The 576,716-nt window shown below is 34.8% G+C and overlaps 1 protein-coding gene across 5 annotated transcripts; it reads left to right on the top strand.

Moving 5' to 3' along the window:
• Positions 1 to 147,056: 147,056 nt before the first annotated feature.
• DACH1 (dachshund family transcription factor 1) lies at positions 147,057 to 558,353 on the top strand (the record flags this gene model as incomplete). Of its 5 annotated transcripts, XM_082859597.1 has the most annotated exons (12): positions 147,057 to 147,895; positions 321,416 to 321,531; positions 370,424 to 370,585; positions 427,789 to 427,944; positions 428,399 to 428,571; positions 441,612 to 441,747; positions 445,111 to 445,245; positions 507,321 to 507,472; positions 516,531 to 516,678; positions 519,662 to 519,805; positions 520,305 to 520,373; positions 558,316 to 558,353. In XM_082859597.1, 12 exons carry the CDS (start codon positions 147,057 to 147,059, stop codon positions 558,351 to 558,353), a joined length of 2,268 nt encoding a protein of 755 aa, XP_082715723.1. The 5 variants fall into 5 exon arrangements, with proteins under 5 accessions (XP_082715723.1, XP_082715724.1, XP_082715725.1 ...); XM_082859598.1 differs by lacking the exon at positions 427,789 to 427,944; XM_082859599.1 differs by lacking the exons at positions 370,424 to 370,585; positions 427,789 to 427,944.
• Positions 558,354 to 576,716: the final 18,363 nt, after the last annotated feature.

Below are 576,716 nucleotides of genomic sequence, written 5' to 3'. Positions count from 1 at the left end.
AGCTACAAAGCAGCATCTGGTCAGACTTTCTTCCTAGAGACTGATGGCTTTGTGAGGTGTCCACTTGGTTCAGCTGGACTTCAGTCCCAGAATTCCCTTTCTGATATGTTTCCAGTTAGGGTGGGCTAAGAGGGATATTCTCTCAGTAGAGGTGGAGGACAGAAAGAAAGCAGCAGAAACTTTTCAACATACACATGCAGTTATTCAATTATACACTAACCTATGTGCTGCTATGAAGGAACTCTGTAGATGTAATTAAAAGCCCTTAATCAATTGACCTTAAATTAACTAAAAGAGTGGGCCTGACAATTTTATGATTTTTTCATTCTTACCTTCTATTATTATAATTTTTGACACAGTATTTCATAATATGTTTTCTACACTTATCTCATTTCTCATGGCTTCCTCAACACTGGACCACAATGTTCAAATAAAGTGAAGTCCTTCAGAAGAGGCCTGAGTGTGGTCAGTCCCTGAGTGTGGACTCCAAGCTTCAGCTCACACTCCTGAGACTTCATCTTCTGGGAATCTTCCTTTCTTGACTGCCTATTCGTGCATTCCAAGCTTCACCTTGTGGAGTTCTAACTTTCTCATGATCTTACCTTCCTGATTGCCTGCCCTAGAGACTGCAGGCCTGCTTAGCCAGTCTCCACATTTTTGTAAGACTATTTGTTGTAGTAAATCTAGCTATCTATCTATCTATTTATCTATCTATCTACCTACCTGTCTACCTACCTATCTGTACCTATCTAATCTATTTCTTACTAGTTTTGCATCTCTGGTTGACCCCCTAACTGATACATAGGCTTACCAGAGTAAAATTTTGGCCAAGAATACTACAAATTTGAACTCATTTAAAAATTCAAACCCAGTCTTTGAGATACCTGAAATAATTAACCATGTGGATAAGAATTATAAAGTCCTATTAAAATAATTGTGTAAAAGAGAGATAATTCAGTTGCCACCTTAGATGTGACTTAAAATACACTGATACCAATGATTAATTATTTGAACATTGGGAACTGATAGTGAAGCAGCCATGAAGATAGGATAAATGAAAGAAAATGAAAATTAGAAAACAAATGGAAGATTGTGTCAAAAATTATAATGAGAGTAGGGCAGAATAGAGAGATGGTCAGATTTCTAGAAGACTCAGGTTTGGGTGGAAGAGAATTTAATGCAAATGCAAAGAAGGCACAAATTTTTCAATTTCTTTTTAAAGTATAGCTAAAAAGATGTAGAGCAAAAATGACCAGGGGTATACATAATATGGAAAACCCTAGTGAGGTAATTAATTCATACTATACAGTACATTTGTATTAAATGTTGAATGAAAGAAACAATTAAATAAAATGCATCCAGACAGGTGTCTTTTACTGCTTTCTACAATCTCTCTCTCTTTTTTTTTTAAATTCGGTTAGATACTACCAGAATATAAATTAAATTACTTACTGGAAACAAGTTGAGCACTTTTAGAAGCTGAATGAACTCTTTCAGTAGAGGTTAGTAGAATTTATCACTTTACAGCCTTAGTTTTATCCCTATGACCTTAGATATCAAAAGAACTTTAAAGTAAGTTTTATATATATATATATATATATATATATATATATCTTTCTCTTTCTGGGTATTTTGTATGAAATCTGCTTGACAGACCATTCAAGAGGAAGGGAAGATGATGCAATCTTTAAATACAACATAGACAAGCTAAAAATAGGAGTTTATTGCTGAACATATGGGAAAAGAAAGGAGAGAGGAGGAGAAGTTTGATGGAAAATACAAGGCTGGTATGCTTTGGAAGACAAGGACAAGAGCCTAATTAAACAGAAATAAAGGGTTCAATAACTATATCTTTTTATTCAATGTCTTTTTTATAAAGAAATATCACAATATTAAGAATTTGGAAAAAAATAATTCCCTATCAGCCCAGGATGCCATTCTGTTATCATTTCCTTGCTTTGTACTTGATGTTGAATTTTTGGAATGTATTATTTTAAATTGGGGCAAGGCAGGAAAATAATACACTCTCCTCCCCTTTGTATTCTTTAGTAATTGGAAAGAAGGACCTCCTCTTGTCCTAACTCTGCAACTCTGGCTCTCTGCAGCCTGGCTGTCATGAAATGTGGGAGTCATGAAGGAAGAATTTGGCCCAAAGAATATGAGCATAACGTGTGGATGATTTACTGTCAAAGGATAGTTATGCATAATTGCCAGTCATTAGGGCAACTTTCTTAACATCAAAGCATATGTTTTTGCTTTACATACCAATGCAAATACAACTTTAACTCATTCATTGGTGCAAGTTTACACTCTGGTATGTGTGAGTTTTCCTTAAATTGACTTTTTATCTTTTAAGGGAAGTAGTATATTTGTGTTAAAATACGATGGAATGCAGCATGATGGGTTAGACAGAATAGTGGAGGATTGAGAGTCCTGAGTTCATTTTTAGTGCAATGAATTTTTTCTTGCCTTTTACAGTGATACACAGGTAAATTGTCAATAGAGGAATCATTACTCGATACCAAAAACTTTGAAACAATCTTGATCACACTGTTCCCTGGTCAGTCAACAAATTGAATATGCAGGCTATAGCTCATCCTATACTAGGATCTGTGTAGAAGATACAAAATATTAATGGCATCAGTAACTAGCCTTTGAATACTGCTTGATAATTTAAAAAAGACTTTGGCATTCATTAATTTAACTCTCAACATGTAAAGGAGCAGAAGCATATGAGGCCTTCCTGAAGATAGACTGCTCCACCTCATCACCCCCTCCCCCCCTCCCCCCCCCACCCTGTCCCCTGCCTCTTGTTTGCAGAAAAGCTTTAGCCTTTGAGGTCTTTCCTGGGTTCCAAAGAGCAAATTTAATCAGAGAGCTGAGAAAATGCAAAACAAAGGAAAACAGTCAAGCAAGACAACATAATAGTTTAGCCAAAAAACAAAGTCAAGGACCTTTGGTCCTTCCTCAAGGGCTATAGAGAATATGCTGAACCATATCCTTGAGTTGTTTTGCAGATACTAAAAACTCCACCAAGTGGAAAAAGTTAACTGCATGCTGATTACCAAGCACATAGAACCCAGACCAGTTGGAACCAGAAGGTTGATGACGTTCACTCCTGAAATGTCACTCTGTTACCTCACCACCGGCCAATCAGAAGAATGTCCACAAGTTGATCAGACACCCCATAATCCCCTCCCTCACACTGCCTTTAAAAACCCTTCTCTGAAAGCCATTAGGAAGCTTAGGTCTTTTAAGCGTGAGTTGCCCATTCTCGTTGCTTGGCCCCATGTTGGGTACCTTGAAATAAACGCTGTACTTTCCTTCATCACAACCCAGTGTCAGTAGATTTGCTTTACTGTGTGTCAGTGAGAGGACTCAAGTTTGGTTCTGTAATAAACATACTATATGAACTATGTATACCTAAGCTTCAAACTTTTTATTAAAATTTACAAGATGTACAGTAAATAAATAAATTAAACCTTCTACAAAGCAGCAAATATAACAATAAATTAGTATGTAGATAGAGTAATTTATGTAATAAATTAGTATATAGACTGGATGCAAGGGTGATTATGAGCCTATATACTTATAGTGAGTTTTCACATCATGTAATTTGTGCATACTTTCTTTTGGAATGATTTTTTGAACTGACTTATGAAAGAAACTTTTTTGTGTTGACTTGTGAAAGAAAATATTTTCATTTTGGAGATGTTTTGGTCAAAATAACTATTACCCAAGGTTCAAAATGATTTTTGATTGTCTTCTAAAAATCCAAATTTGCCTTTAAAAGATGCAAATTGTGCATTTAAAAAATGCTATGAGACTTAAAACGAATTTGAAAATATGTACATGTACACATATTCTATCACTGGGGAAATGTTACCTTCATTTAGATATGTAACTAAGTCCTCTAATATTTGTTACAAAATTTCATACCCTAACACATTTCTATGCCTCAAACTTAAAATAAAATATAAAATAAAAGGCTAATCAAAAAACACCAAAGATGCCCTAAGGATAGAAGAGAGCTGAGGATTATTTTTACTGGAATGATACCTGATTTGATGATATCTGATTTGATACCCTGATGGGGAGTATAACTGAAGAGGTTGTTTTGGATAGAGGAGAAGGTATACAGCTCCTTGAAGGAACGCATTATCTAATTCTATTTTGGGTTTTCCATCCAAAAGCACCATGTCCTAGGACTGAACTACAATGTTCTAGTGAGGATTAAGCCCCTCAAAACCAAACCCCCCAAAAAAGAACACAAGAAATTGGAATTTAATAGATCAGACTCAGAAACACAGTGACATAGTATGAAATAGAGGTCACAAACTGAGCCAGAAGGATCTGGGTGTGACTCTACAGAAGGGCTGCCAGGAAGCTCAATTTTGTGACATATCTCTCTCAAGTGTAAAGAGCATTATTATGGCAATTGTTCTATGTAGTAACTTTACTACTGATGCTGCCTTAATTGTCTACGCTTATATTTTTTTGCCTTTTTTTTTTTTTTTTAGTTATTCAAAAATAAGTTGATATTGTTGTATCTTTACTGTCCACTATGAATTCACCTCAGGACAAAGATAAATATAAGATAAATTATACATTAACTGGTTTCACTGAATGGATGGTGAGAAAGAGTCATACCATCAATTTAAAATACATGAAAAAGGGGAAGCACTATGTTTAAGTTACTTTGGTTGAATAATGATGCAAATGACCTCATGATGGCATGTACTTGACTACCTGTTTGGGTTTCTTCCTTCCTTTGTCTTCAAGGCCCAATTAATTTCTGCTTTTGAGTTCATAAGAGCCTGATAATAATTGATGCAACTGAGTGACAATTAATTCCATAATATCTATAGATAGAATCTATATCATATTTGTGGAGGGTGGCAAGTAGATAGGCTAAAATGAGAATCTTAAAGGTGATAGCAAGAAGCATAATTTGCTCATTCAGTCATTTAGCAAATATTTATTGAGCTTCTAGCACATACCAGGCACTTCCCTGAAGAGTGGAGAGACAGAGGTGAATGAGAAAATCAGAGGCTCTACCATCCTAAGGTCATCATGTGGTGGGGATGGCACAACACAAGTGCTCAACAAGTGTTAGAAGAAAATTGTCTTTAAGGAAAAAGTTTATAAAAGCAAAATGTAGAGTAGGCTAGAGCAGATAGGTCTGGGGATAAGGTCATGAAAGAGAAAGGAAGCAAAAAGACATTGGTATTTTCCAGTGTTAATTTCCAAAATAAGTAATATTCAACTACTTAGCCTGAAGACCTAGAAGATTTAGTAAGTTAGAAATGGAGGATATGATAGATGTTAACTAGAATTATTGTGGTGATCATTTCACAATATATATAAATATAATTAGGTACACCTGAAACTAATATAATGTTACATGTTCATTGTATCTCAAGTTTTTTAGAAAAGGAAATCTTTTAAGAACAATTTTTAAAAAGTGAAGGGAATTGGGAGAATTATTTGTGAGAAGAAAGGGGGTGTATGAAATAGGAATGATTTTCCACATAACAAGTTTCTGTGCAGTAAGCAAATAGAAGTGTGGGTGGAGGAAATTGTGGAGAAGAAGCGTATAGAACAGCATTAAATGTAATTATCAGAGACAGCAGAAAGTCCCCTTAGGTCGCCAAGAAAATCATCGAATGAAGCATCGAAAGAAAACACTTTTCACCCAAATATGTACTTATCCAGGAAAGCTAATTTTGCCACTTGAGTACAAAGCATTTACCTTGTAAATACACATACTTGATTTCTTTTGCAAATAGTAAATAGCAAAAGGCACGAAGGCCAAATACAGATATTAACGTTTCTTCGATATATTCTTTGACTTTGTTAATTAAGAAGTTAAGACAGATAATGAACCTCAATTTTCTATCCCTATGCAAGTAACTGTGAAAACATTTGGGCCACTGGAATGTTGCTTATTATACGCAAAGGGAAAATTCCATTTTAAATATTGATTTGAGCAGCCCAGTTCTGATTGCTGCCTCTGAATTATCACTGCTTCCCTAGTCAGGCAACTGAGTTACTGAATCAGAACTCTGCAAAGAAGCAAAATCTCCATCTTGCAAGGACATGAGGAGTATGACTGCCAATGCAGGTCAATCAAGTTATAATGGGCTCTAATTAGCACTCGGCAAGCTGTTAAATTCTTTACTTGCAGCTGAATGGCTGTTAAAAAGGTGTGATATTTTTCCTTTCCTTTGAAAACATCATAGAGTTTAAAATTTTTCCCCAATCTCTTTCTTATACCTTCATGTCCATAGAAAGAACCAAAAAAGAAAGAGAAAATGTGGTTAAGATTCAAAAGGTTGTTATTTTGCAACCTGTTGGGATCACTGGATACCTACATGGCTTCTGTCCCTCAGTTTTTAGGTCTGTAAAATGGGATAGGAACAAAAATACCTACCCTGCAGAAGCATGGTAAGGAATAATTATTGAATGTTTATGATGCTCTTTGAAGATAAAGAACACGATTCATGTGCTAAGGTGTTATAATCACAAGCCTAAACCCAGGCAGAAATATCAGAAAAATTAAAGCTAGCTTTGAACGAAGAGAAAATTTATTCTTGATGAGTGTAGTTTTATATTTCTGACACTAACACAAATTCCACAGAATTAGAGATTTAAGGCAAAATTATAAAGAGAGCACTTCTCATGCTACTCCATCTCACATGCCTTCTGATCTTGAACTAGAGAGCATAAAACAACCTGTGCTTGAAATGAACGTATTTCTCAGACGGTTATCATTGTTCCTTACTCATCCACATGGAAAAATTAATTTAGTACATGCAGGTGTAAGTGTAATTGTGCATGAAAAATTATTTACAAAAGAAGGCAAAATGATCCACTAATCATATTTGTGTTTGGTGTCTCTTTTCACTTCCTTTTTGTGTTATATAATTATAATTATGGTCTTAGAAAATTTAAGTCACGTTGTGTTTTTTCTGGTGTCTATTTCAACTTAGAAACACTTCCACATTAAAATTGTCATCAGTGAACATGTGAATACCCATTCGATGATTTACACTTTAATAGATCCTATTTGGAACTAAATAAGAAAAGAAAAACTGTGTCAAAACTTTCATGGATCTCAAATTCAATTGAGACAATATAAATACAACAAAAAGTGTCCAAACTTGCCAAATATCAAAAACAATAGACTTGTTCTCAGAGAAAAATGATGTTGGCCATCATTTCCTGGCCGAGCAGGAAGCCACTATAAGATGTGATACCCTCCTTCCTAAGTCTCCTTGTTTCCAATATGACCTCCCTCCCTCTCCTCGTCCTGCTCTGCACAGAGCGACCTTCCTGAATGTAATGTATGTATAATGAATGTAAAGAGAACAATGCTATTCCACTTAAAACCCTGCAATGGCTGCCTATTTATCTCAGGAAAACAATCCTCACATCTTCATGAACTGGCCCCTCCTTAGATAAATGTCTTCAATTTTTGCCATTCTAATCCCTCTCTCTCCCTATGAAATAGCACAATTTGTCTCAGGACTTAATGAAGCTCAGGTTCTTTAAGTCTCAGTGCAGAAAGAATTCAGTGAGGGACAAAGTGGTAGGTAAGAAATGGATTTATTAGTATAGGACACTTATGAAGGACACAAGTGGGCAGGCAAGAGGGCTCTGCCCCAAGAACTAAGTGGGCTACATTTTTATAGTCAAATGAAAAGTGGGGAGGGAGAGAAGTGGGTTTTCCAACTTCTTCCTCTTCCTTTGTAAAGATATTGCAGGAAAATGGAGTGTGAGAGGGTGGTCACATCCCAGGTCTCAGGCAAGTTCCTGGGATGGGCTGCAAGTGAGTGTCCTTGGCCTCATGCAGGAAAGAATTCAAGCATGAGCCATAGTATGTGAAAGCCAGTTTACTGAGAGAGATACATATTCCATAGGCGGAATACAGTCCATCTCAGAAGGCAAGAGTGGCCTTGAAATACGGATGGTTAGTTTTTACGGGCTGGGTAATTTCATCAGCTAATGAGTGGGAAGATTATTCCAACTACTCTGGAGAAAGGGCAGGGATTTCCAGGAATTGGGTCAGTGCCCACTTTTTGGCCTTTTATGGTGAGCCTCAGAACTGTCATGCTGCCAGTCATGGTGCTGCTGGGTGCGTCATTTAGCATGCTAATGCATTACAATGAGCGTATAATGAGGCTCAAGGTCTATTGGAAGTCGAATCTTCTGCCATCTTGGTAGGTTCTAACCAGTTTTTGTCACATCCTCTATGGCTATGTCATTCTTTTAAAGGTGGTGCCCTGCCCCCTTCCTTCCTATCTCACCTATACTCTCGTGGCTTCCCGCCACACTGAACTTCTTTTGAACCATTCCATACCTTTTCTTTAGGATCTTTTAAAATATTCTCTTCCTAAAACTATTCACTCTCCTCTTCGTCCCGCTCCTGTGTCCCGTGTCACCTTTCCCAGCATCGTTCTGTATTAAAACTGAAGGTATATGTGTTTGGTTTCTTTCCTTGGTATAGTGGATTGAATAGTGTCCTCCAAAAATTCAGATCCGCTCAGGACCTCAGAATATGTTCTTATTTGGAAATAGGGTTTTTGCAGGTGTAATTAGTTCAGGTTCTGGAGAGGAGCTCATCCTGGACTTAGGGTGAGCCTTACATCCAATGATTGGTGTCCTTATAAGAAGAGCACAGAGGCAGAGGGAAGACAGAGATGAATGGAATAACCAAGGTCATGCGCCCCTGGAAGCAGAGATTGGATTAATGCTGTCGCAAGCCAAGAATTGCCTGGGGCTCTGAGACCCTGGAAGAAGCAAGGAAGAATCCTCCCCTAGAGACTTCAGAAGAAGCATGGCCCTGCTGACACTTCAATTTCAGATTTCTGGCCTCCAGAACTGTGAGAGAATATATTTCTGTGGCTTTAAGTCACCAAGGTTGGGGTAATTTGTTAAGGAAGCCTCAGGAAACTAACCCACTTGACAGTACACTCTGTAAGTACAGGAAAAGAATTATTTTGTTTAATTTTGTATCCTAAGACCTTAGCATAACTGTCATATAATTGACTTTCAATAAATATTTGTAGAAGGAGTAAATAAAGGCAAGTTCATCCTGTCTTCCCCACATCTCTAGTACACTAAGTATTGGCTCTATCCTAACCCATTCCCATCCCCATCCTGAGTGATATCATTTCTGTGCCTTAGTAATCCACAGACACAGTAGATTAACACCTATTAATACCTATTAATACCTACTCTTAAATAGTACCTTGGGAATATTTAAGATAAAGTACATGTGGGAGAATATACCTCCTAAGTAAGATTTGCATTTTATCTGGAAAAGAAAAAAAAGCCTTAAACTAGAGAAAAAATCTCTTGCTGTAGGATTTCACATCTAAGTAGAAAATACAGGAGATATTGTCTTAGAAAAAGGAGATAAACTTGCCTTTCTGAAATTGTCTCCTTTTTCAGATTCTGTAGATTATATGACCTTGCCTGACCCCAATCTTTAGCACATAGATCTTCTAGTTAATAATTTTAAGATTTTACCAAGCAGACACAAATATCTCAAATTCCAGAACATCATCTTCTGGGTAAAAGATTAGTAATTTGATTAAAGAAAAACTCAAAACAGGAAACAGTGCCAATCTAGTTTCCTGCACAAAGGTAAATAACTGATGATAGACTCTGCCATGGAACTAGACAGAGCCTCTATTTTGAATGCCTCTTTGCAGGACATTGGCAATATTGATTGACTCAACCTGCTTTCAATACTCATATGCTAAATGGATATCAGTTCATTTGGAAGTCACAAAGACATAAGCAAGCTAAAATAACAAAGACCTGCCTGTGGATTCAGATTTCCACACCCTTTGTGGGGCATACGTGCACACACACATACAGACACACACACACTGAATGTTACGTAAGGTATTTCACTCTATGTATATCAATTAGAATTAAGAAAAAAGTTGAACTTCCAGGGTTATTAAGAGCTCTTTACTCACCAGCTCCATCATTCATTGTCCAGTCTCACAAATGGAATCACAAAAGCTTGTGGAGGCCCAAGCACTCACCTAAAGAGCTATATATTCTGTGTTAATATTCCAATTTTGAAAATTTCTTAGATGACACATTTTAAGATTGCCTTGCAGGTAGAGTTTATGTTGAAGCCCTATGGCATCTCCTAACAAAATGTATATCACTTGTCACTTATTATTGTACATCAGAAAAGTCTGAAAATTTCAGGAGTAGGCATTTTAAAATGTAGTTTATAATATGCAGGCAACAAGCTCTAACTGGGTAAAAGTGTTTAAAAATTCTATAAATTAATGATACACTTGAGTATAAAAATGTAGACTCCAATTGTCTGCCTTATGCCAAAAACAAGTTTTCTGGAACTTAAGATATATAGTATGATTTTTAAAAATAAAATTTTTGCTAGAAAGCAAGTATTATAAATTTTGATCATCTTTGGAAAAATAAGAAGTATCACTTATCAATTCAGCTGTTTTTCAAACGATGCTTAATTGAAGAAACTTAAAATGTTTTGCTGATGACTGAAGGAAAGCAGTAATATATATTATTAATATTAATATATTAATATATATAATATATATAATATATATAATATATAATATATTAATATAATATTAATATATTAATATAATATATATTATATATTATTGGGGGTCTGCAAGTGAAATTAGATGAGCACAACCTGATCAAGCTCTGGCTGCCCACAAGGAACATCAGACAACTGAACTGCAACCCTCTGCATGCTCATGGGGGGCGGGGGAAGGAGTGTTGACCATGTGGTACCTTAAAAAGGAGGTCCTGACTTTGGGACTCTTAATTTCATTTTCTTGTTATGATTTTTTTTTTTCTTTTTTTTGTGGTACGCGGGCCTCTCACTGTTGTGGCCTCTCCCGTTGCGGAACACAGGCTCCGGACGCGCAGGCTCAGCGGCCATGGCTCACGGGCCCAGCTGCTCCACGGCATGTGGGATCCTCCCAGACCGGGGCACAAACCCGCATCCCCGGCATGGGCAGGCGGATTCTCAACAACTGCGCCATCAGGGAAGCCCTCTTGTTATGATTTTCATTTGAGTATTAGAAACACCTTCATACCTCATCCCTAGAATTATGCTGCCTCCCTTTAATTGTTTGACCAAGTGTAGCAAAAGAAAAATGAAATCTCTCTCAGTTGTGTTTCACACTGCTGAAATACTGTAATTTCATAAGGAACTTACCACGTGCTAAATAGGAAAAAAGGAAAATGATTACAGAAATACAAACATCTTCATCACAATTATTTTTCTAAGTTATCGGGTTTTGACGCCACATTATGAATTTAGGATTCAAAATACCAGTATAGCTTGCCTTCTCTCCCAACCCCAGCCTGTCTCCTCTTGGGAGATGAAATCTTATCTTTCATCTGCCTAGGACCAGGACCAGTCTCCCAGACAAACTGAATCCTTTTAGGGTTTTGTTTTTGTTTTTTTATTTTGGTTTAAGACAAAATTACAAATTCTAGGGAGACCACTCTCCATTCCTTTCTAGTTCCTGATCCACGATACCTGACCCTTCGGAGATAATAGCAGGAAGATTCCTATGACTGATGCCACAGTGCCGCTGCTCTACCCAGCTAAAGAAGAACACTAAATCTCCTCTCTACTTGAGACTTGATGCTCTGTGGGGCCTCATCAGAGGTTCCCTATTTTGAAATCTGTATCTAACGCGCCTTAATGTTGTAATATTCATGGAAACTAATTAAACCCCCCAATCACACTGATACAGTATCTTCACAAACACCCCCAGGACCTGCAGTTAGATTATTTTCATGAAATTATTCTGCAGCAAAGTATATGTTAAGACTTGAAAGCAACCTTTAAAAACAGTTAGTCCAATGTACTTGTCCTAAAAATAAGAATTCTCAAATCCATGAAACTCAGCTACTTCACCCCATCCCAGAATCTCCTCCTCTCACTAACCTTACTAACTCCTACCATTACCAACCATATCTTTGGTGTCCCATAGAGAGATCTGTGAGCAGCCCAGATCTGTTGATAGCTTACATCCCAGGCTCTTTCAAGTAACTTCCTTTCATCTTTACCATTTTTATAACCCTGTCTCTAAACACATTCTTACATCTAACTTTGTCCTTTACTTCTGGATCTTTATTTACACCTTGGACCCATTTATCTAACATGACCCTTTTAATTTTATTTAGGTGTGTTTTTTGTCCTGGCCCCTGGCCACTGCTCCAACACTGCCCTGGTTGTTGATCCAAACCTTGTGTAAACCTGCACTGCCATCCTAGTCAAGGCCCCTATGACACACTTGTTCATGTATTCCAGTAACTTCCAAATCTAATTTCAGAAAGAGTCCCCTAAATTGATACATTTATTTGTGTATTTACTAAATGTGAGGGTGTACCACATTAAAGTTTTAATATCTGTTAATCTTGATCATGCTATTGATATTATCTTTATTTAAGAGTCAGTATTGCATAGCAATTAAGAACACAGGCTCTGTGTGGTACAACGGGAAACATATATCAATATTTTTTCCTTTTTCCTGGTTCCTGGTACAAGGCTTCTAAAACCCTTAAAATATCCGGAGTGATGAGTGTCTTTTGTATGAGATGACTGGTGGTTGAGGGCCCCTAGATAGCTTGAAGATGGGGCCTGGTCACCAGAAAGAACAAGACATGATTAGAGAATCAAAACTTTCAGACCCATCCCCTATCTCCCTGGGTTAATGGCCAATGGCCAGTGATTTAATCAATCGTGCCTACATTATGAAACCTCCATAAAAATGTTTAAAAACAATTGAGTTTCAGAGAGTTTCCACATCAGTGAGCACATTGAGGTGCTGGGAGGGTGGCATACTGGAAAAAGGCTTGGAATCTCGATGCCCCTTTCCCCATTCCTGGCCCTATTCACTCTTCCATTTGGTTGTTACTGAGTTATATCCTTTATAATAAACTGATAATAGTAAGTAAAACCACTTTCTTGAGTTCTGTGAGCTGCTCTAGCAAATCATTGAACCTAGGGGCGGAGTCCTGGGAACCCCCAATTTTTAGCCAAGTCAGAAAGAAATGTGGATAACCTGGAACCCAGTGCAGTGAAGGAGGTCTGTGGGACTGAGCCTTTAAACCTATGAAGTCAGACACTAATCTGGGTAGTTAGTGTCAGAATTGGATTAAATTGTAGGATATCCAATTGGTGTACAGAGTTGGAGAATCAATTGGTATGAGGAAAACTCCCACACATTTTGTGTCAGAGTGTTGTGAGTGAAGCCAGCTTATCCAGATTTCTAAGGTTCAAATCCAGATTTCACCAATTATCAGCTATGTGGCTGAACAGGGCAAGAGGAAGACATTTAGAGACCTAAACACTGAAAAAATTTAAATGCCCAATTCTAAGTGGGATTTCAAATAAAAACAATTCTAAACCAATAAAATAATCCTGGAGATCACTCCAATGCATTTAAGAAGGAAAAAAAATAGATTTTTCTAATTATTTATCCTTAGATTTTTTTCCTTGGATTGTACTATAAGCATGTGCTCATTTTGTTTCCTGGGACTGAGGCTTCCAAAATAAGCCCTACTATTAAAAACCACTTTGCAAAATATTTTTTTCATATCCCACTCATTCCTATGCTCTGTACCCTCTTTATTTCTCACCAGCTTTGACCTTAGCTTTACCACCATTGTATTTGGAGTCTTTCATGTATCCCACATACATTGGATATTTGTAACTCTGCTTCCCAGTATTATGATCCTGGCCGTTGACCATGCCCTGGTTTTTCAAGAGCTAGGTTTTGTCTCTCTTAACTGCCAAGCCATCCTTGATTTTCTCTTTTTGACTTCCATTTTACAACTAAGAACTTATAGCAACAGTATTATTTAGCTTATGTTGGGCTAAATTTGAAAATCTACAACAAATCAAAGCAATGTCTTTGTAAATTTAATACATTATTACAGCCTACTGATTAAGACATTTTGTGGCATGGACTTGCCAACATGAAGATGCTTCCTGGATATTTAAGATGTTATTGACTTCTAAGCTTCTGTTACCACATTAAGATGAAAATTGAATTTGGCATCTTTTGCTCTTGCTTGTTTCAGCTTTCTAAAATCCTTGTGGTAGCACTGGGACTGTCAAATCTAGTCTTGCCCAACCTCCTCTCCCAGCTTTAATTAAGGAATAAGCCAATTAAACTCTTTCCCAGGAATCTGAATTTCTATGAAGTTACAAATGATGAAATTTATTCCATTACCAGTTAGTAAAAGAAGCTATCCATGAGTTCCTGACTGAGATCCCCAAAGCTGCATATAATTCCTTTCAATACTCAGTTTTAGTTCTTAAGCCTTTCCTTTGAGTATATGAGTTACCTAGTACCCTTTCCATAAAGCCCTTTTTGTTTTTCTTTCTGTTTCATACAACCAAAGAATTCTAACTGAAACAAAAAGTTTTTCATTAATTTTTGCCATTGACATATCTCCTTCAAGTGTCAGAGCTATGCTTAATCTCCAAATGCCAACAGGCATTGAGAATAGTGTCACATTTAGAATAGGTCGATACATATCAACAAAGGCGACTTTTGTAGTTATCGCAGGAGTCAAGCTTCAAGATCACTTCTATACTCTGCCTGTGTAATGTACACATAGGATATGATCAGAAGTCTCTTTGAGGATCCTTCTTCATAGATAATGTTGCATTCTTGGTTATATAAGCATTCATGCAATGATGGATTTATTAATACATGATACACTGCAAGATTTGTTTCTATGCTTATGAAAGTCCTGTACTATCTATGTACAATATACCAGATTATATTGGTTTATTCTCCATAAGCACAGAAACAAAAGAAGTAATCATCATGAAAAAGATCAGTAGATTTAATTACTTTAAAATTTTAAAGCTCTGAATATCAAAAGAAAATATTCAAATCTTTTAATTTAGTAATTCTACTCTTAGAAATTCAGTCTCTGTTTTCCAAATATTAGGCAAAGTTGACAAACAATCTAAATATGTAATAATAAGGAGAGTTGTGTTATTCAATGGAGTTTTGCACAGCCACTCAAAATGCTCATATTCTGGCATGGAAATTTGGAAGACAGCTGAAGTTTACATTCTAACTCCACCACTTTCTTCAAAGACCTTGAGCAAATTACTTGACCAGTTTGTGCCTTATTGCTTTCCTCTGTAAAATGGAGATAGCAGTAATGTACATAATATTGTTATGAGATTTAAATGTGTTACTATATGTAAAATTATTAAAATAGTGCCTGGTGCAAGCATTAAGGAAGACAGAAAACTGTATATGTTGTGTGATTATAACTTTGTTTAAAAACGAAATAGAGTACAATTTAAAATCCTAGAGAGATTCCTCAAGGTTTAAAAATTATTTAATGGGACAGTGGAATTGTGGCTGATTTTTTTCCACCAAATTTCTTTATTTTTTTTAAAGACATTTTATAATGAAAAAATAGGACTTCCCTGAGTCACTTTTTATGCTAATCAAATCATTTGATTAACTGCACAAAATTACATATATAGCATCATCAACTCTCATGTAGCATCATTGAGAGTTAAGAGTGTGTCAATCAGAGAAACTTAGATTTCAAGTCATTTCTAATATGTCAAAATGACTTTTCTTTCTAGAAAATAGATCTTGATCAGAAAATCACATTGTTATTATTCCCCGGAGAAATTATGTCCTTTTGTGTATGCTATACTCAGTCCATACTTTCACATACAAGCTTCGGTTAAAATCAATGTTTGATGACTTTAAGTTAATTTTAATACAGAAAACATGTTAAAGGAGTGTATAGCACATGCCAGGACTACTCAGCATAACTTAAGGAAGGATAACGAATCCTTAGGAAGACACCAATCATCCCTGGTCAAGATCTATGTTAATTTTCAGAGAAGCTTTTAAGGGAAAGATTTTCCGATTTGGAAAACACTTCAAAAGAACTTAAAGTGCTCTTGGGTCTGGTTGAAACCTCATTTGCAATGATCAGAGCTGTGTACCAGCTATACTATGATTTCTGATAATGGGTTCTGCTTTAATTTCTGTTGTTTCAGGAACTTCTGTAGATAAAGCTCATCTAAGCTTGTCAGTCTTATCACTCTGAGATGGTTAGAGTGTTAGAAGCAGACTAATTGGGATGGCATAACACTGGCTATAGGAGGAGAAAATCCTCCATGACTTACCCCAGAAAAATAGTTACCACTCACTGAGTGCTTAGAAGGTGTCCAATATCTTACCTAATGTGAAAGGTTTGACGTGAAAACTCCCAATGAAGCTTTACGAATTTTCTTTGTTTCAACCAGCTTTTTCCCAGGACTTCTTAAGGACCAAGAAGAAAGGCACAACCTTTTTTCAAAGTTTGTTTGCTCCTGCCTACTATCTCTTCCCACACAGAAACATCAATAAAATGAGATAGAGATCAAGGAGCAGAGGACCTTCTATTGAGATCCTTGGCTCAAGGGCATAGATTCCCATAGATTAAAGGGCTACTGGAGAACTTCCCTGGAGGCAGCCTAGGCTGACCACTAGCCAGCTGTGATATTCCTCTGCAGACAGGACAGCACAATACTCCATTCTGATGATGTGTGCCGAAATCCAGGATCTGTACCTATGTGGGCCTTCCTTTCCTCTGTGTGCATCAAATTGATTACTTGAAATTTCTTGTTTCTTTTTGTTATTTCAAAAACCACTTTTGGGAATCTGCCTGATAGCCCAGTCTCTACTTGGGGGTAGGAAACAGTGAAGAGAGCTAATGTTTATTCTATTCCAAAGATTATGGTCCTTTTCTTTTCTTTCTGGCTATGCCTGGCTCCTATCCTACAAAGGCTACTTCCCTTCCCCACAGAATCCCATTCCCATCCTGTTGATTGACATCTCCTAAATATAGCCCAAACCCTAAATATCAGCTGCTGTTCTAGATGCCCATTAATATCATTGACTTACCGACCTCCTTTCTTGGATCACATTTCATCATTTCAGTTGTTTGCATGAAAAATGCTATTCCCATTGAATGCCTTGCTTTATACTAAACAGGACCTCATTTCTCAGCCCCTTAATTTAGGTCAGTCTTTCTGCACTATCAAGCTGATATGGGGTCACATCCTAGCTCTTCCACAGCAACTTACAATCAGCTAAACTTCAAATCCTGAAGCTTGAATTTAATACAGTGTCATATGTAAAACGGAATTTTGCAATAAATTTAAGGAAATGGAACTTAATTTATCTTAATAGCTCTTCTTGAGTCTATACTTTCAGTTGATAATAAGCCACATCACTGAGGAAATTATTTCAATGATTGAATGTATCTTCTAACACAATTTTAATTTGTTAAAATCCATAAGAATCTTTTTTAAAATATATGCATAACAGCTTCTGAAGTAGTTATGTATTTCTTTTAAATCAGAAGAATTGATTATTAAAATATGTTCATGTAACTTAAACCACATATATCTTAGCAAATGAAATATATTCATTATAAGAAATACTGAGTTATATCTTTCAGTAGAAACTTTGTTAATTGATCTTCACTTAACCAATTTCCAAGCAACAAATTTAAAGCTGGCTAATTAAAAGAGAAAAGCAATTTATTGAATAGATAGGCTCTGCAAATATTCAGGAAAAGGGAAGCTTGAAAGCCAGCCAACCAAACTAGGGTAATACTTTAGGCATTTGGAACCCTGGACACTGCATGAATGCCCATTCATGAAGACACTGATGCTCAACACCACATGAATCTTCTATTTCTAGCCTCTGAACATTGCAGTCTTCACTGTGAGCAATTTCTCAGCTATCCTCAATGTTATATTCTCCTAAAAGCCAAAATCCTGATCAGGAGAGACTGATTATCTGACGCTCCTGGAGTTACTTTTGCCCCAGCTCCAGGAGATAAGGAGAGACTAGGGCTTCCTCTTTGGCTTTCACAGAGAGAGGTAAAAGGATAGATGGCCTTTCAACAAGACTCTCACAAAGGGGCTTCCCCCAGCTAAGAAAAGCACGTGGATATTAGGCTACAAAAAAGGACAGTTGTCCACCCAGGTAACTATACTTACTCACTCCATTCCTTTTCACTTCAGATTAAGCTTTCCCACTTTATACCCAAGGGATTTAATTTTTAAAAGTCATAATTAGAAAATTTTTATATTTCTACATTAGTTGTCTAGATAGAGAAGAAAGGGATACATATGTGTACATATGTACCCAGGGATACACAGACACACACATGATATATATGAAAATCTAGGATTGAAATGAGTTTGCAAATTGATTTCAAGGACAATATGAGGAGAAGAATATGAGAGGAATTCTGGTTCTGCTAATGGCTATTAGGTAATTCAGAGCACATTTCATTAAATTCATCAACAGAAAAATAAATTTTTAACTTACTTCAAAATATCAGTAATGTTACAAGATAGCAAAGGAAAAGTAGATGAGAGCCAATGGGAGAACAGAGGCCCATGGGAGGGAATAATACTGGCATTTATGGTCACATTTACCCAGAGGGTATTTGGTAAATCAGAGGAGCTGATTTGAGGTGGAGAAACTGAGCAATAATTTTGAAAGCTTGTAGAGCTGAGAGTCAGGGATTGGAGTCCAGAACCTGTTGAAAACAGGGCCCAAATATGCCCCAATCACATTAAGTTGGCAATTCCAAAAGACTTCTCTGTAGTAGCAAAAATGAAACGAAAATGTAGGCTTTTACAGGAAGTGTGGCTCAGCTTCAAATTACTTCAATCTAAGAAAACGTTTTAACTAATTGTCATGTGTCCTTTACATGTCATTTGTTCAAACACAAGTGATCTCTGGAGGACTCTCTTAGACCACAGAGTATTTCTATGTGTAATTTTTGCAATTACAATGTTTCCCACAGCATAAAAAATTAACAAGGCACACAGTGAGACAAGGCATAAATTAAAACTAGCAGAAACAAGAAATAATAAAAACAGCCCTGTATGGTTTCCAAATATTGAAGTAATCTCTTTTTGTCTATAGAACTTCAAATCATCATCTCTTCTATGTACAAGAAAATAAAAGACAACTTGAGAATGCCAGCAAAGGCCTGGAAACTGTTTTTTAAAAAAAAAGAAATTCAAGGATTGACCTTTAAAATAACTGAAATGAGAATTTGGTGGATAAATTTAACATATTAGACAATAATGAAGAGGAAATTAGTAGATTAGAAGATAGGTTAAAAGAAAACATCCACCAGATAGGATAGAGAAACAAAACAATGGAAAGTACAAAAGAAAGAGTAAGAGGCCGAAAAGACAGAGTGAGAGGTCTAACACACATGTTATTGAAGCCCAAAAAGAAAAAGGGAGAGAGAATAAAGCAAAAGCAATATTTGATGAGATAATGAATAAGAACTTTAAAAAAATGTAATGAAGGACTTCAAGCCACAGATTCACGAAGCTCTACTAGCACAAATTAGAATACAGTAAAAGTCATCCACACCTGCTACACATCATAGTAAAACTTCCAAAATCTAATGCCAAAGAGAAAAAAAAATCCTTAAAAACAGTAGAAAGCATGACAACCTAAAAACAAGCCACAACCAGATAGTCAATTGATTTCTCAATAGAAAAAAATGAGATCATATTTTTTAAGTGATGAAAGAAAAATATTTAAATAATTTTAAAGGGTATAAAAGTGTAAATATGTGGGTAAATTTAATTTGACTGATGGCATTCATTAATAATAATAATGTCTTGCAGGGTTTAAAATATAAAGATAAAATAAATGACAACAGTAGCATATAAGTTAAGGGGATAAATAGACTTAAGGTGTTCTGAATTCCTTGCATTATCTAAGAACAGGAGAAAATTATAAATAATTTTAGACTTTACAATCCAAAAATTGTATGCTGTAATTTCTAAGAAAACTAGTACAATAATAGTAAAGAATATATAAAAGTAAAAGAAAATCCAAGCAAATGGGAAGGGAATGGTGAATGAAGTAACAAAACATAAATAATCCAAAGGAATAAAGAAGAGAAACATAGTATGGGTAGAAAAGTAAAAATCACTAAATATGTTTATTTAAACTCAGTTGTATCAGTAATTGTATTAAGTTACATGATCTAAATTCTCCAATTAAAGATAAACAGAGTCATAGAGAATCAAAACCAAAACCCAACCATATGCTACTTACAGAGACACATCTGAAGTAAAAGAACAAAAAATGCTTGTGAACAAAAAATGCTTGTAATCAAAAGATGGAAACAGTATGTGATGCAGAATTTAAATGAAAGCTGGAGTAGCTGTATTAATATCAGACAGCTAAGACTAATATTAATAGATATTAAAAGAAGACTTTTAAAAATTGATAATGATAAGGAGAGGTACTGCATAATGACAAAATATGAAAGTCACTAGGAAGACATAATACGTCTATATTTTTTAAAAATCTAGTAACAGTTTCAAAGCTAAAATTAATAGAATGTAATGAGAAATAGAAAATCCAAAATTTGAGAGATTTTTAACAAAATTTTCTCAGTAACTGATTTGTAATCACGTACATATCTGCAAGGGTTTAGAAGCTTTAAACAATTTTAAAAAGGGGGATTAGTAAACCTGACCTAATGGATATCTATAAAACCTTGCATCCAACATCTGCAAATAATACATTCTTTTCAGAAAATGTGAAGTATATTATACATATATAAATATGTGGAATTGTTTTTAAAATTGATTATAATCTGGCAATAAAACAAATCTCAACAAATATCCAATTTGTTCCTGACCACAGTGAACATAATCTACAAATCAATTTTTAACAAAAAGTGACTAGAATATCTCATATGTTCAGAAATTAAGAAATATTCTTATAACAAATTCTATGAATTCAATAATGAAATAAGGAAATCACAACTGAATTATAAAATGAAAACAACATATCAAATCTTGGATGATACGACTAAAGTTTAGAAGGTTACTGACAGCTTTAAATGTATGTATCAGAAATAAATATAAGATCACAAGGTACTAAGAGCATAATAAAGAAACATGAACAACTTGGTGCTAGTAAAATTGAAAATATGATCAAAATGCACAAATTCCTAGAAAAACACAATTTACCAAGTGTAGCAAAAATATATTAGATATATGAAATATTAAATTTGTACATAGATATCTTTCTTTAAGAAAAGTCTAGGCCCAGATGGTTTCATGTTGAATACTACAAAATATTGAATGAAGAAATGATATCAATCATGCAAAACATTTTCCATAGGCTGGAAAAGAAGTCTGCAGAGCAGGTATTCACCACCTTTATATGAGGCTAATATAATCTTGATCAAAAAGCCTGAAGACAACAAAAGTAGGGAGAATTACAGGAAAATCTCACTTAACATAAAAGCAAAACTACTAAACAATGTACAAATAAAACAAAGGCAGGAATATATAGAATATTCATATATCATGACCAACTTGTCTTTGTCTTGTCATGTTTATTCCTGGAATGCAATGCTGATTTGAAAATCAATCAATTTATTTCATTGTATTAACAGAATAAAGGGGAAAATCATTAGATTGTCTCAATAAATGTGGAACTACATCTGACAAAATTTGTGTTAAAAATTCATAGAAGAGTAAGAAACAGAGGGAATTTACTTAATTTACTTAGTAGAAGATACCTACAAGAACCTTAGAGCAACCACATTTAATAATAAAATATGGCAAAATTTCCCTTTGAAATTGGAATATTGGAGACAAAATTTAAATGTCTGCTATCACCATTCAGTGATATTCAACACTGTCCTAGAGATTTTCATCATGGAAAGTAAGTCAGAAAAAAAAAAAAACATAAATGGTATAGAGAGAAAGACATAAAACTGTCATTTTAATGTGATGATTATATTTGTTGAATATCCAAAAGATTATAGAGATAAATTACTAGAATTAATAAGTGAGTTTAGCAAGACAAAGTCATATAAAAAATCAATTGCATTGCCATAAATCAACAACAAATGTAATCTAAAAATATAAAATACAGACATAATTTATAAACTTTCAAACACCTAGGAACAAAATACATGCAAGACCTTTATACAGGAAACTATAAACATTAAAGCTAGAAAAATTAAATGGAGAGATATACCCGGTGTGGACTCTTGCTACTTAAAGTGTGGTCTACTGACCAGCAGCATCAGCAGTATCTGTGAGCTTGTAAAATAATCAGAATCTTGGGCTCCATCCCAGACTTACTAAATCAGAAATTATATTTCAACAAGATCCTCTTGTGAATGGCACGCATAAATGAAACTCTGAAAACCAATATGGCAGGATCTCAACCCTCTCGAAATTACCATATAGATTTGGGCAATCTGAATCAAAATTCCAATACATGTGCATGTAAATGTGAATGTGTGTGTGTGTGTGTGTGTGAAAGTTGATACTTTGGTTCTAAATTGTGTATAAAAATGCTAAGGGGGGCTTCCCTGGCGGCGCAGTGGTTGAGAGTTCTCCTGCCGATGCAGGGGACACGGGTTCGTGACCCGGTCCGGGAAGATCCCACATGCCGCCGAGCGGCTGGGCGCATGAGCCATGGCCGCTGAGCCTGCGCGTCTGGAGCCTGTGCTCCGCAACAGGAGAGGCCACAACAGTGAGAGACCCGCTTATCGCAAAAAAAAAAAAAAAAAAAAAATGCTAAGGGATGAGAAGAGCTAACATATTCTTTAAGAACAAGATGAAGAACTTGCTATATTGAATTAAGACCATATTAATTAGGGTTCAATCAGAGAAGTATAAACACTAAGACATAGCTATATAACAGATATGGACATAGGTAGATGAGTGTGTGGTTTCAAATTACACAATTGTGGGACCTGTTTGTTGGCTTTGCACCTGATGCTGGAGCTTGAAGTCTGCAGGGTAGATAGTTGGATGGGAAAAGTGATGTAAGGTGCATAGAGCAAGGCAAACCTGAACCCATTAGCATGAGCTGGAACACAATAAGCACAGAATGAAAACTGGGTCAGTTCATACTGCTGCCCATCATTTTTTTTTTTTTTTAACTGAAGAATTTTTGACCTACAATATTACATTGGTTTCAGGTGTACAACATAGTGATGTAGTATTTTTATATATTACACACCAAACAAAGTTATTATAATATCATTGACTATATTCCCTGGGCTCTACATTACATCCTTGTGACTTATTTATTTTATAACTGGTAGTTTGTACCTCTTAATCCCTTCACCTATTTCACCCATCCCCCACTTCCCTCCCCTCTGGCAACCACTAATTTATTCTCTGTGAGTCTGTTTCATTTTGTAATATTTATTCTTTTGCTTTGTTTTTTTTAGAGTCCACATATAAGTGAAAACATAGAGTATTTGTCTTTCTTTATCTGATCTATGTCACTAAGCATAATCCTTCCAGGTCCATCCATGTTGTGAAAAGTGGCAAGATTTTATTTCTTTAATGGCTGAATAATATTACATTTTATATCTGTATCTTCTTTATCCATTCATCTGGCAATGGACACTGAGATTGCTTCCATGTCTTGGCTATTATAAATAATGCTGCAACAAACATAGGTGTGCATTTATCTTTTCAACTTCATATTTTTATTTTCTTCATATAAATACCCAGGAGTAAAATTGCTGGATCGTATGGTAGTACTATATTTAATTTCTTGAGGAACCTGTATACTATTTTCCACAGTGGCTGTACCAATTTGCATTCCCACCAACAGTGTATGAGGGTTGCCTCATATAGTATAATGTGAAACTCCATTCCATCTTTGTTGGAGAAAGGAGAAGTATTGAGAAGAGATCCAGTTGTCCTCTCATTGTTCTTACTAGACTCTGGGCTGGAAAAGTGAATTCCCCTTGTCTTCTCTTTGATCCAAGATGGCTACCACTTCAACCTGGGAATGGCCACATCAGCCATCTATTCTGAAGGCTACTTTCAATTTTCCCAATGCAGAAAGAGGTCAGAGCTTAAAATCCTAATCTTTATCTAAGCAGGGCCAAAAGTACAATAGATATTATTTTTATATCACTGTCTTTGAAAAGAGGATGATAGAATGAGTTATAACAGCTCCTTAATATATGGATTTACGAGTACTGAAAGTCAAAACATATATTCTGAAGCTAATGAAGGGCACTAAAGACTGCCGGTACCTCAGTTACTTTAGTCCACTAAGCACAGCTTTATTGAGTGTTTTTGTTTTATTTGTGTGGTACAGGTCACTTTATTACCATCCTTAAGGTTCTTGCCGCTCTTATACTAATCTTTTCAATTTTCAAAATGCACTAGAATAAAACACTTAGCAGACAAACTAATTTTTTTTATCTGAACTCACACACCAGCCAGATGCATTCTGTCACATCTTGCTAGTATATGCTGTTTGATGTTGTGCATCACAGTATTTTTTTAAAATTATTCACATATTGAATTTATGCAATAATATAGAGAAAATGCTCTCTTCGTTTGCTTTTTTGCCTCTATTTATCCACATCAGTTTTTGATTCAAATGGCAAATCTCCAGTTTTGAAGTTTTATGCTAGGGCTTGAAATCCAAGGAGGGTGAGTGTTGTTATTTTCATTGTTTGGGAAACAAAAATGTACCTCTGATAATTTTTGTCTTTGATTACTGCTTCTTCAAAGGATTTAAACCAGAATGAAAGCCTTTGAAATCTTCAGAGATAAGGAGACATGAGAGTTATTCTGTATGCACTGGATAAACAGATGTCTTAGCTTTTCAAACCAAACCTGAAAAATATAATCACAAGCTTCATCAGAAACAAAGAACAATTTTTGCAGGTGTATAGTGTTTTATACTTTACTAATGTGAAATGGAAGAAATAATGTCACTGTATTCCTTTTTCTTGTCTAAGAATTTAGTTCCAATTAACATTTCAGAAAACTTGTTTTCATCTCAGGAAGCAGGATACATTCCACAGGAGGGAAAAAAAAAATCTTTTCTTCTTGTCATTTTGGGCATGAAGAAGCACCATAAGAAACATATGTATAAACCGCTTGGGAAGTTGAGACCCTAATTGAGAAATGTCAAGTTGATAAAATCTAACTTTCATCCATTTACTCAGTGGACCAAACCTTATAATCAGATTTATTCTGAGATACCCATTGACTTCAGTGAGAGTGCCTCATATGGAATAATTGCAGAATTTAGTTCAATGCTACTAACAGAATAAAAATCCACTAATACACTTTGCATTGTGTCAACTGATGACTTAAACTGGATAACCTGTTCTTTGGATGTCGATGGCATTGTTGCCCACTGATTCACAGCAGTATGGAAATGAACCTAATGATGCAAAGAAACAATCTCTATCCATCATGCTTTCAGCCTTTCCAAGATAAAAGTACTTCTTACTTACATACTATGAGGATAAAAGAGGAAAAGAGAATCATGCTGTCCATTGTCCATTCTTTGTGCCAAATAAACACGGGTAATTTTGAAGTTTAAATCTAAAGTGAAGATTCAAGTAATAACGCAACTTAAAATTCAAGCCCCTTATTAAATATCCACTTTACTGTATTGAAACCACTTTTGAAAACACTGCCACCAGCTATGCCATTGAATAAATTCTAATTCTTTTGGTGATGGAAAAGAAAAAATGGAGCCAATATACTTAAATGCCTCCTCTCAGAGTCAGGGTTCAGTTTTGCTCAGCACTGTGTCTTCAGGAACTTAATGCTTACTTGACTAGAACCTTAAAATAAACCTCAATATATTAATTTTGAAATTTAAAGATGTTGAATGAGAAACTCTACATTGGCAAAAATGTGCTGTGGAGAACAAAACTGATCTCAAAAATTGTCTCGTTGGCGGTTAAAATTGAAGTGGACATTAGAGATAACTTAGTCTATTTTCTTTATTTTAACCAGTAAGGAAACTGATGCTTAGCAAGGAGTTAAGTGACTCTTTAGGGGTGGAGTCTGGCTTTATTACAGGCCCTGTGATGTGCTACTGAGAGTTTACTCTTTGGCCCTTTTTACCTCCCACTGGGTGCCAATAAGAACAGTTGCTGCTAACTTGGCCAGCCATTGATTCGGACCCCGCACAGGACCCATCTCTTCCATTCCCTCTCCAGTCCAACAACGAGGATGTCTTCTCTTTCAAGACAACTCCCTATGTGCAAGTGATGATCAAAGCAGCTATATTGTCTGAACTCATTAACGTGGCATTCTTGGGGAAAAAAAACATGTACGTGGATAGGTTGTGCTGACTAATACGAATTATTAAACTTTTTTTTTTTTTTTTTTGCGGTACGCGGGCCTCTCACTGTTGTGGTCTCTCCCGTTGCAGAGCACAGGCTCCGGACGCTCAGGCTCAGCGGCCATGGCTCACAGACCCAGCCGCTCCGCGGCATGTGGGATTTTCCCGGACCGGTGAACGAACCCACATCCCCTGCATCGGCAGGCACACTCTCAACCACTGTGCCACCAGGGAAGCCCAAACATTTTAAGGCAAATTTGAAAGTCAGTGTTTAAGCCTAAATATACTCATTATTATATCTACTTCCCTCCTGACATGGGTGAGATAATCATGACAAGTCTCTTTAACCAGATTGATTCCTGTTTTCCTTTCCTTATCTCCTCAAGTGAAATGACCAAAAATAACATTGTGAGACATTTCATCTACAACCAGCAGAAAAGGACTTTAAAATTTGCTTTTTATATAAAATTATTGATTTTATATTTTGTGTAACTATTAGTGTTAATAATAACTATTATTCTACCAGTATCATGTGAAGAAGGCCTCTTGCATTAACTAGGCAAGAAATCTTTTCCTTTATTTTTCTTTATTTTTATCAGTTCAGGGTCTGTTTCAAGCCCTGTTCTGCTCAGTGATGGAAATATTAATTCAATCAACTTAAAGTAAACTCAGTTAATCTAGGGATTTATTTGTTTGTTATTCCGTTTCACCTGCAACTGTGGAATTTTCTCAATCTTCACTTCCCTTAACACTTTTCTTTTTAATTTTATTTTTTTAATTAATTTATTTTTATTTATTAATTTATTTATTTTTGGCTGCATTGGGTTTTCATTGCTGCACACGGGCTTTCTCTAGTTGCGGCAAGTGGGGGATACTCTTCATTGTGGTGAGCAGGCTTCTCATTGTAGTGGCATCTCCTGTTGCAGAGCATGGGATCTAGGCGCACGAGCTTCAGCAATTGTGGCACACAGGGTCAGTAATTGTGGCTCACGGGCTCTAGAGCGCAGGCTCAGTAGTTGTGGCACACGGACTTAGCTGCTCCGTGGCATGTGGGATCTTCCCGGACCAGGGCTTGAACCCATGTCTCCTGCATTGGCAGGCGGATTCTTAACCACTGTGCTAACAGGGAAGTCCTTCCCTTAACACTTGTATCAAAGTTTCAAGGACCTTATATAGAATCAAAGTTTAATATTCTGGGGATCTAATATACAGCATGGTGACTATAGTTAGCAATATTAAGTCATATGCTTGAAAGTTGCTAGGATAGTAGATCTTAAATGTTCTCACCACAATTACAAAAATGGTGATTATGTGAGGTGAAGGATGCATTAACTAACCTTCTTGTGGTAATCATTTCACAATATATACATGTATCAAATCATCACACTATACACCTTAAACTTACACAATGTTATTATGTCAGCTATAGCTCCATAAGCCTGGAAAAAAGAAAAAGTTTAATATAGTCATTACCTTTCTACACTTGCATCTGCTGAATTCTCTGTATTAGTTTTCTAATGTTGTGTAACAAATTATCACAAACTTGGACACTTTAAACAACACCCATTTAATATCTCATAGTTCTGTAGATCAGAAGACCAGGTGTGTTCAATTGGATTCTCTTTATAAGGTCTTAGCAGACCAAAATTAAGGTATCAGCTAGATTGGGCACTTATCCAGAGCCTCATTCAGGCCTTTGGCAGAATCCAGTTCCTTGTAGTTGTAGGACTGAAGTCTCTGTTTCCTTGCTGGCATAAACCAGGGGTCACTCTCAGCTCTTAGAATCACTTTCCAGTCCTTGCATGTGACCTTATCCATCTTCAAGCCCAGTAAGTGTCTGTGTTTTGAATCTCTCTGACTTTATCTTTCTGCTTCCAACTGAAGAAAACAAATGATCATGTGATTAGATTAGGTCAGTTCATTTGTTATTGGTAAAACATACAAGAACCTGCTTGAAGGTGGCTATTGAAAGCAAGTATTCCCAGTGAGAGGATCAAACTTCCCTAGCCTTCAGGAACTCACAAGGAAGCCCTTACAATTAAGAATCTTCTTTTATCATTCTTAAAGAGTTTGTTTCCTTCTTAGTTCCTCCCAACTGTTTGGGAGATGTTAGTTATGACCCTATGTGCTTTCTAGGCGTATGGAGCAGTAACAACCTTCCTGAGTGCCTCCAGTGAGAATGGGTGAATCAAGGCTGAAAGTCCCAAGCCTGCTCTTACTCTGTCTTCATGTCTAGTGATTTTCATTTAACACTGAACAGTACAGATAATATGATGTTTAGATTCTGGATTCTGCTATCTTCCATTGAAGAACCTTGATCTTGTTTCACCAGACAGTTCAATTACTGCCTGATCATCTTGAATTTGTGTTGTCTTGGTTTTTAACTTTGATAGTGTGAATCTGTGTGTTGGAGGACAGAAGGAATGAAAAGTGCCCACCAAACTGAGAAAGTATCTTGAGACTGAAAAATGAGGCAGGCAGCTCCACATAATCAGTGGATCAGTTTATTATATGGTTACTTACTCACAGGTGGATCAGGATTGGGCAGACAATGATCTGAAAGCATCTGCAGCTTCATTCTTCACTGTGGAGAGCTATTGGGACAATTCTATACTTAACCTAGATTCCGGGAGTAGGTGCTTGGAAACAGGAAGTGCTTGTTTTTTTGAGTGCTTTTTTTTGTTTGTTTTTTTGTTTGTTTGTTTGTTTTGGTTTATTTTGCGGTACGCGGGTCTCTTACTGTTGTGGTCTCTCCCGTTGCGGAGCACAGGCTCCGGACACGCAGGCTCAGCGGCCATGGCTCACGGGCCCAGCCGCTCCGTGGCATGTGGGATCTTCCCGGACCGGGGCACGAACCCATGTCCCCTGCATCGGCAGGCGGACTCTCAACCACTGCGCCACCAGAGAAGCCCAGGAAGTGCATTCTTAATTCAAAATTAATTAGTGGGGGAACTAGTCTTGCAGCGCCAGGAATATGTCAGTGAAGGTTTTCATCATTGTTTGGAAACTAACAGAGCATAGAGGCCACATGATCTTAATAATTATTAAACAATATGTATTAACTACAAAGCTCTTTATGACAGAGAAGTGATTTACTACAAAGTATAGTTTTGGGTAGGGTTAACAAAAGGACAGGAGAAACTGTAAGGGTCCAAGATGGTGTCAGTTATGTTATCAGCCGTTCACTGTGGAAAGTCTAAATTTTTCTCAAGCCTATCCATCTTGGGAGGACTCAATCTCTAGACTGCCTCCCCATGGAAATTGTTAGGGTGTGGCTTTAAGCTTTGCTAATGTGTGTTTAGAGTAGGTCTTCCTCTAAAATGTGGTCCTTATTTCTAAGGCAGAGCACTTCTGGTATCTCCATTGGATGCCAGATTTGCTAATAAGGTGTTAACATTATCTCTCTGCTCTGGCAGGACTAGAAATCCAGCACTGCTGATATCTTAGCACTGCTCAACCTCTAATATTTTCTTCATTCCACTCTCAGTTTCATAGGAGCTACTTTCCAGTAATCCATGGGATGTTCTCCTTGCTCATATACAATCTAACCCTATAGACTCACAGGAAACTTCTATATGGACTCCTGTGCCTCTCTGCACATCTATCTCTTAAAAAGTATCCTTCCCTAAAGATTCTAGACACTTCATCTGCCCCAGACTCTGATCTCTACGTCCTGAGTTTAGCAGGACTGTTGTCTCTGCCCTGGCTGCAGTTGTCATCCTGTAGTTGGATAATGGTCCCATAGCTGAGAACTGGATGATTGCAGAACTTTTCTTGTTTCTTTTTCTTCTGTTAGGGACCAAAGTTCTGTAATGTGTGTGACTCAAACCTGAAAACTCTTATTTTATATCTTTTTCCATTTCTCTATGTGTTTACTAATAAAGTGTGCTAGTCCAGTACCAGTTACTCAGTCATGATTGAAAGTACAACTCAAATTGATGCATTTAATCCCTAGGGGCGTCATCATTCTTAGATATAAAATGAAAGATCTTGCTTATAAGTGACCTTATTGTTTTAAATGCCTTGTTAAAATGCAACGGATAGGGTTTCCCTGGTGGCGCAGTGGTTGAGAGTCCGCCTGACGATGCAGGGGACATGGGTTCGTGCCCCAGTCCGGGAAGATGCCACATGCCGCAGAGCAGCTGTGCCCGTGAGCCATGGCTGCTGAGCCTGCGCGTCCGGAGCCTGTGCTCCGCAGCGGGAGAGGCCACAACGGTGACAGGCCCACGTACCTCAAAAAAAAAAAAAAATGCAACAGATAGAAATTTCAGGATTTATTCAAATATGAAGATGTCAATTTGATATTTTAGTGAATCTCTCCAAATGCTGTGATTTTCAAATTCTCGCATGTCTCTGTGTGTGTTTTTTAATTTAAGTCCCCATTTGCGAGCAACTCAGCTATGGAGCTGTATTTACTTCAATATTAAAGAATACTGTGCTGTTATACATTAATTCAGCAAATATTTATTGACTGCAACTATGTTTCAAGAACCACAAGATTTGGTGTGATACATAGTTTTTACTAATAGATTTTAGTATTACCTTCTTTAATATCATTTTTTGTATTGTAAATAAATCTGCCTCCTATATTCCTCAATGTTCACTTTTATTCTTTTTTAGTAATTCATTATTTAAAACATCATTTATCGTCCACTGAAGATGTACGGACTCTGTTGCCTGCTGGGTATATAATGGATGACTGAGACTTAATACCTACCTCTAAGGAGCTGTGTCTATTAAAAAAAGACTTAGGCATATGAATAGTAAAAGTTAACTAATAAAACCATGCCCCAAATATTTTGGGGATACATATGAGAATAATTAATTCTGCCAGAGATTTCTGATGAAAGTTCCCGGAAAGGGTCAACTTTGAGCTGGCAGCTATGTGAGAAAACTCAATGAAGGCTAAAGTTTTAATTCTGATCCTAGAAGTTGTTGGCTATGAGGTCATTACATACTTTTGTCAGTTTCAGTTTGTACATTTTTCTCAACTTCAATTTTCTCCACTCTGAAATGGGGATGATAATAGTGACTTTGTTGTTTTGTTGTAAGGATTAAATTTTTTTAAGTTCAGAAGTTTAAGAATGTTTATATTTATATGCATAAAATGATATTCAGCATTATTTTATGTTATACACCATGACTATTTTACTGCTGGCACATGTGATTCCATTTATTTCCCTAAAATATGGGAATTTCCCTCTGTATATTCTTATTTTTAAAATGTTCAGTATAAACCATGCATAAATGATCAAGTCTCAGGAAATGAAAAAAATCACCAAGAACAAATACTTTTCTTTGTTAAGTCAGGAGTTACACTAGCATTTTGCAAGGTTCCAGGATGCCACTGGATATTTCTATTCTCCTTGGATATTGCTATAGGTAAAGTAGTTTGTGCTGAAATTTTTCAGAACCTTAGCATTTGTCTTATGGGTTATATAGTAACATATACTTTTTGTACTTTTTCAGAAAAACACAGCCTGCTGTTATGAATTTGTCACATTTTTTTCTGCCAAATCAAAGTTCCTGCCCCAAATTTCCTATTTCTGAATTTCTATAACCACTGTTTCTTTTTCTCTTTCATGCTTTATCGTTATTTTTCTTCAAAATTGGTTTTCAGTTAAGGACTGTTTTAGAGAGGTGGATTATTTCATTGTTCTCCTTACTAGGTTATCAACCTTATTAAGGAACAAATAAATACAATAAAAAGTACACATTTTAAGTGTATACTTTCAAGTTTTGACAAATTTATATATTCATGTAACTACTACCACAACAAAATTAGAGATAATTCCCATTGACCCCAAAAAGAGAGTGCCTTGGATATTATCTAAAAGTTTAAATGTTTATGTAACTATCTGAACCTTGTGTGTCAATAAAACCTGGCTCAAATTTTGGCAAGATATGGCCGTCTATGGTTTCAAGGACTTTCTTTAGCAATTCATGACAGAAGTACCACCGGGGTAGCTTTTCTTGTATCAGTGCCTACAGAACTTGGAGTTGAGAAGAATTAGAAAAATAAACAGAGAGGAGTGTGCATGTGTGAATGTGCAAGCAATGCACATTGTTTTTATTCTTTCAGAAGTTTCCAGGATGGGATATGGAAGAGTCTGGAGGCTCTTTCTTTTCTTCAGTCATTCCAAAGAGACTGAAGTGTGTGCTGCTTTGTTATTTGCTCCCCAGGACTTTCTGATTTGTTTGCTGTTCTCATAGTTGCTGGGTCTTCCCCAAACTAGTGCTTTTTCTGTGGATAATTCTGGTTTCAAAGATAGCCATAAAATCTAAACTGTATTCCAAATAGCTTTTCCCCCTCTGGAAGCAAAGCACTAAAACTTTGTAGTATATTTGTATGCCCTGGGTGTTGACTTATGTGTATTTTGCATGTATATGTGCATGTGCATGTGTGTGTGTGTATGTGTGTGTGTTTTTGTTAAGAGCCAATCACTAGCTTTCATGTAGAGAGGAATGTTGTCAAATAAATATGCATATAAACTCCTATTTATTGAACATGTAACTATTATAGCAACATAAAAAATCAATGTTTGTCCAATTATTTTCTGCAAGCGGTGTCATGCATTGCAGCGCAGTTTCTCATTAGATTAAATCAAACTGTTCTTAAATACCATTTTACCAGCTGTTACTGTATAAAGGGTGAACAGAACAGTTTGTAGCAGCAAATATGTAGCTCTCTGGCAAGTGTCTTTGCCAACATTGCTACCAGCTGCATATATTGTTTATAAGAAACAAATGCCCTTAGTGGTTTTTGAAAAAAATTTATTGAAGTGTGGTTTTCTTCCCAGTACAATTTCATATGTTTCTTGGGGAAAAAATGTTGCCAAAGCCTGTAAAGTAAGTCACATTCAAATCATAATTGCAAGTATTTTCAGCTTTAATTTAGAATAAAATGCAAGAATTAGATCATTAAAAGGTAGACATATCAAAATAGAGTCAAATAAATGTCCCAAATCCCCCATGCAGATTTTATACAGCAGGTTTAAAAATATATATTTCCAGTAGTCTAAACTGGGATCTACTCAAATAGTTAATAGCCAAAGCTTCTTAAACATTGTCCCAATATGATATTAAAAGGACATACTGCCCAACTTTTAGCCTTATTTCCAAGTTTTAAATAACGTTTCTTAACTCCAATCAAAAATTTTCCCCTAACACTGATGTGTATAAAATGATGACTAATAAGAGCCTGCTGTATAAAAATAATAAATTAAATAAAATTCAAAAATTAAAAAAAAAATTTTCCCCTAAAGATAAGAAACTGAGAGATCTAGATGCTTAAGAATCTGACCAAGATTATGCAACTTATTAGTAGGCAGGACCAACAACTCACATAAAGTCCAAGGATACCATTTATATTATTCAAACATAATTCGAGTTTTATTACTAGAGGTATAGACTGCAGTATCTGATCCAATTTCAATTCACTTTTAACTATATCCTGCTGAACAACAAAGTTTTTATAAGTTATAAAGCCCAAGGGATATACAAAGAGTTAGCATTCTAAACTACAACAAAAATGAAATTTTAATGTTAATTTGTATGAAGGCTTTACAAAAAACATTAAGAATTTCAAGCAAAGAATTGTCATCCTAAGTATAAAATTATCTATAAGATAATATAAAAGAGTAATTATTTCCTCATTATATCATTAGCCTTTTTATAATTTTTTCTTATCCTCTTCTAATATTTTCACTTCTCTATGAACAAACACATGTCTATATATGTATATAATGCTTATATATATATATATTATGTGTATATATATATGTATTGTATATACACACACACACATACATTGATATGTAATATTATGTTGGAAAATACAAGAAAGTGTTTGCTTAGCTAAATAGAAAATTAGTTTATATTGCCCTTCCTCACATGCTTTATTCTCAGCTTAACACTTAGATATCTTTTCAACAACTTAAAATCACTGCTCCTTCTGTTCTTCACCATGAATTTCACTGCACACCTGAACTCTGAGTTAAACCATTCTGATTATTAAGATGAGGATTTTTGAAGAAAACAGAAACAGGAAAATAACCAAAATTTCTGCCAAAGTGAATGTACATCAATAGTCAGATGGAATTGAGTAATGGCTGCCCTAGAGATGGGCATAGATGCCCTCCTTTGCCAGAGTCATCACCACTCCTTAATGTTTTATGCCAGTCCACTTCATGCACTTACCTGCCAGGCTATTACAGGCAATTACATTTGAAACCCCTGATAAATATTGAAAGTGGCTAGAAGCTCTTCAAGGGGAATCATTTGTTAAAATTCAATTCCCTTTCATGATAAAAAAAAAAAAACCCAAAACTAAACAAACTAAGAATAGAAGGAAAGTACCTCAATATAATAAAGGCATATATGAAAAATCCACAGCCAACATTATACTCAGTGGTGAAAGACAAGCTTTTCCTCTAAGATCAAGAACAAGGCAAGGATGCCTGCTCTCACACTTCTGTTCACATTGCACTAGAAGTCCTAGCCAGAGCAATTAGGTGAGAACAAAAGGCATCCAAATTGGAAAGGAAGAAGTAAGATTATCTCTGTTCATAGATGACATGATCTCATATGAGAAAACTCTAAAAGTTTTACCTAAAAAAACCTGTTAGAACTAATAAACAAACTTAGCAAAGATGGCAGGATACAAAATATACACACAAAAAGCAGTTACATCTCTGTACATTAACAATAAAAAATCTGAAAAGGAAATTCAGAGAACAATTCCATTTACAGTGTCATCAAAAACAATAAAATACTTAGGTATAAACTTAACCAAGGAGATAGAAGACTTTTAAGTGAAAACTACATGACACTGATGAAAGAAATTGAAGAAAAAAAACAATAAATGGAAAGACATCCCACGTTCATGGATTAGAACACTTAATCTTGTTAAGAAGTCAAAACTATCCGAAGTGATCTGAAGATTCAATGTAATCCTTATTAAAATTCCAATGTTATTTTTGCAGAAATAGAAAATATCATCATAAAAGTTTTATGTCATCTCAAGGGACTTTCAATAGCCATAATAATCTTGAAAAAGAAGAACAAAGTTAGAGGTCTTATACTTCCTGTTTCCAAAACTTACCACGAAGGTACAGTAATAAAAACAGTGTGATACTGACATAAAGACAAACATAGCCCAATTGATATAGAATAGAGAGCCCAGAAATAAACCCTTGCATGTATAGTCAAGTGATTTTCCATAAGAGAGCCATGGTCATTCAGTGGGAAAAGGACCATTTTCTCAACAAATAACATTGAGAAAACTAAATATCTAGAGGTAAAATAATGAAATTGGATCTTTACCTTACATTATTTGGGAAAAATAACAAAAAATAATCTAACTAAAAATAAAAAACTATAAACATTAAATAACTGTAAAACTCCTAAAAGGAAACATGGAGGAAAAGCTTCAAGGCATTGGATTTGGTGACAATTTCTTGGATATGGCATCAAAGAACAAGCAATTAAGGAAAAGATAGATAAGTTGGACTTCATCAAAACTAAAATCTTTTGTGCATCAAAGACCTCTATCAACAGAGTGAATATTAAACCCAAATAATGACAGAAAATATTTGCAAATCTCATATATGGTAAGAAATTAATACCCAGAACCTATAAAGAATGCCTATAACTCAAGAACAAAAAAAAAAAAAACCCTAGATAACCTAATCACAAAATAGGAAAAGGACATGAATGGATATCTACCTGTAGAAAATATAAAATAAGTACTTAAAAAGATGTTCAATGGCTATTTATAATGAGGTGGATAGACATAGAGTCTGTCATACCGAATGAAGTAAGTCAGAAAGAGAAAGACAAATACCATATGCTAACACATATATATGGAATTTAAGGAAAAAAAAATGTCATGAAGAACCTAGGGGTAAGACAGGAATAAAGACACAGACCTACTGGAGAACGGACTTGAGGATATGGGGAGGGGAATGGGTGAGCTGTGACAAAGCGAGAGAGAGGCATGGACATATATACACTACCAAACATAAGGTAGATAGCTAGTGGGAAGCAGCCACATAGCACAGGGATATCAGCTCGGTGCTTTGTGGCCGCCTGGAGGGATGGGATAGGGAGGGTGGGAGGGAGGGAGATGCAAGAGGGAAAGGATATGGGAACATATGTATATGTATAACTGATTCACTTTGTTATAAAGCAGAAACTAACACACCATTGTAAAGCAATTATACCCCAATAAAGATGTTAAAAAAATCAAATAAAATAAAAAATAAAGAAGATGTTGGGGGTAAAAAAAAAAGATGCTCAATGTCACTAGTCATTAAGGAAATGAAAATCAAAACCACAATGAGACACCACTTCACACCCATTAGGATGACAATTATGAAAAACAAAACAAAACCCAGAAAATAGAAGATAACAAGTGCTGGTGAGGATGTGGAGAAATCAGAACCCTTGGGAATTGCTGATGGGAATGTAAAATGATTATAGCAGCTATGGAAAACAGTATGGAAGTTCCTCAAACGTTAAACATAGAATTACCATAATATATGGCAATTGCTTTTCTGGGTATATACCCAAAATAATTGAAAGCATGGATTTAAACAAATAATTGTACACCCATGTTTATAGTAGCATTAGCTGCAATAGCCAGGTTATACTGTAAAGCTAGAAGAAACCCAAGTTTCCATTTACAGATGAGTAGACAAATGAAATGTGACATACATATATATATATATATATATATATATATATATATATATATATACACAATGCAATATTACTCAGCCTTAAGAAGGAACGAAATTCTGACACATGCTACAACATGGATGAAGTTTGAAGACATTATACTAAGTGAAATAAGCTAATCACAAAAGGGCAAATATTGTATGATTCCACATATATTAGGTACCTAGAGAAGTCAACTTCATAGAGACAGAAAGGAGAATGGTGGTTGCCAGGGGCTGAGTGGAGGGAGAAATAGGCAGTTATTGTTTAATGAGTACAGAGATTCAGTTTGAAAAGATGAAAATATTCTGGAGATGGAGAATGAAGATGGTTGTGTAACATTGTGAATGTACCTAGAGCCACAGATCTGTACACTTAAGAATGGTTAAACTGGCAATTTTTATGTTATATATATTTTACCACAATGAACAAAAAGTGGGCAACTGTTTGCAAAGAAGAATAGAATAACAGAGGTAATGGAAGACAAGGAATGTAAAGAGATAGGCTGTCTGGACTTGGGAGTAAATTTTAGACAGAGGGTGGAAAATGCAGCAGAGAGACATTTTGGGGGAAGCATTTACTGTTTGTGTAGAAAATATGGAGAATAGTAAAGAACTGAGCAGAGATAATTTTTCAAAATCTTTTGCTTTATATTAAAAATTCATTTTCTTTTATTAATAGTCTCAGAGATATGTCAGTAATGAACTACATTGCTTGTAATTTATTTTGGTTGATGGACTCTTTTTATTTTTGCGAATCCACATGGATTTTTACACAAATCCCAGGTATGTTGAGGTTACACACTTGTTTGTTCAACACTTATTAAGAACCTACTATATCTCCTTTTAAGGTAATTTCAGATATTAGAGAACAGGAATTTAAGATACATATTAAAAGTGTTTATTCTTGCCTTCTGAAATAACATGAAGGAGACTTGTACATATCCTCCTTTGAGTTGCCATTATCCTAAATATCCCCAAAAATGTTTGTAGATTTTTTTTGAAGCATTAGATCTTTCCATATTTGATTTGCTCACTTAGAAAAACAAATTGAAACATTAAAAAACAAGGAATGACCTCTTTTGGTGGAGAAGTGCTAAATGTTCTATTTTTAAAACAACAAATGAACAGAGAAATGGAAAAGGGCAGAATAAACATTTCATTTGACAATCTGTCACATACAAAATCGAGCAGCAAGCCTGTGATGAACGGACCGCTACCACAGATGAACCGCTACATATGGAAGGAACAATAATTTCTCCTCGAATGCTCTTGCTTTTATTCTTCTTCCACAATTCTCTGTAAACTTCCAATCGCACAGCATACAAGCATCAATAGAGGGGAAAATGAAGACATGGCAAATTCAAGAGCAAATGTGTAAATTTAATTTACCACTGAAGAATATGAGAAATGTGCATAGAGAGGTTGAAATTATGTTTTCATCCTTTAAGATAACAAGAGTTTTCAGCCTTCTATTGAAATAAGTTCAATAGGAGAAGCTTCTTTTTTTTTCAAAACACTTTAAAGTTAAAATTCAATTGGAATATCGAATTAGCTTTCTTCTCAGGGAAACCCCACAATTTATCTATTCTTCTTGAAAGATTGCTTTGTTTTTTTTTTCAAGAAGAAAGAAAGTTCTGATGAAAATCCTACAAATGTTTGGATTGATGCTATCAAAACAATGCATGATCTCTTTAGTGTACCTGAACCCCTTGTTCCACTCAACAAAACTTTTCTTGGCCTTTGGACAGCTCTCATTTCCCATTTGGTTTTATGACTCTCAACCTTTTCAAGACCACCGCCTAATAACTTTCCACTCTCCTCTTTCTCCTGTAAAGGAACTCGTCAGCTTATGGCCTTAACTGAACTTATCAGAAACCCACTGCTTTGCATTTTACCTTCTTACATATATCTGGAAACATCCTATTTCCTTTACAAAAAAGTGCTTAAACTCATTAAATGTCAGATTTTCACCTGTAAACTGGGGTAATATAGGGTGGTATATGAATTGATTAGAGTTAATAATAATAGGTGTATTACTCAGGATTCTCCAGAGAAACAGAATCAGTAGGAGAGAGAGAGAGAGAGGTTTATTTTGGGAATTGTTGGCTTACACAGTTATGGAAGCTGAGAAGTCCCACAATCTGATGTCTGCAAGCTGTTGGAAAGTCAGAAAATCCAGTGGTGTCATTTAGTCTAAGTCCAAAGGTGTTAGAATCCAGGACTGATGTTGCAAGTCCTGGTCTGAATACAGAAGTCCAAGAACCAGGAGTTCTGACATAGAGGGCAGGAGAAGATGGATGTGTCAGCTCAAGTAGAGAGAGAGAGAGAGAATTCACCTTTTCTTTGCCTTTTTGTTCTGTTCAAGCCCTCAGTGGATTGGATGATGATAGGGAGGATGATCTTCTTTACCAATTCAAGTGCTAAGCTCCTCCAGGAACAGCCTCACAGACACACCTCGAAAAAATGTTTTACCAGCTATCTGGACATCCTGTCTAGTTGACATATAAAATTAACTATCCCAATAGCTTAAATGTATTGAGTGCATTATGTGCCGAGCACTGTTTGCTGTCTAACCTTGGGAACTACACCATGGTCCAGAGGTTAAAGCCCTGGATTCTGGATTCAAACTGCCTGGTTTGAAATCTTGCCAATTATTTTCTGCCAATTATTACCACATCATCATGGGCAGGTTACTTCACTTCAGTGTATTCATCTGTAAATTATAGTACCTACAGGGGCTTCCCTGGTGGCGCAGTGGTTGAGAATTTGCCTGCTAATGCAGGGGACACGGGTTCGAGCCCTGGTCTGGGAGGATCCCACATGCCGCGGAGCAACTAGGCCCGTAAGCCACAACTACTGAGCCTGCGTGTCTGGAGCCTGTGCTCCGCAACAAGAGGCCGCGATAGTGAGAGGCCCGCACACCGCTATGAAGAGTGGCCTCCGCTTGCCACAACTAGAGAAAGCCCTCGCACAGAAACGAAGACCCAACACAGCAAAAATAAATTAATTAATTAATAAACTCCTACCCCCAACATCTTAAAAAAAAAATTATAGTACCTACCTCATAGGGCTCTTATGAGGAGTAAATGAGTTATTAATAGTAACTGCTGTTTGTTAAATAAAAATATACTTACATAGAATGAATGCATCACATTTTAAATACTTATGAAGTGCTTGAATATCATGAACACTTAATAAAAATTAAGTTATTATTCATCTGTGTTTAGGTATATTATTTTTTATAGTATTGATGCGGTTGGTAACTGAAAAACAGAGTCATTAAAGCAGGGGTGAAAGACAACACCTAGAGGTCTGACTTAACAAGACCATCCTTCTCCCTGGCCAGTCACAGGATCGATGTTTCTGTAATAGCTGGAGAGAGTCGTGGGGGTGGGCAGGGTCTTCTGTGAGAATGAATATAGTCTTCTTAGGAATTTTTGCTGTTCTCCTTTTCCACATATCGGGACTTCCTCCAGCTCAGGCACTGTGGAGAAGAAATACAATTGCAAATTCTCTGACCTCTGTAGTATCTTTTCCTAATAACCTGGGGGGGGGGGGTCACAATGCACAGTTGGAGACATACTGGTTTAAGTTATATTTTCTCTAATGGTTGATGAGTGTGTCATATGGGACAAAATCAAAGGCCATCCTGGGGTTGAGACGTATTGCGTTTATTGCTTTTCTGTTATCTACAATGTGCCTTGCTCTGTCAGCAAAGGCTATTAGATTGGTCTTTGATAATTCGCTTTTCTAACTCCTGTTAGTTATTACTCTGCAATCTTAGTGTTTATGAATTGATTTTCTGATGATATGCTCCAATATTTTTCCATATACTAAAGCTAACATGTACTGGTCTATAATTTCTAGCATTTAGAAAAAAATTAAACAAATCTTTATAAAGATTTCTCTTCTCCTTTAAGCATCTCTCCCAACACCTATACATCCTCAGAATAACTCAGCCAATTTATTATTACACTGCAGGGTGGTTGCCATCAGTCCTGCTGAGAAAAGCACATACACGTATTCTAGGTGATTAGACTTTACTGCTTGTATTTAATCTTGTTATCCTTCCTTTTTATCTCTCTCTTTTACTCCTTCTTCTCCCCACCTCTCTACCTTCTCTCTTCTTTCCTTTGTTATACAAGTAAAAATAAAGGCCATGTGAAAAAGTACTTGCTATGAACTTCCTTTAAGTTTCTATCCCTCCCATAATGAAATACTGGTAAACACCTCCCATTCCAAGTCCACTGCACAATGCTACTCCTCTCAGAGCCACTTAAAAACCAAATTCAAAGTCCTGGGAAGATCTAGGAACAAGCTAGAGCTGAGGCTGTCTTGGATCTGTAGCCATATAGATATAGATATATATACCAGAAGACACACACACACAACTGAAACAAAAATTTTGCAAGCAGAATGTAACTTTATTGCATGTGATAAAGGCTATTTTCTAGTCTATTCTATTTCAATATAAAAAAATCTACTAAATTCATTTAATAAGCTACCAATGATTTGTGATTTGCAGTTTGAAGAACCCTGCTCTAGAGGTGTCTGGACAAAAGGGTTAAGAAGAAACCTGCCTGAAAAACTCAAAGTAATACATGACATTAAAATAGAAGTCTTTCTCTTTTCATGCAGAGTTTTTTGTGTGTGTCTGTGTATGTTGTGTATGTGTGTGTGTACATGTATATGTGTGCCACGTGATAATACACTGCTTATTTATTTTAAAAAACAAAATATTTTTCTAAAAATTGTACCAGGCAACACATCAGGATACTTGCCTAATAGGAAAGCTCTTTCCATGTAGCTGCAGCCACTGTTGTTGTTGTCCTTTTGCTTAGGGAACACAGAGAAATGAGATCTATCCTCTGTATTAATTTATGTGGTGTGTATTAAAGGCATTAGGAAAAAAGTGAACTGGAGGGGTTTCACCTTTGCAAAGTTTGGTTTCAAAGTCTAGAATTTGAATTTTGCTATTGACTGGGTAATGAAACAAATTCAATCTTGTTTTAATGACATTTAATATTAATTCTTCCTCTCTTCTTTTTTACAGGCTCCGGACGCGCAGGCTCAGCGGCCATGGCTCACGGGCCCAGCTGCTTCGCGGCATGTGGGATCTTTCCGGACCGGGGCACGAACCCGCATCCCCTGCATCGGCAGGCGGACTCGCAACCACTGCGTCACCAGGGAAGCCCTCCCACTCTTCTTTTAAAAAATAAGCTGAACTTGATTCTTAGGTAAGTGATATTTACATTTGTTTCACATGTAAATTACATATTTGTGCACATACAAATGTGTGCACTCTAGTGCACTCTGCTTGTACTTTTGATGTTTTATTCTCATTATGAAGAACCTGGAGTAACAAAGCTGAGAACTGCCATTATTAAAACGGAAAGAAAGCATCGGAATTGAACATGATAGTAACAAATAAGATTTTGAGAGAGCAGAAGGAATTGTAATTAAAAGACAAAGAAGAACCTAGGACTCAGCCATGTAGAAAGCAAACCCTGGCAAGCAAAAACATTAGAGTCACATACAAGATTCATTAGGTTGAACAGAAGCAGCAAAATCCCAGTGTGCGACTAGAAAAGATGCAGACGTTAGATTTAGAAAATGAGGGTGATTTTAGTTGAAGAAGTGAATGGCTCTAGGCTGGCACTAAGAGATATTTAAAAATATAGGACTAGTTTTGGGGACTGAGTTTAGGAGGAGTTGTCAGTGTTAGGATGAAAGGGAAACAGTGCCAGATCAGAAGAATCCTGTTTTGTAGCACAGGAAGGAGTAGATGGAGGAAAGTGGCTGCTCAACTTGTTGGTTTCCTTTCACTCAAGTTTGTGTCCAATCAGAGTGCCTCTACAATCAGCAAAATGTAGAATATGAGAAACTCCACGGATTCTCGCTCTTTCAACAAATGATTTACAAGGGGGAACACATACAGTGAAAGAGTTAGGAGATCTATCAACCAAAAGTAATGCATGGACCTTCCTTGCATCCCAATTTGAACAAATTAACTCAGAAAAAACTGTATGAGACTGACTATTGGGGAAATTTGATTTCCCCAACATTTGATGATATTAAGGAAATACCATGAATTTTTGAGGTGTGATGGTATTGTGAATGTATTAATAAACAGTGCTTATTTTTCAGTAGTACATGTTAAAATACTTAGGGATGACATTATACGATAGCTGAGGTTTTCTTCAAAGTAAAGCCATATTACAGGCAGGTTCAGGTAGATGATAAATTTTCCAAGGCCCAGGAAAGGAGTGTTTGCTGAGAATTTTGTCTCCAAATGGGTGAGCCACAGAAATTCTGATTCTGTGATTATGAAGAGAATCAATCATGCTCTATGTGTGACATTATGACAATATTTCAGAGGTCTTTATTAATATCCATTTATCAATTATTATTAATTATAACTTATCTAAGTGTGCCTAGGAAAAAACCCTTGATATGAGGATTTCCCGCTATATCTTTGTTCCTGCTCTTTTTCTGCACCCTCCTTGTCACTGTCCCCACATACTTCACCATCATCTCTGTAAGTTCAAAGGCTGTGTTGTCTTCCAGCTCAAATGCCATCCCTACAAGAAGCCTCAAATTGTTCCCTTCTATGGATGAGACTCTGTCTTGACCCCTTTTATGACATTTACACACTCTGCAACATTCTGTAGCTGTGTCTCTACATGTTCCTATCCTCAACTGAACCAGGAGCTTCTTGAAGACAGGGTCCATTCCAATCTGCTATGTCTTTGTATCCAGTCACATTCAGTGCTTTGCTTGGCCTGAAGAGGGCCTCAGTGAATGTCTATTGACTGATTTAAATGAATAAATGGTGAGCGAAAATGTTTCCAGGAAACATCTGCAAGGAAAGGCGAAAGCAAAACAACAGCATCACTTTGGATTGCTGTAAAGTAGTCTTCAGAGATGAAGAGATTCTTCGAGACTTAATTAACAATAAAAACTTCATCAACTCATAACAGCAGCTAGTTTTAGTTGCAGCTTTGCCACAGAGCATCCTTCGCTTTCAATAGCAGATGAATGGCCGCATTTTGTAGAAAGGTTTGCTCATAAACTGTCAAAATCCAAACAGCTCTTTGGGACATAAAGTAAGATAAACTGAAGTGGAATCAGCTATCCTGAAAGTTAAACTACTCCTCTAAGTACAGAATGCATGTTTACTGTTTCATGAGCCTGTTGGTAGTTTCCCTAAAATGACCAACATTAGAACCTTGGAAACATTTTGCAGATTACACCATAGCCATTCTTGTCTCTTCTCCTCTGTAACGATTCTATAATGTGTTCATTATGGGAAAGCACACCCTAACAATGCCTCATTGCATTTGAAGGGAGCAATGTTTGAAAGAATTGCTGTGAGTCCAACAATCATTAAGAGATCATGATGTACAGACCAAAACTTCTTTTCAGAGAAGTTAAGTTGCAGAAAGGCTCCAGGGCTGTATACTGTTTGGGCTAGTTTATACCCTGCTGCTAAATACTTCAGTGGTTGGAATAAAAACTGTCAAAGAATTTTAAGTTATTTGATGTTTTAAAAATTCTTATTTTAAAATAATGCAGAATAATAATATTGACACTCTTTAAGTTAAGGGATAATTGCAAAAGATTTTTTTAAATGTACAAATCTAATTATTGCAGCATAATTGCAGAGGAAAAGAGAAGGGAATAATTTTTGATTCTACATGAGGTAATGAAATAAGTAACCATCAGACAGTGAACATTTTATTTGTTTTCACAGTAGTCTTGACAGGTAGATGGATGTGGAGAGACTGGCTATTTTCTCCTCAAATTCTTTCCTTTGGGCTGGGACTCAGGCGGGGCAAGTGAGACATCTAGGGATACAAAATATGAGGAGGCACCCGTTCTCAGGTTCCTGCAAATACCAATCCTGCACTCACAAGACTCTGCCCTTGCCTGACCTTGAGAATGAGGGACTCCTTAAGTTTTCATGCTAAGCACCTTTCTTGTTTCACCCTAGTTCTAGCACATTTCTTGCTGGGTAATTAGACATTTCCCAGCCTCCCAAATTAGGAGTTTACTTGTGACCAAATTCTGTCCCATGGAATAGAGATGGAAGAAGTGTTTGCCCCTTCCAGTTGTGATCTATGAAATCCTCTGAATTACCATCCTCTGTGGTATTTTTTCTGTTTTTCAGCTGAATAGAGAGGACTTTAAGGACCTAGGTGAGGGCAGAGCCACAATTTGGAAGGAATCTGGGTTGCTGACTTGCACCTTAGAGAAGAAATGCTCAAGAGAGCTACCTCAGCAGGTATGCCTGTGTTAGGTGCTCAAGTGAGTGAAAAATAAACTTTTGTTATCTTAAGACAGTAAAATTGGGAAGTTGTCAAGCGTTTAGCCTCAGATTTATGGTAGGTATAATTCACATTTTTCTGGAGGAAACTGAGGCTCAGAGAGCTTAAGTTAGCTGCCTAAGGTCATATAGCCTGTGATGGTAAATCTAGGAGTTGAACTCTAGTCTATCTGACTCCAAAGTTCATGCTTGTTCAACCTGCTCCCATTATGTTCTAGACATTACTGGAAGTGACTACCAAGAATATACTCAATGAAGGCAGCAAATCTTTCCAAATATGTATGCAATGTGATAGTTTCTCCAACGCATGAAACCATAGAGGTTTTAAGTTAAGATGAAATGCCACTGAATGCCACTTGAATGGCATTGTCCTTTTCAGTAAGCCATTTTGGGTAGGTAAATTTACTTGCAAAAGGCAGCCCTGTTGTTTGGATTTAAGCAATTCCAGAAAGCTTCTCCTACCCCACCACCCTCTACACACACATTATAGCCCCTGCTTTCCACTTTAGTTCACCAGATCCTTCCAGAAGCTGGCTCTGGTTTCCATTAGGTTCAGCCCAAAGATTGTGGCATGCAAAAGTTGATGAAATAATAACATGTCATAGAGAAGAAATATTCCCCCTTCTTCTTTATTGATCCCCAAATTTTTCTGGGAAAAACTCCTATTCAAACAATGAAGCCATTATTATCTATTTGTTACCCTTGCAAAAGAGAGCTCATTTAGAGATCTATAATCTGCAATATGAACAGATATACAGGGTCTGTTTGCTTTTTTGTGGAGAGAGGGGGCAAGCCAATTACAGGGAGCAACACAGAGACAAGGGCAGGAGCACAGCCTGTGGAAGTCCACTTTTGATTCATTTCTTAGCACATTAGCACTCCAAACAATGAGGTTACCATTTTTTCTCTCCTCAGAGCAAATCAGCAAGGAGAGATGTGGGCTCAAAAATAAAACAATGAGATATCTTTTACTTCTCCATGGTTTTAATGAATCGCTCTATGGCAGTTTCCCTCCCAATGTTTCCTAACTGGGAAATGTGGAAACATCTACCTTTCTATATTGTTTCTTTTACAATTGGATAAATAAGGACTCAACATAACGTAAATGTTGGCTTCCTTAATTGAAATAGTGAAGTAATGTGGCCTGATGGAAGACCACAGTATTTGCTTTTGGAAGAGTGTGGTTATTTTTTCTGGTTCCTTTAAATACTAGATAAATAATAGAAACATCATCGAATGTCTCTAAGACTCTATTTCCCATTTATAAATTGAACACATTAGTAATACCTGAATCACAAGGTAAAATGATACAGATATCCTTATAATAAAATTGATCATGGAGGATAAAATTAAACCATTTGTATGATAGTGCTAATTACGGATATTCTTTTATTTCTCTGTTTTTCAGGTTTTGTGATGTCACAGTAAACTGAGGTATATACAGACATAGAGCTAACAAGAAATGAGCATCTTTTTTAAAGGGCACTGCTTACTTGGTTTGGCCAGCGAAAGCACCACAAGTTTGATTACAGTTTTCAGGTAGAATGACTTTTCTAGATATCCTTTCAACCATTTTTTCTCCACCTACCCTGGGAACTCCAATAGAGAAAAAAATATGCCTGTACTGTTCTCTTTCATAACTTCAGCCTCTAGAAAAGAACTTTCTAAAAATACACACATTCCTAGTATTCTGTTCTAGATACATTCCTCATCACACTAGCTAATTTTATCCACTCTCAAGATTTCAAACCATATTTATGCTGAAGAATCTAAAGTATGTATCTCCTGATCTCTTGATGTCCTGATATATATATACATACACCCTTTCCCACACTCAGCCATCTGTGTACATATCCTATTGAATTTTCTGCAGATATTTTTTAAAATTTTTTATTTTTATACAATTTTTAAGGGTAGTTTCCATTTACAGTTACTGCAAAATATTGGCTATAGTCCCCGTGTTGTACAATACATCCTTGAGCCTATCTTACACTCAATAGTTTGTGTCTCCCATTTCCCCCACTATATTGCCCCACACAACTGGTAACCACTAGTTTGTTCTCTATATGCGTCTGCTTCTTTTTTGTTATATTTACTAGTTTGTTGTATATTTTAATTATTTTTTAATAAATTTATTTATTTTATTTATTTATTTTTGGCTGCATTGGGTCTTCATTGCTACTCTTCATTTTGGTGCTTGGGCTTCTCGTTGCGGTGGCTTCTCTTGTTGCAGGGCATGGGATCTAGGCATGCAGGCTTAGTAGTTGTGGTGTGCAGGCTCAGTAGTTGTGGCTCGCAGGCTCTAGAGCGCAGGCTCAGTAGTTGTGCACGGGCTTGGCTGCTCCGCGGCATGTGAGATCTTCCCAGGCCAGGGCTCGAACCTGTGTCCCCTGCATTGGCAGGCGGATTCTTAACCACTGCTCCACCAGGGAAGTCCTGTTGTATTCTTTAGATTCTGCTTATGTGATGTGATATCATACAGTATTTGTCTTTCCCTGTCTGGCTTATTTCACTTAGCATAATGCCCTTCAAGTCCATCCATGTTCTGCAGATATTCTTTTTTTTTTTTTCTGCAGATATTCTTAAACTCAACAGCCAACAGGGATCTCTTGACCTTCTCCCAAATTCTTACTTTTTCTGCTTTTCTTTCACCAAATGATGACACCATTCTTCAACTAAGACAGGAGTCATCAAACTACAGCCAGAGGGTTAAATTTGGACCACTGTGAATTTGGCCTGCTTGAAAATAAAGTTGCATTGGAGCACTGCCATCCCATACATTCACACACTGTTTCTGGCTGCTTTTGCACTTACAACCACAGAGTTGAGTAGTTGCAACAGAGATCTTATGACCTACAACCTTAAAATATTACCTGCTCCTACACAGAAAGAGTTTGCCAATCCCTGATCTAGGGCAACCAAGGAAGAAATCCAGGACAGATCATTGATGTCACCCCAAGCCCTGTCCCTCATTCCCTCATCCAATTAATTTCCATATCCAGTCATTTTTACCTCCTAACTAGTTCCTCAGTTCTCCCTCTGTCTCTGTTTTTACTATCATTGAGGCCTAGTTTGGGCCCTGATCAATTTTATCCAGACTATTACAGTATCCTAACTGCCCTTCCTGCCATTATTCTCGATCATCCTATAACTATCCTCCACACTTTAGTCAGAATCACTAATTAAAAAATAAATTTGATTCTATCCTCCATTCCAAAAATTCCCTTTTGGCTCTCTAACAACCAAAGGATTAACTGTCATTGCCATGACATAGCCTGCAAGAATCTGGCACCTTTAAATATCTGTGGCTTCATCATCCACCACTCCTTGCTCTATTTTACTCTTTAGCGTCACAAAACTACTTACCGTTCCCCTTCAGGCAATTTGCTATTCCTCACTTGAGTTTATGTCTTTGTTCATGCTGCCCTTTCTTTCTGGAATGCCCTCCCAATTCCCCACCTTACCGCACCTGACCAATATGCACACATTTTTTCATTCTCACTTGTTATAGCCAAGGATGGATCCCACCTGAGAAAACAGAGTCCTCAACTTCTCCATCTTAGTGACATGGATTTATTTAATCCAGAATCCCTTTGTTTAAGCTGGTTTGGGTCTGCGATTGTGTTTTGCTTTTTTACTTATAACCAAAAGAATTATACTACTAAATATCCTCAATAGCCTAAGAGTACCTTGAAGAGAGGAACTGTGCTTTACACATCTTTGTTTCTTCATTGTCTCATGGAGTGCCTAACACATAAGAGCATCTGAAAAAATATTTCCTTAATTAATAAATATATTTGTAGCAAAGCCTTGAAATTACTCTATGATGTAAAGCCTATCTAAATCAATAAATTTACTCTAGTTTAAAATGACTGAACTTACACTGGGGATTGACTAGGAATTGAAAGCCATATAAATTCACCAATATATAACCAGTTTACACAACCAATGATAAATAATATTCAGTATGTTTTTTTTGTTTGTTTGTTTGTTTTGCGGTACACGGGCCTCTCACTGTTGTGGCCTCTCCCGTTGCGGAGCACAGGCTCCGGACGCGCAGGCTCAGCTGCCATGGCTCACGGGCCCAGCCGCTCCACGGCATGTGGGATCCTCCCGGACCAGAGCACAAACCCGTGTCCCCTGCATCGGCAGGTGGACTCTCAACCACTGTGCCACCAGGGAAGCCCTTCAGTAGGATTTTGACAGCCACTTCTAATCTACTCTCACTAGGAAACTATCATAATCTTGTACCTATGGAAAATGTCCCTCCCTGTTTTTATCCAGTTGTTTAATTTGTTTTCACTGGGTCTGTGCCATCTTCTCATCTCCTGCATCTTACATTGTTCTAGGTTTTATTGAGATTTCTAGACAATACTGGTTTTCAACATGTTTAACTTAAAACATTGAAAGAAACATTTTTATTCTCCCCAAAATTCCATTTTAAGTCAGACTATTCATTCAGTGTATTTACTGAATTACTAATGCAATACTTCACAAGTCTGGGTAACCCTATTAATTCCAATGCTTACTTTGAACAATGTCTCCTGCCTGTTAGCCCAAGAAGAAATTCTCTTTTGGTAAACCTGTACTGGAAGAACTTCATTCTATTGCACTGCAGCTTTCTTTCTTTTTCTCATGGAAATGAGAAAAATTTTACAGTCACTTCCAATTTTCTTATATTTTTCCATCAAAGTCACCATATGCATTTCTACCAATTTATGACTCCGGCAGCTTCTGCTCCAGATCAGCAGATCTTAGTTGCTGTATCTTTCTGGACACACCTGTCTCTCTGTTTGCTCTGAAACCTCAGCTCTCTGAAGAGTCAATGAACAGTCCTTGATTTTCTGTTTGTCCAGTTTCTTCTTGCAAGGATAGAAGTGATGACTTCCAAGCTCTTTACATGTTGAGTCACAAGTCAGCCCATGCTTTTTAAAGAGTAAGAGAATTGTATCTGGGACTGAAGATAAACTTTCCCAATTCATGTAAACTGATAATCCAATTATATTTTAGATGTCACTAAACATATATGTCAGCTTTCAGAAATCGTGATTTTAACATTTAAGCTTCATGCCTGCTTTAAGAGATCTAAATCACAATAGTATTCGAAAAAAATAAATAACTGCTCTTCCAATAGTTTTACCACTCATGTGCTAGTCATGATATCTGCCTGATCAAAACTTGATCTAAAGGAAATGGCTCTGACCATATGGTCACCTATTATGGATGACACTACCCAGAAAGAAATGGAGATTCTGACTTAAGAGATAGGAATTTGGAAAGGCAGAGGGAATTAATCACTAGTGGTGGGAGAAGTAGCTAAAAGAATATACCACCAGAAACCATTATGCAGAGAAGAAACAAAGAGGGGTGAAGGTCACAAGTGAGTCAAATACATAAGGAAGCAGGATACAAGTAGGCAGATGCTTTGAGGGAAGAGCAGAAGGTGTGGTGGTGAGAAAAAGCAGCACAAACCCAGAAGAAAGCAGACTGAAGGGAGTACCAAATCCCACCAGCAGTAGGTACTTGAGGGGAAGGGGAAGCGGGGGTGGGGGGTGCGAGGTGTGGTCATGCTCCTACTGTTAGAATTCCAGAGAAGCCTGTGGGGTTTTGAAAGCTACCCTACACCACAAGCAGCACCAATTCTTACAGCAGTGAAGATCAACCCTATTGTGGTTCCAGCTGCAATTGAGTTCTGCTTGGTTACTTTTCCTGGGGTTTTTTTGGTTTGTTTTTCGTTTTGGGAGTGTGTGTGTTTTTGTTTGTTTGTTTTTGGTAAAATCTACTTGGCTAAAGGTCTTAATTCTTTATTCCGAAATGTATCCAGATAATAAACATTTTTATCACTTAAAATAACTTGATCATGCTTCCCTGGTGGCGCAGTGGTTGAGAGTCTGCCTGCCGATGCAGGGGACACGGGTTCGTGCCCCGGTCTGTGAAGATCCCACATGCCGTGGAGCGGCTGGGCCCGTGAGCCATGGCCGCTGAGCCTGCGCGTCCGGAGCCTGTGCTCCGCAACGGGAGAGGCCACAACAGTGAGAGGCCTGCGTACAGAAAATAAATAAATAAATAAATAAATAAAAATAACTTGATCAACTCTGTTCCATAAACTTAGAGTTTATCCAGGGGAGGAAAAGTCAGACCACATGTCAAATTTTAAGTAAAAGAAAAAATTTCCATACCAAACATAAAATAGATAGCTAGTGGGAAGCAGCCGCATAGCACAGGGAGATCAGCTCGGTGCTTTGTGATCACCTAGAGGGGTGGGATAGGGAGGGTGGGAGGGAGACGCAAGAGGAAAGAGATATGGGTACATATGTATATGTATAACTGATTCACTTTGTTATAAAGCAGAACCTAACACACCATTGTAAAGCAATTATACTCCAATAAATATGTTAAAAAATAAAATAAAAATAATCACTTAAAAAAAATTCCATAGTGTTTATCTTGAAACCTTTTCAACATCTTTTCTATTCATGTGCTTCTTCATAGACACTTTACCATCCTCCAGCTTCCATGATGTTAATTAATAAGAGCAAGATGTTAATGCATACGTGGATGTTAATGGTGGGTTAATGTGTCAGTTTTTCCTAGGTAACATATTTGCTTTTGAAAGTTTTTCCACAGTACAGATGGAGGCTGGAATCAGATAAAAAATGTATTATGGTTATGATTAATGTCATTCCGTTTTTACCCAGGTGCTGCTTTGGAACTCATGCTGGTAGCCTTGGAAAAGAAGTTATATTTGTCCCACATTGTTATACAACTGGATGCTCCAGCTGTCAGAATTAAGTAATTGTTGATTGAATACATTTCAATCAAATCAATATTTTGATGAGTCCCTCTATTTTGTGCATTTGTTTCACAATGCTTTTTTTTTTTTTTTTTTTTTTTGCTATACAATAGGTCCTTGTTGGTTACCTGTTTTAAATATAGCAGTGTGTACATGTCAATCCCAAACTCCCACAATGTAAATTTAATATTCTCTTTCACATGACTCTCTAGATTTCTTGTATAGGGCACCTTAAACCCATTTACTTTTTGTAAGATTCTACCATTGCATTTTTCACATATCCACATATCACAATTCATTCTTACACAACATAATAAAACACTTCAAAATTTCTCCTCCCTATTCTTCCCCTCCCTTTTTCTATTCCCTTGATATTATCCAATTTCAAAGATTTAAGCTAATCCAAAGAATAAGAGAAAATTCAAGAATTTTTTTTCAAGATTCATAAATAAGATTCAACTTAGAATTTAGAACACTCAACTTTCACTTAACTTTTGGAAGCTACACTAAATTTTTAAAAAAGGATTTCCTTCCTTTTGCAGCAGTGGATTTCTTTTTTTTAAACTACGCTTGGAAAAACACTAGATATTCTACAGAAAACCTCAAGTGCCTTCTCATGTAATAGGGTGAAGACCAGTAGACAGTGCCAAGACAGAAATCTCTTGAAGAAAGAATCTTACTACTAACAACAAAAAGTCTAAAATAGAATTTAATACAGTAGATACCCATATACTTCCAGTCCTAAGTATATCACACAATCAGTGAACTACTACTACTATTAGAAAATCAATAGAGCTGAATAAATAGTAGTATGATCTTATAATTCAAAAACTAAAAATAAGTGCCACTATTTTTTGTTTAACCAGTTTTATTGCTCTACGACCTAATGATGTAGAACATTTATTTTCCAAAAGAATTTAGGATCATTGTTATGTAGCAAGTAATTTCATGAGAAGGTTCGAACTCCACTCAGAGTTGATCAAACTTCCACAGTGCCAGACCATTAAGTCATTTTTGTTTCCTCCCTCAGTACCTGCCCTCCAAAGTGCATACTCTGCAGGTTAATCCACAGGACATAGTGAAAATGCCCAGATGTTCTCTGGAGTAATCCAACCCTGCATACTGATCAATCAGAGAATACATTGTCTTGCATACTGATCAGCCTTGAAAAATAAGGTTCACTAGCAGTAAAATGGAGAATGAAAGCAATCATCCACTTAAATTTGGACGTAAACATGATTTACCTCAAATACCCAGACAACTGCATAAAAGTAAGAGTTGTTACATTTTTGGTTTTGTTTTAATTTTAATTTTCTGGGTAATTGCTTTGGATCTTTTCCTTTTGCTCGCGTAGACCTTGGGAAGGTCATATTAGTCCTATAAACCTGTAAAGGAGTAATTTGAAATACCATAAATAACAGAATATATGGGCACATATTTATTTGGGTTCTTTAAAATAAAAATATAAATTATTCACATATTTATATGCTCTCAGGTTATAGGTGATTATCACTGTGCAAAATATTGTACCATGGATTCAATTTCTATTACATTTATACTAGCACACTATGATTTATAATCCTGTGAAGACTCATGTATTGCAAAAACATTTAGAGAAGTATGTAATGTGCACCAAATGGAAGAAAAATCTGCTTTTTTAAGGAATATATAAATGCATCCTAAGTGCATGCCATTTGATTCATATACAGCAGCTTTCACACGATGCATGCAGTTCACAAGCTATTGGTAAGCATGCCTATTTGGAATATAGGGATAAATATGTGATGGAATATGGGAACATTTGATAAAGTATGATAGGTATCAAAAGTCAATAGTTATAAAAATTATTTATTGCTTACTTAGCCAAGCTTCTATAACTCTGTTTTTGCTAACATTTAAAGAGACAACATAAGAGCTAAGACTAATTTTAAATTTCTTTTATGTTTTCTATTATATTTCTAACTTGTATTCTAATTAGGAACTCCCAAAGATCAAGAATCCCCAGCTTCCTTGAGCAGCTGGACTCCCAGCTGGGCATGTTGTATGTGTAACAGCTTCAGTAATTTCCTTTCTTTTCATGTGTCTTTTCTCTAGGTTAGCTGCATTGTTTAGAATGAGATTTCCTTTGCAGTCAGTACTATGTCTATTGTTTTGTTAAACAACCTGCTTTATAAACTCACATTTTACTTATTTTAATCATTACTAAAAATTTTTTGGATCAAACTCTTCTTGCAAAAGCCCTTTATTTTTACCATTATTTGAATATAAACTCAAATATATTTAAAATAATCGTTAAGTATTTTATATAATATGATATTTAACAAAAGGTTGATCATTATAAACACATTAAACTTTGTGATGCATAATCACAATTTGAAAAAGCTTTTATTATTTAGTTTCCTAACAGAATACAGAAGACATATTGAGTAATGATAATTAAAGAATATTCATTTTAAAGCTTAGAGACCCTTCAATTTAAAGCAAATCATAGATGACTGAAGAGTTAAAATATAATCTGAATGAACAGAATTGGGATTGTTACTCTGGAGTAGAAGTGGTTAAAGTTTGACTTTATAACAGTGGAAAATAAGTCAATCACCCAGTGCACGGATACAAAATTTCAGTCTAAGCTTAAACAAGAAGATGCCACTTCAAATTTCTCTCCTCTCACTGCCCTTCCCTGGAGTTTTTCCTCCTTGGTATAGGCCATTCTAACCTAGGTATACAGATACAGCTGCATAATCACAAGAGGAATTCATAGAGAATACTGACTAACACAGCCATGCTGTGTTCCATATTTGTATGACACAATCATTTATAGTGCTTAACTCTGAACAATAAATGCTATGTATCAGTCCCTCATGATATTTAAAGAACTTGGAATCATAGGCAAAAAGGCCTGAGTTTTAGGATTTTTTTTTCTGCCCTAGAATCACATCTGTTGTTCAGAGTCTCATAACCCATTAAACATATCTCAGTCGCTTAAAGAAAAATTTCCTAACTCATTCCCTAAATCAAATTGATTGAGAATCTAGAAAAGTGAAAGAGGGGACGATGTTTTATAAGAGCTGATTTCATATCTTTTCATATCTAGAATTAAATAGTTCATGTAAGGAGGGATCATAGAGATCATTAGATTCAGAACATTCTTTTCACCTGCTAATTTGCTAGTTGGCTTTGGATAACTAAAAGATATGGCTTATGTCAGTGCCTTAAAAAAAACTCAACAAAATTACCTCCCTCCCTCCAACCCCTGGAAAGTGGTGATCTTTTACTGTCTTCACAGATTTGCCTTTTCTAGGATATCATATACTTGGAATCATGTGGTATGTAGCCTTTTCAGATTGGCTTCTTTCATGCAATAATATGCATTTACGGCTCCTCCTTGTTATTTCTTTTTACCACTGAATCATATTCCATTGTCTGGATGTACCACAGTTTATTTATCCATTTACCTACTGAAGGACACCTTTGTTGCTTCCAAATTTTGGTAATTATGAATAAATCTGCTATAAACATCTGTGTGCAGGTTTTTTTGTGGAGATAAGTTTTCGACTCTTTTGGGTGAATACCAAAGAGTATGATTATTGCATCATACAGTAAGAGTATGTTGAGTTTTGTAAGAAATCACCAAACTGTCTTCCCAAATGGCTGTACTATTTTGCATTCCCAGCAGCAATGAATGAGAGTTCCTGTTGCTACACATCTTCACCACACTTGGTGTTTTCCCAACATTAGCCATTCTAACAGATATGTAATTGTAGTTCATTGTTTTAATTTGCATTTCCTTAAACAATGTATAATGTGGAGCATCTTTTCATATGCCCCTACCATCTATATATTTTCTTTGGCAAGCTGTTTATTAAGGTCACTAGCCCATTTTAAAATCTGGTTGTTTGTTTTCTCATTGTTGAATTGTAAGTGTTCTTTGTATATTTTTGGATAACAGTTCTTTATTAGATGTGTCCTTTGGAATATTTTATTCTTTTTATGGCTTCTTTTCTCATTCTGTTAACATTGTCTTTTGCGGAGCAAAAGTTTTTAATTTTAATGAAGTCCATCTTATCAATTTTTTTTTCATGCACTATGTCTTTGGTGTTGTACTTAAAAAGTCATTGCCATACCCAAGGCCATCTAGTTATTTTCCTATGTTATCTTCTAGGAATTTTATAGGATTTTTTTTTTTGCACTTTACATTTAGGTCTATGACTCACTTTGAGTTAAGTCTGAGAAGGGTAGAAGGTCTGTTCTAGATTCATTTTTTTACATTGGATGTCCAATTGTTCCAGCACCATTTGTTGAAAGACAATCTTTGCTTCATTGTATTGGCTTTGCTTCTTTGTCAAAGGTCAGTCGATTATAATTATATGGATCTATTTCTGTGATCTCTGTTCTCTTCCATTGATCTACTTGTCTATTCTTTCGCCAATACCACACTGTCTTAATTACTGTAGCTTTATTGTAAGTCTTGAAGTTGGGTAACGTGAGCCCTCTAACTTTGTTCTCTTTCAGTATTATGTCAGTTATTCTGTGTCTTTTGACTCTCCATATACACTTTAGAATCAGTTTGTTGATATCCATAAAATAACTTGCTAGGATTTTGACTGAGACTGCAATGAATCTATAGATCAAATTGGGAAGAACTGACATCTTGACAATATTGGGTCTTCCCTTACATAAACATGAAATTTCTCTTCATTTATTTGGTTCTTCTTTGATTGTGTTCATCAGAGTTTCAGAGTTTTCTTCATACAGATCTTGTAAGTATTTTGTTAGATTTATACCTAAGTATTTAATTTTTTGTATGCTAATGTAGACAGTATTGTGTTTATAATTTCGAATTCCACTTTGTTGTTGGTATAGGAAAGCAATTGATTTTTGATATTAACCTTGTTATAATTGCTCATTAGTTCCAGTTTTTCTACAGATCCTTTCTAATTTTCTACATAGATGTGTTTCTTTTTTTACTTGTTTTAATAATTTTGTTAAGAGAGAGACTTCTTGTATGCTACAAAAATGTAATAAAAATTGAGAAATGAAAATTTTAATATAATTCTCAGACAGTTAAAATTTTCTAATTTTAGGGAGTTTGTAGAGTTCTTCCCATATAGTAGAAATTCTGTCTTTCACTCAGGAGCCATATTTAGTAATTAATTAGCAAAAAAAAAAGTAGGGGTATTAGGGCAAAGAGTTAAGTTAATGCAAATACAACAAAAAGTCCAACAGAAGTTGCTTCAAGGGTTGTTTTCTTTTTCCATGTGGCGAGGCTTCCTTGCTTCATATGATTATTCAGAGACCTATGCTTCCTCCATTTTCTACTATTCTCTAGGATGTATTTCTAATTTCTGTGAAAGCTGTGTCTCATATGCGTTCTTACACTTGTGAGGGGTATAAGTATGAAGAAGCAAGAACACAGACACAAGTTGTGACACAGCTTTGACCCTGAAATGTTTTAAGAACTAGGTTTGGAATTGGCAGCCACCATTTATGGTCACATGCCATTGCCAAGAATTTAGTCACATGGTCACAACTAACTGCATGCCATGGGGTGAATAGGAAATGTATTCCTAGAGAGACATGCCAGCTACCACTCTATTACTATGCAAGAAGGTGACAACTTACTTGGCTAGACAATTAGCAATCTTTGTCAGAGTAAGTTAAAGCAGATAATGATGATGATGATGATGATGATGATGAAGATAAACATACCAATCTTGACCATTTTATTTTAACTTAAAACCAAGTCTATATTTATTTATAAATATTCCAATATAGGGCAAATACTTTCCTTTGAAAATGGACCTATCCCAATAAAACCCAACATAATCTTTCTTCTATTAATTATATTCATAATGCATTTCTATGATATTATGTATTGATTTTCTTACAGTGAATTAAACTCACAAAGCAATATGATTACAAAATAACTTTTAGATTTATATTTTCTGCATTTTTTATAGCTCTCTTGTCCCCACCTGAATTGACACCATTTTAATGACATTTTTAAATTTTATAATGTTTTACTTATATGAAAAATCTTTATGTAATATACTATTAAATTATATTATTACAATAATAAGAACAATTGCCAAAACATATTCAAGAACAAGCAACTGACCCTGCGTAAGTACTCAGCTCACCTGGCAGGAGCAGAAAGGGGCTGGAAGTTCTAGAAATTCACCAACGGTTGTGAGCATCCCCTGTGCCAGTAGCATCAGTTCCTGCATTGTATCAAGGGAATACTCAATGTCAGTTAATCTAAGGAGCTGTTTATAATACATTTTTTAAAGGGAACTTTATTATTTTGATTTATAAAATCAAAATTTTATATTTTGGCTGCGTTGGGTCTTCATTGCTGCACGCGAGTTTTCTCTAGTTGCGGCGAGCGGGGGCTACTCTTCGCTGCGGTGCGTGGGCTTCTCATTGCGGTGGCTTCTCTTATTGCGGAGCACGGGCTCTAGGTGCGCAGGCTTCAGTAGTTGTGGCTCGCAGGCTCTAGAGCGCAGGCTCAGTAGCTGTGGCACACGGGCTTAGCTGCTCCGTGGTATGTGGGATCTTCCCGGACCAGGGCTCGAACCCGTGTCTCCTGCATTGGCAGGCAGATTCTTAACCACTGCGTCATCAGAGAAGCTCCTAAGGAGTTGTTTAAATGGAGATTAATTCACAGAGGGTTTTTTTGTTTTCTTGTGTATTTTTTACTGCAATTAGAGATGTTTGTCTATGGTGGCATATGGTCCTAAAAATAATTGGAGAATAAAGTATTTTCTTGTTGACTGTTGATAGGAGTGTACAGATCTAAGGCTGAACTAAAAATATGCTTGCATTCATACACCAGCATGGTTTATCTAATTTGCATGTAAGAACTGCTATATTATGTCTATTTCAATTTCGTGTAACTATAGGTTTGCCATTTAGAAGTATAAATATCCTGAGAATTTTTGCATGTGGTAGGTTATATCTAGTAATTGTATTATCCTTTAAATGTGATATATAGCTTCAAGAACAGGAAAACATTCACATTACAGTAACATGACTGTTTGTATTAACAGCCACAGATAAAGGAGTTCCCCATCTGATGAGGATGAAAATATTGTCGTATATACCAAACCTATTCAAAATACTATTGTATATACCAAACCCATTCTTTAATTCAGTAGTTCTCAAACTGTGTGTCTTCAACAGCAGCATTAGCAATACCAGAGAACTTGCTAGAAAGGAAGATTCTTACATGCACTCCAGGCTCACAGAATTAGAAACCCTCAGATAAGGTGCAGTAATCAATTACACCAAATCCTCAAAGACCTCTCAGAGGAGAGTTGAGTCTGTTCCCCACAGCACTCTGCACCTACGTCTGCATCTACAGCACCCATGAGTGTGTGCTTCTGTGTCTGTGCAGATTTTCTTCTGCAGTCTTCCTCCCCTCACTTCTGTTTTTCAAATTTACCAACACATTGACAGCAACACCAAAGTCTAGCCCAAAGTGATTCTAGTAGAGCAGTATGGCTTCTGGATTGGTTGCCTGTCTGGGTTCTAGAAACTCATCATTTTAGTAACAAGTCCCTTTATTTTCTATTATTTGTTCCAGCAGAATTAACATTAGGAAAATTATTTTTTGAAAAAGGAAGAAAACAGGTATTCCTAAAGAACAATAAAGGGTTTGTCTGTTATTTGCATTTTAGCATTCAATTTATAAAGTGTTTACTGAACATTCAATATGCATCTGGCACGGTGACATACATTAGGGATAAGAGAACATTTCCAACATGTATTCAATATTTTTTATCTTACACTTGTAATGGACACAAAGGTTATACAATTCTGCCAATCTTACACAAGGTAGCACTTACTAAGGCAGTTCCAAGATTTCGTAATAATGTAGATTCTTCTATAAAATTTACCCAGTGTGATACTATTATTTTTAGCTGACAAATTTTGAATGGGTTTCAAAGATTGGTAACATTTTCATATTTATTATCAAATCATTAATTTTTAGAATTATCTTTTAATAATATATTATTATATTAATTAACATTTAAAGATATCTAATTATATGTCTCATCTTAATTTTTTCTTCAATATGGACCAGCAGTATTATTAGAGTTGCTCTTTGTATAACAATTTTCTGACATTCCCAAAGGTATTGTTGGACCAAACTTATTATCATTTATACTAGTCTATGTTACAGATTTTTCTCCATTAGCTTAAAAATGTTTGCCAGCGTCTCATAAACCTACTAAATCTGGATATATGTTTTTTAAATGATATTGTTTTCCAGGTGGGTTTTCCCGGTTAGTGTCAAATCAAGTAATCATGACTCACTTACTTTAAAAATTGAAACAAAACAGTTTATAATTCATTATTTCACAAAGGTATGCCTATTTCATGACAACTACACCTTTATTATTGGCATAACAGAAAAAAGGCTCTTGTGGTGAAAAATGAGAAGAAATTAAGTTGGCAGTTTAGAATGGGGAATGACACTTAAAGTGAGCTCTGTGATTCATGTCGAATAATCTATCCTTCTAACATATTCAGCAGCTAATTATAATGCTCCTCTAAATCAATCTGGTTTATAACCATATTTTTTAAAAGACTACTCTTCAAAAGCTAAATATAGCCCCAGACTCCTCAAAATTAGAGTGTTTCCAGGAAAATGGTGACTTTAAAAGAAATGTTCTAAATGTCAAATTTGGACAGTTGAAACCCTAGAAGTGATAGCGCTCAATGAGTCAAGAATTTATTCTACAATAAATTTACATTTAAGGTTCTGAGCAAAATCGCAACTACTTGTCCTAATTTTGGAGATCTCATTGCCTTTTTTCTGCAGTGCTGGCTTACTGGTTGTGCATTTTAACTATAGTTCATCTCTGTGATGAAATGGCACATATATGTTTCTCTTAAAAATACCTTTTCACCTAGATAATTGAGAGCTGCACTCTAAATTTCTACAAAAAAGCAGTTTGCCTCATTGACCCTTTACCTGTTAAGGTAAAACAAAGTAGAATAACTAGGACTAAGTATTTTCAATATACTGGCCTGAATTGCCTCTAAAATCTAGGGTTTTCTGAAGGTTGGAACTATATAGTAATAAATATAGAAATAATAATCCTACATAATATATCCTCAAACCAAACTTATTACCTTACTTAAGTCTTTTTTTAAATGAAGTATAGTTGATTTACAATGTTGTGTTAGCTTCAGGTGTACAGCAAAGTGATTCAGTAATACATGTATATATATCCATTCTTTTCCAGATTCTTTTCCCATATAGGTTTTTACAGAATATTGAGTAGAGTTCACTGTGCAATCCAGTAGGTCCTTGTTGATCATCTATTTTATCTATAGTAGTGTGTATCTGTTAATCCCAAACTCCTAATTTATCTCTCACCTCCCACTTCCCCTTTGGTAACCATAAGTTTGTTTTCTATGTCTCTAACTATCACTTCCATCTTAAAAATATATTAATTGTATTCATTTCTTTAAACTGGCAATGGGAAGGTGACAAGAACCCAAAGAAAAATATTGTAAGTATTCAAGAACCTACCAAATTAACATAACCTAACATTCTACCAACTATTATAAATTGAGAATACTAAATTCTCTGAAATATCTCTAAATTCCAACTTTAGGTTTGGTTATGTAGGGTACAGCATCATTCACTATTCGGTGTTAAAACATGCATTGAGTCGTTTCCATTTATACTGCATCAAAGCAGTTGAAATCCAATTGAAAAGTTTCTTTAGACAGCCATTGTGTGGGAACATGATGTCAATATTAATAAAGGCTGAATTTCCCCTTGGCTTACTTCTTACAGATAAGCTTTTCAATAATACACTGCTTGCACCAAAGGTCTGATGGGACTGGGAATAGTAAAAAACACTAATAAAAGAATGTTGAATGTTTTTATATTAAATTTCCCCACAGGCAAACTGAAAAGCCTACTTAGAGAACGCCAATCAACATGGCACTTATTAAATGTAACAAGAGTCCTGTTACAACAGATCTTTAAAGTCCTAAAAATGAATTAGGAAATAGGGACAAAAGACAAATGTGCATTCATTTTTAAGTGCAAGCCCTGGACATCTCACTTGATGTGCACTAAATTGGCCCTGGCTTATTTGATCTTCAAAAACTACCCATTTATGTGAGCTCACAACTTTTAAAATTCTTTTACTTAAAAGAAGTAGTAGACTCTTTTACCTAAAATGAATTCTAGATATTTGTCTTACTAACCTATCCAGCAGAAAAAAAGATTTATACAGAAATTGTCATATTCTACTTATTTAAAAAATAATAAAAGAAATAAAACACCAGGACAGTGACTAAAGTAATAACTGGATAAGCTGGAGACAAAGAAGCAGCTGTTTAAATTATTGAATGTGAACCTAGCAGATGTAGTGCAACTTAGAGCAAAAATAAACACTTGGGGTTCTTGAATATTTTTTCAAAATAACAACTCAGGGTTTGTTGTCTATTCACGGACTCAGCAACCATCACTTTTATCTGAAGTTAAGCAGTATTAAGGTGGTGACAAATATATTAAATCTGCCCATCTCTGAGAACTAGAACCCCAGGCTGAGACTAACTTGGGGTCAGCAGTGGAAAAAAAAAAACAAAAAAAAACCTCAGTTGCTAAACATTAGTTATTTCTCAAAGATAGAAGAGAAAATGGGAGACTTCAGGATAAAAAGTAATGGCTTAGGGGCTTCCCTGGTGGCGCAGTGGTTGAGAGTCCGCCTGCCCATGCAGGGGACGCGGGTTCGTGCCGCGGTCCGGGAAGATCCCACATGCCGCGGAGCGGCTGGGCTCGTGAGCCATGGCCGCTGAGCCTGCGCGTCCGCAGCCTGTGCTCCGCAACGAGAAAGGCCACAACAGTGAGAGGCCCGAGTACCAAAAAAATGAAAAAAAAAAAAAAGTAATGGCTTAGGACCTTTTTTTTTTTTTTAATTATGGCTTCTAGAATTCTGTTAAATCTCATGATGTTTTTATTTCCTTGGAAAACAAAGAACGTTCCACAAAGGAACGTCCCATAAAATCAAATTAAATTTCCCAATGTCCAGGAAAATAAGATATTTTTAAATTTTTTTAAGTGGGCATTATTATGATAAATTCCAGAATAGCATAAATGACATACATCTCCTACCATTCTTCAACAAAAATATATTGATTGTATACAATGTATTTGACACTATATGTTTGTATATGTATATATGTATACAAAGCTTTTTTAAAAAGCATTTATACTTTAAAAAAAATTAAATAAGTCTTTCAAATACAGTTAGTCATTCAACTTACTTGGATTTCTCTATAAAAATTAAGCAAAATTTTAGTTAAAACTTACAGAAAATGATAGAATCTTTGAATTTCAATTTATGGATTAAGAGGTAAAGCTACTTGCCTTTATGGAATACCTGAATAATTTATCAGCATGACTTTCACTGAATTTTATATTACAAGTGAAGTTTGCCAAGATGCAAAAAATTGGTCAGGATATATAATATTTTTATTTAGAGTATCATGTATTTCTTTTCAAATTCAATTTGAATCCTCAGTGTGGAGAGACTTTCAAGAGTGGGCTCAACTTTTGGACACTTTCAGAGCCGTGGCAAGTTCTGGATTTTTATTGATGCTTTGATCAGAATACAATTTATCTATTTTGAAATACAGTAAGGTTATTTTTTCACAAACATCATACACTAACTTTATTTTCTTTACTGGCACTGTTTTATGTCAATTCATACAGTTTTGTAACTTTATGTTGATCACTAATAAGAATCTGTTGTGAATATAGAGCTTTTTCTCTGATCTACTGTTTGAATTTATAGGATTTATTTTTGCTTTGGGTTGTGGAATTTATTACAACTAAAGTGTAATTCTGTTATTTGTAAGCTCCTATAAGAAAAGATTCCTATCTGAACCCTCTTGGTATCTTACCTGATGCCTGTCATCAGACCTTACAATTTGTAGATACTTAATTAAAATATTTTCTTAGTAATAATAACAATGTGATTTTTTTCCTAAGGAAGATACTGAAACATAATCTAAAAGTATCATGAACTGAATTTGTTTAAAGTCTTTACTTTTAAAATCATTTACATAATATTACAACCCTAATGTTCCAGTTTTGAACTCTGTCATTCTCGGTACAATTAAAATTACAATTAAGATAGGTTAAGTCTAGTTCAATAAGACTTTCTCTTTTTGTAAACACCAAAATTTCATTCAACTACATATAAATACATTTTATTCTTTTCTTGAAAACAATGGTAACAAAGTGGCACCTCATTCTTACTCCTTCTTATTCTTTGGGATTTTTTTCATGGCATTTGTATCCTGGTGGCTGATTTTATAGTGTAGGCAGTTTGGTTGTTCCAAGTGAAGTGGGAAAATGGCATTTAATGGTAATTGAAGCTAAAAATCAGATTAGCATGACAACTAAAACAAACAAAAACAAACAAAAAAAAAACTCTAAGTTTTTCTCTTCCCTTTTGATCTAAAATGAAACTTCACAAAAGCATATGTTTCCTCTATATGGAAGGGGGAACTTACTCTAATTATTTACACAAGTTCTCAGAGCATCTGCTCATACTTGTTTTTTAAACAGTTCTTACATGTGATTTCATTGGTAGACCTACACTAGCATCCCTGAAGATCACATAATTATGCAAAGTTTCTTCGTAAACTGCAAATCGGTGTAATGTTACTTCTCTAGAGTAAACTGGGACCCTACTACATAGCTCGTTGCCACAATTTTAATTACTCAGATACCAATGTAATTTGGTCTATGAAAAAGATGTCACATATAGCCTTTAAGTGGCCATATATCTGTGTGTCTTTAAATTTATACTGAACTTTTCTATTTTCCCTAAACTTCTATTTCGTCTTAAGTATGAAAGATGAAACTAAATATTTAAAAGTAAATAGCAGCTTAAATTTTTCTATTTTTTTTCTACTGGATTATCTTTTTTTTTTTTTTTTAATTCCTCAGTTTCCACAGATTCTAACAACTAACATTTTGGAAATGTAAGTCCAGACCTGATCTTGTACAGCTATAATATTGCTTTGTGTCCCTTGTATATAATACAACTTCCACTCCAGTTATATATATTTATATTTTACAAATCCTGCCATTGGTAACTTCTGATGCAATGTTGCAATAATATTTGGATTATGCACCAAAGTGTGAACACTTTTAAGAATATTCAAAATTTAAAAAAGGAAAAACATAACATTATTGTTTATGTTTAAAATATACTGTTCTTTTAGTTAAACTCAGTTCAGTACATGAACAGAAATGTATGGAGACAACAGTTTTATGTAAATACTTAATATGAGGTAAAGATTTTAAAAATCTAAGCATTGCAGTTAATTGTTTGTGATGGTTTCATGTAGTTCTTTATAAATAAGAAATAATATTTAAAAATGAATACCAGAACATGTCAAAGTGATCTATATATAATCAAATAAAAATCAGACAATTTGAAGGCAAATTATTCTAAAGTGCTTCTAAGTTTCACCCACTCATGTCTCTGACATTTCTTTTCCTGTTACTAAATTTGACAAAAAGATCTTTGGAAAAGGGAAGAAAAAAGATTTTTTTTTTTGACATTAGACTTCTGAGCCTCAGTATCTTCTGTCTGTAATTTGAGAATAGATGTTCATCTTATCTAATTATCATAGAAAATCAGATGATTAAAAACTAAGTAGAAACTGTGAAGACATAAATATGATGTTATATGTGGAAGGAGAAATTTATTTGATCTTATATAAAACTAGTTATCAGTAAAAACATAACAGGGCTAATCTAGAAAACAATGTTCAATGTATTTACCTAGCCCAACAATGAGGTTTAATTGGGGTATTTTACATATATGCTCAAATCTTCATTTGTATGGTAACATGGTCTAGTGATTAGTACACTGATTACAAGTGAAAACTTCAAGTCCGTTTTCAGTACCATTACTCACCATTTATACTCTGTGGGGGAATTTTTAAAACTTCATGTCCATATTTTTCTAACTACAAAATACTTGTCACAAAATTAAAGGATGTCTGAGAGTGAATAATGTTTGCTCTTACCTCTGTGGAGAGAAGCACCATAGAAATACAGTTCAAAATTTAAAACATCACCAATGCGATGTTCAAGTTGAAAGTTTCACAAAGTAAAGAGAAAAAGATGACATCCATTTCAGCTTTTTCTCTTTCCTTGAATTTCTGATTTATATGACTCAAAAGGTTAATCTTAGTAAAGCACAGGGAAAAGATAGTTATCCAAGTGATATTTTTAGCCATTTCTACAGGTATGATATATTAAAGGGTGCATTTAGGAGGCCAAGAAATTTAGGAAAATAACACACATTGCAGTTTTAACATTGCTGACTTCTTGTCCTAGATACAAAATGATCAACTTGGAAAGCCATGATTATAGTCAGAATTTGACTAGAAGAGACAATAAGAAGACCATAATTTCAATTCAGTTCTTTTTAACCCAAAGTTATTGGGCACCCATTCTGTAACTGGTAACCATTTTCCAAATCATAAGTAAGTACACAGGGCTGGAAGAAATGCAGTGAGGTGAGGGGGAAGAAAAGTTGATTAAGATGTCTTCAAGGAGCCTAAAGTCTTGTGAGGCAGACATATTTAAACATGTAAATAGTGCAAGGCAGAATCAAGTAATTGCCATTTAGAGGTTCAAAGTGCTTTGAGAGCCCATAGGAAGAAGTAATTAATTCTGACTTGTACTGTGGGGAAAGCTCCACGGAAAAGAGCTTTTGAAAAGGGCCTTGAAAGAGATGTAGTAATTTGGTGGGTCGAGAAGGAGAGGACATTCCATGCTGAGTCAGGAACATCAGCAAAAAGGTACAAGGTCTCTCTCAGGCCTCTACGAGCCAGACAGAAAAGCTTATATATTTTCATTGGAAATTCCTCTAACAGTAAAGCAGCAATGCAAAGACTGAGTTTTGTATTTTCTTTTTCTTTATATATTCTTATCAAACAATTTATCTAGGATTTTTGGCATTCTGACAAAACTCTTTACAACACTAGTGCAAAATAGTTTTCCTTGCACTTTAATGCTTGTGTGTTTCAAATTTAAACAGTATTTTTCGCTAGTTAATTTCTAATCAATAATTATATGTATTTGAAGAAATGCATAACTTCATTTCCTATAAACAGATATTTTCTAGTTTAATTTATTAGATGAAACACATTTATATAAAGCAGGCCTTGTTTTCCTATGAAATTTGAGATGCATTTTACCAGATTGTTTGAGTTGAAATGTTTGGTAAGGAAGCAGTAAAATAAATATAAACATCATTGCATGCTGGATATTTAAATGAGCTATAAAATTAAACTTGAAGCCAAACTTCCAGCATCTTGTAACATTGTTCCTAACCACATGAAGTCCAGAACTTTAACCCTTTTACTTACCTTGCAGTAGGAGAAAGAGAATATTTTTTTCTTTTTTAATCTTTAGAATCATTTTTAAAGAATGTTTATACCAAATAAAAATTGGAATCATTATTTTAAATATTACATGAATGTTTGGGAAACAAGGAGCCAATGCTTCATTAATTTACTTTATTAATAGTTATTTTAAATGGAAAACATTGTGTTAAGATATAGTTGGTAACAATAATAGATTTGTCCAAAGGAATGAAGGACCTCATTATTTAAAAATGTTTCTTCTTATAGCTACTACTAAAGCTACCCTGCCTACATTTTACTGGTCATTATTTTTAAAGAGAAATCCTAAAGTAAATTCATTTCTTTTTATTTTTCTTGTTTTACCTACAAATTTTCAGTGTATATTCCTAATATTACAATAAGCAAGGTTAATGTGATTACCAAGAACCATGAAAACATACCTATTATCCTTTATGCCTGCACAGTCCAAAGCACATCTCTGGACCCAGGTTGGAGTTGTAACAATGGATTGTTACATGTGCTGGCAATGGATTGGATCCTGTGGCTGATGAGCTGGCGGAAAATCGAGAAAACAGCTTTCTGGGCCAGTTGGGACTGAAAGACAAGCAGACAGGAAGCTAAAGGCTCTGCTGTGATGCATCATCATATCCGGCAGCCCAGGATGGAAACCAGAGCTCCCAGACAAGAGCAAAGAGGTGACGGCCATCAGGAGACAGCTGTTCCCGAACTGTAACCCAAGAAGCACACGTATTCGATTAAGAAAGTATTCTTTAACCAAATATGTGTGAAAAATTCTGCATAGTGTGACCCTTTCCAGAGTAGTTGTGAAGTACATTATCAAACAAAACACATAAATAAATACTTCAGTAAAGCAATCTGATTAACTTTCCTGAACCTGTGTTTTCTCATGCTTAAACATGGAACAATTTCTTGGAACACACTTCTTGTTATTCAGACCACCAATTGGAAAATGCCTTATGACATTCAATTTGTACAATATTAACTCACTTTTTAAAATAAGATTCAAAAACAGAGTTTAGAGCGCTTCCCTTGTGGCGCAGTGGTTGAGAGTCCGCCTGCCGATGCAGGGGATACGGGTTCGTGCCCCGGTCTGCGAAGATCCCACATGCCGCGGAGCGTCTGGGCCCGTGAGCGATGGCCGCTGAGCCTGCGCGTCCGGAGCCTGTTACTCCGCAACGGGAGAGGCCACATCAGTGAGAGGCCCGTGTACCGCAACAACAACAACAAAAATACCAGATGAAGTTAGTATGCAAAATCATCATTATATTAATTGACAGACTGAGAAAAATAATAAAGCTTTTATGGGCAAATGGATTTCAAAATATAATATAAGTTTCTAGTAGTTTGGCAGAAAAATAAATGATGGAAATGAAAACATTTTGAGAGATTGTTCATACTATAAGTTCTCATAAACAACTACCAGAAACCAGTAAGAGTCTCTGTAGTCTCTAGTATTCCCAGTTGAGATTTTCATCAAAAGGTCTGTTTCTAAGATTCAGTAAATAATATGTCACCACAGTGGATAGACAGATTCTACCAAATATTAACCCTGTTAGCATTGTGTCTTCAGGGTTCAGCGCTGACCATCACTTCAGGTTATGCAAAGTGTTCAAATGACAAATCGGGTAATGCCCATTTTCGCTGATAACCAACCATTGCAAACATCCCAGTCTTTTGTCAACACAGCTGGTTTGGAGCCATCCATCAGTGCTGGGAGTTCTGTCATATGCATTTAACTTCAGCAGCAGCCAGCAGCTCAAAGTCTTTTTACTAAACACTGTCATTGCCACTGTGAGGATGGGGAAAAGACAAAGCTAAAGTGTTTTTTTAGGTTTTGCTTTGTTTTTTAACCCGTCATTATGAGCTGTTATTATGATGATTTTTTCTTTGTTGAATCACTGACTCTGGTGTGGAAGGCAGGAAACCTTTATAGGTAATCTGCCATACTGCTTCCTGAAATTCTATAAAGTCTTTGATTGGGAAGTAAGGGTCTGAGTTAGTTCATAACAATTGCTGCATTGCTTGTTTTAAATTCCAAAGTGGAACAATGTGCCTTCCCCAGGACAATATTCATACCATATGCTTCTTAATGTTTTGATTCTCTAGGGTACAGTTGAGCAATCTGAACATCAGATAATGTGTTCTATCCTCCCCAGCACCCAGGTCATATTCTGGGAATAAAATAGGCTTAAAGAAGTTCATTGACTCTTTTAGGCCACTGGGGTACTATTTAAGGAATCACATGTCGAGGACAAAGGGTATTGCTGTCTTTCCAATATCTGGAATTAAGATTTATTTCAAGCCTTGGCAGATGAATGGACCAGCTAATTATCCACAGTTTAGTCTTTGGCTACAATATGCATATACATACTTTTGGAGAAGGTGATCATATCCAGTGCATATTGAGATATGGTGAAGGGCAAAGGGGGATGTTTCAAGACATCATGAATCAATAATGAGATCAATTCATATATTAGCATATCATGTACTTGACATGTTCAAATTTCTTGGTTTTATTATTTGTTTGAAGAGATAAAGTTTTAACAAAGAGGTTATTACTTCAGATGGACTCTAGTATATTCAAGGAGATGAAGTCAACCTAAGTGAAAACACATTTGATAGTTTAGGTCTATTTGAAAGAGAATTTCTTTTATGAGAGAGAAAACTGCAAAGACAGAAAGAATGCCTTGAACATATAACTAATAAAAATATCTTTCCTTCAAAGGGCTCAAAGCATTTTAATAAGTTAACTTGCCCTTATAACTTCTTTGTCAGAATTTTGAAACCATAAAACAAACAAACTAAACCATCTTTATGTTTATTGTCTGATGAGAGGGGAAAATGTCTTTGCTAAAGAGAAGGATCCTCTTTGAAAGATTTGCTGCTATGCAACTTGCCTTTTCAGTCCCTGACTCTGACTTTTCACACATGAAAAAATAAATAAATGTACACATCTCTTTACTGCCTAAGCTCATCTTACGGAACATTTTTTTTTCTCTGCCCATTTAGCATGAGTTTCTGAGACCCATTGTGCACAAAGATTACTGTGTCATTGATTAAACCTGTGACTAAGGATGAGCAAATAATTTATCATTTTAGTTGTCTCTTAAAAGTTGATAATTAGGATGATACCTGTTTTTACTCTTGATGATATCCTAATTATCCTAGAGGTTGTAAAAGTATTTTCCAATTGCTTGCACTGTATGGAGAACCAAACTGGAAGAACAAATGAAACAACTGCCACAGGAGCAAAGTAACAAACTCAAAATAACATGAAACAAATTGGATATATAATTACTGAAGGAATGAGTACTGGGAGGGTGAAATATAACAGGCTTCACAGGGAAGGGAAATTGGAAGTCTTACTAGAAGTAAATGATAGTGAAATGCCAAAAAACACTGAGTATTAACTGTATTAACTGAGCTTTCAATGAAAAAAAAATTGACTGTAAAAAATAATGGGATTTTATTTATTAAAAAGCAGCAAAAAAAAAAAAATAGAACAAAAGTACAAAAGCAGAGTCTAATTTAATGTATTGGCATCAATCCATCAAACATAGACCAGTCCAGTTTTCCAATGCTGATCTAAAACCCCATGGATCAGTAAAGAACTCAGACTTCTTTATACCACAACCGATGCTACCTTAGTCTAAATCACCATTATTTCTCCCATGATATTCTTCCATCTGGTCTTTCTGCCCTCACTCTGGACTCCTCTATAATGTATTCTCAACATAGCAGCTAAAGTGCTATTTTTAAATGTTAAGATTCATGTCACCTGCAGTTCCAAACCCTTCAATGGTTTTCTATCCCACTGAGAGTAACAGGCAAATTCCTAACAAGTCCATGTGAACTGCCCTCTTTATGCTCCCATTACCTTTGTTTTGGGGCTTTTGTTTTGTTTTTTACTGGTTTTTGAATTTAATTTTTATTTTATATTGGAGTATAGTTGATTTACAATGACAAGGTGATTACATGACCTAATCACCTCCCAAAGGCCCCAACCATCCAATAACATAACTTGGAGTTTAGCTTTTAATACATGAATTTTAGGATGACACTGACATTCAGTCTATAGCACACACCAACAATATTCCCACCTTAGGGCCTTTGCACTGCTGATCCCACCACCTGCAACACTCTTCCCTCAGGAAATAAAGGCCATCTCTTTTTCACCTCTTTCAAGTGTTTGCTTGAATGCTAACTTCTTGATGGCTCCTATCTTTACCAACCCATTTAAATTTATAATCCACTTACCACACCCACCTTCATCTGTGTATTCTTGATTTCTCCCACCATGCTCCTTATTTTCCATTTCAGAGATCCCTTTCTAGAATTCCAACATATTATAAAATTTATTTAATTATGTCTATTTTATGCACACCACCCTCCACCATTAGAATGTAAGTTCCAGAAGGGCAGATTTTTTTTTTTTCTGTTGGTATAGTAGGTTGGTTATGGACACTGATATATTTCAATTACCTTGAAACATTCCAGGTTTTCAGTCTTATATTACTTGAAGACACATAATATAAGAGAAACAAGTATTACAAGAAAGAAAAGGGTTGTATTCTAGTCATTTTTGTAATCTCTCACTTTAATTCAGCATTTAGTTCATAATATTTATTCAATATAAGTTTGCTGAACTGAACTAAATCTCTAAGAATTTTTTTAAATTTCTAAGTTGATTTTTTAAGAAAATGTAACTAATATTCCAGGGATGAATGGCAGTTGAAATTTTTGCCAGAGACCGTGGGGAGTTTTATTGCCTTTGGTCTTTTAAACACTGTTATTCTCAGATTTTTTGTTTGCCTGTTTTTTTCTATGATCAAACTAGTACTCAAACTTATAAGCAAATGTTACATTTAATTTATATTTGATTATACTTAATCTATGCTGCAAGCCTAGATTTTTTTTTAATTTTTTAAATTTATTTATTTACTTATTTTTGGCTGTGTTGGGTCTTCGTTTCTGTGCACGGGCTTTCTCTAGTTGCGGCAACTGGGGGCCACTCTTCATCGTGGTGCGCGGGCCTCTCACTATCGCGGCCTCTCTTGTTGCTGAGCACAGGCTCCAGACGCGCAGGCTCAGTAATTGTGGCTCACGGGCCTAGTTGCTCTGCGGCATGTGGGATCTTTCCAGACCAGGGCTCGAACCTGTGTCCCCTGCATTGGCAGGCAGATTCTCAATGACTGTGCCACAAGGGAAGCCCACAAGCCTAGATTTTTTTAAAGAATGTATGTTTGTTCCATTTGGTTGTTTGTGTTATTTTTTGTCCCTTGTGGAACTGAACTCTTCAGAATTTTATCTGTGATTCTATTTGCCATTGTTTTGTCCGATCTGGAATTTGGTCACAAATAATTTCTTTTTGAGTCATCTTTTAAATAATAGAATTCATGTAAGAAAATTCTTCTCTCTGCATTGTACTAAGAGTTACAATAGAATATGTCAATCCTGAAGAAAATATACTACAAGCATCTGTGGAATTGAGAAAAATACTATGGCATACCTGTATTTTATGGAATTAGAATTACCAGTTGATAATAAGAATACAGATCATAATTAGTTTGGGAATCCTTTGGGTTTTGTGGATGAGTGTGTGTCTGTGTTTGCGTGTGTGTGTGTGTGCATGTGTATATATATGTATATGGGGGGGCATACACACTTGTTTTTGATGGTGGTAGTGGTGGCAGCAGTTGTGATGTCCTTAGTTTTGCTTTTCAGAAAGAGACAAAGCATTGGTAACGTAAAGAAAGTAAAGGCAGTAAGTAATCACAAATTGGACTTCAAGCAGGAGGAGTCCTGAAGTGCTTTAGAAATTGAAAGGAAAGGTTGAAATAAGTTGAATTTATAGAATGCTCCTTTAAATAGCATTTCTTATAAATTATATTAATTGCCAAATTTAAGTCTGGTTTTCTATTTTGTGTTTGAATTCTCATTGCTACACCCTTTTAGAAGAAAAGCAAAACATATTTTTATGAACACATCAATAAGTTGTCTAGTTGCATTCTATTTTCTGGGTGGAAAATTCACTTTCTCTGGCTAGTCTAAGACCCTTCACTGAAATTTTCTATTAATTTCATTGGATTTTAAAAACCTTCTGTTCCACAGGGAATAATTTTTGACTCATTCATGGAAGGAATCAACTGAGAAAAATGTTATACTGCATTAGGATCTAGGCCTCTTGTGAAACTGAAGTGGTTTTGAGTGTGTAAAAAATTAGTGTATCCTAATGTTCTGTATTTGGGAAACCAGATGTAAAATAGAGAAGAAACCAAATCTAGACTGCTAATAAAAATGTATTATGTAACAAAGAGTAATATGAGTTTCAGATTCTGATCCTAACTTTTGGAATCTTGCTATATCAATTTCCATGGGATTTCAAGTCAGCTGAAAAATTACCTAATATGTGTGTGCTATGTGCATCACACTTTTTAAATCTCATTTAAAGAGATGAAAATGAACCATTTGGAATGTCTACTGAATATATGTGTGAATTTTTAAAAGACAAAACAATAGTTTTGGAAGGTAGCATAATCTGCATCTTTCCCTCATGTTATGTCATAGGTATGAAGAAACAGGTTTTAACCAGCCTCATAAGCAGCAAGTTCAAATCAGAGTAATAGATCATTTTCTCCTCTTAATCATTTGACATTTTGGAATTTAGTAATAGTATCCTACAGTAATGCTTTTGAAGACAGACTGTTGATTTATAGCAATATGTTACAGAAATCATATTCTACAGTTTACAAAAAGAAATTTTCCATTAATATATAATGGATATTAAATTATTAAGCAGAAATAATTTTCTTATTTACTAATCTACTTGAATGTCCATATCCATCTCTCCCCCTCAAAAATATTTTTAAAACTCTGTCAGAATGGAAAATTTTGTTTTGAAAAATCTTTTAAATTTTTTATATCAGTTGCCAATAAAAACTAAAAGCAATCCTTTGTTTTAGCAATAATTACCTAATTATTTAGGTAACAATTCATAGTTTTTTTAAATTTGTCTTCTTATTTATATTTATTGGTTGATATAATTTTTAATACAAAATCTTTCTTTTCATATTTCCAAGTGTCCTTGTTTGATCACTTTTCTCATGGCAGTTTTTTTTTTTAATCTGAACTCACAAACGTTGGTTCTGAAAATTGGAAAAGCTCTAGTGATTCTATGATGGGGTTCATAGATGCCACAGTTTGATATATGAATTATGCTATAACTCTAAAAATCATAACATTTACAATTCTGAAAGAGTTACCAAGTCCATGATTTATTCCAAAATATAATGCTGCTTTAACGTCTTGCTTTCCTGATCTTCTGATTGTGATGGGTTGATGGGGTAGTCTTGTGATTCATGAGGATGGCTCATTCATTATTTTTGAGTGGGATAAAGATAGTAGAGCTTATTTATAACTCCCTTAATTGTCTGAAGCTAGAGATGGAGGTATAAAATTCTACAACTTAGTTTGCCCTATTCTTGCTTATGTTGTATCACAAGGACAAAGATTCATTAAAGAGACCTTTAAAATGTGTTAATCTAGGTACTTTAATGAAATTTGTTTGCAAGGCAACCTATCCCACTTATTATGCTTAGTAGTATTCATACATAATGGTAATGTGACTGCTCATCTCTAAACCATTAAGGAAAGAAATATGAGAAAAGGGGGCATGATGATTAATTTGGGGTGGATGGCTTAGAAGTTTTTTGCCTTTTAAAGCAAACTATGCTTCTCTTACTTAGCCTTTTTAAAAAAACATTAAAAATTTGAATTAAAATATGCAGTAGACCAGGAACACTGTAAAATTGAGAATATACGTAGTATTTATCACCATGAATAAAGTATGTGAAATAAAATTAATGCATAGTTTCTAAGAAGTTAAAGGTTTCAGTATTTCATAAACATTATATATAAAAAATAAATGTCTTTTAAGAATATTTTTCCTATAGTTTAACATTTTTTATATTGTCAACCCTCTTTCTCTCCTTTCTCAGGGAAATAAATGTCCTAGATCTTTTATGATTAATCATCCCACTGTGCTTTAGATCTCATATTGTCCTTCGAATTATCATCTTTTTCCCTTCTTTTGTCTTTACTCATTCCTCTATTCTAGCTAGTTCCCCAAATACTAAATATATGCAACAAACCACGGCAATATGGCTATGAATCAAACCACCCCAAAACGTAATGGCTTAAAATCCATGAAGATTTAGATTTTGCTCATTAATCTGAAATTTGGACAGGGACCAGCATGACTAGCTCTCTTGTAATCCTCTCAGTATCAGTGGTGATGGTTCAAAGGTTGAAGACTAGAATCATCTGAAACTTGCTGTCTCACAGGTTGGGAGGTTGATGTGGGCTGAAATGTAGCTCAAGCTTTCAGCCTGAACACCTCTCCATGTGGCCTGAGTTTCTTCACAATATCATGGCTGGATTAAGGGACAGCATCTCAGGAGAGAGAAATCCAGACAGAAACCAAATCACTTTAATGACCTTGCTTCCAAAATCACGGAGCATCACTTCCATGGCATTATATTTATAGAGGCATCCAAGAAGACCTGCCCAATTTTCGTTTAATTTAATTTTTACTTTATATTTGGGTATAGTTGATTTACTATGTTGCATTAGTTTCAGGTGTACAGCAAAGTGGTTCAGTTTTATGTATACATATATCCATTCTTTTTCAGATTCTTTTCCCGTATATGTTATTACAGAATATTGAGTAGAGTTCCCTGTGCTATACAGTAGGTCCTTGTTGGTTATCTATTTTATATATAGTAGTGTGTATTAATCCCAAATTTCTAATTTATCCCTCCCCCACTATCTTTCCTCTTTGCTAACTGTAAGTTTGGTTTCAAAGCCTGTGAGTCTGCTTCTGATTTCCAAATAAGTTCATTTGTATTGCCTTTTTATATTTCACATATAAGTAATATCATGTGATATTTATCTTTCTCTGTCTGACTTACTTCACTTAGGATGATAATCTCTAGGTCCATCCATATTGCTGCAAATGGCATTATTTCATTCTTTTTTATGGATGACTAATATTCCATTATATATATGTACCACATCTTCCTTACCCATTCTTCTGCCAGTGGACATTTAGGTTTCTTCCATGGCTATTGTAAATAGTGCTGCAGTGAACATTGGGGTACATGTATTTTTTTGAATTATGGTTTCCTCTGGATATATGTCCAGGAGTGGGGTTCCTGGGTCATATGGTAGCTTTATTTTTAGTTTTTTAAAGAACCTCCATACTGTTCTCCATAGTGGTTGTACCAATTTATATTCCCACCAAGAGTGTAGGAGGGTTCCCTTTTCTCCACACCCTGTCTAGCATTTATTGTTTGTAGATTTTTTGATGATGGCCATTCTGACCAGTGTGAGCTGAGACCTCATTGTAGTTTTGATTTGCATTTCTCTAATAATTAGCGATGTTGAGCATTTTTCACGTGCTTCTTGGCCATCTTTGTGTCTGCTTTGGAGAAATGTCTATTTAGATCTTCTGCCCATTTTTGATTGGGTTGTTTGTTTTTTTTATATTGAGCTGCATGAGCTGTTTGTACATTTTGTAGATTAATCCCTTGTTGGTTGCATTGTTTGCAAATATTTTCTCCCATTCTGTGGGTTGTCTTTTTGTTTTGTTATGGTTTCCTCTGCTGTGCAAAAGCTTTTAAGTTTAATTAGGTCTCATTTGTTTATTTTTGTTTTTATTTTCATTACTCTAGGAGGGGGTCCAAAAAGATATTGCTGTAATTTATGTCAAAGCATATTCTGTCTAGGTTTTCCTCTAAGAGTTTTATAGTATCCAGTCTTACATTTAGGTCTTTCATCCATTTTGTGTTTATTTTTGTGTATGGTGTTAGAGAATGTTCTAATTTCATTCTTTTACATGTAGCTGTCCAGTTTTCCCAGCACCACTTATTGAAGAGACTGTCTTTTCTCCATTGTATTCTTGCCTCCTTTGTTGTAGATTAATTGACCATAGGTGTGTGGGTTTATCTCTGGCCTTTCTATCCTGTTCCATTGATCTATATTTCTGTTTCTGTGCCAGTACCATACTGTTTTGACTACTTGGTAGTATAGTTTGAAGTCAGGGAGCCTGATTCCTCCAGCTTTGTTTTTATTTCTCAGGATTGCTTTGGCTATTTGGGATCTTTTGTGTTACCATACAAATGTTAAAATTTTTTGTTCCAGTTCTGTGAAAACTGCCATTGGTAATTTAGTAGGGATTGCATTGAATCTGTAGATTGCCTTCAGTTGCATAGTCACTTTGATAATATTGATTCTTCCAAACCAAGAACGTGGTTTATCTTTCCATCTGTTTGTGTCATCTTCAATTTCTTTCATCAGTGTCTTATAGTTTTCAGAATACAGGTCTTTTGCCTCCTTAGGTAGGTTTATTCTTAGGTATTTTACTTTTTTGATGTGATGGTAAGTGGGATTAGTTCTTAATTTCTCTTTCTGCTCTTTCCTTGTTAGTGTATAGAAATGAAAGAGATTACTGTGTATTAATTTTATATCCTGTAACTTTGCAGAGCTCATAAATGAATTCAGTAAAGTTGCAAGACCTGCCCAATTGTAATAGAAGGTTAAATAGATCTACTTCTTGATGGAGTACTGGCAATGTACTGAAAGAGCTTGAGAGAGAAGTACTGCTGTGGCCATATCTGCAAAATGCAGTCTTTCAGTCTGCCCATAAGAATTCATATGCCCCACATGTAATATGGGGAATATGAATTCTCACCCTCCTCCAAGAACCCCCTAAAATCCCATTTTAGAATCAGACTCATGCTCAGATATCAGGATCTCTTCATCTAAATCAAGTACGGGTACTGATGAGGCCCCTCTGGAACATTTCTTCAAGTATATTCCCTTCAGTACAGTTCTCAATCTGAAGACCTGAGAACTAAAGAGCTATCTCTTCTTCTCCACTCCCAACATATAATTGTGAGACAGACCTTGATAACCACTATAGACACTTCCATCAGAAAAGGGGAAATGGGGCCTACAGTAGTCACTAATCCACAGAAATTCTGAAATCCAGCTGGATAACCCATTGCTAGTTCCTGGATTGGGCTCAGTACTACTGCCTGGAGATCCATCATAGCTCTTTGCTCTTTGGACTCTTGGGTCTGCCTTCTGCAACACCCTTCATTAATCCATAAAAAGTGGCTGGGATTTGCCACTGAGTACTTTTCTCAATCTCCTTCTTGCCCATAGTAGTATGGGGATCCAAATGTCTCTTTTCATCTCCTTATCTGTGTTTGTTAGTTCAAGTCGGCAGTATTTCTAGTAGTAAAGCTCTCTTTAAACTTTGTGAATTTCCTATGACTGCTACTGGATTTTGGTCCATTAAACAAAAGGCACACCCATGATAAGCGATTTTCTAACTTAGGCTTCCTGTAAGGTTGTTGATTGACATTATCCCTAAGATTCTTAGATTCTTAGAGTCATCTTTGATTTGATCTCTGTTCTGAAACTCTTTCTATATTTGAGAATCATGTTGTGGTTCAGTCTTGTAGTTTTAACTCAGTAAGTCTGGGCTCCTTCATATATTTTCTAAATTTTGCTGGAAAATAGAATTATTCCTTTTTAATCTATTTCTCTTCTCTCATTTTATAATATCAACAAGAAGCCGAGTGGACTTTCAGTATTTTTCCTGAAAACCTCCTTATCATCTAATTTATCAGGAATTTTACTGTTCTCCATGTCATCACAAGCAATAGGGCTGCTAAATTTTCTGTTACTACATAACAAGAATTCCCTTACTTCCAGATACCCACAACATTTTTGTCACTTTTGTTTAAACCCTTACTTACAGTCTCCTCGGGGGTCATTAATTTTTTTTAACAAAAATCCTTTAACAAAATGCTCTTCTCAAAGTTTTTCCAGCTTCTACCTACTGCCTGATCCCAAAGCAAGTTTTAGGCTTTGTTATAGCAGCATACCACCTCAAGTACCAAAATCTGTTCCTATAATTATGGTTGTATAACAAACCATCACCAAAACTTAGTTTTTTTATATATTCATATGTAATATGTATATATAAATATTGCATAATATTGCCAAATCTGCAATTTGGGCAAGTTCAACAGAGATAGCTCATGTCTCTACTACTCAAAGGCTGGGAGCTGGAATCATCTATAAGATATTCAACTACATGTTCAGAAGTTGATGCTGGCTGTCACCCGAGATTTTTTAGTGGAGGCTATCTACATCTGACCATATCATATGGCTTGCATAGCCTCACACATGGTTGTTGCTTTGAAAGGCAAGCATTCCAAAATAGGTAGACAAGCAGAAGCTAGATCTCCTTTATGACTTAGCCTTCAGAGATACTCATTGTCATTTCCTCCACATTCCATACATCATGCATCACAAAGGCCACATCAGTTTCAATGGCAGGAGAAATAGAGTCTGCTTCTTGATGGAAGAGTAGCAAAGTTCTGCAAGAGAATGTGGAACCAGAATTATTGCTCTCTATTATTCAAAAATACAGTCTTACAGTCTGTCACATATTATTACTATTTCCTTACCTTAAATTCCTATCTCAACTAATCTTGCTTCTTATCCTTATCTTTAAAACAAAGAAACAAACTTGCACTCAGCTAAGAGGACCAATGATCTTCAACCTTTCATAGAATTAATGATTTTCAGTCTTCAGATTGTTTGATTTATATGCTTTATTTGTCAATATTGGTAATCACCCAATTCATGAAATATATTCTCTATTGTCCTCTGCCTCTATACTGAGTATCATCTTTGATCATTTTCCTCGAACATTCTTTGTCAATAACAGATGTCTTTTTTTTTTTGCCTGCTCCTTAAAAGTAGTTTTCTCGGGCTTCCCTGGTGGCACAGTGGTTGAGAGTCCGCCTGCCGATGCAGGGACACGGGTTCGTGCCCCGGTCCGGGAGGATCCCACATGCCGCAGAGCGGCTGGGCCCGTGAGCCAAGTAATTTTCTCCAAAACTTGGACTTCAGTTCATTTCTCTTCTTATTCTGCATTTTCCTCTAAGCAATCTTCTAAAACTGAGTCTCCAGTACGTATTTCCACTTGCTACTTCTTTCTTAAATTTGAGATTCCAACAATTGATTGGACATTTCAACATGAGAATTTCACAGCTACTTTATATTCAACATTTATAAAACCCAGGCTCTGTATCTTTACTCATAAAATGTAATCCTCTTCTCATATTTCCCAACTTGGCTAAAGCCTTTACTCTTCACTAAATCCCAACATAAAAAATCTAGTCTTCTACCTTCTGCCTTCAACAGTACAAAGTGAAACACAGATTCATTTCTGTCTTATGGCTCACACACCCAGCTTGAGGACAGGGCCCTATAGCATCTTGTTCAACCTATATCCAGGTAAATTTCCCACCTAGGTTGCACTAATCATCCAAACTATATCAGAGCCTAAAAATTCACTTTACACTCACATAACTTTGCTCACATTTTTACTCCTATTTTAAATTGTTCCCACTCATCATCAGTCTGGGAAGCATGAGTACATCCTCCATTATTCCACAGATATCCCCTCTCTAACAAAACCCATTTGACTTCTCAACAACTTCTTAACAAAAATAACAACTTGCTCCTTTGTGGTCATACACTATTTTTGTGTCAGTCTCCACAAAACTGTGAGCTTCTTGCGGTCAAGAACCATTTATTATTAATCTCTCACTCCTTTACATGTATAATTACAAGTCACCAATTTTAATCTAATTGACTTTTAAACAATCTACACTGTTACCTTAACTTTGACTTCTACAAATTACCTTGCTACACTTAACTCATACTTTGGAATATTTTCTATTGAACAAAGTTTGAAGTAAATGTAATGGAAATATTTGACAACTGCCATATGTGTTTTGGTAGCATTTCCATCTCTGTATGTTTAGCAGTGTTTGTGCAAAGATATGAGTATTTTATTGTGGTGGTTTTCAAAGTGTGCTCCACGGAACCCCTCCATGGAGGAGCCTCAGTAGCTTCTCTGAGCAGGGGCTTGATTATGCAAAATCTAAGCACAGCCTTTCTTACCTGTCAACCCACCAGAACAATTTTACAGATTAGACTTTTGGACACATCTTTATTTTAGAAAGGTTTCTATTATTGAAATATTTTAAAGCACTGTTTATTGATTTTTGCCTTTATTCTTTTTGTTTTCTTAAAGAGCTAAACTGGACAAAAAAGACTAATAGTACTGAAAGAAATGGTTAGCCTCATAATTTACGGATAATTTGTTAGACATTAAAAAAATCTCAGTTGGCTGTCCCAGAACTTAAAGCTGTTGAATACATGTGCAACTATGACAAAAGAGAACAGAATTTAAGAATATAAAATAAATTGCAGAGATTTTTCTGAAAAGCAAACTATTTCAATAATTAGAGATTTTATAACATTTTATCACTGTGGAAAAAAAATCTGCACTTATAAATGTCATATGTTGTTTGATTTTCACATCTCTGACTTTAACTTTTTGGAAATATATTTTTATATAAGTATGGAAGATGTCCTCCATTCATAAGTGATTAATTAGTTGAATTGAAATGATAAAAGTTCTGTTTCAAGATTATGTGTCTTCTATAATAACACATTAATATCACTTGTAAAATCCATGGACTTTTAGGAATCTTATGAGAGGATCTACATTTCATTGTGCCTTAACTGACCCACCCATCTTCTATACTTTATTTCCCCAGGGATGGGAATGGGACTCTACAAACCAAATTTCTCTTTTGCCAACTGGCCCTCCCTTAGGCTGCTAATCATGAGTGCCTGAGGGAACCTACAGGAAAAAAAGAGAAAGTGGGGCATCATTCTCTCCTGTTTGTTTTCAACTACTCTCAACAACACCCAGCAGAGCTTCTTTACCCTGACCGACAATCACAGATTGCTCCAGTAGCAGTAATGGATTTGTTTGCAGTTGTTCCAACACTTCCAGAAATAACCTCATCAAACCCTCCAGAGACGGTGATATCAGTTGCCTGATACCCCCTCCTTGAATTGAATTGGGTACCAGCCTCACACAATCCCTCTTCCCAGCTTAGAGACCCCACACCATCGAAGTAGACCCACCCCCATTGAAGACCCCACCCACAACCTCCTCAAGCGACTGAGTTATGGCTTCTCTAAGACTCAAGTTTAATAATACTAACCTCTTTCTTTTGTTCACCTAGTCCTAGGGGTGAAAGCTGCTTCTTATGGTTACCTCTTACCTCTTTGTTTTCTAAAAAGCAAGGAGGTAATGTTACTTTATTTTTCCTTTGTATATTATAGGCATTAATAGGAATATGTTGGATAAAACAAAATAGTATACTGTTTTGATATTATTTATATTTTCCTCCAAAGTTACCTACAGTAGTTTTGTTTAACACATTTATATATTCATACATTTTAACCTTGCCAATGTTAAAATTCCTAAAATTTTAACTGTAGTTCATAAAACTAACTTATTGTCCTCAAATAACCTCATTTTATATGCTAATTCTTTCCTCTGTCTCTTTTGCCTAAGGAGAGTCAAACTTTCCCTGCGGCGATAGGGCATTTGTCCAGTGATGTATAGAGTAACCTGTACTTTCCAATGTCTTAGAGACATTCCTGAGAAGAAGAGAGAATGATGACCTCCATTTTGTATAATGTTTCCAGAAACTTTGCTCATTTATTTCCATCTGTTTGTCAGAGCTAGGTCAACCCTAAAGATACTCCCTCTCACCCTTTTTTTTTTTTTTTTTTGTAAAAAGGAAGAAAGGGAAACAAATATTTAGTGAAACACAGACTGGGACATTCAAGAAAAAGGTGATCCTATTGATAATAGGAAACAGCAGCCATAACAGTTTCACTATGGAATACATATCAGTCACTCAAATAACAATTATATAAATGTTTTAAGTTTTCCTTGTAAAATGAACTTTTAATGTTGGCAGGCGCTTGAATCAGGCATGAATTTCCAAGGAAAATATTTAGAGTACCTTTGGATGCACTTGAATACAGAAAGAAAGGCTGTTTTATTAACATATACACACTATTATATATAAAATAGATAACCAACAAGGACCTACTGTATAGCACAGGGAAGTATACTCAATATTTTGTAATAACCTATAAGAGAAAAGAATCTGAAAAAGAATATATTATTTATATATATATATATATATATATATATATATATATATACTATGTATGTATGTATAACTGATCACTGTGCTGTATCCCTGAAACTAACACAAAATTTGAAAAAAATTTGAAACAAGAAACTTCACACTACTGTTTTAAATTACATAGAAATTGTAAGAATAGAAAGATAAGGTGAATATTGAAAAGTGGAAAAAGTAGAATTTGAACATAAAATTACAGTTTGAAAAGTTGGAAGGGTATAAGGCAGCAGGTAAGTTTTAACTTATCTATTGTAAATTTAACATGTGAATCTTATCTTTTTAGGAAGATACATTGCAAGAGAGTATAGACAGCATTTCTGAAACATGACAGTGAGTTACAACCCAGGATGGTGAGGTAGCAGACAGGAAGAAGTAGAAGCAGATTTTCTGGTATGTTCCTCATAGTTTGGTAATATGAGTGACAGTGGAATAGAGAAAGGATGAACAGAGTAGAGGTCTCACATCTTTCATTTCTATAATATTTTCAGTATATATACTTCTGAGTTTTTAAAATACAAACCATCAAACACAGCTAGTGCCATGTACTCCAAATTTACTTTGGATATGACTTAAGGTTAACAATGACAAAGAATGGAGTTTGAGTTACTATTCTTTTGCATGTGATTTTAAGGTTATGAAAAATGTGAGGTCAAAAAGTCCTTATCCATTAGTTCTGAAAATGCCCTCATTTGACCATGATTGACAATTTTTGACAATGATTGACGGACTCTGTAAGCCGTGATAAAAAACGACAGCCTTGAGTATTTTGAACAAGTTACATTTTAAAGGAATTAAGTTGCTAATGGATTAACAGTGGTCAATGAAGAAGGAGCGGGCCATTACTTTTTATGGATTACGGGATTATCATTCCTTATAGAACATTGACAGTCATTCTCACAAGTCCTTCCTGAGATTCCAATGCAACAGAATTCTCTTTCAGATAAGATTTTCCTTTATGTGAAGCCCAAGTTAACCTGTTAGTTCACTCCCTATGCTTTAGGATGTTGATAATTCACTGCAGAACACTGAGGTCCTCTTTTCATAGTCTAATATCATCTTTCTGAATACACACATAGTACTTTTTCTCAAATTCATGAAAAATGACAGGACAATTAAACCAAAATCATATCCAGATATCACACTCCCTCTGGACTCAGAGTCACATTATTATTATAATTCTGACTAGTTTTCTAATGAGTTAACAAATTCTTTGGTCTTGTAGCATAAAGTTAATGTACCCATTTTTAGTTCTTAAAGAAAATCAAGCTTCTACTATGAGCTTCATTCATCTAGGCTCCTATCTAGGAAAAAAGGATGATTTTTGCAGTATCTAAGGCACATAAGAGTCAAGCCAAGTGACTTTTCAACAAATCTCTCAGTAAAATTTTGTCCCCTAAGAAAATGCTTTTTCTTAAACTTCTCCAATTTTGTCAATAGTATTAATATACTTTAAATAAATAATTATCAGCATTTATTCATCTTGCTTTTTCACTCTCTACAGCCAGTTCCAGTTTGTTTCTAAATATTGCTAATTTTCTTTCTATAACATTTCTTGTATTCTTCATTTTCTTCTAATTTCCACAGTCATCACCTTTTCTGTTGTTCATATCATTAAGAGTAGATAATACAATGGCCTCCATTAGGTCCAAAACCAAATTGTCACCAATGCAAAATAAGGAAATCATGCTTAACAGCAGTAACATGTATGGAAAAGCACAGGAGTAGTGGTTGACAATACATTTAATGTTGAGCAAAAAGCTTATCCCGGGTTGCATATTAGAAAGACAAGCATTAAAAAATTGAGTTTAGGACAATACGATATAACAAGCTTTGGGATTTCATGATCTAGATTTGAATCTTGATTGTGTGATTTAAACTCACAGTTAAATTTCTCATCTGCAGCATGGAGATAATAATAATAACTATCATTTATTTTGTGTTTATCATGAGCCAGTCAATAAGTGCTTTATATGTCTCACTTCATTTAACCTTCATAGTAACCCTGCTAAATAAATAACATTATTATCCTCACATTACAGAGGAAAATATTAAGTCCGAAGATGGCAAATTAATTTTTTTCCAGTATCACACAAGTAATATGTGACAGAACATGAATTCTAAGCTCTGGTCTCTGATATCAGAGCCTGTGGTTTCATCATTGAGACTTGAGTGAGATTATGCATGTTCACAACTGACATGGGTCAGGTACATAGCAATTGTTTAGCAAAAGTTGGTTTCATTTCCTTGTAATTTTGTGACGGGGAAAACGTTTTGTATTCTACTACAAGTTAATCACTGAAGGAATGTTGCCTATAAGCTTAAATTATACATAATGGCCCATCTCTGGGAACCCTGCTTCCCAGGTAATGAGCATTAAGTTAAAATACTGGTTAGCTCACAGGAAACATCCCGACCAGTTCCACCTGTGAATGACTGCAGGGAAGAAGAAATTAACACATCCCCTCCAGAGGCTGATGGGAACCAGGAAGTGTTTGACTTTCCTCCCTCCCCTTTTAGTATAAAAGGAGCCTGAATTCTAACTCAGGCAAGATGATTCCTTGGGGCACGAGCCCACCATCTTCTTGGTTACATGGCTTTCTGAATAAAGTCGTTAATCCTCACCCCAACAACTCTTCTCTTGATTATTGGCCTGTCATTTGGCGAGCTTAGACTTGGTAACAATTTCATTATATAGTGTGCTTGTTGGAACATACTTTAGCTACTAGATTCATTTCAAGCTTCCGCATTAAGAATGCGTTGTCATCTGAAATGAGCTAAACCCTTTGAAGAATGAGTAGGAAATTGAAATGCATCATACGTAGCCACAGTGAAGTGTTGGGCATGTTCAGTCTGAAGGAAAAAGGACACTGAAAGCACATGATACCTGACTTCAAGGTAAAAAGAAAGAAAGACAGAGAGAGAGAGAAGACAGAGAGAGAGAGAGAGAGAGAGAGAGAGAGAGAGTGTTGTATATGACCCCAACAGAATAGAACTTGATGGGTGAATAAAATATTTATTTTAAATCATTGGGAAAGTTCTTTCTAGTAAACAGAATTGCCCAAGGGTGGATGGACTGCCTCAGGAAAAAATAATCCGATTGTTTTCTGAAACACAATAAAAGCATACTACACCTGGCCTTGGTTACATTCAGAGTCTTTGGCTAGAATCATCTTTTTATGAGATTGCTGGTTGAATACTTGAGCTCAATTATATCATCATGCTTTCCATCCTTTGTCAAGCTCTACCCAGTGCCCAAACGTGATAGCCCTCAGACACTTGTCTTACCGGTACCCTATCATCCTCTCATTTTCACAGTTTTGGTGTCCCATCACTCTCCTAATTGTTTCCCCACTGCTACATCTTTTGTCAACACTTTCCATTTGTTTGCCAGAAACTCTGATCCATTATTAATAAACTACTGTATAGCATCATTCTCTTCACCCAGTGCCCTATTTGCCAACTTGTCTACAAAAATCTGACATTTTCATGACTCAAACTTTCCCCCTGTTTCACGCTCCTGTGTCAGCAGCCCACTTTCCCCCATCTTTGTACCACAGGGTTAAGACATGGGTTTAGCTTCTTGACCTTCGGGGCCATTCCAAACAATTACTCTTTAATTCCCCACAAGTATGTCTTCAAGGCTCTTGTCATGTAGCTATGTAGCCCTCTGTCTATCCTTGCTGTTTTCTTAAGTCTCCACATTTTTTGAGAATTTTGCTATTTTGCTCACTAGTTGACTAGACAGATTGTAATATATACATTACTGAGTAATCCATGCATTGTGGACTAGCCCTTCAGTTCCTTGCTCTTCATAGCTCCAGGTTCCTTTTCTTCTGCTGTCTTTCGGAAGTGTATTTCCAAGATTATACTCTAGATAATTCTCACAGCTGTCATTGAGCCTGACATACACCAAAAAATGTATCTGGTTAATACATTATCCCCTTATGTTACCCTACCCAGATTCACTGTTGGAATTGAAACTTGAACATCTCACTTCAAACATCTCAATTTATCTGATTCAAATCTCCTATGCTTTTCTCTTACTCTTTACAACCTCTTTCTCTGATCCTCCTGGACAATTTCTGTCTCCCATCTGAAATTTACCTCCTTCCCTAGGTGCTTTAGATTCCATGACCCATCTTTTCAGTTGCTTAGTTGCTTTTATTCTTTTGTTTCTTACTCTCATTCTTTCATCTTATGCTGAAAAAAAATCAGCTTCTGGAAAGACTCAAGCCCTTCCCATCTTAAAACAATGTCACCCTTGAACAAACATTCTCCTCTAGCCACCATTACTGGTCCCCTTTGTAGGTAAAAGTCTTGAAACTTCTTGAAAAAACCCTACAGTTGGTATTTCCACTTCCTTTCATCCCATTCATTCCTTATCCCACTCTAATCTGGCTTCTGGCTCCCCCCCCCCTTCACTGAATCTACTTGCACTGATATCTACATTGCCCTCAGTGTTACCAGATCCAGTGAAATATTTGCTGTGTTCATCTCACTTCATCTCTCTATGGCAATTATTATGTTGAACATACATTCCTTCCTGAAATCCTCTTCCCTCTGAACTTCTGTGAACCTTCTCTCCTAGAGTCCCTCCTTTCTCTCTATTTTTCCTCTTCTATCATCTTCCAGTACTCTTGTTTCTCCACCTAGATTTAATATATTATATACTCTCCCTAAAAGACCATAGGCAAATTCAAAACATTCAGCTACCATACATGCACTGGTAGTTCTCAATTTCCAGGCAAGGAATAGCAGAATCAGAGCACCACCCTTCTGTATCAGACTGCTTTGTAAACATCTCCACATGTCTGAACCACACGCCACTGCCTAAACTCAACTTTTCAGCCTTTTACTGGAAACTTCTTCTCTTCCTTTGCTGCCCATCTCAGCGTCTGGCACCATGTTGTCCCGGTCAGAAATGTGAGTCATTTTGCATTTCTTTCTTTCTTCTCCCCGCATCTACTCTGTCACAAGGCATTATTTCATTTATTTAAAGACATTTTATCAAGCACTTGTTATATACTATGACAGAAGAAAGATGCATAGAAAAGGAATTAGACAATAATGTGGATGTGATGTTATGAAAATACATGTAAGCTCAGAGAGTCAGATTGAGTAGGCTTGCTTCACATCTCCAAGCCCATCTTTGTCCTCTCCTTTCCTTTTCCACAGTCACTCCTGCTTTTCTTCTACTTTGCTGCAGTTCTATGCAGTCTGGACCCTTTAATCTGTCTTCCTCACTGTTGTCAGAGTGACCTTTACAAAATGCCATTTGATCATGTCACTGGCTGACTTTCAAACGTTAAGCGGTTCTCAAGGCTGTCATGCTGTAGTTCACAGTTCACGGCTGAACATCCTTGTAGTTCAGCCCTTCACATTTAGGCCCCGGACTTGTTTCCAACCTCATCTTCAACCATTGCTTCACTTGTTTTCAGGTCTTCCTCACATGGTGTCTTTTACCTGGAGCATGTGAGGTTGTTTCATACCTCTGCACCTTCTCACTTATTATTGCCTTTTCCTAGAATACACCTTCCCTTATTATGCTCATCCAGCTAATTTCCAGGATGTCTTTCCTGATGAGCACTACCTCAAGCCTTATCTATCCTTCCTTTGCTTCCATATCTCCTTTTGCATACAATTCTGATGGCAATTATCAATTCATTCACCAAGTATTTATTGAGCACCATATATCATGCTTTAATTTACCTGTCTTTTTTCTACACCACACTGTAAGTTCCCTGAGTGGAAAGATTATATTTTATTTTAGGGTGGAGTCCCAGAACCTAGTATAGGTATATAAAGAGATGGCATGCAATAAATATATGTTAAATGAATGGGTTCCCATCACAAGAGTCACTGAAAGAAGTATATTGTATTAATGGAATTTATTGGGAGACCCATCACTAGTTACTAGGATCTCTGGTCCTAGAACCAGGCTGTTTATATGAACCATAGGTTTAACACATTAACTCTGTGTCCTTGGAGAGTTTAATCTCCACTCCTATAAATGTAGATAATAGTAGTCTCTACCTTACAGAATTGTTAGACAATTACATTAATTCATACACATACATATAATGCACTTAAAACAGGGTCTGGCCATAGTAAGAATTCAATAAATATCAGAAATAGTTGTAACCAGAGGTCCAACACCCACAAAGTGTCTACTTCATTATTAGACATTAGGCTTCAGAATCAGACATCTTGTTGATTTAGCTGATCTTCAACATTCCTTCAAACTCTAAGTTTCTAGGTATATATGATAATCGTCACGCATTTCATGTAGTATTTGAATAATGTCATACAGAGTGAAGTAAGTCAGAAAGAGAAAAACTAATACCGAATGCTAATGCACATATATGGAATTTTAAAAAGTGGTACTGATGAACCTAGTGACAGGGCAGGAATAAAGATGCAGATGTAGAGAACAGACTTGAGGGCATGAGGGGCAGGGGAAGCTGGGACGAAGTGAGAGAGTAGCACTGACATACATACACTACCAAATGTGAAATGGATGGCTAGTGGGAAGCTGCAGCATAGCATAGGGAGATCAGCTCGATGCTTTGTGATAGCCTAGAGGGGTGAGATAGGGAGGATGGAGGGAGGCTCAAGAGGGAGGGGATAAGGGGATATATGTATACATATAGCTGATTCACTTTGTTGTACAGCAGAAACTAACACAACATTGTAAAGCATTTATACTCTAATAAAGATGTGAAAAAAAGTAAATTAAAAAATTAAAAACTATAACCTTCATTGTAAATAATACCAAATTCTTTTTGGTGGAACAGTGGGAGGACTGAAAGTAAGCTAGATCTGATACATGCCAATTACAATTAATTACAGAAATTAATTTAATATTTAGTCTGACCTCATTCCCTACTGACTTATCTCCTCATTCCCTATTGAGCTTATGATTTATAGGAAAATTATAAATCAATTTTTTCAAAGCCTGATAGCATGTGGAAAATTCAGGTATGATCCAAGTAGGTCTCTATGACCTAGGTATGACTCTAGAAGCAGGAAGAATCTTAAGACAGTGTTATAACTTGATGCCTGATGAATAGTTGAACAAGTGTTCCTAATATTCTTTCTGCATTTCAAGAGTACTAAATAAATAATCATTAAAATTTGTGTTATCCCTTCATCTTTGCTTTCTCTTTCTCTCATCTTTGTTTTCTCTCAAGAATTTAGTTTGTTCCCTTTACTACATTGACTGTGCTAAGCTTACCATCCCAAAACATTCTACCAGCTCCAATAAACCAACTCAAATGCACCACAAAAATACCTAAAAACTTGCAATATCTTGATTGATGTTGAGTAAGCCTTGAATAGGGATGTGGAGCGTGGAAATTCAACAGTTAAATATTATATATATTAGTATAAAATTTGAATATTCAGGACTTCCCTGGTGGTACAGTGGTTAAGAATCCACCTGCCAATGCAGGGGACACAGGTTCAAGGAAGATCCCACATGACATGGAGCAACTAAGCCCGTGCACCACAACTACTGAGCCTGCGTTAGAGCCCGTGAACCACAACTACTGAGCCCACGTGCCACCACTACTGCAGCCCATGCACCTGGAGCCCGTGCTCCACAACAAAGAGAAGCCACTGCAATGAGAAGCCTGCTCACTGCAACGAAGAGTAGCTCCCACTCACTGCAACTAGAGAAAGCCCGTGTACAGCAACAAAGACCCATGCAGCCAAAAATAAATAAATATTTTTTTTAAAAAATTGAATATTCAAATATCCTAACCATCTACAAAAGGTTTTATCTTTATTATTGGTTATAGAATTTTCTGTTTTTAGATTTATTAATTCATTCAATAATGGTTTTTGGGTTTTCAGTTACTACCTGATATATGCCAGACACCATTTTACTACTGGGGATACAACATAGTATGAAAGAGGCAACAATTCTTACCTTCATGGTGCTTAAATACATAAGTATACAAACATATAAATATATGTGCTTTATATATCCTATAATATACGACAAATTAGTAAGAGAAAAGATGAGCTAATAAAATATAGCATCAGGATTTAAACTGACAATTCACACAAAAACATAATAAGCATGTGGGAAATATTTCAGTAATCAAATGGAAATTTTAAAAAATGAAATACAAATTTCCACTTTCAAATAGGCAAAACATATATACATATATACATACATATATATGTTTTGCTGTAGTTTATGAGAAAAAAATTGACAATATGTAGAAAGACTTAAAAACATGCATATTCCTCGATTCAGAAATTCTTGAACTAAGAATATGACATAAGAATTTTTTATATAAAATTTGTTATTTTTATTTATTTATTTGCTTGTGCCAGGTCTTAGTTGCTGTGTGTGGACTCCTTAGTTGTGGCATGCGAACTCTTAGTTGCAGCATGCATGTGGGATCTAATTCCCTGGCCAGAAATCAAACCCAGGCCCCCTGCACTGGGAGCTTGGAGTCTTAGCCACTGTGTCACCAGAGAAGTCCCAAATTTGTTATTTTTAAATTTGTTTGTTACTACCTTTTTGATTTTTTTCTTCCAGTTTTATTGAGATATAGCTGGCATACAGCACTGTATAAGTTTAAGGTGCACAGCATAATGATTACATACATCATGAAATGTTCATCACAATAAGTTTGGTGAACATCGATCATCTCACATAAATACAAAATTAAGCAAATAAAAAAGTTTTTCTTGTAGTGAGAACTCTTGGCTTTACTCTCTTAACAATTTTCATACATAACATACAGCAATGATAGTTATATTTATCATATTGTACAGTGCATCTCATACTTATTTATCTTATAACTGAAAGTACATACATTTTGACTGCCTTCAGCCAATTCCCCCTACCCTCACACCCCAACTCTGGTAACCACAAATCCAATCTCTTTTCTGTGAGTTTGTTTGTTTGTTTTTCAAGTATTAATATAATTGACCTATAACACTATGATAGTTCCTGTTATACAACGTAGTGATTTACTATTTCTATATATTTCAAAATTATGACCACTGTAAGTCTAGTTATATGTCACCATACAAAGATATTACATAGTTATTGATTATATTACCCACTCTGTATTTTTCATACCCATGATTCATTGATTTTGCAACTGGAAGTATATACCTCTTAATCTCCCTCAACTATTTCTTTCCTCCCCTCATCTCTCTCCCCTTTGGCAATCACCTGTTTATTCTCTAGGCCTTGCAGTCTGTCTGTCACTAGATCCACCACTCTTAACCAGCCATTGTCCTAAGTTGCCGCTCCATGAAAGAATACAAGAATGTTCCCTGAAACATTGTAACAGCAAAAGAAAGCAGAAAAGAAATTGTATACTCAACAGTAGCAGATGAGTTAAATAAATTATTACTTATCCATACACAATGGAAGACTAGTCAGCTTTTAAAATGTTTTATATTATATTTGCTGACAGGATATATTGCTGTATTTTTTTAAAGTGTACTCAAAAATATGCATTCAGTGGGATTCCATTATGAGGATAGTGAGATTTTAACCTTTTTGTTTTGTTTTATTTGCTTTTACTTATTTTTCCTCAACAAAAATAACTTGCTTTCATAATAATAATAATAATATATTATTATATACTTATAACATGTAGTCCATGCCTGGCTTTTACAGTTAAGATTCTGGTGCCAAAACTGGGCAATAATACTACACTAGATACAGAAGTCTGTCTTATTAAAGCTTTCAGACTGGAGGTGTTACATTTTTAACATGAATCAATTTAATGTAAATATCTTATACATATTTTAAAGGGTCTGAAGGAGAAGTACCTTTCTAAACATACCTATGTAGTTTTCTGGCAAAAATTCCTAAAATATCTTTTACCCATTAAAATCTCAAGAGGACTACACAAATTATATTAGTGCCTGAACTGCAAAAAGCCATAATGAACTTAATATTATTACTTTCCAAAATATAGACCAGTTCTTAATAGACTATTTTACAATAGGAAGTGCCTTTGGGAGTCAGTATAACAAAATTAAGATCAGTTTATAAAGGCTTACAAAAGGGCTGGTGGCAGCATTAAAATGTCCAGTGTAATTATTTGTAAGTTCTTTTATTGACACATCATCTTCATTCCCAGGCTTGGTTTGTAATGAAGTGGACTGACAGATCTCTGACTTTTCTTCCAGAAATTGCATTTGTATTGTGCTGTTTTCCTAATATATAAAGGCTACTTAAATTTATCTTAGTCAAAGTCAAACTTAAAGCTGTTAGAGCTGAGATGGGAGACTTTTCAAAGTTTGTCTTCAGTTATTTAATCTGAAATTAGTTACTGAGGCAAATTCAAACATAGTCATCATGCTGTCAGCTCCAATGGGCAGGAGATCCTTCAGTGGCTTATTCTTCTAAATAGTCTTCTCTACACAGTCCAGACTGAGACCCCTGCTACCCAAGGTGGAGTCTGCCAGTCCATCTCTTTACATCTTCAGAAGTTTGGTTTCTGTTTGGTCTCTGTTCTCAAATCTAGCATCCTTCTTACTTTCCCCTTAATGTTCAAGGCTGTCTAATGCAGATGCTACTTTTATCACATGGTGTAGTCTAATGCAGAGATTGGTCAAACAATTTTGAACATCTAAGGGCATATGTATAGCATCAAAAAATTGAAATTAAAATAACATTGAGATTTAATAACCAGGTCCTTTAGAAATACACCTCCATGACTTCCCCGGTGGAGCAGTGGTTAAGAATCCGCCTGCCAATGAAGGGGACACAGGTTCGAGCCCTGGTCTGGGAAGATCCCACATGCCATGGAGCAACTAAGTCCCGTGGGCCACAACGACTGAGCCTGCACTCTAGAGCCCACAAGCCACAACTACTGAGCCTGCGTGCCACAACTACTGAAACCCACGAGCCTAGAGCCCATGCTCCGCAACAAGAGAAGCCACCACAATGAGAAGCCGGTGCACTGCAACAAAGAGTAGCCCCCACTCGCTGCAACTAGAGAAAGCCCATGCGCAACAACGAAACCCAATGCAGCCAAAAATAAATAAATAAATTTATTTTAAAAAGAAGAAAAGAAATACCCCTTGGGTTTTTCCTATAGTGAATTTTATTAAAGACACTAAACACCCTCTTCAGTGCTCTGTTTTTAAAAATAAGTCATATTACAATGCCTCAGAATGATTTGTATCAATAAATATAATGTTTATAATTAAATACAGAAATATTTATGAAAATGCACTTTATATTCTGAGTTGTTTCATATTGTAAGCAAAAAATCTTGAGGATGTCTGGGTAGTTCCATATTCATTGTCATAGCAGTGCTCACCAAGATTTGGAAATGATTTCTTGTTAAGATAAGACTTTCTAAGAGAAAGCCTAAAAGAAAATTTATTCCTAAAGTAGGATGAGAAAGGTCTCTGATTTATAGGGAAACTACTGGGAGAGTTGAGTTATGTGAAGGTCTGAGGATGTGTGGTGGCTATTGATCAGAACTGATATCAGTTTTCAATATTAGACATCTTTTCTGCTGGCTCTTGAAGTGAAAACTTTTCTCTGGTCTTGAGATCTGCCTGTTGCTATGCTTGGGTAGAAGAAATAATTACTTTTGAGAAAAGCTCTTTTACAATTTCTGACCAAATTTTTTGTTTCTTCTATGACTTCTATGTTGATTACTCTATTTTCCAACTCTTAAAAATAAAAGATCAATGATAATATTCCTCTTCTCTCTATTGGTATGTGGCTAGCCTTCCAAAGAAAAAAGTGGCTCCCATTAGTAAAAGATATATTTAGAGAGAAGTTGGATTCTTTCTTATTTTACTTGAAAAAACTGTGTATCAAAAGAGTAAAAGTTATGGTCAACTTTCAGTGCTAAAACAGATATCGCTGGAAAAGAAAAGCATACATTTTAATATAGTCACAAGAACCCAGTCTGTCAAAAAACATTCTTAAATTTCATCATCGGCTGTTTCTCACATGTCAATTCATGGATGAAGGGTACATTGTACATAAATAGTCCATGCTGAGTGAAGCAGTTAATTAACAATAGTAACCCACTTAATATTAGTCAAAGGAGTAGCTTCCCACAGGAAAGATTGTACTGGACTTGAAGTCATCACTCGAGTCATTTAAATTGCCATTGGGTAAAGCGTCAGAGGACAGACAGTAGAGAATACACCTTCACTGGCAGAAAGAAGGGGTGGAGAGAAGGCGTAAGAAAAATAAAGACAGATTAAACTTACTGAGAGGTTTATGGTATGAAATTTATTTTTCTGATTCTTGAAGAAAATTTAAATGATATATCATTTTATGCTTCTGTACTTTTATTGTTGCCTAGTATTACCTAATTTTTCTTTAAATGAAATACATGAGGCAAATAACTTGTGGGAGAAATCAGTTATGGTCTGGCAGCTCAATCTGCTTGAATGTTTTGAGATCTTCTACCTGAGATGTGTACATAAAACTTAACTGTGCAAGTAAATATTATAAATAATGTTTTATCCAATTTACTGTTATTAAAGATTCCCTTAAGATTTAAGAGTTTAATCACTGTACTTCTCCACCATTATGGTGTGCCTCACATCAATTACTTAATTCTAGGCATAGATTTCTATTCTTAGAAGCTTTATTGAAGTCCCCTAGTCAAAAAAAATAATCCATATTGGAATGTTAGTGGTAAACCTCAGTTGCATAAATAATGGTGATCCTGTGTAATGAATAATTTAGTCACACTTTAAAAATAATTCATCAGCAACATGTGAGTAGGAAACAGGATGAAGTACTAGCATATGACTGCTATCCAGATATTACTACATGCAGAATGTTGCATTTTATGACATCACTTTGTTAAACTATGCTTCCTTGCCCTTATGGGCTTCAGCAAAAATCAATAGTTTTAGAAAGCCATAGCACTGACATCCCACTCAAGCTTGAACAGGTGAAATTTGAGTAAATGTAGTTCAATCAGTGATCTCTTACCAGCAACTAAATCTAGAACCTGGGTACAGTGAGTGACAAGATTATAGCCAATTCCCAATCTGCTAGTTAACCATCTTTCTAGTATAAATCCGGCACCACCTTTGAGTTTATGTATCTGCCCTCCTCTAGTTTGATATCTAACTCAGTGGTTCTCAATTAGAGGTGATTTTGCACACACACACACACACACACACACACACACACACACACCCCACCTCCCACCTCATCCTTGGGTTACATTTGGCAATGCCTGGAGGCATTTTTAGTTGTCACTCTGGGTGGGAGAGCATCTAGTGGGTAGAGGCCACAGATGTTGCTATATATTCTACAAAGCACAGGATGACACTCACAGTGAACATCTTCTGACCCAAAATGCACATACGTGCCTACGATGAGAGACCCTCATCCTTCATTAGAGACAAAACCCTGGATGGTTTTAGGCTTCCGTCCGACTTGTTTTAAGCTATGAGAAAATCTTTAGGGAACAAAAGTGTGGCAAAGACCCTACCATTCTAGATTAGACCATATAAACTCGGAGTCTAAGAAGGACATGGCAGGTGATACATACAAGTTAGGCAGTCAGGATCCTGTGTGCCACGTGCTGCCGGTTTTAAGGGAGCAGCCCCTGTCCAGCTCCAGGAACTTGAAGCCAGGCAGGAGCAAAGGTTTACTGGTATCAGAGCTGCTAATAAAAATTAATTATCTTTTAAAAAGAGAAGCCAGAAATCTTGTTTTTTTAAAATGTGAAGTCCCTTATATTTTAAATGTTTTTGGTTCTATTTTTAACAGACCAGGAAGGCCAAACAAAATACGCCTGGGGATCAAATTCAGTCTTCTCACCATCAGTTTTTTTACCTCTCTTCCCCGTACTGATTTTCATGGGTGTATTCATTCATTCATTCTGTTCACTTAACAGACACTAATTGAGAATCTATTACGTTGATGGTGGGAAAATAATGAGGATTATACAGGAGCACACAGAATTCTTCACTTTTCTGAAGTGGTGAGTTTCTTGTTCACTGTCTATCCTTCACTGAGGATCAAGCTGACTCTTTTATGACTCTTAGTAATGTGTTTTGAATTAGTTGATAAATTGATTGATTGACCTCATTTCATTCCCTTAGCAACTCTTCCTATTACAATGGAAATATATACCTGGATCTCTTATTCTTCAATTAGCAACTCAGAGCAACTCAGGGACAGTGCTTTGAAAATTAAAAGTACTAAATTTAATGGCTTAGAGATGTTCTACTCAACAATTCATATCTTCCATCTCTTCTTCATTTTCTTCAACTCATTTTTTAAATTTTTAACTTATGCCCTTATGCCATCTCTATTTTATCACAACTAAATGACTTATGGACTTAGGACTAAATATTTTAAAACTACTTTACTTTGGTCCCATTCCAGGCACAGCACTCTTAAAACCCTTAGAAATCCCTAAACAAAAGAGTGATAAAGTGTCCTGATGTTCATAACAAACCCCTTTCCACCACACTTGAGTTTATGTTAATGAGGTGACTTTTAGAAAGAATCTAAGGAAGGGGTTTGGTTGCCAGGGGAAACAACCATGTGATTAGTGGGTTGGAACTTTCAGTCCCACCCCCTTGTACTCCAGGGAGAGAGAGGCTGGAGGTTGAATTAATAGCCAATGGCCAAAGATTTAATCAATCATGCTTACATAATGAAACCTCCATAAAAACCCAAAAGGATGAGGGTGGGCAAGCTTCCGGGTGAGTGAACACATGGGGATGGGTGGAGTACAGAGAAAGCATAGAAGCTCTGAGCCCCTACCCACATACCTTTACCTCTTCTTCTCAATGTTCATCTGTATCTTTTATAATACTCTTTAAAATAAACCAGTAAACATTAAAAAAAAATTAAAAAATGAAAGTACTTTAAAGAGTACAAACAGATTCTGGTAGAATGAGAATTTTGTCTCTAAAATCAATGTCATTTGCATAGACCCTGTTATACTGATTTGTGTGTTTTGGACTATGTCTTAAGAACCTTGTACCTAATAACTCATCTGATTCTTTCAACAATCCTGGGAGATTATTTTCATTTTGTAAATGAGGAAACTGAGTTATAGATAAGTTAAGGGACTTGATCATTATCACACAGCTGGTAAGTTTTGAAGCCAGAATCTGAATCCTGGCCATCCGTAAAAGCCATTGCTCTTCACTATTATGCCATAAAGATCAACAGAATAAACATGTGGACTTAAAGTTGGGATAGGAGGGCAAAACTAGAAGAAAGAACAAGTTCTGCACTTCACCCTTCCCAGCGAGTCTCTGTAGAGTTTAATTCTTGCTCTATCTTCAAGCTCTGACACACACACACACACACACACACACACATGCACACACGCGCACACACACACAACATTCATATGGAGTCAGACGTCAGACCTCTAAAAAGCTTACATTCTGGATGACCCAGAGCCACAGTGCTGAGTCTGAGCCACATTTCTGCTTTCTGCGAGGCTGTGTTAACACTGGCTGTCTATCCTCACTCCGTGATGGTGAGAATTAGGTTAAGTAATTTTTGTCTTCCACACTCTCTTCCAAGTAATTAACCCAATTTATACACAGTTTTATCTTTTAAAACTAACACCGTCATCAACTGCAATTGTTATTTAGCTCAAATCCAGACTACTGAATCTCTTGTATATTTGCAGATTTTTAACAATTAAATTTCTCTACTTGCAAGTTTCAATTTTAGATAAGAAAAAAATAACCTCAAAAAGAGGTTAAGAGTAAGATTCTTGTGTAAGATTTATTTTTTACCTAATTTAGAAAACCCACTTAAATATGTATGCATTCGAAAAATATGAAAGAAACAAGACATTTTTGGTTTTTTTTTTTATAGTAGTGTGTATATGTTAATTCCAAACTCCTAATTTGTTCCATCCCCCACCCCAAGACTTATTTTTGAATGAAGGCTTATTCTCAGGCGACTCAAGGAAAGAATTTTCTTAAAAAAAAACACTGTTTCTGTACAGTAAAGGGGACTCATTGCATTAGTTGCCTACAGTATTAAGAAACTAATAATTGTTTTTTATGCTTTTCATGCCTCTTAATTTAGTAAACATATAATTGAAAAGCAAAATTTCACAATAAAATAATATAATTTAGTTCATGTTGCTATCAGAAAGTAAAGGGTTTCCTCCTACTTTCGTTTCTTAATTTTCAAATAATGTTTAAGGGCTTGTAATGATAGTTCTTTACAAGGTAGTAAATATACAGTTATCCAGACTGTCTGGGTTGAAAACTAATTACCGTTAGAAACTGAAGCATTTAGGCTTGTTATTTCTGCAAATCAAACGACTCCAAATACAATTTTCATTTTAAATCCAATGTGCAATGATCCAGGGATAGCCTCTCAATGCAAACCATAATCTAAAACATCTCTCTTTCTTATTATTGTTGGTAAGCAAGCCAACTGGAACTTTCAAATGTGGCTTGGAAAACAGAAGTTGGGGAGACAGGTAGTGAAAGCAACAATTTGAAAGAACAAAAGAAAAAAATGAAGCTATTCAAAAAATTTAAAGTTTCTTTCCATGCAGATTTGCGGAAAGGGGGAAAGGAAGAAAATACATTATCTAAAGGAAAATATCAAACACTATACAAATTAGGAGATATGTCCAAGACTAAGTGAATAGGGTTTTCTATAATTCTCACTGACACTGCTTGCTGTAAATCCTTTTCCAGTGATTTTTTAAAAATTAATTAATTTATTTTTGGCTGTGTTGGGTCATCGTTTCTGTGCGAGGGCTTTCTCTAGTTGTAGCAAGCGGGGGCCACTCTCCATCGCCGAGCGCGGGCCTCTCACTGACGCGGCCTCTCTTGTTGCGGAGCACAGGCTCCAGACGCGCAGACTCAGTAGTTGTGGCTCACGGGCCTAGTTGCTCCGCGGCATGTGGGATCTTCCCAGACCAGGGCTCAAACCCATGTCCCCTGCATTGGCAGGAGGACTCTCAACCACTGCACCACCAGGGAAGCCCTCCAGTGATTTTTTTTTAACAGAGCCACACATTTCAAAATTAGTGTCAGCATAAGGTAAAGTAGTAAGAGTAGGAATGGGGAGTTTTACTATTCAAAAGGAAACTGAAAGTAGAAGAACATAAGATATCCCATATTTTTATTCATATTTTTAAATGATCATATCATGTTAGATTTTCAAAGTTATTTCTAGACAAGCCCTTTAAAAAGACACGTGAGGGTTTTATTGCCACTGAATAGTTCCAAGACTTAGAAATTAAAAAGTTAAAACACATTGCAGATATAAAAATAAAAACACTGCAAATGTATAGTAAAATTGTGTTGTTGCTTATTACTGTTTTTTAAATGAATTTGGTGACCACCAGAATACACATGTCAAGTGAAAGTGAAGAAATTATTGAAAATGTTCATGCTTGTGGGTTTGAGTCAGGGTATGGGGAGATCAAAGGGGGAAAAATTAACTTTGAAAAATTAAAATATTTGATTTAATAGCAAGCTGGCTGTGCTATTTTAGAAACAAAAAAGTGACAATTGATGTATATTGTGTAATATCAAAAATAATTGCATATGCACTGACTTCATGACTGTAGACAGAAAGGGATTCAAAGTCAACAGCAATCCTATGAAACAGTCTTTAAAAGTTTACATAAGATGATAATGTATGCAATCGATATGTTCTTGAAAAGTTATGGGCAAACATAATTTTTACACTAAAGCTTTTTGTCATGCTAGGAGAGAAAACATTTTAAAAGAAATTCCCTTTAAGTAGGATTAAAATTTCTATTTTAATCCTTCTGTAAAATAATCTTATTTTAGTATTTATCATTTATTTGGTAAACTGGTTCACATGGAGATACACTTTTTGGTAATGAATTCTTACTTGTCAAAAAGTAAATTCGTTTAGGACTAACTCCAATTTGTGTTTGTTTATTTTTGTCCCATGTTTTAAACACTTCCTTTATTTTTGAATACTACTCAATGACGGCAATTACTGGTGAGCAGGAAATAAAGTAGAAGAATAAGAAACGTGGCTGGATGGATGAAAGTGGAATGAAATGTTCATTCCCTTGGGCAACTTGACACTATTGACATAAAGTGGTAGAGGAAAGAGACTGATTCACCTACTGTAATATGTATCTTTTCCTTCCCAACTTTGTCCCAACTCTCCATTAGAATACTTAAGAAAGTGACATCACTGCTTAAGAGACAAGAAATTTGAATCTGACATCTTTCCATTCCCCATTCAATAACAATAGCAGAAAACCACAATAATGACAACACTAATATTTATTGAACAATTACTGTGTCACTATGAAAAGCTGAACATACACCTCCACTCTCTCTCCCATCACTTTTCTCCATGAGACTACTACTATTTTGTATTATACTTATTTTACACATGTATTGTCTTTCTCTCTCCACTAAAATGTACATTCCAAGAATACCCTTAATGAGAAAGTTAAATAAGCAACACAACGTTAAATAAGCAACACAAAATCCACCCCTTCGATTTGTTTCTTTTTATGTGAGATAATTATTTCCCTGCAACATTTTAGTAGAAATATTTTGTTTCCTACAAACCTGGGGAAAAGGCAGGGGATTAGTTAATGTAAAGAACCTAATATAAGAGTAAATGTGGAGTGTAAGAATAACAGAATGAGTCTGTGTGGTTGAATTTTAGAGAATGAGATGTTAGGAAATGTAGGAGGGGCCAGACTGCCTTCAGTGGTGCATCATGATGGAAAGGCTACATATAATGAGGACCCATCATCGATTTTAAGCATGGAAGAACCTGATTCAAGTTTTCAACAGCTATTTCTGGGTACATTGAGAATAGTAGACTTTGGCCAGAGTAGGGCTACAAAATATAATCCTGGAGACAAGTTAGGAGAGGACTGCAGTAAGCCAGACAGAAGATGGTGATGCAGCAGAAATAAAAAGGTAGAGTGGACACACACACATAATGATGGTAGAACCAACATGATTTTCTTTTTTTTTTAATTTTTATTGGAGTATAGTTGATTTACAATGTTGTGTTATTTTTTTATTATTATTCTTTTCCCATATAGGCCATTACAGAGTATTGAGTAGAGTTCCCTGTGCTATACAGGAGGTTCTTGTTAGTTATCTATTTAATATATAGCATTGTGTATATGTCAATCCTGATCTCCCAATTTATCCCTTCCCCCCCTTATCCCCTGGTAATCATAAGTTTGTTTTCTACATTCGTGGCTCTACTTCTGTTCTGTAAATAAGTTCATTTGTACCCTTTTTATTTTAGATTCCACATATAAGCAATATCATATAATATTTATCTTTCTGTGTCTGACTTACTTCACTCAGTATGATAATCTCTAGGTCCATCCATGTTGCTGCAAATGGCATTGTTTTATTCTTTTTTATGGCTGAGTAATATTCTATTGTGAATATGTACCACATCTTCTTTATCCATTCCTCTGTTGATAGACATTTAGATTGCTTCCATGTCCTGGCTATTGTAAATAGTGCTGCAATGAACATCTGGGTATCTTTTCGAATTATAGAACCAACATGATTTTCTAATTGATCTCACTAAAAGTAAGCTCCATGAAGGCAGGAATTTTCTCTCTCTTGTTCATTGTGAATCCCTGGTATCTGCAAGAGCCTGGCACATAAAGATGGTCTATTTGTAAATAGTGTAATAGAATATTTAATTTTTGTGTTTGGTTTGGTTTTTAGTGGCTTTAGTCAGCAAAATTAGAAGATGGCAACCTGATGTTAGTCCACAGAGTGTATATATATATATATATATATAGGGGAGGGTGGGGGACGAGGGATACTTTACTGAAAACCAAATGCCTTGGAACCATTGTTCTAAAATACACCTTTTTAAAAATCATCTCTTAGCATCCAATTAAAGCTGAAAATAGTAGATGGAGGGCTCAGGAGTTTTCACTGTATATATATATAGATAGATAGATAGATAGATAGATAGATAGATAGACAGATAGATAGATAGATATAGATGTATATGAAGGGGTACATGTGTGGATAACTGGTACCACCTATATTCATATTAACTCTGTTCTATCTTTCCTAAGCAAGAGTAAGGTAAGCATATGCTTTTTCAAGCACTGAAAAATGTAATCCCCTTTTTAATGATGAAAGTAATATAACTCTAATATCCATACCAATGAGAGATCCTTTGCAATGAAAAAATACTTTGCTTTTTAACTTTAAGTTATTGTTTTTAGAAACACAAAACTTTTCAGCCTTTATCTATAATTTCTCCTAAATTTGGCTAAGTTTAATTACTTCCCATAATAAACCTTCTAACTGTGAGACTGGTTTCTAAGTCACTACTGTAGTCACAGCAATGACCTCAATAATCAGAGTATCTCTCTTGTGGATATTTCTAAATAGAACTGATGCAATTTTCCAGTCTAATTTATATAAAAGGAACTGATCTAGGCCAAATAATATTCTTCGGTGTTTGTATTGGAAGAAAATATGGAAACCTTCTTAACATTCAGGAACAGTTCTTACTCTATAGATTATGACATTCTATTTATATTGTATTGGAAATTCATAGCATATTTTCTTTAGCTATTGACTTGCAAAATAAGGTCATATAATGTGAAATGGATTTTTTACATAATCAAGTAGGTGAATGTTATATATCCTCACAGATTATTCCTTTAGAATCAATTATATTCAAACATTGTATAACAAGAATTTAAATCTTTATAGGAATGTGAAGTAATTATTGTTATGTGGATGGCTAAACTGGAAATTGTGCAACTCACTTCACAACAAGTGTGGTTGTCTTGTCAAGAATAAACTTGGGCTACTCCAGTGTCTAACAGAAATGTGCACAAATATTGTGGAATAAAGCATGACAGTATTACTTGACCCATTCAGATTTGTTTCCTTTAGCTAAATAGACTCATTTTTTCAAGGGCTTTGACATTATTCATTCATTTGTATTGCAGACATGAACTTAAAGTGACTGCTGCTCTTTGTGAATATCTAAAGACACCATGTCTCTCTGATAATGGCAAGTTAAGAAAGGAAACCTCTAAGTATGGATGTATTATTATTTTGAATTATTTCAATGGAACTCAGCTGATTTCCCTACAAAATTAAAGCAACATGGTAGCATGTCCTCTTTCTTGATCAAAATATATTGCTTCTTAGATATAAAGTATAATATTTATGCAAAGTTGAAGATAGTATATGAAAAGTTTTCAAAAATCGAAATTATGCAATGCAAAACAAACTCCTTTGAGTTGTCAAGTCAGAGTCTGTAATTGCTCCTTTAATGACTGGTAATTGTTACTATTTTTATCCTCTTAGTCTTTTTCTTGTTTTTTGTTTGTTTGTTTGTTTTGTTTTTGCGGTACGTGGGCCTCTCACTGTTGTGGCCTCTCCCGTTGCGGAGCACAGGCTCCGGACGCGCAGGCTCAGCGGCCATGGCTCACAGGCCCAGCCGCTCCGCGGCATGTGGGATCTTCCCGGACCGGGGCAGGAACCCGTGACCACTGCATCGGCAGGCAGACTCTCAACCACTGCGCCACCAGGGAAGCCCTATCCTCTTAGTTTTTAAACAAAAGCCTGTGGTCCATGTCCTTAAGAAGTAAACAAACAGTCAATAAAGCTGAAAGAAAAAGAAAAAGAGCAAAACTCATAGAAGCAGTGTTGGAGCAGTGCTGAGCAGCCCTGTCTCTACCTTAGACTCCCCGCACTTGAGTTCTGGCTCAGCTATTTACAGAAATGTGGTGGTGACTTTGGCCAAGTGGCTTAACCTATTTTTGCCCACGTCTTTTCACCTGTAGAATGGGAATAGTAATAGTATCTATCTCACAGTGTTGTAAAACCTAAATGAGTTAATATTTACAAAGTTCTTACTAAGTGCCCAGAAAATTCTAAAAATGGTTATTGTCTAATATAGATAACATTCTTTTATCAAAATAAAACTTTATCACACAAAGTATAAAATAGTAACTCTGATTTCCATTTACCAAGAAGGGAGTTTTGAAATAATGAGAAACTGCTGAAACATGGCAATGGTAATCCAATAAAAAGAGAGTTACCAAAACAAACAAACAAAAACAAGGTATGGGGCTTCCCTGGTGGCGCAGTGGTTGAGAGTCCGCCTGCCGATGCAGGGGACACGGGGTCGTGCCTCGGTCCGGGAAGATCCCACCTGCCGCGGAGCGGCTGGGCCTGTGAGCCATGGCCGCTGAGCCTGCGCGTCCGGAGCCTGTGCTCCGCAACGGCAGAGGCCACGACAGTGAGAAGCCCGCGTACCGCAAAAAAAAAAACCAAAAAACAAGGTATGATATAAATTATCTTTAGTCTCTTCCTTATCATGAAAATTAGCATCTTTGCTAAAGCACTTTAATTATCATTATGTCTAAACACAGATAAAACCTAGAAAATATTGGTTTTCTGTATTATGCTGAAAATCATGATTTGAGTTGAGGTATAACTGAAATATATTTTCTTCTTTGTATAAAATATTACTGACAGTTATCAAAAAAATTAAGGAACTCTTTAATAATTAGTTTTAATAAAGACCAAAATCTTCTGGAAAATAACTTTTTGAATAGCAAGCCAGCCCCTAACAATAGTGGGCCTATACCAGAGTATAACTGAAGACCCACAGAACATATGTTTAAATAGGTGAAGGCTGTAAAACAGGTTGACAAACTATTAAGTAAAATACATCTTCCCACCTTGACAAATATACTTCATAACAACCGGAATGGCCAGATACAAATTTAGTAGACCCCTCAGACCCCTTGGAGATCCACAGCTGACTTCGATCTCTAGCACCTCTCCCTGATCACCTGCTCCTTCTCATCCTACCCGGCCAGCACCACAGGGTTGCCTTGGCATGCATTTGGAAGCCCCAAGCCTCATACCAATACTCAATCCTCACCTTCCTCAAATATTTGCCTTCTGGTCAACTTTCAGACCTACAAGTGGCCCAGGTAGTCCTCAGAAATTCAGATCCCAAGAATAGGCATGTGCCAGTGTCAAGAAACTTGAGTTGGCTTATTCGGGTAGGAATTTCCACGTTTTCACGTGTACTTGGTCCCCACGATCCCAAGAATTTCTCACCTTTTTGGAGAGATACACAGGACTGAGGCAGGGACTTCTCCTGCCTGGGGGTACTGATGAAGAGAATAAATCTAAGATTATTTTCATAAATCACACATTAACTCAGCCTTATTACAGTCATACCTGGCAAGTAGGTGATTTAAGGGCATAATAAATATTTTTCTACTAAAATACACTGTTTAGACTGAGTGACTTACTGCTCCTGGATTATTTAGAATGATATGGTTTGTTTTGTGCAACATTGGTCTGACCCATTTTCCTTAGATCTTCTTTATTCCCACAAGCTTCATCTAAAACAGTGACCTCATCGACTTACTTATACAAGTTCAGTGTGGTCACTGATTCAGTTTGTCAACCATTCAATAAGTATTTACAAAGCATCTAGTATGTGTCAGGAACAAACACCAGCACTGGAACACAGTGTTCCAAAAATAGACACCATTTCTGCCTTCCCCAGACTTAAAGTCTAAGGGAAGAAAATCACACAAACAAGAATAATAATGATACTGTGTAATAAGTGATACCCTGTGAGTTCTGAGAGCACATTGATGGCTGCTTGAAAAACAAGGCAAAACTTTGTTAGGGAAAGTGACTTTTGAGCTAACCCCTGAACAAAAGGTAGAACTCAAATAAGCAAAGAGTGCTTGCTTAGTGGGGGAGATGTAAAACAACCAGAGTGAAAGAATATATATATTCTTATGAAAGAACACATTAGAGAGAAAAAGAAAGGTATCTCACTCAATATCATTATGGTTAGTAAAATTTGAAAAGAGAAATAGCAAATGATGATCATGATGTGGTCTTCAGGGGTCAGATCATGAAGAACCTTGAAACTCATGGCAAGGACAGGACTTGACTCTAATAGTGATTAGGCAGATCGGGGGGCATGGAAGGGCTTAATGCAGTGTAGGCATGATCAACTTATTGTCTTATGAAAGTCACCCTGACATCAGACCAGAGAATTTTCGAAGTCCTGTATCATCATACAGGCAGCATATAATGGTGGTTATTCCAAGGACATGGTAAGAGTATTAAGAGGAATCAAGCGATTGAAGAAATTGGAAATAGAACCTTACTTAGCAAGCAGGACTTGCTAGGTGTTTGAGTATAGAAGGTGAGGGAAATGAAGAAACAGAGGATGAGTTCTGGGTTTCTGTGTTGGGCATCTAGATGGTAAGTAATCACTACTAAGATGAGAAAGAAGAAAAAGAGGTTTAGGTTGCAGGAGAGAGAGGGTGAATGATTTTAAGATAACGGTAGGACATCCAAATAGAGTGATGTCTATGACCAGTAGAGACACTTAGAGAAGAGAGTCAAGTGTAGGAATAGATGTGGGTACTATTATTGCATAGAGAGTCCATAAATCCATGGTAAGGAGCAGAAGACTACCAGAGGGAGTATGTGGTGTGGGAATAAAAGTTAGAGGGTGGAACTCTGAGCATGGATTGGCAGAGAAAGAAGAAATTATGGAGAAATGGGAGAGAGACTAGAAAAGAACATGAAGGATGGTGAAGGGAATTCCAGAAATTTTAAATGCAGATGAGAATTGTTTTAATGAGAAAGAAAAAAAAAAACTTGAGTGTCTACACAATGTACAACTTTATATTTATTCAGACACACCCTCATATGCACAAGTTTTCCCACCGACTACATATACTTATAAGCATACCTATCACACATTGTATATACACCCACACACATTCACAGACACCATGCACAGCTCCATAAACCCACAGGCATGGCAATACCACCTATAGAAATTTTCATTCATTAAATTTAACCTCAGGTCTCTGCTAGCGTATTAATTATTAAGGAAGTCTACCGATTTAAAATGAGAAAGCTTTGGTTTGTGGTTTCAACAAGAATATGGTTCACATTTTCATCCGTTAAATGGGCACAGTAATACTAGCGTACGAAAGTTTTGAGATTTAATTGATATTTACCAAGTGATTTGACAGCCTACGATGAAAGGTGTTAGGTAACGCTGTTACTGTTGCTGGGATTGACGGTGGTGACCTACCGTAGCATTTGAGTATTGCAGTATCCTAAACCACAGTGTAATCCAGGATGGTAAAACACAAGATATCATTAGATGACTTAGAAGTGGTAAGGCTATCACTAAAATGTCCTGCTGGTTATTTATGTTCCTTTTTTTTTTTTTAATGTCTGTTCAGTTTTAGCCCTTATTTATCATGTAGCTCGCTCATTCTCTACTTTGTCCTAACATTCTAGAACAGTTTGGCTGAGCTGAAAGGGACCTTGGGGATCTTCCAATTCAATTTTGAATTCAACTGAAGAAACTGAGTCCCAAGCTTATATTATTTATCCCCAGATCGCCTAGTTAGTATTTAAAATTTTCTCCTGCCTTCTGTGTTTTTCCACCAGAGAATATTTCACAAACAAGAAAATAATTCTGAAATTAGGATATCATACCAGATAAGAGAGCTAAGAAAATGTCACCAGTTATAACAAATAAACAGATTAACAATAGCTATGAGAAAGATGAAATAGCACTTCTTTTTAAAATTATTACAAGGGATACTTTACATTTAATATTGCAAACAGAATGCCCATTACTGAAGAAAACCAATACACAATAGGGACATAAGAGCAAGAAGAAAGTAATTAAAATTCATGAATTACAATTGAGTTATATAGGTTCATCTATTGTTAGTCTTGGTGAAAGGAACAAATTTGTTTTCTCTGGATTTCACAACATGTGATTTATTTATTTATTTTTAATTAAAAAAAATTTAACATCTTTATTGGAGTATAATTGCTTTACAATCGTGTGTTAGTTTCTGCAGTATAACAAAGTGAATCAGCTGTACATATACATATATCCCCATATATCCTCCCTCTTACGCACTCCTCCCGCCCTCCCTATCCCACCCCTCTAGGTGGTCAAAAAGCACCGAGCTGATCTCCCTGTGCGATGCAGCTGCTTCCCACTAGCTATCTATTTTACATTTGGTGATGCATATATGTCAATGCTACTCTCTCACTTCGTCCCAGCTTACCCTTCTCCCTCCCCATGTCCTCAAGTCCATTCTCTCTGTCTGCCCCTATGTTCATCAGAACCTTTCTTTTTTTTTTTTTAGATTCTATATATAAGTGTTAGCATACGGTATTTTTCTCTTTCTGACTTACTTCACTCTGTATGACAGACTCTCGGTCCATCCACCTCACTACAGGTAACTCAATTTCATTTCTTTTTATGGCTGAGTAATATTCTTCTTTATCAATTCATCTGTCAGTGGACACTTAGGTTGCTTCCATGTCCTGGCTACTGTAAATAGAGCTGCAATGAACATTGTGGTACATGTCTCTTTTTGAACTATGCTTTTCTTAGGGTATATGCCCAGTAGTGGGATTGCTGGGTCATGATTTATTTTTTTGAACAAATAATTTTTTAACACAACCCATGTCCCAAGTATTCTGCTAAGTTCTCAGGATTAAGAGGAAAAAGAAGAAGAAAAAACACAGTTAAGATCTTTGTTTTCCTTTAGTTTTTAGTAAGAAGACAATAAACAAAATAATTATATATTTTAATCAGTGCTATAATGAAAATAAAAATGGTTGCTTATTTGAGCTTCTAATTAAGATTGAATGGTCTAGGAACAAGGTGATATTAGGTTAGAAACCTGAAAGATGATAAGGAATGAGACAAGTAGAGAACATGAGGAAGACTATTCCAAGCAGAGAGAATGACATGACTAGAGGAAACTTGGTTTTAAAGAAACAGAAAGAAAGCCAGTGTGAGTGGCAAGCAGTGAATAAGGGAGAGAATCGGGTGAGGATGAAGTTGTCATCACATTGCGATGCTGTAGAAATGATGTTAGGGAGTTTGGACCTTTAGTGTTAGAGGAAACCATAGAAATGTTTTAATTATAGCAGTAAATGCTTAAATATATATTTTCAATAGATTGTTCTGATTATTTTACTAGAATGGGTTGTGGAAGAAGCAAAGAATGAAATGAGGGAGAATTGCTAAGAAACGCTGTGGTGGTCCAGGTGAGAGCTGCTGGTCAACCTGGGCTGAGGGAGTGACAATGGAGATGGAGAGAAGGAGCAAGGGTAGACTGTTGACAAGGTGGATGTGATGGAGAAGCGAGGGAGAGGGATTAGTATGACTCCATGTGTGTGGGGGGGGCCTTGAACATACGTGCATAGCAGCACCATTAACATCCACTCTTCTCTGAGCTTTTCTGGCTACAAACCACTCAAAGTCTGGTCACACCTAAAGTCTCACTTCTTCGGAGAACCCTTCCCTGACACATCCATCTGTGGTGTAAGTCCCTATAGGTATTGTCTCATAACACCCATCATGATACTTACTATGTTTAGTCATTGTTTTTTTGTGATTTTTTTTCTAATTCTCTTTACCCAGTAGACTTGTCTATTTGTCTATTTATTCATTGCATTATCCCTAACATTTAGCAAAAGTCTGGTACATGGTAAATGCTCAATAACTGTGTACTGAATAAATAACTGAATAAATAAATTCCTAATTTTTTCTCACTTCTTACTCCACCATATATTTCCCATCTAGAATCTGCAAATTAGAGGGGGGGGGGTACTGAACAGTACCAACAGTCCAATCAATTAAAATGTTAGAACATTTTAGGGTAGTATCTATATGATACTGTAATGGTGGAGACATGGCATTCTACATTTGTCAAAACCCATAGAACTATACAACACAAAAACTGAACCCTAATGTAAACTCTAGACTTCAGTTAATAACAATGTATTAATATCCATTCTTCGATTATAACAAATATACCACAGTAATTCAAGATGTTAATAATAGAAGAAACAAAAGGGGGCATAGGGGTATACATGGGAGCTCTTTGTACTTTCTGTTTAATTTTTCTGTAAAACTAAAACTACTCTTAAAAATAGTGCTTATTAATTTTTAAAGTGCTAGAGAAGGGAAATGTGTCCTAAGAGAGTTGTTTATGGATCAGTTACAGGGGGAAATTCTTCTTTCTTCCTATGCCCAATACTCACCAAGTGTCTCATCTCATTTCCAGTTGTTTTCCCTATCCACTTATTTGTGAGTGATAAATGCAATGAAACAGTAGATGTCTTGAAATTCATGCACAGGCAATTTCTAGTAAAATGGATTGTGTTCCACCAATTATTTCAAATTCAGTTGTAAGGAACTCTGATATACCTGCTTTTCAATATAGGCAGTGTTATCACGTGGGGCTTGGGTGCCAGGTTGGGTTGGTTTATTCCAAAACGGAGAAAAAAAGAGAGAAGGAGAAGAAAAGCCACTAAATATTTCTAACCACTTGCTATGTGTCAATAACATATACGCCCATGTATTTTTTTTTTTTTTTCTGCGGTACGCAGGCCTCTCACTGTTGTGGCCTCTCCCATTGCGGAGCACAGGCTCCGGACGCACAGGCTCAGCGGCCATGGCTCACTGGCCCAGCTGCTCCACGGCATGTGAGATCCTCCCAGACCAGGGCACGAACCCGTGTCCCCTGCATCAGCAGGCGGACTCTCAACCACTGCGCCACCAGGGAAGCCCCGCCCATGTATTTTTAAATCTACTCAGCACATTTGGAGCTAGTTATTATTATTGGTATTTTGTAGTTGAGGAAACAAAGATTTAAAGACGTTGAAAACTTGTCCTGAGTCACAAAACGTGGAAATGGCAAATTAGTCTTTCAGTGAAGGGAGTGGAGTTACTTAGATTGAGATAGGAAATAAAAGCAAACTACATGTATATGCCCGGGATATTTGAATGTTAAATTTTAATAATTTCAGTAATATTTATATTAATATTACTGGTTTTAAAATTCCCAGAGAAGATATTTTGTATAATTACTTGATATGATATATTTAAAGACTGAAATTTAAAAATCATCACTAAAGATTTTCTACCTCAGCTAAGATGTCTTTTCTGTCTACTCTCTTCTTTTTGATAGAATAACAATCACTTCCTATCACACACAGAGTAATTCTCCATGTGCATAAATGCCTACCCTAGTGCCTCTTCCACAGGCTAAATATTTAGCCCAGTCTTACAAAAAAATCTAGTCCTGAATATTGTGCAGTTTGTTCTATGAGAAGATAAACCAGAGATCATTGATATGCCAGTGTGTAAAACAAAACTCTTACCAAAAATCATCCTTTCATTAGATCATTTTGCAGGGACTTGTGTAATGATGTGTAGTGTGAATTATGTTTTTGAAATATTGGGATATGCATTCTGTTTTAATTTCCTTGTACTGTCTTCTGTGTAATCTTCCCACAGGCCTCCATGTAGATATGGAGGTAGGGGTGGAATGGGGGGCCAGGGAGGAGAGAAGGATTAGAATTGTCAGATCAGGGATGCAAAAATAAAGAGTCACTACTCTGTTTCTGAAGTTCATAATAGGAAGTTGCAGCAAAACATTAATTTTGAGAGAGAAATTTTGTTTGGGGGAAATGAATTCTCTATATTCTTTAATGCTCATCAATACATTAGGATGAAGTCAAGAGGAATAACACATTTCTTCCAAAGTGAAGAGAGGATATCTCTTCTTGCTATAATCTAAATGCATAGACCCATTGTCCTACAGACAATGTGGTTATGATATAGGACAGTGACTTTAACATATTTTGACTAAAGCCCTCAGAAAAAATGCATTGTGTCTCATGATTCAGTATACAAGAAGAGATGTAAAATGAATATATAACCATAGCTAAATAAATGTCTTAAAATGGAAACTTTTTGAAATAATAATTTAAATTTATTTTGTCCTGATATTTTGTTTTCTTTTTTTTTTTTTTAAATAGGCTGGAGGGCACAATTTGCTAAGGTGTTTCAACCTGAAGTTTGAGAGACACTGACAGGTGGAGGGATGTCTTTAGAAACATCCACATGAAGGGAATTCTAATAGCAGAGAAGCTTCGGAGTTTCTTGTTCTTTTTCCCCCTGTTTGATGTTCCTAATGAAGGGCACTTGCCAGGCTGTCCAGACCCATCCTGGTGGTATCGTCATCATGGCGAACCCAGTGGTCCAGCATGGTTAGGAAAAGGGAGAGCCTGGATTTTGTTCTCCAAAGCTGTCCTTGGACCACATGCAGCATGATCAAGGCCTAAGCATTTTCATGCACACCCAGCAGGAACACATAGTATCAGAAATAAACTAGTGGGTGTGGGCAGCATTGGCAGGGCTGAAGGGGGCCTCTGAGGTAAGACTACAGAGAGGATTGCTGAGGTTGCTCTCATATGGCTTCTGAGCCAGCGTAGGTCGTGGTGGCCAAGGCCTTCACCAGATCAAGGGAGAGCCCAGACCATGAGTTGTACCAACAGCAGACATTAACTTAACAGCAAAGGACAGAATTCATCATACCTCAAAGGTCACACCAACCTTGTTTTTTAATAGAAATGGCCCAAATAGACAGATAGTAGGGTCTGTTTCATACACACCTTCCAAGACTCCCGTGGGTACATCCCTTTAGGGAACCTAACTGACATCCAGAATGCTCACTGGGAGAGAATCTGGGTAGTGTAGTTTTTAGCTTTCCATTACAGAAAGTGAGTGAAATGAAAGTCCTCCACTTCTAGAATTCAGTTAAGAAATTAACTATACTAATAATATTAATAATGATAATAAAAACTCAGAAGTGTAAGAGATTAAATGTCCATCAAAAGAGAAGTTATTGGATCAATCATAGTATTTCTGTCTAATAAAATAAAGTTATTGAAAAAAATGGTGATTTATGAGTACAAGAATCATTCAATTCTTTCATCCAACAAATGTTTATTAAGTTTCACTCTATAAGATGCATTATTAAATGGAAAAGGCTTAAAGTCAGGTTATATGACCCCATATGCAATTAAAAATCGGAATATATGTATGTATATGTCAGGCCAGGCTTTCCATGGATTATTTCATTTAATTATCCAGACAACTTGTTATCCCCACTTCCCGGATGAGATAGATGAGGCATAAAGATATCAAGTAATTAGTCCAGTGTGAATTAACTTGTCCCATGGGGAATAATGCCAAGATTTAAACCCAGACACACTAACGACAGAATGGGAAGTTATAATAATTTAGCTTAAAGTTATAGGTAATCTGTACTGTTTTGAGTTATTCAAAGACCATCTCATTAATTTGGATTTTCAGTGTGCTGGTATAATTCTGTAGGTAACCATTTTGAAGTTCTGGCTTTGTTCTCTTCATTAATAAGGACATATTTTTCAGTATTTTCTAATTAGCAATTTCAAAGACAGTATTAAATCTGGATACAAGAAGTGAATTGTCAATTTGCAGGTAACTTTACTCACATCTTCCCTATTTAATCATTTGCTCAAAAAATGGTGCTAATGTGATCTATGTATAAATATACTAGTTACATCACAGTGTTAGCTACACAACTCTCACATAACAAAACCACTTACATAGTTATTATACTTTTTAAACTTTATTGAGTTATAATTGATATAAATATTTTACTTTAACTGTGGTTTTGAAAAAAGAGATAAAATTATTTCAGATCAGTTTAATTAGTTGCTTTTTAAAATATTTAATAATTAATTATTATGAGACTTATAGTACCCTGAAATCAAATGTTTAGTTTTTCAGATCTAATTGTATATGTTCTTTGGATGTATCTATTACTTATTAAAAATATTACCCAAATTACTACTTTTATTTAGACACCTGTAAAAATGTTATAAAAAAAGCAACCTGTGGGGCTTCCCTGGTGGCACAGTGGTTGAGGGTCCGCCTGCCGATGTAGAGGACACGGGTTCGTGCCCCGGTCTGGGAGGATCCCACATACCGTGGAGCGGCTGGGCCCGTGAGCCATGGCCGCTGAGCCTGCGCGTCCGGAGCCTGTGCTCTGCAACGGGAGAGGCCACAACAGTGAGAGGCCCGCGTACCGCAAAAAAAAAGCAACCTGTACCCCTAACCATGGGCACTAGTTATGTCTTGGTCATCTTGTCCTTTTATACACTTTTTCCGGAAGCTCTTCTGTTTTCATGACAGTAACTGGTTTGATGCCTTGATTTCTCCCCAACCCATACATTTCTAACTTGTTTTTCACACGAGCTACATTCCTATACCTGTAGCTGCCATGTAGGATCCAGAAGACAAAGAGCTTCTTCTGTATTATTTTTTGATGCATCCCCACTGTCATTATGTGTGTCTAATGCACAGCAAGAACTTAAATATTTGTTAAATAAAATGAATAAACGAATGCAGCTTCTGAGTAAATAATGCCGCTTTATTCATTAAGGTAAAAACTATATTCAATACCTGCTTTGTACCAGGTTTTATGCTAGACTCTAAAAACACAAATATGAGCAATACACAGTCTTTTCATTGAGGAGTTCAAGATCGATTTGAAGTACTAAATATGTAAACAAAAATCTAATATGCTATTTTATATGCTAGGAAAATAATTTGGTTGAATATAACTTAAACAATTAATTGTGTCAAATATGACTTAATCAATCTAAAATGTGTGTCAAGAGTTTTCTTAAAACCTCCTTCGTATAGAGTAAGACTTGAGGTCTTTCTTTATTATTTGTCTCACATGAAATATATATACAGATCTGAAAGACTAAGCCAAATTCAGTTATCAGAGGCCCATCCGGAGTAGATGGAGGGGAAATGAGTCTCCCCAAGCAGGGGGTAGACCATAGAGGGAAGGTAGAGGGAGAGGGGTAGCACTTTGAAACTGACAGGGATGGTTGGTTGCCCATCTTGTTAGGGAGGGGTGTGGACTAGAAAAGGTGGCAAACAGCTTAGGAGAGCTGAATCAAGGAGATGCTGGGAACAAAGGAATCAAGATCAGAGGAAATGAAGAAAAGAGTCATATTTATCCTTGGCGTGTTTCTCCTTTCTTCAGGTCTCAATTTCCACATATTTGTTCTCTCCTTTCCTGAGCCTAAATCAACCTCTATTTCTCCCTCCTGCAATTCTTAGTCTCATCTCAAATTCTACAATATCTGAACTTAAGTATGATTATATTTGTTTGAAAGAAATATATAGCTATATTTCTTTGGTATTTTTGTTATTTAAGTGAGCGAAATGTACTATATATTTGTCCTTAACAAAACTTGTCATTTTCTTTTTACTTCTATGTAGCTCTTAAATATTTTTCCTTAAACATTTACTTCCATTTAGCTCTAGATTTAAAACAAAAAGTTTGTTCACTCCTGATACTCATAAACCTTAAATTATGTGATATCTAGTCAACTATGATGTAACTTTCTTTTCAAATATGAATATTTTAGCTCTTGAGACTTTGCTTCCTGGAGTATATCATATTCCACCAAAGAGTATTTTAAACTAGCATCTCAGGTAAGCTTTCAGCAGAACCCAAGTTTTCCCTGCCCACCCCTTCTTGTTGCTCTTAACCTGCAAAAACTTAATCCTTGCTCTGAGTGATTACTCAATAATTATTTTGTGGAAGGCTGAAAAGATTGCCTGAGGGCATTCCGCCTGCAAGTCTGGCCCTGATGCTAACCTGGAGTGTGGAGTAAGGGAGGGGTGAACTGAATCTGTTCTTGGTGATTCAGGTTTTTAGTTAGCTGGAAGTGTCAGATGTGTGAAACTATTTACAGGCAAGTATCGAAAAGAAACATTTCTGAATCAATTAGAGGCATGTGAAATGCACACCATCCTTTTCAGCCAATCACAGAAAACGAAAGGTATCCCAGCAGTATTGTAGAATGATTTAGTTTTAGAAGGATGGTTCTCAAACATGTATCCAAGCATCCACTTTGTGCCTTGAATGAGCCAGAGTTACTGTAATCATTACCAGCTCTCTTCTTTTATTCCAACACGTTCACATATCAGAAAGTTGAGTTCATGTAGTTTTTGATTTCTATGTCATGCAAAATGAGATGCATATTTAATGACATGAGAAATTATGCAGTGTTCAAAAATAGGAAATCCAGAAAATTAAGGCATAAAGGTAAAAAAAAATCACAGCTAAGTATACATAAATTGAAAGAATGCTCAATTAGAACAAAATGCCAATTCTGGCTTCTAAAACTAGGTTACTTCTTAAATACAAGAGCTATATTAAAGATTATGACAAGCAATCTAATTAGATGACAACACTGGAGTTTAGAAAAACCAACATAAATCTCATTACAAAGGGATAAAAATATTTTGGATCCATACTACTTGGTGAGGATATTCTCAAGCAACTGTTTGGTGGTGAGCTTTTAGGAAATAGAATAGCAAGAGAAGGGGTAGAAGATAAACAAAAAAAGTAAGGAGACTACAGAAAAAGTGGATAAAAAATGAGACATGCTTCAAAGGGGCCAAAATATTAAGTTGGTGACTAATGTGATAAAATTTTATAACACAGGTTCACGTGCTTAAAATAAAAGTAAATTTACTTGAATAACTTTAGGAGATCAGTAAATGATTAAAAGAACAACAAATATAAGTCACATTTCCCTCCAACTCTGTTAAATTTCTAGACTTGAATAAGTAAGTGCTCTGGACCCAAACTTAATATTACCTATTTAAAAGACTCTAACTTAACATTAGGAGATCCCAGACTCTACAATTAACATCCATAAACCATTAGCATAAACTAGTTCTGAACTGGTTTATAGGATTTGAATATCTATGACACTGCCTATATCCTTCTGGTCCTATATATTTTTTTCTGGGAAATAATTGCCTGACTCCTCAAAATTCTATTTCATACTTAATTATATGTATGTGTAAATTTCTGTGCTGTGTAATTGAATATAGCAAGTGCTGGACATTTATTCATTACGATATCTACAAATAAAGTGAAAAATTACTTAGCTCCAGAAAACTGAAAAATAGAAAAAAATCATTTATACAAGGCATAAAATTAAGTGGTAACTAGGATGTCAAGACAGAAAGAATATAGCAAAATCTTCATCTTAAAATCCCAAGGCTTTTTTTTCCCCCACGTACATTTGTTTGTGTTAAAGTTTTTAGCATCATAAGTATGAAAGGAATGAATGCAGATATTTTCAATTTTTTGTCTACAATATCCTTTTTTAAAAGAAATTGAATCAGCTAGAGAGTTAAATTTTCTATGTGAAACACCACAGAGAAACTGAACAAGTATAGAAAGTGAAAACAGTGATGTGGCATAATTATGAAAACTTCGAGAAGAGTCATGGCAAATACAAATTGATTATAGACTTTAGTCTTATTTGTTGTGACATTCGGGGAACAAAGATTTAGAAATGCATGTCAGGGAAATGTTCACACACTATCCTATTCCGGTGGTCCTAGTTTCATTGGGGATTTGCATATATTCTTAAAATTATTTTACAGCTCTTTGACAATTTTCAAACAACTCTGGGACCTCAGCCTACTTAGAATGAATGTAAAATAATGAAAGAGGAATGCACAGGATGGGAACGGCTTTTCCCAAGATCTCACCCTCAGAACTGCCACAGCCTACAGAATAGCCTGGGGCTAGTCACAACCTCAGCCTGTCAGTTTCCTCACCAGGGAAATGGGACAACAACATTTCTCTATCTGGTAGAAGTGTTAAGAGAACTAATTAATCTTTAGAAAGGGCTTTGAAATTCTTGGATAAAAGGTACTCAGTAAGTGCAAAGTGTTATTATGATTATTTTAATAGTTATGATTACCGAGTTATTAAATGTGCACTGGTCTACTGCCCTGCAAATTCTAGTCTGACTGGGCACTGTGGATAACACAGAAAATGGATTAAAATACCTAACTTTAATGACTTTTAATTTGGTTTACAGTATGACATGGGTGGGCAGGACAGGTATCTTTTTATGTATTTCTATTCCTCCATATTTAAAATTAGCTTTTGTTTTTAAATTCTAATGGTGAAGTCCTATTTAATAGGTGAAAGGTACTAAACAGTGCCTTTTATCCCAAAGAGTCATGAAGTCATTCAGTGCTGAGTTCCACAAACTACCAGAACAGTACAAGTGTAGTCCGCACCAGCTACTCCTGGAAGAAGCAAACCCTGTTGCTTGGGGGACAACAAGAAAGAGATTTGAAGGGTTTAGTGACCTGTATTCTCAGTAAGCCTTTCCTGCTTTATCCAGCTTTTAACCAAGACTCTGCTTGACATGATGGGGAGAAAGTCGGGCAGATTTAACAAAGCAGCACAGGGACTTCCCTGGTGGTGCAGTGGTTAAGAATCCACCTGCCAATGCAGGGTACCCGGGTTCGATCCCTGGTGCGGAAAGATCCCACATGCCACATGTGCCACAACTGCTGAGCCTGCACTCTAGAGCCCATGAGCCACAGCCACAACTCCTGAAGCCCGTGCTCTGCAACAAGAGAAGCCACGGCAATGAGAAGCCTACGCACAGCAACGAAGAGTAACCCCTGCTCGCCAAACTAGAGAAAGCCCGCATGGAGCAACAAAGACCCAATGCAGCCAAAAATAAATAAATAAATAAATATATATATATTTTAAAAAATGGAATACATTTAAAAACAAAGCAGCATGTTGAGGGTTGCGGGTAATGGCATGGAGCCAAAAGTAAGAATTTCAAAGGAAGATTTTTAACTATAGTAGAGAAAATCGGTATGGAGTAATCAAAATGAGTCAAAAACTCACCTGTATGTTCATTTAGATTTTTAAAAATCCAGTGGTGAGGAATGGGGGGAACATAAAGAAATACAAGGAAACTGGTGTCAACATAAAATATTTTAAATCAAGAAAACTCTCAGTGGTTATACCCCAATTAAAAAAAAAAAAAAAAAGAGAACTCTCAGTGGTGGAACAAAGTATTTCAAGTTTTAATCATTTGGGTTTCTTGAACCTTCCATTTATCATAAGTGTTCCTCTCTCATGAATCCACATTACATGATAATATACAGAGGGATAAAGAATAAGTATATGCATGAAAAATATTTATAAATCAGAATCTGATTTTATCTTTGTGTTTTGTATATCTCAGTCTGATGGAAAATAGAAAACTGTTTCCTCGAATCTAATTGTGTCTCATCTGTGTGCCACAAAACAAACGTGAAATCCAGGAATTTTTAGAAATCACAAGAATTATAATATTGAGTCCCAATTAACTAACATATTGAACTAGTGGGAAAAAATCATTACTGCAAGAAAGTTAAGAACTTTATTCTAAATGTAGAAAACTGAGATCATTTGTCACAGATAAGGTGCCTATAATAAAATAAATACAATAGGAGATCTCAATAGTTTATTTAAATCCAAAAGAGAAAGTGAACTCAATTTCCATGCATCTGGAGAGTCTATGCTGTGAACTCTGCAAGTGAGGTTCATTACATTATGTTAGGGGAGAGTGATCAAGGTTATGAATTTTCTTCACTCTTGTGCCCTTCAAAGTCACCAGTTTACAGGATATTTGGAAGACGCTGAAGCAGAAAATAGATATCTAGTTTGCTTTGATGCAAGCAGATGGCCAGGTCATGGAAACTCTTTGAGAAGATATCCTCGGCTGCCTTTTTTTTTTTTTTTTTTTTTATATAAAAGCTAACAAGTTTCTTAGAAAATGGAAACATTTAGGACTAAAAACACAATTACTTCCTACAGCTGTTATGAGGACAGGACAAGATGGTACATTTAAAGCATTTAGCATGGTGCCTGCATGTAGTGAGAACTCAATAAATGTAAAGTATTATTATCATATGAAAATTGAATTTGATGTGTGGGAGGGATGAGGACTGTGGGCTTCTGCTCAATTTAAGGGGCACATTCCAGTGGTCCCAGCTGTGCGAAGGTAGAATATGCTGCCTCAAGAAACAATAAAATCTCCATCTCAAGAGAATTCCCAGAGTAGGCTGGAATGTTACCTGGCAATGCTTTAATCTAGAATTCACACTTTAAATGGGTAAATAGATGATTGTCTCCAGGTTGAAAGTAATATTTTCCTCCATCTGGAGATTCATTGATGCCAAGTTCTCCATTTTATATATATATATATATATATATATATATTTTTTTTTTTTTTTTTTTTTTTTTTTTTGCGGTACGCGGGCCACTCACTGTCGTGGCCTCTCCCGTTGTGTAGCACAGGCTCCGGACGTGCAGGCTCAGCGGCCATGGCTCACGGGCCCAGCCGCTCCGGGGCATGTGGGATCCTCCCGGACCGGGGCACGAACCCGTGTCCCCTGCATCGGCAGGCGGACTCTCAACCACTGCACCGCCACCAGGGAAGCCCTCCATCATATTTTAAAATCTAGACATTTATGTCTAACTTTTTTAAAATTGAAGTATAGTTGATTTACAATGTTGTGTTAGTTTTTAGGTGTACAAAAAAGTGAATATATATATATATATATTATTTTTCAGATTATTTTCCATTATAGGTTATGACAAGATATTGAATATAGTTCCCTGTGCTATACAGTAGGTCCTTGTTTATCTATTTTATATATAGTACTGTGTATCTGTTAATCCCAAACTCCTAATTTATCCCTCTCTCCCCCCTTTCCCCTTTGGTTACCATATGTTTGTTTTCTATGTCTGTGAGTCTATTTCTGTTTTGTAAATAAGTTCATTTGTATCATTTTTTTAGATTCTACATAAGTGATATCAAAAAGTGTCTAGCATTTTTTTTAAACTAAGTTGCTTTGAAGTCATATCAGTTAATGACAATTTCTGCACAGTAAATAAAACAGTAAAACCTTTTTAAAAGAGAAAGAGAGAATCTATCCTGACCCAGGCACATGCTGCTTCTCCTGGCCCCTCCTGAACACGCACCCGGCTTCTGTTCATCCTGCCGGCCATCCCACATAGACTCTTATTGTTGGGGGAAAAAAATGGAAGCATTTATAATTGAATTTATGCGTCATATTTTGTGTTATCAATGGTTATTGTGGTAAAATATATATACCATAAAATTTACCATCTAATCATTGTTGAGTGGCATTCAGTACATTCACAATATTGTGCAACAATTCATCCATCTCCAGAACCTTTTCATCTTCCCAAGCAGAGATGCCATCCCCATTAAACAGTAACTCCCCAGTCTCCATTCCCCCCAGACCCTGGTAATCTCTACTCTATTTTATGTCTCTATGAATTTGCCTATTCTAGGTAACTCATATAAGTGGGATAATACAATATTTGTCTTTTCTGCTGGTATTTTCATGTCAAGATTTTTTGTTAATAAAAAGACTGCCTTAATATCTCTGGCTATGTGGATAAAGTCTGGGCCCAGCTTAGATTCACCTTGTCTCTTAAAGTTCCTTGTCGTCCACAAAATTGCTTACAGACACCTTCGGTATGGACTCAAAAAAGAATTGTGCCCTAACTGGATAGACCTTAAAACAAACAAGAAAATCTTAGACTTCTAAATGCGGTATTAGTGATGTGACCAGAGTATGTTAATGGCTGATACTAAGCTTTTAATTGTGCACTCCTGCAAGGGTAAGTTTGCCTAAACCACTTTGGATCTGCCATTGTGTTGCTCCTTTAATGCATCTTTAATGCATCTAAAAGTTAATAAGCTATCGTTATTCATTATTCATTTATGACCAAAAAAATCGTAAAGCCTATTTACAAAAAGATTTCTTATCATTTGACCAACTTTTGCAAAGCATGGATACTCTTGTCTAATTCTTATCTTTAGTCAGAGTCAAATTTTTCTCAGGATTTATACGCTTTGTTGGTTTGGTTTCATTCCATTGTGATTTTTTCTTTAATGTTTCTGTGATTTGGGACTTTTTTATGTTGTGAGGATCAAGAAGGGTTTATAAGCCCCAGTAGGTGGAAGTTCAGAGATAAGTAGGCTCCACTGTTGGTGGATTTAGTGGTGACTCCTTTTTCTTTCTGCTCTGCTCTCTGGGATATCTGCTTCAACTCAAGTCTCCTTTCCAACACGACTGCTGAATGTCTGCCAGAAGCAGTCAGGACCACATTCCCCCACTGCCACCTGTAGAGACAGTGAGAATACGTACTTCTGTCTAAGCATCCCAAATGGGAACACCAAGATTCTTTGTACTCCTAAAGACCATGCCCACCACCCCTGGACGTATGACAGTGATCCAGAGACTAAAAGAATGTGCCTACTGGCTTAAGGCAACTGAGGACTATTGCTGGGGAGCAGTCAACATTTTCCAAGGTACCTGGGCCACCCTACTGAGTTAATTCTTGGAAGGGGAAAGAGGAACAGGAAGGAATGGGTGCAGATCCATCACAGTATGACTTATTCTCACATCCCATGAATAAAATGCAGAAATATTTTTTAACTTATTTAAAATTACATTGGGAAGTATGAGACAATTATGGTCTCAGGTGGAATATTCCAACTAGTTAGCTCTTTACTACTTACAAAGCTTGGCCATACAACCTTTTAATTGCCTAATATATAAATCTGGGAAAACAGTGATAATATCTGGATAAAGGATGGCACACAGAACACAAAAAATGACTCTCATGTATTTTCTCGTTGTCATAGGATAAGAAAATAAGATGCCTGAAAAGGCAGAGTTTGTCTCTACAAAGAAATATCTTATCTATTCAATCAGTGATTTCGATCTTTATTTCTAGCATAGGAACACTTTCTCCTAGTAAAGTGGAATAAAGAAAAATAAAATGCAAATCCAAGAAAGTTACTCTGGTTCATTTGAGGTAGAAAATCCTGAATACCTTCCTACACTTATTCTCCTCCTTCTAGCAATTATATTGCTCTCTGCTTATTTTTGCAATTAAGATAGGAAGAGCACTAGTGGAAAGTTAGAACACATGCAAAAATCTGGACTCTCCTTTCAAATTTTTTAGTATATGCCTTTGGAAATGTCACTTAGGGTAGGATTTCCTTTCCCAATTTCAAAAAACCAGGCCCTTATACCGATTTCAAAATTCATTCATTTGGTTAAAATGTTAAAACCTCAGATATTACATTTAAATATATACCTCCAGCTCTGTCTCTGGCTTTACAGAGAACCGAGTACCCAGGCCAACCTTTAAAAACAACTAAAAATTTTGATAAAGTAATTTTTAAAAATCTTCTTAAACACATCCATTAGTTGGTGAGAAAGTAAGATATTCTGAGACCAAGAAGTAAATGAAAAGGGGAAATTCAAGGTAGAAGCAGAACAGTAAAACCTGGTTTAGGCTGTGGGCATTAAATACATAGATAAATTCCAGCTTTCAGTTTCCGGACCATGCTGTCTCCTCCCTCTTTGCCTTTCCTTGGCTGCTTGTGGAACATGGCCAAGGCTGAAGAAAGCAGGGGAGTCAAGGAATTGGTGGTATGTTGGGGGTTCAAAGACATATCAGAAACTGGTGGGGTTGAGGATGCAGTTTGTCTCAGGAGGTGGAGTGGGGCTGGGGGTCAGCTGAGCAGTCAGCAGAGGAGGAGGTGGCAAGACCACAGTCTGCGAACACAGCAGAAAGCCAAGGCCAAGGAGGTAGCTAGCATGTTGGGGATATTGATCACATACAAGAAGACTGGACAAGTAAGTAAATACATTGAGCGTAATGGAAGTCAGGTTTTTCATTATCAGAACACAGAGTGTGGTGAAACTAAGCTAGAATGAGCACAGTGGTATTACTGGATTGGGAATGGAAATATACACACTCACAGGAGAGATAGATGCTAGCTAGTTAGCTACTTAGCTAGCTAGCTAGCTAGCTAGATGTTAGAAATAGATGGAAATAGATATAGGAACATAAATCTGTGTGTAACAAATTTTTTTCTGATTATTTGTTTATAAATATGTATTACACCCATACATTCCCTACCTTGTTTACTGAGAGAGCCTAGAAACAACAAGACATACATAACAATGAGCACATTGAACACCCAGATCTTGGTTTACTATATATGATCATCCACAAAGAACTGGGGTTCCTGGTAGAACTGGTAGAATAGCTAATTCCAGGACTGGGACATGAAAAGCACAGGATGGACCTGGATCTTGTGCCAAAAATAAAGGAACCTCCGAAGAATGATAGCGGCATGTCAATATGACAGCAGCCAGCTGGAATAGGCTCTAACTGCCAAATCTCGGCCAATTTTAACATGAAAATAAGAATAATAAATGGATTACAATGATTTAAATAAAGTAATAAATATTTTGGGAAGAAGAAAAAGCCCCTTTTTACAATGGAATGACAACTTGTAAATATAGAAAGATTAATGGAAGTAGATGAGTATTATTTGGCAGCCACCACAGTGCTGGGTGATTCAGGTAAGTCATAAATAGATATTAAAAGGCAAGGGAAGAAAGTACAAAATTTAAAAGGTGGTACAAATAAAACCACATAATACGATGATAGATATAAAACAAAAATATTAGTGATTACAGTACGTGTAATTGGACTAAATGACTCATTTAAAAGACAAAGAGTGGGCTTCCCTGGTGGCGCAGTGGTTGAGAGTCCACCTGCCGATGCAGGGGACACGGGTTCATGCCCCGGTCCGAGAAGATCCCACATGCCGCGGAGCGGCTGGGCCCATGAGCCATGGCCGCTGAGCCTGCGCGTCCAGAGCCTGTGCTCCACAACGGGAGAGGCCACAGCAGTGAGAGGCCCACGTACCACAAAAAAAAAAAAAAAAAAAAAGACAAAGAGTATCCTACTGGATTTAAAATAAAGGCAACTCCTCAAAAGGGATTAAAGACTTTAATGTGAGACCCAAAACTATAAAATTATAAAAGAAGAAAACATAGGGCAAAAGTTTCAGAACTCAGGATTTGGCAATGATTTCTTAGATATGACACCAAACGCACAACAGTAACAACATCAAAAATAGATAAATGGGACTACATCAAACTTAAAAACTTCTGTGCAGCAAAGGAAACAATAGAGTGAAAGCAATCTCCAAAATGGGAGAAAATATTTGCAAACCATACATGTTAATATCCAGAACATACAAAGAACCCACACAACTTAACAAGAAAGATATACTCCGGAGAAGATATACAAATGGCCAACCAGCATATGAAAAGATGCTCAACATCACTAATTATCAGGAAAATGTAAATCAAACCCCCAATGAGAAATCACCTCACACCCTATAGGATAGCTACTATTTTTAAAAAGGGGGAAATAAGTGCTGGTAGAAATTAGAAAACCAGAACTCTTATGCACTACTGGTGGGAATGTAAAATGATACAGCCACTATGGGAAACAGTGTGAAGATTCCTCAAAAAATTAAAAATAGATATACCATGTAATCTAGGAATCTCAGTCGTTGGCATATATCCAAAAAGATTGAAAACAGGATCTCGAAGAGATAGTTGCACATCCATGTTCACTACAGCACTGTTAACTATAGCTAAGAGGTGAAAGCAACACAAATGTCCATTCAATGGATAAATGGATAAAGAAAATGTGGTAAAAAAAAAAAAACTCAGGCACAGTCCAATTCTGACTATTCAAACCACGTGACATGGGGCTCAACAGGAACAGAAGCTGAACTGCTCTGAAGATGGAGGGGAGATGAGAGTCTGGAGATGGGAATTGAGCAACTCTTTCAATGCTATCATGTTGAGTATGATTCTGTCTAATGAGAGAAATCTGTTCCCAGTGGAGACCTCAAGTAAAGAGTTTTACAGCATTCTCAAGTAAAAACAAAACAAGCACCCAGAGAAGCCATACTAAGTTCATAGGTAGAGTAGGCAGCATTACCTACCACGCATTGAGTGAAGGCAACATTTTGTTTCTCTAGTTGATCAAATTGCAGAGAAAGTAAAAGTCAAACAAGAAAGTAATCAAACTGGGTTTTGGGGACTAAATATAAGGAGCCAACTGCTCAGCCCAGCCTAGCAGAGGACCAGGAGAAAATGATCCACAGGCCTAGGGCTATGCAAAGCAGAAATCAGTCACTCAGGCACTCAAAAGTACTGCTGACGTCCCCCTACCTGGGGGAAGATTTTCAATCGTTTTCCTTTAAAAGGGAAAGAACAAACATTTGCATTAGAATCTCATATATGGTGTTTCTGGTTTGCTGTGTTAACATTTTTTTGCCTAAGTCTAGTACAATTGTAGATAATTCTCACTTCTTAAGAGGAACTTGATTATTTTTAAAGAAACTTTTATTTTTTGTTTTGTAAAGTATTAGAAAAATTCATTGGTCAAGACAAGTGAATATTATTAAGTATGACTTGGTTATCACATATAGGGAGTGGTGTTCCTTTATTTATTACAGAATTTGAATTTATGTTTTCCAAGTACGTTTCATTTCCATCTGTTTGAAACTATTTAACATCTCCCTCCATATGTAAGTGCTATTTGTATCAAAGTGCATACCAAAGACTTTGGGAAAAAAAATTATTTAAAATAAATATATTCTCTCAGAAAAAAGAAAATGTAGAGCATACATACAATGGAATATTATTCAGCCTTAAAAAAGAAATAAATCCTGTCATATGCTACAACATAGATAAACCTTGAGGGCATTATGCTAAGTGGAATAAGCCAGTCGCAAAAATACAAACACCAAATGCTTCCACTCAGGTGAGGTATCTAAAGCAGTCAAACTCATAGAAACAGAAAGTACAATGTGGTTACCAGATGCTGGCAGGGAGGGGGAAATGGGGGTTGTTGTTTATGGGCACAGAGTTTCAGTTTTGCAAGATGAAGAGGTTCTAGAGATCTGATACATAACAATGTACATATAGTTAACATGACTGTACTGGGCACTTAAAAATGGTACAAATGCTAAATTTTATGGTATATGTATTTTATCACAATTTAAAAAACATATCAATTGGTAACAGAAAGAAAGAGAGAGGGAGAGGGAGAGAAAGAAAGGAAGGAAAGAAGGAAGGAAGGAAGAGAGGGAGGAAGGGGGCTCCATAGTGTTTACAGAGACACCGTAAAATATAACAACACTGAAAAGATAAAATAAATGGATTGTAAGGATTATAACTGATGACTACTAAGCAAATTTTAAAAGCCAGATGTGTTTATAAAAATATATTAGACAAAATAGACTTAAGGAAAAATGTAGTAGCAGAGAACGTGCTAGTCACTTAAAAATAACATTTCAAATCACCAGAAAGACAGATGAGTTCTAATCTTGTTTCACCTAACAACAGACCTCAAATTATTTAAAGCAAGACATCACAGAACTATAAGAACTAGACTAATTTACATAGTGAGAGATTGTAACAATTTTCTTAATAATGATAAATCATATAGTCAAAAAATCAGTAAAATTATGAAAGCTTGAACCACAAAATTAACAAGGTTAACTTAAAGAAGCACATAGAACACAGAACCCAAAATTATATACTTTCTTTTAAAGCACACATAAAGTATTTAAGAATACTGGTTAAAGTTGTATTATGTAAACCACTACTCTAAGAATTCCTCAGTCTTGGCATTATTGACATTTTTGTCTGGATAATTCTTTGTTGTGCATTGTACGATATTTATCAGCATTCCTGACCTCTACCCCACTAGATGCCAGTAGCACTCCCTTTGCCCACCTCTCCCCACCCACCTATCTCTGCTGTGAAAGCCATCAGTTTCCACTGTATTAAAGACTTAAATGTATAAAGGAAAAATCAAAATTTTTAAAAAAACTAAAGAATAATTTTGTGCTCTTAGGGTAGGGAAAATTTCTTATGCAAGACACAAAAAGAGAAGTCTATAAAGAAAAGAATAAGAATTAGACTACATTCAAATTAAGAATGTCTGCTCATCAAAAACTATCCCAAAGAAAATACAAGCCACAGAGTGGGGGAAATAAATTTTCAACAAATATAACTGCCAAAGAATTAGTATTCAGAATACATAAATAAATTCTATGCATCAAAAAGAAAAACATAAATGGTGCAATTCTTAATGGGAAAAAGTGTAGACATTTGACAGAAGGAAATCCAAAAGGCCAAAAAGCATATGAGAAAATTCTCAAACTTTGTAATAAGGAAATGTAAATTAAAACTGCAATTGGTTTCCATTTCATACCCACCTGGACGCCAAATTTCAAAAGTTTCAGATTATCAGGTATTATGACAGATATAGAAAAATTTTTGAAATGTAAATTGATATAATAATTTGGAAAACCATTGACCTTATCTAATCAATTTGAAGATGTGTACACCCTACAATTATGCAAGTCTGCTCCTAGGTATATACCCTAGTGTCTAAGTCTGCTCAGGCTGCCATAAAAAATATCATAGACTGGGTGCCTCAAACAACAGAAAATTTGTTTCTCACAGTTCTGAAGGCTGGGAAGTGCAAGATCAAGATGATTGGTCTCTAGCAAGAGCACCCTTCCTAGCTTGCAGACAGCTGTCTCCTTCCTGTGTTCTTACATGGCCTTCCTTTCTCTTCCTCTTCTTATAAATTGACCAATCCTATCAGATTAAGACCACACCTTAATGACTTCATTTAATCTTAATTATCTACTAAATTCTCTATCTCCAAATATTGTCACATTGTGTTTAGACTTTGACATGTGAATTTGAATTTGGGGGACACAATTCAGTCCATAATACCTAGAGAATGTTTTGCATACGTCCACCAGTTAACATGTACAAGAATATTCACAGCTAACACAACTGCCTGGTGAAACCCCAGCTGAACTAATCTGTTAATCATCAGACACATAAAAAAGCCGCTGTAAAACATACAACCCAGCTGAGCTGACCCAGACCAGAAGTACCATCCCAGCCTTCCCATAAAAGCACAAAATAAATGAACTAGTGAGTTTTTCTTTTTTTTAAACCATGAAGTTCTGGGTTGTATTGTTATGCAGAAAAAGTTAACTATAATAGTAGACAAGATATTCTAAATGTCTCTGAATTTACACAGACTTCAAATCTATCCAACTTGAATCTAATGAACATATGCTTGTTACATGCATGTGTGCCATTTTCTGGGATTATATAGGGCAACCCCCATTCTCTAGCTGATGAGATGAAAAAATGAGATAAAACCCATCAAAATTTAAACTTCCCAAGGTAAAAATAGTAGTTCAAGGCAATAATTTTAATAGATTTCACAAGACATTGAATTAGTAGCTAAATAGTATACAAAATAAATGATAAAAAAAAGCATTTAGGCTCAAATTATTAGGAAATTATTAAAGAAAAGGTATAATGCAATATTTAATTCATTTATTCCTTAATATTTCATTCATTCAAAATTTGTTTTGTCATTCAGGTGGAGATTAATCTGTATCTTGAACAAAGCAAAGTTCAATTTGAGGATTGTTTTATGTTAAGCATCATGTTAAGAGATGATTAAGAAATGATTGAGACCCATTCCCCGTCATTAATGAAGACAGATAGATATAGCATAATAAATAATAAAATAGAGATATACACAGGATAATGTGATAGCATAGACATGAGATAGTTTGCTCTTTTGTGGGTTTGGAGAATCTTTCTTGGAGAGTTATCCTGAAAGGGGAGAAAGAGTTAGCTAAGCAAATAAATTCTGGAAGAGATACTCATAAGCAAAAGCCAGATATGTGAAATAACACGGTATATACATATTACTTGTAGTAGGCCAATTATCATTCAATGAATACTGTATACCTTCTATATGTAATCACTATACTGGACAGAGAATACAATAAGGATTAAAATATAAATGTGCTAAAAGAACTTATTACCAGTAGATACAGTCACACAAGAAAAAAGTTAACAATCCAAAGGAAAATTAAAAGTTATGAAAAACACTATCAAGAAAGAGAACAGAGTGCTGTTAAAAGTCTAATAAGAAGCAATAGAAGTATTTTTACCACAGGAATAGCATGATTTAATTTACAAATTCAGCACTTTAGACTTTCTAAAATAAAAATCACACATGAGGGGCTTCCCTGGTGGCGCAGTGGTTGAGAGTACACCTGCCGATGCAGGGGACACAGGTTCGTGCCCCGGTCCGGGAAGATTCCACATGCCGCGGAGCGGCTAGGCCCTGAGCCATGGCCACTGAGCCTGCGCGTCCAGAGCCTATGCTCCGCAACGGGAGAGGCCACAACAGTGAGAGGTCCACGTACCGGAAAAAAAAAAAAAAAAAAAAAAATCACACATGAGAGTATTCAAATACAAAACAGAAAAGGAAAAGAAGGTTTTTAGGTCAGGCTCAGTACTATCTTGGACTTCATTCTGTCAGTTCTGAATGGTCAGTTTCACTAATCCTCAGACCCTTCCAATTACCAGATGCATTGGTAATGTCATCACAAACTTTTTTTGGAGACAGACCCAGGGGGCCGATCTTGGGGGCCAGGGCAGACGTGGCCCCATTGAAGAGTTTGAAGTATACGGACTGCATGGCCAGATTTATATGGAAGATATATTCAAGTTCCAGTGTGGATCCAAATATAGTGTAGATGGATGAAGGGCAAGATTGGGAAAGGGAGTCAACTAGGGGGCTCTAGCAACATCCAAGCAAGAAAAGGTGAAGACTTGACAATCATAAATTTCCTTTTGCACCAGAAGGAGTGTCATTAGAGAATATAGATCAAGTACATGAGGAGTGGGGTCTAGCATTAGAGGAAGATTCAGAATTATCACTGAAGGAAGACAAGATGGAGCTGATCCAGGGCACATCAAAGGATTGTTGAATGGCCCTCTATTGGTACAGGAGATGATACATTTTCATAGTTGTATAGCAGACCTCTGATGATTTTTCTGTCTAGCACTTCTCAACCTTTCTTCTGGAAAAGTGTCCCCCATCTAGAAAACTCCACAGCCTCCACATTCAGCATATCCTTCAAGTGTGAGCTTCAGTGCTCTTAAATTACTCTGTCTCTTTGGCTACAGTGAGTGAACTGTGAGTGAATATTTGTCTCAATCCCAAGACCTGTACAATCAGTGATAATTAACATATCCAGAACCAGGCACAAGTCAAAGTTTTTTATATTAACTTATTTAATCATCATAAAAATGCAATGAAGTAGGTACAATTATTATCTCCTTTTTTCAGGCAAGGAAATTGAGGCACAAGATGGGAACTTGTCCTAGGTCACACACAGGCCAGGTTTTGAATTCTAGGTGTGTTACTTCACATCCCATACATTCTTAACCACTATCTAATACGACCCCTGACAAGTTTCTTCTCTCAGAAATATATATCTGCCCCAAGGTGATTCAATCAAAGCTCTGTCTTGGATTTCTGAACTTAAGGATCAGGAAAGCTAAACTCAATCCATCTCTGGTGGTAGAGTTAGAAGCACCGGGCATGGTTGCCGCTAGGTACCATGAATACAGCTGTGTGGGAAGAAGCCAGACTGAGAAACTGAGGAAGGCATCTAGAAAAATGTGTCTTTAGGGATCAGAAATGATATGAGGTAAGGTTTGAATCTCTGGCTGTAGTCATCTCTGAGACCAACTGGAGACCTGACCAACCTATTAACATGATGACATGAGCTCATTCAGCACCCTTTCTGGATAAAGTAGCTTAAATTTAAAGCTGGCAACTGAGAGTCATGAGTAATTAAGAATACTAATCTGCATAGCTGTGGAAGCATCTTTAGCAATGCTCCGTCATCCAGAGGGACAGCAGACTGCTGTGTGAGTCCTGGCCAGGGATTCACCAGGCAGTTATGCTAGGAAGCCAGAGATGCAAATAAGTTGAGCGTGTGAAAGATAGTCAGGTGGGAAAATAAGAGATTCAGAAAGGAGTATATCATAGTGGGGTAGACTGGGCAAGTAATTTAACCTCTCAAGCCTCAGTTTCCTTATATTTGTTTTGGGATAATAGTAATTGCCTACCTTTCTCATGTGCTGTGAGGATTAAATGAGATAATTTACATAAAATATTTAACACAGTGCCAGGCTATAGTAATCTCTCCATAAATGTTATTGTTTTAGTTGAGGTATGTACCCAGTGCTATGGGAGCATAGATCCTCGGAGAAGGGGTTGCTTGAGGTGATATTGAAGGACAAATGAGGTCGGGTAGGTAAAAGGAGGCAGATATTCCTTACTTTTATGTTCCATGCCCATCTGTTCATCCCCTAATTTACAATACAGGTGATACTAGCCTCTCCTATACACATTCCATAGGGGCTAAAGTCATACTCCAGAAAATGTAAATAGATGCCTTCAGTCATAAACTCTAAGTAACATGCAAAGCCAATCAAGACCAAAAATTAAATCCAAATTGCTGCTCTGAATTTAAATTTTCAGTTTTTTTCTTTGCAACCAAAATGCATAATTCTTAAAGCATTAGTATACATGTAATTGCTTCATCGTTGATGAAATCTCTCCTACCTGTACCAAAAGTGATTTCAGCTTGTACTTTTGCAATGAATGATGAAGAAACTTCCAGATGGAGAGGTTTAATTTGTGAGATTTTCCCTAGTCTATTCACATTGGCTTTAACTTCCATTTTAAATTACAGAGAGAATTCCCAAAATTTCAAAGAGCCCCAAGAGATCCAGTGAAACAGCTAATCTCTTTCTAGGAGCATGCTAACAAAAGCAATTTCTTACTGAGCTATATGCTACCCAGTGGGACTGATAATGAATCTGCATTATGGTAACCTTTATAAGAAGGGAATATAAGAAGACCTTTTTGGGGAGGTGTATTTATTAGGTGGGGAATGTGTCTTTCCGCATGTGGATTCTTCTGTTTAGATCCACTATTCACTCAACTATGCCAAGAAAGACCTTCTGTCTTTCCGCTTTCAGCACCTCCTCTGAATTTATAGTACCCATCCTATTACATACCACAATGTCAGTAAATATCAAACACCAATGTGCTGTACAGCTTTCTTAGTGTTCAATTTCTCTCATTTAGAAAATGCACTAGATTTGCATAGCTGATTGCAGGCTTTATACTCATTTCCCTCTAAGATTTATAGAGTTCAAACTTGTTAACACAGAATACTGTGTTTGTTTGTTTGTTTATAAATTGGAGAAGAGGGAAAAAACAACTTGTATGTCGTCAACCAAGTATAGAGAAGCGGCATTTACTGGGAGTCTCCTACAGAGGGCACCTTCACCTTATTGGAAACCCAACTGCAAGAGAAACTCAATGGTTACCAGAGAAATAATAAAATCTTAAAGTCAGAAGCACTCCCTTGTTTGTGCTAACCAGTTTTCTTCTCTATAGTATCTTTGTTACCTTATCTTTAATGGAAAAGAACTGGCAACCTGTATAATCATTTATAGATATGGGCCTGTAACACTAACTTATTATTATGTTCGGCTTGCCTGTGGGAGAGCTGGAGATAGCTGTTCATATTACCTCAGAGGCAACAGATCAATGAAAGGAGGGGAAGGACAAGTTTTGAGCTGCCTTTTTGCAAAAATGTCCTTTATACAACAGAAGATATTTTTAAAGCATTATATCAGAAAACAAAGGCTGATAATAAAGTGTTTACAAAACAAACTTTTGCCGTGTTATTATGATTGTTAAGTGCTTTTAGACTGAAATTACTTAAATGGAAACGAAAAGTAAATAACTTTTGGATACAAAAAGTACTATGAGTTATAGGCTATAAATCTAAAGAAGTAATTGCTATTTTGAAAACTCTGAAAATAGGCATGTGGGAGTATGTGTGTGTACTGCAGAGAAATTCCTTGAAACTGTTTCTGTGTATCTAAACAACTGTGAAAAGATATTTTATTGATCATGTTATAATAAGAGATTATCAAACTATAAAAATATAAGCACTTTTTAAGAGAAAATATGATTTTTAAAAATGATCAGAGTAAGTGCCTTTCACATCTAGAGGACTTCAAATACAGCATTAATTTGTTGTTGATTTTGAATATCTTATGTCTCATGATGGCTAATCATATTAACATACATAAATCCAGTATGTATAAACATCACTTTGTATATTTACCTTTGACAGTTCCTGATTGGGAGGCTTCTTTTGGGTATTCAATAAGTGGTAGTCAGATTTATGAGAATATTTGGCTAAGAAAACTTATCAAGAAACTGATGATGATTATTCCTAAATATTAAGATTAAAAGCAACATTGAAGACATGAGTTTATTTCTTTACATTTGTATATAAACTGCTGTTTGTTTAGTTACTGAATGCACCATCTGATATCTATTATATTTACAATGAAGTTTATCAATTATAATTATTAATTCCGTGTTCTCGTATTCTGTGCCTAGAAGTAATTAAACTTCCAAATGCTACTCTTGGCATATAGTATTTAGGAACATTTTAGTTTTCTTTTAACTTAAGCTTGAAATAGATTACAAATAAGTGTAAATGAGTTTTAGCTATTAAAATTAATTTGATCTTATGTCTTTTTTAATGCTTTATCTGGTCAAGATCCAAAGCTTTCTGTTAGGATCAAAATTCAGACTATTGGAAATTTTAATTCTTCTTTAGTAATAATTATCATTAATTTGTCAATCAAATCACTTACATAAAAGTATAACAAAGAATAGCCTGGAAAGTATGTACTTAAATGTATGCACACACTCTTATCAATGTGTTTCAAAAATCAGTTAAATTAGTTTCTGTGGGAAAAAGACCCATCTTCTTGTTCAGCTGAGTTGGTGGCCTTGTTCTAGAAAATACCTAGAGTAAGGCCCTAATCACCTGTCCAGGCGTTCCTGCCATGTTGTTGACACTTCCTGGTGTTCAGTGGTGTCTCCCATTCTGTTGCATTCCAGAGCTCAAGGCGCTTCTTTGAAGACACAAGGCCATTCAAGTCTTCTTGACTTTGCAGCTTCACTCTAAAGGGAGAGTAAATGAAAAAGCCACGCAATTCAGACAATTTAAATGGGGCAGCCGGAAGGCATGGTATTGCTCTGTTGGGAATTGCTTGTGAGTGATCCCTGAATCATCTCTTGGAAAAGAAGTAGAGAGTGAACTTTCTGAAACCAGGTTGAAAAAAGGATAGGAGAAAGAGGCTGTCTAGTCCTCTGTGGAAAAGCAAACCAAGGCTAGTAAGGCACTACAGATAAGCAATGTGTTTACGTGATCGACTGCAGGTTTGATGACTGATTTTGCAAAACACTTCAACAGGTGATTTTTACTGGTGGATACTGCCATGTTCTAACCTAAGGAAACCAGCGGTAGTCACAAAAGCCAAGGAACCCCAGGGGTTTTTACAGTTTGACTAACTTTCTAACGTCACAAACTGGTTAAGTATTTCTCAAGATCTCAAAATCTTGTTCCTGAAATAACAGTATTTCCCCAATTCTTTTTTAGAATTCTCCCTTCTACTCATGATGCATTGTAGTATATAAGCACATACATCAAAGCAGTCACTGAGAACACATCTAGTGGCTCTATTAGACCTTATAGAAATGCATTATACAGGGGTAGAAACAGGCAGAGAAGCATGAGTCTAGACCCAAATGTGTCAGTCTATTATTTTCTCAGTTCCCTTACATATGAAATGAAAAAAAATATTTTCCTTTGCTGATGTCAAAATAGTCTCCTTCAAGGATAGCTAGGGGGAAGAAAATCAATGAGGACTTGAATCTAATACCTGTCTTAGGCCTCAACTCCTGTGAGTATAAAGAGAAGTTCTCATATTTTGCTAATTGTTAATTTCCTCTTTTGCAAGATCAGAGATGAGTGCAACGGACTGGGAATGTTCTGAGCTTGCCTCTGAGCTCTGAGGGGAAGAGCAGAGAACCATTTGTGATTTCAAGCATGGTCATTGGAAGGGGAAATGGCAAATGAAATCTGCAATCCAAGGATTAGATGATCTGCGGACTCCCCTAATGCGAAATTTCAATGATGTTATGGTCAAAAGACTCAACTGAGATAATCTATATGAAATTCTGATCAGGATGAATATCTTTTTCTTCTTTACATTCTCAGCAACCAGTATACAATCAGTACACAAATAAATGAGCTTTGTTATGAATATTGAAGTGATGGCAGTGTTGAAACAAAACCATACAAATCCTTGCATACACCCTCTGCTTACTCACATTTGGGAAGTAGAGCTTCTTTCACACACAAACTTAAATACTTTTCCTCATCATCTGTAGCAGCACTTCAGAGTATACTTTCACTTATATTTTCAGTCTTGATGAAGACTCCTCAATGGCTCCTTGAATGACTAACAAGATTCTTTCTTTATGGGTCTCAATTACAAGCCTTTGTTATAGGACTAAAATTCTCTTTTCCAGCTCTTTGAAACCCAATTTATTCGCATCTCGAGATTTTTGCCTTGAGAATTTTCCTAAATTAGCTATATATTAGAACAAAAATGAGCATAACTAAAATTTTGTTAGTCTTCAACATCCTGGTCTGAATCAAATGATATATTATTTGGGAAATGAGCAGTTTATACAATTTGGAGACAAAGGAAATGGGTGGAATAATGTAGAAGCAGTTTTAATTATCCAGCTAACTTTTACTGAGCACCCAGCAAGTGCTGAGCATTATATTCTCTATCTGAAAGGAATGGAAATGACTTGAGACCACCTGAAGAGAAACATATCAACAAGTGTAAAAGCCTAAGATAATTGCCTTACCCACCGGAATGTATGGTGACAGTTATTATCTGCAAAGATTCCTGGATGTGCTGAATGTTGTGCCAATCAATAAATTATAAAATCTGACTTATACAGGAAATAGTTGTTTTCTTTAGTTCTTTTTTTAATTACACAAGTGGGGCTATGCTGGACATGTGAATGAACTGAACTCTGGTTCAAAAACTAAAATGACTTTGCAACACATGGGGAAAGCATGAGGCTGAGGATGGCAGTAGTGCAACCCCTTCCCTGAGTACACTCAGAGTCTGTACTTTGATTATGTTAAACAAGAATAAAGAGGCCTGTGAAGAATTCTCAGAAAGTAGTTTCTTATATAACACCCTGTTAGTATCCCACAGTCCTCTCCTGAAAACTGGTGGAGTGAGGGGTTGATCTGGGATAATCTACTCAAGTAAAAAATTAATAACAACAACTTGGAACTTGGCGAAGAAATTATCAGTAGAGCGTTGTATTACTCTCTGTACTGGTAATTTTTTAAACGGTTAATTTCTAATTAATTTCTAAGTCTTATTTTTACTAGTTGAAGTATAGTTAATTTACAGCGTGTGATAGTTTCAAGTGTACAGCAAAGTGATTCAGTTATACATACATGTATATATATATGTGTGTGTGCTTTTTCAGATTATTTTCCTTCTCTGTGCTATACAGTAAGTCCTTGTTGGGTACCTATTTTATTTATAGTAGTGTGTATATGTTAATCCCAAACTCCTAATTTATCTCTCCCCCTGCACCCCAACTCACATCCCCTTTGGTAACCATAAGTTTGTTTTCTATGTCTGTAAGTCTATTTCTGTTTTGTAAATAAGTTCATTTGTGCTATTTTTTTAGATGGCCTGGTACATTCTCAGAGCAGTTGTGTTCATCATTTTCCATTCTGTTGTTCAAAAATGTGTCTCCGTCTCAGGATTTAACCTTTGCTAAAGCATAGGTCTGAGACAATCACAACAAAATACCTTCCCCTTAAAAACTAGGACTTCAGAGCCCTGTTAAATCAAAAGAAAAATTCTTTCTCTCCTCCCCAGTCTCACAGCCCTCAGGATTTTAAATGGTAATGACCAGTTCATTTGAGAAAATGGCATTTTAGTGCTTCCCCTCACGAGCTCTTAAGGCATATAAGGTGTCTCTTTCCCAGGGATGTGCACCTCCTTTTGTTTTCTGGCATTACTGGAACTGACCTGGCATGGATCACTGGGTGAGCAGGCAATCTTAAACACTTCTCATATAAATTACTGGTTCCTTTCTAAGTGCAATTGCTCACAGGGTAATATACCATTTCACAACTCTGATAGCAAAGTCTCTTCATTCTACTGGGTTCCACACACCCCCAGGAAATGAACAGACAAAAAGACTGATGGCCGTGTGAACCTCAGAAATGTACAGTCTGGTTCAACCTCGAGTATGTACATCGTGAGCACTTTGGTATCTTTCAACTCTATTCCCTTCTTTGACTCCTCTCAAATCCTCTTTTCCTGCTTTAAAACCCATCAACAAAAACAAAAATATCAACATGACACACCTATGTGAACACTATAAAAAGCAAAGCAGTAACGAATACTATTTTTCAAAGTAAATTCTATTTTTCAAATTTTCCAGAAAAGAAAATAATGCTCACATTTTATGCTCTACATTTATTAGGTAGAAATGACCCATCTAGCTCCCATGCCAAAGAGGCTTACCATTAATTGAGCACTCCAAGATTCACTGGTTGCTCATCATTGCCACATTTTCCAAACCAATGTCTTTTTCCCATGAACTCTAATGACAAGGTGTGTTTTTACTGACAGTTGACTTGGATCAGAGCTTGCAGGATTGTATTTCAGGTTGTGACTCTGTAAAACCCTGTAACTTTCTTTGAAGTTAAACAGTGTCAATCTGTTTCCATGTCTGAATAACTCTTAGAAGAGCCTGCCTGACCCAAGTCAACTCTCTGAAACACACTATTTCCCCATAATTGATGTTCCAAATGAATGTCCTTTCATAATAAAATGTGCTGGAAAACAAAACAGCTTTGCATCCTGCACAAGTTGCATCATAATTAAATTTTATTTTATCCCATCGAGGCATGCTAAATGTTGAGCAAAATATAATTTTAAGTAATTTGTTTGTATTCTTATCTGTAGGAGTTGGAAATTAACAGCATTGCTAGTTCGCGTTTACTGTTAAGCCTGGAGAGCGGAGAGATTGCTTTGCAAACATTACAGTTATTATGTCTGCAGTTGGTACTCTTTGTATAAATTATTGATCAGCCAGCTTATTTTTCTTTCTGCTTAATGGATATTATAGCATAGTTGTTTACAACGCTATAGTTAAGGTTGTGTCAGCACTTCCATTATAATAAACCCCCTCTGTTACAGGGGGTTTATAACTTGTTGTAAAAATTTTCTCTGGGCTGAAACTTGACATACAAGATCTCGAGCTGGAAGGTGGCAATTGTTATTCTTTCAACTTAAAAAAAAAATCTCTTTGTTCTGAAGGGCAATAAATAAATAAACAATTTATTCTTTTTTAACAATCCTTGAAATTTCTGACTTCAAATAGAACAATTTTTATAGGCTATTTGTTGGCCAATGACCTCTTCTTTTATTTAATAAAGGAAAGAGAAAGAAAAAGGACCAAGATAATAAGTTAAAACAAAAACAGAAAAGCAGACAGTGAATCAGTAGAAACTTTTATAATTAAGTTTAATACATTTCTCCTAACATTGCAAAATCACACCATAATTTATGTTTTAAATTAAACATGCATTTACACTATGTAAGATTTCTTTCCATCCCCGTTCCCAACTATGTATCCCTCGAGCAATTCATACATCTTAATACTGATATTCTTTAGAGAAAAATGAGCTTTTGGTTATTTAAAAAGAAAGGAGTATGACAATTAGAAAATGCCATATATGAAAAGGTGCAATTGAAGGTACAATAGTTCCTAGAAAACTAGGGATTTAAATATCTGCCTGACTTTTTGACCTTTAATCCAGTCTGCCATCCCTCTTACCATTTAAGAGATGAAGGGAATTAATCTCAATTTATATCATTATTTTTGCTGCTTTCTTTTATGATCCAACTCTAAAATGATCTCGCTGTGGCTTGTTTGTTTGTTTTTTATCACATATTTGCCTGTGCAACTCTTAATACCAACCCCCAGATGGAATTAGGACACTTAACACTGGAAGTAAGTAGTGATGGGAAAGTATAACCAAATTATCATGGAGAGTTGACTACTTGTCATAGAAATGATGCAGTTTGGAGTAAGGAAAACCATTCCATGATGATTTTTTTCTTTGTAACTGTTCTCCTCTTTGCTCCTCTAACTATTCTCCTTTCTCTCCCCCGACATGGGTTTAGAGATTTCTTACAATATGCTCCATAACCAGCAAAGTATTTTCGGCCAACATGTCACCTTCATTTTGAACCAGGAGAAAACGGGGTGAGGATAGAAGATTAGGGAGGGAGGAACAGTAATGCCAAATTGTGCCATTTGGTTCTGACATCTATGTAAATGTGAACATGAATAGGTAATTACTACATGTGTTCAGTAAGCATACATATATGGTCCATGCATTTCCATGCTGGAAAACAAGTCAGAGTTACTTATGACCATTTTGATCACTCCTTTATTAAGAACGGCAATTTGTAATAAAAAGTTTGAGCGCTTCAAGTTATAGCGTGTTCAGCTCCCCACCTTCTGTCCTTTGGGTAATTTATCACCAAGCTCTCTGCACCTGATTAGAGAATGTATCCTTGAGATAAAAGTCTTATTCCTTGTTTGAGGAGGGACAGGAACTGGAAAAGAGGGAGACTGTAGAAATGAGACACTAAGTCAGAAGTTGGAACCCCAGGTGGGGGGAGCAGAGACAGAAAGTGTAAAGGTACGGAAGTCTTTGCTTAAGGTAGTTAGGGTTTATCTGCTGAGCTGATTGGTGAGGTCGTGTGTCTGAGTTAAAAAGGCTTGAGAGAGTTACTTGGCATAATATTTCCATCTTCAATGATTTACTACTGAAGTGCAAACATCAATTTTGGACTCTCTCCTGAGAAACGTTTAACAAAGTCAGTCAACTACTGGTACCCTGTTATCTTTCTAGATTTGCCAAACTTGGAGAGCTCCTTTATAAACCTCTGCCTGAAGTTTGTCTTTTTTTTTTTTTTTTTTTCTGTTAAGGAAACAGGTCCATTAGTAAATACACAGATGTAAAAATCATCTTCCTCTTTACTTCACGGTTGTGATATATCTTAGAATTGTTCAGAAGTGCACCCTATTGTGAAAGCTATTTGTGCCGGGTGTGCTAATGCACTCTTTGATTGAGTGAATTAGCAGTCATAACAATCTGGCAGTCTGGCCATAGAAGTGTGCTCAAGTTGATTTGTATTATGGCTGGACTGGAAAATCTAGTGTTAGTTGTTTTTTGCCCTAGGGCATTGTTTGTACCAAACTCCACTTTTCATTTAATTTTCCAATATATTTTGAAAGATTGAAATGCTTGTGATCAACATTTGATCCACTTGCATTATTTAAAAAAGAATTCTGAAAGTAATTTCAGATTCCAAAAAACCTTGCTTTCAATTAGAGTAAACATAATTAGAGTGACGTCGTGCTCGGAATGGTAAGTCTCCCTTTGAATCTATTAAGCATGTTATCTCCTTGTCCTGTCACTGAAAGGAATTCAGTATATATCTGAGGTATACATCTGTATTTTTCTGTTCATGCTTCTAATAGAACTTGGGGAAAAATTAAAAGAATAAAATTGCACGGAACCTTTTCTTGTTGTCCTTTCTGCATATTCCCAAATTGTTTCTGCTTCATTTAGTGATGCTATAAAAAGAGGATACTCAAAGCTTTCAGGAAATTTTGAGATATTCAAGAAACATTCAGATATGTATTGCCTTTAAGTTATTAGAACATTTTAGTTTTTTTAATATTCTATGAAATCCACATTTTCAATCTTAATTATATCAATTGCTATATTGAAACCCTAAAAATTTAAAGACATGACTTATCCTAGCTTTGTCAATATTTGTATCTTTCTTACAATCCTCTGCTTTGCAGTCATTTACCAGAATTATAATGCAGCATGAATATAACTTTAAAATGACTATTGATTACAGAGAAAGCTTTGTGAAATCATTTAGTCAGTTTCCCCACTTGAGAAATCAGTGAATAAAATAGGTCAATAGATAAGGATGGAATGGATGTAATACAGTGCTATGCCTCTCTGGGTTATAAAAAGGGTCAAAAATGAATCCCCATAGAATTCATGGTTTTATACTCGTAAAATAAAATGATACTTACCAAATCCCAACTCTAAGTCCACCTTTCTACAGATTTATTCTTCGTTTTTAAAGCACAGGTTTTGAAAGTATATTTTTATGTTTCCCTGTTTCAACAGAAGCATTTCCTTGTCACTGTCCCTTTTAACCAAATAGGATGCCCTCATCCTCAGGCTAAAGTGCCTGTTGTTATCCAGGTATTCACCGGGACTTTTGCTGCAACAGCTAGTCTGTATTTTCTCAGTCTCCTGCGACCTTACAGCTCTTCTCAAAACTGCATTTCCTACTGAACTGAACTCTGTCTCCTGTGCCGATTTTTGTTAAGTAATAGATGGTGAGCCCTGAGACCACTCTCTCTATTAGTTCCATTCACAGGGATGTCTTCGGGGGCACGGAAGGAGGGGGAAGGGGAAGGGAGGGGCCAGGAGGGGGCAGAGGGAGGGAAGAAAATACCCTCCCTGAACTGGTACAAGCTCAGCTTCAAACGAAATCCTAGGAAAGAAATTAAAGACTTCTTAATTAGTGCAGCAATTAAGCTTTCTTGGTAGCATTTTAATCAGCATAGGCCCTATCAAAGGACAAACAGAACAATTTGCAGGTCTTTGAATTTTAAACAGTCTTATTGATTTTAGCACAATACGTCTTCACAGCACACAGGGAGAATTTTCTAATATCAGTTACAGTACTCTGAGTTATGCTTATGCAAATTGAGTGCAGGTTGGAGAGGAGGAGATGGAAGGAGAAGACCTGAACCAAACAGAGATGTAAAACAATAAACAAACAAGACAAAAGCTTGGAAACCTAAAGATGTGACAGGAAGAGTGGGAATTTGAAATCTGTGCGGTTGATTTATCTGCTGTTATGAAATACCATTTGCCTTAATCTCTGGTAATATTTCTCAAAAAAAATAAATAAAAAGAAGAAAAGAAATTTGAATTTTTCCAGGCTTTTCTTTCCTACATATTTTAATTTCCATTATGTGCCTTTTCTAATCCTATTGTTTGATCACCGGGGTAAGTGGTAGTTCCTAAAAAAAGGTTTAGAGACCTGAGATGGGGGGTGAGGGGAAGGAAGCTCCCATTCAGGTAGGGGCAGGCGCCCCAAGCCCTGCCTCTGAATGGAGCACGTGCTGGGAGACGCAGGGTTCCCTGCAGAAAATTTGGACTTTGCTTTGATGCTGGGTGGGATTATGGCTTGGTCAGCTATCATTACTTCCTGTCCGTGGCTTCGGAGTGTGGCAGGTATTAGGTGAGTGACAGTTTAAGGAAATATGAGAAAAGAGAATGCTTAGAGCAGATTTGGGGCATTTAATTCTGATTTTTTCCATTTGTGGGTCTAGAATTTAAAACGAAGAAACTGGTTTAGCATTTTAAAAACTAGAGCAGAGTTTATTAAAGTTGTGCATGCAATTCCAAAATAAAATTAGTAGACATAAACACTTAAAGAAGTGTTCTGATGTATGTGATATATATCCAATCCCTATTTTTAATTGAAGTCAGATAAGAGGAATGAAAATTAATATAAATTATTTCTGGATATATCAAACTACATTGGCTAACTAGGCAAAACAACTGTATACACTTTAGTTATCTTATAGAAGTTAATCTACTTTTTGGCAACAATCAACTTTGTGAATTCTTATGACCCAGGAAAGACTCCTGATATAACTGCTATGCCCCAAAAAGTTTAGTATAAACTTTAGACTTTAGACTAATTAGTCAACAGTGCCATATTTCCCTATAAATATTTCCTGCACCTTTTGACACTAAACTTCAAAAAGGTTAAATAATTAAAATGATAAAAAGAAACGTGATAATAATTTCAACACTACACTGTGAACCCGATGCTAATAGTTTATTTTTAAAATCTGTCAAATGTTAAAGCACTGTTTCTATCTTGTAAAGTTAATGAACATGTGCAGACAGGTTTAAAGCACAATTATTTAAGATTCCTAGAGATATAAACAGAGAACAGACTTGACCTATGCTCAAATCACAGGTTGGTCAAAAATCCTTGAATAAATAGTACTTTCATGCAACAAGTTAGAAAAGGGAAGAAAAGCAGAGAGGAAGGCAAAGAGCAAGAGAGTCTAAACTCAGCCTAGTGTTTTTAAGCATAGCCTCCCTTTCTGCCTTTACAAGTCAGCTAGCGAGCTTTGTTTTTGTTCCTTTCATTATTTACAAAACATATTTCTACAAACTGAGGACTTTCCCAAAATACAGTGATACTTTTCAAATACAATATATGTGTGTGTAGATATGTGTGTGTGTGTATATACACACACACACATATAGTTACTCACCTAACACATTAGCAACTAGCCTTGGGTTTTAAACGATATGAGGATGGTTGGCGTCTGTGCAAGACAGGTGAATTAATTATAGAGTGCTAGGTAAGAAAAATTAGTGTGTTGTTTCCCCCCCACTTTCTAAATCTTCAAGGGTGCCTTATCTCTTCGAATTCTCTCGGTATGATTGGCATTTCTGACCTGCCTTTGGGGCGAAAGTGAAGTTATTCTCAACCATCCACATAATGGCAAGCATTTCTTTCTTTCCACAATCTATTAGGAAATGAGGGATTGAATGCAGAGCATTCCATGATTCTTAAGCGATTTCAGACTGACTTTTTTCCCACAACTTGAAAACTCTCCTGGAATTTTTCACTATCTTTAAACAAATAAATAATTGAACCGACAGATAAAATAATCAGATGCAGAAAACATGCGCTTTGCTTCCACATGGATTTTCCTCAGAATAATTTCTTAATTATCATGAAGGGAGAGGATGTGTTTTCATTTATATCTCATTGCAAAAAACGAGCGGAGATACATCCTAAATCCTTGAAGGAGAGCTCGGAGCGCTCTGGCTGCTCTTTAAGTTGGCAGACGATTGCTCAGAAGGTTTTGGAAAAAATTACGAGTCTTCGCGGAAGAAATGGAATATTAAGACATGCAGTCTAACGGTAGTAGAAGAGAAAGAAGTAGATGATCCCTCTTTCCGATCGCCACTTCTGTGTCCGGGCTTTTCCTCTCCGTCCCTCCCATAGTTTCTTACTTATCCTCCCCCTCCCCTCCTCCTTTTCTCGCTCCCTCGCTTTCCCTGGGTCTCGCGCTCTCGGAGTCTCTGCTCCGAGTTCCTGGTTGGATAATTTGGGTTAATACTAGTGAGTGAGGTTTTTGCGGCTTCAAAGGGTATTTCAAGTTTCCGGAGCTCCTCCCCTCTGCACCGTGTGACAACAACAACTCGTCCAGCCGGCAGCCTGCACTTTTCAGCTCATTTTCTCTCTGTCATTCCCCGCTCAATCTTTGATCAATGTACTTGCCAGGGAGAACCCAAGTCCTTCAAACCTCCTCCTTTTCACCTTCATCCTTAACTTTGTGCTAGAGCGGGACCCACACAACAACAGCCGACCCTCCCCGCCCCCACCTCCAAACCAGCCCCCGATCCCAGCCCCCGGAGAGGACTCGCATTTCGACTTGCGGGACACTTTTGTGCGTTTCTCTCTAGAGCGCCTCTCGCGCTCGCCCCTCCTGCGCTCGCTCTTTCTTACCCTCACCTCCTTTTTCCCCCTTCTCTCCCTTTCTCCTTGTCGTTCTCTCTCAGAGTTGTTGTTGTGGCCCCCTAGCTCCTTCTCCCCCCCGCCCCCTTTTTCCCCTTGCCCTCCCCGGGGTGTGTGGCAACTTTTTCCCTCGCTTCTCCTTCTGTTTCCCCTTATATGTGACCATGGCAGTGCCGGCGGCTTTGATCCCTCCGACCCAGCTGGTCCCCACTCAGCCCCCGATCTCCACGTCTGCTTCCTCCTCCGGCACCACCACCTCCACCTCCTCAGCGACCTCGTCTCCGGCTCCGTCCATCGGGCCCCCGGCGTCCTCAGGGCCAACTCTGTTCCGGCCGGAGCCCATCGCTTCGGCGGCGGCGGCGGCGGCGGCGGCGGCGGCGGCGGCCACAGTCACCTCCACCGGCGGCGGCAGCGGAGGCGGCGGCGGCAGCGCGGGCAACGGAGGCGGCGGCGGCGGCGGCAGCAACTGCAACCCCAACCCCAGCCTGGCGACCGCCAGCGGCGGCGGCGGTGGCGGCGGCGGCGGCGGCGGCGGCGCCTCCAGCACCCCCATCAACGCGAGCGCGGGCAGCAGCAGCAGCAGCAGTAGCAGCAGCAGCAGCAGCAGTAGCAGCAGCAGCAGCAGCAGCAGCAGTAGCAGCAGCTGCGGGCCCCTCCCCGGGAAACCGGTGTACTCGACCCCGTCCCCAGTGGAAAACACCCCCCAGAATAATGAGTGCAAAATGGTGGATCTGAGGGGGGCCAAAGTGGCTTCCTTCACGGTGGAGGGCTGCGAGCTGATCTGCCTGCCCCAGGCTTTCGACCTGTTCCTGAAGCACTTGGTGGGGGGCTTACACACCGTCTACACCAAGCTGAAGCGGCTAGAGATCACGCCCGTGGTGTGCAATGTGGAACAGGTTCGCATCCTGAGGGGACTGGGCGCCATCCAGCCCGGAGTGAACCGCTGCAAACTCATCTCCAGGAAGGACTTCGAGACCCTCTACAATGACTGCACCAACGCAAGGTAAAGAGCGGGGGGCAGCCTCCGCCGCCCGGGGTCCCTTCCCACCGGTCTCCTCGCCCTTCCCTCGCTCCCTTCAGGGCGCCGCTCGCTCCGCGCGCCCGCGAGCCGCGCGCTCCGCCGAGCGCGGCCCTCTCCTCTCTTTCCTCGGGGCTCGCCGGCCGCTCCCGACCCTCGGAGAAGTTGGCACCTCACCCTGCCCAGACCGCGCTCTTCCGGCCGGGTCCACCCCTTGCTGGCCCGGGAGCGGGGGCGCAGCCGCTGTTGCACGCGAGAACCCCAAGCCTCCGGGCAGAGGGGGCGGGAAGGAGGAGGACGGTGCCTTTCCAGGGGCCACAGCGCCCTTCCTGGGCCGCGCCGGCGTCAGGGGATCCCTCTCAGCGCGGCCGCCCGTGTGCGCGCTCCCTCGGACCCGGGTTCCACCGCAAGGCGCGGGGCACTGGCCTGGCTGCTCGCAGGCGCCAGGCGGCATCCCAGGGGCGGAGGGGGTCGTGACCCTGCTCGGCAGGGTTCGAGGAGCGGGAAGACGCGCTCCGGGTGAGGGCCCCGCGAGATAGCCTTGGGAGTGGGTCACTTGGAGGTCGGGAGGGGGACGGCCCCAGAGGCCGAGAGGCCGGCGCAATCCCGGGGGACCCAAAGCGAGTTCAGCTCCGAAGCCCCTAGGGCAAGCCCGCGGAGGGGAGGGATCTGTGCGTGCGCGCATCTGTGCGTGTGTCCGCGTGTGAGCGTGTGCGTGTGCAAAGAAGATGAAGGGGTACGTTTGCCCCGGGGCAGATGCGAGGGGACCGTCAGGGTCCCTTCCGTAGGTGGAGGTGACCAGGTGCCTGAGACTCTTGGAAGCTGAACCGGAGAGATGGGGAAGGAAGACCACAGCTTGCTCTCTCGCCAAACTGTTCTTTTTTTCTTTTCCTTTTTTATCCCTTTTCTTTTCTTTTCTTTCTTTCTTTTTTTTTTTTTTTTTTTGTTAAGGGTTAGTAGCTCACGCAATGAGCAGGTGCAGGCTTTGCACTGGGATGCTCTGTGTACCTGAATACCGGTGCCATGGCTTCCCCAGCCCGGCAAAGCGCGGGAACTCTATAGAGGCCACGGGACCTGGAGCCAGGCCCGACCGGTTTTATGCTAATGAACGCTCACTGGGGGAGGATCTACCGAGAGGGGGCGGGAGTAGGGTAACTTGTCAGTTTCGGGGTAGAAGTGATCATTCCACCCGCTCTCACGGTTCCATCTTGTCCCTATCGTTGGCTGCAGAGGGGAAAGTTCAGAGATACCGGGTAAAAGCGAGTAGGGAAAGTTGGAGTCTAGAAGTGAGCGCGTGGGAACTGCGCGCAAAATGTGTGCAGCGACTTCGGTACCCTCCAAATAAGTTTAAAGATCGGGAGAAGAAGCGGAGTTTTACTTCTTTTGAGTGTGTTCCCCTAGGAGAGCTAGGGAAACAGAGGCGGCAAGGAAAGAGGCGCAGGACTAGACCAGAAGGAAACCGGGGTAGAAAAGCCCCTAGCTATTTCTTCCTTGGGAGAAGACTTCTGGCTAGTGCCCCCGGAAGACTGGAAGACGAAAAAGACTCGAATTCCAACCCAGTAAATGTCTTACCCTGACCTAGCCAGAAACTCTTTTCCGTGTTTATTTGCCATTCTTTGCATCGGGCCATGGGTGTATGTCTGGGTTTTGAACCTTTATTTCTACTATTTTTGGGTGAATGCCGAGCGCCCGCGTGTGTGTACGCGCACGCGTGCCCAAGAGTCTGGACAGGTGGCAGTAAAGATTGAGGGGGAATCTTGATCACTAAACGTCATTTACGGAGATAATTGGAGTCCTTGGGTGTTCAGAAGATAACATATTTGCAAAAAATCTACTGTTAAAACAAGTTGAATCAGGGCAGAAAATTGTTGCGGAGTTGTTATAAAGAATGCTAGTCGAAATTTGAAGCCAGTTCAGATATGATTGCGGTGAAATTGCCTACCTATCCAGTAGATTGGTGAAGCGCTGTTTTTCTTAGTAACCAAACCACTCTTCTCTTGAATCTTCTTTGTGTGTTTCTTACAGCACACACTGTACTAGATAATTAATGGCCATTTCACATAACACGCAAAAAAATTGGTGGAGAAAACTCCCTTCAGAGACTGCAATGTTATAATCAATTTAAAGCAGGTAGTGTTACACCACTTACAATTATTCTCTTGGTGTTTTGTGTTTTTTTTTTTTTTCCCAGAAATTTCTGAAAATATGGAATTTTCAGGTTTTGGAATTGAAGTTCTCACCATATGGTTGCAGAATATTCTTAAAGTTATTGGGAAATAATTTTAAAGTATTTTTTCCCTGAGGTTAACAAAGCCTCTGGACTTAAAACTTTCAGAGCCAAGATAAGTTAAATCCAGTAAAACTGTTTATCCCTTCAAAAATATCTCATCCGTACTCTAATTATATTTCAATCACCTCGTTTTAATACTTTACAATGAAATGTGTTATTCCAAAACTCTATTTCAGGTTAAAGTTAAATGTGGTAAGTTTGTTGATTTACTATTGCATTTTGATCTTTTATCAACTACAAGACTTTCTCAAACCTAAACACATGCAAATACTGAAGAAGATGTGTAGTTGTAGATATCTGCCTAGGTTTTCCTAATTCGGCCACTGACTAAGAAAATAGAAAACTTATCATTGAACTTCTTCTCACCAAAATATACTGTTTGCATTGTGATGCATTATTTTTTAGTGATAATTACAAATGTTACTGTCTTATTTCTCAGCGTTGGAAACAATACCTAAAATATTTTTATCTTGAATTTACAAAACTAAAATTACCCTTTTCATTCAAGTCCAGTTTATGCCCTTACTACTAAGATCCTTTTTCATTCATCTATATATATTGATTTCTTTCATTATGGTTTCTTTCTCCTCTGGCTACTTAAGAGACTATCTGAAGGAATAATTTATGCAAAAGATAAGAGGAACTGTGCAGAAAGGCAAACTATATAAAATAATATGTACATAGTGTGCAAGAAACATTACATCTTAGCACTCTCAGCTTTTTACAGAACATGTATTTAATTATGTCTCTTAACAGTATTTAGATACCAGAGAATCTGAGGAGCCAAAATTTTTGATGTTAAGGAAAAGAAGCGTTCATAAGCTTGCTCAAAGTGGCTCAGTAAGTTAGTAACAAACCTCGGAGTGGATTTAATTTGCTTGGGGCTATTGCATCAGTGTGCTATCTATGAAAACTAGAATAAATGTTGAAGCCATCTGTCATTACCACAAGGAGATGAAACAGAGACTGTCACCTCCTTGATAGTAAAGCTAAATAAAATAAGGGTCTCAAAGCATGAAAGAAAATATAAGGAAATATATTTAAAAGTTGTCAGAGGACAAAGTCTGACCTTGATCACCTTCCTCTAATTATTATTTTTCAACTAAACATTAGTTGCATGAACTTGGCTGTTGCAACAGAGGTCACTTAATTAACTGGTAACCATTAAACAACAACAAAAAAAGAAAAGTAATTATGTACATGGTCAAGTCTCTGAGTCAGTTGCTTGTTTGTAGATTTGGGTTAGCATTCAATTTTCTGTGAATTCAGGTAATAAAAAGCGACTGTTCTACTTTGTCATCAAAAATAATTTTTTTTTTTTTTTTTTTGAGCATTGCCAGAAGTTGATTTTGTCTCAGGATCTTCCAAACCAGCTTGTGATTTGGGTCCTACGTAGCCCTAGATTTATGAAGTTTTTAACTTGGAAAGATTCCAGTTAGTTTTATCAGACATTTTATATAAATATACATATATTTACAAACAGTATTCTTTTGTCTTAAAAGTCAGTACCATCTATTGACAGGAAATTGAGAGACTACATGTCTTTTTTTGTCCAGTGGTAATATATGAATGCAGTTTTAGTATAAGAAGTATAAAATATTTTCCAATTCTTGGCTCTTTTTTTGTCAGAAGATTTTTTAAATAAAAATAGCATATTTATTTACATTTCCTCCGTTGCATGCTATTCAATGGCACAGACTTATGCATTTATGCCTCGATGTAGAAAGTTTCAACACAATACAGACTCCCTTCTCACAGATAATTATGATACTTAGCACAGAGAAATTCAAAACTTACTTCAAATGAAGAGAGACTATGCTTTTGAAGTTTTTGTATTACAGTCTATTAATGGCTCCTGTAAAGCCTGATGTCTCGTCGTATAACATTTCAAGAAAAATATGGCATAATTAGAAGAGTAGGGCCTAAAATGTGAAAGTTTTTTGGTTCCATCACTTATCTCTGCACACTTTTTAAATGTTGGTAAATTGCAGTTTAATAACTAATACATAAATAAAATCTAAGAATATGCTCACCTCGGATTTACCTTGTTTAATCACATTATGTTGCAAGATACAAATTCTCAAGTTATTTGGATAATATCTTTCAAACCTGTTTTTTTTTTTCCCTTGGAGTTAGTCTCCAGTTATATCATAATCATTATTGTCACATAGTGCACATAGTTATGAGGATGAAGATGGTTTACTTTCTGAACTCCACGGTTAATGTCCTGAGACACTTAATTTGATTTGCACATTTAATATTTTATTTTGTGATGATTCAAATATTATGTATAATAAACTACAAGACAGGCTTATTTTTTTCTTGTCAGAGTTTTCTTGCATAAAATTTTTGTATTTGCATTTAAGGCAGAATTTTTAAACTTCATTTAGTCTAAATCTGCTGTTTTTTTTGTTTAATCTACCACATTTCACAGAAGTTGCATATAAATTATTGAGACCAATATTAGCCACTCTCTTTGCCTCACTACCTTCCCCAACCTTCTGAGTTGTGACACCCAATATTGATTAAAGTCTAGGCTGGATTTGAGCATAAATCACTCTTCTCTTTGGTGATTTACCATGTGTGATTCACTATCATACAAAAACATAATATGCTTTATTGTTTCTCATTTGCTGTTTTGTTTTTAGAATGTAAGTAGCATTTGTAGCTTAATGTGCTTAATGTGCAACCAAGAAGTTGTTATTTTAGGAACAATTTGTGCTTTGACTGTCAATTAGTATTATTTTACCTTTCCAAGTTATTTTACTAAATTGTTTCATACAGTTGCCTTTGTTAATCAAGTAAAATAATCATTTAAATTGCATTGTATTAGCAACATAGAACACATGTATTGCAAAATATAATAAGAAATGAAACTCTCACAGGTTGTAAGCTGTCTCCCTTTGAATCGTTGTCTGAAGAAATTAGTTTGAAATATGCCTTCTTAAATAGGTACAAGTGAGTCTTCTAGATTTCACTAAACATTTTGGTTTTAAGGTTTTCGTTACTTGATTCTTTAGAAAAGTTCAACTTTGCCTGAATTTAATCTTTCCAAGATTTCATTTTCAGATTGTTCACCAAGGGGAAAAAAAAAAATCACATCAATTTATATACCTTTAAAATGACCAAAAAATGTGAAAAAAATTGATATTAACTATTTGGATATTTTAACATGTATTTAAGGTAAAGTTTTATCATTTTATGTTTGAATTGTTATGAGAATAGAATGACCTTAGCATGTGCCAGCATGTGCCATTCTCTTTACTGAGTTACTGCACTGTGATTGGTCAGTCATGTGTGTGTGTGTGTGTGTGTGTGTGTGTGAATGCTGCAGCTAAAAATTCAGTTAAGAATACATTAAAAATACATTTATATTTATATTTTCAGACTTAGAGACTGCATTAAGGAGGCTCTTTTCCATTATATTTGTTGTGTTCAATAATTTATTTTTTAATGAAGAAAACCTGACTTAAAAGCCCACCAAATGGGGCTTAGATAAGTGGACTATCAAAGGCTCTGATCTGCACAGATACATATATCTCAGGCATACCAGTGGCTCTGTGAGCCCACATTGTCCTCAAATTCCTTTACTTTCCTTCTCCTCAACTTGTCAGAAGTATTTCCAATCAAAAGTATTATTTTTTTGCTACAGTATCTGTCCTTTAAATAACTTTTAATTGCTGATATTTGCTTTTTAGAATACATCACAGTATAGAAGTGTCTCAATTAGAATAGTGAGGTTAGCTTACCAAATTATTTCTTTGGAAAGCAGGAACACCAAGGATAGTATATTTATATTTGGTCTAGTAGTTAGTTATTATATTCAGTCTAGTAATTAGTTATTATTAGATTAAGTGGTGGATCATTTTATATTGATGCACCTATTTACTTTGGGAAGGTTTTTGAGAATCTTTTAAGAGGGGGTGTATTACAGATACCTGTCCAATTTAAATGTACATATTTATTTTATAAGTATTAATATCCATATAATCATATATAGAGAATGATGCAAATCACTACATGATCCAAAATCAGAGACCTTGAGCCAGGTGCATTTTAAATTTCTTGTGTGTTCTGATTTGGATTTATCTTATAAGATATGAGGATTCTAATTCACTCATTTAAAAAAAATTTGCATGTGGGTTTTTCTAAATTGGATATAGAAATGTCCAATGACTGAACTTTGTTAAAGGTGTGGCCCTGTTGCTTTCTGATTCATATTAGCTTGGAGTTGATCCAGGATATCAAGCTGGGATTCTTTTGCACGTTTAAATGTACGTGACTTGAGTGAAAGCTGTCAAAGACAACTTACTAAACTGGAAAACTCACTGTATATTTAATTTGTCTTATATTTTTTTGCTTATAAACATATTGTAGTGTCTAAAAGTCTGCAGCATGGCAACACACTGAATAGCCAGCTGTTTTAAAAAAAGTTTTAGAGAGTAGTGATTAAAAAAAAAAACAGTTTAACTAAAGCATCTAAAACATGTTATTATCTAAGATGAATACACTACCTAGAATATAGTGCATGTTTCTTGCAAGAAATAGGAATTGTTTACTATGATTTGAAGACTAAAAGTAATTTAACTATAGGTAGATTAATAATAATCTTGCAGTGGATTTTGAAGGTAGTATATATATTTAACAAAAAATTGGATATGCTTTTCAAGCATGATTTTCTCAAAGCAAATATTGAAATGGGCAACAAAGTAGATTGGTTACTTTTGGTTAGTAACATTGAAGAATTGAGGAATGTTTTCCTTTCCTTAGAATAAATGAAGGGAGGGGTAAACGAAGTATTAAAAGTCACAATATAACTTATCTTTGAATTTATATATGGTATCAAATGTTTCTAAATAATTAGATTACCCCTGTAGTCACAACAGGAAAAAACAATGCTTTTCTTCAAGGACAAGGAAAATATATCAGGAAAGAAAGAGTACTAGTCAAAAGGGAATTATTTTATAGAAGCACATACAATCATTTGCAGTAAATACTTGCTAGTTCAGTTTAAGGGATATGGTCATTTCTTAAGTAAAGGTAATGATAATCAATCTCTAGAGTATAATAATCAAGAAATATTTCATTACATTCACATATCAAGCAGATGAAGTATTTTGTTAAAATCTTAAACTGATTGTATTCAGAAATTGTATTAATAGCAGCAGTAGGTCAGCTGTTTTATTCATAGCCTTATATTTTAAAAACATTTTGTTTATGTATGAACAAATCACTGAAGCTATAACTAATCTTTGAACCCATCACAGCTCTGCTAAAATAGACTGATATATTCAACAGTATTAATTCTTATTTTATATTTAAAATATCTGTTTTTTAAGCTTAATTTTTGGAAATGATATATATGTCTTAAGTTAGGCAGTTTGTAGCTTAATAGTGCCTCTGGATTTTAAATGAATAATTTGGAGTGCTTTTCTTTGTAATATCACTGTTCACACATTTTATACTAGGATGAATGTTCTTGTGTATGCAACAAGTATAAAATTTCTATCAGTATTCAAGAGATCTTTGTGGTGGATATTTTTGTTTATGTTAAGCTTAGCCCATTTGTGGTCTATGTATTTATGCTTAAGTAATTATAATCCCTTTGTTAGAAAAGCTTTTACGTATATGTATTTGTGTTTGTACACACACACACACACACACACACACACGAGAGGCATGTAGAACATAGGACCAGAAGACCAACAAGTTACTTATAAAAATAGCTTAATTTTGCTTTCTATAATTCATTTAATATAAAATAACACATGAAAAGCCAATTCTACTTTAGTGAATGACCATAGAAAACTATATTTAAAATTACTTTTAGGGTGAAAGATGTAGTTTATATTTAAATGTTTTAAAATATAATTATAAATATAACATTATATGGCTATTAAGACAGTGATTAAACACTTATCTTGATTTTCCTAGACCTTTATTTTTATGATAACTAAGATATACTTTTAATTCTCTATGAAAAATATTTATAACTGATAAGTATTTTATTGTATGAAATCGACATTAAACTATTAGGTACTAGAATCTGTACATTACTGAAGAACCTTTAAAGTGCTTGATGTCATAGCACCATTTCTTTTATTGGTTTATTTCATTGCTGCTTGCACTTTGGAGCAAGCATATCCTTTAAAATCAGTGGATAAATGATAGGAAAACAATATCATAATCTAAGAAAAAAAGATTGCTCTTCTAAAAGCTTTGCCATCAATGAGATGAGTTAGGAATGAGGTCAATGGGTTAATCTGCAGGTCTACATAAGGAGATGTGTATTACCACTTCTTGCAGTGGACTGTAATTGTCTTTGAAAACACCTGGTAGAGGTCCAGTTAAATTGAAATCAATTACTTTCTCAATCATTCCATGGCATATGTCAAGTCATTACGTCATTGGTAAAAGTGCAAGCATGCATGCATTTTTTTGCAAAGCAGGAAGAAGCTTATAAAACAGTGATTGCTTAAAGGACTCTGCTTCATCTAAAGCTTGAGGGATTAAAAAAAAATCACTTGGACATAGTAACTTAAAATGACATTTGGTAAGAAGTTCATCTTTGCATTTAGTTATCTAAGTAAAAACAATATTTCACATTCCTTTCTGCATCATCTGGTATGTATATATACTTAAAAGTTAGTGAGAATGGTTTCAAAATATTTTATGACATGTGACCTCTGACACCTTTACTCTTATCTTCTAAGAACCCTCTGACAAGTATATATTATAATCAAAGATGAATATATGTCTGCTCTTCACTGATTTTTTTTTTCTTCACACCATTGACAGTACATGCAGATTTGAACTTGTAGCCAGGAACAGTGCTTCCATGCTTCAAATTGCCAGAAGACCCCCAGGGATGGAAACTTGACCTGCTTTTATGAAACCATAGAATTACATTTATACAAGTTACCCCATGGGAAAGGAATGAACTGATCCCAATTCAAACCTTAATATTGGAGCCTTCTGGGTCAAATTTGATTTTTCTTTCTGTTAACACCTGTTTAGCTCCCAAATTTACTAACTATATATTCTTAGGAAATTTACAAAATACTATTCATGAATGGCATTTCACAGTTAAGCCAAAGTGCCATCAGAATTTGGCAGCTATTCAAGATTTCACATGTGACTAAGATGCTACTTTTTAAAACAAAATATCTACCTTTCAAATATATATGCTAGATGTTAAAAGGTTAAACATAAATGTGTTTAATTGGACATGGGCACATTTATTTTGTACTTTTTTTTATTAATTTCTCTCCACAGAAGAGTCAGCCCAAGTAGGGGAAGAAACTTTTTTTCAGGGAGTTATTCCCTGTGATAACATTTCAGAATACAGATTTTTATATGAGTATATTTAATTTTTCTTAGATTCACATTTTGAGAGGTTAAAGTTCTTATTGTATTTTTAGCTGGATCACTTGAAAGTTTTCAGAAGGCTCCCTTTGCCGCTAGCAATAGCAAATGAAGATCACTGACAAATTTTATATGTAAAAGCCATTTTTATTTTAGTTATGTGGACTGGGGCTAAGTTGGAAAACTAAAATTAATCATAGGTACAAAATAAAGAGGTATTTAGGTATGTATAGTTTGCTTAATTTCTGTAATATCAAAATGCTATATCATATATCTATCTATATATATATAAATGGATAACGTATATAAAATGGTAGGCTTATAATACCTCTGCCTATAACGGGTGATGTTAAATGACTACCATTAGATTTAGAACCTACCTCTTCATATAGAACAACTTGCTCTTGATCTTATATATACAGAAACATTTTATAAAAGGTAAAGCAACACATATACATATATATCCCCCACTCAAGTATATGCAATGACAAAAAATAATTCCATGATTGGATTTTGGAATTGAGGTTAGCAAGTTCCTTTTCCAATAAAAATTAGAGAGAATTTCAAAGATCTTTCACTTCCTTTTTCACTTAACATTGGTAAAATCATTTGGATAATTGGCTATTTCCTTACAAGAACTAAACATAAAAATTCCTAATAAGAATGGTTATAACAAATCAATTCTTGGAGTGTGGAAGAAAAACATTGAGATTTCCAATGAAAGGAATACCACTTTTCTTACTATCATAAGTCATGATTATCAAGGAGAAAATATTTAGGGTTTTAAACATATGTTGCTTATTTTTTATTGGCTGTTCTGTGACAAAAAAAGAAAGCTCCTTAACTTTCACTGTAAGCTAACAGTTTTCTGCCTTGCCTCAACACATCATTTGAATGAAGCTGAAAATTAAGTCAATCATTTGGATGTTTCCTAAGATCACTCTGTTGCCATATTTATAAAATAGCAACATTGATTAAATATTTCATTTAATTTAAAAGTTTGACCCAACTAGTTTCATGGTTATTTGACATGGCAATTGGTCTGCACATTCTCTGACTGTGAAGGAAGGAATGGAGGGAGGCAGATCACGTGACTGCACAACTTCATGCTGTTCTTAAAAGGAATCTAGTTAGGAAAGGCAGCTTATTCTGACTTTTGTAATGGCGATAATATGAAGTTTCTATGACCTTTGTCTTCCAGTGGCACTTTGCAGCTCAATTTCTAATAACGATTGATAGTATACCAAGTGAACTGCAAAACAAAACAAAACAAAAAAAACCCAAAACACCTTAAAAAAATCTTGCTATAAAGTGTGTGAAAGGAGAGGTGGAGCTTTTATATTTTAGATAATTCTCTGTAAGTAGAGTGATCCTTAATTTTGCACAGAATTCTACATCGTACCTCATATAGGAAGCCTTTAGACGCCAAACTAAATTTCATCCTCTTAAATATCTTTATCATCTAAATTGTCCTCATAATAAATCCTCTTTATTTTTGGTAGACACTCTAGTGAAATTTTGCATGAAATATAAATCTATATTTACCCATAACTTTCTATCCAAAAACAGAACAAGCTGGGTTTTTGAGCTTTTGATATTTAGATTGGATTCCACTAATTCAACAGAGTGAAAATATGGTTTATTTTTATTTATTTTCTTCTAATTTGGGAAATGACATTAAAATGGTATATATTTGATCTGAAGTAAACTTTTTTGCTCTTGCTTTTGGGGAGTGGGTTAAATAAGGGCCCATGACAGGGATGCTGTTTGTTTTTCACAAAAGTTGTTTGTGATTTCAGGTACTCTTGGGAAATCTCTTGATCAGATTCACATCTGTTCCTGTCAAAGTGGGTGCTAAGATACCGGTCACCCAGCAACCATGTCCAAGAGGGAATTGGGCCGATAATAACTTCAAAAAGGAATGACAGATGCTAGGTTAGGATGAAAGACAAAACGCATGAAAAATGAGCTTGTTAGAATCAAAAATTTGTTCAAGCACCTTTATGCAAATTAAATGAATATTGAATATTTGCATGCATTTCTACTTTTTCATTTGATTGAAAAGAAAAGAATAGCACATTTAAACTCACAAATGTGACTTTTTCTTTTGTACTAATCAGCATACAAAGCTGAATCTCTTTTTTTAAAAAAATCAGATTAGCCACCTGGGTTCTTATATCTCTACTAAGTATATTGCAATGTTTTTCGTATAACAATGGTACTCTTTGGGACAATTTAGTTTATCTAATTTTTTTCATAATAAGCAGTCTCGTGTGAAGGTTATTTTAGATAAATATAAATCTATTTCTTGAGAAAGCATTTCAAAAGTAACCTTATCCTATTGTCCTTGAAATTGGTTAATGTACATTAATAAAAGATCACTCAAGATGAATTCACACCAAAAGCACAGGCTTCTCATTGACAGGTTAAATAACAATGCATTAAAGTAAAGCAAGGTAGTATTCCTGAAATGAAAAGTAGACAGAAAGATCGCTTCAAAATTTAAGATGCTTTTTGATAGATTACTAGTTTTTCTATTGAATTGTTTACATACTAATCAGAATTTAGAAGAGCCTGATAAAATGTAGTGATTGAGAGAGGTTTCTGAGTCTTGGTTTAGCGATGTATAATGTGGTCACGTAGAGAAATTGATTTTCTTCAGAAATTAATTAATTTTTCATATCGCCCTAAGCTGCAGTTAAAAAGAGTGCATACTTGTCTGTTTTTTCCAGAAATATTGCCTAATCATATTAATACCATTGCCCCAAGGATGAAAAGATAATTGTACAAATGCATTTGGAAATATGTATCACTGAGTATTTATGATTAAATTATGCAAATGACCTAGCTCTCATCCTTTCCAGACCCAGATTGTCTAATTAGGATTGATATGCTGAATAGATGTTCCAGAATTTGAATACAAGCATGTCCAAGGAGCAGAAAATTGGAAATGACAAGGCTGAAATCCAAAGAAAAGTGTCTTTCGTTTCTATACTTTGTTAATGTGCTGTTAGCAGTTGAGGGTTTTTTCCCTCCCTTTGGCTATTTTGTGACTCATATGTCCATATTAGAAGCAAGTATGCAAAATGAATTGAACTTTAGCAAAAAGCATTTCATTTCTATTTGGTGCTTATATAAAGATAATAATTCCCTTGTCATTCAAAAAGAACATCACTATTAAGTTGCTTCAAACAGTGTAAACTTAACCTTAACTGAGTGAAGTTTTAAAAAACTTCCTTTGTATTGGTATCAAACCTTTATTTCAAAGCTAGCTATCCAAACTTCATGGCATACCGTTGCAGTATTTTCTAAGGATGTGCTTTCTTGAATCTACAGTTTATTCATTTATTCATTTACTTAAATACCTATCCCCTTATATTTGGAGAAAAGTTTTCCAGTAACAGTTCTGATTAGCGGGAAAAAAGCAGCACTTTAAATGTAACAATGTTTGAATTTGAGGTCCTCAGCAGGCTTTCTCCCTCACTGATTACACTCATTCATCTTAGATGGAGGGGTGGTAGTGAGGGGGTAGGAAGGGACTGAACTGTCAGGACTCCAGCCTTTGTTAAGCAGCGGGTAGTCACTGCCTCTGAACCCGCCTGGCTCCTGCTTTCCATCTGCAGGATGATGGATTGCTATGTTTAATACATTTCAGCTTTTGTCTGTCATAGTATGGACAGACAGTACTATCAGTGATTTCAACAGTGATTAGGGAACAGTTTCAAATCCCTCCTATTGGCCAGACAGCTTCCAGGAACATCTGATGAAACATATTCATTGGCACTCTCACCATGTAAGTGTGTAGTTTAACTAGGCAGAGATTGTACATTCACTGTTTAAACCAGTGCTGAAGCCCACTGAGAATTTTACTGGACCATATATCCACTTTAGGACAAAGTTACACGTGATAATATTGTAACAACATTGGGGTCTCAAACTAAAATATTTATCTCAAGTAGTCCCAAGGTAAGATAAATTTGTATTCTTTAAATAGTAACAGCATGTGTTTAACGGCAGAACTGTATTCCGTAGACTATGATGTCAATTGTTGCTACTCATCAATATTGAGCTGTCCAGCTATATTGGGAGGGTAGAATGTGAGGACTATGTTAAAACAATAAGACATGACATGGCATGTGCTATTCTGGGATTTGCTGAGCTGTGGGTGCTTTGTGGTTCACAAGTCCAAAGAGTGAATGATTTCAACAACCAGAACACCACTATGTACAGCTCAATATTTTCCCTGGAGTGTCTTATTCTATTTATAAAACTGGTGCTAAGAAAATACAGTTATCTAAAGGAACCCAAAATATTCTTTTAAACCATTGGTAACTTAGGCAAAGTTTTATTTGGAAAATTGGACATATCTAAATCAATGGAATTTTACTAATACTATTACAATGGACCAAATGTAATGTAAATTACAAAGTAAATTTAAAAGTGTATTATGAGCATGGAGTTGCAACTCTCTGAAAAAACAGGTAATTATCAAAATACTTAATTCAGCCAAAATTTTGCAACAAAAATCTAAATCAGGAAGAGACACGTGTTTTCAACTAATCTCTATTAATAGGGAAGATTAAAGAAAAAGTTTAGATAAGTTAGCCCAAATATTCAATGAGAATAAGAACTCCATAATATAATATAAGTCCCCAATTATATTTTCTCTTACTGATATGGTTCTTACATTGCAAAATTTTCACCTGAGATCCTTTCAGTAAAGGTTTCTCATTTTGACTATGGTTACAAATACACAAACACACAAATTCACGCATACACGGCATACCATGTTTCTTTTTAACCAGTTCAATAGCTAAACTTGTTGGCATGTTGACATTGCTGATTTAGTAGTAAGGGCAGGTGGGGCTGTGCCTCCTGTGAGAGTTATACAAACATTCATATATTTTGCAGCTTACCTTGTTCTTTTCTTTTTTTTTTTTGCATCTTTATTGGAGTATAATTGCTTTACAATGGTGTGTTAGTTTCTGCTTCATAACAAAGTGAATCAGTTATACATATACATATGTTCCCATATCCCTTCCCTCTTGGGTTATCTTGTTCTTTGCTTTATTTTAAAGATTGTCTTATTGAAACGGTGTTCAGCATAAAAATTGTGCCTTCATTCAGCCTATTCTACAGGAGTCATTCGTCCGAGTAAATCGAAGGTATAGCTCATAGTAGACTTCTGTACAGAAATTGCATAACTGAGTTTAAGTAAATCTAGATTTTTAATCAAAGCTGTTCACAATTTATATAGCACATAGTAAAATAATGTACCACCCCTCAACAACTGCCTAATCATTCTAATGTGTGGTTGTCACATCTTTAGTTGTAGAGTATTGCATATTCATTTATTGCCTTCATAGTGTGGGTGGGGGACAGGTGGAGAAGTGGCAAAGCGTTTATTCTTTTAGAGAAAGATAAGGTATTAGAGGACAGCTATTAGCAGGTCACACCCCCTGAAATCACTGTGATGTGCGGAATTTCTACCAAGTCAAATGGAAATGCATGGATGAGGCAACTAGAGTTAAGGTTCTGAGCTTTGAGCTCTCAGCAGCAGATTAAATGGAAGAAGAGGCAATGTTGAGTCAATACTCTGTTCTAAAGCAGAACCATCTCATGGGATGGCTGTCCTTACCTTGCTATGTTCCTTCCCTTAACTATTTGTTAATAATTTTTAAGGAGGTAATCAATAATCAGTAGAAATTTAGGATTAAGGATCTGGCTGGGAGATAAACCTTTAAGAGAGGAAAGGAGCTCTTATACCATATAAAATCTATAGACACTTTCCCTCCAAATGTTATAGAAAATGTGTTTGGCAAATGCAAATGTGTAGTTTGCCCATAGGTGAACTATTCAGAATCGTATCTCCTGTAACATTGGGAGTGTGTGTGTGTGTGTGTGTGTGTACGCGCACATGCATGCGTCCACATGTATACTGTAGGTTGCCAACCCCTGTTATACACATTGTTAGTCCTATGTTTAGTTAAACACCATAATTATCAAGTAATACAAGTCATTTGTCTTACTATGGTTAAACAAAGAAAAAAACGTGTGCTAAAAACTAAATGAATGAGTTTCTCAGGAAGCTAAACGAACAAGTTTGTTGTCTGAAATGTTTCAGAGTGGAGGAAGCTTAGAACACCCTTTAATCTATTCCATGCATCTCTGGCCACAGTGAGAGTGCACTGGCTTCTGTGTGTGTGCACAGCAGCTCTGGGCTTAGCGTTCAGCTATTACTGTTTGGTGGATCCACAGTTTGGGGGAAAATAACGAGTCAGGCCGGCAGGTTCAACTTCTTTTTTCTCAGGAGCTTCCTATAATGATTCCACCTCTAATGAGGTGAATTACTACTGCATGAAAAAGGAGAAAAAAGGGTTTTGGCCATCTTAGCTAATAAATCACATTGACTGCATGGCTGATCAGATCAATTGTGCATAAATCAGTGCCTTAAAGAGTCTTAAACTAAGATTCTACCAAAGACCAATCGATCCACCGGCTTGTGTAAAGGCATGGTCTCTTGCCCATAGCAAACTGAACAGGAGTCCACAATATTGAAACAGTTAATATGCTGTCAGATGTTGAAATGAATGTTTTCAGATCTCAAGGGCACGACTGTGATGAGTAAAGCAGTTGTGACTGGGTTGCGTCAACTAATATGTTTTTGTCTTTTCTAGTTCACTTTTATTTGTTAGCAAGAAAATGTAATTCTCAATACATATACGAAAACTAAGTTTTGAAAACTTTATCAACAAGTGTAAGTTTGGGGAATTGTTTCCCACAAAGATATTATTATGTTATTTCAAAAAGAAATTATTATGGCTATCCAAGAGGAGTATTTCATTACGATAATAGCTGTAGATTTGAGATTTACTAATCTATAGAAAACCTGGGGTCATGAGAACAATCTGGAAACTTGATTTCAAGTTCTGATTCTATCAGTTACTAACTGGGAGATGTTGGATTAGTCAGCTGGAACTTTCATACTGTCAAATGTAAAATAGGGATAATAAAGATAACTTTTCTATTTATTTTAAAAGAAGGTTGTGAGGATAAGAATGTGATAATAATTATTTGAAAGCACTTCAGAAATAGTAAGGTGCTTTTCAAGAGTTGTTATCTGTTTAGAATTCCCATTACTTTTTAAAAAATTGAGACATAATCTACATATTGTGTAAAGTTTAAGGTTTACAATTATATACTTCAAAGTTGCTAAGAGACTAGATCTCATATGTTCTCACCCAGCTATGTTCTTTTACCAGAACCATGCACAAAAGCATAAAGAAAAATCTATTTTGGCTTTTGCTGTCATACTCTTCTCCTCTTTCTAAGGAAGTAACAGTGAAATCACAACTATTAAAAGGAACTTGTGAATTCTGAAAAATTAGTCTTTTTATAAATATAAAGTTTATTAAAGTTTTATTGCCATTAACTTTCAGACATTTTAAATAACAATTTAACATGACAAAATCTTTGAAAAGCAAGAAAAGATGAAATATAGCCATAGCATCTGCAAAGGAAATAACTTATTTTATTTCAGGGAGTATGACATCCAATAGCTACAGTAACCGCTATGCAATTCACTATAAAAACGGGAGATTCTAATAAGTTTACATCAGGTTTCTCTTCCTTTTCTTTTTGCTAAATCAGGTATTATTGAATCTTTGATTTCGTTTTAAGTTGCCTAGAGCATTCTATTATAGTTAAGTCCATAGGATTTTTTTTAACCAAATATATAATTTATAATTATTCTCTACCAAGCATCTCAAAATCCTCCCAAATGATTATTTTCTGGAGTCTCCTGTTTTGAAAATAAATTTGGGATAGGCATTCAAGCATCTTAACATGAAATTTGGTGTCTGCCAAATATTTTGTGAACTCATCAATATAATATAATGTTGTCTATCTCAGAATACTACTTGTTCTGCCTTTGTCTGTAGATTTATAACAATGTCTTGACATTTTTGTAAATTATGTAACACACATAGTTTCTCCCTTGTTATATTGTGAAATTTAGTAGGTTGTTGAAATTGGATCTGATTGATTTTCTCCTTGGCATTTGTCTACAAAAGCATCTCATGTCTGAAATTCTCCAGAGGAGGGGAAATCCAGGAGGATTTCTTTTGCTGCATTCTTCCTTTATGTATCTAAAGTTTTGAAATATTTGTGATCTGCTGTTAACAGTTTTAAATGTAGTTATAGAGATGCTTGCTGATAGAAGACGGTCTGGTTATTTCTTGAACTCATCAATTAATTTTAAAACTTGAAGAAATTTAATTTCTGGTGACTAATAATTACCTCCCTGTGATTTTTCTAGACTATTATCTTGCATTTATCTTGTTAAAATTCTCAGGTACTTTCTGGCACATAGTAGGCACTCGTTACAAGTAAAATTGACTTTCTTATAGAATTTTTGTTTGCATATTATTGAATTATATTAAAATACTTTTATGAGATTCTTAGTTTTAGGGAATTTTGGTTATAACCAAGAAATTAAAGCATGAATAGAAATATATATGTTTTAGATTTTTATGTAGAAATAAAAAATAAAATGAAAGTATATTTAACATTAGTTCTTAAGTATAATATAAGGTGTCAAATTCTGGAATGTATCCCATGTTTTTGTAGTAGTTTAAGCACAAATAGTTACACTTTGTGTTTCTTCATATATGTATAATTTAATAAGATTGAGATTTTACCTTTATCTCTATTATTATTATGGTTTATCAGATTAATTATGAAAGGTCACAAAACTTATAATTTTTGAAGTGTGTACAAATTTGAATTGAGTATATTCATATGCAGTTTAAAACATTACTATTGATAATAAAAATTACAGTTACGATTATTAGTGATTACTGTTTGCTAGATGTTATCTCTTTCATTCCCCATACCTACCCTAAGAGGTAGGTTCTACCTGCTTTTAAAGAAAGATAAAGGTACTAAGGCTCAGAGCAGTTAATTAACTTTACCAAGGGCATACAGCTAGTACATGGCGAGTAGAGGAAACAGAATCCAAGAAATTTCATTCCAGAACTTTTATTTTCTATTTTCCTATTCAAATAATACTTAATCCATGACTCTAATCTAGATTGAAGTTTGAAGATTATAAATTATTTGGAAATAATAATATAATTTTTTTTTAAATATTCAAGATGCCACTCCTATTACTGAGAGGTTATCATTCCCAACAGATATAAATAGGTTATTCTTGAAAGCTTGAAAACCACTCATCTGGGCATGTAATTGAGATTTAAACATCATTTGTATAGTAGATAAAGTCTGCTATAGGCAGAGTTTGTGACAACACTTCCCAGTTTTAAACTGGGAAGTAGCCATGGACAATTTCAGGTGGTGCCTGTTTTCTTTCACATGTTGTTCTTTAGAATAGGCTTCCTCATCCCATCTTAATCATCCACGTGGATGCAGTCTTCCATCCAAGTAGCTTGCCATTCTTTTTGGTGTCTTTAGATCTTTTTTTTAAACTTCTTTTTCACAGCAGAAAAAAAGTACTTTGCTGTTTTGTATCCTCATACTCCATATGAAGAACTTGTTTATCAGATTGGCACATTGTTGAGATTTGCAAGTTCCCTGGTGGGGTAGGTGCGTCATTTTGTTCATTTACATCTATTCACTTTAATCAAGTGTGGGAAATAATGTTTTTTAACCAGGTAAATATCATGTGGGAAAAGTGATGGAACTCTTGTTCCAGGATATCTACAGTTAAGATAAGGAGTTCATGTTGGTAAGATCTAAATATTTTGAGTATTTCTGTTAATGTTTAGTGTCTCATCAAAGTATTGCATATGTGATATATGGCACAACTCAGGAACAAAACGGTGTCATTTCGTACTTATTCAAGAGAGAAGGTATAGAGTTTATAAATAGTATTTAGCAATGACAGCTGTAATTCTGATGGTGGTTTGCTAAATTACATCAACTGTGTGTTGAAAAAGTGGCACGTGCCTTGATGTTTCTATAGTTTTCTGCCCATTCCTCTTTGACCTTACTAGCGGACTCGTTACAATGCTTTTCCACTGCCACCCTTCTACTATTGCCCTGGTTGCCTGTCCAGGATGATTTGAACTATTTCCTCACAACCTTGTTATTTCAAATTAACAATATTATGTGAAATAAAGTAAATTTATGGAAGTAAGTTCATTCACTAGTTCTGCTATAAATTTTAAGTATATTGTTCAGTTGTAAATTCCATTAGTTCATGCTCTTAGGATTCTCAAACCTCTACTTCTTCCTTTGTAACTTTCAGTGCTAAGATTTAGGGGAGAGCCTCTTCTATGGAAAGCCAAGAATGGGCTGAAGGAAGTAGCGCCATTTTCACTTCTGCTAGAGACCTCTGTCTTAGAGATCTGACTTTGTGGTTTTCTCCAACAATCAAATCGAAATTTGATTCTTTACATTTATGACTTCCCTAAGGAGACAGTCACACTGTTTCAGAAACAGTGTGCTCATTTAAATGCTTGTTAGAAGTACACATATCAGATTTAAGCATTAGGCAAAGCTTCCTGTAACCTTAACAATAAATGTCTTTCTAAATTATCCTAACGTGTGTCGTCCATCGTCCACATGCTTCTTCCTTCGCTCAACATACTGTTGCATCAAAGAGCACTTCAGTTGGATCTTGATATATAGAATATTTGAACTGAACTTTTTTTCACTTGTATGTGTCTAGTAAACAAGAAACGCTTCTTGTGGAAATTTAAATTTTATTACAGTGTAGCAAATTTGGAATTTAGAGTACTGTTGTTTTCAAAATTGAATAGAGTCCTAGAAGCATCAAGACTGTATTTTAAATCACTTTCAGGTAATACAGGACAGTAAAAAAGAAGCCATATACACTTTTCATAAAGTGGTGGTTTCAATATTGGAATGTTAGAAGCACATCTGGTCCACTGTGAAATGTTATTGAAAATTAAGATTCTTTTAAATGAGCTACGTCTCACCTGAGCTCACTTTGTTTGCCAGTGTTCTAACAAGACATCCGGAAGACTTTGACAAGTCAGAAAAATAGATAGCTACCTCTTGACTGGAAAATCATTTTTCAGTCTATTATCAAGCTTGCTGAGTAAATTGTTTGAGAAATAGTTTAAGATTTAGCTTTGAATAATAGGTGAGTATTTAAGTGTCTCTTTTTTTTTTTTCTTATCTCCACTAATAATTCCGTATAATCCTTTGATTCTTTGCCATCTTATTTCCCAGTCTCTTTTGGGATTCATTCTCTTCCTGCACTCTTCACTTTCCTCAGCTCTCAGGGTCCTTTACAAAGTTTGCCTTATGATATTTCCTATTCTGTTATCAACACAGTTTTTTGTGCACTTACGGTATGCCAGGCACAACCTAGGTATCTCACTTAATTCTCACAACAGTCCTATCTTCATTTTATAGAGGAGGGTACTGAGTTACAGAGAAGTTAAATAAATCACCCAAGGCAGTGAGTGTTAAATGAGAAGGTGACGTCAGGGCTTCTAATTCCAGATCCTACACTCCTAACTACTAAAAGACTCCTATCCTAAGGAAAATTGCATACACCCATTTTGAGCTTCAGTTTTCTCACTTGCCCATCAGGGAGCATAAAACCTAACCAACAAGAAGCGGATTTACAGAAGGGAGGTCAAAAGTTAAATGCCATAGCAAACTACGTAGAGGTTAGTAGGAATACACAGAGGTTAGTAGGAATACATAGAGGGTACTAGGAGTACATAGAGATTAGTAGGAATTCAATAAATATCCTTTGCCAGGTCCTATTTGGGAAAGAGAATTCAAGAATTAGCACTTATAGTCAGGCAATGGGAAAGCCATGGTGTTGACTTCCTGTTGGCAGTTTTTCAATGACCTTAGAAAGCCGTAGACTGGTTTTCCCCATTCCTAGACAGTCAGTCCTACTCAGTAAGCAATGCTTGTTTGTCTCCAATGTCACAAACAGATATGTTTGTTTAGAGCAGACTCAAGGCTGGCAGTTGTAACTAAATATAATTTTCATCTACATTTCACAGTTTATTCATGGCGAGAAGTGCTTCTATTCAAGCATCCTTCCAGTGGACTAAGAAAAATGGGCATATCCTGTCACTGACCAAGAGTTTCAACTTTAGGGTTTTAGGAAAGATGAAATTGAATAGAGAATTGCTTTCTCATTAGAAAATAGGTAGAGTTATTTTTAAAGTTCTATTTTGAGTTGCCGTACCACACACACACACACACACACACACACACACACACGCACATATATATATATATATAATTATTATATTAATGCTGTCAGAAATCCTGGGAGGAAAATATTGCAGTACATGGAAAAGAATTTAGAAGACAATAAATAATAAAAAAATAAACAAACAAGTAAATAAAATGGTTCAATATCTACAAAGTTTTTCTAGTTAAAATCTTGTGATTTTATGGTGCCACATATTTTGTGCTCCAGAAAACATTATGGCTATCAGGAAAATGAAAGTCCTCTTTATGAAAATTACTCTTGGAGCGTCCTAAAACATACTGTAAAATACTCCCTTGGGCATGTAGAACAACGGTGCCACCATTATGTAGATACAGACTAGGAATTTTTTGGTGTTCTTCCTTAATTTTACACATGCTCTTTATCATTTTTTAAGACAGAAAAAAAAGTGATAAAGTTTTCGTCCAAGTTCATAAGTCATATCTCTCTTGAAGTCCAAGCTTAAAAACATGAATATGAAGAAAGTTAAAATCAAATTTATCCACTCAGATACTTGTGTGACCTTTAGGACTTGACTGCATTCTTTTTACATATTTTTTTGCCTTGCCCTATTTTCCTTTTATCACTCTCTTCTCCTTTTATTAATTTCGCATTTTCATTGTTCTTTATCCTAATTTTGTAGTATTAGCAAAGGATGTGTCTACATTAATGAATTTAGGTATTCTGAAATTAAAGCAAAATAAACAGACATAAATGTACAAATGCCTAGAATGATAACTATAAAAAATGGCCCCTGTTATTTTCCAGGGATTGGTCGTTGGCCTGGCTGGAGATTGGAGATCGGGTTATATCTGTTAATCAGGAGTCAGAGATTGGGTTGCAAATGGAGATATTGGCAAAAGCTCAGGAAGGGCCCTATGTTCTAACATTGAGGAATTTGAACACTATATGGTAGATGATGAAAAATCATTGGTAGATTTTTTTCTTTTGGGAGATTTTTAATTGGAAGAGTGATATGACTGGATTTGTGTTTTGGACAGATAACTGTGACCCTAGGAAGTGTGAATTAGTAGCATTTTAAACTAGAGACTATAACAATAATCCAGTTGGAAATAACTAAGGCAGCAGTAGTGGAGATTGAGGGAGGAAAACAGAAAGAAGAGAAATTAAATTAAAATGGATTTAGTAAGATGTTCAGGGAAGGAAGAATGAGTTGGGATTAACTTTTGAGTATTTGATGAACAAGGCTCTCAGTCATAAGACCATGAAGAGAAGAAGGTTTTGGTGAATATAAGTAATTCCATTTCAAAGGCTTTAAGTTCGAGATGCTTGTAAATTATCCAGGTGATGTCAAAAACACATATTGGGGATTCATGGGAAAAATCAGGAGTGAAGCCATCGATTTTGTTGTGAACTTTTGAAGAAATATTGAGGGAGAAGTTAGGAGCTGTGGGTTGTGGCTGTCAAATAATGAATAAGGTTTTCCGAAGGATTTGATAATTACTTTATGAATTGACAAAATTTTAATAATCTCTCTGATATTAAAAAACACTGCTGGTTGTCTCTTCTGGTTTAAGTAACTTTTTGAAACCACATACATGAAATTTTTACATTAAAAATTATTCGTTATTCCCAGAGGTCAGATATTATTTTTCCATTATGAATTATTCAGAGTTAAATGGCAGTCAGAGGTAGAGAGCAGGTCCTTCTATGCTGCTGAGTCATGATTGTGACTCTAAGAAATAGCTTCATTGTGTCTGATTCTAAGCTTGTAATAATAATGAGTGTCAAAAGATGAGAACATTCTGTACCGGAATTTGAAAAATACCACTGATTAAAAATGAAAGCTCTGTTAACACAGCTCACCTGAAACTCTCAGCTGGCCTTTTGGTAAGAAAGCCGCTGCAAACCACTGAGTTTGGCTCCAAGGAAGGCAGCAGCAGATCCAACTTGAAGAGTGAGTTTATGGGCTGACACTGGGTGATTTAATCCAATGCTAGAAGGCAGGACCAGTGTTAAGGACTGTGTTTTAAAATCAACATTAACAATTATGAACAGCAAAAGAATATCATGATACCATTTAAAAAAGCAAGAGGGTATGATCTACTGTAAATCAATCTCAACATTGATAAAATAAGATTGCTTCAGAATTACTTTTAAACTCAATATTCTCATACCAGATGCCTTATAAACATCAATGAACTTTGTTTTTGGTGACATGTTTCTTTCAAGGAATTGATACCAGAATTTTATTTCCTATATCCTCATTTTATTAATAATACTATTTATCTAATCATAGCTAGCCAATCTAATTCTTAGAGTCTGTATAAGAGAAAGTCTTCTGCACTAAATTGTTGAGTTTTTTGTATGCACAAAGTGTCTTTTTTAAATAGGAGAATATATTTATAATCAAAAATAATTTAGAGAGCTATTACAGTTATATTTATTGGGGAATAATGCACTGAGATTACTGAACTCCTTTTTGCTAAGATTCCTCTATTAATGTGACTGTTTAGTGCAGCACAAAAATTATATATTCAGCCACAAAGTTTTACCTGCAAACTTCAAAATATCTATCAGCTTTTGATTAACAAAAATTATCCCACTCAGCATGAGTCTATCAGTTTGCATTTAGTTTTGAGTTTATATATATATATATATATATATATATATATATATATATATATGTCTTTATTGAATTTGTTACAATATTGTTTCTGTTTTATGTTTTGGTTTTTTTGGCCACGAGGCATGTGGGATCTTAGTTCCCCGATCAGGGATCGAACCTGCACCCCCTGCATTGGAAGGCGAAGTCTTAACCACTGGATCATGAGGGAAATCCCTGAGTTTATATTTTTATTGTATCTGTTTACTAATAATTAAAAGCAATATCATCATGATTTTGAAGTTTAAGCTTTTCTAGCCTTTTGTAGGTAGGCACTGCTTAGAGTTTTCATACTGACAGGTCTACTTGCCAGCCTTTATTCTTTTCCTCTAAAAAGGTCACTATTGATTTGATTGGTGAGGGAATATAAGTGGTGTTAACTTTTTCTGTTTGTTTGTGTGTTTAGTTCATTTTAGGGTTTACCAATGTTGACCATCTATACTTTATACCTACCTGGGAGAGAGCAGTGATAACTGGGAATCGTAATTACCCATATTTCCAGCTCAGATGTTGTTATATTCTCACCACTTAACTTCAGCAGAATGTTAAAAAGCATATTTTAGAAACACTACTTTCCAACTGAATAAATAATATCTTCCCTGAATGTGTATAAATATAGGATATCTTTACCACTGAAGTTGGTGAGTTACAGTTTCATAGTAAGTCTACCCAAAAGTGTTCAAGAAAAAAAGGTTCTATATATTATCATACGTGTAAAGTTACTCAATGCATAGAGATTTAATTTAAAATAAATTCCTAATGAGGGAGTATATTTAGTAAATATTCTCTTACATTTGCTACTAGAGAATGCTGCATATGCATTTTGTCCTTAATCTTTCCTATTTCACATTGTTATTACTCTCCCTTTACTGCTCAACAGAACTCAAAAAAATGTATGTGTGTATGTGTGTGCGTGCATGAAGTGATGGTAGTTTTCCATCTGTTTTATGCATCTATTCAATGCATATTTGTTACACACTAAATAGGTGGCAGGCATTCTTCTAGGTGCTTTGAATACACCAGTGAGTATAACAGACAAAAACTCTGCCTTCATGGGGCCTATATTCTAGCGGCCAGGGTTGGGGTGGACAGACAGATGATAAATAATAAGCATAATATGTAAGCAAATCACATAGTTTTAAGGTGATAAATACGATAAAAACAGATTGGGTGAGGGAAGTTTGAAGTGTGTGTGCAATGGGATGGTTGAAATTTTAAATAAAGTGGTCAGAGTAGGCCTCATTGAGAAAATGATATTTGAGTCAATATTTAAAGGAGATGTGAAGAGCCCAAAGGCATTTTAACAAAGCATATTTCTCTTGGCATTTTCTCTGGCTTTGATTTCCAGCTTAGGAAAGGAGGGAAGTGTGGGTCAGAGTTACTGCAATGAGGCTTTTCCTTATATATAAGTAGGGAAAGGTTAAAAATTTATCGCAATTCTAAGGTACAAGAACATAAAATAAAATACAGCTAAAACTTAGGTTTTTAAAATCTGTCTCTGCCTCTTGCTGGCTCTTTGATCTTAGGCAGTTTTTTAAACACTGTAAGATTCAGCTTACTCATCTCTAAAAGTCAGATAATAATACTTATATTAAATAAAATCATTCCTATTAAGCACTTAGTACAGTGACTGACATTAACTACTCAATAAACATTAAGCATTAATTTTTTAATTTAATATTTTAACCTTAGTTTTTGAAAATGCAGAATTTTTCAAAGTCTACCAAGTGGAGCTTGCTTTCTAAAGAGAAATTTTTGAGTATTAAGAATTTTCCATTATGGTACATTGTTTTTCTTTATGGTCAAAGGAATAAAATGTGTGACTGGGAAGATTTGCATACATTATTATTAGGCAATATCTGATCAAAACAAGGTAAGACTGTTACCAATACCCCAAGCTGAGTACCTAGGATCAAGTCTATATTTAAGGGTTCTGTCCTTACTTGGTGTTTCATAGAAATATTTTAATTTCTCAAGTTGGTAAATAGACTCAAGTGATTGCTATTCATTTAGCTTGTGTTAAGAAATATTTAAAGTCCTAAAGACAATAGAGGACTTCCAGGTCTGGATAACTTTAAAAGGCACTAGAACATTTCTAGTAGAATATTAGAAAGCCAGTCTATTATGCTTTAATGTAAACTTTCTTATTGTGATATTTCCTTTGCTATTGACTTTCATCATGCTCAGGATGGCATAGGTAGGCCAACCATAACATTTACTGGCAAAACTGGAACACTCTTAGAATAAACACAGGCAGTATTAACAATTATGTTAGGACAACAGGTAAAATCTAGGACCATCCCGGGCAAATAGGTTGTAGGGTCATGGAGAAACAGAGCAGCTTTTTCACCAACACGTAGAAGTTCTAGCCAGTAGTTTAGGGATGAGCAGTCTTAAAAAAGTATGAGATAATTGTTACCTCAGGGATAATTTGAGTAGACAAAACAAAATTACCTTTCTTGGAGACAGGCCAGGAGAGCAGAATTCTTACCCTTGTTTTTTATTTTCATTTTAATAAGGGTTATAGAGTTTCTCATGAATGCCAGTGGTTACAAAATTGATTAAAAGCTCATTTTAATTTATACTTCTTAAGACAGCTTTTTTTAGTTGACTTCTTCAAGTCTTTTTGCTCCATTTCTTGTATTTCTACACATCTCAATAAACAAGGCCTACATTTGCCTTGGCAAGCTTTAGGTATCTCATTTACCAAGAGTACAGGCCGGTTTGTTTTTGAATAGACTGGTAGTTACTGTTTTCAAATAGCTGCCTTTTGTCTGTTTTGGTCTTCTGTGACCACATGGACCAACATTCTCAATGTTTTAGCCACAGTCTTCACCAGCAAATATGTTAGAAGACTAATGACTTGGGTAGGGAGTTGGGGAGAAACAGGAAAATTTTGTCAGGCTTGCTTTTTCTGTCTCCTTGTGCTCTGTCTGACCAGCAAATTTCTGGACCAAGCCTCAACATTAAATTCCTCCACCGTGCGTGGACAACCACTGAGAGAAAGAAGAGGTGGAATAAGGAAGGAGTCAAAAAAGCAGAGGTAAAAACACAATGGAGCATTTTCAGAATGCTAATACATCAGTAACTATTTAGCTTCCAAAAGTTATGCTGCTTCTCTGATTCTCAAATCAAGAATATATGCATAATGGAATATTACTCAGCCATAAAAAGAAACAAAATTGAGTTATTTGTAGTGAGGTGGACGGACCTAGAGTCTGTCATACAGAGTGAAGTAAGTCAGGAAGAGAAAGACAAATACTGTATGCTAACACATATATATGGAATCTAAGAAAAAAAAATGTCATGAAGAACCTAGGGGAAAGACGGGAATAAAGACACAGACCTACTAGATAATGGACTTGAGGATATGGGGAGGGGGAAGGGTAAGCTGTGACAAAGCGCGAGAGAGGCATGGACATATATACACTACCAAACGTAAGGTAGATAGCTAGTGGGAAGCAGCTGCGTAGCACAGGGAGATCAGCTTGGTGCTTTGTCACCACCTAGAGAGGTGGGATAGGGAGGGTGGGAGGGAGGGAGACGCAGGAGGGAAGAGATATGGGAACATATGTATATGTATAACTGATTCACTTTGTTATAAAGCAGAAACTAACACACCATTGTAAAGCAATTATACTCCAATAAAGATGTCAAAAAAATAAGAATATATGCATTATTTCTATGATCTCAAATGAGTATTATTGCCAATATCATATTAGAGCCCCAGTTATTTTACAATGTCATGTTAGTTTCAGGTGTACAGCACAATGATTCAGTTTATATATGTATATATTCTTTTTTAGATTCTCTTTCACTGTAAGGTTATTATAAAATATTGAGTATAGTTTCCTGTGCTATATAGTAGGACCTTGCTGTTTATCTATTTTATATATAGTAGCGTGTATATGTTAATCCCAACCTCTTAATTTATCCCTCCTCCCCCTTTACCCCGGTAACCACAAGTTTGTTTTCTATGTCTGTGAGTCTCTTTCTGTTTTGTAAATAAGTTCATTTGCATCTTTTCTTTTTTTTTTTTAAAGATTCCACATATAAGTGATATCATTTGATGTTTGTCTTTCTCTTTCTGGCTTACTCCACTTAGTATGATAATCCCTGGCTCCATCCATCTTGCTGCAAATGGAAAGTCACAATTTTTAAAAATTATTTTTATTACTATTAGTATAGTATTTTTTTTATAACTTTATTATTTTTGGCTGCTTTGGGTCTTCATTGCTGCGTGCAGGCTTTCTCTAGTTGCTGCGAGCAGGGACTACTCTGTTGTGGTGCGTGGACTTCTCTTGTTGCGGAGCACAGGCTCTAGAGCGTGGGCTTCAACAGATGTGGCACGTGGGCTCAGTAGTTGTGGCTCGTGGGCTCTAGAGCACAGGCTCAGTAGTTGTGGCATGCGGGCTCAGTAGTTGTGGTGCACGGGCTTAGCTGCTCCGTGGCATGTGGGATCTTCCCGGAGCAGGGCTCGAACCCGTGTCCCCTGCATTGGCAGGAGGATTCTTAACCACTGTGCCACCAGGGAAGCCCGAGAGTCACAATTTTTGAGATGGGAAAAACTAAACCAATTTTAATAGTGCATCAAAAAATACTATGTCATTGAAATGCTAAGATGGCTACACCTTTTATAAAGAGAGAGTGGGTCAAATGCAGGCTAGAGAGAGAGATGTTGTGAGGAAACAGAGGCATAAAAAAGTGTGTGGAACTATTTGCTGAATTCTTCAGGTTCTGACTTCATTCTTGGGACTACTTTCTATTATATAGGTAGTGATTCCAGAAATGATGCCCCATTATAGTATTTTTAGAGGTGCTCTTGGGCACCATAGCGCTAGATAGTAGAGATTAGGTGGATATTCAGGGTCTTTGAGGCTGGTTTACTTCACTGACTTGTTATATGAGAAACTTGCATCATCCATTTTGCCTCTAATCACGTTTTCCATTTCTGGTGTGTACTTCACTCATAACCCCAGTTTTATAACACTTGCTGTATCAGCACCCATTCTCTTTCCAGTGCTCAGTTTTAAACAGCCTCATTACGAAAAATATAGTACTTAAAAACACGGCACAAATGTGGATTACTGCAGCACAAGATTAAAGAGATTATTGAGAAATGCAGTGGCTGCTGAAATAACTTTATCCTAAAGGGCATTTCACTATTTTAATTGATTTTTTTTTCTGTCTATTTTATTAAAAGGGTCCTTGGAGAAGGTAAATGGTAGATTACTTCCGGAAACAAAGGAACACTTAACTTATCTGTTATGACTACCAATGTGTCCATACTTTCCTAAAGTTAAACATTTTCTCATCATTTCAGAATAGGTTATAATGATGAATAAAATGATGTGGACCAGTTAGTTCTAACTCTAGCTAGGGCCTACTTGATTTCTAAATATCATGTGCAATTTGGGAAAATTCACATAAGTTTTACTTATCTGTGGCAGCTTTTTGACAAGAATAGGGCTCACAATTTATTGTGTCAAATACAATCACTATTAAAATATTTTCTTATTTTAACTTCCGAAAGCCATACCTCGCCAAAATTGCACAACACTATCAGAGGTCTTTACGATATCTCTAAGTTACAAAAGTTTAGATGACTAAATAGTCTTATAAATCTCAACGACTCAAAAGCTTATAAAGCCCTCAGGCTCTCTTGCCAAATCCCAAAGCTGGTGTGGACTCTGGATTGTGATGTTCATACAAGTTCAGATAGTTAAGTTTAAAGTTCAAATATCATTACCCCCTCCCTAAATTGGCTGATGTAAAAAAAAACAAAACATGATGTTACATGATATGTTTGTAAATCATAGTTTTAGTCTAGACACACCTCTGTTTTCTACTAGTCTGCTTATACTTCAAGTGATGGTATGTGCAGATTAGGTTTATGACACTTTCAAATAAAATTCAGTTTACGTATATTTTCTTCTCATACGTAGAAGGAAAACCTTGGGTCTTTGCCATTTAGACACAGGGAGACAAAGTAAAATGTGTGGAAGTGAGGGGTCTTCATGGCCTCTCAAAATACCACAGCTCTGTGTTTGAGTGGGTGGGATCCACATCCAGAAGACCACAGAACCCATAACTGAGTGAATTCCTGCTGCAGGCACCCCTCATCTGACCTTCCCCAATCTTCCTGACCTATCCCTACACATGGATCCAGTGCTCTGGGATTCTTTTACATCAGTGTTGCCTCTTCCCTACAAAATATTTTCTTTCCTTGTGGTCTTCAAAAGTTTTTTCTCAAATAGATCTAAGGAGGGAACATTTTGAAGGAGTGACAACTTCTCTGTTAATATCTTTCTGAAGCCATATGGGCTTCATTTTCTCAAAAAAAAAGGAATTCAGTTCACTTTTCTTAATTGCCTTCTCTCAAAAAAAAAAGACAAAGAAAAAATGCAGAAACATTTATTTCTTTCCTTTTTAGAATCAGCAGGAGATATTTAAGTATAAAAACAAAGTAATTCAGTGTTAGCTTTCCTGTTTAACTTAACCAAATACATTAAAATGAGAATAAACAAAATGAGAGAAGAAATGGATTCAATTGAACCTAACAGGCTGGATACCACACCTTCTCTAACATTTTAATATTTCAGTTAGTGGAAAGTGTCACTTTGAGAAGCTAAATTGATCCAGATCTATCATTTGAAGAAGTTCCTCTTCTATCATAACAAAAAAATTTTAGCTTGTTCTAATTCTAACTAGCATCTACTTGATTTTTAAATATCATTTGCTATTTGGCAAAAATGAATATAAGTTTTACTTATCTACAGCCGCATTTTGGTAAGAGTGGAGATTGCAACTTATTTTATCAGAACCTACTATTAAAACATTTTCTTAGCTTAACTTTTCCTCCTACTTCCCACATTAAAGAAAAATAGCAAAGCACACTTCTTTTTTATGTTTATGTAAACCCCAGGCATTTCAACTAATGCTTACTTTTGACAATATCTAACATGTTGGAGTCAAATTATTTTACTATTGGGGAGAACAATATGCCCATTTTAAAAATGAATTGTTGCCTTGTTGTTTGTATTCAAGAGCGATAGTATACATTTAGAAGAAATAAATATTCTCTCCTTTTGTCAATAAGAGATCCACTTCATTTATTCCTATTTAGTTGTCTTCTTTTTGTTGGGATTTAGACTAATGAGAAAATCTCCGAAAGATTCTTGACTGTCTAAACACCAAGCACGCAAATGCTTCTTAATAGAAATAACACAAGAAATGCATTCAAAGACAATACGTCGCCTGAGAAATTCTTGTGTGCTGACAGCTCTCCAACAGTGTTGTCACAGCAGGAAGACATCAGTTGAAGAAACAGATAGTGACCTCAAAAAAAGTCTGGTCAGCAGTGTGGACAGGGTTTCACAAGATTATAAATCACCCCAGGGTCACTCTGTTCCCACCATAAAGAGAGCATGGTCGTTTTATTGTAATCTAATAAGAGATGGGAGCAAAGGACAGCTCCAGTGTGTGTTTGCAAAAAAAAAAAAAAAAAATTCTTGATTACAGTTTCAAAACTATACAGTTTCCCTGCTATTGAAGTGCAGATTATAGGGGTTAAGGCCATGTTAGTATTGGATTACCTTTTATAGCTGTATGTTATCCTCCGCTTCATGAATCAGAAAGTACTTAAATTAAAGTGAACATTTGGGAGTAATCCCAGTATGGAGCATGGTGATAGAAAATTAATCATGATTTGGTGATAGATTATTAAGCCTTTCATTGGAAGGGGGTCTTTCACAGAATTAGTGAAGTAACTCTCGAGTGGGTATATATATTAATACGGAAAAATACCCATGTATACAACAAGTTGCGTTAAGATTGGTTTCATGTGGAAATGATTTAATAGAAGAAAACATGCTTTTATATAAAACTGTGTAAAAGAGATACAAACATTAAGTCTGGAGTGAATTACTAGCAGATTTGACTGTTTCTTGTATTCTTAATCTTTTTTATAATACTAACTTGTATTTGTTAGTTTACATGTTTATTTTTATATGCTGTTTAACTAAGTGGGTACTAAATATTTTAAATAACCTATTCTGACACGAGTGAAGCTAACAGTTTTATCTTTAAAATATTTAGGAATCAGAAAATCACTCTAATTAGTTTAAGGGTTACTGAGGAAATGGTAGCCAAAAATTTGAAGTAAAACTCTAGCTTTGGTGACATTTAAAAATGAAACATCCCTCTTTATTTGCCCTAACAACACTTCATGTGGTGGTGAAAAGAAGGCTTTAACTTTATTCAGTCATTTTATCATTGTACTTAAGCTTTGTCTTCAGCACTATTTGATTTATATACATTTCTGGGACCATAATCAGACGTCCTACCAGTTAAATGGATTTTATTCCCTAACTTATCGCCTTCGCTTTGTCAGTTTTTTCCTCTGGAACCATGCTGACATCTAGAGATAAGTCCTATCAGTCTTAGGCTATTGACTGAATTTTGATTGTGAAGAAGCCATCACTTAGAGAAAAACAGAGTGAGGTGTTATTGCCAAGGATATATTTTATGTTACGGGTCCAAAACACAAAGGTAAATAAGATGGAGTCTGTAGCTCTTCATTTTTTATTAGGCATGAGATGGACTTTGCAGGCTATGTTCATTGTCTGTTTTCCTTTTCCCTGTAGAAGTCACAGACCCCATGGTTTTCCTGTCATTTACTTTCTTGAGCAGAGATGAATGTGAAAGGGAATACAGACTCTCGAAGGATATTAGACTGGTCGGTTAAACATAGTGGGTCTTTAATTCATCTCAGTTATTTTCTAGTTGTCAGTTTCTCTTTGTTTCTTCCTCATTTATATATGCTTAAGTAGGTGAGGAGGCAGATTTCAACTGTGTCTCTTTGTCTCATAATGTCTCCAGTGCTGCTAAAAAGTGCCATTCCATGAACTGGAAACTGGAAATGATCAATAATATCTAGACAGGTTTCTTTCCTTTTCAAATATAGAAAACACTACTTTTGTGACTTTCACAGCCTCCTTCCATAGAACAAAAGCTCTGAATGTCATTGCAAATTCAAGCCAAACATCACCAGGACAATAGTAACCAAATCCTTATTCTAACTTATTCTAACTTTTACTCTGTCTCCCAATGACTGCAATAAGAATTTTGCATATAGAAATAAGATATATTTGATCTCAATATCTCAGACCTCTTCTGAATCTGTAATGTTGCAGATGAGTTTCTTACTCTTATTTTCTTTTCAGTATTTATTATAGTAACAATGTAAATGAATATATCCACTTAAAATATATGGTGATTTTAGAAGAGTAAGCTATTTGATTTCCTATATGTAGAAGACATATCATCGATCATTCATAGCAGAAATACTTCTCTATGTCTACACTCTCCCTAGCTAAAGCTTATAAATTAATTCACAACAACCCCCATCAAACACTGAAATTTCCCATATAACTAAGACTTGCACATAGTCATCTCTTTTACATATGTATTTTTTCTTGGTAATCTTTATTGCTAGACGGTCTCAAATAGAATGTAAGTGCAAATGCCAACATGTATTTTTGTTAGTGGCACTGAATAGACTGCTTAAGGTCGAAAAACAAATGTACTTACTTTGATTTATCACTTGTGACATTAGCATGTACCATACTGCTCTCTGGGAAACAAAATGGTTGCACCTGAGGACAGTGATATAAACACTACTTTGATTATTTGAAACAAACCATTAGGCTTTGATGAAAGAACTATTACCATGGTGGATCCTGTACAGGGAGAGAGTGCTTGGATATAATGGATGAGCAGTCTGCAATTACTTGTTTAGAATTGAAAGAAGTCAGAGCTTAGTTTTTAGGAGGAAATAGACATATAAAGTGAATTGAGTTTTATATGAATTTATATGGTAGAATTTTTACAGCTAGTACATCCTCAGTTGCAGTAACTCTATCTGTAAAATCAAATTCATTCAAATTAGATAAACTTATCCTAGTGCCAAATTAATTGTGATTTTAAATGAAGTCTAAAATTATTCTATTACATCTTTCAAAAAGAATTTCCCACATGGAATTTTGTTAATTTCCATCTAGAGACTAAAAGGTGTTTTCTTTTACTTACACTTTTAAATGCATATACACACACATACACAAAATTAAACCTAGTTATGAATTGAATTTATCCTATATGATTTGTAGCAACTTTACATAATTAAAGCATATAGATGATATATAGATAGATATAGATATATATACACCCCCAACTACCTATCTACTAAAATTCCCCACTACATGGAAATTTTATTTCAAAGTCATAGGTTAAGCTAAAATATTTAAGTTCCTGAGAAGGGTAACTCTTCTAACTTTCTAACATTAGTACATTAGTGTGAATTAAATGTCAGATTAGACAATTTTACCTAATATTGAAAACAGAATTCAGGGAATAGGATTTAAGTAAGTTTATGTGGGAGGGGAGTATGGAAGATGAGAGGGCAGGAGGGGACAAGTAGATACCAGAACGTCAGCAATATCATTAATGAGTGGAGGGTTTGGGAACCCAGAGGCAAGCCGAAAGACTGCAGTCTTAGATATTGGAGAGTGCAGGACAGAAGTGAGGGAGAATGGGCCATTCAAGGATGAGCCACCGCAAGCAAAGGACTGTCTGACTGAGAGGGCAGGACAGAACCACATGAGGACCACACAATGAAGAATAACCCAGTCTTTTCCCCAATCTTGCATGAGCCTGCTCTAAAACCTCATAACCTACTTCTGTGAACAGTGATGAGTATTTTCCACCCTGTGTCTTATTCAAATAATTTGCTTTTGTCGATGCACATTAGGCTGATGCTGAGGTTTTATGGTTGAATATATGATTTGATGCTATACACCTTGGTTTGTAGTACAAAAAGTACAAAAGTTTAAAAAAGATGTTTTAAAACATTATTTTGATTAATCTGCATTCCATTTGGAGGTAGACGGCACAGGTACGATTAGCTTCATACACCCAGGAGGAAATGTGCGTTTCACAGGGAGCGAAAGAACTTGCTTAAGGTCAAGGACAGTAAGCTGCAGAGAGAGAAGCAGAACCTGGATGTTATCTTTTGGTCTAGTGTGCCTTCTGTTAACTTGTGATGCAGCTTTCCACTTTTGAAAGATTGTGGTTTCCTGATTCAGAGGCTTTAAGTCTTCATCAGAAGAGTTTAGCACAGAAAACAATGCCAGAAAAATTTTCCCTATGTGATTTTATTTGCAGTGTATTTCTGTCTTCTTTATGAGTAAATTTTGTTTGCAGAGGGGAGGAAGGATGGCTTCTGCTTTATGGCATTAAAGATAACCAACTTGTGTTGCACTTATGGGCACAGCACCTGAATTTACATACCTATATTGCAGAATTCCTTTTTTCTCAACCCAGTTAAACAAAAGCTATCAGAAGAATTATAAATTTATCAAATAAACTCAGGTGACTATTAAATGATTTTATGAGATTAATGGCACCGTTCTTTGTTGCTGTCCACTCCACAGTGCAATCGCTCTAAAATTCAGTTGCTAATTTTCCAAAAAAAGAAGCAGAGACAATTGCCATGAAAAAGGATTTGCTATTTAATTGGTGCCTTAAAATCAGGGAAGTTGGAAACCTTAATCAGCTATATATTTATGACTTTTTTCTCTATTCTTTTCCCTCTACTTCAACTGGCATGCAAGTCTGAAGTTTTATTATCAGTGACATAAATTAAATTGTAAATGTTAAAAGGGCACTGTCCCATTGAAGGTGAATCCAATGTTTTTATAAACTGAATAAGGAACGTTCTATCAATGACCTTATTCTTCTGAAGTACGTTGACAATCCTTTGATGTAGTCATCACTCCTTTGCTCTCAGCTTCATTCTTTGCGCCTGCTGGCGCTTCTGCTATTATGGAATCATTTCCTGGTTGAATGAATGTTTTCTCAAGTTTGGAACTTAGTACATAACCCAGGGATGCCTTACCAATTAAGCCGCACATTTATTTTGTTTTTAACTAGCCTGGCATTGAAGGCTGTATTCTCCAAATTAATGAAGCCCATGTTGTAATGATTCGTTTTAGGTTCCTACAACCAGTGTGTTATAAGAGGAGGTGATCTAGTTTGTAAGGGCCCTGTAAGTCTATAGGCTCCAGATCCAGCCTTGCCTACATCCCTGAGACCGTGATTAGAACATAACCTCCATAGATACTGGTAAGTTGGAACTATTCAAGCTGTTTAGAGGCATAAAATTGGATTTGTGCTCTGGAGTTTGGAATCTAAGCCTGCACCAACTTTTTCCTCTTCTGCTCTATCTCTTTATTTTCAATCAAAAATCATCTTAAATTTAGATGATAAAAGTGGGCCTAGCATATTAGAACCCATTATCAAGATGATAATAATCCCATTCTCTTAGATGTTCTTAATCACTGTCCTAGTGGAATTTGAATGTCCTATGGGAACTCTCTATGGAGTTAATTGGAAAGCATTCGGAAGACTTAGGTTCAGGGTTTGTGATGCTTCCCTATTCCAACCTATGGTTAATGAGAATCCAAGCAATCATCCCTAGCTGAGTAGTTAACAAACATTCTATGAGGGTCTTCTTGGTTAGACACTCTTCTAGGTGCTGGAGATAAAATGGTAAATAAAGCACTAGTTTCTGTCCTCAAGGGTCTAGCACAGAACATAGTTATAAATGTATAAACATGTAGGTAAACTAGGCATAATTACATATAATAAACCATATTTTATTTTTGTTTTTAACAGCTTTATTGAGGTCAATTAATATAAAATCTACACATATGTAATGTACACAATTTGATGTAAAGTTTCAATTATGCAAGATGAATGTGTTCAACAGATATGCCCTACAACATAGCTCCTATAGTTAATAATGTTCTATTGTGCTCTGAAAATTTGTTGAGAGTAGATCTCATGTTAAGTGTTCTAACCTTACTTTATTTTACTTGCACCTTCATGCACACACAATTAAATGTTGTTATGGTAGCAGAGGAAGGGTGCCCAAAGAAGTCTCTATGGGATGGCATGGACAAGTGTGGAAATGGGAGGGCAGGCAGGTTATATATGCTTCTGGCTGAGGTGATATCTCAGCTGAGTTTCAAAAGAGGACTAAAGGGAGGGAAAGCATCTGGGCACATGAGATGGCATGAGCATAAGCTTGCAGATAAGAAACAGCTTGTATAGCCTACAAAACTGCAAACATTTTCAGGAAGAGGAGAAGGAGAAAATTCTTGAAAGATAGGAAAGGTCCAGATTAAAGGAAGTTTCTTTCACTTTTTTCCCTGAACTGATTTAATTTAGAATCATTTCAAAAAAAGCAAAACCAAACCTAAAACTAGTGTTTATCTAGAAAAGCAGTATACCATACACAATCAGCGTCAGCAAAGGAAATAATCAAGTTGACAAATATGCTTTGTATTGATATGTATATACTATATGCAACATTATTTTGTTGCTATAAAAAAGTTTCTTTTCGGGCTTCCCTGGTGGCGCAGTGGTTGAGAGTCCGCCTGCCAATGCAGGGGACGCGGGTTCGTGCCCCAGTCCGGGAAGATACCACATGCCGTGGAGCGGCTGGGCCCGTAAACCATGACCGCTGAGCCTGCGCGTCCAGAGCCTGTGCTCCGCAACGGGAGAGGCCACAGCAGTGAGAGGCCCGCATACCGCAAAAAAAAAAAAAAAAAAAAAAAAAAAAAAAAAAGTTTCTTTTCATATTAAGCAGTCAAATTGACATTTCAATACACATTTTAGCTTCTAGTTTTTAAGATGCAGAATGTGGGATCTAGATGGATATGCCAAAGGCAATGGACTCAGGGTGTTAATTCTTTCCATTGCTTTAGTTTTACATGTGCATGGATACAGCTGTTTCTGCTGTTGCCAGATGTTAGACCAGGGGCTCCAAGAAGCTTTTCCATATATCAGCTGTTTCCCAGAGGTAAAGTATTATAACACATAATAACATTCTTGAAATATAAAGGCAAGTTGTCTTTATTTTTAGGTGTCAATCATAAATATATTGAATAAATATGCGTCCACACAAAAACTTGTACACAAGTGTTCGTAACAGTCCAAACAAAGAAACAACCCAAATGTCCATCAACTGATGAATAGCTAAATAAAATGTGGCATATCCATACAATGGAATATTATTCAGCATTAAAAGGAAATGAAGTGCAGATGCATGCTACAACATGGATAAACCTTGAAAACATTATGCTAAGTGAAAGAACCCAGTCACTAAAGACCACATGCTATACGATTCCATTTGTAGAAATTGACCAGAATAGGCAAAATTACAGGGACTTAAAGTAGATTAGTGGTTGCCTATGGCTACCGGGTAGAGTGGAGAGTGACTGCTAATGGGTATGGGATTTCTTTTAGGGGGATAAACATATTCTAAAATTAGATTGTGGTGACGCTGGACATCTCTGTAAATACACTAAAATCATTGAATTGCACACTTTGAATGGATGAATGTATAATATGTGAATTATTTCTCCATAAAGCTATGAAAAAAAGAGTGATATATTGAAAGCTTGGATAAGGAGGTGAGATAAATAATGCAAAAGTATCAACTATGCAAATGTTTCTTCTTTATAATGTTCTTAAATAAAATATAGAGACTAAATTAGTAAATAAGAGAACAAACTAAATGTGAAACACATAATTAATAACACTATTAAGGGCATCTTTTTCATTGTTTCATTTAAATTTTTTTAACCTTTAATCCATCAATTTGGGTGAGGTATGAAAATTAATAAATTAATAGCTCTCTTACCTCCCAAGCCAATCAGTGATGCATTTCCCATTTCTCCTCCTGTGAGAGTCTCCTTAATTTACGGCTTGATTATTTGGAACATTTTTTGAATTTAATAGTATGTTTTCCTTCAATTATTAAAATAAATTTTAAGCAACAGTGTTAACATTCCCACGTTTACAAATGTATAAAATAGTGGTAACCTCAGCCCTATATTGCTGGAGGAAATGAATGTTTTTGGACAGAGCTTCTACTTTATTGACTTTATGATAGGCAAAACACATGCATTTTAGGGCAAATTCCCCCATTGTGTAAACTACTCCCTGGGAGTAAGTAAGAAATTATATTAACTCTTTTGATGAAGTAGTAATTGAAATAATACCCTAGTGACTTAGGGTCATCTAAAGTTGCTAAAGAAACTAAATGGAGAATTGTAGTTCAGCTGAAAGCTGAACTCTAGTTGCAGACCTAGAAAATATTAAATAAAAATCAAGTTGGCCATGGCTTAGTTTGCCCCATTGGTTCTTTTCTTCCCTCTCTCCTTCTCTCCCGATCCCTCACCCTCTCACTCTCCCATTTATTTATTTCTTATTCTTTATGAACATATTCACTGAGCCCCTGCCACATGCTGGGCACACATTACTCTTTCTACAGCAGGAGTTTCACTTCTCATTACTTAGCCTATTTATTTATTTATTATTTTTTTTTTTTGCGGTACGCGAGCCTCTCACTGTTGTGGCCTCTCCCGTTGCGGAGCACAGGCTCCGGACGCGCAGGCTCAGTGGCCATGGCTCAGGGCCTAGCCGCTCCGCGGCATGTGGGATCTTCTCGGACCGGGGCACGAACCCGTGTCCCCTGCATCGGCAGGCGGACTCTCAACCACTGCGCCACCAGGGAAGCCCTTTTTTCTTTTCTTTTTTCACTTCTCATTACTTAGTATATTTTTGTTGCTTTCCTGACATTCAGCTATCGATTGTTTGTTCAGAGTATTAGGAAAAGTTCCTCTCCTCTTTCCCAAATTGTAGTGTGTCAACTTGTTATAGGAAATGGTTAGCATCATTTTACTCCTTCACTTTCTAAGTAATTGTTTGATCTTAGGTATATCTTTCTGAGTCCCAGCTGACTCATCTTAGTAGTATAGTAATAATAATAATAATATACAATGTTCATGGTTATTATGCAGATAAAGCTTAATGACCATGTGTCTTTATTTTTAAATCTTGGCTGATTGTAGACAGTAAATGACAACTCTTTATTGAAGACTCTATATACATAATACCACACTAGGTAATAACAGTTTCACAGAAGAAATGGATTACAGTTTCAGATCAGTTTCTAGAAACTTACATTTCTTTTTCTTATTTAGAATAATATAATTTTATTACTTCTTTTATTACATGGTATGTGGTGACAGGTTGAAGGGATTTTGAGCTAATGGAAAAAAAACAGTGCTCTCTCTCTTTGATATCCAATGAAAAATTGGAATTTACAAAGCAAATTTTGGCAAGTTTTGGTTATAATTCCTGTCAATTATCCTTCTATTTTGAGTGGGGGAAATGTATTTCAATAATTGTACATAATTTTTTTTTTTTTGCAGAAAGCATCAGCCTTCAGATGAAAAACCTTTTAAACTAGTATCATTTACCCTCCATTTGTTGATGAATTTGGAACACTTTCATATGATTTGCACAGTGATTATCCTATAACTATGTTGGCATAGCAAGCATTTTGGTTTTTTCAAGTTTATAATAACTTGGCTTGAATGCCTTTTTAAAAACAATCAAAATACAGATAAGTTTCATCTACAATCGCTTTCTTATAGCTCTAAGTTTAATGCTACCTTTGGCTATTTGTGATATAACACGTTAAATGACTTTCTCAGCTGCTCCATATTTTAGATACAAATTTAACATTCAGGAGTATTTCATTATATGACGGTTTTGATTATAATACCAAAATAAAAGAAAATGCGTTTCTCAGCGCATCAGTGAAAAAGTTTAAATAAGTTAATCACATGTCTTTATGAGGCCTTTCATTTCATAGCTCGATAGCTTTGTAAAGTTCCATTGTCACTTTTTAGTATCATTATGTGCATGCATCTAGAAATGGGAGGTTTAGCTAAGATATGAGGCCCTTTTAATTTCTGATTTGAACACATTGACCCTTTCCTTTGTCTTAATAAGTAGAATAACTCTGATTCCTGGATTTTTTTAAATGGAAACATGGGATTGAATAATTTTGCTGTCTTTATAGCCTGCAAAAAAGGGCATTTTGAAGCAAGTGATGCTTTTGTCTTTTATGTTTGTGTACAGAATAGGGATAAAAACTCATTTCTTGAATATTTTATTTTTCTTATTTATAAAGTTAATGATACTCTGCAGAAAATTATGAGTCAAAACATGCCACCACCTTTGTGGAGGTAACTGTGTTATTATCTATGATATAGTCCCCCAAAGGTATATTTCTATGTAGACTTTTTGTAACTATAAACTATAAGTTCAAATATGTAAAAATGTATTTATTCTTTATGCATAATATATTATTTTCAAATTATGATTTGGCTTCTTTTCTCTTTTATAGAACTATTAAATTATTAACAGTGAAAATAAGTTTTTGTTTTAACTAATTAATTAATTATTATTTCATTTAATTCTTTCCTCTTTCCTTTGAAATCACAAAAGTGGACTATTAGCCACTTATTCCATCATGGAGACTTTGAAAAAATAGTACATCCTAACCTTCCTCTTAAATTGTGGTTCTAAAGTGACAGGTTAATTTTGAATTCAGTTTTGATTGAGCATATGCCACTTTTTACATGCTTTACATAACTAAAATAGAGCTGTCTTTAGAAATCCTTGTATTAGGGAAATGAACTCTAACCAAGGTAGATTTTCTTCAATAAATGCCTTTTCACATTCATTGCAACTTTTTGGAAACATGCAGTGTATTAGACATACTAAAGAGACACAAGGGATATGAGAGAACAGTACCAAGTGCAAATAAGAGCACTTTTCCTTAATTTAAGCTTTCCATTAGAAGGGCCTTGAAGAAAACAAAGGAATTCTTAGTGTTACTTTTCCTGTTTCAAAGGTAATTGTAGTAATATTAATCCATGTAACATTCTGCAAGATGCAATTTTGATCTTTTGTAGATAGCACTGTTCACTACAAATAGAGTGGCATTCCCATTTCTTTTCCATGTATAGTATCATTTAATTTAACATAGGCTACTTTCATAAATGATACTAAAAGAATCCTAAGCATATTTAAGGTTGGATATCATTGAAATGTGTATGTGTGTGAGGATGTGTGTGTCTGGGCGCATGTGTGTGAGTGCAAGAGTATAATTTTACTGGTTTATATTTTAAGAGAGAGGAAAGGAAGTGGATGATATTCCATGTGTTTAACAGTTACCAAAAAGGATTTACTAAACAATATCGTGGTAAGGATACTGTGAATATCTTAAATGGTTTAAACCACAGGGTGATGCTTGGATAGAAGAGCAAAAATAAAAATGATGTCTTACTGTAACTTAAAACAATAGTGATACTCATAATTCAAGTGCCTAGGTCTAAAAAAAGAACAGGTTTTCCTAAGCATTTCCATCTTATAGGAACGTTTCAAGTATAACTTAAAGACTGAACATTGTGTGGAAGGAGAATGCAGATGGTTTAGAAAATAATATTTTAATGAACAAGCTACTTCTTATTTAGAATCTTAGAATAATCAGACTAAGAAGGGACCTCAGAATCATCTACTTAACTTCCTCAGTTTACAGATGAGGGACTGAGTCTCACAGACAGGCTTCATGACCCAAAAGGAGAGGAAGACTCTATAATATTGGAGGAATGTTGGAAGTGGAGGACAACCATAGAGGAAGGATCTATTGTAATACATAGACAATTTCATAATCATTGTGATTCACTCTTCTTTATTATAAGAGTTCCATTAGAAAAGGGACTGGAAACTAATGGTATGATTCATTTCACAATATATTTTGAGACTTTAAAAATGGATAGCAATTAAAAACTGCCAAATGTCCAGTGGGGGAGAAAAAGGCACAATTGTAGATGAAGTGTAACTTGCTATGGAAGATTTGAGAGCTGAAAGACTGACTTGGTACTCCACCTTCAAAGACAGTTTTGCACGCAGTGGTACCCACTTGTGGAGCTGGATAAAAGGTTGATGGAAAATCACTATTTAATCTTACATATGGTTTTCTGGTCATCCCTGACCATCTCTGTTGTTTCCTGTCTCACAGAGAAGTTTTGAGGCTATGCATAGGGAGTTTATTCAACTTTTAGAGCGAAGAAAATTAGGTGAGTTCCAGGTGTAATGCTTATCATATCTTGTGAATTACATCATATCTCAACTTCTCTACTCCTTGGAGGCTTCAAATGTAATCTTATTCCAGTTTCAGTATTGAAAAAAAAAATCTTTTCTCTAAGGTATTCTTTTTCTTTCTTTTGTCTCACATTTTTGTTGTTGTTTTGTTTTTGGCTTGTTGGGCTGTTGTTAAGGGGGAGTGAAACCCTTTTTATTTCATCATTTAGCATAAAAATTTAAAAAGAATTTAAGTCTTAATATTAAGATAGGATTTTGATGGCAAAGTAGTGGACATTTTACTGAATTGAGTTCTTAAAATTTCAAAATATGCCAATAACCTGATAGAAACTTACATATTATATATAATATATGTACCTACCTATGTGGGAAAAAGCTGTTTGTTACTAGATAGGCACTGTTACATCTATAGTATGTGGATAAATAAGTTATTTTTCAATTCTAGTAAAATAGAAAAAAAATAAGACTAAATCAGTTAAAAGGAACTAAACTGCATAAAAGGATTAATCTACTGAAGTCTATGTTCACAAATTGGAGAAGCAGATGAACTCTTGAATGGGGCCATCACTTCAGGCAGTTTGATTAGTAATCTGTAAAGATACATCTTCTACTGTGTCCACTTACGAACTTTTCCAGAGTGGGTCCTGGCTTTCTCAGGCTGTGTCTTCATAAGCAGACAGATTTGGCCACTTTGAAATACAGCTATCAGCTCTAAGGATCTTATGGGCCTGTGTTCTGGTCTAGAACTCAGGTATGAGATTGGCAAGGTTCGTACTTTGGATATCTTTCATTTGAGACGTGATTCATGGTGTGATGAGATCATCAGAAGAGAAGGCTGAAACACCTTTTTCCTTCCCATGTTTGTTTTCTCTTTTGCTTGTTCCATTTGAATATAATTGCCCTGCTACCACTGTCAAACAGTGTTTAGAGGACAATTGATAATTCTATCTTTTCTTCATAGAAATCATACGAGGAAAATGATCAATTAGAAAAGAACACTTCTAATGCTCTTTATACATTTGAGTATGGATTTATAACTGTATGTTACTCTACTTGTGATTTTAATTGATTTGCATTTCCAAAAAGGTATATTAATATTTTAATTTGACATATATTGAGTTCTTTTTTTTATCCCAGGTTTAATGCCTTTGTCCAAAGTGAAGTCATCAAGAGAGTATTATATGAAACCTAAAAATTGAAACTTCAAAAATTCTAATGTATTCCTTAGCACTAGGAATAGAATCCAAGCATCCTACCACGACCTAGAAGCCCTACGCAAAGCTTCAGCTAGATTCTGTCGCATCCTTGGGAATTAAAAAAAGTCGTCTCATAAGCAACCAAATCCACTCAGTAGTGGGAGGGTATTGCCACTGACTGTGTGAAGCAAAGCTTGCCTCTTCTTGGCTGGATGTTAGGGTAAGAGCGTGGTGACAGGCACTGGGGGCTTCCTTAGCAGGCCCACACACTTCTCTGACAAGGTTGTAGATCCAGTTTCCTTCCATAGAAAGTCTGCCCCCTAATACCCCCTAATACCTTCCTGTGAGTAATTTCAGTCTTATCCATTGGGTGTCAGTTCAATGAAACTGAGCCATTTCTGGTTCATCCTAACATTGCCTACATCTTTTCACCCTAGACACCCTTTGTCATGCTATGTTATTGTTGTTTCAGATCTTATCAATATCTAAAAGTATCTTATTTGTTTTCTTAGTTTTGTTTTCTCCTCATTAGTATGTAAATTCTTCTTTGTTTTTTCACTGTTGGATTCTTAGTGCTGAGAATAGCACCTGGTACTTCGTAAGGAATCAATTAATGTTTGTTAAACGAATAATGAAACAGTACCTTTACACTCTCTAATTTGCTCTTATTCTCTCAGTAATAGAGAATGGAGTTTGTACATGCTTATTATTTTTGCTGGAGGATGGAAAGGAGGGTATAAAGAAAGGATCAGTTCTTAATGTATTTTTACATCTGCTAGAGAAGTACCAAGTGATACCTATGACCCGGAAAAAGGCTTTTAGCTAGAGGCTGCCAATCTCAGTCCAGGACCACATAAAATAAAAAGACAGAGGGTGCCATGACACTCTGTCAGGTTCTGTGCTGGATATTTTCCATGTGCCCCTCAGATCCATACTACATCCTTTGCCACTTGGCCCTGCGCTCCAGGAGCCAGATTTTTATGGACTGTCTTACTGGTCTCTCTTGCCCTCTGGTTCCTGGATGTGTTCAGCCAATGGAAAGTGCCAGCTGAGATCAGCAGGAGAGAGTGGGGTCAGGACATTTAGTTCCCTTTCTCCCTTCTTGCTGCCTTAATGAAGGATGGCTTCACCCCTCCTCCAATATCCACAGTCCTTGCAGGGCAGCCCCCTCTGGTTGCAGTAACCATTCCATCACCTTGCCCTTTTAGATTTCTCACACCTGGCAGCCCCAGGGTACCACACTCTCCCTTATTGGTTTACTTCATCTCTGTTGATGCTTTTGAAAATACTCTCTAGGCCATGTAACTCTTCTCTGTTACAGCATTTGAATGGACCATACCTGTGCTGAGACCCTGGTAGATACACGTCCCTTCCAAGTGTTGTACTGGAAACATCACTCTTAGACATGTTATAATCCCGGGATGTAGTGTAGAGTCTGTGCATACCTCCATGACTTGGACCATTCCACTTATCTGGGTCATGGTTTGTCCTATCAACAGAGTAGAAAGGTTGGATTAGATGACCCTCAATGTTCTTTCCAGTTTTTTTTGTTTTTTTTTTTTTTTTTTTTTGCGGTATGCGGGCCTCTCACTGTTGTGGCCTCTCCCATTGCGGAGCACAGGCTCCGGACGCACAGGCTCAGCGGCCATGGCTCATGGGCCCAGCCGCTCCGCGGCATGTGGGATCTTCCTGGACCGGGGCACGAACCCGTGTCCCCTGCATCGGCAGGCGGACTCTCAACCACTGCGCCACCAGGCGCAGTTTTAGTATTATATATTTCCCTCTCCTCATCTTTATTTTTCTTCACATACACAAACTTGCCTTTTCCCAAGAAGTACAATCCAGGCAAAAGTGGGACATGCCACTGAATTTTATGACAGTATTGCTTAACTACGTCTATCATTTATACAAAGATAGTGTCTTTTCCAAAGGAGTAGTATTCGTATTGTTATTACATTATTAACTTACTAATATAGATATGTAGATATTTTTATTCACATATTTGATTTATCAGCTTGATTTATCAGCTATTTTCTAAATTTTGTTAGTTTTAAGACAATCTTTTCTTTCTTTCTTTCTTTCTTTTTTGGTTAATCTGAACTTTAAAACCTGGTAGAGGGGCTTCACTGGTAGCGCAGTGGTTGAGAGTCCGCCTGCTGATGCAGAGGACACGGGTTCTTGCCCGGGTCCGGGAAGATCCCACATGCCGTGGAGTGGCTGGGCCCGTGAGCCATGGCCGCTGAGCCTGCGCGTCCAGAGCCTGTGCTCCTCAACAGGAGAGGCCACGACAGTGAGCGGCCCGCATACCGCAATTAAAAAAAAAAAAAACCTGATAGAAATGTTAACTTTTTCTTATGTTGACAAAGCCTAAAATTCATGGTTATGCATGTTTAGCATTAAGTATTATACCTTTAATGTGAAATTTTGCTTATATCATTTATTAAGTTTTATTCACTTGGGGAAATGTCACACCACTTCCCTAAAAACCACTTGAAACATCGCTCAAATCAGTGTTCTGAAAGGCAGTTACTGTTTGTTGTTGTTGTTGTTTTTATCACTCTACCCTTTAATACCTTTTCCAGTTATTTTAAATTCTGATATGCCTAGTTGCCTTTCCTTTTATAAATGGCTATTAGTGCTATTACCACCTTGTTTAAAAATGTGTTATTTCACAGACTGAGTCTGTATGTAAGAAAAAGTGGTTCACCAAGTTAAGGAACAGTGTTATTTTAGGCAATGGTAATACTGAATAACATTGTGCATCTAAGCCTGACTCTTTCTCCGCTCCTTCCATTTTTTTAGAGGCACGTGAATACTTTCAAACCCACACCTAGAAAACAGTCTGTGGTCGTTTTTACTTGGACAGTCTTGCTCCAAGGAATATTTGGACATTAGCATAAAGGTTGCACATGTTATACAAAGTGTAATTAAAGAAGCTTTGATCCCCAAATGTCAACTAGCTTGCTAAGTGTCATAACAAAGTGTCAAGCATCTGGTATACAGTTAATTTGTAGTCATTAACTCCATATTGTTGATGTGACAGTTTGTTAGCAAAGCAAGCTTGACAGTTGCATTTTGTTCTTGATTGACACCTACAGACCTCCGCACCCGTTTAGTTTACATTCCTGTTGAGGTTTCCTCAGGTTACATTTTTACTGCTTAATTTCCCCCAACTTATTAGTTGAAATGCTGGTAAACTTTTAAAAACATATGCTATGTTAGCACAGAATTTCACATTTCAACTCTAAAATGTTCTAAATTTATAATAATGCTGGAAATAAAGAAATACTTGATGATTTTTATTTGGAACCTAAAGATTTGTTCAAGTAATACGACAACCCGTGCATTATTCTGATGCATAATTGTCACAAATAACATATTTATAATATAATAATTGCTATGGCAATTAATCTAGTCAGCACTAATTTCTTGTACAGTTCCATTAATATTTCCACTTTTCAAAGGCTCAGAAAACAGATAACTGGATACTTCATCATATTCTTAATTGCATTGATTTAATCCAAAGAGTCCATTACAATCTAATTTCAGTCCTTTAATGTTTTAAAATTTTACTTGTATTGAATTATATGCAACTTGTTTGATGCCAGGTTTTTACCACTGTTATTAATAGAATCCCATTTTAAAATGTTTTATAAGATACTTCATTCCTTACTTTCATATATTCTCTTATTATATCAATCCTGCATTCATATATGTAGGGTATTATGTTAGTGAATTATGTGAAGTAAGAATCAAATATATTTTTATAATATACTAGAATATATAATTAATACAATCATAGTATGTGAATTGATGGAAATAACTTATTTAATTCCTGCAGTTTGGGTTGGTTGTGTAGCTAAGCTAAGCAATATGTGTAATTCATAAACCCACAAAGTTGTGGCAACAATCAGAAAGTTTCGTTCACCAAAGGTCATTTTTTTTTACTGCCTTTTTTGGAGAACTTTGACTTTATGGACAAACACAACGAAACTGACAGATGAAAGTTTTTAAATTTATATCCACTTCATCTCATTTATTTTCCCCTAGCAGATAAGGCCGTAGTTAATTCATTTGTTGACAAGATCATAATCCACTTCTTTTACCACTTGCATTAATTCTATCCTTTGCCCTCAAATAATACAAGAATACAACATTACAGTACAGAGAGTCCCTGGCCTGGGGCCTGAAGTCTGAATTCAGTCCTTCATTTTGTCCCCACTTTGCCATATCACCTTGAATAGATATTTTTATTTATTTAGGCTTCATGTTTCTTGATCGGTAAAATGAAATCACTGGGCTAGATCATCTCATATGTTTCTTCTAAGTCTAAAAATTATAAATTCACATGTTATTTTACATTATGATTAGGAAAGGGCTATCCATTTAAATATTGATATGATGTGCCTCTAGAACTTGTGCTTTTGAGCATTGTATGTTTTAACCTACCTGACTTTTCCAGCACATCACTAGTCTGTTAGATGACTTGAATGAGGACTAGTCAAATGAAATTATGTTGCAATTTTGCTCTTTAACCTGTTCCATGGTATTGTTGCTTCCCTTTCCCAGTTGTACTGTCTTTGAGTTGGTGGAGGAGTGAATTCTCCTTTAGAATGAAGACAAGGAACCTCATTTGTGGCAAAATGAGAAGATAGCTGTGGGTGGAGATGAGAACAAGGGTCTGGAGAATGATGGGACTGCAGCTTGAGTGTGAGCTCTCGGCTCTGATTGCTAGCTTGATCTCATGGTAAGACCTTAGGCAAGTAACTCAACTCATAGGATCCTTGTTTCTTTATCCTAAGTGTAGACTGATACCTGCCTTGTAGAATTTTGTGATATTAAATGACACTGATTGTGGGTAAAACATCTGATCCTTGGTAGGTGCTCTATAAATGGTAGTCATGTTTACTAACTTAGTAAACTTAGACTACTTTCAAGTTCAATTCAGTCGCTCTTTCTCTCTGTGAAAGAAAAAAGGTAAAACCCATTTCGTAGGACTGACGTTCGTGTGAGGACTGAGTGCTGTGCCTAGAACATAGTAGGTACTTAATAAATACTTTAATGTATAAAGTCCATTATCTTTGTTTGAAATTCTAAATATGTTTAAGGAACTAGGCATATCAGACAACGTTTTAGTAGAAACCAAGTGTAAAACCTATAGAGAGAAGTTTGACTTGGCAGTAATTGTATGGAAGAGTAGCTATGAGTTTTCACATCTAACAAAAGTGGGCATAGGACAGATCAAGAAATTTGAGGCTGCTGGTCTGTGGTGTTATTTAGCAGTTATGTGGAATCGTGATTGGATCACCAAAGTGTGACTTCATTGGGTAATAACTCAGTGACAGTTTAGGTGATGTAAATAACTGAGTTGTAAATGCAGTCATGATAGAGGGAATAAGCATTTTCCAGATATCTTTTTGTGTGTGTGCGTTGCCCATGACTTTAGCCTCTTCTTATTAAGAGAAATCCCAAATTACATGGTAGCACAGATTTGATTGGTTACTATATAATAATATATAAAATACACATTAATAGGGCATTTATATTAAATGCCTGAGTCAATTGGAAATAGACTTCAGGGAACTGTTACCTTATTTATTTTAATTTATGTACATGATGACACCATTCTGATGCCCCCTAACCATCACTGACTTGTCTTCTAATACTGATCAGAGTACATAAGTTTGGAATAAAGATAATGTTTTTAATCTAAGCTCATCAAGATAAGAATACACTTTTAAGAGTGGAAGTTGATTAAATACTATCAAAACCGCCATAAGTGTGCAAAATTATTCTATAGCTCTAGGCTTTTAAAGAAAGACAACAGGGCTTCCCTTGTGGCGCAGTGGTTGAGAGTCCGCCTGCTGATGCACGGGACGCGGGTTCGTGTCCCGGTCTGGGAAGACCCCACATGCCATGGAGCGGCTGGGCCCGTGAGCCATGGCTGCTGAGCCTGTGCATCTGGAGCCTGTGCTCCACAACGGGAGAGGTCACAAAAGTGAGGGGTCCGTGTACCGCAAAAAAAAAGAAAAAAAAAAAAAACAGCAAAACAGACATGAAAATGTAACATCAGAATGTACTGTGCTGATATATTCTGTGAGAGAGGCAAGTGGAAATCAAGGATCATGAATAGGTCAATTTATATCCTTAAGAGTGGAAACTCATTTTTGTAAATTACAGTGCGTATAAAATTAGAGCTCTATGCCTAATATTTAAATATATATATTCCTTGAGTTTAACCAATTGTGAAATATGTCAATAAATCATAAATCCAGAGTAAAAATAAAATATGTGGAAGGCCACTGTGATCCTTGCAATTAGTACTGGGAGCACAATTTTAAACAGTTGTAGGACAACTTAATTTGTGAGTCAATTTCTAAAGATTTTAACCACATGGAAAGGCAGAAAAATGTGTAAACTTGTAGACAATGAGGAGAAATAAAGGAAAATACTGTTCAGTTCATGCTGCTTTAACTTATAAACACTTAAGATCAACTTGTAATGAAAGAGTCAGTTTTAAAATAACTTTTAACAGCTTATATAGACTTTCAGTTTCCAAAAATATTTTTAACAAATATTAACTAATTTGCTCTTCATATGAAGATATTATTAAGCTTATTTTATAAAAGTAGAAACTGAGGCTTAAGGGACTATATCAAGAGATTCTTCTATTGCCTGCATGTTACTTGCGCTCTACAGCAAAATGGCAGGTAAAATAACAAAGAGATAACAGGAGGGGAATATTGCTCGCTTCATATGCTCAAAATCGAAGTACACTCATGATTTTTCCAAGACTTTTCTCTGTGGTTTCTTGGTGTTAAGTTAGATACTCTCAAAGATGTCAGAGGTTGAATAATTAAATGGTAAACTAGTGGTCTGTGGAGGTAATGCAGCTCTCTGAGAGAGCTTTATTTCTGTTAGTTTATAGCTGTGATGAAAAAATCAGATGGTCCCTATCCAGGACTTGGAAACTGCTTTAATTTCAAGAAACATTTTATTTCATAGGGATTTGTGTTTTATATTCAATCATTGTGTAGTATATATTAGACATATGAAACATTTCTGTTACAGGCTTCTTTGGTACAGTATCAATTAGGCATTTTATAATTTCAAATTAATATTTAAAAAATTATTTTAATACTTTACCCTCTGTTAATTCTACCTAGGTCTTGTTGGAGAACTCTAGGACCAGTCTTGAAGAAAACCTTTTATGTGTATACATGTAATACAATATCAAAGAAAGTCATAATCCAAATTTTGATATATTTAGTCAAAGTTAATAAATTAATAATAAACTTCTTTTCTTGGCAAATATAATCAGATAGCTCAGATTAGGTTAGATGTTGATGTAGCTGTAGCTATATAACTATAGCTATAGATACATATATATATGCGTACATATATGTGAGTTAGTATAGAAGGGAGGTGAACTAGTTCTCTTATCTCCTTCAAACCAATATTATAAAATATTCACAAGATGTTATTGAAAAAACATTCTGATTCATTAGAATTCTTATCCATACTGATTTTCTTGTTGAGCTGGGACATTGGTAATCTATACTAATGAGTAGAAGAGCCATCGCAGATTATAGCATTTTGGGAATTAGCAACTAAGCAAAACACACAAATTAAAGAATCAAGGGCATCATAAAATGTACTGCATCATAAAACCTACTTGTTCATTTATTTTGACAAGTGTAGTTTAATTTAAATTATTTATGGTGCTTTGTACTCCACAAGTAACTGTAACGTAGTGAATTCTGTTAAAAATAATGAAGTTGAAGCTGTATGAGCTTTTAGTTATGATTGTGCTAAAAGATTAGGGCAGTCAATTTATCTTTTCTCTGCCATTTCTACAGGCAAATTCGTAGTATTCTTTCTCCCTATTCAAAATTTAAAAAGTCACCTGAGTCTATATCTTGTCAATGCTTTTATAACTTATGCCTTAATTAATGAATTCTTTGGGAATGAGGCTCTTTTACAAACAACTCATGCTAAACAAAATTCCCCACAAATCCAGTGATTTGTTGTAGGTATTCACTAGTCTACTAAATCGCATTATCCCTGTTAAAGTTAACACATTGGTGGTTACATATGATAAAAATATTTGCTTGACTGGACTTCTATTGTAAAGAATATTATGACAGAAAAGGACACTGATTTGGGCATTAGATAAACCTGAGTTCAAATCTTGATCTCTTCCATGTTCTCTAACTTTTCTCATATCTGTAGGTAGATTAATTCTTTGTAAATGATAAGATTCTGTGAGTGTTCAATAACATAACCAAAGTATTTAGTACAGTCCCTGGTATTTAATAGGCTCTCGGTATGTGTTAGTTGTTGTTATATTAAATATTGTTAACCTCTGCAAAATTGTGGAATTAACAAAGTTGGTCTTCAAATCAGCTTCCCCTTTTAATACTTGTGTGTGTTATTTTTCTTTCAGTGATGGTGACTTTGTTCTCTCTATACCTCCACCCCAACGAACACACACAGAGTATTCTCTACCATGGTGTTCTTGAACACTAGAAAACTACCTAATCTTTACTACTCCCTCCTCAGCCTGTTTCTCTGAGGATTCTGAACACAAGGGATTGAGCATTCGAGAAGTAGGCAAATAAATCTGTGTCTTTTCTCTTTAGCTTCTTTTAACATTAGGATCTGCATATTAGTTCATATTTAATTATAATATCACCATATACTTGCTCTCCTTACTGCTATATCTCGATACTTATATGTCCCATTTGTTTGTGTATTGAAGAATTATGTCGTTTGAGGACATACATTTTGTTATAAAGTTGTTATTATATAAGACTGTGTCCCATGTAGAAGGCAGGACATCTTTGTTTGGAAAGAAGAAAAAAATGATATTACTGCATGTTTAGGAATAATAACATTTATTTTTTTCCTTCTTATAATATTTTCCTTATATATTGAGTACACTGTCTTCTTGAGTTTTATTTATTAATTAGTGGCACCATTTTCAATGTAATCTTGAGTGCTCATATTAATATTAAGATTTCTAAGTACATTTTTCAGGATAAAGGATTTTTTTTTCCTTTTCACCTGTTTTCTATTTGAGGTATATTATGAATATCTCATCAGATTAAAGATTTTGATAGTCATGAAGTTATTACTAAGAACATAAATGACAAAACTTTATAAAAGTATAACAATCAATCATCCATTTTATTTCTCCCTTATGAAAACATTTAAAGCATATAAATGGTCTATGCTTTACAGTATCCTTCAGAATTACAACTATGTTAAGAAATCTAATCTGTATGCATCAGTGTTCATTCCCATGTTTGTGCTGGCTTTAAGTAGCAGCACTGCTTTTAATTGTGAGGTTTTAAGTTCTGCAATTAAGATTTACCCTTTTTACTAAGAGGGTTGAGTGATAGTTTTTTATTTACTTTAGACAGTTTAGACAAATTATATTTAAAAGAGCATAAAGATGCACAGAGCATTTCCTGATTCAGAGAAGGTCAAAGTGTCTTAGTCGCATTTTTGAAAGTTTTACCTTGAATAACTAATGATACTTCCTATTATATTGGCTCAGCCTTGCTTAAGACATACAAGTAGGATGTCAAACTGCTCCAAAACATCGACTCCTTTGAAAGCAGTGACCAAATGACCTTGACAGAATAGGGAACATGATATTTAATATCTTATGATATTATATTAAAATTACCAGAAAGAGATTACATTAGTGCCTCCAAAGATGCTTCTGTTTCTCTTTTGATTACTTTTGTGTTTATGAAGATAATGAGAGTTCTTTGCAAACTACTAGAAAATTTGTTTAGAGCTTTGACCATAGCAAAAGTATTGTAGAAATTTTGCAAACAGATGTTTAATTTAATCAAGGGAGACTATAACATGGATAACTGTGGTCAATAATGAAAGCTGAGGTCACAGAAACAGGTTTGTGGAATACTAACAACAAAAAAATCTCTTGGAGACTTTCTAGAAGCAGCACATTAATGAGGGACTACAAATATGAAATAGCATTTAAATTAATTCCTGAAAAATCTGAAGATACTGTGTAAAGCAGTGAGAAAAGCATTTCAAAAGTGTAGAAATTCGAGCAAAAGCAGTTTGAACTCTGCTTGTCATGTGTTGGTGTGGTGGGCCAATTGGTCCAAAGTTGGAGGATATCAGAGGTAAGGTAATGGTCAGATCATGGAAGATCTATGTGTCAGCATACTAAGCACGTGAGATATATGATTCGGGTTGTGTTTTTAGACTAAATAAATTACTCTGGGAACATCATTTGATGGGGGAGATGTTACCACTAAGGAGAGCATTCAGGAGACAATGGTGATCTTTACGGTTTGAAATTATGAGGAGATTTTAGGCTTAATTTACCCAGGCAGTGTCAGTTGAGACATAGACAATATGATAGATCTAAGAAATATTTGAGATTTGGACTGGGAGACATTGCCACCTTATTTGGACAGGAGTAAAAATTGGGATGTGGATTAATATCTTAGAAACATTTTTTTAATCTATATTTTCTCTGTTGATTTGTAGAAAATTAATCACCAAATGTTGATATTAGCATCCATGTGATGTAGTGACTGAAGAGAAACTATTAGATTCTTATTTTCAGAAATATTTGTAAACAAAAGGAGTAATAGCTTAAAATAAAAACTTAAGTTATTTTTTGGCTTTAAGACAATAAAATTTTACTTTGACCAATCTTAAAGCCACATGCTTCTGTTTTCTCCATGAGTTTGTTAATGGCAAATAACAGCTGCTATTTTTACATATTCAGGGATTTTTTTTTTCTGTTTTGCAATCTGTGATAAATACTGGCAGAGCATTATAAAATGACAAGGGTGCTGAAAGTGCGAATGAACTGGCAAACATGAGGTTCCACTATTTATTTTAATCTCACTGAAGCTACAGTTCTGAGTTATAAATATATTAGCAAATAATTTTATTGGCATGTTTTTGTGAGTTTTTTGGATATAAACCCATTATTTTAATAGCCAGTTGTTAATTTAACGTACATATTAAAAGTGCTGATATAAGGATACTGATTTAACTTGTTCATTCTGTTCTGCAAAAGCAGAGACCGCCTTCGGCAAAACTGCAAAATGCCATAAGTACCTCTTTTGTGCCTTCCTGCAGTTCCTTCCTGGAAGGTAACTCTGCCCTGGAGTTTTCATATTGCCACCATCTACTTCCCTTGTGTCCTGGGCTCCCATGATGATTTTCTCTCCTTCTTTCTTATACTACAACATAAACTCGTGTCTACTTTATCATGTTTAGATTCATAATCAACTGATGAAATAAATAACTAGTTGTGGGATGTTCCTGAAAAGGGCATGACATTTTGGAAGGACTCTATCTTTTTGTATTTAATTCCCATAAACCACTCTCTCCATGGAGCTTTTAGACTCAGTAGAGGAGGGTGATGATATCATCATAGGTTAATAAAGGAAATATCTGGAGGCAAGTAGACCAAGAGTTGTTAATAATATTGTGAGATAGTAGTGAGCTTTGAGAAATCTGATCAGGAAACTCTTCATAACATGTAATACTGCTTAGACTTAAATAATTTTATTTTGATTAGAATGACATTAACAAGTGCTGATATGTAATAGGTAATGCTTAAGTTTTTCTGCTTAAGTCTTTATACTTAGGGTAATTACCAATGGTTTATAAGGCAAAAACATTTAACAAATAGAGCAAAATTTTTCCTAGTTAAAAATAATGGAAAAAATTAAATTGTCAGACTATATTATCGTACATTTTAGGTGAATTCTGTGACAAGTAAGGTCTATTATTCCAGTGTGTAACATCAATGCCATAGATCAAAAGGAAACTTTATAATTCAGTGCTGTGATTCTAGAATGTCTCGTGAAAACTATGAAGTCTCAGCAAAACACTCTTGACCTTTATGGCTAGACACCTGGTCAATTTTAAATAATCTAGGATGACATTTCTTGGAATACCCTCAAAATTCCAATAAACTAAAGAATTGAAAAACATATCTCTTTTAAAAATTGTCCTCTATTATCATTGGATGAAAAGTCTCACAAAGAAAAGAATAGAGAAATAACGAAGTATTCAAATGCATTTTATTATCACATTTCCTGAGCAAATATGAGAACTGTGTGCTTTATGTCACTATACAAAGAGACAAAAATACCCCAAGAAAAATTACTAAAATTCCATCTAATTAAAAAAAAAGAAACAAGCATTTTCAGAAGAACTCTAATGGTAAACCAGGGTATTCGTTACATTTCAATTCTGTATTTCTGACATTACAAGGACGACAGACAAAGCAGAAATAAAATGTTATGTGTTTTCCTCAAAAAACAAACCACAGCTGGTGGGTTTAATTTTCTTCCTACCAGCCTTGACAGCAGCCTTTTTAAATATTGAAAGTGTGAATTAAAGCTTCTGCAAAACAGTTGCCATATAAATTTCCTTAACCACTATTAATTATATATGAAGTATCAGAAAATTGTCCTGACCTCGTTGGGGTGGTTTTTAATATGCTGAAGATGGCAAATGTTGGATGCTTTGAGCTTACCAAAACCTCCCTGAGAAGATAGTTGAGTGTATACATTAGCCTGTCCTACAAACCATCAAAAAATTCACCTTCAGGGGCTTCCCAGGTGGCACAGTGGTTGAGAGTCCGCCTGCCGATGCAGGGGACACGGGTTCGTGCCCCGGTCCGGGAAGATCCCACATGCCGCGGAGCGGCTGGGCCCGTGAGCCATGGCCGCTGAGCCTGTGCGTCCGGAGCCTGTGCTCCACAACGGGAGAGGCCGCAGCGGTGAGAGGCCAGGGTACCGCCAAAAAAAAAAAAAAAATTCACCTTCAGGGTTCCTTCCTTGATTCCTATTCTCATGGCACTTTGATGGTAATTAAATATAAATTCGAATTGAACTTTTATTGAGTCTCTACAATGGTGCTGTCTGATAGAACTTTCTCTAATGATGCAAATAGTCTGTGCCTGCAGTGTTGAGTTCAGTAGTCACTGGCCGTATGTGGCTGCTGAGTGCTTGGTATGTGGCAAAAGCATAATTGAGGATCTGAATTTTACATTTTATTTAGTTTTAATTAATTTTGATTTAGATAGACACCTAGCTAGTGGCACCTATATTGAGCAGTGAAGCTCCATAACATGGAAAGTACTGTGTTCCAGAGAAGATAAAACCAACCAACAAACGAACAAAAAAGACTTCCCATATCGTAGGGAAAATAAGATAAATATGTACGTAAATGATTGGATATAATGCAAGTCAGAATGCTGTAACTAGATACACCAGAAAAACCAAAACAAGCAAAAAGTGGGGAGACACCAGTTCTAGTCTGTGATGGAAGAGAAGGGTTTATGAAATTAGTAAAAATTTAGACATGCTTTGTGTAGTACCTTGACAGTTGGACCTAATTTACAATGACATTCCAAGATGGAAGGAACTCTGTGAGTAAAATCGGGGCATTGGAAGAGTAGAGGGTATATCATGCATGTGATATCATGCTAGTGAGTGATAAGATTTAGCTGGAGGGTCAAAAAAGAGGAGCTTTGAATATTGGCTAGGGCCATCACATCAAGAACCTAAACAGGATCGGCAAAGTTACAGAAGGGAATCTCTAAAGAGGTAGGGAGGCCAAATAGGAGGTGGTGAAATAGCCCAGGCAAGAGGTATGAGTCCAGAATTCGAGTGGTGACAGTGATAAAGGAATGAAGGTGGGGCTTCCCTGGTGGCGCAGTGGTTGAGAGTCCGCCTGCTGATGCAGGGGACACGAGTTCGTACCCCGGTCCGGGAAGATCCCACATGCCGCGGAGCAGCTGGGCCTGTGAGCCGCGGCCGCTGAGCCTGCGCGTCCGGAGCCTGTGCTCCGCAATGGGAGAGGTCACAGCAGTGAGAGGCCCGCGTACCGCAAAAAAAAAAAAAAAAAAAGAATGAAGGTGAAGGGCATGGATTTCTTGGGTGCCTTCTCCTACACCTGCTCATGGTAGCATATTAAACAAAAATGGGGTTATAACTCTATTCCTCCTGCACATGCTGTAGTCTTCTCAGCTTAGTACCTAATTATGTTTTATAGAAATGTACTGTCAATTACCCAGTCCTAGGCACAAACAGGTAAAGTTATAAAATGTCTAAGAATCTAGCAGGATCTAATGCTTTAAGGCTGGTTTTAAAGAGAGGGTGTTGAGATGTGAGGAAAGCTTTTCGCTATTAAATTACACTATTAGATAGTGAATGGATGGGAGGAATAAAAAGGAAATATACACTTTCTCTTGAGAAAGCTGATTTGAGCCTTATTTCATCTTTGCAGGTGGTGGAAAAACTTTAAAGCTCTCTCCATGAAATGAATGTCTAGTGGGTTTGATGGTCTTTTGTTTATGATTTTTTTTAATTTCCTTTTTTTTTAATTGAAGTTGTGTTAGTTTCAGGTATACAGCAAAGTGATTCAGATATACATATATTATATATATATATATATATGTACTTTTTCAGATTCTTTTCCCTTATAAGTTATTACAAGATACTGAGTATAGTTCCCTGTGCTATACAATAGGCTATCTATTTTATATATAGTAGTATGTATATGTTAATCCCAAACTTCTAATTTATCCCATAATTTATGACTTATTTTTGAATAAGAATTTTAAGAGTACTTTAAGTAGAAACTTCAAAATATAAGGGTAAGTGGTACATATAAGGAACCCTTAATCCTTATATATGGTAGTTACAATTTTTAAACTTGGGTAATTTGCCTATTTATACTCATGGGCAAATGCATGAACTTGGTGCCATGTAAAGATTTGTCATATAGGATGTCTTTCAGTTTAGAATCTATAAATATGAATATAAAATGTTCAAATAAAGAAATGAGAACCCCAAATCTTTAGTAATTATCCTAGTTAAAAAAAAACACCTAAAAAATATACATGAACACTTGTAAAATTTTGCCAAACTGTTAGATAGGGTGTTTGTTAAGAATCAGGTTGTGTAAGGACATTGCTAAACAGGATGTGAAAGCACCACCAGGCATCTTACAAATACTCAGCATATCAGAAATCAGACAAATGTTCAACGCAAAGTTTCAACTTGTTCAAAAATGCTTTCTGATGTTGAACTGGTGTTTTTTTCCCCATAAATACCTCTCACTGGTATGCCTAAGTTTAAGAGAGGTTTCAAAATCGTACATGAGAACTTACCCTGAAATGTGCTCATACACTTTGAACTTCTACTCTCAAGTTATTATCACAAACATTTTTCATATAATTAGGAAAGTTTATTTTTCATATACCCTGGGTAGATTTTGGAGGCAGAAGGATTTTGTTTTTTGCCAGCTGTTTGTTTAAACACGCAATTAAATCTCAATTAATACTGCTTCTCTGCATATTTTTTAAATTTTTCCTTCATGTATCCCTTGGCTTGTAAATGTGTGTGTGAGTTTTTAATAAACCAAGCTCTTAGCAAATTTAAAATGATGGTAGCAGTTTTACATTTTGAGTGTGTGTGTGTCTCATACTCTGAACACAATTATATAGTCTTCATTCCTAATTAATTTTTGTTTTCATTATTCGCAAAAGGCTTCAGCTCTTTAGTTATTACAGCTTCCTGGTTTTGATTTAAATATATCACCTTGCTAAAATTTTATATATTCACTAGTTTATGTTAATGTAAAAAATAAAATATTTTTCTTTCTCTTGTCTGGATGAGAGAGTTACAACATGTTACATTTTCTGGTTGTCCTCTGTTTTTGCTAGCTTTAATCTTAAAGCTGAGAAAATGTCCAACTCTTTGTCTTTCAGTAATTTAGTTCCACCAGGACAGGTGAAATATGTCTTATTTATATTTACATATAAATGAATAATGATTCAAACAATTATTTAACAGAAAGTAGAAAAAAAAAGGCATTAAATGAATTCACAAATCCAGTTGGCCACTGCTTGTAACTCAGAGCCTGAGAGCTATATTTCTAAAGTTGTTTTTCCTCCCCTGTGTATAGGCTAAATTTAAATCTATTCTGGAATATAAGAAAAATAAAGGATGGTGAATATTTGTTAAAAAAGCAGACAATCTGAAAGGATTAAAATGCTTTAATCAGACAGAAAAAAAAGGCTTTGGCCACTTGATTAGGGCTGATTTCCACCATCTGCTTATACTTACTGAGGATCTAGCCCTGACTGAACACTAATTTGTGCACTTCCTAGAAATTGAAATCTCTCAGCAAGCAAATTAACAAGAGCAGGGATTCAGCAATAATGGAGCTCCTCGGCTTTTGTTTCCATCTGACAGATGGACAGGGTGTGCTCAAATTGAATTCAGCTTTAATTGCATTGTGCCATTTAAAATTTTATCTGCTCCACAGATTTTGTTTACAGGTTTCAGGATTCCAAACCTTTGGAAGTTTTTGTCTTTTTTTTTTTTTTTTTTTTTCAGTACTGGGGGAGATAAAGAACATTGTAATTCTGTGGGAGTGGGAGGTGTTCATTACAACTCCTTGCCCTGAAGGGTGGCACATAAAGAAAAGGAATTATGTTTTTTAAAGTCTGGGGCAAATGGGAAACAATTCAAAGTTTGCATATGTTCAAATATTGGCAGCTCATAAATAAAAGTAATCAGAAATGCTCCCTTTCCTATCTAAATAAGAAGGTAATTTGCCTTGTTTCAATTAAAGCGTTTCAAAGTTTGCCTGTTATCAGTCCATCACTTGGAACCTTGCACTCCTGAATTCTAGAGATAAACTTTTTTGTAAATGAATCATGATATTTTAAAATTACTTTTAGTTTCTGCTTGATTGACAGTCTTCAGATAGAAGTGACTTATATAAACTGTTCTTTTGAGCAGAGGTATAAAATACTAAATCATTTAGGCATGTCCTAAGCATTCCTGTGAATCTAACGCTGAAGATGCATTTGTTACAAAATTGCTTGTCAATCTACAAGCATTTCCTCATAAATCTATGGCTTAGTAGGTACTAAACTCTGACATTTCTGGTGGCAAACAGAGATCCTGAAAGCTTGAATATACCATCATAAGATTTGATTTGCACCCTATTTATGGGAAGATTGAAGACTTTCAGCTCTTAAGCACCTTGCCAGGAATGACTGAATTCGCTTTACATAAGGCAGATAGTTCAGAGTGAGGAAGCGGGGGAGGGTGGGCTGCCTGGGAGAGAAGGGTGGGCTTCTCCAACGTCTAGAAGATGCTGTCCTGTGTTTATCCGTAAGTTATATGTGTATAATGTGCACTGAAAAGCATCTCAAAATATTTCATCTACTTTAAAATACATAGTTTCTATGTGTTTTATTTAGCTTTATCCCATCATTTCCTTCTACTTAAGACTAATTTGTAAATGGCATATTAGCCATGTGCAATATCTCCTTGGAAATGGCAAGGTATACATTTGTTTATTATTGCAGAGGTCTCCTCCAGGGGACTTCTTAAATTATTAATAATAATTAAAATGATCAAAGAGCAGTATCTGAAGGACTTCACATTAGCCACTAAACTGTAGTTTGTGGATCAAGCAATTCCATTCTAGAAAACTGGCTTACATTTTATCAGAATGGACTGTTTTAATATTTTTCCGAGGTCTCAGTTCAATAAGGATTTTGAATCCTGGTTAAGAAATCAAGTGTAGGCGTTTCAGAGAACATCTTAGTTTTATAAAGTTTAGAAAAATCTCTTCTGATAATTCTTCACTTGCTGTGCCTACTTTCTTCATAGACAGACAGTGGGAAGAAAAGGTGCCTATTATGAAAGAGCAAATGTTATCGTTGCTAAACAGAGAGCTTAACAATCTAGAAGGGACTCCATTCTAAAATTTTTAGCTTTTTAATGTCTTTTAAACAGGGCGTCACTGAAACTGATAGAGAAAGCTGATCTATAAAATACGCTTGCTTCTTCTAATGTTTTCCCCTTGTGCTTTTCAAATTGTGTTTATTTATTTTACTCTTTTTAGCATTCTGGGTATGTCAAATTAGATCTTTCACCTTTTTATTCCCCTTTGCTTCCTTGCCTCCATTGGAAGCATCTGTGCTTTATTTTAGTTTCTTTCTTGGATATAATTCATAAAAATGATTGACTTTGTATATAATCATAGCAAGTGAGAGCAGAATGGAACCCTAGATATTATCTAGTCTAACTTACTCCTTTTACTGATGAGAAAACTGAGACCCAAGAGAGTTAAAATGAACTCACTTAAAGGCAACCCTGTGAGTTCTTGGAAAGGCCAGAATGAAGACCCAGGTCTCATGAATCCCTTATTAGTGAGATTTCTGGAAACACTAAAGACTTTATGACTCTGAATCCCCCAGCCTCAATAACTTTTAGTGCAGTCTTCACTGTAAATATAAATAGAAAAATATCCATAAGCTGAACATTTAATAAGGAAAATTAGAATATACAGACATATAAAACATATGTACAATTGAGACTTTTTTCCATCAGAAAAGGCAGAAATCATTATTTCTCATTGCCAGTAATGCCTGCTGCATTTATAACTCATAGCCATATTTTTCTTTTTGGCCCTTCGACATATTTTCCATACCTAGAGTATAAGCATATATGTGCAGATTCATATGCTTCGATTTTTGGCAGTTTTCAGCACCACATGGCCAGAGTTGCGCCACGTTTACTTAATTGGGAATTCCATCAGGGACGTGTCAGTCAGGGTGCTGCATGCACCTCGTGTTCTGTTCTTGCCAACACGGTGGTTGAAAGCTGGTATGTGATATCTGTCTCGAGTTTATAGTCTGGTACAATAATGTCATTGCCCCATGTGGCAAATGGTGTAAGCTATTGTAAAACTGTTTGTCTATGTGATTAAGACATTGCTGCAGTGTGCAGCACCAGCCAATTACTTTTTTAATTTAATTATAGCAGAAAAAAGAGAATCGCAAAATAGAAATTCTTGTCGTAGGGAATATGTAAAATGTAAATTGAAGAGCCATGGAAATTTCATGCATTGGCAGCCTGATTTGTTTTTTATTTTCAACGTGTTTTAAAGACGGCGTTTCTTCAATGCCCTAAAATAAGACATAGCAGCATTTAGTAATTACTTAGTTCTACATCAAAATAATTATATATAGTATGCACTTGTGATCCCCTCCGCTATATATGAATGTAAAAATAAACACTTCAGGGCCTGTATCAGTTTGTACTTTTAGACAGTGTAAATAAAGCTGAATCTTCAACTTTCAAATTAAAACTGATAACCTAGGGCATTCAAGGCTTTTCTAAAGGAAGGGGGGAAACTTTAGCTTGCCTCAAAACAGGTTGTGTCTCTGGAATGCTTCTGGGACTAAAGAGATCAATTAAGTTTGTATAAACAAACAGTTGGAAAAAAGCTACTAAAACAACAGAGGAGAGAGCTCTCTATTGGGCTCCAGGGGCCTGGGGGAGCGAAGTTTCATTAACTGGATCTGAAGTCCTATGGCCTTCTATAAACAGCCATTAATTAAAGAATGTAAAAAATAAAGTTTCCGACCTTGCAATATGTTAATGATCATATGATTCAGGGCCCGGGGAAGGGGAAGAGCAGCAGAGGTCATAAAATAAGCATGAAGCATTTAATATGAGTGCTTGGCAGGGATTTCTGCAAATTAGTTGGTTATTTGCTGGTCCAAAGCAAATTAAGGTGATTTTGCTTCACTTGCTAATTTTTTATGTGCATGCTTGGCAAAATGTTTTTCACAAATGGATGAAGGTTATTGTTAATGGCATAATGAGAAATATTAACATATTTAAATAAACCCGAAAATTCTGACACACAACACAAGCATGCAGTTTTTATTTAACACAGACATTGAAATTCTATCAGGGACTGAAGATGATTTTCGATGAAATTATGGAACATGCCCAAGTCATAATGTTTAGCATTATGAATGCACCTTAAGAACTTATTTTCATAAGTTTGCACCAGTGTTTTTGAATAAAGGTTACAGGCGATCGTTGTGTATATATAGCAACTTCCTTTTAAAAATCAACTTTTGCAGTCATTCGTTTGATAATGGAGAGGGGAGAAATAAAACAGGTAAAAGTCTACCCTCAGTGGAAGGTACTACGTTTCGGGATGGTTTTTCTGAGAGGTGGCATTTTTGAAAATTTGGGTTTGGTGACACGCAGCCTGCTGTCTTGACTGACTGACTTCTCTCCGCCTAGTGTTATTTTAATTTTGACGGGGATAAATGATTCTGTGCTTAGGGATTCCTATTTGCTTCCCCTTAATGGTTTTACTTTATCTGAGTACTCCAAGTTGTGTTAAAAAATTGGAGCCACTTCTCTAGAAGACTCTTGAAATGAGAGTGAAGCTGTTCTGTCACTTTAATTACCACGAAGTTGCACAGACACACCGAATTTGGCAACAGAGCCTTAGATAGAAGGTGGGGCTGGAGTAGGATGCTACTATTGACATTGTTCTGTTACAGCAATTTTAGATGGACAAATTGCAGTTGAGAAAATTTCATGACTCGGTAAAATGAGCAATGATGACATCTGTGGATGCGGGTCTGTTCATATCTTTGCAGAGCCTTTAGGGAAATAAATATCTCGGAACATTCGGTGAAGTGAAGCTCACTCAATAAATCAACCTGACACAATAACACTTCTGGCACATGAGCCCTACTTCTCCCCAGCAACACCTACCCCTCTGTGTTCCTGTGCTACCAAATGGTGTCTCCCCACAGGCCTCTAAATCAAATCAGAGCACACAAATACAGTGAGAATTTATTGGGAATTGGTTTTGTTCGGCAAAAACATTACTTATTAGATGAACTGAAATGCTAATAAATTTTGACCCTTTAAGGACTGAGGCAGTTCAGGTGATGTGCTGGTTGGTGGAAGGTGTCTAGAATGATCTTAAGAGGAACATCTTACCGTGAGGTGTCCTAAGTTTTATGAGGATTAAATTTCTAATTTTCAGCTTGGTATTTTCTTTTCACATGACATGTATCATTTCAGAACACCACATTTTCTTTTTTAAATGCTTCAGGGTGAAATTAGGCTATTTGTGTTAGTAATCCTTAAAGTAAAATAAAACACAAAAGCTAAAGGGTTCTTAGGTGCCTGCATGCCTCTGTCTGCGTGTGTATTAAAGCAGTTTTGAGTGAAAAAAGTATAGAGTAGCCCAATAATGACAATATGCAACTAAATATTTCTACCAGAATTAGTAGAATGATTATATATCAGGTAAGAAAGTGAGAAAGGAGATCATTAACATGAATCATATTAGAACTATTAATACATGTGAGAGGATTATATTAGTTTAGATTTATCTGAGCTTTCTATGTTTGAAATAAGAAGAGAATGTTCATTTTTCTTTCTAAGGGAAAAAGAATAGCTGGTTTCTGTTTTCATTATAAATTTCTTTTAATAGAGATAATGGTTGAAGAGGATCAATAGGAAAAACCAATTTCCTATTTGTAAATATCCTTAGCTCTCCTTGGGAAAAACTATTCTACAAGGCAAAGTTTAATGGTGTATTTTCTAATTGAATATGTTTACACGAACTGTTCAGCATAAGATATAGTCCTCTATACAAATGGTGTGATGTGTCTCTATGTGATTTTCTTTTTTTAGGTGATTTCCTAATTAACTGTAGCCTTTATAATTAGCTTGAAATATAATATTTCTAGTGTGTTTACCTGCTGAGTCACTTTTTCGAATAAATATGCCTTGGGAGATGTTGGAAATATTTCTGGAAGGAATGTTTGTAACCTTCAATCGTTAAACTGAAACGTGTCATGGCCTTTCCAGTGGGAATTACTGATACTAAAAATTTGGTGGTAGGTCAAAACTTTGTCATCGGTCAGATTTGTAGAAGTGATTGTATAATATACTATGTGTTATTGAAAAGGAAAAAAAAATAAATAAGACTTTTATAATAACCATAGATAGTTTTACCTGTTTATAGTTTTGATCTGTAAGGAATGATTCTACTCTCCATTTTTTATTCAACTGAAAGAAAGCTTTTGTAGCATTATTTAATATTTTACTGTAATCTGGTACGAAAAGACAAGTAATGTTATTCTAACTCCTTTTGCATGAAGAAAGTGACAATACCCAAAGAATTGAAGCAATTTTTAAACTTGCAGCATTAGGAAGGTTAATGGTTATAAAATATGAAAAGCTAAAAGGGATTTCCTGAAATTGTCTTGTCCAATAATATAAAGCATTCCAGAAAAAGGGTTGCTTACTCCTGTATTAAAACTCCTGGGAAAACAAGTCTACAACCTTGCCTGGATGTTCACGTCTCATAATACCTTTCTTAAGAAATAGTTTTTTAATGTTTAGCCTAATTTCTTCTTGCAATAAATTAGTCATTCTAATAACTGTCCACAACATAAGCACCCATTTACATGCTAGTTACCATGCGAAGCTAAGTACATGAGCTTTTTTATTTGATCCTTCTAACAGTCTTATAGGACAGATGTTATAGTCCTGATATTAGAGCTGCAAAACTGATGTGTGAAGAGGTTAAATATTTTGATCAAGTTTATATAAGTAATAGGAGGCTTGGGTTGGATATTTGGTTGATTTCAAAATCTGATTTGTTTTGGTTTTTGATTTTTGTCAGTAACACAAATGCCTAGGACCATTTATTGCCCTATGTCAGGCAGAATGCTAGGTGCATATAGAGCAGAATCATATGGTTTCTTTACTACAGTTTTTGGAGGAACTCTGAATAAACGACTTCAGTGTAAAATGAGCATGCTGTGAGATTACGGACAGAGAGTTACTAGTTCTGCCTTGGAGAGAAAGAAGGCCTTGGAGAAGAGCTGGGAGTTGAACTGAGTCATGATGTATATATAAGTAAAAAGGCAAAAAAAGGCAATGAGTCAAGAAAATAAACAAGGTACGATGTGGGAATACAGGAAGTTCTGTCGGTGAATTGTACAGGATTTGGGAGAACCATTAAGAAATGAGGTCGTTAAGCTAGAAATGTGAACTCACTCCTGTCTTTACAGCATTCTTTAAGTACTTGAGTCCCATTAGTGTCATGTCTTTAGCTTAAAAGACCTCATTCCTTTATGTTCTGATCATTTTTCTTTGTAAGTGGAGAAGCCAATCTGGACATGTGCTTCTAAGTAAGAAATAGACGTCACTGGGAACTGTGATATCTCATTTCATACTCATTTTTTTTTTTTTTTTTTTTTTTTTTTTTTTTTTTGCGGTACGCGTACCTCTCACTGTTGTGGCCTCTCCCGTTGCGGAGCATAGGCTCCGGGCGCGCAGGCTCAGCGGCCACGGCTCACGGGCCCAGCCGCTCCATGGCATGTGGGATCTTCCCGGACCGGGGTACGAACCCGTGTTTCCTGCATTGGCAGGCAGACTCTCAACCACTGCGCCACCAGGGAAGCCCCATACTCATATTTATATTAGTCAGTGAAATAAAATTTCGTATTAATTACCTGGGAATTCAAAGAATGTTTTGTTTTATTCAGTGAAATTTTCTTTTAACCGTTTATGGCTCCGGTTTAAAAACACTGTATTCGGGCTTCCCTCGTGGCGCAGTGGTTGAGAGTCCGCCTGTCGATGCAGGGGACACGGGTTCGTGCCCCGGTCCGGGAGGGTCCCACATGCCGCGGAGCGGCTGGGCCCGTGAGCCATGGGGCCGCTGAGCCTGCGCGCTCGGAGCCTATGCTCCGCAACGGGAGAGGCCACAACAGTGAGAGGCCCACGTACGGCAAAAAAAAAAACAAAAAAAAAAAACAAAAAAACCCCCCACTGTATTCTAGATACGTTATTTGCTGGCCGGGTTTGAAATATGGTTAAGATTACCTGGAAAAAGAAGACCTTGAATCCCACAAAATGAGGTTCCTCATTAAAGGGCGTTAAGCTTTTTGTTTTCTGTTTTTATTTTTTTACTTAAAATGATGGAAAACTTAAAACATTTGTACTCGAATGTCAATTCAAAATTTTAAAAATTAATATAAGGAATTCTCTGTATATTCACCTTTTAAAAGTGGCTTTCATTTGTTCTAAAGGAGATTAGTAAGTAAACCTATGTGACGATGACAGAACATCTTGATATAGGGATACCATGTCAATGTGCTGTTGTTGGTCAGCCCTGGCCCTTGCAAGACCCCTTTTTATGGAATAATGCATAGCTATGCACTTGAGAAAGTGGTAAAGGAACCACTGAAGTTATAGACGAATTGGGGTCATTGAACATCTGGTCATGCAGGTCATCTTATTGAATCTCAGGTTTCTAACCTCTTAAGTGAGTTGACGGAGAGCATGGGCTTGGATTGGCTGGGCTAATATCCTGCCTTTGCCACTGATTAGCTCTGGGCCTTCAAGAAAGTTACTTAACTTCTCTAACCCTTTCTTTATCTTTAGGATAATAATTTGACCAAATCTCACAGATTATGGCAAACACATTATGGTATGTAAAGTTCTTAGCAAAATGATTGCCTCATAATTAGATCTCAAAAATATTTATTAAAAATTATCATTAATGGAAATGAAAAGGTTTTAGGACCAGAAGAATGATGTGGGTTCCAGCTCCACTTCTCGTCCTCATTAGCTGTATGTATTTGGTGTGACCTTGTCAAGTTACTTAAACTTTCTGAGTCTCAATGTTTTCACTTAAAAAGAGATCTCATGCATTGAGAAGTAAACTAAATAAAATAGATGCTCAGATGGCTAATTCAGATGATTTCCCTTTTACCTTAATAGTCAAGAGCAAGGGATCAGAAAGTTTCGATGGAGGGAGGCTGAGATGGGAAATCTCTCATCCCAGATGTGGGATGCAAGTTTAATTCAGATCCTTTCTCCACTTTGAAAAGCTTTGAAGAGTCTATCACTTTTTTCTTGACTCCTAAAGATTTAGTTAGCCAGCTTTGGAATGAAAGTAATGGAAGTTCCGTTCTTCAATAAATAGGTGTTCTAATGTTATCCTTCCTAAAAAAGTCAACCTGAAGATAATTGAGAATTTCAGACATTTAAGTAAAACTGATAACTAGTTTTACTCTTTATTCTATTTTCTGCTTAACCATAACACTACTCTTGGAACAAGTTTATGGATGTTTTCATGTGACCCTCACCATTTCAGTTAAATGTTAAAAAATGTATTTTTCTTAATTCATTTGGTACTTCTTCAATTGAAGGTGGCTACCACAAAGGCTAAAAAGATGTTCCAAGAGAGACGCCTTTAGTATTTTGTAGCTTTCAGATTATTCCATTTTGTTCAGCTTACCTTTCCCTGTCATTCCGTTGCCTCCATTTTCATGAAGAGTCAGGAAGAATTCATGCATGTTCTCCCAGTTACCTGATATTAATATTTCTTCCCAGTAGAACGTGGCCTATCAGAACTAAGACCTAAGAACTTAATGTCTCAAAAATAGTATGAAGTCTAGGTGAAGCAGAATGATGGCCAGCCACCACTAAGAGTATATGGCTCTTTGTAACGGTATGCTCATGTATTATATTTCCATTTAACAGAGGGTAACACTGAGCATAAGATGACTGTGGGTTGAAATATGTTAACATTTTATTAGGCTGAATTCTCATTCTAACATCTTAAAATTTTCATAAAGTGAGTTCTGTAATATTCTTTGTTTAACATGTATTGTATATAAAATATTTTCAGGATTTACTCTCTAATATCAAAACTAAACGATCCTTCATATTTATGGAAATAGAAGAGAATTTGTCACTATCTTCAGAATTAAGTAAAAGTTGATTGATAATCATCCCTATTGTTTTTTTTTTTCCCCTATTGCCTGGATTCCAGGTATGTGTGTTTCTGTTTGTGTATGTGTCTTGTGTGTGTGTGTGTGTCTTTGCCAAACGCTTATTTTAGAAGCTATGTTTCTTTTAAATCAACAACATTGTTCTGTTTTTATTTAATTATTCTATCTACATTAAGTTTTGGAAACCGGAATGGAACATAATATATCCCTTATTCAGAGAATTTACTGGACGTAGAAGTTATAGTAAATTGTATTGTTCTGGGTTTTATATGAAATGTGAAGAAATATTAAGGTGGTTCCACTTGTATAATCTAGTAAGGAAGCAAGATCTATAGGATAAGAAACTAAGAAGAAAAATAATTGAAAGGAAAAACAAAGGACGAGTTACAAAGACAGACACAATCACAGGTGCCAAGTGAGTGATATAATCGAAGATGATTACTGGATGGAGGAGAAGGTGACCTTTCCATGAGCTGAGGTGGTTTTGGAAGAAGGGGGTTCTAGCTGGTGCTAGACTTTACAATCCTGACCCAGACTTGGTAGTTGGATATATGAGACGAGCAAACTGTATTGGAGCTATCTGCTTTTCTAACATACTTAAGTTTTGGCTGGACAATGCTAGTTTTGATGAAACTTTTATGGCTCATCAAAATATTTATAAACCCATTTAAATTTGTATTTAATTATTTTTTTACTTAAAATGTTGGGAAACTAAGAATTCACTTGGAAGGTCATAACTTCAAGAATAGTTCTACACTGTTATTGTATAATGGATTATCAAGAAAATAGAGGTTCAGCATTAGCATAGGGAGATAACATGAATTCATCTAATGTAAACCTTTGTTAGGTATCCAAAGACAGCTGCTTGCACATGGCATGCTTTTATCTATAAGCATTGAAAGTTAGCCCTGAAGAATAATCTAGATCAGGCTAAAGGATGATCACTATAATATGCTCGAGCTAATTTTGGCCCATTAGATATCAACACACGCTCTATATGCTATGTTGGGAAGATCTGGAACTCATTGTCATGTCAGAGTTTCAGACAGCTATTTGGTTTGGGGTTATTTTTAGGCAACATAATGGGTCATTTGAAGACCTAATAATATGAGTTTTGTTTGGCAGATTCTATGTTCATATGTTGTTGATATGGATCATTTAGCCTATACGTCAATTACTAGGGGTTCTCTGAACTGTTTTGTAAATTTAGAGATAGTTGCTTTGATCCGGCCATAGAATAAAACAAGAACACCTAACTAAATAGCGACTAAATAGCCTTTCATCTTCCCTTCAAAGCAAGGAAAAAAAAAAATCATTGCAAAGTAATGCTCTTCTTGTTTCTTAGATTTTTGACTTCCCCAATCACCTGAAAGTTACTAACATTAGTTTGACTTGCAAAGTCAATATTTGTAGAAATTCTTCTACGTAAGAGAGACTGAATTGAATGAAATACTATTTTTCAATTATGCTTTTGGGTAGTTTTTATTGTAATCCTTCCATTCTCACAGTATTTAACTCAGAGTTTCTGCTTTTCGCTTTACAAATGATGTAAAAGAAAAAAGATCTTCCTTAAATACAGCATTCCTAATCACCAAATGTTTATTAAATCTCTCCATGCATGCATTATGCCAAATGTCAAAGAGTAAAACGGTAAATCAAGTCAGCAAAAGAGTTATATGGATTCTTTTTTCTTCATGCTTCAAAATCGTAATTTGTGATCCAAAGGAGGCATTTTAGAATTGGTCTCGTTGGGTATAGTGGAACATTTAGAGAAGTTTCAGTTCAAAACTTTCATGCATTAAGAAAAGCTATGCAGTAAAATCACTGAAAGGTATATAGATTTGACTAGAGCATTCATTTGTTTTTCTTTTGCACTGTTAGGAAAAAAAAAGTCTGTTTCAAATCCTATTTGTCCCTTATCTCTGTTTGTTCAGTTGTTTTTAATATCACATACTGAAAGAATTTCAATAGCAGTTTCACCATGAAGTCATTTGTTATCCTTCAGCAGGCTTTTGCCTACTGAATTGTAAAGCAGTTCTGACTATTTGCATCCTCCAGATGGAGCGGCATATAAACACTCCCAGATATTTCTGGTAAGTATGAAAAAAATATCTTATTTGTCCTTTCTGAGAATAAATAAGAGAATGTCAAATTTTATAGACTAATAAATTTGTATGCCGGCAGTGACATTGAATCCCTCATGGCCTGCAATGTCACAGACCCTGAGAAACACCGTTTTTTTTTGTTTGTTTGTTTCAAATGAATACTAGATAGAAACTCAATAAAAAGCCAGAATTTGATTGCATTGTTTATGTTTGCCCAATATTCTAATTCAGTTGCAATTTGCCATGAGGAAATGCAATTTACATGTTTCCCAGACTTATTGCACAGCAGTCACTCACACATACATGCTAGCGTATGTCAGAAACAACTCCACGAATGGGTTAAGATGCCCTTTAGCATGAGTCTGCAACAACTGCCCTCACCCCCACCCCATTTTAAGATTAATTTTTATGATATACTCTTAGAGCTGTGGAAACATGGGCTAAGAAAAGGGGTAACCTAAACATCTAAACTTTTACATAGAAAAACTTTTGATATATGTATATATGTTGACTTACTCCCAAACATGTGATTGACTCAGAAATGGTACTCTGCAAGGGATACTTCGGGCTACATCAGTTTAAGCAAATCTTTATGCACTTTTCCAACTTAGGAGTAAATTTGTTTCTTATATTTAAATCAATATGCATAATGTAAGGTGTCTAATCTTCATATTCAGTTAAATAACTAACCTCTGCAGCATCAGCAGTGATTGACAGTTTAATACTGCTTTTGCACTTACCAGTTTTTGTATTACACCTTCTAATTTCTTCCTAAATTAAATGCATTGGGCTCAAAACAGAATAGTCATATATTTCACAAAGTGAACAAGATTAAATAATTTCACAGATAAATATGTATATGAAGCACTGAGAATTTAACTTTGCTTACTTTATCCATGTGCAAAAAAAGGAGTCTTGTGAACTGAATACAGCCTGGTTGTTTTCCACTCTGATTTTTCTGAAGAAAGAATTTTAATAAGTAATACATAATATTTCTTTTCTTTCATTGGGGCAATTAAAACAGAACTTAGTATCATATTTGTCAGTATTGATTTGACTTATGGAATAAATTTCTCTAAGTGAGTTTTAGTTGAATGAAAGTACATCTGAGATATAAATATTTAAAATCAATTTTAATAATACTTAAGAATGGATGTTTATAAGGGTTTGAAAACACAGGCTATTTAAGTTATTACAAAAGCATGTCTTTATGCATTTTCTCATATTGTGATGTAAAAAAGGATGGGGTTCAACTTAGGTTTGTTATTCCTATTATGATGTATTAGCCAAACAAGTCTAACTGTCCTTGATTTCTTCAAAAGTAGCCTTTCTAAAATTAAAAGTACAGTGTACCTTACCTTCTATGAGCAGATACAGAGGTAGATGAGATGTTTATGTGTGTAGTAGAGGGTGCTATGGCAGCAAGTACAAAGATATGTCTTTACACATTTGATTTTTTTATTTGGAAATTATCACTTTGATACTAAATCCTTTGATTCAAGTTATATGTCTGTGTATGAATGTATCTGTCTCTGTGTATATATATAAAAACACACACATACCCACACATGATGCCACAGGTGTGGCACAGCAGCTATATGGCTATAGGATTCAGGTAGACTTACAGTCTGTGCAGACCCACAGAAAGTATGAATTGGAAAGAATTTTAGAGCAACTCTAATCCAATCTCCTTGTTTTATAGATTGATTATCAAATTGATTCCCAGAAAAGTTAAAATGGTAAAGACTGGATCAGCTCTCACATCTATGGATTCTAAGTCCTGGCATCTTTCCTCCACACTGCCTCTTTGATTCTGGCATTATTATGTCAGTGAACTGCTTTGAAAATCTTTAGTGGACTAACATTCAACCTGCTGCCCAACTACAACCTCAGTTACTATCAATACTATGAATACTATATATATATATATATATATATATATATACACACACACACACACACACACACAAACGTATAATACATTTATATACATCTATTATATATGTGTATAGTATAATATATTCTATTATATATGTGTGTATGTGTACCATATACTAAATATATACACTATGCAAACTATATAAATACTGGTTTAAGTATTGCTAAATTCTAGACACCACTGTCTCACTTTTATTTCAAAAAAATAGTTCAAAAAAAGTCCTATTTGAAGGTCCTTTCAGTTATTAAGTCTCCCAAACATCTATCTTTTGTTTATTGACACGGGCCTCCCAGATTTCCGTTCTTTTTGTTCAACTGTAGTAAATTTGGCATTAAAGGGTGATATTCGATCCTTGCTTCCTTTATAGAGTTGCACCAAAGTCAATGAGAATTTTACACGAAAATAAAGGATAAACTATGGCCCTGGAGTAGTCATTTAAGACTGCAGAACAGACCCACAAGACTAAGTTCAGTGCCTGGTAAAGGGTTTGTGCTAAATTTAACATTGCAGAAGAGTTTCCAGCTGTTGCCTTGCTATGAAGGAGGAGAGCTGCTTTTATGACAGATTACTGTCCTCAGGAGAAAGAGGGAAGTGGAACGGTGCCACATCTCCAGTCCGTAGAGTGCTCTGCATATTCTGTGGCACTGATTTGAGAAGGCTCATAACTTTAATGGCTCCCTTTATCAGTTGTCATGAGTCTCGGCTGAAAATCCTAAGACCTGGGAAGGGAAGAACAGGAATGGGTATAACTTTAGATGTCGAAAATACCATATTAAAATAAAATTACCTTTTTGTAAATTTCACACTGATGTTAAGTCCCTTGTGGTTTGTCACTCTCACTAAAGTAACACAACTAGACTCTATTTGCCAGCTGTACTTAAAGATCTGGGTTTTATGTTTTTAAAAATGTCATCTATTCCTTCAATCACTTGTAAGTCCCCTCTAATCTCTTTTTAATGTAAGCACACTGGAGTTTTCCCTTTTGTTTGCTGCCCTTGCATTATTTACTTTGATCTGCTGTGAGAAAATCTGAAAGTGTGTTGTCCTAAATGCTAGCATCTCACCAACAAGATTTGAGGCCTTGTAGTTCGCATGGAAGAAAAGGCTCTTGTGTGAAGACACAGGTTTTGTTTAGTTCTCTCTCCCTGGTGGGAGCCTTAATTGCATTTTCTCTCTCTCACAGTGGCTGGCTAAGGAGTGCCTGCCTTCCCTGCTGATGCTGAAGTTTTCAAGCTCTATTACTCTATGACGGAGAAAATTCCTTGGTCCAGGAAGAAAAGGGTCAGATTAAAAAAAAAAAGTGTTTAAATAAGTATTGTCAATTTACCATGCACAATAAACAGAAAGGAAGAAACAAGAGAAAGCCTTAATGTTTTTCCACCTGAAATTCTTGTGGAAGTTTTATGTAACCCAGTTTATAAAATATCTGATTCTAAATATCATGAAGAGGCTCAGTCCTCAGAGCAAAGAGGTTATACTTAGTATAACCAGTAAACAAAAAACTATTAATTTGTGCCCTTTCTTAGGCATTCTAGGTGTCTTTCTAAGTCTATCTATCTATCTATGATTAAAATATATATTCTGAAAGATATTTCTGGAGTTAATTATTTACATATATGTCATTTTCAGCTAAGTTATAAACATCTAGTTTTATTAACCTTTCACTTTCTATTTTGACTTTCTGAGCATACAAGTGATGTGCTTGAATTCGTACATCTGAAATGAATATTTTAATTTTCTTCCCATCTGACAAAGTATACTTCACCTTCACTGGCTTTGAAGCTATAGCTGCCATGTCTGCTTCCACTTTCTGTGTTTTTCATCCTGATAGGATACAAGGCAATAATAGAATCGACTTAACATTTTCAATTTCAATGTATCTTAAATATGGAAGCTCTACTATTTGTAATGAGGTGGATGGACCTAGAGTCTGTCATACAGAGTGAAGTAATTCAGAAAGAGAAAGACAAATACTGTATGCTAACACATATATATGGAATTTAAGAAAAAAAAATGTCATGAAGAACCTAAGGGTAAGACAGGAATAAAGACACTAACCTACTAGAGAATGGACTTGAGGATATGGGGAGGGGGAAAGGTAAGCTGTGACAAAGTGAGAGAGTGGCATGGACATATATACACTACCAAAGGTAAAATAGATAGGTAGTGGGAAGCAGCTGCATAACACAGGGAGATCAGCTCATTGCTTTGTGACCACATAGAGGGGTGGGATAGGGAGGGTGGGAGGGAGGGAGACGCAAGAGGGAGGAGATATGGGAACATATGTATATGTATAACTGATTCACTTTGTTATAAAGCAGAAACTAACACACCATTGTAAAGCAATTATACTCCAATGAAGATGTAAAAAAAGATAGTAAAGACAAAAGTTAGGAGGAGCCTCTACTAGATTAACAGAATAGAGAGGATGCTAAAAGGAAGTTTAAAAATGACTTAGAGGCCACAACAGTGAGAGGCCCACGTACCACAAAAAAAGACTTATTTTACCATTAGAAACTGGGTATAGATACAACTTTATGAATTAGATTACCTTTGTCCCCCAAAACATTTTGGAATATTGCTTTATGACAACTAAAGGACAATTCTGGATAAAAAAAAAAAAGAAAAAATTATGGAAGCTCTACTGATCTTCATTCACAACAATGCTTGTTTATTGTTTGAGGCTTAAATGTCTTTATGTATATATACATAAACTAATTGTGTTTTTTAAAACCTATGTCTTGTTATTCTGACTGAAATGGATTACTCAAGCATATATTTTATTTTGCAAGGCTGTATTTTATTTCTATTGTTTACTCTTAAGTCTTGGTGTCTTAGGCTCTCTGCTGCCTTCTTAACTTTTCCATTCATAAGCTGTAGTCCTTTTCTTCTCGTTTTTTCTTCTCCTGTAGCCTCCTTATACTCATACTTGCTCTGTTCCAAGCCTTTCTTCACAAGTGCCTGCACCTCACGGTACTTCCTGAATTGTCTGATCTTTGTTACTTGTCTGCAAGTGAGTTGAGAGAGGGACCATTTTAATCCAGAGATAGCAGTGGCATTTTTGATGGATAGGTGAGTAGACACCATGGAAAAATTCATGGTAGGAAATAGTATAGGATTTTTTGGTTGATTAGAGAGGAAAAGAGATGTTAGGAATTTGAGTATTTGAAGAGAAGGAAGATGCTGAACGGAAAATGTGAAGATACCTTTCTAGAGGTTGGGATTATGGATTTTAACTCTGACCATTCTCTCTCATTAGTAATCACTGGGCCTTTCACACTTTGTGCAATGAGCTGAACCCAGTCAACAGAGTCTTTTCAGCTATATTGAAAAGCAGTGATCCAACACATGAAGTGAAAACATCTCCTTGATACAAGAGTACACATGGCTTTAAGAACACTTTAACATTATAAGGCAGATATGATTGTTATTAAAAACAGCATCAGGAAGACTATTCTTGCTTTATTATCTTTAAACTGGTTAGTAATGTAAAGGGAACCTTCTAAAAACTATTTTAAATGCATAATATGTATCTGAACACTGGGTACTTTTTTGGGTTGGCTTTAGGATAGTGATTTTTAAATGTTTACAGCAATCACATTTGGGTCCTAACAGCGTTTTTGTTTTTGTTTTATTTTTTTCATTGAATTATTAGCTAGCAGATAACATAGAGAGGCATACTTCCCTAATTTTGTTCTTCTTAATTAATGAAAAATAACATACAATTGAGGCAAATAAAGATATAACAGGATTTCTTAATTTTGAGGAGTATATATATTTAAGTTTGAGAATTCAAGAGCTAATTGGACCCTTATTAATTTTGTGTTTCAAAACACTCATATTTTAGACTGTCAAAATTGCAAATAAGGAATGAATTGTATTTTAGGGAGTTCAAAGGACTCTATTAGCATATTTTATTTTCCTGGAATCCCATTATATGGTTTAGTAAATACTTCTTAAAGTTCCTCCTTTTTCTGTTTACCATCACTCTACTTATTTATTTCAGAAGGAAGAAAGTTGTCAGTTAGGATCCATATATTGCTGAAGTCTTAGAACAGATCTAGATAATTCAGCAAATGGCTATTCTGTTTATCAGCCCCTTTTATTATGATAGAAATTCTTTATGATGAAGGCTAGGGAACCTGATTATTTTTTTAAATAGGTCAAGAAATGGATCAGAAAATCTTCAGGGGATTTATCTCTGTTTCTAGTACTTCATAATGACAAAACTGTCTTTGGCTAATGAGCATGTCTAGATGAATTCAAATATGTAGAGAAAGGGTAGGAGAGGGCAGTGGATGTCTAAGAGAATTGGTATAATTGCAGTGATTGAATTCAAAAGATTGGAAGATTGGAGATAGTTTGAGAGAAGTAGAAAGTGACAGAGCCCAGTATGTTAACCCAAATATATTCTGTTTTCTTAGAGTGAGTGTAAATCTCATAAACGTAAGGGAAAATAGACCATTTTGTGTACCAATTTAGAACTAAAATAAATTCCCGACAACTCTCCGGCCTTAAAATTTCCATGTTCTCTTTCTTACATGAGCACCATATTTGTTCCATTTTTATTTTAGTACTACATTTACCCAATTACCCATTTTCTAGGCATTGACTGAAACAGTTTCTTGAGCATATTTATGGAACAGGCACTGTTTTGCCTACAAATTGAAGTTCTAGTAGTTAAAAAATATCTTAAACATAAGAGATTGGAAATCAGTGAAAATATACTTTTTGCATATATTATTTATTTATTTATTCATATACTTGATATCACCATTACAAATCCAAATATTATGCTCAGGTATATGTCACCTTTAAAAAAAATTAAATTTACTATATTGTTGTCTTTACGTTCTTACTTCTGTGCTAATACTTATTTTAACTTTGGGTTTTGTTACTTTACCTTGGGGAACCTCTCCTCCATCTTCCAGGGTAAGAGCCAACCTTATGTTAGTCAGTAAAGACAATAGGGTTAATATTATCTTGTTTCCATTTTTATGCCTCTCAAAAGGAAAACAAATCATCCTTAAATATAACCTAAATTACATTTTGTGTCTTTCCTTGATATTTTCTTCCATTCATTGTTCAAATGCCAACTCCAGTGACACTTTCTCTGTGAAACTTTTCCTGCCCTGTTACTCTGAGCAGGAATTAAGTATAGCATAGAAAGGTATTTAAATTTCAATTGCTCCTCTTATAATCTGTCCTAACCATTTATTCTCCTGTGCCCTTTCTATTAAATGTTGTGCACCAGAGGGCAGGTACTGTCTGTTGTCATGTCTGTATTCTGGTTACCTGGAACAATATCTGAGCCAGAACAGCTCAGTAGATATTAAATTAATTCAATCCTTCTATAATGATTGTTTAAATTCTTTTATCTTACATTTGGGGATCTCTGTCTATCCTCTGATAGGAAAATATAAATAGAGGTCTTGATCTTGTTTTTATATAATACCAACTAAGTTTCAACTGTTTCTTGTCTGTAGGAAAATTTAAAATCCCATTTCTAGAACTTAATTTGAAAGTTTAGGCTGAGAATGAGAATGCAAATTGATAGTGATTAGCTAGTTTGCATTAGTTTTTGTTGGTGTTGTTGCCTTTTATTTTTTCATGAAGGCATCACGAAGGATCGAATTTAGACATCTTCACCTTTGAGTGTTAGATCCAAGAATCTCTTACATGTTCTAATCTTTCTGGTGATAATATCCTACCTCCTTTCTGTGTGCAAGTGCATGTGTGTGTGTTTGTGTGTATAGCCACTGACTGACCAGATATGAAGCAACAGCTTTGTTATCTTTGATCCTGTCCTTTACTTGTCAACCAGTCTCTTGTTATTGATTCTTCTTGTAATAGGCTTGGGGGATTTTGAAGAAGTTGTGTTTTGTTCTTTTAAATGTTGGTAAAAGTATTCCTCTTACTTGGAAGGAATTATATAAAATAATTTTGATTTTGGTTAACAAATTCATCCCTGCCCCCTACAATAGCACAGCCTGATAATACATATTTTTTACACTATCTAAATTTCAAACATGCACTAATAACTATCATAAATAAATATCTCACTCTTCCTAAGATTGTTAGGTATGAGAGGGAAACTAAGAAAGTCAATTCAATTAACACACATGAGAACTATGGGGGAAAAGGAATGTACATAGATGTCTAAGACAGTTCTTGACTCAGCGATTCTTATGGAAGATTCATAAGTATACTAATAACTTTAATACAAGGCAGTATTTGATATAAATTTTACCAATGATATAAGATTTGCATAACAGGAAACACAAAAATGGGTGGTTGCATTTGAGAAGAGGTGGCCAGAGATGGGAAGGAGGGAGACAGGGAGAAGATTTTGCTGCGTTTTGAAGACTTCAGTAGAGTTACCTGGGAGTAAAGGGGAAAGGAGGAAAAGTAGAGGGAATACAAGTAACTCTATGGCTCCATGAAATAGAACTGGTTTTGTCTTGTTTTGTTATTTTCATCAATTGAGCTTCTAATATGGTCTGAGTTGTATGCACAGCACTCTGCAAGGATTAATTCATTACAGACAAAGAGGCCCAAAGAAGTGCCTTAACCAAACTATGCCTTACCATTTTCTGCATCCTATTGTCTAAATTATGATATTAAAATATGAGCAGTTAAAATATAATTATGATGTTAAAATGTTAGTTGTTAACATATAGCTGTTCTTTTTCAAATATCTCTGAGTGGGTGAAGTCAAGTTTTCTTATAAAATTCAAAATCTAATTCTCAAAACTTTTATTCTTGCTTGTTTTATATATTTAAGTATTTAGCTCATTGTTTATATGTTAAAGACTTGTATTTTCAGTGTACCTGTAGTTTAAGAAAGTTTGTTAGATGGGACAAAGGGCATCAAAGCTAAATTTTGTAAAATGGCATCAAAATTTTGCTGAAAGATAGGAACAACTTCCTTTTCTAAATCTGTTCATTTGGAGTGCTAAAATTAAATACCACACAAAACTCCAACTTTCACCTATCCACCTTCCTTTAGTAATCATATGATAAATGAATGGCATGTTAGACCAGTGTTCCTCCTAAGATAACAAGCTTATGGAGTATAACGGGGGAAATTTATTCCAAGTTATGTTTATTGGAAACATTCTTTAAGTGGACTTGATAAATACATGCAGTTCTGGGAGGTTCTTCGTATCTTAAGAGAGATGATATCTATATAAATCAGTAGAGGAAAAGTTGTAGTTTACATTTCTTTAATTTATTATAAAAAGAAATTTTTGTCAGATACAAATAGACTTTATTATAAGAAAACAAATTATGTCTTTTGAAAGCTAGGGCTTTTACTAAATTTCTAAACTTAAAATTTTCTTAAAATTGGAGGCATTTGGTCAACATTGTAGAGCTATAATCCACAGAATATTCATTAAAGAACTACTGAGTGTTCCCATTTATCACTGAGGGGAAATTTGAAAATGTAAATCACTCAGTTAATTCTTTTAACATTTGCTCTGTGGTCGAAGGTGAAGATGAGTAAAGTATATATCTTTAAAATATAACTTCATTTGAGTTGTATAAAAATCAAAGTATCAAAAATTAGAAAAAAGTGGATTAATTGTCAAAAATCCAGCTTCCAGTGCTATTAAGGCGGCCCAGTGTATTGGGATGAAGCGTCCTCAGTTGGAAACTGAGAGGATTACCTAATTGATTTATAAGGTCCAGTTCAATTATAAATGTTTTATTTTATAACTCACTGATAATTTGCATATACACTAAACCAATGTTGAGAATAATGGGAATATTATACACAAATATTTAAAATTTTAAATGACTGGCAGAGGTCAGTGAGCCTTTTATAGTTTGTCTAGTGAAAAAAAAAGAACTTAGGGAAAAATATAGCCCCAATCTGCAAGTTTGGATTAATTTTTATTTTTTAACTAGTGGACAGGTGTAGATGTCATCATTCTGTTATATAATTACATATAGATTCACACAGCTTGTTAAAAATCTAGAGTATTATAATTGAGCACAGTTCCTTTCTTAGTCACACATGATTTTCCTAGAACAGGGGAAATGATACCAAGTTTGGTCAATGCCTACAACTCACCATGAAAAATTTGAAAATTTTGTCCATTTAATCTTCCTAATAACGCTATGATGTATTATAGGTATCGTTAGTCCCATTTCAATAATGAGGAGACTGAGACTCATTGTTCAAGTTACAGACCAGATTGGTGGAGACAAGGCTACAAGTCCTGAATGTCATGATGCAGCTCTGTCTCCCAGAAGAAGATGGAGATGCTCTCTGAGCTCCCATTTACTCCATTTGAAGAAATGCACCTGAAAATAACAAGGGGGTGATTGCTGTAAATCGCGGAAGCAGGACAGTGAAATGCATTTGCTAATAGGAATTGTGGGATGCTGAGAGAACAAACAGTAAAATTTTAGTTGATCATGAAGATAGAAAAAGACTTCCTAGGCCTGGAGAGCTTTGAGGATGCTTATCAGATGTTTGCATCATAGGCCAAAAGGCTTCTGAGATTTCTGAGACAGGGTGGGAGTGGGGAATAAGGAAGGAAGAACAAGTTGTACACATCAAGTCAGATGAGAAGTCATTTAGTGGAGGTGAACAATGAAGACTAAAAAAAAAAAAAAAATTACCAGTGAGTTGCAAAGTAAAAGCAACAGCAGGGTTTATTTGGGGTTGGGGGGGGGGCGGGTAGAAGAAACAGCAATTTCCAATGTGGGCAAGTAGGATTCAAACATACTTTTTATTTTTGTTCAGTAATGAAATGGATTGGTATGTAAGAAGGTGCTCCCCCAAAAGTTAGAAGGCAGCAGTAAAGACAGTTTCACATAATTTTATGAATAATACATTTTTACCAAAGGCAACTGATCCAGGACTCCAGGAAATCAAAGATTGAGAGTCCCCCTTTCTTTATCACTTATAATAGCATCATCCAGACTAAAAACACTAGAATAACATTACACACTGGAATAGCATTACACAATCAAAATTTTATAAATCAATATGTTAACAAAATATTGCATTAAAATAACATCTAAAGTTATAATACTGCATTATTTAATTTTTCTTAAGTGTTATAATTAAATAAATATGTAAACTTAATTCTATATTGGGCTTGTATGTGAAAATTGGTCCTGTTGACTCTCACTCCTGTAATCTGACCATTCAAAAGCCTGAAAATCAAAGGTTTATCTGGAATACCTCCTAAAAATAGCAGTAAAATAGCAGTAAAATGTGGTCTCACGATGGTGCTGCCAACCCCGATTGTGAAACATTTTACTGTGGACTATTTCCCTTATAGATTGTGCCCATTAAAAATGTTTCTGCTAAAATTTGTAGTGTAATAGTGACTTTGAGAAATACACAGGAAGGAAGGAAATGTTTGATCAAATTACTGCTTAATTATTCCAAAGCTAGAGTGACTGGCTTTGTTTTGCCCTCCTTTACTGAGTAACTTCTGATGCAATCAAACTGAAAGTCAGGAAATAAACTTTTATGGAAATTGAGTCATGCATTAAATGCATTTCCAAGTCTGATACTGTTTATTTAGCAACCAGTAAAACTGAACTGAGCTGTACTATGAGTTGAAGGATCAGTACTTCAAATAAGCAATTCTGCTTCCTTCGTTATCCTTACACTTGGCTGGCCAGAGTCTCTAGGAATTTTGTATTTTTATACTGCTATTTAAAAGAGAGAATACAATGTTTAAGCTATTATGGTTTAAGAGTTTTTAGTTATGTTTACCTGCAATGAAAAAGAATTAATGAAATTCTTTCTATATACTACCTATTGTTGCTTCATTTTTTTTTCCTTTCCTTTTTATAGTGGCCTTCAGATAACCTTAACACCACAAAGGGAAGTCTGCCACAACTATATTCACTTCAGACTTTACATTTTACAACTAAGACCATGTTGCATATAAATAGAAAACAACTTCCTATAGGATAGCAAATGTATGTATGTCTTTGTATGTGTATGTTCATATCTATCTAACCATATATATCCATCCATCTAGCTAGCTAGCTACCTAAATATATTTATAGAAAGAGACTCAAATAAGACTCAAAAAAGATCTTAAAACTTTTCTTGATTATACTGAGACAGCAAACAGTGAAGTGGACATACCATTATCTTTTCAAAATTCATGTCACAAGCTTAATTACTTAGTTTGTCTGTATGGCCATAGTCCCATGATAATTACTGTTGTCTGTCCATTTTCTGACGTTTGTCAGTATGTTGTACCACATTTACACCATCTTTCAGTCATATCTTTTGGTGAGAGTAATGGTGCAGATTCCATATTGCTCTTGGTCTGGCAATATATTTGTAGAGACCTAGACGCAGTGGTCTTCCTAATTGTGGTCTGTGTTGATGCATCATCAGTTTACTTTTGTAGAAAGTTATAGTGACCCATTTTCTTCCTGGCTGTGGAATCATGCCTTACAGTTTTCTGAAGAAAAGTTGGATTTGTTAGACTGTAGTGTCTTTCAAGAGTATTTGAGGACACATACCTGGAAAGTTTGTTCTAGAATGGATATCATCAAGTCTAATGCAAGAGCACATTGACTTGGAGTTAGATTAACCCAGGAACAGGTCAAAAGTTATTCAGCTTTTTAGCTTAACTTTCTACATCTGTAAACTGTGGATAGTAATGACTTCTTCAGAGATATGGTGTCAGAACAAAATGGAATAATGTACCAGGTTTCTGTCATATAATATGCAGTCAAGAGATGTTTGTTCCTTTTACTTCCCACATTAAAAAAAAATGTTTTTTAATTGTAGTGGGAAAGAACATCATCACTTTCACTCTGACACCTGCAGAGTGCCTTACAGCCTGCAGATAAAGGGAGTCATTTCCATCCAAAGAACACTTTATGTTATATTTTCAAGTCTATTTGCATATTGATGATAGAAAGCCTCCATTCTATGAAGTAGAGACAGGACCAGATTATTGTGTAATGTGCAAAATATGGAATTAATTTTTACCATCTTAGAAGGTAATTGCTTGATTTTCTGACTTTTTTTCATAGTAGACTATACGTGGTACATTTACAGTATAAATTCTAGTTATCTATACCAATTTGTAGTTGAACAGTACTGCAATTCTCACTGATTAGCACGAACATCTGAAAATATGATTTTACTTCAGGGTACTGTTAACCCAGAGAGTCACACCACCAAATATCATTTTGAAAATGTGTTTATTAAAAACACTTGTTTGACATTAGAGCAGCTTGCTTTGTTTTTTGTTTGTTTTGTTTTTTAGAGTCATAAGATTTATTACTTACAAAAATAGATAACTAATAAGAACCTACTGTATAGCCCAGGGAACTGTACTCAATGCTCTGTGGTGACCTAAATGGGAAGGAAATCTAAAAAGGAGGGAATATATGTATATGTATAACTGATTCACTTTGCTGTACAGCAGAAACCAACACAACATTGTAAAGCAGCTATACTCCAACAAAAATTAATTTAAAAAGATTTATTACTTACAGATTTCAGAAGCAAGGGGATACAGTGAGCCAGGGGAAGGACAGCCCTCCACCCCAGGTCACAAGCCAGCAGGAGATAGAGCAGGGTAGCAAGCACCTAGTACTTACAAGGTGATTGGGGTGGAGGCTACTAACTTTTCACAGGCTTAACTCTAAGTGGTTATTTTATTTTATTTTTTAAATTTTTTTTAAAAAAACCTCAACTCTACATTTTTTAAATTTTTAATTTTTTTATTGGGGTATAGTTGTTTTACAGTGTCGTGTTAGTTTCTACTGTACAGGGAAGTGAAGTAGAGTTCCCTGTGCTATACAGCAGGTTCTTATTAGTTATCTATTTTATACACATTAGTATATATGTCAATCCCAATCTCCCAGTTCATCCCCCCCCCCATCACTCTTTGTTGTTGTCATTGTTCTTTTGTGGTCCTTTTTTTTTGGACAGACAATAGAGTGACTGGACTGTGCCATTACTCTATTTATAGGAAGTAAAATTAAAGCCTTAAAGACAAATGTGCATAGTTTGTGAACAAATGCAAAACAACAACTTTAATGGAGATTATTTGTATGCCATTTCCATTGGTTTACTCCAAAGATATATCCTCAATGATAATAAAGTAATAAAAGATTGTTTTCACAGCTGTTTGTCTTTGATTACATATTTCTTTGAAGTACTGTAATAAGACAGACTTTGAACCTGGAAAGAGATCAAATAATGAATTGTTCTGCTTTGTGAAGCTTAAGAGGGGATTTTATTGTCGAAACATATAGTGCAACATATTTTTTCTTCTAACGGTTAAATAATGGTTGAAAGTACTATGAGATCATTACAGATGGACTAGATTAAAGGGCTTGGGGCCAAGTGTGAGTGATCGTTACCAAAAAATTGGTGCTTTGGTCTTAAAAGTTGGATGTTATAATTACCAAATATTTCATTGGTTTACTTTTGAGTTAAAATAGGATATTATATAGATGCTAGAATATATTCTCATATTTATAATATTTTTATCTACAGACAGTATAAAACAAAATTCCTGAATCCCAAGAGACTTGTTCCAAATTTCTTATCTACTACAGGTTTAGGCAGATTAAATTATGTGATTCTGTAAACTAAACTAAATGTCCTTAGATAAAAGAACATTAACAAGCATCATGTGGTTTTTTTCTTTTATCTAAAATAACAATTTAGAAAATGCAGCAAAAAGTTCAGCTGTAACACTTTAAATAGATTTTCAAATGTTGCATATTAATATAGTTATAATTATTGTTATTTCCACCTAAATTTTCTCTTATGAATTGCTTACTATTTTGGGCTGAGCAGACATATGGTGGGTATTACAGAATAGTAGAATTAGGCATAATCATTGTAGCATTTTGTTTTGGTTCAACCAAGGTTCTACGTATTACATAATGTGATTGTAAAGCAAATGGTGATAGAGTAGCCATTTCAATATTGCATATTATGTTACTAAAGTTATATTGAAACAAAAGACTGTTTTTGTAAATACTGAAAATTTCCTGACTATTTTAGAGTGAAAGAATAACATTTATATGACTATTTGGGGATCTAATTGACTCAGTTTAATATTTTTTCCAAACTAGTTTTTGTTGTATTTAGAAGAAACTTTTTTCTTTGTTTAAGACATAAACCTTTCAAATGATAATTTTCTTGGAATGCTAGACAAAGGAATATTGTAACTTTAGAGATTTTTATGATGAAGGTGTGTTTAAGAGATGTCACTTTGATATTTTTACATTATGTCCTACATTTGTCAGCTAAAACCAGGATATTGCCTCAATGAGAAAAAGCATGTTCTGCACTTGTCAAAAGGCAGTAAGTAATGATTAAAATAGCAGTGTGAAACGCTAGGAGATTAAAGTGATGCTAATGATAAGTGAGAGAAGAAAAGGGCAAGCTATATTTTAATCCCTGGGAGAATGGTTAATGACTTCTATTGCCTGAGATTAAACTAAACCTGTCTCATCAGCTTTTTCTGCCTGGTGAAAAAAAGCTCTCTGCACTTTAATTTATTAAAGTCTTTTAAGGAAGCACATTGATCTACAGAGGTTAAACTTTTAAAAATTGTGCAAAATACACACAAATGCTTTAACAAAAGTGTGATTTTGTTGCTTTTAGGCATGCTCACAGATTTATAAAGAATTCATTGTCTGTGCCTTAGTATGTTTAATTGAGGAATACTAATTACTTAAAGCAGAAAGTTTGTTCCTTTAAAAAACCAGAACATATTCATATTACCGTGTAGGCAAGGGGCAAGTACACTGTAGAGGATATCAGTCTATATGAAGAGATTAAATTACAGAAGTAATTATGGCATGGCTTGTTCGGGATAATACATGTACTGTTCAGAAAAATGAAATCCTTTTTTTAAAAACGCTTGAACACTCTAGTAAATTATAATCTTTAAATGGACCAATTTTGTTAACTTTAGTCTATTTTTGCGAATTTCGACTTTTTTGGTAATCTAATTGATTGTCTAATTCTGGCATAGACTTTTTTTCATCCTCTCCTCACCCTCAGCCATGATGTCCACCTTTATTCAACTAACATTTATCTTTATGCAACTAATATTAACCTTATTCTAGTGGGATAAAACATGTGTGTGAGTGTGTGTGTGTGTGTGTGTGTGTATGTGTGTGTGTGAGTACTCTTGCATGTGTGCACTTAATGGTGTGGAGATAGGAAGGTGGAAAATTACAAAAAATTCACCCAAATCCTTTCTATAAGTTTGCAGGCCATATACTTAACATTTACCAACACTATATCCTAATTGTTTTAGGTTATCTATCATAAACATAATAATTCCACCAGATCAGGTAATAGTAGTTTACTGTTTCATTGTTATAAGGGGAAAAGTTATTTTGACTTTCTAGAATGGTACACTTCTACTTTCTAGAGTTCTGTAAGTACTATTGTGGTTCAAAAGTTACTGATTTATTGCAAAAGTGGATTCTTATTTGCACTTAAAAAGTCAAAGGACCTTTTAATTCAACTATTTCATGGCAGGGTGTATCTCAACTTAGAAGAAATTTTTCATTCGATCATTCTGGAAATGTTTTTTGATTTTTTTTTTTTTTTGCTTTTGATGATGATGTTCTTTGTTATCTCATTATTAGTACTCCTCAACCTTAAGAGTATATTTCTTTCAACTGACTAAACCAAGAACCACAAGTAAGATCTTTTCTAAAATTTCATTATCTAAAATATTTTTAAAACTTTATTTTGTATGTAACTTTTTAGGCTAGGGAGTTTAAACGCAATACATCCTTTGATGTTAATGAAACACCAATTTTTCTGAAGGCCATGTAGCCCTAATGAGCAACTTCTTATAAAAGAACATTTAATCAAGGTTTATTTTTAACTTGTTTAAACAGATCTAATAGTTTGTGCTGATTTCATTTCAGTATAATAATTGCTAGCAATCCTATTAGTAAGTCCTGGTACAGGGAAGTTAACACAAATTCCAATCTAATGAGAGTAGTGTTACAGCAAAAACGTGTAGTCAAGGAAAGATCTGTATTATATTGGACAGAGGCACCTGGCTATTCTGTCCATAGTTTTATTTCCATAAAATTCTCAGTCCTGAAATTCTAATATTTACATGGATTTTATTAGCTTTAGTTAACATAAATTCATATTGCCATTACAGGGGGGGAAAAGTTAATGAAAACAACACTTATTTTAGAGGGGCATTTTGAGAAAAGAAATTATATTTGCCAATGAAGCATATTTTGGTATAGCTCATTTTCTTATAATAAAGCTTATTATATAACTTAGTTATAATTTGTACCTAGAGCACATATAAAAATCAATCTTCTTTCCTTCTTGAGCTTCAGATTGGAGAAAATGAAATGTTACTGGATTATGGGACTTATAAATGTCATAATTGATGGAATTAAGGGACAATTTAGACTAGCAGAAAATAGTTTTTAAAATAAGTGACAAAAAAGTCTGGTTAAGAACCAAATGTTTTAAATGCCATTGACTTGCTATTAGAATTGACTTAAAACAACATTATGATACTTTAGGTTGTTCAATGAATGTGAAGATTTCATTACATTCAAGAATGAAACAACAAAAGCCAGAAGGAAGACTCTCTTTGATAGTGAAAATGGAAAAAGCCAAGGATTTCAGGCCTAGTAATGAAGTGAATATCTGCCAAGTTCAGGTTATAATCTTTTAAACTTTTTATTACTTAATATGACATAGTGACATTTAAAATATGGAGAAATTGAAGATAAATAATCTGGAGTGAATGGCAGAATTGATTTAAAATTTTAAAGCTGTACTAAAAGTATTCTAATGCACTGAAGGACATTTGTAAGTTATTCATTGTTTATAGGTTTCTGATTAGAATTCCAAAGCATAATGTATTATAACTTGCTTTTCCCATGATGGAGAAAGAATATTGTCTGTAGAAAATAGTGGATAGTAAAATTTAGCCTCTTTTTCCATGTAAATTATCTGCTTTTTGTGAAAGGGCTTTATGCGTAGGATCATGCTGCATGCTATTAATTTCAATCAATAACTGATATATTTGGTCTTCCTGGAAGATTTCTTTCTGAAGATTATCATTTATTGTTCCAAAAAAGTTAAAATTAGAGTAGTACTGTGAGAAGTGCGAGTTTTATATCTTTGATATAATGAATAATTTTTCACAAGAGTACTAAAATCATGCTATTCTGGTAACCTGATAATTTGTCTCATTTACTACATTTGGTAACAGAGCATCCAGGTTACATTCTGTTTTTCAGAAAAATGACCCTAACAAAGTAAATATCACAATCAACAAGGGTGGTTGATGACAGTGTAGATTCACTGGGCTCATCCTAGATACGCTGAATTTCACAATCTGGAGGTGGAACTGAGAAATTCATATTTTTAAAGAAGTTCCACAGGTGTTTCTACTGCACACACAAGTTTGAGAATTACTATTCTTAAAAAAGTACAAAAAAAAAAAATGGGGTTTCCCTGGTGGCACAGTGGTTGAGAGTCCGCCTGCCAATGCAGGGGACACGGGTTCGTGCCCTGGTCCGGGAAGATCCCACACGCCGCGGAGCGGCTGGGCCCGTGAGCCATGGCCGCTGAGCCTGCGCGTCCGGAGCCTGTGCTCTGCAACGGGAGAGGCCACACAGTGAGAGGCCCGCGTACCGCAAAAAAAAAAAAAAAAGTACCAACTATAGGCAAAATGGGAAGGGTCCATTTTTAGCACTTTGCACCTAAAATGAGCCTAGAAGACTAAGTAAGATATTCTGCGTGGAATGTTTGTATCAAATCTTAAAGCAGTTAGAAAAAAATTTAGAAAGACGTGTGGCTTTAAATAAGTTGAGTATATAGCACATAGATGTCAAATTTAGGGCATCTTCCACTGACACGGTATACTCCAATGAATTATGTCATCTAGCTCAAGTCCCTATTCTATCTTAACTGCAAACAAATGCACACTATTTGTATTGAATGCTTATACATGTTGCATTCTGAATACTAAGTTGGAATGTATTTACAAATCTTAAAGAACAGCGATGTTTAATGCACAGGTCACCATAGAAACTAATTAATAACTTTTATTTCTGTCAAGCTAAAGTAGTCTAATACAAATGAAAATTGTGGCAAAGGAATCATAGTATCAAAACTAAGACAAAAAGCACCAACAGTCAGCAAGTGTGCAATTGAAATACGTAGTGACAAGTAACTCAGTGGTGGCTTGTTCTTAATTTCACTAATTATGATGTTAAAAAACTGTCCAGATAGAGTCCACATTTTCCTTGAGCTGTTTCAACAATTTAAATGGAATTTGGCAAACAATAGAAGTAGTATAACATCTATCAAACAATGCCAGAAAAGGTTTTCTGCTTAAAGATTATTCCATTTTTTATTCCAGCTGCCTTATTTTGTTCTAAAATTACTTGTCTTTTTTGAATTAGGAAAGAAAAAAAAAAACAAATGACATCTGTATAGCTCACTCATTGTGTGATCATGGAACTGTTCTTTATAGGACTTTAAAAACTGTATAAACTGTAAATATTTTATTTTCTTGAGGGCAAGTACTATATATTTTCTATTTTTTTCCAATCACATTTATTGAATGTGTTTTCACCTTAAGAAAAGCAATATTTAAGTATGAAGAATGAAGTTTCATTACATCTTGGCATATTCCACTCCTTCCTACCTTCATGGAGCTTCTCCCTGGCCTGGTCATTAGAGAAATGACATCCCTTTTGGGGCCTTATACTCATTCCACAAAAAGAAGATGGACAATAGGTGATCTATAAGACATCTTTGTTTTGATTATGGCATGTTTTATTTCAAAGAGAGTGATGTTGTAAATATATCTAATGATTAAGAACATTGAAATAAAAGAAATATAGTATCATGATTGACCCATTAGCATCATTAGGAGGGAATGCTGAGGGTTATATTATTGAAATAATTTTAATGAAAATATACTTATTCTGAAATTTTAATTATATGATAGCCCATAATAACACCAATAGTAAAAATAGGAATTTTAAGACTTAAACACATAGAAAATAAACTATCACTAAAAAGGCTAAATTTTGCTTAGGAGACTAAATTATATGTTATTGGAGAATATTGCTTATTTGCTGCTTAAAATATCCTTAATTTTAAGAAATCACATTCTTCTCATCTCATTGAAACTTACACAGAAGAAAAAGTGTTAAAGGGCTAGGAAAATATTATTTCATCATTCCTGTTCCATTAGAATTCACTTGGGTGGCTGAGAAAATGGTTTATGGATTAGAGAGAGAAGAACAAGCTAAAACATTTCATACCTTCATCTCTGATAAATTCCCCAAACTCATTCTTTGCATCTGAGCCATAAAGAACAACCATGCTTTTTGCTAAAAAGAGCTTTTTTCCTACACCAGGTCTTTTGTCTTGGAGATGAATGCTATAATAAATTTGAAGTCTTAGGGGGGCATTGTTTGAACTATAACATTATGGTTTACAACTGTTGCTTCTATTATGAGGAGGATAAAAAGCGGCTATGAAGCTTGATCTCTGTCATAGAAATGGATTAATATTTCAGTCTTCAGTGTGGGTCAAGTGTATGATTCTCCCCAAAGCAATTCACCATGATTAATTTTTATTATGTGGGCATTCATATTCTGTTTATATTCTTTTGTATTTTATCCGCCCACGGAATCACTCCTTGAAATACTATAACTTAGATTTGTTTTTCACATAATAGTAGAGACACAGAATTTTTAGATTCTTACTAAAGTTTTAATAAAACCTTATGGAAAGAAGTGTCTAAAATTTCTTTTTTCTTAAAATTATATGAATAACTTAAACAGTAGTAGAAACTTAAATGATTGTATCAGTAATAATATTAAATTGGTTTACTGATAAACAGTTATAAATAGTATGATATTGCCAAGTAGTATATTTTAATTTTGCAGTGATTATATAACTAATCATTAGGAAAATGTAGTGTCACTGGGGGAAAATAGTATAAAGGTGTGATGTTTAAGGTCTGCTTTATCTGAAGGGAGGATCTTATCTAGAAAATAAGATTTCTCTGTCGACTTTTATTACCTTACTCGATCAATCTAGCCTATGCTAATCACTACAAAACTTTGAAAACCAACTTTTTGGCTCTTATATAAGTGAGAGCTTTCTTTCCCTTTCTTAGGAGGAAACAAACTTTTTATGCATAAGTAATTTCATGTATTGAAATTGTTCTTTTCAGGACTTTTATTCTTTTCTAGGTTTTGAGAAATTCAAGGAACTTCAAAATATTACCTTTCAGTACTTATATTAATAATTCCTACAAAGTGTTTGTAAGAGCAATTAACAAGTCTTATGCCTTTATGTCACAAGTTACTGTTGCGGGCCTACTGCCTGCCAGCCACATGTCAGTCATAAATTTAGGTGGTTCATGACTCCCACCTGCAGGGAGCTTGGCATCAGGTATAGGCAGTTACATGGGGAGAAAAAATTACAGTCACTGCGATAAGAGATAATAGAGGTTACAAGATGTTTGGTGCAACTATATACAATTTAGTTTTGGTAGGCAGTAGGTCTCAAACCTGGCTGCACCTCAGAAAATCCTGGGCTGCTTTTAAAAATACTGAGGCCTAGACGCCACTCCCCACCAACTACGTAGGAATCTCAAGGGGTGAGTGAAGCCAGGCCATTGGAGCTTTTAAAGCCTTCCCAGGTGATTATAGATCTTAATGTGCTTCCAGGTTTGAAAGTTGCTAGACTAGAGCTGAGAGCAGAAAGAGAAAGAGTAGAGAAGAGAGGGGGTGGGGAGGGGTGAGAAGGGAATTTGGAGGAGAGAGTAGGATAGTGGTTATGAGCAGGAACTTGAGAGTTAGTCGGAACCTGTTTTAGACCCTGACCCTGTCACTCTCTAATCCTGTGATTTTAGGTAAGTTAATTATCCCTGGGAACATTACTTATAAAAGCAGCGGTCTTAAAACCCACTTCCTAGGGTTGATAGGAAGAGTAAATAAGATAGCGTATGACAGCATTTCAACAGTGCCAGGTACGTACAATGACAAATATTATTATTACTGTTTAAAGATGGGCTGGAGTGATAGGGGAGAGATGATAGAGGCTCTCATTTACTGAGTTTGGATTATATCCTCAAAGTATGAGGAAATATTACTCATGAGGAAGATTTTTAAGACAGCTCATTACACAGCCAAATTTGCATGGTATAAGTAAAACCCTAGCAGCCAAGTAGGGAACAAATTGGACAGTGTAGTACAAATGGAGGCAAGAAGGCTAGTTAGAAGACTTTTTTAAACAAACCATGTAGAAAATAAATACGGTCTTTAGTGGGGCCGTGACTACAGGAATGGAAATGGATGTGAGAGTTCCTTAAGGAGTAGAACTAGTGGAATTCAGTCACAGATTAGATGCTTGTTGGTGGGACAGGATGGAAGGAACAGGTGAAGTCAAAAGTTAATGTCTTATAGGGCTTCCCTGGTGGTGCAGTGGTTGAGAGTCCATCTGCTGATGCAGGGGACACGGGTTCGTGCCCCGGTCTGGGAAGATCCCACATGCCGCGGGGCGGCTGGGCCCATGAGCCATGGCCACTGAGCCTGTGCATCCGGAGCCTGTGCTCCGCAACAGGAGAGGCCACAACAGAGAGACCCGTGTACTGCCAAAAAAAAAAAAAAAAAGTTAATGTCTTATAAATGCCTGGTTTGTAGGACTTGATGGATGGTGCAGCAGGAAGGGAATACAAAAGCAGGAACAGAATTGGGAAAAGCTGACAAATTCATGGAGCTGTTATATTTGTGATAACTATGGAATAGCCAAGCGGTGGTATCCAGAGTTAGTTGAATGTGTTGATATCAATGGGGGACCACTTATTACCTCACTTGAAATTTGGAATAAATGGAAACTCCTGGGTATGATGTTTTAGAGAGAGAGGGAAGACCTAAGAATGAAACTGAGTAATATTTACTTTTAAGGAAAAGCAGGAGAGGATTCAATGTAAAAGGGAGGCATGGTAAAAGATATAGAAAGACAATCAATTACAGTGTTGTTGCAAAAATTAAAAAAAAAACCCAATATATTTCATGATGTAAATGGTTGTCAAGATGCCTAAGAAATCAGTCTACTGAGAATTCTCCTAGTGGAGATGGAATAGTCAGATATTTACGTCATTGGCATATCTTTAAACCCTAAAAAGAAGAGAGCTTTCATGTGTTAAGAATATATTTATTGAGCACCTATTATATGCACAGCACTAGATCAGGCAATTATTAGATACCTGAAGAGAAACAGATCAAACTGATATGCTGGTGAACCACATCCCAAGGAAAACAACATTTTCAGACTTCATCACTGCCTTCACTCTTATATTTAGTTTGAAACTTTTGGGGGCTTGTTAATATTTTTTTTATGCTTTTATTGAACATTTTATTTAAGTTATGTTTACAGTTTTATACAATTAAGTGTACTGTAATTCTTTTGAGTAGGATGTGTGGGTATGCGATAGTTTTTTGGTCTTTATAATTAATATAACATAATATAATACAGGCATTGACTATTGTGGTGAGAGTAAAATTAGTTAAAAATTAAGTGCACACATAAAGGCAACTAATTATTGATATTATTTATAGTGGTACTGATATTCTTACTTAAATGCTGCATTTTTTTAATGTCCTAAATGCTGGTACAGTCTGCCCTCAACATCCATATGCAGAACCCATGGACATGGAACCCGTGGAATAGGAGGACGAACTGTGCTACTCCACTTTATGCAAGGGACTTGAGCAATTGCAGATTTTGGTATCTGCAGGGTCCTGGAACAAATCCCCAGTGGATACCAAAGTGTGACTGTATTTGCTCTACAGCCATTCATCTTTATATCCTGGTGCCTAAATGTTTGCTAAATGAATGGATGAGTGAATAAAAAATATTGCAATAAGGCAAAGAAGGACATTTTTGCTCCTGAATATTATGAAAAGGTTAATTTGTATTTTAAATCCAACAACTGTATTAAATTCAAAAAACATGTAATTATTTTGACTAGCATTTTCTGTTGAGCATGAGCCTTTATAAATGATATTCCAGTCACTTTTATTTTTATGATCAGTTATAGGCTTTATTATTTCTAAATGTAATCTTCTGTGCAAAGACACATAGAGGAAGGAATGTAGAATCTCCAATTAAGACTGGGATAACTTTGATTAGAGGTCAGCATAATATTAAGCACTTAAATATTCCAACCAACCAAACAAACAAAAACAAACAAACAGGCTGAAACACAGCTTGACCACTCAGATTTTATATTTTAAATCAGTATCATAGGGTTTTAGCATTTATGAACAAAAAGCTATCTTGGAAATAACTGTCATATTTTATAAACCAGAATGACAGGCTGCAGGGCCAGCTGTCGAGAACACAGGCTTTAAAACCCAGCTGCCTGGATTTCAAACTAGACTTTGACACTTACCAACCATATAAGTCTGGATTTATCAGCTAAATGTTCTGTGCCTCAGTTTTATAATCTGGAAAATGGGCACAATAACATTGTATTTAGTAAAGCAGTTCTAATGATTAAATGAGTTAGTATATGTTTCAAACAAGCTCAACTAAATAAGATTCTATATAAGTGTTAATGTCTATGATGAAGATTTTGACACTGGGCTCAGAGACTGTGAAGTCAAAGCAACATATATGGGAGATGATACCCAAAACAAGCAGTCTTTAAACTTGTCTTTCCTTATCTGTGTTGTGACCAGTTTTATATACCAGTGATAAGCCATTTGTGCTTGTTTGTAGTTTTATATGAACTGCAGTGATTAAGGAAAAATTATATTGTTAATGTGGTTCAATAAAGCCAAATTTAAAATTTTAATTTTGAAAATATACCTCTTCCTAAGATGCACATTCCTAAATCATTTTCTATCACATCATTTTTTTAATTATGTAAGTTTCAAGTATACTGCATAATAGTTCAAAAACATGTATACACTATGGAGTAATCACCACCATAAGTCTAGTTACCATCCATCACCACACAGCTGAACCCTTTACCCATTTCACTCCCCTCCACCCCCCTTCCCCTCTGGTAACCACTAATCTGGTCTCTGTATCTATGCGTTTATTTTTCTTAAATTTTGTTTTTGTTTGTTTTAGATTCCAAATACGAGTAAAATCATATAGTATCTGTCTTTCTCTGTCTGACTTACCTTACACAGCATAATACCCTCAAGGTCCATCCAAGTTGTTTTAAGTGGCAGGATTTCATTACATTTTATGGCTGAGCAGTATTCCATTGTAAATATACACCACATCTGCTATATTCATTCATCTGTTGATGGACACTTAGGTTGTTTCCATATCTTGGCTATTTTAAATAATGAGGTAATGAACATAGGGGGCATATATCTTTTCAAATTAGTGTTTTCATGTTTTTCAGATAAATACTCAGAAACAGAAGAGCTGGGTCATATGGTAGTTCTATTCTTACTTTTCTGAGGAATCTCCATAATGTTTTCTATAGTGGCTGCACCAATTGACATTCCCACCAGCATATACGAGGGTTCTCTTTTCTCCATATCTTCTCCAGCATTTGTTATTTCTTGACTTTTTCGATAATAGCCATTTTTGACAGGTGTGAGGTGATATCTCGTTGTGGTTTTGATTTGTATTTTCCTGATAATTGGTGAGGTTGAGCATCTTTTTATGTGTCTGTTGGCCATGTGTATGTTTTCTTTGGAAAAATATCTATTCAGATCTTCTGCCTATTTTTTAATTGGGTTGTTTGTTTTTTTGTTGTCGAGTTGTATGAATTTTTTTTTTTTTTTTGGAGGTACGCGGGCCTCTCACTGCTGTGGCCTCTCCCGTTGCGGAGCACAGGCTCCGGACGCGCAGGCTCAGCGGCCATGGCTCACGGGCCCAGCCACTCCGTGGCATGTGGGATCTTCCTGGACCGGGGCACAAACCCATGTCCCCTGCATGGGCAGGCGGACTCTCAACCACTGCTCCACCAGGGAAGCCCTGTATGAATTCTTTTAATATTTTGGATGTTAACCCCTTACCAAATATATGATTTACAAATATCTTCTCCCTTTCAGTAGGTTGCCTTTTTGTTTTGACAGTGGTTTCCTTCCTTGTGCAGAAGCTTTTTAGTTTGATGTAGTCTCGTTTGTTTATTTTTGCTTTTGTTTCCCTTGCCTTCAGAGTCAAATTGACAAAAACATTGCTGAGACCAACGTCATTAAGGTTACGGCCTGTGTTTTCTTCTAGGAATTTTATGGTTTGAGGTCTTATGTTCAAAGTCTTTAATACATTTTGAATTAATTTTTGTGTGATGTGTGATAGTCACATCATTTCTGTCACTTCATTTCAATTGCTTCATAGCACTTACCCATATCTGATACTTTCTTGCTCACTAGTTTTTGTTCAGTTGTTCAGCTGTAGTGTAAATCCAGCATGGCAGGACCTTTACTTGTATTTTCACACCTGAATACAGAGAGCTCAGAAAAGTGCCTAGGACACTGTAGACCCTCAATAAAATGTGTTGGGTGAATTAAGGTATTGCCATAACCTAATCCAATGACATGGGGGGAGTAAGTTTGATTTGAACTCTACTGAACTGATAGTGCATTTGTAGACAATATTTGATTAAAGTACCAGCCCCCCCCCCTCCTTGTACCAGTTGTTTTACCTCACTGAGTCTCAGTTTTCTGGTCTGTATAATTAATACAGTTAATATAATAATATAGGCCTTTAAGGTTGTAGTGAGGATAAAACAAGTTAATAATGCACTTCACAGCCACTTAATTATCACTATTATTATCAATAGTAGTAGCAATATTCTTACTTAAAATCATATTTTAGAAAATTTATTAATATACGCAATAGCTATTAAATCATCTATGCTTTAGATATTTTTATTAATGAAGTTAACCAAACAGTGTTGAAATGTTACATGTGGCTTGATTATTTTTCTTGATAATATTCTAACGATCCCCTACTCTTGATTTTATTATAAAAGTTATAAATACCATACTGTTGTTTAGGTCCTGGCTTCTCAGTATATGGCTCTGGAACCCACGGCATCAGCATTACCTGTGACTTTATTAAGAATGTGGAATCCCAGGCCCCACTTCCTATCTATTGAATCAGCATCTGCACTTTAGTAATCCCCCCCCCCCCCGGTGGTTTGTATGCATATTAATGTTGGGGAAGCATTAGTTTTAGGTGATATTTTTATTTTTTATTTATTTGCGGTACGCGGGCCTCTTACTGTTGTGGCCTCTCCCATTGCGGAGCAACAGGCTCCGGATGCGCAGGCTCAGCGGCCATGGCTCACGGGCCCAGCTGCTCCGCAGCATGTAGGATCCTCCCGGACCGGGGCACGAACCCGTGTCCCCTGCATCGGCAGGCGGACTCTCAACCACTGCGCCACCAGGGAAGCCCTAGGTGATATTTTTAAAGGAGGATAAGTATTTTAGAAATCTGAGGAAAGGAAAAAAGATCATGCAAATATTTCCCACTAAGCCAAGACAATTCGTGTAACTTCCTGAGAAACAATGATTGTAGGGTAGTTCAACTTAGAGTTTTTAAACTGAGAGTAAAGAGGGGTTTGTAGACACCATCTGCTAGAGGAGATTTGTGCCTATTGCATAACATGGGGCCCCTCTGAGCAGGCTGTAACAAGTCCAGGCAAAATTGTCCTCTTATACAACTTGTACTTTCCTCTGTCCTATAGTGTGAATTATAAAAGTGTGAAAACATAATGAATATTATCAGAATATTTAATAAGAAGGATAAAATAATAATTTAAGAAAACAATTCCCCAAGGGACTAAAGATTAGGATTAAAATGAGAGTTAGTGTAGCATAGAGGTAATTCAACATTTGATTAAGGACTTAATCTACTTATCTTTATTCAATTCAAGTTTTTTTCAAATTATTAAGATTTGGTGAAATGAGAGTTATTTTTAGATGTTCTTGCCCCAGAGTATAAGAATAGATGAAACAGGATTAAAGGACATACGATCTGAAGGATTTAAGGTAACACTGATGTAGAGACAAAGGATTATGAACATGATTACATTATATTCTGTAAGTTTCCTGAATCTGAAGTGCCATGTCAGGATTCTCTGATCTTTATGAAAGAAGTTATAGTTGAATGTGCCAAGTGCATGATGACTGGACTGTGTGATGAAGATGAAGAGATTGGGGTGAAAAGTAAGAGAAATAAAGAAAAACAGATAGAATTCTGATAATTGAATTGTATTTGGAAAGACAAATTGGTCAACGGCACTAAGGGGGGAAAAAAACCTTCACAAAACTACATCATGTCTTTGAGTTCATAAATATGCCAGTATCCATTTTTTCATTATTAGTAGACAAGGCTATGTCCTTTCCTTTGATGACGGTAACGAGTTCTATGACATTGCCACTTTGAGTTCTTGCTTCATTAGATTGGGTGACTGTTTATTTGAAATTGTAATGAAATATTTACTTTATAGAGCTATAAGGATTAACTGTGATAATTGAGTGAGGCTGATCTGGAGCTTTCAGTGTAATCGGCCCCCCTTGTTTGAATACAGAGCGCAGTGAGAATGAAGGAGCAAGTGAGTGTGTTTCTGCCTGTCACTTTCTTTCTACATGTTGCTTTTTCTTCTGGAGATAAGTGGCCCTAATGCTGAACAAATACTGGAAATCAGAAGCCACTGAGAATCATTCGCCTCTCGCTTTCCCATGGCAGCATGATAGACGCTCAATCAAAGAACCCCCTCCTCTCCGTAAAGCAACAATTTTGTCACCACGAGCAAATCCAATTGAAAAGTCCCTTGGCCTGAGAGGAGAACTCCAGTTGTCAGAATCAGCAAACAGAATGAAAAGAGCTAAGAGGAGTAAATTGGCACCTGGGGCCGCCGTGGTAGCCTGTGATAGGCTGGGGCATTGTGTTGGGTAGACATTCAGCCATTTTCAGATATAATGGGAGAAATTAATGCAAATGAGTCAATGGAATGAAATGCATTTTAATGCAGATTTGAGGGACTATCCCAAACTGCTTGATAACAAGTCTCTTTAAGAAAAGGCTTACATTGTGAGGACTCATTTTTTCCCCATTTCTTCTCACTAGTGCCTCATAAGGGCCTTTTGTTCTCTAAGTAAACTCTTTCTAAACTATTGACATTGCTCATTTATGTGAATTTCAGATTTTTTTTTTTTTTTTCCTGACAAAGTAGCCTTGGGTGATCTGGGAAAACGTTAATTGCGAGAGGACAAGGAAACGGGCTGAAACAAGAAATGTAATCATTAAGTGTAATGTTGCAGTTGTCTATGCCTCATTATAACATGCATACAAGGCAATAAAATGCATGTTTCACAAACAAATCTTTTGACAACTATAGTTCAAGAGCCTCCAGCTGTCCTGCTTTTTTACATCTATTTCTCTTGGTTTAGTAATCATTATTGAAGCTTAACTTTGGATTCCCAGAATAGTCCTTCATATTATGCAAGAACTGGGGAGATTTTAGAGAATAAAAAGTTTGTTTTAAAAATTTAAAAAATATTTGTTTCCCAAAGTTAACCAGAATTTCTCACTAATGTTTTGTTTTGAAAATGACACTTAATAATGGTGGGAGGTGGGAGGGATCAACTCAATGTCAACAAACAGACACTCCTTTCACAAACCAATATTTAAAATATTTAGCTCCTTTAGTCTTTCTTTGCACGAAGAAAAAGCACTTGTTGAAAAATAAGGCTTCACCTTCCACGTTTAGGTTCGTTATGGTTTCTCTGGACTATAAATGCCATCTCATAATTTTTTTAAGGGACAAAAATAGTTAATCAGATGAGAAGGTCATCAAGTGTAAGTACAGCTTGAAACTGGTGAACTGTCAGACTCACAAGTAAAGCAGCCAGAATGGGGGTTAAAAAAAAAAAAAAGGTAACAGATTCAGCATTGTCCAAAAGTTCCAGACCAGTGATTAATGTGTAAGATAATGGACTTGGGAAATGAGTAAACACTCCCCATGCTCCCTGCTTTGTGCTTGAACGACTTGATGACAAGGGCAGAGCAAGGTGAGAATTTAAACAGGACCACAGGAAAAAGAAAAAGACAAAGGCTAGCAACAACACATGCGAGGGAGGGGAGTTTGTTGGTTTGCAGTATGGAAGGTACATAATAACTTTCTTCAAAGCAGGCATTAACTGTGTAATAATTTCAACTTCAACATGGGTGCAGAATTACTTGTAGAAATGATATGCTACTCAGTCATTTTTTAATACAGCAGATATTTATACTTACCTGTTTTCATTTATTTGTTCACTTCAACAGCCCCATTAAGAATTGAGTTACATATTCCATGCTCAGGAAGAGAGGATACTGTGTTTTGGTTTTGTTTGTTTGTTTTTGTTTTTTTAATGTTATTGGAGTATAGTTGATTTACAGTGTTGTGTTAATTTCTGTTGTACAGCAAAGTGATTCAGTTATACATATGTATATTATTTTCCATATTCTTTTCCATTATGGTTTACCACAGGATATTGAATACAGTTCCCTGTGCTATACAGTAGGACCTTGTTATTTATCCATCCTATATGTAATAGTTTGCATCTGCTAATCCCAAACTCCTAATGAAGATACTGCATTTTCATTAAGTGGTGCATTCCAAAGTATTTCAGGCTATTACTTAAAGAATTGTCTAGACACATTTGGGGGCATTTTTCTACAGAAAGATTTGAAGACCTAAATGCACATCTGTTTGTTGCACCGCATTTCTTAGAAGTCAATCACTGGAACTAGAAACATAGATTAATTTATACTTGTGTTTCTATGTATTTTGTACATTAAATCCTTTATTCAGGATTTGAGATTGCATCTTCCTAAATCTGCTTTATGTATTCAACCTTGAAAAGCCTGATGATAAAGAAGTTCTGTTGTGATGATCGACAACCGACTTGCTGCTTTCAAAGCACTTTAAAAAATCATTTTGGTTTCTTAACAATAGACCTGTGAGACTGGTATTATTACACCCATTTCAGTGACTAGGAAAAGAATCAGAGAGTAAATGATTTGCTCAGGCTAGACAGCGAGGGCTCTACAGAGCTAGGACTTGGCCACTGATCCATGTTATTTTACGAAAGCCCCAAAGAAAATGCTTGTAAAAATCAAATAATATACTTTTATTGCTCCTGCTTTAGTGCTTTTGGCATTTGGGGCATTAAAATAGCTTTTCTTAATTTTGCTTTTGATCCTGAGACTTGAATTACTATGTATTGATTTAAGTGATATTTTAACATTTAATTGAATGCATGTTTATTATGAGTTACTGAGGCATAATATTAATTATTCAAGCTAAATAAACTATTTTTGCTTTATGTCAATAATGAGCCCTTTCAAAAATCTTCAAACGTGTGATACATTTTTACTGGAACTTTTAATACCTATTTCTCATGTTTTATGCATTGAATTTTATTAACAAGTAATCAGATAGTGCCCGTATATGAGTTTTTGGTTACAAATATATTATGTGGGCCGTTTTTTCTCCTGATCCTTCAAATTCACTATTGTCATTCTCACAAGCAAAAGGCAGCCATGCAAGTATATCCCCAATTTGGCATTTCTATGATATTTCTATTTGGTCCTTTTTAGTTTAAAGCAAACTTTTTAAATGTGTTCTGAAAGTTATGATTATTTCTTTTAGAAAATCAATTATGAATTTCAGATCTTTCTATTAAATATACTGTGCTTCTGAAGTTCTTTATTTATAGTTTTACCCTAAAGCTTATTGCTTTGTATTATAATTATCTCTTTTTATATCGGTCTTCCTTGTTAGACTGTGAGTTCATCCAGTTAGAAGGATCATTTTCTCTATCTTGATCTTTGTTTCTTTGATTCCTAATACAGTGTCTAGGACATAGTTGGCATTCAACATAGTATTTTTTACTAAACTAAAATATTTTTTCTGTTTTGAAAACCAACCCTAAACCGTAATCTAAGTTCTTTCATCATTCTGAGAAAGTTCAAAGCTGATTTTTAAAATTCTTACAAATGATAAAGGTGGATGTTCAACTCTCTGAACCCTGAAACAGATATAAATGGAATCCCAGTAAGTCGGATCCAAGTACACTGCTAAATATCTTGTTTAGGCTCTTTAGGATTTTTGAATTGAAATAATGTAACATTTTTCTTTAACATTTCACACTTTGGTGTTTTTCACCTTGTACTGACTTAACTAACAAATTACTGATCTGTAGTGAATAGTCATTCTGTTCTTTTGCCAGAGTATAATAATTTGAAAAGTAGGTATTTGCATATATTTGTTTCTAATGCCATGGTTAAAATAAATACTTTTGAAATTTATGTGAAAGGAGGAGGGTAGCCAAGAGACAGACTGAATTGAATTTGAAGACTGAATATACAAGTTCATCTCTATTCTTAGACATTAATTTATGGAATGTAATATCTCATATTTTTAAAGATCCATGTGTAGAAATGGATAGCTGCATTATTCCCTCTTCATCTACCTAATTGAAAGTTAGAATACATGCATTCTAGCCCAGGTTATACTGCTTAGTAGCCTTGGGACATCTCTGAACCTCAGGTGTGCCATTTGTAAAAGGAGACAAATTGGATTTGACTTAGAGACCTTCCCACATCTACCACTAACGCTGAGACCTTGAACAAGTGATTCACACTTCTGGGCCTCAGTTTTCCCCACTGCAAAAGGAGAAAGTTAAGATTAATTGCAAGCTTTGGTCAGAGTAATAAAATTCACACCCATTTGGTATGGTACACTATTGTAGCAATTTAAACTTGAGGAATACAGTTCCTGTGATAGCCATTTGTTACCTTTTCATTAGCATTACTATTCTGATGAGGGTCCACGTTTAAGCATCTTAACTATATAACAGCGTTAGTGTTTGAAATATCTTTCTGTTTTCTCAGTTCATGTGGTCTGTTAATAAATGCCCATAAAATAAACAGATCTTTCTTTTTATGCCATATTTGACTGATGTCTGCTTTAAAGAAATAAGCTGTATGAACTGGTGAGATATTCGCGGTTACGCTATTGAACACGCTTATTCAATATTAGCCAAGTTGAGTGTTTCTAGGCAACATCTCAGTATGTATAATTACCCTGAAGATGATAAAACAAAACTCATAGACAAAGTTAATCGTTTTTCTTGCTAACTTTCAAAGAGAACATTGAGATACAGTATTTTATGATGATCATTTCCTTGTCTTTTTGTCCTTCTACTGGATACAAACAGAATTATATTAAATGTGATGTGAGCAAAGGACAAAATGACATTTAATGATTGGTAATACATTGGTCTTATCCTTCCACCTCTTTGTTTTTATCTTGTTCATCAGACTTGCCTGCGATTCAGCGGATTACCAGAGAGTGGAGTTTTCCCCGTCTTGCCAAGTTGTGATGTACTCTATATTTGTGACAATTTTCCTGGCTTGTCTCAAAGATATAATTTGGCCTATATTTGTCTTTAATTGAATATTTTTTGAGAATTTCATGAAATACTTTAGGACATGTGAGACACCCTGGGGTATTACAAAATCTGGGCTGGAAAGCATTGGCCCAGAGAATGGTTACTAAATTCTGACAGCTGTTGGGTCAACGGGCTAAGCCATTTAACCTCCATAAAGCTCATTTTCCTTATCTGTAAAACAAAACTCTTAGTGCTGACCTATTTCATGGTTCAGGTTGGCAGCCCTAGAAAATATTGGGAGTAATCATCCCCTTGTGAAGTATTAACTCCTACGTGTCACAAAGACGTATCCAGCACAGTGCAAGATACTTCAGTGAGTGGCAGTGAAGGGGGCAAGTGGGAATAAACTGTTACTTGTAGACTGGCAGGAACTGCAAAGAGAGTCTCAGATTTTAAGAGGTATGTATTGAGGATCTTCATGTTAGGGTCACTGGGTGGTGCCAGAAGGGAAATGGGCATGATCAGAAAGGAAGCACTAATCAGGTGAGCTGGCTGTGAAATTCCTTTATAAAGCATTAATAGAACAGTTTTGAACTTTGTTTCAGAAAGTCATTACTTATTTCGCTGAAACAGGATATAAAGAAGAGAGAGAGAAAATGAGGAAAAGAAAAGCATTCCAGTAGAAAATGAAGAGTGTGATTAAAGAAGATGTTAATCATGTGTCCAGTGATGGCAGAATTAGGTGGCTCCTGATTTAGCATATTACGTTATTCTGACTTCTTGTACCTGTGGCCTCAACAAATTAGAGTATTTTGAAACAATGAAACGTTTAGTCATATGTTGACTATGAGAGTTAATAGAGTTAATTGTATTACTTTTGTATGATTTGTACACATAGCAATCAATATTTCTTGTGTAGTAGGTAAGAACTCATGACAGCTTGCTATTCTATGGGTCTTGCTAAGTGTGGGTAGCTGATCACAGTGACTTTTATTTTAAAAAAGAAATATGGAATAATCCGAAAAAAATAAACCATCACAGATAATTGAGAATTGATTATATTCCACACACTCCAGAGGTGGAAAGTTCTAAAGCTCTCTTCCATTTGCAGAAGGAGTAAGGTAGCCTGTAGTAAACATCGAGTACAATTTTCTCTATACTGATGCTAGAACAATGTCAACAATCTATGAACATTTGTGTTGTTTCAGATTTTGGATATATTTTGTTATTTCAGTATCTAGATAAAATGATAAAGAGAGACATTTAAAAAACTTGCATACTTATTGCTTTAAGCTATTACATCTTCCAGCAGATGTTGAAATAAAGATTAGCCTTTTTTTGCATGTGGTAGTGCACAAACCTTTTAAAGGACCTATGAATTATTGCTTTGGTTCAGCATGAGTGCAGTAAGAAGAAATGTACCTCATCTGTAATACACTGTGTAGACTAATATCAGCTCCTTTTTTCTTATATTGCAGCGAGATATTGATCTGGTAAAATGGTACCATATTGGAGCTGTCTGTTGTGGTATTCATCATGCTGTCACATCCCGAGTGCCTTGGAGTTATTGGAAAGTGGAATTGAGAGAGTTCTGTCATTTGGTGTGACAGTCCATTCACAGGCCAGTCACTACGATATTTGCAGTGGTTTGCTTATTTTTCTAGCCGGGCTAGCTTTGGCCTTTGTAACAAGAAGGGCTTTCTATTGTCCTATGCATAGTGGTATTAACAGGTCTTTAGTTTGTCTTCCTAGTATAACATGACTCTTTTCTAGTCACTGCTCACACCTGCTGCCTGTCCCTATGCTGATGCATTGGGCTTTTTCCTTTGGGACCAGTATGTCTGAGTGTGGCTTCAAGCCCCCTAGGCTTTTATCTGATGGTGGTGAGGAGGTAAAAGATGAACTTTTATATGTAGAAAGCATTTCTTTCTTCCCACACTAAAATATCAGTTAATGTTAAAAGCTTTCAAAAATATAAAAGATACTGTCAATCTTCAATGACTAGATTAGGCAGTTTGAATGAATTATTTTTGTTTTGGATTCTTGCTGGCAACCTGATGGTTTTAATAGAATGTCATGTTTTCTAAAAAAGCAGGAATGAAAGATTTTGTTTGGGGAAATAATTATTATCTACTAAAGAGTGTTAATATAAAATATATAAAGTGTTGATCATCTTTAGAAAGATAAGTTCCTGAAATTCTCAGTAACTGAAATTTCAGCTGTAGCTAAGTAACTGAGCGAGAAAAGATAGAGACAGTTTCCTGGTTTGTAGGAGTTTAAATGTAATTTAAATAGTTGAATAATGTCAAAGGAGGTGACTATTTTGATAGACAGTAATGTAAAAATTATGGCTACTGGAAACCAAGACTATAGTACTTTGGAAAAAGTATACTTTAAAATTGGCAGCTGAACAGAACTAAATATGCACATATATTAAGTATTTAACATATGATTGTGCACTATTGTTAGTACACATTCACAGCAAGCACCATAATAGCCCAGAAGGAGCCTTTAGAGCGTTTATTAGCTATGACATGAATTTATATTCAGAGTTATCCATATGTTTTCTATGCTATTCTTTAAAATGTCCACTCATTTGCTATTTTGCTTTAGGGAGATTAAAACCTCTGAGAAGATGACATTTCAGTGACTTGTCTGTTCTTTCTCCACCTAGTATTTTAATTTATATCATATTGATTATAAAAGAAATGCTGAAGGAATCACAGAAACAAGAATGAGATTTTTGAAATCTCAATAAACAACACAGTAAATTTGATGTTATGTAATTATGGAATTCACTTCTAAAGGCTTTAAATATAAAGTAAGAAAATGGTGACAAATGTTTATCCATAGTGACTGTGTAAGTTTTGTGTAGAAATACTGATTTTTCATCTTAGTGACATATTTGGCTTAGTTTGCCTTATTGCTTGATATGAGATGAAGTGTACTATTGTAACAGGTGAGAAGCCATAAAATTTAATATTTTGTTCACCTATAATCTGTTGTTGTAAGATATTAGTGTTTGCCTTCTCACTTTCACATTGACTCTTTTGGTTGCTACATATTTTTGAAGACACTTTTTTTTTTTTTTAGATAATTTACATACGCTACACCTTACATTAGGGCAAGTTAGAGGTGAATATTTATTTCAAGTGAATCAGCATGTTAGATACTTACCATTTGGTCAAGATTATAAGGTACAGTCATTAAATAATTTTTGTATCCTATGGAAGATTTAGATCAACAAGCTCTTCCCTTATTGGAAAGGGCAGAATAGTAATGCTTTTGGCAAAGCCATTATTGTGCTATTGGTATTCACTAGAATGGACAGAAATAGAACATCACTGCCCTCTGTAAACAGTTTCAATTTGATCTGTGTACATGATAAAAATCTTGGCTTCTCAATGCATTTAGGTGCTGTCATAGCTGTTGTTGCCAAATAAGAATGCGGTGTGATGTTATTATAGTAAACAGCACTTAAGCACAGCTGGCAGAATTGATCAGGGCCACATTAGAGTGAACTTCAACAGATGACTGACGCAGCAGAAACAATAACTGAATATGCAAACAGTTTTTGCAGTGAATGCTCTTGGGATCAGGCACCATTATTTTTGACTTTGAACAGGGAAAAGGGGCAGATTTGTAACCTCCTTCCATACAGAAGGGTTCTGGGTATTATGTAAACATCTGACTGCCATTTATAATGGTGGTTAGTTACAATGCAAAACTGTAGCCTCCCCTGACTATTTACATTCCATTAATTATTAAAGGAGAAAAACATAAACATCAGATAACTTTGTTTAATGTTTCACATAGGTTTTTTTTTTTGAGCCGCCTTTTTTCAATTAATGTTAGTCATCAAGAATTTCTGATTTAACTTGGACAGCAATGTGTGTGTTTCATTGATGATTCCCACCCCTTCCGTTGATTATTACAAGAGCTAACTGTGTGAACTACATATTGCTGTTTTATTATTGTAATGATTGAATTCTTAAAAGCAAATAAGGGGGCTTCCCTGGTGGTGCAGTGGTTGAGAGTCTGCCTGTCGATGCAGGGGACACGGGTTCGTGCCCCGGTCCGGGAAGATCCCACATGCCGTGGAGCGGCTGGGCCCGTGAGCCATGGCCGCTGAGCCTGCGTGTCCGGAGCCTGTGCTCCGCAACGGGAGAGGCCACAACAGTGAGAGGCCCATGTACCACAAAAAAAAAAAAAAAAAAAAAAAAAAAAAGCAAATAAAGTAGAATATCAGGCAACATTTATTCATGATATTTCTTTTATTCTTGGTTTTAAGGTCAATTTACATTTTGCTAATTACTAAAAATATGAAAAAGCCATGCAAGTAATAGAGAGAACAATTAAACAGCACTTTTATTTCCCACTTTAGCATTGAATTCTAAATAAACAATTTGCATTTTAAAGAAAATTAAACACTTATTTTTATAATACCCTCCACTTAAGACACAGGCTAAATAAAATAGTACATTAACTTGCCATTAAGTGGTCCATTTCCTTGAAATACTAACTTTTCCCATATTTTTTGTTACATTATTAATTTCTCTCTCATTTATTCATCCATTCATATAAATGGATGCATTTGTTAATTAAAAAGAAACAGGTGTGACATTGTAGCAATGTAAGGTACAGTTTCTCAGCCCAAGGATTAAGAAGACAATCAAAAATAAATAATTATTACATGGCAGGGTCAGTGATTGCTATTGGAATGCAGAGATAGGGTAACTCAAGAAGCCCCAATATATCAGGGAAAGCTTCCTGGAGGAGGTGATGTTTGAATGTAGACTCTAAGAGTGAGTCAAAAGTGGGAAAGAGAGGAAGGAAAAGAGTGCCGCTGGCAAAGGAAAAGCGCAAAAGAAAGCAAGGATGAAAGGGAATAAGACATAATTCATGAATTCTGTATGATATTCATGCCCAATAGAGAGCCTGACACATAGTTGTTTCCATAAATAATTGTTTGAAAGCATAAACCTTTGAGTTAGGGAAAGGTGTTATTTTTGTCTTCAAGTTGGCTATACTTCCTACTGGTGCTCCCCCATCTTTCATCATTCATCTACCCCTTGCTCTCTGTGAATTTCCTCCCTCTGCTCAGAAATGGGTCTGAAGAATTCAGATTTAGAAAAATAACGGTATTGTGGAAAGATGGGACCACCTATATAATGATCAGACCCCAGTGCATAATGAAAATATGGGGCCCCGTGTTCAAAGATTCTTAAGAATTTCAAGATGGCGGCAGAGAACATTAAGCCAAGCCCTGGGGCCTTCTGAATGCGGGTTCCTGTGGATAGCATATGTCTTGGAAAGCCATGCAGTCTCCAAATCCTCAGCTTCCCACTTGTTTGCCTTTTATTTCCCACCCTCACAGTGCTTATTTTTAAAATTGACTATAATGACTGTGGTGTTGAGTTGTTGTGAGGCTTAGAGATAATGTTGATGAAAGCTTTGGTCCCTAGTTGGTTTCAGAGAATGGTAAAAATGACTAAAAGTTTTCCATGTTTTGTTCCTTTCAACAATATTTATATTTTATGAGTGTGATATGTTTTAAATTGAAGAATGATTTAATCGTGCATTTAAAAGACATTCTTGGACTGCTGTCATCTGAAAGGAGGACACAGGAAAATTTGTGAAAATATTAAAAATAATAATAGTAATAATAATAATAGTTTATATTTATTGAGAGCTTACTCTGTGCTAAGTACTGTGCAAAGTGCTGGCATTGCAGAATTTTCCATCATTTATTTGGTGTATTCACACAGCTCTTATCTGATGTGTTCAACTTTTCTTGACAGACTGAAATAAAATCTTAAAAAAGTATTCTAACATTATATATAAATAGAAACTAATCATTGTACATTTTTAGACAAATTGAAATCTTGATATTTTACACATTATGTAGGTATTTGGATTTTGGATTGGTGAACAGGAAAAAAAATAGAAAATATTTAAAGTACTTAGATATTCTAGTTGGTGTCATTTTCACATTTCTGGGAAAATAAAGATGAATCAGTGAACTTAACGATGATACGAAGAACTGCACATTAGTTAAGAAAATTCATTGTGTAGGTTTGAAGTGTTTGCATTATTATCCGAGCTAATAAAAAGGCACTGGTCTTTGAAAATATGAGAAGCATATTTCTAATCAGTTTGCACACGGCAGAGACAAAGATCTGAGAGTGACGGATGCTGTGGCAGTAGATGGAAAGGAACCCATTGATCTTTATCCATTGGTGCTCTCACAGTGATCCCAGTGGTGCAGGGTGTTCTGGAGATGATACAGAAAGCAGTGCCAGGAACATCATCCTGATGGGGCAAGCAGTCCCTCCTCCTGGTTTCCCCTCAGTAGATTTCCCTGTTTAAAACTAAGAGGTTGAGCTGTGCTTTCTTCATCTGTAAATGATCCTCAAGTGACATTTTCTCTTGAAAATCTTTTAGCTGCTACTTACAGTGATCAGCTCTTTGACTTGAGCATATGGTCTCAAGGCTGTCCTTCACACTACTTTCTTTGTCTTAGGTAATGTCTCCCAACACCCTAGCTAAGCAATGACATTGCTACCCTGCTTCAGTGTATACTTCATTTTCCTACCTCAATATTGTTTTATGGCTTTTTTTTTTTGAGTTTCCATCAACTGAATATGGTTCACTCATGTTTATCTGAACCAATGCATGTGTAAAGCTGGCCAGTCAGTAATAAATTTGAAGTTTAATTTGTATGGCAAAGGTATCCTAAATTTACTTAATCTTTTTATAGTTAAGAGTCATCGGGCTGTCCCCAAAAGTTCTCCCTATTGCTTTTCACTTCTCCCCAGAATAGCTGGTTTGTTTATGGGGCAGGATCATGCGTAGACTGGGTGAGCCCTTTCTAACACCTCAGGAATGTGAAAATTGACCAGGGTGGTCTTGAAATTCTTACCTGAAATACTCACGGCTTCTTGGCTCTGAGAAAGTTGCTATAGTGCCATACAAGGGCCCATTAGAACATAGTTCAATTAGAATCCTGAGGGAAATGAGGCTTGGAAGGCAGAACTAAAATTTCCCTGCTTCCTCCCATGAACCCAGGAGAGACGCTGTGAAGGTAAATATAGCTCCTGAATTTATCTAAACCAAATATGTACTGAGGAAAGTCCTAGAATCCCCTAGGGCATCCCTGAATGCAGGCGAGCTTGGGCATAAGCACTTTTTCAGTAGGGAAATTTGATTTTAAAATTCTTATTTATTAATTCTACACAGTGTGCTGATTAAAATCACACAATTTAGTTTTAAACCTCATGGCTGTAAGTATGTTGAACTGTAGGTAATGTTTTCCTATAAAAGCTAGTTACTGTATAAAACAGATATTATGTATCAAATAGCTATTCATACATACAAATATAATATAAAACAGATAAATGCAAAAATAGTGTTTACAGTTGCATATATAACTTCTCAGTGCATGTCTGTTACTAGAGAAATGTGTGCTTCCAAAAGCTGAATCTTTTTGGGAGGAAATATTTGCTACCCTGTATTTACGATATGTCTTAAAATATACTTAAATAAGTAAATTGACTATAAATGGACATAGCTTTAGTTTGTAGTTAGTGAGATTATTAGAGGAGTCTTACTGTTTTTTGTGAAGGAACCCAGAAACTTCTATAAAGTAAAATGGATCAAGGTTGGTACCAGCCACTCAAAGGCTTGATCAGATAACAAAGCTCATCTGCAGATACCGTGGGATTTCTTTTACCATTTCTTTTAACTGAGTTGCTAAAGACGGGCACAGCAAGGAATGGGTTGCTTGTTGCTACAGAGGCATAAGAGAGTTCCAAACAGGTCCTTAGTGGTAAGGTTGTACGGTGTCTTGGGAATTTTTGCAGTGGATTTCATCTTACTGAAATCATTATGTCTTTTTGGGGGGCTTAATTTAAAAATATACATATATATCACAGGTAAGTGATGTCACTCCATCAGTGACCAATCAAAATCCAAAGGTAATTGATTTTCATGTTCTTCACCTCTAAGTTTCCACTTTCTCGTCCATAAAGGGAAGGACTTAATCTCTACATTCTTTTTTATCTCTATTTATGAGTTTCCTCTTCATTAACTTACATTTTGGAAGAATGTTCCCTGTCAATGATGTCACTTATGACATAATAATTACTCTTTAAGAGTATAAATAAAAGTTGTTAAGTTGTAAATATGAATGACCCTAATGTTTTGGGATGTGGTGGAGGAACATGGCAACTGCCTTATTTTTCCTGCAAGACACTAGAAAGCCCACCAGTTTTCTTGGGAGTGGGCACCCTGTTTTGTGTAGTTAATGGTAGTTTTCACTGTTGCTGTGCCCAGGTTGGTGAATTTTAAAACCACTCCTTTTGTAACATTGTCTTTGGGGCACAGAGTTGCACAGCTATGCAAGGTCATTATATGATATTTGCACTGCTTGATGATTGGTTCTCCAGCAAGATTCACACTGAATTATTTCTTAATCTGGATGACACATTTGAATGACACAGATTTGTTGGTGGAAACCTGAAATCTATAAAGTTATGTTTCATCCAGCTTTCTGTGCCATGCCATGGTGATTTAGACATCCATTAGGATTATATATTATGACAGTATAATGCAACTTGTATATTCACCAAGTAGCAAGAAATTATTGCTTTTCTTCTCTTTGATACTGTGAGGTCAAATCTTCTGATGTATATACTGAAGTTTGTATGATAATTATCTTTTGGAGAAGTCACTACTAAAGAACATTCATTTTTCATAAGCATTTATGTGGCTTTTATATATGTTCTCATGATAATCTCTAGAAGAACTTGAAGGAAAAAGAAGAGGTAAACTGAAGTGGGGACAGATGAATTCTTCACTAAATTATGGAAATAAAAAGTGGACAGAGACTTGTTTTGAAAAACTATAAAGCTAATGAGAACAATCTTTCATAATATCAGTGCCGTATAGTTCAAAACCTAATTGGATAACAGCGACTTAATTTGACATTCACCTCAATCTGTAATGCAGATAGTATAACTACCAATTTATATATGTATATATGTATATATGTATATACAGATTCAGAGATGTTGATTTGCCCAAAGTAAATGAAAAAGTAAAACAAAGCTTCTGATTCCAAGTCTAATACTTGTTTTAACCAAACCTTGTTTGGTTGCTCATATAATTCATGGTTTACTCCAAGACAAAACTGGTGGAACATAAAAGAAAAATTCTGGAGTTTGCTTGGGCTTACCTACACTTTTAATTTATGCTACTTCAATAATTTAAAACAGTCATAGAAGCCCCTTTCTTTTTTGTGTGGGTTCTCATAAAATTACATAAAAAATTTTTAATAGTTTTTGTAGAAGTTATTTAAACCTCAACCCTAGTGGTCACCAATGTGCAATATTCTTCAAAGATAGTTGTTAAATCTGTGATTGAATATTCTTAGCAGCATATTCTTGTTGTTTGGCCACTTACTGTAAGTGTTCTTGCTTTCTTGAGGAAGGATCTATTTGTTCCTTGTTCCTATTTGGAAGGGCTACACTAATCTCTCATGAGCATGATGATCCTCTAGATATTTGAAGACTGACAAGTTGCTTCTTTTGATTCTCCTGCCCTCCAGGCATGAGCTATCCCATGCAGAGGATGGTGAGAGTTTTAGGTGCCTTGTTTCGGACACTGTACTTCATTCTCTTGCAAGTTTCTAAACTTCATTGCTAAATAAAATATATAAGGTGGTGGTCAGTTTATCCAAAGATTATCATTTCCAAATCATCAAAGTGTTCAACTTTTCAGTGTTGCTTTTTCTACCACTTAGGAGGGAGTCTGTCAGCGCAACTAATAAATTTATTAATTGCAGTACTTTCAGTAAAGTGAGATTTTCACCACATGTCAGGATAATAAAATTTCCTTATTCACACCTTATCCGTCCTCTGTGCTGTTGAGCTTCGGAAGTGAGAAGAAGGCAAAAAAGGCATGTGGCTCCTTTGTTGTATTTTCTCTTACTTTCCAAGGTTTGGGGCTTCTATCAGCCTGATAAAATTTTTCTGTACACCATTGACTCCTGATATAATTAGGAGAAGCTGAGATCACAGGGAAAGAAATATAACTACACAAGGATTGAATCATTTTATTTGAAAAAGACTCAAAAAGTTCCTTTTAAATATATCTTTTATCTTGTGCTAACATGAACATATTAGAAAACATTAAAAAAAATTTTTCAAACATCTATATCAATCTTCCTCAAATGATTTTATAAAATCATAAGAACTGTTGAAAGATATTTAGGAAATGCAAATTGCCTAAGGAATTAAGTCCCACCTCTCTTCCCTGGCATAGAATATCTTCTAAATAAGTTTCATTCCTGAGCTTTGCCATTTACCAGCTCAGGAGACTTGGGCAAGATACTTAAATTCTCTTCATATTCTTATCTGCAAGAAAGGGCATATCCACCTCATAGAGTTCTTGGAAGGATTATACAAAAAAGTAAACAGCAAAGTCTCTGGCTCCTTGCCTTTAATAATCCGAACAGCAGCCCTTGACTTGAGACAGACCAGGCAGTCTTGTCACTGTTTCTCAAATATACTGTCATGATTTCTATCTCCATGTCTTAACTCTATTGGTGTCTCCTGCCTTGGCTTTTCTCTCCAATCTGTTCCACATATCTAGAGCTTGCTGTGTTTTGGGTTCCGTAAAGGCATTCCCTGATTATTCCTTCTTCTAGTGATCTGTCCTTCTTTTTTTACATTCACATGACACTAAGTTTGTCAATTATTTCAGAACTAAGTTAAGTGTATTGTATAGTCTTGTTTAACTTCTGTCTTAGGGACATGTATGTCTTGCTTTCCATGCGATTGGAAACTTATTCCTCAACTTTGTTAAGCATACCACTGTGCAAATACCAAGACCTCAATAATGGTTATTTAAAGAGATGTCCAATCAAGAAGCCAGTATTTTGGCCCTTATAATACATTTGTTATGTGACCTTAGGGGAAGAAACTTTGCCATAAGCTCCATAAATATCTTTGGAGAAATGGCATATGGAGTAAAAAGTATTAAAATACCTTTAGAGAGGAGATACTAAGTAAGAACAAGAGAAAAAGTGAAGGCAAATTCTACTTATTTGAGAATTTTATATACCGATCCCTCTGCATACTGACCTTTGGAGAATCTTCTGGAATAAAGAAAAAGATTGAAATATTTCTAGCCTCTTAGGAAAAAATACAAGATGAAGAAGGTAATGATATTGAGATATTCAAACCAAGGTGACATTTGCAAGAGTCTGCAATTCTGGAAAGGGAGTAGAAACAAATACCTTTACTAATAGTAAAACATCTTTTTGATTTTCATTGTCAACTCTGTTTGGCTGAGAGAACCAAAAATAAAATATCTGTTTGTATTTTTCTTCTTTTTATTTTTTTCCAGGGGAGTAAATATTGTAACTATAGAGTTTCAATTTTAAAATCATGAATAGGGCTTCCCTGGTGGCGCAGTGGTTGAGAATCTGTCTGCCAATGCAGGGGACACCGGTTTGAGCCCTGGTCTGGGAAGATCCTACATGCCACGGAGCAACTAGGCCGGTTGCCACAACTACTGAGCCTGCGCATCTGGAGCTTGTGCTCTGCAACAAGAGAGGCCGCGACAGTAAGAGGCCCGCGCACCGCGATGAAGAGTGGCCCCTGCTCACCGCAACTAGAGAAAGCCCTCGCACAGAAACAAAGACCCAACACAGCCAAAAAAAAATTAAAAAAAAAAAAAATTGGATCATATAAAAATAATCATGAATAAATTTTAGGAATATCTCGTGTTAAATAAACTAATCAAGTTTGTGTTTGATGGTGATTAGAACATTTTGCATGTTACAGTTTCAACAGTAGTTTGCTATTTGGAGAAATGAGAAGGAAGAATGAAAGGCTAGTAAAGACCATTGATACTTAGAAGCTGAACTGAGGAAAATGCTAATTTTTTTAGTAGTTGAATTTCCATAGATTGTTAGTAAAAACTCGGTTTCCATGAGCTATATTATCATTTATTTTTTCCATTTTAAGTGATTATGTCTAGGTGTTGTTTCCTATAAGATGAGATTATTTTCTATATTATTCTTTGGCTAAATGGCTTATTTTTTCCATACGTGCTATAATAGCCTAGAAAATAATGGAAGAAATGTTACCTGGCCAAAAAGATTTGGGAAGGGTAATTATTTGTTTAAATATCTACCCATTATGTCTGTTTAATAATTTTATTTTTTATAGATTTAAATGTTAATAGAATTAACTCACATTTAAAAATTAGCCAACAGAGTAATTTCTGATATATTTTAGATGAATCATTAATTTTATCAAGCATTTTGAAGGAATATTGTGTTATTTTTTTATTCTTTTCAACAGAAAAATGAAAATAAAATATTAAAGAAAATAAACAGGTAAATTGTGGTATTTTCTCCTAATAAAATGTCTCAATTTCTTTTCATTTAAAAACTTCCCCAATGGATTGGGAGTTTGCGATTAGCAGATGCAAACTATTATATATAGAATGGAAAAACAACAGGGTTCTATTATATAGCACAGGGAATTATATTCAACATCCTGTGATAAACCATAATAGAAAAGAATATGAAAAAGAATGTGCACATATATATATGTATATATATATGTATGTAAAACTGAATCACTTTGCTGCATAGCAGAAATTATCACGTTATAAATCAACTATACTTTAATAAAATAAATTTTTAAAAAAATAAAAAACTTCCCCCTAATGATGAGACAGAATTGAAGTTCTTTCCTAGAAAAACAATGAGATAAAGTTCTTGTTTGATCAATTTTTTTTAATGCCAGTCTGTTGTTACTTAGCATCACTTGATAAGGCACTTACCTGTGGGCATTTTGCCTTTCTTTTTTCCTTCCAATAAGCAAAACAAGAATCAATTATTGAATGCCTTCCACGTGTTTGGTACTCTGTACAGTAGAAGGATGTGTCAAATATGCCATAGGCATTGTTTCAAGGAACTAGTTTGAACTTAGGTTGGAAGATAATATATATATAGCAAGTCAACTCTGCAAGAAAATAAAAACAGCATTTGCATTAAGAGAGGAATATATATATTATAAATTCAAAAAAAGAAAAAAAGAAGGGGAAGATATATTCCGTTTCTCCTCCGAGTTATAATAGTTAGTATTAGCTTTTTGTAAGAAAACTAATTCCCACTAATGTTTTATTTTGAGAATGTGTTACCACCGTTCTACTATGGGCCATTTCACGTCATGTTTAGTCATATGAAATAAGAAGTGATATACCTCACTTATGTATAAAGGAAAAATGGCAGGTAGCAATGACTTTTATTTTTAAATAATTTTGAAAATATTGAATAGAATATTTAAATCAATATTTGAATTTTTTTTTTCAATGTGAAAAAGGACCACACATTATACATTGTATTGTCATGTGACTATATGATCACTATAAGGAGGTTCCAGTAATCTTTCCCTTTGTGATTATTATGTACTGAGAAGTGACTGCTGGGAGATATTAAATGTATACATGAGGCAGTAGTTATGTCTCATCCAGCTTCACTGTTGATGCTCTTACATATGTATCGTTTAACTCTTTGAGAGTTGGTCCACCAATTTGCATTATCTTAGCAGAAGCACAGCTTTTCTTTCAAGCACACTCATGTGACTTTAAATAAATCAGAATTCTACTGAGGGATTTTTTTTTTTTTAAGTAGCCTGGAGTTTGCTTTCTCTGTATTTTTAAAATTTAAAACAATATCTCAGTCTAAAGTGTTTAGTTTTTCATTCAGTATGCTGTATGATTGCTTAATTTTAAATGTGAATAAAATGGTAGACGAACTTTGTAAAGAAAAATACTTGTTAAAGGTAAATACTCTTAAAATGATGCAGTTTTGTTTCACAGTAAATTTTTTTTTGATCGGTAAAAGAGTATAGTATTTGGAATTCATCTTATTTGATGTAGTAGTAAAAAATGGCTTGAAGAAGATATGCCAGATGTGTGATTTGGCTGTCTTCATCAGTCTTGAGAAAATAGAGTGAGCAAAGGATAAATCCAATAGATGTTGAATTACTTTTGCGTGTGGGATTCCAGTTAATGAGACAATGTCTGGATGCAATTATTTGGAAAGTTCTTGACCTTTTATTTGTACAAGTTGATATAATTATCATTTCATGAGGAATGGTTTTGAAATTCTCAATCCAATTTTAGTCGTCTGTTTATAGTGTGTCTTTTACTTCAGGAATCCTGGAAGTGTTTCCTACTTTTAACTTCTACACTGTATCTTCAAAAGCTCATGTGATTAGCTTCAAAGTGTCTTAGTTTAAGTTCTCATCTCAAACAATTATTCTTGCTTAGTTCCAAAGAGAAGTTTGAACAGTATTCTGTGATCCCCCATTCAAACACCCTCTTATTGTTTCTTTTTGTATTTAATGACAAAAAAGAAAAAAAAAAAAAAGAGAGGGAAAATAAATGCACTCATAATAGTTCTTATCAGCCAGCTAACCAAACTTAACAGTCAAGTGACAACTTCAAAAGCCATTCGTGGCTTGTAGCTCCCAATTTCTCCAGCTGTCCTTTTGAGCAGAGTGGCCACTGTGGCTCTTGAGCTCTTGAAATGTTGACAGTCCAAATTGAGGTACGCTGTAACTGTATTGTGCAAACCACATTTAGAAAAGATGGTAGGAAAAAAGAATGTGAAATATCTCAATAATTTTCATATTAATTACGTGTTAAAAGATAATGTCTTGGCTATCCTGAGTTAAGTAAAATATGTTATTAATTTAATTTCAATTTTTTAAAGATCATTACTGAAAAATATAAAATATCCTATGAGGTTTGCATTATATTTTTATTGGACAATGTTGTTCTAGACACATGTTCATCCTCCTTAAAAACTGTTCACTCCTCAAGCCATGATGATTTCATCTTTTCTTTTCATTGACCAATTTCTCGTCATAGTCATTGATTCACCCGTCTCTTCCATCTTTACAACTTCTTGTATGTTGGCTTCCACAAAAATTCTACTGACATTTGTCAACTTCCTCTGAAAGTAACAAACAACCTTCAAAGTTGCCAGTTTGTCTCAGTTTTTGTCCTGTTAAACTTTCTGTTTTTATCTCCAGCATTTGGCAGTTTCCTTTTAAAATTTTCATTATACTGGTTTTCATCCTATCATTCTGATCCCCTCTTCCCTGAATTCTGTTCCTCAACTAATATTGTAAATGGGTTTTCTTTGGCTAAGGAACAGTTTATAGTCCTTTTTATCAGACTGCTAACATTGGAAGTAGTGTGGGACAAAATCCATTCTCACCTCACTTACCCTGCCTTAATACCCCATTTTACCTACATTTCACAAGGTTGAGGTTTACATCTCCCTGTTGGTGGAGAATCACTTCCATGGTGACTGACTTTACTGATAAATATATATCAGACCCTTCAAGCACGTTGGAATAATCAAGAGCTATTCTTTCTTAAAATATAAAAAAAATTATGATTTGAATTATTATCTCTGGGCAGATGACTTCCAAATATATGTCCCTCTCTCTCCTGAGCACTAGTAGGACATGTCCAATTACTTGATGAATGTCATATAAATTCCATGACCAAAATATATTCAAAATTGATCTTCACTTTCATCTTTGTTCCTCTTTCTGTTTCCAAGGGGATCATTTTTATTTTAGCCAGGGCTCTAATATTTTCAGTTATTATTAATAAAGAGTTTTCTTTCACTTGAAGTCTGCATTTCGTAAACTATTCTATCAAGAATTGTAAATTATAAGCTCTCTACCTTTATACCTCATATTCTCCCAACTTCACCATTCCTATTGTCTCTAGCCTATAATATTGCTGATACATTTGGGACATCTTAGATTTCAGGACAAATGATGCTTCTAAGTGATCTCCTTGCTCACAGTCTCTCCATTTATATTGAAAACAAACTAACAATGGCAAAATAAATGAACCAAAAAAAAACCCAAAACCCTTCCATAGTTACTGATTGGTTATAAAAATAAAGATTATTCTTTTTTAAAAAAAAAATTAAGGCTTTTTGTGAATTGTTTCCAAACTACTTCTAGATTTATCTCTTACTTCTCCAGTTTAAATGATGTCTTAGCTAACCTAAGCGACTTGTTGTTGTTTATAAATATTCTACATTGTGTGGTTTTTATGCCTTTGCTTTTTGTCCCTATGACAGGAATACACCTTCTCTGCCCAAATCCTCCTTGCCAAGGTCTTCAATTCCAAGTCCTTCTCTGTTCCAGAGCTCTCTCAAATGCCACCTCCTTCAAGCATACTTTGAAAGTTTCTCTTCTGAACTTTCAAACCTCTTTCTCCCAACTTTTAAAAATGTCATTTAATACCGTGTTTATGGTGTTATAGTTATCCATAAACATGCTTTTTATTCTACTTAGTCTCAAGAAAACAGGACCCATGTCTGACTCAACTTTGTACTCTGCACAGTAGAGCACAGATGATGTAATACGTCATGTACTATAAAAGTTAAGGAAATATTGACCAAATGAATGAATGTACTCATGTACATCAGATCTGTTAAGAAAACTTACTATCATTGATCTAATCTTATTGATGTTTTTCTATTCTATGCATACTTGTAGGCTAACTGTCGAAAAAGAGCACGCGTTTGTGTGGATTTGACTCCAACTTTCTCACAAAAAGTAACAATGCACTTTGAATGTATTAGAATGCTCTTATGTCTTTCCTTCTGTCCTCTTACCCTCTCAAAAATACCAGACGGTACTCCACTTGTTTTTCTGCAGTCATGAATTTCTATGTTCATCTATTTTTTCAATTACGGTTTTTGGTCAAATGTGTTTTTTTTTTTCTTAAATTCTTATTAAGCTTTTCCATGTGTCTTTCTGGTTTCATCAGTTATATTGCCCCTGTGTTCAAGGCCTTTGTCATTATAGTTCAGTGAGGGTCTACCGCCATATCCTGTATAAGTAACCAATGAAGTTTTGAATGAATTTTATGTGTAATTGGTCATAGTGATAATCTGTTCCTCTAAGGCAAGTCACAAAGAGCCTAGGCGATATTTTTTCCTATTCCTGTAAGCTTAATTTTCAATGATAATTATTATTTGGTCAGTGGAAACAGCCACAGCTCTTCTCTTAGACTCTGGTTCTTCAAAACTCTTTGCTGATACTTGAGGTAGTTGTCCAGAAAATACATGCATACTTCTAACACTCTGTTGACATTTACTTTACTCTGTTGATGCAGCTCAGTGCTTTCTGGTGGATAGGACCATGAAGATAGAGTTTTAGAGCATTTTATATGACCTTTCAATAAAAAGTGAGATGTGAAATAACCAGCAATCATTCACAGCTGCCAAAAATGGCATGCAGGACGCCTTCACCTTCACTGACAGCCACAGTCGGTCTCAACTACTTGATATTATCTAAAACAAATTTCTATTCTGTTGTGTTATTAGAAAAAAAGATGGGTTGTATTATGAAAATATGGGTAAAATTTTGAAATGGATTACTTCCTGGGAAGTAAAAATAGCTGGACTTTTTCCCCTCAGAGTCGAAACTACTTGTAGAATAAGGAAACTGTTGGGTGAAGAAAACTAGCCCTTTCAGGCCCCTGGGTCCCATCTGAGCAATGCCTTTAAACAGATAAGAAGAGGTATATATTCAACAGTGTTTTATTTTATTTTTTTAAATTGATGGGTGTACTTTAATTGACTTACATGAAAAAAAGGATTTTATGGACTCAGGTTATATATAAAATATTCATTTTAAGAGAATAATATGAATTCTTTATGATGATAGATGAATAATTTTGAAAAATACTGTCATTAATAAAATGTGACCCTTTGATGTAAAACTGTAAGGTGATCAGCTTACTTCTAGGAAGTAACCAACCCCTTGGGATACTCTGACGATTTGGTGATCTTTTTTTTTTTTTTTTTTTTTTTGCGGTACGCGAGCCTCTCACTGTTGTGGCCTCTCCCGTTGCGGAGCACAGGCTCCGGACGCGCAGGCCCAGCGGCCATGGCTCACGGGCCCAGCCACTCCGCGGCATGTGGGATCTTCCCGGACCGGGGCACAAACCCGTGTCCCCTGCAATCGGCAGGCGGACTCTCAACCACTGCGCCACCAGGGAAGCCCCTGGTGATATTTATATATTTAAGGAGCTCTTGCTCCCTAGTGCTGTCCAATTACTTTCTGGTGAAAAATAATTTCAATAACTCATAATATTCATAATACATACTAGTCCAGTGTTAATGTTATCATTGCCGGTCCAAAGAATGAATACATCAAATAGCAGTAACAATTTAAAGTAAAATAAAACATAAGCACATACGCTATATTGTTTTCCCTTTATTATTTCTGAACATTTCTTTCTAAAGGACCTTGCTATATGTTTAGAATGTATTCTGGAAATGATATTGGGGAAATAGTTCCAGTTAGAGAAAATGATATGAATAAATATAGAGAAGTGGGGAATATTAGTGGGAATAAAGAGAAGGAATTGGTGAAAGAAAATGCTAGAACAGGTGTTAAGGATCAGACCATAATGAGATTTCAGCAACGTGCTAAGGGGTTTGGAAATACCTTGTAGGGGAGGGAGTGGGTAAAGTGTTTCTGGAAGGGTCTAGATAGTAGATATTATAGGCTTTGCGAGCCATATGGTCTCTGTTGCAACTACTCAACTTTGCCACTGTAGTGCCAAAGCAACCATGGAAAATCCGTGAACAAATGAACGTGGCTGTGTTCCAATAAAACTGCATTTAGGAAAACAGGTAGGCAAGATTTGCCCTGCACACTGTAATTTACTCACCTCTGCTCTAAAGAATAGGGAGCCAACAGATGGCTTTTTAAGCAAAGAAGAGGGGTAATTAAACCAAAGGTCGAACTGGGGCAGGAGAAGAGAGAATGAAGGGGAGGGATAGATTAGATAGAACCTTTGAAATAGAGCTGATACATTTCGTGAAAAATTCAAGGTAAATTCAAGAAGTGGGCTTTCCTATTCTTGAAACTGGATGAAACAGTAGATAACGATGGAATCAAGATCACTAAAATCTTGGCAGGCTGGAATGGTAGATCACATATAGGTAATATAAAATTAATAGAGGTGAATGTAAGATCCTGTATGGGAAGAGTTTGAAATGGTTTATTTAATAATATTATGTGTGAAAATGATTTGGAGATTGTAGTTGACTGCAAGCTCAATTGTGAGTTGACAGTTTAAGGAGGCAGCATGAAAAAGGAAAAGGATTCTGAGATTACCTCAGAAGAATCCTTGGAATTACAAGAACTAAAAGCATTTATTCTATCTGATCTTAATAATAACTTCTGAACAATAAAGCCATGTGTTTTTCTCTTTATGGAGAAGTGATTTTGAGAAATCCAGGGCTAAGTTTCTTACAAGAGGGCATCCAGTTTAATTGAGCATATTTTCTCTTAATTTCCCAATATTTTACACCCAAGTGATTCTGACATAGAGTCTACTATTATTTGAGTGTTAATGCTACAGCCATGAGAATTAGCTAGGATGGCTAATAACATCTATAACAACCTTACATACATACATGTATGTATAATATATACGCACATAATATTTAAAGGAACAGATTTAAATTAGACAACATTGCACAAAAGAAGTACACATCTCGTTTGAATGGATTTTTTGACTTTGCATGCATGACCCCTATGCTTATTACAAATATATTCAGAATTAGGCAACTTGTCCTTTATGTGATTGAAAACATATGTTTTACACAATTTTTTATTGCTTCTATGTACTTAGCTTTTAACCTAGGAAAAAGAAATGTGTAAATAGTTTAAATGATTCCTCTTGGAGAACAGGTTTGTACAGAGTAGAGTAGACTGGTAGCCCCAGGTGATAACTCTTGCCCTTTCTTGGAACTTTTGTACCTTTTGGTTGCTTTATTTTTCTTGTTATAAAATTAATAAGGCTGATCAATGCTCATCGTACCATAAGGGAATGTCTTTGATCTTACATATTCTTTTATAGAAGTAATACACATATTCAGAATAATTTGGTAAGACAGTTTTTGAGAAGACCAGTAATAAAATGTTTATTCCATATTATTAGATTTACAGTGCTGAATACACAGCATTTTTACATGAAGGTGGAATTAGTAGTGTATGTTTCTGCAACCCAGATACCCATCAGGTTTAATCTGCTTTAAAGCCTTGTTGTAAACAATTTTAGGAAGTACTGTAATTTTTGTTGTATGTTGAATATTACTAATTACCTAATGTTGTTCTTCTAGCACGATTGAAAACTTCATCGCCTTACATATATACACTAACGAATTTGCATGTGCCTATTTTATTGTTAACTGATGCTAAAGTTTCTGTCCCCAGGTCTCTCACTGTGCTTTGTTATCGTTTTGCATAGCTTCCATAAGCCCTGAGTAATATTTTAATAATATTAAGTGATGTAACATAAATAGCAGTGTGTTGGCATGGAAATAGTTTTTTGATATCTTCATTTGATGGATATCAATACTGATTATTCCTGATGGACCATTATCACCTAAGACTCTTGTCAAGGTTATTGCCATATTGATGTTTTCCTTCCAGAAAATATATTTGATTTTTTCAGGAACAGTGTCCTCTTATTTAATCATTACTGTGTGTGACTTTTGAAATAATTATCTCAAAATTATATGCTTGAAATGAAATTTTACCTAACCTAGATTTTTTCTGTTCCTCTTGACATTCTAATCTATCAATATTTTCTGTCATGTGTGTGGCCGAGAATGTGGACTTTGGTTCAGAAATGCCGGTTCAGACCTGATTATTAATCAAGACATGGGTATGAAAAATAAAAAGAAGCTCATTCATTTGGGGAATAATTAATTTTAACCAAGTTTGCACTCTGGGACTTGAAACAGTTTCACCTCATCTGTACAACTGTTTAATGCAAAATCTCCAATATAAGTGAAGTGCCCTAGGTGATCTGTTGAATTTTTCTCCCTTTTTTGTCCATCACTCCTAGATCTTTTGTGTTCTGTTGCTCATAATTCCTCCATCAGTCTGAGGTGAATTATTTTATAGCACAAAGTCAATAAAGAAAATAAAGCCTACCATATGATTTTCATTCACTTTCTATGGAATGGAATAAGGTAGCTAATTATCATAATTCACTTACATAGTTAAAAAATCTCAGTAACAAAACAGAATCCGAACAGGTGGTTTGTATTGAAGAAATAAAATAAGCTTTATTATTTTAGCCTAGAACAATTCTTTTTCTATTACACATGACTTGGGTAGAATAAAGTAGACAGCTCATGCTGAGAAAACTGAAATGTAGAGAATGCAAGGGTTAAAACGCAGACAGTACACCCAGGAGTGTCACAGGCATGGATCTCTGAAAATTACGATGAACCATCCAACTTGAATGAATCAAAAGCATTAGCTGGTCTGTTGTTTGCTTTCAGTTTTGAAAGGCATTTTATAAGTTGAGCATGCTAATGATTTCATATCTCTGATCACATTTATAAAGGCATTTATTTCTCTTATGTTAAATGTATTTATAAGGGTTTAGTGACAATTACTTTTAAGTAAATTTTATTTACTTTCTAAGTTTAATTACTTAACGAGTATATATTTTTTTCTCTTTTGAAGCACAGTTTTTGTAAAGTGAAAATATTTATGATTATGCTGGTATAGTCCTTAAGGTCCCCTACTCATTTCCTTAGACTCCTTGAGAATGACATCCACCTAAAGGCATCTCTCCTCATAATTTGACACTTAACCTGACATCTTTAGGTTTGAATTTGGGGAATTCCAATTTTGGGTTCTAAATATGGAAGCGTTTCCAAATAGATATGATCATAGTTTTGTCAAGTATAAAAAAGTAAGGTAAAATCCGTAGTATTACCAAATAAAATGTTCTGACTACTGAAATTAAATCAAATGCTTTCTTTTTGTACTGGGGTAGATGTACTCCATGGAAAATTAGTGCTTTATGAAAGGCACTTCTTCCTATTTTTTCATTTAATTGACATAAAAGAGACAGTATGTATTCAGATGCAGTCATTTTTGAGAGTGCTGATACATTCGTATATTTTAATTGTAGAAGTGCTGGACATGAGCAGTGTTTTGCATTAAATTCCACACCTGATCACATGCCTGTTGGAAGATTTCCAGAGTATGCTCTGGAAGGGACTGTTGCTTCCAAGTTGTGCCACTGAAATTAAGATCTACTCCCCAGAGAAGACAAGTGAATTAACACAGTATGCTTTATGCACAATGAAAACAAACTGATCTGGGTTACTACTTTGCTTAGAACTGTGAAAAGTACAATAACATGTACTTACAGCTGAATGAGTGAATTCTATTTTTACCTTAAGCATAGAATCGATGATTTACTATGTGGCTTTGTTTTAGATTCTTCTGACATGTTAAGATTCTCTGAAAAGGTAGTTAGTTATACTAACTCTATTCCAGAGAAACATTCTCTGGCCATTCCATTTTCAACTTTTTATTACACATGAAATAGGCTAATCATTGATAGCAAGATATTAATGTTAAAAAATCAACAAAAGTGTATAGCCTACCTCTTTGTATTTTGCTTGCATGCATCAAACACATTTTAATAAAAAGAAATCATCAATGCCATACCATTAGCAAACAAACAATAATCACTCAGACATGAAGAAGTATTCAAAGACTAGAAGATTTTGGTGGTGAAGACAGGGGAAATAATAGAAATATGCACCAGGGCTGTTGGAATATCTTGTAGGGAATATCTAGAAAATTAGATTAATCAAGGAGCAGACATTTGGAAGAAAGTTTGTGTGAATGCCTGACAGTCTTGCTCTTTCCCTCATTTCAAATGTTGGCAGGGTAGCAGGCAGCTCCAAGGGAAATGTGCTCCTTTCATACTTGAGTAATTGATGAATTGTATGCAATATGCAAATGAGAATCCATAAATCTTATGAATGACAGCTTAATTTATGTGAGCCTTAATGAATGCAGGATTAGATTTTAATTAAATATCCTCAAAGGCACCCTGAGTAGTAGATTTTTTAGGCCTTGTTTTTTGAAAACTTGTTTCTCAAGCAATACATCTTACAAAAGCAGAAAATGAGGCAAAGGACTTAACCTATATTTTAGTAGTAAACATTGTTTCATTTCACATAGGAAACAGCAAATTCAACTGATAACTCCTTAATAAAATACGTACAGATCTCTTTATTTTGTACACATTTCACTAAATTTGATTACTTTTAATTACTGTTGGTCTCTGATATCATATGCTATTTTTAATTATAAGAGAGTTATTAAAACTTTACCAAAAAATACACTAGAGCTGAAGAGTTGTTTAATAAAAGATTGTATTAGATAGATAAACATTCAAAGTATCAAATCTAATTTGACTAAAATAAAGTCTTCCTAACCATTTTTTCTTTTTCAAAATTGCCTCTCTAGACAATATCTAATGAGATAAGATGATAAATAAGACTATTTCATACATGATATTTAATAAGGAGAATTGCATACTAAAATTAGACTGAAATGATGTATACTCCTGTGGAATAGTTATTTCCTTTATTCACTTTAATACCTTGAACTTAAATGTAGGTTTTCCATTGAATGTATATAAGATGACAAACATCATTTTACATTTCTGGTAGGCATCTACTTTTTGAATTAGAATTTTCCTAATTTAGTTAGGTTAAAATGCACATATGATTTGGTGTTTAGAAATCTTAAACATTTGTTTCTTTCACTTCAGGTATTTTCTTGTTAAATTACATTGGGCTTACTTTTTAGTCCCCATTAGTTGTCCCAGCTAAATCAGTTTTAAACTCTGATATAAAAGTATTACTTTGAGTTTTTTCTTGGTAATGCTACAAGTGCCTATGTGAATATAAGTAGAAAAAATTACACATTTTTCTCTCTTAAGTGAAACTAACTTATATAGCTTCAAAATGTAGTTTATTAAACTTCCAGTGTTACAGGATGAATAAATTCTGGGGATCTCACGGACATCATGTTGACTATAGTTAACAATACTGTAGTATATGCTTGAAAATTGCTGAGAGTAGGTCTTCAGTGTTCTCACCACACGCACACAAGATATGAGGTGTTGGATGTGTTAACTAACCTTATTGTGGTAATCATTTCACAATATACACATATATCAAGTCATTAAGTTGTACACCTCAAACATATACAATGCTATACATCAATAAAGCTGGGGAATAATGCAGTTTGTTCACCTAGTGTCTGTATAGGTGTGTAGGTGTGAATTTCATTGAGAAGAATAGAAGTTTAAATATGGTAGTCAGTCAGAGGCTTTTACTAGAGCTGAGCTTCTGAGGTGGAGGTATCTGGAAAGGCCTTGAAATTACATGCACAAGTTTTGGTATATAACCATGTGTTCATTTTACTGACTTGATGAGTATATAACCTTCCACAGGTTTTCAAAGGGATTCATTATCTAAACAAATAAGCTACTATAATGAACAAAGTAACAGCAAATACATAACTTACTGAAGCAAAGTATATCTATGTAAAACCAGACAAAAACATGTAATCCATGCCTTATAAACCATATAACTTTGTAAAGGATCAATCGTGTGTAAACATGCTTTCCTTAACTCTTTCGTTACAAATTTCTTTTTAAATACAGTATGATTTATTTTCAGAACAATATTTAAGTAAAATATCCTGCATTTTTGTTTTATTTTCCATGATTATTGCCATCTTAAATATTGTGGTGAATTAAGGAGCCCATTTCTCTAATAATTATCATCAATTCTATCTAATCTATTTATGCAAAGAACACCTACTGACCAAAGTTAAATTTATATGTGCAAATAAGATGACAAAATAGTTCTAGAGAAGATATTTAAAAGTATTTTAGAAAACAACAAAATTTAACTGACTTTAAATTTGCTGTAAAGTTATATTTTACATATGTAATTTAATGTAAATATAGAGTTGCAAATTGTTACATGTTACTAAATTTGGATGTTCAGTTTTTATTTCAATCTGTCATTTTACATATATATTATGTACGTATTACATAGTTCATACAATTTGATCAACTATATTGTGATTGTGCCAGTCCCTTTCCTTAAAGTTAATAAGCAAATGTAAGGTAACAGTGGACTAAAAGAAGGAACGAACTTACACTTGAATGAAATTAGAGTTTCTAAGATGAGCTTTAAAATTAGAATTTCATATTCAAGTTAGTTCACATTTATTTTCTCTCTCTTTCACCTTCTTTGTTGAAACTCAACTGAATCTGTGGCTTTATTTTCTTAAAGACTCCATTGCTCAAAACAGTTAAATCTGTAGCAATAAAAATACGTTTTTTGGAGATAACCCTCTTATTATGGTTTTGATGAGACTTGTTTGGCTGGAAAATTTTGAAACCTTTTTTGCTATACTAATTTCATTTCCAAAGCAGTTATTTTCAAAATTTTGGTTTTTAAATACTTTTAACAGGTTTGGTTTGAATAGGAGATAAGTTATAACCCACACAGACTGCATATATTTTTGTCTGTCATGGCATTCTTTGCCAATTATAATATCCCTTGCTTAGACATATTTGCATTTGCAGTTGGGATTGTTGGAGAAAATTTTTTTTTGTAAATCCAGAAGTTATAGTTAGTTGTGATTGACCTTTATTATAACATTGAGATTCATTGATGAAGAAATATTTATCAGTTGAGTAATTTAGACTGTCAATTCTTTGGAAACTTTTATTCCTCTAATGTGGTCTTCATTGGAGCTAATTGGAACTTTCTTTCAAAATCAAAATGGCCATAAATCATACAGAATTTTATTTGCTAGTTCCTTTACTATTTTTTCTCTGTTTAAAACTCTAGGCATAATGTAGTTAGTTTCACTTATTATTAAAGCTAAGATAAATTTCCTATGTGTTGTTAGATATAAATAATACTTGATTCAGCTGACTTTGAAATGATTCATCTACTTTGCTGTGTGTGAAAGTAGGAAAAATTTAGAAAGGGAAGTATATAATGTCTATGCAGCATTTCAAGAGAGCCTCCAACTCATTTTGAACAACAGGTTACAGAGGAGGTTTTAGGTAAATTTTTTTTTTTTTTTTTTTTTTTTCCCGGTACGCGGGCCTCTCACTTCTGTGGCCTCTCCCGTTGCGGAGCATAGGCTCCGGACGCGCAGGCTCAGCGGCCATGGCTCACGGGCCCAGCCGCTCCGCGACATGTGGGATCTTCCCGGACTGGGGCACGAACCCGTGTCCCCTGCATCGGCAGGCAGACTCTCAACCACTGCGCCACCAGGGAAGCCATTTAGGTAAATTTTGATGATTTCAAGGTTTTGTGTTGGTCAGTTGGAGTAATTTAGTAATTTGAATTGGCACGCATCAAATATATTAATCACTGTAAATACAATTACATTGGTTTATACATAAAAAGATCATCTAGCAGAGATTATTTGCCTAGTTGAGGATCACCAGCTGGAGCTGCCCAAGTATAGAAAACTGTTTTCAATACATTTTTGGAGAAGGTTTTCAAATTACTTTTCACTTGAACTAAAGGGGATAAATATAGTCATAAACCCCTTAGAAGTTCTTACGATATACATCGTTTTATATTTGCTGCCCTTACTTTGAAAATTAAAATGTTTGAAATAGTTCCCATTAGATAGGAATTTATATTTCTGCTCTTCTTAGGTCCAAGTGAATGCCTGCAAATTGTTTTCAATACTGAAAAATCTATTCAGTCTATTTGAAGAATTTTTGCTCTACCCATCAAAATATTCTGAAAGGAAAGTGAAAACAAAAATACAAAATAATAATCTGTCATTTAAATTGTTAATAGAAGAGGACTGATATGGGATTAGAAAATTAGTTTTAAACAACTACACCTTAGTAAATCAGAGTCTGTCAGCCATATTTTAAAAAGAGCAATCAATATTTGAATCTTCTGTTCGGTAATGATTACAACCAAATTTAGTTATTGTGTCAAATGCAAGTGAACATCAAAAGAACTTTGCAAAATTACTGCTCAGATAGCTATTTATCTGTGCTGTCTGAACTTGTACAATATCTTAAAACATGACAGCAAATATTTGGGGTACCAAGTTTACTAAGATACATCTTAGTATCTTTAATTTTGTTTAAGATAGATAAATGTACAGCTGTTCTCCAATGTTCACACCATAAGCTATGGGAAAAGATTAAAACAAACCTGGAAACTCCTAGCACATTCTGCTCCTCCCATTTATAGAAGTATTCAGATGGTCCTGTGGCACTGCTTCACAAAATCTCCAAATAACCGTTATTCCGTCACCAACCCTGGTTCCCAAGTATTGAGGGAGGGACGGTCAGAACTCTCCCACTTATCCTCTGCCCATATGCCCACATTCAACCTACTTACTTGGAGAAAACTGAGAATAGTAGATTTAAACCCCATTGTTTGGATGCAGATACTGAGCCCAGAAACTTTTGGATCATACTAACAAGCAAAAGCAGAAACCTGTAACTCTTGACTCAACATCAAAACCTCTTTCCTCATCTTGTGAAACTGACTGATATATTATGACTGACTTTTTAGTTCTTCATCAACATATTTAGAACTCTTATTACTGGGGAGGTGAAATAATAAATGAGAAAATGGTGTATATCTGCTTTGGAATCATTTTAAATGAATAAAAACTTCTATATTGATATAAGTCACACTCACTACAATGATATTTGTCACGTGTTATTATCTAGGAATACCCCTCTTTCAATTTTCAACCAAATTTCAACCCATTTCCTATCAAGAAAGCTATTAAATAATTTTTTTCATGTTCAGTATGATTTTGTCACAAGAGACTGCAATTAGAAATCCACAGGAATTTCACATGTAAGGGACCCCATCTCACACTCATTGAAAGGAAATGCCATTTTATGAATTATTTTTTAAAATAAAGAAACAAGCAATCCTATGTTTCTATCCAAAGATATGAAATCTCATAGGAAATCTGCATTTGTTATCAGTCTCAGGAAGCTTCAAGGTGGGGGACTCTAGTGTTATGAGGAGGAAACAAAAATATACGGAACTTAAAATCATTAAGAATGTCACGAAGAAAAGCAAAAGGAAGATGGTTTCCTCATTTTATCCTGTGTTACTATATATAATATAGAAACTTGTTTATAGCAAATGGCATATGCTGGCTGCATACTACTAAGGAATATTCCCTTCTAATAAAATATATAAATTATTCAGAATAATAACTTAAAGGTATAAACTTATAATTACCTAAGAGCATAGTTTCTAATTTTATTATTATAATAGATACACTATTCAAATGAATTATTAAAGCATTCAGGCATATACTCATAACTTTAAGTGTCTATATTAGACCCCTTAAGAAGTAAAATGCTTTAATACACTCAAGAATTTTCATCTAAAATCTTTTATATGGACGTTATGTATTTTTTCCAACAAAATTTTAGGGAACAAAAAATACTAATAGAATTTCTGAATTGTTTTATGATATTACAAAATAAATAACAAGATAAGTTAAAAAAAATTCACTGGGACTTCCCTGTTGGTGCAGCGGTTAAGAATCCGCCTGCCAATGCAGGGGACACAGGTTCGATCCCTGGTCCAGGAGGATCCCACATGCCCCGGAGCAACTAAGCCAGTGTGCCACAGCTACTGAGCCTGCACTCTAGAGCTCGCGTGCCACAACTTCTGAGCCCATGCACCACAACTGCTGAAGCCCGCGTGCTCTAGGGCCTGTGCTCTGCAACAAGAGAAGCCACTGCAATGAGAAGCCTGCACAATGCAATGAAGAGTAGTCCCTGCTTGCCGCAACTAGAAAAAACCCACATGCAGCTATGAAGACCCAATGTAGCCAAATATATATATATATATATATATATATATAAAATAATTCATTGCACTGCAGATTTAGTGAAACAAAATTGGGAGAAAATAAGGACTAGTTTTTTTTTAAATCTTCAAAGGACTCGGTGATTATTTTTGTTCTTTTGAGATAGTGGCTGAAAATGAAAAATTGAGATTGACCCTTAATTGTAACATTGCTATCAGAAGCCTCTAACACCAAGCTGATTTTAATGTATACAAAGTCATATAATTATAAAATTTGGAATACCCCTAGTTACCAAATGAATAAAAGTGGCATTTAAGTGTTTGGCCCTTTAATCCAGAGCCCTTAGTAGATGAAAATATGTTCATCTTTTACCTCCCCTAGTGATAATTATAATTGTATTGTTGGCTCACATTTCTTGACTCTTGTGTAATTTAGCTCTGTCAGCATTAATCTCTTGGCTGTTCACATCAGTGGAACTAAATGTCTGCTTAATATTATGTAGGTTAGACGGTTGTCATCCTAGTTGGGGAAGAGCAATGAAAGAATTTACTGTAGTATTAATCAAATGTATTATAAGGGCACTGGGCCTAATATCTGAACATTTATACTACAGTGAAATCAGATTTTATCACTTGCATGTTTGGAAATAGACTTTTACTTTCTTCGTGTAGAGGATCAGTGATGGATTTGTTTCTTAAATATCCATAGGTTACTTTTCCTTATTTTTCCAACCAGTGTTATTATTGTTTACTGTACAGTATTTATAACAGGAAATAGCAGAGGATCATCAAGAGAAATGCTTTTTATAAAGCAGATTTACATTTTCCTTTCAGTGTTTGATCACAGTTATATTTATCTGGGGGTAGGAATATTCTGACAGGTATGGGAGGGGAACTGCTTGATATAAAGTCACTACTGCAGGAAAATGAACCTTTTGGTAAAGACATCTTAGTTTGAAATGATAAGTAAAGTACAGAGAACATAACTATGTGCTATTATGTATCATTTTATTACCTTTATGCTGATCTTGATCTTTTATATGGATAGCAAAGCATTGGCAAAGGAAGACTAAATAGAGACATTTGTATAATACATCTTTGGCTGCAATGTAATCCTTACATCGAGGACTAGTTAGCAAGCAAAGGATTCATATTTCATTAAAATACAAAGAGTATTCTTTATAGAATCTGAAAACTTAAACACTGTGGAGTGCTTTGGAATTTTAAATGAATGGTTTCCATTTATATTACATTTTAATTTACTTAGTCAAACACATTTGTTAAACATGATTATGAGCTGAGCCTTGAACCAGACATAATGGCTGAAAATAGGGCAGCAACGTGTGTCTTTTGCCTGAGAGACAGAACAGATCATATTTGGAGAATGGAAAAGGATGCTGTTCAGAGGAAAAGATTTAAGACTTAATAAGACAGCAGGCAAATAAACATTATTGATAGGTCGGTAGAAACCCAAACTTCTTATACTGCCAAGCTCTCAGAGTTCATCTCTTTCCTTTCTCTCCCTTACAAGCTGAAATCCAGCCATACTGACTTTCCTTTGTTTTCCTGATCAGAACAAAGTTGTTAGGTTCTTTGTACTCACTATCCGTTTGCCTGGAACTCTTCCCTCTTTTATTGCACAGCTGGTAGCTTCTTAATACTTAAGCCTCACCTTCTTAGAGAAGTCTTCCTTGCCCTACTAATCTAAAGGCACCATTTTCGTAGTCTATTCATCTATTTATTTTTGTCTTTCTCTGCCCAGAACCTTCCCTGGTAGGTATCGGGTTGACCAAGAAGTTCGTTCGGGTTTTTCCATAACATCTTACAGAAAAACCTGAATGAACTTTTTGGCCAACCCATAAACTTTCAATAAATGTTGAATGAATGACAAAACAGCAAAGATAAATACAGGAATAAAGGTGGAAACAGTCACTGTATTTCAGTGAGGCTTCAAGGGGCAGTTACTTTTTAAATCCAATTTTGATGGAAGAAGAGATGATAACTCCTCTCTCACCCAACAGGAAAAATATTGATAATGACATAATACATACAAAGCATGGAGGCTGTGAAGACAGTGTAGACAATATCAGGCAGTTTTGACTTCTGGAAGAGAATCTATGCATTTAACTCCAGCACAACAAATTTTAATGTGCCTGTTACATATGCATGAAATTGTAACGTGAATACAAATGTAATTAGTTGGTGAGAATTTGGGCTAAGAAGTTGGTAAAGGGGCCAAAAGGCCAAAAGAAGAGGCTTCGAGATGCTACAGTAAGATAAAGGAGTTGTGGCATTCCTTGAGCAGCAAATCCTATGAACAAATTAGCCATTCTCATATTACGTCAAAGGCAGCCTTTCAAAGGTGGCCTGCAAAGGTTTCATTTATTTTTCTTCTTGAAAAGTAGCACCAGAGGTTGCATTTACACAGAAGAAGGAGCCTGTTTTAAATGCAAATAATCATAATTTAAGCTTTTAACCTTAATTATCAGTTAAATTCTCGAAGGCTTTAGTTGATTGTTGAAAGCAAGATAAATACCAATGGAAGGAGTAAGAGCAGTTAAGAAAGAAAGCCCAGGGCTTCCCTGGTGGCGCAGTGGTTGAGAGTCCGCCTGACGATGCAGGAGACACGGGTTCGTGCCCCAGTCCGCGAAGATCCCACATGCCGCGGAGCGCCTAGGTCCATGAGCGCACCGCAAAAAAAAAAAAGAAAGAAAGAAAGAAAGAAAGAAAGCTCCACTAAAAGTGGAGGCATGAGAGCTGCCAAGTTATAATTTTCCGGAAGCTTGCTTTGCTATTACTCAATCATCTTGCCCGATGATCTTTATTTGAAAAGTAGTGGGTAGGATAGATAGTACTTGGGAGATGTTGACAGAGGAACCAGTTATTTGGAAATAAGCACCTAATTAATGAAATAGCAAATGAAATAGCAAATAAAATGAAAAAAGAAACGGTATCTTTGAATACATGACTAACTGGACTTGGGATGGAGAGTGTGTTTCAGTGATGGGAATCATTGAATTTCAGATTAGAAAGAGGCCTCAGCAGTGAGTGAGCTAAAACCTGTACCAAATGCCAGTTGTCTGTTTTACAGTATCCCTGATAATTTGAATAAGTGGTCCAACTTCTGCTTGACGTCTGAAGGGACAAGGATTTCAGAAGAAGATAATTTTTGCCTCTATTTCTCAACAGGTCCTTCCTATGTTTGGCCGAAATACTCTTCCCCTTTATCTTTAAGCTCAGACCTAAAAGGAATGAATTTAATCTGTCTTTTATTTGGTTACCTTATATTAAATGTTGTAAGTTTCCTATTATGTTCTAATCTCCTTTCAAAGCTTTTATTTTTCATGTGGACCATACCGTCTCTTTTTTTAAAAATTTATTTACTTAATTTATTTTTTATTTTTGACTGCATCGGGTCTTCGTTGCTGCGCGTGGGCTTTCTCTAGTTGCAGCGAGCAGGGGTTACTCTTTGTTTCGGTGCACAGGTTTCTCATTGTGGTGGCTTCTCTTGTTGCAGAGCATGGGCTCTAGGTGCGTGGACTCCAGTAGTTGTGGTGTGGTGGCTCATACTTGTGGCTCACGGGCTTTAGAGCTCAGGTTCAGTAGTTGTGGTGCATGGGCTTAGTTGCTCCGTGGCATGTGGGAGCTTCCTGGACCAGGGCTCGAACCCTAGTCCCCTGTATTGGCTGGCGGATTTTTAACCACTGCGCCACCAGGGAAGCCCCCATATCTTCTCTTTCCTCTTCTTTTGTTCTGAATTTTGAATCCTTCAAATCTGTATTTATTCTTTTCTGGTATATGCTAAGTGATCAATGATTTTTTTTCAAACATCAGGATTCAACAGCCCTGAATAGCAGCAGACAAGGTCAGAATGGCTTACCCCCTCGGTTACTCTAATTAACATTCATTGTCACACTTGATTTCTGGGAATTTTTTTTTTATTTCTTTGGATTAATAATTCCTGATATTTTTAGCTGAAGAAAGGAAAGGGATGTTAGTCTCATCTAACATCTGAGATTTGAGTGGAAATAATGAGCCTAATGATTCATATGGCAAGTCTCAAATGTAACTGTACATCCAATGGGATATATCCAAGAATGGGCTATCATTGAATTCAGAAATGGTAGGAATCTGAAAGAAACTAGATTTTTTTTCCTTTGACTTTATATTTATCTTCCCCCGAAAGTTGTCATGAAACGCACAGTTTACATTATGATAAAAAACTTACATACTATTTAATGTAAAAACATTAAAAAGTATAAATGAGAAATAAATCTAAGAGATGGAGTTATACTTGAGCATGGACTAATAGAAATGAAATTTTATAATACTTGACCCTTTGTTTCTTACAAACTAAGTGCCAGAGATAGAGGCATGGTGTGTGTGTGTGTGTGTGTGTGTGTGTGCGCGCGCGCGTGCGTGTGCACATGATTACATACTCAGGTCCTTGCAGTATCTGAAAGACTGTATTTTCATTTCTGGTCATCACCTTAGCGAACTAATCAATGAGGCATGAACTGCTATCTGCAGTGAAAGAAATGAAAAATAAACCAGAGATAATCCCTCAGTTAAAAGGTTATTTTGTGTGATAAAAGCTATTTTGTTAATTTATTTACTTACTGGTACAGTGAGATAAAGTGAAAGTACAATTAGGGAATTCTTGTTGAAAGGATTTTAAAGGGCAATGATGACTTAATATTTTGTATTATTTGATTGACACTTAAGAGTATTTTTAAACTAAAATTTTTTGTAGCACATAAAATTCTAAATTGTCTTGCTTTAGTTTATTGTGTATTTTAAATTTCATACATAATTACATAATATAGTTGATTATTCAATAAAAACAATCCTTAGATGAATCATAACATTTAATATTAGATCCCTTAATTTAATGAAGGATGGTTATTTTTCAGAAAGGTGGTTCCTGTATTTTAATGTATCCTGGTAATTTAATGTATAGTGTATAATTTTTTGAAATATTAATTTATTTCTTCTCCAGGTGATTTATCCCACAAACATAACTTTATTTTTCAGTTAGTTGCCAGACTGTGTTGAATTCTGGAGAAATATAAATAAGTAGAAGATAGTTATTGCATTTAAAGGCTTCATGTGCCTAGACAGAAATGATACATAAATTATTATACTGACTTGGTAAGTATTATGGATGTGGGTGGAAGCTGGTGAGCCACATGTACATGGGAGATTAGGGAAGGAATTGATGTAAACTGGCTCAGGGTTTCTCCCATGGACAATTGATGGAAAGGGCATTTTAGGCAGAAGGATTAGCATCTCCAAAGCAAGGATATATGAAAATAATTAGGTACCAACTACAGACTGAGGGTGGGAAAGTTTTGAGAAATTACACTAGAAAGAAATTGAGATGTTAGATTTTAAAGTTAAAGGGTCTGGTATGCTGTGATAAGAAATCTGGTGAGCTGTGGAAGATTTGCAGAATGCACTGAAGGTGTTGGAATGTTTTTTCTGTATAGATCACTTAGGTCAGTACACTACAGGGACACAAGGGAAAGGACTTGAGATAAGGCAGGAGCCATGTGAATGAAGAAAAGGGTGAATTAAGAAATATCATAGGTAGAATCAATAGAATCTGGTGACCATCGAATTGAGAAGTAGAAATTACACTAAAGGAGATAGAGGAATTGGGATCACCTCTGTGTCTGGCTTTGGAAATTGGATACATTATGGTTTATTAACAGATATATGGAATACAATAGGTAATGTGATGCAGGTTCAGGGTGAAAGATAAAAAGTTTACTTTTGCCATTGAATTTGAAGTGCTTGTGACATTTCAGATGTCCAGTACACAAATGGAAAGACAGCTTTGGAACTCAAGAGAAAAGGGATTCCATATATATGTGTTAGCATACAGTATTTGTTTTTCTCTTTCTGACTTACTTCACTCTGTATGACAGACTCTAGGTCCATCCACCTCACTTAAAAGCTTTTGCACAGCAAAGGAAACCATAAACAAGACGAAAAGACCACCCTCAGAATGGGAGAAAATATTTGCAAATGAATCAACTGACAAAGGATTAATCTCCAAAATTTACAAGCAGCTCATGCAGCTCAATATCAAAAAAACAAACAACCCAATCCAAACATGGGTAGACCTAAATAGACATTTCTCTAAAGAAGATATACAGATTGCCAACAAACACATGAAAGCATGCTCAGCATCACTAATCATTAGAGAAATTCAGATCAAAACTACAATGAGGTTATCACCTCACACCAGTCAGAATGGCCATCATCAAAAAATCTATAAACAATAAATGCTGGAGAGGGTGTGAAGAAAAGGGAACCCTCTTGCACTGTTGGTGGGAATGTAAATTGATACAGCTACTATGGAAAACAGTATGGAAGTTCCTTAAAAAACTAAAACTAGAACTACCATACGACCGAGCAATCCCAGTACTGGGCATATACCCTGAGAAAACCATAATTCAAAAAGATTCACATGCCACAATGTTCATTGCAGCTCTATTTACAATAGCCAGGACATGGAAGCAACCTAAGTGTCCATTGACAGATGAATGGATAAAGAAGATGTGGCACATATATATGGAATCTAAAAAAAAAAAAAAAGTTCTGAAGAACCTAGGGACAGGACAGGAATAAAGACACAGACATAGAGAATGGACTTGAGGACACAGGGAGGGGGAAGGGTAAGCTGGGACAAAGTGAGAGAGTGGCATGGACATATATACACTATCAAATGTAAAATAGATAGCTAGTGGGAAGCAGCCGCATTGCACAGGGAGATCAGCTTGGTGCTTTGTGACCACCTAGAGGGGCGGGTTAGGGAGGGTGGGAGGGAGACGCAAGAGGGAGGGGTTATGGGGATATATGTATATGTATAGCTGATTCACTTTGTTGTACAGCAGAAACTAACACAACATTGTAAAGCAATTATACTCCAATAAAGATGTTAAAAAAAAAACGGGAGAAAAGGGAAACATCATTTCTAATTTTTTAGAAGTTTGTTTTAATCATTGATGAATTAGACATCAATTTCATTTTTAAGCTGATCTAGAAATTATTGTGGGGTATAAAACTTTTCCATCTAAGAACTAGAATTTTGGTTACTTTCTCAGAAACAAGGACCAAATAAAGTTAATATTTAGAGCCCACTAATTCTCCTACTAGACTGAAAGTTACCTTTTTACTTATCTAGTCTATTTGAGTTCCTTTCCTCACTGGAAAATACTCTTCATTTATATAACCCATATGCACTGATAGGTATTGACAACTATTAAAATTCCTGTTTGATGTCTTTACTCAGTGAAATCAGGCAGGGAAGGAGGAAGAACAGTAACATTAAAATAGAAATGGGATGAAGATAATGGCACATATTGGGTAACTACATTTTTAGATTGGAAAAATGTACCCTTGGAAATCAGAGAATACACTGAGTTAGCTTTTTCCTGTACTTTCACTGTTCACATTCTCCTTATTAGGCACTTTATGATAGTATTACCTTCTTTGACCGTTTTATTTCAGATTTTAAAATTTTATCTGCCATGGCATCGCTTGAAGTTGTTAGGGAAGGGAAGATGTGGCTTCCAAAAGTTTAAGTGACTTGCCAAGGTCACACATCTAATAAGTGACAGCTTCCTTCTTCTGATCCATGGCCAAGTGACCTATTGTCACTATTATTCAGAGGCACCATGTTATGATGGGGTAAGCATAGGCTTTGAAATGAGAGATACATGGGTCTGACACAAAAATCTGAAATTCATGAGTCATGCTGTTGGACCAGTCAGCTCCAATTTCTTCATCTGAGAAGTAGAGATAATATCTGCCTTCTAGGACAGTTGGAATTTAAGTGAGATGAGATACCTTAGTCACCCCGGTACATAGTCAGTGTCCTGCCTATGTTAGCTTTCCTTCTTCATCAGTCAATTCAGTCTTAACTCCTTATGTTCTCAAACTGGGAGAAAAGAGGAACAGTGAACCCACTAACAAGATCTTAAAAGTTAGGTCAGTTGTTAGGCCAGGAATCCCCTTGCTTATTTCATTTTTTTACTCCATGGTCTTTCCATCCTTTCTATTTTACGGTACACTTTTAAAATTTTAATCTCCCTCATTGGTGTCCTATATATTTGTTACAAATATTGATGACAGGCTTCTTAGAAACCAAGCTAGAATTAAACCTGATATTATTTGTATTACTATAAGGGGAGTTGGGTGGAAATATTAAACCTGTATTTTCATAAGGAATCATATATATTTAATAAATTGCAGCACATCTCTTATTGTCTGTATTTAGTCTGGCAGTCTCTACAATGTGTGTTACTATATGTAAACACATATACCTACACAACTGAATCTTGACTAATAATTGACTTACTTGAACCAGTTAAAGTATGAAAAAAATTGCTATTTTAAACATTGTTTTACTTTTCAAAATGCTATTATTCTGGGAAGTTGCATTTTAAGGACAGCTGTTTTTACAGTGCCTAATGCCCTGTATTTTCTGGAGTTGTCCCTATTTCTTCATTCAGTTAACATTTTTTGAACTCCTCTTATATGTTGGGCACAATTCTGATTTCTTCTCATTGTTATGCTAAGACCTGTTGTTACTATAACCAAGATCTCATCCACATGATATACCACTAATATTGGACTCACTGAAACTGTTTCTATAAAAGTGTACATAAAGCCGATAGAGGATAATATTCCGGAGGAAATAATATAACTGAGCATCTATTTAAGCAATGCAGTTAGAATTTGAAAGTAATTAATAATAGTTAATTTGTGATATATATGCTATTTATTTTAAGCATCTATAAGACAATTTGAAAGGGTGTCAAGTAATAATGGAATAACTTATTATATCATCCTTACTATAATATTAGTTTTGTAATATTGTAGTTGAACATTAGGAATTGAAAAAAGACTAAACATAAACTACTTCCATAATGCTTATTTATGAATATTAGAAACTATATTTATTTCTTTATTTGTTCCTGGATATAGTCCCTTTTTTAAAAAACTTTGTTATAAAAGTACAAATTTTTGAAAACTGGATTTAGAACAGAAATGCTAATACTCCTTTGACTAAAAGAGGTGAGAATGTTATTACTACAGTTTAATTCATTATTTATCATGCTGCAGTTACAGAAATAACATATCTCAATTAGTAAATTTAAATACCTTAATTGCCTATAGAAGAACATGAAAAAAATGTCTTAAGTGACATTACATTTTAAAACAGATTACTACGAGAATTTAGTAACATGAATTAGTTAAATGTAAGATCATCTAAATCTATGATCATTTAAATCATCAGCTCATGAATAATCGATCTAGGAGCTTTTATTTTTTGTGGGATTGGGCCGTATCTAGAAAAAAACTTTGGTATTGATATAATTATAAGACAACAATAATATATTTCTGTAGTTTATCATTTATTCCATGTTTTATGCACGTTCAGACTATTGAATTAATCTCCGAAACAATAAAAAGACATTCTTTACTAGAAATAGCCTGCTTTGCCTTGGCTTTGTGGCAAAATGACATTAGGGAACATACATGGTTGTTGAACCTGATTGCTTTAGCAGCCCTCGGGTTGATAGTATCAGGTTCCAGCTTGCCCTGCTGGGTCAACGTGGACCCAGGCCTTTAAAGAGAAAAGTTCAGGGAAAGTTCACTTCTATTGTTTTACCATGGTTACAAAACAGAGAGGGGAAAAAAAAAAGAAAAAGAAAAGAAATCTTGGGTTTGTGACCTGTTGCTGCCGTGAGTCCTTTTCTGTGTTCTTTCTGTTTTTGTCAATTAAATATTGCAACAGAGAAAATTAAAACTTAGAGGAATCTATAATGAATACAAGCCAAAATATACTCTGTTATCACTCGTAGCTAACCCCCAGATATATTCAATGACTGTTGGTGTCATTGCATCAAGTGTTTAGATTAGTTTAATTTCATTTAAAGCATTATTTCAATTTTTCCTCAGTAAGAAGTTTAAAATTTGTAAGGTTATAGTAGGAAAGATTTGTTGATTTTAGAGGGCAAGGGGAATAACTTATTAAAAGTAATTTAACTTTGATTAAATTTGTTGAAATAAAGTGTTGTTTTAACTCAAAGAGGGAGATCATAATTTATTATTTTATTCTGGCTGTAAACTAAAGCAACATTTTCATTTAAAAGAATTTGTTTACCTTAAATGGTAAGGAGTTGTGATATGTAAGGGCCAGCATGACCTTGCTTGGAGCAAACTGAGTGTTTTTTGAATATAGGTAAAAATTCAAACAAATTCAAAATCCTAAGTTTAGGCTATATTTGCAAATTGTGGAAATTTTGTTCTAAAAATATTTACTAAGTGTTAGTTGTGAGGAAGGTCAATGCCATCTAGTTTACTACATATTTTGTTCTGTGAGCCTATAAAATATTATGATTAAAGCAATACAGTTGGAGCAGTTATTTTATTTTAAAAATGATAATTTTAATGATACCCATATTGTAGGATGTTATCTGTATAACCCAGACAGAATCACGGCTTGATGATATTTCAATCTAATTTTTGTCCACATTTTATTTTTTACTATGAATTTATGTTTTTTAAAAAGTTTTCAAATGGAAGTTCTAATGAAAATGGCTTTTTTCCAGAAAGCAGATGATTTATTTAAGAATACATTTTCAAATTATTAAATATATATACATTTACATAGATACATTAGATATTTCTTTAAGTAACAATAGTATGAGTCACTTTAGAATTTTTATAGTCATACTTTAAAATACTGTTTTACTTTTTATTTGTTGTGCATGGTAATGCTTAGTTTCCAGAGGTGAGAATTCAGAGAGGGAGGTACATATTAGAGAATTAAGATAACAGAGTAAGATGAATCTTTGTAACTTTTTAGAATGACACTATCTCTGTTATGTGCTCATTTGTTTATTGATCCTTTGCAGTTTTGATTAGCATAATTTATTTTCCTTGAAGTTATCTGTGCCAGACATAGAACTGAGCTTTTTCATGATCTAGATGGATAGTAGTGAAGGAAAAGGGAGAGATTTAAGTATCTATTTAAATTAATGACAATGTAGAAAGCACCAAAAACATTTCTTCTGTAAATTTTATCATATCATCTATATTATTCAAAAATAACATTTCTGCAACTCTTTGTATAAATGCCTGAACATACTTCCAGTAACACCCAGATATAACAAAATTTTAAATGGTCTCCATACTGCTTATTTTAGCATCTAAAAGATCGTTTTTAAAAAACTAATTCTGACTGTATTTAGAAATGATGATCTTAATCTGTGATCCACACATTTTCAATATGGTTTCTTCATATGTTAAAATTGGAAAATATTTAATTTGTAGCATATAGCATGTTTAACATTGCTGATTATCACTTCAGAATTAAAAAGACTGCTTGAATAACTATATCAGGCAGCTGGTTGCAAGTAACTTATGACTTTTGAATTCAGAGGTCATCTAGTCCTTCACCTACCGTCAGACAGGACTTACCTCAGCGAGTCAGGATAAATGACTGCTCTCAGATGTTAAAAACCATCAAGAAAAGAGTCTACAGAGATTTTACCTGATAATCTATGCTAATGTTTAACTTCTCTAATGAGAGGAAGAAGTATTCTTTTCATATCTCATCTACGTACGTCCCTCCTGTTGCAGTTTAAGGGTTGATACTTTTTTTTAATGTTATTTTCCTGCTCTTTATTACTGTGTGTTCTGAATTTATTATTGGACAGATTTTTCCAGTGCATGAACTGTTAGAAATAAATCTCATGCATTTTCAAGAATCCAGCCTACTATATGACCTAAACATATAATGCTTAACTTCAGTGGCCTTGAAACCATGTTTTCTTGCTCTTTAGAACCACTTTCTTCATAAATAAAGAGATATAATTGTTTACTTTTATCTAGAATAACAGTTTAGGGGAATTGCTTGATCCATTCCTGCTCCAGTGCAATGAATAACTGTAATACAAATTGGTTAAAAAACATTTAAGTTTTCTATAATTTACCCCAGAAGCCAACTTTAAAGTTTCTTTCAAAGAGAAATTCTCCAAAGACTCTCAAGACCCAATGCAATTTTTAAGTAAATTGTATGCTTTGCAGATATTCTGCTGGATTCATTTATTCTATTTTTTCATATAAGAATCTATATGAAGAGTCAGGAAAGGAAACGTTGGATGTTTTTAAAGTATTCTGTCATGTGTTTTACTACCTGACAACCTTAAATTGATATTTATTCAAAACCACTTTTTGTCTTTTTTAAAAATTCTATGTCTTTCAACTACGTGCAGTCCAAAAATTTAAATCCCTTAGTGTGGCTTAAAAGATACTTTTTGATTAGCTCTTGTTTATTTTAATATCCTTTTTTTTCATAACACTCCCATCCGACTCATCAGATATAGCTTCATGCTTGCAGTCCAGATACAGGGCACACAGAAATTCTAGCTCTCACTCATCTCTGGGACTTTCTGTGCTACTCTTCCAATCCCTTCCAATATTTCAATTTCCATGGCACTTTTTATTTGAAATTTGGCAAAAATGGGAGGTCCTTGAAATGGACTCCATAAAGCAAAATGCAAGTTTTTAACAGAAAATCAATTAATTAATTTATCTACACAAAATTATTGCAAGTTCAAGGATTATAGTCCTGTTGAAGTCAAGGGTTGTCATTTTCTTTCTTTTCTATCCCCCTTTAGACACATATGGTCTTGGACTGTATTATATTATCACATTTAAATACTATGATCACATTTAAATGAAAGATCTTCGTGCAATTAAAGTGCCTGTTCAAATCTTTTGCTCATTTTCTACAATGGAATCTTTTCGTCTTCCTATTATTGAGTTGCAAGAATTCTTTCTATATCCTGAATCCAAGTTCTATATCAGATACGTATTTAGTAAATACATCTTTATAAATGTATTTGTAAATACATATAATTTTCTCCCTGCTAAAAAGAAATAGATAAAATGTTTTATTACTCAAGGGCAAACTTTATATATTTTGGTGATCAATCAATATTAAAAAACAATATCCATATAAGTAAAGTTTGGCTATGAATAAGTTTTAATCATTTAAAAAATATTCAAGTGGGGCTTCCCTGGTGGCGCACTGGTTGAGAGTCCGCCTGCCCATGCAGGGGACACGGGTTCGTGCCCCGGTCCGGGAGGATCCCACATGCCGCGGAGCGGCTGGGCCCGTGAGCCATGGCCGCTGGGCCTGCATGTCCGGAGCCTGTGCTCCGCAACGGGAGAGCCACAACAGTGAGAGGCCCGCGTACCGCAAAAAAAAAAAAAAAAAAAATTCAAGAACCATTAGAAAAATGGTTCACAAGATAGCAATCGTAAGCAAAATTTTAAGATTATGTAGAAAAGTTGACTAAAAAAATCCCAATACTTGAAAGACATTAGTTTGCTGATTTGAAGTCTTGCATAAGCGTTTTAGTCCAAAGTAAAATATTCAGTGTCTCTCTCCAGATCTGTATTTGGAAAAAGAGATTATATAGACTAAAGGGTCATTTTTGTAATTAATATGATCATACTCCTGTTTCACAGGAATACGTTGAGAAGTGAAAAACAATTAATAAATCAACTGTTTTGACTCCACTGCATCAAGCTCATTTTTTTTTAAACACAATGACAATACTTCAACTGATGCCATTTACATTTCTTTTTTTTAAATTAATTAATTTAATTTAATTTATTTATTTTTGGCTTTGTTGGGTATTCGTTGCTGCACGTGGACTTCTCATTGCAGTGGCTTCTCTTGTTGCAGAGCACTGGTTCTAGGTGCACGGGCTTCAGTAGTTGTGGCTCGCAGGCTCTAGAGCGCAGGCTCAGTAGCTGTGGCGCATAGACTTAGTTGCTCTGCCGCATATAGGATCTTCCCGGACCAGGGCTCGAATCCACATCCCCTGCATTGGCAGGCGTATTCTTAACCACTGTGCCACCAGGGAAGCCCCGTCAAGCTCATTTTAATATTAGTTTTTAATTTGACTTTATGGCATGTCAATTGATTGATTTGGTGTTATAGATAGAGGTATAGGAATAAACCATGCAGAAAAGATAGTTTGTATTTTGTATGCTTAATGAATCCTTGATCAGGATTTTGTTTCTGATGCTTCTTCATTTTTGGTTTTAGTGGAAATTGCTAATCCCTTGCTATAAAGCTTTAGGGGCCTCATTTATAGGTGATTAGTAACTTTTGAAAAAATAACTTATATTAGTCTCCAAGTATATTATCATTTTTTTCCATTTCACTGAGACTGGTGAAATTCTCTTATGTGCTCTCTTTCAAGATTAAAAAACAAATAGTAGGTTCTGTTTATAAAACACTATGTGCCCTTGAATATTTGTTTGCATACCCATCTCTTCTTCGCCACTTTCGTTGCCCTCTATAGCCTGTCATCATAGTTTATTTAAATTTCTTCATTATCTTCTAGCAAAGGTTCCACTTTCTAGTCTTTCTCCACAACTTCACATTTAGCACCAACTTACATTTCATTTCTTTGCTTCAAGTTGTCACTTTTCTATAAATCTAGCCTTCTAGCTAGGCCTTTAAAGCCCTTGGAAATCTGATTACAAATTATTCTTTTAACTTCATCTTGCTTAGATATAAGAGCCTCATTATTATTTCTAAGCAAATTTTATTTCATGACTGTTTTCTGCATCTTTTCTCTGGAATTATTTGCCTCTCCTCACATCCTTTCCAGATTCCAATCCTTCCAGTGAATTCACCAAATCAAATATCAACTATTTTAGGAACTTTATAGTTACTCTGTCTCCTCAGTGTTCTATATCTGCCCTTGGCTGCAATACATACAGGCTCATATTCAAGGCTAGCCCAGTGCAAAGTGGAAATGTGGGACCCCTTATGATAAGAATTCAAGATGGTGACAGCAGAGCCTTAAATCCAGTGCAAGAATCTCTCTTAAGCACAGGCCCAGTTTACGCTTTCTCAAGAAATGCTTCCATAGCGTACAGTTCACACCCTTACTGCCTATCACTTACCACATAATATTTGTAGTGTGTATGTGTATGTGTCTGTCACCCCTAGAGCTTGTGATTTCCATGAAGAAACACACCATGTATTAATCTTCTCTGAAGTTCTATAACCTTATAAATGTCCTCACAGGAAGAAAAGGCTCACTAAACTGTATTGAATTCAATGTGAAGAAAACTGTGGAGAGAAAAGCATTCAAAGGTGTATTTCTCCAAGACTTACATATTAAATAATTTTGGGAAATAATAATCTCCCAAATATTTTTCAGAAAATAATTTTCAGAAATTAAAATGAAAATCATGGTTTATCAATAAGATCTTTAAGACAATTTCGATAATCAAAGCAAACCTTTAATACTGAAGCAGATTCATTGTAAATGTGAGAACTCAGTTTGAAATAGATTGCAAAGAATCATTTTAGAATATACAGTTTTAAGTTGATTCTAATATGAACATGGATGCATTTTAACATTATTCAACATTTTGTAGTACTTCAAGTAAGAATGCACATTTTATTCAGAAAAATAGAATAAAATTGTGTAGTGGAAGAAAATTACCATAAGCAAATAAAATTATTCTGAAAAAATATCTTGGCCAGTGAAATCATAAGGAAAACATCGTAGTTCATGTTTGTGAAGGAACTAATTTTATTTCTATATCAAATCAGCATGTTAAAAGCATGGAAGATGTCCAAGTAATCACATAACATGTTTTTGCTAAATTTCAGATACTAAAAAAAGAAATAGCAAGCAAATTGAGAAATTATGTCTCACTGTTTTGCTCATTTCAAATTTGAATATTTGCAAATATGCTATCTTGTTGGGATTTTAATTAAGGAGATGTTATTTTTAAAAATGTAGTTTTGTCATCTGTAATAAAAATACAAAATGCATATATTTTGTCCAATAGATTTCAATCAATATTAACTTCTTAAATTTAAGCAGAATTAATAATACATGTACAGCTAGTTTTTTGCCCCTTTCTATTTTCCTTATTCTTCATAAAATCTCAATGAAGATATATATAATAAAATGCCATTTAAAAATTCTGAAACGGGGCTTCCCTGGTGGCGCAGTGGTTGAGAGTCCGCCTGCCGATTCAGGGGACAAGGGTTCGTGCCCCTGTCCGGGAAGATCCCACATGCCGCGGAGCGGCTGGGCCCGTGAGCCATGGCCGCTGAGCCTGCGCATCCGGAGCTTGTGCTCCGCAGCGGGAGAGGCCACAACAGTGGCCCGTGTACTGCGAAAAAAAAAAAAATTCTGAAACGGTATATGGTTCTGTTTTGAGAGCTGTAATATTTATATTAGCAGATACTTCGAATATTTATATGTGTTGAAGCCGGATGGTAAGGCTTGATACTTATGATGAGGTTACGGTCACTAAATTTTTAATTGATGAGGAAAAAATGGTTTGTCTCCAATAAGAAAAAATTAAAAAAATAAATAAAAGATATTGTATGAGGGTAAAACAATAAAGGCATAAATTCAAGATCAGTTGTTAAGGGGGGTGGGCTATGGAGGCAGAGAAATGATGGAGATAATTGAAAAGCACACTTAGAAAATTTTTATGAACTGTATATAATAATTAATTACTGTTATAATGGAGACTTCATGGCCTTCTGAAGAGATGAGACAATATACTTGATTCTGAAAAAGAGCCGTGCTTCCCTGGTGGCGCAGTGGTTGAGAGTCCGCCTGCTGATGCGGGGGACGCGGGTTCGTGACCCGGTCCGCGAGCATACAAGGCTGGGCCCGTGAGCCATGGCCGCTGAGCCTGCGTGTCCGAAGCCTGTGCTCCGCAACGGGAGAGGCCACAACAGTGAGAGGCCCGCGTACCGCAAAAAAATAATAAAAATAAAATAAATAAATAAATAAATAAAGAGCCATTTGATCTATGGATGGAAATGGCAGGTCTGATGGGAACTTAACAGCAGAAATAACTTTTTCTTCTAAGTCCTAGCTAATGATGGGATTGGAGAAGTTTCTTTAGTAGTTAACAAATTACCCATGCACCTATGCATTCATTTATAGGCTTGGGTTGTGTGAATTTGGTGAAGAATTCAAATTCATAGAAACAGTTTTTGAATATCACTTTTTTGAACATCACTTTTAATGATGTTTAATGATGATTTTTTAAACTTTGTTTAAACCATTGTCTCCCATAAACTTTAGCCGCCCCCATCTACTCACTATAGGCAAATACTCATTTACCAATAGGATAGTTTCTTTAAATGAACCCCAGTGTCCCCAGAATTGTAGCCAATAACATTCTGGTCACTAAATAGTGCTGTAGAACCAATCTTTTCTTTTTTTTCTGGACATGGACTTTATTCTTATTTCCAATGAGGATTCTTTGGATAAATAAAGGTCAAATCTCAACATAAAATACCATTACTAGAATAAAATCAAGTCCAGGACTTAGGCCAATTTACCTTGACAATAATAACTGGATACTTAGTAGCTATTTGATAGTTTTCAGTCCTGTCCTAGACCTGTCTTAATCACCATTATCTGCAAACACAACTGATCATTCTTTATATATGTGCTAGTAAATACAGGTTAGAGCTTTTTACCATACCACTATCATAAAAATACAACTATAAATTGATATTTTAATCAAAATTTATCAGATAATTTACTACATTGATTTTAGCAACAAGGAAGCATATTTGTAATAAATATATTTTAATTTTTATTAAAGCCTGTTTATTTCTACCCTTCCTTATTTGAAAAGCGATTAAATGCCACCATTAACTAGGTTAAAAGTGAATTTTTATTACTTTGTTTTAAAGTCAGTAAAACATTTTGTCCTGTAATAACTTCATTTTAAGTCTCTATCCACCTCTTTCTCCTCATACTTGGACAGATTATTTTGGACCATTTGTCAGTAATCAAATTGCAATCTTTAGTCAGTCAAGGTTTATCAGTACATCCAAATCTTAACGTGTAGGCTCCACATAATTGGTACCATCATTCAAAATGCAACTTTTTCTCCTCTTCTCCCTTAAGAATGAACGAAGAATTAGCTGCGGGGAGCAGATTTGCTCTGATTAGGAGCCTGCTGTTATTCTTATGCAGATTCCTGACTCTACCCACAGGAGTCAAAGGCTTCGGGTCTCAGTATGTTTACTTCTGATGCATTATATCAGCAGTTGAGCTGTGTCCTATATATGCTCTTAACATTTTAAGTAGTTATAACAAATAACTATCGTATTTATGATGCATCTTGCATAGTCAGTCTTAACTGCTGCAACAAGCAACACCAAAATCTCAGCGGCTTATGACAACAAACATTTATTTCTAGTTCACGATGGCATATGTAACATCTGCTCACATTCCCATGGCCATAGTAAGTCCTAGAGCCAAGACCAAAGTAAAAGGAGTGGAAAACCTTCTACACTGAAGAAGTGTACTTTTCTCATACACTTTTCCTCAGGAAAGCATAGCAAGGACATCAAGGGGACAGTTAACCAATAATAGCATGTATCAGTCAATGTGAATTTATTAAATGCCTACTATCCTTTGACTCTGTTAATATCCGGATGCCATACAAGTAAGAAAATTACTTAGAGTTCTGCTTTAGAATTGAATTTTTGAAAAGAGAACATTTTTAAAAAGTGAGAAAAACCTAACCAATTACTATTTTTAAATCTAGATTGAGATGGCAATAAATATGTTAGAATATAGGTTGTTAAACAGATATTTGAAAATCCAGTCATATACATTCTAAATTAGTTCCTGAATAAGAGTGGCAAGGCTCTTTAAAATGACTCTCATATAACCTCTTGGAATGTTATAGTCTAATAATTTTTTCTCTTGTGCAAAATTTGTCTGAACTGATTAAATTGACTTCAGAAGGGATCTATTTTTTTCTCACTAATTTTAAAGAAGTAATTTATGGTTTAGTCCTTAAAATTAACTCTCCATTTGGCAGCATCATTTATGCTGCTGTCAGCACCACCTTTTCCTAAGATAATTATTATCATGTGTTTCAGGAAAGATGTTAGGGTGTATTTCAATGCTTTTATTTTTTTAATCAGCATTGTTCCTTGTCTCAATAAATCTCTGCTCTTGTACAAGTTCAATGCTAACTTTTGCGTGACAGTATTTTCTGCTTCAATGTGGAGGAAAAATAAATTTACAGTAATTGCTTTCAGAGGTTTATTGTCTTATAGGACTGTTGTAAGAAAATAGGATGCAAAGCGTTTGTTAATGTTTGCTTGCTAAGCTATTGAAGGTAGATGTTTATATAAGCCCAGAATTATTTTCTTTCTTCCCTGGTTCATAGTACTCTAAGTTAATCAAGAATATAATTCACTGGTGGCAAACTTTTGGAAATGATTTTTCAAGAAATGTAGGTTTAAATACACTATATAATTTTCACTTCAATTTACTACCATAAAGTTGAAATTTATATGAAAATGATGTGCAATTTAGAGGCCTTTTAAATTGAGAACTTATTTCATATTTTTGAAAGTACTTTAAATGTGAATAATTTGAGTGTTGCAGATACATTCCTTGTACCTTGCTTGATTTTTAAAACAGAATGGTGTAGCATGGGATAGAATGGGGAGAACATGGATATTTGCATAACTTCATTCGTGCATGTGTTAAAAATGTTCTTTTGGTAAGAAGAAAGAGGAGGAAAAGTTTAAGGCAGAAACTAAAGCTTGCTTACTGTGTGCACAGGTACATGCATGAGCGCGCGTGTGTGTGTATAAACATATATACTTCTGTAATATGGAGTTGGCTGTGTTGCCAATGGCAGCTCTGAAGCCAGAGGGGTTAGATTGTGGAGCGGTGTCATGGCACTTGGTCATCACATAGAAGATTAAATATTTCTGCAATGCTGTAGAGAGCAGTAAACCAGGAATTTAGGCTTCCATTCTCAAAACAACTATAAATTCAAACACTATGAAACAGCATGAAATTGAACAAACATTTGCACCTCATTACAAAATCTGGGTTTTTCCTTATACTTCCTTTCTTTGGATTAATATACCATTCTGTTTTCCTACCTACACTTTATCATCTCACATAGGATCCATTCGGATTTTTATTTTCATCTTTCTACCTTACTGAAACCTTATTTCTTTTTATTTCTATTTCTTCTCCAAACCCTAGTTACTTCCTTAATTACCTCATATCAATTTGCCTTTCATTCTATCACTCTTTCTCATTTCCTTTTGTATTTGATCTTTCTGGATTCTGTGCTTTGATGTTTAAGTGAGTTCACATATATCTGAACCAAGAGCCATCAAATAGAAAATCTTTTGTAATAGGATATGGAGTGATATGCATCATTATATCCTGGGAAGACTAAGTGGTGAATAAAGTGGGATCATTTTGGGAAAACAACTGTGTCTAAAATTATAATAATTATCTACTACTATACTGAATTATTAAATCTCAGATTTAAATATATGCCTACCTAAGAAAATATCTTGATCATGTAGTAATTTAGAAAGCATCATATTTATTGGTTTCATATACATTCCTATATATATATAACTATATGTGGAAAAAAAAAACTACTTAAATGAATCTGTGTTTCTGTGAAATAACACTGCTGTCTTGCATGCCAGTTAATAGCTTTTTGTGTGCCACTCATTTCTGCATGTATACATGTATCAGTCCTTCTTCAAGTTATTAATATCTCCTATGTGCTTAAAGATCAAGGAGAGACCTGGTAGAGGCTTATTAGCAAGTTTGATTTTAGATTTTAGGTCAAGAGCTGGTTTTGTATTTTTAATCTATAATTCAGGAAAACTTACTAGAAAATAATTCACTAAGTGAAAGTTAAAATTTAGGAGCCTTTAAATTAACTCCACTTAATTTAAAATTAATGGATTTTGCTTTTAACTTATTAAAAGGTTAATTTACTTTGAACTTCTCTTAACCAATTAAAAGGTAAGATGGGGTGAGAGATGTGAAAAGTTTGGAAACACCAACTTGCCTTAATTGTCATTTTCAAATATAAAGTTTGCATTATGTACTCTAGTTCCACAGAGGGGGAAAAAGGAAAGGAAATCTTCCTTTCCAAATAGTAGAATATTAGTATATCCATGCATACAGGGCTAGTCCCGCTGTCTCAGGGATCTAACCTACTCTACGACACTTCCTTAAATGTAACTGTGTAAATTAAGGCTGTTCATTACTCATTATATGTTCCTGAACTTCCTCTCTGAACAGTAGGAATGCCTCCTAGTTTGCTGAGATCAATTTTTTTCTTTGTCTTTTCTGTTTCCCTGTTCTCTATCCATTTGCCATCCCCATTGGCTTCAACATGTGTGGAGAATGCCAGCATGTGTCCAGGCTGTGTGTGTGTGCATACACATACACACATGTGTGCTTTTCACAGAATCTTGGAGTTCATTAGTCTAGAAGGGCAGTCAAACAGGGACTAGAAAACAACAGAAAAGGTACAGTTAAAACTAAGACCATGAAATCAACCGTTTTCAGCATTACAAATTCAAGAATATAGCAAAATAAGAGAAGCATTGCTTTTAAGTTTTTGATGCTAATCAATGAATGTTTTGACATAAAGTTACACTGTAGCATTTTATATATTTGACTGTAAAATTTGGTTGGGAGAGTTGATACAACTTTTGGCATTTTCTTCAAATATTTCTTCAAACCTCATGAAGAGTTTTGTGTGAAAGTTGAAAACAAGATATATTCCTTGGTTGATTCAAAACATCTTCTATAGCAAAATTCTACCATTGTCTTTTTTCATCTTGTTCAGATTGATGTCTTACATACTAAGAGGCTCTCTGCTCATAAACTACTCACCAGACACCCCTCCATTCAGAAAGAGTAAATCCTGTCAATTAAGCCAACAAAAAAGAGTGTGAGGCATCTATACCAAAGAGGCCATGTCTTGTAGAAAGATGTGTTACTCATTCTTACCCAAACAGGGAGGCCTTGAGATTTAATAAAATTTATTGTTGAGGTCTAATTTATTGTTGAGGTCTAGAAGCCCTGTGTTTCAAAAACTGAAAAGCTGGTTTTCAGAAAAGTCACGCTAAATATGAATGAAAAATGAAATATAATTCAAAAATTGACCTCTTCAAGGTGTAACTAAAGGTGAGAGCTTTTTACGTAGTTAGCAATCCTAATATCTTCATTCATTTTTTAAAATTTCTTTTTGGCTGCATTGGGTCTTTGTTGCTGCGTGTGGGCTTTCTCTAGTTGTGGTAAGCAAGGGCTACTCTTCTTTGCGGTGCACGGGTTTCTCATTGCGGTGGCTTCTCTTGTTGTGGAGCATGAGCTCTAGGTGCGTAGACTTCAGTAGTCGTGTCACGCGGGCTCAGTAGCTGTGGCTTGAGGGCTTTAAAGCGCAAGCTCAGTAGTTGTGGCGCACAGGCTTATTTGCTCTGCGGCATGTGGGATCTTCCTGGACCAGGGATTGAACCCTTGTCCCCTGCATTGGCAGGCGGGTTCTTAACCACTGCGCCACCAGGGAAGTCCCTCTATTCATTTTTTATCGTGTTTTTTTTCTTTAAATATTTGATGTAATATTTTGTGATAAAAATATTTCTTTGTATTTGCAGCTCCCCTTAATATATAAGAGTTTTGGAAGCTGAACTTGTCCTAAGCTTTTCAACTTGTGGAAAGGAAATAGCCAAGTTATAAGTTCTAGGCAATAAAGTCTAGATGTTATGCTCCTAATAGGCAAGCAGTTTAAGGACCTATTTTTAATTATTTATTTTTACTTCATACTAATGCTTCTAAAATAAAATACTCTTCTATATATATATGCAATTTTCTACTAACATATTCAGAGCAGTACATGTTTGTTTCTCTCAGTTTTTGAAAAGTAATTTTTCTTTTAATACCACTGAAACCATCTCTGGATTTTCTATTTCAGTGTTTTTCTGATTCTAAAAAAATGTTCACTGCCAAATATTTAGAAAATTTCAAGAAACAAGTAAGAAAGCAAAGATACAATCACATATAAGAAGAAAACCACTGATAGCATGTATAAAATATGATCATAATGTAGTCTAATTTGTTATAAAACATAAAAATCTATGACAGACGTGTTTCTGTATCCTTTTATCTAGCTTTCTAATATATAATTTTAATGACCTATTGGAATTTCAGTCTAGGATACACTGTAATTTATTCAACTCAATACATTTGTATTAACATCTAAGGTTTTATTCTTACATAGCCTCTGTCTCACATTACCTCAGGATGAATTCTTAGATTTGTCAGTTTGAAAGTATTGAGCTAAAAGTATTCAAATTTTAAATTTTGATACATTAGACAAAATGGGCCCTGAGAAATATTATGCAATATACATACTTCTATTAGTATAGTGTCAGTATTTTTTTAGCTTTGCCAATGTGATGGACATAATTGATATTTTATACTTGATTTGATCTTTAATTCCTTATTTACTAGTGAGGTTGCATATTTTTATAGGTTAATTAACTAATTATTATTTTTGATTTTTTTTGCTGTTCATATTTTTTGCCATTTAATATTGGATTCTTCATTGTTTATAAATTAAGCTCAAGAATCCTTTGCTTTTGATTTATATATTTTCCTATCTTGTTACTTATCTTTCAACATTAGCTTTCCTAAATATGTTTTTAATTTCTGTACAGATAATTCAGTCAATCTTTTTTTTAATAGTTTCTAGCACTAATGCCATGCTTATAAAGTTCTATCTTATCTCAAGGATAGTTTTTTGCTCTTTTTTGCTTTTTTTGCAATTTTTTCTGCAATTGTTAAGCACGTAATTACTTAATCTACTTCTTTAAATGCATAAAATGCAAATCTATCTGAACTTTTCAAATAACTAGCAAATTGTTCTGACACCATACTTAATGTAATATAGACTTCTAGTGGGTTGAAATGTAATAATTTGAGACTTTTTTATATAACCATGTGTATGTAAGGTGGAATCTGTGAGAATAAAGTTTAATCCAAAGATGGTTTATTTTTGATGATGTAGAAGCATAGATTAAACCAAATGATTAGAAATGTACACTTTATTATGGAAGTGTGAAATAAATTTTCAAGTACATGTGTCTAGATTTTTTAAACTAAATTCAGAAATGTGCATATTTAGAAGTGGGATACCTTGGTTGATGATTTCAAGAGCCACAGATTGCCATCAACTTAAAAATTTATGGAGTATTCTCTTTCCAACCACATCATTTTGAAGAGCGAAGACAGATTCAGAGCATTCAGTTAGAGGTAGGATAATGCAAAGACGGCAATAACTCAGCAGCCTTCCACTTTATCATCATTATCAAATTGACACCATACAAAACACTCTGACATGCCATAACCCCAGCCTCTCAGGCACTTAAATAGCTACTAAGGCAGTGTGGACTTCAATGGCCATAGATCAGCAATAAGCATCTGTTTTTTCCTCCATGCACTCATTCATTCATTTGTTTTCATTTAATAGATATTTATTGAGTCCTTACTTTGTGCCAGACACTCTTCCTATATTCTGGGAATACAGTGGTGAACAAAACACATTCAAATATCCTTACCTACATAGAGCCTATCTGGACGGATATTACTAATAAATAAATAAGTATGTGGTATTCCTAAACAACACTCAGGCTAAAAAGACGTCAGAGTGCGGGAGGTGAACTATTAACTGAACCCAGTGCCATGTTGTATGGGGGCTGGGGAAGGAGGCATAAAGACGTGTTACTGAAGAGTATTCTAGAAAGTAGCAATAGCAAGTGCAAAGGTATGGAGGCAAGCTTTCAAAATAGTAAATACATTTCAAAATAATAAATATATTTAGAGTTGTAGATGAGAAATACAGCCTTGAAAGTGAATTTCAAAAATCATGTACAAATGGATATTTACTTCTGATGTAAATTTCTTCAGGGTAGAAACATTTTTATGATTAGCATCGTGATTCAGAGTGGACTGTGGCTCGGTCAGATGTGGTTCTATTCATCTCAGTCCATGACCTAGTCAAGTTACTTATTCTCCCTCCCATAATCATTCCATCCATCTGTAAAAGGGGCATAATGATAATATTTATCTGATAGAGCTATTGTGATGATGAAATCATATAATGCATGTCAGAGTGTTTAGCATAATGACAATCACATAGTAAATTCAGCTATTATTAGATATAAAAATTTGGGGGCATCATAAGAAAATCTACAAACAACAAGTGCTGGAAAGGGTGTGGAGAAAAAGGAATCTTCTTGCACTGTTGGTGGCAATGTAAATTGATACAGCCACTACGGAGAACAGTATGGCGGTTCCTTAAAAAACTAAAAATAGAATTACCATGTGACCCAGCAATCCCACTACTAGGCATATACCCAGAGAAAACCATAATTCAAAAAGACACATGCACCCCGATGTTCATTGTAGCACTATTTACCATAGCCAGGTCATGGAAGCAACCTAGATGCCCATCGACAGGCGAATGGATAAAGAAGATGTGGTACATATATACAATGGAATATTAAGCAGCCATAAAAAGGAAAAAAATTGGGTCATTTATAGAGATGTGGATAGACCTAGACACTGTCATAGAGTGAAGCAAGTCAGAAAGAGAAAAAATAGTATCATATATTAACACATATATGTGGAATCTAGAAAAATGGTACAGATGAACTGTTTTGCAAGGCAGAAATAGAGACACAGATGTAGAGAACAAATGTATGGATACCTAGGAGGGAAAGTGAGAGGTGGTGGTGGTGGGATGAATTGGGATACTGGGATTGACATATATACACTAATATGTATAAAATAGATAACTAATAAGAACCTGCTATATAAAAAAAATTTTTAATCCCTTTCTTGACAATAGCAGCAAACTTAATTTTCACTCTAATCTCATGAAAATCTGCAAAATTGTGAGCCATTATACTTCATGAACTATCACAAGTATGAATGTTATAATTAGATCATACATTTCCTTTCTTGAATGTCCCATTTAGACACTCAATATTTGCCTTGCCTCTTACAACATGATCTGCACTTACCAAGCTTACCCACTCCTTTCGGTTGAGTTTCACTATTGGACACACACTATTAGCTGCCCATTATATGGGAAATGGCAGGGGGACAGTGGTGCTCAAAGGCCTTACAATACACCTGGGACTGTAAAACACATAAGAAACATAATAAATCCATCAAAATGGCCTAGAAATACTGTGCAGATGGAGCATTCATTGAAGCCTTAGCCCACCCACCATTCCTCATGCTCTATGTACTTTTTTGCCTTGGAGCCCTTGACCTTGCCATTCAAAAACCTTCAACACCTTCTTCCCACCTTATCTCCCTCAGTCAAAATCACACTCCTGTTTCAAGACTTACCACAAATGCCACTTCTTTCTTTATATTATCTGAAAATTTATCCTCTTTAAAAATAATCACTTGAGACTTCGTGTCATAAAATAACTGCGTATTTTACAAACAAGGAGCTTCTTTTTGAGAAAGTGTTGCAATTTTGTGTCCTTCTCTCTGTCATGGCATATACGATGGGTCTTACCACCCAGTGGCTACCCAGCACATGTCTGTGGGCTTTAATAATGTGGGAAGGAACACAATGGAGTAAATCATCAGATCTATAGTCATGGACTTTGAGAGACGTTTTTCTGACCATGAAACTGAGGCAGAATTTTCAATATCAGAAAGTCTTCTAACAAAGAGAAAGATAAAGAAATTGACCAAAATATGGAACTCTCTATGTTCTGTTTTAAAAAGTCAAAGTGTAATAGACTGCTCTATAATAAAATGTCCAGCACAAGACTTAATCAAGAAAGTTTTTCCATTTGAACTAATGAATAAGAAAATTTATACTTTTATTCGTAGTAACACTATATTTCAACATGTCTTTGCCTCAGTTTTCATATTTATAAAACAAAAATAATAATGTCTCCATCTCACAAAATTAGCCCTCAGAAGTGCTCAAAAGAATTCCTGTTGCACAAAAATAGGCCAGCTTTAAATGTAAACTATTACTACTTAGTCAATTTAAACAACAAAATTAAGGCAAAACTTTTTAGTATTTTAAATTATGATTTGGGAATGAATAAATAAATTAGAGAATATAGGAATTATTAGCATAATGATTGGGATTTTAAAAGCAGCCTCTGCACAGTATTGCAGGGGAAAGAATCCCATGATAAAACAATGTCTATTCAAGCTTGAAAGGACATTTGCCAACGTCTTCTTCAACTCTGTGGTGCAGGCAGTTTACCTCATAATTTTTTATAATATCAAACATTAGTATTAAAAGACCATTCATTAAAGAAAACATTTTCATAAAGTATTAAATAGAATCCAATTAATGTAAATAATACTAATAGCAATGTTTGGTGCTTATGTAACATCTATGTCAGGTAATGTATTAAGCATGTTATTGAATCTCTATAGGCTAGAAACAGCATAGCTTTGCCTGTCTTAATCTAATCCTTTCATTAGTTCATAGGCCCAGAATCCTCCTGGGAGTATCAGAAAGTTGTCAGGAGATCTCTGAATTCTGGGGCTGGTATCTGAATCTCTGTGCTTCATAACTACGTTTCTTGACAGCTCCCCATGTGTTACACAGTGGAGGAGAATGGAGGATGTATTTTTTTTTTTCTAACAGGTTTCTCAAATAAATTAGTTATGTACATTTTCTCCAGAGGTAGCAAACAAATAACTTGTCAGTGAAGGGTGAAAACACACATTTTAGTTTGAGTCAGCCATCTTACCTCTGCATTCACAAGCAGGAAGACAAGATTTTCTGAGTTCTGGCTTAGTAGATCCTGCTTTTAACCCTCATTTGAAACTACATCTCAAAAGATCAAGAGTTTAAGATAAATATTGTTTCTACTTCTGTGACTTATGTGTGAAAATGCTTATACCAAATTGTTGTTGTGTGTGTGTGTAGATTTAGTTACTTTGCCAGAAATTTATGGTTGTGATTACTTTAGAACATAAAGACTGATGCACACTTATTATAGCTTTTTCATTCCTTATTGTTGGTTAGCTATCCTTTCCTTACAAAATATTTTTTCTCATATATTCAAAGCATATAGTAGCAACTTTGGTTAAGATTGAGATTATAAATATTATAGAAAAATGAAATAAAACTCATTTGAGTCATTTATGAATTTCCTTTTATGGATACAAACCCCTGTTAAAGTAAACATTTTTAAGGGGGATAGATCAGCTACTGGTTGGAGTCAGATTTTATCTACAGAGTTAATTACATAACACCAACTTGGGCTCCTTTTTAGTTCCTCTAAAATGTAACATCACAAAAAAGATACATTTAAAGTAATTAAATGAATCATAAGGTTCTGAAGACATTTAACCAAAAATCAGAGCCTATTACATGTCTTAACATTTTTCTCAAGGTCAGAAGAATGGAGACAGTATGGAGAGATGAGATAATGACCTATGAAACTATTTGAAAATGATCATGTGCTAGGCTGTGTGATACTAACCATTTTAGGAAAGGAAAGATGAACAAGGGTTTGAGTAATTCAGCATGTCATTACGGAAGTGTGTGTGTGTGTGTGTGTGTGTGTGTGTGTGTGTGTGTGTGTGTAAGGCAGGGATGTGCCTCTGTGGTCTTTTCTTACTTAGCAACCCCTCCTCTTCTTCAGTTGACTAATTCCTGTTTGCTCACACCTCATCTTCCCTGAGGTATTTAACAAGATTTATTGTAACTATATATGTATCTATTGGGCTGACCAAAAAGTTCATTCAGGTTTTTACTACGATGTTATGGAAAAACCCGTACTTTTTGGCCAATGCAGTAATTCCCCCAAATCGATTGAAAGTTACTTAAAGTCAGGAGTAGTATCTTGTTAGTATTTCCAGCTCACATTGGAGGGTCAGGCACATTAACATTTGTTTGTTGACTAAATTAACCAACAAATATGGAACAGAGGCAGATTTCATGCTCAGGGCTTGGCTTCTAGACCAGATTGCCTTTGTTCACAAGTATTACTTTTTTTAAAGACTTAATTGTTTTTAGATCAGTTTTAGGTTTACAGCAAAAGGTACAGAGAATTTCCATATAGTTCCTTCACACATGCGTAGCCTCCCACTTTATCAACATCCTCCACTAGAGGGGTACATTTGTTACGTTTGATGAACTTACATTGACACATCATAATCACTCAAAGTCAATCTTTTACAGTAGTGTTCATTCTTGGTGTTGTACACTCCATGGGTTTGGACAAATGTATACACCATTATAGTATCACACAGAGTATTTTTACTGTCATAAAAAGCCTATGTGCTGTGCCTATTTATCCTTCCCCCTACCCAACTCCACTCTATTACTTTTTATGTGTGGCATATTGAGTAAGGCATTTTACTTTCTTGTATTTCAGTTTCCTCATCAGTTAAATAAGGATAACAATAATACCTGTCTTAATGGTGTGTTATGATTATTAAAAGAGTTAGATGACATAGTGAACTTAGCACAGGGCCTAGGGGTTAGACAACATAATACAACTGTGACTATTTTATTATTTAATGTACTATTCCAAAATAAAATGAAAACATTTGGGAAAAGGGCATTCAGAGTGTTGGAAATGGCATCTCCTACAGAGAAGAATTGGATATTATTTTGAGATTAGAGCAATGAACATATATTGGGGCCAAATTCAAGATGATCTGCAAAAACAGAGCCATTGCACATATATGAACAGGGTTATGGTATGTCCCAGTGAGATAAAAGACTAAATACGTTACTTGTGGTTCAAACAAAATATAACCAATGTTAATTGCAGAGAAGATGTAGTCATTTGAAATTCAAACAGAAAAATTACAAGAAATGAAACTTTTTTCTTTGTGACTAGGAGTCCAGAGGTTAAATAAAAGATTGGTTTAGATATTGAATGTCTTAGCTGGAATATTTTTTAATATTAAATTTAAATTTTATAGAATATGGTTTTGAAGTATGACAGAAACTGTGAGAAAGAGGCCAATAAAGTACTAACTCATCCCAAAATTTTAAGAAAGCCATTTGCAATTATTTCCCATTATTTTAGAATTTTCCCCTTAGGGGATTTCAGTCATTCTTTACAGATAATTTTGAAACAGATGTGCTGTGGGTAGATTTATCTGTAGCTTGGAAGGCTTATGGGAAGTAGAGAAAATAGTAAGGTGATTAAAAGGTTGAAACTATTTGGCTCTCTAGACAAACGTGTCATTAAATGCAATTTACAAACAGTATCCTCTTTGTAAGAAATATCATGTATGTTGATGTATAACGTATGCAATGGAAAGGTAAGAATAAATAGTATTAAAATTTTATATTCTTTAATTTAAACTTTAAATTACATTAAATTACTCTTAATTCCACAAAATATTTAAAAAATATGAATATACTTTTGAGATAAATCACTATATATACTTTATAAAGTGTAATTTACCATTGATGTGAATAAATAACTCAAATTGAGAGGAGAATATGAGATCTCTAATTTGATAAAAACTTAATATCAAAAAATATATTCATTAAGTAAGAAATCCATGATTAATATATTAAGTCTAAGATTAATATAACTAATGCATTTCATGGATTTTAAATAATCTTCTTAATGTGGCTATCACGTATAGATCCTATGAAAGGGGAGTGGGGACTTAAAAACTTTAGGGGCTAGATTATCCTAAGTATGTAACCTGTCAAACAGAGACTCTCTTTAGGATATTGGACTGTAATTAATTGTTAACACAATATGCAAATGCTTAAGTATAGCTTAGTTACATTCCAGTATGTTTTAACTTTTATTTTGGGGCAATTCCTATTCAGTATTTAATAGCTCCAACAGAGCTGGAGACCTCAGAAATTTTGTCAATGACCTTTGAAACAGGATTCATATAAAATAAATATCCTGTACTACTTGAGTTTTGAAGTCAGAGTCAGCAGTAATTCCTCCTCACAAGAGTAGCTAATTTCAGCTCCTATTTGTTTTCTGTTTGTAATGATTTCAGTTTACTCGTGTTAACCTTGTGTTTTGAGTAATTATCAACTCATATCAACTCTATAGAATATGTGAATTGCTGCTTTTCTTGTCTCTGGAGAATACTTCTCATGTGACAATTGTCATATGACCTATGACACAGAGCATGGCTTCGTAATGTTGAGAGGTGAGGAATTTTTATAATTTGAATATAATCATACTGTGAGCACAAGTCTCTAAACAGATTCCCTGGAAATAACAGGTTTCATGGTAAACTAAGTTTTAGTAAATGCCTATTTCACCATGTTCTTAGAGATTTATAGTACACTCTAGCATAGTGAAAGCTCTCAGAAATTGATCCACAAAACAAAAATATTAAAAGCTTTAGGAAGGGGACTTCCCTGGTGGCGCAGTGGTTAAGAATCCGCCTGCCAATGCAGGGGACACGGTTTGACCCCTCATCCGGGAAGATCCCACATGCCACGGAGCAACTAAGCCCGTGAGCCACAACTACTGAGCCTGCACTCTAGAGCTGGCAAGCCACAACTACTGAGCGTGCGTGCCACAACTACTGAAGCCCCCGCGCCTAGAGCCCGTGCTCTGCAACAAGAGAAGTCACCGCAATGAGAAGCCTACTCACCTCAATGAAGAGTAGCCCTGGCTCACTGCAACTAGAGAAAGGCTGCGTGCAGCAACGAAGACCCAGTGCTGCCAAAAATAAATAAACAAACAAATAAACTTATTTAAAAAAAGACTTTAGGAATTTGTGAAGTTTTTCCACAAAATATATTTATGATTAATAAGTTTAATGGGGCATTTGCCAAGTTTATTTGAGCACAGAACCTTTTTTAAAATTTATTTTTAGCTCTTTTTTACAGGAAATTTTATTTTGTGTATTTGTATATGTATCTGTTCAGTTAATGTATAGAATTGCCTACTATCTTAGTCTTGCTCAGGTTTCCAAACAAAATAGCATAAACTGGGTTGCTTAAAGAACAGAAATTTTTCTCATAGTTCTGGAGGCTGACAGTCTGAGATCAGGGTGCCAGCATGGTCAGTTTTGGGGAGGGCTCTCTTCATGGGTTGTAGACAGCTGCCTTGTCACTGTGTCCCCACAGGGCTGAGAGAGAGCAAGCAAGCTCCCTGGCATCTCTACTTATAAGAACACTAATCCTTTCATGAGGGTCTTACTGATAGGTCCTCATCTAAGCCTAATTACCTACCAAAGGCCCAATCTCCAAATACCATCACATTGGGGTTAGGGCTTCAACATAGGAATTAGGGGGGAATATAATTCAGTCTATAACACCTGCCATGTAAAGAGTTGAGGGAATGTTATGTGTTTCATGCTTATAAGCCAGTAATCTGTATGCTTTCCAAGTGTACAGCTGGCAAAATTTCAAGTGCTTGCCCCATGGGGCTCGGTATTTTGGTGATGGTGGAAAACATCTCTTTTATGAGTTAGTTCATAACCTATTTGTACTGAGAAGTACACATGTCTGGGACACACACCTACACAGAATATGCAAAAATGTGTCTAAACAAATGTGGAATATGAGATTGAGAAAGTGCTCAAATTTGTCATCATTGCAAAAAGTAATGTATCTTTCAAAATTTTGCCAACTGTAGAAAAAAAGTTCATGCAAAGGGAAAATAATGCTAATCATAAAAAAAGGCTAATCAGCCTTTCAGAAAACTGAAAAAAAAGATTCAACTAGCAAGTTAACAAGATCCTTCTAAGGGAAAACTACCCATTTATAACCTGAGTATTATAAATCTGCTATGACTTTTGGTGAAATGTATATATACATTAATCTTGGGAAGTTCTTTGTGTTCTTTTATTTTGATGTATCTATTTCATGAGGTTGATTTGATCTGGAAGATATTAATGAGTATTTGTACTTTTCATATTTTAGATTAATTTTATAGTTCTCACAAGGGTAATATTTTTACATATAATCACCTGCTTTTTATTGGATATTTTAGAACTGATATGGAAAAAAAAGAAAGATAAAGAGGATAAATTATATCTGGTTTCTGCTATGGCTAGAGGTAATCCTCAGGCACTGATCAAGTTTAGCCAGAATCGTGATTTGTCCACAATTTGAAATATATGGCCAGAGTACTGAAGTGTTAAACAAATTAATTTTAAAAGTTGTCTTCATATGTTAAATGTAGTACATGCTTATGACAGAGAAACTAAAATCTTCAGATGTAGAAAAACTGTAATTCTCCATCCAGTGATAATCCCTCCTAATAGTCTACTATGTTTCCTTCTAGTCTTTCTTTTTTTTATATGCATATTTATTGCATTTTTTACTTAATTTCTCTCTCTTGTGCTCTGGTATGCCATATGTGCAGGTTTGTATCTTGCTTTTTCACTTAGAACATAAGCATTTTTTTCTGTTAGCATAAATTACTCATAAACATCCCCACTTTTTGTGACTCCATAGTGTTCAAGTGGGTATATAAATCATTAAGCAAAGTGTACTTTTTCAGTCAGAAATAATAATATATATATGGCTTATATATGCGAATATATATATTTCTCATATTTCTTGGCTTGGTTTTGTAGAAGTTTACTAGAAAAAATTATGCAAGATATTAACACACAATTGGCGCTTTCCTGGGGTGAATAGATTGGAGAGGGCAAATGAACTCTTGTAGATTAATGGAGCAAGACTCCTTCACCCCTAAATGCTTGTTGTGTCCCAAGACTAAAATCAATGCTCACTTGCTACCATGTCTTTTTCTTCTTAATTGTTATCCCACAGGCTATTTAATTTTATCTTCCCCCTCAAAGAAAGGAGTGTCTCTATTTTACAACTTTAATATCTAGCTCATTACTTGTTGTACAGTAGCTCCTTTCTTTTAGACAGATGGTTGAAGGAATTGAATGATTGAATGGAACCCTTCTTTCGTTTCTCTAGACAGATAGGACTTGGAACCCAAATTTCTGTTTAGCAGCTACTTTCGCATTTCCCAGTTTATAGCCAACACAATCTCTTTCTGGATTTCACGGGCCTCTCTGCTCCAAATCTCAGGAGGAGAATGGAACTTAATTTCTTCAAAAGTACTGAAGAGGTTAACAGAAAATGGTGTTTGTGGAGGTTAGGAGTTGAAAAAAATGTACTGTACCTTCCTGTAGTATTGCAAATGCCTCTCACTCTTTTGATGCACTTAGCCTCTTTAAGTTAGATTTTGACTTCACTGTGAGTAAGCACACTAAATGGACTATGGAGAGTTGGTAAACATCGTACAGTTGAGGGAGAGAGAGAAATTAGCCTGAGACTGATTTAATGATGTAGAGTAAGGAGAGACGTCTACCCAGTGATCTGTCTGAAAAAGAAAACTTTTTCAATCAGAACTGCAGGAAAGGATGTGCCAGAGTGGATTCCTACCAAGTGTGAGAATCCACTGTATCCACTGTGAGATGCCAAGTGTGGCCATCTCTAAGTGATCGCTCTGCTCTTTTAATGCAAATGGTTGAAAATACTAAAGGGTGTACTATGGCTCATGTGTGAAGCTTGCCACAATTACCAAAGTCATAAATTTTGATTTCAGTCAAGCTATTAAGAGTAATAATTTATTTAAGTGAGGTCTTCTGCTTTGATTAGAACTAAGAGAGTTCAGCTGCTCTGATCCTTTGGGGGTAAAGCTGGGTTACTGGTGTAGTAAGGAGGCTTGAAGGTGTCTGCTGTTGAAGCAACTGATCATTCCCAAAAGAAGTGCTTTTGCTAATTCTTTCACTTCCTCTTTTCAGTTAAGTTATTCTTTTTCTTTCCAAGTACAATTTATTTCTAACAAAGCAAGCAGGTCCACTTTTTAAAAAAAATCTTGGTTTAATCAGTTATTCAGAGACATTAGGTGGCTTGATCAAGGCCACACCTCATAGTAAAGAGGTGGAGCCAGTATTTAAAGCTAGATGTGTCAAGACAATACAACCCATGCTTTTGACCACGGTACTACACAGCTTCTCCTGGAAGTTCCCTAAAGCTCTACTGAAAGTAATTTAAATATTCAAGTATTTTATAATTAAGTTATCTTCCTAGATCTTCTGGAGTTAAACCCTCTAACAGTTAGTGACCAAGACTGCAGTAAGGGTAAAACATCAAGGCTGTCAATAAGGGGACCTAACTTAGGTCTTGAAGGGATAGAGGAAAGTCTTGTTAATAAATAAACCGTCTAACTTCCTCTACACCAGGAAGTCTTGTATAACTCCAAGAAGAGCTTCCCTCTTGTTCTTAGGCAAAAGGAGAAATGACTTGGCTTTTCTTCCAAATCTTTCTGTGGAGCGCCCCCCTGCCCCCATTCTCAATTCTTTGCATAGATATCTCAAGATTGTACTCTCCCCTAATAGTAAAGTAATCCCTAGTAGGGTGTGAGTAGATGGCTTTAGGGTGCTACCAACACCAAGGGTATTTGCATTTTAATGGAAGGCTTTAAAAGATCTTAAAGCTTCAAGACTAAAAGCAGTAAATCTCTATTAGTGGAATTGGAGGCAGTGTGATAGATTGGGCAGGAGCTATCTGGGGTATAAAGAGCCCACTGGGTCTTTTCTAATCACAGTGTGAAATACAGTGTTCCCACTTGTAGCCTGAATTCTGCTTCCAAAGTGAGGGCTGTGAGGACAGCTCCGGTGGCCTCAGTAATAAAGTACTGCTAAACAGTTTCACCTTCTTTAAAAGCAAAACAAATTAAAGAACTAAAACTTTCAAATCTTAACTTCCTTTTCCTTTCCCACTTTCTCCACAGCATCTTGCTTGAGATCTCTCAATACTTGTATTCTTTTTCTCTGAGCTTCATATGTGCATTTCGCTTCTTTAGACTCAGAATCCCAAACTTTTTTTGCATCTCTCTTTTCATTTCCTGGAAACATGGAGACTACTGGAATTGATGAGGAATTTGAAGAATTGGGCTTAATAAATTGGGTTAAAATGTATTTAAATACATACAGTGAGCCAGGCACTGAGCTGTTTTAAGGACAAAAGACATATTTTATACACTTTCTGCCATACAGTCTTGGGAGTGAAACAAATAAACAGCTTAATATAGTCAGGGCAGAAAGGGCTATAATAGAGTTGCTCACCATGAGCTGTCATAGTGCATAGAAGGAATACTCACTAGAAGTGGTTAGTTAGAAGGATGATGAAGGTTTAGTCAGGTAAAATGGGGATGAGAATGGAATGTAGTAAAAGGCTTTGATGGCAAAGGAGGCAGGTTGCAATAGAGGTAGTGTAATAGGAGACCAAAAGGTGGTGTCAGAAGAGACCAAAGCAACATGGGACATTGTTAATAAATTCATTAGGGCCAAATATAAACCATGAATGTAGGAATAAAAGGAAGAGATTGGAAAAGTAGACAGGGGCCAAATATTGGAAGGCCTTGATACTGTGTTAAGGAGTGTCAATGCTCTAGGGAACTACTGATATCTTTAAGCAATTGGAAAACATGATTAAATTTGCATTTAAAAAATCATTCCAAAATCAGTATGGAAAGTTATCTAGACTTCACTCTAGGCTCTAGAGTGGGACAAAGCTGGAGGTATGTCTTGGAAGAGCTGTGATAGTAGATCAAATAAGAAAGGAAGGGATTGATCTGGAATATAGGTGTGGGGATAGAAAGAATGGGTAGAGAGATAACTTCCATTGGGATGGTGCTTGAATGTACAAAGGAAGGGAAAGACAGCTGAGTGCTGGATTTTTGGCTTAGTTAATTATGTGACATTTTGCTGAACCAAGGAAAAATAGGTTTTAATGGAGAAGATGCTGAATTCAGGTTTGGGCAAGCTGAATCTTAGATTATTATAGAACATCCAAGCAGGTATTTCCCATAGACAGGCATTAATCTGTCTGAATCCCAGGAGGAAGCTTTAGGCAGTAGATAATATATTTAGCTGTTATTTCTTAACATATCAGTAATGTTTATGAAAGAGATTACTCAGGGAGAACGGAGACTATCAGAGGGCTGTTGATGGTCTTATGGCAAATAACAGGAGTTAAGGAATCAGCTTAGATGAAGAGTAATAATGAAGAATAAGAATAAGTAGCCAGAGAGATGCTTCAGAATACACAGGGCAGTGTCCTTATTGGTTAGCAAAGCAAATACACAATTTACTTGCTCTTGGTTCAAAGTCCTCCAGGGTCTGGCCCTAGGCAGTAAGTCTAACAGTATGGATTTCTGCCCCTCATTTTATTTGACCTGTTTCAACTCACTGGAAAAAATCTTGTACATTCATACATTTTCATGTTTCACTTCCTTTCACACATTCTCACTGGAGTGTGCTTTTCTTCCGTTCTTTTTCCTCTCCATGTCCAACCCATCCTTCAGAATTTTCTTCTAACCTCCCAGAACCATGAAATCTTATCTCCAACAGGGAACATATCATCATCCAGCCTAACTTCCCGTTAGTGTTCAGGTTGCAACTTGCTTAGGACACAGCACATTCTAGTTTGCACCCTAGTTCTTTCTGCACCACATTTGTCCCTTTGGCAAGAGTATAAGTTCCTGAAGACTAAGAAAAGAACCCATTCTCCCAAATTAGCCTCCATGGTGCACTGCTTTGAAAACAGAAAGAGCTTACTAATATTTGTAATATTAGTAATGTCATTAGTAAAGTCATTACAAATAATATTTGTAATGACTACATACATTACTTACACTAAATAATAGAGGTAAGATCTTTGAATCTTCTGATGAGACAAAGGCTCTCAGCTGAAGCTGACATGGAGATATTAACTTATTAAGGATGTATCTGGAGGTTTTGATATGTCCTGGCACATATTGGCCAGAAAAATGATGGAAAAGCCTTTCATAAATATATATTCATGATACAGAGGCAGGCAGTGGCAACAATGCGAATTATCTTTGTTTCAAAAGTTGCTAATACTGTATTCTTCATGTTTTCCTTATACAAGGATGGTGAATACTTGTATCCTTTTCACCTTCTGCTTTTATAATTTTAAAACTTATCATTGTACAATAGGCAGGCAAAGGAGAAGTACTGCTGAAACACAAAGTATTTTTATTTATCCTAAAGGCAGATATAAGATGCTACACTGGCAGTTTCTAAATGATGTTCTACAAATAATCCTAAGCCTTTCCAATGTATTTTAGCAGATTTAAAGTAAGGCAACCTAGTGGGGCTATTCATTTAAATAGAATAAGGGTTAAATGATAACTTGACTTATCTTTTAAATGACAAAAAATAAAGAAATTGCAAGACCTTTTCACACATTACATATGTATTGTCATCTATCATCTAGATATCAGGCTAGCAGTGCGAAGTAATAAAACATATCATTGAAAAATGTGCTATAGGTCTGAATCACTCTTTCATTCCACCTCCCAGCTAACTGTAGTATTAAATCAAACAAGCAGAACATTTCCTTAGGCAGCCATTGCCTTTTAATTTCCTGAAGAACCTTAAAATATCATTCATTACAAGTACTACACATATTTGGTTTTTAAAATTCTCATAAATCAATAGCAGGCTGACTGTAATAATTATTACAAGTTAGTGCATAATTTTCGTGCTGAAGGCTGCATGCAGAACTTTAGCATATGCAAACGAGGCAATTCAAACTGTGTATAGATATTAATATGAAGAAGCAGGTAACGAGGTGCAGGCTATGAATTATGCATCAAGAGTGGCTGATCTTCAATGAGGAAAATGAATTCAGCATGTAATCTAATTAGTGATGGAAGTCTATTACATCTAACTGCAAAAGCAACTGTCCTTGAAACAAATTTATTTACAGTCCATGTTACCACTTGAAACAACTTTGAAATGATGTGTAAGACAACAGCTTAATTGTAAAAATTTTTTGTTTGTTTGTTTCAGTTCTAGACCTGGAAGGCCTCCTAAGAGGACTCAAAGTGTCACCTCCCCAGAGAATTCTCATATCATGCCACATTCTGTCCCAGGCCTTATGTCTCCTGGGATAATCCCACCAACAGGTAAGAGTGCTACCTATTGATGCCGAAAATATTCAAAATCAGCCAGTGCCATAGATATTCACCCTCATCAGTTATATTTTGTTCACATTAAGATAATGTTACTGATGAGAATTTATTTCAAAACTGCATTATGATTATCATCATTTCTTTATTTGAAATAAAATTAAAGAAGTTTAATTGAACACAGTTCTAGGAGTTATTCTAATTAATCCTCTTGCTAATATCAAATGACAAATTCTTATCCCTACTTTCCTGTTAAGGAATTGAAGCTCAGAGAGAATCAGTAACTTTCCCAAGGTCAATCAGCTGGTCACTGGCAGTGGTTATTCAAACTCAGATCTCTGGATTCTAAGTTTATATTTCATTCCACAAAAACTCACAAAATAGATTAGCATGCATCCAAACAAAAGACTATAACCATGCCAAATAGAAATATCTCCTGTTTCTCCCAAACTATTTCTGTTAGAAGCATTTGAAGGATGTTTATCACTAGAATTTTGAAAATGTACAAGTAAAAGAATAGTCTCGACCACAAAAGCTCTGTACCATAAACAACTTTCATAATGTGCTGCATGCAAAAACAGCTCATTTGATTTTCACCACCTGGATGTGTTCATTAATTCTTTTATATACTTACACATGTCTGCCCACTTTCCATGTTTCATCCAGACTCAGAGCAAATTAAAATTATGATAATAATGATATTATTATTATATAACATATAGTATTTATTAATCCTTGCCATTATGAAAGTTTATTGAGGAGATAGATGTATAAACAGCTAATTGTCATTTCACACGACTGAAACAGGAAAGATAATCTGGCAAGATAAGGAGAAAGTCTTAATTTTTTTCTCTGAATTCCCATATAAATGTTTGCTTTTTCTTTTGTAACATTTGTCTTTCTCTAGGCTGTAATATAATCATGGGTATCTTATTTCACATTCCATACTTTGTTGAAAGCTCCCTGGAAGCAATGACTCTTTTAACTCACCTTTATTTTTGTGGCAGCGTCTGAACAGTTGGTTCACTTTTGTGCACCTTTATCAAATACCCACTGAGTTGAATTTGAAGTTATTCATTTTATATATTTAACATTTTTTAAGGTACCAAAGGTTCTTAAAAGTAAATAATTCACATTCCAAAGAAGAGTTGTATCTTTATGCTAATGTTTGCAGATGAAAAATTGAGAAACAGAAAAGTAAAATCCATAGCTGAAAACAACCCAGTTACAGAGCAGGTATCATCATTTCTATTCGTTTACTTTAGTCATGATTCACAAGCTACTGAATCCTACTACCTGAAATTCTAATTCCAAATTTGATATTTCGAAAAGGAGTAGGTAGCGTTTTGTTAAGGCTTAACTGTTTTTATTTAACTAGATAAAATTTCCTGATTTGCAGGTTTGGCCGGGGCGGGGGTGGGGCGTTTGTACTACAGTCAAGATGGAAAGAAGATCTTAATTTTTCATGTTTTATGACTGAAAGACTCAGGTGTGCTAGGAGAAAGACAGAAGAGTCTTGACTTAACTGCTCAATGAATACGTTTTGGGGCTTTAAAAAAATAATCATTTTAACAATCATTATTTTACATTTGATAAGTTTGTGTTATTTCTCACTAATCACAGTTATATTTTGGGTGAAAAGTATTCTAGATTGTTTTTGTATTAAAATAGAAAAGATCTGGTTCCAAATTGCCTGCCAACATTTTAAGGTGAAAACAATAAATACTTCACTACCTAAGCATTGGTGAGATAAGGTGATGTCATCAGAATCTAAGAATAGCAGCACCTCACATAATTAAGACCATAAAGTAACTTTGGGGTAAGTGAAGTTTCTAAACAACTGAAGATCATAAGCTGAAACTCAAAATCAAAATATTAAGTCACAATTTACAATAGCCAGGACATGAAAGCAACCTAAGTGTCCATCCACAGATGAATGGATAAAGAAGATGTGGCACATATATAAAATGGAATATTAATCAGCCATAAAATGAAACAAAATTGAGCTATTTGTAGTGAGGTGGATGGACCTAGAGTCTGTCATACAGAGTGAAGTAAGTCAGAAAAAGAAAAAGAAATACTGTATGCTAACACATATATATGGAATCTAAAAAAAAAAAAAAAATTCTGATGAACCTAGGGACAGGACAGGAATAAACATGCATACGTAGAGAATGGACTTGAGGATATGGGGAGGGGGAAGGGTAAGCTGGGATGAAGTGAGAGAGTGGCATGGACATATATACACTCCCAAATGTAAAATAGATAGCTAGTGGGAAGCAGCTGCATCGCACAGGGAGATCAGCTGTGTGCTTTGTGACCACCTAGAGAGGTGGGATAGGGAGGGTGGGAGGGAGATGCAAGAGGGAGGGGATATGGGGATATATGTATATGTATAGCTGATTCACTTTGTTATACAGCAGCAGCTAACACAACATTGTAAAGCAATTATACTCCAATAAAGATGTTAAAAAATATTAAGTCATTTTTGATAGATCCCTTTCTGAAATATTTTACACAATTCCCTAGCTTGGTGAACAGAGATACTGAAGATAGCTTAAACTTGACACATTATTATGGACATTCATTTTTGAAGCAGGATCATTTCATGTATTTCAATTGCTGTGCTGTCTCCTCACACATGCTTTTTAAACTTTTGTTCTTCCTGATATGTTGTGAGCCCAGAAACCAGGGTTTCTCTCAAGCTTATTAAGCATTACGTTGAAACAGACCTTCATGAGTCATGTTCCAGAGAAAGATGAAGAAATGGAGACTCAACAGGAGAGCAGATTATATTTGAAGAAGTGGCTTTTGGACAGTTTAATACTCTATAGAGCCCAGGGAATGTCTTTAAAACAGGGCGTGTGAGCTCACTTTTGCTTATTTCACTTAATCCAATTTTTATGCATTTGTCCAAACATTTGAAGCTGCCATATATTTGACTGTTGCACATGAATTGTGCTGTCTTACTATACTCAATATGATTGCTCTTTTTACACAAAATTTTTCTAGATGGAGAAGTTTAGATTTTAGAGAATACAGAACAATATCTTCATCCCTTGAAGAATGTCATTCACTGTCTTAAAACATTAACTGGAAATTTGATCATCTTAAAGAAATCTTATAGTTCTCAAGAGCATGTAACACTTTCTCCCAAGGAGTACTTTTACTCGGGGAATATAATTCAATATGGACATATAGACTTTTTGTCCCAAGACTTTATTTATATTTGCTACTTTCTTTAAAAATAAAATGTTATTTTTTTTCCACAAGATGGGAAAGATGAAATGTGCTATTTTTTTAAAACAATGAAGAACTTATATGTCAACATTTTTGACACTAAGCAAACTAGTTTGAGGACATTTCTACTATATTTTTGACCTGTGAGTTTGAGTTTAAAATTTTTTTTCCAGGAGTCTATAGTTATATCAGTATCTTTTAAAGACTTGGAAATCATTTTTCTAAAACTAGCAAAACAAACAAACAAACATATAGATCTCAAAAAATAAAAAGAAAAACAAAGAAAGAAGAAAACAACCCACCCTCAAATCTCAAATCCTTTCTAAGATTTATATCATCGACTGCCTATAAACATTGAACTGTGATTTTTGTACTCCAAGTACTACCATTTGAAAAGCATAAAAGATGCAGATTTACCTTCAAGGTTGCCAAAATTGATCCTGTGAAAAAATTTATTTATTTTGACAATTTATAAAAATCTGTCAATTTGTTTCTAATCATTCCCTCATTTTTCTTTTCAACAATTGAACACTGGAGTTAAATAATAATCTTTCCTTGAGGAATCTGTTTTTCAGAAAAAATTCTGACTATTTTTATATTTTTAAAAAGTGTCTTTCCAGCCCTAAGATTATGTATTTAGGTATCTATAATATGAAAAGAAAAAACTTTGAGATTGCTTATGGAGTTTTTGTTTGCCACTTTGGTTGTTCAAGTGGGCTTGTGTGTAACCTTTGAAGGGGGCGTGGGCAGATGGTGATAATTTCCAAATTTATGGTTGTCACTGGATGCCATAGCAACCAGAAGTGGAAGTTAATGAAAGAAAGAAGGCTCTTTGTCGAGTCTCACAACACAACACCTCCTGTAGTGCTCCCTACATTTATTTGGACTGAGCACATGTCATAAATCATTTTTGAAAATAAATACCAGTTTGGAATAAATTCTTCCTAGCAACAGAGTTCCAATAATATTCATACTTTTTACAGAATCATGTGTATTTTACAATTAAGGAAAGGGTTATTTAGAATTCTAAATACTCCCCTCCTGTGCCAGGAGTGCAACTTGGATAGCATATTTGGCCAACTTACTGATTTTATCTTTAGGGTAGAATGCAAACTAGTTTTGAAATACAGTTTTCGTGTAAGTATTAAGAAGTAACTCAGTGAGTCTCAGATATTTGCATTTAACATTAAAAAACTTATCCATTACCTCATTTTTTCAAATATATTCAAATTAAATGAATGAATGATTCATAGTTTTGCTTCTTAGATACATCTTTTCTCTCACTGTGACCTCGTAGGCACATAATCAATATGCATTCAGGATAAAAAAAGAAAGCAATTGTGAACACACATACACTATGCTTAAAAGGTAAGAACTTATAAATGCAATTTTACCATTTTGAAAATAATACTAGACCAGGGCAATATTAACCAGAGTTCATCCCATTGAAACATTCTTTTCTTAAAAAAGAAAAAAAAAAAGATGATAAGAAAGTATTCTCATGTGGATTTATAATTCAAAGACATATTTTCAAAGTTTATATTCTTTATTTTTCTTGCTAAATATTACCAACTAACCAACAACAACATCCAAAGTACCTATTTTTGTAGTATCAGCATTTGTAATATTTTAAATTCATTAAGCATTTCAACTTCTGAGGAAAAAATTAGTGTGTAAATATGTTTTGCATATTGAGAAGTGTATCATAACAAATGCATTGTATTCCCTGGGGAGACTTACAAGTAAGCATAACAGAAAAATGCACAAGTAAAACAGTCACAAATGGATTGATCTTCACTCACAAATTAAAACATAGCAATCTATTGAATGTCTCACTCAAAGAGTAAGTAAGATACAAACTATTTAAACCACTGAAGTTTATGTAGTATGTGTAAGTATGCATTTTCATAAATTTATATGTAGGGAATATTTGTGAAAGTTTAATCACTGGACATTTTGAGGGTAATGCATTTAGCTTATCAGTATTTCATGTATGTTTCCCTTTAAATTTTTCTTGAAGAGAAAAATTAAGTAATATATCTTCTTTTTCCCATTTTGGAAGGCCAGCCTAATACCAAACTTCATCATGTAATGTATTTAGTCTTAAAACTTGTATTGAACACTCTATTAGTTTCCTGTGGCTGCCGTAACAAATTACCACATACTTGGTGACTAAAGTAAATAAAAATTAATTCAGAATTCTGGAGAAGTTCAAAATCAACTATCACTGAGCCAAACCAAGCTATCGGTAGGGCCACACTCCCTCTGGAGGCTCTTTGGGAGCTTCTGTTTCACTGCCTCTGAGTTTCTGGAGACTGCCAGCTTTCCTTGGTTTGTGGCTCTAATTTCTACCTTGTCGTGTGTATGTGTGTGTGTGTGTGTGTGTGTGTGTATGTGTGTGTGTAACTTCTTCCTCTGCCTCTCTTGAAAGGATACTTGTGATTGTATTTAGGGTCCATCAGATAATCCAGGATCATCTCCCCATCTCAAAATCATCAAGGTAATCACATCTGCAAAGACTCTTTATCCATATAAAGTGGTATTCCCAGGTTGCCAGATTTAGGATGTGGGCATAACTTTGGGGGTCATTATCAGCCTTGCACACCCAGAAAGTCCCTGGTTGAGATATTATGAGGGGCCCAAGTGTGGTGTGGAAGAAACGCATACCAACAGATTTTGGTGATTTTTTGTTTACTATAGTATCCCATTATGTATAATACGGCTTGCCACAAAGCAGATATTTAAAATAAATATTTGTTCAATGAATATGGCTAATATATGTTTAGCAAAGGATTTCTGAGAGACATGATTATGCCTCAGAGTTACAAATTTAAACACTGGTGTTATAATGCAGCTTATAAAATCCTATTAAGTACAGTTAGGCTCCAGATTAAAGATGCCGAGTCTAGTGCCTAAAGGAGGTGCACTCGGGAAATGGAGGGCATTATTTATTTGTTTGTTTGTGGGTTATGATGGCTACATTTAAGCATTGTCATCATCCATTGATGAAATTTATACCTCTAGACTGATGCTCTAAAGAAGCAATATTTTCAGGAATAAAATGGCAACATAGAACATACTAGCCTTTAAAATTCCTGCATATATGTACTTGTACCCACAGTATCTTGATATAGAACTAATTTAATCCATACGTGAATAAAATGTAGCTCATAATATAACTAAATGCAAATATAGCTTTGGTATGAGGGATTAGATAATATATTTATTAAATATACATTATATATGTATATATTATATACACATCATAATCAAACATTTCAGTCAAATCATAATATGCCCTGCTTATTACTAGCATAGAAATTTATAAAAATCTTTATTTTCTAATCTCTTAGGGCAATGATCTGTTATTTTAGATTTAATTACATAACCACATATTACTAGACTTCTGGACAGGCCTCTCATCTATTTAATTTAGAAGAAAATTACAGTCCTTTTTTCCCTAATTTGTTTCCCTCTTCCCAGTTTCTATTGAGTTCTGTAGTCTCTTATGCCTACACTGGACTGGACTCAGTTATAATCTACTTAAACTTCTCTCTCAGTAGATTTGCAGTAACGAAGTTGCTAATATACTTAATTGACTAATTGCAAGGTATTTGCTTCTTTTTTAGTAATATGATGCCTCCTTTGACAGAAGAGAAGTTTATTTACAGAAAAGCAAATCAGATTTTAAGAGTCAATTTTTGATTATGATGGTGGATGGTGTGTGGATTTAGCGGGAGCTTTGTGGATTATCCATTTATCTGTGGGATTCTCATATAGGGTTCTAGTCCCTTGGTTATACAAAATGTCACATGTTGTCTTTTATTGCTTGCTCTAATTTCTTGACCCGTAGGAGGTGCTATTACTATCTTATTTCCTTCCCTAACCAAGGGAAGTGAGAAATACATTAAATAATGCTCATTCAGGAAAAACAACCAACTCTGCTATAGATATATTTCGAGTATTCCTAAAGATGTTGTAGAACAAAAAGTCATACAAGATAAACAGAATTCTTTGTTTAATCTCCTTCTCTGTCTTTGATAGGCTTTCCCCCCTTTGGCTAACTTCCAAGCTTCAGTTTCTTCCCCTAATGAAGTGATCCAGCTTTGTTATTAAGGATTTAAAATTTCATGTTGAAATTTCTTTATATTTTCTCCATGCATATTGGAGATACATTTTACACCGTTATGCTCTTCTTTGTAAAGAAGTAGAGTTGCTAATTGCAAGTGTTGACAGGACCAGACATTTCAAATAAACTTGGCAAATGTCAGAAAAATAGCAGTATTAATAAAACCTGAATTCGATTTCCTAAAACATTCATTGCCCTAGTCATGAATGAACTTAAGACCTGATTTGAAAACATTCTACATAAAAAACACTGAAAGATTTTATTTGGTTATGCAGTCGTATACACCAATGTTGTACAGAGTGAAGTAAGTCAGAAAGAGAAAAACAAATACCGTATGCTAACACATATATATGGAATCTTAAAAAAAAAAAAAATGGTTCTGAAGAACCCAGGGGCAGGACAGGAATAAAGACGCAGACATAGAGAATAGACTTGAGGACCTGGGGTGGGGGAAGTGTAACCTGGGATGAAGTGAGAGAGTGGCATGGACATATATACACTCCCAAATGTAAAATAGATAGCTAGTGGGAAGCAGCCACATAGCATATGGCGATCAGCTCAGTGCTTTGTGACCACCTAGAGAGGTGGGATAGGGAGGGTGGGAGGGAGCCGCAAGAGGGAGTAGATATGGGTATATATGTATATGTATAGCTGATTCACTTTGTTATAAAGCAGAAACTAACACACCATTGTAAAGCAATTATACTCCAATAAAGATGTTAAAAACAACAACAACAACAACATTGTGATAGAACTTCTGAAAGTGCTAATACACCTAAGCTTAATGGATAGGAATATAAAATCCAGAGAAAGGGTGACAACAATACAATTTTACTCTGCACTTCAGTTGACATCTGGAATATTATATTCAGTCACGGCATTGCAATTTTTAGTAGGACATTGACAGACTGTGAGAATTAAGAGAATAGCCCAGAAAATAGGGTTTTGGAAATATGGTGATGTTTAGTCTTAAGAAGACTTATAGAGGGTCTGAAGGTGGATGCTAGAGTAGATTCATACTGTGCTCTTCCAAGGACAGAAATTTAACTGATAAACAGTAATTACAGAGAGGTCTGCATTGGCTTCCATAAGAAAGAGCCTTGCTGCAAGGAAAACGATCTAAAAGTGAAGTTTATTACTCATAAAACCTTAATTTTTCCTTCTGACAGAAGGGTTCAATAGGAAAGGGGGGTAAAAAGTTGTTAGCCATAGTACTTATGTTTAATTACTTTTTATGGGCTATATTGTTCACGGTACAAAAGTGTAATAGTTAAAAAAAAAATCCTTCATTGCTGGACCATCAGCCAAATCTGAAGGTAATTTTGCATTGGAGGGAGGTAGATTGAATAAGGCAATCTTGTTCCCTTCTAGTTATAAAATTTGATGATTCTATTTTATTTCACTTTGAATTATTCTAAACTTGACATGGTGCCTTTCTGGTTAAAGGGCATCCATCCTTTCAGGGTTTTATACTCATATTCTTTCATAGTTTTTGAGTAATTTTTAAAAATTACTTTTGAGATGAATGCTTCATATTTACAAGCTATCATACTGTTTGTTACACTGGTTTTCATGGATGGAATATTAACTCATAGGCAAGACTGTGACTATGGTAGGCTCACAAATTTTTTTTTCCAATTAAAAGAAATTTTAAAATGTTTTTTCCTCCTTTGTTCTCGCAGACATTCTTTTAAGAGTACTCTGTGAAGGGGTCCATAGCTATAAGATTGATAGGAGAAAATGACAATCATTTAATATTATATAAGAGAATTTTTTTTAGCTGTGGTAGGATTTGGAATGATGGGTGGAAAAAATAGTATTATTTTAACCAGTAAAGATCATCAGAATTGACAGCAGAAAATACGACTCTTAAGGGGATTTAAATGAAAGACCTTGAACTTTACTGTAAATTTCTTTGATTTGACTTTCCACTTTAAAAAATAAAGTCTCCAAGGAGGAGTCATTTCTCTTTTTCTTATTGGAGTATAGTTGATTTACAATGTTGTGTTAATTTCTGTTACATAGCAACGTGATTCAGTTATACATATGTATATATTCTTTTTTATATTCTTTTCCATTATGGTTTATCTCAGGATATTGAATATAGTTCCCTGTCAATTCTTGAAATTTATGGAAATCTTCCAAAGATACAACTTTTAAAAAGTGTAATAATTGAGCCAGTCGAATATTTTGATCCTTATTTCCTTCATCTATAAAAAAAGAATCTTTTCATTATGTCAAAATTATTTTTCTCATTAAATTTCCATGAATGTCAAATGACACAATTTATAACAGTATTCTGTAAATGATGAAGCTAGACAAAGATAAAGTGTTATTATCGTAATTAAACAGGCTGATCCAAGTGTTACTGACTATGATTGCTGACTCTCTATGCTCATTCCTTTGGATTTAAGAATAAAATTGATAACAAAAAAAAAAGTATAGCTTAGGTTTAAGAAGTCTTAGCTTGGCAAATTCAAATTCATATAAATGTGCACTCTATAGATATTCCTAGTAGAGGTAGTGAACATTAAAATCTGGTTATTACATGTTTACTTTTCAGGGCTTAATGACAATAAATTCTTTTTATACATTTTTATTTTTGGGCAGAATAAGACTTATGGTTATGAAATATCATTGCTACTGTTATAATATGTGTTCAAACTGTCATAGTCATATATTGCTTTTAGAAATATGCACACTACAAATGCTAGTGGACCTTAAAAATGAAGATTGCTTTCAATTGATTATAGCTGTATGTCGTGCTATTAATTATTGGAAATGAATTGACATATACTGTAAACAATAAGCCAGTTTTCAAAATGATAAAACTGTAACCTAATTCAATAAATTGAATCAGATTACGCAAACACTTTTGCACTTCATTAAGGAAGTAGTCAGTATAATTAATTTGAGAGCATTTTATCATGTTCACTTGTTGATATATGGCTAAGGATATATATACAGTAGTTTAAACTATTTCCAGATGTACTTTTGTGCCATTTCACATTTTAACTAAAGTTACCATAAGCTGAATTCCTAGAGAAGGCCAAAATGGATTTGATTCTTTTATCTTTGCTGCTTTTAGAATACAATGAGTAGGTTATGATTTTCTTTAAAGACATATAATTTTTTTAAACAACATGGTGATGTGCCTCCTAACTTGGAATTGAAAAGTCTGGCTTTCATTCTCTTCTTCATCACTTCTAGCAATGTGACTGTGGCTAACACTCTCTGGCCTCAGTCATCACAAGGTAGATACTAGTACCTAAAACATCATTTTAGAGAGGAGGAAAAAACGCTACGAGACTTGTCCAAAATTTCACTATTATGTGCTAGAGACAGTTTTCAATTCAAATTTTCTGACTCCAATTTATTGGTTATTTTCCTACATCAAGCTGCCTTCTGAAATACTTAACTTTATCATGTATAAACCAAACATCATAAGATCTGCCTTATCTCCTACTTGGTATGACTTTGTGAAGAACAAATGAGCTAATGTATCACAAAACGCTTTGCAAAGTCTTATATATAGCAAGATGTCATCTGCTATTTAGTTTTATTACAATGATTCTCGAAACAGGACTTTTGCCTTGTTCCAAATAGAATACCAGTTATTTATCTCTCAGTTTGAACACATCAATTCTGGGAATGATGAGCCCTTCCCTATATTTATGGAATTGGTTTGTAATCATTTTCTCAGTTTTTAAAAAATTGCTTTTGTATCTTCCAATTAGCTCAAATAAAATATTTTTCTCCTGATACAATCTTCTCATGTGGACGGTTACTTTTTGATCTTCATGGTACGTAGAATTTTATGATTCATATTTAATTCGCTGAAATGCCTCCTAATGTCAAATCCTTTGATGGAATATCATTCAATCAAACATATTCCCATTAGTTTTCATTTAAGAAATGCAAATATATGTGGAGAAACTATTTTTCTAAATACATATTTTCTAATGATTTGAGTTTGCCTCCTGAGATGTAAGGATATGACTTAAAGGAACAGTGTGGAGTTTTTTTTGTTTGTTTGTTTTTTGTGGTATGCGGGCCTCTCACTGCTGTGGCCTCTCCCGTTGCGGAGCACAGGCTCCGGACGTGCAGGCCCAGCGGCCATGGCTCATGGGCCTAGCCGCTCCACGGCATGTGGCATCTTCCCGGACTGGGGCACGAACCCGTGTCCCCTGCATGGGCAGGCGGACTCTCAACCACTGCGCCACCAGGGAAGCCCCAGTGTGGAGTTTTTAAGCATTAAAGGTGATGTAAGACTCTTTGTCTCTTCCAAAGGGCTATGAGATTATAAGTTGCTATTTTGGGTTAGACTTAAAAATGCGATGCTATATCATCAAGATTCTCTTTAAACATGTATAGTATTTAATGTTAAAGTCAATAAAATGTTTAATCCCTCTGATAACACGTATTCCCTAGAAGTCAATTTTTGAGCGGTTCTTTTCCCTGTTAAAACATCTAGTTGAAAACTATTTTTTAAATGTGAAAATGTAGCATTGTGAAGGTTTTCAAAGTCTGTTCTTCTATTTGGATACCTTCACTCACAAATTAAAGCAGTAAATGCCTTTTATATTATTTATTATCTTGTATTCCTTAATGAAATCCTTCTAGGGGATTATTATATTAGGGTAAAAACATTTCAGAAGAGTTATACAGAACCATGTTAATTCAAAGGAATATAAATGCAAGTATCTCTAAATTCCAAGAAAATTAATCTCTTACTATTAGAATATAACAGTATTTTGAAGTTATTTGAGCAAGAGATCCATCTCATCATACGTAACCTTTAAGTTACTTATTGAATAAATTACATTTAAGGATACCATTCCAAGGAGAACCTGTTACCATATGACCTGTCCATATGAGTTGTCTTTTTGATTTATAACTGCAATTGCTTTCTCGGCATGGATTTCATGACATAATAATATTCTATGAATTTTTGAAATTACAGTGAGCTTCACATCAATCATCTCTAATAAAATACTATATGTATCAATGAGAGAGGACTACTGGAAGGTAGACATTTTAGAAATATGCACTTCTCCCAAATACCAATATTGTTATTTTAATGAAATGGGCAGATTGCTTTTTTTTGATATTCTTTAAATTGATCGTAAAAATGGTCAGCGTCATCACTCCCATCAGCTCGCTATTCTATATTCTTAACAGTAATCTTTATTTTCCTTGAAAGTGTTAACTGTCCATGCAGTTAATTTTGCCTAGACCACTGTTGTTCTTGGCCTGAATTCAAGGAAATATACTGCTTCTGGGGGTCCTAGGCATTAATGTCTTAAATTTCAGGATTCTCGTTAAACACATGTAACATGGGCTACCATTATTTGTCCATGTTTCTTTTATCTGTAAGAATCGGAGAGATTTAAACTGAAATCTTAGCTATGTAAAGAATTGAGTGTGTGGCTGTATTTTCCTCCACTTTCTCTTCACAAAATATTGTTGGAAATACCTTGAGTTATAGTCTTTCATGCGTAAATATTTATGCTATTCTATGTGAAAAAAATCGGTACCTAGAATTTGCCATTAGCATGGATTTCTTAAAGACAACGTGCATTTCTTAAGTAACATATTTGGAAAACCTATGAATACATTCAAAGACAGCTTTAGTTTTTAGAAAACATTTTTAAAAACTTTTTCAAATTTAGAGTCTTAACCATGTGGCTTAGAAAAGCCATGCCCATATTGCAGATGTAAAACACAAAAAGAGAATATTTTCACGAGTGAAAATATTTAAGATTTTCTTTAAAATTGTTGTTTGAGTTAATCTACAGGGTACTTCTTGTATGTCTTCTTTATAGATATTCTTGCAGTTACATTGTTTATTTACTATAAGACTTTGTCTATACATACTATCCAATGGAAAGAAATAAAACCAACTTATCAGATACATGTACATTTTACTGAAAAATTGCAAGCACTTTTATACGTAGAAGTAGCTATGTCTATACTTTTTACCAATCTGTGTTGAGTTGCTAGCATGTTACCTGGTCAAAGCATTGTTAACTTAAAATGATTTAATCAATCAATATAGTTAATTGGTTAAAATAAGGCGGGGTGCAAACATCTACTGAGTAACTATTACATGGTAGGAAATTTGCTAATATCTAAAGATTAATTTATTTTTCATGTCAAACTATGAAGGAGGTCTTGCTTATCCCATTTTACCTACACATAAACTAAGGCACGATAGCTTAAATAACTTGCTCAAGTTGAAGAGAAGACCTCACTTGGGGCTGAACTCAGGAATGAGTAATTGTAAACCCTGTTATCAGTGTATCATCCATTCCAAGGAATGCATTAATCTCCTTAGAGGCTATTTATATTTTGAATAGAATTGAAACAGGGTGAATTGAAATAAAAGATTTTTTTAAAAGGATAGAGTCTAATTCTTAAAGAATATGTCAAATTTTTATTAACATGCTTAATCTTAGTTAGAAAAACTCACACCACAACTTCATGTATTGGACAGATGAATCATATTCTCGTATTGTAGGCATTCTAACCACTGGTTTAATATTGGGTGGAAGCTTAAATTATTTTAAAATAGTTTTATATTTTAAATAGTTGAGATGTTCAGTGCTTTGATTTGGAGGCTTAGTATAGAGGCAGCAAAAGAATAGAGTGAGTGATGTCAAAAATTATATTTCAGAATTTATAATCAAGCTTAATTGCTTAATAAGCCACTGTGTTTGAATTTTAATTCTAACCTGGCCATCCTTTTATTAAGCATTTGTGGAAAAGCCTATTAAGCCTTTTTTTATTTAAAACATTGCACTTTGTTTGCTAAATAATGTAATGCTAACAGACTGACAAGTGTTTCATGCTATTAGAGTTATTTCTGAACTTTATGAATAGTCAAGGATAGTGTAGTATTACTTGTTAAGTCCAAAGCATACTATTCTATCCTAAATAATTAAAGAAAATTTCTTAACTTTTGTTAATCATTTACTCTTTGGGCTTTCATTTGCCCTATTCTTCATTAGTAGTAAATCTCTATGCTATTACTTATTTGTGCAATTGATATACTACCTGGTTGAGGCATTGTAACAACTGGCTTCCAAGGGCAGTTCAGTGTAGGCTCTTTGACTCCAAGAATTATAGCAATACTTTTCACTATACTTTATAAAACACTATCCTGTTTGATATAATTGGCAAAATAGTTGAAGCTATATTTGATATATTTAATTCTTAAGTTATTGTAACATTTTGGAAAATAGAAAATTACATTACCTGTAATTCTACTGTGTCATGTACCATATTTCCTTTTTGTTTATAAATGCTGAGTCCTTGCTCACTTATATACTAAATATGTACCAGAATATCCTATGTCTTTCTATTTTTCAATATGCGGTGAACCAGTTGTTTATAAATATAGTATACTATCTCAGAGCAAATATGGTGGATTCACAGTTTCATCATTGGCATCATTACAAATTTTATATCAGTCTTCAAAACCTAGGTTTAGGATTCTTTTATTCCCCTTTGTATTGTATCTGTAATAATTGTGAGCACTTGAATTTTTACCAGTTTCACATTAAGATCTCAATGAACAGGAAATAGAAACAATTTCAATAATTTATGCCTATTAAGCATTTCAAATTCTACATTTATGTTATTATGCTATTTCATCCTGTTTTTCAAAGGGGAAAAAAAGTTGTTTCTGAAATTCTTAAAGAGTTTAGTCTTGATAGAAAAATGAAACTGTAGCATTTTTTATTTTACATTAAATCTCAAAATCCAAATAAAAGATTTGAATATTAGGATCTTGCTTAATTTTGACAGTTGTCTTAAAGTGAATTTAGTGTTTAATGAAATTTTCTGGACTGATAACTCAAGACCTGAAGGGAACAATTCTAGTAGTGAGAAAGTAATTTTCTGGCCTAATTACACCTTCGACCTCACTACAAAGTCTGTCAACAAAAGTGCCAGGTTTGATCATGATTTTTTTTGATGTGTATTCCTCAATCTACCTCACACAGGAGACTTTTAACAGTAGCATTTGGTATTTGCAACCTAACTAAGATTTTACATCTGAGAATCAAACCTCAATGTACTGTTGCCAGTAGGTGAGTCCCTTAAATCCCTTTTAGAGTTGAAAAATTATATGAGTATTAGTGAACTTTACATATTGCGCTCTTTGGAAACCTGCATGGCTATATTATTTGAGATGGCCATGCAAATTATATCAAGTATTAGCAAATGAATGATGAAAAAATTGAACAGCTGCAGTCTCTAGCATCTATTTCTTATCTGTATTCACTCTAAAGGCCTACAGAGTCCTAAAATTTGGGAATCTATACAACTGGCCTCTTATGGTGATGTTGGTCCCTGATTAGCCTCAACCACTAAATACATTTCCTTAAATTTCTGAGTCTGGGTGTCCTTATATTTCAGTGATATAATAGTTTATGTTTAATTGTTTAGATGTTAACTCTTGAATACTTTCTCCAATAACTTCTTGACCAGAAGACATTTAACTGCTGCATTAAAGATCTGTCAATGTTTTTCATATGAACCCAAATTTTGCTCCCCAACCTGAATTACCTATCCTCTCAGCCTAGCCTTTTCTGCCTTCTCTTCCTCCTCTTCCCCCTTCCCTTGTTGAATTTTATTTAAAATAGTTTAAATGTCAAGGTTGTTAGTGAAACCTTGTGTTTAGTGGAGGCTACAGTCTGATTAGAGAAACAAAGTAGTGAAAGGTAACTGATTGATGTTATTGAGTTATTGTCTCGGCTCTTTCTGATTTTAATTCCTCCATCTACTTCTGATAAATATTTTTCTCAGAGTAGTTACACACACAGATACACGCACTCACACACATTCCTAATTTCTAAACAAGTAAGGGGTGTATAGTCATTAAACACAATATCTTAAATTTGCAGCTAATCAGAAATAAATATTTGTTATCATGAAACATACACATAATTATATCAGAAGTCACTTTTGGAATACACACTTTAGAAATGGTTATTAATGTATTCAACAAATATTTATCCTGAGTTTTAGGAGTTAAAAGATAAATGACATTGCTACTCAATAAACTGTAATTGAGGGTACAAAGAGGCAATTACCAAGAGAGATATACAAAAGCACTATAGGTTTTGTAAAGAAGAAGAGGAAACGAGGGGTTAACAGGATAATCATTGTCATCACTGTGGAAAGTGGCATCTGATATTGGCTTAAAATGGGTATGATTTGATGAAAAAATTTATTTGTATAAGCACAAGTATATGAAAAATAAATTTGATAACATTTTTGTGAAAAAAAAGATCGGGTTTTACATTGATCACGAGTATGATACGACTGAAGGTTCAAAGCAATTATTGGCTGACTAATGAATGTATAATTTTCAAATCATTAAAGTATTAGTAATTGTTACCATCTATTGGGATTTATTATATTTCAGTTAGTAAGTTCTTTTATGTGTATTAGCTCATTTAATCCCTGTAATATGTCTTTGGGTAGTTATTATGGTTTTCATTTTACAGATGAGTAAATTTTGGCACTGATTTTTCTTGCTCAAGACTGTTAACCTGACTGCCAAGCCTGTCTCCTAATTCACTGTGCAACAGCCTTGTATTCTTATCAGCAGCATTGTGTTCATTTATGGTTATTATATTTGATCATGATTTTTAAAAATATCTATTCACCAATAATCCATTTCACCGTAGACTTTTTTTTAACACTGACATTTGAGGTTTTTAACCTAAGTATGATCTTTGCTTCTGGGAATAAAACCTCGATGTACTATTGCCAATATGGTGATTCACTTAAGTCCATTTTAAATTTGATAAATTATGTGGGTATTAATGAGCTCTACGTATTGTACTGTTTTGGCAGCAGCCTTGCTTGCTTAGACCATATCAACAGTATTGTGTCCATTTATGGTTATTATGTCTTGAGAGACCACAATAGAAAACAGTTTGTCCAAACTGGGTAATCAGAACTGGAAGTTATTTTCATAAGATTGGTTGAGGGAGATGAAATTTTTAGAAAAGAAACGGGGCTTTAGGGAAAGGGCATGCTTGCTGTCTTTGGATATTTAATAAAGGATATAGATTAATTGTTCATTGTTCTAGAAGGTAGGGCGAATAAGTGTCACTCATGAAAAAGAAAGACTTATGGGGCAAAAAAGAAAGTTCCAAATATTAGCCCACTGAGAAAACGTGTGGCCCACCAGGCTTTGATATCTCATTATAAATGTCTTGACTATTCTCTCCCAGGTGTGTTACAGAGGATTTGTTTTTACATTTAGGATAATTTCATAAATATTATTATTATTAGTAGTAGTAGTTCTAAGATTCAATATGCTGACAAAATAAAAATAAATTATTCCACGGAGTCATTTTATCTAAAATTTTTTTGATATTTTATTTTGGAAACATATAATCTAGCAAGTTTCACAAGTTTATATTCCTTTCCAATATTATACAGAAACAATGTAATTATTAAATTAGTTGTTTGAAATCTGAAATACACACATTTGATTAAATCAAGTTTAGATATATTAATTTGGGTAATTTTATACATGATTTTCTATTTGAGTAACACTTCATTAATCACTCTATTGTGCAGAAATGGCCGTAACATTCCAGGGCACAGTTTAAACAATGTTCATTCTTCTTTCCTGATGTTTAAATTTATCCTTTGGCAGATCTAGGCAACAAAATAATAAAAAACATTATATTTTACCTAATGCATTAATTTTAAAAGATCCCAGGAAATTGATTTTGCTATGTAGTAAGACATGTTCTAGTGATTAAGTTCATGTTTACTCAAAATGATGCAAAGTATTACTGTTATACATTATAATAAACAATTAGGAAAACTTATAGAGAGATTTAAACATTTCTTTTTTTCTTTTCACTGTTTAGATTTTGTTCTATAGTGATCTTGTATCCTTTTTCATTTTTATTATCACTTTTATCCATAATACTTTCCAAACCATTGTACATACATCACTGGATATTAGATATTTGTACTTGAATTTCCTATTGTCATTTCAAACTTGTCAATGACTAAAATTGAACCCATTATTATTTCTTCAATACCAAACTCAGCTGATTTTTCTGTTTTTCTTAATGGTAACTTATGTTTTAAATAATCACACAGGCTAAAGAGCTGAGAGAGCTCCTATAACTGCTAAGGCAATCTAACAAAACAAAAAGCAGCTTACACAGAAAACAGAATATTATTTTACAGATTCATTTAAAGCTCTAACTTATTTTTTAAGCATTCATACCTTATGTCATATTATATCCCAACAGCTTTTTGTGATACATAATAAAACCCCAGTTCACAAATGAGGAAATTGGGACTCAGGTTTGCTGCTCAAAATTAGAAAAGCTAGAAAATGGCAAAGTGAAAATTTGAATCCATAACTACACACCCCTGATCTTTCTATTGTATTCCTTTAAGGGGCTATTATTGTCATACGACCCTGATATGTTTGCTTACCTTACCTCTAGTAAGAATAGAATAGTTTTGTTATTTATTATAACTGTAGATCAAATTATTACTAAAAATATTTCTAATAGTTAAACCTCAAGTGAATATACATATTTTGTGTCAGATCTGGAATATTGACATGCTATATAGTCAAAACCCTTGTATATAATTATAACCCTTCTAACATTAAGCAGGTGACTGGACTACATATAAGTCAGGCATAAAATGCCCTGAATGTAGCAACATAGTGAATCAAGCAAATTACCAAAGGCAAAGCTCATTTTGTGCTCTGGGCAATTTCTGCTGCCAGCACTTATACATCAAAACTTCACTCAATGTACGATTGATTTTATTTTATTTTGTTTATTTTTAATTCCCTACAGCAAGCTATGTTAGCTTTGTAGAATGCTGTCCGCATCATTAGGTTCCTAAGAAATTATAGTTGTTTCAGTCATGGTTGACCAAAATATTATTCCCTTCTTATAGACCATGGATATTGGTTCTTGGATTGGTACCACTGAGCTGAAATTGTGTAAGGCTAGTGACTCAAATACACAACACACAAAGAGAAAGCATCAATGTTATTAGAAATATGAGCATCCGAAGAATAATGCTGTAAAATCAGCCGGGCAGTGGCCATTAAAGATATTTTCCAGTTTAAGGAAAGAGGTTCAGATTAAAGTATGAAAGTCCGGTCTTAAGACAGGAATGAATTCCTGTGTAAAATGATACATGTCTTCCTTTCACAGTTGCTTTTTATGTTGCTTTAAAACATGTCAAAATAATCCCCAACAGAGGAGCCTAAAAGGAATGTCAGCTCTGTGGTTATGTAAATCGAATTGAGTGCTTTACAGCAGGTTTAAGATTTTTATAACTCAGAAGTTGTTAACAGCCAGCTGGTTTGTATCTGTTTTTTTATGGTTATTCTTGTCATATGCAGCCTCCACAATTTTTAATTATATTTTATGGTATGTGTTTTCCTCCTTTAGAATCCCTTAGCCACTCTTTGCTTCACAAGATATTTTCCACTGGGAAGGGAACAAGCACAGTGAAGGGAACAAGCACAGATATTCCCATCATTGGAAATACAGTTGTATAATTACTTACCACTAACAGCTCTATAGTGTGAAATGCAAGTAACTTTCCATTGCAAACACATAACCTTCTATTAGAGCATTGAAACTGCTTTAATGTAATAAGAGCTGCTTGAAAGTTTGTGAGCTGCCCCTCCCTAGTAAGTCAGAAACATGATGATTGTGCCACACTTTGTATTTCAAGTTTCTAAAAAAATGATATATAGATCTTTCTTTTTTCTCTTTCTTTTTTCCTTCCTTCCCTCCCTCCATCCCTCCCTTCCTCCTTCCCTCTATCTCTCCCTCTCTTCCTCTTTCTTTCTTTCCATTTCTCTCACTTTTTGGGTAATCATCGTGTAAATTGATACCTGCCTCATAGTTAAGTTCTAAACACATACTTTGTTTCCTAATTTTGATTACACAGAAAGATAGTAACTTCCTTTGTATTATGGTTCTAAGAATCTCATACTCTGGTTACAAGGTATTGCTTATAACCTCAAAGGTATTAATGAGTTTTCCTGAGATTTTGGATACCCTAACTAGAAAGTGGGGCTAATATTCAGATTTTTCTTTTAAGGAAAATGAAGTGAGTAGAGAAAAATGTTTGGAATCTGAAAGAAATATTTAAAATAATTAAAAATATGCACATTTATCAAGGGAGTGTGTGTGCTTGTTTCACAGAGACATTTTTAGAGAAATCAAATCTTTGAAACAATACACACTATTTTTGTATTACTCCTTTGCAAAATGAAAATATGCCAACAAAACTTATTCTTCAAATCACAGAATTTCCAGATTTGGGAATACAATGATGTAAGTTTTAGGCATTTAAATAACTAAAAGAGAATATATTACTGATAGTATTTCAGACATGGTAAGAATATTCAGACCAAGTGAAGGAGATTAAAAATATGTAACTATGATTTGATATGCATTATATAAATATGTACTGAATCTAATTATTCAAATTTCACATCAATTTTGACTGTGTCATAGGAAATCCATGATGCATAATATGCAATGGAAACAATATATTTTATTATCTTATCCTAAGAACTGATTATGTAATCCAATTTTATTACTTTGATTGGCTAAATCAATATGATTATTATCACCAAACAGTATGTTCAAACATAACTTTTAGTGGCTTATATCATAGATATACCATTTTTAAGCTCCTAGAGTTAAGGTTCAGAAATGTTTATTTTGAGCCATTGAACACTTATATATTAGCATTAGAGTATTTAATAGAAGTTAGTATTTTTTTCTCCTTAGGACTAGGCATCTAAGTACATTTTTATTGACTTTGTCTAGAACTATTTAGGTTCATAAATGTGCTTTTGAAACTAAATTAAGACCACGAGGTAGATTTGTATGTTAATTATTTTGAGATTTGTTGCATCTTGTACTATATATGTGTGTGTCTGTGTATGCCAGAAAGTCAAATGAGCATCAGAGGAAATCGTGGAAAAGGATAAGGAAGTGTTTTTTGAATGCCAGCCATGTACAAGGCACTGGACTAGGAGGCATTTTATATCCTCTCTGTCATTCACTTCTCACAAAAATGCTATACAGTGTGTGCAGTTAGCCTGGCTTTAACATGAAGAATCCAAGTCTCAAGTTAGTTAATTTGCTCAAAAGGCCATAGCTAAGATGCTAAGAAGTAGAGGAGGCAGCTTTTGATCCGAGATATCTATATCTATATCTGTCTATATATATATCTATATCATCTTCTTTCCCAGAAATACAGATTGACTGCTCAGAAATGTTTGGAGATAGGAAGATGTTTTGAATTTTTATGGGGAAGCTAATTTGTCAGCATTAAAGAGATATGATGACACTTTAGGTAAAAGAACTAACATTTATAATTTAAAAATAATATTTGGGAAGGAGAAATAAAAGAGAAAAAAATTGGGGAAAGAAAAGAAAACAAGATTGGTTAGAGAAGAATCAGCAAAATGTGTTCAAATTTTTGGTAAGATAAACCAGACAGGGAAGATTTACACTAGACTTAGAGTGGGTGCCTTAAAAAGCAGTTCAATTAGCTGTTTTTCCAGGACTAAGGAGTTATTAACTTACAAACAGAAGTTTTGGCCTGCTGCTCTATTCAGTAAGCAGAAGAAAAATTATAAACCAATGATCAGATTAAGGAAAATAAACAGTTAAACCGAAGTATAATTGGGTTGAACAGAAGTATAATTAGGGCATATGGAGAGGAAGAATACAGAAAGAGGGAATGAGCAAAGTTTGACATAACTGTAGGAGGTCTCACTCAGACTGGCAAGATGTAGCCCACCAACGAGGTCAAAGATAACATGAAACTGGACTGAATTGAATGAGAAGAAAGAGGCAAGAACAGTTTACTGTAAAGACCCATATCTTAAATCCCAAATAGCTTAATTTAAAAAATTTGTTCCCCATACCCTGGGGCCTCTTGACTTCTGAGATGGCCCACACTCTGTCTATGGAGTGTTTTTTTCTCTAAATAAATCCACTTCTTACCTAAAAAAAAAAAAAAAAAAAAAAAAAAAAAAAAAAATTGTTAATGGTAAACTTTGAAGTGTGTCACAGAAGTGTCAAGCTCTTTAAATTATTGGCCAATTAAAATTTACCTTTTAATTTTCTTCCTAATTTATGTGCTTTGCAAAAATTGTGACCCTTCCAAAATTTTCCTTTAATCACTTTTTCTTCTTTGACCGATTAATTTAAACCAGGGTGACATTTAATAAAGTTTTCTTGAGAATGTGAATGAAATTCAAATACCAACAAATTAAAGCAGATAAAAGAGAGAAGGAAAAGAATGAAATAATATTGTTATTCAGGATTGTGGTTATTCAGAGCACTAAAGAGTTTAAATGTCATTTCTAACTTTTTTTTTTTTTTTTGGTTAAGAAAGAGGTATCACCAATATCAACCTGCTACACCTTGGTGAAGAGTTTACCATATAATATCTTGATTTCTATATTCAAGGGATCAAATCTCATTGGGAGATAAATTTTACTCATAGAGTAATTAATAGTAATGATGATATAATAACACAGCATAGCATCATGGTATATGTGCCATATGAGTCGGGGAAGCAATAAGGGCTTAGAAGTTCAGAGGCTATAATCCTCACAGCTGTAGCCATCTCAGAAGGCTTCTTGCAGAAAGTAAAACACCCTGTTTTCAACTATTTCAAAGGAACAATCTGGAAAATTTCTAGTCTTGCATCTTTAACTTTTCTTTAAATTTGACTAAGCTACAGTAGAGGTCACATCCACACACACACACAAAAATCGATGCTGACATACGGACCCCAAGAAGAATCAGACATCTGTACACATGGCAAAGTAAAAGGTACTCCTTAACAGGAGATAAGCCTCCAGATTTTCCTCTAAGCCTGTCTTCCTTCATTCTTTCTTCAACTCCCTATCAAATAGCCATTTTATCATTTTACACTATGTTAGAAGGATTTTTGTTTCCTCAACCTTCCTATGTCTTCACTCTCTGTGTATTTGGAATCACTTTGTGAGCTAATGGCCAGAATGTTGACATTTCAGACTTAAAGTGAATTTGACATTTGTGAAATTCATCATTTATGAAACTTTACGTTCCCAAACATTTCTATGTACTTGTGCATTACAGTTGCACTCGGGGGTCAGTCTTTTAGTTCACTGAGGCCCATTTAGAGTGTAGAAGTTTAGGGTGTGAACTCTGGAGTGGACAGGTCCAATGTGAATTCTGACTGCCCCATTTATTTGTTGTATAATTTGAGGCGGTTACTAATCCCTTTGCACTTCATTCTTCTCATCTCGAATAATTTGTGTGTCTGTGTATGTTTATGCATACACATGCATACTACACATACTATAGATATAGTACAATTATTAGTATAGTGCTTACCCTACAGTGCTTTCTAAATGGTGGTTTTGGTTTTTGAAAACTCCATGTAATTTGCCAGTTCTGAAATTTTTGTTTATACCTGAGAAAATAGTATTTAGAAGAAATGATAGTAAATACTTCAGAAATGTTTAATTTTAAAGACCGTGATCTCTTGGTATGTGTAGTAGATAGATAAGTAGACAGAAAGTATAGTTAGAGAGGGATATTCAACCTGAGGCTCTGTTTTTGTAGTCTTAATGTTCCAATATTTCAAGCATATCAGGAAAGAAAAGCACCGTAAGGCAAAGCTTTAAGAAGGCCATGCCGTCCTAGGGGTAAGATGACTCAGGTGTCAGGTGCACCCATTACCATAGGTAAAGGGACTCAGGGAGTGCTGGGCCTGCCCTTGCTCTGTCTGCAAAGTGAACTAGCCCCTGAGATCAGAGGAAATGACAGATTAAGGAGCAGTGCAGGCGCTGAATTTAATGACAATCTTACTTCACTCCGGCTTAGGTTATTTTTTTTTTGTTCTTTGGTTAGAATTTACTTTTAGTTCTTTGGTAAATGCAGTGTTGACTTTAGGACCAGCTGATGTTTGGGGGTGCTGTGCTGGGGTGAGTGTATTTTCTTCTGAGTAAATTTGAAAGAGTACGTTTCTTTGGAGTATGAACTCGGGGTGGGTTTATTGTGCTGTTTTCTCCAGAGGCCTTGGAGGAGGACAATTTCTGTCACCAGGTGATAGGTCTTAAGTTGACCATGTGAAATTAACATTTTATAGGCTAAAATTGGTCAAATATCAGTGATTTCATACAGTTCAACCAAGCATGTGATTTTGCTAATTTCAGAATCTAGACTTAGAATATGTAGCAAGATGAGTTTCATTTATTTTGAGTTGTGAGGATATTTGGATAAATTGTTGGAACTTTAAGCTGTCTTCTTCACTTATGTATCATAATGACCATCTCATCCACACTTCTACATTTTCTGGATTTTTCTTTTCTTGTAGTGTTTTCATTTATTCATTCATTCAAAACCAGAATGCTTAGTCTATGGAGAGAACGAGAGAGCAAAAAGAAAATTTAATGAGTCATGGCCTCTGCCTTCAATGAACTCAGTGTAGTTGGTTAAACTGGTAATTAAATAATTACAACATAATTCAGTAATAGCCATAGTTTAGATTTCTGCAAAATCGAGAGGTTGAGGCAGAGGAAGACATAATCAACTCTGTCTCAGTGAAACAAGAAAACTTTTTCTAGAAGGTGATAAGTGATTTTGGTGTTCATGCATAAGAAGGAGAAAGGGTATTCCTGGCAAAGAAAACAGTGAATGCAAAGGGATCAGATACTAAAAATGAAAGATTGTTCTTTGCGGTTTTACATAGAATATAAAGTGGGGTCAGAGCAGTGACATGTTGGTGATGTACCTGGAAAGGTAGGTGAAAGACAGATTATGAAAGCATTAATATCGCCATGAATAAGGTATTTGGATCTTGGGGTATAGGCAATGGGCGATGTCAAAAATGTTAAAGCAGAGAAATGGAATGATTTAATTTTGTGTTTAGAAAGACAAAATAGTCTGTGGTGGGGGAAAGGAATAAAAAAGAAAGAGCAACTATTTATCAGGGTGCTGATAGAGAATGGAAATCCGTACTAGTATTCAGTATTGCTTTCTAACCATCTAGATGAAGAGGCAGTAGCCTCACTCTTACATTTGTGTGGCCTAGTGCCTTGCCGGTTCTAAAGGCAGATCAATGACACCATATATAATCTTTACAATTGTGTACATTTATTAGATGCCTGTGTCATATGAAACATAAGTTGTAATACAGTGTAATATGACAAATGTCAATTAAGTAGTTCCTCAGAACCTCAGGTGCAAATTCAGCAAGGCTTCATTCATTTATTAAAAGTCTAGTATAGGGCTTCCCTGGTGGCGCAGTGGTTGAGAGCCCGCCTGCCGATGCAGGGGACGCGGGTTCGTGGCCCGGTCTGGGAAGATCCCACATGCCGCGGAGCGGCTGGGCCCGTGAGCCATGGCCACTGAGCCTGTGCGTCTGCAGCCTGTGCTCCGCAACGGGAGAGGCCACAGCAGTGAGAGGCCTGCGTACTGCAAAAAAAAAAAAAAAAAAAAAAAGTCTAGTATATACCAGAGATAGTGCTAGAAGTTAGTAATAAAATATTGGATAAGACATGGTGCCTGCCTCATGAATATGCATTATAAATATAATCTTATGAACATATGAATATCTGGGTATATGTGTGTGCTCATGTGTGTGTATGATACTAGTACAAATACAGCTTTCAGTTACCTAAAATTATATTCCAAATGTTTTCATAATATATTCAGAATCTTATGATGCAAAAATGTCTCAAAACTAAAAAATGAATTGCTATATTCCAGTTTTTCATTTTCATTCTTAAAGATGTATTAAAGTAATGAAATCAACTTAGCCTGTTAATTTAGACCTTTGTTTAAATATCAGTGGTTCCAAATAATCCCCAAAACCATAACCAAGCATACTTCTTACCCGAAATGCTTCTCCTTTTGAAGAGGCTATCTCCTTCACCTATTCCTCTGATGCTTTCTCGTCTTCCTCCATTAATTTCTCTCTCCTTTTTTTTTTTTTTTGGTGTCTTCAATCTCCATTTGCAATTCACATCTTATCTCTTCCCACCAGTACACTCAGTTCTTCATTACTTAAAAAAAATGTATACCTCAGCAAAGCTGTCTTGCTCTCTTCATCAGGCTGCTTGAAAGAATCATGTACATTTGTTGCCTCTCTTCCCCTCATTTTGTTTGTCTCTGAACTTTCCAGCTTTTGCACCTTCTTTCCTGTGGCCTGTTCTCTTGAAAGCTGCCTCTGATCTTGCCCTCTCACTCCCACCCCTTATTGCATGTAGGTAAGCCCAGGCAATGTTGGAGGATTTGCCATGGTCTCTCATTTTTCTTCTCTGGGAAACTTATTGACCCTTAACAGTTAACTAAAACATACATTGCTAAAATCTAATCTCAGGCAATCGTTCCTCACCTCAAATGCAACATGCTCAAAAGGTGAACTCCCAATCTTGCATTTTCCTGTGTTCTTGGTTATTTCTAATATTGGAGTTAGTTTATAACATCGTCTTGCCCTCTGGACTGTACCAGTCATCTTTAAGTTCTCCTCTTCAGACCTAAAGTCTACTTAGAGATCAAACTTTCTTTCTGAAATGATTCTGATACCTGTCCCCTCTTCTGCACACTTGCCTTCTCTTCCTTTCCAGCTCTGGCAATCTTGTGCTTGGACCAGTACAATGTTTCCCTGCTATGCTGGTTTCTCTCTCTCTCACAGTTTGCTCTAAATTTATCCTGAAGTTGCAAAAAATAAGTTTAGATAGGAAATATTATGGATCCATTAAGAAAATCTATTATTTATTAATACCTACTCTACTCAAGGTGTAATGTGTGTGTGTGTAAAAATATATACATGTGTATATAAAAGTATATTAGTTTCCTATTGCTGCTGTAACAAATTACCACAAATTTAGTGGCTTGTAAGGCAACACAAATTTATTATATTATTCTGAAGGTCAGAAGTATGAAATGAGTTTTACAGACTAAAATCAAGCTGTTTGCATGGCTGTGTTCTTTCTGGAGGCTCTAGGGGTGAATGGTTTTCCTTGCTTTCTCCAGGTTCTAGAGACCACCCACCTTTCTTGGTTTATTGGTCTCTTCCTTCATCATCTGAGCATATCCCTCCAACCTCTGCTTCCATCATCACATCTTCTTTTTCTGACTTTTACCCTCTTGCTACCCTCTTATAAGAACTTTTGTGATTATAGTGGGCCTACATGGATAATCCAGGACAAACTTCCCATCTCAAGATCCTTAACTGACTTAATCACATCTACAAAGCTTTACTGACCCTGTAAGATAAAATACCCACAGATTCCAGGAATGGAACTTTGTGGGTGGATGGGGGTGCACACTATCCTCTTTCCAGTAATAAGTTAATCTTCACTACAACCCTAAGTATTATGTCCGTTTTACAGATGGTGGAACTGAAGCTCAGAGGAGTGAAGCCCAGCTAATAAGTTATACATTCAAGTTCTGAACTGAGATCCTCCACATTACTTCTTCTGTACAACTTCCAATTTAATTGTGCCATGTACTGTATTAGGTATTGGGGGATATCACTATCTCAAACAATTAAATTATGGAGGTACATGTCTAATTGGTAGGGTTGTAAGTAAAGCACATAGCCATAGTCACCTTCGGTGCTCTGATGAGGTCCCCACAGCTTATGAAGGAAGCCTAGGGGATAAAGGGGGTTATGGATCAGCTCTGACCAAGATACTTCCTTTCTCAAATACCATTGGTCCCAGAGCATAAAAGTATTGGAGTGGCATGTAAGCACATTTATGAAGTGACACCAATCTTCATTTTCAGATCTACATCCTACTAGTTTCCCCACCCAATGTGTCTTACACCATAAACATTATACTGTCCATACAAGTCCAGCATGTTCTAAGCTTTGTCCCATTGCTCACTATTTCTTTTCTTTTCTTTTCCTTTTTTTTTTTTACCTTGAAATAATTATTTTCCTCAGTTCTATCAACCAAAATCTCTACCTATATTTCAAAAGTTGTCTCAAATACTACATCCTACCTGAAGCTTTCCTGGACACCCTAGCCTTAACTAATTTTTATGATCTTGAATACGATAGAAGCACTGTGTACTTCTAATACAACTCATACATTCTCTCTTGTGTTATAGATAATTGTATATGTGTCTACCCAACTAAAATGTAAGTTTGTTCCTTCTTACCTTCCTCCCTTTCTTCGTTCCCTTCCCTCCTTTCTCTTTCATGTTTCTTCCTTATTTCCTTCTTTTCTTTCTTCATAACTTTCTTCAACATATATTATGCAACTCCTCCATGTTGATCCCTGTTTTCGATACTGACAGTGTGTCTGTGAACAAGCAGAGACATTGTCAGTATCAAAATCTCTACCCTCATTGAGTTTACATTTTTAAGAGCAGGGATCATGTTGTACCCATTTTTAATTCATTTTAGTCCCTGGGACATGGTACATACTTAATAAGTTATGATTTGAATTTAATATCTATGAGTATTAAAATTTAACTGGAAATTCCCACAGTCATAACCTACTCATAGACTTTCAAAAGATCTATGATAATAGTTCTTTATTGAAATCAAGGAATATTTGATTGAGTGCCTATGTTTTCATTTACTTTTCCTCCTGAGATTGCATATTTTGTATTACAATGATTACCAAAACTGTATTTTGCTTCTAGGAAAAAAATATAAAACAGATTATATAATAGTTCAAATGACTTTGTAAGTTTTTAGTAGCAATAAAAATCAGTAAGATACTTAAGTAATTGCCAGTGAAATTTACCTCATTTGTAATGAATTACTTTTCATAATTGAATGTCAGAGCCATTCCTGTTTGTATGTATCCTACAAGTAAGTCTTAAAAGTCAAATTAAGTTAAAATAATTTATCTTAAGAATTATTAACATCAAATAATTCTGACCAATTTATTATGATGAAGATGCACTGTCAGTTTTAGTTATAATGTGAATAAATGTGTGTGTTGAAAGATCATATGTAGTTGTCTACTTTTATCAGAACGCCTTGAACAATTAGAATTCAGGAAGACAGACTTTAGAGTCTCTTAGAATTCTACAAGTTCCTGATTTCCTGTTTTAAAAATTGATTTGGTCTCCCATTATCACACAGAAAGAAAGGTAGGAATGTTTCTCTGTGTTCCGGATGCGCAGGCTCAGCGGCCATGGCTCACGGGCCCAGCCACTCCGCGGCATGTGGGATCTTCGCGGACCGGGACACGAACACGCGTCCCCTGTATCGGCAGGCAAACTCTCAACCACTGCGTCACCAGGGAAGCCCAGGAATGTTTCTTGATTAAGAATATGCTTAAACTAGATCTATTTATCAAGTGCCCTGAAAACCCAAATATCTTGTTATCTATTAGAATAATATATTTATTATTTAATTTAAATCATGCTTAGAAGTTAACAGTTAAATCCTTTAACTTCTATTCAGTAAATGATATCTCTATGAAGGTGTTTGATGACGCTTGATACTGAGAGCAAATAATGTAAGGAAATGGGGAAAAATATACTTTTCTGAGAACAGACATGCTTCTCTTTAGATAATAAGAGACCCATCTAGCGAACTGCTGTTATAATATACCAAGTACTTCTTATATACTGTATTACTTGACAATTAGAAATTTCCCATGAAACAGAACTAGCCATTGACTGTGAAATCAATGCAATGGTAGATGTAACATTGCTGATCGGAATTTGGTACGCACTGATTTATATTTTCTTATGGAATAGTGGGGAAATAGCTATGCATTTTTATCCATTTAGATCTTCTTTTATTTTTTCTCCACTATTCCTGGATATTTCACTTTGAATAAACAGTACATATAAAAATAATAAATATATTTAAGGGGATCAAATATGTGTTTTAAAGAACCTATGTGTGCCTGTTGGGGGTAGCTGAAAGTGCTTGACCTGTCAGTGGAGAAAGAGATATGCTAGCTTGGTTCTATCCTCTATTCATAATGTGAGACTGGGTTAGGAGATTCTGCTTTCCGAGACACTGCCAACTCTTATGTCTGAATCTGATAATTTGGTTACTATATATTTAAAATCTAAACTTATCCTTTGAGATTTTTGTTAGGTAATGTTGCTTGTGTCCATGCAACTGGATCTCTTTTTTGATGTGACTTTACCATAATATATGTCTTGTCATAAAATATCTTTGGAGTCAAGATGTATGTGTAATAATAATGTATAATGTAATGATAATGCAAATCCTTTTGTAGTTTTTGCAAAATATATATTCCCTTTGATTAGAACATATATTAAAATTGTTTCCATCATCTTAAAATCATTTTCCTTATGACATTGACTTGTGAATATTAGTGTCTTTTGATGTCAGAGGACAATAACAATAGCCTACATATATGGAGTGCTTTTGTTGTGCCATGCACAATTGAAGTTCATTGCGTGTATTCACTCATATGATTTTTTTAAATTAATTTATTTATTTTTGGCTGTGTTGGGTCTTCGTTTCTGTGCGAGGGCTTTCTCTAGTTGTGGCAAGCGGGGGCCACTCTTCATCGCGGTGCGCGGGCCTCTCACTATCGCGGCCTCTCCTGTTGCGGAGCACAGGCTCCAGACGCGCAGGCCCAGTAATTGTGGCTCACGGGCCCAGTTGCTCCGCGGCATGTGGGATCTTCCCGGACCAGGGCTCGAACCCATGTCCCCTGCATTGGCAGGCAGATTCTCAACCACTGTGCCACCAGGGAAGTCGCACTCATTTTGATTTTGATAACCACCATAATATGTAGGTACTTTTATCAGTCTTATTTCCAAGGCAGTTAAGTGAGTTGTCTAAGGTCGTTTAGTAAGTTGTGGATTCAAATTTTATACACTCTTGAAATTTGATCCAGAGTTCATTCATGCAAGTACTTATAAAATTCTTTATGAGGAATATGATTTTCTACCAGGTTGTGTTATTGATCCTGGGAAATACAGTTGAAGTAACAGATTCATGGGAGTGATGTCATGGGCCTGGCTCTGCCATTTGTTCTCCACAAGTAGTGTCAGCTCTGTCAGTAGTGGGGATAGTAATGCAAAAAAAGGCAGCGAAGGACCGTCTCTGATGGACTGATAGCAAGATGAAGGAACAAAACTGTCATTATGAAACACCTATGTCCATTTTTCACACATCCTATGTCATTTAATGTTCTCACCAATTCTGTGAGAGACAGGCAACACATGATCGTCTCTATTATAGCTGGGGTAAGTTAATTGAAATTGTCAGAAATTAGGTCTTGCAAACAGAGGCCATCTACCCAATGACAGAGGGTGGACCGAATCTCAGATCTTAGACTGCAAATCCTATATTCTTTGTCCGAAGCCATATTTCTGCTATTGCCCTCAATTTTTATACTTCATTAAACTTTTTCATTTTACTGTTGATGATAGCAAAGATGGAAGTGAGGAAGAGACCAAACAGCAATGACATGGCAATAGACGTGTGAATGCGTAAAGCTACTGTTGCCTCTCTCTCTCCCCTCAACCTTCTCAGTCAGTTTCTCTCTCTCTCATTCTCTTCCCTCTCTTCAGCTCTGCAGTTGCTGCTTCAAGTTTTCCTACACTGGTCTGCATCCTTAAGAAAAAAGAACATGAATCCAATAGTTTTAGTACTGCATCAAAGCATTGAAAAATATCACTACCAGCTTTAGCCACTTCACTATCACGAGAAATATTTAAATGACTGTTTGATATAGCTCAAAAGTGACCAGTTCCTTGGTGTCACATTCCGTAACAATTTATAAATATGATTGTCCAGCAATCGAATGAAGGACAACATCTTATTATTCATTCTATAGGCATGCCATCTTATTATTTATTCTATAGATATCTCCAGCTAGATGTGGAAAAGGAAGCTCAAAGCAATTGAGTGCTATTTCATGTTTCTGTTCCTGGTAGCTCTAAATGTAAAACTCAAGGTCACTATTGTAATTTTATAGAACTTTTCTGTACAAGGACTTCATTATGAGAAGTAAAATAGTGCCTTGAGAAAAACAATGATATTATCCTCTGAATCTAGGTACATTCTCACTGTTGAGCAAGCATGGGACAGATTTAAAATGATGGAAGATTTAGAATAGCAATGTATTTGGGCTTCTATTTGAGGCTGTTGACAATTTTCTTCAATATTCCCCAATAAGCCTTTATTGCAGGTCTTGTTAGTTGCTACCCAATAACCCCTTATCAGTCTCTTCCTTTATAACAAAGCCCTAATTTTATTAAGAAATTCACATTTTTCTCCAACCATAAACTGGCATGATCAGGTGATATAATTATGACTAATGAGTTCTGAGGGGTGATTCGTTAAGGTGTCTCTTGAGAAAGAAGTCTTTGTGGGATAAAGAGAAATATATAGAATAAATAGCTCCTCACTTTTTTGCTTGGATGCCTAAAATTATTGTAGCCAACTTTCTAACATGGAGATATTTTCCAATATATTGAGGCTAGCAGAAAGGAAGTATGGAAATAATTTGGGTCCTCGACATGGTTGACCTACTGACTTAACCAACTCTAGCTGTGCTCCTGAGATTTTTTTTAGAAGGACTGCTATGGTTTTAGGATTATATTATTATTATTATGTAATTTGGTGATTTTTTTCTTAGTTGCTCTCTTCTTTCCCACCCAACTTCACAGCTCATGCCTTATAATGTAATGATAAAATATGTCAAGACTTCACATTTGTGACAGTGTGCAGATTGTTTCATTGTCATCCTAGTATCATTGTTATTATCATGTTTATAAAGTGATATGATAGTGTCAGATGACAGACATGAAGTAAAAATCACTTTCATTACTTAATATGATAAGCATGGCATCCCAACAAAATCAAAATTTGGCTGTAGCCTCAGGTATATTTAATGCTACCCATGCCTTTCCTGTTTTTTGTTCATCTGCTTTTTGCTTAGCAGTTTCTACCAGATGCCAGGATATTGGTAAATAGTAATGATATATATTCTGTGTTTTTTTTGGAATTTATCAGGATACACAATGAAATGGAGATTTTATTGTTTTTTTCTTTCAGAGTTTAATCAGAGTGTATTTACTGCTGCAAGTGCCGACCTAGAAGTTACTTTTCTCTCACTAAAATGTTCAAGTGTGGCTTTCTTATGATTATTGCAAATTTTCAGGTGCATTGAATAAAACAAAATAATATAGATCTTTTTCGCCACTATGTGATATACATAAATTCCTTTTGAGGTATTGTTAGTGTGTCTTTGAACACTTTGCAATTTTCCACATGACTAAAATTGACAAAAGATATGGATCTTTTGTAATAATGACTAAACTTGTACATATTGCTCAGATTTTCACACCAAAATGAAGAAAGCTGGTGGAATGGGTCGCTTGCGAAATACTTAGCTTTTTAATGACATATATTAGACTCTCTGTGATTACCAACACTCTACTGTTGTCTTATTAGTCACTTTTTAGTGGCTGAAGAAAACTTGTTTTGACTGTCTCATTGTTTGGAAGAAAAGCTGTTGCAGAAGTTTTATGTCTGTTTTTGGTTCTGTTAAACTGGAAAGGGCATATTCCTGTCTCAAAGGCTTTTCTTCAAGGACTTACAAGCCAGAGCTCAGTGTCTGAGTTTGTTTCCAAACTTGAATTTCTCGAGTTTCAGAGAGACAGACTTCTATTAGGCCACCGGGCTAGCACAGCAATGTTTAGATATTATTTCAATCAAAGAACTGTGTTCCATTACTCTAGGATCTATGTCAAGCTGTGGATTAGGTTAAAAAACCAACAAAAGCTCCTGGTGGTTGAAAGATTATAAGTATTTTGCTACATTACTACATTGCAGGCATGAGCACGTTCTTTCAGGATTTTAGAGTTTCACAACGTTACAATTAATTAATTGTGTCTATCTAGCTAAAACACTAGTCAGAGTTACCGTCTGCACTTTTAATAAATCCTTTGAATTCCCTTGATCTTTCTTTTTTCTTATCCTCTCTGTGTACTGTAGCAAAACTTTCCCAAACCCATAAAACTTTGATTAATGGAATAAAGAATTAGATTTGAGATACCTGTTTTTGTTACTCTCCCATGCTTCTCTGACCTTGGGGTCACTTTCTAAATGTACCTCAGCCTTTTTCAAAAACTGGTAAATTAAATAAACTGAAATTTATATAAAGCATGACCATCCTTGCTGTTACTAAGTTCTTTATCCACAAATGTATACAACTAGCCATTTACTATACACATTCAAATACAGTGTTTCTGTTCTAGTAGTTTACGTTCCTTCATTTTCTTCACCTTTTCATTCTTTTGCTCCCCAACTACATGCATGCATACAAATTAGGTAGAAAATAGAGTGGGGCAAAAAAAATCGTTTATCATTGACAGTGTTTTTCACTGTAACCTTTGGGTAGCACTTCTTGGTTTCTTGCATGAAATCAAAAACTATTCATTGATTCTAAAACCCTCTACTAATTAATAACAACAAATTGCCTCACTCTGCTTCAGTTTCTGGATATCCAGGTTTAACTATGCTTTGGGAAAACCTGTGTTTTTATCCTCAATTTTCTATGCAAAGAACGCAACATTTTTTTCCATTCGGAATTTACATTAAATCATCTTTAATTTCTAGATTTTCCACTTTCTCCTTAGTCTCTCTCTCTCTCTCTCTCTCTCTCTCTCTCTCTCTCTCTCTCTCTCTTTCTCTCTCTCTCAGCAAATACAGAAAAGAAGCAAAGCTGCTACTATCAACGTGCTTCAGCCTCGACCCCGGGAGAACTCAGTGTCTCCCAGCTGTGTGAAGTGTTTATCTTAGTAGGGACCCTGGTCCTGCTTTCACCTGGTGCTGCCAGTGTAAGCAGCTATCATGTTCGGATTCAAAGGTGACCCGAGATAGCATCCTGGGGACATGTCCCTGGAATGAAGTAGAGCCCAATTCTGTCCATGTGCTGCCAGGTGGGAAGAGGGTTGGGTGTCCTGCTGAGAGCGTTGTGATTTGTGGGTAGAATCTGGTAGGGGTGTCCAGTTCAGAGCATCAAGCCAACCCTCTTTCCTTTCTGTTTAAGAGTATCTAAAGTAAGATGCAGAACATGGCTGCTTCTTCTCACAGCTTGGGTAACTCTGTTGGTGATGTGAGGATCTGTATCTTATTTATGCTGTGGTGTGGAGATTAAGATGTTGCAGTTGAGGCTATGATAACTTTTATACTCAATACAGTGCCTCCTGAAAAAAGGAGGGTTTTTAAAATTTAATTCTTATTTTATATTGGGGTATAGTTGATTTACAATGTTGTGTTTGTTTCCAGTGTACAGCAAACAGATTCATGTATACATACCCACTTCAGATCTAGAGATACATACAGACGGAAAGTGAGGAGATGGAAAAAGGTATTCCATGCAAATGGAAATCAAAAGAAAGCTGGAGTAGCAATACTCATATCAGACAAAAAGGGAGATTTAGTTCAGAAGAACTCAGTTCATTTTCTTCTCTAGAAAATAATGAAAAAAAAAAAAACTATTCACAGGCCATTGTTGGATGAGAGTATCAGCTAAAAACATAGACTTGTTCTTAAAAATTTTAATTGCATAATGATAACATGAATTATTTCACTGCTAGTATTTTTGATTCTGAAAATATAAGAAGGATTTTTTTGGTGTGTCTAAAACAGGGCAGACAGTACATAGATAATGTACTTATTTACGATACATTTAATGAATTTTAAATCTACAGTGGACTTTGTGCACCAATGGTGAGATGACAAAGCATCATATTTTGCTAAGTTGGAGACCCAATTTAAGAGTTAGATTTGCAAAAACTACATGTCTTCTTCCTCCCTTTTGTAGTTTTACATTTAGCTAGAGAGGTTGTTCTCTAAGATTCAACACCTAAATAATGAATTTTTTTATATTGTTCAAAGCTGACCTCTGCTTTTAGAAAAGTTTATCTGCACTTTCTCATCTGTTTAGAAACATACATTTTTGGTTAAGAGATTGAAGACAATCTCTCTTTGTCTTTTTTTTTTTTTCCCCCTGAGCTAGGGAGGTTGAGATAAAAAAGAATGACTGCTTTAAAAGTCACACATGGCTGTAATTTAAGATTTTTTTCCTCTCATTGTCCGTAACAGTTGAAAGAAACCTTCAATGAAAGTTTATTAACTAGGCCAATGCCTGAGGCAATAAAGGTTCATTTATTACCAGTTTCTTGGCTGTTTTTCTTCTTCTATTTTTCGGTTAAACTCATAGCGTAAGATAATACTTCACAAAATTAAACCTTTGACCTTCTGTAGAGTTAAGTCTCCTTTGATTAGATAAAGTAACAATTTATGGTCCAGCATGAGGTTGCACATGAAATGAATAATGCAATAGACTCCGTGTGGACTGAGAATCTATTGCTTTTGAAAAGATGAATGCTGTTTAAAGGGGGAAAAGTCCGCTTAAGTGTGTTGTCTTTATTCAGTGTGCACTTTAGCAATATTTCAAAAGGGTTTACTTCCAAGATAAAGTTATGTTTGAATTTTCTAATTCTCAGAAGGAAGATGTATGGCAAAAATACTGCGAAAAGCTTTGTAACTCTTTGTGGGACTGTCTTATGTGTGATTATGCCACGCACTCCAGGTATTAACAAAAGCTGAATTATAAAATAGTCGCATGAGGAAAATGACCATTGCTTTTACAAATGGAGTTCTATAATGATGGGACAATTAGCATAGCATAACTCGCGAAAACATGATGAGCTACTATTAACATGACTTAAATTGATATTTGATAAGTTTTACCAACAAGAAGCAGAGCGACAAGAATAAAATAAAATCATAATAATATTAAGCTAGGTTCTTAATTTTTAAACCAACCCATAGGAGTTCAGTTTTTGGTTATTATGATATAGCAACTTTGGTGAATAACAGTAATGTTTTAAATTTTGTTTTGCTTAAGTCATGTTATACTTTTGAAATTCCATAACGCGTTGCCAGAAGAGTGATTGGATATGATTTTCCAGATATTCCTCTCATTTTTCCACGTGCTCTTTTCAAAATTATTTGGCAAAATTGAGAAAAGTCTCAAATCAGTCAGTGAAAATATTGTATTGGAATTGTCTAATGACTCCAGAATAGATACACATGCTTTCAGACTCAGAGTTGATGTTTATTTCTATCTTCAGCTCCGTGGAGGTAGAGAAATGTGTACGCAGCACAGGTTCGTGTTTCACACGAAGCTGTTGTGATTAGCTGGTTGTTTAAATTACCAATTGACATGTAGAAGTTGAATGCTTGAGAGAAGTGTTTTAGTTTTAGTTTGGTTTTTTTTCAATTAGCTTAAATTATTTAAGATGAATAAATCTACTGCAGTGATTTAGTTTCTTTTAATAGAATCTCATGGTACAACATAAATTAGGTCAAGAGAAGCCATTGGATCAGTGCAACTATAGACTTTGCTCATAAATGAAGAGATGTAAGGAAAATGGAAGATTTGCTCTGACTTACTACTGTTTTGAAATAAAGTAAAAGGTTTTATCGGAATGTACAAAAGACTAGCATTTATTGCCATGTTAGAAATTAGATATTTCTTTCTGTTGTAATGCTTTTGCAGCAAAAAAAAAAAAAAAAAGAAAGAAATGAATAGTGCAATGCCAACCATTGGTAATTCTTTGACATCCACCTGCTCTGTTCGTAGGTGAGCTGGGTTGAATATATGCATCAAACCTCAGAAGGGAAATAGTTTTGAACATAGACAGCATTTATTTCCTGAACAATAAAGTACAAGTTTGCCTCAGAATCAGACAATTTAAGTAACTTGTCTAAATTACACTAAAAAAATTAAGTAACCTGACTATGATTACAAAGGCATGCCATGATTAAGGCTTCATGCCATCCTCTAGGAGATGGCGACCACTTGAGGCTATGGACTGAGAGCTATATTTCTTTGTAATCTTCCTTGTCACGTGGCAGTATTTATTTTTCTAAATTAATCAGGATTATTCTTTTCCATAGTCCAACTTTAAAACTGCAACTAAAATCCTACGTTTCCAAGCACTACAATTGGGCTCTCACACTTCATATTTTTCTTGAAATCACATAGGGAAAATACATTTCTTGTCGGCTGATTATGGAGATTCAATGAGATGGTGATATAAATGTAAGAACCCAATGACAAAAGTGTGAAGAATATATTGCTTCAAATAGTCCTTCCATTCCTATCCTATTGTTATTCAGTGAATATGGCTATATATTTTTCTCTACCCAGACCCTGACCTCTATTTAAAAAGTGTGTATGTGTCATTATATATATATAATGATGTGTGTGTGTATATATATATAGTAATATATATATATATATATTTCTTGAGTCTTTTCCTTTATATTACTATATCAGAAAAATTTTTTGGCCACATCGTCTCCAGCTATTTCTGTCTCATTGGGTAACTCCCCCAAACAAAACTTGCATGTAAAAATGACCACCTCTATTATAATTTTTTTCTCATATCCTCTCCTCACCAACAAGCACACACTGACAGAGCCCTACATGCTACCAGGATTCTGGAAAAAGAAAAAAAAGAGACTTATTGAAGTATCAAAGGAGTTAGAAGAGCATTTACATGGTGTTGAGAAAAGTAGGAGAACATTTGGAAAGACTATTCTTAGGCTGAAATGCCAGTGAGGTGACTTTGGCAGGAAATTAAATTTATGACACCGTTTCCTCTTTTCACTTATTATACTGCCTGAACTGTCACCAATATATTGACAAGTAGCCTCTTAAAAACATCCTTTCACAATGTCACATACTGTCAGCTACTCTCAGGTTGGTAAGAGCCACCTGCCTGGGGCCAATGCTTTGAGTAATTTGGGGTGATGAGTCATGTACATAGTAAGAAGTATTGGGCCTTAGACAAATATGAGAACATCCAATGCCCAGTTTAGTGGAGAATGGAATAATAATAATGAGAAGAGCACTTTAAAGAAAATTCAAGACAAATGTTACCTCTTTCAATTTGGTTCTATTTATAATTTTTTCTATATTCAAGATATAGAGAGGAAAATAATTTATGTGCCTTTCTCCTTTTCCTTGTTGCTCTGTATCTAAAATATAGGACTCAGGGTAATATTATAAGCAATATATTTCACCAGTAGTACAGGTTAAAAGTTTTGTGCACAGAGTTGAATGACCGTTGTTTCTGTGGCAGATATATTCAAAATTTTATAAAACGGAATCACAACTGAATATTTAGGTCAGGTTTTTAAGTGGAATCAACTTATACTTGTGGCATCATCTGAGTGTCTGTAACCTTGGTTTCCTGTGCAATCCATAAGCTATTTGAGAAAAGAGGATTCATTTTCCTTCAATGATTCCATAGTTTACTGTATTCTGTACTTTTCTTTTTTCGCTTATTGACAGAGGCAGTGTGGCCAATGCTGAAGTGGGAGTTAGGGGAATTGGGCTTAATCTATCATAATTTAATGGTGTGACTTTATAGAAATGATTAACCTCGCTGCCCCTAAATCTCATCATCAGTAAAATAAAAGGGTCGCAGTAGATAAAGTCTTTCTCATGTCTATGTTTTATAAGTCCAGACTCCAAGTGGCTGTTAAGAAATATTTTTCTAAAGGTGGTAATGTTAACAGATAGAGTCGAAGTGAAAGTTATATATTCAAGACCTTGTTGTGTCAGGTTAAACTTTTCATAAATTATCTATTTTCTTATTTTAAATCATAGTAATTTAAACATTTGAATTGATTCTGTTTCATCCTGATTCTATGAGTTAGTGATTAGAAGTTGAGTGTTTCAAAAACTTCTCAGTGATTTTACATGTGGCCAAATAACATCAAGATGGGGTCCCCTCCCCCTGACTTCACTACTGCTATTTCTTCCTAAACTCTGGGAGACTGTAGATTTTAAGCTAATCAGAAAAGAATGCTAAACTTGATGTCTACTCGATTTATTAGTGATTATCAATATTATAATAAACTCTTTCTGTATATTTCTCCAAATTAGTAGTTTTCTTTGTTAATTGACACATTTAAAAATCTAATTTAATCAATTGAAAAACTGGAAACTGATATAGGGAGTGTTTCCATTAACAGCCTCTAAGATCAATTTTCCTTTTCTCTGCAGAATATAAATGTGTTTCAAAGGGCAAGAAAAATCAGTCTAATGGACATTAGGAGACAAACTCACACTCAAAATCTTCAGTCTACCCTGCTTTACAATTAAGTTACGTATTCTAGTTGATTATCATTTCTGTTATTTCATCATTCAAGGGTGAGGACAGGCATAGTTCAATCACAATTTCTGTTTATTTAGAAAGTATTGAGAAATAAAATAACTGGGAAAATTAGTTTCAGTTTTTTAGACAGCTGGTATTTAAATAAGGATAGGAAGAAGACATGGTGGAAAAAGGTACTGGTGTTTTCAAGTTGTTATATTGAGCCAAGAGTTCTTCTAAGACTTGGAGTGATTTCAATTGAGTTGTAATTCAAACTCATGTAGAGCTTACAATGCACCTTCAACAGAGTTTTGCAAAGAGTCTATAGGATCTGTCAGGAACAGAAAGATTACTTCACAGTAATGACTGTTGAATTGAACTATGCTTTCTGATGTTTTACTTTCTGAATTGAATTGTTGGACAAGATTAATTGCACACAGTGAGAGTTTTAAATGAATGACTATTTAAAGCATTAAGTATCTCTGTAGGCCACTTGGGGGAGAAAAAGCTAGAAGGTTTAAATGAATAAATGTATTTAAGGCACAGAATGCCTGGGCTAATTTTAAAATTCCTTTACTAACATCCTTTATTGAAAATAGAAACCCACTTTATTCATCTGTCTTTGTTATATTGCTCTAGCTGAAGTAATTTAATATTCCTGCTTTCCACTAATCTTGTAGTTCAACAGAAGTAAACAATAGGTTTCATAAATTAAAAATACACTCTTCTGAACATGCTTATAAGATTAAAAAAACAAGGCTGTAAACATTTATGACTGAAACAAACTAGATTGTTCAAATACTGCCATGATGTATCATGTATATCAATATGGCACTGATATCAGTTAGAATGCAAACAAGGTTTTAAATGATGTGCCCCTTCATTTCAGCTGGAGAATCCGCTTCACACCATCTGCCTATCAGATGGTTAGGAACCAGGGCTGCGTATTAATGCCACATGTTCGATTTTCCTCCTTCTTGTAATGGTTAGATTCATATTGCTAATAGCTGTGCATGAGCACTGTCGATGAAATTTCTGTGACGGTGGAGTGATGAGATATTTATAAGCTGCCTGTCTCCCTGAATAAGCAATAGGAAGAATGCCAGACATAAATAACTTATCAATTCCAGAATATTAATAATAACTACTATTGGCTATAAATGAGTGCATGTTAGAGTACTTTTTTCTACATTTGGGTAAAGTGACATAGCCTAATAAAAAGTCTATCATATGGAAGTTTTGAATGCTTACTATCTCTTGCTTATAACTAATTTTATTTAGCCATTAGGTCTTGGGAAATGCATTTTATATGGAATGTGATGTAAAAGTAGACAACATATCAAACATTTGGAAGTCATCTTGATGTCTTTGAAACCAAAGATCAAAGATTAGACCTTTCAAGTTAATGAGCAAACAAACAGATCAGAGAAAGAATTTGACAGCAATATGTCTCTTTTATTGATATTTATAATCTATAGTTGTAATCTGCTCTTTATAACTAGGGGTATTAACTTATTTGAAAAAAATAGAATGGGGATACTTTTCCCTTTTTAGAGAAAGCAATCAGGATTGTATAACAGCATTTGAAGGATTTAAAGGCTGTTTTGATGAAAGTGGAGAGCAGAAGAAAAATGCTATCTTTGCAAAGCAAAATAAGGCTCTCAAGGAATAATAATGCCTGCTTCCCTCCCAAATGATAAACCCATGGATTGGTCTCAGGATATTGAATTGAAGTAGCAAAGGGTTTGTATCAATATAGCACAGAGTGGAGACAGTCATTTTATGATATATTTGATCAGTGTAGGCTACTAAATCAAATGATTTGATAGAAGCATGATTTTCAGGTGTCCATTTGTTAAATGTTTAAATTTTCACCATACACTGTTAGATAACTTTTGTCATATTTGCATTTTTGTGAATAACTGAACAAAGGTAAAACTAAATGACATGATGGATATTACGGGTTACTTGATAATATTTACTACCATTTTCAGAGCGCTTAGTATGTGTCCATGCTGTTGTGTACATTATTTTACCTTTATTCCCCACAATACTGCTATGAGGTCAGAACTGATATCTCTGCTTTAAAGACAGGAATTTGGAAGCCTTAGGAATTACATAACTTGCTGCAGTAGTTCATATAAATTTGATGCATGTTGTCCAAAGTTTGTATGGCTTTTTGGAGTGTTTTGTTTTCCAATGACTGTATGTTTACTCCTTATACGATAGTGAGTTTACATAGCTAGGAATTTCCATGCCAGTCACTGTTTCAACAAGAACTTTAAAAGGTTTTCATGGACCATCAAAAAATAAAAGTACAAGTAGGGCTTCCCTGGTGGCGCAGTGGTTGAGAGTCCGCCTGCCGATGCAGGGGACACGGGTTTGTGCCCCGGTCTGGGAAGATCCCACATGCCGCGGAGCGGCTGGGCCCGTGAGCCATGGCCGCTAAGCCTGCACGTCCAGCCTGTGCTCAGCAACGGGAGAGGCCGCAACAGTGAGAGGCCCGCATACCGCAAAAAAAAAAAAAAAAAAAAAGAAAGGAAAAGAAAAAAAAGTACAAGTAAAAGAAATCTATAAGCCAAGATAAATATAAAGAATTTCTAACAATAGCTGGTTAAAAAAGTAATATAAAATTTGCTCTGAAGGAGTAGAACGGAATGGAGCCTGCTGCAATGAGTTTGTAGCATAATTCAAACACTACTATGACAAGCTGTTTTTCTAAATTGTATGTAAAAATCTATTCATTCTTTTGAATTGTAAGTGGTAGAGTTCGTGAAGATCAAGTAGAAAAAAAAGAAGCCTAAATATTTTTGCATGACATAAGGCCTCTGGGCTTTAGCCTAAGTTTGATGTACAGTCCCTTTTCTGAGGGCCAAAAGAAGGTCTACGAGTTGCACAGTATATGACTTATTATCCTTTCTCTGAAGGAAAACATCTTTTTTAAACCAACTATCTCTCAATACATTATTTTATCAATGGCAAAAGAATTTTAAGTATACATTAAAGTTTCCCCATTGCTGATGATAAAATTGGATTTAGAACCTTTTAAAATAAAATGAAATTATACTACATTTGACTTCTCAGTTTAGTGTATGTTTTTGTCTTTCTGTGTGAGATACTATAATTGTTCTTGGAAAGTGTAAAAAGAAAGTTTCATGAGGTAAAATAGATGGGTTAATCATTCCTAAGTGTAAGAAAACCTTTGTTCATTTATTTGTTTCTTCACCATACACACACACATGCATTATGTAATATATATGTAATTTTTCTCTCAATGAGAGAAGGAAATCTGGTGAAAATTTTACCTGATTGAAGAATCTGGAGAAATTACCCAAGCTATTTAATTAACAATTAACTGTATATACCAAATAGATTCGTATATGTAAGTGGTTGGTTGAGTTAATAACATGCATGGCTACTGAATCTATAACACACAGAAGTGCTGTGTTACCTGGCTGGCCTCCTTGCTTCTGCTCTGCAAGGGTAGAGGCGCAGAAGACTCATTTTTCCAAAGTCTGCATCACACTACAGCAGTATGTCTCAGATTCTGATTATTGGTCCAACCTGTTTTGTATTTTAACAAGTTTCCTTGTTGATTCTTAAGCATACTCACTTTCAGAAACCACCACAGAGATGATCTACCTAGCTAAAAAGCTTTTACTGTAAGGTGTAGACACACTTTAATAATGTACACTACTGTCTTCAAATAATCTAAGGGCAGGGAGCATCAGAATCAAGCTACTGAAAGATAAAAATACAGATTCCTCAGTCCATCTCAGAGATAGGGTCTATGAATGTGGCCCCAAGAAAGATAACCTTCAACTTTACCACACTCTGCAGCTGTATTTGATGTAGATTATCACTTGGAGAAACGCTGGATTACCTAGTTCTAAGGGAAAAATGGCTTGTTTTGATTAAGAAGAGTTAAAAGCAGTCATAAATTCACTGCTTCAGGATGGGATATTGAAGGAGAATAATATGCTGAAGTCTGATTATGAGGCAGGTGGAGAAGAGTTCTAAGTGAGAAAGTGTTATGGAGGGAGGAAAAGTGTGTGGTAAATGTTATGGGTTGCCAATGTTTACACAAGCAGACCATTCTTTCCTTAAAAATTTTTATTTCATTTTGCAGTATAGTTGATTTACAATGTTGTGTTAGTTTCAGGTATACAGCAAAGTGATTCAGTTACATATATACATATATATATATACCTTTTCATATTCTTTTTCACTATAGGTTATTACAGGATATTGAATATAGTTCAGTATGGCTCAAGGACCTATACAGAAGGTCCTTGTTGTTTATTTTATATATAGTAGAGTGTATCTGTTAATCCCAATTTGCTAATTTACCCTCCATCCCACCTTTCTCCTTTGGTAACATTGTTTGTTTCCTAAGCTGTGAGTCTGATTCTGTTTTGTAAATAAGTTCATTTGTATCATTTTCTTAGATTCCACATATAAGTGCTATCACATGATATTTGTCTTTCTCTGACTTACTTCACTTGGTATAATAATCTCTAGGTGCATGCATGTTGCACAGGTAGAGCATTCTTGATTGCATAGGAAGTGTTTTTACAATGTGAACTCTCTATGAAGTATAGACCAAAAACTAGTGTTATTTTGTGAATTTATTACACTTATTTTTTCAAAGGCAGCTTCAATAGGGAACAAACTATACAATGGGACCTCTTTCTAAAGTGAGTGCATAGATTCTAAAATAAGTTTTTACTAGAGACAGCAAGTTGGAGGGAATTTGAGAATTACATAAGAGATTTGAAAGGGCCATGGCAAGGCCAACAGGAAGTGCAATCAATGCAGAGGTGAGTGTGAGACTTTCATGATTCTCTCCAGTCCTAGGCAGATGTAGCTTTGGAAAGTAAATGCTTTTTATTAAATTAATGAGATTTGCTACTCCTAGTATATTTACATTGACTGTAATATGAACATAATGTTTTAAATTACTTACATGGATATTGTCAAAATAATGCCCATATTTCTCCTGTGGCTTTCCATGTAATCCAGTTTGAGAAGCGTTTTTTCATTCAGTGACAATTTGTGCCAGGCTTTGTGCTCAATGTTTGGGATACATATACTAAGAAAGTATTTCTGTCCTTTCAGTGTTATAACCGAGTCGGAGGAGCTAGCCCTACACTGACCCCCCTGAGCAACACCCCCTGCCCCAAAAAAAGGAGCAATAAAGAGTTTGAGTGAGTTTCTGTTCTCAGATTGCACATTAAAGTGACCTGAGGAACAGTAAAATCAACCAAAATATACAGATGGATGTGTCCGAACCAGAATCTCAGATGGTAGGACTCAGTTCTTTGCATGGTTTTAAAGCCCTGTGGGTGATTCTGATGCACAGAGAATGCAGACTTTCATTCAACAGGGCTGAGAACACAAGTAAGTGGACCACTAGCTCTACTCTTGAGGAGTAGGGTGGAGAAGGTCAGCTCTTTAAAAGAAGTGAGTCTTAGGCTGATTCTTGAAGTGTTGGAGCTCTTTCCCAGGTAGATTGAAGAGTCAGGGTCCTGAGCCTGCTCCTCCTAGAGCATCATATTTAAGCCTCACATGACAGATGCAAGGACAGATCTGGGGCAGGGGACTGGAGAGATTTTCTAGAAAGTCTGAACAGCATGTGCAAAGTCTGGCTTGAAAGAGGAAATGTAGTCCACTAGAGGTTGTGAAAGACCCCTATATGTCTGGAGCACACAGAGCAAAGGAGACCTGGGGGAAAGATAATGCCACACAGATAAGCAGGGTACTTGAGCACACAGGGCCCTGACAGACACATGAAGCACCCACCTTGTTCCTCAGAGCAGGCATCAAATGCCAGGGTTAACTTTTTGTTTTCATAAGGTCACGTTGACTGCAGTATGAATCATAAGAGATTGGAGGTAGGGAAAGTGGAAGCTGTTAAGAAATAATTACAAGACTCCAGGGAACAAAAAGTGGCAGCTTACACTAGGGGAAGCCAGGGGAGATGGAGAAAATTGTCTGAGTGTGAAAGCTATTAAAGAATTAAATTTGAGAACCCATCAAACAGTTAGGTGAGTTAGTGAAACTTAAATCAGCAACTGTTGCAAATGTCATAGCTTTCTTCTTGCTTTCATGAAACTGGACTGAAAATAGAATATTTCAAAAGTATTATGGTTATAGCATGTGTGTGTCACACACACATCTATCTGTTGGAATTTGCATTAGAAGTGTAAACCTAAGGGGGAAAAAACTGTCAAATGGAAAAAGAGAAGAGTACCATAAATAAGATCAGATAAATAATAAAATTGTGAAAAACATTTTTAAAAGTCAAGGGTTAATGCCGGCAGCTAAGGAGAAGCAGGATACTTCTAGCTGAGGGAGGCTGCAGCCAGCCCACTGTATCCTGCTTGAGTCATAGCTAGGACTGGGCTTGACTTGCTGCAGTAAAAACTAGAACACAAGGCCTGCCTAGTTTTTACTAAACATTATGTGGCATTCTTCACATAGTTTATCTTATTTAATCCTTCTATTATCCCTTTGTGAATAGGATGACTTTACAGATGAAGAAACCATACTTAAGAAGATTTTATAGCTTGTGTAAGGCCATATCAAGCATAGTTATGTTTCATGCTACTGAGCTTGATTCAGATCTATCCAATAATAACAATCATATCTCAAGTGGTAGTTTTTTCTTTCTTATTTGAATACTATGGAACAAGATTTACCTGCCACATAAATCAAAGATAAAGACCCTAGATGTGTCATAAATTGGATATGGGACAACACCAGGCAATGAAGGGAAAGGACAAGTGGGATGTTCACATTGGTGACAAGGCGAAACTGAGGAAGAGAGATTTTCTGGGAAACACAAAGAGAATTTTAAGAGAACAGGAAAGAAAATCTTCTGAAACATCTTTGAAGGAAATGAGTAACTGGGGAGAAAATTCAATCATAGGAAGATGAGAGAATCAGTTCAAGTTGGGACTTAAAAGGCAATAAGTGTTCAGTCGAGACCCAGATGAATTCTTTGAGTTCAGATCAGTGCCTTTTTAGGGGGCAGTTACCAGTTTGTCATGCAAAGAGTCAGTCTGAAGGTCTTGTTGTGTTGGGGTGAAAGTTGTCAAGGTCTCTTTGGTCTGATCTGAAGGAAAGGTGAGGTATTCTCCTAACCTCAAAAAAAAAAAAAAAAAAAAGCAGAGGTTTCTAGGGAAAAAGACCTTCTTCTAATTCCTGAGGCTGCAACTTATTTGCTATAGTAACTAGAAGTGGGGAGGAAAAGAGGGAGAGAGGTTTCAGTCTCAAATCCACCAGCTGCAAGTGGAAATAAATCATACATAAATTCAAAGCAGGCTGAAGCGCTGTAGCCAGAAATTCTGAAGCAACATAGCAAAAGGAGTATGAGGGTGTGGGCGGGTGTGTGTGTATATCCTCTCATAGACTGTCAGAGTTTTAGAGTTAGCAGAGATCATTCACACGTTTCAGTGTCTTTCATTTTGCAGATGAAGGATGTCGGATGAAGTGAATTGACTCGGTAAAAGTTCACACGTTTAAGGAAAACAAATCGCTCCTGTGCTCCAAAACCTCTGCTGGTTACCTAGAGCCTGTACCTAAAGCCAGGTCTTCACTTTCTGATCTTCCGTATCTGGCCTCAAACTGTTTTTTCTAATCTCATGATCACTGCCACCTCCCGTTTTCTGGATGAACAGAGACAACCTTTCTGGAGACGGTGTGGCATAGTGGTTAGAAAGGTCAACTCTGGGACTAGAATACTGGAGGATGACAAGTAGGGGAAGTGAATCACAGGACTAGAATGTTCCAGACAAAGGCAATGGCAATTGCAAAAGCACGGGCTTGAAGAGGCAGGGCACGTGTGGGTACTGGGGCCACGTTCAGCATAGGGGGAGTATGGCATGAGAATAGGGAAACTTTGGGTGATTAGGTAGGTTTCCAATTTTAGTGAAAAGCTTTGTGAGTTAAGCTAAGCAGTTCAGATTTCCTCCACCACCACCCCCCCCCTCCCCCCCCCCGTAGACAGCTGTAGAGGATTTGGAGCCAGGAATGACATGTTCAGATGGGTTTGTTTGAGGGCGAATTCTGTCTGCATTTCTACTACTCTCCTTCTGTGTACGAATCATGCTTTTGCTAATATTGAATATGGGAGTTCGGAGAGCACTCTATGATATCAACATAGTTTCACTGGTTAGCTGGGAATGAATATATGATATCAGAGTGCTGCATAAAGGAAGCAGATACTTCAATATGTTGTATATGTGTTTTATAAAGCACATGGATTCTTACATGAAAAATCAGAATTTGAATTACCTCATTTTTAATTTATTCTTTGAAGGTTTGACAGCAGCAGCTGCAGCAGCTGCCGCTGCTACCAATGCAGCGATCGCCGAAGCAATGAAGGTGAAAAAAATCAAATTAGAAGCTATGAGCAACTATCATGCCAGTAGTAACCAACATGGAGCAGATTCTGAAAATGGGGACATGAATTCAAGTGTCGGTAAGTTTTATGTTCACTGAAACTTACTGTGATCATTTTGCTACTCAATGACTTTCTTTTCCAGAACAAAATTATTGGCTACCTGTTCAAGAAGTTGGACCCTTTAGCTTTGAAAATAGTGTACATTTTGAAGAAACCACTTAGCCTAACAACACACACTCTAAATAAATAATTAGCAACATTATTTTTAAATGTAGGCATTAACTTTATGTCTGCAACCTCTACTGTAAGAATTCAGTTAACATCTTTCATAATACAAATAAGTTCTAATAGTCAGAATTCAAAAATATTTATTATAGGTAAGATGGCAGAAGAATATTTACAAACAAAACCACACACTAGTTTTTTTATTCTTAATGCATTGGTTATCAAATAAGAAATGTGCCTTAGCAGCAAAACATATAAACTTAATCTTTCCATGTACTGCCAAGAATAAGAATTATGCTGATAATTAATTCTTTCTGTATACATCCATTATCAGTTTCTCTTATTTAAAAAATGCCACTTTAATTTCTTAATTTGATCTTTTTCTTTCTTGAGGTATGGAGGGATGGAAAGTTAACCATTACTGTTTAAACCAAAAAGGAACAGCTTTCTCTTTGCAGAATTAATTTGGGTAATTTGTTTTGTCAAACACAACTTCAAATGAGAGTTAAATTTTTATTGATGATATCTTTAGCGTTTAGCGTTTAGTGTTTGTGACATAAAACACTTTTTTCTGCCACTGCACTGTATTATTTCCCTTTAAAATGTAGAAATCATGCTCAAAATATAATTGAGCAAGAGAAATTTGGATGTAAGATGTACACAAGACTATATCCAACATACATGTTCATGAGGGACACAATAATTTATGGAAGTTCAATTAGATTTCCTTTTCTGTGCAACATTTTAACAGATTATTTCTTTAGCTAATCAGCAGCTCCCTACTTTCAGTCCATTGACCTACAGGTAGGGGGCGTGTATGAAGGAATACTGTGGACTTCAGTGATAGTCATTTTCACAACTGTTCATGGAATCATGTGCTAGATATGAGTAACCTAGTAGGAAGTAATTTTAAAACATATACACAAAACACAAAATACCACCACTTCAGTGATGCCAAAGAGCAGCTTCTAATGTAAAAAGGGGAAAAATAGAACTTTTCAACAGAACTAGACAAGACAAATAGAAAAGGAGAGGCGTTAATGGCTTTGACTTGAGAGTATGATAAAGAAGGAGGTAGCAATTCTTGGACAAAAAGATGTGGAAGAAAGCCAAAGACACGGCTCAAAATCTGAAAAGGACTAAGGGAAGTGCCAGCATTCGCATTTGCAGTGCTTCTATTGAGAAGATGGAGGGCGATGGATGCTTTAGGGCATAGTTTACACACATCAATTTAAACTTTTAAAAGTTAAAAACGATACTGAAGTAAAATGAAGGAATTGTAATTCTGTTTTTAGAACTATTGACTACATATTATTTTAAAATACTAGTCTTTTACTTTGCCCAGTAAAACAGAGCAAAATTGGACACTTTTAAAAACAAGTAATTGGCCACTCTAAACCATAGTTGTGATTCCAAAGCATAATTTAGATTGTTTTCAAAATTTTAGGAGAGTAAGCCTTTAATGTGGGCTGTTGTTGGTAGCTGGTGTTGTGAGGAGGGATCGTTAAGTTAGGCAATTTAATAACACTTGAACAAAATATATTAAAACATTATACCTCTGTCAAATTTCCTGAGCAGCAGAACAGAAGCTGGCTTTGGAGAAACCAACAGGCATAAGATAAAGAGACCATAGCTCATAATTAAGTGTTGGCATACACTTAATATTTGATATTATGGAATAATACTTGCCCTCTGACCAAATTGTGCTTATCATAGTTATTTGGATAGCTAGGCTATCATAATGACTTAAACTAAGAAACAATTTAAATTTGCTTTTTAGTTGGAAGAAATCACTTTTCTTCCATTAAGGTATTCACTTGCTAGTTTATATTGCTTTTTTTTTTTTTGACACCCATCATCCAATTTGAACCAGAAACGGAAATTTATTTGAATTTTCCTAGAGGGTCTTAATATTTTGAGATTGTGTTAACATTAGTGCCATTGCTAGTCCCTAAAGCTCATGGATCATGTATGTTAGAAATCTGTAGCTGATTTGGGGGGAAATGTTATCCATTGTCATTTTTATTCTATTCTCACACATTACTGTCCTCTAAGAATTTGTGATTTATCACCCTTCCTGAGCACACCCCCTGTCCCCTTCTTCTTCACCTAGAGATCAGGGAAAGAGAGTTTAGGGGAGGGATGGGGTAGAGTGGGGGAAGGTACAGAGCAATGGTGGGGATGGGAGGTTGAGCTTGCATAGATCACGGCAATTTTGAGCAATTGCTTTAAATGGACTCCAGTCTTCTCTGGTTCTGAGGATAGTGCCTGCCTCATGGTAAGTGTTCAATAACTATTTGCTCCGTGACTTTGGAAAGTTATGTGAACTTTCTGAGCCTCGCATTCCACATCTGAAAAATGGCATAGAAAATAGTATCTGCATCGTGAGAATGAAAGGAAATCATATTTGACAAGTGCTTATCATTTTATTCATTACAGTGTCTGTTTATCACATTTTTTTGGTCACCCATAATGTTAGTCATGTGGGTATTGCTTTTGTTATTATTTCTCCCAACTTACCCTCCTGAAAATCACCTTCTTCCTCTTTTTACAGCCACCGACTGCTTCCTCCTCTGTTTTCCTATTCTCTCTGCTAGGTATTATTTGTTAAGCTGCAGGCCTGTGAGGAAATTTGGGGGTAGCTGTGACGTCATTTGGATTTTGTTGTATGTTTGATTTTAGCTTATTCTAGGAACACAAAAATAATCCTAACACAGCCTCAGCACTCAAGGGGCGTACACTCCTATGGGTAGGGTGGTTAAGTAAGCAGACAGTCATAACAGGATGCGGTGGATCCCCCAGGAACATCAGCTAGCACGAGGCGCTTAGGAAGTGGTATTGAAACCTATGAATTCCAGGAGGTATCCCAAGAATCTCAGAAGCCTTATATTTCAGAATACAAATGTACAGCTCTCACGAATCTGTCACTTGGCCCTTGGAAGTAGCGAAACCCCTCAGAGAGGTGCTACTTAAATGATGTATTGTTACTACTCAGCCCTGCCCAAATCCAGTGACATTTCTGAAGTCAATTCAGGGTTCTATTTTCCCTTATACTCATCTGGCTCACGCGTTATTTAAATGTTTCAGGCTTCTCTATGTAGAAACACTGTTTTCCCCGCCCCACTTCCTTACTCCTTGGTTGTAAGTAAATCCTTAGTGCTGCTAGAAAATAGAATTTTTTCTTTGCTTGGTTTCATTTCATTTGGCTTGATGAGGTGAAGGAATATTCTTATTATAGAAGACCCTCTCTAGTTCTTAATATGAATTGTAAAAATTAGTCAGAAAAAAAGGTGTTTGAAGAAACCTATGACACTGACAAATAATTATTTTATATCCCAATTTTACGTGGTAACCTTGAGCTTGCATCTTTCCAACAGAATGATAACTTTAGGAAGAAGTGAGGACTTCAGGATAGATCTGAGTGAGGCATCAGCAGGCTGAGTGAAATATATGGCTGTGTCGCCATTCTCCCTCATCCACAATCAATTGGATTCTTTTAGTTTAATATTTACTTGCTAAGATGAGATGCTAGTCTGCATGGTGATAAACAGTCTGCTCCTGGCATCTGAAGGTGACCTGTCAGTTCATATGGACAAATCTCCTGCTTATTGAAATGTACAAAATAAATCATTAAAGCAGGCAGGTGCTCATTCCCAGATTTAAATCACCATAGATTTATGATTTGAATTAATGCTTCATTTGGCCATAGAAATAGATGCTGAGACAAATGATATGCACTGGTTGGGGTTTCCATACTGTAGCCATCCTGATATTGATTACTGAGATGTCTTTGCAATCTCTTGTTTATATCAAGTACTATCTTGTGACAGGTTGGCTGATATGAGCTACATTGCAGATAAGAAGGAAAAATGTCCTGGATTCTTTTTAGTGGCAACGCTATCCACAACATACAGGCCAGATAAATTGCTATTTTTTTGCTTTAAGGACTGATCTACATAACCAGCTTAAAAAATGCTGCTTGGAAATTGGGACTGGGTTATTGGAAAAGCAGAATTTAAAACCGGTGAACTCAAGGTCAATTTCATAGTCTCTATAGCTATGTTTTATCTGCTTATCTTCTTTTTTTTGGCATCATGCACATTTTTGAAGGTACTAAATTAATCACAATCGATTTAACCTAAATAAAGGAAACTTAATTTTACTTCTAGTTTTTAACTGCTATATAAATATTGACATAGTGAGCATCTCTTAGTAGTTTCTCTGTTATTTAAATGCTTGCTAAACCTAATATCTTACCCCCTTAACTAATGACAACAAAGGAAACGACTCTAAAGATAAATACGTTAAATATTATTCCCAAGTGCAAGAGTTTGTGGACTATAATTTACCAAGAGGCAGGAAAAGACTGCATTTTTACTTCTCTTAACATTTTATTTAAGGAAAACACTATGTACACAGTTTAAAGAATACTCGGAGGATTTAAGAGGGACCTTTGCCACAAGCTAATATCTGACTCATAGAACTGGTAAACAGCTATCAACAATAGTAGATTGCTTGCTTAGTAGGAAATGAGTTCATATCTATTCAAAATGTGATCTCAAAACAGATGTCCCAAGAAAATCTTATTGTTTAAACTATAGTCATAACCCCCGAACTGCTGTTATTTCTTTAAGGAAGTGAAGTAATCTTAAGACTTCAGAATTTCTGTCTCTGAACACCATGTAAAGTAGGCAAGAATACCCTAATGCAGTGATCCACAAACTTGAACACATTTCATATGCCTGAAATGTAGGATTCTTTTGCATTTTTCAAACTTGCAATAGTTACAAAGATATAGGAGTTTCAAGTAAAAACAAGAGCTTGAGTTTGGGATTAAACAGCTGTGTTCATCAATGGTATTCCTTACTCCTTACCTCTGTCCATCAACCAACAAAACAAAACAATGAAAAAAAAATGCTAGGCAGATAGGGAGATAAAATTTTCTTCCCTGGCTGACCATCCCCTTATCTTTTTTTTTTTTTAACCATTCCCAAAGAAATAAAATAGTTTACATTGCAGTCATTTCCTTTCTTCTATCTCATGTGTCTATTTAGAAGGAAAAATTAATTTTATGATTTCAGGAAAAAGTCTTGGAGACCTTGAGAAAGCAAATAAAAGGAAACTGAGAACACAGGCCACCAAGCAGAGCTCTGTAGTTGCACATTGGATTCTCTGCTTTGGCAATGTTAATGAACCTCAAATCCTTCCTATAATTAGATGAGGGAATTGCTTATATTTTCAAACAGATGATGCTGCTATAATGAAACGATTGACAGGGAATTTAAGAGTGTCTACAGTAGTCATTTGGTTTCTGTTATTAAAAAAAAAGTTTAAAAAGAAGATTGGCTTTAGACATAGGTCCTGAGAGAGGTAGTAATTTACATAGCATGCTATGACAGGTGTCTTTGTATAGGAAGGAAATAAAATGGAAGACTAGAGAAATGATGGGCAGGTATAGCAATTTTTTGGGGAGGGGGCGTCCTATGCTTATTCTGTGTAGGTTCTTTAAAAGGGGCCGAGACTCAAGAGATGGATCCGGATTGAGTGCACAGCTGTAACTGCTGATGAGCTAATTGCTCCTTATCTCTCAGCCCCATTCATCTTCATTTTTTACCAATTACTGAGAATTATCTGTGTTCTCAGTTGGATATGAGAGTTAATCCTTTTTGGTTAAGCTGGCAGTACTGTGAGCAGATTCCAAATCGGAGGGTGAAAAAGCCAAAGCAAGCTTGCTCTAAAAATGTCTCCAGTTCAATTACAGTATCACTGATTCATAAGAAATTTGCCATTGTTTAACAGATTAAATGTGGAATTTTTTTTTTAACTTTCTTAATGTTTCTTTGCCTAACAATGATTGTTAAGATCCTTCTTCCTGTCTGATGAGTAAAATTTAATAATATTAACAGCCAGGGTCTTGTAAACATGGAAACACACAAGACTACCCTAAAAGGCCAAAAAAATTCTGACGCATGAAATGAGAAGTATTTTAGAACTGATAGCTTTCAATTTATATGTAAACACTTTTAATCTATGCCTTTGCTCTCTGTGGCTTCTCATATGGTGAGGAAAGTATGTCCAAACATAAACCTTTTCACAAATGTCACATTAGTGGAATTTTAATGGAAGGACCACATAAGCATCTCCTAAAAGTGTAGGAACTGCCATGGTTTGTAATTCAATTGATGGTGAATAAGCCATATGGTTCACATCATTTCCTATGCAAAAGATGTCTTCATATCCTGACATTTCACACAAAATTGCTTATTCCAGCAATGAAAAGCTAAAAAGTAGTAAGCTATGCTTTCATAATTTTCAATGCATTTTTAAATATTTAATATTTCTGGCATTTCTTCTTCATTAAATATTTTAAATAAGGTAATCTAATGTGAAAATATAAAGAATAAATAGCTAATTTAAGACAAAATTATCATTTGAATAACTTTTAGTATGATCAAACAAGTCCTTCTAGATGCTTCCAAAAGCAGAGATTGGGGAGAAGAGAGCAAAATATGTCAGAAGATTCAGCTTCTAGTAATAACACTGCTAATAAATAACTTAGCTAGTTTGGTCTCTTAATTTCTCAGATTTCTTATTTAATAAATAAGGAGCTTGATGCCCAGTCAACCCCTTGGTTCTAAAATTCTTTGATTTTTGAAATGAGTAGAAGATAAAAGGCAAGAAGTTATTCTTTACAGTGATTTCTAAAGTGAAATACAAAACTGAAACAACCTAAATGTTCAAAACATGCCATCATTATGTATACTGTTAACACATCATTTCACAGATTATGTAACCATTACACATGACAGATAATGGTGGAAAATATTTATTTTGAATATAAGAAAAAAAGAGGCACATGCGGTAATAACTGGTCATTTTATTAAGCTCTTTTTCATGATTTTCTAGAAAGTGCTTGGCATCATTTTGCATTTTTTCTCATAACATATTTTGGATCTTTATTGTGCATATAAAAGAATAAAAACATTAGTGATCATAACAGGGCACTATGGAAAAAATACATTTCCATATTAAAAAGAACACTCTTCTCATTTAAAAATATTTGAGCATGTATTTCTGAATCCACTCCTATATGTAAAGAAAATCATTAGAGTATGAACAATAACATATACTAGTTTTCTGTATGAATTATTAAATGTATTGTATGGTGTAGATAAGCAGAATGCAGAGAATATTTCCACTTTTTCTGTAGTGTCTGTTTCATTTTCATAAAAAAATTTTAATTTATATGGACAGTTGGAGAGCATAAGTAGAAAATATTAGCCCAATGTTTTCCTTTTGGTTTTAGTATTGCGTATTGTTTACTCCAACTAATGACAGGATAATGAAATAAACTGATAATATAAGCATTTCATACTAAGAAATATAAATTAAATGATTTTATCTGATGCTCTATCCTTGTGTAATCATAAAACATAAGGATATGTAACATATATCCAATTGGATATGCTATATGGTAGACTCCATCACATTCTAGGAGATTGAATGCATTTATTACAGCCTTCAGTTTTCATTGAGGAAAGCCCTAAATCTGATCGTCAACCTACATCAACATGCTATAATGTTTATAGGACCTTCAAAGTAACATATAGTGGGAGCAAACTTTTCAGTTTAAAATAACCCCAGGCCTTATTCAATCTTTTTAAGATCAGGTAACTCTTATTTTTTTCATTAATATGATCCTCCATTATTTTATCTTATATTTTAACTTCATATGATTGATGACATATGATTAAAATAAACCTTCAACGTTGTGTTCTGTAAATTATAATGTTTGATGATATAAATCTTTAAATATCTCATGATAACCTAACATTAGAGAACATATTCTTTGAGCTGTCACTAAGGGTGTTGTTCATGGTTTAACATTTTGTGAGTGTGAGCACACAAGTTTCTAACTCTGAGCCCAATGCCTGTCATCAGACTTAGCATCTCACATTTATTTGACTGTGATTCCTCTCTGCACTGTCCAAATATTCCAAAAGTGTACAAAGCCATTTGTATGAACCATGGCATGTCCAACTGAATACAAAATATAATAACTTAGTGATAATAAGTAAATAATATAGTAGTCGACATGAATGTCTAAAAATGTCAATTCACTTATGAAGAAATAATGTGGCATACATCATCTTGCAGGCTTTTAGTACCCCCCTCCCCCAGATGAACCTGGATCATTTGGAAGATAGGAAAAATAGAGGATTTAAATATGGTTTTCTTTAACAGCAGGTCATAATGGAAACACAGACCCTTCCATTCAGTGCTGAGAGAATTACCAGTTTGATAATGATTAGGAATGTTGTTATTAAAACAGTATGTGCAGTTCATTTTCAACAGTTTTGAATTAGAGTCTACACTAATGAAACGGATACGGTTTCCTTCACAAAGGGCAGATCTGTTAGTTAATATCGCTGCAGCAGTGCCTGGCAGACCATGCCTTTAGCTCTATTTGTATTTCACAGCATGATAAGCAAAGAGTGTTGATTTTCAAGGATCCTGCTGATGAAAGGTAATGGCATTATTACATCTTTATCTCAAAAGCAGAACTGAGTGGTAAATGATTTTTTTTCTCTGTTGCACAAAAGATTTCTTGGTTAGAAAGCCTTTTTTATTTCTTTACATCGTTTTCGTCTTGGAAATGATATGTTATTATTTAATGTCTGCACAGCAAGCTTGAAAGCACCTAATAGCAAATGGATTGGAAGTGAAGTACCTCCTGCTCACAGATATGGATCTTCTCAGTCACACGCTGTACCAGCTGTCATCCCAGCCATACTGCTGTGATTTAATTAGTCTGTTTATGTCCTTTCTAATAATATTTCCATCTCTATGAAAGGGCAAATGCGACAGGGACTTTTTCCCTTTCTGGTTCTGCAGACTGAAGAATGTGGCCTACATCTGATATGTGAGGACACGGGATTGAATCACCATTCCTGTCACTTCAAGCTGTTGATAAATTGTTCAGCCAAGAAGTGTACTTACTTCCTTGGGGTCATTTGTAGGCAGGGAGTAATAATCTGCATAGGGACAAAGAAGAGAGGATATTTGTGTATACGTGAGCATGTGTGTATCCAGTCATCTATGTATGTATGCGTGTGTACACACACGCTTATGCAAATACACATATATGTGCATGGGGTATTCTAAATTTAAAACAATTTATAAGACCATGCGAACCCTGCATTTTTATCAATGCCGTGCGTGTCTTTAGGGCACACATTTAAGTTTTTTTCATCAATTGATTTCATACAAAATTATAACATTTCAGGAATTCTTGGAAAGGTTTTTCCTTTTTCTAAATGAAAATTCAAATAACAAGTCATTTACCTGGAATTTTACTTGTACAACTGCATCGATTGGGGGCTTTGGAGAGATCTTTGTTTTATACAGGTATTACATTTTAGGATATCCAGGGAAGGAAGACTTCACGATCTTCATAAGACATTTAATAGTTATATTTTTACTTAAACTTTTTCTAGAAAGTATTTTTAACTGAAAAGGATAGCTCAGGTTCAAAACAAACTAATTACCACACAGTTATATAAGAATGCATAAGTTAATAAACAAACATAAAAGAGATATGACATTATTAAATATAATGTGGTGATTGATAGTCTATACTCAGGCACTATGCTGTTTGAGTGATTCAAGCCTACTTCAAAACGCAGTGGCCTTGTAAACATTCTTGATTCTGCCTTAGGATTCTGTGACCTTCTAATGTTTCGTGAGACACAGATCCGTATAATAGAGATGGGGGGAAAATGATTTCTAAAACCAGTCTCAGTTCGTTTTAACTTCATTCATATTTCTCTGAGAAAGAAACATCTACCTCTTTTATAAATAATTGGTTAACTAATTCTCTGTGTTTTAGCTGCTTTTTGGAAATAAATTGCTTTTTCTTTACTTTATGGTTTGTGTAAGTGCTGAAATTGTGTTACAAGGTTTTCTGAGATATCTTCTTTCTGGGTTATCTCACTTTTGTTTTTATATTTCTGTTTTTCCTCTCTCATCTTTTACATTTGAATAATCCAACTACATTTTTGGAGTGGGACTTGTTAAAACAATGAGTATATTGACAAAGTAAATCCAATATTCATTTTACGTGAAAATATCAAGGTTAAAAATGCTAATCTTACAAAGGTGGTCAAATTGTTTTAAAATGATTTCCTTTAGCAATCTAAATGTCAGCCTCCTAGAGTTGCCAGTTGTAATGCACACGGCATGTATTTAGTTTCTTTTTGCGCTTTCATGTACCTACCACTGTCAAACCTATGCCTACATCAAGAGGAAAGGTCAGGTTCTAAAATCGTTTAAAATAAATATATCAAAATAAGCGTCAAAATTAGAAAATGTCTTATATCTATGAGTAAATGATAAGACTATTTTCAATCCTTTAGAGTCCTCTTCTAGATAATATATTACCTTAGCAATTAAATAGCTAGATATCACACTACACACACACATACGCACACACGCGAATGTGCACTCACACACACAAGTACCCATATATTTCAGCTCTCAAGAAACTCTCATTAACTTACTACTAGTATAAGCTGAATTTATGAAATATATTTATTTTTAAAATTATTTTATTTTGGAAAAAATATCGAAATACTTATTTGGCTATCTTTCCCCTCAGGTGTAATTTCACTGTTTCCTCTACATTTGCTATACTGAGGAACGTAAATGTTGATGATTAAGTTATCTTGACATGAACCATTTTGATGCTTTGAAAAAACTCACCATGAAGCATTTGATGGTATTTTTTATTAATTGGATAAATGAATTGTGAGATGTGTGATTGCATGATGAGGTACTCATTTAGTTGTTGCTTTTTGCTTTTACTAATCTCTGTCATATTGGATTTATAAATGGAATGGAGTGACCTTTGAAACTGTGATGGAAATGAAGAGATAAACACAACTTGAAAGGACAAACCAATTAATATCAATGTGTTAGTTACACATACATGAGGAATTTTAATCCTTTGCTCTCTACAGTAAATTTGTGAATCATTTGTAGAGAAAAGGAGCACACTTTTTGATAGTTAAGGATTTTAATCTTACATTTTCCTAAATTTTTAAAATTTTATGTAACATTATTATATAGATAACACACAGTTAGCTTGTTTTTTGTGCATGAAATGTTGGCACTACCTTGGAAAGATTGACAAGATCCCCTTTTAACAAAAAAGTTAACCATGTACACACAGATATTCAAACATGTACACATATAAGGCACATGTACACATATAACATGATCTAAAATTATATTATATATTTTTAAATAAATATATTGTAATCTTGATTATAGTAAATCTTGAAATAGACCTCTCTTTTGTAAATTTAGACTCATAACTGATCCTCTGCCATTGACCATAGATTACTTTCTAAAAAAATCCAGATTCAGGAATCATAAATAAAGCATTTATTATTTTAACTTGTTGACCTGTAATTTTAAGAAATATTTTTCAAAATCAATAATATACTTGAGTATGCTTTTAAAATAAAATCTGAATAGCCAATTTATACTTTGTTCTTACCTCATGCTTTCTTTCTTTGCCTTCCCCCTTTTTTAATCTAATTGGGCTTATTTTTATAAAAATGAAAAAAACAAGCCAGTTCTGCTGTGGTGTGAATTTTAGAACACTTGTACATTCTATCCCCTTTAATAGCTTAATTATAGAATATAATCAATTTAATATACAGGTTTTGAAATATTGCCATTGATGCACAACAAGGAAAAAAGTAATACAAGCTTGACATTTTAAAACACCAGCATTGAAAGACTTTCACTTCTAATTGATTTTTAAAAGAGTTCCCTGGAAAAGTGAGCTCAGAAATGTTTATAACAGCTTTGGCAACCTTCCAAAATGTTTATCACAAAGTGTAACTCAGCAGTTTCTAAGTTCTCCCATCAACTGAGAAAGATGTGTCCTGTAATTGGCTTAATCTATGCTGATATTAAACCCCTCACAGAGACATCATGTTTTTTTGAAGACATAAATTCTCAAAATGGTTAGTTCAAAATAAGAAGCGTTTTACTTTTGTAAATTGGAGAGAAATTGTTAAGAAGTAAGTTATGGATGAGCAAAGGGTATGTACCTTTTACATTTTGATGAAAATATGCATTTTCTTCTCCTTCACTTTTAAAAAATCTGTTGACCTTCAAAAGTTTGGTAAAATTGACAAAAAGGTGATTTTTTTAGGCGTGTTAATATCATACCGCTCCTTATGGCTGATTGTAGGTGTGAAAAACTTCCTCTGACAGCCAAAATAATTAATGGACATGATATCCATTCTATTTTAACAAGCAAGCAGACCGAAATACAGTAATATTGACCTCAAGCAATTACGTTAAAAGGCTACTGCTAAGTATTTCAGGAAAAATGATTCCGTTGACTAGTTGTTTGTCAGTTCCTGTATGTTTTTTTATTGATTGCTTTTGGATATATGGCCCCATGATTGAAAATGTTGCTGGTAATATCTTCTCTTTGTAGTACCAAACCTACTTGCTGTGATTGATGAGATAAATTTACACAGAAGTGCATATACAATTTTATGTAGATCACTACTTTCTAATAATATTAATTTTGTAGTGAGGTGTTTTTTTGAAATTAAGTCAGAGTAGTAGGCAACTTCATAACAATTTTATTCTTCCAGGTCTTTCCTTATTGTGTATTATTTTCTCATTTGTGATTCAGAGCAATAATGTGATATTTCAAAGTATGATCAGCCAGAATGAGTCATCTATTTGTAAAAATTTCTGTTTAAGATGAAGACTGTACAACATCTACTCATTCTCATAGGAATCTGGAGAGATTTGTGGTTTGAAATTTCTGTATCATAAACTCGTGGTGCAGGCAGTATTACATTTAGTCAATAACCAGGAATTCTGATTAGTTGGATATAAGTCACTAATGTTGAGAAATAAACGTAACAAAAACAATGAATAGAAAAGAAACGAATTGATAGAAACAGGTAAGGAAGTCATTCAGTAGACAATCGTACCTAATTTGTCAAAACAATGCATTACCTAATACAAGTTGCGTCTGAGAAATAGATTTGCATGACAATGTCCCTCAATACCAAAATCACATCTGTTTTTCTCTAAATTTGAACTATAAAACCATATTAAAAACAAATATTTAAATGTCACATACCCTCGAATCACATATATATATATATATGCACATTCATCCATCTATCTATCTATCTATCTATCTATCTATATACTTGCTTTTACACTATTCAAAACTCAAAGCACTATTCTTTCCTAATTTATTTATTTATTTTTGGCTGTGTTGGGTCTTTGTTTCTGCGTGCGGGCTTTCTCTAGTTGTGGTGAGCCGGGGCTACTCTTCATTGCCGTGTGCGGGCTTCTCATTGCGGTGGCTTCTCTTGTTGCAGAGCACGGGCTCTAAGCACGCAGGCTCTAGATGTAGTCATGGCATGCGTGCTCAGTAGTTGTGGCTTACAGGCTCTAGAGCGCAGGCTCGGTAGTTGTGGCATGCAGGTTCAGTAGTTGTGGCACACAGGCTCATTTGCTCCGCGGCATGTGGGATCTTCCTGGACCAGGGCTCAAACCCGTGTCCCCTGCATTGGCAGGTGGATTCTTAGCCACTGCACCACTAGGGAAGTCCCTCTTTCCTAATTTAGATGAAAGCAAAACAAAACAAATACCCCTCATGTGATGTAGTTCGACATCGTTTTTATTTCCTTATAACCACAGATAGTTTCCTAGTATAGTCATATACTCATATTTTACCTCAAATTCTAATGTGTACCTAATCTTCATGCCTACAGGTTTCCAGTGATATGCTGATTTCCTTTTCTATCAGTCCTCACACTGCACCAAACTGTGTTAGTACTCTGTAATGTTTACTGCTGCCTCCCCAAAAGGAGTAATTGGAAGCGGTGGAGGCATAGAGAGAGAGCAAGAGTTAGAGACAATGAGAGAGAGAGAGAGAGAGAGGTGGGGAGAGAGGGAAAAGAGAGAGAGAGAGAGAATGAGAACATTTAAGTGAAAACTGAGAGGCAACACAACTTTGTGTTTAGTGTTGAGAGCACAAAATATGGTGCCTAACTGCCTGGGTGTAAACTGTGGCTCTGTTCTTCTTACGACATTTTTGGCATCTTAGCACTTTTGTGTCTCAGTTTCCTCATCTGTATGATAGGTATAATAATTATAAATATTTCATAGGGACCTTGGGGATTATTTGTGTTAAATTACTTCTCAGAACGCGATGGGACACATTGTAAGCATTATACTAAAGTTTATTAACTAGAAAATAAAAATAACATAATAAAGTGCATGCACACACATACACACTCACAAATATCTTCTGAAATGTTGGGAGTTTCTAGTATTCCCAATGTCTCGGCATTATTTGAAGCCCTATTTCCTCCTCTACATGCCTCAGCATTCCATACTTATCCAGGATCTGCACTATTTGATCCTGATTGAATATATCCAAAGGGTGTTTTATTGACTATTTGCTGCATTCTGAGCCTAGTGTAGTGTTCAGGAAATATGCTACCAGGTTTAGATTACATTGCTTCTCCTGTAAAAAGCACACATATATAGGAAGAATGAGGTTGTCAGTTGTTTCATTGGCACATTTTTTTTTTAGAAATCAATAATCTGCTTGTAAACTTTTTTTTTTTTTTTTGCATTACGCGGGCCTCTCACTGTTGTGGCCTTTCCCGTTGCGGAGCACAGGCTCCGGACGCGCAGGCTCAGCGGCCATGGCTCACGGGCCCAGCCGCTCCGCGGCATGTGGGATCTTCCCGGACCAGGGCACGAACCCGTGCCGCCTGCATTGGCAGGCGGACTCTCAACCACTGCGCCACCAGGGAAGCCCCAGCTTGTAAACTTTTAATTGAAAAGTTTTGTCTAATTTTATGTTATCAGACAAAATATGTACTCCAACTCTAAAAACAGACATTACTTTATTCAGTGCACATAAGACTTCCTTTAATTATCCCTTAATAAGCTTGGTTTAACTGGGATTTACGGAAGAACAGTGGTCATTAACATTAGCCAGATTAAGACTGTGTTAATTACTATTGATAGATAAAATAACGTGCTAACGTGCTTTAAATTATTCCTATACTTATGAATTGGAAGTAAGTTTCAAGCTTTTAAAGGGAAGTTATATTTTATTTATACTTTAAATTGAATATTGATTTTTATACAGGTATGTAGACATAACAACACATGATTTCATGGTTTAAATTTACAGCTTCTTTATGTTTACCATGAATAAGGGATAATCTTAAAATATATCATTCTGGATAATTTCCTAAGATATAGAAATGTTCACATTTACTTTTATGATTCATGTTATATGATTTTAGTTAGAAACAAATACATATCTTAATTATAATTAACTTCAAAACACTTAGTTACTTCCTTTTTAGCAATTGATAGATGCAAATGTTTTCTTCTATCTTGAAAAGAAATTTTAGAATTGTGGCATTTTATATTAATGTTGTATTTTCTTGTTTATTGCTCCCCTTTGTGTCTATTTTCAGTATCATATTTGGGGTTAATAATACCTGAAGTTTAGCTAGTTTTTTTTCCCTCCATGTATCAGTTCTTAGAGTTTCCGAAATGAAACTTTGGCTTAGAGTTGGAAGACATATTATAATGTAACTTTTTTGGAGATAAACTTCTGTTATGATGGCGTGGTCCTCAGAAGTTTGCCCAGGCTTTTGAATGATGACCGTCACTTCACCAATATCAGTTATTTTCCTAAAATGAAGATTGTTAAGTCCCATTGTTTTTTACCTAAGGCTGCCTTTTGGATCTAACCTATAAAACCTAGAGTTTCTTTGTCCCAGTCTGGAAAATGATGTAGAATATTAGATGTGTAGAGATTTTGAGTTTACCCTATGTAATCGACATGAATAATATGTAATAATACTGGAAACTATCAATTTTGGAAGCAGCATTTCACATTCAATTTTGTGAATAAAGAAGCCTAAGTTAAAAAAAAAAAAAAACACATTATATCAAGTGAAGTATTTCTCAGGATTCCAGAAATAGTTTCTGTCACTCATCCCTACTTCCATTTTCTTGGAACTGCTCTTTTAATATATATATATACACATATATGTATCCATATCCATGTATATATTTAATGTTATTCAAAGCAGGTCAACAACCCATGAACTCTAGATTGCTAAGACCAAAGCAATTCTCCTGGTTTTCATCATACAGAAAATTATGCAATACACGAATTAAATTTTATAGATAGTGTTAACATCATATCCTTTGCCCTGCATGATTTAGAGTACCCTCATCCATTTAAAGATCCATACCAAGAATTTTAGTATTCATCCCAGGCAAAATGTATTGTAAAGTAATACAATTTCATGCCCCAGCATGGACTCTGACTTTGGTCTGTCTTCCCCAAATTTAGTAAATAGCAACCTTTCAAAAAATTGTTAAGCCACATGCTCAATCTAGAAAATTTGGAATCAACCTTGACATGGCTCCCTGCCCCTGTCTTGCAAATACTTTCTTATGTAGTACACCGCCATATGGGTTTATTCTTCCTCCAAACCATACCTAGGATTCATTTTCCTCTCCACACTGCCTCCACTGCCTATGTGGCAACCCACACTAGTCCCCCGCAGCGTGGCCCCTGCAATAACCCCTAATTCAGTTTTTGCACTTGCACTCTTTATCTTTTATCATCCTCTCTTGTTATAACAGCTCCTGTGATGACTGTAAATCATAAATTGATTCATGAGATTTGCCTTTTAAAAAGCTTTCATTGGCTTTTCATTGTACTTAGAGTAAAACTCAACTTTCTTCACATGGCCAAAAAGACCCTGCATAATAAAGAATGTGTTTCATTTCTCCTCCCCAAACCCTTCTGGGTTATTCTTCCCTTTCCATCTTCTCTCCATACTGGCCTTTCTTCAATTCTGTAAACATACACACCTTCCTTCCCCAGTATTCTTAATTCTGACCAGTAGGCCAGAATTCTTTTTGTTCTTGACTTCCTAGCTCCTATTCATTTTCCAGTTCCTGCTTTAATGTCTTCCCTGAATGATAAATTTAAGTTAGTTCTCCAACTCTGCCCTTAACCCATTCCATTCCATATCACCTTGTTCTTTCTGTAGCACTTTGAAAAGTTCATAATGATATCTTTATTTGCAAGTTTGTTTGCTTCATGCCCATCCTGATACACGAGCATCCCAGCTTGACAAGGGCAGAACTGGCTTGGCTGCACTGACTGGCATGTGCTGTTAGTATATTGTTGTTCAATAAATTCTCCAAGGGGAAAATGGTGGGATGTTGGAACTAAAAGAAGACTTGAGCTAGCTTTGATATATACAACCTCTGAGTTCGGGCAGCTGGGAGTAGTGAGCTGGAGCTGGCCCACCAGAGTCAATTGTCAAATTGTCAAAAATTCTTTAAGCTTATTGTTAAAAAAAAAAGTCACTATTAAAATTTAAATTATATAAATTTAGAAGTAAATAAAAACAGGGGTAATAAATACTCAAGACTTAAAAAAAAACCCAAAAAATAAAAAACAAACCTCCTGAATGAATGTTTCATGAATGAGTGCTCAGTTAGGCCAGAATACCTTTGTACACATATCTTTGTTACTGCTAGCTTTCTCTTTACTCAAGGAATTCCTCTACATTTTTACCAGTTAGAATATTTCCTCCATTTTAGAGATAGGTTCAAGCTGCATTTTGTTCAGTGTCAGCATTCCAGGGTTTTATTATGGAAAGTTTTTATTCTCATTTTCACATCTACCTTTTCATTTTCATTTAATCTGAGACATAAAATGTTAATATTGTTGGCATTTCCATTTTACAGATGAGTAAATTGAATCTCAGAGGAGATCATTTCTTGCCTGACATTTTGTGACTTTTAAGGTGGCGTTACTGGAGGTAGGGTCCGCTGTTTGGACTTCTACTTTAGTGTTCATTCCAGGTTATTAAAATAGGGAAAAGAAGGTTCATTCTTTTTTAAAAATATTAAATTAGAAATCCAGAAACTTGCTCTCCAGTTTAGTTTTTCCAGTACCTAGCTCAGGTGGCTTTGAAGACATAATGATACCTTTCTTTATCTTACTTTACTAAGTTTGGTTAATTGCAGGGCTCAGAATGAAGAGCTTTCAATTTATACAATTCTCTGATTACATAATGTAATATAACATAAGTAAACAGTATCTTTAAGTCACTGAAATCAACCTCCATGCTATGGAGAGGGGAGGTGAGATAGTACTATAGCAATTTAGGAGCAAAATATATTAAAGCATTAAAATTTTTGTGGATATAATTCATCAATTATGGAGAATTTGAAAAGAAAATTTGAGTGGATATCCTACCAACTTTATTATTTATCACTATTCATTTTTTTACCCTTGTCCAACAAATTGTCCTAAAAATATAAAAACAAAAAGTCATTTGTGATTCTGTGCCCTTTTTAATAACTATCTTTTAATTCATCCTCCTACAGTTGTCCCTCAAATAATAGGTATTCGCTACATCTGAGCTATTTTACATGATATGTTTCTTGGATTATACTATAAACTCTTTGTGGCAGGGACCTTGTCTTTTTATATGCTCTATAAAGCACCGTGCATACCTAGGGAATTTTATGAATAATAATAAAAAAGGAGGGAAAAAAGCTTTCATCAGCAGTGTTTTATTTTGCATGTGAATTTAGGGATGAATTCATGCTATTATCCATATTTCTGGAGAAACACCTCCTTATATTACAAAAATGGACTATGAAGAAAGCATGTAATATTAAATCTGAAAATTTACATTGCTGGTATAGGAAAAATAAATGAAGCAATACAATTTGCTGTTTCCCGTCCATTATAAAAATATTGCCAAGTCTGGCATGTGGTTCATAAAATCAAACATTTTCTCACACAGCTGTGCATGAGGAAATGAAATACTGCAGGTATAAGAAACCACCTGTTTGCCAGAACAGGAGTTTCAAAAAAGATAAACACCAGAATTTTATATGGGTCCCTGTTGAAGGTCTATTCTACTATTAATACTAAAACCTTAACTCTTGTTCTTCAAACAGGTGTTTTACATGTGAATTGAAGTCTGAATAAACCCATGGATGATTCACTAATAAACACCATCGGTTTTTCTATTCAGTATACAGGATGATATTGAATACAACTGTCAAAGATAATTTCACAACCAATCCAGTTTTAAATGCCCAAATTACAACAAACCACAAATTCCTGTTTACTCAACATGCTCTTCTTTCCCTCCTTTATCTTAGTTGCAAAATTCTCATGAACTTGACAGTGTTCTCCCTTGGTGAAGAGAATGTCTGAAATATGCCATAAATCATAGTGAGCTACTAGAGAAATTCAAATTGCTGTAAGCACAAGTGCCAAGGGACTGCTTATGTACTGCCTGAGCCATAATGCAACGTTCACAACAAGATCATTGCATCATAATCTCATTCTCACTGTGATTTGCGTTGTGCGTAGGGGGCTCAAATGTCAGAGAGAGAGAGAGACGAGAGTGAGTGTCAGGTTAGATTTCTCTCCTATTTTACATTAAACAAATGATCAGAAAAACACATTAACCTGGATCAAATATTTCAGAAATTAAAACTTCTCCAAAGTTTCCTCTGTATAGGACATTTCTTGATACGTTTCATGCAGATAGGTTTAGCATCAGAATTTCTAGGGACAGTTGAGAGACCTTTTAATATATTTTTGCTTCTTGTTGATGAAGTGTTATCAAATGAGTAGTGTGTTCATACCATAAACATCCAGCTTAATGAAGGTGTCTGTCAAACAAACAAAACCCAAGAATATTTCTAATAATGTAAAATTATCCATATTTGAAAAAATCTTGAAAAATTGCAGTTATGTCCAAACTACATGTCTTTGTGTTATTATAATAGATTGACTTTTCACCAGTGCATATGCATGCAGAAATACATATGTACATGTATGTTTCTGTTACTGACATGGATGGTCTCTATTTAAGATTCATGTTTGGGAACTAATAGATGCTTTTTAGTTTGTTCCTATATACAATTGTATTCAATGACTAAAAATAAAAAAATGGAAATAATTTTTGCCACATCTTTACTTTCTGGATGAAGGGATAAAAGAATGGCCTTGAGCTAAATAGTCAAAGATATGTGACTGTCATCACTTTCATAGTCAAGAGAGTAGAATGCTAATGTAAAACATAACTTAGAATATAATTTTTGTAAGCCCCTATGAAACATACAAATATCCCCACTTTGTTGATTACTTCTCATTTAATATTTGAACAGATAGGTATTATCATCTATTTCTACTTAGTGGTTAAAAAGGTTTACAGAATCCTAAATATTATGCAGTCCAAACTCCATCTTTTCAACGTGGAATTTCTAGGAAGGCAATCATATCAACTGCAAATTAGAACACTTTTTTCCCTTCTCTCAGGATAGTTTTGCTACTTATTTTATATTTTGGTAGCTCATCTGAGTGAACTACCCAATCTTTGAAAACAAGTTGAATATTAGTTTCTTGCTTTTGGATTTATGGAGTATGTCTCTCTTATTTCTCTCTCATGCATGCTGTTCTCTGGGGTATCTTGAAGTACATTTATCAAGACGAAAATGTTTCCTTCTTTTACTAACTTAATATTGAAAAAGTATTTTTAATTATGTATTTTTTGTATCTATTAAGATAAAAAGTCAATTTCTGAAGACCTCAGCTTACTAGTTGTGTTTACTAGCTAATATTACATACATGTATTTCAGTCTTCAATCTAGACTAAAGGAACATTGTTCCTTATTTATTTCTAATTTTTAGTCTCCATAGTTCTCATCTAAGGACTGCACACATAATAATCTACTTCATATTTATTATCATATTTACCAGTGGCTTAGAATAAAATTTATTATAGTACTGTTGCTTAACACCTCTGTTATAAAATGTTTTTTTGTTTTAAAGAAAGGGTTATTACTTTTCTCCTTTCAGGTTTAAAATAAAGCAAAAGAGAACAAGAAACTCAATTTTTACATCTTTTGTCCAAATTTACATGTGGATTAGATCTCCTTTCATATCTTCCTCAATTACACAATGTCTTCTTAAAGGAATATACAGTTATAGACCCAAACCTTTGTACCTTTATATCCCCAAACTAGGCCCTTACATTCCATGGTATGTATGCAGTAAATTCCCTATGGACCATGCACCTAAAGGTTCCTGTTTTCCCAATGGCACGGATCACTAAATAATTATTATAAAAATATAATAGAATGAATTTGGCATACTCAAGCCAATGTATTTTCCTTTTGAAGTACCACTATGTTTTAGTTCTCACTGATTTTAGAATAATTTAGTTTTAAGTCAAATTAAGGGAACAAATATACCATATTCCTCATTTGGAATATCATTCACTCTTGAACTAATCTGAGACATTTAAAAAATGAATATTTTAATTGATCTATTTATATTTGAAGACTTGAGAATAAAGTTAAATTTTAAGAATGTTCCAGTAGCCATATGGTAATAAATGCCATATACAAGTATAACTTGGAGTGAAAATGTCATCTGGGATGCATTATAGTCTATAAAATCAGAAGTTCTGAAATTGCACCCTAGTTCTGTTGCATATTACCTTCTTAGCTAAGTCCACATATTCTTTTTTTTTTTTTTTTTTTTTTTTTTTTTTTGTAAAATGGACATAGAATGCTTATCTGTCTTAGGAAAACTCAGGGCGATGGGGGCTCTGCAGAATCCACAAAAAGTGCAAGGATCAGCATTTGGGCAGCTGTCCCTCACACTTTCCCCTTATTCCTATCCCCTTGGAGAGCCCAACAGTGTTGAGATGCAAGGGAAACCCAGAAATAGAAAAATGGCAGAGAGAAAGGCAGAGGGGCAGTGAAAGTGCCAAAAAAAAAAAAAAAGTTAATAGAACAAACTAGCTGTCTTTCCCTATTGCAGGACCCAAGCCAGAAACCAAGATTCAGGTAGGAGGAAGGAAATACTTTAATTTGGATATGAAATTAACATTTTGATTTAGACTACATTTTAAATACTGAAAGGGATCAGAGGTCTGTGGGATTTGTCTTCAAAGGACAGAGAAAGGAAAGATTACAGACTATGTGAGGTGGAGTGGTCAATAGAAAAAATAAAGAATTTTTTCATTGAGACCATTCCTGAATACATGTATATATTTCTTATGTCATTCTCTCTCCCACAATAGTTGAAGAACATGGTGCTAGGCTGAGGGACTGAAGGATGTGGGCTTGGCATGAATGAGGACTGGACTAACCTACAGGCAGAGGAACCCAGACTCAGGATGATCTGACAGATGATGTCTATGTGTGGAACTAAAATTGAAAGCCTGGCAGGCAGTCCAGATGAGGTGTCAAACCAAAGGGGAGAGAAACAGAGCCTAAGCAGAGAGCAACAGGATGAGAAATGGGAACACCAGATCTGGCAGAAGTTTCAAAATGAAGATGGGAAATGGGACATCAAGAAGTTTTTGATTTACTGGCACAGAGTTATAGGCACATTTTACACTTAGCCCAATAGCCCTAGCTGGCAAGACTGGTCATCCAGCTTAGATACCACCTGTTATCTCTATTACAAATATATTAAAGTTATTTCTAATTCATAATACAAATCATTCCCACGAATGTGGAAATTATGAGAGAATGGCATGATGATGAGTTAATGCTCATCATTTAATAGTTCTGGGCATCAGTCTTCATTTCTAAAATGAGGGAATGAATGCAATAATTTTCAAAATTTCTTGTTTAAAAATTCTTTGATTTTTATATGACCCCTGTTCCTTTGAAATTGCACACCTGATATGCTCTATGAATTTTGTTGGTATCTTATAATTTATCATGTTTTAACTATTCTCCATAAGGTACTGGCCCTGAAATAGGATTATACGTGTTATTGCTGGTAAAAATCTTTGTATATACTTAGCGAAATAAGTTTACCATGAGTATTTTTTCAAGAGTAGAATTTTATCAAGAACATTTTTTCTGGAAGAATTAAAACACCAATAGCCAAACTTCTAAGAGACAAATCCTAATCATATTTGATGATAATTGAAGTTAAACCTGGCTTTTAAAGTCAGGTATATTTTAGTGCAATATTTCTTACAGACTTTCTTTCTTCCAAGTAACAGTTATATCAGAAATGCATTTATTTGAGGCACTTAGAAAAACTATTTTAGAATTACATGGGTTAGTAACTGTACAACGTTAACTCACTTATATTAAGATCACAGCATATAAGGTGTCATGTTTTATACAAAACAGTAATGAGCCTGTACAGTTGAATTTAAAATGGGAATTTTTAATATCAATAGAAGACATGCAAAGTAAGGATTAAATTTTCATGTTGTGAAAAAGTTACGCAGGTGAACACCTTGTTTTTACGAGTTTAAAGTATAGTCTGAATAAATCTATGAAAAGCTCTTTTTTAAGCGCAATTATTTGCTATAATGTGTAATTTTTCCTTCCCTTTATGTTTATTTTAATTTTAATGTGAAAGAAATGATCATCCCATTTTCTTTGAAAGTGACATAAAGGTAAAACCACAAATCTCTTGAAAGAATTCCTTTGCTCTCAATCACATGAATGTTGTTGGAACAAAATTTTGCCACCTGCCAGAGGCTTTAAAAACTAAATCAAAAGGCTCACTGCTTCAAAATACTCAAACTAAAGGTAGGCTTCTTGATAAAGATGTAATGACTAGATTATTCTCATCATACAGTTATTATTGTGCAGCAAAATTGATGGATCTTCTGCTACCTTTCACTAGAAAATAATTCATAAATGAAAATGAAAATATTTAAATCACAAATAGTTATATTATTCTTTCATTCTACCTGAAAAATTGAATTAGGTTATGAAATTCAGGGTGTCTCCCTATGTTAGTGTTAAAACTTCCCGAAAGATAAAAGAAGAATAAACGCGAAGTATTTCTAACAGTAGTTAAAACAATTCAGTGTTAGCATGCTTCATTAACTGTTTGCATACAAGACAAAAGTGCTTTCTGATGAAGCAGAAAACCAACTTGGGACCAATTTTCCACAACATAAATTCAACACTCATTCTACCTCTTGATACCTTTGTATTCAAACTACCAGGAAGGTTTTTTATATCTGTCATATTGGTAATCATTTTAGTACTCCTATTTTAGATTCTCTAATCCTTGAAAATAATTCCAGTTTAGGACCTTTATTTCCTGAGAATAAGCTTAAGATTAACATTTACTATTTTTTTAAATAAATGTGAATTAATTGCACTGACAGCTGTCAAACTGCTTTAGTAAGAATCAATTCTTACCATGTAAGAAACATGGTAAACAGAGTATTAAAATGGGCAGCTTAAACAAAATCTTCGTTACATTCAATTTTTTTAAAAAAATTATTAAAGGTTACATTCAATTTATTCTCTGTCCCTCTGTCTCTCTGTCTCTGTCTATATATATATAGATATGTATCATAATGCCTATGATGTATTATTGCAAATTTCATCATTGTATGTAATATCATTTATTTTGATACCAAAAGAAGAAGAGTTAGCACCTCTGTAAACTAGCAAAGGAAGGGAGTGCTAAGTTGGAGAAACACCATTATTGATCATTGTGTCTGAAAATGCAGCCTCAGTGGTAGGTGTGTCACTTCTGCCAGACCACCACAGCATAACTACAAAGTACTATCAGACACAATGAAGACATCCACAGTCCCTGTAGAGTACAGTTATTCAGTTTGGTACATCATCTTTTGTCTTCAGCAGCAATGTTCAAAAATCACTTTCACTTACACAGAGTGAGAATCTGGAAGACAATGTGTCTTCTTCCCTTCTCCATATTCTTTTCTAGATTTTGCATGGGGAAAGAAAGGGACACTGTAACCTGTTTTCTTCATTAATGAAAGTGTAATTTAGAGTTGGTGAACAGGGTGAATCAAATCTTAATCTTTCACAATGTCATTCAACATCTGTCTCTTAAGGTACTGTGAGCCAGCTTTTTTTGTGGGAAAGAATGTCTTTGATAAAAACTTGAGAATATTGTATGAATACCTATTTTATTATATGGAAAGGAATCAATTTCTAGATATCTACACTATAAAATGTTACTTTAGCATGTTTAAAATATTCAAAAGCTATACTCAAATTTACACTAAACTGAATATTTTAACTCTTAGAATTTTAAAATATTTCTAATTACTGACCTTTTTTGGATTTCAGAAAGAGAAATTAGTCATACCCAAATATTTCCTATGGCAATAAAAAATCACATCCTGTTATTTATCTCTTTCAGAAATGAACATCATATTGTATTAAAATAGTGCATGATTCAAGCCAGGGAATATAATCCTAGTATGAAGAACATGTTGAAGTAGTGGAAAAGTTTAGTATTTTAAAAATATGATTATTGATTCAGTGAACTAAATATATTAAACATGTAAAACATTAGATTCTTTTAATATACAGGCATACTCATCTATGGATTTTTCCTGAAATGTTTCATGTAAATCAGGACTTTTATCGAATCAGGTTTTAAATCAGTCCACTACTTAGGTAACATTTTAATATAATGCATGTGATTAAAGTGAGCCACATCTCTAGTGGTTCTGGAATTCAAGCCGTTCTGCATAAATATTGCTTCATACATGTCTATATTTATAGACTACCTTGTCAATGGGGGGGAAAACCTAAATGAGATCAAAGGAAGTATTTGTGTTTACTATTTTGATTCAAATACTAATGGGCAAAATAGCTCCTTTGAAAGTCCCTTTGTTTTGACTTATTAGCAGGATATGATGTTAGAGATGATAAGATAGTGCCTTTGATGTAGGAGGAGCTAAATGAGTGAATAGCTCCTTTGCCATTTGACACCTGGCTTGTCTAAGGTGTGGAGATTTTACTGGTTGAGATAACTTCTCTTTAGAAACCAAGAATCAAGCTGGGACAAAATATGCTTTTATTTTTCTGTTTTGGTTATATCATGTTGATTAGTCTTAATTCTTAAAAGGGCCCAAATGATTGGAAACCATAAAAACAGAATCCCAGTACTTGGATATTTTACCTTTCCAAAGTAGCGTTTAACAGTTTAGCCTCATGAAAAGTTGTCCATTCTTCGAGTGCGTGGATGACAAAGTTGGTAGAGTTACAATTAGCATTCAGTCTTCAATGGTTCTGTTTGGCCTATGGAATATCAAAGAAGTTAAGTTCCACTGCAGAAAGTTCAAGAATTCACTTTGTTTATTTGTCTTTTAGAACATTTAGTTCATTTTTTTTAACTTAATAATCAGTTGATTTGATGTTTCTCAATTTAATAAGTATTTCTATGGTAACTATGCATTCAGGTTTTTAAAGTGTTGTTTGAAATACAAAATAAATGAAAAATCAACCAATTGGAAAATAAGATATGAAAACGTCAATAATTACTGAAGATTGTTAAATTACATGGTTTATATTGCATTTTACTATTCATTGAATATGGTAACATTAAACTTTATAGGTAGAATTTTTTAAAATATATTCATTACATCAGACAATTTTTGTGAACTTATCATATCAACTCCCTCATAATCTGACCTAATAGCTTAACTAGAAGAGACTGACTAGACATGTCATCTCAACAGTTATATTAGATTCAACATTGATCGAGATATCAATATTTTCAAAGCTACTCTCACATTCTTTCAAAAATACAAATAGGCTTTCATTCTCCTTTGTAATAAAGAAACAACATGTAATGTTCAAAATTTTATTTACACTGGACATAGTATATATATCACATATATGTCACATACATAATTTAGTTTGAATAAAACATAAATTTTGTACTAATGTATTATTTCCAACATACAAAATATATTTCTCTCAGTGGGCAATACATATAAAATATTAGCTGTTAGAACATTTATCCCATTTATAATTGGCTAACACATAATGCTTTAAAAGTGGATATTTGTATAAACCAGACACTATTCTATTTTAGACTTTGCATGTAACACAGGAAGGAGAACAAGTTATATGCTTCTTAACATGACGGAATTCTTCAGCTCCACTATCACGGCCTTGCGGAGAGGTACTTTATTTTCCTAAAATAAACATTGAAAGTGATGCCCAGCCCAGCCACTCAATGCAGACATTTAACACTCACCAGGAGGGAGGTTTGGTGTGCTGAGCCCACTAAGTTTTAGATCTCAGAAGGGGCTTTACATCCTGTGGTGTAGGCACACTTCTTTCAGTGGAAAGTATGCCATTAAAATACTGCCCTCTTGCAGTGACTTTAAACCAGTGTATTTGGAATTGTTTTTATTCACTACACAGCATGATAAGCATTTTGGATTTTCCTGATTTAACGTTGATTTAAATCCATTATGTCAAAAATTATTTTCAGTTTTTGCCAAAAAAACAACCATTATTCCAGGATAGTTACACTCACATATTTATGTACCCACACATTTAAAAAACAAAAATGAAACAATAGTAGATGGAAATATACTAAGTTAAGCAAAGAGAAACTGATCTTAACTTCTGTCAATTCCATAACCAATTGGATAGATGATATAAAGGATTCACTGTGAATAAAAAGAAAGCATGTAATAGAATAAAATAATTTTACTGATTAACTTAACAATATTCAAAGAGATTATTTTGGCATCATGGAAGCACATTCTCAATGAAAACATTGTGCGTTGTATTATTAACTCATAGCATATGATCTCCATTTCTGCCTCCCTAGATTTCTACCCCACCATGGGATAGAAACAATGTGGACTCACACATTTATTATATTAATTAGAAATCACTACCTAATATAATTATTCTGGCAAGCACATGGTGAGTACTGAAAATATTATTGAGAGAATTTCTCCATTTAACTCCGGTGTTAAAAAGATTTGCATGTCTAAAACTGCCTTGATTAGATATTGTTTTTGATGACTCTGCTCAGTGTTTTAGTATATGCACATTAAGCATGAGGACTTTTAACACGTCTGAAGTAACATCTGCTCTGTCTTTTTGTTGCTGGGTTCATGGTATAATTATCTCTATATTTCACCAAATACAATTTTGCTCCCATGACGGACAAAGCAGCATGAAGAAAACATAAATAATTGCAGATTAGAGAAACAGAAGGCAAAGTGGGTGTAGATGGCTTTGATAAAAAAGGGTTAAGGAGAATAGAAGGTCAGCTCATTATTAAGAAAAAAAGGAGGCAGTTAAAATTAGATAGGGTCTTTGTAATTAAAGAAAACACACACAGATTTTTCTTTTAACAATGTTTCCTATTTGGCCAAATAGTTTAGTGACTTGCAGTGTTGTAGTTTGTTTTGTATTTATTTAGAAAACCCTTTAAGAAATATCCATGCTTGGATACACAAAACAAAATTTAATTATTAGAGGAAATGTTGGGAAGATATAGGAGGTTTTGTGTTTAGTTTCCCAGAGTGTAAAACACTCTTTTTTTGACAGTACCACTTTTTTTTTTTAACATCTTTATTGGAGTATAATTGCTCTACAATGGTGTGTTAGTTTCTGCTGTATAACAAAGTGAATCAGCCATACATATACATATATCCCCATATCCTCTCCGTCGTCTCCCTCTTACCCTCCCTAGAGGTTACCCTCTAGGTTGTAACCTGATAATCCACTTTCACCGTGCCTTCAAATAACTATTAGTCAATATATTTGCTTGAGGTAATAGTATTCCCTTCGTATTAGATTCATGTTAAATTTGGGACTATTTACTGTATGAAATATCTGACTGTTTAACATTGTACAAATTATGTAAAATAATATTATATAATTTACACAACATACATAAAAGAGCCAAATGTTGATATAGTATGTTTTGGCAACTGACAACAAAATTTATTGTACACTTTCTTAAAATATTCTGTAGGTTTGGTGATTGCATTAGCTTCACGGGTGTGAAATGCCATTTTCCTCATCTTTTACTTTTAGACTACAAACCATAAAGCATTTTGAAATGATAATAGGGTATCACTTTGCCACTTAACTTTATTTGTATCATAAAAAGTCCTCAGAAGTCTTTAAAAACAGCAATAATGTTCTGTTTTTGTTTCTTTATAAAAAAGATAGAGGAAGGAGATTCTGATCTAACAGGTACTCACCAAGTAGTGTAACATAGGTGAAAATGTCAAAACATATTTCCTATTCCATTCTATATCTGAAGCATAAAATTCATATATCAACTTGAACAATTACAAGACAAATAAAAAAAGAAAATCCAGAAAGCAAAACAAAGTTAGTAATAAATTACTATGTAGTATGATGTTGAAGGACAGTTTAAAAGATAAGTATGCAATACAACATAAATAATTTAAAAAATAATATATTCTTCCCATGATGTGTTTTTCTATTGACAAAAGGGAGACAAAATATTTCTGTTTTAGTGGTTTTCACCTAGATGGCAGGCTTATCAGATATTAATCACTCTGATAATGCCTGGGAGACTTTCCCATCTCCCTGTGGATTCCAGAAGTTCTTACCAGCTTGCCTCAGGCAGGCAAAAAGATTGTAAAATGGGCAGAGGCATTTGTAAATAAACCATTTCCAGAAAAGTGCCATGAACCAACACTATGTTATTTACCTACTAATTCTTTGAACTGTGCTGGATTAATAGAGAGTATAAGATAAAACTACTTTGGAACATATGTGATTATTTAAATTGGATTTTTCCTGGAATCATGGAATCTGAGTCAAAGGGACCATATAGTTCAGGTAGTTCAAAGTTTTTCAATCCTAACAGCACATTAGAATATTCTGAGGTGCGAGGGGTGTCTTAAAAAAGTACCTGGGCTTACTTCAAACCAGCAAGATCATAATCTCTAAGAGTAGGATTCTATGTATTTTTTTTTAAGTTCCAGGTGATTTCAGTAAAAAGCCAGTTTTGAAAATTACTGAATTCTAGTCTAATTAACTTTTCATGATTTGAGGCCCCTTTACATGTGTTTGTCAGTATAAACTTGAAAACCATTAGTTATCTCATATCCATTACACGATTCCATCTGTGGAAAACTTTTGACTATTAGAAAGTGTTTATATAATTTATACACAATGACCATTCTGAACATAACAGCCTTTTAGATATTTCTATGTGACATGGATTCCTGGATCCTCATTTTATGGCTTCATAATGATAAGTGCAAAATCATGTGGAAAGTTTGTATTAAGCTAAATATATCCACCTATACCTCAAGATTTGGGCAAGTATAATTTGAAAAGCTAGAAATATTTTCCAGCCGAATTAGCTTCTATGACCATTATTTGTGAATGAATATCTTTTGTACATGCTTTGCAGTATTTTGAAGAGAAGCTCTGAAATTTGTTTTGACTTGACCAAGCTAGTGAACAGAAGGATTTGAATCTACCAGTTTTGATTTTGAAATCTATATTCTTTCTACATCAGTGTGTTTCTCATTGGTCATAGGTAATCAAGCATATCTGAATCTTTTAGTTACACTATTTTTGGTGACAAATGCACAAATAATCATATTTTCTCCTTCTGTGGTTTCAAATAACTGATTAAGATATTGAGATATTGTCATATGATTTTTTTTTGGCCCTACTCCTTAATGCCACTGACCATGATTTGATACTCAGAATGGAAGTTATAATAAAGAGTTTTATTTGCTTTCTCACTTCATATATTTTGTATCTTTATTATTCAAACCCTTTTTCACATTAGATTTCAGTCCTCTAAATTTCCTTATTTGTGTGTGTGTGTGTGTGTATAAAGAAGTAATACAACGAATCTGAAAGTTGTTATTTTTATACACACACACAAATAAAATGTTTAATATTGGCATAATTAGTATGGAATCAATGAGTATGACCATTTTCACATTAATAAAGTTACTGATTCAAAATAACATAAATACAGAGTAGGAAGGTGCATCATTCAGGGGAGTTGAAGTCAATTTTATTTGCCTGCACACATAATAATACACACATGGAGAGATATCTTAATTTATCTTTCCTGCTGTACCATTCCAGTTCGAGAAAGGCATATGGCTTTGTAAAATTCCTTTAAACTCTGAAAATGGTACGTGAGTAGATGGGATACAAAACTGCTGTCTGTTGCTTTAGTTCAGAACAAAGGGGTAGCATTTTCTTTCCCAGAAAGCCCAGGAATTGTTTGATAGTATTTCTGCCATTCAGGTTGTAGAGTTCATAAATCTCTTTTAATGCCAGAATTACATTACATTTAATGAAATTTTACTCCTAATTCATTTGATTTAGCTATTCACTTGCCTCTAATTTGTGGGTCAGAGAATTTCAGCAATTTTGTCTGAAGTGGTTTTAGATTGTTTTAAATATGTGAATAGTGCAGTTCTGCCATTCTGTTAAAACTCAATTTTGAAATGAATGCTCATTTGTCTCTTTATTTATATTATCAGTGTGAAGCTTGAAATTATAATAATATTGTCAAGTTTTGACTTATTTTATCCTTAGATTTTTTTTTTTTTTTTTTTTTTTTTTTTGCGGTACGTGGCCCTCTCACTGCTATGGCCTCTCGTGTTGCGGAGCATAGGCTCCGGACGCGGAGGCCCAGCGGCCATGGCTCACGGGCCCAGCCGCTCCGCAGCATGTGGGATCCTCCCGGACCGGGGCACGAACCCGCGTCCACTGCATCGGCAGGCGGACTCTCAACCACTGCGCCACCAGGGAAGCCTTATCCTTAGATTTTAATGATAGAGTTGTGTGGTTCAGGAAAGTGATATGTTTTGAGCTGTATCCCGATATAAATAAGAAATTTATGCAAATATAGGGAAGGAGAACTCTAAGACTTTCAAAGGATGAGTACCAACCCTGATTTGAGAATGAATAATTTGTCAGAATAACTGGAGGTAATTTTGTACTAAGATTATTTTCCTTTACAAATGTGGAAAATTAGCAGATTTCTGGTGCTTGGGAGTACTGTTCCCACATAATTTTCACTACTGCTGAAGGAGGGTCTCTGTTGAGTTGGAATTAGAAATATGAAAATAGGTTTTCTATTTTCAATACATGGTAAATGATAGTTCAAGTTGGAAAAGTGTTGAAAATACAATTTTTGAAGTATGTAGTGGCTTAAATAGCCTTTTGAGGACTGGCAACTTAATCATGACCCAATTGAACATTATTTGAGGGCAAGATTTATGATGTAAACCATTTAATAAAGAGTTGTGTATATACATTTTCCACAACACAAATGCAGTTTATAGAATAGACAAGTAAACATTAATACATTTTAGGTAGTAAAATTTATCAAAATATTTACATCGTCTCCAGTTTTAGATCTTTACAAGTTCCCGGTGACTACAGTACAAGGAAACAGTATTACAGCTACTGCATATTAGTAGAAGATGTTTACCTAATTTTATTTCTGTCCTCTTCATTCAATAAAAGGATTCTGCTCACATTAATAATTGTGTCTTCAACTACTGAGCAATTCCTATGGATGAACAAGCCATTGTGCTTTACATGTGTCAGCCATTCAGCACAACAATGTGACAAGGAAGCAGGGAGAGTGATGGTCATGTCCTCACCTAGGAGGTAACTGAGACACCGAGAGGTCAAACAAATTCCCTGATGTCATACACTTGGACGTGGCTGAGCTAAGATTTGAAACCTGATTGGTTGCCAAAGTCTGCACACCCAGCAGGGTGAACTGGTGGCAGTGAAATCATGAGAGAGGTGGGGAAGAGACTGGGGAGGGCTTTTCCAATAATGTTTGTCCCTACTGGGAAAAAAAAAATATGTACATTTAAACTTCTGCGGCAAGTGGTAGGTATTACACCACATTGGTGTACAAATATGCATAGTGTTGTTTTATAATAGAGAATACTACCTCAAACAAGTGCCATGAGATTCTAGGTCAGTAAGGCCCTTAAAACCTGCTGCATCACAAAAATGGTACCTTACTAGACTAATTAGAGAAGTAAACCAATATAAATAAATTGGAAGTGACTGGTTGATTTCAGTGACATTTATTATTCAAAATACCAGTTTTCCTTAAGCTTGATTTTAGATTTAATTTTTAATCTTTTGGAATTGAAAATAAATGTTAAATTTAAATGTAATGTTGTTGAACCCTCCTTTTATGTCCCCCTCCTAGTGCCACAACCTTTCCTTCAAAGGTCTAGCTACCTATTTAGCCACAAAGTTTTCTATTTATTTATTTTTTGCAGTTCTGTAAATTCAAACTTGCTGTTTCCTCTGCCAGTGATGTCATTTTTCCTTCATTAGACTACATTTCTAATGTTCTCTTTTCTATGGAGAACTTCCCCACTCAAGAGAGCATGCACTTGACCTAGAGTGCCTTGTTCATACCTGGAAATGGCAAATGAAGATGTATCCTTAATACAACATAATGAGATAATTTTACTCTTTGAGCTTCATGATGCCATTGTTTCAATTTTCATAAAACAACATAGTCTTCCTTCTATCATTCATTTCTTTGTATACTTTCTAAAATTCACATAGATTACAGTTATTATAAGCACAATGCATTGAACCGTATATATGAAGACAGTGTGTATAAACCATACATTTCTGCTTTGCTTCTCAAATCCTCAAAATGTATAAACACTAAGGTATTTTCTTCTTCCACTGATAGGCTGTGAGCACCTTGAGGGCCAAACTGTCTCCTCTCTGTATTCACCAGTGTTTGGAGTAGGGACTCACATGCAGTGACAACTCAGTAATTGAATTAAATGAAAAATGAGTTAATGAGTAAGAATCATGAAAGCAAAGAAAAATTAAACTACTTTATTTTTTAAGATATACTATTTCCAATTAAAGCCTAAAAAAACAAGGCTTGAAAAAAGAGCATAATTTGAGATCATCTACTCATCAACCACTGACCTAGAGTGCCTAGAAGAAAACAGAGTTCAAGGTTAGTGTCTCTGCCTGTGGCAAATTGTTTTTTGAGGAGGTGCTCAGTTTGGGACATCTCAAATTTAAAATCTCTAAAAGGAATTCTTGGTCTTCCTACCCCAGATCTGCTCATTCCTCAATCTTCTCATCTCCATTATTGGTAACTGCATGTTTCTACTTACTTACTCATGCCCCAAATCATGGAGCCATCTTTGACTCCTGCCTCTCTTATACCCACATCTAATGTATCCCCAGATCCACCCATCTCTTACCCTTTCATCACCTCTTGCCTGGATCAGTGTGAAGGCCTTCTAACCTGATTCCCTGCTTCCTGGCTACTCCTTTGCAACTGGCAGAGTAGTCCTGTGAACACCTATGTCAGACCAGGTCACTCCTCTGCGTATAACTATCTCAGTTCTTCCCATTTCATGTAGAGTAAAATAATAAAAGTCCTCTTGATAGCCTGTAATCTAATACATGATGGGCTCTTGGCTTCTTCTCCACTCTGACTGCCTTCCCTCCCACTCTCACTGTCACTCACTCAACTTTAGCCACTCTGGCCTCCCTGTCTTTTTCAGATACCCCAGGAATGCTCCTGCCTTAGAGTCTTTGCATTGCTGTTAACCTCTTCTTGAAATCCTCTTCTCCATAGATCTTGTTCTCTTGTCTCCTTCAAATGTGACCTTCTTTTTAAGACTTTTATGAACAACCCTATTTTATTTTATTTTATTATTTTTTTATATATTTATTTATTTATTTGTGTTACGCGGCCCTCTCACTGCTGTGGCCTCTCGCGTTGCGGAGCACAGGCTCCGGACGCGCAGGCTCAGCGGCCATGGCTCACGGGCCCAGCCGCTCCGCGGCATGTGGGATCTTTCCGGACTGGGGCACGAACCCGTGTCCCCTGCATCGGCAGGCGGACTCTCTGTCACTGCGCCACCAGGGAAGGTCCCTCCTTTCCTGCTTTACATTCTCCATGGCATTTCACAATCTGACGTGCCATGTAATTTATCTAGCATAAGATTATTCAAACGTCAGCCTCATGGGAACTGGGATTTTGTTGTCCAATTTGCTCATTGCTAATTCCAGTGCCTAGAACAGTGTCTGCAACCAATATTTGTTGAAAGAATGAATTAACAAGGGATAGATGTTTTGGAGCACAAAAACATATAGCAATAATATTGCTGAACAGATTTAACTAAGACAAACTCTGAGCATGTCCATTGTTCTTTAATGAATGCACTGTTTTTCAGTTAGATCTAAGGGTAAAACAAGGCCCTCCAAATTTCTTTGCACAGAGTAAGTGATGAAATAGTTAAAACATTTATTTTTTAAATGTGACATGCTCTAGGAACTACACATCACTTTGGCTCATGTTTACACATTATGGTACTATAACTGCTTAAAATGTAGGAATTTTTAATTGAATTTTATGGCTGGTCTACATTGTTGATAGTAATTTCTATGTTATAGCTTATGAGTTTAGTCATAGAAGGATACAGAGAAATTTCCATTGATGTAATAAAATATCTATAAAAGCAAAATGGTGTTTCCTTAGTAGGTAGTTATGTTATATATCTCCAAATCTCTGAACATTTAATTATAAAAGAACACATTTGAACACGAATATTTAGTAAATGGAATAACTTTCTTTAAGACAATAAGAATCAATGATGTATTCCTAGATCTATTATATAAAGTATATGTTTTTAAGAAACCATTTTGTATTATATAAAGTGCCACAGTCATATATTTTTAAGCAGGAGCCCACGACTTCCCCTGAATTTCCTTATTAGTGATACCCATAATCAAGCAGTTTATTTCTTTTTATGTTTAGGTATTTCAGATATGTTTAATATGTGTGATTTGTCAATTGAATCTAATGTAACATACCACAAGAATTATGAAAAGCTGTACTTATATTCTTTCATCTTTTTTAAAAAATTTAATTTATATTGGTAGGAACACACAGCAGGAGATCCACCCTCTTAAATTTTTAAGTGTACAACACAGTACTGTTAACTATAGGTACAATGTTGTACAATAGATCTCTGATTCTTATGCATCTTGTTTAACTAAAACTTTATGCCTGTTGTTTAGCAGCACCTTATTTCCCATTGTCCCCAGCTAAATGGAATAAGCCAGTCACAGAAGGGCACATACTGAATGATCCCACTTACAGGAGACATCTAAAATTGTCAAATTTATGTTATCGTCTTCTATTCCATTTTTTTAAATGGCCACATAGGTTTTTTTTTTTTAATAGATCTTTATTGGAGTATAATTGCTTCACAATACTGTGTTAGTTTCTGTTGAACAACAAAGCAAATCAGCCATATGCATACACATGTCCCCATATCCCCTCCCTCTTGAGCCTCCCTCCCATCCTCCCTATCCCACCCCTCTAGGTCATCGCAGAGCACAGAGCCGATCTTCCTGCACTATGCTGCTGATTCCCACCAGCCAACTATTTTACATTTGGTAGAGTATATATGTCGATGCTACTCTCACTTCACCCCAGCTTCGCACTTCCACCCCTGTCCTCAAGCCCATTCTCTATGCCTACCTCTTTATTCCTGCCCTGCAACTAGGTTCATCAGTACCACTTTTTTTTTTTTAGATTCCATATATATGCGTTAGCATATGGTATTTGTTTTCTCTTTCTGACTTACTTCATTCTGTATGACAGACTCTAGGTCCATCCACGTCACTACATAGGTTTTTAATTGGAAAATATATTATTAACCTATGCTTACAGTAATCAAGTAATTAACTGAAAAATTCAAGATTCTATTTTTCTTAGGAACATTGAAAATTTTAAGCTTTCCAAAAGCACATGCATTAATCGAATTTAACGTGAACCCAGAGTGATTCTTCTCCATAGTTAGTAATAGATATTTAAGATATTTTACTTACTTCACCATGGGAAATGATGATGAAAAATGGGACTATTCCATCATTATTGACCTTTAAAACCCCTTACGTTAGAATTATGAATACTTTTGGCTGAAAGCATACATTATCTTGCTATTTTCTTTTTCTTCTGTATATTCCCACTCAACAGCATATTCTTGAATATTGAAATGGACAACATTCATTTGACAGTTTGCCGTCTAAAAATTAATTTTTTTGTACTTGCTTTGGTTGCATCTGGGAACCTAGAAATGAAATTTTGGTAGAAATAAAAATGCCACTGGGAATATTATTGATTACCTGGAATGTGTGGCTTTCATTTACCAGTTATGACATATTAGCTGAGTCATCTAGAAATGAGTTGGCTTCTATTCTTTCAATTGTTGATATAACAGATCATTTAGATCCATTGTTTATAGCAGCTTTCAGATGATCTTAATATTTTAGAACATAAAATATCTGATGAATTCTGTAGAATCTAGACAATCTGAAAAATGTTTCCAGAGTATATTAACATCTCTGAATTGTAAGTGGTCACAAAACATTTGTTTGAACATTTATATTATTTTCAACAGAAAGGTATTCCTCCCCTTCTTTCTTAGCTGCTAACTTAAAAACAATAAAAATAAAAACAACCCCCCGAATTTTTTATGTTGTCTCAGATTCATTCCTGGCTTTAGTCAGTCAAACATTACACAAACTCCCATGCTAATTTTTCCTCTCATTCTGCGGTGATGTGGTCTTATGCATTACTGTTGTGCACTCTTCTTGTTTCTAAAAATCTGAACTCTGAGGCAGCTCCTTAGCGAGTTCATTTGTTGTTAAATTCTATGATGTTTCCTAGACTCCAGAGCATCACATAATGCTAATTATAGTGCATCGCCTTTATTTGGAATGCCAGTTCACGGAATGCCTATTCTGGACCACACACTGGGTAAGCCTAGGTGATACAGAGACTAAAGATGGAAGCTTAAGGAACCCCTTGGTTCCTCCTTGGAGGAATATTGCATTTTCCTTATTAAAACTGAGGTGGTCAAGTTCTGCTTGGTTTTCTAGAACTTACCAGCTTTAAATTGTACTCCCTTTTCTTTTAATGTGCATAGTATATTAACTATTTTTAAATTTGTTTTTAAATCTGCTCCTCTCAAGTCTAATATTGCTTAAGAATGGCCATAATTTCCTTTCTATAATTTTATAAACTCCAAATTGACATGGACATTTTTTTTTTTCCAGGCACTTCTTTTTCCTTCTCCTCCACTTCCTCCTGATAACACCTGTTATATGACAGGTGCTTTGTATACACTCATTATCTAATCTGTGTGATAATGTGATACTTATCCTTGGTTATTGTTATATTACACATGAGAGACTGAGGCTCACACAGCTTCTTTAACATCTCATCCCCATTTCATTTCTGTCTGACTTCAACACCTGAAGTCAGTCACCTGATCTTAACCTTGACTTTTCTGCTTAATAATTGCTGTCTTTATCAGTTACCTAGTTCTACAAGTTTGATGCTTCATGTTCATCATCTTACTTAATTCTGTGCTTGCTCTTGAATAGGTATTATCCCCGCTTTCCAGATGAAGTGTTTGAGGTACAGAGTGAATCTTTATGCTTAAGGCTGTGAAGATAATATTTAAGTCACCTCTAACTTTTGCCAAGTTATATGCGTTGTCTGCCACCTCAAAATGACTAATAACTGATTTTTCCTAGTGAGGTAAAATTAAGTCTAGAGGAAAAAAGTTCCCTTTCTTATTACTACCTTTTTTTAGATTCAATTGTTGGCATGGACGTAATGAGTTTTCTGTAAAAAACTTTAGAGCAACTTTTCTAATCTTGTACTTATTGTCTGAAGTAATACTAGGATAGTATTTGAGTTTCTAAATTAATACATAACCCGGATGTTCTAAAAAGTCCTAAAATGTTATCAGATATAGCAGCAGTTCTTGAAGTGTGGACCCATGGAAAGGAGGGTTCCCAAGGGCTCAGGGAGTTCAACAGGTCAAAAATTTTTTTTCATAATAATACTAAGACCTTAATTACTATTTAAAAACTCATTCTCTCATGAGTATACACTTAAGTTTTTTAGAAACTAGATGATTTGTTACACCACAACAGATTAAATGCAGAAGTGGGTATGAAAATTCAACTGACTCCTCTTAAGCCTGACATTAAAGAATTTTGCAAAAGTGTACATTTTGGGGAAGATATATTTATTTCTCACAAAACATGTTATTTATGCTAATATGCAATGAACTTGTGGTTATTTTTAATCAATCACTAAATAATTTTTAAATTCTCAATTTTCTTTTCTAACATGATAAGTATTGACAGGTATGACCAATGTGCATAAAGAGATTCTGAAACCAAAGTGTTTGAGAATCACTGATATAGAGAGCCATGTATTATAAACAAGACCCTTGACTTTTAGAATCTATATTAAAAAACCTGTATCTACTTACAGTAAGTTTTACTCCAGGATTTTCTTTAAAAATGTTTGTAGTCCATGATGGTAGTGAGAAGAAGAAAGAAAAAGTCTCAAATGAGAAACTTGGAAATCTTAGACATGCTAAAGCATGGTCTCAAGGAAGATTGATGATGGAGATAAACACAAAGTTATTTTCAATATGAAGAAATACTCCTTATGACTTTCATTCTGAACTATATGGTAAATGGCCAAGCTAAGATTTAAGACTGTTGTTGAACCAATAGGCCTGTTGTATATTTATCCATCAAATTTTAATTATTTGGAACGAAGAAACAGTCCAATAAGCACATACTAAACATGTAGTATACACAGATAAATCCCTTCTCTCTAGTCAAAGCAAGGTTTTACTTCATTAAGCCATTTCTCCTCTCTAAATATTTTAAAATACAATGTAAGTATGACTTTTACATAAAATCAAGGTGACTGTTTTCCTTTGACCTTCTTTGTAAATTCATGATGTAGGGAGTCGGCATTTAGTGATATTCAAGATTTTGCATGTGTTTATAATAGGTTGTCTTTCTATTTTTGATATGTGAAGTTTAAAGCACACCATGTGGCTTGTGACCCCAAGAATACTTTATGTTTTTTAATCTGAAGAGAAGCCATAATGTTTTTTTTTAATATTAATTTGCACCTCTTTAGATTTCCACAGAGGACATTTTTAAAATTTATGTGTAGCATAAACACTTCTTTTAGTTAATTGTAGAAGTTTAACACTGACTATATTTACAGCCCCGTAGGTATAGTTGAAAATTTACATATTAAACATAGTTGCTCTCTGGCATGGTTTAAGAAAATGATCTGTGTTCTTAATTATACCTTCAGCATAAAAGCGCGAATGTCATTTACTGAAATGTAAAGAGGAAATCAGTGATGATGAAGATAATGATGATCATAATATAAAGCATATTAATTATATTACGTTGGCAAATTTTGTTCTTTTTTCAGTATTTGATCATTTTACATTTAATGAGGCTGTGAGTTGATGTTTATTTCAACATGATGAAAATGCTAGACTCATAATTAGTTTCACAGCTATTTTATATCTTTTTAGGTGAATCAAAACTTTAATATCAATGAATTCAAAGCACATTTCCAAACTAAAGTAAGGAGTGTATAACCATGTTTATACTTTTTGTAGTGATTAACTTTAGAATCAAATACTGATTTGTAGTGTACAAAATGAGTATGTAATATGACTTAATGAAGACAACTTGGTGGTTCATTTGCTGTGTGTAGCGAAATTAAAGTTTCTTACTTTTAAAAGACATACTATGAAAAGCTGAAAAGGAATAGTCTCATGATATTTAAAGCTATAAAACTAATAGTTATCAATATTTTTCAGTTAATATTTGTCCTTTCCTTAAGCAGTTTTAAGGATACTTAAAGCATAGTCCAAAATTAGAGTTGACAATTGCAAATACAAACCAACCAACACAGTAATAAAATCAATACTTACATTTCCCTTGAGGCCACTATTTACTGTTTGCTGCACCATTTCCTTAATGGAATGGCAGTTATGTTTGCAGAAACCTTGTAACTACCATTTTTATGTTTTAACTAAAAGCAGCTTTCTTGAAGAAGTATGATATAGAAATTCTTTAGCTACTGTTAAAAATAGTCATAACCATTTAGTAGTCAATATGAGTGCAGGGAAAGAAACCTTTCTCTTTAAAAATACTTTTCTGATAAACACCGACACATTTCATAATGCAGTAATATTTTTCTAATAATGGCAATATGTCCTTTATGTCTTCATTATGGTCAACTTAATTCGTAAATAGCAAGCTATACTTAAACAACTTGTGAAGTTTAAATGAACATGCAGTTACTAGGGTACATTTCGTTTTGGGGTTGATTTTGACAGTGTACTATAAAAACATAAAAGGAAGGAGGGGAGTAAGGCAAATTAGCAGTTTATTTTACTCCACACATTCGAATGAGTTTCAAAATGTAATTGGAAAAATGATTTACTAATCTCCTTTAGTTGATTTTTCTTTTCTTGCTGTTATGATTGTACAAAGATTTTCTTTTTTTAGTTATTATTTTGTATTTTTTATAAAAAATTACTTCAGAAGTGAAATATACCTACTATTCCATCGTATTGTCTATATCTCTTTTTTTACCATACTTTCCATTGCATTTGACATTAAGTAATATTAATATGGCATTTCATGTCAATTATTTTAACAGATTTAAATATTTCTAGGATTTAATCAAAGTTAAAATATAATTTATCTTCACCTTTTATTCTGGTTTTGTCTTAAAGATAGTAATAACATGAGTCATCCAAGATGGAAAGGTATGTTTTACCTCCCAGAGGAATTTATGCATGGCCAAACTTTGTTCTTATTAGTAACTGTACAGGCTAAAGTAGAGAAGTTTTGTGAACAGAATTCATGGCCTTTTTTAGAGAACATGTTTGAAACAGGATATTGAAAATAAAGTCCATTGGCCAACTCAGGTCTTTTTACATGATGATGTCAGCAACTATGTTGCGTGATAAAGCTGCAATATTTTCATGACAAAGAAAATTTCATATCCACATCTTTAATAAATGAAGAAGAAAAAAGTGTCCTTACTCAATTCATATATTCCCATCAGAACCTTTGTAGCTTCTCTCAAACTGTAAATATTGAGAGTAAGATCAGAATGAAAGTGGTGTTGCATCAAAATTAATCGTTGAAGTTATTACATTGTCTCATGTATCCTGTATTCGGGCTTTTCACACAAAGCTTTGAAGAGCCCTACAGGACCAACCAAATGTAATTGATACAGAATCATTGCTTCACAACAGCTGCAGTAACAAGGTGCTGCAGCTTTTACTTTAATCTACCTTTCTTTCTGAGAGTTTATTATGTTTTTGAATTTATTCTTTTGTAGATCTGGGAGCTATCTTTTTTTATGGAAATTAATCTTTTTAGAAGATTTGTACTCTCTTTTTCAAACACTAATACATTCATTCAAGTATCCTATTATTCAGATCCAGCTGGCTTTTATCTGGTGATATTTACTTCAAAAAGCCAAGCTAAATGGTATCATAGATTAATTCTCAGGGCACAGGAAAGCTTTTTTAGAGAAAAACATGATTTGGTAATTCCTTGAAATACCATAATAAAAATCACAGAAAATGTCAAAAATGTATTGTATAATCCTTCATAACAGTAAACTTCAAAAAGTTGTTTCATTGAAAATGTGGTATTCTAAGTCCATCATAATTTTCATTTCAGTCAAACATAACTGGAAAGTTTGCTTGGGGTTCTAATAAACTCTATGATGAATTTTAGGTTTATATTGTTTGTTCACACAAAGCAGTGAAACTTCAAAAGGGACATTATCCACTGCTATCTCTTACATAAATCAAACTGGAAATAAGACACGTTTTACAATTCAATTTAAGATCCCACTGAGACAATAATGTTGCAAGCTGTGCATTTTTCAAAGTAATATAGTAATGTCTAGTTTGCATTTTTGAAAAACCAGATTAATCACACTTTATTGAATACGTTAGAGCAAACCTAAAATTCATCTATTATTAAAAACTTGTGCAACAAACACAAACTATATTTTATACATAAAGGACAAACTCATTTATTCATTAGGATAAAACACTTGGAGTTTGCATTTTGTAACCATGAAAGAAATGACATTTGCTATGGGGGCTGTTTTGAATTTTTAAAAGCAGTCTATGCAGAGTAAGCTGCTTGAAAATGTATTTTAGCACGTTTACCTGGTCTTAAAGCCTCCAGATAAATATAGAATTTAACTTGAAAATTTTGGAGTAAGAAAACAAAAATCATTAAAGTAAATGATATGACCTATAGAGACATCTTCTACAAATAAAAATCATATTGCGTTTTATTTTACATGTTAGCAACTTAAAATAATATGACCATTTTATGGATTTGATAAGAAAAATAAAATCCTCCTCAGGCAAAATGAAGGATTATCATGCTCTGTGATATTATCAAGCTAAAGAAAATAAGTACTTTTTGCATGTATATATTTGGATGTACAATTTTAATGACATTCTTTATAGCATTGGAAATCAAAATTTTTATGGCATCATTTAGAAATTATTACCTACATAATATATATTGTTATTTTTGAAGTCAGTATTGAGGAATTCTAGTGAATATAAGAATTGTGAATAGTGAAGAAAAGTGAATAGCAAGAATAGTGGCTAAGGCTGAGATGTATTTTTACTGGTGCATATTTTTCAATGTCAGCATAGTAAACACTGTTTTGCTCTCTACAGATGTGTATAATATTCTATATGATAACAGTTATTGAAGGTGCTACAGAATAGTAATATATATTCTGCACAGAATAGAAGTAGCAATATATTAGAACACATTCCCAGATTAAATTTTTTCAATAAAATATTAAAGCCAAACTTGTTATATTTCAGAAACCTTATTATTAAATCATGAATTTGGGGGGAATATTTCCTTTTTGTGTCACTCAGAGCATCCCCCCAACTTGCTTTCCTAAGAATTCTACATAACCCATATTCACTGGTAAGCTGTTACCTCCTATTAAGAAAGAGTAAATTATATCTTTTATGTGAAGACTTCCAAACAAGATACACATAGTGTTCCTTTTATTGTGGAAAATCTCTAGAGTGCATATATAAAAGGAATTAGTTTACAAGTCACTGGATTCAGATATGGGGAAGAGTATGCAGTATATCCTCACTCGATATAATTGTTTTGTCATGTCTGCCTCTGGAAACCAATTTGTTCTTCAGTCATCATCTTAGAAAACTCTAATGATAAAGAACACAATATTTTTTTTCTATTTTATCAGTTTTCCAGTGGCATTAAATATGAGAATCAGGATTCTTGCCCTGGTCATATCAGTGTTGATATGGTGGATGACAGAACTTGGGATGATTATTCCTGATGATAAGTTCCTTTTCCTCCTTCTGACTATCTGATACATCACGTTAATCATATCTTTCCCCTGCCTAAGATGATGATCAAACTCATCATCCTGACATCTGAAAACTTTCATTCTCATCTCCCTACCCTACCTAATTCTTTCTGACTCCTGATGTGTTCCTAATATGTACTTTCTCCTCCAGTCAATTGAACTACCCACCTGTCATCCAGATCCACCATTCATGTTTGTCTTTGCTTCATCGCACAGTCCAGGCAATTCTCTCAAGTAAGTGTGCTCTGTGTGGTACAGTGGGAAGGATTTAGGACCACGGGTCAGGCAAATAAGTGTGATCGAGTCCAGCTCTTCACCTGAAGACTTATGCGACCTCAAGCATTTCATTTTATCATCTTGAACCTCAGTTTCTTCTGCTGTAAAAGGAGAGGATGGCGCTTGATGGTGTTATCTTCTCAGCAAACTCTTCCCAATCTACCCTCCTAACATACATGCTTACACGTACACACATATGTCATGTATATGCAAAAATTCTTTCATCCCTATATGACAGATATTTCATTTCATGTGTCATGTCACTTTATTTATTTGCTTATTATTTTTTCTACCCACTTCCCAATGAGAATATAAACTCCCTGAGGATATAGATTTTTATCTGCTTTATTCACTGCTATATTCCCATCGCTTGCAACATTGCCTGGCATGTAGTAGATGTTTGATATATGTTAAAAGAACGAAAGAATGAATGACTTTTGTGTCTGTTTTGTACTACAACATTCTATGGTTCAAATATATACAGAAAAATAAATTGTATGTTGTGTAGTGATGTTTAAATATAATTTTTTATTCCTTGGCCTGTATACCATAATATTCTTGGCATTTGGTTCTCTTTTTATGATTATATGTTGATATTTTAAAAATTATTTATCTTCTATTTATATTTTTTCTATTTGCTATGACTGCATCATAATCTTAATAGTCTATGGTTTCTTCCCCTTTCTTTCCAAGATTTTCAATATGCAGTATTAACTTGAATCTTTGGGTAAACAAGAACATGAAATCTTTTTCAAGGCCAGAATTTAAACATATGTTAATATGAACCTGAGTAAATGCACATCATGGAGTGATTTTCAAAAATTATTTTCACAGTCAGTAGAGATTTGACACATTTAAAATTAAGCCTCTATTCTTAACACTTTAAAAATTTATTAGATTTAAAATAGATAACAATATATTGATATAAATATTTCAAATAATCCCACATAGTATTGACACACATAAACCATTAAAAACAAATCACTTTAAAATTTTTGCTTATAGCTGTGTCCATACAATAATTATAATTTTGTGAAAATAGTTCAAATATATAAGGTGCAAAACATATTCCAGATGCTTCTTTGTGAAAAGTAGCTTGTTATAGGAAGCATTAGAACAAAATTTCAAAAAAGAAGCTCTTGAGTAGTTAATTTGTTTTGAAAAATTGTTTAGCCTACTAACTGAAGTCTTAACTAGTTTTTTTAATATATTATTTTAATTAAGAGCAACATTTAACAAGGTGTATTTGCCCAGGTGTTAGGCCAGGTACATCTAAACGAGACCATCTGTGACTGTGGACGATGGTCCTAACATTCCATGTGAATGATGTGAGAGAATGTACATGATAGAACAGAACAGACTAGAAGTAGAAATGGTGCCATATTTTAATTTTGGAGGAGATATTGAAATTATTCAAGACAAGTTTTTGTGATCACAAGGGAAACTAACAGATCATTATAATTTTTTATTACAGAGTATTTTTGCAGTTAGATAGCTATTTATTGTTCAATAATTAAGGACCCTCTTAGAAGATAATTATTTTTAATAGGTAGAATTCTTTTTACACTGAAAATATTTAAAATACAATGGCTTTATTATAGATAAAGATAATTTGGGTAGATGTTATTTTTGTAAGTTCAAGATTTTTGAAAGTTTTATTTATTTAAGTACTTGAGAAAAGATGGTAATTTCATCATTCATCATTTATTTTTCAATAAAGCATGTGTCTTTTTAATATTGATGCTGAGAAAAATTGTTGAAGAAAAGAAAAATAATGAATATGACTGATTTATCCAAATATCAATCACCCTGTGTGGGCGTTTTTTTTTTTTTTAATTAACATAAAACCTGTGTTTAGCACTCAATTCTGACAACTGAATCATTGGTTCATTAGTTTGGTCGAATCATTAAGTTGGTTGTATTCTCTCATATTTTTCATCGGTGACATTACGGTTATAACAATTGCACTAGATAATTTTTGAAATAAGAAATGAATAGGACTTCCCTGGTGGCACAGTGGTTAAGAATCTGCCTGGCCAGTTCAGGGGAGACGGGTTCGAGCCCTGGTCCAGGAAGATCCCACATGCCACGGAGCAACTAAGCCCGTGTGCTACAACGACTAAGCCTGTGTGCCACAACTACTGAAGCCCGTGTGCCTAGAGCCCTGCTCCGCAACAAGAGAAGCCACTGCAATGAGAAGACCATGCACCATCACAAGGAGTAGCCCTCGCTGTCCTCTACTAGAGAAAAGCCTGCGTGCAGCAGCGAAGACCCAATGCAGCCAAAAATAAATAAATTAATTAATTTTAAAAAATGAATAAAGATGTTTAAGTTTTACTTTATATTGACCCATGAGTGTTGATATTGTCAGAAAGTCAATCCTAATTTCAAAACACAGTTTCTAACTATTTCTCTTCTTCTAATTCACATTGTCATACCAATCTAAAAAAGCGTATTGTATCCATTTATTCTTGGGATAAAGATGAATGCTTTTATATTTAATTCCTGAATTGGAATTAAATTAGAAATAAATTTTTCCATATTACTACTCATCTTTCTAAGTATATTTTTATCGCCAGCAACTGAAATTTTAGTGGTCATTTTGACCTTGAAAATCTCCTGCTGCGTCTGCCCATGAAAAACTGATGAAAAGTGCTTTGAATAGTATGTCTTCACTACATATAATAGAAGCTATGGAAAGAATGATTTGGTTTTGTATAAACAGTAGCTTTCAACACACCTGCCATCTGCATGTAATCTACCACTAGGATATAATATTATTTCTATGGCCCTTCAAATCTGCTGAGTTCTTTGTGATATGTAGTCCCTTGATTTAAAGCTGCATCTCTCCATAGTGTTCTTAAGGGGGACCTTGTAATTACTGGATATTACAATTATTTGTCATACTATAAGTTGGACTAATGGCACCTTTTCAAACTATGCTTAGTTGTGTCTATTTGGTTTTTTGTCTCTGTTCAGGCTATCTACCTAAGTCGTAGTTAGGATTGTTAAATCTTTAAATCCAATGATAATGTTCTACATTTATTCACTCAGTATTAATTGAGGACCCAACATCTGTCAGGCATTCATGTTGACCATTTTATTTAAAAGAATATTATAGCTTACCAGTAAGTGGGGAGAGTTGAAATTATAAAAATGTATTGATACCCATTAGTGTTAAGAACTTACTGTAGGAGTCATATACCTAATTTTGCTTATTCCTGCTCAGCTTCCTAGGCTTTATTTTTAAGTCACCCAGCTTGGCTTGTTTGGGCCTTATTCTGTGGCTTTCAGTAGAAATACACTTTTAGGAGAAATACCTTTATACTTTCTATACCCTCTTCAAGCATCATGGCTTAATCTCCCACTTACAAATCAAAGACATCCAAATCTTCCTCACTGGGCATCTGCTTTCCTTCCAAATTTCAATGCCATATTTCCAGTGCTTGTTGTCAGTCTCATTTGAGTGATTCTGAAATATCTCATATTCAACAAGTCCAGAATCAAATGGATTTTTATTCATAATGAAACCTGATCTTCCTCATAAAGGTGATTAAAAGCTGGTATTGTGAGTTCAGAATTCCAAGATCTAAATCCCAGGGCAAGTTTAAACAACTTTAATAATACTAATGTGTATCTATCTCAGAGGTTCTAAAGATTCATTGTGATAGTGCATATAAAAGCTGAACATAGTGAGTGACACACTGGAAGCAGATGATACATATTAGATATCATCATTGTCATCACCATTATCACCATCTTCATCGCATCATTAATAATATCACCGTATCCCCAACTGTTAACTAGATACTGAAGTTACCTCTCACATTTTACTCTTTTCATCTCCATTTGTATCCAAATGATTACCACATTCTAAGAAGTTTATTTCTAAAATATTAGACATATTTCTTATTCTTCATCTTCTCTATCTTTTATTCCAGTCAAAGGATAAGATTATGTGCATATATGCTATATCTATCTCTCTTTTCTGTTATAAGCTGGTCAAGGACAAAGGCTATAGCTTATCATTTTTTAATGCCACAGTGAAATTTATCACATGTGAATGTAAGAATTGGTCTGGGTTTGTAACTCTCGACTCAAAAACTGACAGTTAGTCCTACTTTGTTAAATGCTGAGGATGCAGTGACGAGCAAAAGAGGCATAAGCCTGATCATTTGGTGCTTACGTTAAGAAAAGAAATGTTGGGTCTTTTACTTAATAACAATGGGAAACAGTTGAAGTCCTCTAAGCAGGGGAGTGACAATGTAAGATTTGTACTTAAAAGTAATGATGGTCCTGGAATATGATTACAACAGCAGAGAGAGAAACAAAGTAGAGATAAATCACATTGATGAAATCAACAGGAATTGGACATCCGTGGCACACAGAGAAAGAGGAGGAGATAAAGATGATTCCTAGGTTTGTGGCTTATACAACTATCTGGTGATGTCATTCTTTGAGGCTAACCAGGTTTGGGGAGAAGATAATTTAACACTTAGATCCATGCATATGAGAAATATCAAAAGAATTCCATGAGCCTGTTATCCTACCTATAAGAGTTTTATGCTTTTTAGAAAATTAAATAGCAATTTTGGCTCAAGTGAGAAGATTTTTCAATTTCAACATAAATAATTTGAAATTGAAATGTTATATGAAACACTGGAAGTTAAAACTGATTTCAACTGACCATGAGCAATACTTAAATGTGAACATAAAATTGCTAATATTGTATACCATGGCTTTGAGTACTCTAGTAACAGTATAGAAAGTATATTAACTTGAAATTTTATTTGATGTAATTGTAACCCTATAGGGAAATTGCAATATCTTTAGAGTGGAGAATTTCTAGTTCATTTGTTTGCCTAATGGAAAAATAATTTGATGAGTTAAAATGGGAAGAGGTAGAAATTCATTGACATTGGCTATGAGAAAGGTTAAAAGATGCAGTTAAATTAACATGGATACACTATACCAAACTGCTTTATTCTGAAGAATTTTATGTATTTATTTTAGATTGGAAAGCTTAAATATGTTCCTAGTATTGTTATTTCTACACTGTCCATAATAGCATTATACTTTAGCTGTAGAAATTAACCTATCTGTTGCAATATCTTAATTTCCACTGAATAGAAACATTTGACTCTTGCTTAGAGTCATCCATATCAACAAGACACCCAAATATTTAGTCAATACAATTAATGTAGCTACTATTTGTTTCCTATACTGAGTTCTATGTAACTATTTACCAGTCTGAGTCTGCATTTGTTTGTTTTGTTTTGTTTTGTTTGGGGGATCTGTTTTACCTCGTTAACACTTAGAACATAGTGCTAATGAGTCCAAAGAAAACAACAGCATCAAAAAGCAAAGTGTTTCTGATATAATTATCTTTGTCTTCTCCACATTAAGTATTTAACCTTTTATCTTTATAGTAATGGCCTTCTTTCTTTTATTTTAAGTTCCATCAAAACTTTCTGGAATTTGGTATGAAATAAGGGAAAATATGTAAAATACTGTATTCTTTATATAATAATTTATTCTAATAACTTTCATGAGTTCAAAATCAAGGTTATTTAAATGGACACTGTTGTCTATTTTTAGTTTCCTAATACTGTTCCAGTTTTCCATGATTCCTCAAAGATTCTCAGTGTAATTGTTTTTAATAATATCTGCCTGTTCTTCAAGTATCCATTTATGTAGCCCATCTGACATTAATGAATTGAACTTCAGCTCTGATTTTACAATTTGCTTCTTATTCTTGCAAGTTAGTCATTAGCCATGGCAAATAATATTCAAGCAAAATTTTAAAAATAAACAGTTCTGATTTCCAGTATTTCGTGTGCCACTTTGTGCAACAGCTTAACTTATGCTACTTTCAACAGCACTGTGGAGTATGTAAGGCAATAGAAGTATCTCAACTTGATGAAATTTAGCTAATATCATAGTTCTGCTGAGTCCAGGGACACTGATAGCACCAGTATTATATTATCACCATTACATATAAAATAAAATGTTTCAAAACAGTTCTGCATTCAAAAGAAAACAACACAGGTAAAATAGAAACCTCCTTGTATGGCAAGAGTTTTAAATTTCTAGTTAACAAATATGTAACACTCAGAGTTAGGTTTAGTTAATGACAGATAACTAAAGAAAATGCCTATTTCTGGGAAAGTAACATGTTTTCCTAAATGACTCATATTTATTGGCAGTGGGATAGTTAGAATTCATGACAATATTATTCTTTCTCTCTAAGAAAAAATAGCACTTCCAAATCAAACAGGATATGTGTGCAAATATAAATTTTAAACTCTGGAAATGGCCTGCTCTGTGGACATTATTGTGCAATACCAATTAGGAGGTGTTTGTGCTGTTTTCTTTGCTAAACCACTGTACGTAAACTGGAACATTTTAAATTGTTACCCAATTAATAGTACCCTTTACAGATTGCTTCTTCCTCATTTTAAAATAAAGCAATTTGATAAAGTTGAACCAAAACACCAGAAGATTTCAGTGTTTCTACTTGCTAAAGTAGATCACTGAGCTCAGATTGTTATCCAGAAAAAGATTTAAAAGATTACATTATAGTAATTCATGAAAGGACTGTTTCTCCTATTTATGCAAAGTATTAGTATTACTGCTGACGTTTCCTATCCCATTTTTTATTAGGGTGAAGTTTATCCTCTAAAAGACAATAACTTGTTTATTCTCACCTACTGCTGAAGTAACAGCTGAACATCTGTAGCATCTGAGACTAGTATTTACTTTTCCTTAGCAGTCTTGATTCCATTGTTAAGATGGCATTGACATCCTTCTAAGTGGTCTCCAATGGTATGGAGTAAATGCCCGCTCTTGCCATCATTTTCATTGTAAACGAATCTTGACAATGTCAGGTTCCCGTCACAGTCTATCAGTGTCACTCACTAAACTGTGGTGTGACCGTTAGTCCCTTTGAGATTTGCCTCCTTTATCAGGGTCAGCCTGTGGGAAAATCTGAACAAATAGTTACATATCAACTAGGTATAAAAGATAATGACATTTAAATATACTTTTACTATTTTAATGCATGGTGGTTTAAAAGGCATTTCTTTTCTACAGATCACTTTAACTTTGTGTTTGATTACTTTACATGCACTCTGTCCAAAATTCATTAAAAAATATACAGTGGCCTTCTCTTTTGGAACCTATTACTTATTGGCTATGTTTAGGATTCAGTAATAAATGTAATTATTTGGGCTAGGATTTTAATCAGTACCACTGATATACATACCCATAGTTTTTTTTTTTTTAATTAAAGAGAAACAGTAACAATATCCTTACCCAAAGCAGTTTTCATTTCCTTTCCTACATAAAAATTGTGTTCCAAAAAATGATCTTCTTTCTTTTATTAATGATTATCTCCACATTTAATCATTCTTTATTTTTTTTATGTAATCTTTTTTTTTGAACTTCTGTCTCAATTGAAAAAGTTTCAGTTGATTTGTGAAATAACATTTCAAATGTTGAGCATTCATATTTCTTTCCCTTTCTTTCAGTTTTTTACAGGAATCAGTTACTAAAATTCTACTTATAATATAGTCATATTTGTTTTTGGTTCTACTGAATATGCTATGTAACAAGATATTAAATAGAAATTTTCCTCTGGTTCCACACAAGAACAAAAGGGAACAAGTACTTCTCAATTTAAAAAAAGTAAATACCAATCAGTACTTATTAATAGCAGCTGAACCAGAGTTGCTATCTTAAGTATCACTCCAGACTCCACAGATGTTCTGTTCCTCCATTTATAAGAGGGGAAGACCAACACAAGAGAGGAGATTTGGAGAAAACATTGTAGTGAAAAGACAGCACTTAATGGAGAGAGCTGTGGCTTAGTGATTCCTTTTTGAGAGTACTTCCTCACCACCAAGTTCAGGGAGAGGAGTTTCAAGAGAATTACTCAAGGATTACAGATGCCTCCACCTCGTTTCATAGCTGGATGTCTGCTTTGGTGTGAACTGCTGATCTGCTTTCTGTACATGTTTGAGCAAGGGGAGAAAGAATTGAGGAGAGGTGACAGAATAGAGAGCGGACATCATCAGAACAAAAGGACCCACACCAGAAGGGCCTTAGTTTCAAGAGACCACGGCAGTTGGGGGAGCTTAGAAGAGCAGGAAGCTGCAGGAGATTTCCATTGTCAGGGACTTGTGCAGTTAGGAGGCTCCCCTGGAAGACCCTGTTAAATGATCATTACTTGGCAGGGAATACTTGGCATTTAGGCACCTGCCACCTGGGAGATGTCAATGGCCAATAGGCATAGCCATAGAAGCAACAGTGCGGGGAAGACTTGAGCAGGAACTGGTTGGATGGGAGACTTTCACCCTCCCACCCAAGAGAATAGATGGAAAAGCTGTCCAAGCCCCTCTGTCTTCCAGCTCCCTAGGCCCTAGGGCTGGCAAGTGGTGATGGAGATGAGGATGCAGAGAGTGGTGTTAAGTAGAATGGATTTTCTTATGCTCAAAATCTGCTCAAGGTTATTAAGGGGCAGAGGAGGGAGCCTTAACAGAGCATATCTGAAGGCAGTAATTAGAGGAAAAATTAAGCTAGTTTATATTTGTTATCCATCAGTTCTAACTGTTTGAGAACCTGTTTAACTTTAAAGTAGGAATGGCTTCAAAATTTAAGGGTTTCGGGCTCCCCTGGTGGCGCAGTGGTTGAGAGTCCGCCTGCCGATGCAGGGGATGGGTTCGTGCCCCGGTCCGGGAAGATCCCACATGCCGCGGAGCAGCTGGGCCCGTGAGCCACGGCCGCTGGGCCTACGCGTCCGGAGCCTGTGCTCCGCAACGGGAGAGGCCACAGCAGTGAGAGGCCCGCATACCGCAAAAAAAAAAAAAAAAAAAAAAAAAATTTAAGGGTTTCTCCCCAAAGTAGTCTATTTCTCTGTTTATAACCTGATCCATCATAAAATATGTATCATAAAATACCATAAAAATATAAAATGGAAGGATACAAAGTATAGTCTGAGCTCAGAAAAAGACTAAGATAGTCCACCAAGCTATTTACTTTTTCAGAACCTACGACTATGTTTTAAAGTTGGGGGTGCAGAAAATGTAAGCAGGGAACGTCCCATACCTATTCCTTATGAATCAGAATTTCAGTTACACTGAACCTTAAAATCACCTTGCTTGTCCCTGAGAAATACACATCTTTTACAGGAAAGGAAACCTAAACACACACAATTACTTTTTGTATATAAGTTCCATATATTTGCATATATAATTATAGATATATTCTTACTATCGGTATAATTAGGCAGAGTAAATAAACTGTTTCAGATTATATAAATGCATAATTAATAGCTTTTAGCTAGAGACAAAACAGGTAATCAGGTGTTAATTTCAATTTTTCCTCTTGTGTTCATGTGCCCACTTACATCTGGTTGCTGTAAGATGGTACATTTGTTAATTCTCACTCCACCAAAATCACACCATTGCATGAGGAGCTGGCCTTCCTGATGCTTGTGGTTACACTACTTAACTTCATCATGTAACAGCTGCCTGTGTGTTCTGCCGTCAGTCAGAGCACAGATTTATTTCCACCCGTGTAAACAGGTGTCTAGCCTGAGATTGTTCCCATGCTTCTCCACAATATGTGTTTAGGACTAGGTGTGGGAGATCCTCTCTCCCTTTAATCCTTACCTCCAACACATTGAAATATGGATATAGAGTCTAGATAATCAAACAGCTGGATGCACTGAATCTTTTCATGAGCTCATGACCAATTTCCTTGGTTCAAAACCATTTTATATATTTATCAAATGTCTGAGTTTTTGCATACACATCTCTATCCCCTATTATAGAGTATGTTCTTTAAGGATACTAGGGCTAGATCAAGTTTGTCTTTTTATTCCATTGTAAAGTCAAAGAAATGGTAGGATTCTACAAGAATGGAAGAGGAGAAAAGAATCAATTCTTTTCTGTTTCTCTGTAACTCTCCTTACCAACTGTTAGAACTTTTCGTATATGCGAAATCTGCTGTCTCCTGTAAGTTTTCATGCAGTCATAATAATAAGCTTTAATCTTAAAGGTGTATGTGTGTATGCATGTTTGTGTGTAGGCTCACACATAGATACTGGCTTATATCAAATATATTGGCTTAAACCAAAGCACTTGAAATTATACATTTAATAACTATGGGCATGTCTTGTTCTGAAGTGGCCTATTTTCAATACTTATTTATTCATGCTAATAGAGGAGAAGGATGTTATAAATTAAGCAAAACTCACTTACAACTGACTTGGTTATATATTGTATATTTTTCATTGATATAAGAGTGAAATTGAAGTATATTGGGAAAATGGCTTTTCCCATTTATTAACTGGTAATCTAGATGTAAATAAAAGAAATTGGCTCAATTGGACAGAGAAACAAAAGTAGATAATAGGTATAAGCAGAACTCAAACTCAATCCAAAATAATAAATATGAATATTTTTCCCTCCTCCATATATTAGTTAATATTTGTTAACCTCAAAAATGCAATCTACTATGAAAATGTAATCCTTGGATATTTTAAATGAAATATAAAGAGAAAATTATCTATTATTTATAAATTTCCAATGCAGTTCCCATATTCAATAACATTTATTCCAAAGTGTTATTTCTATATCCAAATAGTTGGTGATTATGCTTTAACTCTTGTTTTAAATGATAACATAAAAAGTAAATATGAAACGAAGAATTTTGCATATACTATGATAAAGGCAATATAAAGTGAAAATGTTTAAAACGTTTTGTCACTGAATGCTTTCTTGACATAATATGTTCAAAAAATTTATATACTTACAGCTTTTGCATGTTTGACTAGGACCTTGGTATAAAGCGTCAAAAAAGTCACAAGTAGAGAAATAAGCTGTATAAATTTGTGAATATAGAAGTGAACTTTTATATCATAGTGTAGGAGCAAGCTGGAGAGATTGCTTTTATGTGAGTCATTTCTGTATGAAGCTATAAACTTTTTTTTTTAGCCAAAAGCTGTCCTGGTTTCTTGTAAAATAATAAAGATATCCATTTTAATTGATTCTCTTCATTGTTTAATAAAATTGCTTTGTCTGATTGCTGAAGAATTTGAATTGAGTTTTCATTACCCACTTCTGAACAATTTACTCTAAGATCCAGACAGTATTGAGCTAATGAGTTTGAATTTATATTGAACCTTAACTGTCTTCCTGAAGTAAATGGGGAAAAAAATCATGGCAGCAACTAAGTATTCTTCATGAAAAACTATGTCTTAGAGATTTTACAATGAGGCTTTTAATAGAGCTAAAACATTTAAATTGGAGTTTTACCTACTTTGCTGTTTCTAAGCATATTATATGAAAATATGGTTTCTTTTCCTTTTTTAAGAAATGAAAACTCATAAGCTGACAGGGATATTATAGAAACTTTCTTTCAAGTGGGTAGTTTGTATATTCAACAGATTCAGTTAAACAATAAATTAATGGTAAAATAATTTAATCTGAGAACATGCCTAAATTGAAATGATATATAAAAACCTTCCAAGGAGTACCCTATTAAGGTGTTTCAAGATCTGTTTAATCTGGGACGTGGCCATGATGTTGAAATACACGCCCTTAAAGGTACTGTTCTGACTTTGGCACCTGTATTGCCACAGTCATAAACCTAAGTTTCTCTGCAGTTGAAAACAAGAGATACATTTATTGATTCACACACATTTAATTTATTGCTTTGATATTATTATCTTTTGTAAATGATCTTTGTGTTCCCTGGAGCATGTCTAACCAAGCTGGGCATTTAATGATTCTATGTTTAGGATTTTCTGTGGAATTAAATTAGGAACTTTAACTCTGAAGGGTGACTGGGATTCTATTATACAAGGATAACTTTGGGTTCTATAACTATCAGTGTGCTTCAGTTCCAGGAAGTAATTAATTCTCTAGGTATATAATAGAATCTATTTTATATTAAGTTGGTTAGTCAAACAGGAGTAGACTTCATAAATAGGCTACCTGTTGTAAAAATGTTATTTTTCAGAAAATTTGAGACTGTATTTAAGAAATAGAAAAACAAAAGGAAAATATGGTTTAGGGGAAATTTACTTACTTGAGCTTATTTCCCAAGAAATCACTTAGCCAAACTCCAAATGTGATATATATTTTTTTCACATCTTTATTGGAGTATAATTGCTTTACAATGGTGTGTTAGCTTCTGTTGTATAACAAAGTGAATCAGCTATACATATACATATATCCCCATATCCCCTCCCTCTTGTGCGTCCCTCCCACCCTCCCTATCCCACCCCTCTAGGTGGTCACAAAGCACTGAGCTGATCTGCCTGTGCTATGCGGCTGCTTCCCACTAGCTATCTACTTTACATTTGCTAGTGTATATATATCCATGCCACTGTCTCACTTCGTCCCATCTTCCCCTTCCCCCTCCCCGTGTCCTCAAGTCCATTCTCTACGTCTGATATGCTTTTTAAAACCTCATTTCCAATTATTCATTAGAAGATTTGGAATAATATTGTATCCAAATAATTGATATTCATTCCCCACAGGCAGCAGTGAAGGTTCTTGGGAAAAGGAAACACTGTACTCTTCCCCACCCCGGGGATCTCAGGCTTCTGTTACCTGCCCCCGCATACCTAGAGCACTTAGCCTTCCAGTCAGTCATCCTCTCCACCATCATCAGCAGAGCCACCTTCTGCCAAATGGTACGATGGCATTTTTTAGCACTAAAAATGAAAGTTGCAAAGAATAAAAAAATCTAATGATCAGATAGTGAAATATAGGACATAGTAGATAGGTACACTACATTTAGACAGCTAAACGTGATAAAGAAAACCATAGTATTTTAAACAAGAATTAGACTGATCAGAAGAATAATGTAGCAAAGAACTGTTTGTATTAAACACAAATGAAGAGTGTTGAGTGATAAAACATGGCACCAAACTGGCTAGCTTTAAGCCTAATTTCCCTAAGTGATGAGTGGATACTGTTGCATGCAAAGAGGAAAAATATTTTTCCTTTGACTCTCATTATTAGAACATTTTATAATGCTTCAATTTTCAATAATTTATATCCTTAGCCATTTTAATTAATGAGATATACCATGTTTCATTGTTTTACTTGAATAGAGAAATGATGATATATGTGTATTTTTTACAGGACTGGAACTGCCTTTTATGATGATGCCCCACCCTCTAATTCCTGTCAGCCTACCTCCAGCATCTGTCACCATGGCAATGAGCCAGATGAACCATCTCAGCACCATTGCCAATATGGCGGCAGCAGCACAAGTTCAGAGTCCCCCATCCAGAGTTGAGACATCTGTTATTAAGGTAATTGTTTAATTACATGATTGATTTGCCTTAAGCCAAAATCATCTTAAGCCACCATCACTCAATCCATTTTTCTTACTCCACAAGTAGTTCTAACTCTAAAAAGCTAAGCGATAGTGAATAGATTATGAGAAAAAAAAGTCACTTATAGTAATTAGAACCAGGGGTACAGTATTTAGACAGTATTAGGCTAACTTGAAGTTCTCTATTATATCTACTAAGGGAGAGATGAACATAGCATTTTAAATGATATACTTCAAATTGTGTGTATGTGCTTATATGTATGGTTGTGTTTGTGTTTGTGGGTATGTGTGTATGTGTGTGTGGTGTTATGAGCCATAAGGTGTGGGAAATGGTATCTGATTTGTTTTCAGAAGACCAGAAGGGTTAAATTATGGTTCTGCCACTTAACTAGCTGTGTCACCTTGGGCATGTAGCTAAATCTTTCTGATTATTTCTACACTAAAAAAATGCGTAATACAGTGTGGGTGTAAAAACTAAATGAAATAATAAAATTGAAATTTTTTGTAAATTCAAAAATACACAGTAAGTGGAAGATAACATTACTGTTATACAGGTATCACATATGTGTATATATACACACATATCTGGCTCTCTTTGTATATGTGTGTGGGGGGGGTATGTGTATACTTTTAAATATGTGTGTGTGTATACTTTTTCATTCATATTATTTTATAATGTATATTTAAATCAAAGTACTTTATTTATTTATTTATTACTGGAGTATAATTGCTTCACAATGCTGTGTTAGTTTCCACTGCACAACAAAGTGAACCAGCTACATGTATACATATATCCCCTCTCTCTTGGACCTCCCTCCCACACACCCCATCCCACCCATCTAGATCGTCACAGAGCACCGAGCTGAGCTCCTTGTGCTATACAGCAGGTTCTCACTAGCCATCCATTTTACACATGTTAGTATATATATGTCAATCCCAGTTTCCCAATTCATCCCACCCTCTCCTTCCCCCTCTGTGTCCACCCATCCATCCTTTACGTCTGCGTCTCTATTCCTGCCCTGAAAATAGGTTCATCTGTACCATTTGCATTGTCAGAATAGATTATTAATTTTTAAACTAAGTAAAAGATACCTCATGCTGCATTATCCGTATTTGACATAATTATTATCTTGTTTTTCTGAATATAATACATGTGAGTTTAGGGGAGTCTCTGGAGCATATTTTACATAAAAGGCCTTGTTACAATTCTTATTCATTGCTGGTGGTAATGCAAAATGGTATGGCCATTTTAGTAGATGGTTTGGTGGTTTCTAATGAAACTAAACATACTCTTACCCTACAACCATATAATTTTTATCAAAAGGAGTTGAAAATTTAGGTCTATACAAAAATTTGTCCATGGGTATTTATAGCAGCTGTTTTCATAATTGCCAAAATTTGGAAGCAACCAAGATGCCTTTCGAGAGGTGACTGGATAAAAAAATTGTGTACCTCTGTGTGCGATGACTTTGTTGTTTGCCATTTGTGACAATGTGGATGGGCCTGGAGGGTATTATACTTAGTGAAATAAGTCAGACAGAAAAAGACAAATACTGTATGTTTTCACTTATATGTGGAATCTAAAAAATAAAACAAATGAACAAATAGAACAGAAACAGATTCACATATACAGAGAACAAACTAGTGGTTACCAGAAGGGAGAGGGTTGGGAGGGTGGGTCAAAATAGGTGAAGGGGATTAGAGGTACTGAACTACTAGGTATAAAATAAGTAGGCTACAAGAATGTAATGTACAGCACAGAAAATATAGTCAATATTTTGTCATAACTTTGTATGGAGAGTAATCTATAAAAATATCGAATTACTGTGTTGTACACCTGAAACTAACATTGTAAGTCAGCTATACTTCCAAAAACTGAATTAGCATTTGTTAAGTGAGTGAGCCATGGTTCAACAACAGACCACAAGAAAAAATGAAATAGAGAAGTTTATTACTCACAGGTCATGGAGGAAGTACTTGGCATGCCTCAGGGGGGTCAAGGCAGAGTGCAGACAGAGAGAACAAGGCAGGACCTGAGGCAAATGGCTTTATTAGGATCCATGGGTGGGGTATTTCAGGATTTCTAGGCTGGGGCTGGATTGGTCAATTCAAACCAAAAGAGTAGGGTTTTGGTAAGTCTCCCAGGGGTCTTATTTAAGAAGACTGTTGATCACAAGGGCTTTTGGGGAAGTCATACCAGGGACTTACATTTGGTTATGACTTTGGCTGCTGTCTAGAGCATGCAGTTGCATGAAGGGGGCTAGTGTCAGTTTAAGGTCCCTGTAGGCCACGTGGTCAAACAAAATGGATGCTGAAGCAGCAATACCACAGAGTAGCTTAGCTGAATTCTCACCACCATACAATGGAATATTATTCAGAGCTAAAAAGCGATGAATTATCAAGCCATGAAAAGGTATGGAGGAAACTCAAATGCCTACTGCTAAGTTGAAGAAGCTAGTTTGAAAAGGCTACACACTGTATTGTTTCAAGTGTAGGACACTTTGGAAAAGGCAAAACTATGGAGATCCTAAAAAGATCAGTGGTTGCTAGTGGGTGGGAACAGAGGGTGAAAAGATGAGAACAGGGGGTTTTTAGGGCAATGAAAATACTCTATATGGTATTATTGTGATGCATTCAAGTCATTATACATTTTGTAAAGACCCTGTCATTACTTATATAGAAAGTTGAATAATATGCAAGTAGGAATTTTTCATATAATAATACTCTATAAACAAAGATGTGTACTTGCTCCTTAAATAATTTTCGGAAGAATCCTTACCAGAGGAAAATAACAAGAAATATCACAGGAGGCCAAGATCAACTACCAAAATATTCTTTCCTGAGAGAATGCCACTGAATGCTACATTGTCATCAGTGAGGGAACCGATTTGTTTATCAAGGTATCGATTCAATTTATGATCAATTTTGATAATAGTTATTACTGAGAATTCAACATTCTCATTGTCTCACTCATTCGAAGCAGTGTTTAGTAAACTCATATGATACATATTAATTAAACTTAATTTAGGGGAAATTTTTATTTTCCCCAAAGAAAATGGTTGACTCTTATGTCACTTTAAAGAGTAAGGGGCCCAAGTGGGTAATTAGAATAGAGCCTACAAGTTTGTTTGCCTGAAAAGATTCTAAATATGAAGGCCAATTAAAAGTGAAATGTTAAATACCAAAGATTTACCCCCACTGGAAGAAATGATAAAACAAGAGAAAATAGGCTTTGAGGGATGGTCCATATGCGGGAATGTGCTATTTACATTTTTTGACAGTAATGACAAGAATTAAAATTAAAACTCAACCCAAATCAGAATAGCAAAAAGAATTTGTAGGACAGAAGAAAAGCAAAAACATAGCTCTCAGAGTTACAAGCTTAAAAAAATGTTTTGTTATCTATTTCTACGAACTAAAGGAACTCCAATGATTTTCTTATAAACCTATTTATGAAAATGCACCTACCAGTTCAAGCAGTAGAGCAGGGTCTGCAAGCTGCTGAACTTGGGTAAAACCTATGCTGCTGTCAGTTTTTGGATGGACCATGAATTAAGAATGATTTTACATTTTTAACTGGTTGGAAAAAAAATCAAAAGAAGAATAATCTTTCATGACACATGAAAATTATATGGAATTCAAATTTTAGTGTCCATAAATAAAGTTTTCTGGATATTAGCCACACTCTAATTTACATAATGTCTATGGTACTTTCAAATACAAAGGCAGTGTTGAATAAAATATTTGCTAGCTAGCTTTTTATAGGAAAATTTTGCTAATCCTTGAGTTCTGATTAACTCAAACCCATGTGAATCTTAGGCTGTGGTAAATGGAAGCAGCACAAACTAAACTGTCAAACACCATAAAGCCATAGGATTTGTCATTGAAAGGAAAAGAAATTAAAAGCACTGAGGAAAAGAAAATTATATAGGTGAGGACAGTACCACCATGACATTGTTATTTGCTTTAAATGCAAGCCTCCATGACAGTCTGCTAAAGTACTGAATTTAGATTTTCTCTGGTTGATTGTCTTGGACTACTGTAAATATTTTAGTAAGGTAACTTTGAGGAGGGAGGAAAAGGACATATACTGTTTACACAATAATAATTCTACCTTAAATCCCAAATATCTAAATGTCTAAGATTATATTAAATCATTAGACATTCTGTATTAGTCTATTATGTATCAGTGAAACCCATACACTTTTACTGTTTAATATTCATAGAACATGAAGAGTCATAGGCTTGGGATGTTAGGTGTTTTGTAATCCAGCTCCCTCCATGGTGGAGAAAGCATTCCTGCATCCTCTCTACCCATTTTTATATATCTATTTTATAGAAGGCCTATTCTATTTTCAGCAAATTTAAGAGTGTGAAGGTATTAATTGATCAAATTAAAATTTTCCTCTCAATAGCTTCTACTTTAACTTTATTTTCTTGGAAAAAATGTCTCCTAATTCTTCTGCGTTCTAACTATTTAAATATTTAAGTCCTCTGCTATAGTACCTGTGGTGTTTCTTTTTTCCAGACCAAAATTCTAATTTCTTCTGACAATTTTTCATCAAGCCTCTTGGTTGACCTTCCTTTTCTTAAATAAGCCCCCTCCTCACTACCCCTCTCCTGCATATTACTCTAGAAGTGAACCCATCAGTGAAGAGACCAGAACTAACATAAACCTCAGTTTGGACAATAGTTTATAAATTTAGTCATAGTTCATAAATATTTTTGCTAGTTGAATGTGTGACTCGGTAAATCTCATGCATTTTTGACATGAAATTCTACTAAGCCAGTTCTTTATCTTTTACTTGTATTAGGAATTTGCATTTATCCATATTAATTTTTTTTTATTTTCCAGTCTATTGATTTAGGCTCTTTAGATATTCTTGACTGTTAATACTCCAAACTATCATATTAGCTATTTATACCATCTTTGTATCATTTCCAAATTGTAAAAGGATTGTATTACTTTAAATCACTGAGGAAAATAAACAGTATAAATCAAGAGATCAATTCCTCTTGTCATTAGAGATTTTCTAATAGGCTGAAATGTTCTACTAATTGGTTCTCTTTGGGAATCATTCATCAAGTAACCCCAAATCCCCCTGAATGAATCAATATTTTTCTCACTTTTATTTAATAAATTCACAATGATATCATAAGGATTTTTAAAAAATGGTTCTTTCTGAAATAAAAAGAAAATTATAAAGAAGCAAGACAACATATTTTAGTGGTTTAAAACATGGATTCTGGAGGAAGACTTCCTGGGTTTATATTCCAGCTCTGCCATCTCCTAGTCTTATGACCATGTCAAAGTCACTTAATATCCCTGTCTTTGTTTCCTTTTCCGTACAATGGGGATTATATCATTATTACCTCATCAGGTTGTCATAATGAGTAAATTAGTATTTATAAAATCATTAGAAGACTTTCTATAGTGACATTATCTTCATATTATCACTGGTTTATTTTCCCCCCAAGTATTCACAATCTTCTGTTTAAAAATAAGTTCTAGAATTTTATAGGGAATCTGTGTCAGGCTTTTGAAATATAGTTGCAATTATATAGTAAGACCTCTCTCTCTGTCTCTCTCACTCTCTTTTGCTTGTTCAACCCTTTTCACCTAACAAAAGTAGTGTATTTTGCTTTTGGTGGGTTTGCTAGTTCAGTAGTATATAAAGCAGACTTTTAAATGTATTTTTTTTCCAGATTTCACTTTTCTTTAGTGATAATATGGAATTGTTTTTGAGAAATTTGGCAACATTCATATTATTCTACATTACTGAATAATCTTTCCTCACATGCCACATTACAGCATTTTTCTGAGAACAGGGAATATGACTTAACTTTGTTAATTTTCTCTGCCAATCTGCTGTTTTGTGTGTGTGTGTGTGTGTGTGTGTGTATGTGAGAGAGAGAAATAGAGATTGTTTATGACATTCTCATTTAAAGAATTAAACATTGAAAAAAATTTTAAATACAATGTATACATTTTCCATTCTCTAATACTTTTTTTCAAAACAGGTCCCTAAAATGCTATATCAGTAAATAGGACTTTACTTGCATGAAGTTCAAAATGTTTAAAGATTATAAAAACTAGAACCAGAGTAACCAGATTCTTGAAGTAGATTAAAAAATCTTACAGCAATGTCATTTACCTCATGTTTGCTTTGGGGTACAGAATAGTTTATCTTGGGACAACCATAAATAACTCTAGATGTATGCATCACTTTTAAACTTTTTTTTTTTTGCAAAAAAACTATTTCGTCTAAATTTTACCTGGATTTAGAGAAACAGTTAAGTCTTCTCTCTTCATGTTTATTTGGGTATTGATATTAAATATGAAAAGAGAATGCTAACAAGAAAAAGGAAGTATTAAAACACAACTACCACTAAGGATGCCATACATCAGTGTATTGAAATATAAGACATATTTAGATCCATGAGTTTATAATAATACTAAATATAATACAATTCTCCCTTGGAGAATTCTAGGGAATTGATTCTTTTAAAGGACAAATAAGGGTTTAAATAAAGGATAAAGGGGTGGAGTCAAGCATTTTCCTGCCTTTCCCATACAGACTGTCCCTCAGGATAACACAATGATGCATGAGAGAAACTTCCTATTCATATAAATAAATGAGTATGAAATGATATATTGCAAATAAATGAGTATGGAATAATATATTTCGAATCCATCAAATTGCACGTCCTAATGAAGTGATGAATCTGGGCTATGATTATCAGTGGTGGCTGGCATCATAAAATGCAACCAAGAAGACATTATGCACTTCCAGTGAAAGCATACACCACCATCTATGAAGTACTCTTGCCCCCAGATCAACTTGAATCAAGCATCCAGATGCACTTACGCCAGAAATTCAGAGGACAGAGGAACACCGAGACGAATTAGACCCATCAAGGAACTGTAAGCAGTTCATAGAGGTGGTGGCCACTTAGAACATACACAGTGACTTAACTAGATAAAAAGTTGGCTTTAAACATTTGGCATGAACAGAGTGATGCCAATTGATGGCAATGCTGGCCAAATCAGAACTTACCATTTCTTCCTTGCTCTCCTCCCTCTATTCTACCTACTTGACTATAGAAAAGGAGGGACTTCTCTTTTAATTAAGATAATAGTATTTATTATTACAGAAGCCTGAGGTATAACTTCTGAGTCGAGACTGCCTTTTGCCGCTCAAAGTAACTGTAGGAGTTTATATTACCAAATAAGAATCTGGAAAGTTACTAGGCTGCCTGAATTTTCATACAGATATGGGAAAAATATAGTTCCCTATCAACACTGAATAAGTTTGAAGAGACAGTAGGAGAATAAAATGATGTTGTTTATGACTACACTCATGGGTCTTACCACTTTCCCATTTAGCAAAATTGAGTATTTCTTGAGTATCATCATCAAAACAAATAAAAAGAGCTATGTAAATATCCCTTGAAGCCTCAATTTAGAACTCTGAGTTAAGGAGTTTTGATGGTGGCTACCAGATATTCTACCAGATGCAAGTATATTAGGTTTGTTTATGTCTTCCAGAAGTACTTTTTAACATTTTCCTAAACCCAGAATCCCAATCCTATTATTTATCCTTTCAGTTCACTTTTCCAGAATAAGAGAATATGGGTGTCACAATCAGTGTGTATGATTCTGGATTTCACTAACAGTATTTACTAGCTGATGATATATGCTCCATGAGGGAAAGGAGTTTTGTCAGTTTTGTTTACTTACGTGTAACCAGAGCCTAGAACACTGGCATATATTAAGTGCTTAGTAAATATTCTCTGAACGAATGAAGTCTGAGTTGTGTTAAAGCTCAGGAATTTAGGTTTTATAAAGTGCTAGTTAACTTCAATTTCATAAGATAAAAGTTGTATTAAGATAAATTTAACATTAGAATATCTTCTCCCCACTTCTATAACATACTCAATAAGGGAATTGCTAACTGATAAAGAGACGAAAATGAAGATAATTAAAGAGAGCAATATAAAGTAAAGCTAAATGAAATAACCCATTTAGAGAAATGAGTTGTGATTATTTAATCTTACTCTAAGAAAATATTTTAAGTTGACAAAATATAATGCATTTTGTGGTGGAGATGAGGCAGCAGACACAATACATTTTTTAATGTTTAATTAATCACGTGTGTAATACTGAATATTTTATATGTTTTATTTAATTTTTATTTAATTTATTTTTTTATTGAAGTACAGTTGATTTACAATGTTGTGTTAGCTTTGGTTGTACAGCAAAGTGATTCAGCTATATATGTATATAGGTATATATTCAGCTAGATATATGTATATATATTCTTTTTCAGATTCTTTTTCCTTATAGGTTATTACAAAATATTGAGTATGGTTCCCTGTGCTATATAGTAGGTCCTTGTTGGTTATCTATTTTATATATAGTAGTGTGTATATGTTAATCCCAAACTCCTTTTTATTTTGGAATTTTAGAATTCATTGTTTTAAATTCCACCTTTGATTCTGAATTGTGGTAGAGACCAATACTTCTTGTTCTACCTAGAGGCAATAAACGCAGCTTTCCCTTTATTGTTATTCTGATACCATTAGTTTATTAGTATGACCTTTTTTTTTTTCAGTGAGAGTGTATTCCTCTTACATTTTCATTTATTATTGTGGCTAGTTTTATAAAGATGGAACACTGCAAAAGATTGTGTTTTATTGATTGGTGGAGTTATGATGCAGGACTGTAAAGCAGTGTGTTGAAGTATTAAATTAAATATTCTTCCTCTTTGTCCTACTTCAGGGCCATTTTGGAGGTTAAAGGGTCTCACACAAATGAAATGATAAATCCAGTTTACATAGTTTCCCTATAGACATTGAACTGCTTCTTTCTTATTATGTCTGAATAAAACTCATTATCTATTTTGTTTCAGTAATAATTATGAGATTCTCTCCTAAGCAATTCTTTACTGTCTCCATTATTCTCCATCTTATAGCATACTCTGGAAAGGCAAGCATATAAATATGATAAAAGAATTAAGCTGTTGAAATAAATTAATTTATTGTGCAACAATGTATTCAAATCTTACTTGCTCAATGGATTTTACTTTAATGAAATTCTTCAAAGAACAATACATCATGTTCCAAAGATTGAAATTATACATTAAGTGAAATGACTGAATATGTTGTGTCTCAGTTTATAGAAAGTTTCAATTAAATACTTAAGCTTCTAAAGCATAAAAATTTGCATAAATTAAAATATTTCTTTAAGTAAAAGTATTAAATATTGTCTGTATCCTTTGTTCTTAGACAAAAAATATAATTAAAGTAAAAATAAGCTAAAGCTAAAATAAATACTACAATTTCACCTATGTTTCCTAAGCCTTAAATTATGATTTAATATTATTTTACATTAAGATTTTAATCTAGCTTATTTTTGACTTAGTTTATTATGTGACCTTTAGAGTGTTATGAATGTATAAGTGAATAAGTAATAATGCATGAATGAAAAGAATCATCAAGGAAAACTTTTACAGTTAAATAAAATTGACTAATGAAAAAATTGTTATACTTATGTGGAAAATAAATAAATAATTGTTCAATGGCACAATCATTGTTACTAGAGTTTTGTGAACTAAATATTTACATATTTTATGAGTTAAAAATCTCAGGAAAAAATCAGTTTCTCATGCTTTCCATTAGTGCCACTGAGAAATCTATTATGACAGGAAACTCAGACTTGCAAAATGATTTTAGAGGGATTGATTTATTTCAAGATTGCACTTTACCTCTGTTTGGCTAAACACATGCCACTGAAAATATGATCACTTACATAATTATTCAGAGGAATATTAAAATGTATTGATGGATAAACATTGATTGAGTGACTTTGGGAGAAAATAGAATGGCTAATTTAGAAAATTTTATTTATATAAAAATATAATAATGTCGTTTCCTAAATATATACCATGTGTTTCTGCATAATCCAAGCGTTAAGAATTAGATGTATTAGGAATTAGCTTTAAAGCTTATCAAACTTATGTACCTCTTTATCAGAATTTCGAGAAATCAAGGTTAGACTCTATATCATGTATATCTGGTCATGTATGCAGTTAACTATAGCATGGCTTGTTAATACATTTATACAGACTAAAAAGGAGTTCTATACAGTTTTATAAATCCATACTCTATAATAAATGCACAGATATTCCAAAAATGATACAAACTCCAGCCTTTGAATGCTGCACAGAAGCCAAGATTATCCTTTGATTTGTGATTGCAAAGACTTGATGTGAACTTTATTGCCTTATTTTTAAATTAAAAATTGTGGGATATTTGTGCAATTGAATATATTAAAAAGTAAAAAAGATAAACTATTAATACATGCGATAACCTGAATGAATCTAAAAAACATTTCATTGTGTAAAAAAATCCAGACATAAAAAGTATGTACTATATGAGTCCATTTTTATGAAATTCTAGAACCAGCCAAACTACTCCCTGGTGATAGAATTCAGAAAGACGTTGCTTCTGGGGATAGAAGGAATAGGCTGGGAAGGGGCATGAGAAATCTTTCTGGGGTTATGGAAACAGTCTAGATCTCGACAAAACTCATCAAACTGAACACATAATAAATGTACAGTTTGAAGCTGCTTCATAGTTTAAGGTAGGGGTGAATGTTAAGAAGAAAGATTTATAATCCCAGCTGCTTTTAAATTATAATTAGAAGATAGGAAGTAACTTTTGGCATCCAGATGTGGATTCTCCGCTCTTTTAAATCGTATATGTGTTTGTTTTTTAGAAATGTAGGTCATTTGTTTGCCATGTGAATGAAAGAACTTATACCATTTAGAAGCATAGCTTGTTTGATTTATTTATTGTGGAAAAAATAACTAATATTGTGTTCATTTTGCATGTTGAGACATAGAGTTTAAAAATACGTCTTGCAACTTTTGAGAGTAGAATTTAGTTGACATTTTTCTTTTTTCCTTTTGGTACAATATTGTTTGACCTGGCAAATTATTTGTTGTAAAGTTCCTTTTGGGACTATTTTTTTATTTTATGGTATATATATTGAGAAACAGTTTTATGTATGGATTTTGGAAGAGGGCTTGGCTATCTTGAGGGTTACTTTCATTTTATTTGTCATGATCCTCAAGAATAGAACCTCTGTTGAAGATGTTTATTGACAATGTGTAGGACTGAAAAATTAAAAGGGTATGAAACAAGTGGTGCTCAGTCTTGGATATACATTAAAATCGCCTGGAGAGCATTAAAAAATACTGGCTTCTGGGCCCCCCTTCAGACTCAGTGTATAAGGTTGCTGTGAGAAAGTACAACAAACTGGGTGGCTTAAAACAACAGAAATTTATACCCTCACATTTCTGGAGTCAAAAGCAAGATGTCAGCAGTACCATGCTCCCTCTGAAATTCTAGGTAGAATCCTTCCTTGCATCTCCATAGTTTCGCCTGGTGGCTGGCAATCCTTGGCAATCCTTGGCTTGCAGCTGCAGAGCTCAGATCTTTACCTCATCTTCACATGACATTTTTCCCTCTTCACAATTTTTCCATTTTTCACATTTTTCCAATATCTTCACAATGTCCTCTTGTGAAGACATCTGTCATGTTGGATGAAGAGCCCACCCTACTTTAATATTACCTCATTGTAACTAATTTCATCTGCAAAGACCCTATTTCCAAATGCTCACATTCATAGGTATTGGGGGTCAGGACTTCAATCATTTTGGAGGGACACAATTCAACTCATGACCTTCAGTAAGCCAGAATCTTGGGGAGTAAAGCCCAGGCATAGGCATGTTGAAGAACTTCCCAGGTGATTCTAATTCAAAGTAGAATTGCAACCCATCACAAGGCTTAAAGGAACTTTTGAGTTTGAAGACATATATGACCCTCTTTCTCTGTTAGTACAAAGCCTTGTGTGTCTTCCATATTACATTAGCCTTTGATATTTTGAAAACAGCCTCCTACAGGCTGATTCCATTTTAGAACTTTTTTCTTTTAAAAAGTCTGCTTTTTTTCATATTTGCATCTTTGCACTCTAATCAGGAATAATTTACTTATTATTTATTATGTATTATGTATCAGTTTATTTGTACACTTCCAAATATTTATGAATTATTGAAAAGACTGTTCTTCAAGGCCTGTGTGTGTTGATAGCTGAAGGTATAAACATCTTGTTGCTCGAAGAAAATATTACCAAATGAGTATCTTATTTCTTAATCAGTAACTCTATTTATAATAGCTCATTGGAGACAGTTATACAATACATTTGCACATTGGTCTCACAGGGAAGGTGCAAAACTTAAAGGGGAAGGTATGGAGTGGGACCTGAGTGTTAACATAGAACAGTATCAGGAAACATGATACCAGGTTTCCCTGGGATAAAACTAATACATATTTCATGAATTTTCCCTAATATATTTGTGTGGTTGCATTGGAGCTAGGAGTCTGAAAATTATTAGAATCAAAGAAAATTGTTCAAATGTTAAATAATAATAGATTTCTATGATGCCTTAAAATGTAACTAAGTATATCCAGAGCAGCCCCATAATGAAATAGGTGTTAACAATGCCTCTGGTATTATTATTATGATGTCATGGTGATAATCTGTGTGTTAAATGATCCTAGACACTTGCTGAAGCAATATAATTTATTTAAAGATTTTTTAAATTAATAATTGTCTAGAATTAAAACCTGCTTTGTTCTGTTAATTCTTTGTTGTCTAATGGTTCTAAACTGGATGTCTTTTTTGATCTCTCCTTTTATCCAAAGAAGGCATTGACATTTACCATTACCACAGCGATGTTCACCTATAGAGCCATTTTCCTTTCTATTCTTTCCTTACTTTGACTTTTCTCAAGATAAAAGGTGTCGTTTAATCCAAATAAATGTTGATGAAAAAATGTGTTTGTCTTCACGTATCTATAGAATTAAGAAAAATCAACATTCCTTAAGCAAAGGTCCAATGTATTTACCTCTTTTCTCCCCCCTCCTCACCCCCCAACCATGGTGGTGTAGGAGCGTGTTCCCGACAGCCCCTCGCCTGCCCCCTCCCTGGAGGAGGGCCGAAGGCCTGGCAGCCACCCATCATCACACCGCAGCAGCAGCGTGTCCAGCTCCCCAGCCCGGACTGAGAGCTCCTCGGACAGAATCCGTAGGTGTCATACTTCCACTTGTCACCATTTTAAACTTTATTAGGTGCAGCTGGCTTTTTTAATCAAAATGCCCTCATTCCAAATAGATCTCAGATGTATCATGTTCTGACGCTCTGTAGCAATAGCCATCTCTCAAAATTATGTCTCCCAGTTTGCAATATCATGAGGTATGGTACTACATTAACAGGTTCTGATATAAACTCCCTCTCTTTGATGCCACACATAAAGATTTGATCTATGAAACAGTTAGAGAAAGTAAGTAACCTTCTAGATTAGTTTCTGAGGTAAACACCTCCAACTCTCAAATACCTAGCGTCCAAGTATACTGTTTATGGTTTATTCCTCTTCGTTCCTTCAATCCCATCCCTGCCATTTTTTAAAATTCAGTAATTTTTAAACTTCATCCTTGTATTGACAAAGACATCCACAAAGAGGAATAAAAGAAATAGAATTCAAAATAACTGATTTTTAAAACATTTTGTAGTCATTCAGAAGATCAATAGATTGAAGAGTGTGAAATTGGTTAAATTTTAGGATTTGAATTAGTAACAGTCAATAATGCATATTATCATCACATGTTATTATTATTAAATTCTAAAAAGTAAGGTTATATTTTATTTCATGATCACATTTTCAGATATTTAATCCTGGTCCTCATGGCCAAGAAAATTAAGAGTAAAGTTAATACACCATTCAATTAACTGGTTATTTTGTGTATGTACAATAATCTAATATTATTTACCAATAAAATGAGCATATTAACAGACTACCTTGGTTGCTAAAACCAATACTTACTGTATTGTTTACAGACTTTAGTTATTATTTTAGGAAATCATGCTTATAGCATAAACTTCATTTAATTACACAAAATTTATTGAAGTTATTTGGTTGTTGAGAATATCTTCATAATAGAAAAAAGCATTTCTTAGAAAGTGTCTTTATAAGCTATAAAGGAAAGTTTGCATATCCTCAATATAGATACTGTGGAGGCGGATAACATAAATATTGGTCAAATTGTATGTAATAAAATTATTTTTAAAATAGTCAATCATTGACAATTACATAGAATTCAATGTAATTCTAAATATGTATACTTTATTTAGCCTGTTTATATTTCCCTAAGTTTGTAAGAGATGATTATTACTGTTTATTAATAAAAATGGATATAGCACTTGATAATCATTGCCAAATCAATTATATTTCTGGGGCTGGTAAACCTCAGTTAACACTACTTCAAAGCATTTTTCAAATAAAATATTTTCGATATGCCTTTGTGCCATGCTGTCGTTAGAATCAGAAATTTAATGATGAATATTTGGTTTCATGTCTAATGCTTTTTAAGGTATCATGGAAAGGAGCTGTCCTAGAAAAGAAAATTATATTTTTTTCATAATACTTAATCAGAAATACAGACAAATAGGGAAAGATTTGAGAGTTTTGATATACAGTCTTTGTTTTACTAATCATATTTTAAAATTCTTGATAGAAACAAAGTAATTACTTTTGTATGCATGGACTACCATAATTGTCCAAATGGAAATATTGACACATGTACACACACGTGTACACATATATGCATATACACACATACATGTGCAAATGTATGCATATTTATTTTTAACTTTAGACTAACATAAAAAATTCAAAAATAATTAAAAATTCTTAAATATTTACCATCCAGTTTCACTCAATCAGTTGATCTTTCTGAAAGATATACCTGATAAAAGCCTAATGCCACCTTATTGTCCTTATCACAGACACTGTGCTTCTTTACCTCAAATACTCCATTGTTTATTTTGTACAAACAAGGAATTTCCCTTACATAACCACAGAATAGTGGTTAAAATCAGGAAATTAAGACTATTATCATACTATTCTATAAGCTGCACACCTTATTCAAATTTCACCAGCTTTCCCACTATTATTTTTTCCTTTTTTTCCTGACTAATATTTTTAATAATAAGAGATTTTTCTTTCCTGGTCCAAAATCCAATCCTGGATCACATGTTGAAATTACTTGTTATGTGCCCTTAATCCTTTTAAATCTGAAATGGTTCCTTAATCTTTTTTATCTTTCAGTACCTTGACATTTTTGGAGAATGCATACCATTTATTTTATAGAATGTCCCTCAGGTTGGAATTTTTTGATGTTTTCTCATAATTTGACTTAAGTTATGTATTTTTGGCAGGAATGACACAGACATGATAGTGTGTCCTTCTCAGTGCATGATTTCAGAAGATATATGATATTTTGCCAATACTTGTGATAACCATCACTTGGCTGAGTTAGTGACTGACTTCTAGATTTCTCTCTTGTAAAGTTCCTTTTTAAGTTGTTTTTAACCTTTGTAGATAATAAGTATCTTGTGAGGAGATATCTTAACATTATGTAAATGTTCTATTCTTCATCAAACTTTCACTTCACTACTTTCACAATTGTTCATTGAAGATTCTTCCCTGAAACAATTATTACTATGGTGATTTCCAAATGGTAATTCCTAACATAGTCTTATATATTATTTTATACACTTTTTAAAACTATACTTTTTGCAGTGAAAGTAAGGTTTTATGGAATGATTTTTCTTCAAAATTTTTGCACAAAACCAAGATTTTCATGGGCAATTTATTAAGAAATTTATTGACTGGATTGTGATCATAAGGGTATTTGATCATCTGCTTTATCATTTCAGTAGTGACAGGTTACTCTTAATAGTTCAAGAAAGAAATTATTGTTTTTAATCATTCAACCATTTAATAGGTATTAATTGGGCTCTTTTATTTTTAAATTTGAGTTCAAATCCCAATTTTTAAAGAAGTACTTTGATATCTGTGAAACTTCGTGTTTTATTGACTAGAATAGGACTCTTGAAACAGCTACGTCAGTGCCTTAACTTGTTGAAAACACTATTTGCCTTCTCATGCCACTAGAATTTTTTTTAAATTATGTTTTAACTTTATAGTATTAAAGAGTGTTCTAACGTTAAGGTTGCAGTTTTTGCAGAGTTAAGGAAGGTTATATGCTAAGGAGAGAATGTGATACACTAGATAAAGCTTGAATATTTCATTTGTAATGGTTATAGGGGTATGGCCATTCAAAAGTATTCCAGACATGAGAAAATATACATATTTTATGTGAAATAAAAATAAGATAAAGCAGTTTCATTTTCAATACATTTCTGCTTGTTCTCAAAAATTATCATAGTTATCAGTTCTCACAGTGTTCAACTTAGAGATAGATTATAATTTTAAAGTTACACCATGGTATTATATTTATTTCTGAGTCCAAAAGAATTTAAATAAGTTATTTGAATATTGTATATTATGGTGTTTTAGTCTTTATTATTTTGTTTCTGACTTGACAGCTGTCCATCAGAATGGTTTGTCCATGAACCAGATGCTGATGGGTTTATCACCAAACGTACTCCCTGGGCCCAAAGAGGGAGATTTGGCTGGTCATGACATGGGACATGAGTCGAAAAGGATGCATATTGAAAAAGGTAATATATGATTATAAGGTCTTGTTTTTCCTGCTCAACATATGAACTACGTTTTAATCATAGAACAACGTATATTTCTAGATTATATTAGAAGATGGCATATAAACATTTTAAAAACCTATAATATTAAGTAAAATGCCTATTCAACAAAAAAGAAATATGAATGAGACATATTTATCTTAAACAACAGGTAAATGTTCATTTATTTTCCAGTACGTTTAAAAAAAGAGAATTGTTTGTTTTAATTGTTATCTCTGAGTTCCTCAAGGACTATAGTTGTTCTTTGTGCTTTTAGGGTCAATTGTCATTTTACTTAGCATAATAGAGCAAGGACAATATACAAAGGATTATTATGATTATTTTTTGGATTAAAAGACACATGGTCATTTGATCAACCAAGAAATATAGTGAATCTTATCAACCAATGTACTAGTAGTTGTTTCTAAAGTGTATGCAACAAATAACAAAGCCAAGATTGTGCAAAGCTGTGAGAGTTTCCTATTTATATTTTATTTGTACCAGCCTAACTCATTTTCACAGGCAAAAATTTGTCTTTTCATGCCTTATTTCATGAAATACTTTCATGGAGAATTGAAATATTATTTTACATGCATGTTGGAAATTTATGCTATTGGATGCAAATTAATGTTTTCAAATGGTAAATTTAAATTGGGACCACTGCAGCCCTGCCATATCTTTTTCATCTTAATTTAATATTTTCAAATTTTATTAATAATATAGACTGGATACTTTGACTGTCTTTTTTGACATGAATATCAAGTAATCAACGTTATGAAAAGGATTGTTTCTTTGGAAAACATAATTATACAAAAGGTACAATTCATTGGCTGTCAAAAAGGAAGATAAGTAAAATTGGCTATTTAGATAATCAGAATGACATGATTGGAGAAAGACTGAGTTTAGGTGGACCAACCATTTTTCCTCGAAAATGACTATTCACAAAAAGTAAAATTGCTTACATAAACATTTTTCTATTCAACATGAAAACAGCTCTGCTGAGTCCTTCGGAAGAAAGAACACTGCATTTCTATAAATTAAATTATCGGCATTATGCAATTAATAAGAAAATGGTAATCTTTTCTAGGTGCTAACATGTCAAAATCTAGGCATATTTGAGAGCAGCATTAAGGCAACTTCCTAATTATTTATTTTAAAATTCGCTTTCAAATATTATCACAAAGCTGGGTGGAACATATACAAGTGCATCAGTGAACAAGATTGCCTCTAAATGTCTAATTCTAATTTTCTGTGAGTTCTTCTTCAAAAATGAAGAAAAATATATAATGCCTATGTATCTTTTGACATATACCTTTTATATTTAATCAAAAACAAATTTGAGGAAATATTCTGGAAATTTTTATAGTAATAAAATATAAAACTGCATAGATGATTTAAGTTTTAAGTAAGAATATTGAAATATAAAAATTCATTATTTGGGTTAAGTAGCCATTCTCCACTAGGGTTCTATGAAAGAATGAAGCCCTATAGAAAATGATTTTAGTGATTCATTTCTCAGTTTTCCCATAGATGCTACATAGCTAGTTTCACTTGAAATGCATAAGAGAGAAGTTTTATGATATACAGTGGTTGTCAGGATATTAGGGTTTAGTTCTCTTGCAGAACCTTGGTGAAAAAAGGTTGGGAGTGAAATATAAAAGCCTGGAGGTGGTAGTGAAGAGACCACCAAAGAAATGACCAATAATATGATTGGAATAATGAATCTCACTGGAATTTTTGGTGGGAGCTTTCTACACTCTCATGTTTCAAGTTGAGTTGACTATAATTTTTGTAACTTTCTTTTTCCGTGAGTCTTCAGTTCTGTCTGCCTATCTGCCCATCATCTGTCTATATACCCATCATCTATTTGTTACTACTATTTTAACTTTGCCATCATAGAGCCTTTCCTGAGATACCATACTAGGTTGATATAGGGATCCCACTGCTGGTGTTCCTGTGTGCCTGCCCTCCAAATCTTCATTACAACATTTTCCTTGTTATTTGGAAGTTATTTTTTCATTGGTCTGCTTCCAGTACTAGACTGTATACGCCTTGGAGTCATGTGTGTATTACATTTGCTTTAAACAGACTAGACAATCTATGAATGCATATTGATCTGTGCTAAATTACTAGAAGATTCTAAGAGATGGTGAAAGTTAAAATAACTGTGATGATGAAAGGCAAAAGGTGGAATTTCATAACCTTTAGAACATACATTTATATGAAACAGTAGAATGTTCTGGCCAGGAATATACACAAAAACTTTCTATATCACTAATGGTACTTCTTATCACATCTTAAGTTTTTTAAATGGTTTTGCTGTCAGAATAAAGACCTTGATCATATCCCAACAGTTTTTCAATATTTTAATGTATATTTTATAAAGGAAAGTAAGTTTTTAATATTCTCCCTAGAAATGTGAAACTACCTTTAAACTCATAATTTCAAATGTAGTTATGGAATCGTGGACATTGTAATAGATTTTGATACTCTTACAGTAAGAATTTTATTATATGATGCTCATCTCTTTTATGTACTCTCTTTTATGTATTTTTCAGCATACTGAATTAATAGTAAATATTCATAGGCTTTCTAGATTGATAGGGTCTACTAAATTAAAAATTGTTTTCTTTCATGACTACATTTATCATGTGCTGCATACTTGCCCTGTAAATTTCTTACTACACATATCTGTATTAAAACAAGTGACTTCATTTAGAGACATTTGTAGAGAAATTAATTACATGTTTGTGTCATTTTAGGCTTGAACTTCTTAAATGTAATTTGCTGCCGACCACTTTAAATCATTCAAAAGATAACAATTCTTAAGAAAACATTGATGGGCTTCCCTGGTGGCGCAGCGGTTGAGAGTCCGCCTGCCGATGCAGGGGACAGGGGTTCGTACCCCGGTCCGGGAAGATCCCACATGCCGCGGAGCGGCTGGGCCCGTGAGCCATGGCCGCTGAGCCTGCGTGTCCGGAGCGTGTGCTCCGCAACGGGAGAGGCCACAGCAGTGAGAGGCCCGCGTACCGCAAAAAAAAAAAAAAAAAAAAAGAGATACCAAAATTAGTTTGTATGCTGAGAATCACTGTGGTCTAAAATCTTAATCACCAGTAACTTTTAAGCATTTTAAAATCTTCTTAATATTAAAAAGCTATTGACTTTATTAGAATATTTACGTCACTATTAGTTGAAGGACCAGTGGCTTTACAGGTGTTACAACTCAGAAGTACTAAGTGCTGAGTAAATTTGCTACTTAGTTTTTAAAATAAAAACACTCTAATGGGTTTTTGAACCCAGGAAGAGTTTAATTAAAGTACATTCAAAATATAAATATGAAAAACAAGTTAGTGTATCAAGAAGTAATAGACATATAATATTGTTTCAAGCATCCCAAGTGTAAGGAGAAATGATTTTAATAGTATGAACTTTGACTAAAATTAGGAGTTTGTCAAGGATATGTGCTGAGGAAATCTATGATACAGCTCATAGCCTCAAAACCAATTTTATGTCTTTTAACTTTTCCAAACATACTGCAAGTTCTCTAGAGCTTTCTGGATTTTAAAAACATTGCTGATTTTTACCCTCAGTCTAAATTTAGTGGAATAGGCAGTACTAATTGACATTTTCTTTTTTTTTAATTGAAGTATAGTTGATTTACAATGTTGTGTTAGTTTCTGGTGTACAGCAAAAGTGATTCAGCTTTATATATATGAAACAATGAAAGAATTACATATGTATATGTATGTATATATATAATATATTATTTCTCAGATTCTTTTCCAATATAGGGTTATTATATGATATTGAGTATAGTTTCCTGTCCTATACAGTAGGACCCTTTTGTTTATCTATTTTATATAAAGAAGTGTGTAAATGTTAATCCCAAACTCCTAATTTATCCCTCCCCCTACCCTTTCCCCTTTGGTAACCATGAGTTTTTTTCTATGCCTGTGAGTCTGTTTCTGTTTTGTAAATAAGCTCATTTGTATCTTTTTTTTTTTTTTAGATTCCACATATAAGAGATATCACATGATATTTGTCTTTCTGTCTTACTTCACTTAGTATGATAATCTCTAGGTCCATCCATGTTGCTGTAAATGGCATTATTTTATTCTTCTTTATGGCTGAGCAATATTCCATTGTATATATGTACCACATCTTCTTTATCCATTTATCTGTCAATGGACACTTAGGTTGCTTCCATGACTTGGGTATTCTATGAACATTGGGGTGCATGTATATTTTCAAATTAGAGTTTTCTCTGAATATATGCCTGGCATTTAAATTATATAAATAGGCTCCCTGTTTCTTTATGCTGCACTTCTCTCTTTATCCCCACAAAATCTATCTCTTGGTGCTTATTTACAGTGTTACTTCTCTTATGCATAATTTTTTCCCTGGTTTTTCTAAAATTGCTTTAATTGCTGCTATTTCCAACACATTTTTGAGCATGTTTTATACCTTGCACGTAGTTTCACATGCACATTTTTGTTATTATGGAATTTATCTAATTTTTTGCTAACCAAAAATCAAATGTATGCTACAGATATGATACTGTATGCTACAGTATCAGCTTTTTTCCAATTATAGAAAATGTGCGCATTTATAATTAGAGCTAAGTACTGAATACCTAATTTATGTTAGTGTATTTCAGTCTTGGACTAAATAAACCAAAATGATATAATCAAAATTTACTGAATGTCAGATATGTGAAATAAACCATATGAAATACAAAACTTCCCTTCTTCTTTTGCTGCTACAGTTGCACAGAATTTTTCTTCATGTATATTCTAATTTTCCCTATGGTTGAGGCTTTTCCCTTTGTTTTCATAAAAAATATGACAACTTTCATTGGTGACTCCTGACATTTTATTTTTTATTTTTCATTTTTTCTAATTATATATATTTTTATTGAAGTATAGTTGATGTACAATATTATGTTACAGGTGTACAATATAGTGATTCACAATTTTAAGTTATACTCCATTTATAGTTATTATAAAATATTGGCTATATTCCCTGTGTTGTACAATATATCCTTGTAGATTATTCCATATATAATAGTTTGTATCTCTTGCCATTTTAGAAGCAGCAATAATTTAAGATGAGGCAGGAAATACAGAGGATTTGCTTCAGGCCATGAAACATTTCTTTTGTCACATATTCTTCCTTGGCAGTGCCCAATATTTCCAATGGTTAATAGACTTGTATGGAAGGTTCTCATTTTGGTATTCTGAATTTGAGGACAAAGCACTAAAGGCAATAAAGTAGTTAGCAAACTGGCCATATTGGGATACCCTCTTATTAATGCTTTATTCTTAGCATCCAACCTTGTGGACCACTTTCCTACAAAACATCTTTCTTAAATGACTGCCATCACTTTTTTCCTATTTGTGGAAATAATTTTTTTGAAATATATTTCCTTTTGCACATTTCTCGTTTAAAAATTCTACTTTTAGGATTGTCTTCAAAAATGACTTCCTTTTTTCAATTCTAGATTAACATTACACAAATTAATTTATAGTAAATATCATACACACATATATCAAAAATCTGAACCTGTTAGTATCTCATGTGACTATATAGATGTACACAGAGTGAAAAACGCTTTTCTTTAGAAATTTCTATATTTTGGTAATGTTAGCACACTATATGTGAGCCACTTATAAAATGAACTACCTCAATGTTACCTAAAGTTTACATTTTCCAGGAATTTATTATTATGTAATTAATATGAACATTACTAAAAGAAATAGGGCCATTTATTGATGCCGAAGATGTCAGTTGCTTCTCCAGGACATCCATAACTTTAGGTTTTAAAAACTTTTTTGGACACTTAGAAAGTTGAATCATGTTACCACTGCTGATAATTTTCATGAACTAAATGCTATTAGCGAGTATTTAGTTTTGGATACATTATAAATAATAATATACATTTATAATAATTTTACTTACTGTAATAGTTTTACTTTTACTTAGTCAGATGAAATGTCTTTTCCCCATGGAAAAAAGAGAATAGACTATTAGTTATTCCACTTATTCAGCTTTATTTTTTTGAGCTTTTTTGATAGGCACAGAATGACTCACTTCCTCACTGTTTAAGAAATATTTTTATGTAGTCATGCCAATAGCTAATATTTTTATAGCATTAAAAGTGAGGTAGGAGTAAATTACTAGTAGATTAACATATTAGCTCCACATACAAATTTGCTTCATGTAATGATTTATTTATGAATTATTATAAATTATTTTATTCCCTTCATTTAAGATGTTTATTGACTTAATGAATTGATTATCTCTAATTTTTAATTTTGAAATTTATTTGCATATTGCTTAAACCATGGATTTCTATTTTTTCTAGTTTCAAGTTGAAATTTTACATATTCTGGTGTAGAAGTGATCTAAAGGGAATGTGTACATTCTTCTGTATGTTTATTTGAGAATTAGCTCAACTTCAAACTTCATTTTGGAAATATTATATCCTATATTTTTTAGTGAAGCTAAAACAATTTTTCTTTTGTATATTTTTATTTCATACATGGGCAAATATGTATGTTTCTAAAAGAACTACAAAACACTGTCCTTTCTTCCCTGATTAGACATATTAAGAAATGTACAAAAAAATAGGCCATTAAAAGTTCAGTGACTCAGAGAGCTTTCTTAATCTTTTTTATCTAAACTGATAGCAAAATATAAATGCCAGTTTCTGCAGATAAGCTTCGTGTGATGTTGTTTTTGTAGAACAAAACAGGAGATATCTACAATCTCATATGTTTCAACCTAATACTTTTGAACATTTTTCTATTCTGAGATGTAAATTAGAATTTCTTCTAAAGAGCTTAATAAAAAAAGAAAAAAAATGACATTTAAAAATATTTCCAATCTTGCCTAATATTCACAGTCTGCTTTTATTGAACCTTTTTAATATTCTTACATGTGCTTATGTGTGCCCCTGCACATGGGCAAACACACAGGGCTTTATCTTCATTTGATAGATGAGGGAGTGATACTACTTTGAATGCTATGTTATGAGTTAAGAAGCAAAGTAATAGCCCCCTTGTCTCTTGTGCTTGAAGCAGTTTGAATTCCTCCATCAACTTGATGGAATGATTTAACACATCATTCAGCCTTGTTTGCAGGACCTGTAAGGTGACAGCAAAGCTCAGGTAAATCTTAAAGATATGGGAACTAATTTGGAGGAGTTTATATAACACATTAGATGAAAGGTCAATATGGAACTCATGGCTATTATGTTTAAATGCATAAAAACCTGATAGTATTTTGAACATATTTTAAAAGAGATATTGCCCACCCATTCTGGAGAACTGGGTATGATGTTTTCCTCTGACTTTTCCTTATCTATTACCACTTATTCTTGTGCCTTTTGGCAAACTATTCCTAGAAATTTGTGTGATAACTTCAGCATATGAAAATCTGTTTTGTTCCAGTAGAAGCTATATTTTAAACTTTCCTTAAATTTTTACATTACCATTGTCGCTAGTATCTTATGCTACAGTTTCAGAATATTAAACAAGTACAATTGTTTTAACTACTGTGAAATTGACAAATGAAGCTGAAAACCAAAAGCACCTTTCATGGGATTTTAAACACTATTTTCCTCCATATGCCATCCCAATTATTATTTAGATATTACATTCCTAATTTACTGTTAAGGTTGATTAGAATTCAAGCCTCTCAAAAGCATGCACCAAAGGTCTTGGGCTGTAGAAAACATTTTTATAAAATAATCCATTAATGCAGAGGAGTGCAACTAAATTAGTTAGCAATTTGCTGAGCATGAATTAATGAATAGAGCTTCTTCCAGCTCCCAGAGTTGTAATTTTCATAATAACCTCAGACCTTTATTTGGCAGGTTGTTTAGTTTTTTCGTTTGAAGGTTTTCATTAGTCTAATGAGGACTGTGCAAGGGCGAGCAGTCAGCACAATTTACATGGGGAAGCTATCATAATAAATGAAGCAATTTGAATAACACGCAAGGGTTTATGCAACAAGATAAGAAGAGATTGTAGAGTGAGATTTAGAGGTAACCAATACATTAGACCAACTAATAACTGAAGTAATCCCAATAAAAGGCTTAAGTGAAAGGAATGAAATTAATGATATATACAAAGTTGTAATGATATGATACATGATTCATTAGATTAATAAAATAAGTATTCAATTGTTTTTAGTGCTTTTCGTCTAAGCTTTGTTTGTATCAGGCATTTTAATTAGGTTTGTTCACTGGATCACTTTGCTTAGTTAACTTTTAGACCATAGCTGAGGTTTTTAATGATATCTTTTCTTTCTTATTTACACTTTATAGCCTTGATAGTTCATTGAATTAATTATATGCAATATATTGTGTATGGAGATGGTTTTTAAAAGTAATTGCATATAGCTCCACCTAAGTGGTGATTAAACTTTAAGTATGAATGCCCAGTATGTTTCTCAGTTTTTAAAAACAACTGTTTTTTGCTTCTACTTTTGATAAAGTACCTTTATAAGTAGTTGACAAAGGTTGTGGTGTCCTATAATTCACACCAAATTGTAATAACTAAGATTTTTTAATTGCTAAATTCCCAGATTAAGAAGAGCCACTCATAAAAGACATTATTAGAAATTATTCATTTATAGTCAATGTAATTCTTTAAGATACAATAGAAAATGTGTCTTAAAAATAGCTATAATTTTATTTTCTTCTTTACATGTCTTTCTATTGAAAAATGAATTTTTGTTTGGATTGGTTTGGGAATTAAAACTTTTATGCAAGTAATTCAGTCTGAATGTTCAGCATCCTTTTATAAGAGATGAAGAAAGAGTTGATAGGATTTTTTTTTAAATTCTATAGCAAGTGACATAAAACTTTAGAAAGCAGGTTTCATGTTTGATATGTGAAGTCAAATTACTTTAAAACTAAGTAAAATGTAATTTTCAATGTCATTATGTATCAGCCTTTATGAGGTCACACCTTGAGGGAATTCCTCTTCTAGTTAAATATCTGTGATAAGTGGCCCAAATCAGTGGACTTTTATGAAGTGTTTGCCATTCTGTTGTTCCCTTCTTCTGAGTTTGGAAGTCCTGGCATGTATCTTTACACCAGTTTCAAATCACAGTCTCTTGCTGTAGATAAATTAATGGATAATTATATTCCTTCTTTGTTTATGAAGGAAACAAGTGGTTTAGCCTTCTTACATTTGTGAATATGTTAAAAGACGGTTAGGATATATTTAAAAAATAATGATGGCTCTATATTTCAAACTTGTAATTATATTTATCTTTAAGGTTTAGCCTTTGAAAAGGGGCAACATTGAATTCTTTCATGGACTATATTTTGTTAATTTCTTTTCAGTAAAAACTACTTCCAGAAAATGAAGTTGTTTTCTTTCTTTTTCTTTCTTCCTTTCTCTCTCTCTTTCTTTTTTCTTTCTTTCTTTCTTTCTTTCTTTCCTTCTTTCCTTCTGCATTTGAAGTATATGGATACAGATTTAAATATAATTTTGTATCTTGATATTATCTTTGTATTAATTATAAAACTGGGATAACTATTAAATATTTTGTGGTTGCTAGTGGAGCATAAAAATAAATATATAATTCTTTGAGTTATACCTATCAATTTGCTGTATAATTGACTTTATAATTTATTTGTTATTTATGAATATTATTAATTACTATCTATTCTATCATGACCAAAACTAACCTAAGGCTTTTGTGAAAAAAGTTTGAGTTCACAAAGCAATTTCATTATTCATTTAAGAAGCAATTTTCACTGGAAGCACTCTAGCACAGGGGTAAAGAACATAGTCTGAGAATTAGACCTCTTTGTATTCAAGTCCAGGTTAAAGTTGTAAACCTGGTACGTTATATAACATCCTTGGCCTTCAGTTTTTCATCTGTGAAAATAGACAAATAGTACCTGAAATATAATCACAAAGTTTTGTTATGGGAATTAAGCGCTCAGCCTGTATGATATATTGTATACATGGTAGGTCCCTTCAGGAAAGAGACTGTGCGTAGGAACAGAATTCAAGGTGTGACTGGAGAGGATAATGCAGTAATCCAGGGCTTAGTAGAAGCCGTGCTGTCACATTTTGGTGCTCCATCTGATCTGCTTGCTGGGGCATTCAGTTGACTGATCCATCCAGAGGACACAGACACATCTTGAAGTGACACAGATCAGAGAGCAAGGTAGAGAGGGTGGACAGTGAATATGGAGCAGACTGACAGGAATCATAAGTCACTGCATTTCACGCTCGGTGAATGCGAGTTTGGGTCTGTGTTATTTACAACAAGATCTGCAGTGTCTGTCACTATGGTGCGCTGTAATGCATTACATAAAGGGGTGAATGGTTTATCTGATCAGTGGTCATTTGATGTAAGTAGTAACACCAAAGAGAAGATCACAATTCCAAGAAACATTTGTGGAAGGATATGGAATAGTTTTATAGCTGTAATCCCATACCTTTAAATAAATCATTGTAAATCGTTTCTTAGCAGCATTCTAACAAATTTACCATTTATTAAAAAAAAGCAAGCAATTTTCTCTGTATTTCTTCATGTCTTCATTAATTCAGCAAACGATTTGCAATTACCTGCTATATGGCAGGCACAGTGTTTGTTGCTGAGAATTCAGAGATGAATTTTAAATGAAGGACATAAGACATTGTTCTTTTCTTTTTTTAAGGCATACTAATGAGAAGCTTTTGAATTAAATTGATGATACCGAGGGACAATCCTATATATAGGAGTTATTCAAAAATGCCATACTTCTTGCCATACTTTGCCTAAATGTAAACTCTATTAAAAAATGGCTATGTGTCTCGTGGCTTTGTTGTTTCCTTCCATTTTATTGGCCATCATGAATACACAGGAAGTTTTCCATTCCACCTCCTCTACAGTCATGCAACAGGTGTAGTTTTACACCTGAAGCTAGATTGAGAATTGTCATAGACAGTGGTGTGCATTGCTTTACAGGTAACAATGAGACAATTTTAGGAAACAGATATGCAGTAAATCATTATTGTGTTAAAGGATGTTATCATGTTATCTCTTATGACAAGGGAGAGGACGTGGCACTTCTTGGCGACCTTTAACAGAAATAGTCCTTTTAAACCTAGATCTAAGGATGGAATGCCTTTCTGAGTTTTGCTATTTACAGATAGGATGGAAGACCAGATATGACCTACATCATAAATTGTCTTGCAATTGGGGTGGGGGGTGGATTTTTGAAGACAAATAGTGCCACATTCTCCAAATCAGTGTTCTCTCCACTTACGCTATCTAAAATAAAATCCAAATCTAGGCAGGTGGGCAATTTAAGGGTAGTGTATTTCCTTATCTCACAAGATTTAAGTTAGATACTCTATGCATCACTTAGAAAAGTATTTGGAACAATTATCTGTTCAAGAATGTTGGTTCCCTTTGTCTACAGAGAAAGAAATCAAGAATTTAATTATGTCTCCATACATGGAAATAAAAGCATTATGCAAATCAAGTTTTTTTTTCTGTAGTTTTCCTCTAAACTGCAATTTACATATTTGTTCTTGAGGTTTTTTTAGTTAGTTTTGTTTTAATCTAAGTATTTTGAGTTTTCAGTTTATATCATCTTTACTAGGATCCAGCTTAAAGAAAAAACAACATTGGATTATAAATCTATAAAAGACTCCAATAAAGGATGCATGCTAATGCCAGTTTCTCCTCCAAACATTACTCAGAGGCCAAAGTCAATAGGATTAAATTTTTCTTCTGTTGCTTTTGAGTTTCTAATGATGAACCTAAATCCTTTCAATCCCAACATAATCATAGCTCATGCTACATCCTAACTTAAATGCAATATTCAAGTTTAGGCAGTGGGTGGAAGGAGAGAGAAGTCTGTTGCAGTAATATTGGAGACAGCCTCCTTTTTTTTTTGTTTACTGTTAATTCATATTCCTCAAGGGTCTCCAATCTTTTATTTCATATATATATATATTTGATTCCACTATAATTCTTTTTATTCTAAGAGCCTTCATAGGCTTGGAATAATTGCTAATGATGCAAATAGCTGAGATTATAGTCCTCTCAAAATGTCCATTTATTGTCCAAATTGAATCCTACTTTTGGCTTCAAATAGCCAAAGCTCTAGGTTTTCTTTTTAAAGGTAGACTAGCCTTAGGATTATTTTTTTCCATAGTACATGGAAGGTACAATGAGAAACTCTAAAGTTAGAATTCAAATTAGAGTTTATATTTTCTCTTTGAAGAAAAATTTGTCTTCTTACAGCATTCATGTATGAAACACTGATGGACTGAACACTGTCAATGTTTCAGGAATCATGGCAGTGGATGGAGAAGAACTAGTCCCATTCTCATTGGTTTAGACCAGCCCCCAAAGAGAAATATTTATTTATCAGGAAAGAATTTTAAGAGGGAAGTTCAGAATCATGAAAGTGACATGATCAATAGTCAATAGGACACTATCAACACATGTATTTCTTTCTTTCTACCAATTATTTATGGCTAATAATTTAAATCTCCACCACCAAATGAGAAAAACTACAGTTATGTATGAAATTAATTCAGATGATTAAAGACGGTTATTTTTACTTTTTTCACATAATAGATTTCTCTCTGTACAATGGTACATTTTTTTATAATTCGTTTACAATCTTGCAATTTGTAATGTTGAAGAAAAGAACTGGGCAAAGATCAGTGATTTTGCCATAAATGTCAATAAGTTTTTTAAAGGATGTTAAGCTAAAGGATATTAGAGTGGAATACTGTAGTAACTCATTTTTAGAACCCGTAGAATCAACATAATTAAAATCAATCGCAAAGCAAATTTCACAGGGTATATTTTTTTTAGATAACAAAAATTTAACTCTTAACAAGTAAAACTGTCACTGATATTCCAAGCAAAAATGTTATGCTTTTACCTTGTTTTCATTTAATTATGGCAGAAGACCTCTGTTTAATGACAGCAAATAATTCATATGATATTATCAATAATAATGTAATGTAATTAAACTAGTATATATAAACTGTAATATGTAGAGTAAGTTTATGTATACAAATTGCAAATCCAATATGCATCTTGCAAAGAAAAAAAATTAATCCAGATCTTAAATAGTAAAGTAATGAATGTTTTCTTTGATATTTTCCATAATTTACCTTTTTATTGAAGGTCTTGTATAGTCTATTTGTATAATGAAATATTAAGGTAAGCCATGACAGTTTTTTAAAAATCATAATCATTAAGAGAAATTAAGTCAGACATAAGAGAAAGTTTAAGAGCCAATAGAAAATCATTCCAGAAAACCATAAAAATACTTCCTTGAGTAACTGATACTCAGTATCATCCAAGGAAGCAATCTTTCTTTGCTTAGTGTTGGCTAGTTAATACCATACACCTGATTGCAAAGCATTCTAAAGTGAAATTTCTATGGAACCTTATATACTAGGACTTTATAAAGAACAAAATAATCAATGAACTTCATTTTCCACAAATACTAGCATCATAGTTTGCACCTATTACTTACAAAAATATTTCTAGGGAAATAAAGTTCAGAATATTGTTTCTTTCCTACTTCATGAAAAATGCTATGAAATATAATAATTTGTATTTAACAAAACTTAAAATAAAGAACATGTATTAATAGGACATGTATGTGTAAAGAAAGGGCTTATGGGATTAATAGATAACCACCATATAGATTTTTATTTATGTTGGTGATCAATCAATTACTTGAAAAATACCTCCAATTTTAGTTTAGAAAATATTGTAGAACTTGATTAGTAAGTTTGCTACCTATGATATTTTTATGGTAGACCAAATATCCTAATTTGTGTGAGTAACATAAATTTAAATAAAATGAAAACCTACAAATCGCCATAATGTCCACAGAGCTATAAGATTTCAAAAAGATTTTTATTGTATCATAAGAATTATGATGTTATATAGAATGAAAGCACCGTAAAAAATCTGGATTTTTTTATATATAGTATCAGTTCCATTTATTAATGATAGTTATGGTGATATTTGTTTTTGTGATAACCCACATATAATATCTCTCCTAAGAATGACATGACCAAAGGCATTTGTAATTATATTTACTTCTGAAAGATTATGGTTTATAGTTAAAACAAAAGAGGGATCCTGTCATTTTCTAAACCCGTTAAATGTGACAGAATCTATTTTTCTGCCAACTTGTGAGGACCAGGCAGTGAGCAAATTTGCTGTGGTCAGCTAAGTGTAACCACTGAGCAGGAAAGTGAATTTAATAATGCATTATTGTTCTTCACTGAAGGTGAACTGTTACAGTGCCTTTGTTATAGCCGACTTTGCCTCTGCTTAGGTTTCCAGATGCTGTGTAGCTTACCTGCTTAAAATCTCTAATGCATGATAAAATGTAGCAGGTATACTTTTATATTAACATAAATGCATCCTTTTTAGGGCCATAATACTGAATCTAATTGGAAATATTTTCTAATTATATTGTCTTGTGAATTCATGTTATAAATAAGCATTTGCTATATAATATAGAATAAGTGACATGGAAGTAGAAATTCATAAAGCTTATCTTATACTATTGGTCATTTATTTTGTTGATACTGAAAAGAACTTTCTAATATTTTATGATATGATAAAGAATATCATCTTTTAAATCAAGTTTATTTTATTTTCCATATTTTAAAACAAACTAAAAAATAGAAGAAACTCTTGAAAATAGATTCAGTTCTCCCATAACTACAGTTTTTTAATGCCCTTTCTTTTCCAGTTCTAACTTATTTTGATGCTTTCTTTTTAAATGCATTGATTAACTGTAGAATTTTCATAACATTTTTAGCTCTCATTGAGTTGAAAAATGCATGGTAAAGAATTCAAGTTTGCTGTGATTTTTCTTTTTCTATTTTGTCCAAGTTCAATTCATTAAAAAATAAAATAGAATACGTAGAAGATAATGTCTTGAAAGAATTAGAAAGAAATGTAAGCTTTATTTAGGAAATCAAAACATGAGGAATGTATGCATGTAGATTACTTATATCATTGTAAATTCTCATATTGATAAGAGTTTCCTGTCATTAAGATTTTCAAAGAGCTCATGAAAATATTGCAAGTTGTAGGCTCCTGTTAGCTTAACATGATATAGATTCATAGTTGGGAATCGAACAGTTAATTTGGAAGTTATCTCTCAGAGATTTGTTTTTTCTAGTGAGTCTTTTGAAGGAGATGTTTCTTATAATCCGTAACTGAAAAGCACACAAAACCTAATCTCTGGTGTCACTGCTGAACTTTATGGGAAAGAGGCTAAGAAGAGCATTTTTCTGAATATCAGGAGCACCCATCAATGAATATCACTACAGACCATAGAACATGCAAGTTCCAGAGGCAGGAGGAAACCAGGAGTTGACTAAAAAAAAATAAATAATAGCAGCTAGACCCAGTGTGAGAATGCTTTTATAGAACAGTAAATAAGAAAGCGATTTCCACCATTGTTTTTCTCTTAACAAATAGAGCTCTGTGAATATAGTAGAACCATAACAGTTTTAGCTACATTTGCACTCTAACATATAAATATTAAATATTTTGATTCTATTCAGTAATTACAAAATAAAATATAATCAACTGTGCAGTCTTGAAGAAAGAGAAATGAATTATAGTGTGATGGTAAATATAAATACTTACTTTCTAAAATGATTTAAACTCTTTAATTACACTGTTAACAATGTTAGTCCTTCCTTTTATTTTATTAATTTTTTTAATCATATACATTTCAGATGTACAGCATTATAATTCAACATCTGTATATACTACAAAGCGATCACCAGAAGTCTAGCTCTTATCCATCACCATACAGTTGACCTCTTCAACCATTTTGCCCACACCCAACCCCCTTCCCCTCTGATCTGTTTTCTGCATCTATGAGTTCACTTTTGTTTCATTTTGTTGGTTGGTTGGTTTTGTTTTAGTTACAAAATTTTTTTTTAGATTCTCCTTATGAGAGAGATCATAAGACATTTGTCTTTCTTTGTCTGATTTACTTTGTTTAGTGTAATAACCTCTAGGTCCATCTGTGTTATTGCAAATGGCTGAACAGTATTTCAGTTTATGGCTGAGTAGTATTCCATTGTATTACATATATACCACTCCTTCTTTATCCATTCACCTATTGACAGACACCTAGATTGTTTCCATATATATCTTGCCTATTGTACATAATGCTTCAGTAAACATAGGAATGTATATATCTTTTCAAATTAATGTTTTCATGTTCTTTGGATAAATATCCAGAAGTGGAAAAGCTGCATTATATGGTAGTTTTATTCTTAATTTTTTGAGGAAACTCCATACTGTTTTCCACAGTGGCTGCACCAATTTACAGTCCCCCCAGCAGTGTACGAGAGTCCCTTTTTCTCCACATCTTCCCCAACACATGTTATTCCTTGTCTTTTTGATAATAGCCATTCTAACAGGTGTGAGATATCTGTTTCTGTGTCAGTATCATACTGTTTTGATGAGGTTAGTTTTGTAGTAGTTTGACATCAGGGACCATGATACCTCCAACTTTGTTCTTCTTTCTCAGTATTGTTTTGGCTATTCAAGGTCTCTGTTGGTTCCATACAAATTTTAGAATTACTTATTCTAGTTCTGTGAAATATGCCATTGCCATATTGATAGGGATTACATTGAATCTATAGATTGTTTTGGGTAGTATTGACATTTTAATAATATTCATTTTTCTAATCCATGAGCATGAAATGTCTTTCCATTTTTTTGTATCTTCTTAAGTTTCTTTCATCCATGCCTTATAGTTTTCAGTGTACAAGTCTTTCACCTCCTAGTTGGTCTTCCTTTAAAAAGGACAGGAAAGATTAAACAAAATTGAAATGCAACAAATACATGTTTAACTTGATGCTGAAATCTTGATTTAAAACAAAATAAAAGTAGACTTCCTTAGGCAAGAAAGGTGCCTAACACTTGAAACTTCAGTCAATCTTAAAGATTTTTCTTTTTAAACTAAATTTGTGATATAGCTTGCAGTTTCTAAAAATCTTCAGAAACTTCTGCAGGTGGATTATCATCTGTAGGTTGATTTTTCCCCAGTAATTTTCTCTGGGGAAATTCATGTGAAAGTTTGTTTATTTCAGACTGCTGATTTTCTTAGCACTTGAGGTTCCTTTTTTTTTTCCCACAGATGTAGTGTTAAAGAAAGCCAGCACATTATCCCAGTTCTTCAGGACCTATTTTCATGGGTCCCGCCTCTCTTTTTAGATCTTCAGGAGCCTCATTTTTGGATATTAGAGTCTTCTTTAGCCACTGTAGAGTTTATGGCTGCGTCTTATGGTCTCATGGAATTAATTACATGGTTCTTATTTAATATCTTCAGAGGAGTAAAATGTACTAGTGAGAAATACATTCACTCTATACCATTCAAACTAAATCCCAACGTTCGTTAGTCACTTCAAATGTAGTATTGAAATATCTAACTTACTACAGGAATTACATGATTCTGTGTAAGTGGAGTGTCAGCGTTTCCTTCCAAGTTCACAATCTCTTATCTGTGTTCTCTCTAATCCCTTTCCTTGCTCAGAATTCTTATATAGGTAGGGAGGACCTTCCAAAGTTTCTTTTGTCACTCCTGCCTCTTCAAACACTGCAGACAAAATCAGTTTTGCATAAAGTAATTCTCCTTGGAGGAAAACAAACAGAACAACAACACAAACAAACAAAAACTCATAGAACTACACTTATCTCCTTCCTAATAAAATGATGAAATTGATGATAGCTTCAGGTATTTTATCTTAAAAGTTCAAATAATTAGATTTTTAACCTTAGTATTATTTTAATTCCTTCTATACTCTAGCCTTGAGAAACAATCAATGTGAAGTATCTAAAAGCAGTGGCCTTGGGTGGGGCACCTATCTTTAAAGGTCAAACAATAGTGTACCCTGACATCCAGTTGATGGGTGGTTATGTTTGCAGGTCTAGAGAAGTAGGAAAGGGTTCAATGAAAATTCAGAAGCTGGAATATCCGATGCATAAAATGATTTGGATTCTTGTGGGGTATATTTAGGGAAAACGCTAGTATCACTCATGTATTTATGATTTCAGTAGGAAGAGTTTGATGGAAATATATAAATATACATATATACACAAATATATGCATTTTCTGTACATTTCTAGAAAATGGCAAATATGTATTGAGCAGCTACTCTGCATCAGGCATCATACCAGATACTGGAGGTACAAAGAGGAACAGGGCATCACAAGGGGCACAATTTCTAATAAGGAAAACAAACATGAGACAAAATTATAGTGTGATAAATCTAACAACTACAGTATATCCAAGGTGGCATCAAAGAAGGAATGATTAAGTATGAAGGAGCCATTGAAGGCTTTGTTGTATCTCTCCTTAGAAGTAGACATTGTAACAACATAGACATTCCTGAAATTTCTTTCCTTCACCCTCCTCTCCTTTTTCCCCTTTATTTTTACCAACAACTATTCATTTTTTGTTTTTTAACATCTTTATTGGAGTATAATTGCTTGACAATGGTGTGTTAGTTTCTGCTGTATAACAAAGTGAATCAGCTATGCATATACATATATCCCCATATCTCCTCCCTCTTGCATCTCCCTCCCACCCTCCCTATCCCACTCCTCTAGGTGGTCACAAAGCACCGAGCTGATCTCTCTGTGCCATGTGACTGCTTCCCACTAGCTATCTATTTTACGTTTGGTAGTGTATACATGTCAATGCTACTCCTCACTTGGTCCCAGCTTACCCTTCCCCCTCCCCGTGACCTCAAGTCCATTCTTTACATCTGCGTCTTTATTCCTGTCGTGCCCCTAGGTTCTTCAGAACCATTTGCAAATATTTTTTTAAAGGGTACTTAGGAAAAAATTAGGGAAAGGGAACTTTTTTTTTTCTTTCTTATCTCTAAAATCAGGGGAGTTGAAATGGTCTTATTTCTTTGTGTGTGTTTTTTTTTAAATTGGAATATAGTTGATTTACAATGTTGTGCTAGTTTCAGGTGTACAGAAAAGTGAATCAGTTATACATATACATATATCCCACTTTTTTTTTTTTTAGAGTCTTTCCCCCTATAGGTCATTACAGAGTACTGAGTAGAGTTCCCTGTGCTATACAGTATCCTTATTAGTTGTCTATGTTATATATAGTATAGTAGTTTGTATATAAGGATTTCCTGATTATGGAAGGGAGGCAGGTTGGGGAGGGCACACTGAGTTAGAGTACCCTTAAGCACAGTGAAAGAAATTTAGTGCATATGAAGAAGGTTTTTCATCTAAGAAATAGTTGACATGGGTCTCATTGAAGCCTGAGGACCAAGCACTGGGATAGCTCCTGGGGGCACAGTGCTGAATAAGATGTAAAAAAAAAAAAAAAGAAGCCTCTGTAAATGTGGAGTTTATCTTCTCATCAGAGGTCAACTATAAACAAGCGAACAACTACTAGGGAAGCGAACATATGAAGGAATATCAAATGGTATTTTGTGCTATGAGCAATACAAAATGGGGTCATGTGATAAGAACAGGGCGGGGCATTATGAGTAAAGATGACCCCAAGAGACCTCTCTGGGGTACTATTTGAACTGATGTCTGAATGACAAGACAATGCCTGGCAGCCAGGGAAAGTCCAGAGATGGGAGGGGAGTTATTTTAGGCAAAGGGACAAGCAGGTCCATGGCCCTGAGCAGAAAGAGCCTTCATGAAACCTGGTGGCTGGCACATAAAGATTAAGGTGGAAAACATGGTAAGGAGTCCGGAAGGTAGGGAGGTACCAGATCATTTGTACTCTGTGATAAGAAGTTTGTATTTCTTAAGCACCCATTGAGGATTTTAAGCAGGGGAATGACATAATTTTAAGTGGCTTTTGTGCTGCAAATATATAATGGGGTGGGAGGACTAAAATTGAAGAAGAAACTAGTTAAGTGGCTGTTAAAGAGTGTAGGTGAGAAATGCTGGTGACTTTGACTAAGGTGTTGGCAATTAAAATGGAGAGAAATGGATTGCTTGGAGTGGTGTTGAATGGGTTTGCTTGGAGATTTAATAATGGAGAGCATGATAGCAAAAGAGAAATCAGAGTCTCTTACATTGAGGTGTGAGCCTTTTGTGAAGTCCATGAGGGTTACCACTTTCAACCCATCATGCAGTTGAGTGCCCATACAGACAAAACACTCAAAGTATTTGTTAAGTGAATGCATTCCATATCATGCTTAAGCTTGGATTTGAGGAATGACATTTGTCATACAATTACAACAAAGTTAAAATACTTATATTCATAGCCACTTGGTAGAAAATGCAGTCAAGAAATTGATTGATAAATATCTTTCTTCTCCCATATGCTCTGTTTCCCACAGCACACTGCCTGTCAGTAGTTTTCTAAGTATTTTACATTAAGCCCTAAGGTTTTGAGAGGAGAGGATGTCTCAAGAATGAGGTGAGATGAGATCACAGCATTCCATGGACTAATCCTTTAACCAAAGTAGCTCTGCCTAGAACTTTAGGGATAAAATTTCACTTGAAAAAGGATTCGCTTGCTAAAAATATTTAAAGTGTTTTAAATCGACTTTTTTAGTAAATTTACTAATTTTAAAAACCATTTAACTTAGACTATCACTTACACTGTTTTCTTTTTGTTTTTTTTTTTTTTTTACGGAATGTTAACTTTAGTTACATCTATATTTGTTAAATTTTCACTAGAATATAGTTTAGGAGGATCAAATCAATACATTCCCCTTAATCATTTACCCTTAAAATGAGAGTAAATAAAATTCTTTATCAAATAAAACAAATATGGGCATTAGTCACTCAAGGAAAAATACTTTAACGACCATGTTTAACCATTTTCAACTCTAATTTTGGTGCAGAATTTTCACTCATTATTTTATAAAGAAACTCTCCAACAAACTAAAATGTGTACATTTAAATGCATCTTTTCCCTCTAGCCAACTTGGGAGAAAATGTTAAACCATTGTTTGACACTTTTAAAGACTTCTTTAGATTATTATTGAATCTTCAAAATATTTATACAAATATTTTCAGTTGCCATAAGATTTTATTAAGGTTTAATGTATTTTGGGAAGTTATCAAAAGTGAAGATTGGCAATCTTGACTTCAATAAAGTAAATAAAGTGCAAACCAAGCCATTTAAGTGTTCATAGCAAATATTTTAAAGCAAAATATACTCAGCATCAAAGCGCTGACTTGGGAAAAATTCATCTGAATTAATTTTAGCGTTTTGTAATCCACAGAACCTGTTAAGGAACTTACCATGTCTATAAAATAAAGCAAATGTATTGTTAATTTCCATATCAAGTTTTCTGAGACTGTCTCATTTTTTCATGACCAAAATTTGATAATCATTTTCACTACTTTATTATTGATTGGTTACTTAATAAAAATTTTCCAAATCATAGTAAAAAATCTTAGTAATATGTTACTTGTAAGTTCTTAAGCATGGTACAAACCATTTGGGAGTTTTAATTTTGTAAAGAAAATTTACATGATAGATGCCCATTATTATGTCTATAACATCTAAAAATATAATCAATGTCTAGAAGAAAATGTCTTTAAGGTTTTCTTACACCAAATTTTTTTTTTTTTTTTTTTGCGTTACGCGGGCCTCTCTCTATTGTGGCCTACTGCCGTTGCGGAGCACAGGCTCCGGACACGCAGGCTCAGCGGCCGTGGCTCACGGGCCCAGCCGCTCCGTGGCATGTGGGATCTTCCCGGACTGGGGCACGAACCCGTGTCCCCTGCATCAGCAGGCGGACTCTCAACCACTGCGCCACCAGGGAAGCCCTCTTACACCAAATTTTAATCAGAATTTTGCATTGTACAATATTATGACATAACAAGATACTAATATATTGATAATATTAAGCTTGGTTTTCTAAAGATCATTGTTCTGCATTATAAAATTAAATTACATAAAATATTTTATACTTACTACAATAATTTTAAGAAACATACAGATGCTCTAATATGTTAAGTATTGTTCTTGGAGTTAAGATGTCAAAGTTTTCTTGTCCCTTTTCTTTTAGCTTGTTGTTCTCACCTCTTTTATTTTATTTTATTTTATTTTTTTGCGGTATGCGGGCCTCTCACTGTTGTGGCCTCTCCCGTTGTGGAGCACAGGCTCTGGACGCGCAGTCTCAGCGGCCATGGCTCACGGGCCCAGCTGCTCCGCAGCATGTGGGATCTTCCCGGACCGGGGCACGAACCCGTGTCCCCTGCATCAGCAGGCGGACTCTCAACCACTGCGCCACCAGGGAAGTCCTCTCACCTCTTTTAGAGGAAAAGAAAATTATCTATAACGTATCTAGATAATTTATCTAGAATTTCAGCAGGTTTATTTGTTTTGGAAAACTTACAGACAGAAACAAAGTAAAGGCACAATTTTATTTTAGTGGGTTCATTTAAGTGATAAATTTAAACTTTTTCCCCTTTCAAATAGTATGTATACACTATTAAAAATATGGGTTGTAACTTTAATATTTCATGACATTATATAACAATGGAATTTACAGTTTTTATCATCATCAATATTACTTCATCATCCTCTGGCTCTTTTAGAAGTTTTTCTTTTTCCTAATCTAAGATTTAGAATATTTTATTGTAAAATCTAGATGCTGTTTATTTCTTTTCATTCTACATAGCTGCAATTCCTGACTTTGGAAACCATCAAAATATCGTTTACCCTTTAGAAGCTAAAAGATCTGGTGTTGATATTTTGGCTAATTTTAGAAGTAAAATGTCAATATATAATTCAAGAATTTTTTTCCTTTTCTTTATGATTTGTGTAGATATTATTAAGGTAATAAATATTACTCAATGATTCCAAATCCATCAACAAAGTAAGCACACAGTTAAGATATCAAGGATAATTAGATCTTAAAAACAAATAAATATTTCTTGAAAGATTCTGGTCCTTTCCTTGTTGCTATTGATGTTTGTATTTTTCCATCATTTTATGTGTTCCCTGTTTAGTATACCTGCTGTCTATCAAGAAAGTCAACAATAATAAAAATGTAAATCCACATAAAATATGTTGCCTCTCATTGAGAGAACATTTCAAAGATTTTTTTATCAGTTCTTCATTTTTCCCCTGTCAGATGCTGAAATCTTTTACTACCCCTCATATTGCACAGAAATGCAGGTCCACTGATACTGTCTTCTTGTAGCTAAGCTGTGAAGAAGTCAAAATTTCATTTTGTAAAGGCAGTTATCATGAAGAGTGCCTCAGGCCCAGGTTATTGGTCCTTATTGAGCAAACCTGAAGATAAGATGTCTAATTTCCTGACCAAGCTTCTAGTGTGTTTATGTGAGTCTTTCTTTCTATGCAAGTGGGGGTGGGGTGGGAAGAGAGAGAGAAGGGGTTCTTGTATAAAATGTTGAAAAAAGTGTTGGAAAGACCCTTAAACTAATTTTAATGAGATTACTTAAAGTGGCATATTCGAATTTAATATGGTCTTGAAATAACTGTGGTCAAGTTTTTTTTTTCTTTTTTTATTTAAGTATAGTTGATTTACAATGTTTCAGGTGTACAGGAAAGTGATTCAGTTGTATATATACATATTATTTTTCAGATTCTTTTCCATTATACAAGATATTGAATATAGTTCTCTGTGCTATAGAGTAGGTCCTTGTTGTTTATCTATTTTAAATATAGTAGTGTATATCTGTTAATGCCAAATCTCCAAGTTTTAATAATGATTTCAATATCATAGTGCTTAAGCCTAATTTGAAGCACTGAGAAAAATAGGCAAACAAGTAATGTTTACTTGTTTACTTGTTTACTTGTTTACTTACTTGTTTACTTACAACGCAATATATTTGAAAACCCCAAAGAACTATTGTCAGCTAAATTGTCTTTACAAAATGGCAAAAATATCAGTATAAATAACAACTGGCAATGGTCAACCAAGGACTTTATCATTGTTTCATTGTCATAGGTCTTATAAAAAGTGATTCAATAATATGATTAGCTGGGGTTCCCTGGTGGCGCAGTGGTTGAGAGTCCGCCTGCCGATGCAGGGGACACAGGTACGTGCCCCGGTCCGGGAAGATCCCACATGCCGCGGAGCGGCTGGGCCCGTGAGCCATGGCCGTTGAGCCTGCGCGTCCGGAGCCTGTGCTCCGCAAACGGGAGAGGCCACAACAGTGAGAGGCCCACATACCGCAAATAAATAAATAAATAAATAATATGATTAGCTTATTTTCTGCTTTCTGAATGAAAGAGGAAAATGATCCTTACAATAATAGCAAGAATTTATTAAGTACCTACTATATGCCAGACACAGCATGCACTTATATTTATATTAATATGGTTCTTCATCAAGACAACTATATAAAAACATTGTATTTATTTTAAGAGTCAGACCTAAAAACTCAGTATCATGGAACAGGCATTCAAAAGAGGTCTTCAAGTCATAAGGCTGTGTTTTCCATTTACCAACCCGTTTTGAGTACAACACCTCTGAGAACAAACAAGCACACAAAATGGCAACACTTATAACGTAACTACTTAAAATCATTAGACATGTAACTCATACTTTCCTATAACGTTAGCTTTGTGTATTTATCTCAAGGGCTGATTTTTATTTATCCGTTCCTTTCTTCTTATGTTTTAATATTTCAGGCGTTAACAGGCCAAGTCCTATTTCTGAGTTAATATTTTAAAAAAGAAACAATGATGATCTCATTATGCAAATACATTTATTAAATACATTTATTAAGAGTTTCACTTGGTTTATCTAATATGAGATTAGGGAATTTCAGAATTCATTCTAGAGGTCTTCATCCACAGTTGCATAACTCTTAATGACTTGCCATTTGAGTTTTTCTTCAGTTCCCATATGTTTATGCAAGGACAAACATCTCTTTTTTGTTTATAAGGTTGTAAACACCTCCATAGACCTTCTTTCATTAGGAGAATGTGAACACAGTGTATTTGAAATTCAGTTATGTTCTGAAATAATTTGAGTGAGTTTAACAATGTATATTTATACATGGGTAATAAATGTAACATTTATAAGACAAAAAATTCACATAAAACTTATTCTTTGTTAAACTATATAACTTTTCTTGAAAGCTAGAAAAGCACTCCTCTCTCAATAAAGAGATGTCTAAATGTTCATATCCACAGGATGCCTGGTATTATTGTCTAACAAGAGGAAGATACCTACACATAATTATCTTATTTTTGTTATTGTTATTATGTATTTTTTTTCTACCTCACTTTACACCTCCTAACATCTTCCTCTGTCCTCCACCCTCATGTTGATCATAAGAAGGGAAGAAGAAGAAAAAAAAAACCTGAAAAATGATAGTCTGAAACTAACCTAGAAATTACCTTATGAAATCCTTTTATTAAAAAAAAATAAAATGGAGAAGAAATGAAAATTATTTTTACAAATGAAAAATCTGATTTGTCTTTACCTTTCTGCATTTACTTACTCAACAAATATGCATTGAATGTCAATCCCATGACATGCTATGATGTCAAAGTATTAGTTTCTTTCTTTTTTTAATATAAATTTATTTATTTATTTATTTTTGGCTGCGTTGGGTCTTCATTGCTGTGCACAGGCTTTCTCTAGTTGCAGCGAGCAGGGTCTACTCTTTGTTGCAGTGCATGGGCTTCTCATTGTGGTGGCTCCTCTTGTTGCGGAGCACGGGCTCTAGGCATGTGGGCTTCAGTAGTTGTGGCTCGTGGGCTCCGTAGTTGTGGCTCATGGGCTTAGTTGCTCCATGGCATGTGGGATCTTCCTGGACCAGGGCTTGAACCTGTGTCCCCTGCATTGGCAGGCAGATTCTTAACCACTGTGCCACCAGGGAAGCCCCAAAGTATTAGTTTCTAATATTAAGGTTTTTATTATTATTTTTTTAACCACAAGATGATCAGGAAATATGGGTTGCTCGTCTTTCTTTTCTCTTCCCTCTGTGAAATCATTAGAGATCTTTAATCATTTAAGAGCTTCTTTAGCAAAAGAAACAAGTAAAGTGACACTGAGAAGGCAAGTAGGCACCTACAGACAAGTGATTACCTTAAGAGTGGGCTTCAAGCTCACCCCTTCCCTAGAGTTTCTCTCCAACCCTTTTCCTTTTCCTACAAAGAACAGCGTTGTAACCTCTTTTAAAATTTAAGTAACGTTAAAAAAATTTGACTTCATCTAAAGAATATAGGATAACTTTCAGGTGTTATTAAAGAAGAGAATAAAATAATATATATTTTAAAACAATCACTACCAAACCACGTAAGTTAGAAAATTATAGAACAAACAAAAAAGAGTACGTAGGGGCAGTGATCAGAACATATTTTTCCCTTTCTGCGAGGGTAGCATGCCCTAGAATTGATATATAGCATTGGGAGAGGTTTATTTGTTGTTCCAGGCCCTTCTCTAAGTAGTAAAACAAATAACATTAATTTTTCCTTAGTGTTCCAAGGCACACAGAGTCGAAAAGCTTTACATGTTTTCTGTAATTGTGTTGTGTTACTCATTCAAATTTTACTACTTCAATTTTTCGTCTGCAATATTTAGTTGTTTTGCATTTATTTAATATAGTATACTCTAATTTTATTTAAAAGCTATTTCAAAAACATCTGTAACAGTGAAAGAGCCAATATAATGCAAATATTGTTTTTAACTGTAACCTAAGTAATTTGATAGAAAAGATCTATATACGGAAGTCTTTTCCTTTGAGTATAAATTGAACCTTGTTAATGTGACTCTGCTTGCTTTCTAATGGCAATTTTGCTAAAATACTGGTCCCCAAATTTTGTTTCCCAAAATGTTTGTTTTCTACAGTATCAGTTACTTTAGATCTGATCTTTGGGAAGAAAGTAAAATACTTACAAGGAGAATGCAGACTTTTTGAAACTTTATAATATCAAGTAATTAAGGAATTGTGATTGGCTGAACTTGCATTTAAAATGAATGGTAATATGTAGATGCAGCTAGATTATACCCTTTGACAAAATAATATATTATAAAGCTTTCTGAAGTCTTTAGTAAATATTTTCTAAAGTCATTTTCCAGGAACATAGCATTAGAGAGAGAATACAGACCTCAAGGCAGGTGGATCTGGCTCTAAGTCCCAATTGCTGCATTATGAGAGGTATAATAATAAACCAATAGAAATATCTAAATCTAAATATTGTTTGAAGCACTTTATGAAAACACATAATAAAATAAGCACAGCCTTTGGCACATAGTAAGTGCTTTATTTATTCCTCCCCCCCTGTTTCAGTAACTCCAGTCTTACTTGTGGTAAGCTTATAAATTTCTTTTATCACTTATCTATTAAGATAAAAGGTCTTTTCTTAGTGGTATGGTTGACAATAAAATTCACTATATGTGAGAATACATAATAATGTACATGCTGACAGTAGAGACACTAATTTGACTTTTAAAAATATTAGTATTAATAGCTACCATTTATAGAACATATAATGTGGGACAATTACTGAGTTTTCTCTGTTATCTTTAATCCTCACTGTAAGCTGCAAGGTGGATGTTATTATCCTTACTTTACAGATGAGGTTCTGGGAGGTTAAATGACTTGTTCAGGGTGACACAATTGTCCTGCAGGGAAACTGGAATTGGAATCATGGATTCTGTTTCTGAAACCTTCTTTTTCCTGAAGCAATCTTACTCCTTGAAGAGAAGACATACCACACAGTTGATGGAATTAACATAAATAGGTGAATGTATTAATTTGAATTCTAAATTACAGTCTCATCATCTGCATCCATCACTTCAAATACTCTAGTATAATCACTGAATTGCTCTAAACAATTTGTTCATGTTCTTATGTCTGTATGAACTCTGTATCATTGCTGAGCTTTGGAAAACAAACGAGAATATATTTATTTCTGTGCTTATCTCCTTGAAAATTTTAACTGAAAATATTGGGCTATTCTTTTTTTTTTTTTTTTTTGCCGTACACGGACCTCTCACTGTTTGGGCTCTTCTTTACCATGAAATTTTGTTGATCAGCTTTACAATTTATAATGTTTAAATTCACAAAGAATTCATGGTAAATGATATTTGCATTTTTATACTTGAATCATTGTTTGCCATGAAATTGGTATGCACCATCTTGAATTATTTGATGATATGTGTAAGAGTGAAGGGATTCTTTTAAAAAGCCTTAACAAATTTACCAAAGGCAGTTCAAAGACCTTTATCATTTTTTTTTGTTAGTAACTTCCATTCTCATGTCATTTGTTTTAGTTTTTACTACCTTCTTCCTCCCAAAAAAGAAATCACTTTGGAAATGGAAAAAAATTGTTTCAAATCATTGGCAAAACTTAATGACTTCTGACTGCTGTGATATGTTAATGTAAGCCAGACCAAGTGTTCCTCAGCTGCATATTTGGTGTTGTTCACTGGGAACTGGCAAGATTTATGAAAGCCCAGTGGCAAAGACTGTGCTCACATGCCTCTCATTGTAATTGTTTCCCATATTCAGTGATGAAGGACTGTTAGGGAAGAAAATATCAACTTTTCAGGGACTAGTCATTTAGACTCAAATAGAATGCTATTTCACCTCTGATTTACTATGGCATTCTCATGACATCTAAGTTATCAAAGTTCTTTAAACTTTTCTACCTCAATTCTTAGAGATATAATCTGTGACTTTTCAAGGTGCTCTGAAGTTACAAAACAAAAAAAGGAAGTGATTTGGTTTCAGTAATTTATAACTATAAGATACTTACTTTAACTTATATTTAAAAAATGAAAACTTATTTTATCAGTTATGTGTATCGCAAATATACACACATTACTACTTTTATCAACTTTTAACCTCTTTTTAAAAGTAGTGGAAGGCAATTCACATTCTCAAAAAAAGTAAGTGTTAAATATACGTACCTATTTATAATTATTAAAATGCTAGTTACTGTTCAGAAGGATGAATAAAGGGGAGTGTTTTAAATATCTGATGAAGATATTTCAAAGATGTTAATAACAGATCTAATACCAGATGAATATAATAGTCAAAGTTTAAGCTTTCCATGGAAGAATTGAGCCTTAGGCAGATTCTAAACCTGAGAGTAATAGCAAGCCCCAGAAGACTTCACTGAGAAGACAGGATTTTGATTCAAAGGAAGTCTTAAATGTATGACAAGAATTGACAACAAATAGCTTTGTAATACTAGTATTCAGTACAGGACACCCTGTTCTTACATAACGGTAAATGTTCATTGTAAGTATTCTTTGCAATAGTCATACATATTTTTACCATCATGGTAGAACAATACTTCCTTCACAACTATTGCATTTAAAACTAAGTCATAATCTAACCTGTATATGCTGCCTATTATGTACTAAGCAGTAGTTGAAGTTGACATGTACTAATTTGCTTAGTCCTAAGATGACTTTTGGAGATAGGTAATATTATTTTTCCCATTTTACTGATTAAGAAACAAAGTTGCAGAAAGAATCTAGAGTCAATATTTGTGATCTTAAACTGTATCCGATATTGCTTTTCAACTTAGGTTGTCTTTTGGGAAATATGTCAATAGTTATTTGCTTCCATTATAATATGATAAGAAAAAGGAATTGCTAATGATGACAGAAAGATCTCACATATTTATTCAAATGCTTTTTCACACACTATGAAATTTTATCCATATAAAGACTCAGTAAACTATATAGTGATTGAAAAAGGATGAATGTATTTTCATTTTTCTTATGTTTTAGCATGTAATATCAAAAGACTAGCTATGTATTGTTAAAAGGGTCAGCCTCTGCATTATTCAATATTGAACTCCTTAATTACGTATCTCTGTAAAATAAAAGGAAAAGTGCTGACAGAATGCAGAAGAAAAATCTAAATTTTATTTTTGCAATAACTGTGACACAGATAGTATAAAGCAATATTTTTGTCCTTGAAATGTTTAGAAGTATTGACATTCTGTCCACTAAATTGTCAGCTTGTCTTTAAGGTTAGAACTTCTAAGTCCTTAGCATTTAACAGACTGACATTGATCTCTTGGTTGTTCAAACTTGTATACCACCAGCAAGCTGGACTTGATTTTGAAGCAGGGCATTTAAAATTTTGCCCTTGATGATGATATGTCATAATTTCCATCGACTATGCTAGGATTATTTGCACTGAATGTCTAGCCTTTAAGTATGGTTCCAAATATTCCACCAATATTAAACTTTTTGATAAACTCAATGTTAGAAAAATTTCTTATGTGTTAAGGGACAATTCAGTGGATAATAAAATACAGATACAAAAGCAAAAGAAAGTAACAAATTGGTTCTAGTCTGACATATACTTCAGAAACCAGTGTTATAAGGATGTTCACAATGCTTATTAGCATCATTTTGTTTTGATAAAACAAATTGTTTAATAACTTTGTCATGTTTATGGAAATATTTCCAAGAAAAAAATCTAGTAACAAAATTCTAGTAACAAAATTCATTTGTTACTTTTTAAATAAAGTGTGTCAGTGGGAAAAATAATTTATAGGATTTGAAATAATATTTATTAATTCTGGACAATAACTGGACTTTCCAGATAATATTTTCATTGTTCCGTTAGTTGGTTAAAGAATCACAAGAAATGGCAGTGAATTTTTTTTTTTTTAAGATTTCTTTGACTCCCTCCACCCACAGGCTCTGAGCAAGGCAGTAAATAGTCCATTTTTGTTAATGAAGCTTCCCTCATACAGCTGGGATTGTTTAATATTTTACGAGTGTTACTTTGTTTTGCTCTCAACAATCTCAGGCAGTTAGGGATTTATGAATCGTGTTTTTCTCAGCCCATCTGCGGTTTCCTATCTTCCCTGGCCTTGAGAATATGTTTAAATTTATTAAAGCGAAGCAAAGGCTCATTATTTCAAAGGAGAGCCAAAGTGACACAGTGAATTGGTTATTAATGGAAAGGCACTGCCATAGGGCGATTGAAATTTAATGATATCCTACAAGAAAAAAATGAGGGTGTCACTTTCCAAAAAGTCATGCTAAATGCCAGCCTTTTTAAGGTCCTGCCGCTAATTTTATGCCTACGCACAGTAATGTTTTCAAAAGCGTTTAGGAAACACGGACCAGTGACTGTACTGATTATCCTTTTCACCTTCGCGCCTGTTCCAAATGGGTTTGTGCAGTGAGCGATTTAATCTCTAAATATAGGGAACGTTAAAAAAAAAATAACATTGCTGTTTTTCACAAGCTAAGGGCCTTTTGCAATCCTCCAGAGATGGACTTGCAAATATGTTATCTCCATATGCTCTCAGTAAGCTCTCAAACTGGCGCATCACCAAAAAAGAAAAAAAAAAAATCAATCCCTTGATTTTTATTTCTGTCATTCAAGAGATATTTTAATGTCATAGTCTATAAACTATATTTATTAATATTCAGATAACATTACGTTTGTGCTACAATATGGGACTTGGTGTAATTTTAAGTTTTCCTTATTTAACTTAGTCATTTTATTGAATTACACTGTTGATGCACTAACATACCATTTCTTTATCTCCCCCCATTTAATGTAAACCAGAGACATCTATCTATTACTAAGGACGTTTTTTTGATAAATTGAAATGTTCCTTATAGAGTTACTCTCAGTAATTTCCTGTATTAATCGAAATACCCCTTAATTATTTTTAAAGTTATTTCAAATTCCTCTGGAAAAAAATTGACATGATAATATCCCAATCATGCTTCAGAACGTTAGATGGGATTCCATAAGGATTCCTGAAAGCATACTATTCCTTTTACAGTTTTTGCTTTATTTGAATTTTTCTACCTGTGCGTTAATTGGTGACCCTAATATTCTACCTCTGTATCACTTTCAAATATATATTGATATTTGAAGAGGGGTGACTGTGTGCATTCCAGGAAATGGCAGTTTAGATTTAGGGATCTTGTTCAGTTAGACTTGGGATTCAGCAATTTAAGCAATACATTAATTCCATGAAGTAAATATAATATGAACATTTTTAATTCTGGAACAGCAATAGGTCCGGTTTTTATGCATCTTTACTTACTACTGCTGAATATAAACTAAAATGTAAATGGTGCATTTGACAGGCACTGTAGTAACATATAATTTTCTCATACTGCATCTGGTAATATTAAATTGTCTACTGGTGGCAAACACACTTTTGGATGTAGAATAGTATGAGTTCTTTTTCCTGTTTTATGGCAAAATATGTTTTCCGAGAATTTCTGAAGTTAATTTATAAAAATTAAATTTACACTAAATTCAGAATTACGTTAACAAGATTTTATAACTTGTGATCACACGTTGGGGAACTTTTCATTTATTCTGGGTCAGAGTGTGAATCTGAAGAGATGAGAAAAATGTTCAAATCTAAGAGACAGTAATGTGTCTTATAGGAGAAAAATCACTTGGAATAGGGTGTCAGGGATCCACAATTTAAGTTTCTCTGGATCCTGACTCTCTTTAAGAATAAACTTATCATTCTATAATCTTCCTAACAAAGACATAAACACTCCAGCTACATCTATTTTGATTGTTTTACGACAGTTTACTGGAGGCTGAGCAATGACAGATTTCTTCATTGTCTTTTTGCCAAAATTTGTCCTTTAAGTCATTTTTGTTGACTGCCCCTTTTAGCAGCTCACCTCACAATGAGAGAGAAGACAATTAATGGGAGGGTGATTTATCACTGCCAAAAACTGTCAAGGACTTCAGTTGTAGCTGGAGAAAAAGCAATTTCACATTATGGCATTTCATTCTGAATACATTGTATTTACAGCTCACAGTTTTATTTTCAGAGCCTATTATCAGGTGAAACAGTTGCATCTGAAATGTTGTTTGTGACATAGGTGACCTGTTAGGATTTGATAAGTATTTACGCCAGAGCACAAGGGGCTCACACATCTGCTGTTGGCAGAAGCAATGGAAAAAAATAACCTGGAAATGAGGCGTTTGATTTTTCTGGTTCCTACACTCGAGCATCTGTTGCTATAATTAAGTGGAATTCAGTAATTGCAGAGCAATGGTGAAATAAACATATGCATTCTTGCCAGCTTTTAGGATTTGGTGTCCTTTCAGTAGGAGAGACAAGCAAAGTGACTTCAATAAGAACAAAGGGTTTTGTAGCAAAGTTTAACAACTAACTTTTTGGTAGAAGAGAAAAAAAGAATGCCAGGTCAGAAAATGATTTCATCAGAAAGTGAAATAGTATAGTTTTACAAGAAGGAAGTTCCTGCAACATGCAGCCTTTGGAACGAACTCTGCATCTATAAGCATGTCAAAAGGGTTAAACACCAAACCCGAGTAAGTTATATCATGGGGGAATAACAAAAATAGGTTTATTATTAATCTTAATGGTATTGTGCCATGAAAAAGAGATTACAGTGAAATTCATTTAATAAGCTAAAGAAGTACATTTGGTAAGTTGTAAGAAATCAGTATGTTTTCATTGGAGCTTGACTTTTAAAAGCAATATGATGGATTATTTGGGGGCTAAAGTAATGCTCTCATCAAAATAGAAAGTGATTCTTAACAGTGCTGGGGGCAAGGGCAAGCAGTGAGATGGGCTGTAGCACTTTTTTGAATTACAATCCACAAGCCTTGCCCCTGCTCTCCAGGTACTTCTGAGAATCTTAGAAAAGGACCCCAGATGTCTCCCAAGGTATTTTTGTTCCCATGTACTTTGCAGAGAAAGTCTTGCCTATGAAACAAAGATACCCTGCTTATGAATACTGTATATACTTACTAAAATTCTTTAGTCAATATGTTTTATGCCCCATTAGTTATTTAGAACAATTCAAATTCTTCCACACAGTAGAACAATTTGGATTTGGTTGTTATACTGTAGTAGTTTGCGGTTTCCTGGAAATGTCACATGACAAATTCTATTGTGCTATAAATACCTGCAAAACAATGACTTTTGGAAGGAGAAAATGTGAACTTCAAGCTCTCATGAAATCAAAGTATTAGTATTCATTTTTTTAAGTTTTAAGTGGATTTCATTATTATTAGTAAGGACAGTATGGTGGCTAATAAGCTAAGCTACAGCGTCACTGTGACGCCCTTGCTCTGTCGGCCATTTGAGAGGGACTGTGAGTTTAAATATAGAAGAAGCTGGCCTCATATGTGATTTGGCATTTTTATCTGATACTTTAGCTTCAGATGATCACTTAACTTTCTGGGTGAAGAAAAGACATGAGGAGTCAACCATGAAGAAATGAAAATGATGGATTATGGCTTCATAATGTCAACAAATGTGTGTGTCTGCTTAGAAGAGAGCTTCTTTTTTTCCTTACACTTCTTTTTCAAGAAGTGGCTTTAAAATGTGTTTTAAAATAGGTTCAATATTTTTAATTCTCATTGGATTGTATTGAATAGTAAGGAGATTTAGAGCTATAATAAGTCCATATCTATATCATCTAATCTATATATTCATATTCATATCTATATATTTAATATGGGAAAGTCACAACCTATTATAGAAGAAACTGAAAGAAAAATATCATCCCTGCCCTCTATTTGTTTACAAAAGACTTACTAACCACAGCAAACTTTTACACAGCACACACTATATGCCAAGTGCTATTCTAAATACTACAGATATAATAACAGCCTCATAGCAATGTTTTAGACAGTCACATTACTGTTATTACCCCCATTTTACAGATGAAGATAACAAGGCAGAGCTCAAGGCCCTGTGATCAGTAGGTAGCCCACAGGTCTGGGAATTGAGTCCAAAAGAGCCTAGAGGTTAGAAGTGCCATAACTTAAGTGCATGAATGTTTTACACGTGGGGAATATAGTATGTATGTATATACATAATATAGGTTGTGATGTGGTGACGAGAGCATGGCATTATTGCACTTAATCCTTACAATAATTTTCTGAAGTTGGTATCATTTTATCACCATTCTAATGGTGAGGAAATTGAGGTTTAGAGATGATTAATAGATTTTCTAAGACTCAGAGCTTAAGAATGACATTATCAGGAAGAAACCCAAATTTGACCTCTTCTAGTGCCTTTTGCTCTCTGAACTGCCATATGCTACATTTAGCCTTATTTCAGTTTATTGCTAAAATCTTTTTCTTACATGTAAATATTAAAAAAAAAAAAGTAATGGTGATGTAGTGGCCAGATAAATTTTCTTGATTAGGTGTATATCAATTTCTGTTCAAATGTTTAATCCTGCCCATATGTGTATGCTACGTTGATTAGGACCCAAACATTTGAACAATAGATTCGCTGAAACTTTAGTGGTAAAGTGTTACAAAGTCCTCAGAAGTCTTCCTTTTATCAGTTGTGAATATAATTGGCATTTCTTTAATGAAAACTTTAAAATTCTTTGTTTTGTACTTATTTTAAAACAGTTTGTTAATAAAAGTATTAAAATATGAATAGAAGTAATATTACCTAAGTGAAATTACTGTAGACAGTGGAGCATAATGGTTGAAAGCATAAGCTCTCAATTCAGGACAATTTAGATTCCACTTCCTACTCCATTTAATAGTGAAGATGCTATTAAATTGTGGTGGTTACTTAGCTACATTAATCCTCATTTTCCAAATGTGAAAAATGGGAATAATAAGTACCTGCTTTGGGGAGAAGATGTAAGAATAATTGAATAATGTATAGACATGGGTAACTATCATTCCTATCAACTTTCATCATCATCAATCATCCCTAAAACAGGTAGCCACAAATTGATCAACAGGTATGTTCCAAAAATTCACTTGTGCATTGTTTGAAAGTTGAACCATCTTTTTCTCCCATAGAATAACATCATAAATATAGATTAGAGCTAATTGAAAGAATACTATCAGCTCATTAGTGATACCCTATAAATTTGTTATGAGTTAAATAGGCTCTCTGGAAAAACCAGAGCTAGACTATTTGAAACAATTATAATAAAGGATGGTACTAATCCTATTGTATAAAACATGAGTCAGCAAACTTTCTCTGTAAAGGCCCAGATAGTAAATATTTTAGAATTTGTGGGCCATATGGTCTCTGTCACACCACTCAACTCTTGTTGTAGTGTGAACGCAGCCATAGATTACAAATAAATGAACGATTGTGGCTTTGTTTCAGTAAAACTTTATGGATACTGAAATTTGAATTTCATATAATTTTCAGGTGCCACAAAATATTATTCACTCTTATTTTATTTTTTCAATCATTTCAAAATTCAAAAGCCATTCTCTGCTTGCAGGCTACACAAAAAACAGGTGGTGGGCTGGATTTGGCCTATAGCCATAGTTTGCCCACCTCTGACATGAAACATGATTTTGTCTCTCCTGAACTTTTTCCTTAAAATATTTTATTCCAGTCACCTTTGTCAGTCTTTCATCTCTCAGAGATGTAAAAGGTTCTAAAAATTGGAATTGATTGTTTTCACAAGAAGTCCAAAGACACGTGGACAAGGCCAGAGTGTGGATAACTTGGAACTTAGAAGTCCAGGTACAAGATAGCAACACAACCTAACAGTGTTCTGCTTTGGTGCAAGCCAGTTAGCACTTCAAGCCCAGACTTCTCATGTTGAAAGCAGGGGAAATAATCTCATATTTAACAGGCTTGCTGTAAGGAACAAATGAAATACTATATATATATTTTTATTTTTATTATTTTTTTTTTTTGCGGTACGTGGGCCTCTCACTGCTGTGGCCTCTCCCGTTGCGGAGCACAGGCTCCGGACGCGCAGGCTCAGCGGCCATGGCTCACGGGCCCAGCCGCTCCGCGGCATGTGGGATCCTCCCGGACCGGGGCACGAACCCGTGTCCCCTGCATCGGCAGGCGGACTCTCAACCACTGCGCCACCAGGGAAGCCCTATTTTTATTTTTATTTTATTTTATTTTTTGCGGTATGCGGGCCTCTCACTGTTGTGGCCTACTCCCGTTGCGGAGCACAGGCTCCAGATGCGCAGGCTCAGTGGCCATGGCTCACGGGCCCAGCCGCTCTGCGGCATGTGAGATCTTCCTGGACTGGGGCGCGAACCCGTGTCCCCTGCATCGGCAGGCGGACTCTCAACCACTGCGCCACCAGGGAAGACCTGAAATACTATTTTAAATGATCATAAGTTAGAAAACACTGTGCTATTGCACAATTCAAGAAGTTTGAGATATGAGTACCTCAGTATATGATGGTTTTCAGTATCTGTACTCTGGGTCTCTGTATTAGTTTTGTAGGGCTGCCTGAACAAAATACCACAGACTGCATGGCTTAAACAACAGAAATTTATTTTTTCACAGTTCTGGGGGCCCAGAAGTGCAAAATCAAGGTGTGGCACTTTTAGTTTTTCCTAAGGTTTCTCTCCTTGGCTTGCAGACTCTACCTTCACACCGTGTCTTCACATGGCCTTTCCTTTGTGAGCTAGCATAGCTGGTATTTCTTCCTCTTCTAATAAGGACACTAGTGTTGTTGGATTAGGGCCCCACCTTTGTGACCTCATTTAACCTTGATTACCCCCTTAAAGACCCTATCTCCAAATACAGTCACATTGAGGATTAGGGCTTCAACAAATGAATTTTAAGGTGACACAATTCAGCCCAGTCCATAACAGTTCAACTTAATGATTAAATGGTCCATAAATCAAGGTAGGTAGCCAAGCCAAATCCCCTTAGACATAAGGCAGAGTCTAACATAGAGGATAGGCAGTGTTACTACAAGGATATACCTTATAATAGCTTATTTAGTCTCAAAATGCAATATCTGCATTATTTCTATCTGAGATAAATTTAAATAGAATTATATTGCATTGAATTTTTACTTTTGTTGTTTTCTTTCTTCTTTTTTATTTTGCATTTTGTATAGGAAAATAGAATGCCAAGGAGTAAAATTAATTTGCTTTATAGAGATTGATTTTTGACCTGTGAGTAAGGTTAAAACAGCAAAAGCTTTTAACTCTAGGAATAACGAGTAGTGCTTCAGGACTTTTGGCTGTGTTTATGCAGGAAACTTTTGCCAAGGTACACAATATTGTTTTCCCTAATGCCCTCTACTCTTTATTACTTTCCTTTGCTGAAGATTAGATTATTTATTTCCTGAATGTTTGTTTGCTATCTATCATGTAGACCTTTTTGTTTGTCTTTAGTTGATTAAGTCATGTGTCAGCTTCTACTCATGTCATTGCTTTTGGTGGAGTAAAACAGATTGCTCTGGGAATCATCAACCTTGAGGGAATTTACATAGTGCTATTTTGATATTGAACAAAAATTCAAAAATCCTAATTGTTCTCTCTCACTACTTCTGTAAATTAGTCTTCAGATATTTCAGAAGGTTTTTCGTTTTCATAAACAGCTACATCCAATGTTAATTTAATACATATGTATTTGATTTCTAAAAAGGCATGGCAGAAGATAATGTAGTCTTGAAAATCTACAAGTCCTACAAAAAACATAGACTGACAGGTGTTTAATGGACGCACATTTATAATCAAGCCCCTGTTGACAACCATTACTTGAAGAGTCAGTTAGATAGTTAACTTCTAAATTCTCTTAAGCCAAAAAGTGGCAGTTGAGTTAATTTTGTCAATAATATGTAGATTCATGTTATGGGATGTAGTTTGCTAAGAACCTAGTGAAGGCCATAGAAGTAATTTTAATTGAGTTTTTACAACCATTTGATAACAGTGTTTTGATCACTGTAGTTAGGGCAGCATTCCAACAGTGGCCATAAAATCTGTGACTAATCCACTGAGTCACCCAGTCCCTGTCATATATTTTTTAATGGCCCATGTTACTGGGAATTATTACAGCTTTCTAGTGATAATTTTTAAAGAGAGAAAGTTTGTGGACACAAAAGATGAATAGAAGTTTAAAACTTATGTTTGTAAAGACACTTAATAAAACATCTCATTAAGTATATAATGGAGTTTACTCACTTATTTATAATGACTGTTCAGACTCTTAAATCATATACATATAAATATATAGTTATGTGTATATGTATGTATGATACTGATGAATATTCTAACTTTCCTTGCTTAATGTTTGCAGGGCACTTACAGATGCTAGAATAATCTCTAATGTTTTTGCTCAATCTGCTCTGGAGATGGATGAAATAAATAGTTTAAACTAATTAATGTAACACCAGCTGTTACAAGTGCTTGGCAGACGTCTGTGTGTTTTGATGGGCAGGGAGCGGCTGTTGTACTTGACTTTATTTTCGTACAATGTTGATCACACTGTAAGCTGGAATAAATGACAAGCCAAAAGAAGAAACAGAGGATGAATTCCATGTAATGCAAAATAAATACCATCTTCTTCTTCTCTAAAAATATATAATTTTTAAAGCTAATGAATGGAGAAACTGTTGTGCTGGAATTCACCAAGTCATAAAGCCTTTGATAGCTGTTAGGTTAAACATGCCGGTAATTCTATGCAGCAAACAAAAAGCTGCTAAAATACAGGTATGTGAACTTGGACACTGTCCTTGGTTTTCCAAAGGACCTATCTGAGTTGCAGGTATGCAGTGACAGCTAATCGTTTGAGACCCTCTTTCTGCTAATTAAATGCCTTTAGAAAAAAATAAGAAACATTGTAGTCATCTGGAACAAGTTGTGAAATTATTTTAATTATATTATTTTAGCAAGTGGAAAGGAGGTATTGGGTTTTATTGCTTGGTGATAATGAATGTTACTGTTTTTAAGTTTCTGTGGAGTACTAGAGTATCCTTCTTATATATCCGATTCCCTTGTGAAAAAAAAAAAAGGAATTCACAGCCCAAACCCTAAGTGGGAATTGTTCATTGGAATGGTATCCTTGTGAGGAGAGTTTTGTTTGTGAACTTACAATGGAGAAAAATGCTTCTGCCCATATGCTTATAGTTTCCATAAGACTTTAGAAGTATAAATAGCCTCCTAACTTTTAAAGTTGGAGGGCACAATCATTGTGCTCTGGCAGAGAAACAGTGGTTGTTATCTCAGTATGTGCCAGCATTAAAATAACAATGTCATTGTACAGATTGTTACCCTGTGAATTTGTCTAATAAGTTACAACAACGTGTGCTGGGCAGATGGCAAGTGTGCTCCTGAAAAAAACTGATGGATGGGATATGATGTCATCAATGAGATGACAAGGTTCACAAGGTACTTGACCTCCAAGAATAAGTCCTAACTGGTTAGAATTCTAAATGGTGAACTTTGGTGACACTAGCTAAATGGGAAATATGTGCAATTTGTATTTCTTTATAGTGGTGTTTACCCCCTTCACTGAACTCCACATAATGGGATTTTGTCCCCGAAGACTCAGAGATATTGTTGGAGGGTTGCACCCTGTAACCTTACGAGGATTTCAAATACAAAATCCACACATCTAAACTTTAACAAAATCACAGTGAATGTTATTTATGAAGTCAGGTTCAGAGCTTTCCCTTTTTTATATGTATATATGCAGAAAGAACTTAGTTAAGACATCCCATTAATTTTAACATGTTATCACAAAACAGCAAAGTGCTGACTCCGTGGAAATATTCAGTGCATAAAATTAAACTTTTATATTTTCATTAAAATATGTTTCTATATATACAAGCTTAAAATAAGCTCTCGTCAGAGATCCTGATGTTGTCTTTATACTTTAATTATGACTTTACTTGAACTTACATATGACAAACCTAAACACATTAACACTTTTATTTCAATATTATCATTTTAAAATTTCAAATGACTTCACAATCTATTTCGTATCACCTGTGTGATATGACCTCGGAATTTACATTGGCCTGGCAAATGTATTCTGGATAGAGATCATAACAAGTATGATTACAGATAGGGGGGCTCAGAGGAAATGTGGGCAAAACATGCTAATAGGATATGTATATTGTGTGAAATAGAATAAAAAAGACCCAACTATTGATAATTGTTTTGTGGAAAGAAGGTTGACTGATCAAAAGACCTGGCCCAGAAGAAAATACTGTAGCTGTATTAAAGAAAGGACCAAGCAGCAAAGCACAAACTCCCATTTTTAAACATTCTCACATCAGATTTTATTCATAAGCTGGCAAAAATTCTAAGGTCTAACAAAAGTAAATTGCCATAAGTGTGGTGGGCTACGTTGTTGTTTTTGTTCATTTTGAATAACTGAGCTCAGGTTATTAACAGTGAAGATGTTTTAAAAAATGAGATAAGTACTTTATTATTGAAGGAGATGAAAAATATACACATATCACTGTGACTAGCATAAAGGATATGTGTGTTTTTGTGGCATATGCTGGAAGACTTGTTAAGTGCTTGGAACAGTAATTTGATTATGAAATATATTATCAGGCACATATATATATATATATATATCAATTCTATCAGTGTTAAAGAGGAAACATAGAGATAATATCTATAGCTCGAAATTTAATGAAGTTATAAAAATAGTAATTTTATCAACTGAATGAATTTACAGTAAGATAAATCACCCCATGACGTTCATTTGTTTGGTAACTTTATATGAATTTGTAGTGGCAGTAGAAGATGAAGAAATGTAGTATTTTAATGTATTCCATATTTTTGATATAAATTCTAACTGTAAATAGAGTGCTGAGGGTTTCTTAATCACTTTAAGTTGACAGCAAAGTTTAGCTTATAGTTGCAAATGTTATAACAATGAATTAATTTTAGAGCAATTACTATGGTAATATAGATTATAATTTAGATTCAGTCTTATCTCTGGATATATCAAAGCCTATATGTTTAAACCAGTTCTAAACTTTATAAGTTTATACTATTATGTGTTAATATTGCCTAGTTGATTAGCATAATTAAACATTACTCTGTCAATGTATATCAAGCGATCAAAAGGGCTTATGAAATTATTTGATAAATTATTCAAATGGATTTGCTATTTTTAATATAAATGAAATAACAGAACCCATATCTCATACCACATTGACACTCAGTATTGATTATATGGCTAAACCATTTTCAAGGGCTGACTTTACTTAATCTGATCTTTTTTTCTGTCTGAGGAAGATAAAATATTAATACAAGGTAAATGAGTGCTCACTGAACTTGCCATATGGCCTCTGTGGAGGCCAGAGGGGCCTGGGCAGCCTATGGACTTGCCATATGGGCCTAGAGGGAAAAGGTAAGTATTACACAGAGAACAAATCTACCATATGGACTGGGTGGAGCCCTTGAGACTCTAAATACTTCCTTATACTGGAGCATTTTCACAAAAGGATAAAAAGCACATAAATAATACATTATACAAAAACCCTTGAAAATGGATCAATTGTTTAGATTTAATATGATGCTTTCAAGCAATGTCCAGAGCATATAAATAATCATGGTTTACTTTGAAATGGCAAAGAGGATCATCAATCATTTACCCCTGACATTTTTACATTGCATTTAACATCTGTTCCATAATAGCATGGTACAGTAATACACTTAACATCATATTATACACTGAACCTAAACAAATAAATATAGCACTAAATTAGAGTTTCTGAAAGTTTGCCTTGCTTCTATGGATATTTTTGCAAATGCTGAATTATCTACCCCTTCCATCATTTGAATTTTTTGTTATTATACAAGCAGGTGAAATTAAACAAATGGCAAAAACAATTTTCTTGGTACAATCAAACCTCATTAATTTTGTTTCTGCTAATATGGAATTTATGATAATTCAGCTTGGGTTTGATAAAGTTTACCTTTGTACTAGATATGAAGAAAAGATTTGCTCAGCCAATTATTAGTATAAACAAGATAACAATGAACATGTTTAACCCACTTAAGAGAGCATACTTTTAAAGGATTTTAGGACATTAATTGAATGCAAATATATACTGCTAATAACAAATGAGTCTAATTTAGTCTTTGAAACAGGTCTTGTAGTACCTGTACTTGTTAGCAGATGGTTCCAATTACTGTATATACTTCCAAAGTCTGTGCATATTTCTTTGTAGTGTTCTATTTCTTATACTTTTTTTGAATTTAGCCATTTCCACTAATCATTTTCTCACTTTATTTTGCAAAGCATCTATGTTTCTGTTTTTGTGTGTGTGTGTTTTTTAACATGTATAATCCTTAAAAAAAAGATTACTTTTCTAGCTTTTCTTTAAAGGCATAATGCTTCTTCTGTGGGTTCCTATAATTGGGTTTTTATAATTGAAACAACAAAAGGCTTATAAGAATCAATTCAGAAACACAACTGTTTGGCAAATGTGGATACATCTGAAATTATATTTCAAGTTGTTCTCTGCAATTCTTTATGGCCAATTTACATATGAAAACACTTATTCATACAGGATTTTGATAAGTTCAGGATCTGGTATCATTGGATTGAGTTTATTCATATTTTGAAATCCAAGAAAAGTTTGTCAGAACAAAATTATCCAAATCTTTGGACTTTATCGGTCTATTAGACTGAATATTTATATTTCCTGTCAACTTCAGTGGTCTTTACACAGTCCTCATAGTTGCCATTTGATTTTTCCCTCTCTGGTTTGGAATTTTTCCTTTCTCCTGTGTTAGTTTTCCTCCTGATTCTCTAGAGGGAGATCAGAGCTTCTTCCTCTATGCCATTACTTTTCTCCTTTGACTTAATGGATGCTCGTTAATTCATGTTCTAAACCAAATGGAAAATCATAGGATTCTAAATTCAAAAAATTTGTAAGTATGAGGAATATGATGCACAGAAAGCTAGGCAGTAGTCAGGATGCCAAAGCAGACAGGTGGCAAGAATTTCTTGCAGGTGGTATGTAGCAAGTGAAGGCCTGTAAGCAATAGGCATTAGTGGATTCTGAAAAACAAATGTGTACACGTATTGGGGAACACTTGACCATAGAGAATTAGTTTCTGTGTCGGATTTCCAAAACCAAAAATGATAAGATAGAAAATGTAAGAACCCTAAGCCAAGGGAAACTGAAATATTGAGTGTGGAACCAAAGCACAGGTTCTGGCATGGGATTGGCCCCAATTATAATATTAAGAATAAACCCTGTAGGAAAACAAGGCAGGAACTCGATTACTAGAAGCAGTACTGAGGGCCACAGCAGATGAGTAAAGACAAATTCATACTGAGTTTTTGTTTGTTTAATCTCTTAGCTTGATATGCCTTATATTACTCCTTCAGCTGATACTAATCATTGCCTTCAATGATTACTGACATTTGAATCTCTGGTTTGGAGCTAAATGGCATGTGCGTGGAGGCAAAGGAAAGCAGAGAAGGTAATTATTACAATTCTAGATCTGGGTCTATAAGGAGCCAACAAGTTTTCTTCCTTTTTATTTTTTGGCCTTGTTTTTTTGTTTCTCAATCTTTATTTAGAAAGCAAGTAGAAATTCTCGGCTCAAAGTCTTTGGTAAGTAAAACAAATGTTTATCTCAACAGGAGTGTCATCAAGCCCTTATATTCCCTCCACCCTGTACCTTGCTACATCCTGGAGTCTTCTTTCCAATTTTCTCAGTTTGGTTAATGTCACTACTTTTTCCTGGCTCTCAAGCACACAAACTAAGACTTTCTATTTGACTTTGACTTCTTTTTTATTACACAGTTTAGTCACCAATTCCTATGAAATTCTTGCCAGCATCTCTAGGATTGGAACACCTGTTGATAACAAGGACTTAAATAGGAGTTTTCTAAATGGGCTGCCACTACTATACTCATATTTCTTCCATATTCTCATACTCTCATTGCCCACTCGTGATTTTCTAGAATTCTCATTGAAGCAAGGATTAGGACTGGTAATGGGCCTCTCTCATTGCTCCCTGTTACTATCAGCATTATTCCTATGAGGACTTCATGGGATATAGAACCAGGTAAGGTATGCAGTAGGAAAAAACCCTAAGTGATGAAATGGCATAAAATGTGATTTCACATTCTAGCTGTGTCCTTACTATGCAACTTTAGGAAAATTACTTCGTCTCTATAAGATTCAGTTTCTTTTATGGTGAAAAAAGGGTAATACTATGCAAGATTTTTTTGTGTGAGAATCACATAAAATAATGCATTCAAAGGTCTAGTGTATAGATAAAATAAAAGCATTTTGCTGCAACATTGCTTATAATAGCAAATATTTTGGAACTAACTGATTGCTGCAATGGAAGAATGAATAAATAAAATAGAGTGTAGTTGTATAATCTAATTCCATACAGCACCTCAAATGAATAAATATATCTATATGAACCAATTTAGATAAGTCTGAAAAACATAATAAAACTTGGAAAAATATATTAATAGTATGATGTTATTTATGTAGGATTAGCCCAAAAGTGTGTTAAAGGTTACTCATGGTCTCACACAAATAGGAATATATCCAGATCTATATTTCTATATTATTTATAACTATATAAACTAAAATGAAACACTACAAACTCATCATTTTAGTTGACTCTGAGAAGAAAGTGAATGGAATGGGACTGAGATTAATAAGATGATAGAAGGAGCAGCTGTGGAATTGGGCAATTAAGTGGTCGGTTTTTGAACATGTGAATTTCAAGATGCCTATTAGCTATCCCATGGGAAGATGTGAGTCCGGAGATGAGGGCAGATCAGGCAAAAGGTCTGAGCTAAAGATATAAATTTTGGAGCCATCAGCATATAGATGGTATTTAAAGGCATGGGTCTGAATGAGATCATGAGGAATGAGTATAGCAAAGGAAAAAGGTCAGAAGGTACCATGTAATGTTTTGAGCTTGAAAAGATTAGATGAAAAGGAAAAGCAATAAAGAGACTAAGAAACTGCTATTGAGGTTCTGGGAGAAAAAGAGAGAATGGTGTCCTGGAAACCAAGTGAAGAAAGGGTTTCAAGAATGAAGGAATGATCAACCCATCAAGGGCTGCTGATAAGTCAAGTACAGGGAGGTCTGAGAATTGACTATTGGATATGGCAATATGGGCAACACAGCTAATTTTGATAAAAGTCATTTTATTAGGAAGGTAGGAATAAAATACTGACTAGAGTGGGCTCAAGATTATATCTTGGGGAGAAGGTGAGATTACAGAGTTTAGCCAACGCTTGAAAAGGGATATGAAAACTGGGACAGTAATTGAAGGGAAGGATGGTATCAAGGGAGATTTTCTTTTTTAGATTAGGTGGGTTATATTACAAAATGGCTATATACAGCTAGAAGTATTCAATAAAGGGGGAGAAAGTCTATTCAGAGAGGGCACAATTGTCCGAGCGATACCCTAATTATTTAGTAAAATTGAGACAGAGAAGAGAATGACTTACTTGATATTATCATTATTATTATTATTTTTGAAATGCTAGAATCCAGATTGAAATGCTTAGAGAAAATGTAAGCCAACCTTCCCCCCTAAATTTGAAAGTCTACATTCAGGATGGAGATAAACTCAAATTACAGCCAAGTAATCAAGTAACAATATAATTTTTAGCACATTCTATCTTTAAGTCTATATGGCACTCAACTGAAACAATACAAAGAAGTAAAAGTTATTCTTTTGTTTTCATTATCTTTCTAAGAGAAAATAAAAATAGTGATAGTAAGCAGCATGAGAGCTCAAGACAGATGAAGCCCAAGATGAAGAAGAGATGGGAAGAAAAGTCTTGGCTATTCTAAATGAATGCAGGCCACATGAATGATGTTTTAAAATGTTTGGATTAAATTTACAGCTGAATTTGCTGGCCCACAGACAAGAGAGCCGATCGATGCGTAAACAAGCTAATGCAGTTATGATTCTTTTGAAAAATGGATAGAAGCTTATTTCACATAAGCTGGATAGTGACCCTGAGGATTCTAAACTCATTCTTTAAAGGAATTTCTTAGAAAACAGGATGGTAATCACTAGGACTGGCATGGGCATTCCAGGAAAACATTCTTTCAATTTAACCTCATTTGTTTGACTATCAGGGAAATGTGGGAATAAGATGAAGAGATTTCAGTAAAGATATAGGTAAGTTTTTTTTAAATGTTTAATTGTTAATAATTAATAGATGATAGAGGAAAATATATTAACACTTGAAGGACCAAATCTAAAGTAGAGGGAGAGTCTAAAGCTTTGATATAAATTTTGAGACAATAAATTATCTTTTTAAAAAAATTATTTCTCCTCACCATATACTAAGATTTTAGCCATACCTTAAGGCTTGTATCCTGATTATCCTTCATTCTGAACTGGATTTCTCCTCTTCCAGGAAGTCCAAGAATGAACTAAATGTCCTTACTTGCTGCAATATTCCTCTCTTCTTAGCTTTGTTAGAGTGCATATACTGTATTACATTGAATTTGTTATTCATCTATAAATATTTCTAGAAAGACTAACTTCTAATTTGGCTGATTTGTCAACTGAACCATTTGGCAAAATAAAATATATTCATATTTCAGGGTTACTTTGGTTTCCCAAAAACTCTGATGAAATTTAGCCGTTGTGGAAGTAATTTTGTTTGTGAAGGAAATATCTCCCTTTAGAATATCATGATTTTTTGAAGCTGTTGTTATCCTAGGCACTGTATTCAAATCTCTCTGGAGAATTTGTGTGCTATACACTAAAAGTTAGGGAATAGATTTTTAGAATACATGATAAGAGAAACAATGAGGACATTATATTTGATGATTCCCAACCAAAAGGAAGAGACTAATATAAATTCTTCCTGTAACTGCTAACCTGGGCCAAGGTAGGTAGGGTCTATATCAGAATCTTAAGAGTTACCTGTGAGTTTTGAAAATTCATATAAATATAACATTTTAACTTATCTTTATTATGATAGTTCTTCAAATATAAAGATAGTTATGATAGTAGTTATGATAGTTTTTCTAATATAAAATAACATTAAAGGGCAGTGAGAATTTTTTCATGTTTATCAAGAGTGTAGGAGTAAAACCTGCACGTTTGGTTTGCTTGTTCAAATGTGAAGCACTTTCTAATAAGGCTGAAGATTTTAATTGTTTTCAAATTTTCCATCAGTATTGTCATTTATGAAATTATGTTTCAATACATATGCTACTTATAATTTCAATACATATGCTACATATGTTAATCTTAAAGTATATGGGAAAGAAAGTGTTAGTAATATAGACAATAGCAGTAAAACTTCCAGTTTCTAACTGGATTCCTCATTCTTGTGAAACCTTACTATATAGGAAGGAAGAATAAGTAATGAAGGATAATTTATTATGTCAAATAAACTTATTACTTAATTGCCTAAAGCCTTTGGTGAGAGTTTTTAAAGTAAATTAATAATCTAAACATAGAATAGTTATTGACTAACTAAATATATCAATAGAAGAGTTCTACACACCTGAATACCTGTGTGTACCTAGGTAGTTATATAGCTATGTTCATATGTGTATATAGTCATTTATATGCATATATATACATACATATAATATAGTTTTCTTTGAATTTCCTTCAAAAACATTAGATCTTATAGGGTTATTTTACCAATAGTAATAGAATTTATCTAAATTTTTCTTAATGTGCTGTTAAGAAGATTCTTTAACCAATATATATGCTCCAAATTTGAAAATTCTGAGTAAAACAAAATGCACAAAAATAACCTGAAAGATTAATTTATTTCATTTTGAAATATTTTGAAACATTTTTTTATTTACTATACACATATATATTGAGAGCCTAGTAAGTGCAAGGCACTGCTAAAGGTATAGGGGACACAGTATCATCAATACAGAGCGGAATTTTGTCCTTAAGCAGCTTGCATTTTAATTAGAGGAGAGAAACCATAAATAAATATACAAGAAAATATAGGGTAGCAATAATGCCAGCTTGATTTGAATTGAACAAAACATGTCAGAGGAATGAATAGTAGGATGGTAGGATAAAATAGTTCTACATTCTCATGAGATGTATGTGATTAGAAAGAATGTGCCTTTTCTGCAAGATGATCAGCCACAGATAGTCTGCTCCCAAACACCATGGACCACAACCTTGTGTCCAGAGCTCTTGCAATTCTTGCCCCCTTACTTCTCTGATGTCTACACTAGCCACTCTCCTCACACTAGGTGGGTCTCAGCCGCACCACCCTTCCTCAGTTCCCATAACACATGTTCTCTTTCTGGCTAAGATTCATCTAACTTGAATGCATACAGTCTTCATGATTTGAAAAAAAGAATCCTCAAAGTGAATCTGAGGCATCCATGCAATTAGACATATAGGATATAAAGTAGAAAATAACAGGAAATACTTTGATAGGAAACCATTGTTTGATGGTTTTTTTTAATTTGAATTTTTAAAGTAATTTTCACTTTTCAAGCAGTTTTTCCAATTAAATTAAAAACAGGTAATAAAGGAAAACTTATGCAAGATGTCTCATTTCTGTGTCCAATTTCTGACCTTTTCTTGAGCCAACAGCTGTTTTTCTCTTAAACATAACACATTAAAAAGCTAGGAACAACAATTTTATAATTCTGACAATGTCATCTTTTTTCTTTGCTACAAAGAGCAAGTGGTTATAAATTGGAAATCAATTTTTTCAAACTTTCTATAGTAAAGGTCCAGGAATTTGCATTATGCTTTTATGCTCTGAGAGTTGCAAAATAGCAGCTGTGCTGTTCAAGAATCCCCTTCTCGCAAGGGAAGAATGCTGACAATGATATAAACATACACTCTTAACTTTTTATATTTCCCTAAATCCTAAAAATTAGTGCTCTCCTTTGCATTTGTATATGACTATGTTAGAAAGCAGTTACTTTTAAAGGAAGAAGTCATAAAATCTCAATAGGTAAAAGGGTTATAAACGTCCTATCAAGTTTAACGTCCTATCAATTTCCAGGGAATAGTTTCTATAATATTCCTGACAGGATGCTTCTTAATTTTGCATGGACACTCTCTGTCATGACAAATTTACTATTTTCCAAAGCAACCAACAGCACTTTTAGGTACATGAATCAGATCTTACCATTTTCTACCCATGCTTACTAGTCCCTTTTCTGCACAGGGTAGCTACAAATATATTAATTTTTTAATTGGAATTTTAAAATTTAGAACTTTAAATATCGTAAATAATTTTTACATGCTAGGTTCACATTTCTCCAAAGACAATCCAAACTGAAAGCATTTTTTATTGTATACCTTTTCATTTGTTCAGATCCAACTAATTTAAAATGTAACCTCAGCAGAAATGCATCTTTATTAATATAAGAACAAAGGACTTAACAAATTAACTAGTTTCGGAAATAAATTGCATCAGATATTCAACCAGTCAATACTAAAAATGTATAACATGCATTGAGGCATTGAGGTTACACAGATAAACAAGATGGCCAGAATTCCTTCTTTCTCCTTTTTTTCATGTTAAACACACCTAAGGAAACAAACCTGTAAAGAAGTATGTTTGATTATAATTGTCAATGAATTTGATCATCTGAAATAATCTTGGTAAGATAGTAATTAGTTTTTATGAATGGGAGGGGAAAAATGAATTGGTTCAAGCCAGTGAAACTGAAGGTGTAGATAGAGCTTGTAAGTATCATCTCAGGAGACTTTGTACGTTCACGTGCCATGCGCTCGGTCTCAAAATGGTTCGGCAAGGGAGGTGAGAGTGAAGGGACCTATTAGAACACACCTGTGGCTTAGAAGGAGTTCTTGTGCTTAGTAAATTAACAGAAATTAATTTATCTAGATCAGCATGCTGATGTCTAGATTAAGGCAGTGTCCCAGTAGCTTGGTGCATGGTATCTTATCAGAGTAGAGTGGTCACCAAGAACTATGCAAGTTCCCGGTACGAGGATGGAGTGACACTGATGGAGTCAGGAGAGGGTTGGGTCTGCTAGAGAAAGAATGACTTAGAAATCTAGATAAAGTTTTTGTGGTGGAAAGTGAGGCAATATCATGGCTAGGGTCGCATGATGATGAAATTCAGGAGAAGCTAAATTGGAACAAGTGCAGAAGACAATTTGGGACAATAGCCAAGGACTGATTGTAGCTGATCAATGGGTAAGGCATGGCACCTGCTCCTTCTGAAGTAAATCTCTTGGACAATAATTTTTTTTTGTTTGTTTGAAGAATCTTTAAGTACGCCTTGATTTTTTTACCTCATGAAATGCATGTGTCAATTTAAAAGTGACACTTTCATGGTTAAATATTTCTCACAAGGAGAGTATAGACCTTGTTTGTACGGTGGCATTAGGAAAAGGATTGGAGCGAAATTTACAGAAATTTACCTTGGTGAGCTACTTAAAGTTAGGGTTGGTGTTAAAGGTCTGTTATACTCATGGTTGGAGTTCTCTGGTCCCATATATGGAGAATCTGGAATTTCAGTTCTAAGATATCTTTGCTTCAAACATGAATAATCATAAATGTGACAGTGGAAGTTGTCAATTTGGGGGAATCTTGGCTGCCTAGGGTGACCATTAGGTGGATTTCCAGGGAATAAGTCAGACCTTGCTTAAAAATGAGTGAAATAGAAAATCTCTAAGTTTTCTTTCTACTCTGAGATAAAATAACTGTAGAATTATTTTCTTTTTTGGAGTGTATGTTACTTGTACATATCTGAGCACACATATCAAATACCTTTTTAAAATTCTGATAAATATCTTACATTTTACTCCTTGGATGTTTAAAGAACATAGGCTCTAGAGCAAGACTACATGGGTTCAAACCCGGCTCCTCTCCTTACTAGCCCAGTTATCTTGGCAAGTTAATTAACTCATTTTTACCTCTATCTACTCAAGTGTAAAATGAGGATAACACTAGTAACAATCTAACAACTATTGTGAGGATTAAATGAGTCAATGCATGCAAAGTGCTTAGAACAATGCTTTGCACGCATAGGAAGCACTCTGTATATGCTAGTTATTTTGATGATACTGGTGATAATCTTTATCATACCAATACCTCTGACATTTTGAAAGAAGAATGAGTTAATAGAATCTTTCCTGACTGACCTTCCTTACTTTTTTTTTTTTTTTTTTTTTGCGGTACGCGGGCCTCTCACTACTGTGGCCTCTCCCGTTGCGGAGCACAGGCTCCAGACGCGCAGGCTCAGCGGCCATGGCTCACGGGCCCAGCCGCTCCGCGGCATGTGGGATCTTCCCGGACCGCGGCACGAACCCGTGTCCCCTGCATCGGCAGGCGGACTCTCAACCACTGCGCCACCAGGGAAGCCCTGACTGACATTACTCTTATGTTAAAAACTTTATTATAGAAACTCTCAAACGTGCATAAAATTAGAAAAGGATAATGAACCCCCCATATACCTACCCATCATTCAGCTTTAACAGTGATCGTCTCAAGCCCAGTCTTGCTTCATAAATTCTCCCACCCAACTCCTCCTTTCCCCCAGAGAGTTCTGAAGCCGGTCCCAAACATATTTTATTTAATCAGTTGATGTTTCTTTATTTATTTCTAGTGTGTATCTCTTAAAGATAGGGACTCTTTTCCCTAAATCATAATCATATTATCATTATCACTCCTAAAATCCCTTGATATTTATTAAATATCCTGCCAGGTTTCACATTTCACAGATTGTCCTATGTGTACATGTGTTTGTGGGTATGCATATCCTTGGAGTCAAAATGTTCTTTTTCCCTGTATTTCCTCCAAATAAAATCCTTTTTTTGTGGGGGGAAAAAAGTCTTTATTGTTAAATAAATAAAGTGATAGTTTTTAGGGTCAATCACTTTTGAACTTGTTTTGTCTGAAAAATGAAATATGTGTACCAAACAATTTCCAAAGATATCTCACACTTTCGTAACTTCATGGTAATTTTAGTCCATGTGCAAATCCGGGTTTAAGGAATCCACAATGCCAGAACTATTCAATATTTCAGGGGAATAATTTGAGAATTTTGTTCTGTTGTATTCACTTAGCAATAAGATTCATTTTGGGTTAGGAGACTCATAAATGAAATAGAAGTGGGCAGAGGTAACAAGAGAGAGCAGAATATCAAGCCATGGCACACCATGAGGGTGCCCAGTGTTCCTCGTTATTTTCTCTTTACTTCTCAAGGACTATTAATTTTGAAAAGGCCTTGGATTTATGTGACAAATTCTCTCCCCACCCCCTGAAAATTCTCAAAGCACATTTCAGAAACTCATTTTTGGCAGATGAAAATTTAAGTAAATTGGCCAAGGTCACAGCACAATAAGGGCAGAGTTATCAAGGCAATGCAGTTTCCTGCTTTTTCCACCATCCATGAAATTAGAGTAACTCCACCCCTTAAAATGAAAGGGTCTACTTTTTTTTCTTTCTGAAATTATAAACCATGATTTGGAAATTTTTTTTACCATTAACTCAGACTCTCAAAAGTGGTCTTTTAAGGCTATGAAATGTTTGTGTGTGCATTATTTCAGCTACTACAACTGCATATATTACAACCTATACAATTTGCTTTAAAAGAAGAGTGGCTTTTTTGTTTGAGCTGATTTTCTTTTCATGAGGTATGACATGATGAAGAAGCTATCTGTAGGAACAAAACTAGTTCACTTTCTATGGGCAAGCACAAGCTGTAAAGTAGATTATTAAAGTACACAGAAATAGAAAGTTAGATCAGAAGTGATATTTTACTGTGAGGTCTTCTTTTGGCCCTATAAAATGAGAAAGAACTAACCTTGTTCTATTTCTGAGTCCTGAAAAAAGCCTCCTAGCAGGCATATCACCTTTAATTAGGTTTCTGCTTTTGGGAAGCGTTCTACCAGCCCCTTTTCATTTATTTTTAATGATGTTATCACTAACAGGCAAACAGTCCCTTAATAAAACAAAAACAGTTTCTATATAAAGCCTGGTGTACATGTCCTGAGTCAGTCATCTAAAAACAAATGTTATGATTGTTTCCGTTGTGCTCTTAGAACCCTTAATGGCCCTACTGTGCAGATATGCAAAACATCAACCTAGGAAATATAACCGTGTCTGTTATGCAGATTTCAATAAATGCTTTCCCATATTCACTTGCAATATCAGCAGTGAGGTTAAACCTACAGGGTCATGGAAAAGACAGAAAGGTCAATTAAGTGGATTTTTTTGGCATAAGCTACACCAGCTCCTTCATAAATACTTACAGCTTAAGACTTTAAGAGACAAGCAGGGGTGAAAGCCACCCAAAATGTTTAAAAGTTAAATCAGTGTGTGTGTGTGTGTGTGTGTGTGTGTGTGTGTGTTTAATGTGTGGCACCATTGTATTTTGCCAAGAAATTCCAGTTTGTGGGAGGAAAAAAAATCTATGCACAGATGCCTGAGAATTTTAGTTTCATCTTCTCAATGGCCAAAGGACAATTTTGCTGTCAAGGCCAAGTTTAGAAATTAAAATTAATGTATAGCTTGATTTAGTGTTTCCTCCATACATAGATTTTGAAACACAAATGCAGAATAGACAGAAATTAAAGACTCTCTTTTGAGAATAATGGTAGAAAATATACACTTTCCCCTTAAATATACAAAGTTTCTTTAGGACACTTAGTATCCCTGTTTTCCTTGAACTGTTATCCCTGTGTGGTTTCCTCACAACCCTTTCACCTTCCCTGTTTAAATATTTCCCAGTATTCAATGCCCATTTCGAATGCACCTTGCCATGAAAATTTTATTTTTCTTCATTCTGCTGTCAACTTGCATCATCTAAGTATAATCTCTTCTTTTTCTAAATAACCACTGGGTGTCATTTGAATCAATCTTTTGGCACATACCCTTATTAGGATTATAATTGCATGTACTTTTTTTATCTTCTTCCTAGGGCTTCCTCCTAACCCAAGGTAATGTCTCTGAAATTGCCTTGTAATCAATAGAGAGGTTTCCCAGTAGAAAGTATTTTTAGTTTTATTCTCCTGGGTGTAGTAAGCAGAGTCTATATCCTTCTCATTTCAGCTTCTGCCTCATCTCATCTCATTCACATATTCTTTCAACAGATATCAATCAGTTCTTACCGTATGTTAGGGAGCTGCAATACATGTTCTATTTCTTCCCTTAAGGAGTGGTCCCGAACTTTTGTCAGCTTCTCAACAGCAAACAACCCATGATAGTTGCATATGTGTGTAATAAATACTTTATGCCTTAAATTAGGCAGAACTGTGAGCTTGGTGTATTTCTTAGCACACCTCCATCATCCTGCCAAAGATGCACTTACAATGATCTCCTTTGAGTATTAAATCTTCTCATTTGTTTACCCAAACTTGAAATCCAGAGTTCTAATACTGCTTCCAGTATATCCAAGCAATTAAGTGTTCTTATGCTTTTCAGTCTATTTCTCCAAAATCTGTACTATTTTCTTTTTGTGTAAGTAAATTTACCCATTTTCTTTAGGACCTGCTACCTGAAGAAAATCAGTAAACTAGTTCATCCTCTTTGGCCCTTTCTCAAGTTATTTCTATCATAGTCAATTTTAACTGTTCACTGAACTAACTCAGATTTAGTTTATATATGGCAACTGTAATAATATACAGTAGTAATTTTATTATCAACATGATATTTCATCATCACAAGGCTCATTAGAGAGAAATAATATAGAAACCACAGGCTTATGGCTCATGGTACAATATTAAGTTTCCCTCCATGGCACATTGAAGCCAAGTTTACAATAGGAAATTTCGAATAAATTTAGTTATTTCTTAATTATTAATACTTTATATTTATTAGCATTTTATATTTCACAAAGCACTTTCATATACATAACCTAATTGGATTTGAACTACAGTCCCTTCAGTCTGTGGTCTTCATTTTAATAAATAGACCAAATGAGTCTCATAGAACATAACAGATGGATTCTTTGCTCAGTTATTTGCTAACACTTGGTAGAACCAGGACTTAAACTCACCCCTTCTGAATCTAGCCTTGGTTACTTCTCATTTTACTGTAACTGTATCACATTATGGTAACGATTTTATGTAAAAAAATGGAGTAATTTTAAATCCAGAATTTGGAAAGTGGGCTTAAAATTTAAAATATGAGAAAGGACTTATTTTGTGATATTCCTGGATATTTTATAAGAATTGGAATAGATACATGAAAGTTTGTGACCAGTTTTTGATTTAAGATTACATTGTGGCATCAGAATTATTAGTTCCTATTGTCAAATTAAATCCAGAGTGTCTCGAGTAAGAATGAACCATGGTTGAGGTGTGACTGAGCTCAATTTAAATGACTGTGTTTTACATTTGAATGTAAGTTTCAAACTTTTTAAACACCAATACTTAATTTTTTAAATTATTCATGCCTCTACTCCAGTTGGACAATGTGGCTGATGAGTTTCCAAAAACACCAGTAAACTTAACTTTATATACAATTGTGATGGGAATTTATCAAAATGACCAAGAAAAATTTTTATTTCTATAAATAACTATTCACTTCTCTATAGACAGTACCATATTCTCCAGAATTTTTGTCAACATTTTTTTTTACTTTACCAGTACAGAAATATAACAGTTTCATGCAAACTTTCAGATCACTTGTAAACATTAAATATGGAAATTTTTCCATTTTAATACTGCTGGTATCTACTTCACATTACTATGAATAAATGTGAATTCCCTTGGAATGTATGGTTTTCTAAAAGGGAGTATTTTTCTACTTGGACCTTATGATATAATAAAAGATATCAGAGACAAAGATACACACACACACACACACACACACACACACACACACACACACTTGAAAACGAATATATAATTCAAACCCAAAGGGATTAGTTATGAAAATAACATATTAACAGGAAAGAAAACATTTTAAAAGTAGAGGCTCATTACTTTTTCAAACAACATTGTTCCTTAGGATATCCTGCTAAATTGTTATGTGTGATAAGATGGGATGGAAAAAAGCCTGTCTTACAGCGGCATCAATCTTAGTGATAGTCATTTATTGATAAGTGACTTAAAATATGAGTAGAATCATGAGATGAAATGATGAGAAGAATGAAATATCATTTTTTCATACTTTATTGATTTTGGAGTTTTAAAATATTTTCTTCTCTTTTTTACTTTCTCTTTATATTGTCCTTTATGTTCTAATTGATGTTAATTGATTATGTCTTGTTATAATTGTCATAATTATATTTGTTATAATTATTAAGATGTTAATCAGTAGCTTTTTCTGGTCAAAAGATGAAATCATTTGTTAGTTTATAATATGTGCTGTTCTGTTTTCCTTTAGAAAATCACTGTAGTTCCCTAGAACTAAATTAAAATACAAGAATACTTTAAAGTTAATAACCACTCTTTCTTAGGACTTTAAAAACAACAAGAACTCTTTAGAGAATTGGCATAACTACTGGCCCCTACGGTTGTGGAGTATTTAAAAAGATTATGCCCTAGTTAATGCATCTTTCAAAAGTGCTTACTTTATTCCTAGGAAGATGTACCCATCATTGCATCAGTCCTCAGTGTTGTGAATGACTGTCTTATAAATTTTTCAAATTTTATTAGAATTTATCAAATTGTCTAATTTGATAAAATGAAGCAAGATAATTTGACTCCTTATAAAATAGAGTTTGTAAACCTAAGTATAATCAATAGCTTTCTCTGAAATTTCGTGTTTGTGTGACTCATTCTTTTTCAGATGTTAACGAGATATCCATAACTCTTTGGAATTTGTAATTAAGATATTGAAATTCAGATGCCAAATTGATGCACTATCACCCTCCAATCAATATAAGTGAAATTTCCACTTAACTAATTTTTCTGATTTCTTATAAGGAGTAATAGAGAATGTGTAATTTTAGATTTGAGTGATACTAGAGTTTGTCTCATTCAACCTGCTAGTTTTTTAAAATTGAGGAAATTGAAGCCTGAAGAAGTTGTCCCATGTCCAAAGTAGCTGTTACTAACTGAACACTGAATTATTTTCATTATACATCCCAATGTATTCAGAAAGTAGTGTGCACAGTTTTAGTTATCTATAGCTGTGGAACAAATTGCACTAAAACTTAGTGGCTTAAACCATCATACATTTAAAATCTCATGATTTCTGTGAATCAAAAATCTGGGTACAACTTAGCTGGATACCTCTGGTTTAAGGTCTCAAGAGTTTGCAGTTATGCCATCAGCGTGGCTTGCAGCCTCATCTAAAGGATTGACTGGGCACGGAGACTCTTTCAAGCCAACTCATGTGGTTTTTGGCAGCCCTGTCTCTTGTCCTTTGTCCCTGAGCAGGGCTGTCTCATGACATTACAGCTGGTTCCTCCATGGCAGGAAATATAAGGAAAGGGAGAGAGAGAGAGATGGAAACAGACTTTCTACAGCTGAATCCTGGAGGTGACATCCCATCACATTTGCTTTATTCTGTTTGTTAGGTCTAACTCAGACTAAGGGAAAGGTTCTATATGGGATGTGAATAACAGCAGGGAGGAATCATCAGAGGCCATCCTGTAGGCTACTATATACCTGCCACCTGCTCAGAGAAAATACTTCCCCAGTACTTGTCAAGTAAATTAAAATACTTATTTATTAATTAAGTCTTTATAGTAAAACGTCTCAGGTAATGGAATTGGAATATGGACTCTTGGTTGAACAATAGTATTCTATATACATTATTCTTTCTGATTTTATACTGTGATTATGAAAAAGTATGCCCTTGTACTTATGAAATATGCAGTGAAGTCTTAAAGATTAAAGAGGGAAGATGGTTCAGACATACATACACATGCACAGAGCAAGAGACGGACAGAGACAGAGAAATAATTAAAGACCAAATATGGCAAAATGTAAACAATTGTTTAATTTGAGGAAGGAGTTAAATTTGTTTCCAAGGGCTGGTTTAATAAATTACCACAATAAAACAATAGAAATTCATTTTAAATTACCACAATAAAACAATAGAAATTTATTTTCTCATAGTTCTGGAGACCAGGGGTCTAAAATCAAGGTATCAGCATGATGAGCTCCCTCCAAGAGACGAAAAAGGAGAAACTGTTCTTTACCTCTTCTAGCTTCTGGTGGTTGTCAACATTCCTTGACTATAGCCCCCAAATTCCAATCTTTGTCTCCATCTCCACTTTGCCTCCTCCTCTTCTCTGTGGCCCTCTTCTGTGTCTCAAATTTCCCTCTGCCTTTCTCTTATAAGGGCACTTGTCATTGGATTTAGGGCTTATCCTACATCAGGATGATCTCATCTCAAGATCCTTAACTTAATCACACCTGCAAAAACCCTCTTTCCAAATAAGCTAGAATTACTGGGATCCAGGGATTGGGCATGGACTTATAGTGGGGACCGGGGGCTACCATTCAATACACTACAGAAGTATATAGGGATTCTTTGTTCAATTCTTGCAACTTCTCCATAAGTTTACAATTATTTAAAAGCATAGTATCAAAGAACAAAAAACAGAGATTACATTGTCAAATGCCATAATAATTCAAAGAGAATAGCATCTGACAAACTAACTTTCTTTTAAAGATAAAACTTTAAAAAATGTACAGATATATCAAGCTGCAATAGGTGTTTTGTGAATTTGTGCTTCATCATCATTCATTGTTTGAAGTCAGTGGAGATTATGTGATGTCAAAACACTCTTCCATGTTGTCTGGCTTCTCAAACTTTTGCTTTAATCTTCTTAAGACATTTAGGATATCAAAGGTCACTTTTATTTCAAAAGGAATAACTGTGTTCCCAATTTTACTATCTTTGTAGGAAGACTGAGACTTTCTATGATGTTAATTGCCACAAGATGACAACTTTTTCTCAGACAGTAGGGTCTTGAAGCCCAAAGGAATATTTTTGTTTTGTTCGATCTTTGATTAATTTATTTGTCTTCTTTTCAAATATGTTTATTGATCTTAAGAATCACTCTTTTTTCATTTCTTTATAGCTGTCATTGTGCCCTAAATTTGATTGAGTGAAAGTGGCTTAATGCAGTATCTCAACCATATAAAATGATAAATAAATGAATCTAATCACATAATACCATACTACATGATAGTCTGTTCACACTTACCTGAAGCCGTAAGGACAAAGATGAGCATTCCACTGAAGCAACTGCAGAAAAAAAAAAAAATGACATTCACACACACACCCCACATATTCCTACACATAAACAAGGAACAATTTTAATCCTACATTGGGAAAAAATTGGAGTAGCTAACAGAATAATGATGGAAGACAAAATATTTTACTAACTATAAGAATTAGCTACTTTACAATTGGAATCTGTCACTAGGGTCTAGATGAGCTCTTAAGACTTGCAAATTGTATTTTTTTAACATCACTTCTCCAGTTTCTAGTACATTGTTTAAGTAGATATTGGTAGTATTAAGTAAATACATATATAAATGTATATATCATGAGTGATTAATGAATTAACTCACACAATAGCCAAACGTAGTCAAGCATAAATGTATTGGTTAAGTCAAGTAGTCATGGGAATTATGGAACTTATAATCAAATGTGTGTGTGTGTGTATACATACATTTGATGCTTTTTGCTTGGACAACCTTTAAGAATTGTGGAGTCATAGACTCTAATGCTGAAAGCAAACTCAGGTGGTCGTCTAGTTCTATGCCTTTCTTCAAGAGACCAGCAATTATTATCCCCATGATGTATTAAGCCACACTTTCTTTAGTATGTGACAGCTAAGGTGATGCTGATCAAAAAATATAGCTCTTTATTCTTAAACAATTTCACATGCACATAGATGTTTAACAAGTGCCTTTGCAGAGCTATCATGAGAAAATGCTAGCAGCCTTGGTCTGGAGGAGTAATTTATGACAGCTAGGTAAATGGTGTCCAAGATCACCTTGATCATATTAGCCACGTAGTAGCCCTACCCCTGCACTGCAGGCTTTCTTTAACCCTGGTGACAAGAGTGATTAAAAAAATAAAGAACACAATGAGTCCTACGCAGGCTGCTAACTCTGTTTCTTCTTCTAGTACCTGCTGCCTCAGATCATCTGTCAGTAAGTTAACAGAGGAGGGAGTGGAAAGAGAAACTGCTAAGGAATGAGTGAGTGTGTATGAGAGCAGGGTAGTTAACAAAAGGCCTTGTGTCCGTCACTCCCCTCCCCAACCTTTCTTCCCTTTTGGTTCATTAACTAGAAATGTGGAAAGGTGAGGGAGATGAATTTAACTTGTCCTGACATTAGTCAGAGACAGAGAAGTGCGGCAACTTCCAGAATATTTCTGCCCCAGAGAGAGGGAATTGGAAAAGGTGTTGTGTGGTTAGGTGTTGTAATGAAAAATAAAGAAATGATTCAGGAGAACAGTGGAATCAAATTATAAGCATAAAGGTAAGTGTGCTGAAGTTTTTAGCCACTTGCAAAATTAAGAGATATTATCAGGACTGTGCAAATATATTGCTCTAATTTTCCTGGGGTGAATTATGAAAATAGTTACAAAATTGAGAATCCCGCCCTGAATAAAATTTTCTCTGTGATATAATAGACTAAAATAAACCATAATAAGTATGTATTTTAAAATGTTTAAATAATAAAGAAGTGAATAAGAAGATTTCACCGTGAGAGTAAAAAGAATTTGTATCTGGGCATTATTCTAAGTTGCTTACAATGTTGGAGAATGTTCAATAAGCAAAGTAAAGGTTAATTTATCTTAGGTTTTATATTTGATTTTTGAAATGTTTTGAGAGTTGTATATTATTACCCTTTCTTTAGACCCCTTTTTCATGTTTAAAAAACTAGTTTTTCAATATGAGGTGAGAGGTATTCAGGGCCAAAAGAATTAGATCTTTAGTTTTCATGATGTTGAATTATTCAATTATAATTGAGAAAGAATATATTTGATTCCAGTTTTTATTTTAGTCGTGGAATTAAAGGTTTTAATTGTATAGTCACTTGTAGATTCCTTAAGAATATATTTGAACAAATCATTGATATATAGGAAGGATTAATTGAGAAAGAGACACTAATATACATAGCATTTCTCCTATATGAAGCTCTAGAAATACCCTATTGTCAATCCGAACAGAACAAACTAAAATGAGATAATTGGGAAGGTGCCCATAAAGTCAGCCTGAATATATTATCACAACTATATATGAGATAATATTTGTTTTAAAAAGATTCTATGGCACTGTAAACTCAGTCTCATTAGAGACTGCATTTAAGAGGCTTATAAAGTTACTCATTAATGTTATCTTGTTGTATCTCCACAGTTTTTTCATTAAAGAAAATTCAGCAGAAAGCATTTTCTCCTGATAGCAGGAACCAATTTGCAATAAATGTTCTGGAAACCACTAGGGAAGCCATTACTGAGGTCTAATAAAAACAGACAAGCGTAACTTGTTCTATATTTTTGTTTCAATCACATACAGATGAGACCCCGCTTTCCACACCAACTGCAAGAGACAGCCTTGACAAACTTTCTCTAACTGGGCACGGACAACCACTACCTCCAGGATTCCCATCTCCTTTTCTGTTTCCTGATGGATTGTCTTCCATAGAGACCCTTCTGACTAACATACAGGTAGGACTTTTTCACAGTCTGGGAGAAAGGAACGTGGAAGGCTCAGTTGTCTATTTTTCCCAAATTCATACTATTCCAGCTTAATCCATTCTTGAGACTGACTGAACCATGGTATTGAAATTTTTCTAGCAATTTAAGATTTTAAACTTACTACACAAATCAAATTGGTTAGAAATACTCAAATATGTGTATATTACACACATTAATATACACACATTAAGGTGTATACACCTTAATGAAAACTTAGATGCAAATGACCTAGGCCTTTTAAAAATTATTCTGCCTTGGGCTTCCCTGGTGGCGCAGTTGTTGGGAGTCCGCCTGCCGATGCAGGGGACGCGGGTTCGTGCCCCGGTCCGGGAGGATCCCACATGCCGCGGAGCGGCTGGGCCCGTGGGCCATGGCCGCTGAGCCTGCGCGTCCGGAGCCTGTGCTCCGAGACGGGAGAGGCCACAGCAGTGAGAGGCCCACGTACAGCAAAAAAAAAAAAAAAAAAAAAAAAAAAAATTATTCTGCCTAAATGCCTTCCTTATTGCCAATTAATGGGAGGAATCTAACTGTTTAAGTTTGTCTGATGTACTAAATGACAGTATACCAGTGCTAATAAATATTTAGCTATTTTTAAACTGCTGGACTTTCGGTGAGGAAATGATATGTTTAGTCATTCAAATATGTCTAAAGTAAAAGAATCCAAAAAATCCCTTCTTTCATAAATAAGTTTATTTCAGTTAATAGGGTTTCTTCAAAGAATAGACTTCAAAAAGCCATACAAAACTTTCCACGGATTTCCTATGTAGTCTTCAGGATGTATATTTTACGTACAGTACATTATGAATCAAAAATACTTACAGTTAGCAATAACATAGAGCATGGAGCCAAAATAATAAGAGTGTTTGGGATAAAAGAAAGCATAATTTTCTTGCCCACACATGAAGTGGTCATGTGGACCCCAGATGGAGATTTTTGCCATCTACTTCAACACACTTGGAATAGCTAGTAGTAAGCATACGCTTACAGATACTGTGCTGGTAATTTTTTTTTTTTAATCTTTGCTCAAGCACTCGATCCTTAGTGATATTTTTCTGTACACATTTCCTACCATATTAAACTTTCTCCCAGTAGAAATGTAATTAATTTTATTTACCCCTCCAAGGACATAACAGAAGGCCTTTAATGTAACATATCTTCTCATCTATTAATATGGCATTTTTAATACTAACGTAATTAGAGTCTCCAGAACTGTATTCAACTTTAAGGTTTTATATCTCAGTAATTGAAATAAATCATCAGTCTAGCCTAAATGTAATCAAGGCTAAATAATTGATTATATTTTAGAATAAACATAAAACTTATTTTTTTCAAAATTTGGCCCATATTATTGTTTTCCAAGGTAGAGTTTTTAATGAATTTCTCCTTTGTCAAATTAAATGCTTTCAGAAAATATCCCTCAACGTTTTAAAATGGACACTCTGAGAAGTAAGGGAACAATTTATTTTCTTATGTATATAACCCCATATGAAGCTAAGCATTTAACTTAAATTTCTCCATTTAGGTGTCTGTATCTTCACTAACTAAAACCTCTTTAACCAGGAAAGTGGTAATTTAATTTCAATTTCAGCAGAGAAAACATTTCTGTGTAAACATTCACTAGTATAGACGAGCTTGCTCATCTGAAGAGTGGGTTTACACAGGGACCCTTGCATTGTGTGTGAAAACCACATCACTAAGTCAAATTCTGTCAGTTTGAGAGTGTTTTTCCACCCACCCCTGGCCAGTAATACCCAGACTGGAAATATCTGCATCACCTCAAATTGGAATTATTTCTTTAAAGAAAAAAAAAAGGAAACTTCAGTTTTAAAACGTACAAATTTTAGACAAATAATTTATTTCATTGAATATATCTCTAGATTTAATATACTCTCTAACCTTCCAACCAGCCTTGAGAGGTATATTTTAGGAAGAGTTGATGATAGGATGATCATCAAGGCAAACTAAGTTATTTATTTCTAGTCCCAAATCATAGGAAACTGTGTCTGGTAAAGTTAGAACACTTACAATAAGAATACTTCATTTAAAATAAATTATGCTTGTTCACTTCAGTCTTGCATATATATAAGTATGTATATATATGTAGATATTATATATTTATATGTATGGATTTAATACCTATATACATGTATATGTGTATGCACATATGTGTACATAAGGTAAAATAAAGATGAAAAATCTTATTGAGTTCCATGCACAGTAATACAAACACACAATACATACATACATACATATATACATGTGTATATATATATATATATATATATATACACACTCATTAGACACACATACTGGATTTATGTTCAGTAATGGCTTCACATTATTTTGCAAAAGGTCATAGATGCTAGCTCTTTTATTATTGCCACATATATTGAGTTATAGTAATATCCTAGGAATGGTATAGAATGTTTAAACAGTCATGACCCTGGCTTATGGGGCATACAGTATAAATGTGTTTGCTGTCCAAATTCTAATTTGGGTAATTACATTCTGTCTACCTCAATTTCCTCTGCAATTTCAATTATATATAATGGGGTTCTCTGCTTTCTGTTTCAAATGGTAACACTCTTTTGGCGTGGTAAGTTTAAAGCTCCATATTTCCTTTGAAGGTATTTTATCACAATGACAATGAAAAAGAATTGAGTTAAAAATGTTTATATTTTTTACATCATACAATTTCATGTTTGAAACTAAAGGTTTTTTATGTATATTTGTTATTGTAATTAAACCCAAGACATTGGGTTATATTTAAATTTAGTGCACATAGACTCTATTTTTCCTTAAAGTTAATGACCAAACATCTCTTAAGAATAATTTAAGGAGTTATTGTTCTAATATTCAATAAGTTAATTTCATGATATTCTATAATTTGATAATTTTCAATTTTAAAATTTGTAATGATTACTACAGATGTCTTTTCCATAATGTGTTATCAGAATTGAATTTTCATAAATGTTATTTCTTAGTGCTTTAAAAGAGGGCCTGTGGAAAAATACTGTAGACCAGTATTTTAAAATATATATGTACTATATATAGTATAGAAAATACATATTTTATATATATCAATAGTATAGAAAAATATATGTAGTATAGAAAATATATATATATATTATATACCTTTAGGCACTAGATTTTTGCAACCTTCTAGAACTATACTGTTCTTTCTTAAAATTTGAGTGTTTCAGAAATTAAAAGTAATGAAGGATAAAGATATCTTCAGTAAAAGACAGCAATTTCACTTTAGTGAGAGATATGGATTCATTCTAGATTTTGCTTTTTAGGATTTTTAAAAATGTATTTTATATGGAATTTTATTTTATTTTTTTCAATGTGGGTAGTCTTTCATTATGGCTTCCTTAATCAAACACATCTGTGGAGAACTCCCTGTGAGATTATAGGTGAGGAAAGTAGAATTTTAGTGTCAATTTACTGGATGTGACACCTTCGATCATCATTGACTACCATTTGAACAAACTGAAAGGAGAATTTTACCTACTTACTCAATCTGAGCTTTCACGCTGTAAAGAATAACTGGGATCTATTTGTACATAGGACCAGGAACAAATGATTTACATTGTTTATCCTATTTACAAGAATTATTTTAAATGACTTACAAATATTAAAATAAGAATAGGTAAATAAGTAGAAAGGTAAAATAAGGTAGAGAATATAAAGTTTAGTTAGGGGTGAAGTTAGCACTAAAGATATATGCCATAAGGGGAGAGAGGATAGGAGTTTGGGTCAGTGTGGTTTGTCTATGTGGTGGTATTAAACAAACAAGGAAGACCTAAAGGGATTAAACAAACAAGGAAGACCTAAAGGGATTAAACAAACAAGGAAGACCTAAAAGGGATTAAAACCACAATGCATGGCAGTCCCAGATTGGTTCATTATGGTCTAATAAATAAACATAATCTAAATGTTGTATTTAAGAAGTATTCGTTACTTCTATATTTAAGGGAAGACAATGAAAAATAATTTGACCAGGGCTTCCCTGGTGGCGCAGTGGTTGAGAGTCCACCTGCCGATGTAGGGGACACGGGTTCGTGCCCCGGTCCGGGAAGATCCCACATGCCGCGGAGCGGCTGGGCCCGTGAGCCATGGCCGCTGACCCTGCGCGTCCGGAGCCTGTTGTTCCGCAACGGGAGAGGCCACAACAGTGAGAGGCCTGTGTACCGCCAAAAAAAAAAAAAAATTGACCAAATATTCTGATTATACATATTCCAGTCTTTACATTTCAATGTCATGCCAGTAATGTTATAATTTATACATTTCAAAGAAATTAATCATTTTTCATTGGCATCATCAATACATATTTTTAATTATAACAGAGTCAGATAAGAGAATTAGAAGGAAACTTTTCGAAAAGGTAAACAACAAAATAGGACACTGGCTTCAAAATATGGGTAGACTAGAATCAGATATATTGGTCTTACATTATATCTTTTTATCTTTAATCATAATAATATATTAATCTTCTCCCCTTTTTTCGCATTACCAACTTGTGAAAAGAGATCATATAAAAAAAACCAGTAAAATATAGCCAGTATTTTTAACCCAGTTTACTATAATGAAGACAGTAGCATTAACCTCTTAAAAATCTGGACTCTATATTGTATTTACTAATTTATATTGTATACAACAACAATGATAATAACATAAATAGTAAAAACTAATATTTACTGAGTAATCTTAATGAGTCTTTATACAGGAAAAATACTCCTGTATAAGTCTCCTCTACTCTACTCCAACACTAGTTAACTTCTGACGCTTCTGATCAAGAAATGTCTGGTAGTTTTTCCCATACCAAGCAATTCTGCAACCCCAGCTGGGTGCCCTACAATTTAACTCAATTCTGGCACTATCTACCTAGAGATAGCATCAGATCTCACAGGTTAAGAGTTCAGTCCCACAAGACTGCACTCCTTGCCCCCATTTCCATTGTCAATTTTAAGTCCAGATTATAACCTGTGCTTGTGACCAAACAGCTACAGATTGGAGGTTCCCACCCCCCACCGCCATGAGTTCAATTAATTTGTTAGAGCAGCTCACAGAACTTAGGAAGATGTTTTACTTACTAAATACCCAGTTTATTATGAAAGATGAGAAAACCAAGGTCAAGAAGGAGTAGATGACTTGTCCAATATAACTCAGGAGCAGCCAGATAGAAGAGATGCATAGGGCAAGGTATGTGGGATGAGGCATAGAGCTTCTGTGCCCTCTGCACATGCCACCCAGCCAGTACCTCCACATGCTGACCAATCCAGAAGCTCTCTGAACCTCACCCATCCTTTAGGGGCTTTCCAAAAGTCTACTTAGTAACAGAAACTCAGGTGTAGTTGCAAGGGGCTTATCGTGAATAACAGACGACCCATTTCACCTCTGTTGCTCTTATCACTTAGGAAATTCTACCCGTTGTAGGATCTCTAGACACCAATATCCAGTGTAGGATACCTAGAAGTGCTTTTGATGGAGAGGTCATTGTTAATCGACTTCGGAGAACAGTAACCATAACATTAAACCAAGTATAGCTATAACTTTTGTCACAAGAGCTGTGAAAATGTGTTAGTTGATACTGTGCTATTATATATTTTTTTCTGTCTATAAAAGTTCCTGGTTTCAAGGCACTCTATTCCTTCTCATCCTGGAAAGAAACAAAAGAAAAAAAAAAGTTAAATAAGCTAGGGATTTCTGATCCAGGCTTAGTCAACTTACTAGTTTGGGATCTTGGATAAGTCACCTGTTCCTTCTGGACCTTGGTTTTCTAATATTTAAAAGGTTTTAGTTAGAATAGGTGATGGCTAAAAATCTCCTCCAACTAAGTTATTTACTTTCATTAGAAGCAGCAAATTATTGAGCACAAATTTTGGCACGTGAGTTTCAGTGACATTCATGGAACCTTACGTGTCATCTGATTCTGAAATAAATGTGTACAAAACACAAATATGGATTAAGTAAGCTTTTCTTCCTCTAGGATCTAACTAGCAAATTAAGAAATGTTTCTTTTATATCAGTATATCTTGTAGTTCCCTTATACAAACAGATATTTGTACTTCCTAGGCTATAGAAATAGTTGAGATATTGCTAGATTAATCAGTGTCCTTAAATATATATATATGTATATTATATATATAATAGACTCATTCTCTGAAAATTATGGAAATAATTTAATTTACATGGTAGATCATTTCAGAAAACAAAAATGTTTGTGTATTATGACAACCATTATGCCTGACCTATAGAAAAGAAATTTGAGGTCAAACAACTGCTGTGTCATAGAGTAAGCTTAAAATGCATTTCTTCACAACTGTCATGGTCCAACTTCAACATCATGAGAACTGACCTCCCCTTGGAAGCAAATTCATGTTTTAAGCCCCGTGTATTTTACTGTCATCGTAGAATTTTCTTGATACTGCACGACCACATGAGACCCAGCATTTAGTGTGAACTTTTGCATATGATCTACCTGGAAAACTTACAGAAGTCACACAAATCTGAAAGTACTATTATCGGTGATGGTTAAAATGGTATCCCAGTGATTTGCAGATGTTGTGAACACTACTTGCTATTGCTTTTCCCAGCTCCCTGCTGCACTGAAATTTAATCGGTTTTCTGTATTTTTTGCAGCAGAGCGGTCACAGGCAATACCATATTTTTTGCATATGCATCTGTTTGACTCTAGTGAAGATTTTTGTTCACACCGGACTCCTGATGTGCACTGATTTAAAGTCTAAAAATGAAACTTAATTTTATACAGCTTATAAGTATTCCCTAGATGGTATTGGATCCTATAAGCTAATATTTTTCAGACATAATCAGCAGGAATAGGTAATATATTACCATTAGTGACATTAGCAACAACAGTAACAAAAGGAAACAGTAAATATAAATGTTCTTAGCAACTTCATACTTTACAACAAATATTAATATAAAATTACACAAATTAGAGTTGCAGCTTAACATTATTCAACATGTTTATTCATAATGATTGTTTCATATTTTAAAAATGCCAAAATATTGTGTTTTGTCAGCCAAGGACAATAATAGTTTAATAGTAATTTATTTTAAACAGCTACTGATAATACAACCAATCAACACATTAAGTGGTGCCAACATTGGCATCTTGCTAAATAATATCTAGACATTGCACAGAGAGTACATCTTTCAAAGATAAGTCAACAAGAGCAATCAGAGCAGAAAATTAGAATTTGGTATCTTAGAATTAAAATACAGCAAAACTAAAGTTTTAATTGGGGTGATCTAAAAGGGCACTTGATGTAATGATCTCTTTTATTTGTTACTAATTGTTTGTTTCTGATGAAGAAGAAACATACACAGGAATGTTACTGAATTAAGATGGCAGTTTTCTTAGCAGCTATGTTTTATTGCTAAAAACAAAATAGTAGGGAGGGATGAACTGCCACATAGAAATTCTCTGGTTTGTTTCATATCACAAGAATTAATCCATAAAACTCAGGGTCAGTAACAACAAATATGAAATAATTTATATGTGCTTGAAAAGAGACTAAAAATGGCTTGTGACAATGCTACATCAGTGGGCTGAGCTGAAGGTACATTCCTATTGCACTAACAAGTCAAGCTGGAGTTGAAATTCCTGAATCAAACTGCTTGTGGTGTCTCCTGCAAAGGGGTCACATTCTAGAATATATCTACAATTGGCATTAACTTCCATTTCATTTCTAATTTCAATTGAAAAATTCAGTTGCTGATGTTCACAAACCAAAGCAAAACATCTTCTTCAAAACAGCATTTTGTATTGCTGAGTTGATAAGGATGGAAATTTTAGCTCCAATTTTTACTAATAAGTTTACTAATAATTTTCTAAAGCATCTTAGAAGAGAACACATGCAGAATGCTTTGTATATGTTTTACATATTCTCATAATCTCATTTTCAAAAACCTGAGAATACTACTAATTTTTAAAAATAGAATACAGTCAAATTACATATATATGACTTTATGTTATATAAATAAATATAGTTTGCCTTCACTGTATGCTCTTGAATTATTATATATACTGTCAAATAGTCCCCTAAAAGTTATCCTCTGTTTATAGCCATTTTGATTGCCTTTTTAAAAATAATGCACTATTAAGCCACTAAGTTTTGGATCCCTTACACATATTATGTAGCTCGAGAAAAATATACCAGTATTATAATGTCTATTCATCAAAATTTAAAAAGCTACTCTATGGTAGGCACTCTCTAGGTTTTAGGTACGTAGTACCCAATGAGAGAAAATGTCCCTGCCTCAGAGAGCTTAACTTTCAGTGGAGAAGATGCAACATAATGCACTAAATGAATAAATATATGACAAAATTACATAATAATGCTATGAAGAATTTTAAGGAGGGAATAAGCAGGTGAGTTTGGAGGGCTGTTCCAGATAGGATGGGAAGAGAAGGCCTTTCTTGAGTGGTGACGGAACAAACGTGCGATGAATGAAGGATGAGCCATGCAAACTCGGGAGAAAAAGCATTCAGGAGGGTATCAGAAAGACCCAAGTCCCTGGTGCAGAAACAAATCAGTGCCTTGAGAAACGAAAGGCCACTGGTGTCGCATATAATCTCAGTAGGGAGTAGTAGAGAATGAGCCCTGAGAGATAGGTGGGTACTGCCAGCATCACGTGGGCTTATATAAACTATGACAGAAAATTACATGTGGAACAGCTCCAGTCTAATTTTCTCCACGGTATTTATTTCTTAGACACACTTATGTGCTACCCTCATATAGTTTTAAATCTAGATATTCTAATTAGAAGCAGTTGAGCCTCCATGCCAAAAATATTTGTCTTTCTAAAATAGTTTAATTAAATTTAGATTTTTTTTTTGCTTTAGTTATATTATTTGTCCTAGTGAGTACAGAGTGACTACACAACAGGAGCCAAAGAATTTGATAAGTGGGTTGTTCTCTTTTAAAATACTTTAAAGTAATGAATGAAATGTGCTTCATACCAAAATATTACAATTCTGAATACCTTCTTTGTACAGGGGCTCTTGAAAGTTGCCATAGATAATGCCAGAGCTCAAGAAAAACAGGTTCAACTTGAAAAAACAGAACTGAAGATGGACTTTTTAAGGGAAAGAGAATTAAGGGAAACACTGGAGAAGCAGTTGGCGATGGAACAAAAGAATAGAGGTATTTTCAAACTTCCAACTAAGTCTAATACTTTATGTCAAATATTCAACATAACAATACTATGTTTCGTGATTTACTGTGAGACCGTAACTTTTTTGTTTTTACTTTTAGCTAAATTTTAGAGCAGGATTTGAATCCTGGGCTTACTGTGCTTCTTAATCTCCAAAGTACATTGTTTCTCTTCTGTTCATACCTCAGGGGGTTGAAATATATCAATTATATCATTAATCACATAATTTTTATTGCTTACAGCATTTAACAAATTCATAATTTTAAGATAAGAAGGTGCTCTGATAAGATGACAGCCATGAAGAAAAATTTTATATTCATTCACAATTGCCCTTTGAAAAACTTAAAGTCATAAAGCTAAACTAGAAAATACTGATTATTCAGGCGAAGCAGATTTAGTAAGATATTTATCAACTGAAATGGGAGACTGATGAATATCTGAACAAATGACCAAAGTTGAGTGTTTGTATAATTTTCTTTCTGAATGCCTCATTTTTATCCAACAAGGTCAAATACACATCAGAGTAGAAACTGATATGAATTTTTATTGGGTAAAAATAATGATATTATCAATCTATGATCTGCTTTTTACACACTTTACAGTGCATGTATAGATAATTTTGAAGGTCATTCATATTTATGTGTTTATTTTATGTATGAAATCGAAGAGTGTTTTCTTTACAACCACTTCCCGTTTGTCTCAGCTCTAAGGTTCTCCTCAGTATTCTAGAAGGGGGAGCTCCTTTTCTCTCATTTAATAAGTACTCATTATAAATACTCCACACTTTCTCCTTTGATATGTTTGACATGGTCATTTAAAAATCATTCTTTCTGTTTTGCTTTCAAAACTGGCAGGACTTAAAGGTTTTTCATTAGTTACTATGAAGCAACGCTAGTGGGTCCTGGGATGAGGCTGATTTGGGAAACTGTCACCCCAGGTGTATAGCACTGTTCTAAATAATGTGATTTCGCATAGATTTAGATACTAGAGTAATCAGAACAAGATAAACATTGATAGCAGGGTATGTTCTAAGTGAACATGGTTCATTCTGTGGAACGATCTTCCATGAGATAGCCATGTCTTGATTTTGTTCTCACTTGGAGAAGTGTTTTTTTTTTAGAAGACTTAAAAGCAGACCCTTGAATTCCTAAAGTAACCTTTTGGTTACTGGAGAGACTTTCAGAATTTTGTTGGTTCACAACTGTTGGAAGATTTACATTCTGTTTTATTCCTTTAACCACTAGAGGTATAGGGCAAAATGTTTCACAGATCACATCATGCACCTCCCATTTAATTAATTATGAACAACAAATTAAGAGTAATAACTATCAGTAATTATCTATTATGAGTGTGTCTATTGAAGCAGCATATTACCTTGAAGAGAGAACATGGCAATCCCATTTGCTTCAGTCACACAGGAGGAAGCAGTGAGCTGTCTATGGCAAGGCACTGGATATTGAGCTTTCAGTGCCATGGGAGTATACAATCCAAATAAATAATTCAGAAATTACTGTTTCTTTTTAAAGGGACTTATAAACAATCATCTTTGGAAAGGGAAAGAGTAGGCAAGTAATTTTGTTAAGATAAGCATATGATTTTCACACTATTAAATAAAGGAAATTATCATTTATTTGAAACCAGTTTTGTTTTTCTTATAAGACTGTACTCAATGTACGTTTTGATAAAATACAGTTTCTGTTAATATATAATACCAGCAACAACAAACCAGACAAGTTAATGGTCTGCCATCTTAATAATAATGATTATAAAAATGGGATTTGTGTAAATTAGAAATTGAAAGTAAAACTCTTACATGAGCCATTATTACCTTATTTTATATTTTGAGTAAATATTGTGCTAAATAAAAAATGTTGTTCTTTAATCTGTAGTAAGTAATCATATAATAAACTTGGAATGATTACTTCTTGTGACTAACTCTACCAGAAGGATTTTCTAATACTGATTCTGTCACATTCACATCCACAATGTTTATCAACTATCCAAGAGCAAATTATTTCAGAGAAAGGACTTTTATGATTTCCATATGCTGATTGCTTACTTTATATATAGTATAAAAGTTAAAACAATGATCAATTATTGTATGTATGAAAGTACAGTTAACGTATATTTTGTGAGGAACATTAGTCATTATTTATTGATTACATGTTATATACAAATATATAAATTGTCCAGTAGGAGAAAAATTCATCATAGTTAACTTTTTGTATCATAAGCTACTTTTTTATATAAGTAGCAGTGAAGTTTTATACTCATCAGATTCCTGCAGAGTAAAAGTAAAACTTTCTTGAAATATGTTATAGTGCATATATATTTGCTATGAAGAAATTATTAATATCGCTAAGAAAATTGCAATAGCTTCATCCAAAAATATCTGCTTATATGTGTTAACAATAATTAAGATTGTTTAGCTCCTCATATACAGTAATATTTGTTTCATTTTCTAAAATTTCAAGAAAGAGTTATTAAAAATTTTGCTGGTGCAACATCTTTGTAAAGCATTTATAGGGGAAATGCTCCATTTACTACTCAAAATTGATGCTTCATAAAGAGATAGGAGTCATAAAGTTTTGCACTATTCAGACTACTTTGTGTTAGTCTGATTCCAGGGCAGAGACTAAGCCACAAAATTTACTTAATCAGTCTTCCTTTATTAGTGAATAGAAATATCTATTAAAATTAGTTTCCCATTAAATCTGCCTCCACATATGACAATTAGAGTCAATCTTGTAATAGTTCAAAGCTAAATAAAAATTGGCCTCCTTAGATATTTTACTTAGATTTATTTTAGGTAAAAGTGGGTTGCTGTTTTTAAACTTCCTCTGCATAGACAGATGCAGTCCAGCAATGAAAAAAAAAAAGAAGAAGAACATTACATAAAACACAGACCATTTGTGGAAATTTGATCATTGCAAAAAATTTAAAATATAATAATGTACATATACTCTTTTCTAGCCATAGTTCAAAAGAGGCTAAAGAAGGAGAAGAAGGCAAAGAGAAAATTGCAGGAAGCACTTGAATTTGAGACAAAACGGCGTGAGCAAGCCGAACAAACACTAAAACAGGCAGCTTCAGCAGATAGTCTCAGGGTCTTAAATGGTAAGAGGATGCATCTTTATGCATGGCTAACTAACTTTCATTTTGAATACTCAAAAGGCAATTTTAGACATGTGTTTGTGGTTTTGTATATTTCTATGGCTTGTGATTCATTAAGCTCTGCTTGAAAGCAGGGTGGGAAGAAGAGTCATATGTGTTGGGGGAAATGTTTTATTTCATAGGTGCTTCCACAGTTTTGTTACTTCAGTATCTGAGACTTGACATTGCTTCTCTATTTAACCAAATCTGTCTGTACTGAAACATAATAAAATATTAATCTGAGAAGTTCCCAACCCCCCATCTCATTTCATGAACAATTTTGCATTATTTATCCATTCAAATCTTCTGATAGTTCTCATGGTTATAGTCTTTGTTCAAGCTTTAAAAGATGACAAAGATTTATGTAATTTTAATTCAGCACCAAAGTAACAGGTTGCTTTTTTAAAAAGGACAATGGGAATCAAATGAAATGTGTGTCACTCTTAACTTTCTGTGCTTTTAGACTCTCTGACCCCAGAGATAGAAGCTGACCGCAGTGGCGGCAGAACAGATGCCGAAAGGACAATACAAGGTAGGAATTTGCAAAAGGCTATAAATCTAGATCTTACTCTATGAGTTTTTCCTCCGCTTTAGCCTGCTATTCAAGCATGTAGCCTACCATCTGGGCCACATCAAAACAAGTTCAAACAAGGTCAAGTTCATCTTGCTTGTTTATATGAGTGAATTCATTTTGTGCTGATAGACTTTCTTTAAATTAACAGGTCATTTCTGTTTATACAATGCAATTAAAAAAGAATAATTAATTTTAAACAATGTATGATTTAATCTTGAACACAGTAAATGTGTTTTATTGAATGCTTGAAGCCCAATCTAATACACGAAGGGTTTATAAGTTCTATATCAGTAAATTCATGAGTTAATCAACTAGGTAGTTCTTAAAATTTGAAATTGTCTTCTTTTTATTCTTGTGACATTACATGCAAAATAGGCCAGTTGAAAGCTAACAATAAATAAGATTGTTTGGTCTTATGTGGGTTTTCCAAATGTTCTGTGTGCCACTATATACATTTTAATAACACAAATCTGCTGAGCAAAATCATATGTAGAATACTAAAGGGAGTTTTATTAAACACTCAGAAGAGCAAAATATTTATATTGCTGAGACCACACTATTAAGGAAAGAACAAAATCTGAAGGTAGCACTTATAGTCTAACATCTATTCTAGACAATAAACTCAATCTAACAGCATGAATACTAAATAGTAAAAAGAGCATTAAATGAAGGTGATTCTTCAAAGGGAAGCCTTGAACTGCTAAAATCCTCTCAACTGCTTTTATTTTGCATTTTAGGCTCAATCATTTTAGGGATATTGTTTGACGTTAATCATGGTACTTAATCAGTTTCAAAAGTATCATTCTTGGTTTAGTGTAAAGGAAATATAATGTTGTAAAGTATCATACATGCAATAAATAAAAATTGGAAACTTGAAACATTCCTGGAGAATGTTTTTTGCTTGTTGATTTTAACTGACATCATGATAATTATTTTTTAAATCCTAAGGCTTGAACCATATGTTATTATGAGACACCTTCTTGGATATACAAGATTAATGCACCTGTAGATGTAGAAAAGACTTCATTGTTTTAGAGCATTACGGACTTAGGTAAAATTATATATGTGGGTGCATCTAATATTATTAAAATCAAAAGATTTCTGTTGCATCTCGAAAGAATTGCACACACATGTAAACAATATGTGCTAATAACAAAGCCAGTCCTCTTTATCAGGGGCAATAACCTCAATACGGCCAATGTAGATAATCAGCCCTGGTTTGTGTGTTTGAGCACTACTCAGGCACTAACTTAGCTAATGTCCAAAGTGGTCTAAGGAAGCACATAAGTCTCTAGGCAGATGTGATATATAAATTATCTGATATCCACAGAATTCTCAAGGTGGTCAGAACTCAAACTAAGAAAAACTATAGACAATATATTCCTTCACACAAATGGGAGGTTTAAGAAAGGATTAGGCAATGATTAAACATTTTTGCATAGTTGACATAATATATAGTTCATGAGTTTGCTAATCAGCAATATTTTGCCCATCAATAAGGCCATAATTATTTTTATTTGAATTTGTAAAACTCCATATATTCAAATATATTAATATATTTCAATATAGATAAGATCTTGCTATCTAGGTTGAAGTTCTGACAACTCTCAATTTCTATTACGATTTACTTAATACTCTGAAGAAAAATTTTAATAATAAATTGCCTTCTTTTTGCCATCCGGAATGCTGTCAGTTGTATAACATAGAAAACCCACTCAAACAACTTAATGATTAAGGAAATGAAACATTTGAACACAATTATACATAGTTACTTTAAGCAAATATAAAATTTATGGGGTTATTTATTGCTTTGGTTTAATTGTAATATAAAACATTTTTTCACTTCATTCATTCATTCAGCTTGTCGATTAAAAAGATGGGTTCTTCAAGTCTAATATGAATGATCAGCAATATTCTACCTTTTGTATACTTGCCCTTGGATTTAGTGATTTTCTTATACTGTTCATTGAAGAGTTTTCTGTAAAACATTTAACTAATATTAATGATTTTAATTACATAATATGATTTTTTTCTCAAATGTAATCTAAAAAAAAAACACTTTAGATGAATCTGCATTTCTATGTGTTAATTGCTAAAAGTTATTTCACTAGCACTTGAACTACCTAAGACTTTTAATATACAAAAGCAGAGATCATCTTTTGCTACTTGAACCCCAGTAAATAAGCTCATTTGGCCCTTTGAAACTTTTTTTAAACCTGGAAACTAAATTCATAAATTTGGAAGCTAACAAAAATAACAAAATTAATGATGAAGAGACAATATCGAAGAAAAAAAGACTGTATTTAGTAAAATTCGGAGCCTAAGATCAAGAATGGGAAAGGCAAAGAAGAAAGAGCCAGAATTCATTGCTAATTTGTGAAATGGCCTGTCAGGCATTCTGGGAGCTATGAGCATGTGTTGCTTCACACTTCAAGAATGACACAAACACAGCCTTGTTCCCTTCACTTACTTTTTTCTCAGTGTCCCCAAGCCCAGGCATTATGATAGTCTTTGTATTCTTTCTTGCTCCCAATCCAATCATAACTGAAATTATGCTGCATTCCAAAATAAACTCAACTTAATTAGGAAAAAAAAGGGAAACTCACATTTCTTTATACTTGTCATATACTCCTTTATTTTTAACATTTTGGCAATAAATAAATGCCATGCTTGGCCCAGGAGTTAGTCACCTAGCAGTCAGGCACTTAAATACTACTCAGTGACCCCCAAATTGATGTTGCCTCATCAGTATTTACTTATTTTATTTATTTTCTTAGGGGTAATTATTAATTATTGTTAACATTTTTATTGGAGTATAATTGCTTTACAATGGTGTGTTAGTTTCTGCTTTATAACAAAGTGAATCAGTTATTCATATACATATATCCCCATATGTCTTCCCTCTTGCATCTGCCTCCCTCCCACCCTCTCTATCCCACCCTTCTAGCTGGTGACAAAGCACCGAGCTGATCTCTCTGTGCTATGCGACTGCTTCCCACTAGCTATCTATTTTACATTTGGTAGTGTATATATGTCCATGTCACTCTCTCACTTTGTCCCAGCTTACCCTTCTGCCTCCCCATGTCCTCAAGTCCATTCTCTAGTAGGTCTGTGTCTTTATTCCCATCTTGCCCCTGGGTTCTTCACGACCTTTTTTTTTTTTTTAGAGTCCATATATATGTGTTAGCGTACGGTATTTGTTTTTCTCTTTCTGACTTACTTCACTCTGTAAGACAGACTCTAGGTCCATCCACCTCACTACAAATAACTCAGTTTCCTTTCTTTTTAAGGCTGAGTAATATTCCATTGTCTATATATGTCACATCTTCTTTATCCATTCATCTGTCGATGGACACTTAGGTGGCTTCCATGTCCTAGCTATTGTAAATAGAGCTGCAATGAACATTGTGGTACATGACTCTTTGAATTATGGTTTTCTCAGGGTATATGCCCAGTAGTAGGATTGCTGGGTCGTATGGTAGTTCTATTTTTAGTTTTTTTAAGGAACCTCTATACTGTTCTCCATAGTGGCTGTATAAATTTACATTCCCACCAACAGTGTATGAGGGTTCCCTTTTCTCCACAGCCTCTCCAGAATTTATTATTTGTAGATTTTTTGATGATGGCCATTCTGACTGGTGTGAGATGCTATCGCATCGTAGTTTTTTTTGTTTGCCTGTTTTTTGTTTTTGTTTTTTTTTTGCGGTATGCGGGCCTCTCACTGTTGTGGCCTCCCGCGTTGCGGAGCACAGGCTCCGGACGTGCAGGCTCAGTGTCCATGGCTTACGGGCCTAGCTGCTCTGCGGCATGTGGGATCTTCCTGGACCGGGGCATGAACCCATACCCTCTGCATCGGCAGGTGGACTCTCAACCACTGCGCCACCAGGGAAGCCCCACATTGTAGTTTTGATCTGCATTTCTCTAATGATTAATGATGTTGAGCATGCTTGCATGTGTTTGTTGGCAATCTGTATATCTTCTTTGGAGAAATGTCTATTTCGGTCTTCTGCGTATTTTTGGATTGGGTTGTTTGTTTTTTTTGATACTGAGCTGCATGTGCTGCTTGTGAATTTTAGAGATTAATCCTTTCTCAGTTGCTTCATTTGCAAATATTTTCTCCCATTATGAGGGCTGTCTTTTCATCTTGTTTATGGTTTCCTTTGCTGTGCAAAACCTTTTAAGTTTCATTAGGTCCCATTTGTTTATTTTTGATTTTCTTTCCATTTCTCTAGGAGGTGGGTCAAAAAGGATCTTGCTGTGATTTATGTCATAGAGTGTTCTGCCTATGCTTTCCTCTAAGAGTTTGATAGTGTCTGGCCTTACATTTAGGTCTTTAATTCATTTTGAGTTTATTTTTGTGTATGGTGTTAGGGAGTGTTCTAATTTCATTCCTTTACATGTAGCTGTCCAGTTTTCCCAGCACCACTTATTGAAGAGGCTGTCATTTCTCCATTGTATATTCTTGCCTCCTTTATCAAAAATAAGATGACCAGGCTTCCCTGGTGGTGCAGTGGTTGAGAGTCCCCCTGCCAATGGAGAGGATATGGGTTCATGCCCCGGTCTGGGAAGATCCAACATGCCATTGAGTGGCTAGGCCTGTGAGCCATGGACACTGAGCCTGCGCATCTGGAGCCTGTGCTGCACAACAGGAGAGGCCACAACAGTGAGAGGCCCATGCACCGCAAAAAAAAATTAATAAATAAGATGACCATATGTGCATGGGTTTTTCTCTGGACTTTCATCCTGTTCCATTAATCTATATTTCTGTTTTTGTGCCAGTACCATACTGTCTTGATTACCTTAGCTTTGTAGTATAGTCTGAAGTCTGGGAGCTTAATTCCTCCAGCTCCGTTTTTCTTTCTTAAGATTGCTTTGGTTATTCGGGGTCTTTTGTGTTTCCATACAAATTGTGAAATTTTTTGTTCTAGTTCTGTGAAAAATGTCAGTGGTAATTTTATAGGGATTGCATTGAATCTGTAGATTGCTTTTTGTGGTAAAGACTTTTCACAATGTTGATTCTTCCAATCCAAGAGCATGGTATATCTCTCCATCTGTTTGTATCATTTTTAATTTCTTTCATCAGTGTCTTATAATTTTCTGCATACAGGTCTTTTGTCTCCTTTGGTAGGTTTACTCGTAGATATTTTATTCTTTTTGCTGCAATGGTAAATGGGAGTGTTTTCTTAATTTCACTTTCAGATGTTTCATCATTAGTGTATAGGAATGCCAGAGATTTCTGTGCATTAATTTTGTATCCTGTTACTTTACCAAATTGATTGATTAGCTCTAGCAGTTTTCTGGTAGCATCTTTAGGATTCTCTATGTATAGTATCATGTCATCTGCAAAGAGTGACCGGTTTACTTCTTCTTTTCTGATTTGGATTCCTTTTATTTCTTTTTCTTCTCTGATTGCAGTGGCTAAAACTTCCAAAACTATGTTGAATAATAGTGGTGAGTGTGGGCAACCTTGTTTTCAGTTTTTCACCATTGAGGACGATGTTGGCTGTGAGTTTGTCATATATGGCCTTTATTACCTTGAGAAAAGTTCCCTGTATGCTTACTTTCTGAAGGGTTTTTATCATAAATGGGTGTTGAATTTTGTCGAAAGCTTTTTCTCCATCTATTGAGATGATCATATGATCTTTCTCCTTCAATTTGTTAATATGGTGTATCACATTGATTGATTTGCATATACTGAAGAATCCTTGTATTCCTGGGATAAACCCCACTTGATCATGGTGTATGATCCTTTTAATGTGCCGCTGGATTCTGTTTGCTAGGATGTTGTTGAGAATTTTTGCGTTTATGTTCATCAGTGATATTGGTCTGTAATTTTCTTTTTTTGTGACATCATTGTCTGGTTTTGGTATCAGGGTGATGGTGCCCTGGTAGAATGAGTTTGGGAGTGTTCCTCCCTCTGCTATATTTTGGAAGAGTTTGAGAAGTATAGGTGTTAGCTCTCCTCTAAATGTTTGATAGAATTCACCTGTGAAGCCATCTGGTCCTGGGCTTTTGTTTGTTGGAAGATTTTTAATCACAGTTTCAATTTCAGTGCTTGTGATTGGTCTGTTCATATTTTCTATTTCTTCCTGTTTCAGTCTCGGAAGGTTGTGCTTTTCTAAGAATGTGTCCATTTCCTCCGAGTTGTCCATTTTATTGGCAAAGAGTTACTTGTAGTAATCTCTCATGGTCCTTTGTATTTCTGCAGTGTCAGTTGTTACTTTTCCTTTTTTCGTTTCTAATTCTATTGATTTGAGTCTTCTCCCTTTTTTTCTTGATGTGTATAGCTAATGGTTTATCAATTTTGTTTATCTTCTCAAAGAACCAGATTTTAGTTTTATTGATCTTTGCTATTGTTTCCTTCATTTCTTTTTCATTTATTTCTGATCTGAGCTTTATGATTCCTTTCCTTCTGCTAACTTTGGGATTTTTTTTTTTGTTCTTCTTTCTCTAATTGCTCTAGGTGTAAGGTTAGGTTGTTTATTTGAGAAGTTTCTTGTTTTTAAGGGAGGACTGTATTGCTATAAAATTCCCTCTTAGAACTGCTTTTGCTACATCCCATAGGTTTTGGGTCATCTTGTTTTCATTGTCATTTGTTTCTAGGTATTTTTTGATTTCCTCTTTGATTTCTTCAGTGATCCTTTGGTTATTTACTAGTGTATTGTTTAGCCTCCATGTGTTTGTATTTTTTACAGATTTTTTCCTGTAATTGATATCTAGTCTCATAGTGTTGTGCTCAGAAAAGATACTTTATACGATTTCAATTTTCTTAAATTTACCAAGGCTTGATTTGTGACCCAAGATATGATCTATCCTGGAGAATATTCCATGAGCCTTAGAGAAGAATGTGTATTCTGTTGTTTTGGGATGGAATGTCCTATAAATACCATTTAGGTCCATCTTGTTTAATGTATCATTTAAAGCTTGTGTTTCCATATTTATTTTCATTTTGGATGATCTGTCCATTGGTGAAAGTTGAGTGTGAAAGTCCCCTACTATGACTGCGTTACTGTCGATTTCCCCTTTTATGGCTGTTAGTATTTGCTTTGTGTATTGAGGTGTTTATATGTTGGGTACATAAATATTTACATTGTTATATCTTCTTCTTGGATTGATCCCTTGATCATTATGTAACATCCTTCTTTGTCTTTTGTAATAGTCTTTGTTTTAATGTCTATTTTGTCTGATATGAGAATTGCTACTCTGGCATTCTTTTGATTTCCTTTTACATGGAATATCTTTTTCCATCCCCTCACTTTTAGTCTGTATGTGTCCCTAGGTCTGAAGTGGGTCTCTTGTAGACAGGATATATATGGGTCTTGTTTTTGTATCCATTCACCTGTTTATGTCTTTTAGTTGGAGCATTTAATCCATTTACATTTAAGATAATTATTGATATGTATGTTCCTATTACCATTTTCTTAATTGTTTTGGGTTTGTTACTGTAGGTCTTTTCCTTCTCTTGTGTTTCCTGCCTAGAGAAGTTCCTTTAGCATTTGTTGTAAAGCTTGTTTGATGGTGCTGAATTCTCTTAGCTTTTGCTTGTCTGTAAAGTTTTTAATTTCTCTGTCAAATCTGAATGAGATTCTTGCTGGATAGAGTAATCTTGGTTGTAGGTTTTTCCCCTCATCACTTTAAATATGTCCTGCAACTCCCTTCTGGCTTGCAGAGTTTCTGTTGAAAGATCAGCTGCTAACCTTATGGGGATTCCCTTTTATGTTATTTGTTGGTTTTCCCTTCCTGCTTTTAAGATTTTTTCTTTGTATTTAATTTTGATAGTTTGGTTAATATGTGTCTTGACATGTTTCTCCTTGGATTTATCTCGTATGGGACTGTCTGTGCTCTCTGGACTTGATTATCTATTTCCTTTCCCATATTAGGGAAATTTTCAACTATAATGTCTTCAAATATTTTCTCAGTCCCTTTCTTTTCCTCTTCTTCTAGGACCCGTATAATTTGAATGTTGGTGTGTTTAATGTTGTCCCAGAAGTCTCTGAGACTGTCCTCAGTTCTTTTCATTCTTTTTCCTTATTCTGCTCTGCAGTAGTAATTTCCACTATTTTATCTTACAGGTCACTTATCCATCCTTCTGCCTCAGTTATTGTGCTATTGATCCCTTCTGGAGAATTTTTAATTTCATTTGTTGTGTTGTTCATCACTGTTTGTTTGCTCTTTAGTTCTTCTAGGTCCCTGTTAAATGTTTCTTTTATGATCTCCATTCTATTTCCAAGATTCTGGATCATATTTACTGTCATTATTCTGAATTCTTTTCAGGTAGACTGCCTATTTCCTCTTCATTTGTTAGATCTGGTGGGTTTTTACCTTGCTCCTTCATCTCCTGTGTTTTTCTTTGTCTTCTCATTTTCCTTAATTTATTTTGTTAGGGGTCTCCTTTTTGCAGGCTTCAGGTTCGTAGTTTGCATTGTTTTTGGTGTCTGCCCCAGTGGCTAAGGTTGGTTCAGTGGGTTGTGTGGGCATCCTGGTGGAAGGGACTAGTTTCTGTGTTCTGGTGGATGAGGCTGGATCTTGTCTTTCTGGTGGGCAGGTCCATGTCTGGTGGTGTGTTTTGGGGTGTCTGTTACCTTATTATGATTTTAGGCAGCCTCTCTGCTAATGGGTGGAGTTGTGTTCCTGTCTTGCTTGTTGTTTGGCATAGGGTGTCCAACACTGTAGCTTGCTGGTCATTGAGTGGAGCCGGGTCTTGGTGCTGAGTTGGAGATCTCTGGGAGATTTTCACCATTTGATATTATGTGGAGCTGGGAGGTCTCTGGTGGACCAATGTCCTGAACTTGGCTCTCCCACCTCCCAGGCACAGCCCTGATGCCTGGCTGGAGCACCAAGAGCCTGTCATCCACACAGCTCCAAATAAAAGGGAGAAAAAAAGAAAGACAGAAAGGAAAAGATAAAATAAAATATAAAGTTATTAAGATAAATAACAAAAAAGAATTATTAAAAAAGAATTTTTTTAAGTAATTAAAAGAAAGAAGAGGACAACCAAACCCAAAAACAAATCCACCAATAATAACAAGCACTGATAACTATACTAAAACAAAACAAAACAAAAAAAACGGACAGACAGTCCTCTAGGACAAATGCTAAAAGCAAAACTATACAGACAAAATCACACACAGAAGCATACACATATATACTCACAAAAAGAGAAAAAGGGAAAACAAAATATATATCATTGCTCCCAAAGTCCACCTCCTCAATTTTGGAGGATTTGTTGTCTATTCAGGTATTCCACAGATGCTGGGTACATCAAGTTGATTGTGGAGATTTAGTCCACTGCTCCTGAGGCTGCTGGGAGAGATTTCCCTGTCTCTTCTTTGTTCGCACAGCTCCCGGGGTTCAGCTTTGGATTTGGCCCTGCCTCTGCCTGTAGGTTGCCTGAGGGCGTCTGTTCTTCACTCAGACAGGACAGGGTTAAAGGAGCCACTGATTCAGGGGCTCTGGCTCACTCAGGCATGGGGGAGGGAGGGGTACGGATGTGGGGCGAACCTGCAGGGCAGAGGCTGGCGTGACATTGCACCAGCCTGAGGCGTGCTGTGTGTTCTCCCTGGGAAGTTGTCCCTGGATCCAGGGACATTGGCAGTGCTGGGCTGCACAGGCTCCTGGGAGGGGAGGTGTGGATAGTGACCTGTGCTTGCACACAGGCTTCTTGGTGGCAGCAGCAGCAGTCTTAGCGTCTCATGCCCGTCTCAGGGGTCCGCGCTGATAGCCGTGGCTCGCGCCCATCTCTGGAGCTCCTTTAAGCAGCACCCTTAATCCCCCTCCTCGCGCACCAGGAAACAAAGAGGCAAGAAAAAGTCTCTTGCCTCTTCGGCAGCTCCAGACCTTTTCCCGGACTGCCTCCCGGCTAGCCGTGGCGCATTAGCCCCCTGCAGGCTGTGTTCACGCCGCCAACCCCAGTCCTCTCCCTGGGATCCGACCAAAGCCCGAGCCTCAGCTCCTAGCCCCGCCCGCCCCAGCGTGTGAGCAGACAAGCCTCTTGGGCTGGTGAGTGCTGGTCAGCACTGATCCTCTGTGCGGAAATCTCTCTGCTTTGACCTCCACACCCCTGTTGCTGCGCTTTCCTCCGTGGCTCCGAAGCTCCCCCACTCTGCTCGCCGCAGTCTCCACCTGTGAAGGGGCTTCTAGTGTGTGGAAACCTTTCCTCCTTCACAGCTCCATCCCACCCGTGCGGGTCCCTTCCCTATTCTTTTGTCTCTGTTTTTTCTTTTTTTTTTTGCCCTACCCGGGTACGTGGGGAGTTTCTTGCCTTTTGGGAGGTCTGAGGTCTTCTGCCAGCGTTCAGTAGGTGTTCTGTAGGAGTTGTTCCACATGTAGATATATTTCTGATGTATTTGTGGGGAAGAAGGTAATCTCCGCGTTTTACTCTTCCGCCGTCTTCCTCATCCGTATTTAGTAGCATCATTTCTGTAAAGCTATAGAGGTGAGGAAGAGGAAAACAGAAAGCAGTTTAGGAAATGTTTCTGAGCATAGAGGCCCTATGCAATTGACTTACTTATCTTGAAAAGTAAGGTAAATCAACACATACTGCACAGGAATAATGTTTTTGTTGCTGATATTTCTAGTAACTAACTCAAAATTCATGAATGTGGTCATTTTATGAATTTAAAATTTAAAAAATTTAAAAACAGCTTGTTTCAGGAGCTGGATTTTATGGTAATTAACTCTCTCATGCCTGAGTCTTACAGAGTTATATGTCATGATTTGTTATGAAGTTTAAAAATTTATCTTACTTTAAAGCTTTTTGTAAGATATTTTGAATATATATATATATATACCATAGACAGAATTCATATAAATACTTATTTAACTATTTTTTGGACTAGTTAATAAATATCCTCCAAAACCTGAGCCACCACACATATAAATGCACAACCACACAAATGTATGCAGCCAAATCTATAACATTATGTGTTTCTTCAACTAAATCCTAATCTCTTCTTGTATTATTTTTTTTCTCACTCCATAGGCAATAGCATTCACTTCAATGATTTATTTAACTTATATATTTTAACAATTTTAAATATATCTCTCCAGCCAATACAGACATCTCTTAAGAGTTCCAAATAATATCACATTTGTATTTGGCTGTCTCACAGGGACGTCAAAGTCCAGGGCACCAAACCTAAAGGATTCTTCACTCCTCCCTTCTGCAAACCTGTCTTCCTCTGTGTTCCTTCTCTATGGTTCCCACATCTGTCCAATCCAATATCCTCCTTAAATACAGTGAGGGAAGTGAAGCTTGACATTTCCCTCCCTTGCCTTCTACACATAATCGAAACTTTTGCCCTTCACTCTCTGTTCTTCTGTCATACTGGATTTTTTTTTTTCCGTAAAGCCTCATGTCTTTCTCCACCTACCAACTACATTTCCCCCTCTTTGCTGCCTTTACTTACCCATCCTTTAAGTCTCATCTTAGAAGTCACAACCTCCAGGAATGCTTTCCAGACTCCATACCTACCCCTGCAGCTTCTCCCTGCTCTATGGGTCTAGTTCCTCCACTTAGAGGTTCTTATCATACCTTTCTCTTCTTCACAATAACAGCTGTTCATCGGTAGTTCCTTTTTTAATGTATTCTTCCTCCTTTCTCGGGATGGTAGCCAGGCAGGGAATGAACCAGGCCTGTTCTGTTCACCACTGTGCTCCTAGTGTCTATATGCTTGACACTTACATCCTAATATGTCAAACGTTTGTGTCACATTTATGGTCCCCAAATTTTGGACACATTGTGATGCTTGCTATATATTCCCCGAAGAAATTAGGACCTTTGTTAGATCTTGCGGATAGATGTTAAGGATCCCTATTGTCCTGACATTTTTCAGACATTGGTTGGAGATACTGATGGGAGGAAACGAAGGATAATATGATTCCTCCCAGGAAAGTCAGACTGACAAATTATGGCAGAATTTTTCTATGTAAGAGCTGAATTAACAGAATGTGTTTTTTCTTCCTGTGTGCATTTCTAATGTTACTTTTTTCTTACACATTTGACCCAAGATTTGGATTCTGTGGATATTCACTTACATCCATTTTAAATTTATAGTTAACTTAATATACCATAATCACATTTCTTAAATAACACTTTCTTCTTTGGTTTAATAATCATTAACCTCATGCTTCTTTCCTGATCTGTTTCCTATAATTTCAAATGGTTTAATCTCTGTATATTGTTTAGGTGTTCAATATATAGATATGAACTATAACATGGGAGAATCATGAATTAGTACTGTTTACTCTATGTCTTTTATAAATTTTCAAAAAGTCTAAAAAGTTCACTTGCAAAATAACAGCTTTCTGCTTTTTCCTTCTAAGTAAAAACCCATCCTCTTAAACCAAAAAGTAATTGTTGAAATCACTGGGAATGTGGACCACAGTTCCTCTGACATCTTAGGATATCTGCAAGTTATGCTTGCAAAATCTTGACTCCACTTGAAAGTACATCTCTTTTATTTACATCCAATGTCCATAATCAAAACTGTTTGGCTTTTTATTCTATTTTTGACTGATCTCAGATCATAGAAAACCAGATGTTCTTCCAATCAAAGGACATAAAAGACTTGCCTTCAAATTAACAATCTTTTTGTTCCAATTTAAACATATCTTCTTTCTGTTTCCTAGATATGTGAAGATACATGCAAAATTTGAAAATTATTCATTTATTCAACAAATGTTTATTGAACACTGATGAAATGCCAAGCACACTTATATGATGTTACTGCCTTAGCACTGGGAAGGGGTTTTAAAGATAAATTAAATCTCTTCATTTTGCAAGAGAGGAAACCAAGGTTTAGTAAGGGTACATGACTCGATAAAGGTTACACAATGAGTTAATTGGAGATGGGAATACAACATGTCCAAATATTTTTCACATCCCTTATTTTCTTCCCGATTGTTTTTAAATTAGGATTGTTAAAATATTGTTCTTTTAAACTATGTTATTATTATTTTTTGTTTAGTAACTTATAGATGCAAAACATTATAATGCATGTCAAATTTATGAGTGAAATTTGTATCTTTTATCAAGCTATTTCTATTGAGTCAAATGTTCCAGCACATATTAAAAGTCCTAGTAATACATTTTCTTTTATTTAGACTTAGTGATATTACACAGTAAATGGAGTATTTGCTTATTAAAATAGTAAGGTGGATTAGGAGCTCATATTTATTGAGCCTTTCCTGTATATTCTAATTTAAATGTAAGATAACGAACATGCAGAATGGCTAATTAACATTCTCACATTTGCACTATGAGTTAGTGGGGTTGCTGACATTTAAATTCAGACTTATGACCCCAGAGTCTTTGTTCTTTCCTCCATGCTTTGCTCTCTGTATTTACGTGTCTCTCTTCTAGGATAGCTACTTGAAGTCCCGTCACTCATTGTGGTTAGAGAGCACATTGCCTGTTAATGACTTCAAAAATTCAAACAGTCTACTGATAGCAGCTAGAGAATGATGTGTAGTTGGAAAAAAATGTTTCTTTTCCAGCTTTTTACTTTTTAATCAGTCATTTATGCCTATACCATGTTTACAGACACTTCCAGACATGCTAGGGAAAACCTCATTCTAAATGAAGAAAGTGGCAATAAAAGAAATTAAGAGATTAATCATATTTAGATAAAAGATTTATCTACACCCCTACAACTTAGCATGCAATGAACTTAGGACAAATTTAAAATCAGACACAAATCCAATTTTGATTCAGTGTAAGACATTTGAAGAGCATTTTCATTTCTCCAACAGTATGTGGTTTAACAGAGTTGCTAAATGGTATCCCAAGACTTCTACACTGTGAAGGTTCTACGCTGAATCTTACTTAAATTTACCACTTTAAAGATCTATATGAAAGTATGGTTTAAATTTGATTTCACATAATTGTCTTATGCATATTTCTATTTCTAATCCTTAAAAAAGACCCATAAGTTTAATGTGGGCTTGGAGGTTCTCTAGACATCTCTACAGAATCTACCAGTTAAGAAATGCTAGGAGTCAGGTCTAGATTCAAATCTTTGCTCCACTATTTTTTCGTATAGTAATTGCTTAACCTCAGAGCCTTACTGTGAGGATTAAATAAAATAACCCATGTAAAGCACTGAGCATATGCTGAGCAATATAGTAGGTACACAGTTAAGTTTTAGCTGTTAATATTAAATTTTATTATTACGAGTTAACATTTATAGTGCCTAGCAACTGGTAAACACTGAAGCTATTATTACTCTAACATATAATTTACTTTTCTATTTTTTAGAAAATTGGTCTCTATTTATAACATAATGTTGACTTAGTCTCACAGTAAAGTGTTTGCAGAAATTTACAAGAAATTTTTTGTCACCTGAACCTAATTTTCTATGTATAAAATGTCTTTATTTAGCTTAAAAGAGGGAGGCTTTCATTTAAAAAAAAGGGAAGGTTTGCTTAATACTGATTTCTGGGCTGCCTGCAGTGCATACTGACTATTGTTTATTCATTTAGAAAGTGTAATCACCTTAGGGATTGCCTCAAACTATTTTTCTTGATCTTAAAAAATAAATACTAGAATTATATTACTATGAACAAAAAAAAAATAATAAATTTATTTCTAGTCCCTTGGCACTGGTTTCTGTTGTTTGGCAGCATTTCAATGCAGCTAATCAATCTAAACAACATTGATTAAGTTGAACAAAAGATGATATTTATTGCAGGCAGTAATCAATAAACATGCTAATGTTCCATAGTTATCATAGGTCATTGTTTACTCATTTAACTAGACAATAAGAGTTATTATTATTAAATAGAAAGTCTCAGTGATACTCATGAGTTGTAATATTTTATAAAATTTTAGAATAACATTTTCTTATAATTTCAGTATAACCATGTTTATTCTTTTAAGACATATATCAAAAAGTAAATCTTGTTTTTGAATGTAGGCAGATATGCTTAAACTCCAAATGCTGAAGGTCTCTTATAGGTCTGTTGGAAATGTCTTATGTAATTTCAACTAATTATACCTGAAATCAGACGTGGTGAGAAGTATGAAGTTGCTCAAAATATTATTAAATAGTAATTCATTAGAATTATACTTACATAAAATTATTTTCAATGTGTTATTTCCATGGAGCTAATTTTCTAAACTCCTGGTTCTTACAAAAAAAAAATTATCATTTTTATATGTTTGTGTTGAGTTGTGACATAAAATGAGGTTTTGTGGTGTAATTTTAATTTTTATTCCATTGCCCAAATATTTAGGCAGAGTAAAGTAAGGCCAAATGATTGCGCATAGTTTGTAGTATATTCGACATCATATTTCCTAGTAAAGTAATATAATAGGTGGTAGGTGCTATAAGATTTTAGGGGATATAGGGAATATCAGGAAGAATGAATTGGAATTGGAGGCTTAGAGAGGGGAAATGGACATTGTACAACTAAATTGCTTTTAAGGATTGAAATAGAGCAGTTATTAATGGAAAATATAATAATATTTTGTTAGTATAGATAAAATTGAAAAATTGAATTAAATTGGCTTGTTCATGAACATGTTTTTGTCTTGGCTTGAATACTGTCTGAAGACCATAATCAAAGAATATTGATAAATGGAAATTGGGACAGATATTAGCAGGGGGGCCTAAAGATCAATGCTAGATCCATGTTGATTTAACATCGTAACTAGTGATATGGAAGAGTGGTTAAACAGTGTGTCAATGAAAGTCACAGATGATCTTAATTTAGAAGGTGTAACATACATCTGTGTGGGCAGTGTAAATATGCAAAAGAAATCTAGGGAATTTAGAATTTCAGGATGAATGGAATGAGATTATCCTTGTAAGAAAGAAAATTTAATTTTAAGATCTATTTTTAGAAAATGTTAAAGAGCTCAACAAATATCAATGAGAATGTATGTCCACTTGTAACTTTTCATTGGACCATACTAACAGTGACTGGCTGCAGCACTACAGAAGTGTCAGAGAATAGGTAGGAAAATAGCCTCTGTCATTTTAATTTTATATGTATATTTATCAATGATACTTTTATTATTATGACTAACTAGACAGTTCAGGACATTGTTTTTCATTATGGTCAAGAAATTAATTTATTAGTTTTTAGACAATATATTATCACCTTCAGATTTAAGGAAAATTTATTTAAGTTTTTGCTTTGAGTATTTTTCACCCTTATTATCAAGGGAAAAATTTGATGGCCTTTGTATCCAATTAACTTGCTCACTGGAGATCGTAATAGTAGAAAATGTATATAAAGTTTACCGAAGCTGAAGACAGCTACCATTTAGTAATATAGATTTGTGGTTCATATTCATAAAATCTGTTTTCTCTTTTTATATTCACCCTTAGAAAGTAAAAATACCCTGGCCATCTATACATGTTTTCTTTTATTTTCTGAGAAATGTTATTGATACTTTAAGAGTTATAAAAGTGATCTGAAAATATTTAAATTACAGAAAAAGAACTCTCATTTTAAAGTCTATTCACTAAACTACAGAATTTGTATGAACAACATTTTAAGAATTGGTACATAAAAACATGATGATGGAAAGTATGTGATCAATTTATATCATGTATATGTCTAGACTTTTGAGATATATTATCCCCTTTGCTGTAAACTCTCCTTTAGAAAAAAAGTGAAACATCATCATTTAGACTATAAATGTAAAAATGCTTATGGTGCATTATTCTACCTCCCATGGTTAGGGACAGAATGCAGACATGCCACAATAATGTTTTTTATTTCTACTGTTCGAACCATATTAATGAGAACATCATTTTGGAGAACTAATTATTTCTATTTGTCTTGTGTCACACTTTCTAATTCCCCTATATTAGCACAGCCAAAGCAAATTAATTGCTTTTCCAGCAGTTGAAACTTGTCCAAGAATGAGCTCACATTCCCTTCCAGTTTCCCTGTTTCTGGGAGTGCATTGTGTCAGAAATTTCTCTTGATACTTAACATAGTCTAGAGAATATCTTTACAGATTTCTGTTCACTCACTGGATGAAATTTATGTTTAAGTGACCCGCCAGGAAAGATAAAGTTCTTAGCTGCAAGATTATCCATCAAAACAGTTAAAGTGAAATTAAAATTAAATGAATGGATCTCACTGAAGCAAAAAAAGCAGTAATTAATGGTTCCCTTAATTGTCTTCATAAAATATTTGCATGGGTCTAATTTGCATAATTTGCAAGTATTAATTAATCTTTCAAAGGAATTTTGTGCTGAGAGAAGCCAAAAAATCTCTTTGTTTTATTTAACATCTAATGAAATATTTATCTTCTTTAATGAACTTCTCATCTTCATTAAAATAAAAATTGCACAAGTTTGTATGTTTTAAATGTTTTTATAATTGAAGTATTCAGAAAACCTCTTTAGACTTACAACAGCTGAAAAACAAACAAGCACATTATTTAGCATTCAGTATCATTTTACAACAGCAACACTTTAAAAAAAAGTCCAATTTCACTTTCTCAAAGGTGGCAAGGCAGTCGGTAAATGAATAAATGAATATAACTGTTTAGTTTTAAAAGTAAGATTTACAAAGACCCGATCATTTCTTTCAATGGTAATGATATTTTTATGCTGAAATAGTGGGCAACCAGAGGAGATATATATATATATATATATATATATATATATATATATGAAAAATCAGTATGTTTAGTTGTTTGGGAAATGGTTCATTGGTTGAAAATATTTTAGCTGTTTCAAAGAAATTAGTCCATTAAAATCCACTTGCTGTTTTTAATAACTGCTGGATTGACAGTATGTCCTGGAAGAAGCATTACAGTGCTAACTTTATTCTAAATCTGCCTGCTGAAGAAAGGCAGCAGGTGTTTCTTCTCTCACAAACTAAGGGATCATAGTGAAAAGCAAGAGATGTGTCTTGGGAGAAATGAAATCCAAAATTTCATCAAGTGCCAAATAGTATATATTCAAAAGAGGTGAGGAAGGGGATGAGGAAGGAGTCTGGAAGTTAAAAAGACATTAGGGAAGGGACGTTGGTGACCTGAGAATGGTACTCATCCTTTTTGATGCAGCAGTGATTCAGGATATTACAGAGAACATCGGTTAACTTTTCTAAAACAATTGCAAGTTTGCACAGCTTTTTCAAATACATTATTTGTGCTGATCTTCACAGCATGCCCATTTTATATTTGAGGAAACTGAGCAACATGGTCTTAAAGCAAATTGCTTGGAATCAGACTGTGAACTCAGGACCTTCTCATCCCTTTGACTCCATATGCCTTGCTCTTACATGACATCCATCTTTGTATCTCATGATAATTTATGAAGTGGCTGTGACTGGCTCAATGTTCAACCAAATAATGAGGGTGGCATAATTTTTTAAGGATTAAGATTTAAAATGCAAATATATACTAGTTCTTCCCGTGTAAAGTTTAGTAATGTGATAATATCAATTAAATTGACATTGGGGGCTTCCCTGGTGGAGCAGTGGTTTAGAGTCCTCCTGCCGGTACAGGGGAACACGGGTTCGTGCCCCGGTCCGGGAAGATCCCACATGCCGCGGAGCGGCTGGGCCCATGAGCCATGGCCACTGAGCCTGCACGTCCAGAGCCTGTGCTCCGCAACGGGAGAGGCCACAACAGGGAGATAACCTTGTACCGCAAAAAACAAACAAAAAAAGAAATTGACATTGGTTTCCTGTAGGATTCATCTTCAGGGAAGTAAAAAGGCATTTTCATTAGGCAATGGTTATTTTTTAGCCCTGAAACCACTCTCATAATTTGCAATTTCTCATGGAGTTTTCTCTAATATAAAAAGAAAAATAAATCCATTAGGTTATAAAGATAATTATTAATCAGTTACAAAGTAAATGCCAATACAGATTGTTTCTCTAGCATTAACATTGGTGATTTATTTAAATAACTGATTTCTAAATTATTAGAATTAACACTAAGACAATTTAGTCTTAGGAGAACAGTGTGGGACTGGAAGCCATAGTCTAGTATTGATACCACGATTCATTAATGTTGTGATTTTAACTGCTAAGACCTGCTCTATTGCTGATATTTTTATCCTTTCAAAATGGCAGAGACATGTGATTTTTTTATGAGTATAAACACACACACTCACACCCAAACAGTGTGTTCATGGTCCATTACGGGTACATAGATTCTGGATACAGGCTGCTTGGGTTCGAATCTCCACACTGCTATTTATTATCTGTATAACATTGAGTGTGTAAATTAAACTATTTGATCATGAGAGTTCCTTATCCATAAAACATAGAAAATGATCATGATATTCACCTCACAGAGTTGTTACAGGGATCAAATGAATTAATATATGAACTTACAATTAATATAAGAACTTACAAGTAAGTAAAGGCTATGCTATAAAGAATTTGCTGTTTCTACAATTATGCACAAATTTAATGTAATAGTACTTGCAATATTATTCATTTTTGGTGAACATTAAACATTATTTGGATTTTTAAAAATTATCTTAAGCCAATGAATATTTTTTCAATATGTGGCACATACTTTTTCTTTTAGTATATTTTAAGCTGGAAAATGAAAATAATATTCACCAGCTTTTTCAAGGCATTTAAAAAATACATGACAAATTGTAGGTTTCAATATTTATGTCAATGTAAACAATATGGCTTAAGGAGACTTATTTTCAGCTCTGTATTATTACTTATCTCTTTTCAAATTAAAGATAAGCCAGTTGTTTTTGACTCATTTAAGATAAAAGTGTTAGAACTTCTTAATTTTTGTATTATATTTTGGCAAATTTCTTTTAATATGGTTTGTATTTTCATATAGTGTGGAGTAACTGCAGACTTTTTTAATTCATAGATAATCATACTCCAGAGATAGTAAATCTCCAAACACAGTTTCACCTAAGCTTACTAATTACACCTATAAAATGATGAATAATGGCTACAAATTATTGGATCTGACTCTCATTCTTTATTTATTTCTGCCTGGCAGAAAGAGCATTGGATGGGGAGATTTTAGACCATGAATTATTCCCATACATAATCAGGTGTGCTGTGTTTAACTTTGATTCTATATTATGGTTTTACATTTACTTATGAAATTTCCATTTTCACAGATTAAGATTAATTATTTGATTTCCATGATGAACTGGTATTTACTTGTGTTAATAATTTCAATGTGTTTAGTTTTTCTTCATGGCTCATGCTGGCTAATATAGTTTTAGGTCTACCTTGTTCCAAGTTATCATAGTCTTTGGACTATTTTTATGTTTCTCCAGCAATGTTATATGAAATCTCAGAGTCTAGATTTTATCTCTAGTTTAAATGTTGGGAATAAAGAGAAATTTCACAAATGAGAAAAGATTAGATATAAGACAATAAGGATAGAAAGTACATTCCTTTTCTAAACCCACATATGGTTCTGGGTTCAAGCCAACTATTGCCCAAGTAGGACCATAAGTTTGGTATGACCATATACGTTTTCTAAGGTAACTCAAAGATACACATTTTTATATAAAATGACAGATTTTTTAAAAAATGTGGAAGCCTTAACACAATAAATGTTCATTTATGTTCTCTGATAATAGTAAAACAGAAAAAATTCTCTCAATAAAAAAACTCATAGTATATCAGATTGTCAATATGTAAACCAAATTGAAAATAACAATAAATCACAAGTAAAGAGAACAGCTCTCCAAGCTTTTTAGAGTGAATGCAGTGACTTCCCCTAACTGCTTTGAATTCAGACATACTTTTGAGATAGAATTTTGAGGCCCACCTGCCCATATCTTTTTTTCAAATGTGTACAATTCAGATTTATTCCATTTTATCAGGCACTTTAGTGGTTTGATTATTGCAAAGGATTAAAAGTGTGAATTTTTTTGTTTTCTAGATTCTAATTTTACTTCTTAATTTATTAGAATGAGGGCTTCCCTGGTGGCGCAGTGGTTGAGAGTCCGCCTGCCGATGCAGGGGACACGGGTTCGTGCCCCAGTCCGGGAAGATCCCACATGCCACGGAGCGGCTGGGCCCGTGAGCCATAGCTGCTGAGCCTGCGCGTCCGGAGCCTGTGCTCCGCAACGGGAGAGACCACAACAGTGAGGGGCCCGTGTACTGCAAAAAAAAAAAAAAAAAAAAAAAAAAGTTATTAGAATGAGATGCATTTAAATAAATGCAAAAGGTCATTTAATTTAGAGGTTTGGTTAATTATATAATGTAGCTCCTTGGCTTATATTTCCCTAAGAATTCAGAACCAGTCTTGGTTAACATATCCAAGTTTCAGTAAATGAAAAGAGTGAAGTAAAAGTGGTAGATACAAAGAAAAATGTTAATGGCATAGAACTCATATGCTTATGGTCTTTTAGAATAGTAAATTTCTTATAATTCTTCATAGCTTTCCCGGGTGGACCCTTATTGAGATATGTGATATATTTACACTAATTTTCCAAGGTTTATCAGCAGCAGAATCAAAATGTGACTGTAAGAAACTGTTTTTCCATATCATATTATCCCACTATCTGTAGATAGTTTATTGTAGCCTTACAATGAGTTAAAATGCAGGCAAACTTCGATTAGTGGCTTACAGCTCCTTGTTACACCTATTAATATAGCAAAGTAGGGCAAGGTGGCCCCATTGCATTGAACTGTTTTTAGTGCAGGCTATACAGAAACCTCCTTACTGGCTCTCACAAAGTTACCCATGTCAAGTCCAAATCCATGGTCATCAATAAACCTTGGCTCCCACCGCAACAGATGATCCATTTGAAAGAAGTAAAAGCACTAAGGAATATGAGCTATCTTGTTAACAACAGAGCAAACTTCGTTTTGGTCCAAAGATGGGAAAAATATTTAACTTAGTTTCCACATTCTCTCATCTCATAATTTTACATCCACAACAAAAATCTTGACCGACTAATCCCAAAAGTTCTGATAGCATTGATCTATACAGTGAAAACGTTATGAAATTAAAATGTTATGAAAATCAATGCTTGAATGGTTGTAAATAAACATACAAAAATTAGGTGAATATTTTTAGGAAGTTTATATACTTACATTTCAGTATAGCTAGATTTTGGGGGAGTTGTTTTGTTTTAGTGAAGTCACATAAAAATTGTGGACTAACTGCCCACTTTGATCTCAAAAGCAGTTCTTGGGTGCCTTGTTTTCAATAGCATTTCAAAATGCAATTCTATTCCTTTATGAGAAAATTAGAACACAAGCATTTATTTAAATGGAACAATTCACATAGAAAAGCTGTGAATTATCACAACTCAGTTGGCTCCTTTGCATGTTATTTTTACAAAACAAAGGTAATGCAAAAAACCTTTCCAAATATTTTCTTAATGTTAAAAATTTATAGTCAACAAAGGAGTAATTTTTTATCTCATCATTCCAAATCTATGGGCTTTATATATTTTAACACTTGAAGTGGTGCTTTTACATGAAGTATTAGGGAACAAGTATGCATGCAATTTTAGCAATGTTTAATGGATAAGTGACTGTTTAGAGACTTGAAAATAATGACTTTTATTGCTTTTTACTATTGACAGCATTTATGATTTCTCAATAAAACAAGTTAGCAGTGTGACAAACATAATAAAATATTGTTTTTCACATTTTTCTGCTTACTTTTAATTTTAGCTTCTTCTTTGCTGTAGTTTTTGTCTTCTCCCTCTCTAAACACTAACTGAAGGTCTACATTTTCATATGGTTAGGCTAATAAATACAGAATATAAAGATATCTCATGAAGGAAAATTCTAGCAGTGCCAAAACCATGAATTTAAGTTGTAATGAAACCTTAAAATTTCTGTTCTCATTACTTTCAATTAAGTATTTTTCATCTGCTCTCTCTTTGAAACTCCTCTAACTTTAACAACTCATTTCAATTACTGTAAAATCTTCACTACAGTGTGGAATGGAAAAGCATAGATAAACATGCTTTTCCAACATACCTTCCAGACTGCTATCAGTGTTCTCGTCTGAGAATTATCTCATGAACATTTGGCGAGAACAAAATTTTTAAATGGTTTCCTGTGAAAAATGAGTGTCATTTAAAAAAAATTATATATCTTCTTGGATTTTCAAAGTCCACGTTTTAGTATTTTGCAGACTCCAAAAGCCCTGCATTAAAATTAAACAATGTCTTGCTTTAAAACTGATATCTTTGACTAAAAAGTTAAACTAGCACTTAACTTTAATACTAGTGTAGTTTTTGAGTTTTTTAACATATAATCTGCTGTAACTAATTCATCTTAACAAATGGTTAATACTTAAGTGCTGGGGCCAGAAAAAATGCAAGACATGGTATCTTTCCTAAATAATTCATACTCTCACGAGATACAGAGAAACATAAATAATTCTAATAAAATACATATTGAGTTAATTCCTATTGATAAAGCTGTGGGTGTCAAGGTGTTGTTCAGGGATGGTAAGAACTATAAGTCAAATTTTGCTTATATAAAAATATGAAATATTTATACATTTAAATTTTTATATGAAACAGGAATAATTTTAACATTAAAATATGGCTATATCATGTGTCTACATTCCCTTTATTTAAAAAATAACATACTCTATAAACCTTTTAGGTAGCCAAACTTTGAAGTTTTTCCAGTGTAATTCATTTTTATATTTGTTGTTTATAAGAACTCACTAGTATACTATTGGGAACATACATGTTCCAAGGCATAAAATCAATTTAATAGATTAAATCTGAAATTTAGAAAACTTGATTTTTTTCTCAAAAGCTATAACAGATCTATTGTTCTCTCTTAATGAATAACACTTTGATCTACTGCTTCTGAAATGTAAACAAAGTACATTCGGAACACAAACAAAGCAATTGATTCCAATTACATGATTGGTGAAGATTCATTTAAGTCTACATATGTAAGTCTAAATCTCTGAGAAGCCATATTATTGATATATTTTATATAATTTTTGCAAACAAGAGAAATAAATATTATGGCTGCTTCTGAGTATGGCTTTAAACAGATTCCTAAATAATATTTATTAAAATGGAAACCTGGTTCCCCTTGTTTTACATCTGAAATAAATATACTAAATCCTAAATACAATATAAACATTGTATAGGAGGAGTTGATAAAGAGTAAGAAGTGAAGAATGTAATGTATTCACAAATGAAGTAATGAAGATCCAAATTATGGTGGTGGGCAAAAAATAAATAGGAAGGTGCATTTGAAATGCAAGGGGAATCAAACTGCAGGGATTAGAAAATAGTGGTTGGTAATTTGAAATAGATAATCTGGTAAAGAGATCCAGGCTAGAGTACAGGATGATGAGTTTGCCTTCCTGCTACTGGTTTTGATATGACAACTGGGCTTTTAGATAAGAGTTGAAGAGTATCCATCTAGGTAGACATAGAGCTGGCACTTGAATGTGAGGCGATTTCAATGTAAAGTCTAGACAAGAGACACATCTTTGGGCACCATTAAAGTCTTATGGAGAAAATATAGAATCTTTTTGCATAATGTTGATATTGCCATTCTTCTGAAAAGGCCAGAGTATCAAGCCACCCTCCCTCCACCCCAAGAAAAGATTATGATAAGTAACAAATGCAACATTGGGAACCAAAGTATGTTCAAATGGTTATGAGTTAACAGATTTCTCTCACTTTGCACCATCCTTATTTGTGATGAATAACCTAATACATATTTTTTTAAATAGAGAAAAGATAATGTAGCTTTTTTTTATGGCAGTTAGAAAGGATGGATTACTCAGCATTGAATTTTGTCCATTAAAGTGAGTGTAATAAAACTGGAACCAAAAAATTTACAGTGCTATATTATATACATAAAATTAGAATAAAGAAGGCTAAAAATATATAGTGGTATATTAGATAATTCATATTTTGACTTAGTTATTTTGCATCTTTGTTGATTCTGCAGATTTTACCTATGACAAACTGTCAGTTCAACTTTGCATTAAGAGACATGTATTTTTCATGATATTGTTTCGTATGGTCCTTTCAAGTAATCAAACTGCATTGAATAGAGTCATAAAAAAATGCAGCAATCATTTACTCTCATTGTTAGCTTTTCCCACTAATGCACTGATATTCTTTGCAATCATTTGAACAGTATAATGCACTCTTATTTTGATGAAGGGAAAGTAAAAATTACACTTATTTTTTTAGACTTGGTAAGTAAAGAAAAAGTGCTCATATAATAGTGTTCTGAATTATCACAACAAGTTTGTGATCTGCCAAAATAGTACTAGTCTTATTTTAAGCTTTAGGAGCACCATGATTTTTCAATACATAAGGCATTTGGTAATAGAGTCATCAAGAGTCTGGTTAGAGTTACAGCATTTAGAGAATCCTCATCTGAATACTGAACTCCTAAACAGGACCTGTTAAAGAAGCCTGATATAGTAGTGAACTCCTCATTCAGACACCATGATGCTATCTATCAAAGACTGGATGAGAAAAGGCAAGGTTTATTATCCAAGACTTACAACTTAATATTTTTATGCTGTACAAGTAAGTTACCTTAAAAAGAGGTGGAACTGAAGTCCAAGTGAAATGAATCAGGGTTATTAAGATAAAATAAGCATTCCTGGTTGAACAATTTGGTATTGTCCAAGTGCAACTGAGAAATAGCCCTAAATTAAGAGTAGTGTATAGTCCCTATGGTAGGAAAATAAAGATTTTATTATAAAGTAGTTTTGACATAATCCTAGATGAGTTCCTTAAATTCATAATTTTTCTTGAAATCTAACCTTAATTCAGTATATAATGATCTACATGGTGATAAAACTTAATTTATTCATGTCACAATTGCTAGCGATGGGAGAATAAGGCAATACTGACAGTAACCACAGCCACAAGCTACTAATTTTAATGGAAATAGTGGCCTATATTACAATGACCCAGGGAAGAATTTCAAAGTGGGCATGAAACATATATATATCAGCATTTATCTTCCTTCTAAATATATGCACATTTATTATACTTAAGATGTTTATTTGTATAATTTTTGTGTTTATTTTTTGAAATTGTATTAAAGAAATTTGGCAATCTCATGGGATTTAATATATGCTGAAAACTAATTGGAACTTAAACATAAATTGTAAGTAAGTCTAGAGTGTTCAGATGTTTCCTGAAATTCTTTGTGTATACAGAGACAGAAAATTTATAAAATGCCAAATTGTCTATTAGCATTGCATATTTTTGTGATAGCACATTTTGTCTTTTTTTTATTACTTTCCATTTTAGAAAGCATTTAGTGTCTTACATTTATTATTGTTTGTGACTGTTTTGTTGATATTTTCCTGATCGATTTGCAAAGAATTATGTTTGTTTCCTTGGAAAACATGCAGTATAATAATATTGCTTCAAATATTGCAAGATACCAGATTTAACCAAAACTGAACTTAGCCAGTCACCACTACTGAACCAAAGATTCTGAAAAACATTACAAAGATTGTCTGATCTCTAGGTGGCTTTAATAGAGAGTCTAGAATTTTTTTTTCCTTCTCTTTCTTTTCTTTTTTGATAGCTCATTAAATTGTAACAATTCCAGCAGTATGGAGCTATAATATTTCCTAGGATGGTTACTTCTGTCACATTGGATCAAGTGATTTGATGATACAGTCATTATTCTGAAACAAGTTTAATATAAGGATTAGACTACTGAAAGTTACTGTCTTTAATTCTGAGAAGGTCACCATATATCGTGAAATAAGATCATCAATCTGTAAGGAATATCTATGTTTTATTCCTGATAGAATCAAAGTACCCTAAGGTAATACAAATAATTTCCACTTCCACAAAAATATATATATTTTTTAAAGAGCAAAACAAATCCTTTACAATTGTGAAAATAAATATTCTGTGATTTAAAATAACTTATTCCATTAGTAGCAAACCAGAGAGGTTTTTAAAATTTATTTTGATATAGTAAGACAAGAAATATTGTACTGGGAATTATGCAACTTGGTTTTGCTGTTTCTGTGAAATGCAGGCAGACTTCCAGGAGCACTCACAGGCAGCATTTGGCTTGGTGAGTTCCACAAGATGCAGAGTTGGGTTATCAATCTTTTCTGTGTTCTAAAAGAAAGCAAACTAAGATATACTAAAACACTGTAAGTCACAAGAACTGAAATATTTACCTGTGACATTGACCAGCACATCTTTCTTATAAAAGAAGGAGTATTTATTATATATTGTGGCACAACAAACTACTTTGAAACTTCATGGTTTACATCATTTATTACCTCACAGCTTCTGTATGTGAGGAATCTGGGAGTAGCTTAGCTGGGTCCTATGCTTCGGGTCTCTCTCAAGCTGCAAAAAAGTTTTGGCTGGGGCTGCAGTCATCTCTAGACTCAACTGAGTCAGGCTGTACTTCCAAGCTCAGTCATATGGCTGTTGGCATGCCTCACGTCCTCAAGGGTTTTGTACTGAGGGTCCCAGGTCCTTGCTGGCTATTAGCCAGAAGCCATCATCAGTTCCTTGTCACCTGGACCCTTCCTAGGGCAACTCAGTACATGGTAACCTACTTCATCTGATCAAGCAAGTGAAAAGATCCAGAGAAAGAGTGTCTGCCAGCAGAAAGTCACAGTTTTTTATAGTCTCATCTTGGAAGTGACTTTTCATCACTTTTGCCATATTCTCTTCATTAGAAGCAAGTCACTAGATAAAGCCCACACTTAAAGGGGAGAGGTATCTCACAAGGATGTGACTGCCAGGTAGCAGGGGGCATTGCTAACCATCTTAGAGGATTCCTACCATAGAGAGCTATGCAAAAAATAAAATTGTCAAGTTACCTGGTGAGAATGGGATCGGACCAATGAGTATTATATAATTCAAATATTTTATAAGTTCAGGAATGTACGTATAGATAGACCAGATGTCCACATCAGTCTTTGATGGAAACCTTATCCCTGGTTCATGTTTTAATGGGTATTTGCCAAAACTTGCCTGATCAACTCTGTTTGACAAACACTCAACTGATTCTCATATTCTTTCTTTAGATATGATAATTCTGTCAACACCGTTTCTTGTCTGTTTGATAATCTGTCTCTTTCATCTGTCTCTGCACATCTCTGAACTGATCCCTTATGTATTAGTTTTAGAGTTTAGTGCACAGAGAACTATCTTATTTAAGAGTTCTTGTATAGCATGTTAGTGTTCTCACCCACATGTGGTCTAAATACTTGATTCCATTGGATGAGATGTTAAGAAAAGCTATTCCCCACAAAAGTTCCATTTCTTTAGTTAAAAACAATTCTCATATTTACTGAAAACATTTGAGAGCTTTCATTGAAGTTTGACATTTGTTAAGTTTAGCACTAGACCAGAATTTTGGTTCAGCATTGTATAAATGTTAAATCAAGTTCTAGGTATTTAGAACTTTATTCATTCACAATTACTTCTCTAAACAAATATAATTTTATTAAAATTGCTGTATTAGTCATGCTATAAAAAATAGAGAAACATAAAAATGCTAAACTTTTAAAAGAAAAGTTCTGCCAAACTTAAAAGAAAATAACTAGGCTCTGATAAGAACTGCCCTTCTAATTGCCACCTTTGGTTTGTTCTCAAGAGATAACACGTATATTTTTTCTGGAAACTCAATTTATTCACTGCAGATTTTGCTTGTTTCTTGCAGTTCTAAAGGATACAGATGCTTGATTTGAAAGATCCTTGTTTCTCTTCTCTGCAGTATCTTATTTTTATCAAATAAGTCATCACTTTTTTATGCTCCATTTTTATTAAGCTTAGTAGACAATTTTTCCATCATCACTAAGGTTCAGATATACCCTCAAATGATTTCCTTCCATCCCTGTGTCTTAGTCTTTGTTCTCCCAGAAATGAATAGAAGAATGGAGAAAGTAATAAGAGATTCCATTGTGCTTCTCTTTGCTGAAGTTGGGAGGTCTCACCTTCCAATCAGGACAAGGTAACCTAAGTGCAAAGTACCCCATTCTCACTTGATGGTACATTAGCCTCTCTGATGAATTCTCACGTCTTACTAATGAATACTTGATTAGAACACACACAAAAAAATACTTTAGCATAGTAGACCTAGCAGCAATATAATTTTTCTTTGTTTTAGAAATAAAACAAAACTTTAACAATGTCTGCTTTTTGTTTTTGTTTCTCATAAACTTTTAAAAGATAACCTGTGCTTCAAACAGCTAAACAGAACAATATTTCTTTATACCAACAAGTGCACATTAGCATACACAGCCCTCACTAACTAACAAGTAATACAGTTAGGTAGACTTCATAAACTTTACAATTGTAAATTTACCATTCAAACATAATGGACCAAGAGACCAGAATCCAGCTTATATGCATACCCTCAGTCCACTAAGTTTCATGAATCTGAACCTGGTTTTTCTGAAGAACTCTATTAAGAAAATCACTAAGCATCATCTTACTATCTAATACTTGAATAGGACTTCTCAAAACCTTGCTCCTAAGCAGAAAACATATTTACCATGAGAATACTTCCCATATAATCAGTGAAAAAGTGTATGTGGATAGTGGACAGCGTAAACCTTCAACTAGTTATGAATAAATACCTGATATTGGTGATGTATTAAAATTTCATTTCACTTAGGCAAACTGTTTTATTTGTTAAATTTACATTTGAAAAAGTTGTACTTATAGAAAAGTTCAAAAATATTAAAACTCTTATAAGCATTTTACGATGATTCATTTATTGTTAATGTTTTGTTCCATGTGCTTTATAATTTTCTCTATCTGCGTAGTATTTTCTGAAGTATTTGAGAGTGAGATGTATAAATCATGGTTCTTTACCTGTTATATTTATGCATACGTATTTCACAGGGTACTTATTAAAAATAAGGATGTTCTCTCATACATCAACACAGCATATTTATCAGCCCAGTAAATATTTCATTGACACAGTACTTTTATTCAAACTGACATTGAAATTCTAATTTTGTCATTTGACCCAATCATATCCTTTATAGCATTTATAACCTTCCTGAATCCAAATTAGGATCACATTATATTAAGTTGTAATTTCTCTTTAGTCTTTTTGATCTTGTGCATTTTCTTGGCCTTTTAAAAAAATTGTAAAATTGACATTTTTGAAACAAACAGTCTCAAGAGAATGTTTCTTATTTTGCATTTGATGTTTCCTCATGATTAGATCAGGTTGTGTATTCTAAGCCAGTATACTACCCAAGTGACGTTGTGTTCTTTTCAAGGTATAATATCCAAAGGTGCATAATATCCATCCCTCATTTTGTAATGTTACTTTGATAGTTCCTTCTGTATGTATTTATTGAGCACTTGCCAGGTTCCAGGCAATGTTCAAGGTGCTAGAAATACACAAAGTCATATGGTATGTTACCTACTCTTAAAGCGATTATAGCTAGACTTTAATCAATTTCTCTAAGATAGCAAAGCTGTACAAGTATTGGCATAGTGAAAACAACTTAGGAGAGGACAAGAGTTTGGATCCTATGACAAGTGTTGTAACAACACTTAGGTCCTAGTAATACAATGTATGGAATCCAAACCCTATCTGCATGAGTATAGGCTGATCGTTCACAACTAAAACATTTTGTCAGAGGGCTAATTTTTTAACATGAAGTATAGACTTGCCTGTTCCCTGTTGAATAGACAAGCAGTAGATAGTTGATGATGTTTTAAAAATCAAATTTGCTTGGTTGTAATCATGGAGATATGGTTTTAAGAACATTAGGTTCTTAAATAGATATCAGTTCATAGAACCACAGGGTCTAGATTTCTACCCCAATTGGGGAATATCCTTGAGTTACAGAATAAAAGATATTTAATACCCACTAAACCAAAATTATCTTAACCTTTGATAGTAAATTCCTCTTTGCCCACAGAGAGCATCAACATCATAGTTGAGCCTGAAGTTCAGGCAAAGGGACTCTTTAAGATACTGACAACAAGAATGTCACTTCTCAGGAGAGCTGAGATACTTTACACTGATCTAGCCATTTGGAAAATGTTTTTTTTGTTTTTGTTTTTGTTTTTGCGGTACGCGGGCCTCTCACTGTTGTGGCCTCTCCCGTTGCGGAGCACAGGCTCCGGACGCGCAGGCTCAGCGGCCATGGCTCACGGGCCCAGCCGCTCCGCAGCATATGGGATCCTCCCGGACCAGGGCACGAACCCGCGTCCCCTGCATTGGCAGGCGGACTCTCAACGACTGCGCCACCAGGGAAGCCCTGGAAAATGTATTTTGCCCAGGGCTGGAGTTGGCGAAATAACTCCAAGCTGGCTAAGATTAACCATAGCCATCTGCATATCTTCAAATGCCTTCTCTCCACGTTCTTCAGCTCAGCTTTCATTACTGGTTTGTCTGTTTAGTTTCCCATTTTAAAAGAATGTGTGATTAGATCAGGCTGCCCAGTGATGATTCCTTCTAGCTTCCCAAGAACTAAAGTCTAGTTCCACCTGTTCCAATTTGTCAAATTGTCAAAGTTCAGGTCTCTCTCCTATTAGTGTGCTTACCTAGAGTCTAATACAAAGTTTCTTCTCATGTAAAGGACAGGGATTCACTTTCATTATTTTTGTCTAAAAATGTGGTTATCTTTTAACCTATATATCATAACTTTAGATAATCCTCTGTTCTCAGACATGTTTTAAACTAGACTATATTCTCTCATGTACTTTCTTCTCTGAAGAAAACTGAAAAATATTTAAAAGCAGTTCTCAATTATAAAACTATTTTTGTTTGCAATATTAGCTGCAGTCAAGAGCTTTACTTCATACTAGCCTTGTAATAAACATATTATCTACTCTGATTTCAAATGAGCTGGGCCATGTTGGTCTACTGAGTAATCCATTATCTACTGCTTGTACTAGTATGTTTGGCTTGTATAGACAGAATAACTTGGTGTGCCTTCTTACACATAGTCTGTGCCCACTCTCTAGAATGGCACTGGGTGCTTATAGAGAAAGCATTCAAAAGGGATCTGGGATTCAGTCCTCTCTCACTTTGACCCAGCTCTGTGGGCTTCAGGTTCTGCAGCTATCACCCTGAAATACCTAAAATTCAAAATCTTTTGCAACTTTTTCAGTTTTTACTTTTTCATTATATTTGAACACAACCTTGACTATAACTTCTGGAAATCACTGATACTGTTATTATCTGCATTTCATGAGAAGAAATGATATTTACCCAGTATTCTCTTGTAAAAGAGCTTGTGCTGAACATCAATCTCTCTTAAAATATTTCTCATGTTAAATGTAGACTTTGTGTCTCTGCTTCTTTGCCTCAGCAGTAGCAGAATGTTCTTACTCTAAATATAAAATTATAAAAAAAGCAAGAAAAAATATTTTCTTTAATTAGCTTCTTCCTTTAGGGGTTTTAGAAGAAGGGTTATGACTTGACAAAGATCCTTCCCATCTGTTCCTGTTTGTTTGCTTTTATTTTGACTTCCTTTCGTTGTCTTATCAAATATCACATGAATCATTAACATTTGTTTTCATCACTTGTTTTGGTTTCCCTTACTTTTTATGATTAAGACATTCTGTTGAGAGAAGCTCAGGGTTACTATATTTCATATTGACCTAATATTATTTATGTAAATATTAAACTTTCTAGATGTATGATCTTATATGTTTGCCCTCTGTTATGTTCGTATTTTCCTCAGCTCTGGAGGGGTGAGATAAGGGCACATGCAACTGTTTTGTGAAAGCAGCAAACTTCATTAGATTACAGGTGTCTGGATATACGTTTTGAACAAATAGATGCCATTTTTAATAAAACTACTTTCTAACAGGAAATGTAATTTATTACGCCCTTTGTGCTAAAGGCAAGTAAAAGATCCTTGTGGATGTTTTTGCAAGGGAGTTCTATTCAAAACTGGAATATATACCTATTTGCCTACTGAGTAATACTTTTCAGTAACATACTCCCTTGTTAATGATTCCACTTAGTTTTCATACAATGAAAGCATTGGATTTCTGGTGTCAAGTAATTTGAAATGATTCCAATTTGTATGCCATCTTCTAATATAAAATCTCATCATATATTGTGATTGTTATTGAACAATCATTAGTTTTTTAAAGTAAATGATAAAGCTATTCAATACTTTAGTTTTATATATGGAATAAAAGCTAAATTATATATCTGTCTATATGCATTAGATGTTACAAATAACTACACATAAGAGTAGCTGCAAAAACATTAAATCAGTGTATACGTATAACTGAATCACTTTGCTGTACACCTGAAACTAACACAACATTGTAAATCAACTATATTCTAATATAAAATAAAAATTAAATTTAAAACAGAACAAACTTAATTCATGAACACAAAACAGAACTGGAAATTTTGTGACATTCTCCATTTCTCCCTCCTCATCCACAGCTAACAAATAACTGATAGAATCTTTATATTTAAGGGTCTAAGCTGAAGATTTCAACTTTAATGTTAAAACCTGAGATTCATTTTTATCGAGAGTTTAAAATTTTTTCTTTAACTCATCTGTAGATCCAAATCTGCATAATAACAGTAAGCAGCATACAAAAATTCACACCTGCAATAAACTATTCAGTGACCTAGATACTTCCTTATACACCAAATTAGAGCTGTAAACATCAAATCACAATGAACTCTGGAACTATTAGGAATTTGTAATCTAAATAGCTTCACTCAGTGCCTACTCCCACATGCTTTTAATTAGAAGAGACTTTTTAATTAAGTACTCCCATGTACAAAGTGTCACTTGATGATTTTTTTCATATCAACCTCCCTTACGAAAGCAAATAATCATTGTGTCAACGGAAGATATTTTCTCTGAAACCAAACTATAAGAATTTTAGTTCTGATTTCAAGTTGTTCAGTTGAGGCTCTGCATACTAAAAGAAAACCTCTGTTTTCTGAGAAAATGGTGAGGGACAGATTCACAAAGCAAGGAGGCTGATGGTACCAAGGTATCCAAGAGTCAGTCCCTTACCTCTGCAAATCAGAGACAGGGTATTTCCTCCAGTGATCTTGCAATTGCTTATTAGAGGAAGTGACAGAATAGATTTGGGTTCACACAAATATCTAATCACTGCACTTCCATTCACTAGCTCTTTGAAAATGTGCCAGATAACTTAACATTTTTGAGCCTTAATATCCTATTTGTAAAAGGCACTAAGAATACCTATTTTTTTGAGTTGTTGAGAAGTTTAGATTTAAAATCTATAAAGTGCCCTGAACACAATAGGTGCTCAGAAAATATTAGCTATACTGTTGGTAATCATTATTGCCTTTATTGCCAGTTTACTTGATCTTAAAATAGTTCTCATCCGTTTGAGATATCAAGGAATGATTGTTTCATAAACACTGCTCAGCATCAGGAAAACATATTTTTCTGTGGCCAACAAATGCAGAAATAAAGACAATATAGGAAATGGTGAGTAGGTGTGAGATTATCTAGTTAGAAGGGAAGTATAATGCACAAAGGGCAGCCATTAAAACAAAACATGAATAAGCCTCTGAGTTTCCAGATGCAAACAACACACCTCTGAATAATGAAGTCTTAGCCATGAAAATACTCAGGGATTCCAATAATCTCCATCCTGCGCTTGTTTTTACAGGGCCTTCTCTAGGGCTCCATCACATTGCCTGCTGTTTGAAGAGTTGGGGAAGGAAAGATTATTGGCACCATTATTACATAACGTAAAAAAACATGGCACAGTTTGAATTATGAGCCCATGTATTCTTCCTAGCACCCTTGCCATTCAGCTTGCTGTCCGGTGGTTTGTTATCAGAAGCCTGAGATAAACCTACAGTCCCATAACTCAGAAGCCTGCTGGTAGCTCTCTGGGTACATCCATATGTGGTTATTTGCTGCGGGTTGGCGGGCCAATATAACTTCTCTGGACCAACATAAAATTACTTTAAACCTTTTTTTTCTTACAGACTTTGAATTATCCATAAGTATGTTTTAATAAAGATGACAAAATTATATGGTAGAATTGCCTTGAAAGTTAGGCTCCATAGACAAAGGGAGAGGGAGTTACTCTCTAGGGTCTGTCTATGCCTGGTATGTTTCTGTTTCCAGGTAATTCTAAGGCAGATAATCTCTGATGTGTAAGTATTATTTAATCATGGAAATGCCTTAACTGTAGCAGTTTGGATCTATTTTATAGCTGGCATCTTTAATGCTTGATGCTTTTGTCCATCTGTTAGGAACATTAGTCAAAAATTTAAAGAGACATTTATTAAAAGTAGATTATTATAGTAGATCAAGTACTGAGCACATAAATACAATGTATATAATTTTTATAAACATGCTTTGTATATGATCTAAAGGATCTTATAAAATAATTATTCATGCTATAATTTTAATTACTATATTTTTATTTTAAAATTTAGTTTCAGACAGACTTTAAAATTTCTAACATGCTAAAGGGAATTATTTTTAATACATAAGCATAAGTAATTGATTTCTCTGAAAGTCTAACATTTGAGACTGCATTAAAACTTTTAAGGCAAGCATCATGCTGAAGCACTCTCCTTCTGATACTGATGGGAAAAGAAATATGGCTGCTGCTTTTGTGGGTCTCGCCATGTAAGAAGCTTCCCATACGTAACTTCAAAGTGAGACAAAGTGCTATGGAGTTAATTCTTAGGGTGCTTGTGTTGGAAAGTAAATAGGAGACTCTATATAGAGAAGTTTAATAGATGGGAGCAACAATGTAAGTGGGGAAGGAGGAGGTACTTATCTTGAGGCATTTAGAAGGAATAACAGGCCTGAATACTCCAAAGCAGTGCAGAGCTTGGTGTGCCATATGTAGAATGGCACACCATTCTATGAAAAGGAGAGCCAGGGTCACTGACTGAGGGAGAGGGGTAACATATAAGGTTAGAGAAGAAAGTCAGTAGCAAATTACATAGCATTTGGGTGAAGAATTTGGCTAGTGGACCTTTTAAAACAATGATTCATACTTAATGAATAATTTCTATATATCCATTCTTTGCTACTACATTCCTTCTACTTAATACGCTATAGACATCACAGAAGATTAGAAAACAATTTTTCAAAACTTTAATTTTTTTCTTTAAAAACCTTTTTTTTTTTTTTTTGGCCGTGCCCTGTGGCTTGTGGAATCTTAGTTCTGCGACCAGGGATCGAACCTGGGCCCCCAGCAGTGGAAGCGAGGAGTTCTAACCACTGGACCGCCAGCAAATCCCATAATTTTTTTTCATTAATGTACCAAGATTCTTTAAAACTCCATAGAATGAAATGTTAATCTTGAGAAAATAATTTCTTTTCCACAAGTATTTTGAAGGACTTCACTGAATAAAATTTAAATTTAGGGGAAATTGAGAATGTTTCTCTCTGCCCGTCTAATCCTAGGAAACGTTGTCTATTTAAAAAAAAAAATAAGAATGAGAATGATATCCTCAACTTAAGTGAATACATGATAGAAATATTGAGATAATTGGAAGGAGAGAGAAGTAGGGATAAATTAAATAAGGACTAAAAATTAGAAAATTTTGGTTAAAAGCATCAGTGTTCTACCTCTTTGGTTATTTCTATGACTAAATTTTAAAACAATTTAGTTGCTTTTCTTAATAAAACATTAAGATCAAAATTATCTTTTAATAGGTCCAGTTTTTAGCCACATGATACTAAGAATATGAAAGAAAAGTTTCAGTTTATTTTTATAATATTAGTTTATTAGGTTTATTTATCTACTTTGTATAAATCACATGAAAGCTATATCTGATTTATTCATTCATTTGTTCATTCAAACACATTTTATTGAACATATACTGGGTGCTTAGACTGTATTAATAAGCCAAACAGCATTCCATAACATCCTGGAAGTAATAGTCCAACTGTACAAACAACGCTAAGCTAAAACATGTTGTAGGAATATAAAACTTAGGCACACCAATATTTCTGTGAAGTAGAAAAATAGTTTAACATTGGTTTTAAGCTCCTTACTAATTACTGTATCTACCACAGATTATGTATAAGCACTCAATTAGCTTATCGTTGAAGGTGAAATCTGCAAATATTTAGACTCTCTATTTCCTAAATTTACTGTAGGCTATTTCTATTTCCTTATGCTTTAATTCTTGAAGCTATCAGACATTTTGCAAACATTTACATTACAATATACATTTAAAAAAAGTTTGGAAAACTTTACTTTTCTGATTACCTTCTACTGTAGATATTAAAACGTGAAATTTAAACAGATTTTGTACAAATATTTCCAAGGTTTAGACCACACCACAAAGTGGACAGTTGGGAGAGTGTTACATTTGGGAAACAGGCTTATGTTTTGTTTTGTTTGTCCTCTGGATTTTTAATTCCTTATTTTTGCTTCATTCAAGTGGGTTTATTGAAGATTTGATTTACTTTTCTTTTTCACATAGCTGTGTGTTTCTCAATAGGTAAAAGCTGAGTAATATATAATTGTTCATTTAATCTCACTTCAAGGTGGAAAGGCTATAGTTCATTGATATTGATGAAATAACCCAAGTGGCTTTCACATAAATAGCAACAAATGTGCACAACTGTTACATTACACGGTATATTTAACAACACCTCTAAGAAGTAAGATGGGAGCTCAGTCTTTCCTGATGGAGATATATCTGAGTGCATTCAAAGAAAATTTGGTTCTGCAAGCTTGGAGGAAGTAATTGTCATTCAACAGAAATCAACTAGCTTTGCATATCAGTAAAACACATACACACACTCATCTATTTTCTGAGTGCTCTGTACTGATATCAAATATATATTTATGAGAACTAGAAACGTTGTATTCTTTTCAGTCACTTCAATTCAATGTAACTATGAAATTAACTTTGAGAATATGTGAAAAATGTTACTTCCTACATAAGTGAAGATAGAATAAAACCCACAAATTTTATATCAGGCTATGTAGTTTTTATATTCACATTTGTCCCCCAGATGTCATATAAGTAATTATTTTTTGTTGTTCATTTTTAGATGGAAGACTGTATTTGAAAACTACTGTCATGTACTGAATCTTTCCTGTTGAAGAAGTCCATGTTATAGTAAAGAACTTTGCAGTCAGACATTCGTCATTGGAAAGTTTGGGAAAAAAATAAAGTCCTTTTAAGGGAACTTCCTCAATTTTGTGTATTAATGTTCTTTAAAAGTTTAAGTATTCTACAAAAAAAAAAAGTTTCCTTCATTGATTTTCACCTGTGGTTCATACCAGAGACCTGAGAATGTTTGTAAATGTACAAGTATCAAACTTCTTACAGTTAATAATTGCAACTTTGCTGCTGGACACTTGTATATGGAGTCAAAGGCAGGTCTCAATAAGACCTAGCTTTGTTTTTTTAATGGAATGAACCATTTTCCTCTTCTGAAAATTCTGTATCTGAGCACATCAAGAGACGCTTGTAGCACTGGTCACCCAGACTTACAGAATTATGTCCTCCAGAAACCAGCAAGAACACTTGGAAATGAACTTGTAGGGGACAGAGAGGATTCCTAAAAAGTCAATAAATCAAAGAGTAATATTCTGTTACATTCTATTTTAAACTCTCTAATTGTGGGTTTTCTCCTGAAGATTTTTGTTCATGTACTTTCCAAAAGACCAACAAATGGATATTGACAACAACCCTGTGAAATAACATTTTGCATACCTGAAAAGAAGCATTGGAGATAAGCCAAAAAGTTTCACCGAAGGTCTTTTTTCCTTAAAAATATATAAATGTAACATGTTTTCATTCCAAACTGGTAGTGGTATATAGAATTTAAAATGATCATTATGCTTCTTCTTCAAACTGTTGGTCACATGTACAGTATATAAACATAAAACATACAAGGAAGGTATTATGTATGCAGTAGTATACTAGAGTTTAGGAAAATGAAAATTTTAGAAAATACGTTTTGTCACCCTGTTGGTCAGAAAGACACCTTTCTGGTTTTAACGCATGCAGGCATGTAAATATTGTCTGGAGTCACAGTATTAATGAATGAGATCTTAAGCATCTGGTGACATCAGAACTCTGTGTCAGCCACTTTTATTTGTATATTGAACCCTAGTTAGTGCCCCAAACTGCACTATTGAGAATGGACTGTGGCTGAACAGTAAATCAAAACACCAGAAATATTTTTATATGTTAATGTCATATTATGTTAATGTTGCTGAAAGACAAAACCTAACAAACCCTTGATCCTTGATGTATCAGTCCAATACCATGTAGCGCTGAGTGATAAAGTTAAAATGTGTTGTGCTTCCCACCCTGGTCAGAGGGAAGGGTGCCTACGTGTTATTTTCACTGTCTTTTTGAAAGTTACAGTATGTGTTTTCACTTTTGTGCAGATAACTGGAAGTCAAGCTACAAACAGTGCTTATTACATGCTGAAGTTACCTTCTCTTTGTTTTTACATATTTGGAGTTACACCTTTAAAGACTGATACGTGAATCAGTATAGTTGCTGGACATTTTATGATTTTGCTGTCATCTTACAATTTTATGATCATAACACTATTTATTACCATAAATAGCAAAATCTTAAATGACCAAGAAAACTAGCTTAAAAATGTTTAAAGATAGTTCTCATTGGGTATTAATGATTTGAAAAGAAATTAACATTATAGATACACTGGCACTAAGCTTCTATAGTTTTTTAGGTCTTCCTTGCAATACTGGAACATATTTCTTTTGTGTAGCTCGCTATTAACCAGCTAAGACCATTTTTAACGCAATAAAAAGGTTATATATACAGTTCCTATTTTTAGCTTGCTTAAAAGGGAGCAATATTTTTATTTAAAACACTGTTAGTAAATGCTTTGTAGAAACTTGGTTTTCTAAGCATAGTTCTTCCATAACCTTCTTTTGTTATTTGAGCACAAGAGATTCTATTCCTTGTTGTATGTATCTCTTGTTTTTCCCTGTATGCAGTCTTTAAAGGATTACAACACTTAAAACAGAGGAACTTGTGGCAAGCTTTTGAATCATACATTTTTTGAAAGTTTTTTTAAAAGCCTACAACTTCCATAAGTAGTAAAATCAGCCATTGCTCCGCTTCTTGCATAGAGTCACCTGTTAAGTAGGTTAAATAGTTTTAAAATACATACTTTCCAGACCTTTGAGAATGTTTTAGTGTTTGGTTTGCTATAAAAGGAAATTTTAGCAAGGATTAAAGAAAAAAGCTATCAGCTATATGCTATGAGAGAATCTTACTAACATGTTGTAAATATTGCAAGTCATGAAATGTTATTTTAAGTCTGTAACTTAAGTTTTTTTCCCCTTTATTAGTTATACAGGTTGGTTTAAAATTTGTTTTTTGGTTTAAACAAGTAAAATTGTGCCCATTTTATGGTTTCCATGCTTTTGTAATCCTAAAATTATTAATGTCTGGTTGTTCTATATTATAACCACATTTGCGCTCTATGCAAGCCCTTGGAACAGAACATACTCATCTTCATGTAGGACCTATGAAAATTGTCTATTTTTATCTATATATTTAAAGTTTTCTAAAAATGATAAAAGGTTATTACGAATTTTGTTGTACAAAATCTGTACAAAAATCTGTTTTTACATCATAATGCAAGAATTGGAAATTTTTCTATGGTAGCCTAGTTCTTGAGCCTGGTTTCAATGTGAGAACCACGTTTACTGTTATTGTATTTAATTTTCTTTTTCTTTTCAACAATCTCCTAATAAAACTGTCTGAAATCTCCCTGTGACTTTATTTACAGTTCTTCTTTATTAAATTTTGTGAAATGCATAGCATTGAAGGAATATTCACTTTCTAATGGGAGGCATCTCAAAACAACATAAGTCAGCTCTTTACAATATGAAGGGAACAATGCTCAATGATTTTATTTAACATGCAACTGCTTCTATCTCTAATATGAATCACTGTGGTGAAAAACATCATAAAAGCACACTCTGTAGTTATTGTTTAACAAGCAGATTTTCCATATTTTGTTTCTTGCCAGCTAAGCAAACTGCCCACATATACATGATTTATTTATGTACATTTCTCAGTTTATGAAGCTGTTATTTGTACCTTTTTCCTTTATATTCTTATATTCCCATGATTCTTATTTCACAAAGCTTTGTGCTGAATAATGTAAAGTAGACATGTTGATGGAACAAAATATATTATTCCCATATCTATAAGAGTGTAGATTTGTAACTCTAACTCAGTGTTTTGCTTTCAGTCTCTATCATTGGAAAAAAATGCCTTTAGAAACTTTGCAATTCCTATAGCCTTTAATAATATATAAACGTTTTTATCAATCCACAATGCAGCACTCAAAGAAATACTGGGTTACTATCTCTGTGAATACTCTAAACATTCCCAAAAGAATGGAAAATGAATTTTTTTCTGTCTAAAGAGATTATTTCAATGAATTAACAAATTATGATTTATCCCTAATAAAACCTCAAATGTTTATATGACCATTACAAACACATTTTTGTCTTCTGTCCTCATATGTTTTTGTCAGTTAAGACTTGTACTAGAACATCATACAGCCTCTGGATGTTAGTGGCATTTGATGATGATTTAAGGTTTCTCCCCATGTGTTTTTATTGGCATTAGCAAATTTACAATATGACAAAAATTATTTATTACTAGAGAAGAGTAAATTATAAATAAAAGTTACATGGATTGCATTTTGACATATGAGAAGTAGGGATGTTAATAGAATTAAAATATTATTGTAAATGACATTGTAAATATATCACTTTTCCTCATGTGTAGGCTTGGTGCTAACATTTATCTTTCATATGTACAACTGGTATATAAAAGCTGAACCAAACCTCATTTATTCCTTTAAACAGATTCATTAATAAAGCCTCTGTTCTGCACAAAGCACTGTGCTAAATGTTGTAATGAATGAAAACATAGCTGTTTTCCCAGAGGAGCTTATAATTTTGTTGGAATAGGAAGTCTTACTTTCAGCAAGAGAAGATTCAGTCAGCATCTTCTAGGCTGTCATGGATATAGAGCTAGTATTAAGAGGGCATGGGCTTAGACGCCTTCCTACTAAGTGGTAACAATCTGGTGACCCATTTTGTACCTTCATCTTCTAGCGACTAATATAAGACAGTTTGGGGGTCAGACAATTCTGTAGAGATTGAGAAAGGGGATGGATACATTTTCTTTTCATGTTATTTTTCATGTATTTCAGTCACATCACTCTTCTTACCAAGGCTCACAAACTTTGTTTTAAATAAGTAGTCTGTTTGCAAAAATCATCAACAAACAGTAAATTCCTAATATTCAGATTATTGAGTATAGAGGTACAATATTCAATTCTTATCATCCAGCATCTATGTGGCTAGGGCAAGTAATGGCCTAAAATGATTCAAACACAGAGCATAAATTCCTAAATGCCAAATGAGTGTGTTAGGTAATGAGTGACATTTGTAGTGGCAGCATCATTTACATTTATAGGTTAATGAGCTAGAGATTTTGGCTTGAAATATTGCATCTGTTAGGACTCCTTTGGTTGGCTGTAACAAAACGAATTCCTGCAAGTCTAAAGAGCAAAAGGAATTGGTTAGGACGACAGAGGGATGCACATGGGACCTCAAGCCAGGATTGCAACCAACCCCCAGGGACCAGGGCTCCTCTTCAACTTCCATCTTTCTGCTCCTCTCAGTGACTCTGCTTCTTTCTCCTCTCATTGCTGACATATGTTCCTCTTGATTCCTCTATTATTCAGGAGCATACGACCACACCCACTGAAGTGAACCAATCATTTTTTCTCTCTTGTCTTAAGTCAGAATCCCTGAGTTCTAATTGTCTGGAGTCAGAGCACATGGCAGTAAGGTAGCTTGGCACTACAAATAGATGAATCTGAGGAATTTTAGAAACTACTGTGTCCAATTAAATTTGAATCTCTGGGGATTGGGGCTGTGGCATCGGGATATTTAAGTTCCTAGGGTGATTCTAATGAGCAGCTGAAGTTGAGGACCACTGTCTGGGAGGATGGCAAGTATTACATAGAAAATGACTAGTGGGCCTTCTGTTGTGGGGTAAGGGGGGTAGTTGGAGTGAGTGGGGGCCATTGTGAGCTATGCAGACACTATAAAGGACAACTAATAGTTCTTTAAAAATCATAAAAATTACATAAAATCTATACAATAATTCATATATTTTTAAAAAGTAATTCTAGCATTGTGAATCTAATTCTGAATTGAATATGAATCTACAAACCTCCCAATCACGTTTAATAGAAGTCACATTATTTTTTCTAGATAAAATTATTGATTAATATGACCTTAGAACTAACTACACAGGGAGGTAAAAATTCTATTTCAATCATTACTGAAGCTTATTCCCTCTGAATGACCTCAGTCCAAACATTTTTCACAGTCCATACCATTTGGGGAGAACCCCTCGAGTTTTCATGCCTAGAATCTAGTTTTCGAGAAGCTGTCCTAAGCCCTTCCCTTTGGAGAGACTCCAGGTTTGTGGGAGAAAAAATTGACACAGTGTGGTGTAATTCTCAATGTGGAGGAGAGGAATATTTAAGACAATTAATTTGTAATTGGGAAATTACATGTGAAAGGAGGTAATGTTTCTATGCTTTATTTGAACTGGTAAAATGTCAATCAACACAAGTAGACTTGTGATAAGTTTTGCATACAGAACGTAATACCTGGAGTGACCATTGAAAGTGCTGTTATCAATATATATGCTCTACAAGAATACAGGTAAATCAAAATGGAATTCAACACTGTAGCAAGATTAGTGCCCAGATAAAAAGTAAATATTTTAGGGTAATTCATCAAGAACTTTAAGATAACTTTGCTAGTAGTTTCCACCTCTCTTAGGCACTTTGGCTGCTCTTTCAACAATGCTAATTGTGTGCCAAACTTTGTCTACTACTACAGATTAAGATAAGTTGGTTGATACATCTCTAGCACAATGCATCTCTATTTTCTACTTATTGGGTGTACTCACATCCAATAATATATTTCAAACTGATTTTTTTTTTAATGTAGAAACTGAAATGGTAACTATTAAGTTGTTAACATTTGTTTTTAATTTTTTAATTTAATTTTTATTTTATATTGGAATATAGTTGGTTTACAATGTTGTGTTAGTTTCAGGTATACAGCAAAGTGATTCAGTTATACATATACATATATCCATTCTTTTTCAGATCCTTTTTCCATTTAGGTTATTACAGAACATTGAGTAGAGTTCCCTGTGCTATACAGTAGGTCCTTGTTGATTATCTATTTTATATATACAGTAGTGTGTATATGTTAATCCCAAGCTCCTAATTTATCCCTCCCCTACCAACGTTTGTATTTTAGAAATCCCATTGTTAACTTCTACCTATACCTCGAGTGTGGGGAGCTGATGTTGATACCAGTCAGTTCTTTTTTACTAACTCATTTTTTTAGATTTATAAAGGAAAAGAGTCTCCCATTGAGGTGGATCTTTTTTTTAAGTCCATCTGGTTGTTACGTGCCTCGGTTCATTTATGATGAATGTCTTTTGGCTCCTTCCATTAATAAATTTTGATGCTTCTTAGTATATGCTTTACATGCTTTGCTTTCACTTTTCCCGCAGATAGCTACTATGAGATAATAGGTACACAACAGGGTCCATGAAAATGGGAAAGTTCTTGGAAAATGAAGTTCCCAGCAATGTCAACAGAACTGGTCAAGAATGGAGAATCAGATCAAGGAACCAACAGGCAAATCATCTAACAGAACAATGTAGTTTTAGGGGAGAACAGTCAAAATGGGGGTGGTAGAAAATTCTTAATTGACTAACATAAATGATGCTTTAGCATCAAGATTTGACAAGTATTTAAAGCTATCTCTAGGTTTTGGGGACACCGCCTCATCCCTGGGGAAGTTTTCACCTGCAGTTGCCTCAGTGTAGCTAAATGTACGTCTATTTTGGTAGGTTACTTAGGAGTTCTCTTTTATCTGCTGAGTATTCAGTGTTAGGCCCAGGGGTCTTCTGCTCATTCTTGCATCTGTACCACATGTATCACAGTAAGCACTTAGGTATTCTTTACCCCAACAAACACCTCTAATGTTGGAGCATTGTTCCAAATGCAGCCAACCCTCCTTGTACCTTTGTCAGAAGAGTGAGCCAGACACACATTTCTACCAGGTGAAATTCTAGCCTGAGATAGACGCTGGTCCTCTGTGTCCAATAACCTCAGATCCTCCGAGTGGTCCTCTTGAGGTGTCTTTAAATTTTAGATGAGAGACAGACACCTGTCACCTCCTATGGGTGATTGGAGGGGATTGGACCTAGAAAAAGCCACAGCCCTCAACAACAACAATCTGTTTACCTCAATTCTTTACCCCGTATCTTTCATCTCTTTTACAGTCTGTAGGTGTATGGAGAGCTGAGGCCACAAAAGTAGTTTTCAGATAGCTATTTGCAAGCTCTGCATGATGACCTTGCATCTTACCTTGGAAGGTGGTATCCATTTTATTCATTTATTGATTAATTTATCAAAAATTACTTTTAATATTTTGGAGATAATTATAGACTCAATGCAGTTATAAGAAATAATAAAGAGGCATCCCATATACACTTCACATATTTTCTTCAAGGATAACATTTTGCATAAATATAGTATAGTGTCAAAACCGGGAAATAAACATTGATATCACCTACCAACTTTATTCAGATTCCATCAGATTTACATGCACTCATTTGTGTGTGTGTTAAATATGTTTAGTTCTGTACAATCTTATCACAAGTGTAGATTCCTATGAGTGCCACCACAGTCCAGATACAGAATATTTCCATCACAGGGATCCCTCATGCTACCTTTTTATAGCTACAATCATTAATGTCTCTCCCTACCTTTCTGTATAAGTTAGGGTTCTCCAGAGAAACATAAACAATAGTGTAAATGCACACACATATAGGAAGGTACATGCTACCAGGCTCTGTAGAGTATGTAGGTCCTTCAAATGCCCCCACCCCTATTCCTCCAGTGGACCCTGTAGCCTGTAGAGAGGGAGTAGGTGAAATTCCCTCTGATGCCTGGTATATATTTGGGTCTAAGCCACCCACATGGATTGCAGCTGCTATTCAGCCCAACACATACCATGTGGTTGGAAAAAAGAAAGAATTGCAGCAGCCAGTGGGCTGAACTTAGAGAGGTTTGATTGGTGATCAGTCCAGCCCAGGACATTGACCCTTTGCATTAACAGTTAGGCTGTTCTAAAGGGATTAACTTTTTGACTTGGACAATGAGAAACTGAGGGGTGGATGATCATGAATAAGCACTGTGGGGTCAAAATATGTGGAAAGATGGTTGGGTTATTTTGCAAGAGACTGAGACAGTCCTCACTGTTTCAACCCACTAGTTCATCCCAGCCCTAAGCTGTGTATGGACCCTACCAACTTATACTTCAGTAAATACAACAGGTTAGGTACATAGACAATCAGCCAGCACAGTGCCTGGTTACAATGGTGTATTGTCAAGGATGCTGGATTGCCCTTGAAATACACTGACCTTGTTAATGCAGTAACAGAATGTCCTGTATATTCTATTTAATGCCCAAGGCAACTGCCAAATGAGTCTGGCACCACCCACCAGAGTTCCCAACTGGTGAGAAATTGGAAAATTGATTATATTGGCCCCCTCCCTCTGAGTGAGGGCTCTAAATATGCCCTGGCTTGTATGGATGCTATATCTGGCCTAACCCAAGCTTTGCTCTGTTGTTGGGCAAACCAGGCTGCCACCATCACGGAATCAGAGAAACTGAGTACAATGTACCAATACCCTGGTGGAATCGACAGTGATCGTGGGTCACATATTAAAGGTCATGCTGTGCAAGACTGGGCAAAAGAACATGACATTGAATGGAGGCTCCATCTCTCCCATAATCTGAAAGCAGCAGGGTTGGTAGAAAGGAAGAATGGAATATCAAAGCAGCAGCTTAAATGACTAACAGGTAAAACTACCTTGGCCAGTGGACTAAGGTATTATCCCCCGCTTTAATACATTTAAATGAGCAACTAGTAGGGCCTACTGCTCCATATGCCAGACTGGGGACCCCTGTTGAGACACCCAACACTATAAAGTTATGGAAGTCATGGGAAACAACCATTGCCCCTTTTCTCACAGTAGATCAACACACTATGCTGCTGAGAACACCATGTCCCATCATGCCTTGGGAAAGGTATTATCTACTGGAATTTGTAATGGGACAGCCCATTGGGATGGATGAGTTACTATGCACCCCTGTTTAAGGGGTTATGACTCAGTCTCCACTGGGGTCTTGTTGTCTAGCTACAAGCTGATGCTGTTGAAACTCACTACACCTGGAATAGAACACTCACCATTGAAAGAGGGAAGAAGGTGGGGGTCTTGGTCTGGCATATCCCACCCCCAGTCCATCTCCTTACACCTGACAGTGCTGCCTACCTCCACCAACGTGTGTAATATGCACAAACAAGTCATGTTCCTAAAGTGCCAGCTCCCTCTCCTCGAGGACAGGTGGACATGCTCTGTTTCCCACTGGTATGATTACTTGACAATCATCTTTATTCCCTCCACTGGCCTGGAGGACATTATAACCATTACTAAATCCACCCAGCAAACCTTGAATGAGAACCAGCAAAGCCTGTCCTTACTGAACACCGAAATGTCTCTAATGAGAAAAGCTGCCCTCCAAAACTGAATGGCCTTGGACATTATCACTGCCTCACAAAGAGGCACTTGTGCCAGTATCCAAACAGATTGTCGTGTGTCCAGACCTGAGGAGTCTGCTCATGTATCGTCTTTATTAAATCAAATGAGGGTGAAAGTGAATTTCCTGAATGATCCAACCCCCAGTCTAGGGGACTTAGTAGATCAGTGGTTTTATCATGAGGCTCTTGGTGGGAAAAATTGTTACTCATTTTGCACGTACCTATATTTGCATGTGCCTATATTGTTGCTGTGCAATCTGCCACCAATGCAGCCAGAGAGCCGCCAAATGTGCCACCTCCATTCTAATAAAACCCCTTGCTGACTGTTCAGGGCACATTGCAGGAAAGGGAACATGTGAGATTGTATGGGCCAGTCACAAGGGGCAGAGTTTTGAAGGAGGTTATTGAGAAGACGTGACCCCTAGTTGACCCTTGAGCTGGACCCAGGCAATTCGAATGCTTCTTACCCAGCCTCCTGTTCTTGGAATGTATGTTCTGCCCACCATTTCCACACAGCCTTGAAAAACTAATATGTTGTTGAGACCATCTGGACTGTTTACAGCACTGAACCTGGTTAAGGCCTCTATATAACTGTTAAGATTCTAGTAGGTGGGTGCAAAGACCTACTTGTCTTGTAGCCACCCAAGGCAAGCATAGTAAGTAAGTTCCCTTGTTTCTCAAAACTGATACCTACCAATCTGGAGTTGTTTGCCTTTTTCCTTAGTCTCTTCTTGCCCTTCGTGTACAGGGACCAGTTTCAGATTATACCTGGGGAATTCCCGAGGTTTCAAACAAACATTTATTTTTTAGTAGTTGTAAAATATCTTTATTTCATACTCTTCTTTAAAAAAAAAGTATTTTTATTTAGTGTATAATTTTAGGTTCTCAATAAGTTTATCTTAGCAATTTCTATTTTACATTGACTTCTGGCATCCACTGATATTTTGAAAAGGTAGTTTGAATATTATTCTTTGTAGGGAATTTGTCTTTTCTCTCTGGATGTTTTTAATAATTTTTATTTGTCTTTGGTGCTTTGCAGCTTGAATATAATGTGTATAAGTACAAACTTATTTTTATTTATTATATTTGGGAACTGACGTCTCCCCCAATAATTGAGGAGGTGTTTTTCTTTAATTTTGAAATTTCTAAGCCGTTACCTCTCCAAATAATGTTTCTGTTTTTGTACTTTTTGCAACTTTCTGGAATCCTAATTTAGTTCTAAGTTAGACTTTTCTATTAACTTCTAGGTTTCTTAACCTTCATACACATATGCTGTTTCTCTAACTCTGCTTCAGATTTATCTTTCAATCTACTAAGTATACAGTTTGTTATTTAACACTTGCATATAATTTTTAATAGCAATTATTTTATTTTTCTTTTTAGAAATTCTATTTTTTTTTTTCAAACCTTCTTAGTCATTCTTGATAGTCCCTCTTTATGTGTTTGGTTCTTTCATTTCTTTATGTATTGTGATATACATGTATAATATCACACTTTTATTCTGTTTCTAATAATTCAATATCATATTACTGAGGTCTGATTTTGCATTCATTGCATTTCTGATTCTCTCTAAAGCCTTATCTTAATATTTTTTTAAAAAATTTGGTTTGAATTCACGTTTATTAAAACTTTGTGGGAATCCTTTAAAATCTGGTTTAAGAATGTAGTACTCCATGGAGAAATTTTATTTCCTTTTGCTAAGTGCCTAGGAACACTTTACTTTAAATTTAAATTAACTTAAAGTTCCTAAGTTGTAACCTCTTAGTTCACAGAGTTAGTGTAAATCTGAGTAATCATTTCGAAAGACAGGAGGGTGAGTCTAATTCTCCTGAAGTCTCAAATGAGAATTTCCTTCTCTACCCAGAGCCACAGCTGATACAAATCTTTTTCCTACATCTGTCTTGGATGTTTTCTACTTGAACCTTTTCACTGAGAGTATACTCATTTGAGTTCTAACTTCATGGGAAGTTCCCCAGTCTGACTTTATTTCCTGCCCCTCATAATCATGATGATTGTAGCTGAAGCTCTGTCACCATGGATTTATAGATGGCTCAGATAAACAAAGGCTTTTGCTCTTGGCCACTTCCCTGAAGGTCTTCTCTTTTAGTCTGGCCTCAGAGTGACACCCTCATGTTTTAAATATTTAATCCAGCATTTGCTGGTTTTGTTTTTGTAACAGGGATGTTTCAGTGTGTTGGACTGTTATTATCAGAAGTTAATACTTACTACATAAAACTTAATTTTCAGACTCCTAAAATACAACTTATATTTAATACAAACATTAATCAATCAATTAACAGCAGTTAAACATTCATATATTATTCTATCATTATAAGGAATTAATGCTATGTGTAAAATTCTTAGTGTAACTTCAGGAATACAATAAATGCTGAAAAATGTCAATTATTATTATTAGAATAACACACAATATGAAAGACACAATTTTGGACCTCAGGGAGCATATATGCTGTAATAAAATAAAACGTTAAGATATAAATATTATATGTTGATTGCAATTCTAGAAAAATAATGAATATATATAGTTTTAATATGTACATTTTCACATGAAAAATATTTATTTGACATAATATATACATATATAAACTCTTAAGAAAACCTTCTCCTTTATGATTTTTCAGGATTATCCATTTTTGAAAATGAACACATTACTTTTTTTCCATCAGCAAGTTACTAGAGTTTGTTGATACTTTTTGAGAATTTACAACTATATTTTGCTTTTATCCTTGATTAAGTCAAGTTTCTGCCAAGCATGATGCAGCTCAACATTTCATTTTTTTCCTCCCTCTTCCTCCCTTCCTCCCTCCCTCCCTGCCTTCCTTCCTTCCTTCCTGCCTCTCTTTCTTTCTTTTTCTTTCTTTCTTTCTTTTTCTTTCTTTCTTTCTTTTTCTTTCTTTCTTTCTTCTTTCTTTCTTTCTTTCTTTCTTTCTTTCTTTCTTTCTTTCTTTCTTTCTTTCTTTCTTTTCTCTTTCTTTCTACAGAATTTAGAAACAGTAGATAACTTACCTACTATCTTTTTATGTATGTTACAAAAGTAGTTTTTTATTTCTTACTTATTGGTCTCTGTATTGTTATTGCTGTATATTGTATCACAACCTATGCTATAAATCACAACAACTACACTGTTATTATTTTTGTTAAAGCAGTCAACTACATTTTAAGGTTATTTAAATAATGAAAAAGAAATCTAATATTTACTTACAGAGTTATCATTTCCTATGAGCTTCATTCTTTTGGCAAACCGTTTTTTAAATCCAGTATCATTTCTCTTGTGCCTGAAGGACTTCTTTTTACATTTCTTTTAGTGTGAGTTTGCTGGTGATGAATTTTTTCAATTTTGTATGTCTCAAAAGCCTCTTTGCTTTCATTTTTGAAGGAAATTTCCATAAGTATAAAATTCTAGATTGACAGTTATTTTTTAAGTACTTTGATTTTACTGCTTTATTGTCTTTTCATTTACATTGTTTTTGACAAGAAATCTGTGCTCTTCCTTATCTTTATTCCACTGTAATGTGTCTTTTTCCTTTCTGTATGCTTTTAAAATGTTCTCTTTATTACATGTTATGTGCAATTTGATTATGATATACCTTTGTGTAGTTTCCTTTATATATTTCTCATGTTTGAGGTTTGCCGAGATTCTTAGTTCTTTTGGTTTATAGTTTTTATCAGGTTTGAGAAATTTGGAGCCAATATTTCTTGTAATTTTTTCTTCCACCCTTTCTCCTTTCTTCAGGTATTCTAATTGTACATATATTAGACTGCTTGGTCTTGTCCCACTGTTCAGGCTTTCTTCTGCAATTTTTAATCTTCTCTTAATTTCATCCAGTGATATTTTATCCCAGACATTTTTGTGTTATTTTCTAGAATGGTGATTTGGGTCCTTTGAAAAAATACATTCTGTGTCTAAATATGTTCAATATTTTGGAATGTATGCAATATAATTATACTGTCTTAATCCTTTGTCCTCTGATTCTAAGATCTACCAGCTCTGTGCAATTTTTAATTGATTGATTTTTCTCCTCCTTATATTTCAAGCATTTCTGCTTCATTGCATGCCAGGTAATTTATTATTATATGCCAGTCTTTGTGAATTTTACTTTATTAGATTCTGGATCGAGTTTTGTTCTTGGACAATGTGTCAGAGTCCTTAGGAACAGGCAGAGTTTCAATGATCCTCTAGGAAAACACAGAGGGCTCAACATATAGTCATACACATGCCTATAACATATCATGAGGAAAGGATAAAAAGCAAAACCAGCAAAGGAGAAATGCATATAGGGCAAAGTTTGAAGGAAACCAGGGCCAAGCTTTCAAGGGTCCTCCCAGAGTGGAATCACAAAGGACATTCATAAAGCCCCCAGCAATGAGTTGTGACAACATGTTCCCAACCAGGGAAGTACCCCCAGTCTGTCAAGTACCCAAATCCCATAGTCCTAGAGGGAAAGAATATGTGCAGCCTAAGCCATGTTTTTGTTTAACCAGTTTAGGCACAGTGAGTCACTTTTATCAGTCTATGATAGGAACTCTCTGCAGACCTAAGTTCCCAGATGCCAGTCGATGCCAACCTTGCATGCAGGTCGATTGCTATGTTAACTCTTGTATACACATGCTATTGAGTTACTCAGAAACAGCTTCATTCCTTCCATTCTTGATTTGAATTTTGCTAGGTGGGGCTGGAGAACTCTTTTGTTTTGTGGTTAATTATTTCCCACTACTGAAGCAAGACACTTTGAGTACTTTATCCAACAGTGCATGAATTGTAGGTTTTAGAGTCTGGCTTGTAGGAATAGGCACTATTCCACAGACTGGTGAGCCTCAGGTTTAGTTCCCTCTTATTCTTGTGGGTGTTTTTTTGCCAGCCTTACATAGTGTTGATCAGGACTGCTGAAAACTCAAAAGAAATACTCTATAGGTATCCTAATTTCTCTCTCTGTGCAATTCTTTCTTTGTTGGTACTCTGTTCTATGAACTCAGGTCCCTTTGTTCTCCCCAGACTCTGAGGTTTATCTCTTCAATCAGAAAGTCCTGCAGGCTGTGCCTGTCCCCCTGCTTGTGACTCAGACTGAAATCTCTCTCCATGTAGTAAGGCTTAGCAATCTGAACGTTTCTTTTGTTTATTTTCTTTCTCTTAGAGATCACTATCTTCTATTGCCAGATGTCTAAAGTCTTGAAAATTTTGTTTCACATATTTAGCATGTTAGTTATTTTGGGGCTGAAGGATAAATCTAGTCCCTATTATTCTATCTTGGCCAGAAGCTAAGATTTCTCAGGAAACATGAATTTAAATAGTTACATGTCATGGTATAGTGTAAGGAAGATATATTTAAATAGCCGCATTTTGGGGTCTATTACCAGGTTAGCCTCCAGTTACTCCTTTCTCTTTATCAGATTTTCTTCCTTTTTTTACCCTTGAAGGTTCCCATTCTCAGTCATCTGAACATTTTTTAGCTGTGCTACTTCTTATTTTGTTCTTTATATTTGAATATCTTGAGATTTTTTGCTCAGAATATATAATTTTTTTTTTACTTATACCATCCAACAAGGCTAGACTACCACCTTCTCTGTCCTACCTTTGTCTTGTTGCCCCCTTTTAATCTTAATTATGAATCAGGTCAGGTGCTAATTTCTTAGGAAGAATTTCTTGATGATCCTTCCTATTCAACTCACTCAACAAAGGTCACAACCCTTCTTGGCTTTCTCACAAGCCATTGGACTCTATGATTACATCTAAAATGATTTATAATGCTTTTTTTCCCCTTTGGCTTCTTTTCTTTGAATGTGAGTCTCTCGTGGAAACAAATTCTGTCTTCTTTTGTTATTTATGTCATAAATCCCAGCTCTGGGGATGATTTCTAATAGTTGATTAATAAATGTTTGTTAAAATCATTATGAAATTATGAACTGAACTAGCCCTAAAAAACGTTTTCTATCATCCAACATAACAACTTACTTTATAAATAAAAATGATTGCAGTCCAGTGAAAACAACAGTGCAGTTTTGTTAAGCATCCACAGAAAGATGCTTTAGGGCTACAGGAACATGGGGCTAAGCTCCTTGGTCAGGATGGACCAGTGAAGGTAGCAAGGATCAGGGATAAGCACAGAGCTGGCAGATATAACTGACATGAAGCAAGAAGAGGTGAAAATGTACATAGTTGGAGGGCACATGGTGTTGGCAAAAATAAAAAGGCACAATTCTTTGCCTTATAAATTCTTAACCTTAATTTATTTTATATCCCCTTAATGACACTACAGAAGAAATAGGAAAATCTAAGTAATGTATTTTAGAATGAATACAAATAATAATTATAATAATAATAGTAGTAGCTAACATTTATTGCACATTTACTTATGAACTATATGTTAAGCACCCTCCTAAGAATTTGACGCACATAACCTCCTTTAAGCCTCACAGTAAGCTCTGAGGTAGACGCTTTTGCATCCACATTTTCAAGATGAGGAAGAGAGACTCAAAGAGATTAACAAGGGGCTTCCCTGGTGGCACAGTGGTTGAGAGGCCACCTGCCGATGCAGGGGACACGGGTTCGTGCCCCGGTGCAGGAAGATCCCACATGCCGCAGAGTGGCTGGGCCAGTGAGCCATGGCCGCTGAGCCTGCGTGTCCGGAGCCTGTGCTCTGCAATGGTAGAGGCCACAACAGTGAGAGGCCCACATATCGCAAAAAAAAAAACAAAAACAAAAAAGAGATTAACAAGCTGTCCTGTGTTCATGCAGCTAGTAAATGTCAAAACCAAGATGAGGATTTTTGAAGTCAGTGGTCTTAACCATTAGTTTATAATAGTCATGACTCACTAACTCTTGATAGAAATCCCAGATCAAACTTCCTTGAGCAAAAACTAAAACTAAAACACAAAAAAAGGAAAGTTTTTCAAATCCAGGATTATTTTAGCTTCTCACAGTTCGATTCAGAGCCTCGATGACGCAATCAGGATTCAATTAAAAAAAAATCTCTCTAACAAGTCTTTCTCTTGTTTTCCTCTCTTTTTTAAGATACACACAAACCGTAATTCCTTCATGTAGTTTAGTCCTCCATGCAGCTAGATCCCATTGATAGAAAAATAGAAATTTTTTCTTCACCAACAGTGTGGGTAAAATAGCTAATTTTTTCACCAAAAAAAATTATCTCCTTTCATTGTGTAATGTAGTTATAGATAATTTTTCTTTTCTTTTTTTTTTTTTCAGATCAACAGTTTCAATGTAAAAGCATGTGACTGAATTCTAGCCAGTGGATTTGGGAGACAGCTCATATAGGCCATTTCTAGGTCTGGCCCTTTGAAATCTCCCATATAATCCTCTGTACTCTCTTTTTACCAGTGGGTGTTGCCTCAGAATGACACTGAAAAGCACATTTGATGATGAAATAGCTTGCTTTAGCCTATTTTCCTGAATGTCTATGTGAAATATAATACCATCTTCATCTTTCACCTATTTTTTTGGGTAAGAAATAACTTACTTTTAAAAGCCATTGTTAAAAGTTAGTGTTACTTAAACAACAGAATAGTTTTTGGTTTGACTTTTAGGCCTAAATTTATTAATTTGTCCATGCCTGAAATTTGGCTAAGTGGAATTGCTACTGTGATTAACTTAAGTCTTGAGGTCACCCTTTGCGTTAGAGCAGACTCAAATCTACCTAAGTTGCTTGGACTCAGAATTGAAGAAGGGGATCATTTACTATAGATATACTGTAGTTTTTGTTGTTGTTGTTTTTTTAACCAGGAAAAATAAACCACAACAAAGTGGTAGATTATATCTACTATAATTTTTGATGAGAAGTTCATCAAATAAGTCATATTTTAAGCTTATAGCCTTCATGGCTTATTGACACATACTATCTCATTTTGTCATATGCCCTTGTGAATTGTGTAATATAGGTCATCTTATCCCCGTTTTACAGTTGAGGACAGAGTTGAGGAATGTTTAAGATACTTTTGTTTACTAAGTGTCTCTGAATTTGAGGGCAGATAGGTTTTTAATTCATTTGAGGTTGTATGTGATTGAGATAAAAGAAGTGATACTAAATAGGAAATAGTTGAAATCTCTACTCACTGACTTCCTCTTCTATGGAAAAAGAAGTTTTGTTTCCTGTCTCCTCCATTTGCTTGCTTACAGTATTCAGGTAACTGGTAAAGGTGAAAAATAAACAAAGGATAAAAATGATGAAGAAACGAGGAAGAGAAGGAAGTATAAAAAGAAAGTGGAAGAAGGAGATAGAGTGGGAAGTGGGAGAGGAGTGTACAACACGGAAAAAGAGAACAAATGAGAGCAGAAGTATGGGGAGGGATTTTGGTGCCTTAGAATGAGGGAAGAGAAAAGGCAGCTGCAGATTAACAGCAAGATTGGGAAGTGGAAATATGAGGAAGGAGGATTTTTAGGTACATTTTTATCACACTATTGGGCACAGTGTAAATACTCAAATTGTTTCCATTATTTTTGGCTATTGAAATATTGATATTTTAATGCAACCATGTGCAGAAACTAGTTAATGTTTACTATTAAGTAAACAGCTTTATTAGATTTAGATATATTGGAAAGTCAATGCACATATTTGAAAGTTAATCAGGTAGAGGTACTAGAAGAGATTTGAATACTTCTAACCCTAGTCTCTGTAGTTAAAACTTGTGTAGACATCAGTGCACATTATACTTGAATTTCTAATTACAGCAGGTTCCTAAAGACACAGCATTTCC

This window comes from Leucopleurus acutus (genome assembly GCF_964270905.1).
Source record: "Leucopleurus acutus genome assembly, chromosome: 18".
Lineage (NCBI taxonomy): Eukaryota > Metazoa > Chordata > Mammalia > Artiodactyla > Delphinidae > Leucopleurus > Leucopleurus acutus.
The sequence above is the reverse complement of the archived record's forward strand: the minus strand, read 5'-3'. Positions and strand labels throughout refer to the sequence as shown.